A 564,541-nucleotide genomic window follows, 5' to 3' on the forward strand; every position below is an offset into this window, starting at 1 on the left:
TATACAATTGAGCACGATATAGTAGGTGGAATGCACCTGTCTCAAGCGCAGTGGAGAATGATTTCAACGTTGTGCAAGGTTCTGATGCCCTTTGAACTTGCCACACGTGAAGTCAGTTCAGACACTGCCAGCCTGAGTCAGGTCATTCCCCTCATCAGGCTTTTGCAGAAGAAGCTGGAGACATTGAAGGAGGAGCTAACACGGAGCGATTCCGCTAGGCATGTGGGACTTGTGGATAGAGCCCTTAATTCGCTTAACAAGGATTCACGGGTGGTCAATCTGTTGAAATCAGAGCACTACATTTTGGCCACCGTGCTCGATCCTAGATTTAAAGCCTACCTTGGATCTCTCTTTCCGGCAGACACAAGTCTGCTGGGGTTGAAAGACCTGCTGGTGACAAAATTGTCAAGTCAAGCGGAACGCGACCTGTCAACATCTCCTCCTTCACATTCTCCCGCAACTGGGGGTGCGAGGAAAAGGCTCAGAATTCCGAGCCCACCCGCTGGCGGTGATGCAGGGCAGTCTGGAGCGACTGCTGATGCTGACATCTGGTCCGGACTGAAGGACCTGACAACGATTACGGACATGTCGTCTACTGTCACTGCATATGATTCTCTCAACATTGATAGAATGGTGGAGGATTATATGAGTGACCGCATCCAAGTAGGCACGTCACACAGTCCGTACTTATACTGGCAGGAAAAAGATGCAATTTGGAGGCCCTTGCACAAACTGGCTTTATTCTACCTAAGTTGCCCTCCCACAAGTGTGTACTCCGAAAGAGTGTTTAGTGCCGCCGCTCACCTTGTCAGCAATCGGCGTACGAGGTTACATCCAGAAAATGTGGAGAAGATGATGTTCATTAAAATGAATTATAATCAATTCCTCCGCGGAGACATTGACCAGCAGCAATTGCCTCCACAAAGTACACAGGGAGCTGAGATGGTGGATTCCAGTGGGGACGAATTGATAATCTGTGAGGAGGGGGATGTACACGGTGATATATCGGAGGGTGATGATGAGGTGGACATCTTGCCTCTGTAGAGCCAGTTTGTGCAAGGAGAGATTAATTGCTTCTTTTTTGGGGGGGTCCAAACCAACCCATCATATCAGTCACAGTCGTGTGGCAGACCCTGTCACTGAAATGATGGGTTGGTTAAAGTGTGCATGTCCTGTTTTGTTTATACAACATAAGGGTGGGTGGGAGGGCCCAAGGACAATTCCATCTTGCACCTCTTTTTTCTTTTCTTTTTCTTTGCATCATGTGCTGATTGGGGAGGGTTTTTTGGAAGGGACATCCTGCGTGACACTGCAGTGCCACTCCTAAATGGGCCCGGTGTTTGTGTCGGCCACTAGGGTCGCTAATCTTACTCACACAGTCAGCTACCTCATTGCGCCTCTTTTTTTCTTTGCGTCATGTGCTGTTTGGGGAGGGTTTTTTGGAAGGGACATCCTGCGTGACACTGCAGTGCCACTCCTAGATGGGCCCGGTGTTTGTGTCGGCCACTAGGGTCGCTAATCTTACTCACACAGCTACCTCATTGCGCCTCTTTTTTTTCTTTGCGTCATGTGCTGTTTGGGGAGGGTTTTTTGGAAGGGACATCCTGCGTGACACTGCAGTGCCACTCCTAGATGGGCCCGGTGTTTGTGTCGGCCACTAGGGTCGCTAATCTTACTCACACAGCTACCTCATTGCGCCTCTTTTTTTCTTTGCGTCATGTGCTGTTTGGGGAGGGTTTTTTGGAAGGGCCATCCTGCGTGACACTGCAGTGCCACTCCTAGATTGGCCCGGTGTTTGTGTCGGCCACTAGGGTCGCTAATCTTACTCACACAGCTACCTCATTGCGCCTCTTTTTTTCTTTGCGTCGTGCTGTTTGGGGAGGGTTTTTTGGAAGGGACATCCTGCGTGACACTGCAGTGCCACTCCTAGATGGGCCCGGTGTTTGTGTCGGCCACTAGGGTCGCTTATCTTACTCACACAGCGACCTCGGTGCAAATTTTAGGACTAAAAATAATATTGTGAGGTGTGAGGTATTCAGAATAGACTGAAAATGAGTGTAAATTATGGTTTTTGAGGTTAATAATACTTTGGGATCAAAATGACCCCCAAATTCTATGATTTAAGCTGTTTTTTAGTGTTTTTTGAAAAAAACACCCGAATCCAAAACACACCCGAATCCGACAAAAAAAATTCGGTGAGGTTTTGCTAAAACGCGTTCGAACCCAAAACACGGCCGCGGAACCGAACCCAAAACCAAAACACAAAACCCGAAAAATTTCAGGCGCTCATCTCTAGTTAAAACCTGATCATAAATTCGTATCCCGTCCTTTATCCATTTCCGAAGAGGACATCAAGCCCTGGAAAGTTCCACCCATGGTGGCTGCTCCCATTGCAGGGTTAGTAGGGAATACGGTCATTCCCACAGCACAGTGTGTAATGCTGAAGGAGGATGGGGATAAACGGATTGAATAATTCCTACAAATCTTATTTTTTTCTGTGACCGGTATTTCCAAGAGGTCTATCCTGGCTAGCACCTGGGTAGTCACAGAAGCTCTGGCTTTTGTGGGTGATGCTTTATTAGACACGGTCCAATTACAGACTCTGATTTCTGCTTTTGCCGTTTCAGCCAGACGCTCATTATGGCTGAAATTGTGTAAGGCAGATATGGAGTCTAAACACACGTTAGAGGCTTTGCCATTTGAAGGTTGTTCCCTATTTGGCTCAGAAGTGATAAAAATAATTTCCCAGGTTACGTCCCTTCTTTCCTGGTGCCACACCTAAGGCTAAGCCCGGGTTTGGTTCCATTGTGGCCACAATAGTGGGAACTTTCAGGGCCTATTAAGGAATGCCTAGAGGTAGAAGTACCTATAGAGGGCGTGTTAGATCATGCCCTACCCATCCTGTGGCAAAGCAGGCAGGGCAATCTGCCTGACTATTTAGAGCCAGAAACCGGTCCTCGCGTGGGGACTCAGTTGCTCATGTCCAAAATCCAGATCACTGGGTAAAGGGTCTGGTCACAAGATGGTATATCCTGGACCTAAAGAGTAATGTTCCAGAAAAATTTCTGGTTACCCCTCCCAAGGGAGGTGAACAGGATAAAAGGGAGTTCAGACTTTTATCAGGTTCTGTGGTAATAGTTCCAGTACCAAAATCAGAAACGGGTGAGATTTTACTCCAGCCTGTTTCTGGTGGACAAACCAGAAGGGTCATTCTGATCCATTCTCAATCTGAAATGGCTGAATCCTATCTCTATTTAAAAAAAATTAAAGACAGTAATTGGTTTTATGGAAATGGACCAATTTCTGACATCACTAGACATAAAAGTGCCTACCTTCATATTCCCATATGAAGGGGTCATCAATGTCTTCTGAGGTTTGTGGTAGGGGATTGTCAATTTCAGCCTCTCTACTGCTACCAGAGTTTTCACAAAGGTTATGGCACATATGATCCTTCTATTAAGAAAACAGGGAGTGAATGTGTTAGCATACCTAAACAACCTTTTAATAAGGGAAGTCTATGGTAGCCCTTTTGCATCAACATTTACAGATCATTACAGAACTGATACAAACTTTTGGTGGTGTCATAAATTTGCCAAAAATCATATTTCTCTGACGTCCTAGTGGATGCTGGGAACTCCGAAAGGACCATGGGGAATAGCGGCTCCGCAGGAGACTGGGCACAAAAGTAAAAGCTTTAGGACTACCTGGTGTGCACTGGCTCCTCCCCCTATGACCCTCCTCCAAGCCTCAGTTAGATTTTTGTGCCCGAACGAGAAGGGTGCACACTAGGTGGCTCTCCTGAGCTGCTTAGTGAAAAAGTTTAAGTATAGGTTTTTTATTTTCAGTGAATCCTGCTGGCAACAGGTTCACTGCACCGAGGGACTAAGGGGAGAAGAAGCGAACTCACCTGCGTGCAGAGTGGATTGGGCTTCTTAGGCTACTGGACATTAGCTCCAGAGGGACGATCACAGGCCCAGCCATGGATGGGTCCCAGAGCCGCGCCGCCGGCCCCCTTACAGAGCCAGAAGACTGAAGAGGTCCGGAAAATCGGCGGCAGAAGACGTCCTGTCTTCAATAAGGTAGCGCACAGCACCGCAGCTGTGCGCCATTGCTCTCAGCACACTTCACACTCCGGTCACTGAGGGTGCAGGGCGCTGGGGGGGGGCGCCCTGAGACGCAATAAAAACACCTTAGATGGCAAAAAATACATCACATATAGCTCCTGGGCTATATGGATGCATTTAACCCCTGCCAATTTTTCCTTAAAAAAGCGGGAGAAAGGCCGCCGAGAAGGGGGCGGAGCCTATCTCCTCAGCACACTGGCGCCATTTTCCCTCACAGCTCCGTTGGAGGGAAGCTCCCTGACTCTCCCCTGCAGTCCTGCACTACAGAAACAGGGTAAAACAAGAGAGGGGGGGCACTAATTTGGCAGATAAATCTATGCAGCAGCTATATAAGGGAAAAACACTTATATAAGGTTATCCCTGTATATATATAGCGCTCTGGTGTGTGCTGGCAAACTCTCCCTCTGTCTCCCCAAAGGGCTAGTGGGGTCCTGTCCTCTATCAGAGCATTCCCTGTGTGTGTGCTGTGTGTCGGTACGTTGTGTCGACATGTATGAGGAGGAAAATGGTATGGAGGCGGAGCAATTGCCTGTAATAGTGATGTCACCCCTTAGGGAGTCGACACCTGACTGGATGGTCTTATGGAAGGAATTACGTGATAGTGTCAGCACTTTACAAAAGACTGTTGACGACATGAGACAGCCGGCAAATCAGTTATTACCTGTACAGGCGTCTCAAACACCGTCAGGGGCTCTAAAGCGCCCGTTACCTCAGATGGTCGACACAGACCCAGACACGGACACTGACTCCAGTGTCGACGGTGAGGAAACAAACGTATTTTCCAGTAGGGCCACACGTTACATGATCACGGCAATGAAGGAGGTTTTGAACATTTCTGATACTACAAGTACCACAAAAAAGGGTATTATGTGGGGTGTGAAAAAACTACCCGTAGTTTTTCCTGAATCAGATGAATTAAATGAGGTGTGTGATGAAGCGTGGGTTTCCCCCGATAAAAAACTGCTAATTTCTAAAAAATTATTGGCATTATACCCTTTCCCGCCAGAGGTTAGGGCGCGTTGGGAAACACCCCCTAGGGTAGATAAGGCGCTCACACGCTTATCAAAACAAGTGGCGTTACCGTCTCCTGATACGGCCTCCCTCAAGGAACCAGCTGATAGGAAGCTGGAAAATATCCTAAAAAGTATATACACACATACTGGTATTATACTGCGACCAGCAATCGCCTCAGCCTGGATGTGCAGTGCTGGGGTGGCTTGGTCGGATTCCCTGACTGAAAATATTGATACCCTGGACAGGGACAGTATATTATTGACTATAGAGCATTTAAAGGATGCATTTCTATATATGCGAGATGCACAGAGGGATATTTGCACTCTGGCATCAAGAGTAAGTGCGCTGTCCATTTCTGCCAGAAGAGGGTTATGGACGCGACAGTGGTCAGGTGATGCGGATTCCAAACGGCATATAGAAGTATTGCCGTATAAAGGGGAGGAGTTATTTGGGGTCGGTCTATCGGACCTGGTGGCCACGGCAACGGCTGGGAAATCCACCTTTTTACCCCAGGTCACCTCTCACCAGAAAAAGACACCGTCTTTTCAGGCTCAGTCCTTTCGTCCCCATAAGGGCAAGCGGGCAAAAGGCCACTCATATCTGCCCCGGGGCAGAGGAAGGGGAAAAAGACTGCAGCAGGCAGCCTCTTCCCAGGAACAGAAGCCCTCCCCCACTTCTGCCAAGTCCTCAGCATGACGCTGGGGCCTTACAAGCGGACTCAGGCACGGTGGGGGCCCATCTCAAGAATTTCAGCGCGCAGTGGGCTCACTCGCAAGTGGACCCCTGGATCCTGCAGGTAGTATCTCAGGGGTACAAATTGGAATTCGAGACGTCTCCCCCTCGCCGGTTCCTGAAGTCTGCTTTACCAACGTCTCCCTCCGACAGGGAGGCGGTATTGGAAGCCATTCACAAGCTGTATTCCCAGCAGGTGATAATCAAGGTACCCCTCCTACAACAGGGAAAGGGGTATTATTCCACGCTGTTTGTGGTACCGAAGCCGGACGGCTCGGTGAGACCTATTTTAAATCTGAAATCCTTGAACACTTACATACAAAGGTTCAAATTCAAGATGGAGTCACTCAGAGCAGTGATAGCGAACCTGGAAGAAGGGGACTATATGGTGTCTCTGGACATCAAGGATGCTTACCTCCATGTCCCAATTTGCCCTTCTCACCAAGGGTACCTCAGGTTTGTGGTACAGAACTGTCACTATCAGTTTCAGACGCTGCCGTTTGGATTGTCCACGGCACCCCGGGTCTTTACCAAGGTAATGGCCGAAATGATGATTCTTCTTCGAAGAAAAGGCGTCTTAATTATCCCTTACTTGGACGATCTCCTGATAAGGGCAAGGTCCAGGGAACAGTTAGAGGTCGGAGTAGCACTATCTCAAGTAGTACTACGACAGCACGGGTGGATTCTAAATATTCCAAAATCGCAGCTGATTCCGACGACACGTCTGCTGTTCCTAGGGATGATTCTGGACACAGTCCAGAAAAAGGTGTTTCTTCCGGAGGAGAAAGCCAGGGAGTTATCCGACCTAGTCAGGAACCTCCTAAAACCAGGCCAAGTGTCAGTGCATCAATGCACAAGGGTCCTGGGAAAAATGGTGGCTTCTTACGAAGCGATTCCATTCGGCAGATTCCACGCAAGAACTTTTCAGTGGGATCTGCTGGACAAATGGTCCGGATCGCATCTTCAAATGCATCAGCGGATAACCCTGTCTCCAAGGACAAGGGTGTCTCTCCTGTGGTGGTTGCAGAGTGCTCATCTTCTAGAGGGCCGCAGATTCGGCATTCAGGACTGGGTCCTGGTGACCACGGATGCCAGCCTGAGAGGCTGGGGAGCAGTCACACAGGGAAGAAATTTCCAGGGCTTGTGGTCAAGCATGGAAACGTCACTTCACATAAATATCCTGGAACTAAGGGCCATTTACAATGCCCTAAGTCAGGCAAGGCCTCTGCTTCAGGGTCAGCCGGTGTTGATCCAGTCGGACAACATCACGGCAGTCGCCCACGTAAACAGACAGGGCGGCACAAGAAGCAGGAGGGCAATGACGGAAGTTGCAAGGATTCTTCGCTGGGCGGAAAATCATGTGATAGCACTGTCAGCAGTGTTCATTCTGGGAGTGGACAACTGGGAAGCAGACTTCCTCAGCAGACACGATCTACACCCGGGGGAGTGGGGACTTCACCCAGAAGTCTTCCACATGATTGTGAATTGTTGGGAAAAACCAAAGGTGGACATGATGGCGTCCCGCCTCAACAAAAAACTGGACAGATATTGCGCCAGGTCAAGGGACCCTCAGGCAATAGCTGTGGACGCTCTGGTAACACCGTGGGTGTACCAGTCAGTGTATGTGTTCCCTCCTCTGCCTCTCATACCCAAGGTACTGAGAATCATAAGAAGGAGAGGAGTAAGGACTATACTCGTGGCTCCGGATTGGCCAAGAAGGACTTGGTACCCGGAACTTCAAGAGATGCTCACGGAGGACCCGTGGCCTCTACCTCTAAGAAAGGACCTGCTACAGCAGGGACCCTGTCTGTTCCAAGACTTACCGCGGCTGCGTTTGACGGCATGGCGGTTGAACGCCGGATCCTGAAGGAAAAAGGCATTCCGGATGAAGTCATCCCTACCCTGATCAAAGCCAGGAAGGATGTAACTGTGCAACATTATCACCGTATTTGGCGTAAATATGTTGCGTGGTGTGAGGCCAGGAAGGCCCCTACAGAGGAATTTCAACTGGGTCGTTTCCTGCATTTCTTGCAAACAGGACTGTCTATGGGCCTAAAATTAGGGTCCATTAAGGTTCAAATTTCGGCCCTGTCGATATTCTTCCAGAAAGAACTAGCTTCAGTTCCTGAAGTTCAGACGTTTGTCAAGGGGGTACTGCATATACAGCCTCCTTTTGTGCCTCCAGTGGCACCTTGGGATCTCAATGTAGTTTTGGGGTTCCTAAAATCACAGAATTGGCGGCTTTATCCTATAAAAGCCCTTACCTAATTTTTCATACGGACAGGGCAGAATTGAGGACTCGTCCTCAATTTCTCCCTAAGGTGGTTTCAGCGTTTCACTTAAACCAGCCTATTGTGGTACCTGCGGCTACTAGGGACTTGGAGGATTCCAAGTTGCTGGACGTAGTCAGGGCCCTGAAAATATATGTTTCCAGGACGGCTGGAGTCAGAAAATCTGACTCGCTGTTTATCCTGTATGCACCCAACAAGCTGGGTGCTCCTGCTTCTAAGCAGACTATTGCTCGTTGGATTTGTAGTACAATTCAGCTTGCACATTTTGTGGCAGGCCTGCCACAGCCAAAATCTGTAAAAGCCCATTCCACATGGAAAGTGGGCTCATCTTGGGCGGCTGCCCGAGGGGTCTCGGCTTTACAACTTTGCCGAGCAGCTACTTGGTCAGGGGCAAACACGTTTGCTAAATTCTACAAATTTGATACCCTGGCTGAGGAGGACCTGGAGTTCTATCATTCGGTGCTGCAGAGTCATCCGCACTCTCCCGCCCGTTTGGGAGCTTTGGTATAATCCCCATGGTCCTTTCGGAGTTCCCAGCATCCACTAGGACGTCAGAGAAAATAAGAATTTACTTACCGATAATTCTATTTCTCATAGTCCGTAGTGGATGCTGGGCGCCCATCCCAAGTGCGGATTGTCTGCAATACTTGTACATAGTTATTGTTACAAAAATCGGGTTATTATTGTTGTGAGCCATCTTTTCAGAGGCTCCTCTGTTATCATGCTGTTAACTGGGTTCAGATCACAAGTTGTACGGTGTGATTGGTGTGGCTGGTATGAGTCTTACCCGGGATTCAAAATCCTTCCTTATTGTGTACGCTCGTCCGGGCACAGTATCCTAACTGAGGCTTGGAGGAGGGTCATAGGGGGAGGAGCCAGTGCACACCAGGTAGTCCTAAAGCTTTTACTTTTGTGCCCAGTCTCCTGCGGAGCCGCTATTCCCCATGGTCCTTTCGGAGTCCCCAGCATCCACTACGGACTATGAGAAATAGAATTATCGGTAAGTAAATTCTTATTATTATTTTTTTTTATATCAAGGCAAGAGTCAAAAATTATTTCTTTTTCTTCTTCTTTTTACAAAGCTCATTAGGTCTGACCAAGGTAATTCCCCAAACATTGTCTGAACTGATGGTACCACCCAGCAAGGCTGTGTTCAAATCAGAGACAGGTTTCTTACCCTTGGGAGCTGAACTTTCTGGCAAAGTACTATTATTAGAATAAGAAGAAGTCAGAAAAGCACATCCTGCAGTCAAAACAACGGGCTGGGACTCTTGTGCCGAGTTTACAGTATTTGGTGGACTCTCAGCAGACAAGACGGGTGACTTAGAGGAACCTGAACCAATTTCTTTGGAACCATATCTTTTAATAATTGCATCACTGAATGCTGGGGGATCCTGAAGAATGGGATCTTCAGCTTTCATTAGGCTGGTCGCCCACTCAAAAGGCTCTCCTCTAATAGAATAAATCAGATAAAGCACAAGGTTCTCTGAAGTGATGCCCAGAAATGGTCTAGACAACATAATAATGTAATAGTGTTTGTAAAGCGCCAGAAAATGGGCTAAGTCCCCATCAAAGATTATGGATGTTGAGATATCAGAGTCAGGATCTGTTTCCTTCCCATCTGACTGACTGGAGTGCTTTGCTAGGACCTGGTCACTATTGACCTTACTCGAGGCTGAGACTCTCTGAACCCCACCCGGGGCAGTGACTTTCTGAACCCCACCCGGGGCAGTGACTTTCTGAACCCCACCCGGGGCAGTGGCCTCCGGGAACCCCGCTGGGGCAGTGGCCTCCGGGAACCCCGCTGGGGCAGTGGCCTCCGGGAACCCCGCTGGGGTAGTGGCCTCCGGGAACCCCGCTGGGGTAGTGGCCTCCGATTCTTTTACTGGGACCGAGCAGTCGGCCTCCCCCACTGGGACCTCCCTCTCTGAGTCGATAATTATCGAAACTTCTCCCGGTACTATGACTTCCGGAACTTTTGCTGAAGCTATAACCTTCAGCACCTCCACTAATGCTACACCTCTTAAGTTCTTTCCTGGGGAAGCGACCTCTAGACCCTTCTTAGAGGTTGCGTCTCTCGAGACCCCACTTGGGGATATTACTTCAAAGATCCCTTCTGGGGTTTTGCTTCTCGAGTTCCCTTCTAGAACTATGGTTTCAGATACCCTTTCTGGGGTTGCGCTCTTCAAGTCCCTACCTGGAGTAACAGCTTCTGAGACCCCTTCTGGTATGGAAACCTGAGCTAAAATATTTGATGTCCCTCTATAAGCTAGAGCATCGGGTACCGCACCAGCACTCTGGGCATCGGGTACCGCTCCAGCACTCTGGGCATCGGGTACCGCTCCAGGACTCTGGGCAACGGGCACCACTCCAGGAACCTGGGCAACGGGCACCACTCCAGAAACCTGGGCAACGGGCACCACTCCAGAAACCTGGGCAACGGGCACCACTCCAGAAACCTGGGCAACGGGCACCACTCCAGGAACCTGGGCATCGGGCACCACTCCAGGAACCTGGGCATCGGGCACCACTCCAGGAACCTGGGCATCGGGCACCACTCCAGGAACCTGGGCATCGGGCACCACTCCAGGGGCTTGCAACTCTGCTTCAACAGGAACCTCAAGAGAGGAGAGAAACATTCTCTTTTGATTCCTAAATCTATAATGGGGCTCCCTTGCCCAAGGACCCCAATTATAGGACAGAGAGCTTTTTGGTGTGGGTTGTGTGACAAGTACCTCTGCCACAGTAGAGACAGGAGTAGGTCTTGTATCCTGACTCAACTTGGCCAGAGGGCAAAACTCATCACCACACTTTGGCTTGCGCAACTCACAGGTCTGCAGATAGTGGCCTAAAACCCCACAATATAGGCATAAGTTTAAGTTTCTGCGACGCAGACGCTCCTCTTCTGAGAGCCTGGGCCGCAGAAAACTTTTAAACCTTTTCTCTTCAATTAAACCAGAGGATTCTCTTGTCACCATACTGTGAACAAGAGTCTCTTTAGAGATAGATGTACTCTCAACGACTTCTGGCAAGATGAGCAAGATTTTAGTCAGAAGGTTTTGCAGTTGCTTTAGGGATTGCTGCAAAACTTCTAGTCGCTCTGGTCTCAAAGCACTGAAAACAGAGTTCAGGGCTGCGAGAGATGCCTGCAGGGCTTGCATAGTAGACATAGGAGGATTTAAAACTAGACAAGACTAGACAAGGCAGGACTAGACAAGGCAGGACTAGACAAGGCAGGACTAAATTTTTGCTAAACAAAACAAGACTGTTTTTTTTTTTTTTAAACACCGGACTGGATTTTTTTTTTTTTTAAAACACCGGACTGGATTCTAAACACCGGACTGGATTCTAAACACCGGACTGGATTCTAAACACCGGACTGGATTCTAGACTAGACACTGGACTGGGCCAAAAAAGAAAAAAAGTTTTATTTCTTTTTTGTGGTATGGCTGGTGATAATGTTATGATTCCAGCACTCTGGTCTGAGGAGATCTTATTGCAAGGACCGGAGCACTGGAACGTAATGCTGGGAAAGGGGAATGGAAAGGGAATAGCTCCTGGCGCCCTATCTTCGTTGTCTCGCCCGTGCTGTCAGTACACTCTTGCGAGACTATGGTTGCTTGAGCCCATGGCAGCCGCGTTTGAAGGGCGGATTACGTCTGCCCAACTTCGATGCCCCCTCAGGTCTTAATGAGAGACAAAGAGTGTACCGAGACAGGGTGATAACAAGGGGCCCTCTTACTGAAACAACCAAAGCCAGGGGCTACTAACTAGCCTAAAACTAAATGTATGTGCAGCTTGCCGCCAAAGGAAAAGAACAACAAAGGAAATGCTGACCACACGCCCACACAATACTTTTGTGTACCGGCGGTGACAGCATAAGCAGAACCCTCTGCAAAACACCAGTGACAGAAATAATAATGGAATACAGCGGCCTAGGCCGACGGACGCTGCAGAGCCGCTACTCACGGAACCGGTACGAATACTGGCAAACGGACAGGAACTCCCAATGCTGCTGACACAGACTTAGAACTGGAGGACAGGCAGAATCCCAAACGAAAAGACCGGTGGACACCAAGAAGCCAGAAACTTGACCAGGCAAAGGCACTGGACCTCAGGACAGGAACGCCTCATGGCAGGACATGGGATCAGACATAGGAATCGACACAGGGACTGACTCAGGAATCGACACAGGAAGCTCAGGAACTAGCAGGAACCAAGCTCAGAACTCAAGCAGACCGGATACCCAGAAATATCACCAGCATCTGTGAATTGCAGTCAGCCAGCATATAACAGAGGCCTAATTAATAATCTCATGCAGCTGCCCTGTTGCATGACTCCAAACTGACAAGATGCAATTAGCAGCCAGGTGATGCTGAACACATGGGAACAAGCTGCAATTACACAGACTCACCAGCGGCAGCAGACAAGAGTATTCTAAAACAGAGCAACAGGAAATCCTGGCATGCAAGACAACTTTATAAACATAAAATAGGAATGAACCACTACCTGTGGTTCATAACAGTATCCCCTCCTTAAGGGTGAGCTCCGAGCACCCCATGACACCCACGGGGAACATGAACAGAAGTATAACATAAAATACATAACCAAAATGCAAAAATGGAAATGAGCCACAGCCGTGGCTCATAACACTGGGGTTCGTCCGTTGCCAGTGCGGTTGCTCGCGTTGCTGTGCGCCCGTGTGGGGACGCGGCGTGATCAGTGGCACAGGTAACGCAGATTCTGGGAACTGTGAGTGCGGGGACCAAATGGCCTAAGGCACTGCGGTGTGTCTGCTGTATAGGAGGTGGCCATGTTGGAGACCAAATAGGTAATACAGAGCACTTGTGAAAACACCTGTGGGCAGGTGTAAACCAATCCCGTGCTTGTGCTGCCTTTAAGTAGGCTGGGATTATGTTACTCTGGGCCAGTGCTTTGTTGTATCAACGCTGTGCTCTAGCTCTGAGCTCTCTCCGTGCATTCCTGTGTGATTCCCGTGGTCCAGATATCGCCTCCGTTCCCAGAGGTCCGTCTGCAGCCTTCACTGCTAAAGATCCACCGGCTCTCCGCTGTGTTGTCAGTTAATTGCACACCTACTGGAAACAGTTGGATTCCCAGAGTCTTGCATGAGGTTACCTTGTCTGCCTGCCTTCAACCATACAAAGTTTGGAGGATTCCACTACCCTCAGCTGTTCGTTTGTTCTACTCTGCATTTAACCCGTTCATCACCTTGTCAGCTGCTACAGTTTTCACAGTGATCTCCGGAACCCGCAAGTAACCCAATTCAGTACTTTTATTTTCTATGTTACCATAACAAGGATAATTCTTCACAGCCTCTCAGTTAACTCTCAAAACTTCATTGCAAATCCTTACAGTTATTTCTTCATGTCTGCATTACCCAGTTAAACACATTCTGCAGTTCAGCATCAAAGCTTGTTTATATTTGGACAATTCAACATTTATTCATCAGCTTGTTTTATATACAGTTCCATGAACATTTCTTTTATTTGTTTTTGAGATTTATCCTGCATATTATTTCTGCCATTCCTGCAATACTTCAGTATAATATGATGATTAACAACTTGTCATTTAACTCTTTACTGAATTGTTATTTTTAATAAATATATGAAACGGAACTTTCTTCGTCCTCCCTGCTTTCTTCATACCCCAGCACCTACACCTGTGGTTGGTCCCGGGTTAACGGATTCACAAAAACACCCGGACCTGACAATAAGCACTGGCCACATGGATCCGTCAAGTGACCAATTCGCAGGAGGCGGTGCTACGTCAGATATCCTTTCCCGTTTGGAAAACCAGGAGTCTATACAGACACAAATAGTGCAGTTTATGCAAACTATGGCAGACCGTTTAGAGACTCTTCATACGGCTATTAAAATGTCTCAAGTCCAGATTCCAACTCCGGTTGTCCCAGTTACCACTACATCTTCTCCTGTGACGCTGCCTACGTCCCGCTTGCAGTTACCCTCTCCGAGTAAATTTGACGGAACTCCAAAACTTTGCAGAGGATTCCTGAATCAATGTGAGATCCAGTTCGAACTGTTGTCCACCAGTTTCCCATCAGCTCGTTCTAAGGTTGCATATATTATTGCCCTCCTCTCGGGTCAGGCTCTGGAGTGGGCATCACCATTATGGGAAAGAGGTGATCCTATCCTCTCTAATTACAAGGAGTTCGTATCATCCTTCCGGAGAATCTTTGACGAACCAGGCAGGACCACCTCAGCATCTTTGGAGATTCTCCGTCTACGTCAAGGTTTACGTCCTGTCAGTCAATATATTATTCAGTTTCGCACGTTGTCTTCAGAGTTAAACTGGAATGAGGAGGCCCTGATCGCCGCGTTTTGGAATGGACTTTCAGAGAGAATCAAGGATGATTTAACTATCCGGGATGTGCCAACTAAACTGGATGAATTGATTTCTCTCTGTAACAAACTTGACCTACGCTACAGGGAGCGATGTTTAGAGAAATCCAGGGCAGAGTGATCCAGTCCACGTTATCATCCTAGGCCTCGACAAGATTCTTCATCACAGTCTCCGTTAACGACAGAAGAACCTATGCAGATTGGGCGCTCTCGCCTCACAGAGGAGGAACGACTTCGTCGTCGACAGGGTAACCTCTGCATGTACTGTGGGTCCTCCGAACATTTAGTTAAATTCTGCAAACTCCGACCGGGAAACTCTCGCTCCTAGCTTATTCAAGAGAGGTTAAGCTAGGAGTTACTTTAGAATCACGTTCTGGGAAAGAGCCGACCTTGTCTATTCAATTAGAAGTTCCAAGTTCTACAGTGAAAGTTTCAGCTCTCCTAGATTCCGGGGCAGCCGAGAACTTCATCTCCTCAGCCTTTGTCTTACGGTCTAAAGTTCAAACCATGCCTCTGGAAGCAGCAGTTGCTGTTACAGCAGTGGATGGAAGTCGAATTCCAGATGGTATAATTACTCATCGAACCGTATGTCTCAAGATGAAAGTTGGTGTGCTCCATTCCGAATACATCTCCTTCTACGTGATTCCCAAAGCCTCTCAAGATGTGATACTTGGTTTACCTTGGCTGCAGAAACATAATCCTCAACTTAATTGGCAAACCATGGAAGTCCTTTCGTGGGGTAAATCTTGTACAAAGGACTGTTTAGCCTCAATTGTACCTCTCCGGTCAACTAGCCTTGCCGACCTACCTCCGGTGTATCAATCCTTTGCGGATGTTTTCAGTAAACAAGCAGCAGACTCTCTACCTCCTCATCGCGAATGGGACTGCCCAATCGTCCTGGTTCCGGGCAAAACCCCTCCTAGGGGACGAATTTATCCGCTATCCATCCCAGAGACGCAAGCTATGTCTGATTATATACAGGAAAATCTAACCAAAGGATTTATCAGACCATCTTCTTCACCTGCAGGAGCCGGATTCTTTTTCGTTAAGAAGAAGGATGGTGGGTTACGACCATGCATAGATTACCGTGGACTCAATGAGATCACTGTGAAAAACAAGTACCCATTACCCTTAATTCCAGAATTATTTGATCGGGTAAAGGGAGCTACTGTGTTTACAAAATTGGATCTCCGAGGGGCCTACAATTTAATCCGCATCCGGGCAGGGGACGAGTGGAAGACTGCTTTTAATACCCGGGATGGGCATTACGAATACCTTGTAATGCCTTTTGGTCTTTGTAATGCACCTGCAGTTTTTCAAAGCTATGTGAATGAACTTTTTCGTGATCTTCTCTACAAGTGTCTAGTAGTGTACCTGGATGATATCCTAATATTCTCTAAGGATCTAAAGTCTCACCGTCACCAAGTTAAAGAGGTACTGACACGTCTGAGGAAAAATCAACTTTATTGTAAGTTAGAGAAGTGCACCTTTGAAGTATCTTCCATACCGTTCCTTGGTTACATCATTTCTGGATCAGAGCTATGTATGGATCCCGGTAAGGTACAAGCTATCCGAGATTGGACCACTCCTACGACTCTCAAGGGGATTCAGCGATTTCTTGGCTTTGCTAATTTCTATAGGAGATTCATTAAGAATTATTCTACGTTAGCTGCTCCCATTACAGCCCTTACTCGCAAGGGAGCAAATCCTACGAACTGGTCTTCTGAAGCAATCAAAGCCTTCTCTGATTTAAAGCAAGCCTTTGTGTCAGCCCCCATTCTTCGACAGCCTGATTTTAATCGCCCCTTTCTACTAGAGGTGGATGCATCTACAGAAGCAGTAGGAGCTGTGTTGTCACAAGTCTTTGAAGATAAAAAGGTCCATCCCTGCGGATATTTCTCCCGTAAGTTCCTCCCGGCCGAACGTAATTATGCAATTGGGGAGCAAGAATTACTTGCCATCAAGTTGGCATTTGAGGAGTGGAGATACCTTCTAGAGGGAGCACAACATCGCATTACAGTTTATACTGATCATAAGAATCTTCTATATCTGCAGTCAGCTCAGTGCTTGAATCCACGACAAGCTAGATGGGCGCTTTTCTTCACACGATTCAATTTCAAGCTCACCTATCGACCAGGGTCTCAGAACAAAAAGGCAGATGCCCTTTCTCTGTCCTTTGCTTCTTCTGAATTAAATGATGCTACCACGAATCAAGCCATTGTGAATCCTACGTCCTTTTTAATGACTCGAACCTCTCCAGTTCCTCCGCCTGGCAAGACCTTTGTCACCACAAATCTTCGTAAACGGCTGCTTACCTGGGCTCACTCCTCTTCCTTCATGGGTCATCCTGGGGTTCTAAAGACTCTCAAATTTATTCAACAGTCTTATTGGTGGCCACGTCTCAAAGCCGATGTCCAAGAGTTTATAGCAGCATGTCCTAAATGTGCCCAACATAAGAGTCCAAGAAGTTCTCCACCAGGTTTATTACATCCATTATCCATACCCAAACAACCATGGACTCATATCTCAATGGATTTCGTGACCGATCTACCTCCATCAAAAGGGCGAAATACCATTTGGGTGATAGTGGATCGGTTTTCGAAAATGGCACATTTCATTCCATTAACTGGGTTACCATCAGCCCCTTTACTAGCCAGATTGTTCATCTCTGAAATCTTCAAGTTGCATGGCCTTCCTCGAGAGATCATCTCTGATCGGGGAACACAGTTTGTGGCCAAGTTTTGGAGGTCGCTTTGTTCATCTTTAAATGTCAAGTTGAATTTTTCTTCTGCATATCATCCTCAGACAGATGGACAAACTGAGATAGTAAACCAAGACCTTGAAACATTTCTCCGGCTATATATATCGTCCTCACAGGATGACTGGGTTGATTATCTTCCATTGGCAGAATTTGCTCATAATAATCTCTTCCATTCGTCTTCAGAATCTACGCCCTTTTATATTAACTTCGGCTTTCATCCTCGTGTGCCAGAGTTCCATCCATTGCCAGCCCTAGAGGTTCCAGCAGCAGATCAAGAGCTTCAACGTCTATCTAGAATCTGGAGTTGTGTGCGTAAGTCGTTGGTCAAAACTTCCGCTCGTTATAAATCTTTTGCAGATAGAAAATGTAAAGCTGTACCGAATTACAAGGTGGGAGACCAAGTTTGGATTTCTACGCGCAATCTCAGGTTCAAAGTTCCTTATAAGAAATTTGCTCCCAAGTTTATTGGTCCATTTCCCATTGTAAAGGCACTTAACCCTGTGTCATACAAAGTCAAGTTGCCACCGTCTTTGAGAATTCCTAACGCCTTTCATACATCTTTATTGAAACCTTTGATTCTCAATAAATTCCGTACTACCCAGTCCAAATCTCCTAAAGTTCACTCTTTGCAGGATGAGGAATTTGAAGTTAAAGAGATTGTGGACTCACGTTCCCGATATGGACGTTTACAGTTTTTGGTCAACTGGAAGGGTTACGGTCCGGAGGAGAGATCCTGGTTTTTTTCTGAAGATGTTCATGCTCCAAGACTGGTACAGAAATACTTCTCCAAAAATCCTGATAAGGTTCAAAGGTGTTCGGAGACCACCCTTAGAAGAGGGGGTACTGTCACGAACCGGTCTCTCACCTCTGCGGGTTCTGGGGTTCGTCCGTTGCCAGTGCGGTTGCTCGCGGTGCTGTGCGCCCGTGTGGGGACGCGGCGTGATCAGTGGCACAGGTAATGCAGATTCTGGGAACTGTAAGTGCGGGGACCAAATGGCCTAAGGCACTGCGGTGTGTCTGCTGTATAGGAGGTGGCCATGTTGGAGACCAAATAGGTAATACAGAGCACTTGTGAAAACACCTGTGGGCAGGTGTAAGCCAATCCCGTGCTTGTGCTGCCTTTAAGTAGGCTGGGATTATGTTACTCTGGGCCAGTGCTTTGTTGTATCAACGCTGTGCTCTAGCTCTGAGCTCTCTCCGTGCATTCCTATGTGATTCTCGTGGTCCAGATATCGCCTCCGTTCCCAGAGGTCCGTCTGCAGCCTTCACTGCTAAAGATCCACCGGCTCTCCGCTGTGTTGTCAGTTAATTGCACACCTACTGGAAACAGTTGGATTCCCAGAGTCTTGCATGAGGTTACCTTGTCTGCCTGCCTTCAACCATACAAAGTTTGGAGGATTCCACTACCCTCAGCTGTTCGTTTGTTCTACTCTGCATTTAACCCGTTCATCACCTTGTCAGCTGCTACAGTTTTCACAGTGATCTCCGGAACCCGCAAGTAACCCAATTCAGTACTTTTATTTTCTATGTTACCATAACAAGGATAATTCTTCACAGCCTCTCAGTTAACTCTCAAAACTTCATTGCAAATCCTTACAGTTATTTCTTCATGTCTGCATTACCCAGTTAAACACATTCTGCAGTTCAGCATCAAAGTTTGTTTATATTTGGACAATTCAACATTTATTCATCAGCTTGTTTTATATACAGTTCCATGAACATTTCTTTTATTTGTTTTTGAGATTTATCCTGCATATTATTTCTGCCATTCCTGCAATACTTCAGTATAATATGATGATTAACAACTTGTCATTTAACTCTTTACTGAATTGTTATTTTTAATAAATAAATGAAACGGAACTTTCTTCATCCTCCCTGCTTTCTTCATACCCCAGCACCTACACCTGTGGTTGGTCCCGGGTTAACGGATTCACAAAACCACCCGGACCTGACACTTTCTCAGTAAGGAAAAATATGTGGTTATTAAACGTAAAATACAGTATATTGATACCAAAGGGGGAAAAAATGAAACAAATTAGAAAATGTTGTTTTTTGTTGTTTTTTTTTTGTAGGATTTCTAAATAACTACTTGATTCAGATGTGGTTTGAGTAGCTGTCGCTGCTAGTTACATAGAAGCAGCAGTGATAACATTAATATGGTAACGCCGCAGGATGTGTCATGCATCTTGCATGCATTACTGATCCGTTCTGCACCAGAGGACGCAGTATTTGATCATCTCCGACATCATTGGCTGGCTGCGTGACCTGTAGGGTATTCTGTCGGTGATGGAGTCAGACACAGCCGTTTTTTTTGCTGCAGTCTTATTTGCGTGTTTATGCTAATTCCAATACGAAGTTCCTCCCTAGTATACATCTGTGCATTCAAAAATGCAAGGACTGAGACGCACACTGTCTGCATGGGAAGCAGCTAGCTTCCCGACAGACGAGATCCCGAAGTTGGAGGCAATGCTGACGTTGAGATACCGATGCCGGCATCACATTGCTGACCGCTGGCATCCTGATCGTCCAGCCAGCGGGAGGTGCTGGCGGCGGTGTGGGAAGGGGGGGGGGGAGGTTAGGTTTAGGCAGAAGGGGGGTTAGGCACATAGAAGATGAGGTAGGGATAGGCATCAAGCGGGGAGGGTTAGGTTTAGGCAGTGGGGAAGGGAGGGTTAGAGTTAGGCACAATCGGGGAGGGTTAGGGGACTTACTGGGGGGCTGTCGGGATTCTGATGAACAGGATCCCACTGTCAGGATTCTAACCTCTGGCATCCCATCTATTGGCAAATCATTCTGATTCCGCCTGCGTTCAGAAATGCTGAAATATGGCTTGGTGTGTCCAGAGCTGGATTAAGGCTTTGGGGGGCCGGGGGCACTTAATACTGGGGGGCCCTAAAGATTAAAAATTTTAGATCGGGTCTTAGGAGGTCATTTAGATCTGATCACTGCCGTGTGTTTTCGCACAGCAGGTGATCAGATCCGAACTGTGCATGCGTATGTACCACAATGCGCAGTCGCGTCGGACAGCTACAACGGGCATAGGTGGTCAGCGACGGGATGTTGCGAAGGAACCATTTGCACGGGCGTTCGCAAGGTGATTGACAGGAAGAGGCCGTTTGTGGGTTACAACTGACCGTTTTCAGGGAGTGTCCGGAAAAACGCAGATGGGCTTAAGCGTTTTCAGGGACGGTGTCTGATGTCAGCTCCAGCCCCGATCAGCAGGAATCAATCGCACTGGAAGAGTAAGTCCCGGGTTGCGTAGAGACTGCACACACTGCTTTTCAGCAGCTCAGCTGCACATGTGATTGCACACTTGCACAGCCAAAATACAGCTCTGGGTGTGTCTTTTGACCCACCATCGAAACTTACACCAGCCCTATGAGTTAGATTTGGGTGGGTTATTTTTTTTCTGTGCAGGGTAAATACTGGCTGCTTTATTTTTACACTGCAATTTAGATTTCAGTTTAATCACCCCCCACCCAAATCTAACTCTCTCTGCACATGCTACATCTGCTCCACCTGCACTGCACATGGTTTTGCCCGTTAGAGAATTTTTTTGCTGCTGCGATCAGGTCTGCATTAGGCCCATAGTCAGAAGCACACAGATATACAAGTGTCACATTTCAAAATTAATCGGCACAGCCTCCTGGAGATGTATTTTTTAACAATAAAAGTCACCTGACGCTAGTAGAGTTCCACAGGAGCTTGTGGCTCACTCATGCTAGGCACCTCTCATATTGAGGCGAGATTTATGAGGATACATCTTTATGTACAACATCGGGGCGCATGCTCTATAGCACTAAGAGTTGTTAGTGCCAAGCGCCCGAAAGAGAATTTTAATTGTTGCTCTGTTTGGCAACGAACAGCTACTGGCACCTGCATTTCAGCTTGCACCCCCGGAGGTGGCAAGCTAAAATGAGCGGAAAGTGACCTGTTTGGGCACCCAAATGGCACTTTTCACGTTGTGCCCAGCACTTAGGCCGTGTTTAGTACTTTTTCTCAGCTAAACCCTGGCTGCCTGGGCGCATTCAGTTCACTGTTGATTTTGTACATGTATACACTGGAAATAACTTTCTTTAGCAATATTAAATTTACATTTCAAATTGTCTTTTTGGCCCATTCCGGATTCAGAGACGGAAAGATAGTGAGAAAGATATATAGTGAAGCTCCAGGTTTGCCCCAAAAGCGATTGAGGGGGAAGTTCCACAGATAAAGAAACATGTCAGCTCTCTAGAAAAAAAAACTTTTGGGACAAGATTCAATGTCTGAAATTATAATTTTAAATTGATGGTAAAGGGTAGTAAGGTAAGCTTGGTGGTATGTATGAACATAGAGGAAGACAAGATTTTAAGGAGAGTTTCTGTAGATAAGGAGGGGAAGACGAGGTTTTAATGAGAGTTTCTGTAGATAAGGAGGAGAAATAATGCAACCATTTCACTAAGCCCACCATGATTTTATCATAAACAATAATTTGCCTCAAAAATACATAATGTGATGAAATATCCTTATTGCCTGGAAGTAGAGAATCCAAAGAATTATGCCAGGCAATGATCTACAGCTGGAATCTTTGGTGCAATTGAATTAAAATACCATATCAATGTACTAACCTTTACTAGTATAGCAGTTCAGTTTGACAGACTGGCTTCCAATCAGGAAACAGATCACCCAGACATACTTCTTCAAATGCTTATTCCTACAGCTTCATCGTTCCCTACTAGTTCATCATGTTTCGTAACTTCCATGTGACTGTTAAAATCCCAGACCGCATTAGATTTTATTCTGAAACTGCTGCAAATAATTTAAGCAGTCTCTAACCATCAACTCACTCATAGCTCATTTGCTTAATTTATACATCTTTTATCTCTTTGAGATGAAACATTTATTTTAATATACACTCTTCAATACATTCTGTTATATCCATATGGGAGCCGCTACATTGTAACAGACTGGTAATCAGTCTAGGCACTTTAGTTAAAAGAATGATATATGTTAACGATTAATATGTGCGCTAATTGTCAAAACATAAACCAGTACCTGATGCTGATTATTCATGGCTTTAAAGTTTTCCAGCTCTCCTCCACTTTTGTATCAATTTGCCTGTGCTTTATGTAACTTCCATTATATTAAGGCTAAGGATTACCTCTGCTGAAATACTCTATTCATTAGAGTAACCACATCCGTGCTATTCATACGATTTATTAAGGTTTATGTTAACTATCCGTAACCATGTTTATTTTTTGTTTTTTACCGTTTTGCATGCTTTAACTCTTCTTTTGGTCTTCATAATCTTTTAATCTGAACATCAGCATTCGGAGATATGTATTCTGCATTTATGGTTTTGAATGTCTCAGTAGTTTGTATTCATATTTACCTTTTGACCTTAGCTGAGATCCATCATTCGAATCACAGTAAGAATTGGAAAACACACTACAATTGTTTATTTCAAAAAGATCACACCAGGGGTTATATTTACTAAAGCTGCGGAACTCTTGTGGCGCCATATAAATAAAGGATGATAATAATAATAATAATAATAATAATAATAATAATAAAGGTCGATTTTGAATAGATTTTAAATCAATCTTAATCGATGTTGGACTTCCAGGGTTAAAACACATATTTACTAGTAGATGATATTTTATAAACATTTTAAAATGTTAGTAAATGGGGGGGGGGGAGTGGCCTGACACTGGAGGAGAGCAGTCGCAGCTCTCTGCAGCTCCTGCTTCTAAACTACCTTTTCTCCCTACTGCCCAGCTCAAATCCATCTATCTGCCCCATTTTTCCCTCTCACCCCCCTGCTTCTGAACACCCGAAGCCGCGGAGTCGGGGAGCGACGTTGAGGCTCCCGCGGACTACGGCCTACTCTTGACTCTGAAGCCGGGGCCTCGATTTGGCCATCGGCCCGCCGGACTTCCAGCCGCGCCACGGTGAAGGAGTACGGAGCTGTCTCTCCCACCCTGGCGCCCCCGGACCCAGCTATCAGCTGCGGGCGACCTCACCTGACCCCCGACTGCTGCTTCTGCGGGGGGACTTGGCGGGTGGCGCCGCGATCTGCCTCCGGCAGCGGGACCCGGCGGCTCTCTCCCTCCTGCTGCTGCAGATGGCCCGGACGAAGCGGAGATTGAGGGAAAGGACACCAACACTCCATCGCCAGCTGCACCACTGGTAAGGTGTCCTCCCCTATACTGCTCCCTGATATTATCTCCCGCTGGCCTGCCACTCTGGGGTCTACTTGTGAAGGCACACCTTGCTGCACCCCCCTCGCCCCCTGCAGAGATCAAGCTGCAATCTGCGCCCCTGGCGCACCACGTAGATTGTTGGCCGCAGTGTCTCCCCACTTTCAGGCTGCCCTGGGGTTTGGTGACAGTGGGAGACGGGAGCCGCACTGCTGGTATTGAGCTATATTGGTGATGTGGTGAGGAACTCTCCCCCCTCCCCCTTCTTCACGACTGGGACACTGCCTGCCTGCCTCAGCTTGCTACCCTCCTCATTGCAAGCCATTCACCATCCACTCTGCCTCCTTCATGAGGCGAATTGTGATTATTTCATCTTGCCCTCCATATGGGCTGGCCCCCAACCTGGCTGTCTCCTGCATTGAACCTGTGGTGATGTGATGCCGTACCGGCCTGGCGCTTCGCATGTGAGACCTGATACACTCTCGACATATCTTACTCTCTGCGTACCTCCACAGCGGTTGCTATTCTACGACTGCATGGAAAAATTCCTAATTCCTACATCAATGACTTCTGTGGGGGCTTCACTATCATCTTCTGACGGAACTCCTGGTGGCAACTCCTCCGACTCCGACCGCTCAACCTCACGCTCTACATCTCAATGCACACGTAGATCCAGACCGCCCGTTAAGCAGCCGAAAATGAAACACAATTACCTAGTGGCTGTTCTGGGGCCCCTGCTGGACGAAAAACTAGCTGGCATTAAGGAAGCCATCGAATCTATGCTAACCCAACTCAATCAACACTCTACACGCTGGAAGATGACTTGTCCGCAGCCCAGAGAACCATACAAGCCAATCAATCTGAGATTGCCGACCTATAAGAGAAGATCGATGATCTTGAAAATCGCAGCAGGCATAACAATCTGAGGGTCATCGGCATCCCGGAATCAGTCAAGGGTCATGAACTTATGGATCTTCTCTCATCCGGCATCCCGGAACAACTAGCTATGGACCTTAAAGGAGTCCCACTTATAATTGAGAGAGCCCATAGGCTCGGACCGGAGCGGAGGAACCCCACTGGACGTCCCCGTCCCATCATAATGAGAATCTTGAACTATGCTGACAAGATGAAACTTCTTGACCATTATCATAAAACGGCCTCCTTGTCCTATAACGGAGACTGCCTCCTCATTTTTTAAGATTTCTCAGCACTCGTGGTTGCCAAATGCAGAGAGTTTGCTCCCATTTGTAAGCATCTCTTCGATACCAAAGTCAAGTTCTCCCTCCTCTACCCAGCCCGCCTCCGAGTCTTTGAGAATGGTAAACCGCTATTCTTTAACGACCCAGGAGAGGCGAAACTACATTTCTCCTTGCCCGACACTTGACTGTGACTATTACCTGCTGGCTTATTGCTCCTCACTATCCCGAACTTTTACTTTCGGTCTCGTATGTGGAGTGCCATGTTTGTGAGACATGAATACTCCTAGCTCATTCTTATCTTGTTTAAAGTTCTTGCTGTTCACGTTAATATTTTTATGTTTTCTGGTTTGTTTTGTCTGCCTGACCTGGGGACTCATCCCTCTCCTAGGTTGTCCCCCCCCCCCCCCGCTCGCTGGGACGGGACGAGGCCCTATCTTACCTTTCACACACTTATTATGTCATTTCTGACTATAGGTGTGGGCTAATATGGCTTCTGCAGCCTCCCCACACTCTCGGGATACTGGAGTCTCTAGCAACACTCCGCTACGCATAATCTCATGGAATGTGGAGGGACTTAATCATCCCGTTAAAAGAAAGAAAGTAGTCTCACATTTAAAACGTGTGGCCCCTCAAGTCGTATTTCTTCAGGAGACGCACTGGTTAGACGACCCTCGGAACTCCCTGCGAGCCCCTTGGATAGGGGAATGCATCTCGGCCCCATATCACACTAAGTCCTGGGTAGTAGCCATCATTTTCCATGCCAGTTTGCAGCACACAATTAGTAGAAAACATATCGATCCTGAAGGCAGGTTCGTCTTGCTTGATGCACTGATCGATAACACCATGTATACCTTTCTTAATGTATATGCTCCCAATGCCTCCCCTGATTCTTTTTTTGCAGCTCTCCTATCAACGCTCCTACAATGGGGTGGCCAAAACTTGGTTGTAGGTGGAGATTTTAATCTGGTGTTCGACCCATCCATGGACAGATCTCGGGTAAGTACCTCCACCTCTCTCTCCACCTCCTAACTGCTATCTTCTTTCTGTACACAACTCGACTTACTTGACCCTTGGCGCATCTTTCACCCGACTCAGAAATACTTTTTCTTTTACTCTCATCCCCACTCCTCCCACTCTCGCATTGACTATATCTTCACCTCCACATCCCTCTTTCCCAAGGTTACACACACGTCTATTGCAGACATTATCATTTCCGATCACGCACCCATATCGTTAGATCTTCAAATAACTTTGTCTCCTCGTGGCCCCCCATGTTGGTGCTTTCCTGCATCCCTCTGCCACTCCACTGACTTTCTCCTTCACCTCAGACAATCCTGGCTCAATTACACTTTGGACAATAGTGACCAGATGTTAGATTCCCCTGTATTTTGGGGTGCTGCCAAAGCAGTCCTTAGAGGGCATGTCATGTCCTATACTCACTCCAAGAGGAAAAAATTCTCTTTGCAGCTGCATACTCTGAGTGCGTCGCTAACCTCCTCATACCGGAGATACAAGCAACATGACACCCCAGCCCACAAAGAGGCTTATCTTTCCGCAAAACTCATATACAACACTTTCCTCACAGAACGAGCCCAACTCTCTTATGACTATCAAAGGAACAAGTTTCACAGATAGGGCAATAAGCCGGGCAGACTGTTAGCTAATTTGATTAAGGGACCTAAATCCCATACTTGGATTAACGCCATTGATATCTCCGGTAAATTGGTTTCAGACCCTGATTCTATTTGCACTGAATTTATGCACTGCTACCGTTCTTTATACACCAAAGGCCCTGATGACCCTGCTGCTAATTATACTTTTCTCAAATCCGCTGATCTCCCGATCCTCTCTCAGGAAGAAAGGGACCTACTGGAAAATCCAATTACCGCTGAGTAGGTTGTAGACACTATTAAAAGCTTACCTAATAATAAGAGCCCTGGCCCTGATGGCTTTAGCGCAGAATTTTACAAAATGATGCGTGAGGACTTGGCCCCTACTCTCACATCCCTTTATAATCATATTCTTTCTACCAAACAAACCCCGATTAGGTTCAATGAAGCTAAAATAATTGTCATAGCGAAGCCTGGCAAAGACCCCTCCCTTACTAGTTCCTACAGACCAATATCCCTCTTAAATCAGGACTTCAAAATTTTGACCAAACTAATGGCCACTCGCCTACAATCCTGTCTGTCTCGTATTATATCGCCAGCCCAGTTAGGCTTCCTTAGAAATAGACAATCGGTGAAGGGCATTAGGGCGGCTCCCACAATCTAGTTAATAATATTTTGATTAATCTCGACGCGGAAAAGGCCTTTGCAAGATCGCCTGGCCTCACCTTGATCGGGTCTTACGCCACCAACATTTCGGGGAAAGGATTTGTGGTCTTGTCAACTCCCTCTATATTAATCCTACGGCGCAAGTGATGGTCAACAATATCTCTTCCACTCCTTTTACTCTCGAAAGAGGAACCAGACAGGGATGCCCCCTTTCTCCCCTCCTTTTCAATTTAGCCTTGGAACCCTTTATACGCCACATTGTTAGTTTAACTAATTTCAGAGGCATTCTGATTGGCACTCAAGAATTGAAAATCATAGCGTTCGCGGATGATATCCTCCTTCTCACTTCGAATCCCAAACAGTCAATCCCGGCACTACAGGAAGCTATAACCTGCTTTTCTTCCTTTGCAGGCTTCTCGATTAATTATGATAAATTGGAAGCCCTAGCCATATTTCGACAAGCCACTGTAGGTTGGGACCCCTCCTTTCCGTTCCGATGGGCCCCCACCCAACTCACTTATCTGGGGATTCTATTACCCGCAGACCCCTCCCTCCTCTACTCCTATAATATCCAACCTATTCTCACTAAAATCCAAACTGAGCTTGGCCTCTGGCAAAATTTTCCTCTCAACCTCCTGGGACGATGCAACCATGTCAAAAAGGCAAGCTTTCCCAAATTGCTCTACGTACTCCAGATGGTCCCTATATTGCTCACAAAATCTGACTTATCCCTTCTTAACTCACATATATCTAAGTTTATATGGGCCAATAAACGGCCTTGGATAAGTTTTTTCAAGCTGTCCCAATCAGTTCAGAATGGGGGACCAAATTTGCCTGACATAGAGCAGTATAATAGGGCCTGCCTTCTCCATGTAGCCATGGATTGGCTCAGCACCACAAATGTCTTCACCGACTCACTGCTAGACTCCAAACTATGCACCCCTTTGTCCTTTAGTTACATTCTACATGCCAGTAGTACTACTTTGAAGATGCCTCACTTAGACAATACCCTCTTGACCCCTACTATTTTGGCATGGAAAAGGTCTAGGAAATCATTGGATTTACACTGCCTTCATTCTCCGTTTCTCCCTTTTCTGGTGAACTTAGACTTTCACGACGGACATGCTTCCTTCCTTTTTAATAGCTGGCACGCGGCGGGAATCACACATGTTCGCAATCTCCTTAACTCCTTACACGAACCACTCACTTTCACTGAGGCCATAGCCAAATATAACATTAGTCCCAGTCACGGATTCTATTATTTTCAGGCCTCTCATTATATACGCTCAGTCTTGGCACGACTTGATGGAAGGGATTTTCTCAATCCCCTTGACACGCTTATACACTCCGGTACATACTCCATTTCAACTATTTACGCCCGGATTCGCACGGACATTATCCCCTCTTCCGATCTTTTACAACTTGAAAAATGGTCATCTCAGATCCCTTCCATGTCCCCGGAGGCGGTGTTGGACTGCTTTAACATATCTTTGAAGCTTATTCCGGCGAGTGTCTACCAGGAAATGCCGTATAAGATCTTGCATAGGGCTTATATTTCTCCAAAACGAAGTCACTTGATGGGCCTCTCGGAGTCTGCAGCATGCGCCAAATGCTCCGCACCAGTAGCTGACATCATGCACTGCTTCTGGCATTGCCCTCACATACAAACGTTTTGGGGTGGGTTGCAGGCATACAGCTCCTCTACACTAGGTATTGATTTTCAATGTACCGCCTGTTGGGCTCTTTTTGGGTACCTCCTTGATCAGCCGGACATTCCCTCTCCTGACATAAAATTAGTGACTCTCTTATCAGCAATGGGGAGGAAAGCTATTCTCCAACAGTGGATACACGCTACTCCCCCTTCCCTACCTATGGCTACCTCCAGATTACTCTTTATTTTTACCATGGATTGGTTGGAGACCTCTCTTGATAAAGAGACTCTTACCCCTGCACTGTTCCATTGCTGGGGTAAATTTATACATACACTGCCTACATCCACCAAACTAGCCATCCAACAAAGCTTCCACTGCACCACATGGTACTGTCATCAACTTCTAGACCATAGACTCCCTATCTCTCTTCCATAACTCGGTGCTACTGATGTCCTCTCTATACTCTCTGCGCCATCTCTCCCTTTCTTCTTCTCCCCCCCATCTCACTCCATTCCTCTTCCAATTTCTCTTTGACCTCCAGTATTCGTATCCTTCTTTTCTCCTTGCTCTGATGTTCTCTCCATGGATGGGGAGATGGCCCCCTGGCCTTGGCGGACAATGTTTATGTTTTTGTTGTTTTTACTTTTTCTGTATGTCTTGGATTTATGTTAGGCGTCCTCCATGTTGTAGGACGCCTTGATATAACTACAGTATTAGTATTGTCTTAGACCTGTTACGATTTTGTAGAAGTATATCTCTACTTCTCTTTATATTGCTTCATCGTGCTATGTTCTGGTCACCCTTTTAATACATGTGTTATATGTTTGAAAATGGAAAATGTGAGGTACGTTTGGGATTATACAGTTGCCGTTATATATCTCTCCATTTACATGTTCTCAGTCATGTGTATTAGGACCTGTACCTATTATCTGTACTGCTCATTCTGGTTTGTACTTATGCCTCAATAAAATATATTTTGGGGGAAAAAAAATGTTAGTAAATCTTTGTTTTAACCCTGGAAACCCATAATCGATTAAGATCGATTTAAAATTGATCTGAAATCGATCATAATTGACCTTTAGTAAACATACCCCCAAATAGATGGGGGACTATTCAAGGGCTACTTTGAAGACTGGAGATTGAACTAGGACTTCATTCTTCTTGAATGCTATGTCTTACATTGTCAGTATATCTTAAAAAAAAATTATATTAGACGTTTCATATCAGAGACAAGGTGCAGTAAATTCCAATAATCTTTGCAAGTGTTAGCCTGAACAGAAAATGCATTGACATGCCTGAACAAATAAACGTTCTTGAAACAATAATTGTTTTTCTTTGGTATGTTTGTTCTTACGTACATGAATACACAGAGATAGCATTAAGAAATCTGTAATGACCTTAAAAATGACATGCTGACCGACCTGATAAAACATTATCCAGGTTATTCCTTACTACATCTTGAGGTCTACAGAGCGAGCAAATATGTTACTTACACTAAAGTTTTCCCATGTTTTAAGTATCACAGCTATTTAGGAAAAGCTTAATGGAGAAGATAATGCTATTATCTTTTCCATTAATACTCGACTCCAACATCATCGCATTGTAGACAGCAAGCCATTGCTCTCTAGCACCTAACATTTTCTGCTATGCAACAAGCAGAAATTATTTTACTTAAAAATACTTAAATAGCGCCATCTGAATACGGCATTATCTGAAGAAAATCCTTCTCTCTGATGAAAACGGCAGGAACAGATGGAAGTTTTACCATTAGTCCCTGCAGTCAGCTGCAACTCCACTCTCCTCCACACATTCGGCAGAGTGCCCACTGTTAATGATTAGTGTTCATTGTTGCTGTGTGCAGGGCTGTTTCTAGCCAATTTGGCTCCCAGTGCGAGATTTAAAAATGCGCCCCCCCATGACATAAAAAAAACTTGTGCGCGCACCCGGCAAGGGGGCGTGGACTCATTTAAATGGGCATGGCTTCGTCTGAAAAGACTACCTCACAATCCAGTTTTTGACCCTGCTCCAACAGATCACGACCACCACAGGAAAAAAAAAATTCTACCATATTAAGCCCTACACAGTAATGTCCCCTGCACCATATTATGCCACACACCGCAATGCCCTTGCTACATTAAATCCCCACACAACGGCAGGCAAGAGTCCCAATTTCACACATTACGGCAGGTGTCCCCATTTTACACATTGAGAGTGAGAGAATACTTACAGAGGCGATTACCGCTCTTCGGCCCGCCTCGCCAGTCCCTCCTCATGCCGGCCTTTTCCTCTTCCTAACTTGGATTCCCCTCTGTACTCCGCTCGGGGCGGGGGGGGGGGGCGGGCGAGTTTCATGGAGTGACGGGGTTGCGTCATTCCGTGAAACTCCGCCCCCCCGAGCGGGTTACTTGGGGAGAAATAGGAGGGGGAAGCAGGGAGCCACAGTTAGTGCCGCGGCGGGCGCCCAGTGCGGTTGCACTGCTCACCTGCCCCAAGAAACGGACCTGGCTGTGTGGATATAAAATATGTCTCTATATGAATATCTATTTGTCTATCTACAAAATGTAGCCATGCTCATCTAGCCTGCAGCTTGCTGTTTTCGCGGCAAGTGTGGCAGCAACTAGGAAGGACATGCGCGTGCGTCTAAGTACACACGCCCATAGGATTACATGAGCGGTGTACTAATGTTAGGATCTCCTGCTCTGTGCTGCCACGTCGCCATGGCAACCGGGAGGCAAGTGTTAGCGAAGTAACCTGAGCGCAGCTGATACTCCGGTCCGGGTTTTTACTGTGTAGTGGTTACAGGCTCTGTGCACGGCAGGGAATCCGGCGCTGGTTTTGTGCTCACAGTCTGTGAGGTCTGAGTGGGGCGTGGACAGCACCTGCTATATAAACCATCCTCTCAGGCTAGGCAAATGCTGCTGAATCTTTGTTTGTTAGTCAGTTCCAGAGAGTTAGCTAGTACTGTGTGACTTTGTATTTACTTGTTGCTTACTGCGAATAGGCCTTGGGATTCGGTACTTCATTCTGCCAATCCGGACCTAGCAGTAAGACTGGAGTCACTTGTTTGACCTGCTGGGGTTCTTTTGCTATTCTGTGAACCCAGCAGGTTTGCGGCTGTACTCTCAGACCTGCTTGCTTAATCCTCCCTCACTGTGCAGGGCGTCCAGGTGTCAGTTTAGTGGCAGTAAGCTGAACCTGTGCCCTGCAAGTGGGGGTTAGGATTGTGGATACTCTCCTTGTGTCTATATTTCTATCTCTGACCAAGGAGTTTATTCCCACACCCGTTGGTAACCCTTTGGGGTTTTTTCTGTTGCTCTTAGCAACATCATTTCAGGTGCTCCACATGTGAAATCACTACACATCGCTTCATTGTCCGCTCTATTCCATCTGAGCATTCCTGACACTAGGGAGACACCCAATTCCTGAGCCTTTGGGCTTCTCCGTTCACTTTGTGTTTATTAGTTATTCCATCACCTCCTGTGTATGTTATGTTATACTGTCTGTGAGTTCGTTTGCTTCGCTTCCCTCTCTGTTCATACACCGGTATACTCCTGTTAGCACTGGTGTGCGTAACATATTCAGCAGCCCTACTCCTGTTGAAATTTTGTGGGAATATGGAGCATACCCCTCAAAATACTTTGCAACAGGTGGTCGATCAGGTACAAGTCCTGACTCGACAATTTAATGAGCTCCCGCAGCAGCAGCGGCAAGTTCAGGGGTTAAGGAGCCGAAAGTAAATCTCCCGGATCGTTTTTCTGGAGATCGCTCGCAGTTCTTTTGTTTCAAGGAGAGCTGTAAGCTATATTTCAGGCTTAGGCCCCAGTCTTCTGGGTCAGAGATTCAGCGGGTGGGCATGGTGATTTCCTTGCTACAAGGAGACCCACAGGTCTGGGCATATGGGTTACAGCCTGACTGTCCATCGCTTAAAAGTGTTGATGTTTTTTTTACGGCACTGGGCATTTTGTATGATGACCCTGACAAGATGGCTTCAGCCGAGGCTCAGATTACGGTTCTTAAGCAAGGGCGACGGCCAGCTGAGGTTTATAGTACGGAGTTTCGGAGGTTGGCTCATGATACCCAGTGGAATGACCCAGCCCTGAGAAACCAGTACCGAAGGGGCCTTTCTGACCAGATAAAGGACCAACTGGTACAATATCCCTCGCCTGATAGCTTAGATCAGCTCATGCAGTTATCCATCCGGGTGGATAGACGGCTGAGAGAGCGTAGGCTTGAAAGGGAGACCGCAGTTTCCTTTTTTCCCAAGGGAACCTCAGACTCTGAGGAATATTCCGAGGAGCCTATGCAGATTGGGGCTACCCGCCTCTCCTTGCGTGGGAAGACGCGGAGGAGACAGCAGGGTTTGTGTTTGTACTGTGGGAATAAAGGTCATGTTGTAGTATCATGCCCAGAAAAACCGGAAAACTTCAGGGCCTGAGGGTGATGGGAAATATCCTGTCAGGCCAGAAGTCAGAATTTCCCAAAAAGACTTTTCTCATTCCGGTGACTTTGGAGATCCTCGGTCAAACTGTCAAGACTGAGGCCTTTGTTGACAGTGGGGCCGATGGGGTTTTCATGGACCGTCAATTCGCCCTGGAACACTCTGTTCCCTCAGTACCTTTGGCATCAGAGATTGAGATCTGTGGGTTAAACGGGGAACCATTGTCTCAGGGTAAAATTACCTCCTGCACCAGCCAAATTCCTTTGTTTATTGGAGCCACACACTCTGAAAAATTGTCTTTTTATGTGACTGTCTGTTCTTTTGCCCCATTGGTTTTGGGGTTACCCTGGTTAAGGGCCCATAACCCTCAATTTGACTGGGTCTCTGGGGAGATTCTTAGTTGGGGTAGTGATTGTTTCAGGAGTTGCTTGAGCCTTCCAGTCAGGCTCTCGCAGCTAAGTTTGCCAGGATTGCCAGGATGTTATGCAGATTTTGCGGATGTGTTCTCCAAAAAAGTTGCGGAGGTACTACCTCCCATCGCCCCTATGACTGTGCCATTGATTTGTTGCCGGATGCTAAGCTTCCCAAGAGCAGGTTGTACTCCCTGTCACGTCCTGAGACTCAGGCTATGGCAGAGTACATTCAGGAGAACTTGGCTAAGGGATTTATTAGACCCTCACAGTCCCCAGTTGGGTCGGGGTTCTTTTTCGTGGGTAAAAAGGACGGTTCGTTGCGACCCTGCATCGACTTCAGGGAATTGAACCGTATCACGATTAAAAACTCGTACCCACTGCCTCTCATTTCGGTTTTGTTTGACCAGCTTCGTACTGCCACCATTTTTTCTAAGATTGACCTACGCGGTGCTTACAATCTAATCCGAATACGAGAGGGGGATGAATGGAAGACTGCCTTTAATACCCACTCAGGGCATTATGAATATTTGGTGATGCCTTTTGGGCTCTCTAATGCCCCGGCAGTCTTCCAGGAATTCATGAACGATGTGCTCAGGGAATATTTGGATAGATTCTTAGTTGTTTATCTAGATGACATCCTAATCTTCTCTCATTCCCTGGAGGAACATCGGAAGCATGTACGCTTAGTCCTCCAGAAACTCAGAGACCACCAGCTTGGGGCGAAGCTGGAGAAGTGCGAGTTTGAAGTCCAGCAAATCGCATTTCTAGGGTATATTATCTCCTCAGAAGGTTTCCAAATGGAGGGTTCTAAGGTACAGGCAGTCCTGGATTGGGCGCAGCCCACTAGTTTGAAGGCGCTTCAGCGTTTTCTGGGCTTTGCAAATTTTTATAGACGGTTTATCGCTGGATTTTCGTCTATAGTGGACCCGTTGGTGGCACTCACTAAGAAAGGGGCGGATGTTGCTCACTGGTCTTGTGAGGCCAAAGCGGCCTTTGCCCGTCTCAAAAGGGCATTTGTCTCGGCCAAGGTGCTGCGACACCCAGATCCAGAGCGTCCTTTTGTGGTAGAAGTGGATGCCTCTGAGATAGGTATTGGGGCAGTGCTCTCTCAGATGGGGGTGTCTGATAATTGCCTTCATCCCTGTGCTTACTTTTCCCGTAAAGTTTCGTCTGCCGAGACGAATTATGATGTGGGTAACCGGGAATTGTTGGCTATAAAGGATGCACTCGGGGAGTGGAGACACTGGCTTGAGGGGGCTAAGTTTGTGGTCTCAATTCTCACCGACCATAAGAATCTGGCATATTTAGAGTCAGCGAAGCGGCTCAATGCCAGGCAGGCACGATGGGCTTTGTTTTTGCTCGCTTTAATTTTTTGATAACATATCGCCCTGGGTCAAAAAACATCAAGGCTGATGCGCTCTCGCTGAGTTTTGCTCCAGTTCAAGAGACCACCGAGGAGCCATTGCCCATTGTGTCCCCATCATGTATTAAAGTGGGCATTACCCAGGACCTCTTGTCATTAGTCCTTAGAGCACAGGAGCAGGCTCCTCCAGACCTTCCGGTAGGTCTCTTGTTTGTGCCTCCTAGGTTAAGACAGCGAGTGTTCCTGGAATTCCATGCCAAGAGGTCGGCAGGGCATCCGGGTATTGCTAGAACTCGGGAGTTGCTGTCTAGGGCGGTGTGGTGGCCCTCGGTGGCTAGGGATGTGGATCAGTGGGTTCGGGCATGTGACGTTTGTGCCCGAAATAAAACTCCTAGAGGGGTTCCTGTCGGCCCATTACATCCACTCTCTATTCCGTCTAAGCCATGGACCCACATTTCCATGGATTTTGTGGTGGACTTGCCCAAATCCTCGGGGATGACAGCCATTTGGGTTGTCGTTGACAGGTTTTCGAAGATGGCGCATTTCGTTCCACTGGTTGGGTTGCCATCGGCCAGACGCCTGTCTGAGTTATTTATGCAGCATGTTGTGCGCCTCCACGGGTTGCCACTTGATGTGGTCTCTGACCGTGGATCCCAGTTTGTGGCCAAATTCTGGAGGGCATTTTGTTCTGATCTCCAGATTTCTGTGAGCTTGTCGTCAGGCTACCCATCCACAGTCTAATGGGCAGACTGAGAGGGTGAACCAGTCCTTGGAGCAGTTCCTCAGGTGTTATGTCTCCAAGTGTCATACTGACTGGGTTGCTCATCTGTCCATGGCGGAGTTTGCCTATAACAACGCGGCTCACTCTGCTACAGGGATCTCTCCCTTCCTTTGTGTGTATGGGCATCATCCTAAGGCCAATTCTTTTGACCCCCTGGATTCCACGCCTGGTGGTTCCTCTGTTGTTTCGGTCCTTAGGGGTATTTGGAGGAAAGTGAAGAAAGCCCTTGTGTCTGTGTCATTAGTGACCAAAAGGGTTTTTGATAAGCGGAGAAGACCCTGCAGCTTCAAATTAGGAGACTTCGTCTGGTTGTCCACCAAGAATTTGAAGTTGAGACAGCCATCTCATAAGTTAGGCCCCCGGTTCATCGGCCCTTATAAGATCACCAGGGTTATCAATCCGGTGGCATTTCAGTTAGATCTGCCCCGTTCATTGGGTATCAATAAAACATTTCATTGTTCCCTTTTAAAACTGGCGGTTAGTAATCCTTCCAGTGGAAGACTTTCTCCTCTTCTGATACGGGGTCAGAGGGAGTTTGTGGTTGAAAGGGTTCTTGACTCCAAGATGGTTCGGGGTCGGCTGTCATTTATGGTGCACTGGAAGGGGTATGGCCCGGAGGAGCGGTCGTGGGTGCGCAGTTGTGATCTTCATGCCCCCAGACTGATACGCTCTTTCTTCTCGCAGTTCCCCGATAAACCCGGTGGTAGGGGTTCTTTGACCCCTCGTCAGAGGGGGGGGTACTGTTAGGATCTCCTGCTCTGTGCTGCCACGTCGCCATGGCAACCGGGAGGCAAGTGTTAGCGAAGTAACCTGAGCGCAGCTGATACTCCGGTCCGGGTTTTTACTGTGTAGTGGTTACAGGCTCTGTGCACGGCAGGGAATCCGGCGCTGGTTTTGTGCTCACAGTCTGTGAGGTCTGAGTGGGGCGTGGACAGCACCTGCTATATAAACCATCCTCTCAGGCTAGGCAAATGCTGCTGAATCTTTGTTTGTTAGTCAGTTCCAGAGAGTTAGCTAGTACTGTGTGACTTTGTATTTACTTGTTGCTTACTGCGAATAGGCCTTGGGATTCGGTACTTCATTCTGCCAATCCGGACCTAGCAGTAAGACTGGAGTCAGTTGTTTGACCTGCTGGGGTTCTTTTGCTATTCTGTGAACCCAGCAGGTTTGCGGCTGTACTCTCAGACCTGCTTGCTTAATCCTCCCTCACTGTGCAGGGCGTCCAGGTGTCAGTTTAGTGGCAGTAAGCTGAACCTGTGCCCTGCAAGTGGGGGTTAGGATTGTGGATACTCTCCTTGTGTCTATATTTCTATCTCTGACCAAGGAGTTTATTCCCACACCCGTTGGTAACCCTTTGGGGTTTTTTCTGTTGCTCTTAGCAACATCATTTCAGGTGCTCCACATGTGAAATCACTACACATCGCTTCATTGTCCGCTCTATTCCATATGAGCATTCCTGACACTAGGGAGACACCCAATTCCTGAGCCTTTGGGCTTCTCCGTTCACTTTGTGTTTATTAGTTATTCCATCACCTCCTGTGTATGTTATGTTATACTGTCTGTGAGTTCGTTTGCTTCGCTTCCCTCTCTGTTCATACACCGGTATACTCCTGTTAGCACTGGTGTGCGTAACAACTAAGGCACAGCTTGTCATACAAAGGCACACACATGCCTAGTTGTGTTTCTATCTAGCTATCTATCTACACGTACACACACACACACACATATATACACAGTACTGTACACGGGCAAAAAAGACTGCGGCACTCGGAGGCTTGATGCAAAAATTATGGTGTATTGAAAATATCACCTAAACTTCAATACACCATAATTTTTGCATCAAGCCTCCAAGTGCCGCAGTCTTTTTTGCCCGTTTACATTACACGTGTTCTGGAGGCACCGGAGCAACTGAGTCCAGCAGGAGGAGTGCCGGTCCGCATACTGTTCTTTTACACAGTACTGTACATATATACACAGTACTGAGCAAAAGTTTTAGTCAGGAGTGGAAAAAATGCTGCAAAGTAAGAATGCTTTAAAAAATGGACGTGTTAATAGTTTATTTTTCTCAATTGACAAAATGCAATGTGAATTAACAGAAGAGGAATCTAAATCAAATCAATATTTGGAGTGACCACACTTTGCCTTCAAAACATCATCCATTCTTCTAGGTACACTTGTACACAGTTTTTGAAGGAATTCGGCAGGGAGGTTGTTCCAAACATCTTGGATAACTAACCACAGATCTTCTGTGGATGTAGGCTTGCTCAAATTCTTCTGTCTTTTCATGTATTCCCAAATCGACTTGATGATGTTGAGATCAGGGCTCTGTGGGGGCCATATCATCACTTCCAGGACTCCTTGTTCTTTTTTTAAGCTGAAGATAGTTCTAAATGACATTGGGTATATGTTTGGGGTCACACAGATTTGCAGTATATTATTGTTAGCGCCGATAGCAAGTCTTTCTGTTTTGTATACATGTTTATATATACACATGTATGTATGTATGTATATGTACATGTGTGTACTGGCATCAGGATCTGCATGCCAAACCTGAATTTAGAGCATGCGCAAGACTGGAGTCATTATAATTATGTCGCCATGCCCAACTACCGCTAAATAATAGAGACATAATGCAGTGTTATTCATGGTGTCTGGTATATTAGTGAGGTTGGTGCACTAAAGATAAGATGTGTATTTTGACAAAAGGCTTGATCAGAGGGTATAACATGTACATACCCAGTCCATAATGTAGCTGTCATTTGCTGCTAGGTTATAATCTTTGGCATTTGGGATGTTACCATCTCGAAGATGTAAAGGTTGTTATATCTGTAATAACAATGTTCTTGGATATTTACTAGGCCAACTTTAACTTTTGAACATTTTGGTTTAGATTTTGAATATCTTGTTTGGTAATCATAATTGGCAGCATTTAAATATTGTTGTTGTGGAAAACTGATATTTTTTATTTAATGGCACCTACCCCAAAAAGATATGGGAAGATGTTCCTGAATCTGAAATCTGAGATTTTGATTTAATTAATTGCGGTATATTTTCAGCATAAAGTTGTGAAGGATGGTTTTGTATGTTAAACTAAAAATATTTTCAACTTTGCTAAAGGAGTGCAACTGCATATAGGCCCTCATTCCGAGTTGATCGCTCGCTGTCGATTTTCGCAGCGCAGCAATCAGGTAAAAAAATTGCAAAACTGCGCATGCGCATGGTAAGCAGCGCGCATGCACTAAGTACTTTCACACAAAACTTTGTAGTTTTACACAAGCTCGAGCGATGTTTTTTCATCGTTCGAGTGTTCGTAGTGTGATTGACAGAAAGTGGGTGTTTCTGGGCGGAAACTGAGCGCTTTTCGGGTGTGCTAAAAAAACGCAGGCGTGCCAGGTAAAAACGCAGGCGTGGCTGGAGAAACGGGGGAGTGGCTGGCCGAACGCAGGGCATGTTTGGGACGTAAAACCAGGAACTAAACAGACTGCATTCATCGCCAGCTAGGAGTAAGTCTTGAGCCACTCTGAAACTGCATGAAATTATTTCTAAGCAGAACTGCGATCCTTTCGTTTGCACTTCTGCTAAGCTAAGATACACTCCCTGAGGGCGGCGACTTAGCGTTTGCACTGCTGCTAAAAGCAGCTAGCGAGCGATCAACTCGGAATGAGGGCCATTGTATTCCTTTAGCGAAGAATTCCTTGCAAATCAGTGTAAATTCTCTTTTTTTTCATTACAACTTGGAGTGATAAAATTCATAATAGTAGGATTCCATCTTTTTAGTATCGTAAATTAGGGTGTTTCCAGTAGGGGTGGATATTCCAAATCATCTAGTTTGTCCTGGAAGGTGTTATTGCTTGTTTTGCTTGCTCAAAGAGTATTTTGGAAAAAAAAAAAATTTGCCTTCATTCTAGAAATTGAGTTATTTAAATCCTTGAGGTAGATTTACAATCTGTGGTTTGTTAGAACCGCCGATGAGCAATGGCTTTGACAGATTGATTTAAAGCAGCATCAAAAATAAATGATAAACAAGCCTGGTTTAGCATTTACTTCTGTTGCCACATAAAACCATAGTTTGGCACATCTAACCCCTTGAGGCCAGCTCTTTTTTTTTTTTTATCTATTAATGTCAGAGATTTCAGAACTTTCCTGCGCTCTCTAAACAACTTGAGTGCTATATTTCGTGACATCAGTTTTTGTATCTGTGTGGTTTTCTCTGGTGGTGGAATGGTAGAGATCTGGGCTGTTATTGGCAAGACTTTGTAGGCAAGTCCTCCACTGGGGGCTCGTTGTTTAGCTACAAATTTGTCCATATCTATGGTGGAAGTCTTGGAAGAATACTCACCAAGAGTTTACGTGGTGACTGCATATTACAAAGCGGAAAATCGGAAAAGAGCTTGACAGGTACTATAAAAATAAATCTGTATGAGGTATAGCCCTGTATAATATGAAATAGAAAAATTGGAGTGTTGCTACTCTCTGGTGGCTCATTGCAATAATGCAAGCAAATACAATATTTAACTCTTGCTTTGTCTGTGTATTATGAGTACAGTAGATTACAGTTTAAAACTTTGTCCAGTGAGCTTGCCTTGTTTCAAGCCATATACAAGAACAATAGTCCTTGATTATACTTATAGCTGAAGTTAGAGCCTTTTAGTAGAAATGTAGTCTTTAGTATATATTAGGAAGATGGGATGTTCTCTTTTTGCCATCTTCCAGGTGCTAGAGAGCTAGTAGCTTTGAGCTCAATCTATGTTTCCCTCTGTAGAGGGGGCTTAAACAAATAATAAGGTGGGTACACACTACCCAATGTTTAAATGCCGGCGGTGAACGATTATATCATTGAATGATGTAGCATTCAACGATATAGGGGGAGATTCAAATGTTTGAAAAGTCGGTTGGGTGTCTGTGTTGTCCTGTCTATTAGATAGGAAAAAACAGACACCCAACTGACTTTTCAAACATTTGAATCTCCTCCATAGTGTGTTCACACTGAACATTATCGTTCAACGATAACGCTCAGTGACGTCACCGTCGGCATTCCCGAACATGCAGCTCAGCCCGACATTGATGGGTTGAGCTGCATGTCAGCTCAACATTGGTGATCGCTGAACGGCGTGTGGGAGCGCACATCATTCTTCGGTCACCAATATTGCCCCCACACACACTGGACGATATAGGCCTAAAAATAAATGATAATGACATGTATGTCGTTATCGTTTATTTTTTAGGCTAAAATCATCTAGTGTGTACCCCTTTATTTTTTTTTATATATTCTTTATTTTAGTTTTTTCAAAGAAAGTTATTACATTACATAGGCATACATTAAAGATGAAATGGTGTACAAACAAAAGGAAGAAGTATAGTATACCAAAGTGACCAGTGCTTAAAGTGGTCCTGGAGTGGTGGTGGAACTCACCCCTCCCTTCCCACAGCGCCCATGTAATAAAGGTACTGTGCGCGCTGCAAAAAAAGGGCGTAGTCTCAAAAATAAAGGGGCGTGGTCACACAATAGTAATAATGCCTACAGTAGTAGCACCCCGTAATACACATAATGCCCACCGCAGTAGCGCTTCTCATACAATAGCCACAGTAGTAGTGCTCCTTATGCAATGTCCACTGTACTGGTAATGCCCACAGTGGTAGTGTCCCTTATATAGACCCTATAGTAGTGGTGCCCCTTATGCAATGCCCACAATAGTAGTACCCCTTATGTCCCCAGGAGTGATGCCCCTTATGAAGTGCCCCCTTTACAATGCCCTCATTAGTAGGGCCCCCGGTAGTAATGTCCTAAATGGTAATGCCCCTGTGTAGTATTGCCCCCAGTAGTAATGTTACCTGTAGTAATGCCCCCAGTCATTTAGCCCCCTGTAGTTTAGCCCTAGTAGTTATGCCCCCAGTGGTAATGCCCCTGCAGTTATGACCCCAGTAGTTTACACCCCCTTTAGTTTAGCTTCCCAGTGGTAAAGCCGCCAGTAGTTTAGCCCTCATGTAGTTTGACCCATGTAGTTTAGTCCCCAGTAGTAATGCCCCCAGTAGTTTAGCCCCTGTAGTTATGCCCCCAGTAGTTTAGCCCCCCTGTAGTTTGCCCCCAAGTAGTAATGCCCCTGTAGTTATGCCGAGAGTAGTAATGCCCTCCTGTAGTTTGCCCCCAGTAGTTAGCCCTTTTGTAGTTTGCCCCTAGAAGCTTGCCCTCTTGTAGTTTGCCCCCTTGTAGTTTGCCTCCTTGTAGTTGGCCCTGAGTAATAATGTCCCCCAGTAGTTTGCCCCCAGTAGATGACCCCCAGTAGTAATGCCCCCCCAGTAGTAATGCCCTCCAGTAGTTTGCCCCAAGTAGATGTCCCTTAGTAGTAATGCCCCCCAGTAGATGCGATGCTACAAAGGAAAAAAAACAGACAAAACACAGACCATACTCACCAAGCCCCGCTCCGTGTCCGGCCGCTGCTGTCCTCTGGGCGCCCGCTCCTTGGCACTATGGGAGAGATGTAATGACGCCTCGCCCATAGTGCACAGTGACAGAGCCGGAAGCCGGAGCTCAATACTGAGCTCCTGCCTCTGGCTGCCGCTGTAGAGAGGGAGATAACAGGCGCCCGCTGAGATTGTGTTACCAGCGGGCGCCCGTCATCTCCCTGCAGCGACGGGGACACATCGCCGGGTTAGGTAAATCTCCAAGTGGAACTGACGGAACGCAGTTCCGCCCCGTTCCGGCTCACTTTAACCCCTGAAAGTGACAATATCTATACAATCTGGCAGTTTGCATTCGATCGTACAAAGAAAAACATAGTTTGTTATAATGGTCCAGTAGATCTTCATTAAAGCTACTCACTTGTGTAGCCAGTATAAATTCAAATAGAACATACAATTAAAAAAATAAGAAAAACCAACAACCATATGAGTAAGAGAAAAAAAAAAAACTTATGACAAGGCGGGGGTAAGGGAAAAGCTAGGAAAAGAAGGGAGGTTAGGGAAGGAGGTGGACAGTCCAATAGTATAAATTAATAGGCACTTCCGTCGGGCAATTTCTTAATTGAGGAAGGTAACCAGTATTAGGTTCCGTTTAGTGGCATCAGATCCTTATAGGATGAGGTAGTCTTAAATTGTAGATAGGAAAACCATGTAGCAACATAGTCTGACTGCTGCTCCATAGCTGAATAATATATGTCTTCCATGGTCCTATAAAACTCTATTCTTTGAAACCATTCCCAAATTGTAGGTGGATCTTGGGATCACCAATGTACAGGTATCACAGCTCTCACTGCATTATTAAGATGTTTAATGATAAATTGTCGGAATAGTGGTATGGGAGAGCAGCCAGAAATCTAGTTCAGTTGGAGCTTGAAATCCCAGGATGTCAGTAGAGATTTTAATGATTTTATCCCAAAAGGTTGCGATTAATGGGCAGTCCCACCGAATGTGAACTAGGGTACCTTTTTCTCTACCACATCGCCAACATAAAGAGAAAAAGAGGGGAAAAACTTGTGCAGAAGGGAAGGACAGCGATACCACCTTGTGAGAAGTTTGCATTGAGTTTCTATCACTTCTAAGCTCGTAGAACAGCGTGCCATAACCTCACAATGTTTGTCCCAATTGATATAAAGGTCTGCATCCCACGCTTTATAAAAAGATATCATGTCAGAAAAATGACCGTGTATTAAGATCTTATAAATACCGGATATATCATGTTGGCGCTGAAGATTGGGAGCACATACCCTCGAAAAGTGTGATGTCCCTCGTTAGATCCACAATATTTCGATGAGCTGATATGAAGTGGCGAATCTGGAGATAAAACCAAAAGTCTGACGCCGGAATATCTAAAAATTCACAGAGATCCTGGAAAGATTTCATTTTCCCATCCGACACCAAATGGACTAATCTGGTCATGCCTGCCAGTCTCCACCTGGAAGCTACTACTCCCTTGGTTACCGGCAAAAACAGCGGATTATTAAGAAACTGAAGAAGCAGGATTTTTGTGGAGGAAATTCCCATTTGGTGCATAGTAGTGACCAGAGAGCCAAGGTAGGACCAACTGTCAGATGTGATGAGCGGCTTACGGTCTTAAACCAGGGTACGGCTTGTAGACATAGACCCGAGGACTACATCTCCAAGTTCACCCATTGTTTTGAGCTAGAATCCGGTCTTGGCCAGTCCAAGATCCTATGAAGGATCGTTGCCTGGTAATAAGCTGAGATCACAAGGGAACTGTTGGCCTCCCTGGGCTCTCCTATGAAATAATAGGATTTTGGTTACCTACCGGTAAATCCTTTTCTCGTAGTCCGTAGAGGATGCTGGGGTCCACATTAGTACCATGGGGTATAGACGGGTCCACCAGGAGCCATTGGCACTTTAAGAGTTTGAGAGTGTGAGCTGGCTCCTCCCTCTATGCCCCTCCTACCAGACTCAGTCTAGAAACTATGCCCGAGGAGACGGACATCTTCGAGAGAAGGATTTAACACAGATAGTGGCGAGATTCATACCAGCTCACACATACAAGGCACATCAAGCTAACTAGCTTGAAGCACTCAGCAACTGCTGAAACATTACTTACCAAGTAACAATGCAGTACATAACTAAACAAAGATGTACTGAACCAGATAACAATTGCAGGAAAACTAAGTGATGGGCGGGCGCCCAGCATCCTCTACGTACTACGAGAAAAGGATTTACCGGTAGGTAACCAAAATCCTATTTTCTCTTACGTCCTAGAAGATGCCACATTAGTACCATGGGGATGTACCAAAGCTCCCAGAATGGGAGGGAGAGCGCGGAGGCTCCTGCAGAACTGATTGACTGAACTTCAGATCATCAGAGGCCAAAGTATCGAACTTGTAGAACTTAGCAAACGTGTTCGACCCAGACCAAGTTGCAGCTCGGCAAAGTTGCAATGCCGAGACACCCCGGGCAACCGCCCAGGAAGACCCCACGAGCAGAGTGGGCCTTAACAGATTTTGGACACGGCAATCCTGCTGTAGAATAAGCATGCTGGAAAGTGAACCTAATCCAGCGAGAGATCGTCTGCCCAGAAGCAGGACACCCAATTTTCTTGGGATCATACAGGACAGAGAGTCCGAAATTCTGTGACGAGAAGTTCTCTTCACATATATCTTCAGAGCCCTCACAACATCCAAGGACTTTGATGCAACTGAGGAGTCAGTAGCCACTGGCACCACAATAGACTGGTTGATATGAAATGCCGACACAACCTTCGGAAGGAACTGCTGACGTGTCCTGAGCTCAGCTCTATCTTCGTGGAAGATCCAGGAACGGCTTTTACAGGATAAAGCACCCAATTCTTACTCACGTCTAGCAGAAGCCAAGGCCAACAACGTGACAGCCTTCCATGTAAGAAATTTGACCTCAGTCTCCTGTAGAGGTTCAAACCAATCTGACTGGAGGAACTGCAACACCACGTTAAGGTCCCAAGGCGCCGTAGGCTGTAAAAAGGGAGGTTGGATGTGCAGAACTCCCTTCAAAAAAGTCTGAACCTCAGGGAGGGCAGCCAATTGTTTCTGGAAGAAAATGGATAGGGCCGAAATCTGGACCTTCACAGATCCCAACCTCAGGCCCATATCCACACCTGCTTGCAGGAAGAGGAGAAAACATCTGAGTTGAAACTCCACCATAGGAAACTTCTTGGATTCACACCAAGAGACCTATTTCTTCCAAATACAATGGTAATGCTTAGACGTTACCCCTTTCCTAGCCTGTATCAGGGTAAGAATGACCTTCAGATTGCCCTTCCGAGCAATATCAGGCGCTCAACTTCCATGGCGTCAAACGTAGTCGCGGTAAGTCTTGATAGGCGAACGGCCCCTGCTGCAGCAGGTCCTCCCAAAGAGGAAGAGGCCTCGGCTCTTCCTGCAAGAGATTCAGAAGGTCCACGTACCAAGCCCGCCTGGAGCAATGAGGATTGCCTGAACTCTTGTTCTCCTTACGAGCTTTAGAACTCTTGGAATGAGTGGAAGTGGTGGAAACACGTTTACCGACTGGAACACCCACGGAGACACCAGGGCGTCCACTGCCACTGCTTGTGGGTCCCTCGACCTGGAACAATAGCATCAAAGCTTTTTGTTGAGACGATAGGCCATCATGTCTATTTGGGGTAACCCCCAAAGGTCTGTTATTTCCTTGAACAACTCCGGATGGAGACCCCACTCCCCTGGATGGAGATCGTGTCTGCTGAGGAAGTCTGCTTCCCAGTTATCCACTCCCGGAATGAAGATTGCTGACAGCGCCAACGCGTGTCTTTCTGCCCAGAGGATGATTCTTGTCACCTCTGACATTGCAGCTCTGCTCTTCGTTCTGCCTTGTTGGTTTATGTAGGCTACTGTCGTTACATTGTCCGACTGCACTTGAATGGCCCTTTTTTTTAGGAGATGGGCCACCTGAAGAAGACCGTTGTAGATGGCTCTTAGTTCCAGGATGTTGATGGGCAGGCCGGCTTCCAGTCTTGACCACATTCCTTGGAAAGTTACTCCTTGAGTGACTGCTCCCCAGCCCCGAAGGCTCGCATCCGTGGTTACAAGGACCCATTCCTGAATCCCAAACCTGCGGCCCTGCAGAAGGTGAGGCAATTGTAGCCACCAGAGGAGCGAAATCCTGGCTTTCGGCGACAGATGTATTTTCTGGTGCATGTGAAGATGAGATCCTGACCACTTGTTCAGGAGATCCAGTTGGAAGGCCTGAGCGTGGAACCTCCCGTACTGGAGAGCCTCGTAAGAGACCACCATCTTTCCCAACAGGCGAATGCATTGATGAACCGACACCCGGGCTGGCTTCAGGACATCCCAGACCGTTGTTTGTATCAACAACGCCTTCTCCTGCGGAAGAAACACCCTCTGCACTTCTGTGTCTAGGATCATTCCCAGAAAGGACAACCTCTGGGTTGGTTCCAAATGTGAGTTTGGAAGGTTCAGAATCCAACCGTGGATCTTGAGGAGGCGGGTTGTGAGAACAATGGACTGCAGCAGCTTCTCCTTGGACGATGCCTTTATCAGCAGATCGTCCAGATATGGAATGATGTTCACCCCTTGTTTGCGGAGAACCATCATCTCTGCCATCACCTTGGTAAACACCCTTGGTGCTGTGGAGAGGCCGAATGGCAGGGCCTGGAACTGGAAATGACAGTCCAGTAATGCGAAACGGAGATAAGCCTGATGCGGCAGCCAGATCGGAATGTGTAGGTACGCATCCTTGATATCCAGGGATACCAGGAATTCCCCCTCTTCCAGACCTGATATCACCGCCCTGAGAGACTCCATTTTGAACTTGAACTCCTTTAGAAAGGGGTTCAATGATTTTAGGTTCAGAATGGGCCTGACCGAACCATCCGGTTTCGGTACCACGAAAAGCTTTGAATAGTAACCTGTGGTTTACGAATGAGAAGGAACTGGTACAATGACCTGTTCCTCCACCAACTTTTGGACTGCTTCTTGTAGGACAGTGCTGTCTGCCAGCAGAGCTGATAAGCCTGATTTGAAAAAACGATGAGGAGGGAGACTTTGAAATTCCAGCCTGTATCCCGGGGATACAATATCTATCACCCAGGGAGGACGATACCCAGACGTGACTGAATTGTCCGAGTCTCGTTCCCACTGGCCCCACCTCCAGGCCGCGCGGTCCACCGTCATGCGGAGGACTTTGGCGTTCCTGAAGCAGGCTTTTGTTCCTGGGAACCTGTAGCGGCAGATTTCTTGGACTTAACTCGACCTCCCCTAAAGAAGGTATTGGACGGTCTGGCCTTTCTAGGCTTGTTAGGCCGAAAGGACTGTGTTGCTGAAGAACAGAAGGATTTCTTCGGAGCAGGTGGAGCTGAGGGAAGAAACGGAGACTAACCCGCTGTCGCTGTGGATATCCACGCGTCTAAAGCTTCCCCAAATTGAGCCTGACCTGTATAGGGTAGGGACTCCACACTCTTTCTGGATTCCGCGTCGGCCGACCATTGGCGCAGCCACAGTCCCCGACGAGCTGAAACAGACATGGAAGAGATTCCCGCAGCCATGGAACCCAGGTCTTTCATGGATTCTACCATAAAACCTGCTGAATCGTGAATGTTGCGTAAATATAATTCAACATCACCCTCACCATCATATCCAAATCCTCTAGTAAGGTAGCCGACCACTTTACTATAGCCTTTGCAATCCATGCACTAGCAATAGTGGGAAGTAATATGGCCCCTGAAGCAGTGTACATTAATTTAAGTGTGTTATAAATTTTTCGATCAGCCGGCTCCTTTAAGGTGGTAGATCCTGGAACAGGTAAAACCACCTTCTTTGAGAGTCTGGACACAGATGCGTCAACAATCGGCGGGTTTTCCCATTTTTGTGTATCCTCCTCAGGTAAAGGAAACGCCACCTGTACCCGTTTTAGGGATCTGGAATTTTTTCTCAGGGTTTTCCCATGCTTTCTCAAATATAGCATTCAATTCCTTTGATGCAGGGAAGGTTAGCGAGGCTTTTTTATTTTCATTGAAAAAAGCCTCCTCAACCTGCTCAGGTGTGGTATCATTAATATGTAACACATCCCTGATAGCCTCTATCATCAATTGCACACCCTTTGCAAGAGATGCAGACCACCGCAACACATCCCCATCACCATCTGTGGTGTCAGAATCGGTATCCGTGTCATCCTGCGTGGCATGCACAAGAGCACGTTTGTGGGGGTGTATAGCGGAGCGTCCCGAGGTACCAGAAACGGGCCATACTGCCATAGAGTTCTGTAATACCTGTGTTGCAGATTCATTACTTGCAAACCTGTCAGAAATCTGAGAAATCCAAGATTTGATAAAGGAAAACCACTCAGGCTCCCTTGCTGGTATCTGTGCTAAACCAGTGCTATCCTGATTATATGGAATGGGATCATCCTGGGAGGACAAATCCTCTGCAGCATATGACACAGTGTAACTGAACATAGCTAAAGGAGACCACCACACACACACACACACACACACACACACACACACACACACACACACACACACACACTTGTGATGGCAGACAGAGTTTCCCCACCAAGAATGGCAAGAGAGACACAGAGATTGGAGCCAACCCACACACAGAGCTTTTATACCAAAGGGAGACCCCTTTTTAGCGCTGACTGTGTACCTTAATAGGATACACAGTCGTACTGCAGCCCCCCCCCCCCCTCCCTCTACAACCTCCTGGTACCGTTTGTAGATAGCTGGAGTTGCTGTGGAGGGACCTGATTCTCCTTGTCAGCGCTGTGCAGGCAGGAAAATGGCGTTGAACGCTGCTGGGTCCGCTCTGAGGAGAAGCTCCGCCCTCTTAATGGCGCTGTCTTCTCGCTCTTCTTCAGATTATACTGGCCTGAAGATGTAGTGCTGGCTGAGATTCGGGGACCCCGACAGGCTTATGGACCAATGTAGGGTGTCGCGCTGGCTCAGGGCGCCCCTCACAGCGCCGTACCATGTACCGCTGAGCCATCCCCGGAGCGCAGTTAATACTGCGCACCTACCCTGTGCCACCATCTTCACACCGACCCCCCGCTTGCTAGGGGGGGGTCAGCGTCTCACTCGCCACCGATTCTTCAGCTCTGCAAGGGAGTGGCGGCATGCTGCTGGGGCAAGCGGTCCCCTGTGGCGTAGAACGATCAGGCCCCTCTGGAGCTCAGTGTCCAGTCAGCGGAGACAGTGGCTCAGACCCCGCAGGGTGGACACTGCTTCCCCCCTCAGTCCCTCGCTGCAGGGAGGCTGTTGCCAGCAGCCTCCCTGTAAAACAATAAACTCTAAAAAATAACTTTTACCAGGAAAACTTAGGAGAGCTCCCCTAGCTGTGACCAGCTCCTCCGGGCACATTTTTTAAACTGAGTCTGGTAGGAGGGGCATAGAGGGAGGAGCCAGCCCACACTCTCAAAGTCTTAAAGTGCCAATGGCTCCTGGTGGACCCGTCTATACCCCATGGTACTAATGTGGACCCCAGCATTTTCTAGGACGTAAGAGAAAAATTGCAATGCTTAAATCTAGGCTTCCTGCCTCCCCAAACAAAATGACTAATTGCCTTATGTGCTTCGGCCAAAAACTGGGGGGGAGTTTTAATGGAGTGGTCTGAAAATAAGATTTTACTTACCGATAAATCTATTTCTCGTAGTCCGTAGTGGATGCTGGGGACTCCGTCAGGACCATGGGGATTAGCGGCTCCGCAGGAGACAGGGCACAAAAATAAAGCTTTAGGATCAGGTGGTGTGCACTGGCTCCTCCCCCTATGACCCTCCTCCAAGCCTCAGTTAGGATACTGTGCCCGGACGAGCGTACACAATAAGGAAGGATTTTGAATCCCGGGTAAGACTCATACCAGCCACACCAATCACACCGTACAACTTGTGATCTGAACCCAGTTAACAGTATGACAACGTAGGAGCCTCTGAACAGACGGCTCACAACAATAACAACCCGATTTCTTTGTAACAATAACTATGTACAAGTATTGCAGACAATCCGCACTTGGGATGGGCGCCCAGCATCCACTACGGACTACGAGAAATAGATTTATCGGTAAGTAAAATCTTATTTTCTCTAACGTCCTAGTGGATGCTGGGGACTCCGTCAGGACCATGGGGATTATACCAAAGCTCCCAAACGGGCGGGAGAGTGCGGATGACTCTGCAGCACCGAATGAGAGAACTCCAGGTCCTCTTTAGCCAGGGTATCAAATTTGTAGAATTTTACAAACGTGTTCTCCCCCGACCACGTAGCTGCTCGGCAGAGTTGTAATGCCGAGACCCCTCGGGCAGCCGCCCAGGATGAGCCCACCTTCCTTGTGGAATGGGCCTTGACAGATTTAGGCTGTGGCAGGCCTGCCACAGAATGTGCAAGTTGAATTGTGCTACAAATCCAACGAGCAATCGTCTGCTTAGAAGCAGGAGCACCCAGCTTGTTGGGTGCATACAGTATAAACAGCGAGTCAGATTTTCTGACTCCAGCCGTCCTTGAAATATATATTTTCAATGCCCTGACAACGTCCAGCAACTTGGAATCCTCCAAATCGCTAGTAGCCGCAGGCACCACAATAGGCTGGTTCAGGTGAAACGCTGACACCACCTTAGGCAGAAAATGAGGACGCGTCCGCAGTTCTGCCCTGTCCGAATGGAAAATCAGATATGGCTTTTATACGATAAAACCGCCAATTCTGACACTCTCCTGGCTGAAGCCAGGGCCAGTAGCATGGTTACTTTCCATGTAAGATATTTCAAATCCGCCGATTTGAGTGGCTCAAACCAATGGGATTTGAGAAAATCCAAAACTACATTAAGGTCCCACGGAGCCACTGGGGGCACAACCGGGGGCTGTATATGTAGTACTCCTTTTACAAAAGTCTGGACTTCAGGAACTGAAGCCAATTCTTTCTGGAAGAAAATCGACAGGGCCGAAATTTGAACCTTAATGGACCCCAACTTGAGGCCCATAGACAATCCTGTTTGCAGGAAATGTAGGAATCGACCCAATTGAAATTCCTCCGTGGGGGCCTTCCTGGCCTCACACCACGCAACATATTTTCTCCAAATGCGGTGATAATGTTGTGCAGTCACCTCCTTCCTGGCTTTTACCAGTGTAGGAATGACCTCTTCCGGAATGCCTTTTTCCCTTAGAATTCGGCGTTCAACCGCCATGCCGTCAAACGCAGCCGCGGTAAGTCTTGGAATAGACACGGTCCCTGCTGAAGCAGGTCCCGTCTTAGAGGTAGAGGCCACGGATCTTCCGTGAGCATCTCCTGAAGTTCCGGGTACCAAGTTCTTCTTGGCCAATCCGGAGCCACGAGTATCGTTCTTACTCCCCTTTGCCGTATAATTCTCAGTACTTTTGGTATGAGAGGCAGAGGAGGAAACACATACACTGACTGGAACACCCACGGCGTTACCAGAGCGTCCACAGCTATTGCCTGAGGGTCTCTTGACCTGGCGCAATACCTGTCCAGTTTTTTGTTGAGGCGAGACGCCATCATGTCCACCTTTGGTTTTTCCCAACGGTTCACAATCATGTGGAAGACTTCTGGATGAAGTCCCCACTCTCCCGGGTGTAGATCGTGTCTGCTGAGGAAGTCTGCTTCCCAGTTGTCCACTCCCGGAATGAACACTGCTGACAGTGCTATCACATGATCTTCCGCCCAGCGAAGAATCCTTGCAGCTTCTGCCATTGCTCTCCTGCTTCTTGTGCCGCCCTGTCTGTTTACGTGGGCGACTGCCGTGATGTTGTCCGACTGGATCAACACCGGCTGACCCTGAAGCAGGGGTTTTGCCAGGCTTAGAGCATTGTAAATCGCTCTTAGCTCCAGTATATTTATGTGAAGAGACATCTCCAGGTTTGACCATACTCCCTGGAAGTTTCTTCCCTGTGTGACCGCTCCCCAGCCTCTCAGACTGGCATCCGTGGTCACCAGGACCCAGTCCTGTATGCCGAATCTGCGGCCCTCTAACAGATGAGCACTCTGCAACCACCACAGAAGAGACACCCTTGTCCGTGGCGACAAGGTTATCCGCTGATGCATCTGCAGATGCGATCCGGACCATTTGTCCAGCAGATCCCACTGAAAAGTTTGTGCGTGGAATCTGCCGAATGGAATCGCTTCGTAAGAAGCCACCATCTTTCCCAGGACTCTTGTGCATTGATGCACAGACACTTTCCCTGGTTTTAGGAGGTTCCTGACAAGTTCGGATAACTCCTTGGCTTTCTCCTCCGGAAGAAACACCTTTTTCTGAACCGTGTCCAGAATCATTCCCAGGAACAGCAGACGTGTCGTCGGGGTCAATTGAGATTTTGGAAAATTCAGAATCCACCCGTGCTGTTGCAGCACTATTTGGGTTAGTGCTACTACGTCCCCCAGCTGTTCCCTGGACCTTGCCCTTATCAGGAGATCGTCCAAGTAAGGGATAATTAATACGCCTTTTCTTCGTAGAAGAAACATCATTTCGGCCATTACCTTGGTAAAGACCCGAGGTGCCGTGGACAATCCAAACGGCAGCGTCTGAAACTGATAATGACAGTTTTGCACCACGAACCTGAGGTACCCTTGATGTGAAGGGCAAATTGGGACATGCAGGTAAGCATCCTTGATGTCCAGGGACACCATAAAGTCCCCTTCTTCCAGATTCGCTATCACTGCTCTGAGTGATTCCATCTTGAACTTGAATTTTTGTATGTACAGGTTCAAAGATTTCAGATTTAGAATAGGTCTTACAGAGCCGTCCGGCTTCGGTACCACAAATAGTGTGGAATAATACCCCTTTCCCTGTTGTAGGAGGGGTACCTTGACTATCACCTGCTGAGAATACAGCTTGTGAATGGCTTCCAATACCGTCGCCCTGTCTGAGGGAGACGTTGGCAGAGCAGACTTTAGGAACCGGCGAGGGGGAGACTTCTCGAATTCCAACCTGTAACCCTGAGATATTATCTGCAGGATCCAGGGGTCCACCTGTGAGTGAGCCCACTGTGCGCTGAAATTCTTGAGTCGACCCCCCACCGCCCCTGAGTCCGCTTGTAAAGCCCCAACGTCATGCTGAGGGCTTTGCAGAAGCCGGGGGGGGGCTTCTGCTCCTGGGAAGAAGCTGCTTGGTGCACTCTCTTACCCTTTCCTTTGCCTCGGGGCAAATATGACTGTCCTTTCGCCCGCTTGTTCCTACAGGAACGAAAGGACTGCGGCTGAAAAGACGGTGTCTTTTTCTGTTGGGAGGGGACCTGAGGTAAAAAGGTGGATTTCCCGGCTGTTGCCGTGGCCACCAAATCCGATAGACCGACCCCAAATAATTCCTCCCCCTTATACGGCAATACTTCCATATGCCGTTTGGAATCCGCATCACCTGACCATTGTCGCGTCCATAAACTTCTTCTGGCAGATATGGACATCGCACTTACTCTCGATGCCAGAGTGCAAATATCCCTCTGTGCATCTCGCATATATAGAAATGCATCCTTTAAATGCTCTATAGTCAGTAAAATACTGTCCCTATCCAGGGTATCAATATTTTCAGTCAGGGAATCCGACCAAACCACCCCAGCACTGCACATCCATGCAGAGGCGATGGCTGGTCGTAGTATAACACCAGTATGAGTGTATATACTTTTCAGGGTAGTTTCCAGCCTCCTATCTGCTGGATCCTTGAGGGCGGCCGTTTCAGGAGACGGTAACGCCACTTGTTTTGATAAGCGTGTGAGCGCCTTATCCACCCTAGGGGGTGTTTCCCAGCGCGCCCTAACCTCTGGCGGGAAAGGATATAATGCCAATAACTTCTTTGAAATTAGCAGTTTTCTATCGGGGTTAACCCACGCTTCATCACACACTTCATTCAATTCGTCTGATTCAGGAAAAACTACAGGTAGTTTTTTCAGACCCCACATAATACCCCTTTTTGTGGTACATGCAGTATCAGAGATATGTAAAGCCTCCTTCATTGCCGTGATCATATAACGTGTGGCCCTACTGGAAAATACGTTTGTTTCTTCACCGTCGACACTAGATTCGGTGTCCGTGTCTGGGTCTGTGTCGACCGACTGAGGTAAAGGGCGTTTTACAGCCCCTGACGGTGTCTGAGACGCCTGTACAGGTACTAACTGGTTTTCCGGCCGTCTCATGTCGTCAACTGATTTTTGTAATGTGCTGACATTATCACGTAATTCCATAAATAAAGCCATCCATTCCGGTGTCGACTCCCTAGGGGGTGACATCACCATTACCGGCAATTGCTCCGCCTCCACACCAACATCGTCCTCATACATGTCGACACACACGTACCGACACACAGCAGACACACAGGGAATGCTCTTATCGAAGACAGGACCCCACTAGCCCTTTGGGGAGACAGAGGGAGAGTTTGCCAGCACACACCCAAGCGCTATAAATATATAGGAACAACCCTATAGAAGTGTTGTCTCCCTTATAGCAGCTTAATATATATCAAAAAACGCCAAAAAAAGTGCCCCCCCCTCTCTTTTTTACCCTGTTTCTGTAATGCAGTGCAGGGGAGAGTCCTGGGAGGCTTCCTCGCAGCGGAGCTGAGCAGGAAAATGGCGCTGTGTGCTGAGGAGATAGGCCCCGCCCCCTATTTCGGCGGGCTCTTCTCCGGAGTTTGTGAGACCTGGCAGGGGTTAAATACATCCATATAGCCCCAAGGGCTATATGTGATGTATTTTTTAGCCAGAACAAGGTATTCTCATTGCTGCCCAGGGCGCCCCCTGCAGCGCCCTGCACCCTCCGTGACCGCTGGTGTGAAGTGCGTGACAACAATGGCGCACAGCTGCAGTGCTGTGCGCTACCTCATGAAGACTGAAAAGTCTTCTGCCGCCGGTTTCTGGACCTCTTCGCTTTTCGGCATCTGTAAGGGGGTCGGCGGCGCGGCTCCGGGACCGGACTCCATGGCTGGGCCTGTGTTCGATCCTTCTGGAGCTAATGGTGTCCAGTAGCCTAAGAAGCCAATCCATCCTGCACGCAGGTGAGTTCACTTCTTCTCCCCTAAGTCCCTCGTTGCAGTGAGCCTGTTGCCAGCAGGACTCACTGAAAATAAAAAACCTAAAAACTTTTTCTAAGCAGCTCTTTAGGAGAGCCACCTAGATTGCACCCTGCTCGGACGGGCACAAAAACCTAACTGAGGCTTGGAGGAGGGTCATAGGGGGAGGAGCCAGTGCACACCACCTGATCCTAAAGCTTTATTTTTGTGCCCTGTCTCCTGCGGAGCCGCTAATCCCCATGGTCCTGACGGAGTCCCCAGCATCCACTAGGACGTTAGAGAAATAAATATAACAACCTAGGTAATATGTTCATTTTAACAATACTCATTCAGCCTAGCCAGGAGAATTTCTGTGTAAGCCACTGTGTCATTCCTGACGTAACTTCCGTAACAAGGGAATATGGTTAATATTCACAGTCGTAGAAAGAGAAGATGGGATTAGAATGCCTAGGTATTTGATGTGAGCAGGATGCCAAGTAAAAGGAAACACAGTCTTTAAAGATGCGGCTAATTCATTAGAAAGTGAAATGTTTAGAGCCATTGATTTAGCATAGTTGATAATGTTGATAAAGTTAGATAATATCCCGAAACATGAGAATTCCCTCATCAGATTGGGCAATGATATCGCAGGGTTTGTTATAACTGGCAAGAGGTCATCTGCAAAGAAGGCTATGTTCAGTTTCGCGTACTTTGAGTCCAGTAATGTCATGGTTCTTTCTAATAGCTCTAGCTAGGGACTCCATGCAGATGACGAATATCAGTGGTGATAACGGGCAGCCCTTTCGGGTCCCATTTGATATGGTAACTGGGTCAGAGAGCAGTCCATTAATTCTAACCTGTGTCGAAGGGGCCCGATATAATGCAAGGATTTTTTGTAGGGAGGCGTTGCCAAGACCCAGACGTTACAGTACTGCTTCCATAAAGGTCCAATCTACCTAGTCAAAGTCTTTTCCAGTGTCTGTTGAGCATCATGGGAGCCTTCACAGATTGGGCATGAGCTATAAGGTCAGTCACCCTTATAGTATTGTCTCTAGCCTCTCTCCCCTGAACGAAGCCAACTTGGTCAGGATGAATTATCTGCGGGATTAAGGAATTCAGATGGTTAGCCATAAGTTTTGCATATAACTTTATATTGACATTTAACAGGGAGATCGGATGATAACTAGATGGGTTGTGAGACGGGTTTTTGCCATCTTTCGGTATGACTGTGATGTGTGCTCCCAGGGATTGGTTAGGAAAATAAGATTTTAAACCTACCGGTAAATCTTTTTCTCCTAGTCCGTAAAGGATGCTGGGGACTCCGTAAGGACCATGGGGTATAGACGGGCTCCACAGGAGACATGGGCACTCTAAGACTTTAGATGGGTGTGAACTGGCTCCTCCCTCTATGCCCCTCCTCCAGACCTCAGTTATAGAACTGTGCCCAGAGGAGACGGACAGTACGAGGAAAGGATTTTTGTTAACCTAAGGGCGAGATACATACCAGCCCACACCATACACACTGTACAACATGGTATATACTAAACCAGTTAACAGTATGAACATAACAGCATCAGCCAGAGACAGATCTCAACTGTAACATAACCCTTATGTAAGCAACAACGATATACAAGCCTTGCAGAATTTGTCCACACTGGGACGGGCGCCCAGCATCCTCTACGGACTAGGAGGAAAAGATTTACCGGTAGGTTTAAAATCTTATTTTCTCGTACGTCCTAGAGGATGCTGGCGACTCCGTAAGGACCATGGGGTCTATACCAAAGCTCCAGACCGGGCGGGAGAGTGCGGATGACTCTGCAGCACCGATTGAGCAAACATGAGGTCCTCATCAGCCAGGGTATCAAACTTGTAGAATTTTGCAAAAGTGTTTGAACCCAACCAAGTAGCTGCTCGGCAAAGCTGTAATGCCGAGACGCCTCGGGCAGCCGCCCAAGAAGAGCCCACCTTCCTAGTGGAATGGGCCTTTACCGAATTTGGTAACGGCAATCCAGCCGTAGAATGAGCATGCTGAATCGTGTTACAGATCCAGCGAGCAATAGTCTGCTTAGAAGCAGGAGCGCCAACCTTGTTGGCTGCATACAGGACAAACAGTGCCTCTGTTTTCCTAACCCGAGCCGTCCTGGCTACATAAATTTTTAAGGCCCTGACTACATCAAGGGACTTGGAATCCTCCACGTCACCCGTAGCCACAGGCACCACAATAGGTTGGTTCATATGAAACGACGAAACCACTTTAGGCAGAAATTGAGGACGAGTCCTCAACTCTGCTCGATCCACATGGAAAATGAGATAGGGGCTCTTATGAGACAAAGCCGCCAATTCGGACACCCGCCTTGCAGATGCCAAGGCCAACAACATGACCACTTTCCAAGTGAGAAATTTTAATTCAACTGTTTGAAGAGGTTCAAACCAGTGTGATTTAAGGAACTGTAACACCACGTTAAGGTGCCACTGGGGGCACAAAAGGAGGTTGGATGTGCAGCACTCCCTTTACAAAAGTCTGGACTACCGGGAGAGAAGCCAATTCCTTCTGAAAGAATATAGATAAGGCCGAAATCTGCACCTTAATGGAGCCTAACTTTAGGCCCATATCCACTCCTGTCTGTAGAAAATGGAGAAAACGACCCAGCTAAAAATCTTCCGTAGCAGCATTCTTGGCTTCACACCAAGATACATATTTCCTCCAGATACGGTGATAGTGCTTCGCCGTTACCTCCTTCCTAGCTTTTATTAGAGTAGGGATGACTTCCCCTGGAATACCTTTCCTAGCTAGGATTTGGTGTTCAACCGCCATGCCATCAAACGTAACCGCGGTAAGTCTTGGAACACACATGGCCCCTGCTGCAACAGGTCCTCCCTGGGAGGAAGAGGCCACGGATCTTCTGTGATCATTTCCTGAAGATCTGAATACCAGGCCCTTCGAGGCCAATCTGGGACAATGAGTATTGTCTGCACTCTTGTTCGTCTTATGATTCTCAATATTTTTGAGATAAGTGGAAGCGGAGGGGACACATAGACCTACTGAAACACCCACGGTGTCACCAGGGCGTCCACCGCCGCTGCCTGAGGGTCCCTCGACCTGGAACAATATGTCCGAAGCTTTCTGTTGAGGTGTGACGCCATCATGTCTATTTGAGGAAGTCCCCAACGACTTGTTACCTCTGCAAAGACCTCTTGATGAAGTCCCCACTCTCCTGGATGGAGATCATGCCTGCTGAGGAAGTCTGCCTCCCAGTTGTCTACTCCCGGAATGAAGACCGCTGACAGAGCGCTTACATGATTTTCCACCCAGCGAAGAATCCTGGTGGCTTCTGCCATTGCTGCTCTGCTCCTTGTCCCGCCCTGGCAGTTTACATGCGCCACGGCTGTGACGTTGTCTGACTGGATCAGAACGGGTAGGTTGCGAAGAAGATTCTCTGCCTGTTGCAGGCCGTTGTATATGGCCCTTAATTCCAGCACATTGATATGTAGACAAGCCTCCTGGCTTGACCATATTCCCTAAAAATTTTTTCCTTGTGTGACTGCTCCCCATCTTCGGAGGCTCGCGTCCGTGGTCACAAGAACCCAATCTTGAATGCCGAACCTGCGACCCTCTAGAAGGTGAGCACTCTGGAGCCACCACAGGAGAGAGACCCTGGCCCTGGGGGACAGGCTTATCCTCCGATGCATCTGTAGATTGGACCCTGACCACTTGTTCAGAAGGTCCCACTGAAAAGTTCTCGCATGGAACCTGCCGAACGGAATGGCCTCGTAGGCCGCAACCATCTTTCCAAATACTCGAGTGCATTGATGAACTGACACTCTTTTTGGTTTCAGCGGGTCCTTGACCATGTTCTGGAGTTCCTGGGCTTTTTCCATTGGGAGAAAAACCCTCTTTTTTTCCGTGTCTAGAATCATGCCCAAAAATGACAGCCGAGTTGTCGGAACCAACTGCAACTTTGGTAGATTTAGAATCCAGCCGTGTTGTTGTAGTACTCTCAGGGAGAGAGACACGCTTTTTAGTAACTGATCTCTTGATCTTGCCTTTATCAGGAGATCGTCCAAGTATGGGATAATTGTGACCCCCTGCTTGCGCAGGAGCACCATCATTTCTGCCATTGCCTTGGTGAAAATTCTCGGGGCCGTGGAAAGACCAAACGGCAACGTCTTAAAATGGTAATGACAATCCTGTACAGCGAATCTCAGGTACGCCTGATGAGGAGGATATATGGGGACATGAAGGTATGCATCCTTTATGTCTAGTGACACCATAAAATCCCTCCTTCCAGGCTGGAGATCACTGCCCGGAGAGATTACATCTTGAATTTGAACCTCTTCAAATATAGGTTTAGGGATTTTAGATTCAGAATTGGTCTGACCGAGCCATCCGGCTTCGGGACCACAAAAAGGGTTGAATAAAACCCTTTCCCCTGTTGCACTAGGGGAACCATGATAATCACTTGCTGTTGACACAGCTTTTGTATGGCAGCTGAAACTATTTCCCTCTCTGGGGGAGAAGCTGGCATGGCCGAGTTGAAAAATCGGTGTGGAGGCACATCCACCCAGCTTGTAGCCTTGGGATACAATTCCGACCACCCAAGGATCCAAATCCGACTGAACCCAGACTTGGCTGAAGAGTCGAAGACGTGCCCCCACCGGTGCGGACTCCCGCAGCAGAGCCCCAGCGTCATGCGGTGGATTTTGTAGAGGCCGGGGAGGATTTTTGTTCCTGGGAACTAGCCGTAGCTGGTGTTCTTTTCCCTCTACCTCTGGCGAGGAAGGAAGAGCCACGCCCCTTTTGAACTTATGAGACCGAAAGGACTGCATCTGGTATTGAGGTGTTTTCTTCTGCTGTGGGGGAACGTAAGGCAAAAAAGAAGACTTACCCGCGGTAGCTGTGGAAACCAGGTCCACGAGGCCCTCCCCAAATAAAACTTCACCTTTGTAAGGCAAAGCCTCCATATGTCTCTTTGAGTCAGCATCACCTGTCCATTGACGGGTCCACAGGGACCTTCTAGCAGAAACTGCCATGGCATTGGCTCTTGAACCCAAAAGCCCAATATCTCTCGCAGCCTCTCTCATATATAACGCTGCGTCCTTGATGTGACCTAAGGTCAACAAAATACTATCTTTATCTAGGGTGTCAATGTCAGATGACAAGTTATCTGCCCAAGCTGCAATTGCGCTACCCACCCATGCCGACGCTACTGCAGGTCTGAGCAGGGCTCCCGTAGTCGCATAAATTGATTTTAAGGTAGTTTCCTGCCTGCGATCCGCAGGATCCTTTAGGGCCGCCATGTCCGGGGACGGTAGTGCCACCTTTTTGGACAAGCGTGTCAAGGCCTTGTCCACCGTGGGCATTCCCACCATACCCTGTCCTTTGAGGGGAAAGGATACGCCATAATAATTCTCTTGGGAACCTGCAGTCTCTTGTCTGGAGTTTCCCAAGCCTTTTCAAATAAAGCATTCAGCTCATGAGATGGGGGAAACGTTACCTCAGGTTTCTTTTCCTTAAACATGCAGACCCTCGTGTCAGGGACAGAGGGGTCCTCTGTCATATGCAAAATATCTTTTATTGCAATAATCATATATTGAATACTCTTGGCCACTCTTGGGTGCAACCTTGCATCATCATAGTCGACACTGGAGTCGGAATCCATGTCGGTATCAGTGTCTGCTATCTGGGAAAAGGGACGTTTATGGGACCCTGAAGGGTCTTGTGACACAGTAACAGCCATGGATTGACTCCCTGCTTTGTCCTTGGACTCTGCTTTGTCCAATCTCTTATGTAATAAAGCCACATTAGCATTTAAAACATTCCACATGTCCAACCAATCAGGTGTCGGCTGTGCCGACGGAGACACCACCACCATCTGCTCTGCTTCCTCCCTAGACGAGCCTTCCGCTTCAGACATGTCGACACACACGTACTGACACCCCCACAGACACTGGGATATATGAATATGGGGACAGACCCACAATAAGGCCCTTTGGAGAGACAGAGAGAGAGTATGCCAGCACACACCCAGCGCCACTAGATACTGAAACAAAGTCCCAGCCTGTACAGTGCTTTATATATATAGAATTAGCACCAAATAAATGTGCCCCCCCTCTCGTTTTTGCCCCGTTACTTGTTCAGCAGGGGAGAGTCCGGGAGCAGCTTCTCTGCAGCATGCTGTGGAGAAAATGGCGCTGGTTAGTGCTGGAAGGTCAAGCTCCGCCCCCCTCGACGGCGGGCTTCGGTCCCGTTATTTTTATTATATTGGCAGGGGATTTATTATATACTGCCTCCGCAGTACCTATATACGTGTGCCAGTCTTATGTGAGGTAAAAATTGCTGCCCAGGGCGCCCGCCCTGCGCCCTGCACCCTTACTGTGCCTGTGTGTGTTGTGGGAGCAATGGCGCGCAGCGCGACCGCTGCACGGTACCTCATGAAGATCTGAAGTCTTCTGCCGCCTTTGAAGTCTTCTTGCTTCCTATACTTATCCGGCTTCAATCTTTCGGCTCTGTGAGGAGGACGGCGGCGCGGCTCTGGGACGAACAGCAAGGACGACACCTGTGTTCCGACCCTCTGGAGCTAATGGTGTCCAGTAGCCTAAGAATCAGAGCCCATCAGTCCAGGAAAGTGGGTCTGCTTCTCTCCCCTCAGTCCCACGAAGCAGGCAGCCTGTTGCCAACAGTGCTCCCTGAAAATAAAAAACCTAACAAAAGTCTTTTCAGGGAAACTCAGTAGAGCTCCCCTGTAGTGCATCCAGTCTCCTCTGGGCACAGGATCTAACTGAGGTCTGAAGGAGGGGCATAGAGGGAGGAGCCAGTTCACACCCATCTAAAGTCTTAGAGTGCCCATGTCTCCTGCGGAGCCCGTCTATACCCCATGGTCCTTACGGAGTCCCCAGCATCCTCTAGGACGTAAGAGAAAAGGAGATTCCAAAGAAACAGTGTTACATGCGTGGAGTAGCAAAGGAAGAAGCTTATCCTGAAACATTTTATAATACGTTATAGGGAAGCCATCGGGGCCTGGACTTTTACCTGAGGGAGAGGTCTTTAGAGCAAATAAGAGCTCACCCTCTGTAAAGGGCTCCTCCAAAGATAACTAAACATCTTTAGGGAGCGCAGGGAAATCAGTCTATTCCAGAAAGTCTTGGAAAAGATATACAGCGCTATATACTGGATAAAGACAATATAACTTCTTTATTTTACAAAATAAGATATTTTGGTTGCAACCATAAATATAATTTGAAATTTAAAAAAAATAAAAAAAAAAATATATATATATATATATATATATATATATATATATAAAACAGGGCAAACACAGCACAGCACTTCATTTGGTATATTACCACTTGTAGAGGCCACACACAGTCTCCTGTATAGAATCCTTTGGAAAATATTGCCACAGTCCAAGGGGTATAGATATCACTTGTGGAGATGTAAAGTCCATACGGAGTAGATGGAGAACCTGTGAAGCTTGATTGTGGACAGTTAGAGTCCTATTAAAAGCATGGTCTCAAACTCCTCTTGCGGACACCAACAAGTTCCCCGATCGGACTTTACTTTACATCTCCACAAGTGATATCTATACCCCTTGGACTGTGGCAATATTTTCCAAAGGATTCTATACAGGAGACTGTGTGTGGCCTCTACAAGTGGTAATATACCAAATGAAGTGCTGTGCTGTGTTTGCCCTGTTTTATATATATATATATATATATATATTTTTAAATTTCTAATTATATTTATGGTTGCAACCAAATATCTTATTTTGTAAAATAAAGAAGTTATATTGTCTTTATCCAGTATATAGCGCTGTATATCTTTTACAAGTATTTATTCTCAGGGACTAACTATCTCTGTCAACAGCTGCTGGGTTAAACATCACATTTTGAAGCGCCGGGCTCATTACCTTGGTAATTCCTTCCTTGCATATTCCAGAAAGTCTTTTACCTCAGCCTCATGCACTGACCGTTCACTGAAGGAACGCTGGGATGTTAAATTATATAAATTCATATAATAAGAATGGAATATTTTAGCTATCATTTTATCAGTTGCATGAGACATACCAGTAGAATACTTGATCTCTTTTATGTAAGTTAATGATCTATGAGCTCTCAATGCTCATGCAAGTAATTTCCCAGGTTTGTTACCCCATCTGTGGTACTTGTGGCGACAGCAACGAAACGCTCTAAGTGTACCCTCGTTTAGAAAGCTGTTAAGAGATTTACGTGTCTCTTGAAGCTCCGCTAGGGTATCAGAAGTCAGTGTAGACTTATGGGTCATCTGTAATCGTTGATTACAAAATTGATTTTATCCAGTAAAGCAATTTGGCACCCCATATTGCTTTTTAAGGCGGGAGCCTAATTGGATGCATTTGCCTCTGACTACGAATTTGTGTGCCTCCCATTACGTCACCAGAGAAACATCATCAGTCATGTTAAGAGAAATGTAATCATCTATTGTTTTCTCTATCTGAGCTCGGCAATCCATGTCACAAAAAAAATTGTTTGTTAAAGCGCCAATTCCATTGACGTGGGAGTGGATGGCTCAGAGATAAAACAAGAGTGATAGGGGCATGGTCAGAATCAACAATTTGTCCAATCGTGGCATCTACCAAAAGGTCAAGGTACTTGTGGCCAACACAGAAATAATCAATGCGAGTATAGGAATTGTGTGGGTGTGAGTAGAATGTATAATCCCTAGGGTAAAGTAAACGCCAGGTGTCAATAAGTTGGAAGTCATGTAGCAGCGACATGAATCGCTTAATTGCTTTCAAAGAGCCCCTGGGGGATGCATCTAACAGAGGCTCCAGAGCCCAACTAAAGTCGCCACCAACTACTAACACATCTTCTATGTTTTGTTCTATCAATTCTAAGGCTTCCCGCATGAATCATAGTTGACTCTGATTGGGAAGATAAAGATTGATAAACATATAGGTCTGATTCGCAATAGCAGCCTTTACTAGCAACCCTCGACCACCACTAATAGGTAATTCCAATATGTCAGTCAGTCTAAGATGCTTGGCAAAGAGTATAGCTACACCCTTGGATTTGGCTTCGAAAAATTGTTAAAATATCCCTGAGGAAAATGGCGGGAGTGGAGACTCAGAGAGACACCTTTTTTAAAATGCGATTCCTGAAAAAACACCACCTCTGCTCTATCAATATGTAACGTGTGCAATACTCTAGATCTCTTTTCAGGGATGTTGAGCCCTTTTACATTAAAAGACAACCATTTTAAACTACCCATGAGGGTAAGTGATGAAGAGTTTCTGATACATCAGTATCGCACTGCCATCAACATGAAATAAACAGAGCCTAATGGAGCCATTCAGTGCCTAGACAGTCTTTGAGGTCAAGTGATCAGTAAGACATGTCTGAACACTTAAACACTCGGCAGATGTCTATAATCTGTAAGGATTACCAAAACAGATACAGAAACAACAAAGACTACAATTCACGCGTCCTTGCAGGCTGCGTCAGATACTTCAGGACGTTGTCGTCTTCTATTAGTGGAAGAAGTGGCAGAGATGCCATTGGAAGCTTCACCTCGATTACGTCGTCTAGAGTTACGGACTGTGCGCCAAGGTTCCTTATGGGGTTGAGACGCAGTAGATGGTTCTAGAGCAGTGATCCCCAACCCGTAGCTCGTAGTAGTATTTTCGGTAGCTCACAGAGCACACGGGCTTGGGCAGTCACTGGCACTTCTCCTCCCTTCATTTTTAATATGGTGCTGGCCGTCAGCCAATCAGAGCTCGTGGACCGGCAGTGGCGGCACCTAATTGGCTGCCGGACCGCAAGTTTTGATTGGCTCACTTACCGGCACCATATTTTAAATGCCCGCCACCGTTGGAGACTCTGTCAGCCTCACCGCAGCCGCTCCCTGGACTTCACAGGAGAGGCGCGCGCTATGCTCTCTTCCCCTTCCGTCCTTCATACAGGAGGAGCCGCACAGGTGGCAGTAGAAGAAGCCAGCAAGGGTTAGCACTGTGTGGGGCACTGTATCGGACACTGCGGGGGGAGGGGGGATTTTATCTGGCGCTGAGGGGGGGCATTTTAAATGGCACTGCGGGGGGAATTGTATCTGGCACTGGTGGGGGGCATTATTTGTGTATCTGGCACTACTGGGAGGCATTATTTGTATATCTGGCACTGCTGAGGGGCAGTATTTGTGTATCTGGCACTGCTGAGGGGCATTATTTGTGTATCTGGCACTACGCGGGGGGGGGAATACTTGTAGTTGTGAGGCCACACCCACTTTTGTGAGGTCACACCCACTTTCACAGGAACGCATGCGCATTGGGGGGAGGGGGGAGCTCCTTCAGAGGTTTTATTTTCCGAAAGTAGCTCACACCCCAATTAAGGTTGGAGACCACTGTTCTAGAGGGTCTAACCAGTTCGGGAGATCCGGAGGGGGTATCCCCAAAGATGAGCAGAAGTCCTTTACACCCTCATATTCTTGTAAGACCAGCAAAGTCCCTGCATAATTAACTTGAATGCCCAGGGGGAAACTCCATCGAAATCTAATATCGTATTTTTTTTAGTTCTTCCGTAAAGGGGCGTAGTAGTCGTCTCTGTTGTAAAGTGGCCCACGAAAGGTTTTGGAAGATTTGGATCTTATGGCCTTCGAAATCAACTTCCGAAACATGTCTGGACTCCTTGAGAATCTCTTCCTTATCCTGAAAATAATGGAGTCTACAAATAACATCCCGAGGTCGTTCCGTTGGAGCTCCTCGGGGGTGTAGGGCGCGATGTGCCCTGTCAAATACAATCTGGTAGTCGGGATCTGTTCCTAAAAGTTTGTTGAATATTTTGGACAGGGCATTTTCAATACCCTGAGGGGGAACATCTTCAGGTAATCCTTGCACTCTTGGATTGTTTCTATGTCCTCTGTTGTCAATATCAAGTCTGCGTTTCATATCAGTAAGTGACCTAGATTGCCGGGAAAATAAGTCATGTAAATCAGAGAACTTAGAGTCTACTTCATCTCTGTGTTCTTCCAGTGCTACCATTCTATCTGCAATCTTATATTAGACTGTATAGAAGAAACGCGGGCTTGAATGGAATCTTGGATCCTTTTCTCCATGGATTGCAGATATTGTTGTAAATCCTGACGGGTTAGAAGAGACTGCAGCTTTAGGAGTATGGCATTCATGTCTGGTAACTCCACTATAGGACGGGATGGCTGAGTAGGAGCAGGTGAGTCCACAGCCGTGGCCGCATCCTTGATAGCAGAGGCCATATACAGTGATGAAGGGGCGGAATCAGATGCAGGAGTTCCAAATAATGTATGAAAAGCTGCAGCTTGAGAGGATTTAGCCTGAGATTTAGTCGATTTCTTGGAAGAACGGCGTCTCGTCATGAGGGATTATATTAAACGTAGAGATGGAAACTACCTCCAAAGACTTTTCTGTTCGAGCTGAACATCTATGGATAAGTGATACATCGCATATTCCCCTCAACGTGGTATAGTCAGACCATTATAGATCAAAGCATGATCTCCATATTTGTACAGGCTGCCACAGGTTGTAGCACTGAGTCAGAATATAGCAGGTTATGTCAGGAAGGTATTGGGCTGAAATACTGACACTAATGTCCGACCTGAGGTCGACAGTTGTAGAATAACAGGCACAGTGGTTAGGGAGAAGATGAGCAACTGAGACATATAGCATAAATTCTCTGTGTATGAAGATCAAGTAGTAGATTGCATGTGAGTCAGGTCTTCCTGTTACTTAAAAAATCCCACCCTGCAATCAGTATAAGGTCAGATAGGCAGTCTAGGAAAATGGTCTCCACCCTTCCACACCCGACTGGCGTCTTTCTGCAGGTTCAGTGCTGGGTCTCAGTGCGCCTAATGGAAGACACACCACAGAGAGGAGGTCGCCTGACACTCCAAATTCCCGCCACAGCTTAGGAAAAGTCACACTGTACCTCTGTGGCTCATCAGTGCCCACTTTAAGAGTCTTAAACACAGGACCCGGCTCTTGGGAGAGGAGCAGGCTGCAACCCACAGAGTCTGTAATCCCGCCTCCAGGCTCTAACACTACGGATCAGGCCAAGTGGCAGTGACCGATGTGGGCATGTAGAGGGGATCAGTCTTTCCACATAAAGTATAAGGTGCCCTTATCAGAGAGTCAAGCAAGCGTCTGTGTGGTAAAATATAATACAGCGGCTCCCCACTCCGGTGTAAGAACCCATCTTAACAGATGACCTGGATTCTCAGCAGGGGATCCAGGAGCCGGCTCGTCTGCGCTGATTAACGGTGATGGTGAAGGAAGACCTCGTGCAGCCGCAGCCCTGTAGGCTGCTTTATGAAGAAAAAAAAATACTCTCTCCACTTCACTTCACCTCAGTAGACGGCAGCTCAGTTCCTTATGACGCCACTAGATACATGGCTATGTAATCACCGTGTGCTTCCTGTGCTGAACAAACTGTACACTCAGAGTGGGGACCCTTCCAAATGTCCCCACTGTATGCTGCAGCCTCAATCCTAGGGATCCTCAGCGCTGGCCGGCCAGGCGCTGCAGCTCTGTCGCGTGCAGAGAGACCAAGGTGGGAGGCATCCAGCGGCCCTGCCGTCCGCCCGGTGATGAGAGGGAGACGCAGGACTCTCGGAGCGGCGCTATCACTGGATCCGGGGGGACGTGTCTGCGCTCCCCAGCGAGGAGGTTTGTCTCCGGGTGCCACAGGAGGAGGGTGGAGGAAGCCGGCTCACAGCCGGAAATCGAGGTCCCGGCGTTAGTGCCGATGGAGGCCACAACCCGCAGGGATACCAAAAAGCATCTCCCGGCTCCGCAGCACAGCTCCAAAGGCCCAGGTGACACCCCGAGGTCAGCAACAACAGCGGTAGGTTACCCCGGGTCACCGGTAATTGTAGTTTTAGGCGATGACAGGCAGGAGCTCTTGGACAGCACGTCTGCCCTTGCTGCTGGCCAAGCCACGCCCCCCTTCCCTTTATTTTTAGCAATGACTGTTCTCTTCTTTCTGAAAAATATTGGCCCTCATTCCGAGTTGATCGGTCGCAAGGCGAATTTAGCAGAGTTACACACGCTAAGCCGCCGCCTACTGGGAGTGAATCTTAGCTTCTTAAAATTGCGACCGATGTATTCGCAATATTGCGATTACTAACTACTTAGCAGTTTCAGAGTAGCTCCAGACTTACTCTGCCTGTGCGATCAGTTCAGTGCTTGTCGTTCCTGGTTGACGTCACAAACACACCCAGCGTTCGCCCAGGCACTCCCACCGTTTCCCCGGCCACTCCTGCGTTTTTTCCGGAAACGGTAGCGTTTTCAGCCACACGCCCCTGAAACGCCGTGTTTCCGCCCAGTAACACCCATTTCCTGTCAATCACATTACGATCGCCGGAGCGAAGAAAAAGCCGTGAGTAAAAATACTATCTTCATAGTAAAGTTACTTGGCGCAGTCGCAGTGCGAACATTGCGCATGCGTACTAAGCGGATTTTCACTGCGATGCGATGAAAAATACCGAGCGAACAACTCGGAATGAGGGCCATTATGTTGACATACATTTCCCCCTTCTGTTGACAAAGATATAGGGCCAAATGTAATAGAGTGAGAGTTTAAAAAAGTGAGAGATTTGGTAAGGTTTTGCCGTTTTTTTTAAAGTGTCAATCATTTCCACAGCAAGATCAGCCTGGTTTTGCAGTGTAAATGATTGCCACTTTGAAAAAAACTGAAAAACCTTACCAAATCTCTCACTTTCTGAAACTCTCACTCTGTTACATTTGGCCCATTGTGTGTAGAGTTTTAGGCATCTATTTACTAAGCCTTAGATGGTGATAAAGTACCAACCAATCAGCTCCTAACTGTCATTTTTCAAACAAAGCCTGTAACATGGCTGTTAGGAGCGTATTGGCTGGTACTTTACCTCCATCTACTTTATCTCTCTCCAAGGCTTAGTACATAGGGGGTCATTCCGAGTAGATCGTAGCTGTGCTAAATTTAGCACAGCTACGATCATGTTCCCAGACATGCGGGGGGACGCCTCACATGTATATCCGGGCCACCCCGCACAAGTACAAAAGCATCGCACAGCAGCGATGCTTTTGGACTTGTTGAGTAACTCCCAGCCAGTGCAGCTCCTGCGGCTGACTGGGAGTTGCTCGTCGCAGCGGCTGCCCCCCACAAAACGGTGGCCAAACGCCGCCATGCCGCCCCCTCCTGCCAAGCGCATATGTTAAGTATACAATAAGACACCAAATGGATATTACTGCAGGCACTATTCTGTACAAGAATGTTATTCAGGCGGTAATCAGGCACATTTTCATCAGTCAACATATATTTACTTTTCTCTGACGTCCTAGTGGATGCTGGGAACTCCGTAAGGACCATGGGGAACAGACGGGCTCCGCAGGAGACTGGACACTCCTAAAAGAAAGATTAGGTACTATATCTGGTGTGCACTGGCTCCTCCCTCCATGCCCCTCCTCCAGACCCCAGTTAGAATCTGTGCCCGGCCAGAGCTGGATGCACCTAGTGGGCTCTCCTGAGTTCACTAGAAAAGAAAGTATTTGTTAGGTTTTTTATTTTCAGTGAGATCTGCTGGCAAGAGACTCACTGCTACGAGGGACTGAGGGGAGAGAAGCACACCTACCTGCTTGCAGCTAGCTTGTGCTTCTAAGGCTACTGGACACCATTAGCTCCAGAGGGATCGAACACAGGGCCCGACCTCGATCGTCCGTTCCCGGAGCCGCGCCGCCGTCCCCCTTGCAGAGCCAGAAGACGGAAGATAAAGATGAAAAACGGCGGCTGAAGACTCCTGTCTTCATTAAGGTAGCGCACAGCACTGCAGCTGTGCGCCATTGCTCCCATAGCACACCACACACTCCGGTCACTGTTGGGTGCAGGGCGCTTGGGGGGGGCGCCCTGGGCAGCAATTAGTTTACCTTTTGGCACAAATAGCACATAATACAGTGTATAACACTGTATATGTGCAAAAACCCCCGCCATTGACATTATAAAAAGCGGGAGAAGCCCGCCGCTGAAGGGGCGGGGCTATCTTCCTCAGCACAGCCAGCGCCATTTTCTCTTCACAGCTCAGCTGGAAGGATGCTCCCCAGGCTCTCCCCTGCAGTATACAGTACAACAAGGGTAAAAAAGAGAGGGGGGGGCACATAAATGTAGGCGCAAATTGGTCTTAATAAGCAGCTATTGGGAAAAATCACTCAGTATAGTGAAAATCCCTGTGTTATATAGCGCTGTGGTGTGTGCTGGCATACTCTCTCTCTGTCTCCCCAAAGGACTTTGTGGGGTCCTGTCCTCAGTCAGAGCATTCCCTGTGTGTATGCGGTGTGTCGGTACGGCTGTGTCGACATGTTTGATGTGGAGGGCTACGTGGAGGCGGAGCCGATAAGTGTGATGTCGCCCCCTATAGGGCCGACACCGGAGTGGATGGATATGTGGAAGGTATTAACCGACAGTGTCAACTCTTTACATAAAAGGTTTGATGACGTAACAGCCTTGGGACAGCCGGCATCTCAGCCCGCGCCTGCCCAGGCGTCTCAGAGGCCATCAGGGGCTCAAAAACGCCCGCTAGCTCAGATGGCAGACAGAGATGTCTACACGGAGTCTGACTCCAGTGTAGACGAGGATGAGACAAATGTACAGTCCACAAGGGCCATCCGATGCATGATTACGGCAATGAAAAATGTGTTGCACATTTCTGACATTAACCCGGTTACCACTAAAAAGGGTATTCTGTTTGGGGAGAAAAAGCAGCCAGTGACTTTTCCCCCATCTGATGAATTAAATGAATTGTGTGAAGAAGTGTGGTGTTCCACTGATAAGAAACTAGTGATTTCTAAGAGGTTACTGATGGCGTACCCTTTCCCGCCAACGGATAGGTTACGCTGGGAGACATCCCCTAGGGTGGACAAGGCGCTCACACGATTATCTAAAAGGGTGGCACTGCCGTCTCAGGATACGGCCGCCCTAAAGGAACCTGCAGATAGAAAGCAGGAGGCTATCCTGAAGTCTGTATATACACACTCAGGTACTATACTGAGACCTGCTATTGCTTCAGCATGGATGTGTAGTGCTGCAGCAGCATGGTCTGATACGCTGTCAGACAACATTGATACCCTCGACAGGGATGCTATTTTGCTAACCATAGAGCATATAAAGGACGTAGTCTTGTATATGAGGGATGCACAGAGGGACATTTGCCGGCTGGCATCTAGAATTAATGCAATGTCCATTTCTGCCAGGAGAGTATTATGGACTCGGCAGTGGACAGGTGATGCTGATTCTAAAAGGCACATGGAGGTTTTGCCTTATAAGGGTGAGGAATTGTTTGGGGACGGTCTCTCGGACCTCGTATCCACAGCAACAGCTGGGAAGTCGACTTTTTTACCTCAGGTTTCCTCACAGTCTAAGAAAGCACCGTATTATCAAGTACAGTCCTTTCGGCCTCAGAAAGGCAAGCGGGTCAGAGGCGCATCCTTTCTGCCCAGAGGCAGGGGTAGAGGAAAAAAGCTGCACCAGACAGCCAGTTCCCAGGAACAAAAATCCTCCCCTGCTTCCACTAAGTCCACCGCATGACGCTGGGGCTCCACAAGTGGAGCCAGGTGCGGTGGGGGCGCGTCTCCGGAACTTCAGCGACCAGTGGGTTCGCTCACAGGTGGATCTCTGGGTTCTACAAGTGGTATCTCAGGGACACATGCTGGAGTTCGAGGCGACTCCCCCTCGCCGTTACCTCAAAGCAGCCTTGCCAGCGGCTCCCAGGGAAAGGGAGGTAGTGCTGGCGGCTATTCACAAGCTGTACCTTCAGCAGGTGATAATCAAGGTTCCCCTCCTTCAACAGGGACGGGGTTACTATTCCACAATGTTTGTGGTACCGAAACCAGACGGTTCGGTGAGACCCATTCTAAATTTAAAATCCTTGAACACTTATGTAAGGAAGTTCAAAATGGAATCGCTCAGGGCGGTTATTGCAAGCCTGGAAGAGGGGGATTTTATGGTGTCGCTGGACATCAAGGACGTTTATCTGCATGTCCCCATTTACCCACCTCCCCAGGAGTACCTCAGGTTTGTGGTACAGGACTGTCATTACCAATTCCAGACATTGCCGTTTGGTCTGTCCACGGCACCGAGGGTATTTACCAAGGTAATGGCCGAAATGATGATACTCCTTCGGAAGAAGGGAGTTATAATTATCCCGTACTTGGACGATCTCCTTATAAAGGCGAGGTCCAAGGAGCAGTTGTTAGTCAACATAGCACTATCTCGGGAAGTGCTGTAACAGCACAGCTGGATTCTGAATATCCCAAAGTCGCAGCTGATTCCTGCGACGCGTCTGCTGTTCTTGGGCATGATTCTGGACACAGAACAAAAGAAGGTGTTTCTCCCGGTGGAGAAGGCCCAGGAATTGTCAAAGTGGTCCGTATCGCATCTTCAGATACATCGGCTGATCACCCTGTCCCCGAGGGCCAGGGTGTCTCTGCTGTGGTGGCTGCAGAGTGCTCATCTTCTCGAGGGCCGCAGATTCGGCATACAGGACTGGGTCCTGGTGACCACGGATGCAAGCCTACGAGGTTGGGGGGCAGTCACTCAGGGAAGGAACTTCCAAGGACAGTGGTCAAGTCAGGAGACTTCCTTTCACATAAATATTCTGGAACTAAGGGCCATTTACAACGCCCTGAGTCAAGCAGAACCCCTGCTTCAAAACCAACCGGTGCTGATTCAGTCAGACAACATCACGGCGGTCGCCCATGTAAACCGACAGGGCGGCACAAGAAGCAGGATGGCGATGGCAGAAGCCACAAGGATTCTTCGATGGGCGGAGAATCACGTGCTAGCACTGTCAACAGTGTTTATTCCGGGAGTGGACAACTGGGAAGCAGACTTCCTTAGCAGGCACGACCTCCACCCGGGAGAGTGGGGACTTCATCCAGAAGTCTTCACAATGATTGTAAATCGTTGGGAACGGCCACAGGTAGACATGATGGCGTCCCGTCTCAACAAAAAGCTAAAAAAATATTGCGCCAGGTCAAGGGACCCTCAGGCGATAGCTGTGGACGCACTAGTGACACCGTGGGTGTACCAGTCGGTTTATGTGTTCCCTCCTCTTCCTCTCATACCCAAGGTACTGAGGATTGTAAGAAAGAGAGGAGTAAGAACTATACTCATCGTTCCGGATTGGCCAAGAAGAACTTGGTACCCAGAACTACAAGAAATGATCTCAGAGGACCCATGGCCTCTGCCTCTCAGACAGGACCTGTTACAGCAGGGGCCCTGTCTGTTCCAAGACTTACCGCGGCTGCGTTTGACGGCATGGCGGTTGAACGCCGGATCCTAACGGAAAAGGGCATTCCGGATGAAGTGATTCCTACGCTGATAAAGGCTAGGAAAGACGTGACAGCACAACATTATCACCGTATATGGCGAAAATATGTTGCTTGGTGTGAGGCCAGGAAGGCCCCTACAGAGGAATTCCAGCTGGGTCGATTCCTGCACTTCCTACAGTCAGGAGTGACTATGGGCCTAAAATTAGGATCCATAAAGGTCCAGATTTCGGCCCTATCTATTTTCTTTCAAAAAGAACTGGCTTCACTGCCTGAAGTTCAGACGTTTGTTAAGGGAGTGCTGCATATTCAGCCCCCTTTTGTGCCTCCAGTGGCACCTTGGGATCTTAACGTTGTGTTGGATTTCCTGAAATCCCACTGGTTCGAGCCACTTAAGACCGTGGAGCTAAAGTATCTCACGTGGAAAGTGGTCATGCTATTGGCCTTAGCTTCGGCTAGGCGTGTGTCAGAATTGGCGGCTTTGTCGTGTAAAAGCCCTTATCTGATCTTCCATATGGACAGGGCAGAATTGAGGACTCGTCCCCAATTTCTCCCTAAGTTTGTATCAGCGTTTCATTTGAACCAACCTATTGTGGTGCCTGCGGCTACTAGGGACTTGGAGGACTCCAAGTTACTAGATGTAGTCAGGGCTTTGAAAATCTATGTAGCCAGGACGGCTGGAGTCAGGAAAACTGACTCGCTGTTTATCCTGCATGCGCCCAACAAGCTGGGTGCTCCTGTTTCAAAGCAAACTATTGCGCGCTGGATCTGTAGAACGATTCAGCAAGCTCATTCTGCGTCAGGATTGCCGCATCCTAAATCAGTAAAAGCCCATTCCACAAGGAAGGTGGGCTCTTCTTGGGGGGCTGCCTGAGGGGTCTCGGCTTTACAGCTTTGCCGAGCTGCTACTTGGTCGGGTTCAAACACATTTGCTAAATTCTACAAGTTTGATACCCTGGCTGAGGAGGACCTTGAGTTCGCTCATTCGGTGCTGCAGAGTCGTCCGCACTCTCCCGCCCGTTTGGGAGCTTTGGTATAATCCCCATGGTCCTTACGGAGTTCCCAGCATCCACTAGGACGTCAGAGAAAATAAGAATTTACTCACCGGTAATTCTATTTCTCGTAGTCTGTAGTGGATGCTGGGCGCCCGTCCCAAGTGCGGACTCTCTGCAATACATGTATATAGTTATTGCTTAACTAAAGGGTTATTGTTATGAGCCATCTGTTACTGAGGCTCAGTTGTTTGTTCATACTGTTAACTGGGTATGGTTATCACGAGTTGTACAGTGTGATTGGTGTGGCTGGTATGAGTCTTACCCTGGATTCCAAATCCTTTCCTGGTAATGTCAGCTCTTCCGGGCACAGTTTCCCTGACTGGGGTCTGGAGGAGGGGGATGGAGGGAGGAGCCAGTGCACACCAGATATAGTACCTAATCTTTCTTTTAGGAGTGCCCAGTCTCCTGCGGAGCCCGTCTGTTCCCCATGGTCCTTACGGAGTTCCCAGCATCCACTACGGACTACGAGAAATAGAATTACCGGTGAGTAAATTCTTATTATATGCTATAGTAGTTAAAGCATACTTACCTACATTGTAAGTCTCCTCTCCGGGAGAAGCCCGGAAAGAAGACGCTGCAGGTGTCTTCGGGGGGCGGGGCCGGACTGTGACATCACTAAGCCCCACCCCCGCATCGGGAAATGCGGCGATTCGCGGGTCCGCGGGAAGGGGGCGGGGCTAAAATGACGCGATTTGCTTCATTTTAACCCCTTCTCCACCCGACGGACCCGCGAATGCGGGAGGTTACCTCTCCATCCTGCTCGCATCACTAGGGTGCGAGCAGGATGCGGGAGACCTGCCTACTCTTCCGGGGGTGCGGGGGGCTACCCCAAAAAACGGGAGCCTCCCGCAGCTTCCGGGAGAGTAGGGAAGTATGAGTTAAAGGTTTATTGCCAGCTTGTACCAGCAGCTGATTCACCATCTCATACTACTGCTGTTTCACTTGCAGAGCCCACTGAGTGTGATTCATGTAATCAGCATCGCAGGTCTCTCAATACAATCCTGTAGCTCTCAGACAGTTAAATTACTGACAATAAAAGAAGCTATTGATTTTTCTCCTACTCTACGTTTAATTTTTGGCAAGCCCATTTTACTGAAAAGACCTTTTTTATCAGGCGCTAATATCAAATGCTATAAAAAACCCTTTTGGATAAAATAACAATCAGCTGCAAAAAGTTAATGACCTGGGGTTAGCAGGTCAATCAAGTTGCACTGGGCCACCCAAGTGCAATTAACCACAAAACTCCAATTGTTAGAAACTTTTGCGCTATATTATAAATTTATATGATATGGCTGACAAAACTAACAGACTCCTATTGAATTAAAAATATTTAATAATATATGAATAATCACAAATCATAAAACAAGACCGGTCTTAGTAGTTTAAACATCTAAGATGACAAGTATATATACTTTCCAATAAAAGGAGGTGGACTTAAGCATATTCTGTGCACAGAGGTGTAAAAACTAGCTTTATAGCTAAATGACTTGATATACAAAGTCAAAAAAATATAGATCAAGTGTAGCTGCTGGTAGAACCCGTATAATAGATGTTTCCAATAAACAGTCACTTTGTATCAAAGTTCCTTTGAATGTAATAATCCAACATAGGTCAATAAAATGAAATGAGAGCCGTTTTCAACCGGAATCTTACGTGAGGTGTGAGCAGGTAGTATCAGCAGGAGTACATCCCGACGTCCACCACACTGGCTTCTAGCTGCGGGGAAAACGGCACCTGCACTGGCGCCTGCTACAACCTGTCCTGCTCGGTCTGAATGCTCCACAGGTCTCCACACCTACGTGCCGTTTGCGGGCACCGGTGAGCGGCTCCTCTCCACTCAAAAAATATAACCAGCAGATGAATGCTGCGGCCGGTATGTACTGCGGGTCTAACTCCAGCTGGGGTCCAACAGTTCAGCTTCTGACGCGTTTCGCTCCTCCCACAGGGGCTTCCTCAAAGACTTTGCGCAGTTCCGTCCCGATCGCTGCTCTGCAAACAACTGTAGCGAGCGATCAGGTCGGAATGACCCCCATAGTGCGGTGCACGGTCCCGCAGGTCGGATCTGATCTTCTATATTGGATGAACATGCAGCTCAATTTTGGCTAGATAGTATACTATCTAGTGCATATTGTACCGTGTGTATGTAAACGTACAATATTTATCCAATTTGTGTCATCACAATAGTGAGAAGCCATATCTATGCTATATCTTATGCTATATCCTATTGTGCTATATCTTATGCTACAGGTGAAACTCAGAAAATTAGAGTATCGTCAAAAGTTCATTTATTTCAGTAATTCAACTTAAAAGGTGAAACTAATATATTATATATTATAGACTCATTGCATGCAAAGTGAGATATTTCAAGCCTTTATTTGTTATAATTTTGATGATTGTGGCTTACAGTTTAAGATAACCCCAAATCCAAAATCTCAGAAAATTAGAATATTACATAAAATAAATAAAAAAAATAAGAATTTACTCACCGGTAATTCTATTTCTCGTAGTCCGTAGTGGATGCTGGGAACTCCGTAAGGACCATGGGGAATAGCGGGCTCCGAAGGAGGCTGGGCACTCTAGAAAGATTTATGACTACCTGGTGTGCACTGGCTCCTCCCACTATGACCCTCCTCCAAGCCTCAGTTAGGACACTGTGCCCGGACGAGCTGACATAATAAGGAAGGATTTTGAATCCCGGGTAAGACTCATACCAGCCACACCAATCACACCGTACAACTCGTGATACTATATCCAGTTTGACAGTATGAAAACAACTGAGCCTCTCAATAGATGGCTCAACAATAACCCTTTAGTTAGCAATAACTATTTACAAGTATTGCAGACAATCCGCACTTGGGATGGGCGCCCAGCATCCACTACGGACTACGAGAAATAGAATTACCGGTGAGTAAATTCTTATTTTCTCTGACGTCCTAGTGGATGCTGGGAACTCCGTAAGGACCATGGGGATTATACCAAAGCTCCCAAACGGGCGGGAGAGTGCGGATGACTCTGCAGCACCGAATGAGAGAACTCCAGGTCCTCCTCAGCCAGGGTATCAAATTTGTAGAATTTTGCAAACGTGTTTGCCCCTGACCAAGTAGCTGCTCGGCAAAGTTGTAAAGCCGAGACCCCTCGGGCAGCCGCCCAAGATGAGCCCAGCTTCCTTGTGGAATGGGCATTTACAGATTTTGGCTGTGGCAGGCCTGCCATAGAATGTGCAAGCTGAATTGTACTACAAATCCAGCGAGCAATAGTCTGCTTAGAAGCAGGAGCACCCAGCTTGTTGGGTGCATACAGGATAAACAGCGAGTCAGATTTTCTGACTCCAGCCGTCCTGGAAACATATATTTTCAGGGCCCTGACAACGTCTAGCAACTTGGAGTCCTCCAAATCCCTAGTAGCCGCAGGCACCACAATAGGCTGGTTCAGGTGAAACGCTGACACCACCTTAGGGAGAAACTGGGGACGAGTCCTCAATTCTGCCCTATCCATATGGAAAATCAGATAAGGGCTTTTACATGATAAAGCCGCCAATTCTGACACTCGCCTGGCTGAAGCCAAGGCCAATAACATGACCACTTTCCACGTGAGATATTTTAGATCCACGGTTTTTAGTGGCTCAAACCAATGTGATTTTAAGAAACTCAACACCACGTTGAAATCCCAAGGTGCCACAGGAGGCACAAACGGGGGCTGAATATGCAGCACTCCTTTCACAAATGTCTGAACTTCAGGTACTGAAGCCAGTTCTTTTTGAAAGAAAAATCGACAGAGCCGAGATCTGTACTTTAATGGAGCCTAGTTTTAGGCCCATATTCACTCCTGCTTGCAGGAAATGCAGAAATCGACCTAGTTGAAATTCCTCTGTTGGGGCCTTTGTGGCCTCGCACCATGCAACATATTTTCGCCATATGCGGTGATAATGATTTGCCGTAACATCTTTCCTGGCTTTAATAAGCGTAGGAATGACTTCTTCCGGAATACCCTTTTCCTTCAGGATCCGGCGTTCAACCGCCATGCCGTCAAACGCAGTCGCGGTAAGTCTTGGAACAGACAGGGCCCCTGCTGTAGCAGGTCCTGTCTGAGCGGCAGAGGCCACGGGTCCTCTGAGATCATCTCTTGAAGTTCCGGGTACCACGCTCGTCTTGGCCAATCCGGAACCACGAGAATTGTGTTTACTCCTCGCTTTCTTATTATTCTCAATACCTTTGGTATGAGAGGCAGAGTGTCACGATCCGGGTATCTGGACGCCATTTCTTACCTATCAGATGCCTCCTAAGGCTGGCTCAGCGCTCCAGGACCGGATCCCATCTGTTATCCTGATGTGCACATTCCCGCATCCTCTCCTGTCTCTCTGGACGCAGTCACAGTAACGCCTTATACATCTGGCATGGCGTCTCCCGCGGCCTCCGCCGCCGTCCCTGAGCTTCTGCATTCAGAGTGGCGATTACGTCAGCCGCGGCCTCCGCTGTGTCCGCGTGGTCGGATGTGCATCTGTCAGCCTGGCGTCTCCTGTCTCCAGTGGCCGGCGCCGCCATTACTGTTTTCCAGACCACATGGATTACAATCCAAACTTCCCTCCAAGTGTCTGCATGGGCGCAGCCATCTTGGATTCTGTCAGCTGATCATTCCTACCAATCCGTTGTCAGTATTATTAATTTGCATAATTGCCTAGCCAACGCCTTCCTTGCTGCAGGTATAAATAGGTTGTGCCTGAGCAAGGAAGGCGTCAGTGCTTTGGTTGTCAAACCTAGTTCCAGTTTGTCTCTCTTCTGTGAATGTCTTCCAGGTTCCAGCTCCTGTCTCCAGACTTCTGCTATAGAGACCCGCACCAGCATTCCATCTGCGGTGTAGCCTGACTCTCCGATCCATACTGGACTCACCTGTTTCCAGCTACAACATCACCTGCTTCCAGCTCAGCTTCCAGCAGTGTACAGCTTCTCTTAAAGGGCCGGTGTCCTTTCTGCAGTTTACCACTCTCCACCAGTATTATTATTTATCCGCTCTCAAATTCTACATTTCATCTACATTGCATCGCTCTCAAGCTTTATTTATTATTTAACTGGTTCCAGCCAGTATCCACTCCGTGCCAACACCTGTCTGGTTCTAACCAGTACCCACAGCAGCATTTTATCTACAGCAGTCCAGCTTTCCCTGGAACACCAGCTGGTACGACCCTGGGCTTTCCTCATTGCTACAGTTGAGCCTGGTAAGGACTTTCCAACTTGCAGATAATAAGAACTGTCTCATACCACCAGAGCTCTGTGGCCCCTGCCACCCTGTAGTACCCAGGAACTGTATTATTATTTCTCTGCTGATTTTTATGTTACCTTTTACTGCTACTGTGATGCATGGAGTTTGTCATAAATAAATATCATTGACTTTTACTAAAGTTGTCGTGGTCACGCCTTCGGGCGGTTTCTCTTCATGTTACTTACATGTCCAGGGGTCTGATACAACCTCCCAGGTTCCGATACATCTCAGCCCCTACAACTGAGGCTGCCTTCCGTCAGCTCAGGCCCTCAGTTGTGACAGTAAGCACTGACCAAATGAATCCAGCCGGAGACCAGGATCAAGCAGCCAGGCCGATGCATGAACTGGCAGCCCGACTTGAACATCAGGAGGCTGCACAGGGCCACATCATCCGCTGTCTCCAGGATCTCTCTACTCGGCTGGATGGGATTCAGACAACTCTCCGTGGATCAGGCGCATCTGGGGCGTCAACCACAGTGACTCCAACTATAACCCCACCCACCTTACCCGTTTCTGCTCCACGTCTTCATCTTCCAACGCCAGCAAAATTTGACGGATCTCCAAGATTCTGCAGGGGATTTCTCAACCAGTGTGAGATTCAGTTTGAGCTACAACCTGGCAATTTTCCCAGTGACCGAACAAAAATTGCCTACATCATCTCTCTTCTCAGTGGCTCAGCCCTTGACTGGGCATCACCGTTATGGGAGAGGTCCGACACCCTGCTATCTTCTTACACTGCATTCGTGTCAACATTCAGACGCATCTTCGACGAGCCAGGCCGGGTAACTTCAGCTTCGTCTGAGATTCTCCGTTTACGCCAGGGATCACATACTGTAGGACAATATCTTATACAGTTCCAGATCCTGGCATCTGAACTGGCATGGAACGACGAGGCCCTGTATGCTGCATTCTGGCATGGTTTATCCGAGCGTATTAAAGATGAGTTAGCTACCAGAGACTTACCCTCCAAGTTAGATGAGCTAATCTCACTTTGTACAAAAGTTGACTTACGTTTCAGAGAGAGAGCAATTGAGCGTGGAAGATCATCTGCTCCAAAATCTTCTGCTCCTCCTCCTCGCCAACTGTCACCAACTAAAGATGAACCCATGCAAATTGGCCGTTCCCGTTTAACTCCTGCTGAGCGCCGAAGACGTCTGTCTGAGTCTCTCTGTCTGTATTGTGCAGCTCCGTCTCACACTATTAATGCCTGTCCCAAACGTCCGGGAAAACTCCAAATCCTAGCTCGCCAAGGAGAGGGCCGGCTAGGAGTAATGATCTCCTCTCCATCTCCTCAAGATTGTAATCTCCCAGTCTCGCTTCAAGTTGCTCAACGTTATCAGAACGTCATTGCCCTCCTGGATTCCGGAGCAGCTGGGAACTTTATTACCGAAGCCTATGTTAAACGGTGGTCCCTACCCACCGAGAGACTTCCTTCCTCCTTTTCCTTAACTGCCGTGGATGGCAGTAAAATTTTTGATACAGTTATTGCTCTAAGGACTCTACCAGTTCGTCTGAGAGTGGGAGTTCTTCATTCCGAACTTATTTCACTTTTAGTGATTCCAAGAGCCACACATCCTGTGGTCCTGGGCCTTCCATGGCTCCGTCTTCACAATCCTACAATTGATTGGACGACTACGCAAATCCTGGCATGGGGTTCCTCCTGTGCTGAGACATGTTTGTTTAAAGTGTTGCCTGTCTGTTCTTCCTCCCCCAGGTCGTCTGATGTTCCACCTCCTCCATATCAAGATTTCACGGATGTGTTCAGTAAAGCTTCTGCTGATATCCTTCCTCCTCATAGAGAATGGGACTGCCCGATTGATCTCGTTCCAGGGAAGGTTCCACCTCGAGGCCGAACTTATCCGTTGTCTCTGCCCGAGACGCATTCTATGGAGGAATACATTAAAGAGAACCTAGCAAAGGGGTTCATTCGACCTTCTTCTTCTCCAGCCGGCGCAGGCTTCTTTTTTTGTAAAAAAGAAGGATGGTGGTCTGCGGCCGTGCATCGACTACAGAGGTTTGAACGACATTACCATCAAGAACCGCTATCCTTTACCCCTGATTACTGAGCTCTTTGACAGAGTTAGCGGTGCTACCATCTTTACAAAGCTGGACTTGAGAGGTGCATACAATCTCATCCGGATCTGTGAGGGTGACGAGTGGAAGACCGTATTTAACACCCGTGACGGACATTATGAGTACCTCGTCATGCCCTTCGGATTGAGCAATGCTCCAGCTGTCTTCCAGCATTTCGTCAATGAGATCTTCAGAGACATTCTATACCGTCATGTCGTGGTTTATCTAGATGATATCCTCATTTTTGCCAACAATTTAGAGGAACATAGTTTTTGGGTAAAGGAGGTTCTGTCCCGTCTCCGTGTCAATCATCTCTATTGCAAATTAGAGAAATGCGTCTTTGAAGTCAAGTCCATTCCGTTTCTAGGGTACATTGTGTCCGGTTCCGGACTAGAGATGGATCCTGAGAAACTACAAGCAATCCAGAATTGGCCGGTACCCTTAACCCTCAAAGGGGTCCAGAGGTTCTTAGGGTTCGCCAATTATTACCGAAAGTTTATACGAGACTTTTCCACCATTGTGGCGCCTATTACTGCTTTCACCAAGAAGGGTGCTAACCCGTCCAAGTGGTCTGAAGAAGCCATGCAAGCTTTTCATCTTTTAAAACAAAGGTTCATCTCTGCGCCTGTCCTGAAACAGCCTGACATCGACTCTCCTTTCATCTTAGAGGTGGATGCCTCCTCCGTTGGAGTAGGAGCGGTGATATCTCAGAGGGCTAAAGATGGCCATTTACATCCTTGCAGTTTCTTCTCACGGAAGTTCTCCCCAGCGGAGCGCAACTATGCCATTGGTGACCAGGAGTTGCTAGCCATCAAGCTCGCTCTAGAGGAGTGGAGATATCTGTTGGAGGGAGCTTCTCATTCAATCACCATCCTTACAGACCACAAGAACCTTCTATATCTGAAAGGCGCACAATGTCTCAACCCTCGTCAGGCCAGATGGGCACTTTTCTTTTCCAGGTTCGACTTTAAACTCCAGTTCTGTCCAGGCTCTCAGAATCGCAAGGCCGATGCCCTTTCCCGCTCATGGGAGCAAGAAAATGAGTCAGAGTCTTCAGACAAGCATCCTATTATAAATCCGTTGGCATTCTCCACGGTAGGGATGGACTCTACGCCCCCATCAGGGAAAAGTTTTGTGAAGCCGACACTAAGGAAGAAGCTCATGCATTGGGCCCATGCTTCCCGCTTTGCCGGACATACAGGTATCCAAAAAACCCTGGAGTTTATCTCTAGGTCCTATTGGTGGCCAACTCTGAAAAAGGACGTTTTGGAGTTTATTGCATCTTGCCCAAAGTGTGCTCAACATAAAGTATCCCGCCAGTCGCCTGCAGGGCAACTGGTTCCACTATCTGTTCCCCGTCGACCATGGACCCATTTGTCGATGGATTTTATTACAGATTTGCCCATGTGCAACAAGTTTAATACCATCTGGGTGGTAGTTGACCGGTTCACCAAGATGGCACACTTCATTCCTCTCACCGGTCTTCCGTCAGCTTCCAAGTTGGCTCAAGTATTCATACAAGAGATCTTTCGACTCCACGGTCTTCCAGAAGAAATAATCTCAGATCGAGGAGTTCAATTCACAGCCAAATTCTGGCGAAGTTTATGTCAAGTCCTCCAAGTCAAGCTAAAGTTTTCCACGGCTTACCATCCTCAGACCAATGGTCAAACTGAGAGGGTGAATCAGGACTTGGAGTCCTTCCTCCGCATCTATGTGTCCTCCTCTCAAGATGACTGGGTTCAATTACTTCCCTGGGCCGAGTTCTGTCATAACAACCAGTATCATTCTTCATCTTCTTCAACACCATTCTTCACCAACTTTGGATTCCACCCTAAAGTCCCTGAGTTCCAACCGCTTCCAGCAACTTCTGTTCCCGCAGTGGATATCACCTTGCATCAGTTTGCCAATATCTGGAAGAGCGTACGATCAGCTTTGCTCAAGGCATCGTTCAGGTACAAGAAGTTTGCGGATAAGAGCGTCGAGCAGTTCCTGCTCTCAAGGTGGGTGATCGGGTATGGTTATCCACGAAGAATTTGAGGTTAAGAGTTCCCAGTATGAAGTTTGCACCTCGCTACATCGGTCCTTTTAAAATTGATCAAGTCATCAATCCTGTTGCTTACAGACTCCAGTTGCCTCCCTTCTTAAAGATACCCAGGACATTCCATGTTTCCCTGTTGAAACCGTTAATCTTGAATCGGTTTCATTCCTCACTTCCTCCAACTCCGAAAGTCCAAACTCAACGAGGCGTTGAGTATGAAGTAGCCAAGATCCTGGACTCACGTCACCGTTACGGTCAACTTCAGTATCTTATTGACTGGAAGGGTTATGGCCCTGAGGAACGTTCATGGACCAATGCTTCTGATGTCCATGCTCCTGCCTTGGTCCGGAGATTCCATTCCAAGTTTCCTCAAAAGCCAAAGAAGTGTCCTGGGGCCACTCCTAAAGGGGGGGGTGCTGTCACGATCCGGGTATCTGGACGCCATTTCTTACCTATCAGATGCCTCCTAAGGCTGGCTCAGCGCTCCAGGACCGGATCCCATCTGTTATCGTGATGTGCACATTCCCGCATCCTCTCCTGTCTCTCTGGACGCAGTCACAGTAACGCCTTATACATCTGGCATGGCGTCTCCCGCGGCCTCCGCCGCCGTCCCTGAGCTTCTGCATTCAGAGTGGCGATTACGTCAGCCGCGGCCTCCGCTGTGTCCGCGTGGTCGGATGTGCATCTGTCAGCCTGGCGTCTCCTGTCTCCGGTGGCCGGCGCCGCCATTACTGTTTTCCAGACCACATGGATTACAATCCAAACTTCCCTCCAAGTGTCTGCATGGGCGCAGCCATCTTGGATTCTGTCAGCTGATCATTCCTACCAATCCGTTGTCAGTATTATTAATTTGCATAATTGCCTAGCCAACGCCTTCCTTGCTGCAGGTATAAATAGGTTGTGCCTGAGCAAGGAAGGCGTCAGTGCTTTGGTTGTCAAACCTAGTTCCAGTTTGTCTCTCTTCTGTGAATGTCTTCCAGGTTCCAGCTCCTGTCTCCAGACTTCTGCTATAGAGACCCGCACCAGCATTCCATCTGCGGTGTAGCCTGACTCTCCGATCCATACTGGACTCACCTGTTTCCAGCTACAACATCACCTGCTTCCAGCTCAGCTTCCAGCAGTGTACAGCTTCTCTTAAAGGGCCGGTGTCCTTTCTGCAGTTTACCACTCTCCACCGGTATTATTATTTCTCCGCTCTCAAATTCTACATTTCATCTACATTGCATCGCTCTCAAGCTTTATTTATTATTTAACTGGTTCCAGCCAGTATCCACTCCGTGCCAACACCTGTCTGGTTCTAACCAGTACCCACAGCAGCATTTTATCTACAGCAGTCCAGCTTTCCCTGGAACACCAGCTGGTACGACCCTGGGCTTTCCTCATTGCTACAGTTGAGCCTGGTAAGGACTTTCCAACTTGCAGATAATAAGAACTGTCTCATACCACCAGAGCTCTGTGGCCCCTGCCACCCTGTAGTACCCAGGAACTGTATTATTATTTCTCTGCTGATTTTTATGTTACCTTTTACTGCTACTGTGATGCATGGAGTTTGTCATAAATAAATATCATTGACTTTTACTCAAGTTGTCGTGGTCACGCCTTCGGGCGGTTTCTCTTCATGTTACTTACATGTCCAGGGGTCTGATACAACCTCCCAGGTTCCGGTACATCTCAGCCCCTACAACTGAGGCTGCCTTCCGTCAGCTCAGGCCCTCAGTTGTGACACAGAGGAGGGAACACATAAACCGACTGGTACACCCACGGTGTCACTAGAGCGTCCACAGCTATCGCCTGAGGGTCCCTTGACCTGGCGCAATATCTTTTTAACTTTTTGTTGAGGCGGGATGCCATCATGTCCACCTGTGGTTTTTCCCAACGGTTTACCAGCATCTGGAAGACTTCTGGATGAAGTCCCCACTCTCCCGGGTGGAGGTCGTGTCTGCTGAGGAAGTCTGCTTCCCAGTTGTCCACTCCCGGAATGAACACTGCTGACAGTGCTAGTACATGATTCTCCGCCCATCGGAGAATTCTTGTGGCTTCTGCCATTGCCATCCTGCTTCTTGTGCCTCCCTGTCGATTTACATGGGCGACTGCCGTGATGTTGTCTGACTGGATCAGCACCGGCTGGTGTAGGAGCAGGGATTTTGCTTGACTTAGGGCATTGTAAATGGCCCTTAGTTCCAGAATATTTATGTGAAGGGAAGTCTCCTGACTCGACCATAGTCCTTGGAAGTTTCTTCCCCGTGTGACTGCCCCCCAGCCTCGAAGGCTGGCATCCGTGGTCACCAGGACCCAGTCCTGTATGCCGAACCTGCGGCCCTCTAGAAGATGGGCACTCTGCAGCCACCACAGTAGAGACACCCTGGTTCTTGGAGACAGGGTTATTAAGCGATGCATCTGAAGATGCGATCCGGACCATTTGTCCAATAGGTCCCACTGAAAGATTCTGGCATGGAACCTGCCGAAGGGAATTGCTTCGTAAGAAGCTACCATCTTTCCCAGGACCCGCGTGCAGTGATGCACCGATACCTGTTTTGGTTTCAGGAGGTCTCTGACTAGAGATGACAACTCCCTGGCTTTCTCCTCCGGGAGAAACACTTTTTTCTGGACTGTATCCAGAATCATACCCAGGAACAGTAGCCTTGTCGTCGGAACCAGCTGTGACTTTGGGATATTCAGAATCCAGCCGTGCTGGTGCAGCACTTCCTGAGATAGTGCTACTCCCACCAACAACTGTTCCTTGGATCTCGCCTTTATTAGGAGATCTTCCAAGTACGGGATAATTAAAACTCCCTTTTTTCGAAGGAGTATCATCATTTCCGCCATAACCTTGGTAAATACCCTCGGTGCCATGGACAGTCCAAACGGCAGCGTCTGGAATTGGTAATGGCAATCCTGTACCACAAATCTGAGGTACTCCTGGTGAGGATGGTAAATGGGGACATGCAAGTAAGCATCCTTGATGTCCAGGGATACCATGTAATCCCCCTCGTCCAGGCTTGCAATAACCGCCCTGAGCGATTCCATCTTGAACTTGAATTTTTTTATGTATGTGTTCAAGGATTTCAAATTTAAAATGGGTCTCACCGAACCGTCCGGTTTCGGCACCACAAATAGTGTGGAATAGTAACCCCGGCCTTGTTGAAGTAGGGGTACCTTGATTATCACCTGCTGGGAATACAGCTTGTGAATTGCCGCTAGCACCGCCTCCCTGTCTGAGGTAGCAATCGGCAAGGCAGATTTTAGGAACCGGTGGGGTGGAGACGCCTCGAATTCCAGTTTGTACCCCTGAGATACTATTTGAAGGATCCAGGGATCCACCTTTGAGCGAGCCCACTGATCGCTGAAATTCTTGAGGCGGCCCCCCACCGTACCTGGCTCCGCCTGTGGAGCCCCACCGTCATGCGGCGGACTTGGAAGAAGAAGCGGGGGAGGACTTTTGCTCCTGGGAACCTGCTGTTTGTTGCAGCCTTTTTCCCCTACCTCTGCCTCTGGACAGAAAAGACCCGCCTTTTCCACGCTTGTTTTTCTGGGTCCGAAAGGACTGAACCTGATAAAACGGCGCCTTCTTAGGCTGTGAGGGGACATGGGGTAAAAATGCTGACTTCCCAGACGTTGCTGTGGAAACTAGGTCCGAGAGACCATCCCCAAATAATTCCTCACCCTTATAAGGCAAAACTTCCATGTGCCTTTTAGAATCTGCATCTCCTGTCCACTGGCGAGTCCATAAGCCTCTCCTAGCAGAAATGGACAATGCACTTACTTTAGATGCCAGCCGGCAGATTTCCCTCTGTGCATCTCTCATATATAAGACTGAGTCTTTGATATGGTCTATGGTTAGCAGGATCGTGTCTCTGTCTAGTGTGTCAATATTTTCTGACAGTTTATCTGACCACGCGGCGGCAGCACTGCACATCCATGCTGACGCAATAGCTGGCCTAAGTATAATGCCTGAGTGTGTATATACAGACTTCAGGATCGCCTCCTGCTTTCTATCAGCAGGTTCCTTGAGGGCGGCCGTATCCGGAGACGGTAGTGCCACCTTTTTAGACAAACGTGTGAGCGCTTTATCCACCCTAGGAGGTGTTTCCCAACGTGACCTATCCTCTGGCGGGAAAGGGAACGCCATTAGTACCTTCTTAGGAATTACCAATTTTTTATCAGGGAAAGCCCACGCTTCTTCACACACTTCATTTAATTCATCTGATGGGGGAAAAACTACGGGTAGTTTTTTCTCCCCAAACATAATACCCTTTTTAGTGGTACCTGTAGTTATATCAGAAATGTGTAACACCTCTTTCATTGCCTCAATCATGCAGTGAATGGCCTTAGTGGGCATCAGGTTAGACTCATCGTCGTCGACACTGGTGTCAGTATCAGTGTCGACATCTGGGTCTGCGGTCTGAGGTAGCGGGCGTTTCAGAGCCCCTGATGACCTTTGAGACGCCTGGACAGGCACGAGCTGAGAAGTCGGCTGTCCCAAATTTGGCATGTCTTCAAATTTCTTATGTAAGGAGTCTATACGTGCACTCATTTCTTTCCATAAGCTCATCCACTCAGGTGTCTGCCCCGCAGGGGGTGACATCCCTTCTAAAGGCATCTGCTCCGTCTCCACATCATTATCCTCATTAAACATGTCGACACAGCCGTACCGACACACCGCACACACACAGGGAATGCTCCAACAGAGGACAGGAGCCACAAAAGCCCTTTGGGGGGACAGAGTGAGAGTATGCCAGCACACACCAGAGCGCTATATAATGCAGGGACTAACTGAGTTATGTCCCCTATAGCTGCTTTTTCTATATAAATGTATACTGCGCCTAAATTTAGTGCCCCCCCTCTCTTTTTTACCCTTTTCTGTAGTGTAGACTGCAGGGGAGAGCCAGGGAGCTTCCTTCCAGCGGAGCTGTGAGGGAAAAATGGCGCCAGTGTGCTGAAGGAGATAGCTCCGCCCCTTTTCCGCAGACTATTCTCCCGCTTTTTCCTATATTCTGGCAGGGGTATTTTCCACATATATAGCCTCTGGGGCTATATATTGTGGTATTTTTGCCAGCCAAGGTGTTATTATTGCTTCTCAGGGCGCCACCCCCCAGCGCCCTGCACCCTCAGTGACCGGAGTGTGAAGTGTGTGTGAGGAGCAATGGCGCACAGCTGCAGTGCTGTGCGCTACCTTGGTGAAGACTGATGTCTTCTGCCGCCGATTTTCCGGACCTCTTCTTGCTTCTGGCTCTGTAAGGGGGACGGCGGCGCGGCACCGGGACCGAACACCAAGGCTGGGCCTGCGGTCGGTCCCTCTGGAGCTAATGGTGTCCAGTAGCCTAAGAAGCCCAAGCTGGCTGCAAGCAGGCAGGTTCGCTTCTTCTCCCCTTAGTCCCTCGCTGCAGTGAGCCTGTTGCCAGCAGGTCTCACTGAAAATAAAAAACCTAATTTCTATACTTTCTTTCTAAAGGCTCAGGAGAGCCCCTAGTGTGCATCCAACCTCGGCCGGGCACAAAATCTAACTGAGGCTTGGAGGAGGGTCATAGTGGGAGGAGCCAGTGCACACCAGGTAGTCATAAATCTTTCTAGAGTGCCCAGCCTCCTTCGGAGCCCGCTATTCCCCATGGTCCTTACGGAGTTCCCAGCATCCACTAGGAAGTCAGAGAAAGGATTTTAAATACAGAAATGTCGGCTCTCTGAAAAGTATAATCATGCATATGTACTCAGTACTTGGTTTGGGCCCCTTTTGCATGAATTAGTGCCTCGGTGCGGCGTGGCATGGATTCTATCAGCATGTGGCACTGCTGAGGTGTTATGGAAGACCAGGATGCTTCAATAGCGGCCTTCAGCTCTTCTGCGTTGTCCGGTCTCATGTCTCTCATCTTTCTCTTGGCAATGCCCCATAGATTCTCTAAGGGGTTCAGGTCAGGCGAGTTTGCTGGCCAATCCAGCACAGTAATCCCATGGTCATTGAACCAGATTTTGGTACTTTTGGCAGTGTGGGCAGGTGCCAAGTCTTGCTGGAAAATGAAGTCAGCATCTCCTTTGGATGGAGGGGGGCGGTGGTCCCCGGGGCGTCCTTTCCCCCCGCCGGCTCCTGGCTCCCGGCGTGCAGGCAACACTGCGGCGGGCGGCCCCTGGCACCATAGGCACCGCCATGTTAGTCCACATGGGGCGAGGGGGCAGATGACGTCAGCGCCGCCCCTGCGCAATGAGGAGAGGGCGGGAAGTTTAAATGGAGACGCCGGGCAAAGCCCCGGCGCCTGAGTATCGTCGCTGCAAAGCTACCCCCCAGGCTCACGTCTCTCAGCTGCAGCATTCCAGTGCTTCCAGCATTCAGCGTGTCTCTCAGCTACAGAGTCCCAGTTCTTCCAGCATACAGTGTGTCTCTCAGCTACAGAGTTCCAGTGCTTCTAGCATACAGCGTGTCTCTCAGCTAGAGTCCCAGTGCTTCCAGCATAGTGTGTCTCTCAGCTACAGAGTTCCAGTGCTTCTAGCATACAGCGTGTCTCTCAGCTACAGAGTCCCAGTGCTTCCAGCATACAGTGTGTCTCTCAGCTACAGAGTTCTAGTACTTCAAGCATACAGTGTGTCTCTCAGCTACAGAGTTCCAGTGCTTCTAGCGTGTCTCTCAGCTATAGAGTTCCAGTGATTCCAGCATACAGCGTGTCTCTCAGCTACAGAGTTCCAGTGCTTCTAGCATACAGCGTGTCTCTCAGCTACAGAGTCCCAGTGCTTCTAGCATACAGCGTGTCTCTCAGCTACAGAGTCCCAGTGCTTCCAGCATACAGTGTGTCTCTCAGCTACAGAGTTCCAGTGCTTCTAGCATACAGCGTGTCTCTCAGCTACAGAGTCCCAGTGCTTCCAGCATAGTGTGTCTCTCAGCTACAGAGTTCCAGTGCTTCTAGCATACAGCGTGTCTCTCAGCTACAGAGTCCCAGTGCTTCCAGCATACAGTGTGTCTCTCAGCTACAGAGTTCTAGTACTTCAAGCATACAGTGTGTCTCTCAGCTACAGAGTTCCAGTGCTTCTAGCGTGTCTCTCAGCTATAGAGTTCCAGTGATTCCAGCATACAGTGTGTCTCTCAGCTACAGAGTTCCAGTGCTTCTAGCATACAGCGTGTCTCTCAGCTACAGAGTCCCAGTGCTTCCAGCATAGTGAGTCTCTCAGCTACAGAGTTCCAGTGCTTCCAGCATACAGTGTGTCTCTCAGCTAGAGTTCCAGTTCTTCCAGCATACAGTGTGTCTCTCAGCTACAGAGTTCCAGTGCTTCCAGCGTGTCTCTCAGCTACAGAGTTCCAGTGCTTCCAGCATACAGCGTGTCTCTCAGCTACAGAGTTCCAGTGCTTCCAGCATACAGCGTCTCTCAGCTACAGAGTTCCAGTGCTTCCAGCATACAGCGTCTCTCAGCTACAGAGTTCCAGTGCTTCCAGCATACAGCGTGTCTCTCAGCTACAGAGTTCCAGTGCTTCCAGCATACAGCGTCTCTCAGCTACAGAGTTCCAGTGCTTCCAGCATACAGCGTCTCTCAGCTACAGAGTTCCAGTGCTTCCAGCATACAGTGTGTCTCTCAGCTACAGAGTTCCAGTGCTTCCAGCATACAGTGTGTCTCTCAGCTACAGAGTTCCAGTGCTTCCAGCATACAGTGTGTCTCTCAGCTACAGAGTTCCAGTGCTTCCAGCATACAGCGTGTCTCTCAGCTACAGAGTTCCAGTGCTTCCAGCATACAGCGTCTCTCAGCTACAGAGTCCCAGTGCTTCCAGCATACAGCGTGTCTCTCAGCTACAGAGTTCCAGTGCTTCCAGCATACAGCGTGTCTCTCAGCTACAGAGTTTGTGTTCTCCAGCATCATTTACAAGTTATCTCTCATTCAGTGTTCTTCCGCATCGTTTACAAGTCATCTCTCACTGTGTTCTTCAGCATCGTTCATAAGTCATCACTTATTCTGTGTTCCTCAGCATAATTTACAAGTCGTCCCTCATTCAGTGCTCTTCAGCATCGTTCACAAGTCATCTCTCATTCAGTGTTCTTCAGCATCGTTCACAAGTCATCTCTCATTTCTTCTGTGTTCTCCAGCACCGCTCTCAAATTATCGTTTCATTCCTCATTCAGTGCACCCAGCATCGTACACGAGCTTAAGTAATCTATTTATCCTGCATGAGGAAGACCTACATTCAGCCATCTCTATTTCGACCCAACTACGGTTCTACTTCCCGACCATCGGAAGAATCCCCGAGTTCTTAACTCTCTAAGCCCAGGTCCATGACAATAAAGCGTGTCTGCTGAAGGAAGCATGAAGTGCTCTAAAATTTCCTGGTAGATGGCTGCGTTGACTCTGGACTTAATAAAGCACAGTGGACCAATACCAGCAGATGACATGGCTCCCCAAATCAACACAGACTGTGGAAACTTCACACTGGACTTCAAGCATCTTGGATTGTGAGCCTCTCCATTCTTCCTCCATACTCTGGGACCTTGGTTTCCAAATGAGATGCAAAATTTGCTCTCATCAGAAAACTTTGGACCACTAGGCAACAGACCAGTTCTTGTTTTCTTGTCAGGAAAAGGCCATTCAAAAGTGTGGGGGAGCTTCACAAGGAGTGGACTGTGGCTGGAGTTAGTGCATCAAGAACCACCACACACAGACGGATCTTGGACATGGCCTTCAAATGTCATATTCCTCTTAACAAGCCGCTCCTGAACAACAAACAACGTCAGGAGCATCTTACCTGGGCTAAAGAAAAAAGAGAATCTATCTTTTGTATTGATTTTATGTAATATTCTAATTTTCTGACATTTTGAATTTGGAGTTTCTTAAACTGTAAGTCACAATCATCAAAATTATAACAAAGGCTTGAAATATCTCACTTTGTATGTAATATATTAGTTTCACCTTTTAAGTTGACTTACTGAAATACCCGTATATACTCGAGTATAAATCGACCCGAATATAAGCCGAGGCACCTAATTTTACCACAAAAACCTGGGAAAACTTATTGACTCGAGTATAAGCCTAGGGTGGGAAATGCAGCTCTAGCCGTACATAGCCCTCATACTACCAGATATGGCCCCACGGTGCCAGATATGCCCTCATAGTGCCAGATATGCCCTCACAGTGCCAGATATGCCCTCATACTGCCAGATATGCCCCCACAGTGCCAGATATGCCCTCACACTGCCAGATATGCCCCCACAGTGCCAGATATGCCCTCACACTGCCAGATATGCCCCCACAGTGCCAGTTATGCCCTCATACTGCCAGATATTCCCCCACAGTGCCAGATATTACCTCATAGTGCCAGATATGCCCCCACAGTGCAAGATATTCCCCCACAGTGCCAGATATGCCCTCATACTGCCAGATATTCCCCCACAGTGCCAGATATGCCCTCATAGTGCCAGATATGCCCCCACAGTGCAAGATATTCCCCCACGGTGCCAGATATGCCCTCATAGTGGCAGATATGCCCTCATAGTGCCAGATATGCCCCCACAGTGCCAGATATGCCCTCATACTGCCAGATATGCCCCCACAGTGCCAGATATGCCCTCACACTGCCAGATATGCCCCCACAGTGCCAGATATGCCCTCATACTGCCAGATATTCCCCCACAGTGCCAGATATGCCCCCACAGTGCAAGATATTCCCCCAGGGTGCCAGATATGCCCTCATATTGGCAGATATGCCCTCATAGTGCCAGATATGCCCTCACAGTGCCAGATATGCCCTCATACTGCCAGATATGCCCCCACAGTGCCAGATATGCCCTCATACTGCCAGATATTCCCCCACAGTGCCAGATATGCCCTCATCGTGCCAGATATGCCCCCACAGTGCCAGATATTCCCCCACGGTGCCAGATATGCCCTCATAGTGCCAGATATGCCCTCTAACTGCCAGATATGCCCCCTCAGTGCCACATATGCCCCCCCCCAAATGCCAAATATGCTCCCCCAGTGCCAGGTACAACTTACCCTCCCCGCTCCCCCACTGTTTTCTGAAGGAGGGTCACGGAGGGCACAGCACGCGCCTCTCCTGTGTCCCTCCTGCGTCTCCGGCGGGTCTGTTAAATGAAGTGCTGGTTCGTGAGCCAATCAGAGCTCACGAACGGGTACGTCATTTAATAGACCCGCCGGAGACGCAGGAGGGACACAGGAGAGGCGCGCGCTGTGCCCTCTGTGTTCCTCCTTCCCAGGCACTGACTCCAAGTATAAGCAGAGGGGGCTTTTTTAGCATAAAAAAAGTGCTGAAAAAGTCGGCTTATACTCGAGTATATACGGTAAATGAACTTTTGCACGATATTCTAATTTTCTGAGTTTCACCTGTACATCTTACCGTGTGTATGCATTATTTCATTTGTTCAGGAGCTCAGGGAAATAGTGTAGGATATCCTAACGTAGCCAAAGTCTTACCATGTGTACCCAGCTTTACATTTGATTTAGTTGAGATTGTTGGGGTCTATTTGAAAACAATCACAATATTTTCAGCCATTGTTGAGATTATTATTAATTTTATTAAAAATTCCTGCAGGGCAGCGGTTGTGTCAACACATCCAAAAAGACTGTCCTGTTCAATACATACCCTATCTCTGCACAGCAAAACTGCAACTGGCTGTGATCGCATGCAAGCAGCCGCCCAGCACAGGGCAAGGCCACCCAGCTTGCAAATACCCGGACTGCCCTACGATTACATTTGTGTGTGCATGCGCAGGACGAGTATGTGTATGCGTATGTATGCGCTGCACGAGCGCACTGGGCATTAATAGTTCAGTATGCGATCACGGTCACAGATGGGAGCTCTATGAGCATGGGACCATCCCCAGCCTCCATCTGATTTAAATATCATAACGGCTCACAGCATTTTTTTCTGAATGCAAGCTGCGCTATAGTAGGTGGTAACGATGCATTGGAAAATCTTTTATCATTGTCCACCAGTGGTAGCAAATGCAATGAGGATATGTTATTCTGGGGGATTACCTCTAGGCCTGAGTCTTTGATTCCTCCCAAGTTGTACATGTTAGCGGATGGACTAATCAGCCTAATTCAGGACCGTTGACAGACATGCAGTAGTGATTATTACAACACTTAGCAGTCTGTAGCCTTTGGTTTCACTAGTACTGTTCCATGTCTCCTCATGACTCTGAGGTTATCAGGGCAGATGCCACTGAACCTGGTCTGTCTGTCTGGACGTGACAAGCTCTTTAAAAAAAAAAATGGTTGGATAGCGCCCCCCAATCTCCCGACCCGTCATGGGAGATTGGCTGCGCATAATAAAATGAACCGCCCCCCTAGAGTGGGGGCCTGTTGAATTGTGTGGGGCAGCAGCAAGTTTCATAAAGTCAGAACTGCAAAGCTAAAAGCTCGACCCCTAGATGAATTCCAGGAATGGCCACATTGAGGTGCAATGCCTTTATTGTGCATTGCTATGGCGGCCAATTCAGAATCGGTTCAAACAGGAATTTTTCCCCAGATATATTGTGAAAATACGTTTGTGTCCAATTTTGACTAAGGTACTGCTCAGTGGCAGTGTGCATAACACGTTAGAGTAGAAAGGTAACGCAACATACACAGTACCTCAATCATTCCCTAGAGCTAGTTTTCCATTTACTTTATTTTACCCATTTTGTGACACTAACCGAAACATAACCGTATTCCTAAAATAAGTTAACATTTGTTATGTGGGTACTGCACTTACCCTTTGTTATTGTACCTTTTGTTTATGTGCCCTCAAAAAATTAAAATAAATAAAAAAAAGTGTTTAAAAAAAAAAATGTATAGGTATGTATTACTACAGTATGCAGTGTTTCTGCGGTGTTCCCGACCAGGCACAGATAGAAAGGGGGGCGACCGCCCCCCCCTAGCAAACTCCGGCCGACAGGCAGACAAACTGTCAGTGAAGTCCTGCTCCCTCCTCCCTTCCTGGCTCAGCTGGCTGTCAGCTATTGTCAGTGTGGAGCCGAGCGAGCCTAGCTCCCAACAGTGCTGATAAGAGGAGGTCCAGGAAGGGGCTGGGGGCGTGGCTTCAGTTACATGACAGGCCTGTGGGCTAATAGAAACAGTATAGTGTTGGGAGGGTGGAACCTGTTCTGTGTACTCTGTGTGCACAGGAAGAGGAAGCATAAAGGAACTGTGCGTTCCATTTCTTTCTGTCCTGTGTTCCACTTTACTTTGCTGCACAGTGTGAGAGCACACTGCATTCCTGCACCCAGAGACCAGCCAGAGGGACTATCCTGCCAGTCAGCCACAGGGGCCAGCGTGTTGAAGAGGGACTATCCTGCCAGTCAGCCACAGGGACCAGCCTGTTGCAGAGGGGCCATACAACCGGTAAGAGATTCTATTGCTAAATTCCCTAGGCAGGGCATTACAGGTTTAGTCTCCCATATGTACAATACAATAAAGGGTGTCTGTAATACAGTAGGTTTTAAAATATACCTTGTATTTCATAATATTAAAAATGACATATCATGTCCCATACTAAAACTATAGAGACGTGTGTAAAAGTGCAGAAAGTGTGTATAAAAATACTATACAAAAAACCTGTGTGTGCTAATTTGTCCTATTTGGTTAGTTTCTCATAAATAACACCGTACACATTCTGTGAGGTATCAACTTGGAATTATCTTCACCGTATAATTAACCACCTACAAGGTGGCCCCGCTGTAGTCTTACAAATGAGTATTAGTTACAACTGTCTTCAAGTTCCTGTATAGCATTGGTCCTATAATATGCATCAAATAGTTTATATATCACTGGGAGAGATCCAGCGCTACTGCATATGTAGGTTGTTCATAAATAGGCCACTTCGGATACAGCAGATGTCATATCTCACAGCATACTTCTTATTAGGCTCATTCAAATGTACCCAAAATGGATGGGATAAGCAAATATAGGGGGTCATTCCGACCTGATCGTAGCTGTGCTAAATTTAGCACAGCTACGATTATCCACACTGACATGCGGGGGGACGCCAAGCACAGGTTCTAGCCCGCCCCGCATGTCAGCCCCTGCCCCGTCGTAGAAGTACAAAAGCGCTTTTGTACTTCAGGAGTTGCTCCCGGCCAGCGCAGCTTTTGTGTACTACTCGTCGCTGCGGCTGCGTGTGACGTCACGCATCCGCTGTGGACCGACCCCCACACGGTCCAGCCATGCCTGCGTTGGACGGACTGCGCCTATAAACCGGCGGCCAAACGCCGCTGTGCTGTCCCCTCCCGGCCAGCGAACGCCTCTGTCTGTCAATCAGGCAGAGTCGATCGCTAGGCAACGGCAGCCGTCGCCTGTCAGCCATGCGCCGGCGCACTGTGGCGCCAGCGCATGTGCACTTCTGACCTGATCGCTACGCTGCGATGAACAGCAGCGTGCGATCAGGTCAGAATGACCCCCCATAGTGAAGTACTGTTTAATAATTTTAAAATTTCACATGACAAACATATAAACTCCACACAGATCACATGTATTTCCAGTCCCACCCCCCCATAGCAACACGACCCGCCAAATTGCTGGGTTGGGAAAGGCAGCCTCTAGGGTCCAATGCCGGATCCCATTTGAGAAGGACCCGTTTCCAATTCCTGGGTGGGATCCGGCATTGGAGATAATAGGTGGGTGTAGTATATTTTGCCGGCGGTCGGGTTACCGGCACCCAGCATACAGGCGCCGGGATCCCGACCGCAGGCATGCCGACAGCTGGGCGAGCGCAAATGAGCCCCTTGCGGGCATGGTGGTGCGCATCCAGGGGGGTCGCGGACCCCCAAGAGGGAGAATAGTTGTCGGTATGCCGGGTGTCGGGATTCCGGCGCAGGTATACTGAACAGCCGGCACACTGAATACCACCCATAAGGGGTAATAGTATGCCACTTGTTACCATTTGTATCAATAAATGTTGGTAGTATCCCAAAGATCTCTGATTGATACAATTATTCTAAGTAATTATAGTTATCACATTTATACCATTTATCATCTCAATATAAGGTGCTTATATAGAGTCCGTCAATCATCAAGGATTATAATACTGTATTTCATAACAATGTCAACATATCATAAACCTTGATTGACTGACTCTATTTCAGCACCTCATATTAAGATGAGAAATAGATGAGAATAATTACTCCAGACATTTGTTTTCATTTAATATATTATTTTGCTATACCCTAATATTAGGGGATTACAACTTTTTATACTGTAGGTATCACAACTGTACGTTATGTGTCATAAATTATGATGAACATAGCTTTGGATAGATGTAATATTGAGGAACTTTGATTTGATGTGTTGTGGAAGTGATTATTATACCAAACACCCACTAACAAATCCTTTGCCTGCTTGGCTGGCAATATATCCCTACCAGCTATTAGGGTGTCATTTATAATCAAGGGATCTCTCCCACTGATATATAAACTGTTTGATACACATTATAGGACCAATATTATACAGAGACTTGAAGACAGTGGTAACCACTACTTATTTGTGAGACTACAGCAGGGCCACCTTGTACAGTAGGTGGTTAATTGGGAAGCAGTCACTTTCCCGGCAAATGGGATCCCGGCAATCAGGATACAGACGCCGGAATCCCGACAGCCAGCAGACGGAATCCCAAACGGGGACCATAATTCCTACTCGGGGGGGGGGGCAGAATATAATAGTATGGCGAGCAAAGATCGCCACCAGGCCTGGAACGTGGTGAGGGCAGCGAGCGCTCAAGGGGACACGCTGCTGTCGCCACTGGGACTCTGGCGTCGGTCTCCTGATCGTCAGGATCCTATACTGAACCCGGTTAATATATAATTGTGAATACAATTCCAAGTTGATACCTCATAGAATGTGTACGTTGTTATTTATGAGAAACTAACCAAATAGACAACAAATAAACACAGTTTTTTTTGGTATAGTATTTTTATACACACTTTCTTTGTGTACTTTTACACGCATCTGTCTATAATTTTAATATTTCACTGACAAGGACGTGATATGTCATTTTTAATATTGTTAAATAAAAGGTATGTTTTAAAACTTATAAGTGCACCTATTACAGACAGCTTTTGTTCTTTTGTGTTGTACATTACCTAAACCAGTATCTAAGGTAGCACCCCATTTTGATACACCTATGTTGTTAACAATTATGAATATAGGGGTACATATATGGTTATACTGTAAGGACTTATTGAAGTCCACTCTATGCATAAGAATATTCTGCAATTATACCTGTGCGATAGGACTCTCTCACATTTCTGAGTCTCCTATATCCAAAATGCTTGGGACCAGTAGTATTTTGGATATCGGATTTTTATATATTTCGGAATACTTGCATACCATAATGACAGATCTTTGGGATGGGACACAAGTCTAAACACTGAATGCATTTGTTTCATATGAACCTTATACACACGGGGGGAAGGTGGGTATCCAAATAGCCCCAAAAATATTGCGCTGGCAAAAACAGCTGGGATTTAGTAATTTTTTTAAAATCTTTTCACTGATTTTTCTCTAACGTCCTAGTGGATGCTGGGGACTCCGTCAGGACCATGGGGATTAGCGGCTCCGCAGGAGACAGGGCACAAAAAGTAAGCTTTTAGGATCACATGGTGTGTACTGGCTCCTCCCCCTATGACCCTCCTCCAAGCCTCAGTTAGGTTTTTGTGCCCGTCCGAGCAGGGTGCAATCTAGGTGGCTCTCTTAAAGAGTTGCTTAGAAAAAGTTTTTAGGTTCTTTATTTTCAGTGAGTCCTGCTGGCAACAGGCTCACTGCTACGAGGGACTTAGGGGAGAGAAGTGAACTCACCTGCGTGCAGGATGGATTGGCTTCTTAGGCTACTGGACACCATTAGCTCCAGAGGGAGTCGGAACACAGGTCTCGCCCTGGGGTTCGTCCCGGAGCCGCGCCGCCGACCCCCCTTGCAGATGCTGAAGATTGAAGAGGTCCGGAACCAGGCGGCAGAAGACTTTCAGTCTTCATCAGGTAGCGCACAGCACTGCAGCTGTGCGCCATTGTTGTCAGCACACTTCACACAGCGGTCACGGAGGGTGCAGGGCGCGGGGGGGGGCGCCCTGGGCAGCAATGTATAATACCTGTATGGCGAAAAATACATCACATATAGCCCTTGAGGCTATATGGATGTATTTAACCCCTGCCAGATATCACAAACTCCGGAGAAGAAGCCCGCCGAAAAGGGGGCGGGGCCTATTCTCCTCAGCACACAGCGCCATTTTCCCTCACAGAAATGCTGGTGGGAAGGCTCCCATGCTCTCCCCTGCACTGCACTACAGAAACAGGGTTAAAACAGAGAGGGGGGGCACTGATTTGGCGATATGAATATATATTAAATGCTATAAGGGAGGAACACTTATATAAAGGTTGTCCCTGTATAATTATAGCGTTTTGGTGTGTGCTGGCAAACTCTCCCTCTGTCTCCCCAAAGGGCTAGTGGGTCCTGTCCTCTATCAGAGCATTCCCTATGTGTGTGCTGTATGTCGGTACGTGTGTGTCGACATGTATGAGGAAAATGTTGGTGAGGAGGCGGAGCAAATTGCCTGTAATGGTGATGTCACTCTCTAGGGAGTCGACACCGGAATGGATGGCTTATTTATGGAATTACGTGATAATGTCAACACGCTGCAAGCCGGTTGACGACATGAGACGGCCGGCGATCAAATTAGTACCTGTCCAGGCGTCTCAAACACCGTCAGGGGCTGTAAAACGCCCATTTACCTCAGTCGGTCGACACAGACCCAGACACGGACACTGATTTCAGTGTCGACGGTGAAGAAACAAACGTATTTTCCTTTAGGGCCACACGTTAAGGGCAATGAAGGAGGTGTTACATATTTCTGATACTACAAGTACCACAAAAAAGGGTATTATGTGGGATGTGAAAAAACTACCTGTAGTTTTTCCTGAATCAGATAAATTAAATGAAGTGTGTGATGATGCGTGGGTTTCCCCCGATAGAAAATTATTGGCGGTATACCCTTTCCCGCCAGAAGTTAGGGCGCGTTGGGAAACACCCCTTAGGGTGGATAAGGCGCTCACATGCTTATCAGAACAAGTGGCGGTACCATCTACAGATAGGGCCGTACTTAAGGAGCCAGCTGATAGGAGGCTGGAAAATATCCTAAAAAGTATACACACACATGCTGGTGTTATACTGCGACCAGCGATCGCCTCAGCCTGGATGTGCAGAGCTGAGGTGGCTTGGTCGGATTCCCTGACTAAAAATGTTGATACCCTTGACAGGGACAGTATTTTATTGACTATAGAGCATTTAAAGGATGCATTTCTATATATGCGAGATGCGCAGAGGGATATTTGCACTCTGGCATCAAGAGTAAATGCGATGTCCATATCTGCAAGAAGATGTTTATGGACACGACAGTGGTCAGGTGATGCAGATTCCAAACGGCACAAAGATGTATTGCCGTATAAAGGGGAGGAGTTATTTGGGGTCGGTCCATGGGACCTGGTGGCCACGGCAACTGCTGGAAAATCCACCGTTTTTTACCCTAAGTCACATCTCTGCAGAAAAAGACACCGTCTTTTCAGCCTCAGTCCTTTCGTCCCTATAAGAGTCATATCTGCCCAGGGATAGAGGAAAGGGAAGAAGACTGCAGCAGGCAGCCCATTCCCAGGAACAGAAGCCCTCCACCGCTTCTACCAAGTTCTCAGCATGACGCTAGGACCGTACAGGACCCCTGGATCCTACAAGTAGTATCCAAGGGGTACAGATTGGAATGTCGAGACGTTTCCCCCTCGCAGGTTCCTGTAGTCTGCTGTACCAATGTCTCCCTCCGACAGGGAGGCAGTATTGAAAACAATTCACAAGCTGTATTCCCAGCAGGTGATAATAAAATTACCCCTCCTACAACAGGGAAAGGGGTATTATTCCACACTATATTGTGGTACTGAAGCCAGAAGGCTAGGTGAGACCTATTCTAAATCTGAAATATTTGAACACTTACAAAGGTTCAAATCCAGATGGAGTCACTCAGAGCAGTGATAGCGAACCGGGAAGAAGGGGACTATATGGTGTCCCGGGACATCAGGGATGCTTACCTCCATGTCCCAAAATTTGCCTTTCTCACCAAGGGTATCTCAGGTTCGTGGTACAGAACTGTCACTATCAGTTTCAGACGATGCCGTTGGATTGTCCAAGGCACCCCGGGTCCTTACCAAGGTAATGACCGAAATGAGGATTCGTCTTCAAAGAAAATGGACGACCTCCTGATAAGAACAAGGTCCAGAGAACAGTTGGAGGTCGGAGTAGCACTATCTCAAGTAGTTCTACGACAACACGGGTGGATTCTAAATATTCCAAAACCGCAGTTGTTCCGACGACACGTCTGCTGGTCCTAGGGATGATTCTGGACACAGTCCAGAAAAAGGTGTTTCTCCCAGAGGAGAAAGCCAGGGAGTTATCCGAGCTAATCGGGATCCTCCTAAAACCAGGAAAAGTGTCAGTGCATCATTGCACAAGAGTCCTGGTAAAAATGGTGGCTTATTACGAAGCGATTCCATTCGGCAGATTTCACGCAAGAACTCTTCAGTGGGATCTGCTGGACAAATGGTCCGGATCGCATCTTCAGATGCATCAGCGGATAACCCTATATCCAAGGACAAGGGTGTCTCTCCTGTGGTGATTACTGAGTGCTCATCTTCTAGAGGGCCGTAGATTCGGCATTCAGGATTGGATGCTGGTGACCACGGAGGCCAGCCTGAGAGGCTGGGGAGCAGTCACACAGGGAAAAAATTTCCAGGGAGTGTGATCAAGTCTGGAGAATTCTCTCCACATAAATATACTGGAGCTAAGAGCAAATTTATAATGCTCTAAACTTAGCAAGACCTCTGCTTCAAGGTCCGCCGGTATTGATCCAGTGGGATAACATCACGGCAGTCGCCCACGTAAACAGAAAGGGCGGCACAAGAAGCAGGAGGGCAGTGGCAAAACTGCAAGGATTTTTCGCTAGGCGGAAAATCATGTGATAGCACTGTCAGCAGTGTTCATTCCGGGAGTGGACGACTGGGAAGCAGACTTCCTCAGCAGGCACGACCTCCACCCGGGAGAGTGGGAACTTCATAGGGAAGTTTTCCGCATGATTGTGAACCGTTGGGAAAGACCAAAGGTGGACATGATGGCGTCCCGCCCGAACAAAAAACGGGACAGGTATTGCGCCAGGTCACGAGACCTTCAGGCGATAGCTGTGGATGTCCTGGTAACACCGTGGGTGTAACAGTCGGTGTATGTGTTCCCTCCTCTGCTTCTCATAACCAAGGTATTGAGAATTATAAGACGTAGAGGAGTAAGAACTATACTCGTGGCTCCGGATTGGCCAAGAGGGACTTGGTACCCGGAACTTCAAGAGATGCTCACAGAGGACTAATGGCCTCAGGAGCTAAGAAGGGACTTGCTTCAGCAAGTACCATGTCTGTTCCAAGACTTACCGCGGCTGCGTTTGACGGCATGGCGGTTGAACGCCGGATTCTAAGGGAAAAGGCATTCCGGAAGAGGTCATACCTACCCTGGTCAAAGCCAGGAAGGAGGTGACCGCACAACGTTATCACCACATGTGGTGAAAATATGTTGCGTGGGTGAGGCCAGGAAGGCCCCACGAAGAAATTTCAACTAGGTCGATTTCTGCACTTCCTGAAAACCGGAGTGTCTATGAGCCTCAAATTGGGGTCCATTAAGGTTCAAGTTTCGGCCCTGTAGATTTTCTTCCAGAAAGAATTGGCTTCAGTTCCTGAAGTCCAGACATTTGTCAAGGAAGTATTGCATATACAGCCCCTTTTGTGCCTCCAGTGGCACCGTGGGATCTCAAAGTAGTGTTGGGATTCCTCAAATCATATTGGTTTGAACCGCTCAAATCTGTGGATTTGAAATATCTCACATGGAAAGTGACCATGCTGTTGGCCCTGGCCTCGGCCAGGCGATTGTCAGAATTGGCGGCTTTGTCTTACAAAAGCCCATATTTGATTTTCCATTCGGACGGGGCAGAACTGGGACTCGTCCCCAGTTTCTTCCTAAGGTGGTGTCAGCGTTTCACCTGAAACAACCTATTGTGGTGCCTGCGGCTACTAGGGACTTGGAGGACTCCAAGTTGCTAGACGTTGTCAGGGCCCTGAAAATATATATATATATATATATATATATATATATATAATTCCAGGACGGCTGGAGTCAGAAAGTCTGACTTGCTGTTTATATTGTATGCACCCAAAAAGCTGGGTGCTCCTGCTTCTAAGCAGACTATTGCTCGTTGGATTTGTAGTACAATTCAACTTGCACATTCTGTGGCAGGCCTGCCACAGCCAAAATCTGTAAATGCCCATTCCACAAGTAAGGTGGGCTCATCTTGGGCGGCTGCCCGAGGGGTCTCGGCTTTACAACTTTGCCGAGCAGCTACGTGGTCAGGCGGGAACACGTTTGTAAAATTCTACAAATTTGATACCCTGGCTGAGGAGGACCTGGAGTTCTCTCATTCGGTGCTGCAGAGTCATCCGCACTCTCCCGCCCGTTTGGGAGCTTTGGTATAATCCCCATGGTCCTGACGGAGTCCCCAGCATCCACTAGGACATTAGAGAAAATAAGATTTTACTTACCGATAAATCTATTTCTCATAGTCCGTAGTGGATGCTGGGCGCCCATCCCAAGTGCGGATTGTCTGCATTACTTGTACATAATTATTGTTACAAAAATCGGGTTATTATTGTTGTGGGCCATCTTTTCAGAGGCTCCTTCGTTGTTATCATACTGTTAACTGGGTTCAAATCACAGGTTGTACGGTGTGATTGGTGTGGCTGGTATGAGTCTTACCCGGGATTCAAGATCCTTCCTTATTGTGTACGCTCGTCCGGGCACAGTACCTAACTGAGGCTTGGAGGAGGGTCATAGGGGGAGGAGCCAGTACACACCATGTGATCCTAAAAGCTTACTTTTTGTGCCCTGTCTCCTGCGGAGCCGCTAATCCCCATGGTCCTGACGGAGTCCCCAGCATCCACTACGGACTATGAGAAATAGATTTATCGGTAAGTAAAATCTTATTTTTTTTTGCATCTATCCTATTGTAATGTGCAAAAACCTCCCGTTTTTTATGCAAAAATACATAGGGTCCATGTAAAGCCACAGACCTATGTATTTTTGCATCCGCGATCGCTGGAAAAAAGCCCACCTATCAGGGATTTGGCTTTGCCTTCCTGAGGCAGGTGAAACCAAACCCCTGATAAATGCTGGCATCAGGGCTCATTGGATAGCACCTGGTGATATAAATACTGGCAGAAAATTACTACAGGTAATTGGATACCCCCCTATAGACTGAAGGTGATTTTATACAATAGTTTTAAAGGGGGGTACTCTCGGAGAGATACATGCTTAAAATCTAAGCAATCTGACTAGATTGCTTAGATTTTAAGCATGGATCACTCGTGTGTATGCGCATCGCTATCGCTGGTGCTAGATTGGCCTGCCGTTCAGGCCAATCTAGCACGTTGCTCATTTCACCCGCTGGGTGAAATGAGCGCCCCCCCGTCTCCCACCGCACGCTCAGCACACATCGCGCTGTGCTGAGCGGCGGGAGAGATTTGTGCTGAGCGGTTCGCTCAGCACACATCTCTAACGTGTATAGCACCAGCCAATCAGCTCCAATATGTAAATTAATAGTTAACAGCTGATTGGCTGTTCCATTTATCACCTTGTACTTATCACTGGTTTATCACTTCCTTATGCCTTTTCCAGGTTAATACATCTGCCCCAATGGCTGTTAAGTAGTTTAGTGTCTGTTCACTACAGCAAGAGTCTAATGAATTGGTGTTCATACATATTGGTCCATTTCTCTGTCCAGACGTGTGTATTTTCGGACACGTTTGTTCGCCAAGACACGTGTGTATTTTCAGACATGTTTGTTCGCCAAGACACGTGTGTATTTTCAGACACGTTTGTTCGCCAAGACACGTGTGTATTTTCAGACACGTTTGTTCGCCAAGACACGTGTGTATTTTCAGACACGTTTGTTTACGAAGACACGTGTGTATTTTCAGACACGTTTGTTCACCAAGACACGTGTGTATTTTCAGACACGTTTGTTCGCCAAGACACGTCTGTATTTCCAGACACGTTTGTTCGCAAACACACGTCTGTATTTTCAGACAAGTCCGTCCACCTTCCCGTATGTCCATTGTAGTAATCCACTTGTCCATTTTTATTTTTTGTTGTGCCATAAGATTACAAGCCAGGAAATGAAGCGCAGACAGCAAACTATAGATTTATTCATAGCAAAGAAGAAAAGAGTGGAAGATGAAGACTACAGTAAGGTGGAAAAAAACGAATGAATTGAGAAAAGGTGAATATGCTGAAGATTGTGTGAATACGATGCAAGATTGTGGCAGTATGCTAAAAAATTATATTGGAAACTACATTGACTCCATTTTTACTCTCAATGACCATTTGAAATGTGAGCTACTGCAAAGACCATGGAAGCCTTCACTTGGATACAAGCTACCATTTTCAATGCATAATAAGAAAGGGAAGGAGGAAAAAAGGTTTCTAAAGCAATCTCATCTGGACAGTTTTCCGTGGTTGGTGTACTCCGATGCTAAAAAAGGAGTCTTCTGCAAATATTGTGCCCTATTTGTTACGGCAGCAATGGGGGGCTCCCACAATCACGTTCCTCTTTAGAAGCTTGTAAAAAAGCCCCTGAATGTTTTTGCAAAGCTGCTAGGCAAAGATGGATACCTATGCACTCATGAGAAGCAACAATACCACAGGGATTCTGTGCAAGCAGCAAAATGAAGGCCATTTATGCACCAGAGAAGAATATTATGAACAGGATTAGTTCACAGCGACTACAGCAGGTCCAAGAGAACAGACAAAGATTAAAGCCTATAGTTGAAACCATTAAATTCCCTGCGAGGGAATAGGGATGATGGAGAGCTGTTTAAAGAAGCAGACGTAGAGCCGCTGATAAATGAAGGAACTTTTAGAGAGTTGCTGCGGTTTAAAGTTAACAGTGGGGATACTGCTCTGGCAAATCACCTTGAGAACTTACGTGCAAATGCAACGTATATCAGTAAAACTACTCAAAACCAGCTGACTGTTGTGCGGAAGAAATTAGAAGTGTCATTGTGGAGCGTGTGAAGGAGGCAAAATATTACTGTGTGATATTTGACAAAACTACAGAGATTTCCCATAGTTTTCAGTTGAGTCTCTGCTTGAGTTAAGAACCAAAGATACGAAGATTTCATTGCATTTGAAAATGTTCATGAGGCTTGTTTCAAGGACTCCTCACCATCTGTTAAGCCTAAAGTGAGTGGCAAAGTTTTGGGGCAGCTAGTGATCAGGTAAATTGAAAAGTTAAATTTAGATTTACTGAACTGTGTTGGGATTGGTACCGATGGTTGTTCCCTGATGATCTCAGAGCAGTTAGGTGCTGTTGCAGAGATACGAAAGGAGGCTAAATATGCCACTAGATGCCCTTGCTTTAATCACACACTAAACTTGTCAATGTCCAAGACTTCAAAGGTTCAGGGTATACGCAACTGTATCGGCATCATCAAGGAAGTTGTGTGTTTCTTTAACGCTTCAGCTAAGTGGAACCATGTTCTTATGAATGTTGTGGATGCACAATTTAAAGGGTATGTGCGAAACGCGCTGGGTAGAAAGAAATGAATGCTTGATCCAGTTTCTTGCCCGATTAGAAAATATTGTTCAGGCACTTGAATACATATCTCAATGGACAGAACAAGCATCATCTGATAAAGCCCAGACCATGTTAAGTGCCATACAAAATGTTGAGTTTGTAGTGGCATTGCACTGCCAGCTCTCAATATTTACAATGTGTCTACCACTTAGTAGGCTGTTCCAGAAGAAAACTGTAGATTTGACTGGCACTGCTACCCTTGTCACTGATCTTCTGTCAGCTTTGAATAAACAGCGTAGAAATTGCAGTGAAGAATTTTCAAATATATTTTCAAAAGCATCTCAGGTTTTGTCAAACTTAGATGTTTCAATAGAACTACCACGAATAACCAAGAAAAATCAAATGCATAGAGCAAATATTCCATTTTCAACACCAGAAGATTACTATAGGAGGGCAATCTATATTCCTTTGCTGGATTCCGTAATAGGTGCTGTACAAACCAGGTTTTCTGCTGAAACGTTGTCATCTTGTGAGCTGACTTGCTTGCTGCCAAGAAACATCTTGCATTTGAACACTGAGTCACTGACATTAAAAGTAAGGGCATTTTGCAATACTTATGGAGATCTAATAAGTCCTAAACCTGGGCTGGAATGGACACTACTATCAGAGGTTCACCTCTGGAAAGAGAGGTGGGTACGGTCGGCTGACTGCATAACTCTCCCAGAGTCTGTGGAAGAAGCTCTGCAGGCCTGTGATGAAGATATTTTTTCATTAGTGAACTCCCTTCTGAAAATTCTTTTAACCTTGCCCATCAGCGTTGCATCAGCTGAAAGGAGCTTCTCTTCTTTACGATGTTTAAAAACGTGGTTGAGAAACCAAATGGGTCAGGAGAGGTTAACAAGTTTAGCTCTTCTACATACTCATCGGGAAATTGCAGTAGACCTGGATAGAGTGATTGATCGTTTTGCAAACACTGGAAATCGAAGAATGGATTTTGTTTTGTAAAAAGTTACTTGTGATTATTTATTACTTGTTGTTGTTGACTATTCTGTCTATTTCATTGTTGCTTTTATTGTTGTTATTTATAGCTATTAGTGTTTTGCCTAAAATAAAGCAAATAAACTTAAAATATATTTATTTGTGTGATGGAGGAATTGGGACTGGATAGGGGAGGACCCTCTTCCTACTTGTTACATTTAATCCTGTAATTCTGTTTCATAAATGATTGTAACATCATTGGCACCCTTAACTCATAGGATAATATAAATCTGACACTCCCTCTGTCCATGGCATTGGAATATATGTATGACCACCAAATACAAAGATAAATTTCACATAGAACAGAGAGTAATTTCCAGCTCACAGACCCACTCCGTCAATGTCGTCATTCACAAAAAGCCCTGCCCCATATATTCTCCAATCTAAAGTAGAAATTGTACCAGAAGTGGTTTTGTTATAGTCATTTGAACATTTGCAATTGTGCTTATAGGTTTACCTTTACTGTTTGTACTGGTTTGGTTTCATTGGCCCAAGTAAATTTTATGTTAGAAGGATATAGTCCAATGTATTGAGCTAGCAGGGAGATGATCAGAAAACACTAATTTGCTTATTTTCCAAGACCTCTTATTTATTTGTCACAAGGTCTCTTAGAGGATGGTGGGATATGACCCCGGCTCGGAGGGGTGCCGGCTCTCTGTTACTGAAGTAGCTACTGCTGGGTCTCTATCTGGACTGGTCACAAGAGCCTCTATTAGCCCTCTGGATGTCATTAAAATTCGATTTCAGGTATTTATTTTTTTGTAAACTTAGAGACTAATTCCAAATAATTGCTCTACTCTTACATTACTTAACTGCTCCTCTGTGACATCTAGGGAAGGTTTTTTTTTTCTTTTCTCTAACGTCCTAGTGGATGCTGGGGACTCCTTAAGGACCATGGGGAATAGACGGGCTCCGCAGGAGACTGGGCACTCTAAGAAAGAATTAGTCCTACTGGTGTGCACTGGCTCCTCCCTCTATGCCCCTCCTCCAGACCTCAGTTAGAATCTGTGCCCGGAAGGAGCTGGGTGCATTTTAGTGAGCTCTCCTGAGCTTGCTATTAAGAGAGTATTTTAGTTAGGTTTTTTTATTTTCAGAGAGCTTCTGCTGGCAACAGACTCTCTGCTACGTGGGACTGAGGGGAGAGAAGCAAACCTACTAACTGCGGCTAGGTTGCGCTTCTTAGGCTACTGGACACCATTAGCTCCAGAGGGTTCGAACACAGGATCTTAACCTTGGTCGTCCGTTCCCGGAGCCGCGCCGCCGTCCCCCTCGCAGAGCCAGAAGACTGAAGCCGGCGGATGAAGCAAGAAGACATCAAAATCGGCGGCAGAAGACTCCTGTCTTCACATGAGGTAGCGCACAGCACTGCAGCTGTGCGCCATTGCGCCACACTAACCCACACACTCCGGTCACTGTAGGGTGCAAGGCGCAGGGGGGGGCGCCCTGGGCAGCAATTTGAGTACCTCCTGGCAAAAGCAGCCTATATACAGCTGGGCACTGTATATATGCACGAGCCCCCGCCATTTTTTACACCAAATCGCGGGACAGAAGCCCGCCGCTGAGGGGGCGGGGCTTCTTCCTCAGCACTCACCAGCGCCATTTTCTCTCCACAGCTCCGCTGAGAGGAAGCTCCCCAGGCTCTCCCCTGCAGACTCATGGTAGAAAAAGGGTAAAAAGAGAGGGGGGGCACATAAATTTAGCGCAATAATCATATATACAGCAGCTACTGGGTAAACACTAAGTTACAGTGTGATTCCTGGGTCATATAGCGCTGGGGTGTGTGCTGGCATACTCTCTCTCTGTCTCTCCAAAAGGCCTTGTGGGGGTCCTGTCCTCATATAGAGCATCCCCTGTGTGTGTGGTGTATCGGTACGCTTGTGTCGATATGTTTGACGAGGAGGGCTATGTGGAGGCAGAGCAGGTGCAGATGAATGAGGTGTCCCCGCCGACGGCGCCGACACCTGATTGGATGGATATGTGGAAGGTGTTAAATGATAATGTAAACTCCTTGCATAAAAGGTTGGATAAAGCTGATGCCTTGGGACAGTCGGGGTCTCAGCCCATGCCTGATCCTACAGCGCAGAAGCCGTCAGGGTCTCAGAAGCGCCCACTATCCAAAATTGTTGACACAGATATCGACACGGATTCTGACTCCAGTGTCGATGGCGATGATGCAAAATTGCAGCCTAAAATGGCTAAAGCCATCCGCTACATGATTATAGCAATGAAGGATGTATTGCACATATCTGAGGTAAACCCTGTCCCTGACAAGAGGGTTTATATGTTTGGGGAGAAAAAGCAAGAGGTGACTTTTCCCCCTTCACATGAGTTAAATGAGTTATGTGAAAAAGCGTGGGATTCTCCTGATAGGAAAGTGCTAATTTCCAAAAGGTTACTTATGGCGTACCCTTTCCTGCCAACGGACAGGTTACGCTGGGAATCCTCCCCTAGGGTAGACAAAGCTTTGACACGCTTATCTAAGAAGGTGGCCCTGCTGTCACAGGATACGGCCTCCCTAAAGGATCCTGCGGATAGGAAGCAGGAAGGTATCCTGAAGTCTGTTTATACACATTCAGGTACTCTGCTGAGGCCGGCAATTGCATCGGCCTGGATGTGTAGTGCTGTAGCAGCATGGACAGATACTCTGTCTGAGGAACTGGATACCTTGGACAAGGATACTATTTTACTAACCCTGGGGCATATAAAAGACGCTGTCCTATATATGAGGGATGCCCAGAGGGACATTTGCCTACTGGGCTCTAGAGTAAATGCAATGTCAATTTCTGCCAGAAGGGTCCTGTGGACTCGGCAGTGGACAGGTGATGCCGACTCTAAAAAACACATGGAGGTTTTACCTTATAAGGGTGAGGAATTGTTTGGGGGACGGTCTCTCGGACCTAGTTTCCACAGCTACGGCTGGGAAGTCAAATTTTTTGCCATATATTCCCTCACAGCCTAAGAAAGCACCGTATTACCAAATGCAGTCCTTTCGTTCACAAAAAAGCAAGAAAGTCAGAGGTGCATCCTTTCTTGCCAGAGGCAGGGGTAGAGGAAAGAAGCTGCACCTTACAGCTAGTTCCCAGGAACAGAAGTCCTCCCCGGCTTCCACTAAATCCACCGCATGACGCTGGGGCTCCACAGGTGGAGCCGGGAGCGGTGGGGGCGCGTCTCCGAAATTTTAGCCACCAGTGGGTTCGCTCACAGGTGGATCCCTGGGCTATACAGATTGTGTCTCAGGGATACAAGCTGGAATTCGAAGTGATGCCCCCTCACCGTTACCTCAAATCGGCCCTGCCAGCTTCCCCCATGGAAAGGGAGATAGTGTTAGCGGCAATTCACAAGTTATATCTCCAGCAGGTGGTGGTAAAGGTTCCCCCCCTTCAACAGGGAAAGGGTTACTATTCCACAATGTGTTTGGTACCGAAACCGGACGGTTTGGTCAGACCCATATTGAATTTAAAGTCCCTGAACATTTATCTGAAAAGATTCAAGTTCAAAATGGAATCGCTCAGAGCGGTCATTGCAAGCCTGGAAGAGGGGGATTTTATGGTGTCTCTGGACATCAAGGATGCTTACTTGCATGTCCCCATTTATCCACCTCATCAGGAGTACCTCAGATTTGTGGTACAGGACTGTCATTACCAATTCCAGACGTTGCCGTTTGGTCTGTCCACGGCACCGAGAATATTTACCAAGGTAATGGCGGAAATGATGGTGCTCCTTCGAAAGCAAGGAGTTACAATTATCCCATACTTGGACGATCTCCTCATAAAGGCGAGGTCCAGAGAGCAGTTGCTGATCAGCGTAGCACACTCTCAGGAAGTGTTGCAACAGCACGGCTGGATTCTGAATATTTCAAAGTCGCAGCTGATTCCTACGACGCGTTTGCCCTTCCTGGGCATGATTCTGGACACAGACCAGAAGAAGGTGTTTCTTCCGGCGGAGAAGGCTCAGGAGCTCGTGACTCTGGTCAGAGACCTTCTAAAACCAAAACAGGTGTCGGTGCATCACTGCACGCGAGTCCTGGGAAAGATGGTGGCGTCATACGAAGCCATTCCCTTCGGCAGGTTCCATGCGAGGGTCTTTCAGTGGGATCTGTTGGACAAGTGGTCCGGATCGCATCTTCAGATGCATCGGCTGATCACCCTATCACCCAGGGCCAGGGTGTCTCTTCTGTGGTGGCTGCAGAGTGCTCACCTTCTCGAGGGCCGCAGGTTCGGCATACAGGACTGGGTCCTGGTGACCACGGATGCAAGCCTCCGAGGATGGGGGGCAGTCACTCAGGGAAGAAACTTCCAAGGGCTGTGGACAAGTCAGGAGGCTTGTCTGCACATCAATATCCTGGAACTAAGGGCCATATACAACGCCCTGAGTCAAGCGGAGCCTCTGCTTCGCAACCAACCGGTGCTGATTCAGTCAGACAACATCACCGCAGTGGCTCATGTAAACCGCCAGGGCGGTACAAGAAGCAGGGTGGCGATGGCAGAAACCGCCAGTATTCTTCGTTGGGCGGAGAATCACGTGCAAGCACTGTCAGCAGTGTTCATTCCGGGAGTGGACAACTGGGAAGCAGACTTCCTCAGCAGGCACGACCTCCACCCGGGAGAGTGGGGACTTCATCAAGAAGTCTTCACACAGATTACAAATCGATGGGAACTGCCACAGGTGGACATGATGGCGTCCCGCCTCAACAAAAAGCTAAAAAGGTATTGCGCCAGGTCAAGGGACCCTCAGGCGATAGCTGTGGACGCGCTAGTGACACCGTGGGTGTTCCAGTCGGTCTATGTGTTACCTCCTCTTCCTCTCATACCCAAGGTGCTGAGAATTGTAAGAAAAAGAGGAGTGAGAACAATACTCATTGTTCCGGATTGGCCAAGAAGGACTTGGTACCCGGAACTGCAAGAGATGCTCACAGAGGACCCATGGCCTCTGCCTCTCAGGCAGGACCTGTTGCAACAAGGGCCCTGTCTGTTCCAAGACTTACCGCGGCTGCGTTTGACGGCATGGCGGTTGAACGCCGGATCCTAGCGGAAAAAGGCATTTCGGATGAAGTTATTCCTACGCTGATAAAGGCTAGGAAGGATGTGACAGCAAAACATTATCACCGTATATGGCGAAAATATGTTGCTTGGTGTGAGGCCAAGAAGGCCCCTACAGAGGAATTCCAGCTAGGACTGTTCCTACACTTCCTACAGTCAGGAGTGACTATGGGCTTAAAATTAGGATCTATAAAGGTCCAGATTTCGACCCTATCCATTTTCTTTCAAAAGGAACTGGCTTCACTTCCTGAGGTTTAGACGTTTGTAAAGGGAGTGCTGCATATTCAGCCCCCTTTTGTGGCACCTTGGGATCTTAACGTGGTGTTGAGTTTCCTGAAATCTCACTGGTTTGAGCCACTTAAGACCGTGGAGCTAAAGTATCTCACGTGGAAAGTGGTCATGCTATTGGCCTTAGCTTCGGCTAGGCGTGTGTCAGAATTGGCGGCTTTGTCATGTAAAAGCCCCTATCTGGTTTTCCATATGGACAGGGCAGAATTACGGACTCGTCCGCAATTTCTGCCGAAGGTGGTGTCATCTTTTCATTTGAACCAACCTATTGTGGTGCCTGCGGCTACTCGTGACTTGGAGGATTCCAAGTTACTTGATGTAGTCAGGGCTTTGAAGATTTATGTAGCCAGAACGGCTGGAGTCAGGAAAACTGACTCGCTGTTTATCCTATATGCATCCAACAAGCTGGGTGCTCCTGCTTCAAAGCAAACTATTGCTCGCTGGATCTGTAACACGATTCAGCAAGCTCATTCTGCGGCTGGATTGCCACATCCGAAATCAGTAAAAGCCCATTCCTCAAGGAAAGTGGGCTCTTCTTGGGCGGCTGCCCGAGGGGTCTCGGCATTACAGCTTTGCCGAGCAGCTACTTGGTCGGGTACAAACACTTTTGCAAAATTCTTCAAGTTTGATACCCTGGCTGAGGAGGACCTTGTGTTTGCCCATTCGGTGCTGCAGAGTCATCCGCACTCTCCCGCCCGTTTGGGAGCTTTGGTATAATCCCCATGGTCCTTACGGAGTCCCCAGCATCCACTAGGACGTTAGAGAAAATAAGATTTTACTCACCGGTAAATCTATTTCTCGTAGTCCGTAGTGGATGCTGGGCGCCCGTCCCAAGTGCGGATTTTCTGCAATACGTGTATATAGTTATTGCTTACATAAAGGGTTATGTTATGTTGGCATCCGTTGGTTGATGCTCTGTTGTTGTTCATACTGTTAACTGGGTATGTTATCACGAGTTATACGGTGTGATTGGTGTGACTGGTATGAGTCTTACCCTGGATTCCAAAATCCTTTCCTTGTAATGTCAGCTCTTCCGGGCACAGTTTCCTTAACTGAGGTCTGGAGGAGGGGCATAGACAGAGGAGCCAGTGCACACCAGTAGTCCTAATTCTTTCTTAGAGTGCCCAGTCTCCTGCGGAGCCCGTCTATTCCCCATGGTCCTTACGGAGTCCCCAGCATCCACTACGGACTACGAGAAATAGATTTACCGGTGAGTAAAATCTTATTTTTTCATTTTACACTTTTCCATCTCCTTTATGACTTTTTTATTTTCTTGCAAGTAAATCTTATTTGTGGTTTAGGTTATCTTGAGCACACCTTCTTTACATGCGAAACTATGCAGCATAAAACCAAGTTCAGCGTAAGTTGCGCTATCCAGTTTTGATTGACCCCCTCTTTATGTCACTCTTACCCTCCTCTATCGTTTCACCTAGCTGCAGATTGAGGGTATGACAGTACATGGTCTTCAGGGGAAGTACAGAGGTATCCTGCAGGCAGCAAGACTGATCCTGGAAGAGGAAGGCTTGCATGGATTCTGGAAGGGACACATCCCAGCCCAGCTTCTGTCTGTTTCTTATGGGGCGGTACAGGTCAGAGCTGTAGGAGTTTGTTGTCTCTCATGATGGTACTGGTAAATGTTGTGGTGGGATTCAGCTAAAGCGCCTGTCTGTCATCTTGCAGTTTGTGAGCTTCGAGCTATTAACGGAAGTTTTTCACACTTCCACCGCTCTTGACATTCGTGCCCCTGCAGTGCACTTTTTGTGTGGCGGCCTGGCTGCCTGCTCAGCGACTCTAACCGTGCAGCCTCTGGATACGCTAAGGACACGTTTTGCCGCACAGGGCGAGCCTAAGGTATGGGTATGAATATTGGTGTGACTCATTATTTTTCTTTTTTTCTTGTAAAGCAATGAATCATTGCTTAAATGTTTACATGCAAGGGAAACTATAGTCTACAGTCTAAATCCCAGCAAAATCAGTGTTCTGTAGTAATGTTCATAGAGAATGCTGCAGTGCCTCGGATCATTACCACTCACTTATAGTTCTCATACAGTTTTTTAAATTCCCAGGCATTGACATATATATTTTATTAAGCAATGAAATAATTATAAGAGTAGCTCCTTAATAATTGTATAAAATATCTTAATTGTTTGTAATTAACAAAAACGGTTTGCTAAAAAGGCGAATCCCTATCAATTTGAGCTAATTATTAAAAGACTAAATGACTTAGGGGGAGATTTACTCAACAGTGATAAAAGTGGAAAAGTTGCCCATGACACCCAATCGTCTGCTCTGTATTCTTCTATAGTATGCAAATTATAAATGTTAAGTCAATGATGATTGGTTGCCATGGGCAACTTCTCCACTTTTATCACTGCTTAGTACATGTCCCCCATAATTAGCTAAACAATGCTGATTAAGACAAAATAGTGACAGTGATGCATGTGTTGGCTCTATAAAATGAAACCTGTAAATTGCTGTAAGTGTAAAGATAACATAAAAGACAATGGGGGTATTTATAAAAGCTCAAAGAGAGATAAAATACCAGCCAATCCGCTTCTGCTTTTACATTTTACAGGCTGGGTTTGAAAAATGACAGTTAGGAGCTGATTGATTGGTACTTTATCTCTCAGAATTGTATCTCTCTCCAAGCTTTGACAAATACCCCCCAATGTATTCATTCATATGTGAAGGCAATTTTGTTAAGGAAATTTTACAGTTTTATGACATTGTTGACACTGGGTAGCGCTGCGCCATTTCTATATATCTAATTTTATTTTACGTTTACCCATAAAGAATTGGCCTTACCAATAGGAATAATACATGCAAACATGAAAATACAATTGGTTCCTTTTGTCCCATAGAAAAAATAGAACAAGTCAGATAATAACTAATTGGTATTTTTCAATCCTGTTCATCATGGAATACCCAACATGACACAGGATTGAATATATTGTAGATGCAGATTTTACTGAATTAATAAACAGAGATATGACGTCAGAGGTTTTTAACATAACTCTATTTACCTACAGTATATCCTATATCAAAAAAATTACCTTTTAAGGTTGCACAAAGTGAAGGGGAGACAAAGATAAAAGTCCACTTGGCAATGAGTTAAGAAGATAGAGAGAACAAAATGTGTTATTATTAAATAGGCATTAGTGCTTTCAGAAATAGGTTTATATTATAATAAGTATTTTTATCATCAGTAGCAGCCCCCAGCAATTTGCTGTTCACAAGTCACCCACCACGTATCTTATGGTACACTCTCTAATCCCATGTGTATAAACCTTAAGATTGAAGCGTTGTAATTTCAATGTAAGGAGTAAAAACCATGTAAATATCAGTTCAGGCGAGACATTGTATACATCCCTTAATACACAGGGACAGCTCATGATCTTTCTACTAGTTGTGCTGCTAGTATGTGAGACAAATCCAACCATTTATTTATTTTCCAGGTGTATAAGACCTTGCACCATGCCATCAGCACTATGTACAGAACAGAAGGATTCTTCACGTTCTACCGTGGCCTCTGCCCCACCCTTCTTGCGGTATTCCCTTATGCCGGTCTTCAGTTCTCCTCCTACAGCTTGTTAAAGAGAATATGGAACTGGTCATCAGGCCAGGACAAAAGAGGTGCCTAAAACCCGAACTAACTTTTGTAAAACATTGTTTAGTTCTTTTTCCATAAAGCTTAATACTAGGTACTGGTCACAGCTGTCATAGCTGCAGGCAGACTTGTATTTATTTAGATTCAGCAGATTGTGAGACATGAGACCAGGGGCCAAATGTAATTGAGTGAGAGTTTCGGAAAGTGAGAGATTTGGTAAAGTTTTTCAGTTTTTTTTTAAAGTGGCAATTATTTACACTGCAAAACCAGGTCGATCTTGCTGTGTAAATGATTGCCACTTTAAAAAAAAAAACCCTGCAAAACCTTACCAAATCTCTCACTTTCTGAAACTCTCACTCTGTTACATTTGGCCCCAGATATCTGATGCCTCGGGCTGTCACCTTCATTACATTGCTGGCGGCAGGAAAACCATACAGGCATTCAGCTGAAGTGTAAAGTGAGTGAAAATAGGGAAATTATTATTGAAGATAAATACAAAGCCAAATGCCTTCAGGTTTTTTTTAAAGACTTTATTTTTTGGTAGCAGATTACAACCGTAAAGGATATAGGGGGATAGAGAGGCAAAGAAGGAGGGAAAGAGATAACAGGACAGAATTCAGAGAACTCCAAGTACAGGCAGGTTGTGATACAAATACCATGGTGTTCAGAACTTGTGAAAAGAGCGAATTGTGTAGGAGAATAGAGAGATACTGCTTACGTAGCTACAAACAAAACCTTGTTAATAATTGCTGTCAGAGCCAGCTGTGATTTGGCCACATTACAAATATTTTTAATACGTTTTTATTCTTCAGTCCTCTACGGCAGCCATACTATGTTGGTTAGTACGGATTATCTTAGGGTAGAGACAGGGGAAAGATAAGACCGCCCACGTCCCCTACACATGGTAACTACTCCATATTCCTCCTTGTTGTTTTCCTGTCTTTTCTAGGTAGAGATTGTGAGGTTTTTTTTTTAGTTATTTTTCCTCCTTGATATGTTTACCGTGCTATTCAGCCCAGCAACGTGCCTTCTAGGAGCCGCAAGCAGAGGTGGTGTGGGGTGGCTCCCTGGGGAGCGCTAGTCGCACACTCAGTGCAAATGTGGTATGAAGATGAGGCACAACAGCTGTTCTGTGTTGCACCATCCACTGGGAATGTCTCTGCTGTTGCCCTCTCACTTCCCTGTTTATTTCACCATACAAGGAACCCTGAGCCTTCTTTCCAACAGCCAGTCAGTGCCCTAGCAAGGCAAGTCCTTATTTGGGACACTGCATTTTATACTAAATGCAGGTAGTATCAAGTTTTGTAGAGAGATATAGGGGTTAATGCATGATCATCAGTTATATGCTTTAGTGATATCTGCGCATGTAGTGTACTGATTCTGTGTTTTGGAGCCGGTATGTGTCAACTGCCCGCTCCTATCTTTAGGATAGCACACCGATGTGCAGGTAAATGTAGGTCTGTCTATTATTACCCAGTTTTGTTCAATTACTGTTGCCCCAATTATAAATCGCAACGGCATATGCTGCGCTACATAAGAAACTGTTAATAATAATGTACGAATGGTAGGTGGCATGGACCGTTTCGACAGCTGCAGCTGTTGTCGCCGCATGCATAGCATGGTTCCGACAAGCAGGAATTGTGCATTCAAACAACAATTTTTTATTTTTGTAATTTTATATTTTAAATACCGCCACGGGTACCGCTGGGAGAAATTTGATCAATGAATGCAAGCGCCGGTCAGTGACAGCGGCCTCGCTGAAAGAGGGAGAGTGGAAAGTGCCAGAAAGGTGAATTAACACTCTCCCTCTCCGGCAAAATACATAATACAGGTTGAGTATCCCTTATCCAAAATTCAAAATCCCACATTTTTGGGTCCCCTACTGTGATAATGACCAATATATTATATATTATGTGTATATATAGATATATTATATAGATATATAATATAATATATCTACATATGTGTCTTTATCTCAGTAGGGGAACCAAAAATGTGTGTTTTGAACTGTATATGCCGCCGATACAGAACCCTGCTTCACCGCGCTAAATGGGCGAAGCAAGGTTCTTACAGATAAAGTGGAGAGGTTGGCCAAAGCCAACAAATGGCTTCTAATACCCCTTTTCCACTGCCTTGAAAACCACAGATTTTTGCACATGAACACGCATCAACCTGGGTTTTTGTTCAGTGCAAGAGAGTCCCCCCCCAAAAACCCGGGTCCAGTTACCCAGGAATCCAACCCGGGTAGCGAGCAGGATTGGACATGGATAGGACACGGATTAAGGGGCAGTGTAAATAGGGTAACCCAGGTCATCTGACCTGGGACCTGTTTTCAGCATGTGGGGAGCCTATACCTACCTATTTGCACTATCCCACGGGCAGTCGGAAGATTGGGTAACATGGGGCTGCTGTGTGCCCTTGCTATGCCGGGTGAAGGGAGTAGATGCCGCTCGCATGCGTGCAGCGTTCATTCAGTGCACAGAGACAGAGGCTGTGGGCAGCCCAGCAGCTGACGTGGGGTGATATATATGAGGGGGCTGGCCTCACAGCACGGAGGCCACGCCCTGGGTTTTCCGATCTGCCGGATTTCACAGCACGTGGAGTTGATGTAATCTCTAAGCACCAGCCTAAAGAGACTGCACCCGTGTGCAGTGTAAACGCTGCCGACCCAGGAATATCTCGGTCAGCGCTGCAGTGGGTAATGGGTGAAGTCCGGGTCTGACCAGGATTGGAACAGTGTTTCGAAATCCCGGGTCAGACCTGGCATTTGGTGTAAAAGCAGTATAACTGTCAATTCAAAGACTGTGCTAGATAAGTGACAGAAGCTGATGCTTTGAGCAACTTGTCCACATGAGCTCTCTGCAAGGCTTGATACGTCTCCACCTCAATACCTTGATTAGTTAGTATAGTCACTTATACAGATGTGTCCTCATACAGCTAGTATCATGAGATAAACAGAAAAAAATATGTACAGATGGCGCTTCAGTTCAAAGGTGCTGCAATCCCCCAGCCGGGAAGGTCATCAATTTCCCAAAAAGTTCAGTCCTAGTTCTATAGTTTTGCTGAGGTGCGCTCCCTGGGTCACTACGGGTAGTGTCTCTTTGTTCAGAAAGGGGAAATTCTCATCTACAGATGGCTTATTAGCAGTACTTCCTTGTTCCAATATTACACGATGTCCTCAAAAAGAGAATTTGTATATAGTGAAGTACCGTAGGGATCAAATGGGTTTGCAGAAATTTCAATCACATATAAGATGTAATATAAAGCAGAAAAACTTCAATCCACCTTAATGTGGCGGACCTACGTACCAGACTTAGTGGGGTGTCAGTAGTGCCCACCCAATCACGCTTGTAATATCCCTTCCTTTGTTCCTGCAGACTCCGATATCAGTTCGTTTCTAATACTCCTTCACCTCTGCCATCTGTCCTGGATCCTGTGTTTTTTGCTCACTGGGATAAACAGCTTGTCAGTACCATGAGCTTCCTGAGTGCAGAGTTAACGAGCTCCACATGTGGTGGTTAACCTGTGTGAATCTGAATTCAGCAATCTGAAGTTTAGGCCTAAACTTCAGATTGCTGAATTCAGATTCACACAGGTTAATCACCACATGTGGAGCTCGTTAACTCTGCACTCAGGAAGCTCATGGTACTGACAAGCTGTTTATCCCAGTGAGCAAAAAACACAGGATCCAGGACAGATGGGAGAGGTGAAGGAGTATTAGAAACGAACTGATATCGGAGTCTGCAGGAACAAAGGAAGGGATATTACAAGCGTGATTGGGTGCGCACTACTGACACCCCACTAAGTCTGGTACGTAGGTCCGCCACATTAAGGTGGATTGAAGTTTTTCTGCTTTATATTACATCTTATTTTGCACCTTACAACAAGCAGTACTTCACTATATATTGCTATTTCCTCCTATTTACGGACATATTATATCTGGACGGAGAGGTGAAGGAGTGTTAGAAAAGAACTGATATCGGAGTCTGCAGGAACAAAGGAAGGGATATTACAAGCGTGATTGGGTGGGCACTACTGACACCCCACTAAGTCTGGTACGTAGGTCCGCCACATTAAGGTGGATTGAAGTTTTTCTGCTTTATATTACGTCTTATATGTGATTGAAATTTCTGCAAACCCATTTGATCCCTACGGTACTTCACTATATACAAATTCTCTTTTTGAGGACATCGTGTAATATTGGAACAAGGAAGTACTGCTGATAAGCCATCTGTAGATGAGAATTTCCCCTTTCTGAACAAAGAGACACTACCCGTAGTGACCCAGGGAGCGCACCTCAGCAAAACTATAGAACTATGTATCATGAGATGCCTAGCATGAGCGAGCCACCAGATCCATGCAATTCTGCTAACGTTGGACACCCTTTTTTGCCAAAAATGCATCTTAGTCACAAAGCAATGTGACTAAAACGTACGAGGAGACTGTGCTGATTAATTTGATATGACACTTGTATTATTGTGTGTAACTGAGTCTGTAAACGGAGCAGAGCTGAACTTGTATTGGAAAAAAGCTGCGGCTGCTACATTGTAGCACTTTGTGTACAGATTCAGAGACTCAGATGTACACAGATATGTGTCATATCAAATTAACCACTGGCCTGGCATGGTTGCATAAGATGCGGCCACACCAGGCTGGGCTTTCCCTGACATGGTCGCATCTGATGCGACCAGTCAGAAAGCTCACTGTGCAGCAGTTGACGTGGGGTGATATGAGGGTATCTGGCCTAACAGGCCCGAGGCCACACGCTTCCTGCAATTGCTGCTCCTGGTTCCCTACCAGCCGTGCTGACTATAACTGCTCGGCAGTACCCCCCCACCCTGCGTCTGCAAACATTAGCAGCCGCTGGGGAAATGTAAAATAAAAAAACAGCCCCTTACCTTCCTGAAGGGCTCTGGGGCTGCTGAGAGGACCTCGTGCCTAAAATGAGAAGTCACAATGTTCTGATCATCGATGGTTGTGATGTTTTGATCATCGATGTTTGTACCAGTATTTAAAAAAGAAAAAGAAAATTTGTTTTGGACAATCTTTATTTAAATATTCTTAATCTAATTCAATCATTAAAAAACCCCAACCATTTCTGAGCGGCTTTTGTAAAAAATATTAGTCAGTTAAGTGGTTAATCAGCACAGTCTCCTTGTGCGTCCCAGTCGTATTGTGTTGCGACTAAAGGGCCGTACTGACGGGGAGATTTCCCCAGAGATGTGTGCTGAGCAGTCTAGCACAGACCGCTCAGCACACATCTCTCCCCCCCCGCTCAGCACAGCGTGGGGAGAAACCGCTCATTTCTAGCACTGGCGATAGCGACCGTGCATCGCAGGAGCGATGTTCAGCTAATTTCTAAGAAATCTAGTCAGATACTTGTCGCTGACTGGTTGGTACGTTATCTCTGTCAACTCTACAGTATCTCCCTCCAAGCTTTGATAAATCTCCCCAGTGTCTTTTGTGGCACCATGGGACATGAACCTGATATTAAATGCTTTGGTGGCTCCTCCATTTGAGCTTCTGCAAGAAGTTACCCTACGGTTCTTGACCATTAAAATGTTTTTGTTTTATTCCCCCCAAAGTAATCCATAGCTGTGTATAGATTATACCCCATCTGTGTTCTTCTTTTAAGATGTACAGTACATTGTACATCTTAATAACCTAATGTTCTCACGCTCACGCAGTGCCGTAACTAGACATTTTAGAGATGTGTGCAAGAAACGGCATTGGTGCCCCACCCCACCTTATGTAAAATAGGGGCAGTGCGCACCATAGGCGCGCGTCAAAAATATAGGGCGTGGCTTCATGGGGAAGGGGTGTGGCCACAAAATAATACCAATTCATATTACCGTGCACAGTAGTCTCCATTATTCAAATTACGCCACACAGTAGCGCCACTACACCATGTAGAGACCCCTTTTTACACATTACGGCGGACAGCGTCCCCTTTTTACACATTACGACAGACAGCGTCCCCTTTTTTACACATTACAACAGAATAGAGAGAGAGAGAGAATAGATGATACTTACCATCTCTCCGCTGGCTGAGGCAGTCAAGCTCCTCGGTGCTGGCAGCTCCGGAGGTAGGGGAGGAGGAGGGAGGGGGGGGACTCAGGAGCAGCAGCAGCGCACTGTAATTGGTGGCGGCTCGGCTGCAGCTGTCCCTCTCCTTCCGCATTGGCTGGCCGCCGCCGCTGTGAATGTTGGGATGAGGGAAGCGCATCCCAGCATTCACAGCAGAGGCGGTCAGCCTATGTGGAAGGAGAGGGACAGCTGCAGCAGCGCCGCCACCGATAACAGTGCACTGCTGCGGTTCCCGAGTCCCCCTCCCTGCTCCCGGAGCTACTGCTCCTCACCTCTCACACAAATGCGGCTTGTAATGAGTCAGTTTGACTCATTACAGTGCGGCCAGTTGCGCTCTCAGGGCGACTGCACTGTGTGCCAGGCACACCTGGCACACACGTATTTGCGGCCCTGCGCTCACGTATACTGTTGGGCCTAAATCAGAAGAGACACTTAAAGATAAGGAGGAACAACAGATCCCTATGTAGGAGAAGTGGGCGGTATATTGCATGAAGTTTATAGCATGGCCCCAGTGGCCACGTGGTCTCCAACACAAGGCAGAGGACTGGTGATATATTGCATGATGGGACCATATACCACCATTCATCTCTGTCCAGCGAGTTCTCCGCCTTGCTCTCCCAAGCCAGTTTAAAAGGTACAGCAGGGTTCTGCAATAACAATACAGTACAGAAGTGAAATAGCACACTGTCGTCCAGGAATACTGTATATAAGTACACAGTTTCTCAACAGGCATCTTGAGCATTAGGACGGATGACTTTATTTGTGGTTGAATAAATCCCCTCATCTGAATTTAGTAAAAATGAAGAGATTATTAAAAGGAGAAATGTATCATGAAAATTTCCCCATGATATGCAACTTTTACACATTTGTGAATATTATTAGCGGCTCTTTTACACTAGTCAACTTGTATTGTAATTGCAGTGGTCTAGGTAGGGTAGGACTGGAGGTTGCAGAGTGTTTATGAATTATTTATAAAAGAGAGTGTGGCCGGACAGCCCCTGGTGGCCACATAGACAATGGTGGCCGTGGCACTGAAGGGGTTATCCCCTAGTGCTTGGCGCCACTTTTAAACTGTGCACTGGCACTAGGCGCCATCTTTAAATGTATTGTAGGCGCTAGGCGCCGGGTATTTAAATATATAAAATGCTTTAAAATATGTTTTATGATGTGTTTTAATATGTGATGCTCTAGGCACAGTGGTAGGATTGCACATTTACAATGCATGCAAATGCAAGCACTTAGAAAGAATGTGTAAGTTATTTTGGGGCAGATGTATTAACCTCGATAAGGCATAAGGAAGTGATAAACCAGTGATAAATGCAAGGTGATACACGCACCAGCCAATCAGCTCCGATATGTAAATTAACAGTTAGGAGCTGATTGGCTAGTGCGTGTATCACCTTGCATTTATCACTGGTTTATCACTTCCTTATGCCATCTCCAGGTTAATACATCTGCCCCTTTGTTTCTAAAAGGCTTTGACAATTGTTCTTCAGCAACTTGTACATAGCAAGTCATATGTTAATTGTCCTAGCTAAAGCAGGGTGTCGATTAGCAGGCCTTTTGGTGGGCAAACATTTTCTTTCAGGTACAAACGAAGGTTTTGAAAGAAGACTGTGCTTTCAGCATCTCCTGTGATGTGATAAGTCAAAACTGGTTTTGCATGGAGACACAAGTGGCTCCTAAATCAGATTGTGTTTTATGAATGCAAACTAGTGGGTTTCGTTTAACAACAGTTTGATCTAACATGTCCTAGGCTGCATTATGTGTGATGCAGATTATGTTTAACTTATAAGAACATTGTCTATGTGTGAGAGGATGAATGCAATTGAAATTCAAGTTATATTTACATTTGTGAAAGAGACAGGAATATGATAATCAGATTGTGTTTGGGAATGCACACTGGTTTGGTTTATATATGCAAAGGAGCAGAACATTGCTTTATCTAATTCTTAACTTTTGAAATGTAACTTGTATTTATTTATATTTTGTGTGATAACCTGATTGGTTGAAGAAGACGGGGAGGGCTTACCCCACTTGTGGTACTGTGTGTAGAATTGAGATAAAGAGGAGCCCCGTGAGCCTCCAGAGTGTATTATACCAGTTTCATTCTGCTGTAACATCTTGCTGTATTGCTGAGCCTTTTTGAAGGCTGTATTTGGCAAATAAAGATCTTCTGCCTAAAGACGACTGCTTCATCTTGTGACCTGCAGGGCTAGGCGAAACCTAGCTCTGTACACCGGCTGTCCAGGGTGTAACCAGCGTCTCCAAGCTCCGCCTTTCGGCCTGCCACCGTGCTGTGCTTGGGCAAGCAACGTTTGGGGATTTGTCAACACCACACAGGGGTTGTAAGGCGGCGTGTCGACGCATACAGAGCAGAACCGTGGTTCCAAATGCCACGGCGGGTTAGGAGTCTGGTGGTGGCAGCGTAAACCCACCCACTGCGCAGTGGGTGGTCAGTAACAGGCGGTGACTGACGGTAAGCGGGAATCCCCATGTGGCCAGGTCCCATGTGACCTAAACATCCATTCTGTGTACTGGGGATGGGACGTGAAAGCGGTGAGGGCTTTCGTACGGGACCGTCCGGTCACACAGAGCAAGAATATTGGTTGGCTCTTTGATTAATCACTGGTAAGAGGAAACTAGTCCTGTATGCTGAGCAAGGAATCGCAAAGGAGGAGGGCTACAAATAGATACATGGGAAACTATAAATAACCAGAAATGCTATATAGATAGAATCTGTTATGATGGTGAATTAGTTAATGTTCTTTGGATAGTGACACTTGAATTGTTTCTTTCCTCTATGGTGGAGATCTGTTTCGGCACTTATGTACTATATCCGTGTATCTTCCTACTAACTATGTTATGTCCATACATCCAGTAGTGATATATTAATTCTACCAAATGTGTGAAATTTTCATTTTTATAAGTCCAGCATCAAGATAAAGGAGCACCTTCATTCTAGTAAATTTTAAGGTTTATGATATAGTAATTATTTAGATTAGTGCCACATGTTCTTTTTCTTTCTTGCTCAACATTTAACTTTCACCATATTTTTGATTAACTTTTTTTTTTCTTTTTCTTTTTTACAAGATAACATCAAGAACTTTGTCTGTGGCAGTGGGGCTGGAGTAATCAGTAAAACCATCACCTATCCACTTGACCTTTTCAAAAAAAGACTTCAAGTTGGGGGCTTTGAGCAGGCGAGAGCTGCCTTTGGACAGGTATCTAAAAACCTAATGTTCACGCTGTTAACATTACACATGTCCATAAGCTAAAAATGTTAATGAGCACATACGAAGAAAACCATCCAAAATGGCACATGCAATTTCTTTTTTTTTTTTTTTTTTTTATGTTCCTTTCTAGCCATAACCCTCTCTGTAATTTAAGATTCTCAAATACAGTTGACCTCTGAAATGACTGATAAAACAGTAGCTTGCACTCAGCATGTGAAATTCATAAATAGGTTAGAACTGAGTAGCGTGCAGGCGTGTGATACGAGTGACCGGCATTCGGGATGTTGGCAGTCATAAGACGGACAACGTCATCCCGATGGAGAGAATCCCGACAGGTATTTCGGTAAGTATACTTGCCAACCTAACCGTAACCCTCCCTCCCCGCAGCCTATACCTAACAGTTCCCGCCATACTTACGTTCGGGTAACCGGATGTCGGGATTCCACAACCGTTCTTCTGACCGTGTGTCGGGATGCCGGCAGTCAAAATCCTTATGCCGGAATCCCGACACACGGTCAGAAGAACGCCAGCATCCTGGACTTATCCCGCGTGCAGAGCAATGAAGCTAAATTAGTCAAGGATAAGTAAGATTTTGCTTATGACAAAGGCTGTATAGAATGTGGATGGCTACTGATGTTAACATTACAATAACTATATGTGCAAATTGGTAGGGTTGCCACCTGCCTAGGATTCCTCCGGACAGTCCTTAAGTCAGAAGCTGTCTGGGGGCATGCCAATCCCGGACGGGTGGTGTCCGGAAATCACACGGTGGGGCATGGTGTTGGTAATGTTGCTGTCAGTGCGCCACCTGGCATCTCTCTCTGCTACTCCAGCCCGTCCTGCTGCCCACCTACTGTGAGTATTCCATCTGCGGAAGAGCAAATTTAATTGAGGCCTAGCTCTCATACTGATATCAATAGAAAGAGTTCACCTTTTGCGTACTGTATTTGCTTGTACAGCTCCATTCTGCACATTGTGAAGCAATTAGAAACACGAGTGTGGTGAGGGGGACGGATATTTTATGTGAGAGTGCATTGTAAATTGAAAGCTTGGTAATGGAAAGCATAATTAATAGTTCTTCAGTGCTTGACAAAAGGTTCTCTTGAAAACTTATCCTCTTTGCTTCCATAACAGACTGCTGTTTAGTTTATAGGTGTAAATTAATATTGCTTTGTAAGAGAGATTTCAGCTATGTAAAAAAAACCATGAGGGGGCTCTGGGCGGCCTAATATACAGGGGGCTCTGAGCCATGTACTGGGGCATTGTGGGGGCTCTGAGCCATGTACTGGGGCATTGTGGGGGCTCTGAGCCATGTACTGGGGCATTGTAGGGGCTCTGAACCATGTACTGGAGCATTGTGGGGGCTCCGAGCCATGTACTGGGGCATTGTGGGTACTGACAACTTGAGTACTGATATTAACCAATATGACCAAACCTGCAACATCTCTCATTGTACCTCACTTCCCCATAGAGGTTAAAATTAGATATGTTGGATTACTGTAAGAATCTGCATTGTGTGCAGTACATGCCATTTAATTGAATTGCCCCCACATATTCCCAGTTATAGCCTATTAACAACAAGTTTCTATTCTAATAAACTGCTATAACTATTGCACATAAAATATGGTTATTCATCTATTGGACCTCTTGATTGAGACAGTTCCCCACTATTACTTCATGCATCGTAATTGTGTGTTGCAGCCATACAGTTTGTTTAAATCTGCTCCAACAGGTCAGGACATACCATGGTCTCGTGGACTGCGCATGCTGCATACAGAGAGAAGAAGGGTTTCGTGGGTTTTTTAAAGGACTTTCTCCGAGCCTGCTGAAAGCTGCTGTTTCAACTGGACTTACCTTCTTCTGTTATGAGATGTTCTGCAATATGTTGTTGAGCTTAAAAAAAGCCAATAAAACTGAATAGGAAAATGAATGAAGGGGGAATGAAAGACTGTTACAGTATCCAGGGCAGATGGTGATAAGAGGCTGTAGAAAGGCAGCAACAGCCTTATCAACCCTGTGTAAGCGGTGTCTACTTTTACTACTACTACACAGCCTATCTTTTCTATACCTCATCATACACTGTACTGGTTCAAGAAGAGACAAGTTACACATTTTTCAAATTAGGTTATTTAATAAAATTTATATTTTTTATATATGTACAACGCCAATCACTGCAGATTTGGATTTATTTATTTTTGTTTTCTTGTTACATTTTAGCTTTTTATTATCTGCTTCAGATTGGTGTAACATTAGTTAGCCACTTGCTGATTCTGTCTGTTGGGACATACTATGCACTTTTTAAAAAATTTTTTATTAACCCCTTCAGTGGTATGCCCGGAAATCTGCCGGGATAGCCAGTGATATCAGCGCTAGCTACCCTGGAAGATTTCCGGGCATGCTACTGACTAAGTCCTCAGGGACAGCTGTGTAGAGTGACATCGCCCGGGAATCAGCATAAGGTATTACGGAGTTAAGCGCCCCCCGGACACCTATTGGCCCGGGGAGCGTGCTTATCAGTGTAATGGCTTATGCTGATTCCCGGGTGCTGCTATGCGGCCGAGAATCAGCGCAGACGCGGGCGATCCCTGTCTGCTCGCGCCAACTGCTCACCACCCCACTTGCACTTGCTAACCCCTCTCCCCCCTTGCACTTAACCCCTGCATCCCAGGAATAAAATACACACCATGCTAGGTGTGTAATTTTTTTTTTTTTTTTACTAAAAACCCACTGTTTTAGTTTTTTTTTTTTTTTGTATCAGCACTGATGCTGGAGATGCCCGCAGGTGTTTCCCTGCGGGCAATCGCCACCCTGCACCCCTCCACCCCGTACTTCAGCCCCTGTACTCCCACAATGTAAAAAACTCACCATGGGAGGTGTGTCCTTTCTTGTAAAACCTGCCACTGAAGGTGTTAAATGTAAACCATATACCATTGCTAAAAACAAATGTAACCATTGGTAGACAAACCAAAATATAAAGTAATAGCTGTTTTTATAAGTATATTTCCTATGCCATTGCTGCAGAAATTATGAAATATAAAAAAAATTATATAAAAAAAATTATAAAAATTATATTAAATATAAAAAAAGCCAGCATCTGGCATTTTATAGAGATACAAGGACACATGGACTGGTGTGCAGTTTTATCACTTACTGATTTTCTGCTTTTAATCATCTTTCACATTGGATTGTGCAGTTTATTTTTTCAAGCAGATAACCAGTTTCATTATATGTTACTGAATGGAAAACCACACACGTGTCAATGTACAGTGCAGTTGTAACGTACTTTATCATTAACTAAGCACAATCAGCTTATGGTCATGAGCCCTAAAATGGCTTTGTAAGGTTACTTCATGAATTAATAAAGTACTTCTAGTCTGAATCTAAGACCCTGCACTTAGGGGGTAATTCCAAGTTGATTGCAGCAGGAATTCTGTTAGCAACTGGGCAAAACCATGTGCACTGCAGGGGAGGCAGATATAACATGTGCAGAGAGAGTTAGATTTGGGTGTGGTGTGTTCAATCTGCAATCTAATTTGCAGTGTAAAAATAAAGCAGACAGTATTTACCCTGCACAGAAATAAAATAACCCACCCAAATCTAACTCTCTCTGCGCATGTTATATCTGCCTCACCTGCAGTGCACATGGTTTTTCCCAACTGCTAAAAAATTTCCTGGTGCGATCAACTTGGAATTACCCTTTTAGTTCTAGGACTACAGGGAAAAGGTCCAAGCATCTAAGAACAAGATGTTCAGGCCAATCTAGAGAGCACACATTCCAAATAGGTGAAAAGACCGCAACAGCTGTTATCCTCAAGGTGACTTAATATTACTTTTGTACCATTATTAGGTTGTTCATCCAAATGCATAAGCAACTGGTTGTGTTTTTTCTTAATATTCTTTTTTAAGTACAGGTGTCATCCAACTGTCATGGTTGAGTAAATGAAAACGTGGTCTTTCATTTGGCTGAATAGTATCGGATTTTTTTCATATCAGGCGGTGCTGTCTTTAGCTGGTTATAAGTGTTTCTGGACACAGTTGTTGACATTTGCTGGCTTCAGATTGCCCTTAAGAGTTATTGTGATGTAACAACAAGGATTACCGCTAACGATCTCCTTGCATATGACATTCATTTATGAAGAGCAGATGCTCTAGCTTGAACTGTGACAGCAGGAGAATAATAATTTGGCTGTAACGTTAGACCTCTGCAACACTACAAATCTTGAATTTTTTTTTTTTGAATAATACTATAAAAGTACTTTCCTTTGGGGCTACGTGCAGCCAGTCATAAGAGGACAAATAACATAGCTGCTATTAAACACAGCCTTGTGTAATGTGTATTTGTAAACTTAGTACTGTATGTGCCAATTTTTTCTGAAGCGCTATTTTTAAAATGGGTCTCGTATTCATAGATAGAAGTTATCTATCTTGTGTCTGTTTAAAAATTTTATTAATTTTCAATAAACTTCTGAATTTTTACTTAATGTATGTGGCCTGTTTTTATCAAACTAGAAAATTGTTATTTTTCTCTTTAGATGTCTAGATTCTAGGGCAGGCTTTCCCAACCACGGTCCTCAAGGCACACCAACAGTGCAGGTTTTAGTGATATCCAGGCTGCAGCACAGATGGTTAAATCAAAATAACTGAGCTACTAATTAATTACCTGTGCTGAATCCTGGATATCACTAAAACATGCACTGTTAGTGTGCCTTGAGGACCGTGGTTGGGAAAGCCTGTTCTAGGGTGTAATCGCTTATTGCGTTTAGTGATACATTGATCACCAAATTTGAAGTGATACATTGATCACCAAATTTGCAGGGACCTTGTGAATTTGATGCTTTGAGCATATAAGTGTTTTAGCTCTTGCTCAATACATCATAACCATGTGAGAAGAGAATGCAGTCATACTGTCGGGAGGAAGGGGTGTATTAGGGCTAGGGGGAGAATGCCACTTAGATGTCTCCACTGGAAGTGCTCCTCATGTTGGCTGCTGGAACCCAGAAGGTGCCGCCAGGACCAGGTAAGGATACCAGAGACGGGTTGTTGACATTATGGGTGGAATTCAAATGATATATTACGCCCAATCTCCTCTCTAAAATGATGCCCGTTATCGTGCATATTGTGCCCATAGTAATCAGGTTTAGCCGTGTAAAGGGTTGGATGCCTCACTACTCCAGGGGCAGCAAGTTGAAAGAATGATACCATGCCCCCGAGGGCAGAAGCAGAATGGGTGTAGAAAAGGGTGAAAATAATTGAATCCCGCCCTATGCATGTCAACCTAGTATACCATACTCTGTGAGAAGTGCACACAACTGAAGGATTCAGCAAGATTGTGTTAAACTGAATACAGTTCCATTGAACGTGTCAAAGGTGAATAGGCATTTTTTTTATATGCTTTTGATGCACTTATTAATTTCTTCAAGATAAGTTCTGGAAACTTCTCTTATTGTACATGTCTTATTGTACATGCAACCTCTCTATAAGTCTTATTTTTATATTTAAAACCAAAAATGTTTAATTATATGTAATTCTCTAGACTGGTTTTCAGACTTGTTTGGAAGCTAAATTAAAAAAAATGGAAACACTTCCTTTTACCGCATTCAGACCGCAAATGCCGGATCCTACCCGGTAAGGCAAACGTGTACTTACCGGGTGGGATCCGGCATTTGCGCTCCGCTGCTGGCTTTCCCGGCAATATACTGGGTCGGTTGCCATAGCAGCGGAGGGAGCAGCAGGGGCGGGGGTGGAGGCGGCGCCGGGAGATGAGCTCATCTCCTGCATTCTCAGCAGCGGCCAGCCAATACGGAAGGAGAGGAGAGTGCTGCAGCGGCGCCGCTACCAATGACATAGCGCTGCTGCGGCTCAAGTCCCCCTCCCTCCTCCCCCTTCTCCACTGCGGCTGCCCGGGATCTCTGCCCACACGAGGAGCCTGAGAGATGGTAAGTATATAGCTCTCTCTCTCTTTCTGTCTCTCTCTCTTTCTCTCTCTCTCTCTCTCTCCCCCCTTCTGTATCTCTTTCTCTCTCGCTTTCTCTCTGTTGTCCTGCTATTGAAAGAAACCTTTACATGTTATAAACCTCACTCACTTTATGTAAGTGAGGTACGCTCATTGCTGTGGAAATATTATTGAATTTATTATCAGAAGTGTGCCATTTATATCTGAAATTTTTAAGAGATTTTGACTCAAAACTTCATTATTTTTTATTTTTTATATCATCCCGCATTTGCGATTCCATTCTTCTTGGAGAAAAAAATATCTTCATCTCGACGACCAGAAGATTCAGCAAACAAACTATTTAGGATAAGTATTTCCTCTTTTTTTTTTTTTTTTTCCTTCACTTCTCATCACATCAATTCATGTAGATCAATAACCATTGGCTGAATCATCAGCCACCAAGGTCTTTTTTTCATTCCAGCGCCAACTCTCTGCACCCACCCACTCCTTTTAGCTTTGTTCAGTCTCGGGTTTTTTTGGGATTAATCCAGGGGTGTTAGAAAGAGGCAGCAGGAGGTCCACATTTCAAGGAGCGCCCTATATGTTCTACCTAACTTTCTTCTGTTCACACTAAGTTGCTGCTAGTATAGATAAGCAAATACTTTATTTGGAATGGGTGGTGTGGTGGGCCCGACCTAGTGCTGCTGGTGATGGAGTAGTGTAGTGCCCGGCAGCTCGCACAATACTAGAGGGGGAGTGCGCACAAGCACCACTGGTGACGCGAGTCCCCAACTACTTACTGCGCACCATACAGGCTGCTGCGTCCCGGAAAAATAGACGAGAAGAGAGGGTCACTCACACACAGCAGGAGCTTGGACTGACGGGCGTGATGAGTGGCCTGCACCGGAAATGGCATTCACTGTTCATAGCTGATGTGTGGCGCTGGACTGGTGTTCATGTGAGCGGAGCTGCTGCTAAACATGCGCAGCATTTCCCTCGGCCAGCGCTGTACAGGAGAGAGCTCTGCTGATCTGAGCAGCTCTCTGGCTGCTGCAGTTCGGATTGCACTTGAAGATGTCCCGCTTATTGTGTAGAGATGGAGACAAGACTGTCTCCGTCTCTGAAAATAAATTTGGTCTCTCAGGGGCAGTTTCTGGGTGCTCAGAACCCCCCTTCCCTGCGTGCGCCACTGGCGGTGGTGGTCGTGTGTGTGTGTATATATGCCTGTAACAATAAAAAAATAAAAAATGAGCAAAATGTTTTGGGAAGACAAAGCTACAGTATCTGTTTAAAACAGTGGCGCCACTCCTTAATATTTGCCTGCTGGTTGTTTATAGTTCAGAAACATTGCAGTAGATTAATCTCAGTGTGTATGGCAGTGGTTCTCAAACTTTTTTGAATCACGGCACCCTAGTAGCAGAATTTTTTTTCATGGCACCCCTAAGTTAATTGTATAAAAAATGTCACCCTTTGGTTCAGTTGTGTGGTGAGGGACAGTGTTCACTTTTGTTTATCCACATATTTTATGACAGACAGCCACCAACCCTGGTTTTGCCTATTATACGACCATAAATAATTTGAATTGGTTCTGGACCAGCAATCCAAGCCGCGCCGCCCCGGGGTTCATACAAAATAAAATAGGTGTAAAACTCTTAAACAGACGTTTTTAGGAACATAATAAGATTCGCCACTAGATGTCACTACATTAGTCTCCCTGTCATTACAGGTGTACCCCGATAGGTGTCGCTATACCTGATAACAGCTGCGGCCTGCTCCAAGACCGACCGCGGCCTATCCTGGGAATATGTCCCTATAAAGAGACGGCCTGCTACATAAGCAATATGACGCACGGTTAAGAGGTGAGAAAGCATGACTGCGGGTGTTTGAACGTAAATGAGCGTCTATGAATACGGGTTGTTGTATCACCCGCGGGTGCTGTCACGGTGTCCCCATCCGGTAATTCATCACTGGATTAGGTTCCTATATGGCCTGCCCTGTGACCGTAACTCGTTGCGGAGGGCTCTGTATAACGCATGTATTATGGAAGAAGCGCTGTCTGTACCATTTGTATTGATTTGTAATAGCCCAAGTCGCCGCCCCCTCCTGGTTGGATTATAATAACCCCGGTCCCCTAGACCAGTGGCTGCTGTTCATTCATGCACGAATGGGATATATTCCCCACAGCGTTCTTTAACCATAAGAAGCCTTCGCTATTGTAAACCAGAATACAGGGATGTTTGCCAAGAACATATGACTGCCCCTATTGCCTTGCTCCTCTGCACAGTACCATACCTCCCAACATGACCCTCTCCAGGAGGGACACAATGCTCTGCTTCTGGACTTTTTTCTTAAGTTATGATTGCTGTCACCTGTGCTGAACAGGTTAATGGAAAAGAAAGGTGTTTCAGCCAGGTGCCTGCAATCATAAATTAAGAGGGAAGTCCAGGAGCAGAGCATTCTGTCCCTCCTGGAGGGGGTCATGTTGGGAGGTATGCAGTAGTCCATTGACTGTTACTTATGCATTACTAAACTCACATATGTGAGTGTCATGTGCAACCTGACCATTATATCCTGCTCTGTGGATCCCATGTCAGACCAGTTGCTCACCTGTTGTACCAGATCGCTCACTGAAACCTGCACTGCTGACCACTGTTTCTCTTTGCTGCTGCTGTCCCTTAGCATTCTATAATCGCATCACCTTAGTGAGTGCTGCTTGTGAAACATTAACAAGTTCAGCTGTCTTGGTAACTGAAGCTCCCGTAAAAGTGGGCTCAACTTCAACGTCCAGAGGTCTCCTTTTGTAGCCACGGTAGTTGTAAGTAAAAGCAACTAGGACAGTCCACCCTTCTTATATACGAGTGAGACCAGTGCCGTAACTACCTATGTGCCAGGTGTGCCTGGCACACAGCGCAGTTACACTGCGGTCGCACGGCGAGCGGCATGTAATGAGTCAAATGAGACCCGCGCCGTAACTACCTATGTGCCAGGTGTGCCTGGCACACAGCACAGTTACACTGAGGGCGCACGGCGAGCGGCATGTAATGAGTCAAATTGACTCATTACATGCCGCCTCTGCTGGGTGCCGTGCGCCACGCTGGAGGGAGAGCAGCGCCGGAGGCAGAGAAGGAGGAGGAGGGAGGGGGACTTGAGCCGCAGCAGCGCTATTTCATTGATAGCGGCGCCGCTGCAGCACTCCCCTCTCCTTCTGTACTGGCTGCCCGGCGCTGCTGTGAATGCTGGGATGCGGTTCCCTCATCCCAGCATTCTCAGCAGCGGCCAGCCAATACGGAAGGAGAGGAGAGTGCTGCAGCGGCGCCGCTACCAATGACATAGCGCTGCTGTGGCTCAAGTCCCCCTCCCTCCTCCTCCTTCTCCACTGCGGCTGCCCGGGATCTCTGCCCACACGAGGAGCCTGAGAGATGGTAAGTATATAGCTCTCTCTCTCTTTCTCCCCCCTTCTGTATCTCTTTCTCTCTCGCTTTCTCTCTGTTGTCTGTCTGCCGCAATGTGTAAAAAGGGGGACTGGCTGCCGCAATGTGTAAAAAGGGGGACTGGCTGCCTTAATGTGTAAAAAGAGGGACGCTGTCTGCCATAATGTGTACAAAAAGAGGACGCTGTCTGCCGTAATGTGTAATAAAGGGGATGCCGTCTGCCGTAATGTGTAATAAGGGGTACTCTGTCTGCCGTAATGTGTAATAAGGGGGACGTTGTCTGCTGTAATGTGTAAAAAGGGGGACTGGCTGCCGTAATGTGTAAAAAGGGGAACGCTGTCTGCCATAATGTGTACAAAAAGAGGATGCTGTCTGCCGTAATGTGTAAGGGGGACGCTGTCTGTCGTAATGTGTAATAAGGGGGACGCTGTCTGCCGTAATGTGTAATATGGGGGACGTTGTCTGCCGTAATGTTTAAAAAAGGGGATGCCGTCTGCCGTAATGTGTAATAAGGGGGACGTTGTCTGCCGTAATGTGTAAAAAGGGGGACGCTGTCTGCCGTAATGTGTAAATAGGGGGACGCTGTCTGCCGTAATGTGTAAAAAGGGGGACGCTGTCTGCCGTAATGTGTAAAAAGGGGGACGCTGTCTGCCGTAATGTGTAATAAGTGGGACGCTGTCTGCCGTAAAGTGTAATAAGGGGGACGATGTCTGCCGTAATGTGTAAAAAAGGGGATGCCGTCTGCCGTAATGTGTAATAAGGGGGACTATCTGCCGTAATGTGTAAAAAGGGGGACGCTGTCTGCCGTAATGTGTAATAAGGGGGACTGGCTGCCGTAATGTGTAAAAAGGGGGGCGCTGTCTGCCGTAATGTGTAAAAAGGGGGACGCTGTCTGCCGTTATGTGTAAAAAGGCACGCCTTCTGCCGTAATTTGTAAAAAAGGCTCTACCCGGTGTAGTGGCTCTACTGTGCAGCGTAATTTGAATAATGGAGACTAATATGCACCGTAGTATGAATTGGCATTATTTTGTGGCCACGCCCCTTCCCCATGAAGCCACGCCCCTATATATTTTTTGCGTGCCTGCGGCGTGCACTGCTCCTGTCTTGCGTAGGGGGGGCGCCAATGCCATTTCTTGCACACAGCGCCAAAATACCTAGTTACGGCACTGAGTGAGACTATTCTGAGATATTTGTTCCTTAAATAACATGAGCCATACCCGTGTGGAGCTGTTGCTTTTAATATGCAAAGAGGTCAATTCAATTAGATGTGAGGGGTAATGGTGTGCAAAGGCTGCCAATGGCACTGTAACTTACCTCCCTCGCGGCCTGATCACGCTCCGGTCCCGTGGATTTCTCCTTCGTCATAGAGGATGCTGGGGACTCCAAAAGGACCATGGGGTATAGACGGGATCCGCAGGAGACATGGGCACTTTAAGACTTTAAATGGGTGTGAACTGGCTCCTCCCTCTATGCCCCTCCTCCAGACCTCAGTTAGATTCTGTGCCCAGAGAGACTGGACACACACTAGGGGAGCTCTACAGAGTTTCTCTAGAAAAGACTTTCTGTTAGGTTTCTTGTTTTCAGGGAGCACTGCTGGCAACAGGCTCCCTGCTTCGTGGGACTGAGGGGAGAGAAGCAGACCTACTTCTGTGAGTTAAAGGCCCTGCTTCTTAGGCTACTGGACACCATTAGCTCCAGAGGGTCTGATCACTTCGCATAGCCTAGCTGCTCGTTCCTGGAGCCGCGCCGTCGTCCCCCTCACAGAGCCAGAAGAGAGAAGCCGGGTGAGTAACCGAAGCAAAGAAGACTTCAATGAAGGCGGCAGAAGACATCAGTCTTGGAGGTACCACGCAGCGCGCCATTGCTCCCGCTCACAAACGGCACTACACGGGTGCAGGGCGCAGGAGGGGGCGCCCTGGGCAGCAATAAAACCTCTTTTTGGGATCTGGCAAAGTGGTATACAGTGCCCAGGCACTGTATACAGACCCAGCCAGTTTAAAAGTAAGCGGGACTCAAGCGCGCCATTTAGGGGGCGGAGCTTCGTCCTTCCAGCTCTTGTCAGCGCCATCTTCTCTCTCTCTTCAGAGACGCTGGTCCTGGCCCTTCACTTCTGTCACAAGTAACGGTGCAAAAACAGGGGGGGGGGGCACAGCATATTTGGTGTTGAATATATATATATATATAAAAGCGCTGCAAGGTCTGGGGCATTGTATATTCCTTCAGACCGGGTGAGGCGCTGGGTGTGAGCTGGCAAACTCCCTCTCTGTCTTTCTGAAGGGCCTTACTGTGGGTCTGTTCCCTATAGCCCAGTGTGATAGTGTGTGTCGACATGTCTGAGGCTGAATGCTCTTCCCAGGAGGAGGCTGGTGTGGGGGCAGAACAGAATGTGGGAGTGACTCTGTCGGCGCCGCCGACTGCTGATTGGGTAGATATGTGGAGTGTCTTAAATGCAAGTGTGGCTTCGTTGCATAAGAGATTAGACAAATCTGAGTCTCAGAACCAAGCATGGAGACAATCCATGGAAGATGTTTTGTCACATACTCAGACCCCCTCAGGGTCACAAAAACGTTTGTTTACCCAGATAGCAGACACAGATACCGACACGGATTCGGACTCCAATGTCGACTATGGTGATGCCAGGTTGAATCCTAAACTGGCTAAGAGCATTCAGTACATGATTGTGGCAATAAAAGAAGTGTTACATATCACGGAAGACCCGGCTGTTCCTGAGACAAGGGTCTGTATGTTTAAAGGAAAGAAACCTCCGGTAACATTTCCTCCCTCTCATGAACTGAATACTCTTTTTGAAAAGGCTTGGGAAATTCCTGACAAAAAGTTGCTGATTCCCAAGAGAATTATTATGGCATATCCGTTTCCCTCTGAGGATAGGAAAAAGTGGGAGTCGACCCCCAATGTGGACAAGGCTCTAGCTCGGCTGTCCAAAAAGGTGGCGTTTCCGTCCCCTGACACGGCGGCCCTAAAAGATCGTGCGGATCGTAAGCAGGAAACTACCTTGAAATCTATTTATGTCACTACGGGTACACTGCTCAGACCTGCCGTGGCATCAGCATGGGTGAGTAGTGCAATTGAAAAGTGGGCAGATAACTTATTATCCGACTTGGACACCCTGGATAGGGATAGCGTTCTTTTGACGCTGGGTCATATCAGGGACGCTGCAGTCTATCTAAGGGAGGCTGCGAGAGATATTGGCCTCTTGGGATCAAGGGCCAATGCCATGGCAATCTCGGCTAGGAGATCACTATGGACTCATCAATGGAATGGTGATGCTGACTCTAAGAGGGCTGTGGAGGCACTGCCGTATAAGGGTGGTGTTTTGTTTGGTGAGGGGCTCGCGGACCTGGTATCTACAGCTACCGCGGGTAAGTCATCTTTTCTACCTTTTCTCTCTCCACAGCAAAAGAAAACGCCTCAGTATCAGATGCAGTCCTTTCGGTCTAGTAAATTAAAAAAAGGACGAGGGTCCTCCTTCCTTGCTGCTAGAGGTAAGGGAAGGGGAAAAAGATCACCGGCTGTGGCAAGCTCCCAGGAGCAGAAGTCCTCCCCGGCTTCTGCCAAGTCCACCGCATGACGCTGGGGCTCCGCTGCGGGAGTCCGCACCGGTGGGGGCACATCTTCAGCTCTTCAGTCGGGTCTGGGCTCACTCAGGCCTGGATCCTTGGGTGCTGGAAATTGTGGCCCAAGGATACAAACTGGAGTTTCAAGACGTGCCCCCCCACCGATTTTTCAAATCGGCCTTGCCAGCTTCTCTTCCGCAAAGAGAAGTGGTGTGCGCTGCAATACAAAAGCTGTGTCGACAGCAATTCATTGTCACGGTACCCCCGTCACATCGGGGAGAAGGGTTTATTCAAGCCTGTTCGTGGTCCCGAAGCCGGATGGCTCGGTCAGACCGATTCTGAACTTAAAATCCCTCAATCTATATTTGAAAAGATTCAAATTCAAAATGGAATCTCTCCGAGCAGTGATTTCCAGTCTGGAAGGGTGGGATTTTATGGTGTCAGTCGACATAAAGAATGCTTACCTACATGTCCCCATATATCCTCCTCATCAGGCTTACCTGAGGTTTGCTATTCAGGATTGTCATTACCAATTTCAGACGTTGCCGTTTGGTCTTTCCACGGCCCCGAGGATTTTCACCAACGTAATGGCGGAAATTATGGTGCTCCTGCGCAAGCAGGGTGTCACAATTATCCCGTACTTGGACGATCTCCTGATAAAGGCGAGGTCAAAGGAGTAGTTACTAAAAAACGTTGCGCTCTCCCTGACAGTTCTGCAGCAACATGGTTGGCTCCTAAATTTTGCCAAAGTCACAGTTGATTCCGACAACGCGGCTGTCGTTTTTGGGCATGATTCTGGACACGGAACTACAGAGAATTTTTCTCCAGATGGAAAAAGCTCTGGAAATACAGAACATGGTCAAGGGGATTCTGAAACCGGCAAGGGTGTTGATTCATCAATGCACTCGGGTGCTGGGGAAGATGGTGGCGGCCTACGAGGCCATCCCGTTTGGCAGGTTCCATGTCAGGGTTTTTCAGTGGTACCTGTTGGACAAGTGGTCCGGGTCTCGCCTACACATGCACCGGAAGATAAGCCTCTCTCCCAGGGCCAGGATTTCTCTCCTGTGGTGGCTCCAAAGTTCTCACCTTCTAGAGCAGGCATTCCCAACCACGGTCCTCAAGGCACACCAACAGTGCAGGTTTTAGTGATATCCAGGCTGCAGCACAGATGGTTAAATCAAAATAACTGAGCTACTAATTAAGTCACCTTGCTGAAACCTGGATATCACTAAAACCTGCACTGTTAGTGTGCCTTGAGGACCGTGGTTGGGAATGCAGGTTCGGGATCCAGGATTGGATCCTGGTGACCACGGATGCAAGTCTCCGAGGTTGGGGAGCAGTCACACAGGGACAAAATTTCCAGGGAAAATGGTCAAGCCAGGAGGCTTGTCTGCACATAAACATTCTGGAATTAAGGGCCATCTACAACGGCCTTCTACAAGCGGAACATCATCTTCTTCGCGGCCTGCCCGTCCTGATTCAGTCGGACAACATAACAGCAGTGGCGCACATAAACTGCCAGGGCGTAACAAGGAGCAGAGCGGCGATGGCGGAGGCCACAAAAGTTCTTCGCTGGGCGGAAAAACAGGCAAGCGCTCTGTCGGCGGTCTTCATTCCAGGCGTGGACAACTGGGAAGCAGACTTCCTCAGCAGACACGATCTCCATCCAGGAGAGTGGGGTCTTCATCAAGAGGTCTTGCAGAAGTGACAAGTCGTTGGGGAATTCCTCAAATAGACATGATGGCGTCTCGCCTCAACAAGAAACTTCAGACATACTGTTCCAGGTCGAGGGACCCTCAAGCAGTAGCAGTGGACGCCCTAGTGACACCGTGGGTGTATCAGTCGGTCTATGTATTCCCTCCACTTCCACTCATCTCAAAGGTGATACGGATCATAAGAAGAACAAGCGTTCAGGTGATACTCGTTGTTCCAGATTGGCCACGGAGGGCCTGGTATCCGGATTTTCAGGAATTACTCATAGAAGATCCCTGGCCTCTTCCTCTACGAGAGGATCTGTTACAGCAAGGGCCGTGAGTGTTCCAAGACTTACCGCGGTTGTGTTGACGGCGTGGCGGTTGAACGCAAAATCCTAGCGCGAAAGGGTATTCCAGGTGAGGTCATCCCCACTCTACTGAAAGCTAGGAAGGAGGTAACGGCGAAGCATTACCACCGTATTTGGAGAAAATATGTGTCTTGGTGTGAATCCAAGAAGGCTCCTACGGAAGAATTTCAGCTGGGTCGGTTTCTCCATTTTTTACAAGCAGGTGTGGATGCGGGCCTAAAGTTAGGCTCTATTAAAGTGCAGATTTCGGCCTTATCAATTTTCTTTCAAAGGGAATTGGCCTCGCTTCCAGAAGTACAGACTTTTGTGAAAGGCGTGCTGCACATCCAACCTCCATTTGTGGCACCATGGGACCTTAACGTGGTGTTACAGTTCCTTATGTCACATTGGTTTGAACCTTTACAAACGGTTGAGTTGAAATTTCTCACTTGGAAAGTGGTCATGCTGTTGGCCTTGGCGTCCGCAAAGCGGGTGTCGGAATTGGCGGCTTTGTCTCACAAAAGCCCCTATTTGATTTTCCACGAGGATTTTTACCCAAGGTGGTTTCTTCGTTTCACATGAACCAACCTATTGTGGTACCTGTGGCTTCTGAAGCCTTGGCTGATTCAAAGTCTTTCGATGTGATCAGAGCTTTGAAAATTTATGTTGCCAGAACGTCTCGAATTAGGAAAACGGAGGCTCTGTTTGTCCTGTACGCTTCCAACAAGATTGGGGCTCCTGCTTCTAAGCAGACTATTGCACGCTGGATCTGTAATGCGATTCAGCATGCTCATTTTATGGCTGGATTGCCGTTACCGAAATCAGTGAAGGCCCATTCTACCAGGAAGGTGGGCTCATCTTGGGCGGCTGCCCACGGAGTCTTTTGCAAAATTCTACAAGTTTGATACCCTGGCTGATGAGGACCTCATGTTTGCTCAATCGGTGCTGCAGAGTCATCCGCACTCTCCCGCCCGGTCTGGAGCTTTGGTATAAACCCCATGGTCCTTTTGGAGTCCCCAGCATCCTCTAGGACGAAGGAGAAAATAGGATTTTAATACCTACCGGTAAATCCTTTTCTCTTAGTCCGTAGAGGATGCTGGGCGCCCGTCCCAGTGCGGACTCTATCTGCAGTACTTGTTCATAGTTATTGCTTTTGTTACACAAAGGTTGTGTTTTTGGTTTCGATCAGCCTGTTGCTGATTTTTTGGTTCATGCTGTTAACTGGTTTTAGTTAAATGCCATGTTGTACGGTGTGTTGTGGTGTGAGCTGGTATGTATCTCACTGTTGGTTAACAAAAATCCTTTTCCTCAAAATGTCCGTCTCCCTGGGCACAGTTCCTATAACTGAGGTCTGGAGGAGGGGCATAGAGGGAGTAGCCAGTTCACATCCTCTACGGACTAAGAGAAAAGGATTTACCGGTAGGTATTAAAATCCTATTTCTCTAACGTCCTAGTGGATGCTGGGGACTCCGTAAGGACCATGGGGAATAGCGGCTCCGCAGGAGACTGGGCACAGCTAAGAAAGAATTAGGACTACCTGGTCTGCACTGGCTCCTCCCACTATGACCCTCCTCCAGACTTCAGTTAGAATCCTGTGCCCGGCCGAGCTGGATGCACACTAGGGGCTCTCCTGAGCTCCTAGAAAGAAAGTATATGTTAGGTTTTTTTATTTTACAGTGAGATCTGCTGGCAACAGACTCACTGCAGCGAGGGACTAAGGGGAGAAGAAGCGAACCTACCTAACTGGTGGTAGCTTGGGCTTCTTAGGCTACTGGACACCATTAGCTCCAGAGGGATCGACCGCATGGAACCGGCCATTGGTGTTCGGTCCCGGAGCCGCGCCGCCGGCCCCCTTACAGAGCCAGAAGCAAGAAGAAATCCGGAAAATCGTCGGCAGAAGACATCAGTCTTCACCAAGGTAGCGCACAGCACTGCAGCTGTGCGCCATTGCTCCTCATACACACTTCACACTCCGGTCACTGAGGGTGCAGGGCGCTGGGGGGGGGCGCCCTGAGAAGCAATAAATACACCTTGGCTGGCAAATATATCACAATATATAGCCCCAGAGGCTATATATGTGATAAATACCCCTGCCAGAATCCATAAAAAAGCGGGAGAAAAGTCCGCGAAAAAGGGGCGGAGCTATCTCCCTCAGCACACTGGCACCATTTTCTCTTCACAGTGCACCTGGAAGACAGCTCCCCAGGCTCTCCCCTGTAGTTTTCAGGCTCAAAGGGTTAAAAAGAGAGGGGGGGCACAAAATTTAGGTGCAATATTGTTATACAAGCAGCTATTGGGGGAAAAATCACTCAGTTATAGTGTTAATCCCTGCATTATATAGCGCTCTGGTGTGTGCTGGCATACATTCTCTCTGTCTCCCCAAAGGACTTTGTGGGGTCCTGTCCTCAGTCAGAGCATTCCCTGTGTGTGTGCTGTGTGTCGGTACGGCTGTGTCGACATGTGGGATGAGGAAGGTTACGTGGAGGTGGAGCAGAGGCCGATAAATGGGATGTCGTCCCCTGTGGGGCCGACACCGGAGTGGATGGATAGGTGGAAGGTATTAAACGACAATGTCAACTCCTTACAAGGCTGGATGACGTAAAACAGCTGTGGGACAGCCGGCTTCTCAGCCCGCGCCTGCCCAGGCGTCTCAAAGGCCATCAGGGGCTCAAAAAAGCGCCCGTTACCTCAGATGGCAGACACAGATGTCGACACGGAGTCTGACTCCAGTGTCGACGAGATTGAGACATATACACAATCCACTAGGAACATCCGTTACATGATCTCGGCAATAAAAAATGTGTTACGCATTTCTGACATGAACCCAAGTACCACATAAAAGGGGTTTTATTTTTGGGGAGAAAAAGCAGCCAGTGTTTTGTTCCCCCATCAGATGAATGAATGAAGTGTGTAAAGTAGCGTGGGTTCCCCCAATAAGAAACTGGTAATTTCTAAAAAGTTACTGATGGCGTACCCTTTCCCGCCAGAGGATAGGTCACGTTGGGAGATATCCCTTAGGGTGGATAAGGCGCTCACACGTTTGTCAAAAAAGGTGGCACTGCCGTATTAGGATATGGCCACCTTGAAGGAGCCTGCTGATAAAAAGCAGGAGACTATCCTGAAGTCTGTATATACACACTCAGGTTATATACTGAGACCTGCAATCGCCTCAGCATAAATAGTGCTGCTGCAGCGTGGTCCGATACCCTGTCAGATAATATTAATACTCTAGGACAGGGAAAATAGTTTGCTAACATAGAGCATATTAAAGACGTTGTCTTATATATAAAGGATGCACAGAGGGATATTTGCCGGCTGGCATCCAGAATTAATGCAATGTCCATTCTGCCAGGAGGGTATTAGAAACCCGGCAGTGGACAGGTGATGCTGCCTATAAAAGGGTAAGGAATTGTTGGGAATGGTCTCTGGGACCTCGTATCCACAGCAACAGCTGGGAAGAAATTTTTTTTTACCTCAGGTTTCCTCACAGTCTAAGAAAGCACCGTATTTTCAGGTACAGTCCTTTTCGGCTTCAGAAAAGCAAGCGGGTCAAAGGCGCTTCCTTTCTGCACAGAGACAAGGGAAGAAGGAAAAAGCTGCACCAGCAGCCAGTTCCCAGGATCAAAAATCTTCCCCCGCTTCCTCTGAGTCCACCGCTTGACGTTGGGGCTCCACAGGTGGAGACAGGTGCAGTAGGGGCGCATCTCGGGAACTTCAGGGACCAGTGGGTTTGCCCACAGGTGGATCCCTAGGTTCTGCAAATAGTATCACAGGGATACAGGCTGGAGTTCGAGGCGACTCCCTCTCGCCGTTACCTCACCTCAGCCTTGCCTGCTGCCCTCGGAGAAAGGTAGTACTGGCGGCAATTCACAAGCTGCACTTCCAGCAGGTGAAATCTAGGTACCCCTCCTTCAACAAGGCCGGGGTTACTTTTCCAAAATGTTGTGGTACCGAAACCAGACGGTTCGGTGAGACCCATTCTAAAATTGAAAGCCTTGAACACTTATATACGAAGGTTCAAGTTCGAAATGGAATCGCTCAGGGCGATTATTGCAAGCCTGGATGGTATCACTGGACATCACGGATGCTTACCTGCATGTCCCTATTTACCCTTTTTACCAGGAATACCTCAAAATTGTGGTACAGGATTGTCATTACCAATTCCAGACGTTGCCGTTGGTCTGTCCCCGACACCGAGGTATTTACCAAGGTAATGGCCGAAATAATTATCCCGTACTTGGACGATCTCCTTATAAAGGCGAGGTCCAGGGAGCAGTTGTTCGGCGGAGTAGCACTATCTCGGGAAGTGCTACAACAGCACGGCTGAATTCTGAATATTCCAAAGTCGCAGCTGGTTCCTACGACGCGTCTACTGTTCCTGAGTATGGTTCTGGACACAGAACAGGATAAAAAGGTTTTCTTCCGGAGGAGAAGTCCAAGGAGTTGTCGTCTCTAGACAGAGACCTCCTAATACGTATACAGGTGTCAGTGCATCAATGCACGCGAGTCCTTGGAAGGATGGTAGCTTCTTACGAAGAAATTCCATTCGCCAGGTCCCATTCAAGGATTTTCCAGTGGGATCTGTTGGACATGTGGTCCGGGTCGCATCTTCAGATGCATCGGCGGATAACCCTGTCTCCAAGGGCCAGGGTGTCGTTGTTGTGGTGGCTGCAGAGTGCTCATCTTCTAGGGGGCCGCAGATTCGGCATACAGGACTGGGTCCTGGTGACCACGGATGCCAGCCTTCGAGGCTGGGGGGCAGTCACACAGGGAAAAAACTTCCAAGGCTATGGAACGACCTCCACCCGGGAGAGTGGGGACTTCATCCAAAAGTCTTCCAAATGATTGTACACCGTTGGGAAAGGCCACAGGTGGACATGATGGCGTCCCGCCTCAACTAAAAGTTACAAAGATATTGCGCCAGGTCAAGGACCCTCAGGCGATAGCTGTGGACGCTCTGGTAACACCGTGGGTGTACCAGTCGGTGTATGTGTTCCCTTCTCTGCCTCTCTTACCCAGGGTAATGAGAATAATAAGAAGGAGAGGAGTAAGAACTATACTCATTGTTCCGGGTGGGCCAAGAAGAGCTTGGTAACCAGAACTCCAAGAAATGATCTCAGAGGACCTATGGCCTCTGCCGCTCAGACAGGACCTGCTGCAGCAGGGGGCCTGTCTGTTTCAAGACGTACCGCGGCTGCGTTGACGGCATGGCGTTTGAACGCCGGATCCTGAAAGAAAAGGGAATTCCGGAGGAAGTTATCTCTACGCTATTTAAAGCTAGGAAAGAAGTGAACGCTAACCATTATCACCGCATAGGGCGGAAATATGTTGCGTACTGTGAGGCCAGGAAGGCCCCAAAGGAGAAATTTCAGCTAGGTCGATTTCTGCACTTCCTACAGTCAGAGGTGCCTATGGGCCTACAATTGGGTTCCATTAAGGTCCAGATTTCGGCTCTATCGATTTTCTTCCAAAATGGAACTGGCTTCACTGCCTGAAGTTCAGACATTTGTCAAGGGAGTGCTGCATATTCAGCCTCCTTTTGTGCCTCCAGTCCTTTTGTGCCTCCAGTGGCACCGTGGGTTTCCTAAAGTCACATTGGTTTTAGCCACTCAAAACCGTGGATTTAAAATATCTCACGTGGAAAGTGGTCATGCTTTTGGCCTTGGCTTCGGCAAGGCGGGTGGCAGAATTGGTGTCTTTGTCATGCAAAAGCCCCTATTTGATTTTCCATATGGATAGGGCAGAATTGAGTACTAGTCCCCAGTTTCTTCCTAAGGTGGTATCAGCTTTTCACTTGAACCAACCTATCGTGGTGCCTGCGGCTACTAGGGACTTGGAGGACTCCAAGTTACTGGACGTAGTCAGGGCCTTGAAAATGTATGTTTCCAGGACGGCTGGAGTCAGGAAGACTGACTCGCTATTTATCCTGTATGCACCAAACAAGATGGGTGCTCCTGCTTCAAAGCAGACTATTGCTCGCTGGATTTGTAGCACAATTCAGCTTGCGCATTCTGTGGCTGGCCTGCCGCAGCCTAAATCTGTAAAAGCCCATTCCACGAGGAAAGTGGGCTCTTCTTGGGCGGCTGCCCGAGGGGTCTCAGCTTTACAACTTTGCCGAGCTGCTACTTGGTCAGGGGCAAACACGTTTGCAAAATTCTACAAATTTGATACCCTGGCTGAGGAGGACCTTGAGTTCTCTCATTCGGTGCTGCAGAGTCATCCGCACTCTCCCGCCCGTTTGGGAGCTTTGGTATAATCCCCATGGTCCTTACGGAGTCCCCAGCATCCACTAGGACGTTAGAGAAAATAAGATTTTACTCACCGGTAAATCTATTTCTCGTAGACCGTAGTGGATGCTGGGCGCCCGTCCCAAGTGCGGACTGTCTGCAATACTTGTATATAGTTATTGTTAACTAAAAGGGTTATTGTTGAGCCATCTGTTGAGAGGCTCTGTTATGTTCATACTGTTAACTGGGTATAATATCACGAGTTATACGGTGTGATTGGTGTGGCTGGTATGAGTCTTACCCGGGATTCAAAATCCTTTCCTTATTGTGTCAGCTCTTCCAGGCACAGTATCCTTACTGAAGTCTGGAGGAGGGTCATAGTGGGAGGAGCCAGTGCACACCAGGTAGTCCTAATTCTTTCTTAGCTGTGCCCAGTCTCCTGCGGAGCCGCTATTCCCCATGGTCCTTACGGAGTCCCCAGCATCCACTACGGACTACGAGAAATAGATTTACCGGTGAGTAAAATCTTATTTTTTTGTACGTAGCCCTTTGCTGCTGCGGACAACAATCAGTGAGTCTGGAGGTACTATAAGCAAGGCGGGTCTACTACGGTATGGGCATATAGCCGCCTTTGCTAGCAAGCTGCAAGTAAATCACATCTAACTGAATTGATCATTAATGACTCTTTTATGCAGATGTTTTTCTGTTTTTTTATTTGTCCACAAGCTGTAAATGTGTGTAAACCACTTTTCCCTCTTCTTTTTTTTTTTGTTTGTTTCTTTTAGGATTTTTTCTTTTTAATTTTTTTAATACTTTCGTCTTTGCCTTCAACTATGGGTGAAGAGTACAAAATCCAGGCATTTGATGCTGAAACTCAGAATCTACTCAAGACTGCTCTGAAAGGTCAGGACTTTTGTTGGTTTCAATGATCCAGTGACCTTGTGTTGCCATATGCCCCATGTCCTCAATAATACCAGTAATGTACCTGTTCCCTCTAGTAATGGATACCTATTTATTCTTAGAGCCAGCCAATGTGGATCTAGAAAAAGTGGCCAATGTGATCGTAGAGCAGTCATTGAGAGATGCTACATTTAGCAAAGAGTCTGGGAAAATGTGTTACACTATCATTCAGGTGAGAAGACTTGCAATCTTCTGGCAAAGTATTTTAAAAAAACCAAAACATTTCAGTATATACAGAGTAGTACATATTGGGCAGTTTGGTTGTTTTCAATAAAATTGGCCTCAAAGTATAGAATTATCTGGACAAAACAGCTATTGATTAGCTGCTAAGATATGTAATTTAAAGATCTGTAATTGTTAGGTGTGTGTGCTGTCATTTGTGGTGTACGCAGATTGAGTTCATTGCGATGCTGACAAGTATGTGGCAAAAATAAGCACACGGGCAGATTTATTAAGCCTGGTGAAGTGATAAATTGCACGGTGATAAAGTACCAGCCAGTCACCTGCTCACTATCATGTCACAGACTGGGTTTGAAAAATTACAGGAGCTCAACTTTATCTCCATGCACTTTATGACTTCAGGCCTAATAAACCTGCCCCACAGCCTAGTAAGCCTAGTTTCAAGTACCAGGGTATTTTCTTTGTGGGCTAGTCCAGGGCTCGACCGATCCCAGGGGCCAGGATGCCATGGCCCCTAGATTTTGCTGCCTGGCTACCAGATTATGCAGGGAGGAAGGAAGCAGATCCTTGTCAGCCGCAGCGAAGATTTGAGAGCGTGCCTGAATTGCGGCAGCCATTTCATGTGTAAGAGTGCATGTGATGAATGTCTGTCTCAGCCTGCTCTGACTGCAGTGCCTGTCCGTTGCTGCCTGTGCTGACTACGCCTGTACGTACCGTCTTCTTTCTTTAAACTCCGGCTGCATAGAATTCTCTGGTAAGAGCATCTATGCGTGGCTGGGGTTTCAGGCTTCAGAGGGGGTAGTGATGTGGCCACTGGGGGATTGTCTGCCCAGGGAGTGACTGCAGAGGGGTAGTTTGTCTGTGGGTACTCCCTAGGTTGTGTGGCCGTGGAGGTTGGTGGCCTGGGAGTTTAACGGCTTAGCAATGTGGCTGCAGTGGGTTGGCTTTCCTGGAGGGTACCCCCTTAGTTGTGTGGCCATGGGCAGGGCTGCCCATCTGGCACTTCTGGTATAAGCCAGAATGGCCAGTGAGCCAGTCCGGCTCTTCGTTTTGCTTTCCTTCCCCGCCAGAATTGTCTGTGTTTCAGAAATATGGGGGCGTGCCACGAGTCCATGCCCCCTGATTCACGGCACACCCCGTGAACAGTGTCCGCATGCTCCCTTTTTGAGCGCATGCCCACTTTTGCGTGCACACACACAAATGCCAGGGCCGAAAAGTGTCCCCAGTCCGTCCCTGGCCATGGAGGTGGGGCAGTGATCTGGCTCCTACACTTTCATCCTGGCTCCAAGATTTTAGAAAAATTTGTCAAGCCCTGGGCTAGTCTTTCATCAGATAACATTGTAGATATACCACAGTAACCACAGTAATGAAAGGCTATACTGTATGTAGACTGTTAATTGTTCGTTGTGTGGAAAGCCTATTTCTTTTTTGCTCACTCACACACTATTGTTTTGTTCCTTTTGCCTTTCAGGCAGAAAGCAAGCAGACAGGTCGGAGTGTCTTCCGCAGCGGACTCTTGAACAGACTGCAGAGCGAATATCGCAACCGGGAGGAGATGAGAGCCCGCTCTGTCCAGGAATGGGTGTGCTACGTCAGTTTCATCTGCAATGTTTTTGACTACCTAAGAGTAAGTAAAAAGTTTGATGGCTGCAAAAACTATTCTTCCCTAGGACCTTTTTTTTATTTTTTTCAGATCATGGTTTTCGAATTACATTATTGTGGAATTTACTTTTCTTACCCACCACAAAGTAACTTAAAATAAGATTTTACTTACCGATAAATCTATTTCTCGTAGTCCGTAGTGGATGCTGGGGACTCCGTCAGGACCATGGGGAATAGCGGCTCCGCAGGAGACAGGGCACAAAAGTAAAAGCTTTAGGATCAGGTGGTGTGCACTGGCTCCTCCCCCTATGACCCTCCTCCAAGCCTCAGTTAGGATACTGTGCCCGGACGAGCGTACACCATAAGGAAGGATTTTGAATCCCGGGTAAGACTCCTACCAGCCACACCAATCACACTGTACAACCTCTGATCTGAACCCAGTTAACAGCATGATAACAGCGGAGCCTCTGAAAAGATGGCTCACAACAATAATAACCCGATTTTTGTAACAATAACTATGTACAAGTATTGCAGACAATCCGCACTTGGGATGGGCGCCCAGCATCCACTACGGACTACGAGAAATAGATTTATCGGTAAGTAAAATCTTATTTTCTCTGACGTCCTAGTGGATGCTGGGGACTCCGTCAGGACCATGGGGATTATACCAAAGCTCCCAAACGGGCGGGAGAGTGCGGATGACTCTGCAGCACCGAATGAGAGAACTCCAGGTCCTCTTTAGCCAGGGTATCAAATTTGTAGAATTTTACAAACGTGTTCTCCCCCGACCACGTAGCTGCTCGGCAGAGTTGTAATGCCGAGACCCCTCGGGCAGCCGCCCAGGATGAGCCCACCTTCCTTGTGGAATGGGCCTTGACAGATTTAGGCTGTGGCAGGCCTGCCACAGAATGTGCAAGTTGAAATGTGCTACAAATCCAACGAGCAATCGTCTGCTTAGAAGCAAGAGCACCCAGTTTGTTGGATGCAAACAGGATAACAGCGAGTCAGTTTTCCTGACTCCAGCCGTCCTGGAAACCTATATTTTCAGGGCCCTGACAACATCTAGCAACTTGGAGTCCTCCAAGTCCCTAGTAGCCGCAGGTACCACAATAAGCTGGTTCAGGTGAAACGCTGACACCACCTTAGGAAGAAACTGGGGACGAGTCCGCAGTTCTGCCCTGTCCGAATGGACAATCAGATATGGCTTTTGTGAGACAAAGCCGCCAATTCTGACACTCGCCTGGCCGAGGCCAGGGCCAACAGCATGGTCACTTTCCATGTGAGATATTTCAAATCCACAGATTTGAGCGGTTTAAAATGTGATTTGAGGAATCCCAGAACTACGTTGAGATCCCACAGTGCCACTGGAGGCACAAAAAGGGGGTTGTATATGCAATACTCCCTTGACAAACTTCTGGACTTCAGGAACTGAAGCCAATTCTTTCTGGAAGAAAATTTACAGGGCCGAAATTTGAACCTTAATGGACCCCAATTTGAGGCCCATAGACACTCCTGTTTGCAGGAAATGCAGGAATCGACCGAGTTGAAATTTCTTCGTGGGGCCTTCCTGGCCTCACACCACGCAACATATTTTCGCCACATGTGGTGATAATGTTTTGCGATCACCTCCTTCCTGGCTTTGACCAGGGTAGGAATGACCTCTTCCGGAATGCCTTTTTCCCTTAGGATCTGGCGTTCCACCGCCATGCCGTCAAACGCAGCCGCGGTAAGTCTTGGAACAGACCTGGTACTTGCTGAAGCAAGTCCCTTCTTAGCGGCAGAGGCCATGAGTCCTCTGTGAGCATTTCTTGAAGTTCCGGGTGCCACGTCCTTCTTGGCCAATCCGGAGCCACGAGTATAGTTCTTACTCCTCTACGTCTTATAATTCTCAGTACCTTGGTTATGAGAAGCAGAGGAGGGAACACATACACCGACTGGTACACCCACAGTGTTACCAGAACGTCCACAGATATTGCTTGAGGGTCTCTTGACCTGGCGCAATACCTGTCCAGTTTTTTGTTCAGGCGGGACGCCATCATGTCCACCTTTGGTCTTTCCCAACGGTTCACAATCATGTGGAATACTTCCCGATGAAGTCCCCACTCTCCCGGGTGGAGGTCGTGCCTGCTGAGGAAGTCTGCTTCCCAGTTGTCCACTCCCGGAATGAACACTGCTGACAGTGCTATCACATGATTTTTCGCCCAGCGAAGAATCCTTGCAGTTTCTGCCATTGCCCTCCTGCTTCTTGTGCCGCCCTGTCTGTTTACGTGGGCGACTGCCGTGATGTTGTCCCACTGGATCAATAACGGCTGACCTTGAAGCAGAGGTCTTGCTAAGCTTAGAACATTGTAAATTGCCCTTAGCTCCAGTATATTTATGTGGAGAGAAGTCTCCAGACTTGATCACACTCCCTGGAAATTTTTTCCATGTGTGACTGCTCCCCAGCCTCTCAGGCTGGCATCCGTGGTCACCAGGACCCAGTCCTGAATGCCGAGTCTGCGGCCCTTTAGTAGATGAGCACTCTGCAGCCACCGCAGAAGAAACACCCTTGTCCTTGGAGACAGGGTTATCCGCTGATGCATCTGAAGATGCGATCCGGACCATTTTTCCAGCAGATCCCACTGAAAAGTTCTTGCGTGAAATCTACCGAATGGAATCGCTTCGTAAGAAGCCACCATTTTTCCCAGGACCCTTGTGCAATGATGCACTGACACTTTTCCTGGTTTTAGGAGGTTCCTGACTAGCTCGGATAACTCCCTGGCTTTCTTCTCCGGGAGAAACACCTTTTTCTGGACTGTGTCCAGAATCATCCCTAGGAACAGCAGACGTGTCGTCGGAAACAGCTGCGGTTTTGGAATATTTAGAATCCACCCGTGCTGTCGTAGAACTACTTGAGATAGTGCTACTCCGACCTCCAACTGTTCTCTGGACCTTGCCCCTATCAGGAGATCGTCCATTTTCTTTGAAGAAGAATCATCATTTCGGCCATTACCTTGGTAAGGACCCGGGGTGCCGTGGACAATCCAACCGGCAGCGTCTGAAACTGATAGTGACAGTTCTGTACCACGAACCTGAGGTACCCTTGGTGAGAAGGGCAAATTGGGACATGGAGGTAAGCATCCCTGATGTCCCGGGACACCATATAGTCCCCTTCTTCCTGGTTCGCTATCACTGCTCTGAGTGACTCCATCTTGATTTGAACCTTTGTATGTAAGTGTTCAACTATTTCAGATTTAGAATAGGTCTCACCGAGCCGTCTGGCTTCAGTACCACAATATAGTGTGGAATAATACCCCTTTCCTTGTTGTAGGAGGGGTACTTTGATTATCACCTGCTGGGAATACAGCTTGTGAATTGTTTCCACTACTGCCTCCCTGTCGGAGGGAGACGTTGGTAAAGCAGACTTCAGGAACCTGCGAGGGGGAGACGTCTCGAATTTCCAATCTGTACCCCTGGGATACTACTTGTAGGATCCAGGGGTCCACTTGCGAGTGAGCCCACTGCGTGCTGAAACTCTTGAGACGACCCCCCCCACCGCACCTGAGTCCGCTTGTACGGCCCCAGCGTCATGCTGAGGACTTGGCAGAAGCGGTGGAGGGCTTCTGTTTCTGGGAATGGGCTGCCTGCTGCAGTCTTCTTCCCTTTCCTCTATCCCATGGCAGATATGACTGGCCTTTTGCCCGCTTGCCCTTATGGGGACGAAAGGACTGAGGCTGAAAAGACGTTGTCTTTTTCTCCTTTATACGGCAATACTTCCATGTGCCGTTTGGAATCTGCATCACCTGACCACTGTCGTGTCCATAAACAACTTCTGGCAGATATGGACATCGCACTTACTCTTGATGCCAGAGTGCAAATATCCCTCTGTGCATCTCGCATATATAGAAATGCGTCCTTTTAAATGCTCTATAGTCAATAAAATACTGTCCCTGTCAAGGGTATCAATATTTTCAGTCAGGGAATCCGACCAAGCCACCCCAGCGCTGCACATCCAGGCTGAGGCGATCGCTGGTCGCAGTATAACACCAGTATGTGTGTATATACTTTTTAGGATATTTTCCAGCCTCCTATCAGCTGGCTCCTTGAGGGCGGCCCTATCTGGAGACGGTACCGCCACTTGTTTTGATAAGCGTGTGAGCGCCTTATCCACCCTAAGGGGTGTTTCCCAACGCGCCCTAACTTCTGGCGGGAAAGGGTATACCGCCAATAATTTTCTATCGGGGGAAACCCACGCATCATCACACACTTCATTTAATTTATCTGATTCAGGAAAAACTACAGGTAGTTTTTTCACACTCCACATAATACCCTTTTTTGTGGTACTTGTAGTATCAGAAATATGTAACACCTCCTTCATTGCCCTTAACAAGTAACGTGTGGCCCTAAAGGAAAATACGTTTGTTTCTTCACCGCCGACACTGGAGTCAGTGTCCGTGTCTGTGTCTGTGTCGACCGACTGAGGTAAAAGGACGTTTTAACGCCCCTGACGGTGTTTGAGACGCCTGGACAGGTACTAATTGGTTTGCCGGCCGTCTCATGTCGTCAACCGACCTTGCAGCGTGTTGACATTATCACGTAATTCCTTAAATAAGCCATCCATTCCGGTGTCGACTCCCTAGAGAGTGACATCACCATTACAGGCAATTGCTCCGCCTCCTCACCAACATCGTCCTCATACATGTCGACACACACGTACCGACACACAGCACACACACAGGGAATGCTCTGATAGAGGACAGGACCCCACTAGCCCTTTGGGGAGACAGAGGGAGAGTTTGCCAGCACACACCAAAAACGCTATAATTATACAGGGACAACCTTTATATAAGTGTTTTTCCCTTATAGCATTTTAATATATATAGTCATATCGCCAAATAAGTGCCCCCCCTCTCTGTTTTAACCCTGTTTCTGTAGTGCAGTGCAGGGGAGAGCCTGGGAGCCTTCCCACCAGCATTTCTGTGAGGGAAAATGGCGCTGTGTGCTGAGGAGAATAGGCCCCGCCCCCTTTTCGGCGGGCTTCTTCTCCCGTTTTTCTGAGACCTGGCAGGGGTTAAATACATCCATATAGCCCCCAGGGGCTATATGTGATGTATTTTTAGCCAGAATAAGGTACTATCATTGCTGCCCAGGGCGCCCCCCCCCCAGCGCCCTGCACCCTCAGTGACTGCTGCTATGAAGTGTGCTGACAACAATGGCGCACAGCTGCAGTGCTGTGCGCTACCTTATGAAGACTGAAAAGTCTTCTGCCGCCGGTTTCTGGACCTCTTCACTTTTCGGCATCTGCAAGGGGGTCGGCGGCGCGGCTCCGGGACGAACCCCAGGGTGAGACCTGTGTTCCGACTCCCTCTGGAGCTAATGGTGTCCAGTAGCCTAAGAAGCCAATCCATCCTGCACGCAGGTGAGTTCACTTCTCTCCCCTAAGTCCCTCGATGCAGTGAGCCTGTTGCCAGCAGGACTCACTGAAAATAAAAAACCTAACAAAACTTTTACTCTAAGCAGCTCTTTAGGAGAGCCACCTAGATTGCACCCTTCTCGGCCGGGCACAAAAATCTAACTGAGGCTTGGAGGAGGGTCATAGGGGGAGGAGCCAGTGCACACCACCTGATCCTAAAGCTTTTACTTTTGTGCCCTGTCTCCTGCGGAGCCGCTATTCCCCATGGTCCTGACGGAGTCCCCAGCATCCACTAGGACGTCAGAGAAAATAACATAAAAAGTGCGAAGTTTGTGGGTACAAAATCCTGACAGCGGCATCCGTCGGTCTGAATCCCCACTGACCACTGTATTTTAACCGTAGCCCCATGGTGATAATTACCTTCGAGATTCATTAGGATTCTGACTGTCTGCATCCCAACTGCTGGGATCCTGACCGCATCTCGTGTTTGTATGTAATAAATATATACTAGAAAATCTTTCTAAATAAAACAAACAAACCATACTTGATTACATAAGAATTCACACCTTTTGCTGTGTCATAATTATGGTCTTCTGAGGTCACGTAATTGCAGCAAAGTGTTTCAGTTGATTTAAAAATAAATACATCTACCTGTGAAAGGCCCCATGGATGGTTACTGAATTTCAATACAAAAGTTTAATTATAAAGAACAGTCAAAGCAAATCTGGTGGTTATTGATCGGGGTGTAGTATATTTTGTTGGCATTTTGAACGCCGACAATAGGATTTCCCATTCATTTTTAGTCTGAGCCTAACCCTAATTACAGCCTAACGCTAAAATTGTGTGTTGACATTGTCAATGTTAACATTCAGAACATGTGGACTTTCTAAATGTCGGCAAACTGACTACATACCATTGATCGCATATTAGCATCAATCAAGGGAAGGATTTAAGAAACTTTTAAAGACTTAACACAAGACAGTCCAGGATTAGGGAATCATAAAATTTATTTATTTATAGAATTCTTCAAATCTTATTAGGGAAGTCAAGGTGAGAGATGGGAGGAACTGTTAAAGGTACAGCAATCACTGGGCATTTCAGTAATCTGTGCTTTATGTGAGGGTGGAAGAAAACTTGTGTGTAAGAGGCCCACATATCAAGTGGAGGAAGAGCTTTATTAACTGATTAGACTAATAGTGAATGTTGCATGTACATCTATGGAACAGGCCTGACATTGCACTTCACAAAAATCAGCGAGTCTAGGGTAAGATTGGACCCTGGAGAGGGGGAGGGGGGGGGGGGTTCGGCTGCCGATGTTTCTATACCGTTGCAGTTGCAACTTGCCCCCCTTGCATGATGGGGCGAGTTAATAGAATCTACCCCTTTTGGTAATGCATTTTCAATCCAGACTGCTTTTTATTGTTCTGTTTTCTTCACTTCTAATTTTAGTGAGTAGTTTGTCTGTTTCCCTTCAGGTCAATAATATGCCAATGTTGGCCTTGGTTAATCCTGTGTATGACTGTCTCTTCCAGCTGGCACAGCCTGAGAGTCTGCAGAGAGAGGAGGAGGTACCATGTACATCATTTTAACTACTCTTTACAGTGCATTAGACTTTCTTCCACTTATCAATGTGTTGTGTGCCTCTGCTTCCTTTTAGTCTGGTGAAGCACGGACATTAGGCTTAGACTTTTCCATATTATACACTGATCAGCCATAACACTAAAACCACTTGCAGGTGAAGTGATTAACGATCATCTCGTTGCAATGGCACGGGGTGGGATATATTAGGCAGCAAGTAAACAGTCAGGTCTTGACGTTGATGTGCTGAAAAAATGGGCGAAAATTTTGATGGCTAGACGACTGTGTCAGAGCATGTCCAAAATGGCAGATTTTGTGTTATGTTTCTGGTATGCAGTGTTTAGTACCTAACAAAAGTGGTCCAAGGAAGAACAATGTTAGCTATGATAAAAAAAAAAAAAGGTGTCAAAACACATAGTGCATCGCTGCTTGCTGTGTAGCTGCAAAACGTTCAGAGTACCTGTGCTGACTCCTGTCCACTGCCAAAAGCGCCTACAATGGGCCCAGATGGGGCCTGGTCTGATCAATCACATTTTATTTTACATTATGTAGAGTACTGGGTACATGTGTGCTGTTTACTTGGGGAAGAGATGGCACTAGGCTGCACTATGGGAAGAAGGAAAGCCGGAGGAGGCAGTGCGATGCTCTGGGCGTTGTTTTGCTGGGACACCTTGGGTCCTGGTGGATATTACTTTGACATGTACTACCTACCTAAACAAAATACACCCCTTCAAGGCAACTGTATTTCCTGATGGCAGTGGCCTCTTTAAGTAGAAAAAAAGAGCCTTGACTCACTGTAAAACTTGTTCAGGAATGGTTTGAGGAACATGACAAAGAGTTCAAAGTGCTGACTTTCAAATTCCCCAGATCTCAGTGCGATTGAGCATCTGTGGGATGTGCTGGAAAAAACAGTCTGAGCCATGGAGGCCCTGCCTTGCAAATTAAAGGACTTAAAGGATCTGCTGCTAATGTCTTGGTGCTAGATACCTCAGGACACCTTCAGATGTTATGTGAAACCATACCTGGATGGGTTAGAGCTGTTATGGAGGCATGAGGGGCACCTACACAATTAGGCAGGTGGTTTTAATATTATGAACAGAAAAAAGAAAGACTGTGTTGGGGCACTCTTATAAACTTTAGTAGACAATAAAACGTACCTTTTAATCCTTTCATTAAAATATTGTGACTTACAAAAAATTTGTTATACCTTTAGTGTTCATACACGGTTATAAATTATTGACCTCATTAGTAATACAAAAGAAAATATAATCAATAATGATAGAACGCCTTGGTGAAAAATATTTAGGTTCAGTAATCCGGTTTCCTGGGTAAACCTGTCTGTCTATGATATAGTGAGACAGGTTTGTTGTTCCCAAGGGGGTGACTTCTTAATTGGTCCACTCCATTGCAATTAATGTATAATATAAGTAATATGATATGGAAAAAATTAATAAAAATGTTGCCTATATGGGTTATCAAACACCATCAGCTCTAAATTCAGGCTGAGGTGTCACCAGAAGGCATTTAATTCAGCAGATTTATGCCTTTTAATCCTGTGAAAAATCTATGACTGTTAATGCAGGGCTCCCCTCACTCAAAATACATTAGGGAGAGAGGTCACAGTATTTTCCAGCCCCTATAATAGGGGGGTCTATTTAATTGAGATCACAGTAGAACAATGAATATATTTACATCCCCACAGAAAAAAAGGATTGCGGTTTATCAGAAATTAGAAAAGAAACATTGGTGAGTATGTAGAAGAATAGTAGGTAGATATCTTCCTTCTGCTGTTCAGCTTATTTGTTTACTGCACCTGGTATTCATTGCTGGTCTCCCAGCCAATTACTAACCAGGCCTACCATAGATTGGCTTCCAAGATCAGATGAGATTGGGCATATCCTGTGGAGTATGGCAGTAATCTGCTGAATGAGAGAGTACTACTACCTTATGAAGGAAACGTGCTTCTGCTGTCCAAATGGATGAGAGAGCACGTGATAGAGTGAGAAAGGTGTTGGGTAAAGTACTATCACGTGCTCTCTCATCCATTTGGACAGCAGAAGCACGTTTCCTTCATAAGGTAGTAGTACTCTCTCATTCAGCAGATTACTGCCATACTCCACAGGATATGCCCAATCTCATCTGATCTTGGAAGCCAATCTATGGTAGGCCTGGTTAGTAATTGGTTGGGAGACCAGCAATGAATACCAGGTGCAGTAAACAAATAAGCTGAGCAGCAGAAGGAAGATATCTACCTACTATTCTTCTACATACTCACCAATGTTTCTTTTCTAATTTGTGATACACAGCAATCCTTTTTTTCTGTGGGGATGTAAATATATTCATTGTTCTACTGTGATCTCAATTAAATAGACCCCCCTATTATAGGGGCTGCAAAATACTGTGACCTCTCTCCCTAATGTATTTTGAGTGAGGGGAGCCCTGCATTAACAGTCATAGATTTTTAAGGATTAAAAGGCATAAATCTGCTGAATGAAATGCCTTCTGGTGACACCTCTGCCTGAACTTAGAGCTGATGGTGTTTGATAACCCATACAGGCAACATTTTTATTAATTTTTTCCATATCATATTACTTGTACATTAATTGCAATGAAGTGGACCAATTAAGAAGTCACCCCCTTGGGAACAACAAACCTGTCTCACTATATCATAGATAGACAGGTTTACCCAGGAAACAAGATTACTGAACCTAAATATTTTTCACCAAGGCGTTCTGTCATTATTGATTATATTTTCTTTTCTCTAACGTCCTAGAGGATGCTGGGGGCTCCGTAAGGACCATGGGGATAGACTGGCTCCGCAGGAGACATGGGCACTTTAAGTAAGAATTTAGTTCCTGGTGTGCACTGGCTCCTCCCTCTATGCCCCTCCTCCAGACCTCAGTTTGATACTGTGCCCAGAGGAGCTGGGTGCTTTTCAGTGAGCTCTCCTGAGTTTACTGATAGAAAGTATTTTGTTAGGTTTCTTATTTTCAGGGAGCTCTGCTGGCAACAGACTCCCTGCATCGAGGGACTGAGGGGAGAGAAGCAGCCCTACTCTCTGAAGCTAGGTCCTGCTTCTTAGGCTACTGGACACCATTAGCTCCAGAGGGTTTGGTACGCAGGATTTCACCCTCGCCGTCCGTCCCAGAGCCGCGCCGCCGTCCCCCTCGCAGAGCCGGAAGACAGAAGCCGGGTGAGTATGAGAAGAAAAGGAGACATCACAGGCGGCAGAAGACTTCATGATCTTCACTAGAGGTAACGCACAGCACTGCAGCTGTGCGCCATTGCTCCACACACCTCACATACTCCGGTCACTGTAAGGGTTCAGGGCGCCCTGGGCAGCATTTGGGACCTCATATTGACAAAAAGAACACATATATACAGCTGGGCACTGTTATATATGTATGAGCCCCCGCCAAAATTACTGTTTAAGCAGGACAGAAGCCCGCCGCCGAGGGGGCGGGGCTTCTCCCTCAGCACTCACCAGCGCCATTTTTTCTCCACAGCACTGCTGAGAGGAAGCTCCCCGGGCTCTCCCCTGCTGATGCATGGTAGAAGAGGGTTGAAAAGAGGGGGGGGGGCACATAATTAGGCGCAAAAACTATAACATACAGCAGCTACCTGGTTAACATTAAGTTACTGTGTTATTCCTGGGATATAATAGCGCTGGGGTGTGTGCTGGCATACTCTCTCTCTGTCTCTCCAAAGGGCCTGGTGGGGGAACTGCCTTCAGAAAGGACATTCCCTGTGTGTGTGGTGTGTCGGTACGCTTGTGTCAACATGTCTGATGAAGGTTATGTGGGAGAGGAGCGGGAGCAAATGAATGTGGTGTCTCCGCCGACGGCGCCGACACCTGATTGGATGGATATGTGGAAGGTTTTAAATGATAATGTTAATTCCTTGCATAAAAGATTTGACAAGGCTGATGCATTGGGGCAGTCAGGGTCTCAACCCATGCCTGACCCTATGTCGCAGGGACCGTCAGGGTCTCATAAGCGCCCACCATCCCAAATTGTTGACACAGATACCGACATGTATTCTGACTCCAGTGTCGATTACGATGATGCAAAGTTACAGCCAAAATTGGCTAAATCCCTTCGATATATGATTATAGCAATAAAGGATGTTTTGCACATCACAGAGGAAACCCCTGTCCCTGACACGAGGGTGTATATGTATAAGGGAAAGAAGCCTGAGGTAACTTTTCCCCCCTCACACGAACTGAATGAGTTATGTGAAAAAGCTTGGGAATCTCCAGATAAAAAACTGCAGATTTCCAAACGGATTCTTATGGCGTATCCTTTCCCGCCAACGGATAGGTTACGATGGGAATCCTCCCCTAGGGTGGACAAAGCTTTACCACGCTTATCCAAGAAGGTAGCCCTGCCGTCTCAGGATACGGCTACCCTCAAAGATGCTGCTGATCGCAAACAGGAGGTTACCCTGAAGTCCATTTATACACATTCGGGTACCTTACTAAGACTGGCAATTGCGTCGGCCTGGGTGTGTAGTGCTGTAGCAGCATGGACGGATACCTTATCTGAGGAATTGGATACCCTAGATAAGGATACTGTTAGGCGCCGGGGTCCGCTCGTCGGTGCGGCCCGGCGCCTAGCAACCAGGGACGCCGTACGCGGACAGCCGCCGGCTCCCTGGCAACGCTGGACGCCGGGCGCACTGAGCCGCACGGACCCTAGCAACGGGGACGCCACTGACGGACCTCGTTCCCCGTTGCTGGGTCCAGGGTTTAATGAACCTACACCTGTTTCCTGGCCGTGCAGCAAGGCAGCTGCACGGCATGTAGGTAATTAGCCCTGTCAGCACCCGATTGGAGGACTCCTGTTCATATGCACTCTCAGGGCTTCTCACAGACGCCGGTAATAGCTTCCTGCATGCTGTCTCTGTTTGCTGAGAGTCTGTTCCAGTCTTGCTGTATCCGGTCATTCCAGTATTCGGAAGTCCTGAACTCGGAAGTTGTCATCTTATTCCTGGAGTCCTGACTAATCACTGTATAACATCCAGTGGTGTTCGTGAGTCGCGGCCTTGCCGTGTGTTGCGGCTTGTCCGCTTTATTATTTATTATTTGTGTTTTGGAGCATTTCGCGGAGGGTTCCGCTTCCACAGGTCCACTCTGGTATCCAGCGGTGCTGGGTAGGAGTATTGGACACGTGGATTTTGGTTGTCCTTTTCCCTGGCGGGTTTCCGCACATACTTCAGGTTTTGTTAGTTAGCTTGTTGCCCCTGGCCTGTTGTCAGTCAGAGGTCCTCTTGTTATCATCCTGCCTCGGATTTCCCTTTGTCTCTCACTAAGACCGGGGGGCACCGGAGTTGGGCAGACATAATCCGCCCTTCAAACGTGGCTGCCAGGGGCTCAAGAAACCATAGTCTCGCAGGGGATTTCCGATAGCACGGGTGAGACAATAGAGTTAGGGCGCCAGGGGCAACTAGTCTTTCCTGCTCCCGTTACCTGCATTCCATTCCAGCGCTCTGGTCCTTGTCATAAAATCTCCTCTGGTCAGGAGTGCTGGAATCATAACATTATTACCGGCCACAGTCCAACGGGCAAACCGAGCGAGTTAACCAGTCATTGAAACAGTATTTGCGTTTGTACTCAGCCAAACTCCTGAATGATTGGTCCGAGTTTCTTCCATTGGCGGAGTTTGCTTACAATAATTCTTGTCATTCCTCCACCAACGTGTCTCCATTCTTTTCAGTTTTTGGTTTTCACCCCAGAGCTAATTCTTTTTTTCAACATTCCTCAGTTTCCTCGCTAACCTTAACCTCCCATCTCAGAGCCATTTGGAAAAAAGTGCACCTTGCTCTCAGAAAAGCGGCCTTTCGAGAGAAACATTTTTCTGACCGGCTCCGACGTCCTTGCAATTTTAAGGTGGGAGATAGGGTATGGTTGTCGACTCGTAACATTAGACTTCGACAATCTTCAGCTAGGTTGGGACCCAAATTTATTGGACCATTTCATATCATTAAAAAAGTTAACCCAGTTGCTTTCCGGTTACGTTTACCAAAATCTCTTCGGATTGGTAATACGTTTCATTGCTCCCTGTTGAAGCCATACATTTCTTCCAGTAAATTTCCTCGGAAGATCTCTCAGGGAAGATCTCCAGTGGATGTACAGGGACAACAGGAGTTCCTGGTGGAGAAGGTTCTCGATTCCAAGTTGTCCAGGGGCCGGCTTTATTTTCTGGTTCACTGGAGAGGTTATGGTCCAGAGGAAAGGTCCTGGGTCCTGGATAAGGATCTTCATGCCCCAAGGCTCAAGAGGGCATTTTTTCGGGAATTTCCTTGGAAGCCTGGCTTTAGGGGTTCTTTGACCTCTCCTCAAGGGGGGGGGGGGGGGTACTGTTAGGCCATCTAAATCTCCTTTAAGTGCAGGCTTCTTCTTTGTGGAGAAAAAGGATGGCTCGCTCAGACCTTGCATTGACTATAGAGCCCTAAATAAAATCTCAGTTAAAAATACTTATCCTCTGCCGCTGATTTCTGTCCTCTTTGATCAGCTGCGTTCGGCTGTGATTTTTTCCAAAATTGACCTAAGAGGAGCGTATAACCTCATCCGAATCAGGTCCGGAGATGAGTGGAAGACAGCCTTCAGTACTCAGTCGGGTCACTACGAGTACCTAGTGATGCCGTTCGGCTTGTCTAACGCTCCAGCAGTTTTCCAGGACCTCATTAACGATGTGCTCCGTGACTTCCTAGGGAAATTCGTGGTCGTTTACTTAGACGACATCCTGATTTATTCTGACTCTATTGAACAACATGTTACCCGGGTGCGTCAGGTTCTTCAAAAGTTACGTGAGAATCATCTATATGCCAAACTGGAAAAATGCGAGTTTCATGTCACGGAGGTATCTTTTTTAGGGTACATTATTTCTCCTCGGGGATTTTTCATGGAACCAAATAAGCTCCAGGCCATCCTTAGTTGGGCGCAACCCACCAATTTAAAAGCAATTCAGCGCTTTTTAGGGTTTGCGAATTATTACAGGAGGTTCATTCATTCTTTTTCCGACCTGGTTGCTCCCATTGTGGCCCTGACAAAGAAAGGAGCGGATCCTACCAACTGGTCGCGTGAAGCGGAGTTGTCCTTTCGGGCCTTGAAACAAGCTTTTGTCTCGGCTCCAGTCCTCAGACATCCCAATCCAGGATTGCCCTTCGTTGTGGAGGTTGATGCCTCGGAGGTTGGAGCAGGGGCTATACTATCTCAAAAGGATCCAGAGTCTCTGGAACTACATCCTTGTGCCTTTATGTCCAGGAAATTCTCCTCCGCTGAATCCAACTATGACGTTGGTAACCGGGAATTACTGGCAATAAAATGGGCTTTCGAGGAGTGGAGGCATTGGCTGGAGGGAGCAACACATACCATTTCAGTATTGACTGACCATAAGAATCTGCAATACATCGAATCAGCTAAGCGGCTGAATGCCCGGCAGGCTCGTTGGGCTTTGTTCTTTACTCGTTTCAAATTTATTATAACTTTCAGGCCAGGTTCCAAGAATACCAAGGCAGATGCTCTGTCACGCAGTTTTCTTCCGGTTCATGATAACAGTCCTGTTACTCCCATACTTCCATCTTCAGTCATTTGGGCAGGCCTCACACAAGATTTATTTACCCAGTTAAAACAGCTTCAACATCAAACTCCTGGAAATACTCCTGCTGGTCGTCTTTACGTCCCTGAGTTCTTGAGAGCTACTGTTTTGACTGAGTTCCATGATAACAAAGTTTCCGGGCATCCAGGGATCTCTAAGACATTGGAGTTAGTCTCCCGCTCAGTATGGTGGCCTGGTCTTTCTAAAGACGTTAAGGAGTTTGTTTCTTCATGTCAGGTTTGTGCACAGCATAAGGTTCCCCGTTCCTTGCCTATCGGGCAACTTATGCCCTTGAATGTCCCTCTCAGGCCATGGTCTCATATTTCCATGGATTTTGTGGTGGACCTTCCCCTTTCAGCTGGATGCAGAGTCATTTGGGTGGTAGTAGACCGTTTTAGCAAGATGGCTCATTTCATTGCCCTTCCCCGACTGCCATCTGCCCAAGGATTGGCAGTGTTGTTTCTCCGCCATGTTTTCAGACTTCATGGGTTGCCCACTGATATTGTTTCTGATCGGGGTCCACAATTCATTGCACAATTCTGGAAGTGTTTTTGTGCTTCATTAAAGATGAGATTGTCATTAACATCTGGTTACCACCCACAGTCCAACGGGCAAACCGAGCGAGTTAACCAATCATTGAAACAGTATTTGCGTTTGTACTCAGCCAAACTCCAGAATGATTGGTCCGAGTTTCTTCCATTGGCGGAGTTTGCTTACAATTAATTCTTGTCATTCCTCCACCAACGTGTCTCCATTCTTTTCAGTTTTTGGTTTTCACCCCAGAGCTAATTCTTTTTTTCAACATTCCTCAGTTTCCTCGCTAACCTTAACCTCCCATCTCAGAGCCATTTGGAAAAAAGTGCACCTTGCTCTCAGAAAAGCGGCCTTTCGAGAGAAAATTTTTTCTGACCGGCTCCGACGTCCTTGCAATTTTAAGGTGGGAGATAGGGTATGGTTGTCGACTCGTAACATTAGACTTCGACAATCTTCAGCTAGGTTGGGACCCAAATTTATTGGACCATTTCATATCATTAAAAAAGTTAACCCAGTTGCTTTCCAGTTACGTTTACCAAAATCTCTTCGGATTGGTAATACGTTTCATTGCTCCCTGTTGAAGCCATACATTTCTTCCAGTAAATTTCCTCGGAAGATCTCTCAGGGAAGATCTCCAGTGGATGTACAGGGACAACAGGAGTTCCTGGTGGAGAAGGTTCTCGATTCCAAGTTGTCCAGGGGCCGGCTTTATTTTCTGGTTCACTGGAGAGGTTATGGTCCAGAGGAAAGGTCCTGGGTCCTGGATAAGGATCTTCATGCCCCAAGGCTCAAGAGGGCATTTTTTCGGGAATTTCCTTGGAAGCCTGGCTTTAGGGGTTCCTTGACCCCTCCTCAAGGGGGGGGTACTGTTAGGCGCCGGGGTCCGCTCGTCGGTGCGGCCCGGCGCCTAGCAACCAGGGACGCCGTACGCGGACAGCCGCCGGCTCCCTGGCAACGCTGGACGCCGGGCGCACTGAGCCGCACGGACCCTAGCAACGGGGACGCCACTGACGGACCGCGTTCCCCGTTGCTGGGTCCAGGGTTTAATGAACCTACACCTGTTTCCTGGCCGTGCAGCAAGGCAGCTGCACGGCATGTAGGTAATTAGCCCTGTCAGCACCCGATTGGAGGACTCCTGTTCATATGCACTCTCAGGGCTTCTCACAGACGCCGGTAATAGCTTCCTGCATGCTGTCTCTGTTTGCTGAGAGTCTGTTCCAGTCTTGCTGTATCCGGTCATTCCAGTATTCGGAAGTCCTGAACTCGGAAGTTGTCATCTTATTCCTGGAGTCCTGACTAATCACCGTATAACATCCAGTGGTGTTCGTGAGTCGCGGCCTTGCCGTGTGTTGCGGCTTGTCCGCTTTATTATTTATTATTTGTGTTTTGGAGCATTTCGCGGAGGGTTCCGCTTCCACAGGTCCACTCTGGTATCCAGCGGTGCTGGGTAGGAGTATTGGACAAGTGGATTTTGGTTGTCCTTTTCCCTGGCGGGTTTCCGCACATACTTCAGGTTTTGTTAGTTAGCTTGTTGCCCCTGGCCTGTTGTCAGTCAGAGGTCCTCTTGTTATCATCCTGCCTCGGATTTCCCTTTGTCTCTCACTAAGACCGGGGGGCACCGGAGTTGGGCAGACATAATCCGCCCTTCAAACGTGGCTGCCAGGGGCTCAAGAAACCATAGTCTCGCAGGGGATTTCCGATAGCACGGGTGAGACAATAGAGTTAGGGCGCCAGGGGCAACTAGCCTTTCCTGCTCCCGTTACCTGCATTCCATTCCAGCGCTCTGGTCCTTGTCATAAAATCTCCTCTGGTCAGGAGTGCTGGAATCATAACAGATACTGTATTATTGACCCTGGGGCATATAAAAGACGCTGTCCTATATATGAGAGATGCTCAAAGAGACATTAGTCTACTGGGTTCTAGAATAAACACTATGTCGATTTCTGCCAGAAGGGTCCTGTGGACTCGGCAATGGACAGGTGATGCCGACTCAAAAAGGCATATGGAGGTTTTACCTTACAGGGGTGAGGAATTGTTCGGGGAAGGTCTCTCGGACCTGGTCTCCACAGCTACAGCTGGAAAGTCAAAATGTTTTGCCTTATGTTCCCTCACAGCCTAAGAGAGCACCACATTATCAAATGCAGTCCTTTCGTTCACAAAGAAACAAGAAAGTCCGAAGTGCGTCCTTTCTTGCCCGGGGCAGAGGAAAGAAGCTGCACAACGCAGCTAGTTCCCAGGAACAGAAGTCCTCACCGGCCTCTACAAAATCCACCGCATGACGCTGGGGCTCCAGTGGCGGAGCCGGGCCCTGTGGGGGCACGTCTTCGGAATTTCAGCCACATGTGGGTTCACTCCCAGGTGGATCCTTGGGCAATAGAAATTGTGTCTCAGGGTTACAAGCTGGAATTCGAAGAGGTGCCTCCTCGCCGGTATTTCAAATCGGCCCTACCATCTTCCCCCCAAGAGAGGGAAATAGTGTTAAACGCAATACAAAAATTGTATCTTCAGCAGGTGGTGGTCAAGGTTCCCCTCCTTCAACAGGGAAGGGGTTATTATTCGACCATGTTTGTAGTCCCGAAACCGGACGGTTCGGTCAGACCCATATTGAATTTAAAATCTCTGAACCTATACTTGAAAAGGTTCAAGTTCAAGATGGAATCGCTAAGAGCGGTCATCGCAAGCCTGGAAGGGGGGGATTTTATGGTGTCACTGGACATAAAGGATGCGTACCTTCATGTCCCCATTTATCCACCTCATCAGGCGTACCTAAGATTTGCGGTACAGGATTGTCATTACCAATTTCAGACGTTGCCGTTTGGTCTCTCAACGGCCCCGAGGATTTTCACCAAGGTAATGGCGGAAGCAAGGTGTCACAATTATCCCGTACTTGGACGAACTCCTCATAAAAGCGAGATCAAGAGAGCAGTTGCTGAACAGCGTATCTCTTTCACTGAAAGTGTTACAGCAACATGGCTGGATTCTCAATATTCCAAAGTCGCAGTTGGTTCCTACAACTCGTCTGCCCTTCTTGGGCATGATTCTGGACACGGACCAGAAGAGGGTTTATCTCCCGATAGAGAAGGCCCAGGAACTCATGACTCTGGTCAAGAACCTATTGAAACCAAAACAGGTGTCAGTGCATCATTGCACTCGAGTCCTGGGAAAGATGGTGGCGTCATACGAGGCCATTCCCTTCGGCAGGTTCCATGCGAGGACTTTCCAATGGGACCTACTGGACAAGTGGTCCGGGTCACATCTTCAGATGCATTGGTTGATCACCCTGTCCCCCAGGTCCAGGGTGTCACTACTGTGGTGGCTGCAGAGTGCTCACTTTCTCGAGGGCCGCAGATTCGGCATTCAGGACTGGATCCTGGTGACCACGGACGCAAGCCTCCGAGGTTGGGGAGCAGTCACACAGGGAAGAAATTTCCAGGGTCTTTGGTCAAGTCTAGAGACTTGTCTTCACATCAACATCCTGGAGCTAAGGGCCATATACAACGCCCTACGTCAAGCGGAGACCTTACTTCGCGACCGACCAGTTCTGATCCATTCAGACAACATCACCGCAGTGGCTCGTGTAAACCGCCAAGGCGGCACAAGGAGCAGAGTGGCAATGGCGGAGGCCACCAGAATTCTTCGCTGGGCGGAGAATCATGTAAGCACACTGTCAGCAGTGTTCATTCCGGGAGTGGACAACTGGGAAGCAGACTTCCTCAGCAGACACGACCTACACCCGGGAGAGTGGGGACTTCATCCAGAAGTCTTCGCACAGATTGTGTGTCGGTGGGAACTGCCACAGATAGACATGATGGCGTCCCGCCTCAACAAAAAGCTACAGAGGTATTGCGCCAGGTCAAGAGACCCTCAGGCAGTAGCGGTAGACGCCCTAGTGACACCGTGGGTGTTCCGGTCAATCTATGTATTTCCTCCTCTTCCTCTCATACCAAAGGTGTTGAGGATAGTAAGAAGAAAAGGAGTGAGAACAATCCTCATTGTTCCAGATTGGCCAAGACAGACCTGGTATCCAGATCTGCTCACAGAAGATCCGTGGCCTCTTTCTCTAAGACAGGACCTGTTGCAACAGGGACCCTGTCTGTTCCAAGACTTACCGCGGCTGCGTTTGACGGCATGGCGGTTGAACGCCGGATCCTAGCAGAAAAGGGCATTCCGGTTGAGGTTATTCCTACGCTGATAAAGGCTAGGAAGGAAGTAACAGCAAAACATTATCACCGTATATGGCGAAAATATGTTTCTTGGTGTGAGACCGAGAATGCTCCTATGGAAGAATTCCATCTGGGTCGTTTCCTTTACTTTCTACAAACTGGAGTGAATTTGGGCCTTAAATTAGGTTCCATTAAGGTCCAGATTTCGGCCCTATCCATTTTCTTTCAAAAAGAATTGGCTTCTCTCCCAGAAGTTCAGACTTTTGTAAAGGGAGTGCTGCATATTCAGCCTCCTTTTGTGCCTCCGGTGGCACCTTGGGATCTTAACGTGGTGTTAAGTTTCCTAAAGTCACACTGGTTTGAACCACTTAAAATGGTGGAGTAGAAATATCTCACGTGGAAGGTGGTCATGTTATTAGCCTTAGCTTCGGCTAGGCGAGTGTCTGAATTAGCGGCTTTGTCACATAAAAGCCCATATTTGGTTTGCCATATGGATAGAGCAGAATTGCGGACCCGTTCGCAATTTCTACCAAAAGTGGTTTAATCTTTTCATATGAACCAACCTATTGTGGTGCCTGTGGCTACACGTGACTTGGAGGATTCCGAGTTACTTGATGTGGTCAGGGCTTTGAAAATTTACGTAGCCAGAACGGCTAGAGTCAGGAAAACTGAAGCGCTGTTTGTCCTGTATGCATCCAACAAGATTGGTGCCCCTGCTTCAAAGCAAACTATGGCTCGCTGGATTTGTAACACGATTCAGCAAGCGCATTCTACGGCTGGTTTGCCGTTACCATAATCGGTCAAGGCCCATTCCACTAGGAAGGTGGGCTCTTCTTGGGCGGCTGCCCGGGGGGTCTCGGCACTACAGCTGTGTCGAGCTGCTACTTGGTCGGGTTCAAACACCTTTGCAAAATTCTACAAGTTTGATACCCTGGCTGAGGAGGACCTCATGTTTGCTCAATCGGTGCTGCAGAGTCATCCGCACTCTCCCGCCCGTTTGGGAGATTTGGTATAATCCCCATGGTCCTTATGGAGTCCCCAGCATCCTCTAGGACGTTAGAGAATATAAGATTTTACTTACCGGTAAATCTATTTCTCGTAGTCCGTAGAGGATGCTGGGCGCCCGTCCCAAGTGCGGACTTCTTCTGCAATACTTGTATATAGTTATTGCTTCAATAAGGGTTATGTTATAGTTGCATCGGTCTTGAACTGATGATATGTTGTTTTCATACTGTTAACTGGGTAGTTATCACAAGTTATACGGTGTGATTGGTGTGGCTGGTATGAATCTTGCCCTTGGATTTACAAAATCCTTTCCTCGTACTGTCCATCTCCTCTTGGCACAGTTTCTCTAACTGAGGTCTGGAGGAGGGGCATAGAGGGAGGAGCCAGTGCACACCAGGAACTAAATTCTTTCTTAAAGTGCCCATGTCTCCTGCGGAGCCCGTCTATCCCCATGGTCCTTACGGAGTCCCCAGTATCCTCTACGGACTACTAGAAATAGATTTACCGGTAAGTTAAATCTTATTTTGTGTTACTAACGAGATCAATAATTTTTCTCTTATGTCCTAGTGGATGCTGGGGACTCCGTAAGGACCATGGGGTATAGACGGGCTCCGCAGGAGACATGGGCACTATAAAGAACTATAGATGGTTGTGCACTGGCTACTCCCTCTATGCCCCTCCTCCAGACCTCAGTTAGATCCTGTGCCCAGAGGAGACTGGGTGCATTACAGGGGAGCTCTCCTGAGTTTCTCTGAAAAATAATTTTGTTAGGTTTTTTATTTTCAGGGAGCACTGCTGGCAACAGGCTCCCTGCATCGTGGGACTGAGGAGAGAGAAGCAGACCTACTTAAGTGATAGGCTCTGCTTCTTAGGCTACTGGACACCATTAGCTCCAGAGGGTCGGAACGCAGGTCTCACCCTCGCCGTTTGTCCCGGAGCCGTGCCGCCGTCCTCCTCACAGCCGGAAGATAGAAGCCGGGTGAGTATAAGAAGAAAGAAGACTTCAAAGGCGGCAGAAGACTTCAGATCTTCTCTGAGGTAATGCGCAGCGGTAACGCTGCGTGCCATTGCTCCCACACACAGCACACACTACAGGCACGGATGGGTGCAGGGCGCAGGGGGGGCGCCCTGGGCAGCAATAATAAACCTCTAGGACTGGCTAACAGACATATATAGGCTAAGGAGGCAATATATATTAAATCCCCCGCCAGTATTAAAAAATTGAGCGGGACCGAAGCGCGTCGCTGAGGGGGCGGAGCTTGATCCCACAGCACTAACCAGCGCCATTTTCTCCACAGCACACTGCAGAGAAGCTGGCTCCCCGGACTCTCCCCTGCTGAACACGGTGACACAGGGCAAAAAAAGGGGGGGGGGGGGGCACTTGTAAGGCGCAGTGAGTGTATAGATATATACATATAATTAAATAAAAGCGCTGTTTATCTGGGAATTTCCAGTCTCAGTTGGCGCTGGGTGTGTGCTGGCATACTCTCTCTCTGTCTCTCCAAAGGGCCTTATTGGGGAACTGTCTCCATATAAATATATCCCTGTGTATATGGGGGTGTAGGTACGCGTGTGTCGGCATGTCTGAAACGGAAGGCTCCTCTAAGGAGGAGGTGGAGCAGATGATTGTGGTGTCTCCGTCGGCAACGCCGACACCTGATTGGTTGGACATGTGGAATGTTTTAAATGCAAATGTGACCTTGTTACATAAGAGATTAGACAAAGCAGAGTCCAGGGATAATACAGGGAGTCAATCAATGGCTTTGACGGTGTCTCAGGGCCCTTCAGGGTCTCAAACGTCCCCTATCCCAAATAGCAGACACTGATACCGACACGGATTCTGACTCCAGTGTCGATTACGATGATACGAGGTTACACCCAAGGGTGGCCTAAAGCATTCATTATATGATTATTGCAATAAAAGATGTTTTGCATATCACAGATGACCCCTCTGTCCCTGACACAAGGGTACACATGTTTAAGGAAAAGAAACCTGAGGTAACCTTTCCCCCATCTCATGAGCTGAATGCGTTATTTGAAAAGGCTTGGGAATCTCCAGACAAGAAACTGCAGATTCCCAAAAGAATTCTTATGGCGTATCCTTTCCCTGCACAGGACATGGTACGGTGGGAATCCTCGCCCAGGGTGGACAAGGCTTTAACGCGCTTATCCAAGAAGGTGGCGCTACCGTCTCCAGACACGGCAGCCCTCAAGGATCCTGCTGATCGTAAACAGGAAACGACTTTAAAATCAATATATACACATACGGGTGCTTTACTCAGACCGGCAATAGCATAGGCTTGGGTTTGTAGCGCTGTAGCAGCTTGGACAGATACCTTGTCAGCTGATATTGATACCCTAGATAGGGATACCATTCTATTGACCTTAGGTCACATTAAAGACGCAGTCTTATATATGAGAGACGCTCAGAGAGACGTTGGGCTGCTAGGTTCGAGAGCCAACGCCATGGCGATTTCTGCTAGGCGAGCACTGTGGACCCGCCAATGGACGGGTGATGCCGACTCAAAAAGGCATATGGAAGTTTTGCCTTACAAGGGTGAGGTTTTATTTGGGGAAGGTCTCACGGACCTGGTTTCCACAGCTACCGCGGGTAAATCTACCTTTTTGCCTTATGTTCCCCCACAGCAAAAGAAAACGCCACAGTATCAAATGCAGTCCTTTCGGTCGCATAAGTCCAGAAGAGGTCAGGGCTCTTCCTTCCTCGCCAGAGGTAAGGGTAGAGGGAAAAGAATGCCTGCTACGGCTAGTTCCCAGGAGCAGAAGTCCTCCCCGGCCTCTACTAAATCCACCGCATGACGCTGGGGCTCCACTGAGGGAGTCCGCGCCGGTGGGGGGCACGTCTTCAACTTTTCAGCCACGTCTGGGTTCAGTCGGACGTGGATCCTTGGACGATGGAAATTGTATCCCAAGGCTACAAGCTGGAATTCGAAGACATGCCTCCTCGCCGATTCTTCAAATCGGCTGTACCAGCTTCTCCCCCAAAGAGGGAGAAAGTTTTAGCGGCAATTCAAAAGCTGTGTCAACAGCAAGTGATTATTATGGTTCCCCTGATTCAACAGGGAAAGGGGTACTATTCAACCCTGTATGTGGTCCCGAAACCGGATGGCTCGGTCAGACCCATTCTAAATTTAAAATCCCTAAACCTGTACTTAAAAAGGTTCAAGTTCAAGATGGTATCGCTCAGGGCGGTTATCTCCAGCCTGGAAGGGGGGGATTTTATGGTGTCACTAGACATAAAGGATGCATACCTTCACGTCCCCATATATCCTCCTCATCAGGCATACATGAGATTCGCTGTACAGGACTGTCATTACCAGTTTCAGACGTTGCCGTTTGGGCTTTCCACGGCCCCGAGGGTTTTCACCAAGATAATGGCGGAAATGATGGTGCTCCTGCGCAGGCAAGGAGTCACAATTATCCCGTACTTGGACGATCTCCTGATAAAAGCGAGATCAAGGAACAGTTGCAGAAAAGCGTGTCGCTCTCCCTGAGAGTGCTGGAACAGCATGGCTGGATTCTAAATCTACCAAAGTCACAGTTGGTTCCTACGAATCGGCTGTCGTTCTTAGGAATGATTCTGGACACAGAACAAAAGAGGGTTTTTCTCCCGATGGAAAAAGCCCAGGAACTCCAGAACATGGTCAGAGACCTGTTAAAACTGAAGAGAGTGTCAGTACATCAATGCACTCGAGTACTGGGGAAGATGGTGGCGACCTACGAGGCCATCCCCTTCGGCAGGTTTCATGCAAGGATTTTTCAGTGGGACCTTCTGGACAAGTGGTCCGGGTCCCATCTTCAAATACATCAAAAAATAACCCTGTCCCCCAGGCCCAGGGTGTGTCTCCTGTGGTGGCTGCAGAGTGCTCACCTTCTAGAGGGTCGCAGGTTCGGCATTCAAGACTGGGTTCTGGTGACACGGACGCAAGCCTCCGAGGATGGGGAGCAGTCACACAGGGAAGGAATTTTCAGGGACTATGGTCAAGCCAAGAGGCTTGTCTACACATCAACATACTGGAATTAAGGGCCATATACAACGGCCTTCGACAAGCGGAGAATCTTCTTCGCGACCTACCGGTTGTGATTCAGTCAGACAACGTCACAGCCGTGGCTCATGTAAACCGCCAAGGCGGGACAAGGAGCAGAGTGGCAATGGCGGAAGCCACCAGGATTCTGCGCTGGGCAGAAAATCACGTAAGCGCTCTGTCAGCGGTATTCATTCCGGGAGTGGACAACTGGGAAGCAGACTTCCTCAGCAGACACGATCTCCATCCAGGACAGTGGAGACTTCATCAAGAAGTTTTTGCAGAGATAACAAATCTTTGGGGACTTCCTCAAATAGACATGATGGCGTCACGGCTGAACAAGAAGCTTCTGAGGTATTGTGCCAGGTCAAGGGACCCTCAGGCAGTAGCGGTGGACGCCCTGGTGACACCATGGGTGTTTCAGTCGGTCTATGTGTTCCCTCCTCTTCCTCTCATCTCAAAAATATTGAGAATCATAAGACGAAAAAGAGTGCAGACAATACTTATTGTTCCAGATTGGCCTCGAAGGGCCTGGTATTCAGATCTTCAGGAGATGCTCACAGACGATCCATGGCCTCTTCCTCTCAGGGAGGACCTGTTGCAGCAGGGGCCCTGCGTGTTCCAAGACTTACCGCGGTTACGTTTGACGGCATGGCGGTTGAACACCAAATCCTAGCTGGGAAAGGTATTCCGGAGGAAGTCATCCCTTCTCTGATAAAGGCTAGGAAGGAGGTGACGGCGAAACATTATCACCATATTTGGAGGAAATATGTATCTTGGTGTGAAGCCAAGAATGCTCCTACGGAGGATTTCCACTTGGGCCGTTTTCTCCACTTTCTACAGACAGGAGTGGATATGGGTCTAAAGTTAGGCTCCATTAAGGTACAGATTTCGGCCCCATCTATATTCTTCCAGAAGGAATTGGCTTTTCTCCCAGAAGTCCAGACTTTTGTAAAGGGAGTGCTACACATCCAGCCTCCTTTTGTGCCCCCAGTGGCACCATGGGACCTTAACGTGGTGTTACAGTTCCTAAAATCTCACTGGTTTGAGCCTCTTCAAACAGTTGAATTAAAATTTCTCATTTGGAAGGTGGTCATGTTGTTGGCCTTGGCATCTGCAAGGCGGGTGTCCGAATTGGCGCCCTTGTCTCATAAGAGCCCCTATCTCATTTTCCATGTGGATGGAGCTGAGTTGAGGACTCGTCCTCAATTTTTGCCTAAGGTGGTGTCATCATTTCATATGAACCAACCTATTGTGGTGCCTGTGGCTAGGGTGGACTTGGAGGATTCCAAGTCCCTTGATGTAGTTAGGGCCTTGAAAATTTACGTAGCCAGGATGGCTCGGATAAGGAAAACAGAGGCACTGTTTGTCCTGTATGCAGCCAACAAGGTTGTCGCCCCTGCTTCTAAGCAGACTATTGCTCGCTGGATCTGTAACACGATCCAGCAGGCTCATTCTACGGCTGGATTGCCGTTACCAAATTCGGACACAAAAGAAATAGGAAAGATTGTCTCTTGGTTGGCGCACAAAAGGAGAAAAAGATGATTTAATCTAAAATATAACTTTTAATAGTAATCAATTAAAATTGATGTGAAATATATATGGAAAGATATTTTATTAATAAAAGATGTTACATCTATTAAAAATATTCACTGTGTGTCACTTGTTTTATTTCCATTTATGGTAATATTATTATTCTAAGAATCCGGACCACTCGTAGCAGTCTGAAGGTTTCCAATGTAAACATATGTCCAACAAATTGTTATGATTTATTAAGTAGTATGTCACTAAGCAGGGGACCTAAAGGAAGGCTTGTGTGGAATGGAGGGTTCCCTGTATCCCTATCTAACCTTAATTTAGGTATAGTACATTCAGGTCTCCTTTCCACCCTATTGATTTATTACAGAAAAGGTATCCCGTAATATAATGCACTTTTAATGCAGTGCCATTTATCTAATACCCCCGTCCTGTGATTTCTCATACAAAATTATTGCTTGCCTGTTCATATTACCAGGCTGAATTGTTGAGGAAAAAACACTGTAACAAGTTGGACCATACAATGTTACGATCCCCTTTTACATTGACACAGCACTGTAACTATTTACTTCTCTTCTATAGTAAGGAGATTTCTAGATATAGTGGGATAAATTAATATATAATATGCTTATATTCAGCATCACAAGCGTGTCATTGACAGTTTTATCCCACTATGTTATAAACAAGGGGCCGTTGAGAATAAGGAGTTACCACAATATTTTGTATCATGTGACTATAGTTTTACACGTATGTCGTGTTATTATCATGTGCCATGTATGTAGTACAGTATTGGTGGTATAATAAATTTCTCTTATGTATCTCAAAAGATATCACAACATGTAGAAGCGAAGGATCACTGAGACCTATATAATAAATGATGTCTCTATTTGTTCATTCGTACGGCTACTTCTATTGTATACAAAATTGAATCACGGCTAACGTGTCTCTACAGCAGTTATTTGATGCGAGTGTAGCCTATGTTGTACTGATTCACTATGAGTGTCAGTGCATGTTTTCATACAATCACTTCTATTGTGTTTGTGTTTGAATCACCATTATCTCATGCCGGAGGTGACTAATTAATGGTATGTAACTGTCAATTAATACATATACTGTCTCATTTGACATGCAATGTTGATATTATAATTAATCTCTCATATGTTTCTCACAGAATAGAGGCACAAGGCCACTGAGACATATGTGATGTATTATTTCTACATACGTTCATACAGCCGTATATAGTTTAATCACCATCAGCGTATCACTGCAACAGCTGTTTTAATTGTAAGTGTGATCTATACTGATTCCCCCGAATTCAATACTAAGAGAATCAGTACTTTTTCTATTGCAAGTGTTGTAGTTTAACCACCATCAGCGTATCACTGCAACAGCTGTTTTAATTGTAAGTGTGATCTATACTGATTCCCCCAAATTCAATACTAAGAGGATCAGTACTTTTTCTATTGCGAGTGTTGTAGTTTAACCACCATCAGCGTATCACTGCAACAGCTGTTTTAATTGTAAGTGTGATCTATACTGATTCCCCCGAATTCAATACAAAAAGTATCTATTCTATTGCGAGTGTTGTAGTTTAATCACCATCAGCGTATCACTGCAACAGCTGTTTTAATTGTAAGTGTGATCTATACTGATTCCCCCGAATTCAATACTAAGAGTATCAGTACTTTTTCTATTGCAAGTGTGTTTTAAATCGCCGTTATCACCTCCCTATAACGGCTGTTAATACGTATGTGGCGCCTATATGTTAGTTAACAGAGGCTCATTACTAACGGTGTCCATACACATTCATCCTGCTACACAACCATGTGGCTCTCTTAATTAGTCAGCACCTCACTATAGCGGCTGCTGATACGTATGTGACGCCTATCGTGTTGGTTCACAAAAGTTCATTGCTAGCGTTGTCCATACACATTTTCCTGCTACATACTCATGTGGCTCTCTTAATGGCTCCCTCAACTCCCTCCTTATCTAGCTAAAATAATAGTCCATCAATACGAGTGATCCTATTCCTATTTCATATTTCTCTAACGTCCTAGTGGATGCTGGGAACTCCGTAAGGACCATGGGGAATAGCGGCTCCGCAGGAGACTGGGCACAACTAAAAGAAAGCTTTTAGACTACCTGGTGTGCACTGGCTCCTCCCACTATGACCCTCCTCCAAGCCTCAGTTAGATTTCTGTGCCCGGCCGAGCTGGATGCACACTAGGGGCTCTCCTGAGCTCCTAGAAAGAAAGTTTATTTTAGGTTTTTTATTTTACAGTGAGACCTGCTGGCAACAGGCTCACTGCATCGAGGGACTAAGGGGAGAAGAAGCGAACCTACCTGCTTGCAGCTAGCTTGGGCTTCTTAGGCTACTGGACACCATTAGCTCCAGAGGGATCGACCGCATGGAACTGGCCTTGGTGTTCGTTCCCGGAGCCGCGCCGCCGTCCCCCTTACAGAGCCAGAAGCAAGAAGAGGTCCGGAAAATCGGCGGCAGAAGACATCAGTCTTCACCAAGGTAGCGCACAGCACTGCAGCTGTGCGCCATTGCTCCTCATACACACTTCACACTCCGGTCACTGAGGGTGCAGGGCGCTGGGGGGGGGCGCCCTGAGCAGCAATAAAAACACCTTGGCTGGCAAATATATCACAATATATAGCCCCAGAGGCTATATATGTGATAAATACCCCTGCCAGAATCCATAAAAAAAGCGGGAGAAAAGTCCGCGAAAAAGGGGCGGAGCTATCTCAGCACACTGGCGCCATTTTCTCTTCACAGTGCAGCTGGAAGACAGCTCCCCAGGCTCTCCCCTGTAGTTTGCAGGCTCAAAGGGTTAAAAAGAGAGGGGGGGGCACTAAATTTAGGCGCAATATTGTATATACAAGCAGCTATTGGGAAAAATTCACTCAATATAGTGTTAATCCCTAAATTATATAGCGCTCTGGTGTGTGCTGGCATACTCTCTCTCTGTCTCCCCAAAGGGCTGTGTGGGGTCCTGTCCTCAGTCAGAGCATTCCCTGTGTGTGTGCGGTGTGTCGATACGGCTGTGTCGACACGTTTGATGAGGAGGCTTATGTGATGGCAGAGCAGATGCCGATAAATGTGATGTCGCCCCCTGTGGGGCCGACACCAGAGTGGATGGATAGGTGGAAGGTATAAACCGACAGTGTCAACTCCTTACATAAAAGGCTGGATGACGTAACAGCTGTGGGACAGCCGGCTTCTCAGCCCGCGCCTGCCCAGGGGTCTCAAAGGCCATCAGGGGCTCAAAAACGCCCGCTCCCTCAGATGGCAGACACAGATGTCGACACGGAGTCTGACTCCAGTGTCGACGAGGTTGAGACATATACACAATCCACTAGGAACATCCGTTACATGATCCTGGCAATAAAAAATGTGTTACACATTTCTGACATTAACCCAAGTACCACTAAAAAAGGGTTTTATGTTTGGGGAGAAAAAGCAGGCAGTGTTTGGTTCCCCCATTAAATGTGTGAAAAAGCGTGGGTTCCCCCGACAAGAAACTGGTAATTTCTAAAAAGTTACTGATGGCGTACCCTTTCCCGCCAGAGGATAAGTTACGCTGGGAGATATCCCCTAGGGTGGATAAGGCGCTCACACGTTTGTAAAAAAAGGTGGCACTGCCGTGTTAGGATACGGCCACTTTGAAGGTACCTGCTGATAAAAAGCAGGAGGCTATCCTGAAGTCTGTATTTACACACTCAGGTACTAGACTGAGACCTGCAGATAGTGCTGCTGCAGCGTGGTCTGTAACCCTGTCAAACAGGGATACTATTTTGCGAACATAAGACGTCGTCTTATATGTGAGGGATGCACAGAGGGATATTTTGCCGGCTGGCATCCAAAATTAATGCAATGTCCATTCTGTCAGGAGGGTATTAGAGACCCGACACTGGACAGGTGATGCTGACTTTAAAAGGCACATAGAGCCTTATAAGGGTGAGGAATTGTTTGGGGATGGTCTCTGGGACCTCGTATCCACTGCAACAGCTGGGAAGAAAAATATTACCTCAGGTTTCCTCACAGCCTAAGAAAGCACTGTATTATCAGGTACAGTCCTTTCGGCTTCAGAAAAGCAAGCGGGTCAAAGGCGCTTCCTTTCTGCACAGAGACGAGGGAAGAGGGAAAAAGCTGCACCAGTCAGCCAGTTCCCAGAATCAAAATTCTTCCCCCGCTTCCTCTGAGTCCACCGCATGACGCGGGGGCCCACAGGCGTAGCCAGGTACGGTGGGGGGCCGCCTCAAAAATTTCAGCGATCAGTGGGCTCGCACACAGGTGGATCCCTGGATCCTTCAAGTAGTATCTCAGGGGTACAAGCTGGAATTCGAGGCGTCTCCCCCCCCCGCCGTTTCCTCAAATCTGCCTTGCCGACAACTCCCTCAGGCAGGGAGGTTGTGCTAGAGGCAATTCACAAGCTGTATTCCCAGCAGGTGATAGTCAAGGTGCCCCTACTTCAACAAGGACGGGGTTACTATTCCACACTGTTTGTGGTACCGAAACCGGACGGTTCGGTGAGACCCATTTTAAATTTGAAATCCTTGAACACATACATAAAAAAATTCAAGTTCAAGATGGAATCGCTCAGGGCGGTTATTGCAAGCCTGGAGGAGGGGGATTACATGGTATCCCTGGACATTAAGGATGCTTACCTACATGTCCCCATTTACCATCCTCACCAGGAGTACCTCAGATTTGTGGTACAGGATTGCCATTACCAATTCCAAACACTGCCGTTTGGACTGTCCACGGCACCGAGGGTCTTTACCAAGGTAATGGCAGAAATGATGATACTCCTTCAAAAAAAGGGAGTTTTTATTATCCCGTACTTGGACAATCTCCTTATAAAGGCGAGGTCCAAGGAGCAGTTGTTGGTCGGAGTAGCACTATCTCGGGAAGTGCTACAACAGCACGGATGGATTCTATACATTCCAAAGTCACAGCTGGTTCCTACCACACGCCTACTGTTCCTGGGGATGGTTCTGGACATAGAACAGAAAAAAGTGTTTCTCCCGCAGGAGAAAGCCAAGGAGCTGTCCTCTCTAGTCAGAGACCTCCTGAAACCAAAACAGGTATCGGTGCATCACTGCACATGAGTCCTGGGAAAAATGGTAGCTTCTTACGAAGCAAAATTCCATTCGGCAGGTTCCATGCAAGAACCTTTCAGTGGGACCTCTTGGACAAGTGGTCGGGATCGCATCTTCAGATGCATCGGCTGATAACCCTGTCTCCAAGGACCAGGGTATCTCTACTGTGGTGGCTGCAGAGTGCTCATCTTCAAGTGGGCCGCAGATTCGGCATACAGGACTGGGTCCTGGTAACCACGGATGCCAGCCTTCGAGGCTGGGGGGCAGTCACACAGGGAAGAAATTTCCAAGGACTTTGGTCAAGTCAGGAGTCGTCCCTACACATAAATATTCTGGAACTGAGGGCCATTTACAATGCCCTAAGTCTGGCAAGGCCTCTGCTTCAAAACCAGCCGGTACTGATCCAGTCAGACAACATCACGGCAGTCGCCCATGTAAACCGACAGGGCGGCACAAGAAGCAGGATGGCGATGGCAGAAGCCACAAGGATTCTCCGATGGGCGGAAAATCACGTCTTAGCACTGTCAGCAGTGTTCATTCTGGGAGTGGACAACTGGGAAGCAGACTTCCTCAGCAGACACGACCTACACCCGGGAGAGTGGGGACTTCATCCAGAAGTCTTCCAACTGTTGGTAAACCATTGGGAAAGGCCACAGGTGGACATGATGGCGTCCCGCCTAAACAAAACACTAGATATTGTGCCAGGTCAAGGGACCCTCAGGCAATAGCTGTGGACGCTCAAGTGACACCGTGGTTGTACCAGTCGGTTTACGTATTCCCTCCTCTGCCTCTCATACCAAAGGTACTGAGAATAATAAGAAAACGAGGAGTAAGAACGATACTCGTGGTTCCGGATGGGCCAAGAAGAGCTTGGTACCCAGAACTTCAAGAAATGATATCAGAGGACCCATGGCCTCTACCCCTCAGACAGGATCTGCTACAGCAGGGGCCCTGTCTGTTCCAAGACTTACCGCGGCTGCGTTTGACGGCATGGCGGTTGAATTCCAGATCCTAAAGGAAAAGGGCATTCCGGAGGAAGTCATTCCTACGCTGATAAAAGCCAGGAAAGAAGTAACCGCAAACCATTATCACCGTATTTGGCGAAAATATGTTGCGTGGTGTGAGGCCAGGAAGGCCCCAACAGAGGAATTTCAGCTGGGTCGTTTTCTGCACTTCCTACAGTCAGGAGTGACTATGGGCCTAAACTTGGGTTCCATTAAGGTCCAGATTTCGGCTCTGTCGATTTTCTTCCAGAAAGAACTGGCTTCACTGCCTGGAGTTCAGACATTTGTAAAGGGAGTGCTACATATTCAGCCCCCTTTTGTGCCTCCTGTGGCACCTTGGGATCTCAACGTGGTGTTGAGTTTCTTAAAATCACATTGGTTTGAGCCACTTAAAACTGTGGATTTGAAATATCTCACGTGGAAAGTGGTCATGTTATTGGCCTTGGCTTCGGCCAGGCGTGTGTCAGAATTGGCGGCCTTGTCATGTAAAAGCCCTTATCTGATTTTCCATATGGATAGGGCAGAATTGAGGACTCGTCCCCAGTTTCTCCCTAAGGTGGTATCAGCTTTTCACTTGAACCAACCTATTGTAGTGCCTGCGGCTACTAGGGACTTGGAAGATTCCAAGTTACTGGACGTAGTCAGGGCCTTAAAAATGTATATTTCCAGGACGGCTGGAGTCAGGAAAACTGACTCGCTTTTTATCCTGTAGGCACCCAACAAAATAGGTGCTCCTGCTTCTAAGCAGACTATTGCTCGCTGAATTTGTAGCACAATTCAGCTGGAGCATTCTGCGGCTGGATTGCCGCATCCTAAATCAATAAAAGCCCATTCCACGAGGAAAGTGGGCTCATTTTGGGCGGCTGCCCGAGGGGTCTCGGCTTTACAACTTTGCCGAGCTGCAACTTGGTCAGGGGCAAACACGTTTGCTAAATTCTACAAATTTGATACCCTGGCTGAGGAGGACCTTGAGTTCTCTCATTCGGTGCTGCAGAGTCATCCGCACTCTCCCGCCCGTTTGGGAGCTTTGATATAATCCCCATGGTCCTTACGGAGTTCCCAGCATCCACTAGGACGTTAGAGAAAATAAGATTTTACTCACCGGTAAATCTATTTCTCGTAGTCCGTAGTGGATGCTGGGCGCCCATCCCAAGTGCGGATTGTCTGCAATACTTGTACATAGTTATTGTTAACTAAAGGGTTATTGTTATGAGCCATCTGTTGAGAGGCTCAGTTATGTTTCATACTGTTAACTGGATATGGTATCACAAGTTATACGGTGTGATTGGTGTGGCTGGTATGAGTCTTACCCGGGATTCAAAATCCTTCCTTATTGTGTCAGCTCTTCCGGGCACAGTATCCTAACTGAGGCTTGGAGGAGGGTCATAGTGGGAGTAGCCAGTGCACACCAGGTAGTCTAAAAGCTTTCTTTTAGTTGTGCCCAGTCTCCTGCGGAGCCGCTATTCCCCATGGTCCTTACGGAGTTCCCAGCATCCACTACGGACTACGAGAAATAGATTTACCGGTAAATAAAATCTTATTATCCATTAGCTATTTTCCATTTAAACAAGTGATTTCAACATTTTGCAGTGAATATAGCAGACAAATTCATGCCGCTCTGAAACGCCACCCAACGTGCACGTTTCACATCAGCTTCCTCAGGGCAAACACGATTGTCCTAACGAGGATGGCTATAGAGGGAAGATCAACCAATCATTTCAAAGTGACGTGTCACATGATCACATGACACGTCATCTCTACCCGTACTCATACTTACACCGTGATTCAGGATACATAACTACTTACACTAAACATATGAGTACCTAATAAAGTGCTTATTGCTTCAGAAAAACCCGGATGGAAATAATAATAATCCCCTGCCATGAGTTAAAAAATATACTGCTTAGGTACTCAGCCGAACTTCTTGAGAGAATTGCTAGTAATAATGGAAACGTTTTATTGCTTGCTTTGAGAAATGTCAAACATTGTATACTGTGATATGTAAGTTCCCATAATTAATCTGATATACCAAAAAGAAAAAAGAGAAAAGGAATAGAAAAGGACACCTATGGATGTAATTTTCAATTGTTACATATTAAAGACTAATGCTCAGTCCGTATTAACGTCACCTGAATGTACTGGTATAATGTGAATGAAATGTGTATAATTAAATATAATAGATACTTGGCGGGGTTGGTACCTCATAAATATGCTTGTGTGATGTGTGTGAAGAATATTTATGATGAATAAAGTGACTCTTCTGTGATATATTAAAAATGTAATATAGACATAATAATATATGACAAAATATGTGGAGTGATGGGAAGGTGAAAAAAAAAAAATTAATGTGATAAGTGAAATGGTGAACCGTGAAAAATGAGAAAATAGATAAAGTGAAAGATAAAGAAGAATATGGGGTGTGCATCTTGCCCACACCATATAGGTGTGAAAAATGTGTGAATAATGTGAAATTGGATGGAAAAATATATTATGGATGGATTATATTATGTATAATTATGTATTGAGTAATGACCAAAAGATCCTTCAAATTGCGTGATCTTCTCCAACTAATTTGGACCTTTTTCGGTATTCACGCAATTTGAAGGATCTTTTGGTGAGAAGCCATCTACCATCGTTAAAGAAACCCCTACATCAAAAGAAAGGATCCTTTTGCTGCAGACAATGCAGAGCTTGCCAATATATGATCCCCAAAACAGATTATAGGGACAAGTATGGCAGAAAATGGGAGATCAATAGCTACATTGACTGTACCACAACAGGGGTGGTATACGAATTGATATGCCCCTGCAATTTAATCTACACCGGAAAAACAATCAGGCCTTTAAAGGTAAGATTGTTGGAGCATATTGGCAGTATTAGGAATGCCATACAGGACAAATTGAAATTTAAGACTCTAACTCCAGTAGCTAGTCATTTTCTACAATTTCATAATGGGATCCCAAAGGGCCTCCAGGCCTTTGGCATGAGGCACTTCGAATCAAACATTCGAGGGGGGGATATAGATGGAGATCTTCTCAGATTTGAGAGCAAAATGATATTTCTGATGGGCTGTCAATATCCAAAAGGACTAAACGAAAATAACAGTTACCTACCCTTCTTGTAAAAGTAGGAACCACGTTGAGCATATTGCCATATCACACCATCTGTATTATACTTACCCGTGGAGCTTACCTGTATGCATATTCAAGATTATCCGGAACCCTCCATACGAGAGCGGTATTTATTTATTCCTACTATCTATCTGTAGGTATATTTAATCCTGACCCCATGTGTGCATATAAGAAGTCACACTAGATAGTACTTTAGAGGTCAAATTATCATGAGATGGGATACATATACAATTTCTAAAGATGATAAAATGGTTCTCTATCTTGAAGCATTCACCCACTCACCCATAGATGTACCAGAAAGACAATTGGATACATCACAGAAATCTGAAGGATTTTGACAAGTTACGTATTTGAGGAGGAAGGATGAGAGGATTGCTTAAGGAAATAAAAAGTGTATCTTACATCTTTACTGTATATTATTAATCTGGTATAACACACTAACATTTATTCTTTTTATTTAAAAGACAATAAGGGAACTGCAAGCATTTATAATCCATTATATAATAGGAGCAGAGACCCTGTTCATAGTAACCCTAAGGATATCAAAATCATTACTCAATACATAATTATACACAATATAATCCATCCATAATATATTTTTCCATCCAATTTCACATTATTCACACGTTTTTCACACCTATATGGTGTGGGCAAGATGCACACCCCATATTCTTCTTTATCTTTCACTTTATCTATTTTCTCATTTTTCACGGTTCACCATTTCACTTATCACATTTAATATTTTTTTTTCATCTTCCCATCACTCCACATATTTTGTCATATATTATTATGTCTATATTACATTTTTAATATATCACAGAAGATTCACTTTATTCATCATAAATATTCTTCACACACATCACACAAGCACATTTATGAGGTACCAACCCCGCCAAGTATCTATTATATTTAATTATACATATTTCATTCACATTATACCAGTACATTCAGGTGACGTTAATACGGACTGAGCATTAGTCTTTAATATGTAACAATTGAAAATTACATCCATAGGTGTCCTTTTCTATTCCTTTTCTCTTTTTTCTTTTTGGTATATCAGATTAATTATGGGAACTTACATATCACAGTATACAATGTTTGACATTTCTCAAAGCAAGCAATAAATCGTTTCCATTATTATTAGCAATTCTCTCAAGAAGTTCGGCTGAGTACCTAAGCAGTATATTTTTTAACTCATGGCAGGGGATTATTATTATTTCCATCCGGGTTTTTCTGAAGCAATAAGCACTTTATTAGGTACTCATATGTTTAGTGTAAGTAGTTATGTATCCTGAATCACGGTGTCAGTATGAGTACGGGTAGAGATGACGTTGTCATGTGATCATGTGACACGTCACTTTGAAATGATTGGTTGATCTTCCCTCTATAGCCATCCTCGTTAGGACAATCGTGTTTGCCCTGAGGAAGCTGATGTGAAACGTGCACGTTGGGTGGCGTTTCAGAGCGGCATGAATTTGTCTGCTATATTCACTGCAAAATGTTGAAATCACTTGTTTAAATGGAAAATAGCTAATGGATATATGAAATAGGAATAGGATCACTCGTATTGATGGACTATTATTTTAGCTAGATAAGGAGGGAGTTGAGGGAGCCATTAAGAGAGCCACATGAGTATGTAGCAGGAAAATGTGTATGGACAACGCTAGCAATGAACTTTTGTGAACCAACACGATAGGCGTCACATACGTATCAGCAGCCGCTATAGTGAGGTGCTGACTAATTAAGAGAGCCATATGGTTGTATAGCAGGATGAATGTGTATGGACACCGTTAGTAATGAGTCTCTGTTAACTAACATATAGGCGCCACATACGTATTAACAGCCGTTATAGGGAGGTGATAACGGCGATTTAAAACACACTTGCAATAGAAAAAGTACTGATACTCTTAGTATTGAATTCGGGGGAATCAGTATAGATCACACTTACAATTAAAACAGCTGTTGCAGTGATACGCTGATGGTGATTAAACTACAACACTCGCAATAGAATAGATACTTTTTGTATTGAATTCGGGGGAATCAGTATAGATCACACTTACAATTAAAACAGCTGTTGCAGTGATACGCTGATGGTGGTTAAACTACAACACTTGCAATAGAAAAAGTACTGATTCTCTTAGTATTGAATTCGGGGGAATCAGTATAGATCACACTTACAATTAAAACAGCTGTTGCAGTGATACGCTGATGGTGGTTAAACTACAACACTTGCAATAGAAAAAGTACTGATTCTCTTAGTATTGAATTCGGGGGAATCAGTATAGATCACACTTACAATTAAAACAGCTGTTGCAGTGATACGCTGATGGTGATTAAACTATATACGGCTGTATGAACGTATGTAGAAATAATACATCGCATATGTCTCAGTGGCCTTGTGCCTCTATTCTGTGAGAAACATATGAGAGATTAATTATAATATCAACATTGCATGTCAAATGAGACAGTATATGTATTAATTGACAGTTACATACCATTAATTAGTCACCTCCGGCATGAGATAATGGTGATTCAAACACAAACACAATAGAAGCGATAGTATGAAAACATGCACTGACACTCATAGTGAATCAGTACAACATAGGCTACACTCGCATCAAATAACTGCTGTAGAGACACGTTAGCCGTGATTCAATTTTGTATACAATAGAAGTAGCCGTACGAATGAACAAATAGAGACATCATTTATTATATAGGTCTCAGTGATCCTTCGCTTCTACATGTTGTGATATCTTTTGAGATACATAAGAGAAATTTATTATACCACCAATACTGTACTACATACATGGCACATGATAATAACACGACATACGTGTAAAACTATAGTCACATGATACAAAATATTGTGGTAACTCCTTATTCTCAACGGCCCCTTGTTTATAACATAGTGGGATAAAACTGTCAATGACACGCTTGTGATGCTGAATATAAGCATATTATATATTAATTTATCCCACTATATCTAGAAATCTCCTTACTATAGAAGAGAAGTAAATAGTTACAGTGCTGTGTCAATGTAAAAGGGGATCGTAACATTGTATGGTCCAACTTGTTACAGTGTTTTTTCCTCAACAATTCAGCCTGGTAATATGAACAGGCAAGCAATAATTTTGTATGAGACATCACAGGACGGGGGTATTAGATAAATGGCACTGCATTAAAAGTGCATTATATTACGGGATACCTTTTCTGTAATAAATCAATAGGGTGGAAAGGAGACCTGAATGTACTATACCTAAATTAAGGTTAGATAGGGATACAGGGAACCCTCCATTCCACACAAGCCTTCCTTTAGGTCCCCTGCTTAGTGACATACTACTTAATAAATCATAACAATTTGTTGGACATATGTTTACATTGGAAACCTTCAGACTGCTACGAGTGGTCCGGATCCTTAGAATAATAATATTACCATAAATGGAAATAAAACAAGTGACACACAGTGAATATTTTTAATAGATGTAACATCTTTTATTAATAAAATATCTTTCCATATATATTTCACATCAATTTTAATTGATTACTATTAAAAGTTATATTTTAGATTAAATCATCTTTTTCTCCTTTTGTGCGCCAACCAAGAGACAATCTTTCCTATTTCTTTTGTGTCTTCAATCTTATTGTCTATGGCGGCACCCCCAACATATGATAGTGAATTAACACCACAATACATGTATTAATGGGGTTCATACTATATTAGAAAGAACACATGTTGACCTTTTGACTGGTGCAGAAGTTTTCCCTTTCCCTTTGCCCGTTTTTTGTCGTTACCAAATTCGGTAAAGGCCCATTCCACTAGGAAGGTGGGCTCTTCTTGGGCGGCTGCCCAAGGCGTCTCGGCTTTACAGCTTTGCCGAGCGGCTACTTGGTCGGGTTCAAACACTTTTGCAAAATTCTACAAGTTTGATAACCCTGGCTGATGAGGACCTCATGTTTGCTCAATCGGTGCTGCAGAGTCATCCGCACTCTCCCGCCCGGTTTGGAGCTTTGGTATAATCCCCATGGTCCTTACGGAGTCCCCAGCATCCTCTAGGACGTAAGAGAAAATAAGATTTTAAACCTACTGGTAAATCTTTTTCTCCTAGTCCGTAGAGCAGGCATTCCCAACCACGGTCCTCAAGGCACACCAACAGTGCAGGTTTTAGTGATATCCAGGCTGCAGCACAGGTGGTTAAATCAAAATAACTGAGCTACTAATTAAGTCAGCTGTGCTGAAGCCTGGATATCACTAAAACATGCACTGTTGGTGTGCCTTGAGGACCGTGGTTGGGAATGCCTGCCGTAGAGGATGCTGGGCGCCCGTCCCAGTGCGGACATATTTCTGCATGACTTGTATATAGTTGTTGCTTACATAAGGGTTATGTTACAGTTAGGATCAGTCGTTGGCTGATACTGTTTTGTTCATACTGTTAAGTGGCTGTGTATATTCCAGGTTATACAGTGTGGATGGTGTGGGCTGGTATGAATCTTGCCCTTAGATTAACAAAAATCCTTCTCTCGTACTGTCCGTCTCCTCTGGGCACAGTTTCTCTAACTGAGGTCTGGAGGAGGGGCATAGAGGGAGGAGCCAGTGCACACCCATCTAAAGTTCTTTATAGTGCCCATGTCTCCTGCGAAGCCCGTCTATACCCCATTGTCCTTACGGAGTCCCCAGCATCCTCTACGGACTAGGAGAAAAAGATTTACCGGTAGGTTTAAAATCTTTTCTCTAACGTCCTAAGTGGATGCTGGGGACTCCGTAAGGACCATGGGGAATAGCGGCTCCGCAGGAGACTGGGCACAAAAGTAAAAGCTTTAGGACTACCTGGTGTGCACTGGCTCCTCCCCCTATGACCCTCCTCCAAGCCTCAGTTAGATTTTTGTGCCCGAACGAGAAGGGTGCACACTAGGTGGCTCTCCTGAGCTGCTTAGTGAAAAGTTTAGTTTTAGGTTTTTTATTTTCAGTGAGACCTGCTGGCAACAGGCTCACTGCATCGAGGGACTAAGGGGAGAAGAAGCGAACTCACCTGCGTGCAGAGTGGATTGGGCTTCTTAGGCTACTGGACATTAGCTCCAGAGGGACGATCACAGGCCCAGCCATGGATGGGTCCCAGAGCCGCGCCGCCGGCCCCCTTACAGAGCCAAAAGACAGAAGAGGTCCGGAAAATCGTCGGCAGAAGACGTCCTGTCTTCAACAAGGTAGCGCACAGCACTGCAGCTGTGCGCCATTGCTCTCAGCACACTTCACACTCCGGTCACTGAGGGTGCAGGGCGCTGGGGGGGGGCGCCCTGAGACGCAATAAAACACCTTGGATGGCAAAAAATGCATCACATATAGCTCCTGGGCTATATGGATGAATTTAACCCCTGCCAAAATACATAGAAAAACGGGAGATAAGGCCGCCGATAAGGGGGCGGAGCCTATCTCCTCAGCACACTGGCGCCATTTTCCCTCACAGCTCCGTTGGAGGGAAGCTCCCTGGCTCTCCCCTGCAGTCACTACACTACAGAAAGGGTTAAAAAAGAGAGGGGGGGCACTAATTACGCGCAGTATTAAAGATACAGCAGCTATAAGGGGAAAAACACTTATATAAGGTTATCCCTGTATATATATATAGCGCTCTGGTGTGTGCTGGCAAACTCTCCCTCTGTCTCCCCAAAGGGCTAGTGGGGTCCTGTCCTCTATCAGAGCATTCCCTGTGTGTGTGCTGTATGTCGGTACGTTTGTGTCGACATGTATGAGGAGAAAAATGATGTGGAGACGGAGCAGATTGCCTGTAATAGTGATGTCACCCCCTAGGGGGTCGACACCTGAGTGGATGAACTGTTGGAAGGAATTACGTGACAGTGTCAGCTCTGTATAAAAGACAGTGGTTGACATGAGACAGCCGGCTACTCAGCTTGTGCCTGTCCAGACGTCTCATAGGCCGTCAGGGGCTCTAAAGCGGCCGTTACCTCAGATGGCAGATATAGACGCCGACACGGATACTGACTCCAGTGTCGACGGTGAAGAGACAAATGTGACTTCCAGTAGGGCCACACGTTACATGATTGAGGCAATGAAAAATGTTTTACACATTTCTGATAATACGAGTACCACCAAAAAGGGGTATTATGTTCGGTGAGGAAAAACTACCTGTAGTTTTCCTGAATCTGAGAAATTAAATGAGGTGTGTGATGATGCGTGGTTTTCCCCCGATAACAACTGATAATTTCTAAAATGTTATTGGCATTATATCCTTTCCCGCCAGAGGTTAGGGTGCGTTGGGAAACACCCCCTAGGGTGGATAAAGCGCTCACACGCTTGTAAGAACAAGGGCTCTACCCTCTCCTGAGATGGCCGCCCTTAAGGATCCTGCTGATAGAAAGCAGGAGGGCATCCTAAAAGGTATTTACACACATACTGGTGTTATACTGCGACCAGCAATCGCCTCAGCCGGGATGTGCAGTGCTGGGTTGGCGTGGTCGGATTCCCTGACTGAAAATATTGATACCCTAGATAGGGACAGTATATTATTGCCTATAGAGCATTTAAAAGATGCATTTCTATATATGCGTGATGCACAGCGGAATATTTGCCGACTGGCATCAAGTCTAAGTGCGTTGTCCATTTCTACCAGTAGAGGGTTATGGACACGACAGTGGTCAGGTGATGCGGATTCCAAACGGCATTTGGAAGTATTGCCTTATTAAGGGGAGGAGTTATTTGGGGTCGGTCTTTCAGACCTGGTGGCCACGGCAACAGCTGGGAAATCCACGTTTGTACCCAAGGTCGCCTCTCAACATGAGAAGACGCCGTATTATCAGGCGCAGTCTTTTCGTGGGCAAGCGGGCAAAAGGTTCCTCATTTCTGCCCCGTGACAGAGGGAGAGGAAAAAGGCTGCAGAAATCAGCCAGTTCCCAGGAACAGAAACCCTCTCCCGCCTCTGTCAAGCCCTCAGTATTACGCTGGGGCCTTACAAGCAGAATCAGGCACGGTGGGGGCCCGTCTCAATGAATTTCAGCGCGCAGTGGGCTCACTCGCAAGTAGACCCCTGGATCCTTCAGGTGATATCTCAGGGGTACAAATTGGAATTCGAGACGTCTCTCCCTCGCCGTTTCCTAAAGTCGGCTTTACCGATGTCTCCTTCTGACAGGGAGACAGTTTTGGAAGCCATTCACAAGCTGTATTCCCAGCAGGTGATAATCAAGGTACCCCTCCTGCAACAGGGAACGGGGTATTATTCCACACTGTTGTGGTACCGAAGCCGGATGGCTCGGTGAGACCGATTCTAAATCTAAAATCTTTGAACACTTACATACAGAGGTTCAAATTCAAGATTGAGTCACTCAGAGCAGTGATTGCGAACCTGGAAGAAGAGGACTACATGATGTCTCGGGACATCAAGGATGCTTACCTTCATGTCCAAATTTACCCTTCTCACCAAGGGTACCTCAGGTTTATGGTACAGAACTGTCACTATCAGTTTCAGACGCTGCCGTATGGATGGTCCACGGCACCCCGGGTCTTTACCAAGGTAATGGCCGAAATGATGATACTCCTTCGAAGGAAGGGAATTTTAGTTATCCCTTACTTGGACGATTCCCTGATAAGGGTAAGATCCAGGGAACAGTTGGAGGTCGGTGTAGCACTATCTCAGGTAGTGTTGCGGCAGCACGATTGAATTCTCAATATTCCAAAATCGCAGCTGATTCCGACGACTCGTCTTCTGTTCTTAGGGATGATCCTGGACACAGTTCAGAAAAAGGTGTTTCTCCCGGAGGAGAAAGTCAGGGAGTTATCCGAGCTAGTCGGGAACCTCCTATAACCGAGCCAAGTCTCAGTACATCAATGAGATGGTTCTGGGAAAAATGGTGGCTTCCTACGAAGCAATCCCATGCGGCAGATTCCACGCAAGAACTTTCCAGTGGGACCTGCTGGACAAATGGTCCGGGTCGCATCTTCAGATGCTTCAGCGGATAACCCTGTCACCAAGCACAAGGGTGTCTCTCCTGTGGTGGTTGCAGAGTGCTCATCTTCTAGAGGGCCGCACATTCAGGACTGGGTCCTGGTGACCACGGATGCCAGCCTGCGAGGCTGGGGAGCAGTCACACAGGGAAGGAATTTCCAGAGCTTATGGTCAAGCCTGGAGACATCACTTCACATAAATATCCTGAAGCTAAGGGCCATTTACAATGCTCTAAGCTCAGCAAGACCTCTGCTTCAAGGTCACCCGGAGTTGATCCATTCGGACAACATCACGGCAGTCACCCACGTAAACAGACAGGGTGACACAAGAAGCAGAAGGGCAATGGCAGAAGCTGCAAGTATTCTTCGCTGGGCGGAAAATCATGTGATAGCACTGTCAGCAGTATTCATTCCGGGAGTGGACGACCTCCACCCGGGAGAGTGGGGACTTCACCCAGAAGTCTTCCACATGTTTATAAAACTCGACAAGTATTGCGCCAGGTCAAGGGACCCTCAGGCAATAGCTGTGGACGCTCTGGTAACACAGTGGGTGTACCAGTCAGTGTATGTGTTCCCTCCTCTGCCTCTCATAACCAAGGTACTGAGAATTATAAGATGGAGAGGAGTAAGCACTATATTCGTGGCTCCGGATTGGCCAAGAAGGACTTGGTAACCGGAACTTCAAGAGATGCTCACGGAGGATCCGTGGCCTCTACCTCTAAGAAGGGACCTGCTCCAGCAAGGACCCTGTCTGTTCCAAGACTTACCGCGGCTGCGTTTAACGGCAGGGCGGTTGAACGCCGGATCCTGAAGGAAAAAGGCATTCCGGATGAAGTCATCCCTATCCTGATCAAAGCCAGGAAAGATATAACCGCAAAACATTATCACCGCATTTGGCGAAAATATGTTGCGTGGTGCGAGGCCAGTAAGGCCCCGACGGAGGAATTTTCAACTAGGTCGATTCCTACATTTCCTGCAAACAGGAGTGTCTATGGGCCTGAAATGGAGGTCCATTAAGGTTCAAATTTCGGCCCTGTCCATTTTCTTCCAAAAAGAACTAGCTTCAGTCCCTGAAGTTCAGACGTTTGTGAAAGGGGTACTGTATATACAGCCTCCTTTTGTGCCTCCAGTGGCACCTTGGGATCTAAATGTAGTTTTTGGGTTCCAAAAGTCACATTGGTTTGAACCACTTAAATATGTGGAGTTAAAATATCTCACATGGAAAGTGGTCATGCTGTTGGCCCTGGCCTGGGCCAGGTGCGTGTCAGAATTGGCGGCTTTATCCTGTAAAAGCCCTCATCTGATTTTCCATTCGGACAGGGCGGAATTGAGGACTTGTCCTCAGTTTCTCCCTAAGGTGGTTTTCAGCGTTTCACCTGAATCAACCTATTGTGGTGCCTGCGGCTACTAGGGACTTGGAGGACTCCAAGTTGCTGGATGTTGTCAGAGCCCTGGAAATATAGGTTTCCAGGACGGCTGGAGTCAGAAAATCTGACTCGTTGTTTATTCTGTATGCACCCAACAAGCTGGGTGCTCCTGCTTCTAAGCAGACTATTGCTCGTTGGATTTGTAGTACAATTCAGCTTGCACATTCTGTGGCAGGCCTGCCACAGCCAAAATCTGTAAAAGCCCATTCCACAAGGAAGGTGGGCTCATCTTGGGCGGCTGCCCGAGGGGTCTCGGCTTTACAACTTTGCCGAGCAGCTACTTGGTCAGGAGCAAATACGTTTGTAAAATTCTACAAATTTGATACCCTGGCTGAGGAGGACCTGGAGTTCTCTCATTTGGTGCTGCAGAGTCATCCGCACTCTCCCGCCCGTTTGGGAGCTTTGGTATAATCCCCATGGTCCTTACGGAGTCCCCAGCATCCACTTAGGACGTTAGAGAAAATAAGAATTTACTTACCGATAATTCTATTTCTCGTAGTCCGTAGTGGATGCTGGGCGCCCATCCCAAGTGCGGATTGTCTGCAATACTGGTACATAGTTATTGTTACCAAAAAATCGGGTTATTATTATTGTGAGCCATCTTTTCAGAGGCTCCTCTGTTATCATGCTGTTAACTGGGTTCAGATCACAGGTTGTACGGTATGATTGGTGTGGCTGGTATGAGTCTTACCCGGGATTCAAAATCCTTCCTTATTGTGTACGCTCGTCCGGGCACAGTATCCTAACTGAGGCTTGGAGGAGGGTCATAGGGGGAGGAGCCAGTGCACACCAGGTAGTCCTAAAGCTTTTACTTTTGTGCCCAGTCTCCTGCGGAGCCGCTATTCCCCATGGTCCTTACGGAGTCCCCAGCATCCACTACGGACTACGAGAAATAGAATTATCGGTAAGTAAATTCTTATTATTATAACCATGTATGTACACTAAAGGTATAACAAATTTTTTGTAAGTCACAATATTTTAATGAAAGGATTAAAAGTTACGTTTTATTGTCTAGTAACGTTTATAAGAGTGCCCCAACACAGGGTCTTTCTTTTTTCTGTTCATGTATTTTCACTGACTCTTGGAGCACCACCGACACTTGATTATCACACTAAGTGGAAATGATAATGTATGGTCGGTAACAGACTACTATCCATTAGAGGTTTTTGTTTGATACTATAACCTATTGCAGAACTACTCATCTCGGTTTTAATATTATGGCAGATGGATTTAAGTCCTTTATTTACTTCCAGACAATGTGGATCATTCACCAACATTGCATTTAGTTGCACATTTATACTTAAACATAGTAACTAAATTGAAATCTGCTTTTATCTGTGTACTGCAAGATGGCCAATGAAAGAAATATTCTCATTGGTTGCATCATAAATGCTTTGACAATAACTGACCTATTTTTCTTTGGCCTAGGTCTTTTCTAGGACACAACAGTAACACTCCTCTCTTATACATACAAATGTGTCCACATACACCATTTCTATTTTGCTCAATTTCGCACGCCATGCATAGCACGGCTAAGCTTTTTTCTCCTACGTCCTAGAGGATGCTGGGGACTCCAAAAGGACCATGGGGTATAGACGGGATCCGCAGGAGACATGGGCACTTTAAGACTTTAATGGGCGTGAACTGGCTCCTCCCTCTATGCCCCTCCTCCAGACCTCAGTTAGATTCTGTGCCCAGAGGAGACTGGTCACACACTAGGGGAGCTCTACTGAGTTTCTCTAAAAAATACTTTTATTTAGGTTTATTATTTTCAGGGAGCACTGCTGGCAACAGGCTCCCTGCTTTTTGGGACTGAGGGGAAAGAAGCAGACCTACTTCTGTGAGTTCAAAGGCTCTGCTTCTTAGGCTACTGGACACCATTAGCTCCAGAGGGTCTGATCACTTGGTATAGCCTAGCTGTTCGTTCCCGGAGCCGCGCCGCCGTCCTCCTCACAGAGCCTGAAGTAAGATGCCGCGTGAGTAGCAGAAGCAAGAAGACTTCAGAGGCGGCAGAAGACTTCAGTTTTTCCTTGAGGTACCGCGCAGCGCGCCATTGCTCCCACACACACAAGGCACTACATGGGTACAGGGCGCAGGGGGGGCGCCCTGGGCAGCAATAAAACCTCTAACTGAGACTGGCAAGTTGGTATACAGTGCATAGGCACTGTATACAGACCCCCGCCAGTATAAAGAAAAGCGGGACACAAGCGCGCCATTGAGGGGGCGGGGCTTCATCCTCCAGCTCTAACCAGCGCCATTTTATCTCCACAGCTTGCTGTAGAGACGCTGCTCCTGGCCCTTCACTGCTGTCACAAGTACCAGGGTGCAAAAAACAAGGGGGGGGGGGGCACAGCAATTTGGTGTTGGTTACTATTATATTAAAGCGCTTATAGGTCTGGAGCATTATTTAATTCTTTAAGACCGGTGAGGCGCTGGGTGTGAGCTGGCAAACTCCCTCTCTGTCTCTCTGAAGGGCCTTACTGTGGATCTGTCCCCTATAACCCAGTGTATTTGTGGGTGTCGGTACGCGTGTGTCGACATGTCTGAGGCTGAATGCTCTTCCCAGGAGGAGGCTGTGGTGGGGGCTGAACAGAATGAGGGAGTGACTCCGTCGGCACCGCCGACTGCTGATTGGGTAGAGATGTGGAGTGTTTTAAATACAAGTGTGGCTTTGTTGCACAAGAGGTTGGACAAATCTGAGGCTCAGAACCAAGCATGGAGACAATCCATGGGAGATGTTTTGTGACAATCTCAGACCCCCTCAGGGTCCCAGAAACGTAAATTTACCCAGATAGCAGACACAGATACCGACAGGGATTCCGACTCCAGTGTCGACTATAATAATGCCAAGTTACATCCTAAGGTGGCTAAGAGAATTCAGTACATGATTGTGGCAATAAAAGAAGTGATACATATCACAGAAGACCCTGCTGTTCCTGAGACAAGGGTCTGTATGTTTAAGGGAAAGAAACCTGAGGTAACGTTTCCTCCCTCTCATGAACTGAACGCTCTTTTTGAAAAAGCTTTGGAATCTCCTGACAAGAGACTACTGATTCCCAGGAGGATTTCTATGGCGTATCCATTTCCCTCGGGGGATAGGTTACGGTGGGAATCCTCCCCTACGGTGGACAAAGCCCTGGTGCGTTTGTCCAAGAAGGTGGCGCTGCCGTCCCCGGACACGGCAGCACTTAAAGATCCTGCCGATCGTAAGCAGGAAACTACCTGGAAATCTATTTGTCACTACGGGTACGCTGCTCAGGCCGGCCGTGGAATCGGCATGGGTGAGTAGCGCTATTGAAAAGTGGGCAGATCACTTGTCATCTGAAACAGACACCCTGGATTGGGAAAGCGTGCTTTTTTTTTTTTTTAAATACATTGTTTTTATTCAACAAAGTAATTAATGGTACAGACATTTCAGTGTACGCTGGGAAACATAGTTGACATTATACAATATACTTTGCATTGTTCCCCCACAGAATACATATTTACCGAAGTCCGTATACAAATCATGATACACATACTTAACATTTTACATTTTCTCCCCGAACCATTATGGTAACTACCCCAACTAGCAGGCCAAATATAGCCCACAACCCCTTAACCCAAAACAAACCCCCCAAAAAATCAAACACAAACCCGTCAACCTATAACTACCCGAGTGTGTGAGGTGAGATACAATAGCAAAATAAATAACATAAACTAAAGTAAAGGAGAGAGAGAGGTCCAGCTCGGCTCCTCTGGGCCCAGAGAACGCGTCGCAGTTACGGTCAGATCCCCCTAAATCCGAAGGGCAAGGGATGAGTATGCTGAATTGATCCAAGGAGACCATATTTTCTCGTATTTGGTGAGTGCATTATTTTTCATATATACATAGCGGTCTTTCAATAGAGTATTATTCACCAAAACTTTATATGCAGATATCGTGGGAGAATGCGGAGCCATCCAAGCCCGCGCAATACACACCTTAGCAAGGGCGCACATACTACGGGCATACATGCCCTCCCACCGAGACCCAGAGTCAGGACCACCCACCCCCAAAATACAAAATCTCGGAGTCAGCAAACCTCTCGATATCCCCGTGTGTTCCAGAATCGACCCGACCCCAGCCCAGAACGCCTGCAGTGACGGACATTCCCATGCAAGGTGCCAGAAGGTTCCTCCAGCAGACCCACACTTGGGACAAACATCAACACTACCGACCCCAAATCTGGCCAGTCTACTTGGCGTCATATATGATCTGTGCAAAATAAAGAGTTGTATCTGTTGGAACCGTAATGATTTGGTGACCTGGCTCGAGTTACCCAGCGCAACCTCCCAATCTTCCACATCTATGGGGCCCAAGTCACACTCCCAGCGCTCCCAAAGATTCGAGAGCGGGTCTGCGTGAATTGTTTTAAGAAGGTACGAGTAGGTGAAGGAGGTCACCTTGACTCGACCCAGTGAATGTACAAAGGTTTTTATGGGGAAGGGGAGGAGCGCCGGGGGAGAGTCTCCAAACTGTGCTTGCCTGAGCTGTAAAAATCTGTAAAAGTAAGAGTTCGGGAGTCCAAACTCCTCTTTTAATTGCTGAAACGATTTCAATGAACCATCACTATACAGCTGGGACATTGAAGTTATCGAATACGGAGCCCACACCTCCCCACCCTCCAGAGACCCCAATTCATGGAGTGCCAAAGGGGAGTGTCTGGGTCCACACCATCATACCCGAGCAGACTCTTCAAATCTAGCCAGATCTTCATGGCCTGAAAGACAGTAGGAGGCGAGAATCTAGAAGGACTCCCCCCCCCCCCCCCCACCAGGACCTGCGCCGGGGAGAGATCCGGGTAGTAACACCTAAGGAACGCCCAGTTTAAGCCAGCCTCGTCTCCACCCCTGAGCCAAATACCGATATGGGACAACTGAGCCGCGTAGTAAAACAGTTGGAAGTGAGGCAAGGCCAAGCCTCCATCAGCTTTTTGTCTGGTAAGGGTAGTTAATTTTATTCTAGGCCTTTTATTGGCCCAGATCAGGGACGCTATGATACTATTTAATTTCCTAAAGAAGGCTGGAAAGATGTACACAGGGGATTGCAAGAGAACGTACAATAGTTTGGGCAACACTACCATTTTAATGAGGCTAACTCTACCCGTCATTATCAGCGGGAGTTTACACCAAGCTCTCGACTTGCGTACAATCAGTTGTACAAGCTGGTCAAGATTCAAGGGTATAAAGTCCGAGGGGTCATTAGTAACTTGGATCCCAAGGTACTTAAACTGGCCTGTCCAGCATAGCGGCAGAGAGAGCCTTGGGACCTGGGGGGGGGAGAGCCCATAATGGGCATTATAAATTATTTGGACCAGTTTATGCGGAGACCAGAAAAACCACCAAATGTCTCTATGACCTGCAACACAGTAGGCATATCCACCACGTAATCATGGAGGAATAACAACAAGTCATCCGCATAAAGGGCTATTTTGTCAGTGCATGTACCCGTATCAACTCCCCCAATGTCCGGATGCGACCTAACCAAGCAAGCCAGGGGCTCGATGGCTATGGCAAACAAGGCAGGAGAAAGGGGGCATCCCTGTCTGGTGCCCCGTGTCAGAGGAAAGGAGGAGGAAATGTAGCCGTTGACCAAGACCCTGGCGCGTGGATTTTGATATAGCAATTTGATCCATTGTATAAAATTAGGGCCAAAGCCCATGCTTCTCATGACTCCCCACAGGTAAGGCCACTCGATGCTGTCAAATGCCTTAGCCGCATCCAATGAGACCACAACCGCGTCTGAGGGGAAGTCATGAGGGGCCTGCAAAATAGTGTACAGCCTGCGCAAGTTAATGGACGTGGATTTCCCGGGCATGAAGCCGGATTGATCCGGATGTATTATAGATTCAATCACTAAGTTGAGCCGGAGCGCCACAATTTTTGCCAGGATCTTGGCATCGGTAGAGATGAGAGAGATCGGCCTGTAGGACTCCAAAAGTTTGGGGTCCTTTCTGGGTTTTGGGAGCACTATAATGACGGCCTCTGGCATTGAGGGAGGAAGGTGATTAGTGGTAAATATATCAGTATACATTTCATGCAACTTAGGGCCAAAGAATTGTATGTACTGTTTATACAGCTCCGTGGGGATACCGTCACTACCCGGGGACTTGCCACTGGGAGACATCTCCACCGCCGCCGTCACCTCCTCCAGAGTCAAAGGCGCATCCAAAGCGTCCCTAGCCTCGGGGGAAAGTTTAGAAAGGGGAATTTTCGTCAGGTACAGGTCAAAGTCCTCCATGGAGCATCCAGCCGAGTATCATAAACCTCCCTAAAGTATAAGAGGAACATCTGTGCAATGTCAGGGGTGTTATCTACCGTGGAACCGTCCGGGCCAGACATCTGCGCTATCGTAGTCCCAGGTCGGTCATAATGCACCAAATGGGCCAGTAAACTACCTGGTCTGTCCGCCTGCATATATATATTAGTAGCCCTAAACAAGAGGGAGCGTGCATTTTTGTCCGAAAGGTGAGCCAGCCAGGCCTCCTGAGCCAACAGCCAGCGAGCCTTCAGCGCAGAGGTCCTCTCGGTCAGATAGCGGGTCTCCAGATCCCTGCATTCAGACTCAAGCTGTCTCTCCGTCGCCCTACATGCCACTTTGCAGGCAGCAATTTTGCCAATCAATGTACCACGTAAATAAGCTTTAAATGTATCCCAAACTACCGGGGCCGTGCCCACATTATCCGCAAAAAAACCCTCCCACATGGGCGCTAAATCCGGGCAGTCACCCAGCTGGGTCAACCAAGACGGATGCAACCTCCAATAAGACTGTCCCCTTTGGCACTCCCCATCCAGAGACAGCATCAGGGGCGAGTGATCAGACACCCCCCGTGCCTCGTAGTGGACATCTTTTATACTAGGTAAGAGCTCAGGTGAGACCAGGGCCAGGTCAATTCTGGAGAAGGAGCCGTGCGTACTGGAGAAGCAGGAGTATTGCCGAAGCGTAGGATACCGAGTCCTCCAAGCATCCACCCACTGCATACTATCTAGAAAATCCGCAAACTTAGATTTGGATGAATTCGGGTCGCCCCCCGCCCCTGAATCCCGAGGTGTCCTCCATCTGTCCAGAGAGACATCCAACACATTGTTAAAGTCCCCCAGACAGATGACAGGAGTGTGAGGGGAAGAAGCGATAAATGAGGCGGCCTTCTGCAGGATATCATATGAGAATGGGGGAGGGACATATACAGACAATAGGAAAAAATTACGAGAATACAATTCATATTCTAGAAATACGTATCTACCATACGGATCCATATTTACCGTGATCAGTTCAAACTGTACAGTCCTCTATATCATGACCGACCCCCCTCAGGAAGAGGAGGAGTGTGAGGTATGATACGCCCAGCCCACCCAGGGCCTGCGGAGCGACAACAGTCTATTACCCTCTAAATGAGTTTCGCTCAGGCAAATAATGTCCGGGCCATATTTCTTAATCATTTTAAATACTAGGGATCGCTTTATTTTCTTATTAATGCCCCGGACATTCCATGCAAAGATTTTTAAGGGAGACATGTCGGCCAATGTACCAACTGGGACCCATCACTCCCAGATACCAGAAGGCTAAGAGGAAGTACCGTCATCAATGCTATCCGGGCATCTACCCTCCCGTACTGTGCTCCACCCTCATATCCAGATCGTCCGCAGGCCCCGGTTCCCAAGCCAAACCCCATAAAATAGCACAGCATCACCTCACTGTCTGAAAAACAATTATATAGAAAACAAAAAAAAAGAACAAAAAAAACTGCTGAGAAACCTACAGCAACCCCACAACCACCCCCCACCCCGTATACCTTCCCGAACTGTGGCATACACATATCCCTTACTGAACTCTACTCCTGGAGATCCGAAAGTCTACGGCAATGCTATTCTAGGCGTACAGATCTAAAACAACCCCAACACAGAACCCCTATACGTATATAACTCTTCTCAGCAAAGTCCAGAACCATTAAACAAGAGGAAGCTCCCCGGACTTATACTTGCAGATTGTAGGCCCATGTAGGAGGAAGTCCTGGTGTCAGTCTGGAGCCAGTTGGCGGACACCTGGAGCATATCTGTCCAACCAGGCAGCCGCCTCCTTCGGAGAACTGAAGAACTTGGTTTCCCCATCCGCCACCACACGCAACCTGGAGGGGAACAGCATCGAGTAGGGGAGATTCAGGTCACGAAGACGTCGCTTAATGGGAAGAAACTGGGCCCGGTCTTTTTGAACGTCCGCTGCAAAGTCCGGAAATGCCGACACCCGGACTCCGTTCCGAAGCAGAGGGCCCTTCGTGCGCCCCAGGCGCAAGACAGAGTCCCGGTCTTTATAGTGCAAGAATTTTGCAATAAATGTTCGTGGAGGGGCGCCTGGGGGCAAGGGCCGGAAAGGTACTCGGTGAGCCCGCTCCACCGCAAACTGGGAAGTAAAGGATTCATCGCCATATGCTTCTTTCAGCCAGGACTCTAGGAAATCTTCGGGATGTGCCCCCTCCTCCTTTTCAGGTAGGCCCACGAACCTCACATTATTTCTGCGAAGTCGGCCCTCCATATCCAGGAGTTTGGTTTGCAGTGTCGAGACTTGTTGTGTCACTGCAGACACAGAACGCTGCAGTGGGCCGCTGAGGTCCTCCAGATTAGAGACCCGCGTCTCAGTTTCGCCCACCCTCTCCCGGACCCGCTGTACGTCCTGGCACAGCAATGACAAATAGCACTGCACCTTCTCCATTTTGTCCGACAGGCGTTGTTCGCTGGCCGCTATGGCCTCCAGGACCTGTTGAATGGAAGGAGCAGATGGCTGTACGTTCGCTCCGGAGTCGGCCCCGGCCGGGGGATCCATTCTGGTAGAAGGGGAGGGCTTAGGAGATGGCTGGGTAGCAGGCTGTCGAGCAAACCTTTCCAATTTAGCCGAGGCCGCGGTCTGGCCGCCTCTCACCATCGTATCAAGGCCCAGCAGTGCTCAAAGTCCTAATATTCAGTGTCAGGGAATACAGCAGTGTATGGTGAATGTAATATCAGCAGCACACCAGGGTCCAGGACATCCAGCAATAATAAAGAAGGGGGATGGGGGGACCAGTGGGATCCACTGGTATATATATATATATATATATATATATATATATAGTGTAGGATAGTCCAGAAGCAGAAAGCAGGGCAGCCGGGGGACCAGCTCAAATCATCCAGCCCAATATGATCTTCACACACACACAGCTCCATGCAGTGAGGAGGGACACTGGAAACTACAGTCAAGATGGCCGCCCAGCACAGACACTCTCCCCTCCTTTATCCAGCCCTCTCAATATCTGGCACCAGGGGAGATGGATTGGGCCAGTATAGTGCCCTGGGGGTGCAGGAGTGGGGTGCCGCTCACCTCAGATGCAGCGGAAGCCGTGGTCGCCGCGGGTGCGCATTCGCGTGTGGGCGCGCTCGCCCGGCGGAGCTCCGGAAATTGAGGCCGGGGACTTGCTGGCGGCCTAGGCCCGAGATCCGGGCGGCTGCTGGCGCGAGCCGGGAGCTCTCACAAGGGGCCTCCAGCGATGCCCGCCGCCTCCCCAATGCCGCTAGCCGGGAAAGGAGCCGAGGGGAAGCCTCAAAAAGAGCCCCAGGATATTGTCAGGATTAATATCCAGGGAGTTCCTCGATCCTGCTGCCTAGTCTCTTGCCGCCGTGGCCACGCCCCCGGGAAAGCGTGCTTTTGACGTTGGGTCACATCAGGGACGCTGCAGTCTATCTAAAGGACGCTGCGAGAGATATTGGCCTCTTGGCTTCAAGGGCCAATGCCATGGCAATCTCGGCTAGGAGGGCGTTGTGGCGCATCAATGGAATGGTGATGCTGATTCTAAAAAGGCTATGGAGGCTCTGCCCTTCAAAGGTGAAGTTTTGTTTGGTGAAGGCCTCGCGGACCTGGGCCCTCATTCCGAGTTGTTCGCTCGCAAGGCGATTATAGCAGAGTTACACACGCTAAGCCGCCGCCTACTGGGAGTGAATCTAAACATCTTAAATGTGCGACCGATGTATTCGCAATATTGCGATCAAAACCGAGTTAGCAGTTTCTGAGTAACTCCAGACTTACTCTGCCTGTGCGATCAATTCAGTGCTTTTCGGTCCCGGCTGACGTCATAAACACACCCAGCGTTCGCCCAAGCACTCCCACCGTTTCTCCAGACACGCCTGCGTTTTTTCCGGAAACGGTAGCGTTTCCAGCCACACGCCCCTAAAACGCCGTACATCCGCCCAGTAACACCCATTTCCTGTCAATCACAATGCGTTCTCCGGAGCGACTAAAAAGCCGTGAGTAAAATTACTTTCTTCTTAGTAAAGTTACTTGACGCATGCGCAGTGCGAACATTACGCATGCGCACTAAGAGAATTCTCACTGCGATGCGATGAAAAATACCGAGCGAACAACTCGGAATGAGGGCCCTGGTTTCTACAGCTACCGCAGGTAAGTCGTCCTTTTTGCCTTTTGTCCCTCCACAGCAAAAGAAAACCCCTCAATACCAGATACAGTCCTTTCGGTCTCATAAATTCAGGAAAGGACGAGGGTCCTCTTTCCTTGCTGCTAGAGGTAAGGGAAAAGGAAAAAGATCGCCTGCTGTGGCAAGCTCCCAGGAGCAGAAGTCCTCCCCGGCTTCTGCCAAATCCACCGCATGACGCTGGGGCTTCACTGTGGGAGTCCGCACCGGTGGGGGCGCGTCTTCAGCTCTTCAGTCAGGTCTGGGTGCACTCGGGCCTGGATCCTTGGGTGCTGGAAATTGTGACCCAAGGATACAAACTGGAGTTTCAAGACGTGCCTCCGAACCGATTTTTCAAATCGGCCTTGCCAGCTTCTCTTCCAGAAAGAGAGGTAGTGTGTGCGGCAATACAAAAGCTGTGTCGGCAGCAAGTCATTGTCGCGGTACCCCCGTTACAGCGGTGGTCCCGAAACCGGATGGCTCGGTCAGACCGATTTTGAACTTAAAATCCCTCAATCTGTATTTAAAAAGATTAAAATTCAAGATGGAATCTCTCCGAGCAGTGATCTCCAGTCTGGAGGGGGGGGGGGGGATTTTATGGTGTCAGTCGACATAAAGGATGCTTACCTACATGTCCCCATATATACTCCACATCAGGCGTACCTGAGGTTCGCTGTTCAGGATTGTCACTACCAATTTCAGACGTTGCTGTTTGGTCTTTCCACGGCCCCGAGGATTTTCACCAAGGTAATGGCAGAAATGATGGTACTCCTGCGCAAGCAAGGGGTCACAATTATCCCGTACTTGGACGATCTCCTGATAAAGGCGAGATCACAGTAGCAGTTGCTAAAAAAATGTTGCGCTCTCCCTGACAGTTCTGCAACAACATGGCTGGCTCCTAAATTTGCCAAAGTCGCAGTTGATTCCGACAACACGGCTGTCGTTTTTGGGCATGATTCTGGACACGGAACTACAGAGAATTTTTCTCCCGCTGGAAAAAGCTCTGGAACTCCAGAACATGGTCAAGAAGCTTCTGAAACCGGCAAGAGTGTCGATTCATCAATGCACTCGAGTGCTGGGGAAAATGGTGGTGGCCTACAAGGCCATTCCGTTTGGCAGGTTCCATGCAAGAACTTTTCAGTGGGACCTGTTGAACAAGTGGCACGGGTCCCATCTACAAATGCACCGGAAGTTAAGACTGTTCCCCAGGGCCAGGATTTCTCTCCTGTGGTGGCTCCAACTTTCTCACCTTCTAGAGGGTCGCAGGTTTGGGATCCAAGATTGGATCTTGGTGACCACGGATGCGAGTCTCCGAGGTTGAGGAGCAGTCACACAGGGGGTAAATTTCCAGGAAAAATGGTCAAGCCAAGAAGCTTATCTACACATAAACATTCTGGAATTAAGGGCCATCTACAATGGCCTTCTACAAGCGGAACATCTGCTGCGCGGCCTACCCGTCCTGATTCAGTTGGACAACATAACAGCGGTGGCGCACATAAACCGCCAAGGCGGAACAAGGAGCAGAGCAGCGATGGCGGAGGCCACAAAGATTCTTCGCTGGGCGAAAAAACATGCAAGCGCTCTGTCAGCGGTCTTCATTCCAGGCGTGGACAACTGGGAAGCAGACTTCCTCAGCAGACACGATCTCCATCCAGGAGAGTGGGGTCTTCATCAAGAGGTCTTTGCAGAAGTGACAGGTCGTTGGGGAATTCCTCAAATAGACATGATGGCGTCTCGCCTCAACAAGAAGCTTCAGACGTATTGTTCCAGGTCGAGGGACCCTCAGGCAGTAGCTGTGGACGCTCTAGTGACACCGTGGGTGTTTCAGTCGGTCTATGCGTTCCCTCCACTTCCTCTCATCCCAAAGGTGATAAGGATCATAAGAAGAACAAGGGTTCAGGCGATACTCATTGTTCCAGATTGGCCACGGAGGGCCTGCTATCCGGATCTTCAGGTATTACTCATAGGAGATCCCTGGCCTCTTCCTCTAAGAGAGGATCTATTACAGCAGGGGCCATGCATGTTCCAAGACTTACCGTGGTTGTGTTTGACGGCATGGCGGTTGAACGCCAGATCCTAGCACGAAAGGGTATTCCCGGAGAGGTCATCCCCACTATACTGAAAGCTAGGAAGGAGGTAACGGCGAAGCATTACCACCGTATTTGGAGAAAATATGTGTCTTGGTGCGAATCCAAGAAGGCGCCTATGGAAGAATTTCAGCTGGGTCGTTTTCTCCATTTTTTGCAAGCTGGTGTGGATGCGGGCCTTAAGTTAGGCTCCATTAAAGTGCAGATCTCGGCCTTATCTATTTTCTTTCAAAAGGAATTGGCCTCGCTTCCAGAAGTACAGACTTTCGTGAAGGGCGTGCTGCACATCCAGCCTCCATTTGTGCCCCCAGTGGCACCATGGGACCTTAACGTGGTGTTACAGTTCCTTATGTCGCATTGGTTTGAACCTTTACAAAAGGTTGAGTTGAAATTTCTCACTTGGAAAGTGGTCATGCTATTGGCCTTGGCGTCCGCAAGGCGGGTGTCAGAGTTGGCGGCTTTGTCTCACAAAAGCCCCTACTTGGTTTTCCATGTGGATAGAGCGGAGTTGAGGACTCGTCAACAATTTCTCCCAAAGGTGGTTTCTTCGTTTCACATGAACCAACCTATTGTGGTACCTGTGACTACTGAAGCCTTGGCTGAGTCAAAGTCTCTCGATGTGGTCAGGGCTTTGAAAATTTATGTAGCCAGAACGGCTAGTATTAGGAAAACAGAGGCGCTGTTTGTCCTGTATGCTTCCAACAAGGTTGGCTCCTGCTTCTAAGCAGACTATTGAGAGCTGGATCTGTAATACGATTCAGCATGTTCATTCTACGGCTGGATTGCCGTTACCGAAATCGGTGAAGGCCCATTCCACTAGGAGGGTGGGCTCGACTTGGGCGGCTGCCCGGGGTGTGTCTGCGTTACAACTTTGTTGAGCAGCTACTTGGTCGGGTTCAAATACTTTTGCAAAATCCTACAAGTTTGATACCCTAGCTCAGTGGTTCTGAAACTCGGTTCTCAGGACCCCACACAGTGCATGTTTTGCAGGTAACCCAGCATGTGCACAGGTGTATTAATTACTCACTGACACATTTTTAAAGGGTCCACAGGTGGAACTAATTATGTCACTTGTGATTCTGTGAGGAGACCTGCAAAACATGCACCGTGTGGGGTCCTGAGGACCGAGTTTGAGAACCTGTGCCCTAGCTGATGAGGACCTCATGTTTGCTCAATCGGTGCTGCATAGTCATCCGCACTCTCCCGCCTGGTCTGGAGCTTTGGTATAAACCCCATGGTCCTTTTGGAGTCCCCAGCATCCTCTAGGACGTAGGAGAAAATAAGGTTTTTTTCGACTGGTAAATCCTTTTCTCTTAGTCCGTAGAGGATGCTGGGCGCCCGTCCCAGTGCGGACTTTTTTCTGCAGTACTTGTTAATGGTTATTGCTTTTGTTACAAAGGTTGTGTTTCGGTTAAGGTCAGCCTGTTGCTGATCTGTTTGGTTTACGCTGTTACCTGGTTTTAGTTAAATGCTATGTTGTACGGTGTGTTGTTGGTTGAGCTGGTATGTATCTCACCCTTAGTTTAAGAAAATCCTTTTCCTCTAAATGTCTGTCTCCTCTGGGCACAGTTCCTATAACTGAGGTCTGGAGGAGGGGTATAGAGGGAGGAGCCAGTTCACGCCCATTAAAGTCTTAAAGTGCCCATGTCTCCTGCGGATCCCGTCTATACCCCATGGTCCTTTTGGAGTCCCCAGCATCCTCTACGGACTAAGAGAAAAGGATTTACCGGTAGGTATTAAAATCCTATTTTTTTTTCTACGAGTAGCGAGTAGATGAATTTTAAAATGTTTGTTTGCCATAACAGAATATGTTTAAAGTAACAGTCTATGGCATGCCAAGCCGTGCCATACATGGTAGGATATAGGAAAGGTGTATGTGGACACATCTGTACTCCTGTTCTAGAGCAAATTCTACATCGATATCCACGTACACACCAGACCAACCCCTGTGATGACTGAACCAGGGGGGTAATTCCAAGTTGATCGCAGCAGGAATTTTTTTAGCAGTTGGGCATAACCATGTGCACTGCAGGGGAGGCAGATTTAACATGTGCAGAGAGAGTTAGATTTGGGTGGGGTGTGTTCAAACTAAAATCTAAATTGCAGTGTAAAAATAAAGCAGCCAGTATTTACCCTGCACAGAAACAATATAACCCACCCAAATCTAACTCTCTCTGTAAATGTTATATCTGCCCCCCCCCCCCCCCCCCTGCAGTGCACATGGTTATGCCCTATTGCTAACAAACTTGCTGCTGCGATCAACTCAGAATTACCCCCCATGGTTGTAACTTTTCTGGGTTTTGTATTCCTGCATACACTCATGCATGGGATAAATGTTCCCTTTAAATTCATTATTATTATTATTATTATTATAGCTAAACTTTAATTCCTCATGAGTAACATTTAGTACAAAAATGTGAAACCTGTTTCTTTCTGTTCTTGAATGTAAGATATGGAATGGATACAGATGAGATGTCTGATGGGATTACTACAACCACCTGTCATTATTTTTTTTATTTTATTTTAGCACTAATGCCACCTCCTTGTCTTCTATGTATTTGACTAATGAAATTTAAAAAATAAATTCAAGTTAGATTTACATATTTTCTGCAAGCATATGGGCACTTTTCTCATGTTTGCTATATAGCTTTACAAAAACTCTCCATTGAGTCGTATTGTTGTGTACTACTGACAGCTAAGCCATGTACTAGTGCTAGCAGGGTCCGGATCTCTCTTTGAACATTACATTTCCATGACATAACCTCCAAAAGTAAGACAGTTGTTAAAGTACCTTTTTAAAATTACTCTGCAAATACTGTATATGGTATTGTTAAATTGTTTTGTATAAGATCATACCTCATGATGAGAACAGTTTTGCTGTTTACAGAGAACGTTATACTATAGATTTAACACTCCGAAACCTATCTGCAGGTGGACTGTCTGGTTCTGCAGTTACACCGTGTTGGGGAGCAGCTAGAGAAGATGAACACGCAGAAAATGGATGAACTTTTCTCGCTTCTACGAGATAGCTTCTTACTGCAGGGAGGACTGGGATCATTGGCCCAGCTACTACTGCTTGAGATGATTGAGTATCGAGCAGCAGGATGGAAAATGACGGATGCTGCACACAAGTATTACTACAGTGAGGTGTCGGAGTGATACCAGCTTATGGTGGCTAATTATCTTTTAATAAGAGGAAATTAACTTTATCGAGCCAAAGGAGTCAGGTTCACATTGCAATAATTCCATATAATGTTACATGTAATGAAAATCCCTGAACACGTGCAGAGTATTTTACTATAAGCAGAAGCTGGACTTTATTTATATTTTAAAGCATTTCTTCCTTGTGGCGGTGAGGTGTGTGAGACTGTGCAACTGCTCCTCAACCATTATGTACCAAAATAAATTAATTGACAGGAGAGCAGTAACACAAGGCTAACAATGAAATATGTGGCTTTTCTATTTTGAAGCTTATTGAAATATTATGCATGGCTTTATAGAAGACTGCCTAAAACAATTACCATTCTATTTTCTGGAATGTGCTTCTAAGTATTCCAGCAATATTCAGACTCACTACTTGATGGAAAGAGATTTGAGAACTGCACAAGTATTTAAGGTCTTACAATACAATAATAGCACAGACAGATCTACACCACCTGTACCAGCTACACTCCTTCGTAACCTTGACCTGACAGGCAATTACTTCCTTTCCCTAAGGTGTGTGTGTTTCTCCCTCCCTTCCCTTTGTGATGAAGTGCTATGTTGATGTGGGAAGAATTAAGGAATTTTATTTCCATGACTGACTGTGTGGTGGAATTGGTTTAGGAATCTGCGTTGTATTATTTTAAGTAGCCCTCTAATGATTGTTACCAATTATTAATCTGAAAGTTTCACTGGTGTTACAAAGCACACTTTGCCATTCAGACCGTTTTGTACACTTACTCTTTTCATAATGTTTTTCTTGTGGACATTGTACGATTTTCCGCATAACATTTTGTAGTTTCAACTGTACAAACGGATGCTTTTATGAATTTTAATACAGTTTTTAATGTAGTTTGTGTCTTCCTTTTCTTTAAGTAGGAGGTTATAACTTGTGCATTCTTAGTATTTTTGGGCTCATTGTTAGCTATACTACAAGGCTGAAATATATGCAGATACCCCTTCTAGCTAGTGTATGGGTATTTCAGTAACAACTTTTGTTAACAGGTGCATAAAAACAAGCAACTAATGCATTAGCATGGGCCATACGGGAAGCAGTCAGGATCCCTGCTGTCGCTATCCCGGCAGTCAGAATACTGACCCTATTCTGAATGCCGACACCGGGATCCGGAATGGGTTCCCATACCTTTCTGTCATCAGCTGGGAGGGGAAATGTAGATAAAAACATCTGAGGTGTTTTGAATTTTTTGACTGAGTTCACCCATGCCTCCCTGGCCAGGGAGTTTAATTACTTAGACACAGGAAACGTGGCCGAGGTTTTGGGTTTAACATTAACTTACAACTCTTCATCTGGTTCTGCCTCCTGATCAGGTATGTGAAGAACCTCTCTTACAGCATAAATGAGGGCCTCCACCCTGGGGGACAGAGAGCGGTCCTTATCCATATCATCATCATCAGATTGGTGGGAATCAGACTGGAGCACCTGTGGCAGTGAGCGTGTATGTGAAACCAACAGAGGGGGCTGAGAAGCCTTTCTGGTATCTGCTGCTTTAGCCACACAGTCAACAGACTGTTAACACCTGTCTCTCTTTCTTACCTGCAGCTAGTTCTGAATTCACATTGTGAATCATGCTCTTAAAAATATCTAGCTAGTCAGGTGCCTGTGAACTGTGTCCCTGTGGAGATGAGGAGCACTGTGCACATGAGGACCCCACAGAAGAAGGGGTAGAGTTACAAGTAGTACACATAACCATGTTAACAGACATATTGAACACACTGATAATGCAATGAAAAACCCACTGAAAACACCTCCACACAGACCCTAGAGAGCCCCTGGATTGACACCGAGAAATGGAGACCAGCACACAAAACACAGCAGCGCAGTGTGTAAAGTATGTGTATCACCTTATGTGCAACGGCGCTACCGCTCATGTGCTCCCCCCTACCTATGACCCCCTGGTACCAGTACAGAGTCTGTAACAGCGTGGGTCTGTGGAGGAGCAGCGTGCATGCAGCCTTGTGATCCGCAGCAGCAGGATATGGCGCCTTACCGCCTCTGGTCCTGCTGTCCGGGAAGCCCCTGTAATGGCACGAGGTTCCACTTAGTTTTTTTTATACTGGCTGAAGTAATCTACACAGTAAACACAATGCCTACTGACCGTGAGCACCCTGTGGAGCGTAAAGCCCTGCTGAACCAGTATAGTCCGCTGCGGGCACCGCAGCTCATAGCCCGCTAACCGTGACCTCGGTGTTAACACTCACCGCACCTGCGACTCTTCGGAATCCGTTAAAGGGTGGCGGCTAGCTGCTGGCGTGGGCACACACAGTGTGGTGTGTGAAAACAGCACCTCAGGAGCTCAGTGTCCTGTCAGCTGGGATTACGAACAATTAACCCTCAGGAGGTTGGTTCGGTCCCCCCTCTATGTGCAACGACACAGGTAGACTAGTTGCCAACCAGTACTATCTGAAAATAATATACTAAAATAAAAAAAATAAGAATTTACTCACCGGTAATTCTATTTCTCGTAGTCCGTAGTGGATGCTGGGGACTCCGTAAGGACCATGGGGAATAGCAGGCTCCGCAGGAGACTGGGCGCTCTAAAGAAAGATTTAGTACTATCTGGTGTGCACTGGCTCCTCCCTCTATGCCCCTCCTCCAGACCTCAGTTAAGGAAACTATGCCCGGAAGAGCTGACATTACAAGGAAAGGATTTTGGAACCCAGGGTAAGACTCATACCAGCCACACCAATCACACCGTATAACTTGTGATTACCCAGTTAACTTGTATAACTTGTATACTAATCACACCGTATAACTTGTGTTACCCAGTTAACAGTATGAACAAACAACAGAGCATCAACCAATGGATGCCAACATAACATAACCCTTTATTAAGCAATAACTATATACACGTATTGCAGAAAGTCCGCACTTGGGACGGGCGCCCAGCATCCACTATGGACTACGAGAAATAGAATTACCGGTGAGTAAATTCTTATTTTCTCTAACGTCCTAGTGGATGCTGGGGACTCCGTAAGGACCATGGGGATTATACCAAAGCTCCCAAACGGGCGGGAGAGTGCGGATGACTCTGCAGCACCGAATGGGCAAACACCAGGTCCTCCTCAGCCAGGGTATCAAACTTGTAGAACTTTGCAAATGTGTTTGAACCCGACCAAGTAGCAGCTCGGCAAAGCTGTAATGCCGAGACCCCTCGGGCAGCCGCCCAAGAAGAGCCCACCTTCCTTGTGGAATGGGCCTTTACTGATTTTGGATGCGGCAATCCAGCCGCAGAATGAGCCTGCTGAATCGTGTTACAGATCCAGCGAGCAATGGTTTGCTTTGAAGCAGGAGCACCCAGCTTGTTGGATGCATACAGGATAAACAGCGAGTCAGTCTTCCTGACTCCAGCCGTCCTGGCAACATAGATCTTCAAAGCCCTGACTACATCAAGCAACTTGGAATCCTCCAAGTCACGAGTAGCCGCAGGCACCACAATGGGTTGGTTCAGATGAAAAGATGACACCACCTTTGGCAGAAACTGCGGACGAGTTCGCAATTCTGCCCTGTCCATATGGAAAACCAGATAGGGGCTTTTACATGACAAAGCCGCCAATTCTGACACACGCCTAGCTGAGGCTAGGGCCAACAGCATGACCACTTTCCACGTGAGATACTTTAGCTCCACCGTCTTAAGTGGCTCAAACCAGTGGGATTTCAGGAAAGCCAATACCACGTTAAGATCCCAAGGTGCCACTGGTGGCACAAAAGGAGGCTGAATATGCAGCACTCCCTTAACAAACGTCTGAACCTCAGGCAGTGAAGCCAGTTCCTTTTGAAAGAAAATGGATAGGGACGAAATCTGGACCTTTATGGACCCTAATTTCAGGCCCAGTCACACCTGACTGTAGGAAGTGCAGGAATCGACCCAGTTGGAATTCCTCTGTAGGGGCCTTCCTGGCCTCACACCAAGCAACATATTTTCGCCATATACGGTGATAATGTTATGCTGTCACGTCCTTCCTAAACTTTATCAGCGTAGGAATAACTGCTTCCGGAATGCCCTTTTCTGCTAGGATCCGGTGTTCAACCGCCATGCCGTCAAACGCAGCCGCGGTAAGTCTTGGAACAGACAGGGCCCTTGTTGCAACAGGTCCTGTCTGAGAGGCAGAGGCCACGGGTCCTCTGTGAGCATTCTTGCAATTCCGGGTACCAAGTCCTTCTTGGCCAATCCGGAACAATGAGTATTGTTCTCGCTCCTCTTTTTCTTACAATTCTCAGCACCTTTGGTATGAGAGGAAGAGGAGGAAACACATAGACCGACTGGAACACCCACAGGGTTACTAGTGCGTTCACAGCTATCGCCTGAGGGTCCCTTGACCTGGCGCAATATCTTTTTAGCTTTTTGTTGAGACGGGACGCCATCATGTCCACCTGTGGCAGTTCCCATCGATTTGCAATCTGCGTGAAGACTTCTTGATGAAGTCCCCACTCTCCCGGGTGGAGGTCGTGTCTGCTGAGGAAGTCTGCTTCCCAGTTGTCCACTCCCGGAATGAACACTGCTGACAGTGCTAGTACGTGATTCTCCGCCCACCGAAGAATCCTGGTGGCTTCTGTCATTGCCACCCTGCTTCTTGTGCCGCCCTGGCGGTTTACATGGGCCACTGCCGTGATGTTGTCTGACTGAATCAGCACTGGTTGGTTTCGAAGCAGAGGCTCCGCTTGACTCAGGGCGTTGTATATGGCCCTTAGTTCCAGGATATTGATGTGCAGACAAGTCTCCTGACTTGACCACAACCCTTGGAAGTTTCTTCCTTGAGTGACTGCCCCCCACCCTCGGAGGCTTGCATCCGTGGTCACCAGGACCCAGTCCTGTATGCCGAATCTGCGGCCCTCGAAGAGGTGAGCACCTTGTAGCCACCACAGAAGAGACACCCTGGCCCTGGGGGACAGGGTGATCATCCGATGCATCTGAAGATGCGATCCGGACCACTTGTCCAGCAGATCCCACTGAAAGATCCTCGCATGGAACCTGCCGAAGGGAATGGCTTCGTATGACGCCACCATCTTTCCCAGGACTCGCGTGCAGCGATGCACCGACACCTGTTTTGGCTTTAGGAGGTCTCTGACCAGAGTCACGAGCTCCTGAGCCTTCTCCTCCGGGAGAACACCTTCTTCTGGTCTGTGTTCAGAATCATGCCCAGGAAGGGCAGACGCGTCGCAGGAATCAGCTGCGACTTTGGAATGTTCAGAATCCAGCCGTGCTGACGCAACACTTCCTGAGAGTGTGTTACGCTGATCAGCAACTGCTCCCTGGACCTCGCCTTTATGAGGAGATCGTCCAAGTATGGGATAATTGTAACCCCTTGCTTCCGAAGGAGCACCATCATTTCCACCATCACCTTGGTAAAAACTCTCGGTGCCGTGGACAGGCCAAACGGCAACGTCTGGAATTGGTAATGACAAACCACAAACCTGAGGTACTCCTGATGAGGCGGATAAATGGGGACATGCAAGTAAGCATGCTTGATGTCCAGAGACACCATAAAATCCCCTTCCTCCAGGCTTGCAATGACCGCTCTGAGCGATTCCATTTTGAACTTGAATTTCTTCAGATAAATGTTAAGGGATTTGAAATTTAAAATGGGTCTGACCGAACCGTCCGGTTTCGGTACCACAAACATAGTGGAATAGTAGCCCCTTCCCCGTTGAAGGGGGGGGGACCTCTACCACCACTTTCTGGAGAAAAAGCTTGTGAATTGCCTCCAACACTATCTCCCTTTCCATGGGGGAAGTTGGTAAGGCCGATTTTAGGTAACGGTGAGGGGGCATCACCTCGAATTCCAGCTTGTAACCCTGAGACACAATTTGTATAGCCCAAGGATCCACCTGTGAGCGAACCCACTGGTGGCTGAAATGTCGGAGACGCGCCCCCACAGCTCCTGGCTCCGCCTGTGGAGCCCCAGCGTCATACGGTGGATTTAGTGGAAGCCGGGGAAGACTTTTGTTCCTGGGAACTAGCTGCATGGTGCAGCTTTTTTCTTCTACCCCTGCCTCTACCTTCTTGCTCCTCTGAGAACGAAAGGACTGCATTTGGTAATACGGTGCTTTCTTAGGTTGTGGAGGGACATAAGGCAAGAAATTTGACTTCCCAGCCGTAGCTGTGGAAACTAGGTCCGAGAGACTGTCCCCAAACAATTCCTCACCCTTATAAGGTAAAACCTCCATGTGTTTTTTAGAGTCGGTATCCCCTGTCCATTGCCGAGTCCATAAGACCCTTCTGGCAGAAATGGACATTGTGTTAACTCTAGAGCCCAGCAGGCAAATGTCCCTCTGGGCATCCCGCATATATAAGACCGCGTCCTTGATATGTGCCAGGGTCAGTAGAACAGTGTCCCTGTCCAGGGTATCTAACTCCTCAGACAGAGAATCCGTCCATGCAGCTACCGCACTACACATCCAGGCTGAAGCAATTGCTGGCCTCAGCGGTGTGCCAGAATGTGTATAAACAGACTTCAGGATAGCTTCCTGCTTTCTATCCGCAGGACCCTTTAGGGCGGCCGTATCCGGAGACGGCAGGGCCACCTTCTTAGACAAGCGTGTCAACGCCTTGTCTACCCTAGGGGAGGATTCCCAGCGTAACCTGTCCGTTGGCGGGAAAGGATACGCCATAAGTAATCTCTTGGAAACTATCACCTTCCTGTCAGGGGAATCCCACGCTTTTTCACATAATTCATTTAATTCATGTGAAGGGGGAAAAGTCACTTCATGCTTTTTCTCCCCATACATATAAATCCTCTTATCAGGGACAGGATTTTCCTCAGAAATGTGTAATACATCCTTCATAGCTACAATCATGTAGCGGATGGCTTTAGTCATTTTAGGCTGCAACTTTGCCTCATCATCATCGACACTGGAGTCAGATTCCGTGTCGACATCTGTGTCAACTATCTGGGATAGTGTGCGCTTTTGAGACCCCGACGGCCTCTGCGCTGTAGGATCAGGCATGGGTTGAGACCCTGACTGTCCCCCGGTTACAGTTTTATCCAATCTGTTATGCAAGGAGTTTACATTGTCATTTAACACCTTCCACATATCCATCCAATCAGGTGTCGGCACCGTCGGCACCACACTCAGCTGCACTTGTTCTGCCTCCACGTATCCTTCCTCATCAAACATATCGACACAGGCGTACTGACACACAGCACACACACAGGGAATGCTCTGACTGAGGACAGGACCCCACAAAGGCTTTTGGGGAGACAGAGAGAGAGTATGCCAGCACACACCACAGCGCTATATAACCCAGGGATTACACTGTACCTTAGTGTTTACCCTGTAGCTGCTGTTAATATATATATTGCGCCTAAATTTATGTGCCCCCCCTCTCTTTTTTACCCTTTAATGCACCTGTATACTGCAGGGGAGAGCCTGGGGAGCATCCTTCCAGCGGAGCTGTGAAGAGAAAATGGCGCTGGTGTGCTGAGGAAGAAGGCCCCGCCCCCTCAGCGGCGGGCTTCTGTCCCGCTTTAATGTGTAAAAAATGGCGGGGGCTCGGGCATATATACAGTCCCAGACTGTATATATGTCTCTTTTTGCCAAAAAGGTACTTAATTGCTGTCCAGGGTGCCCCGCCCCCTGCACCCTACAGTGACCGGAGTGTGCGGTGTGCTGTGGGAGCAATGGCGCACAGCTGCAGTGCTGTGCGCTACCTTAAGTGAAGACAGGAGTCTTCAGCCGCCGATTTCGATGTCTTCATGCTTCTGCTGCTTCTGTTCTTCTGGCTCTGCGAGGGGGACGGCGGCGCGGCTCCGGGAACGTACGATCAAGATTAGGTACCTGTGTTCGATCCCTCTGGAGCTAATGGTGTCCAGTAGCCTAAGAAGCGCTACCTAGCTGCCGTGAGTAGGTTTGCTTCTCTCCCCTCAGTCCCTTGTAGCAGAGAGTCTGTTGCCAGCAGAAGCTCTCTGAAAACAAAAAACCTAACAAAATACTTTCTTTTCTAGCAAGCTCAGGAGAGCCCACTAGGAGCACCCAGCTCGGCCGGGCACAGATTCTAACAGAGGTCTGGAGGAGGGGCATAGAGGGAGGAGCCAGTGCACACCAGATAGTACTAAATCTTTCTTTAGAGTGCCCAGTCTCCTGCGGAGCCCGCTATTCCCCATGGTCCTTAAGGAGTCCACAGCATCCACTAGGACGTTAGAGAAATAAAGGAAACTCTCTGGAGCTCCAGAGAAATGCACCTGTCTCCTTGGGCAAATTTTTTCTAAACTGGGTCTGGTGGGAGGGGCATGGAGGGGAGGAGCCAGTGCACACATACACACACTAAAGGTTTTTAGAGTGCCAGGCTCCGGTGGACCTAATCTATACCCCATGGTACTAAAGTACAGTTCCCCAGTATCTACTAGGACATAAGAGAAAAAAACCCTGTGCCTGCACTCCAAGTCATAAAACTAAAACTGAGGGTTTGTCCCTGTGCCCAGAGGGTTGATGGAAGGATTAATTCTTTTTATAGCTTTGTGCCAAACTCCATACTCACACACTCTAACCCAGCAGTAAGTGTGCAGCGTCTCCCAGATGGATGATAAAGAAAACAGGAGAACTCTCACTTTCTGATTCTCACACCCTATTACATGCCCCCCATAGTGAGTATTTGCTGTCTGCAAATGAGAAAAGTATACGCGCTAGCTGTAATCCCATCATATTGATTCTACTGAAGAAGTACCTGACTGTGTAACATAATTGGATAAGCACTGTGGGATTGCAGGTAGAATGCATTATTTACATCTGATATGGTCTAAGAATAGCTACTGTACTTTCTAATTTGCATTGAGCAGCTCCATATAAATTACCCTGTGCTTGTTGTCTTCTTATGGGAATTTTGGTTTGTACTGCACTGTGGAGATGCAAGTATTCATTTACAAAGCCATTTCAAAACCCGGTGCTTCCAATTGTGTTTATGCCTGCTATTTTCTCTTACGTCCTAGAGGATGCTGGGGACTCCGTAAGGACCATGGGGTATAGACTGGCTCCGCAGGAGACATGGGCACTATAAAGAACTTTAGAATGGGTGTGCACTGGCTCCTCCCTCTATGCCCCTCCTCCAGACCTCAGTTAGATCCTGTGCCCAGAGGAGACTGGGTGCACTACAGGGGAGCTCTCCTGAGTTTCTCTAAAAAAAGAAGTTTGTTAGGTTTTTTTTATTTTCAGGGAGCACTGCTTGCAACAGGCTCCCTGCATCGTGGGACTGAGGAGAGAGAAGCAGACCTACTTAAATGATAGGCTCTGCTTCTTAGGCTACTGGACACCATTAGCTCCAGAGGGTCAGAACGCAGGTCTTACCCTCGCCGTTCGTCCCGGAGCCGCGCGGCCGTCCTCCTCACAGAGCCGGAAGATAGAAGCCGGGTGAGTATAAGAAGAAAGAACACTTCAAAGGCGGCTGAAGACTTAAGATCTTCTCTGAGGTAACGCTGCGCGCCATTGCTCCCACACACAGCGGGCACTAAAGGGTGCAGGGCGCAGAGGGGGCACCCTGGGCAGCAATTATAAACCTCTTGGTACTGGCTAATAATATATATATATAGAGGCTGCAGAGGCACTATATTATAGAATCCCCCACCCGTATGGAAAATTTGAGCGGGACCGAAGCCCGCCGCTGAGGGGGCGAGCTTGATCCTCCAGCACTAACCAGCGCCATTTTCTCCACAGCACACTGCAGAGAAGCTGGCTCCCCAGACTCTCTCCTGCTGAACACGGTCACAGAGGGCAAAAAAGAGGGGGGGGGACGGACACTTTTTATTGGCGCAGTGAGTGTATAATTATATATTTATATAAAAGCGCTGTTTTGTCTGGGAATTTGGTTTCCAGTGTCAGTTGGCGCTGGGTGTGTTCTGGCATACTCTCTCTCTGTCTCTCCAAAGGGCCTTTTTGGGGAACTGTCTCCATATTGATATATCCCTAAGTGTGTGGTGGTGTCGGTATGCGTGTGTCGCATTTGTCTGAAGCGTAAGGCTCATCTAAGGAGGAGCAGATGATTGTGGTGTCTCCGTCGGCAACGCCGACACATGATTGGATGGATATGCTGAATGTTTTAAATGCAAATGTGTCTTTATTACATCAGAGGTTGGACAAAGCAGAGTCCAGGGATAGAACAGGGAGTCAATCCATGGCTTTGGCTGTGTCACAGGGCCCTTCAGGGTCTCAGAAAAGACCCCTGCCCCAAGTAGTAGACACTGATACCGACACGGATGATGCAAAGTTACACCCAAGGGTGGCCAAAAGTATTCATTATATGATTATTGCAATAAAGGATGTTTTACATATCACTGATGACCCCTCTGTCCCTGACAAGAGGGTACACATGTTTAAGGAAAAGAAACCTGAGGTAACCTTTCCCCCATCTCATGAGCTAAACGCGTTATTTGAAAAGGCTTGGGAAACTCCAGACAAGAAACTGCAGATTCCCAAAAGAATTGTTATGGCGTATCCTTTCCCTGCGCAGGACAGGTTACGGTGGGAATCCTCACCCAGGGTGGACAAGGCGTTAACGCGCTTGTCCAAAAAGGTGGCGCTGCCGTCTCCAGACACGGCCGCCCTCAAGGATCCTGCTGATCGCAGACAGGAAACTACCTTAAAATCAATTTATACACATACGGGGGCCTTGCTCAGACCGGCAATAGCGTCGGCTTGGGTTTGTAGCGCTGTTGCAGCTTGGATGGATACCTTGTCAGCTGACATTGATACCCTGGATAGGGATACCATTTTATTGACCTTAGGTCACATTAAAGACGCAGTCTTATATATGAGAGACGCTCAGAGAGACGTTGGTCTGCTAGGTTCGAGAGCCAACGCCATGGCGAATTCTGCTAGGCGAGCCCTGTGGACCCGCCCATGGTCAGGTGATGCCGACTCAAAGAAGCATATGGAAGTTTTGCCTTACAAAGGTGAGGATTTATTTGGGGGAAGGTCTCTCGGACCTGGTTTCCACAGCTACCGCGGGCAAATCTACTTTTTTACCTTATGTTTCCCCACAGCAAAAGAAAACGCCGCAATATCAGATGCAGTCCTTTCGGTCGCATAAGTCCAGAAGAGGTCGGGGCTCTTCCTTCCTCGCCAGAGGTAAGGGAAGAGGGGAAAAAGCAGCCTGCTACGGCTAGTTCCCAGGAGCAGAAGTCCTCCCCGGCTTCTAAGAAATCCACCGCATGACGCTGGGGCTCCACTGAGGGAGTCTGCGCCGGTGGGGGCACGTCTTCGACTCTTCAGCCACGTCTGGGTTCGGTCAGAGATGGATCCTTGGGCAATGGAAATTGTGTCCCAAGGTTACAAACTGGCATTCGAAGACGTGCCTCCTCGCCGGTTTTTCAAATCGGCCTTACCAGCTTCTTCCCCAGAAAGGGAGATAGTTTTAGCTGCTATTCAAAAACTGTGTCAACAACAAGTGGTTATCAAGGTTCCCCTACTTCAACAGGTGCAGGAGTACTATTCAACCCTGTTTGTGGTCCCGAAACCGGATGGCTCTGTCAGACCCATTTTAAATTTAAAATCCCTAAACCTGTACTTGAAAAAGTTCAAATTCAAGATGGAATCGCTCCGGGCAGTTATCTCCAGCCTGGAAGGGGGGGATTTTATGGTGTCACTAGACATAAAGGACGCATACCTTCATGTCCCCATATATCCCCTTCATCAGGCGTACCTGAGATTCGATGTACCGGAATGTCATTACCAGTTTCAGACGTTGCCGTTTGGGCTTTCCACGGCCCCGAGGATTTTCACCAAGGTAATGGTGGAAATGATGGTGCTCCTGCGCCGGCAGGGAGTCACAATTATCCCGTACTTGGACGATCTCCTGATAAAAGCGAGATCGAGAGAACAGTTGCTGAAAAGCGTGTCGCTCTCCCTGAGAGTGCTGCAGCAACATGGCTGGATTCTCAATCTGCCGAAGTCACAGTTGGTTCCAACGACTCGGCTATCTTTCTTGGGCATGATTCTGGACACAGAACGAAAGAGGGTTTTTCTCCCGATGGAAAAAGCCCAGGAACTCCAGAACATGGTCAGAGACCTGTTGAAACCAAAAAGGGCGTCAGTTCATCAATGCACTTGAGTACTGGGGAAAATGGTGGCGTCCTACGAGGCCACCCCCTTCGGCAGGTTTCATGCGAGGACTTTTCAGTGGGATCTTCTGGACAAATGGTCCAGGTCCCATCTTCACATTCATCAGAAAATCAGCCTGTCCCCAAGGGCCAGGGTCTCTCTCCTGTGGTGGCTGCAGAGTGCTCACCTTCTAGAAGGTCGCAGGTTCGGCATTCAGGACTGGGTTCTGGTGACCACGGACGCAAGCCTCTGAGGATGGGGAGCAGTCACGCAAGGAAAAATTTTTCAGGGACTATGGTCAAGCCAGGAGGCTTGTCTACCCATCAACGTACTGGAATTGAGGGCCATATACAACGGCCTGCGTCAAGCGGAGAATCTTCTTCGCGGCCTACCGGTTCTGATTCAGTCAGACAACGTCACATCCGTGGCTCATGTAAACCGACAAGGCGGAACAAGGAGCAGAGTGGCAATGGCGGAAGCCACCAGGATTCTTCGCTGGGCGGAAAATCATGTAAGCGCTTTGACAGCGGTCTTCATTCCGGGAGTGGACAACTGGGAAGCAGACTTCCTCAGCAGATACGATCTCCACCCAGGAGAGTGGGGACTTCATCAGGAAGTTTTTGCAGAGATAACAAGTCGTTGGGGACTTCCTCAAATAGACATGATGGCGTCACGCCTCAACAAGAAGCTTCGGAGGTATTGTGCCAGGTCAAGGGACCCTCAGGCAGTAGCGGTGGACGCCCTTGTGACACCGTGGGTGTTTTGGTCGGTCTGTGTGTTGCCTCCTCTTCGACTCATATCAAAGATATTGAGAATCATAAGACGAAAAAGAGTGCGGACAATACTCATTGTTCCTGATTGGCCTCGAAGGGCCTGGTATTCAGATCTTCAGGAAATGCTCACAGAAGATCCGTGGCCTCTTCCTCTCAGAAAGGACCTGTTGCAACAGGGGCCCTGCTTGTTCCAAGACTTACCGCGGTTACGTTTGACGGCATGGCGGTTGAACACAGAATCCTAGCTGGAAAAGGCATTCAGGAAGAAGTCATCCCTACTCTGATAAGGGCTAGGAAGGAGGTGACGGCAAAGCATTATCACCGTATCTGGAGAAAGTATGTATCTTGGTGTGAGGCCAAGAATGCTCCTGCGGAAGATTTCCATCTGGGCCGTTTTCTCCACTTTCTGCAGACAGGAGTGGATATGGGCCTGAAATTAGGCTCCATTAAGGTACAGATTTCGGCCCTATCAATTTTCTTTCAGAAAGAATTGGCTTCTCTCCCGGAAGTCCAGACTTTTGTAAAGGGAGTGCTGCACATACAGACTCCTTTTGTGCCTCTAGAGGCACCATGGGACCTTAACGTGGTGTTACAGTTCTTAAAATCTCACTGGTTTGAACCTCTTCAAACGGTGGAATTAAAATTTCTCACTTGGAAGGTGGTCATGTTGTTGGCCTTGGCATCTGCAAGGCGGGTGTCCGAATTGGCGGCCTTGTCTCACAAGAGCCCCTATCTGATTTTCCATGTGGATAGAGCAGAACTGAGGACTCGTCCTCAATTTTTGCCTAAGGTGGTTTCATCGTTTCATATGAACCAACCTATTGTGGTGCCTGTGGCTACGGGGGACTTGGAGGATTCCAAGTCCCTTGACGTAGTCAGGGCATTGAAAATTTATGTAGCCCGGACGGCTCGGGTTAGGAAAACAGAGGCTCTGTTTGTCCTGTATGCAGCCAACAAGGTTGGCGCTCCTGCTTCTAAGCAGACTATTGCTCGCTGGATCTGTAACACGATTCAGCAGGCTCATTCTACGGCTGGATTGCAGTTACCAAATTCGGTTAAGGCCCATTTCACTAGGAAGGTGGGCTCTTCTTGGGCGGCTGCCCGAGGCGTCTCGGCATTACAGCTTTGCCGAGCAGCAACTTGGTCGGGTTCAAACACCTTTGCCAAATTCTACAAGTTTGATACTCTGGCTGATGAGGACCTCATGTTAGCTCAATCGGTGCTGCAGAGTCATCCGCACTCTCCCGCCCGGCCTGGAGCTTTGGTATAAACCCCATGGTCCTTACGGAGTCCCCAGCATCCTCTAGGACGTAAGAGAAAATAATATTTAAACCTACCAGTAAATCTTTTTCTCCTAATCCGTAGAGGATGCTGGGTGCCCGTCCCAGTGCGGACTATCTTCTGCAAGACTTCTATATAGTTTTTGCTTACATAAGGGTTATGTTACAGTTTTGATCAGTCTCGGGCTGATGCTGTTTTGTTTCATACTGTTAACTGGTTCGTATATTCCATGTTATATGGTGTGGGCTGGTATGAATCTTGCCCTTAGATTAACAAAAATCCTTTCCTCGTACTGTCCGTCTCCTCTGGGCACAGTTTCTCTAACTGAGGTCTGGAGGAGGGGCATAGAGGGAGGAGCCAGTGCACACCCATTCTAAAGTTCTTTATAGTGCCCATGTCTCCTGCAGAGCCCGTCTATACCCCATAGTCCTTACAGAGTCCCCAGCATCATCTACGGATTAGGAGAAAAAGATTTACCGGTAGGTTTAAAATCTTATTTTTACGAACCGTGTCTTGCTAGTATAAGTATTTCCCTTTTAAAGATCAGGCATAAACACAATCAGCTTAGTAAACACCTCAGAATGGCAGATAATGGGGATTCTCTTGGGAGTATATCTAGGCAGAGTCATTTCCAAATACTAATCTCACTAAAACAAGCACAAAAATAGGACCTCAATGGGTCTGAAAATGAAACCAATTATTTGCAATGTTGGGTGTCATTGCAGGGCGACAGAATGACCGAAGTAGTGGTAAAAGTGCTAGTTAGCAGCATGCAATACATTTAAAAATATACATTATGGTAACAACTTACCGTTGATAACTGTATTTCTCCTAAGTCCACAGGTTCCACAGGATAACACTGGGATATGATGAAGCGACAGCAGATTTGCACCAATTGGTCAAAGCTTTTCGGCCTCCCAGCATGCAACGGGCCCGCTCATATATCCCCACCTCCTGGCTCAGGCAAATCAGTTGTATTCCCAAAGCTCAAGGCAGGAGCATCAGATAGCCCTAATCAGGCGAGAAGAACACACATGCACACCCTTCTGTACAAGAAGGAAGAGATGAGTAAAAGAATCCTCAAATCAGGTGCGTCAGGGTGGGATCCCTGTGGAACCTGTGGACTTAGGAGAAATACAGTTATCAACTGTAAGTTCTTACCATAACGTATATTTCTCCGACAGGTCCCACAAATTATCCAGAGGATAACATTGGGATTTCCCAAAGCAATTTAGTGGTGGGGACGCTCCTGATTGGACAGGAGAATCCTTCGCTCAAATTCAGCGTTGTGATAGTCAAAGGTAGCCATGGCATAATATCTAATGACTGTGTTAATGGAAGACCATGTGGCTTCCTTACATATCTGTTCTGCTGCCCGTGATGGACCTACCTTACGAATACAGTGAGCAGAGACATTAGCCGGAACAGGGAGATCAGCTTGAGAATATGCTTCTGAAATAGTCATCCGAAGCCACCTTGCCAGAGTCTGCTTATCAGCAGACCATCCTCTCTTGTGAAATCCGTAGAGAATGAAGAGAGAATCTGTCTTTCTGATGGCACTGGTACGATCAACATAGATCCTTAAGGCACGGGACCACGTCCAGCGATGCATCTCCCGCATAAAGGCCCGGTATCTGGAGAGCCGGGACTACAATTTCTTCATTACGGTGGAATTTAAACACCACCTTAGGAAGATACCCAGATGTAGTTCTGAGAACTGCTTTATCTGAATTAAATGGGTAACGACATGACAATGCCCCTAAATCTGACACTCGTCTAGCCGACGCCATGGCCAGTAGAAAGAGAACTTTAGCTGTCGACCATTTCAGATCCACTTTATTAAGGGGTTAAAATGGGGCAACTTGAAGGGCCTTTAGAACTAAATTTCAGTCCCAAGGCACTGTAGGAGGAACAACAGGTTGAATGCGTAGGAAAAAAGTACGCACATCCTCTAAGTTGGCAATTTGCATTTGGAACCATACAGTCAATGTTGACACTTGCACTCTCAAGGAATCCACCTTCAAACCTTTATCCATTCCTGCCTGAAGGAATGCTAAGACCCTGGAAACTCTGAAAGACTTGGGGTCCATTTTCCGTTCACTGCACCAACGGTTTTTATTCGGTGATAAATGCGAGCTGAGGAAGGTTTCCTTGCTCTGAGCATTGTTTGAATTACCGGTTGTGAGAATCCGCTTGACTTCAGGATAGACGCCGTCAAAGACAGTCGATCCAGATGTCTGTGATAACAAGGACCCTGCATCAGTAGATCTGGACGTTGAGGTAGCAGGAGTGGAGCATCCATCGACATTCTCTGCAGATCTGTGTACCAATGTCTTCTGGGCCAAGCCGGAGCTATTAGTATCACAGCACCCTTTCCTTGCTTTCTCTCTCTCACTACCCTGGGTAATAGGGTGCTTGGAGGAAACACATAGGCCAGATGAAAGTCCCATCTCACCGACAGGGCATCCACAAAGATCGCTCTGGGATCCTTTGTTCTTGACCCATATGCGAGAACTTTGTTGTCCTGACAGAACGCCATGAGATCTATCTCTGGCAACCCCCACTTGTCTACTAGAGTCTGGAAGTCCTCTGGGTGAAGAGCCCATTTGCTTGCCTTAATGGCACGTCGACTGAGAAAATCCGCTTCCCAGTTTAGGACTCCTAGAAAGAACACTGCGGACAAGGCTGGATGATGAAGTTCTGCCCTCTTTAGTGTGTGACTTACCTTCATCGCTTTTCGGCTGCAAGTTCCTCCCTGATGGTTGAGGTACACTACTGCCGTTGCATTGTCCGATCTGAAATCGGTGGATCTGAACTGGCTTTCCCCGAAGAATGTCCTTTGCCTGAATCAGTGCTACGTGTATGGCCCAAAGATCCAATATATTTATTGGCAGGCAACCTTCTTCCCTGGAAACACAACCTTACCAACACTGCTCCCCAGCCCTGTAGACTGGCATCTGTTGCCAGAATTTCCTAATCTGATATCCAAAAGGGTCTCCCCTTGTCCAGCTGGGATGTCTGTAGCCACCAGGCTAATGACCTTCTTACTTCCATCGTAAAAACCATAGCCTGTGTTTTTATCGTCTGATGCAACGCATTCCATTTGGCAAGGATCAGATGCTGCAGAGGCCTCGAGTGGAACTGTACATACTACACCATGTCGAATGTTGACACCATCAATCCCATTCCATCACATGCATTGCTGCGTGAATGAATACCTTTTGACTGTGTAGCAACTCCTGAATCCTTGACTGAACCTTGGATATCTTGTTCAGAGGTAAACTTACTCTCTGAAGACCTGAATCCAGTACAGCACCCAAGTGAGTCATTCGCTGTGACAGAACCAGAGACGATTTTGCCCAATTTATGAGCCACCCGTGCCTTTGCAGACATGTTATTGTCTGTTGCAGATGACATAGGAGTAATTCCTGCGGATGTGCCAGGATTAAAAGATCGTCGGGGTATGGAAAAATTCTTATCCCCTGCTGGTGGAGATAAGCTGCCATTACCACCATAATTTTGGTAAATACTCTGGGGGCTGTGGCTAACCCAAAAGGTAGGGCCTGAAACTGAAAATGCTGTTGGAGGATAGCGAACCTGAGATAACACTGATGGGACAGTACTATAGGAACATGTAAGTAAGCATCCTGGATATCCAGGGATACCATATAATTCCCTGGCTCCATGGCCAAAATGATGGAACGTAAAGTCTGCATATGAAACAGAGGTACCCAAATGTATTTGTTCAGCACTTTGAGAATGGGCCAGAATGACCCATTTGGTTTCTGAACTAGAAACAGGTTTGAGTAAAAACCCTGTCCTCGTGCAGGAGGAACTGGAATGACTATTCCTGACTGAAGCAATTTCTGAACTGCCTCTTGCAAAGCCCCGGCCTTGGTCTCTACTGGAGACTGGCTGCTACAAAAAAAAAAAAACCTCCGAAGAGGGTGCTTCTTGAAGGCAAAAGCATAACCTAGAGATACCGCTTTCTGCACCCAGGCATCTGTTGTCGACTGCTGCCAGATCTGTGCAAACTGCAGAAGTCGGCCGACCACCCTGGGATCCCCCAAGTGGAGGCATGCACCATCAGGCTGATGGCTTATTATCTGTTTTACCAACCGGTCCTCTGATAGCCCAATGCTTTTTAGTATTACCAGACTTCTTGTATTGTGACTGCCTGCCATCACTTTTTCCTTTAACTTTTCCTTTAGACCAAAAGGGCCAAAAAGTTGGAACTTAGGTTTGAAATTGTATGTGGAAGGAAACTTGACCTTCTTGGAGTCTGCTTCTGACTCCAAAATATCTGTCAATTCTTTACCAAAAAGAATATCTCCAGAAAAAGGTAAAGATTCCAAAACCTTCTTAGATTCTGAATCAGCTTTCCACGTACGTAGCTAAACTGCTCTGCGAGCAGCTATTGCTGAAACTGATGCCCTGGAGGCAATAGTAGCCATATCCAATGCTGCTTTTTCCAAGAACATTGCAGCCTGTTTTATATGTGCTATATGGGATTTTTACTCTCTAGATGCTATTGAAAACCCCCCCTCCAATGCATCAGCCCAGACAGCCACTGCCTTTGCCATCCAAGCTGAAGCCATGGCTTATTACTGCCCCAGACAGGGAAAAAATGTTTTTTTAAAAAAACCATCCACTCTCCTATCCGTGACATCATTTAATGATGTTGAAGGCAAAGGTAATGTAGATTTTCACACTAATCTAATCACATGCATATCTACCTTAGGAGCCACCTCCATTTTTAAACAATCTCCAGCTGGAAGAGGATAATTAGAATTCCATTCCCTAGGAATTCTAAACTTCTTATTGGGTGTAGCCCAAGCCTCTTCCATGATTTCCGTCAGTTGATCTGACCCCGGAAACTCAGTCTTAACTGTTTTGGGACGTTTAAACACAGGTGCCTTGGTTTTTTAACACAGACTCTGCTGTATCCTCTACGGTTAGAATGGCTTTCATTGCTTTAACTCAGCTATATCCACTGAGCTGAGACCTTCCTCCTCCTCTTCGTGCCGAAGCAGAGTTTATTGAGCTTTCATCCGCCGATGAATCCTCATCTGAAACATGTAGCCTGTGAGGATGAAGATTTACTTGCCACTGGCTTATCTGCCTGTTTTTTGCGAGGCTGCTGCTGGAAATGATAAACCGCAGGTGGGAAGCTGCATGTAAGGGTTAATCGTGTAACCTATCCCTGTTACAGGAATCGGAATTATCCGTTGAACTATACTGGATGTCTTTGCAAACACAGCCCAAGGTGGATCAACCTGCACCTGAATCTGCCTTGTATTTTTCAAGAGACCGTGGTGAAAGCTAAAACAATTTGCACACAAACCATCCTGAACCAGATCCTGAGAGGTTAACCCAGCTTTGCAAGACAAACATGATATGAGTGTTGGTGTTGCTGTGAGTGTATCTTCCTAACCTTTGCCGCTCTTAGACGTGATAATCAACACTTCCACAGTGTACTACACAATTTGTGACTGTAATCACTTTAAACTTTTAAACGTGACATACAATCCAACCCTACCCATGCACCAGCATTGAGGATCGGAATAGAAATAAACTGACAGAATATATAGTAAAGTCAGCAATCACACTAGCAGTCAGTCACATGTTATACATTAGTATAATAAGCAATATGAGCACATCATCAACTACATTTCAAGTATATAGCAGAACATATTATTGAATCATGTTTAAACAGATCTACAGTATTCAGACGCATAGCGAAAGAAACCACAGTAATAGTATGCAGACTCATATGCAACAGGCACTTATCTAACTATTCGTACTCAAAAGGTAGAGAGAGAGAGAGACTTAGTGCTGTATTACCCATACTCAATAGAGTGGGATACAGGGAGACTCACCCCGCTTCCAGAAATGATCAATACGTTTGCGAACCTTAAGTGGATCCAGACGCTACTAGTGTACACTGCCGCTCCATGAACCTATAGTGAACACAGATGCTCCGTGAATACAGACGCACCAGTCACACAGCCGCCTATGCTGCGACTGAGTCCCCTTTGTATACAGCGTCTCAGACGGAAGCGGGAAAACAGTTCATGGCGGGAGACTCAGAGGAAACTGGTCATGAACCAGGGGGAGGGGCGACCAGGATAGCGTCCGACTCCCCACTGCTGACATCAAACCTAGGGATCGCTGCCTCATACTATTCCTGGAGCCTATGATCCCTCATGCCTAGCGCTGGTGCACCCGAGGTGGCAGCCATGTCTGCAACTGTTTAGTAGTCTCCTCCCAAAACAGTGCGGCTGTGTCCGTATTCCCCTTCTAAGCTGAACCCATGCCTTACCTTCTCCCCGTGCTCCGGCCACAGCCTGGTAACAACTGCTGGACCTGCTAGTATATCCGACACAGACGCCCGCCGAAACAGCACTGTACTCGTGGTTAAGCGTTGTCGCAACCCGGCGGAGAGCTGTTGGAGCGACTCTTTCTAAGGAACATATAAGACGCTTTTTAGAAAGATCACTCAAGAAAAAAATAGTAAGACTATAAAAATAAAATAAAAGCTTAGGGCTGCTAAAAACCAGCAGCCCTCTGACCATGGTCTGGCTCCTGCTGCACCAAACAAAAAACTGGTTTGCCTAAGCCAGGAGGCAGGGATATATGGGTGGGCCCGTTGCATGCTGGGAGGCCAATAAGATTTGACCGATTGGTGCAAATCCGCTGTCGCTTCATCATATCCCAATGTTATCCTGTGGACCCTGCCGGAGAAATGCATACTAAGCACCAGAGGGTGTAAGGCCTCAAAGTTGTGGAATACAGGAAGCAGAGTGGCTTTAGCTATAGTAGCACAGCCACATCCACTATATAAATTTGGGTTCAGAGACACGTCATTAAAAATGCAAACAAACAATTCAAATACTTAGTTTGTATTCTTAACATTTTAAAATAGGACAAATTTACAATGTGTCAGTTTGAATTATAGATTTGTTTTAAACAACATGCAGAAGAGTTTGATGCTGACCAGAAGAGTAGCAAAAATGTATATACAGGTATCTTGTGGCGGGTCGTATATGATCAGTCAGTGTAAGAAGAGCTGAGAGTGCTGCATCAATCACACAGCTACCACCAGCGGAAGTGAGCAAAGGCTCGATTTGATTCTGCCATTTTATGTAGATCATGCTTCCTTTTAATAACATTTCCCTCTCCATAAAAAGATTGCAACAGTACAGCTGCAAGCTTCTCATACATGAAGGTTCGGCGATCTTTGTTTTCTCGGCTCTCTGTGAGTATCCACTTCATGGCCATAAACTGACGCTTGGTCTCCATCAGTGGTGTGGGCACCTGCAACAGAAACAAGATATTTAGTTATTTAATCAAGTAAAAAGTGAGAAGACCCAAGATGCAGTTACGGCAGTAAATACCTGATAGGACTTTCCTCCTCTTGTGATAGTGGTAAGACCAATGACAGGTTTGCAGCTATTCACGGCTTGATGAAAAATGGTGTAGGGGTTGCACTCAATATTGTCTCTCTCCCCCGGACTGGACATGTAATATTTCTCCAACTGTGTTCTCTTTATTTTTTCTAAAGTCTAAAAGGAGAAGAACATTAGCTTTATGATAAATAATAACTGGCCTTCTTGTTGCTGCAGAGATGTAACCAGTGGCTTAATGACTGTGGGTGCAACTGCTGTGGGGCCAGGGCTGCCTCCTGTGCCTGCCGCTCCCCCTGCATCCAGTCACGCACAGATTGGGCAACCGGGATTCAGCCTGAGCCTCCTTGTCACCCTTGTACCTCATTATCCCTTTCCACTCCTCTACCCCGTTGGATATACAGCAACAGCATTCCACCCCTGTGTCTCTTCCTTTCTCGGTCCTCTAGTTATTTTGGAACTACAAGTCCCAGCTGCTCTGGTCTGGCTCTTGTAGTATGCTGGGAGTGTTAGTTCCACATTTGATTTAAATTCATTTTTGTTTGTTTTGTTTAATGGAGTTGGCTGTTTACTGCAAGATGAATGACAGTTGTCAAACTCCAAGGCATGTGGGTGTAATATGTATCTAATAGAGAGCACACCGAGGGGACGGGAGTCTGTTTTACGTAGTCCTACTGTTACTGCAGGATCAGGAAAACAAACTACAAATCCCATGAGGCCATTGAGCCCTTTACGAAGATGCCCAGTGGAGCAAGCCAGCAGATGGGCTGTCCACATATTGTTTCTGCTGGATGCAGGCTGTGCAATGATGCAGTCCGAATATACCACCAAGTGATCCTGCTCCATTTAGCACCGCTATCTATCACCTGTCTGCCTGGCAAATATTGGGGTATTTATTCCCTGGCTTGATAATATTGGAGTGTGGGGTTCAGTAACAGAGGGTCTGGGATATACCCTCCCTACCCCTTGCACTGTCCCGCAGTACTACATGATCCTAACCACCTCCTTGCCCCCAGTATTGCCCTAAATGTCATCTACCCTTACAACCTCTTTGCTCCAAATGTTGCATGCCCTTGCCCCCCTCCATCCCAACTGCTACCTTCTCCCAATACAGGCCAAGCTACCACCTGACACCCAAACCCCACGCACTGTCCCAAATGCTGTCTGCCCTTACCCCCCTCTCTGCCTCCAGCACTGCACCTGCTTGCTATGTGAGCTCAAGGCAATGCATTTAAAAGCATTAGCAGTACTTAAAATAGGAGTGTGACTTGCCATGGTGTATGTCTGAGGAAGCCGCTGACTACAATATAAAGGCAGAGAAATGCATTACAGGAGCCCTATTGGGAGGGCTCCTGTATGTGTAGATACGTGGGGTGGTATGATTATATGTGAGGAGGCATATGAGGAGCTTAAAAGCATAAAAATTGTGATGGGACCTAAAAACGGTGAACACTTTTTTGAAGTGAGGAGTCCTTGGACCACACATTTTTCCGCTCTGCACAATCCCTGGGAGGTACTGTTAGATATTGGAATCTGGCTATGTCAGATTCACATTGCTGTGCATTCTGCGTTATACTTGCAGTACCACGTTTCACCACTGTTCTGTTGTTCAGTGCTATTGTGCAGTTTGCTGCAAAAGCGTGTTGCTTTAAGGTGTTCATGAGAAGCCTTTGGATGCCTAGTGGTGATTTACATTGAAAATAGCGTGTAACATACTTCTTATTCAGTTCAATCACTAGGCTGAGTCTGTGGAGTGAAAAACAACTTCCCATTTCACACAATTTCCACATTGGGTTTATCTTTTACTCTCATTACTATGCACTAATAAAACACCCAAAAGCAGTGGGCATAGGTTCTGATGGATGACCATAGTGATTTATGGTATTTATTATATACATGTTCTATTTATATAAACATATTAAAAAGGGGCCACATACTAAGACGAAGGGAGGCATGTAGAACCAACATGTTAAAGTTTTGTGAAGGTGGAATAATATAGTAATAGGTTATCACTGCAAAGGGAATATTCTATTTAAATAAAAAATGTACGCGTTTACATTGCCGTTATTACTAGCAAGTATCGAGAAAGGGAAACTGAGAATACTACAATAAATACAACGTATGCTACATAAGTGCAGAGGTGCAAAAAAGAGGTTAATGCTCATTAACGAACAGAGGGGCAGATGTATTAACCTGGAGAAGGCATAAGGAAGTGATAAACCAGTGATATGTGCAAGGTGATAAAGGCACCAGCCAATCAGCTCCAATATGTAAATTAATAGCTAGGATCTGATTGGCTGGTGCCTTTATCACCTTGCACATATCACTGGTTTATCACTTCCTTATGCCTTCTCCAGGTTAATACATCTGCCCCAATGTTCATAGTGGAAAACTTTTCCTAACATGAGAAGTAATTCTTACGCTTTATTTATTGCCATAAATAGGGTATACAATACAGAAAAAGGTAAACGACAATAAAAACATAAATATAATTACAACTCTCAACACAGCTACAGAGTTAGGCTGGTGTACAAGAGAAGTAAGTCATGAGAATAGGAGAGAGGAGGACCATGCTCATACACAGTCTATAGGGGGAAGGGGGAAGACAGATGACATAAGGAGTGAGCCAGTGTAAGGGGAGCTGAGGGCAGTAAGGTAAGGAAAACTATGAGGTGATATGGTTAAGAGGTGGATGGATATGCTTTTATAAACAGGTGTGTTTTTAGCACCCGTTTGACGTTATGCAGGCTGGAGGAACAAGGGAGTTCACTCCAATGATGGGGGGCAGCACGGGAGAAATCTTGGAATGTGGAGTGAGATATGCTTACCTTAGTGGAGGAGAGGTGAATGTCAATGCAAAATGGTTAACACAGAACAAATGGACTACACATAATACTATACTACAGTATCAGTCACAATAACAGAGCATGTCCAAAGAATAAGACTAACCTTATTCATGATAGATCGAGACAGAATCTTGTCACCACCTTTCATCATCATGTTGGTGAATTTGCTTATATGTAAAAAAACAATAAAAATAATAAAAAAATAAAATAAAAAGACACACTAAGAAGTTGTAATGTGCAAAAGAACTGAAGAAAACAATTTATTTCCTTCTTCTACTGCAATAGAAGAGACAAATTACCATTCTTTGGCCCAAGTGATTTCCGGTAGTATTAGCTGGACAAATATAGTTATACACTCTCATAAACATTACCTTGCATGTACAAACAAATTCACATTTAACAAACTTAACAAGTTAAATTAACCAGATCGGGTGTTAGTAGGTGTAATTGTTGAATTATCCTTGGATAACTATCTGCATAATGGCCAGCAGAGGCACCAAGAGAAGCAACTACAGAACCATAGGGGAATAGGTTAATTACGGTCTTCTGAATGTTGTAAACCAATAGGTTGGTACAATTCTGCTGCCTTTTTTTTTTTTATAAATCTAACTTATTTAACGGTTTTCATTGGTTAGATACACTCTCTAATAGAATATATCTAATAGTTCCTGGATGTGGAGACTCTCTCTTCAGTGAGAGAAAGGCGTTGTATGCAGTTCTATGCATATAACGGCCTCTTACGTCTGTTAATAACGCTTCAAACGTAGGGAGATTTGAGCAGATGTGTGCAAAGGTTACTCACCGACGAGACATCAAAATGATGTTATGCTATTAATAGCATTCTACAATACTCGGTGGGTAAAATGCTATATGGATAGTGGCTAAACCATTACCCAGTCCACCATGCTGAAGGGATGTAGTTAAGAGACCGGCGGTGGGAATCCCGGCATTCAGCATACAGACGTCGAGATTCCAACCACCAGAATGCCGTCAGGGGGCCAAGGACTATTCCTAGTCATAGAATAGCCATGACACCCATGTAGTGGGAATAGAACCTGTGCCAAGCGCAGCGAACCCCCAAGTCTGCAAGGGGCTTTGTTGCGCTCGCCTCCTGTCGGCATTCTGGTGGTCGGGATCCCGGCGGTCAGCACACTGCTGGTCTCGCATACGCAACGCATTCCGACGTTTCATGTAACCATGTCTGAGAAAGTAGGCTGTATGCAAATGAACTACACCATTGCTTAATGAACAATTAAAAATAGAACTGTGGAGACCAATCTCACTAATAAATAGGATGAATACATTGATGTTATATAAAATATGTAATGATGCAAGGTACAGCAACACATAAAGGAAACATGAAAGAGTGTTGGTCTTTACAAACAAAACAGTGGAGAACTTACAAAGGAAAAATAATAATCAGTAAAATATAGGGGCAATATAAAGATTAAATGAAAATCCTCAAATGACACACATAAAAAACATCGGTTAAAATCAAACAAAACAACTTTTACAATAAAAATAAAAAAAGGGACTTGTGCTAAAAAATTTTTTTGATCTCACCCAATATGGGAAGTGCGGTGGGCTTAGCTTAATAAGCAGATGTTGGTCCCGGGCTGATGAGCCTGGCACCGCACATGGTTGTATTTAGCACGTGGTCACTGGCAAGAGATCGATCCTCACAGCTTGTCATCCAATCAGCTGATTGGTTGACAAGCTGTGAGGATCGATCTCTTGCCAGTGACCACGTGCAGAATACAACCATGTGCGGTGGTGCCAGTGACTGCTACCAGCTCTTTGCCAGGATGGGCTCTTACTGGAGCTAGTCTTCTGACAAGAGACCAATGGTAAATTTGCATGAAAATATTTATTTTGATGTTGTGAATCTGTGCGAAAAACATCATATCCATTTTAAAAAAAGGCAGGATTGTGCTAAATGTGGTCCTTAGAATTGTATATTTTCTCTTTAAATTAAGCAAGCCTAAAGAAGTTAGACAAAAATAGGAATTTAATACCTACCGGTAATTCCTTCTCTCGTAGTCCGTAGTGGATTCTGGGGATCTGTACTTTAGTACCATGGGGGTATAGATCGGGTCCACTGGAGCTGGCACTTTAAAAACTTTAGTGTGTGTATGTGTGTGCTTGCTCCCCCCTCTAAACCCCTCCTACCAGACTCAGTCTAAGAAACTGTGCCCGACGGACATACCACAAGAGAAGAAAATAGGTACAACTCCGGTGAGGCACTAAGACAACACACAACCATAACTGAAAAGGAGGGTGCTAACCAAAACAGAGGATATCAACACCAACCGAACCAAGATAGCAAAGCTATCCCAACAACAAAACAGGACAGCAACGACGGGCCAACCAAACACTTCACTCAGGTAAGCAGGAATCGAAGCACTGAGGCGGGGGCGTCCAGTATCCACTACGGACTACGAGAAAAGGAATTACCGATAGGTATTAAATTCCTATTTTCTCTTACGTCCTAGTGGATACTGAGGTCTTGTACTTTAGTTCCATGGGGAAGTCCCAAAGCTCCCAAAACGGGTGGAAGAGTGCCGAGACCCCTGTAACACCGCCTGACCGACTTAACAAAAGTGTGCGAACCAGACCAAGTAGCGGCTCGGCACAACTGTAAAGCCGAGACTCTCCCGGACAGCCGCCCGGGAAGAGCCCACAGATCTCGAGTGGGCCTGAACAGATGTCGGCAAAGGCAGAGCCGCCGAAGTATAAGCTTGCTGAACAACCTGAGCCAATGAGCAATTGATTGCTTAGAAGCCGGACGACCAATCTTGGTGGCATCATAAAGGACAAACAGCGAGTAAGATTTCAGATGACGAGCAGTCCGTTTGACATAAATCTTCAGAGCCCTCACCACGTCCAAGGACTCTGGACCCACAGAGGCATCAGACAACACCTGAACCACAATGGGTTGATTCACGTGAAAAGCGGACACCACTTTTGGCAAAAACTGAGTTCGGGTCCTGAGTTCCGCCCTGTCTCCATGAAAAGTCAAATAAGGGCTCTTACAGGATAAGGCCCCCAATTCAGAGACACGTCTGGCAGACGCCAATGCTAATAACATCAGTCTTCCAGGTGAGAAATTTTAACTCCACCCTATGTAAGGGTTCAAACCAGTCCGATTGAAGAAAGGACAGAACCACATTAAGATCCCACGGAGCTGTGGGAGGTACGAAGGGTGGTTGCATATGAAGAACTCCTTTTAGGAAAGTTTGTACTTCCGGCAACATGGCAAGTTGTTTGTGGAAGTATATAGATCGCACCAAAATCTGGACTTTGATGAAGCCTAACCGTAGGCCCATATCCACTCCCACTTGCAGGAAAAGTAGAAAGCGACCCATCCTAAATTCCACGGGAGAAACCTTTCTACTTTCAAACCAGGAAACATACTTTTTCCAGATACGATGATAATGTTTTGACGTGACCATCTTCCTGGCCTGGACCATGGTGGAAATAACCCAGGAGGAAAGACATGTTCTAGCTAGAATCTCCCTCTCAACTTCCAAGCCATCAAACGTAGCCGCTGTAAGTCTGGATAGACGAACGGACCTTGTTGAACAAGATCCTTTTGAAGCGGCAGAGGCCAGGGATCCTCCAGAGCCATGGTTAGGAGGTCCAAGTACCACGCTCATCGAGGTCAATCCTGGGCAATAAGAATTGCTTGAACGCTTTCCCTTCTTACTCTTTTTAGAACCCTTGGGATTAGCGGTAGAGGAGGGAACAGGTACACAAACTGGTACGTCCATGGTGTCGTCAGCGCCACTGCTACAGCCTGCGGATCCCTCGTTCTGGAACAGTAACGGCATAGCTTCTTGTTGAGAAGAAAAGCCATCAGATCTATCTGCGGACAGTCCCACCGGTGAATTAACTGTTAAAACACCTGGATGTAAGCCCCTGTGCTTCCCAGTTGTCCACTCCTGGAATGAATATAGCCGAGATGGCCCTTGTGTTGGCCTCCGCCCAGAGGAGTATACTTGAGACTTCTCACATTGCCGCTGTACTTTTTGTTCCCCCTTGTCGGTTTATGTACGCCACCGCTGTGGCGTTGTCCAATTGAACCTGGATCGCCTGATCCTTCAGGAGATGGGAAGCTTGCAGAAGAGCACTGTAAATTGCCCCGAGTTCCAGGATGTTCATCGGCAGAGCAGATTCCTGAACTGACCATATCTCCTGGAGCTGGGACCCTTTGGTCACAGCCCCCCAACCCCGGAGGCTGGCATCCGTTGTCAGTAGAATCCACAAGTGGATATTGAAAATCCTGCCTTCTACCAGGTGAGAAACTTGTAGCCACCATAACAGAAATCTGGGCTTTTGGAGATAAGGTCACTTCCTGATGCATGTGAAGATGAGACCCCAACCATTTGTCCAGCAGATCCAGATGAAATGGCCAGGCATGAAATCTACCATATTGGATTGCCTCGTAAGCAGCCATCCTGCCCAGCAAGCGTATGCAAAGATGAATTGGATACCTTGCGAGGACGGAGCACGGAGCAGACCAAAGCCTGGATAGCCAGGGCCTTGTCCATCGGAAGAAAGACCTTTTGAGACACCGTACCCAATATTATTCGGAGGAACTGAAGACGTTGGGTCGGTTCCAGGTGAGATTTTTTTAAATTTAGGATCCACCCATGATCCTTAAGAAGGCGAGTCATCAGATCGATGCTGTGCAATAGACGCTCCCTGGACATTATCAGGAGATCATCCAAGTAGGGGACTATGTTGACTCCCATCATGCAGCATCATTTCTGTCATGATTTTGGTGAAGACCCTCGGAGCTGTAGACAGGCCAAAGGACAAAGACCTGAAACTGGAAGTGGTCGTCCAAGATGGCAAACCTGAGGTAAGCCTGATGAGGGGGCCACATGGGAATGTTTAGGCAAGCATCCTTGACATCTAGGGATACCAGGAATTCCCCCTCCTCCAGACCGGACACCACTGCCCGCAGGGATTCCATCTTGAATTTGAACACCCGTAGATACGAGTTTAGAGACTTCAGGTTCAAGATGGGTCGCATCGAACAGTCTGGTTCTGGAACGACAAAAAGACTGGAGTAAAAACCCCTGTTGCGTAACGGAGGAGGTACTGGAACCACCACCCCTGTCCGCAAAAGTTTCTGAATAGCCTCTTGCAAGATAACTTTTGCTGCGGGTAAAACTGGCAAGCCAGATTTGAAAAATCTGTGAGGAGGAAGTGCTTGAAATTCCAGCCGTTATCCCTGGGAAACGAGGTCCCTCACCCAAGGATCACCGAAGAACTTTGCCCACACATGTGGGCGAAGTATTAAAGGCGAGCACCCACCTGAAAGTTGCCTTGCTGCTGGGGTCAACAGTCACGCTGAAGGCTTAGCGGCAAGGGACCTGGTGGTCTGGTCCAGGGTGGCAGCAGCTACAGGTTTACGGGACTTACCACGAGATCCTCCGGGAGTAGTGGAGACCCCCTGGCCCCTGCCTCTGAACCTTGCCACACGAAAGAACTGCAAGGAGGGTGTAAGATCATCTAGCAGGTGGCGCAGCCGATGGCAGATAGGTAGACTTACCCGCCGTTGCCTGGGAGATCCATTTATTTAATTTGTCGCCAAACAAGGCATCACCTGTAAAGGGAAGATTTTCTACACCCTTTTTGGAATCAGCGTACGCTGACCATTGACGCAACCACAGAGCTCTGCATGCAGAAACAGCCATGGCAGTAGCACGGCCATTTATCTTACACAATTCTTTTATAGCTTCGCAGCAGAGTAATGACTTCATCCCGGGGCAGAGAGTCTAAACCATCAATAACAGTATCAGAACTGTCACACGCCATAGGCGGCGTTCACCGCGCTTACCCCTGCGTGCCTGCTGGTCTGTGTTGCGGCCTCCGCCTTCGGTGGTCCACGGGCTCCGGCGTCTGGCTGGCGCGGCTCCCGGCGGTTCCCCGGGGCAGGGGCGCCGCCATGACACCCGGCATCACGTGGGCGGGGAGCAGGTGACGTCATCAGACTGTTCCGCCAATCCAGCGGAGGCGCGAGATTCAAAGTCAGACGCCGGGCAGAGCCTCGGCGCCTGAGTATAGTCTTTTCCCCTGACGTGGATGCCAGTGCTCTTGTTCCCGACGTATCTCTGCAGTCGTACCCCAGTGTCTCCGGCACTTCCAGATGCCAGTTGCTGCACAGTTCAGCGTATACTGCGGCTGGTGTGTTTCTCTGCAATCCAGTCACCAGTGCTTCTTGGAGTCAGCATGTGCTACGGACTAAACGCCGCTCTCAAGTTCTACAAATCATCAGTGTCTTTAAACCACCGCTCTCAAGTTCTACAAATCATCAGTATCTTTAGTCACCGCTCTCAAGTCATACAAATCATCAGTGTCTTTAACCACCGCTCACAAGTGTTTCAAATCGTCAGAGTCTTTAACCACCGTTCACCAGTTCTCCAAATTACCAGTATCTTTAAAAACATCACTTACAAGTTCTTCAGTCATTATCTTGTACCAACACTCACAAGTACTTCTTTTCCTGGAATCATTAGCATTGCTTACAAGTTCTCCTATAGGCCTGGACATTCCCCCATACGTTCCTTCTTTGCTATGTGACATTGTGTTGCTCTCTTCCTGCAATAAAGTTCTTTAATATTTTCACCAAGCTTTACTGTCAGAGTCCTGTATGAGGAAGACCTATATTAAGCCATCCCTGTTCCGACCCAACTGTGGTTCCTCTCCCCTACCATCGGGAGAACCCCCGAGTTCACAACAACCCCAACCTAGGTCAGTGACAGTATACTCAGGCCTCATGGACCCGGGGGATCGGAGCCCAGAGGCAAGTACCATCCAGGACTTGATTTTTCGAGTACAAAGTCAGGAAGCAGCACAGGGCCAGGTGATGCACTATCTCCAGGAATTGTCTGGCCGGCTGGATCAAATTCAGACTTCTCTGGCTTCAGTAGTACCGGCCCCAGCTCCAGTACCTGCTCCAGTGGTCGTTTCTAGTAATGTTCCATCCTCCTTTGGAACCAGGTCACGCCTTCAGCTCCCTACTCCTTCTCGCTATAATGGGAATCCTAAGAATTGCCGTGGTTTTCTCAATCAGTGCGAGGTACATTTTGAACTTCTTTCACATAACTTCCCTACTGATCGGTCCAAGGTGGCATACATTATTTCTTTGCTCGAGGGTTCAGCGTTGGATTGGGTGTCTCCGTTATGGGAGCGATCTGATCCATTGGTTTCTAGTTACACCAATTTCATTGCGTCATTCCGGAGGATCTTTGATGAGCCAGGCAGGACGACCGCTGCCTCTGCAGACTTGCTTCGTGTCCGACAAGGCTCTCGTTCAGTGGGACAGTATGTGATTAATTTTCAGACCATAGCCTCAGAACTGCGTTGGAATAATGATGCCCTTCGGGCTGCCTTTTGGAACGGGCTCTCCGATCGTCTAAAGGACGAGTTGGTCACTAGAGATTTGCCGGATTCTTTAGAACAGTTGATCTCGCTCTGTGTAAAGGTGTATCTTCGCATGCAGGAACGAGGTGGCGAACGTAGTCGGTCAGATCGATTAAGGGTCCGATCTTTTCCATCTAAGCAAACGGTTATTCCAAGTCCTGATGAACCCATGCAGATTAATCAATCTCGGCTGTCCCCAGAAGAACGTCAGCGTCATCGCGAGGGTAGACTCTGCCTCTACTGTGGAGTCGCGGATCATTTTCTCAAGTTTTGCAAGTCTCGTCCGGGAAACGAGCAGTCCTAGCTTGTTCCGGAGGAGTCGAGCTAGGGGTTTCTTCTAAACCTTCTCCGTCAGTGGACTGTGTCAGTGTCTCTGTTCTCCGAGTCAATAGCCAAACCCGTTAAGGCTCTGCTGGACTCAGGGGCTGCAGGAAATTTTCTCTCCCTTTCCTGTGCTCAGAATCTGGGTTTTCAGCTACGGTCGGTCGAACGACCTATTACGTTGACTGCCATCAATGGTACCCAAATTTCTAACGGTCTGATTTCAAGTTGTACAGTACCAATCAAACTGCAAGTGGGAGCTCTGCATCAAGAACATCTGGAGTTCCTAGTGATTCGGGAGATGCCCCACGATCTGGTTCTTGGCCTTCCTTGGCTTAAACTTCACAACCCTCACGTCGACTGGAGTTCGACACAAATAACATCTTGGAGTCCTTTTTGTCATTCAAATTGTCTCACCCCTGTCTATCCGCTCCGTGTATCTTCCAAGTCAGATGAAGGGCTCATTCCGGAGGCCTATCGGGAGTTTTCCGACGTGTTCTCGGAGCAAGCGGCCGATCTGCTACCACCGCATAGACCCTGGGACTGTCCCATTGTGCTCATTCCGGGGAAAATGCCACCTCGGGGTCGCACTTATCCCTTATCATTACCCGAGACCCAAGCTATGTCGGACTATATCAAGTCTAATCTGCAGAAAGGATTCATCCGCCCCTCTACCTCCCCGGCGGGGGCGGGTTTCTTTTTTGTGAAGAAGAAGGACGGAGGGCTAAGACCATGTATTGACTATCGTGGTCTAAATGTCACCATTAAGAATAAGTATCCTTTGCCGCTCATTACGGAGCTCTTTGATAGAGTTTGCGGAGCCTGAGTTTTCACCAAGCTTGATTTAAGGGGAGCTTATAATTTGATACGTATCAGACAGGGAGACGAATGGAAGACGGCCTTCAATACCAGGGACGGGCATTACGAGTACCTGGTAATGCCGTTTGGCCTCAGCAACGCCCCTGCCGTCTTCCAGGGATTCATTAACAAAGTCTTTCGGGATATGCTATACCTAAGTGTCGTGGTATATTTGGATGACATTCTGATATTTTCTAAAAATCTCACAGAGCACAGAATACAGGTCAAAGAGGTACTTCTTCGATTACGAGAGAATCATCTTTATGGCAAGATTTCCAAATGTACCTTTGAGGTTTCTTCTATTCCATTTCTTGGTTACATCATTTCGGGCACGGAGCTTCGTATGGATCCAGAGAAACTCACTGCCATCCGGGACTGGACTCGGCCTCTTTCTTTGAAAGCGGTACAACGATTTCTGGGCTTTGCAAATTACTACCGGAAATTCATAAAGGGATTCTCTACCATCGTGGCACCTATTACTGCCCTAACCAAGAAGGGTTCTGACCCAAGTCATTGGTTCTCCGAAGCTATAGCAGCTTTCGCTCAGTTAAAGGCAGCCTTTATGTCCGCTCCAGTACTTTAGCAACCAGATTTTTCAAAACCATTCTTTTTGGAGGTTGATGCTTCCACGGTAGGCATAGGTGCCGTGCTTTCGCAGTACGCTCCAGATGGGAAGTTACATCCATGGGGTAAATTTACTAAGATTCGTATTTTCCGGTTTGAGGTCAAAGTTCAATCACGAATGACATCGCAAGTGTAAATTTGCAACTTTTTGAATTTATTACGGCTAATTTACTAAGCGGTCGTATTCTGCATTTTCCGTTTTTCCGATGTCGATGTCATTCGTTTTTTTTGGCAGTGTTTTACGTGAGTGACTTGTAAAACACTGCCGACTTTAATACAATGAATCTCGGCCGGATCTGAGAGATCCGTGCTGGGCTTCATTGTGCACTTTTTTTTAAATAAAAAAATCAATGTTAAATTAAAAAAAAAAAAAAAATGCGTGGGGTCCCCCCTCCTAAGTAAAACCAGCCTCGGGCTCTTTGAGCCGGCCCTGGTTGCAAAAATATGGGGGAAAAAATGATAGAGGTTCCCCCATATTTCAACAACCAGCACCGGGCTCTGCGCCTGGTCCTGGTTCCAAAAATACGGGGGACAAAAAGCGTAGGGGTCCCCCGTATTTCTGAAACCAGCACCGGGCTCCACTAGCCAGATACTGTGTAAAAAAATGAATATTGTTTTTAGTAGCAGTACTAAAAGTCCCAGCAAGCCTCCCCCGCAAGCTGGTACTTGGAGAACCACAAGTACCAGCATGCGGAGGAAAACCGGGCCCGCTGGTACCTGTAGTACTACTACTAAAAAAATACCCCAATAAAAACATAAGACGCACACCTTGAAAGTATAACTTTAATACATACATACATACACACCTCCATATACACATACTTACCTTATGTTCACACGAGGGTCGGTCCTCTTCTCCATGTAGAATCCATGGTGTACCTGTGGAAAAAATTATACTTACATACTCCAGTGTAGAAGCATCTTCTTCTTGTAATCCATTTGTAATCCAGGTACTTGTCAAAATAAAAAAACGGACACCCGACCTCGCACTGAAAGGGGTCCCATGTTTTCACAGTGTGCTCAGCACAAAATTCCTTGTTTGCCTCCTGCGGGGTTGTTGCATCCACTGTCCATTCCTCAGAGGCCTTGGACCCATATCTCTATGGACTTTGTCACTGAATTGCCCCTCTCCAAGGGTCACAATACTGTCTGGGTAATTATTGACCGTTTCTCTAAGATGGCACATTTTGTACCTTTGACCGGGTTACCATCAGCTCCCAAGTTGGCTTTGTTATTTATCCGAGAACATTTCCGCCTGCACGGCTTACCTCAGGAAATCGTCTCTGACTGGGGGGTACAATTCACTGCAAGATTCTGGAGCGCTCTCTGTACGGCCTTACAAATAAAACTCAATTTTCATCCGCTTACCATCCACAGACCAACGGGCAAACTGAACGCGTCAATCAAGATTTAGAGACTTTTCTCCGTGTTTATCTCTCTCTCTCGCAAGATGATTGGGTGGAACTGTTGCCATGGGCCGAGTTTGCCCATAATCTTCTGTACCACTCTTCGACTGGGGAGTCCCCATTTTTTCATTAATTATGGGTTCCATCCTCAAGTTCCTGAATTACCCATTTGTCCTCCGGAGGATGTTCCTGCTGCAGCCTCTACTCTTCGGCACTTCAGTCAAATTTGGAGTCGAGTTCATGCTAATCTCAAGAGAGTCTCCGGCCGCTATAAGTTCTTTGCGGATAGGAAGCGACGAGCAGCTCCCCAATACAAGGTTGGTGACAGGGTATGGCTCTCCACCCGCAACCTCCGGTTAAGGGTGCCCACTATGAAGTTCGCCCCAAAGTTTATTGGTCCTTACCCCGTGTTACAAGTCCTGAATCCTGTTGTCTGCAAATTGGGATTGCCTTCCCACCTCCGGATACCAAACTCCTTTCATGTTTCTCTCCTTCGCCCCCTTATTTTAAACCGGTTCCATTTAAAGTCCCCGAGGCCAACCTCTGCAGAGTCTGAAGCTGGAACGGACTTTGAAATCAAAGCTATTCTTGACTCTCGTTATCTTCACAAGAATCTACAGTATTTAGTGGCGTGGAAAGGAGCTGGGTCAAGGCTACTGAAGTTATGGCTCCCCGACTGGTGCGGATTTTCCATTCCAGACATCCAACAAAACCTGGAAAGTATCCGGGGGCCACTCCTGGAGGAGGGGGTACTGTCAAATGCCATGGGCGGCGTTCACCGCGCTTACCCCTGCGTGCCTGCTGGTCTGTGTTGCGGCCTTCGGTGGTCCACGGGCTCCGGCGTCTGGCTAGCGCGGCTCCCGGCGGTTCCCCGGGGCAGGGGCGCTGCCATGACACCCGGCATCACGTGGGCGGGGAGCAGGTGACGTCATCAGACTGTTCCACCAATCCAGCGGAGGTGCGAGATTCAAAGTCAGACGCCGGGCAGAGCCTCGGTGCCTGAGTATCGCCTTTTCCCCTGACGTGGATGCCAGTGCTCGTTCCCGACGTATCTCTCTGCAGTCGTACCCCAGTGTCTCCGGCACTTCCAGGTGCCAGTTGCTGCACAGTTCAGCGTATACTGCGGCTGGTGTGTTTCTCTGCAATCCAGTCACCAGTGCTTCTTGGAGTCAGCGTGTGCTACGGACTAAACGCCGATCTCAAGTTCTACAAATCATCAGTGTCTTTAATCACCGCTCTCAAGTCATACAAATCATCAGTGTCTTTAACCACCGCTCCCAAGTTTTGCAAGTTGCCAGTGTCTTTAACCACCGCTCTCAAGTTCTACAAATCATCAGTGTCTTTAACCACCGTTCAAGTTCTACAAATCATCAGTGTCTTTAACCACCGCTCTCAAGTTTTATAAATCATCAGTATCTTTAGTCACCGCTCTCAAGTCATACAAATCATCAGTGTCTTTAACCACCGTTCACCAGTTCTCCAAATCACCAGTATCTTTAAAAACATCACTTACAAGTTCTTCAGTCATTATTATCTTGTACCAACACTCACAAGTACTTCTTTTCCTGGAATCGTTAGCATTGCTTACAAGTTCTCCTATAGGCCTGGACATTCCCCCATATGTTCCTTCTCTGCTATGTGACATTGTGTTGCTCTCTTCCTGCAATAAAGTTCTTTAATATTTTCACCAAGCTTTACTGTCAGAGTCCTGTATGAGGAAGACCTATATTAAGCCATCCCTGTTCCGACCCAACTGTGGTTCCTCTCCCCTACCATCAAGAGAACCCCCGAGTTCACAACACCCCCAACCTAGGTCAGTGACAAGACCATTTGACTACCGCCCTGGAAATCCACCTACAAACAATTGTGGGGCACTGTGCTTTGACTGCTGCCGTGTATATTGCTTTGAAAGTGGTCTCAATTTTACGGTCATCCGGCTCTTTTAGGGATATAGCCCCTGGCACTGGCAGTACCAATTTCTTAGACAGTCTGGATACAGACGGATCGACTGACAGGGTTTTTTTTCCCATACCTTCCTGTCATCAGCTGGGAGAGGAAAAGTAGCTAAAAACCCTCTGTGGAATATATACGTTATGTAAGAACTTACCATTGATAACGGTATTTCTCCTAAGTCCACAGGAAAACAATGGGATATGATGGAGCGACAGCGGATTGGCACCAAACGATCAAAAGCTTTCTGGCCTCCCAGGATGCAACGGGCCTGTCCATATATCCCACCCACTGGCTCAGGCAAATCAGTTGTATTCCAAAGCTCAAGGCAGGAACATCATGTAGAGTCCTAATCAGGCAAAAAGAACACACATGCACACCCTTCCATACAAGAAGGAAGCGGTCAGTGAGTAGAAGGATCCTCAAATCAAGTGCGTCAGGGTGGGATCCCTGTGGAACCTGTAGACTTAGGAGAAATACCGTTATCAACGGTAAGTTCTTACCATAACGTATATTTCTCCGGCAAGGTCCACAGGTTATCCACAGGATAACAATGGGATTTCCCAAAGCAATTTAGTGGTGGGGACGTTCCTGATTGAACAGGAGAACCTTACGCCCAAATTAAGCGTCATGAGAGGCAAAAGTAACCAAAGCATAATGTCTAATGAAAGTGTTAATGGAAGACCATGTGGCTGCCTTACATATCTGTTCTGCTGAAGCACCATGTTGTGCTGCCCATGAAGGACCTACCTTATGAGTAGAGTGAGCAGAGACATTAGCCAGAACAGGGAGATCAGCTTGAGAATATGATTCTGAAATAGTCAAAGCCATCTTGCCAGCATCTGTTTAGTAGCAGGCCATCCTCTCTTGTGAAATCCGTAGAGAACGAAGATAGAATCTGTCTTTCTGATAGCACAGGTACGATCCCTAATGCCCGGACTATGTCCAGCGACGCATCTCCCGCAGACAGTCCTGATACCTGAAAAGCCGGGACTACAATTTCTTCATTAAGGTGGAATTTAGACACCACCTTCGGAAGATACCCAGACCTAGTTCTGAGAACTGCTTTATCTGGATAAAAAAAAATCAAATGGGGAACGACATGACAGCGCTCCCAAATCTGATACTCTTCTAGCTGATGTCATAGTCAGTAGAAAGAGTACTTTTGCTGTCAACCATTTAAGAACAACCTTATTAAGTCTTTCAAATGGGGCAACTTGAAGGGCTTTCAGGAGTAAACATAAGTCCCACGGTACTGTAGGTGGAACAAAGGGAGGTTGAATGCGCAGCATTCCCTAGAAAAAAGTATGCACATCCTGTAAATTTAACTAAGAAAAACCAACAAGAGAGAGTTGGAAAGTAGACTCTTGTGTGGGAGCACTCTAATTCAGAGGAATAGGTGTATATTAATCAATTCTGATAAAACATAACTTTATTTGTTCATTAATAAAAGGTGATTATAGGAGTGAATTGTACGTGAATAATATAGCTACGCGAAAATATAACACTTATGTTAAAAATAATTCATGTGGTTTTCAATACCACAATAAGAACCGGAAATCCAAATCTTGGGACTAGTGGATTTGCTATAATCACAGTAATGCCTTTGTGTAATATATGACCATCATTTGTTCTACAGCAATCCTATTCAGGATTATTTTGACGTAGAGAGTAAAATCATAAGTCATACAGAACCGAATGCCAATTGGTATTATTGGGGATCACTCTAGATCGGGCGGAAGAATTTTTTGCAGTACCAGGGTGTTCCAAGGTGGTCTCCCTGTAAACTTGCAAATTTCTTTTGGAAGTATACAGTCAATGCAGATATCTGCACTCTCAAGGAAGCCACCTTCAAACTTTTATCCATTCCTGCCAGAAGGAATGCTAGGACCCCAGAAACTCTAAAAGATTTCAGTTTCATACCTCCTTCACTGCACCAATGAATATAGGCCTGCCATAGTCGGTGATAAATACGAGCTGAGGAGGGTTTCTTTGCTCGGAGCATTGTTTGAATTACCTGTTTAGAGAATCCTCTTGACTTTAGGATAGAGGTTTCAAGAGCCACGCCGTCAAAAACAATCAATCCAGGTGTCTGTGATAACAGGGACCCTGCATCAGTAGATCTGGACGTTGAGGGAGCAGAAGTGGAGCAACCATTGACATTCTCTGCAGATCTGTGTGCCAATGCCTTCTGGGCCAAGCCGGAGCTATTAGAATCATGGAACCCTGTGCTTGCTTTATTTTCCTCACCACCCTGGGTAACAGGGTGATCGGAGGAAACCGATAAGCCAGACGAAAGTCCCATCTCACCGACAAGGCGTCCACCAAGATCGCTATGGGATCCTTTGTTCTTGATCCATATGCTGGCACTTTGTTGTTCAGACGAGATGCCATGAGATCTCTCTCTCGCAAACCCCATTTGTCTACTAGATTCTGAAAGACCTCCGGGTGTAGAGACCATTCGCTTGCTTGAATGGTGTGTCAACTGAGAAAGTCCGTTTCCCAGTTTAGGACTCCCGGAACGAACACTGCGGACAAGGCTGGATGATGGAGTTCCGCCCACTTTAGTGACTTGCCTCCTTCATTGCTTTTTGGCTGCGTGTTTCTCCCTGATGGATGAGGTACGCTAATGCCGTTGCATTGTCCGAGCGGATCTGGACTGGTTTTTCTTTAAGAATGTCCTTTGCCTGAATCAGTGCCATGTATATGGCCCGAAGTTCTAACAGGTTTATTGGCAGGCAACTTTCTTCTTTGGTCCATTGTCCCTGGAACCATCATTTTCCGGACACTGCTCCCCAGCCCTGAAGACTGGCATCTGTTGTCAGGATCTTCCAATCTGATATCCAAAAGGGTCTCCCCTTGTCTAGATGGGATGTTTATAGCCACCAGGCTAATGACTTTCTTACTTTTACTGAAAGTACCATAGTCTGTTTCTTTATTGTCTGATGTACTCCATTCCATTTGGCAAGAATCAGACGCTGCAGAAGCATTGAGTGGAATTGTATATACTTCACTATGTCGAATGTTGACACCATCAAACCCATCACTCACATTGCTGCGTGAATGGATACCGGTTTGACTGTGTAACAAGTCCTGAATCTTTGACTGTACCTTGGATATCTTGTTCCGAGGTAAAAATACTCTCTGCAGACCTGAATTCAGTACAGCCCCCAAGTGAGTCATCCGTTGTGACGGAACCAGAGATGATTTTGCCCAATTTATGAGCCACCCGTGCCTTTGCAGACATGTTATTGTCTGTTGGAGATGGCACAAGAGCAATTCCTGTGACTGTGCCAGGATTAAAAGTTCGTTGAGGTATGCTTATATCCCCTGCTTGCGGAGATAAGACGCCATAACCACCATAATCTTGGTAAATACTCTGGGGGCTGTGGCTAACCCAAACGGTAGGGCCTGGAACTGAAAAATAAGATTTTACTCACCGGTAAATCTATTTCTCGTAGTCCGTAGTGGATGCTGGGAACTCCGTAAGGACCAAGGGGGATAGACGGGCTCCGCAGGAGACTGGGCACTCTAAAAGAAAGATTAGGTACTATCTGGTGTGCACTGGCTCCTCCCTCTATTCCCCTCCTCCAGACCTCAGTTAGGATACTGTGCCCGGAAGAGCTGACACAATAAGGAAGGATTTTGAATCCCGGGTAAGACTCATACCAGCCACACCAATCACACCGTATCACTCGTGATACTATACCCAGTTAACAGTATGAAATATAACTGAACCTCTCAACAGATGGCTCAACAATAACCCTTTAGTTAGGCAATAACTATATACAAGTATTGCAGACAATCCGCACTTGGGATGGGCGCCCAGCATCCACTACGGACTACGAGAAATAGATTTACCGGTGAGTAAAATCTTATTTTCTCTGACGTCCTAGTGGATGCTGGGAACTCCGTAAGGACCATGGGGATTATACCAAAGCTCCCAAACGGGCGGGAGAGTGCGGATGACTCTGCAGCACCGAATGAGAGAACGCAAGGTCCTCCTCAGCCAGGGTATCAAATTTGTAGAATTTTGCAAACGTGTTTGCCCCTGACCAAGTTGCAGTTCGGCAAAGTTGTAAAGCCGAGACCCCTCGGGCAGCCGTCCAAGATGAGCCCACCTTCCTTGTGGAATGGGCTTTTACTGATTTAGGATGTGACAATCCAACCGCAGAATGCGCCAGCTGAATTGTGCTACAAATCCAGCGAGCAATAGTCTGCTTAGAAGCAGGGGCACCTATTTTGTTGGGTGCATACAGGATAAAAAACTAGTCAGTTTTCCTGACTCCAGCCGTCCTGGAAATATAAATTTTTAAAGCCCTGACTACGTCCAGAAACTTGGAATCTTCCAAGTCCCTAGTAGCCGCAGGCACTACAATAGGTTGGTTCAAGTGAAAAGCTGATACCACCTTAGGGAGAAACTGGGGACGAGTCCTCAATTCTGCCCTATCCATATGGAAAATCAGATAAGGGCTTTTACATGACAAAGCCGCCAATTCTGACACACGCCTGGACGAAGCCAAGGCCAATAACATGACCACTTTCCACGTGAGATATTTCAGATCCACAGATTTAAGTGGCTCAAACCAATGTGATTTCAGGAAACTCAACACCACGTTGAGATCCCACGGTGCCACAGGAGGCACAAAAGGGGGCTGAATATGTAGCACTCCCTTTACAAAAGTCTGAACTTCAGGCAGTGAAGCCAGTTCTTTCTGGGAAGAAAATCGACAGAGCCGAAATCTGGACCTTAATGGAACCCAATTTTAGGCCCATAGTCACTCCCGACTGTAGGAAGTGCAGAAAACGACCCAGCTGAAATTCCTCTGTTGGGGCCTTCCTGGCCTCACACCACGCAACATATTTTCGCCAAATACGGTGATAATGGTTTGCGGTTACTTCTTTCCTGGCTTTTATCAGCGTAGGAATGACTTCCTCCGGAATGCCCTTTTGCTTTAGGATCCGGAATTCAACCGCCATGCCGTCCAACGCAGCCGCGGTAAGTCTTGGAACAGACAGGGCCCCTGCTGTAGCAGATCCTGTCTGAGCGGTAGAGGCCATGGGTCCTCTGATATTATTTCTGTAAGTTCTGGGTACCAAGCTCTTCTTGGCCCATCCGGAACCACGAGTATCGTTCTTACTCCTCGTTTTCTTATTATTCTCAGTACCTTTGGTATGAGAGGCAGAGGAGGGAATACATAAACCGATTGGTACACCCACGGTGTCACTAGAGCGTCCACAGCTATTGCCTGAGGGTCCCTTGACCTGGCGCAATATCTAGATTTTTGTTTAGGCGGGACGCCATCATGTCCACCTGTGGCCTTTCCCAACGGTTTACCAACAGTTGGAAAACTTCTGGATGAAGTCCCCACTCTCCCGGGTGTCGGTCGTGTCTGCTGAGGAAGTCTGCTTCCCAGTTGTCCACTCCCGGAATGAACACTGCTGACAGTGCTAAGACGTGATTTTCCGCCCATCGGAGAATCCTTGTGGCTTCTGCCATCGCCATCCTGCTTCTTGTGCCGCCCTGTCGGTTTACATGGGCGACTGCCGTGATGTTGTCTGATTGGATCAGTACCGGCTGGTTTTGAAGCAGAGGCCTTGCCAGACTTAGGGCATTGTAAATGGCCCTCAGTTCCAGAATATTTATGTGTAGGGACGACTCCTGACTCGACCAAAGTCCTTGGAAATTTCTTCCCTGTGTGACTGCCCCCCAGCCTCGAAGGCTGGCATCCGTGGTTACCAGGACCCAGTCCTGTATGCCGAATCTGCGGCCCTCTTGAAGATGAGCACTCTGCAGCCACCACAGTAGAGATACCCTGGTCCTTGGAGACAGGGTTATCAGCCGATGCATCTGAAGATGCGATCCCGACCACTTGTCCAAGAGGTCCCACTAAAAGGTTCTTGCATGGAACCTGCCGAATGGAATTTTGCTTCGTAAGAAGCTACCATTTTTCCCAGGACTCGTGTGCAGTGATGCACCGATACCTGTTTTGGTTTCAGGAGGTCTCTGACTAGAGATGACAGCTCCTTGGCTTTCTCCTGCGGGAGAAACACTTTTTTCTGTTCTGTGTCCAGAACCATCCCCAGGAACAGTAGGCGTGTGGTAGGAACCAGCTGTGACTTTGGAATGTATAGAATCCATCCGTGCTGTTGTAGCACTTCGAGATAGTGCTACTCCGACCAACAACTGCTCCTTGGACCTCGCCTTTATAAGGAGATCGTCCAAGTACGGGATAATTAAAACTCCCTTTTTTCGAAGGAGTATCATCATTTCTGCCATTACCTCGGTAAAGACCCTCGGTGCCGTGGACAGTCCAAACGGCAGTGTTTGGAATTGGTAATGGCAATCCTGTACCACAAATCTGAGGTACTCCTGGTGAGGATGGTAAATGGGGACATGTAGGTAAGCATCCTTGATGTCCAGGGATACCATGTAATCCCCCTCCTCCAGGATTGCAATAACCGCCCTGAGCGATTCCATCTTGAACTTGGATTTTTTTATGTATGTGTTCAAGGATTTCAAATTTAAAACGGGTCTCACCGAACCGTCCGGTTTCGGTACCACAAACAGTGTGGAATAGTAACCCTGTCCTTGTTAAAGTAGGGGCACCTTGACTATCACCTGCTGGAAATACAGCTTGTGAATTGCCTCTAGCACAGCCTCCCTGCCTGAGGGAGTTGTCGGCAAGGCAGATTTGAGGAAACGGCGGGGGGGGGGAGACGCCTCGAATTCCAGCTTGTACCCCTGAGATACTACTTGAAGGATCCAGGGATCCACCTGTGAGCGAGCCCACTGATCGCTGACATTTTTGAGGCGGCCCCCCACCGTACCTGGCTACGCCTGTGGAGCCCCCGCGTCATGCGGTGGACTCAGAGGAAGCGGGGGAAGAATTTTGATTCTGGGAACTGGCTGACTGGTGCAGCTTTTTCCCTCTTCCCTCGTCTCTGTGCAGAAAGGAAGCGCCTTTGACCCGCTTGCTTTTCTGAAGCCGAAAGGACTGTACCTGATAATACAGTTCTTTTCTTAGGCTGTGAGGAAACCTGAGGTAAAAAATTTTCTTCCCAGCTGTTGCTGTGGATACGAGTTCCCAGAGACCATCCCCAAACAATTCCTCACCCTTATAAGGCTCTATGTGCCTTTTAAAGTCAGCATCACCTGTCCAGTGTCGGGTCTCTAATACCCTCCTGACAGAATGGACATTGCATTAATTCTGGATGCCAGCCGGCAAAATATCCCTCTGTGCATCCCTCATATATAAGACGACGTCTTATGTTCGCAAAATAGTATCCCTGTTTGACAGGGTTACAGACCACGCTGCAGCAGCACTATCTGCAGGTCTCAGTCTAGTACCTGAGTGTGTAAATACAGACTTCAGGCTAGCCTCCTGCTATTTATCAGCAGGTACCTTCAAAGTGGCCGTATCCTAAGACGGCAGTGCCACCTTTTTTGACAAACGTGTGAGCGCCTTATCCACCCTAGGGGATATCTCCCAGCGTAACTTATCCTCTGGCGGGAAAGGGTACGCCATCAGTAACTTTTTAGAAATTACCAGTTTCTTATCGGGGAAACCCACGCTTTTTCACACTACATTCACTCATTTGATGGGGGAACAAAACACTGCCTGCTTTTTCTCCCCACACATAAAACCCTTTTTTTAGTGGTACTTGGGTTAATGTCAGAAATGTGTAACACATTTTTTATTGCCGGGATCATGTAACGGATGTTCCTAGTGGATTGTGTATATGTCTCAACCTCGTCGACACTGGAGTCAGACTCCGTGTCGACATCTGTGTCTGCCATCTGAGGGAGCGGGCGTTTTTGAGCCCCTGATGGCCTTTGAGACGCCTGGGCAGGTGCGGGCTGAGAAGCCGGCTGTCCCATAGCTGTTACGTCATCCAGCCTTTTATGTAAGGAGTTGACACGGTCGGTTAATACCTTCCACCTATCCATCCACTCTGGTGTCGGCCCACAGGGGGCGACATCCCATTTATCGGCATCTGCTCCGCCTCCACATAAGCCTCCTCATCAAACATGTCGACACAGCCGTACCGACATACCGCACACACAGGGAATGCTCTGACTGAGGACAGGACCCCACACAGCCCTTTGGGGAGACAGAGAGAGAGTATGCCAGCACACACCAGAGCGCTATATAATGTAGGGATAAACACTATCACTGAGTGAATTTCCCCCAATAGCTGCTTGTATAAACAATATTGCGCCTAAATTTAGTGCACCCCCTCTCTTTTTAACCCTTTGAGCCTGAAAACTACAGGGGAGAGCAAGGGGAGCTGTCTTCCAGCTACACTGTGAAGAGAAAATGGCGCCAGTGTGCCGAGGGAGACAGCTCCGCCCCTTTTTCACAGACTTTTCTCCCGCTTTTTTATGGATTCTGGCAGGGGTAATTATCACATATATAGCCTCTGGGGCTATATATTGTGATTATTTTGCCAGCCAAGGTGTTTTCATTGCTGCTCAGGGCGCCCCCCCCCAGCGCCCTGCACCCTCAGTGACCGGAGTGTGAAGTGTGTATGAGGAGCAATGGTGCACAGCTGCAGTGCTGTGCGCTACCTTGGTGAAGACTGAAGTCTTCTGCCGCCGATTTTCCGGACCATCTTCATGCTTCTGGCTCTGTAAGGGGGACGGCGGCGCGGCTCCGGGAACAAACACCAAGGACGGGTCCTGCGGTCGATCCCTCTGGAGCTAATGGTGTCCAGTAGCCTAAGAAGCCCAAGCTAGCTGCAAGCAGGTAGGTTCGCTTCTTCTCCCCTTAGTCCCTCGTTGCAGTGAGCCTGTTGCCAGCAGGTCTCACTGTAAAATAAAAAACCTAACATATACTTTCTTTCTAGGAGCTCAGGAGAGCCCCTAGTGTGCATCCAGCTCGGCCAGGCACAGAAATCTAACTGAGGTCTGGAGGAGGGGCATAGAGGGAGGAGCCAGTGCACACCAGATAGTACCTAATCTTTCTTTTAGAGTGCCCAGTCTCCTGCCGAGCCCGTCTATCCCCCTTGGTCCTTACGGAGTTCCCAGCATCCACTAGGACGTCAGAGAAATGCTGCTGTAGGATGGCAAACCTGAGATAACACTGATGGGACAGTGCTATAGGAACATGTAGGTAAGCATCCTGAATATCCAGGAATACCATATAATCCCCTGGCTCCATGGCTCAAACTATGGAGTATAACGTCTCCATGTGGAACCTTGGTACCCAAATATATTTGCTTAGCATTTTGAGATTGAGAATGGGCCGAAATGACCCATTTGGCTTCTGAACCAAAAATAGGTTGGAGTATAAACCCTGTCCTCGTTGTGCAGGAGGAACTGGAATGACTATTCCTGACTGAAGCAATTTCTGAACTGCTTCTTGCAAAGCCCTGGCCTTTGTCTCTACCCGAGACGGGCTGGTGCAGAAGAACCTTCGAGGAGGATGCTTCCTGAAGGGAAACACACAACCTAGAGATACTGCTTCTTTCACCCAGGCATCTGTTGTAGATTTCTTCCGTTTGCACAGATCTGGCAGCAGTCGGCCCACTACCCTGGGGTCCCCCAGGAGGAGGCCCGCACCATCAGGCTGATGGCTTATCTTCTGGTTTGGAAGCTGCCCTCTGGTAGCCCAATGCTTTTTTGACTTACCAAACTTATTGTATTGGGGTTGCTTACGATCACTTTTTTCCCTTTGGTTTTCCTTGAGACCGAAAGGGCCGGAAAACCGGACCCTAGGTTTGGTGTTATACGTGGAAGGAAACTTGACCTTCTTGAAGTCTGCTTCTGACTCCAGAATATCTGTCAATTCTTTACCAAACAGAATATTTCCAGAAAAAGGCAAAGATTCCAAAACCTCCTTAGATTCTGAATCAGCTTTCCACGTACGTAACCAAACTGATCTGCGAGCAGCTATTGTTAAGGCTGATGCACTAGAAGCAATAGTACCCATATCTAATGCGCTTCTTCCAAGAATACTGCAGCCTGTTTAATATGGGCTATATAGGATTTTTGCTCTCTAGAAGCTGATAAAAAATCACCTTCCAATGCATCAGCCCAGGCAGCCACTGCCTTTGCTATCCAAGCTGAAGCCATGGCCAGTCTTATGACTGCTCCAGACAGGGAAAATAACGTTTTTAGAAAACCATCCACTCTCCTATCCGTGACATAATTTAAAGATGTTGACGGCAAACGCAATATAGATTTTCGCAGTAATCGATTCACATGCGTCTCTACTTTAGAAGCCACCTCCCTTTTTGAACAGTCCCCGGCTGGAAAAGGATAATTGGAATCTCATTTTTTGGGAATTCTGTATTTTTTGTTGGGTGTTACCCAAGCCTCTTCCATGATTTCCGTCAGCTTGTCTGACCCTGGAAACTCAGTCTTAACTGTTTTGGGACGTTTAAACACAGGTGCCTTGGTTTTTAAACACAGGCTCTGCTGAATCTTCTAAGGATAGAATGGCCTCCATTGCTCTAATTAATTCAGCTATATCTACTGAGCTGAGACCTTCCTCCTCCGCTTCGTATGTCGAAGTAGAGTAAACTGAGCTTTCATCTTCCGATGAATCGTCATGTGTAGCCTGCGAAGGTGAAGATTTACTTACCATCAATTTATCAGCTTGTTTCATTTGAGAAGCTGCTGGGGGAATTGATAAACCGTAAGTAGGAAGCTGCATGTATGGGTACCCTATTCCTGGTACAGAAGCTGTAGGAAATATCCGTTCAGCTATACTGGACAAAGTCTGTGCAAACATAGCCCAAGGTGGAACCATCTGTACCTGATGTTGTACAGGGACCTGCCTTGTGTTCTGCTGAAAAACAAAACCATTTGCACATAAACCATCCTGAACCAGATCCTGAGAGGATAATACAGTTTTGCGAGACAAACATGATATGAGTGTTGCTGTAAGTGTACAGTTGTGCTCATAAGTTTACATACCCTAGTAGAATTTGTGATTTTCTGACCATTTGTCAGAGATTATGAATGATAACTCACAAACTTTTCTTTCACTCATGGTTAGTTGTTGGGTAAAGGCATTTATTGTCAAACAACTGTGTTTAATCTTTTTAAATCATAATGACAACAGAAACTACCCAAATGACCCCGATAAAAAATAAAGGAAACTATCTGGAGCTCCAGAGAAATACACCCGGCTCCTTGGGCACATTTTTCAAAACAGTCTGGTAGGACGGGCATAGATGGGAGGAGCCAGCACACACATACACTAAAGGTTTTAAAGTGCCAGGCTCCAGTGGACCCGATCTATACCCACATGGTACTAAAGTACAGATCCCCAGTATCTACTATGATGTAATAGAAAATGTATTTTCCTTACAATCAGAGAATGGCTTTATACTGATATCAGTTCCTACCCTAGTGGAGCATACAATCTCTTTTCCCCTATCCCAGGCACATAAATGCACATACTGTTGGCCATTCTGACAAAAAACAAAAACAAAAAAACAATAAAGGTGTATATACACGGTGAGATTTATCCTTATGATTTTGACTATATAGCCAAAATTGCAAGGAAAATTAGATTTTACTCACCGGTAAATCTATTTCTCGTAGTCCGTAGTGGATGCTGGGGACTCCGTAAGGACCATGGGGAATAGACGGCTCCGCAGGAGACTGGGCACATCTAAAGAAAGATTTAGGACTATCTGGTGTGCACTGGCTCCTCCCCCTATGACCCTCCTCCAAGCCTCAGTTAGGAACTGTGCCCGGAAGAGCTGACACAATAAGGAAGGATTTTGAATCCCGGGTAAGACTCATACCAGCCACACCAATCACACCATATAACACGTGATAGGAACCCCGGTTAACAGTATGATAACAATTGGAGCCTCTGAAGAGATGGCTCACAACAAAACCCGATTTTTGTAACAATAACTATGTACAAGTATTGCAGACAATCCGCACTTGGGACGGGCGCCCAGCATCCACTACGGACTACGAGAAATAGATTTACCGGTGAGTAAAATCTTATTTTCTCTGACGTCCTAGTGGATGCTGGGGACTCCGTAAGGACCATGGGGATTATACCAAAGCTCCCAAACGGGCGGGAGAGTGCGGATGCAGCACCGAATGAGAGAATTCCAGGTCCTCCTCAGCCAGGGTATCAAATTTGTAGAATTTTGCAAACGTGTTTGCCCCCGACCAAGTAGCTGCTCGGCAAAGTTGTAAAGCCGAGACCCCTCGGGCAGCCGCCCAAGATGAGCCCACCTTCCGTGTGGAATGGGCTTTTACAGATTTAGGCTGCGGTAAGCCTACCGCAGAATGCGCCAACTGAATAGTGCTACAAATCCAGCACGCAATAGACTGCTTAGAAGCAGGAGCACCCAGCTTGGTGGGTGCATACAGGATAAACAGCGAGTCAGTCTTTCTGACTCCAGCCGTCCTGGAAATATAAATTTTTAGGGCCCTGACTACGTCCAGCAACTTGGAATCCTCCAAGTCCCTAGTAGCCGCAGGCACCACAATAGGTTGGTCCAAGTGAAAAGCTGAGACCACCTTTGGGAGAAACTGAGGACGAGTCCTCAATTCTGCCCTATCCATATGGAAAATCAGATAAGGGCTTTTACAAGACAAAGCCGCCAATTCTGAAACCCGCCTGGCCGACGCCAAGGCCAACAGCATGACCACTTTCCACGCGAGATATTTTAAATCCACAGTCTTAAGTGGTTCGAACCAATGTGATTTCAGGAATGCCAAAACCACATTGAGATCCCAAGGTGCCACTGGGGGCACAAAAGGAGGCTGAATATGCAGAACTCCTTTGACAAAAGTCTGAACTTCGGGCAGTGAAGCCAGTTCTTTTTGGAAGAAAATCGACAGAGCCGAAATCTGGACCTTTATGGACCCCAATTTGAGGCCCAACGTCACCCCTGCTTGCAGGAATCGACCCAGTTGAAATTCCTCCGTCGGGGCCTTCATGGCCTCACACCAAGCAACATATTTTCGCCAAATGCGGTGATAATGTTTTGCGGTGACATCCTTCCTGGCTTTGATCAGGGTAGGGATGACTTCCTCCGGAATACCCTTTTCCTTCAGGATCCGGTGTTCAACCGCCATGCCGTCAAACGCAGCCGCGGTAAGTCTTGGAACAGACAGGGTCCCTGCTGCAGCAGGTCTTGTCTGAGCGGCAGAGGCCAAGGGTCCTCTGTAAGCATCTCTTGAAGTTCCGGGTACCAAGCTCTTCTTGGCCAATCCGGAGCCACGAGTATGGTTTTCACTCCTCGCCTTCTTATTATTCTCAGTACCTTGGGTATGAGAGGAAGAGGAGGAAACACATAAACCGACTGGTACACCCATGGTGTCACTAGAGCGTCCACCGCTATCGCCTGAGGGTCTCTTGACCGGGCGCAATATCTTTTCAACTTCTTGTTGAGGCGGGACGCCATCATGTCTACCTGTGGTTTTTCCCACCGGTTGACCAGCATTTGGAAGACTTCTGGATGAAGTCCCCATTCTCCCGGGTGGAGGTCGTGTCTGCTGAGGAAGTCTGCTTCCCAGTTGTCCACTCCCGGAATGAACACTGCCGTCAGTGCTAACACATGATTCTCTGCCCATCTGAGAATCCTTGTGGCTTCTGCCATCGCCATCCTGCTTCTTGTGCCGCCCTGTCTGTTTACATGGACGACCGCCGTGATGTTGTCTGACTGGATCAGTACCGGCTGGTTTTGAAGCAGGGGTCTTGCCTGGCTTAGGGCATTGTAAATGGCCCTTAACTCCAGGATATTTATGTGAAGAGAAATCTCCTGATTTGACCACAGTCCCTGGAAATTTCTTCCCTTTGTGACTGCCCCCCAGCCCCGAAGGCTGGCATCCGTGGTCACCAGGACCCAGTCCTGTATTCCGAATCTGCGGCCCTCTAGTAGATGAGCCCTCTGCAGCCACCACAGCAGCGACACCCTGGTTCTGGCCGATAGGGTTATCCGCTGTTGCATCTGGAGATGGGACCCGGACCATTTGTCCAACAGGTCCCACTGGAACGTCCTTGCGTGGAACCTTCCGAATGGAATTGCTTCGTACGAAGCTACCATTTTTCCCAGGACTCGTGTGCATTGATGTACCGACACTTTTCCTGGTTTTAGGATGTCTCTGACCAGAGATGACAATTCCTCGGCTTTTTCCATTGGAAGAAACACTCTTTTCTGGTCTGTGTCCAGAATCATTCCCAGGAACAGAAGACGTGTCGTCGGGACCAGCTGTGACTTTGGAATGTTTAGAATCCAGCCGTGCTGTTGTAGCACTTCCTGAGAAAGTGCCACCCCCCCCTATCAACTGTTCTTTGGACCTCGCCTTTATCAGGAGATCGTCCAAGTACGGGATAATTAAAACTCCCTTCTTGCGAAGGAGTATCATCATTTCGGCTATTACCTTGGTAAAGACCCTCGGTGCCGTGGATAACCCAAACGGCAGCGTCTGGAACTGATAGTGACAGTCCTGTACCACAAATCTGAGGTACTCCTGGTGCGGAGGGTAAATGGGGACATGCAGGTACGCATCCTTGATGTCCAGGGATACCATGTAATCCCCCTCCTCCAGGCTCGCAATAACCGCCCTGAGCGATTCCATCTTGAACTTGAACCTTTTGATATAAGTGTTCAAGGCTTTTAAATTTAAGATGGGTCTCACCGAACCGTCCGGTTTCGGTACCACAAACATTGTGGAGTAGTAAACCCTTTCCTTTTTGAAGGAGGGGTACCTTGACGATCACTTTCTGTGAATACAGTTTTTGAATAACCACCAACACTGCCTCCCTGGCAGAGGGAGTTGCCGGCAAGGCAGATTTTAGGAAACGGCGGGGGGGGGGGGGGGGGGGAGACGTCTCGAATTCCAGCCTGTACCCCTGAGATACTACTTGAAGGACCCAGGGATCCACTTGTGAGAGAGCCCACTGTGTGCTGAAAAACCTGAGACGCGCCCCCACCGTTCCCGATTCCGCCTGAGCAGCCCCAGCGTCATGCTGTGGACTTACCGGACGCAGGGGAGGACTTCTGCTCCTGGGAACTAGCTGTGCGCTGCAGCTTTTTCCCCCTTCCTCTGCCCCTCGGCAGAAAGGATGAGCCTCTAGCCCGCTTATTTTTCTGGGGCCGAAAGGACTGTACCTGATAATACGGTGCTTTCTTTTGCTGGGGGGTAGCCCGGGGCAAAAAAGTAAATTTCCCAGCAGTAGCTGTGGAAACGAGGTCTGAAAGACCTTCCCCAAAAAGTTCCACCCCTTTATAGGGTAAAACTTCCATGTGCCGCTTGGAGACGGCATCACCTGACCATTGCCTAGTCCATAACCCCCGTCTGGCGGCAATGGACATAGCGCTTATTTTTGATGCCAGCCGGCAAATATCCCTCTGTGCATCACGCATGTATAAGACAGCGTCTTTAAAATGGTCAATCGTTAGCAAAATATTGTCCCTATCCATGGTATCAATGTTTTCCGACAGTGAGTCGGACCACGCAGCAGCAGCACTGCACATCCAAGCTGATGCAATAGCGGGTCTCAATATAATGCCCGTGTGTGTGTATATAGCTTTTAGGGTACTTTCCTGCTTTCTATCAGCAGGTTCTTTTAGGGCGGCCGTATCCGGAGACGGTAGTGCCACCTTCTTTGATAAGCGTGTCAGCGCTTTATCTACCCTAGGGGGAGTTTCCCAGCGTGACCTATCCTCTGGCGGGAAAGGGTACGCAGCCATTAACCGTTTAGAAATGATCAATTTCTTATCTGGGGAAGTCCACGCTTCCTCACACACCTCATTTAATTCGTCAGATGCAGGAAAAACTACTGGTAGTTTTCTCACCAAACATAATACCCTTTTTTGTGGTACCTGGGGTATCATCAGAAATGTGTAATACATTTTTCATAGCCTCAATCATATAACGGGTGGATCTATTGGAGGGTACACTCGTCTCATCGTCGACACTGGAGTCGGTATCCGTGTCGACATCTGTATCTGTCATCTGAGGTAGCGGGCGTTTTATAGCCCCTGATGACATTTGAGACGCTTGGACAGGCACAAGCTGAGTAGCCGGCTGTCCTATGTCGTCAAACCTTTTATGTAAGGAGCTGACACTGTCACGTAATTCCTTCCATAAGTCCATCCACACTGGTGTCGACCCCACAGGGGGTGATATCACATTCACAGGCATTTGCTCCGCCTCCACATCATTATCCTCATAATACATGTCGACACAGCAGTACCGACACACAGCAGACACACAGGGAATGCTCTTACAGAGGACAGGACCCCACAAAGCCCTTTGGGGAGACAGAGGGAGAGTATGCCAGCACACACCAGGGCGCTATATAACACAGGGATATCACTATACAGAGTGTTTTCCCCTATAGCTGCCTATAGAGAGAGAGATATATATATATATATATATATATATATATATATATATATAGAGAGAGAGATTATATATATATATATATATATATATATAGATATATATATAGATATATATATATAGATATATATATATATATATATATATATATATATATAGATATAGATATATATATATATGTATAGAGAGAGAGAGAGAGAGAGAGAGAGAGAGAGAGAGATATATATATATATATATATATATATATATATATATATATAGAGAGAGAGAGATATAGATATAGATATATATATATATATATATATATATATATATATATATATATATATATATATATATATATATATATATATATATATATATATATATATAGACCAATGTATACATCCGGCACTCTATATAACAATGAGAATGCCTGGGTGCCCTCCTTAGAATCACAGACGCCGGGGACGCCTGTCTCAGCACGGCTTTAAAAGGTGAGTTTTTCTCTTGTTGAGTTTGGTTCTCGCTGTTTTGCACATCACATTCTACATGGGTTAACTTACCTGAGGAAAAGGCTTGCTGCCTTGAAACGTCGTAAGACCTCCATGTTTTTACCACTGTTTGCACTTTTTTGCTCTGCCATGTTTTGCACATAAACATTATTTTTCAAGTCCTTGGAGTGCCGCCTTTCGTCCTTTTCCAGATACACCTGAGCCACAGGTGGGGAAGGTATGGAATATATATATATATATATATATATATATATATATATATATATATATATATACATACATACATACATACACATATACTGCGCCTAAATTGTGCCCCCCCTCTCTTTTTTACCCTTTCTGTAGTGCAGGACTGCAGGGGAGAGCCAGGGAGCTTCCTTCCAGCGAAGCTGTGAGGGAATAATGGCGCCAGTGTGCTGAGGGAGTTGGCTCCGCCCCTTTTTCGGCGGGCTTTCTCCCGCTATTTTATCGTTTCTGGCAGGGGTTAATATACACCTATATAGTAGTGATGAGCGGATTCGGTTTTACTCGGTTCTCAAAACCGAATCTTATTGGCTATCGAAAACACGTGACATCAGTGAGCCAATAAGATTCGGTTTTGAGAACCGAGTAAAACCGAATCCGCTCATCACTACTATATAGCCTCTGGGGCTATATATGGTGTTAGTTTTGCCAGCCAAGGTGTTATTATTGCTGCTCAGGGCGCCCCCCCCCAGCGCCCTGCACCCATCAGTGACCGCAGTGTGTGGTGTGCATGAGGAGCAATGGCGCACAGCTGCAGTGCTGTGCGCTACCTTGGAGAAGACAGAAGTCTTCAGCCGCCGATTTTCCGGACCACCTTCTTGTTTCTGGCTCTGTAAGGGGGACGGTGGCGCGGCTCCGGGAACGGACGACGAGGTCGGGTCCTGTGTACGATCCCTCTGGAGCTAATGGTGTCCAGTAGCCTAAGAAGCCCAAGATACCACCACTTAGGTAGGTTCGCTTCTTCTCCCCTTAGTCCCTCGTTGCAGTGAGCCTGTTGCCAGCAGGTCTCACCGAAAATAAAAAACCTAAACTATACTTTCTTCTAGGAGCTCAGGAGAGCCCCTAGTGTGCATCCAGCTCAGCCGGGCACAGAAATCTAACTGAGGCTTGGAGGAGGGTCATAGGGGGAGGAGCCAGTGCACACCAGATAGTCCTAAATCTTTCTTTAGATGTGCCCAGTCTCCTGCGGAGCCGTCTATTCCCCATGGTCCTTACGGAGTCCCCAGCATCCACTAGGACGTCAGTGAAAGTTAGTTTAAATCGTACTGTGTTAGGCAGCTTGCGATATCAATGCGCACTCCCGCGGGGGTCGGTATCGCAAGGAAAGATAAATTTTGCAGGCAAGTCAATCTTGACTATATAGTGCACTATCTAGTACAAAGTATAATCAAAATTGGCACTTAGTCAAAATCGAAGGTACAGATAGTCAAAATCATGGTTCTGGGCTCTGGGGGAGGTCAGGGGAAATCGCAAAGTCAAAATCTCACCGTGTGTATGAACCTTAAGCCTACCAGTAGGTTTTTCTTTGGAGGGAAACACAAAACTCAGATTCCACATAGGAAGTCAGTCCCCAGAGCTATATATAACAGACCAGGCACAATTCAGCTTTCGGTAAATACCTGATAGTTTGGTCAGTGAAGACAGAGCTGGTTAGATTGGCTGGACAAGCCTTAATTGGTTTGGTGAGTTTAAGTTCCCATTCTTCCTGTTGTTCTTTACTGAGTTCATCTAAAGGACGTCTGTACTTCTCTTTATCTGTGACTGGCTCCAGGTATGATGGGTTATACCTGCTCCACCGCACTGGGATCAAACTGCATAAAAGCATAATGTCACTCAACTGATTTCATATGTCCCAAAAGTCAGGTGGGGGCAGTATAAATGCTTTGCAATAATGAAAATGTTGAACTCCTTATATTGATTTGAAATCAAGATGAACAATTTAAAAATTAAACAATTTGTAAATACTGTTGCCGTTATTGCCCACATATATATTTGTGTCCAGCAATGCTTGCTGAGACATTGGACATATCGGCACTCTTCATCTATCCTCCCTGCAGTGTTCCCGCCACAGAAACCGCACCATGCCTCTTAAAAACAGTGGGATCTCTGACATTGTGCCTGTAACAGTAACATAAGCGTAACTGGCCGTCAGACACCCGAAGCAGGATAGTGCTGGGTGGCATGTAAAAAAAGTTGGGTGGAGCTATGATCACCCAGAAAGCAACACATGTTGAATAGATGTGACATTCACTGATGTGCATTGATACCATTGGTGCTCAAACACCGCAAGTTGTAGTTTTTTTGTGGCAAGCAATCTACTTACAGTATATAATACTCATAATATCTAGATGTCACTGCAATACTCAATCCTTATTATAACCTCTCCTGTTTATTCACACCCAAATGTATGTTAGATTAATAGGCCCTACACACTGGGCGATATTACTGAAAGATATGAACGAGATATTATTATTACATTTTATTTATAGGGCACCACAAGTGTTTCGCAGCGCAGTACAAAGGACAGTACAGGGAGACAAAACTTAGCATAACAGTAAATAAATAACAAAAATGGAGTGCAGGTAACAAAGAGCAACACAGTTCTCAAAACATAATACAGCTTAGATGTAAGTAGCGAAGGAGTAATCATTGTACTACTTGGGGCTGGCGGCCATAGATAGAGATGAGCCTTTACCAGCAGGAGAGAAAGCAGGTAAAGATGGTCGCTGAGTGAAATGCGTCAAGAAGAGGGCCCTGCTCTGAAGAGCTAACAATCTAGTGGGGAGGGGCAACAGACAGATGACATGAGGTGCAAGCAAGCAGGTAGAAGCCTGATGGTGGTATGCGAGCAAAGCAGAGATGTCCAAGGTATGGGGCAGGGGGAGCAGCCTAAGGACTAGGTTATGCATTGGAGGGGTACGCTTTGATAAATAGGTGGGTTTTCAATGCCCGTTTGAAGCTTTGCAAGGTCGGGGAGAGTCTAATGGAGCGGGGGAGCGCATTCCACTGAAGGGGTGCAGCACGGGCAAAATCCTGAACTCGTGCATGGGAAGCAGTGACCAAGGCAGAGGAGAGGCGACTGTCATCAGCCGACCGTAGTGGGCAGGAGGGAGTATGAAGGGAGAGGAGGTTGGAGATGTAGGGAGCAGTGGAATTAGAGATGGCCTTGTATGTGAGGGTGAGGAGTTTGAAGAGGATTCTGTAGGGGAATGGGAGCCAGTGTAGATTTTGTTGAAGGGGAGTGGCAGAAGTGGAGCGGCGGGAGAGGAAGATGAGCCTAGCTGCAGAGTTGAGGACAGATTGGAGGGGAGCAAGTGAGGCCAGTGAGGAGCACATTGCAGTAGTCAAGTCGTGAGATGACCAGTGAGTGGATGATAAGTTTAGTTGCACTCTGGGAGAGAAATGGCCTGATGCGAGCAATGTTGCGTAGCTGGAACCGACAAGATTGCGCCAGAGTTTGGATGTAGGGTGCAAAGGAGAGGGAGGAGTCAAGAGTGACGCCCAGGCAGCGGAGTTGGGGAACGGGGGAGATGATAGTGTTGTCAACAGTGATAGAGATATTTGTAGGGGGTGTTGCTCTGGCTGGGGGAAAGATAATAAGTTCAGTTTTATCCATGTTGAGCTTCAGAGAGCGCTCAGACATCCAGGAGGAGATGGCAGAGAGGCAGCTGGAGACCTGAGAGAGGACAGAGGGGGACAGATCAGGAGAGGAGAGGTAGAGATAACGTTCATATCTTTCAGTGTGGAGGCAGCAATGATGAATGATGTGCGGCCCCGCGCTCGTTCACCGTTGGCGCCCCGTCGCTTGTGCATGCAGGCCAATATGGATGAATTTGTCCATTTTTGCATGCACTGCTGCTATGGAGCTGGGTGATGGGGGAAGTGAAGAAACTTCACTCCCCCCGTCACCTCCCCCCTACCTCCGGGTCGCCCGTCTGCCGTATCGGCAGTCGGGCAGCTCGGCGGCGGGTCGCGCAGTGTAGGGCCCTTTACACAGGCTGAAATTTATATATCCAACATATCTGACATTGGTATTTTAGTTGCATTTAGTAACAATTGTCAAATGTTGTGATATATGGAAATGGGACAGATGTAACATTAACCTAAGTTGTTTTTTTGGGTTGTATATAGGAATGTAAATGTTGTCTATCTGGGTAATGACATTTCACTGACAAAGAGTGAGTTTGTACATACACAGCAGGCAATAAACTGTTCCTCCCCAACTCTTTAACCCAGGGCGGGATGTAATGCCGTCCGATTTGCCAGCCGAATTCTGAATTTTTTTTAAAGGGGCAGTCATTCACAAGGCAAAACCATGCCTTGTAAATAATTGCCCCCCTTAAGAAAAAAATGGCCAAGTTTGCCAGCAACCTGCACCAACTCAGATGCCATTACATCCCGACCAATGTCTGATAAGAAAGTCAAGTACATCTAAAGACAGGAGTATCACCGGTGTGCGGATTAGCAGATGTACATATAAGATGTCCATATGCTTGGTACACACTATACAATTATCTGTCAGATAATCTGCCAGATCTAGCTAGTTGGAATGAAAATTTGGTAATGGACGCGAGCAAATGACAATCGACCATTTGCTCCCAAACACTGGAAAATGGACAAAAACTGTTGGTCATCCAAGTTGGTTAAATTTGTGTTTAATAAATTTGTATGAACGTCAGGTTATGTTCGTTTTCCAGTGTTCGGGGCAGCACTGATGGTATAATGGTTAGCATTACTGCTTCACAGCACTGAGCATGGGTTCAATTCCCACCATGGCTCTATCTGTGCGGAGTTTGTATATTCTCCCCATACTTACGTGAGTTTCCTCCGAGTACTCCGGTTTTCTCCCACAATCCAAAAATATACAGGTAGGTCATTTGGATTCCAACACAAATTAACCCTAGTATGAATGTGCGCTCGTGTACATGTGGTAAGGGGGGTTCTCACAGAGCGATCTCTGCTTAAAATCTAAGCAATCTGACTAGATTGCTTAGATTTTAAGAAAGATCGCTCCGTGTGTATGCTCCACAGCGATAGCGATGCGAAGCCCCGGGCATCGCTATCGCTGGTGCTAGATTGGCCTGCCATGCAGGCCAATCTAGCAGGTCGCTCATTTCACCCGCTGGGTGAAATGAGCAGCCCCCCGTCTCCCCCCGCACGCATCGCGCTGTGCTGAGCGGCGGGAGAGATGTGTGCTGAGCGGTTCGCTCGGCACACATCTCTCCCGCATCGGCCCGTGAGTACTGGGCTTTAGGGAATGTAGATTGTAAACTCCACTGGGGCAGGGGACCAATGTGAATGGGCAAATAGTCTCTGTAAAAGCGCTGCGGAATATGTGCGCGCTACATAAATAACTGGTAATAAATAAATAGTATGTACCTGGCTTCAAAGGAGATTAGAACAATGAACTGCAACAGTCAAACATAATTGAAGCCTTTGTGTACTGTTAATAAACTTCTTTACAACTTTATTAAGTAAATAATCTGGGAAAACTTCACATCAATTAGGGTAGCATATGACTGGGGTAGATGTGGTATAATTAATAAATACATCTTTCTGGTGGAAAATGCAGCAAAGTAACCGATCTACATCAACTGCAGTTTCATCCTCAGAGACCTCTGTGCTGTGAGTTACTCAGCCTCTGGCATTGGAACCATTCTGTATTACCAGGTTACAATATCAGACATAAGCGTCAATCCAACTAAACGCAAGTTTGCAAAAGCAACTTTGTTTCAAGAAACGCACATATGTGTACCTGAGAAATGCAAGATCCAACTAGAAATGGCAATTTATGATAGTTGCAGCGAGGTTGCGCGACTTTTCTACAATATGCTACATGGGAAAAGTGCATGAATAAGTGGGGAAACCATCCTGGACCCCCAAAAAGTAACAATAACTAAGATAGCAGGATTAAGGTGACCATATGAAAAGTACTGGAGATTTCTAAAAATATGAAATTGATAATTTTTGCACTTAGTAGTTGAAAAAAATTTATAGCAAGTGTTTTCAACTTAAAGTCTCTCCAGCATTTGCGGCAAAGAAAAATGTATAGTAATTTTTATGCAAGTTAAAAGACCTCTTCTCTCATCTGCAAATTATAAAACCCATTTCCTATCAATATAACACTTCCAGGCACCTGCCCAACATCACGTAACCCATTATTGAGATTTTTAGACTTTACCTGAAAACTGACCTGTCTTTAATTAGTCCACGATTATGCAATAGGACGGGATGCACCAGAAGCTCTACACTGTCCCGACATTTTGACCTAATAAACATTTCCCCTACCATCTCCACTACTCAGGGGCAGGGGGTGCACACACAAAAACACGCATTTCATCTAGAAAAGCAACTCGAGCTTGTAAATGTAATTCGCAGTGTGCGACAGCCGGGAGAACGGATCGCAGGACCCACCTGCACCTAATTGGATTGACCCCTATAATAGGAGCAACCTGCATGTGTTTCCTCCTTCAGCAGCCCCTGGTCATTCTGTCACCTCACGTCCCCCTCTCCGTACTTTTATCCCTGCCTCTCATCCACTGCAGCAGCCTGCCTGATAGCTGTGACTCTTTAAAAAAAAAAAAAACCCCACACACACACCTTAGCAACCCAGCCCTTATCTGCCGAGAAAACAGCTTGCATATGGGCGCCGCCATCTTGGGGGGACCAGCTCGCCTCTCACGAGATTCCGGTACTAGTATGCGTAGACGTTATACAATCTCGCGAGAGCCTGAGTGTAAGCTCTCTGGGACTCGTCGCCTGGGGGCGGGGCCTCCGCGGGCAACATGGCGGAGAGTGACGGGGAGACCCTGGAGTCATGGCTGAGTGAGTGACAGCAACACCCGCCGGGTCACCCATCATCACTTACATTTCCCTTCCTGTATGCGGACTGCACCGGCGCCCCTCCCCGATGTCACAGCCCGGTCGTGGGCACCAGGCATCCCCTGTAATGCAGGGATGATGCAGAACATTGGCTGCACCGCTCATCTCCTGTCTGGTCCTCTTTCATCACATCCTGTAGCGTATTATTGGAGACATTTACCAAAGTTTGGAGACAGATAAAGGCGATGGAGATAAAGTACCAGCCAACCAGCTCCTAACTGCCATGTCGCAGGTTATGTTTGACAAATGACAGTTAGGAGCTGACTGATTGCTACTTTATCTCCATCCACTTTATCTCTCTCCAAGTTTTGCTAGATCTCCCCCCTATGAGAGAAGCCCCTGTAGCCTGACTCCGACTTCATGGTTCCCTGACACACCCTGACTAGATCACCAGTGTCATACACCCCATATTTGACAGCCTGCTTTTCCTAGACCTTGTGGAACTGCAAGTCCCCCAATTGCTGAAGAACCACAGTATGTTGTAGGGTGTAGGCCTTGGGTGGCAGAGCAGGGTGAGCAGTGGAAATTACTCAGGCATTGATATGGGGACAATTGCATTACGCTATTCCAGCAGTTCCCTGAAAAGTAATTGCCCCCCCTTCATGTGTAGTTGCAGTGTTGTGATCCAACATTATTTCTAGTTAGTCTGTGAGTTTTTTGATCAACTATTCATATTGATAATCCAAATATCTTGTGTAAAACCCATATTGAATCCATCGGATACTTTCAGCCTACAGCGGGTAGTTGATCTAGTTCATTGTTGCCCTTCCCCTTTAGAATATAAGCTCTCGCGAGCAGGGTCCTCTTCCTTCATGTGCTTTTACGTCTCTTACTTAACCTATCTCCTTTTCAATACTCCCTTTGATGGCACCAAATCCTTCGGTTTTCTGCCACCCTGATACTTACTTCAGTGCTGTTTACTGACGCAGCTATGTTTATATACCCTGTACTTGTCCTATATTGTATTGAACTGTAAGTCACTGTCTTCATGTTTTGCTTGTTTACTCTGTAATGGGGCTCTGCGGATCCCATGTGGCGCCATATAAATAAATAATAATAATAATAATAATTATTATCCATTATTGACTTCCATTAATTGTAGTAGTGCCTCTCAATATTTACCTCTAATGGCTGTAAAGGCTTATATTTTATTTCTGTCTCAACCCACCTCCCTTCCAGTGCCAATTCCAAACTAAATTCTATGAGTGCCTTCATCATAATGCAATGACTGTTTTACAGGGAAGAGCATTAATTTGGCCCAGATGAGAGTCTATGTGGGGGGTTTGCAAAGCTTTGCATCTTTTGACAAATGGAGTTTGGTGGATCAAGATACCCAGGCATATGCAAAGATTCAGTTTTTGTGAGATGCAATCATCAAATCAGATATTAGGGGCAGAGAGGGTGCATTTATTACACCCTTATCCAGGTGCATTTATTATGGGAAAACGTGTCTAATGTCTACATAATCATCATTATTTATAGGACACAGCAGTAGTGCTGGACATTGGACAATCATTGTATAAAAATGACATACATGAATACAATAAGCATAAAGTAAAGCATGAAAGCAGAAAAGCATAATAAGAAATACATGAATACACTTACACAGTATAGCGACGTGAGGTACAAATGTAGAATGAATTGTGTACAACCAATGACAGATATGGGCACAAAGTCAGATGAGCAAACCAACAGCATAGCAATCATACAAGATTTAGCAAAAGACATGCTACGAGACATACAAGGTTACATTCATACACAAATGTGACATTTAAAAAAGACTGTCCTGATGTCGTCTTAGGCACATCACATGAAAAAATGGGTGTGGTATGGAAGGTCGACAGTGTCTAGGTCAACAGTAACTAGGTCAACATGGTCTAGGTCAAAAGGTCGACATGAGTTTTTTATGTTTTTTTGGTGTCGTTTTCTCCATACAGTGACCGGGACCCCCAATTAGTGCACAGTGTCCCCTCGCATGACTCGCTTAGCTTGCCATGCTTCGGGCAAGGTGACTCACTCAGTTACCGCTGCGCTCGGTACAGGTTACTATTCCCATTCATAGTCCGCATGGATCGTTAAGTATGAAAAGTTCAAAAACAGAAAAAAATTGTGAAAAACTCATGTCAACCTTTTGACTTGTTGACCTAGAACATGTCCACCTAGAGATCCTGTCGACATAGAGACCCTGTTGACCTAGTTGCTGTCGACCTAGAGACCGGATCACTGAAAAAATTACTGAAGGATATTAGATTAGTCACTCAGGGAAAGTCTAATATAATTAGATTAGACCCTGGAAGGATACACTCCTGAAATGTCAGTAGGTTGTATCTTGAATTGGTGCAATATTTTTACTATTTGCACCATGCACATTTCCCATAGGACCTGAAATGATAAAAAGGTTGCACAGAACATTTTTCTGTCAGCAGTTCCAAAATTTGGAACAAGTATTTTGTTTAGCATGAAGCAGGAATTAGGTACCTATGGGCAATTAGAAATATACTGTTTATAGCTTCAGCAATTTCAAATAACATTCCTGCTTGTATTTACTGCTTTCAGAGTTATTTATCACTGGTTGTACATAGTCCTCAATCTTGATTTAAAATATTTCACTTCTCAATAAATACCTACACATTTTGCAACTTGTGTACTAGGGAAAGTACCTTCCCCGCACTAGTGCGTGAACATTGAATGATAAACATCAAATTAGCCTTTCTTGCACATGCTTGAGTTTATAGACACCAGTTTATTTGCTGTTAGCACCCCTGAATGCCATTTCCCAGTTTCACCTATGCCATTTAATGAGATTCATCAGATTGACATTAATGTATCACCCATTTCAGGGACGACCTGTATAAAAATGATCATGTGACCTGTCATGTATACATGCTTGAAAAATAGCTGAAGTGACAGTTATATGTTTTGGTTATTTTGTTTGTTTTTTGTTTTTTCTTTATCAGATTCTTTTTCACAATTATATGCATATATTCCATGTAGTGACTTTTTTGTTTTAATTTCTTTTCAGATAAAGCCACAAACCCTTGTAACCGTCAAGAAGACTGGGAGTACATTATCAGTTTCTGTGACCAAATCAACAAAGAGCTTGAGGGGTATGCAGAGTAATAGGCTAATACATGCAACTTTCTTTCCTCCTTATTTGCCCAGAATGTTCTTGTGATTGCAACCCACATAGATTTTGACTCAAACATGAGTCAACTAACATGCACGCTACACCAGTAGTTTGCAGTTAATAATTGTTTGCGTAATCTGGATGGGTTTGCGTGTTGCAGGACATATGATTATTTTATAGTTGCCACTGTTCTGATGTTGAAAACAGTGGCCATACCTATTGTGGTTATATCTGTTGATCCCATAAGGACTCATACAGTAGCTCCGATATCTAAAATGAGAATAATGGGCCCTACACACTGGGCAATAACAGTGATCGATATGAACGTTCTTGTTCTAAATGAATGAGAACTCATTCATATGGTTCAGTGTGGAAGCACCAACGATGAACGATGCGCGGCCCTGCACTCGTTCATCGTTGGTGCCGAGTCGCTTATGCATGCAGGCCAATATGGACAATCTCGTCCATATTAGCATGCACTGCTATGGAGCTGGGTGACTGGGAGAGTGAAGAAACTTCACTCCCCCCGGCGCTGGGTCGCCTGTCTGCCATATTGGCCGTCGGGCAGCTCGGCGGTGGGTCACCTAATGTGTAGGGCCCTTAAGATGAGGTGTACATTGGTAATTTAGGTTTGCATTGAAATAGTGGCTAATTACATTTACTTTTTTTTTTTTTATAACAGAGGGTCAAGATAGAAACCTAGAATATGACGGCAGATAACCAGTTGGCCCATCTAGTTTGCCCATGTACACACACACATTCACGCTAGGGTTCATTTGTGTTGGGAGCCAGTTAACCTACCAGTATATTTTTGCATTGTGGGAGGAAACTGGAGTACCTGGAGGAAACTAACGCAAATACGGGGAGAATATATAAACTCCACACAGTTAGGGTCATGGTGGGAATCGAATCCGCAACCTCAGTGCTGTGAGGCAGTAATTCTAACCATTACATCATAAGATGTTGTGCATTAAATGTGACTGGGTAACCTCTCTGTAAAAATCTTACATATTGGTACTTTTTAGTCATATTTAAACTAATACATGTAGTAAAACTAAAAGCACATAAATATAATTCATAAGAAAATACAGAAGTATTAATCCTCTCTGTGTGTACAGATAAAGCACCACGACACAGTTATTATTCCTCTGCCAATTAGCATATATTTTGTTTATATAATTATGACTGCATATATCAAGTACAGCGCAATCACTCGCACCTGTTCAATGAAAGGCATTGATCAGTATGTTCTCATCTCAGTCCACAGATCGCTGTCAGACTACTGGCTCATAAAATCCAGTCCCCTCAAGAATGGGAAGCTCTACAGGCACTCACAGTGAGTACATTTCCCTATCTGATTCCAGTCTGTAGTGTGTATTGTAGCTAATCATCTGTGCTAATGGATACTGTACTTGATGAAGAGTTTTGTGGTTCTCGGTCTCTTGCGTAAATGTTGATGTCTGATTTGACTGCATTCCTTCTGAAAAACATTATTTCTCTAACGTCCTAGTGGATGCTGGGAACTCCGAAAGGACCATGGGGAATAGCGGCTCCGCAGGAGTCTGGGCACAACTAAAAGAAAGCTTTTAGACTACCTGGTGTGCACTGGCTCCTCCCACTATGACCCTCCTCCAAGCCTCAGTTAGATTTTTGTGCCCGGCCGAGCTGGATGCACACTAGGGGCTCTCCTGAGCTCTTGGAAGAAAGTATATTTTAGGTTTTTTATTTTACAGTGAGACCTGCTGGCAACAGGCTCACTGCAACGAGGGACTAAGGGGAGAAGAAGCGAACCTACTTGCTTGCAGCTAGCTTGGGCTTCTTAGGCTACTGGACACCATTAGCTCCAGAGGGACCGACCGCATGGAACTGGCCTTGGTGTTCGGTCCCGGAGCCGCGCCGCCGTACCCCTTACAGAGCCAGAAGCAAGAAGAAGTCCGGAAAATCGGCGGCATGAAGACTTCTGTCTTCTCCAAGGTAGCGCACAGCACTGCAGCTGTGCGCCATTGCTTCTCATACACACTTCACACTCCGGTCACTGAGGGTGCAGGGCGCTGGGGGGGGGGGGGGGGGGGGGCGCCCTGAGCAGCAATAAAAATCCTTGGCTGGCAAAACAATCACAATATATAGCCCCAGAGGCTATATATGTGATAATTACCCCTGCCAGAATCCTTAAAAAAGCGGGAGAATAGTCCGCGAAAAAGGGGCGGAGCTATCCCCCTCAGCACACTGGCGCCATTTTTCCCTCACAGTTCCGCTGGAAGGAAGCTCCCTGGCTCTCCCCTGCAGTCTACACTACAGAAAAAGGGTAAAAAAGAGAGGGGGGGCACTAAATTTAGGCGCAGTAAATATTACAGCAGCTATAGGGGACATAATTCAGTTAGTCCCTGCAGTATATAGCGCTCTGGTGTGTGCTGGCATACTCTCTCTCTGTCTCCCCAAAGGGCTTCTGTGGGGTCCTGTCCTCTGTTTAGAGCATTCCCGGTGTGTGTGCGGTGTGTCGGTACGGCTGTGTCGACATGTTTGAGGAGGAAAATTATGTGGAGGCGGAGCAGATGCCTGTAGAAGTGATGTCACCCCCTGCGGGGCAGACACCTGAGTGGATGGTTTTATGGAAGGAATTACGTGCAAGTGTCGACTCCTTACACAAAAAATTTGACGACATGCCAAATGCGGGACAGCCGGCTTCTCAGCTTGTGCCTGCCCAGGTGTCTCAAAGGCCATCAGGGGCTCTAAAACGCCCGCTACCTCAGATGGCAGACCCAGATGTCGACACGGATACTGATACCAGTGTCGACGACGATGAGTCTAATCTAATGTCCACTAAGGCCATTCGCTGCATGATTGAGGCAATGAAAGAGGTGTTACACATTTCAGATTTAAACCCAGGTACCACAAAAAAAAAGGGTATTATGTTTGGGGAGAAAAAACTACCCGTAGTTTTTCCCCCATCTGAAGAATTAAATGAAGTGTGTGAAGAAGCGTGGGCTTTCCCTGATAAAAGATTGATAATCTCAAAAAAATTACTAATGGCGTTCCCTTTCCCGCCAGAGGATAGGGCACGTTGGGAAACACCTCCTAGGGTGGATAAAGCGCTCACACGTTTGTCTAAAAAGGTGGCACTTCTGTCTCCGGATACGGCCGCCCTGAAGGAGACTGCGGATAGAAAACAGGAGGCAATCCTGAAGTCTATATGTACACACACAGGCATTATACTTAGACCAGCTATTGCGTCAGCATGGATGTGCAGTGCTGCCGCTGCGTGGTCAGATTCCCTGTCAGAAAATATTGACACCCTAGACAGGGACACTATTCTGCTAACCATAGAGCATATAAAAGACTCAGTCTTATACATGAGAGATGCACAGAGGGAGATCTGCCGGCTGGCATCTAAAATAAGTGCATTGTCCATTTCTGCTAGGAGAGGCTTATGGACCCGGCAGTGGACAGGGGATGCAGATTCCAAAAGGCACATGGAAGTTTTGCCTTATAAGGGTGAGGAGTTATTCGGGGATGGTCTCTCGGACCTCGTTTCCACAGCGACAGCTGGGAAGTCAGCATTTTTACCCCATGTTCCCTCACAGCCTAAAAAAGCGCAGTTTTATCAGGTACAGTCCTTTCGGACCCAGAAAAACAGGCGAGGAAAAGGCGGGTCTTTTCTGTCCAGAGGCAGAGGTAGGGGAAAAAGGCTGCAACAAACAGCTAGTTCCCAGGAGCAAAAGTCCTCCCCCGCTTCTTCCAAGTCCGCCGCATGACGGTGGGGCTCCACAGGTGGAACCAGGTACGGTGGGGGGCCGCCTCAAAAATTTCAGCGATCAGTGGGCTCGCTCACAGGTGGATCCCTGGATCTTTCAAGTAGTATCTCAGGGGTACAAGCTGGAATTCGAGGCGTCTCCCCCCCGCCGTTTCCTCAAATCAGCCTTGCCAGCAACTCCCTCGGACAGGGAGGCTGTGCTAGAGGCAATTCACAAGCTGTATTCCCAGCGCGTGATAGTCAAGGTGCCCCTACTTCAACAAGGACGGGGTTACTATTCCACACTGTTTGTGGTACCGAAACCGGACGGTTCGGTGAGACCCATTTTAAATTTTAAATCCTTGAACACATACATAAAAAAATTCAAGTTCAAGATGGAATCGCTCAGGGCGGTTATTGCAAGTCTAGACGAGGGCGATTACATGGTATCCCTGGACATCAAGGATGCTTACCTGCATGTCCCCATTTACCATCCTCACCAGGAGTACCTCAGATTTGCGGTACAGAATTGCCATTACCAATTCCAGACGCTGCCGTTTGGTCTGTCCACGGCACCGAGGGTGTTTACCAAGGTAATGGCGGAAATGAGGATACTCCTTCGAAAAAAGGGAGTTTTAATTATCCCATACTTGGACGATCTCCTAATAAAGGCGAGATCCAAGGAGCAGTTGTTGGTAGGAGTAGCACTATCTCAGGAGGTGCTACACCAGCACGGTTGGATTCTAAATATTCCAAAGTCACAGCTGGTTCCGACGACACGTCTACTGTTCCTGGGAATGATTCTGGACACAGTCCAGAAAAAAGTGTTTCTCCCAGAGGAAAAAGCCATGGAGCTGTCGTCTCTAGTCAGAAACCTCCTGAAACCAAAACAGGTGTCGGTGCATCACTGGACGCGAGTCCTGGGAAAGATGGTGGCTTCTTACGAAGCAATTCCTTTCGGCAGGTTCCATGCCAGAATCTTTCAGTGGGACCTGTTGGACCAATGGTCCGGATCGCATCTTCAGATGCATCGGCTAATAACCCTGTCTCCAAGAACCAGGGTGTCTCTACTGTGGTGGCTGCAGAGTGTTCATCTTCTAGAGGGCCGCAGATTCGGCATACAGGACTGGGTCCTGGTGACCACGGATGCCAGCCTTCGAGGCTGGGGGGCAGTCACACAGGGAAGAAACTTCCAAGGACTATGGTCGAGTCAGGAGACTTCCCTACACATAAATATTCTAGAACTGAGGGCCATTTACAATGCCCTAAGTCAGGCAAAATCCCTTCTTCAAAACCAGCCGGTACTGATCCAATCAGACAACATCACGGCAGTCGCCCATGTAAACCGACAGGGCGGCACAAGAAGCAGGACGGCGATGGCAGAAGCCACAAGGATTCTCCGATGGGCGGAAAATCACGTGTTAGCACTGTCAGCAGTGTTCATTCCGGGAGTGGACAACTGGGAAGCAGACTTCCTCAGCAGACACGATCTCCACCCGGGAGAGTGGGGACTTCATCCAGAAGTCTTCACACTGATTGTAAATCGTTGGGAACGGCCACAGGTGGACATGATGGCGTCCCGCCTAAACAAAAAACTAGAGAGATATTGCGCCAGGTCAAGGGACCCTCAGGCGATAGCGGTGGACGCTCTAGTGACACCGTGGGTGTACCAGTCGGTTTATGTGTTCCCTCCTCTGCCTCTCATACCAAAGGTACTGAGAATAATAAGAAAACGAGGAGTAAGGACTATACTCGTGGTTCCGGATTGGCCAAGAAGAGCGTGGTACCCGGAACTTTAAGAGATGATCTCAGAGGACCCATGGCCTCTGCCGCTCAGACAGGACCTGCTGCAGCAGGGGCCCTGTCTGTTCCAAGACTTACCGCGGCTGCGTTTGACGGCATGGCGGTTGAACACCGGATCCTAAAGGAGAAAGGCATTCCGGAGGATGTCATTCCTACGCTGATTAAAGCCAGGAAAGATGTAACTGTAAAACATTATCACCGCATATGGCGGAAATATGTTGCTTGGTGTGAGGCCAATAAGGCCCCAACAGAGGAATTTCAGCTGGGTCGATTTCTGCACATCCTACAGGCAGGAGTGTCTATGGGCCTAAAATTAGGCTCCATTAAGGTGCAGATATCGGCTCTGTCGATTTTCTTCCAAAAAGAACTAGCTTCACTACCTGAAGTTCAGACATTTGTAAAAGGAGTGCTGCATATTCAGCCCCCTTTTGTGCCTCCAGTGGCACCCTGGGATCTCAACGTGGTGTTGAATTTCCTAAAATCACATTGGTTTGAACCACTGAAGACCGTTTATCTTAAATATCTCACGTGGAAAGTGGTCATGTTATTGGCCTTGGCTTCGGCCAGGCGTGTTTCAGAATTGGCGGCTTTGTCATGCAAAAGCCCTTATCTGATTTTCCATATGGATAGGGCAGAATTGAGGACTCGTCCCCAGTTTCTCCCTAAGGTGGTATCAGCTTTTCACTTGAACCAACCTATTGTAGTGCCTGCGGCTACTAGTAACGTGGAGGATTCCAAGTTGCTGGACGTAGTCAGGGCCTTGAAAATTTATGTTTCCAGGACGGCTGGAGTCAGGAAAACTGACTCGCTATGTATCCTGTATGCACCCAACAAACTGGGTGCTCCTGCTTCTAAACAGACTATTGCTCGCTGGATTTGTAGCACAATTCAGCTGGCGCATTCTGCGGTTGGACTGCCGCGTCCTAAATCAGTTAAAGCCCATTCTACAAGGAAGGTGGGCTCATCTTGGGCGGCTGCCCGAGGGGTCTCGGCTTTACAACTTTGCCGAGCTGCTACTTGGTCAGGGGCAAACACGTTTGCAAAATTCTACAAATTTGATACCCTGGCTGAGGAGGACCTTGAGTTCTCTCATTCGGTGCTGCAGAGTCATCCGCACTCTCCCGCCCGTTTGGGAGCTTTGGTATAATCCCCATGGTCCTTTCGGAGTTCCCAGCATCCACTAGGACGTTAGAGAAAATAAGATTTTACTCACCGGTAAATCTATTTCTCGTAGTCCGTAGTGGATGCTGGGCGCCCGTCCCTAGTGCGGATTGTCTGCAATAATTGTACATAATTATTGTTTAATAACGGGTTATTGTTATGAGCCATCTGTTGAGAGGCTCAGTTTTGTTTCATACTGTTAACTGGATATGGTATCACGTGTTGTACGGTGTGATTGGTGTGGCTGGTATGAGTCTTACCCGGGATTCAAAATCCTTCCTTATTGTGTCAGCTCTTCCGGGCACAGTATCCTAACTGAGGCTTGGAGGAGGGTCATAGTGGGAGGAGCCAGTGCACACCAGGTAGTCTAAAAGCTTTCTTTTAGTTGTGCCAAGACTCCTGCGGAGCCGCTATTCCCCATGGTCCTTTCGGAGTTCCCAGCATCCACTACGGACTACGAGAAATAGATTTACCGGTGAGTAAAATCTTATTTTCAATTATTTCAATGTTATAGTCTATCTTGGTGACTTGGTGACACACCAACAGAGCAATAATGACTGGACCTGACTTTTATGTTTTACAATTATGTCAGTTTTTCTGGATTATCATACAAGATATGGCCATACCTGGACAACATGCTGGTTATAGCAGAGTTAGAATGTACTGTAAATGTCACAACAGTATAGACAATAACCTTATTGCAGAAACATGGTTGGACAGTGAGTGGGACAACAGTCAAATTGTACTCTCACTGAAATAAAATTTCTGGGGATACAAATAAATACCCTGCAGAGCATACTGTCAGAGGAGAGGTGTCTCAAAAAACCCATGGCACATCAAATCCACATCCATCAGTTGGCACCAGTAAGGAGAGTGCTTCAGCTGTTGGAAATTTTTACCTTTGCCTTAGGGGTACTTCACTGGCCAATATTGTATATTTTTTGTTTTGCTATGCACTTCCAGTGGTGGCCGGGGATGGTCGCATGTTCAGAAAGCTTCCGTCCCTGGCCCCACAATTCACAACCACCCTGCATCAATCCGTCCACCCACCGTTGCAGAGGTGCCGCTGAAGTGTGGCCTCAACCACCACTCCGAGCTCTACTGCGCACATCCGCCACCTCTGCCGTGATCGCACCAGAGCTGCCCGCTGATCGGATCTACGCAGCTTTTGTCTGTATCCGCTGCCAGGGCCATCCGTTTGTGGACTCAGTGCCGCCGCCGGGAGCTGTCCGCTACCAGCAGCAGTGCAAGCCCCTGCTGGAGACCTGGCTCTGCTTCACTGCCGCCCCAAGATGTGGTCTTGAACAGACACCCGGCGGCCAGGCAGATATTTTCAGGTGGGATGTGAGCCGAGGAGGGAGAGCCCAGCCGCGGCCGCCATCTTGACATGGTTCAATTCCCTGTGTTGTAGGTTGGAGGCCACCATGCACAGACGACTTCCACATGTCTCTGGTGCTAGACCACCTCAGGACTTGGCTGGAGGAAGGGACCCGACCAGCTTCCAAGCCAGAAGATAAGCCATCAGCCTGATGGTGTGGGCCTCCACCTGGGGGATCCCAGGGCGGGAGGACGACTTCTTCATTTTGCACACATCTGGCAGCAGTCCACCACAGATGCCTGGGTGCAAGAAGTGGTATCTCATGGTTATGCGCACCCTCCACAAAGGTTCTTTTGTATCAGCCCGTCTTCAGTGGAAACGAAGGCCAGGGCCTTGCAAGAGGCAGTTCAGAAGTTGCTTCAATCAGGAGTGATAATTCCACTTCCTCCTGCGCAACGAGGACAAGGTTTTTATTCCAACCTGTTTCCAGATCAGAAGCCAAATGAGTCGTTCCGTCCCATACTCAATCTCAAAGTGGTGAACAAGTACACTTGGGTGCCTCGTTTTCATATGGAGACTTTACGCTCCATTATTTTGCCCATGGAGCCAGAGGATTTTATGGTATTTCTGGATATCCAGGATGCTTACCTACATGTTCCTATAGCACAGTCCCATCAGTGATATCTCAGGTTTCTATCCTCCTGCAACACTTTCAGTTTCAGGCTCTACCATTTGGACTGGCCACAGCTCCAAGAGTGTTCACCAAAATTATGGTGGTAATGGCGACTTTTTCCATACCTCGACGACTTATTAATCCTGTCACAATCTCAGGAATTTCTTCAGTGTCATCTGCAACAGACAATAGCTTGTATGCAGAGACACGGTTGGCTCATAAATTGGGCAAAGTCGTCCCTGGTTCCGTCACAACGGATGACGCACTTGGGGGCTGTACTGGATTCGGGTCTTCAGAGAGTAATTTTACCTCTCAACAAAATATCCACAATACAGTCGAGGATTCAGGAGCTGCTACACAGTCAAGGGTATCCATTCACGCAGCGGTGCATGTGATGGGATCTATGGTGTCGACATTCGACATAGTGGAGTATGCTCAATTCCACTCGAGTCCTCTACAACATCTGATCCTTTCCAAGTGGAATCAGACAAAAAAAACTCAGACTATGGTCCTTCCTCTGGAAGTAAGGATGTCATTAGCCTGGTGGCTACAGACATCCCATCTGGACAAAGGGAAACACTTTTGGATCTCAGACTGGGAGGTTCTGACAACGGATGCCAGTCTTCAGGGCTGGGGAGCAGTGTCAGAAAGAAGTTGCTTCCATGGGCAATGGACCACGGAAGAAAGTTGCGTGCAAATAAATATATTGGAACTTTGGGCCATATATATGGCACTCATTCAGACAAAGGACATTCTTCAGGAGAAACCAGTTCAAATTTACTCGGACAATGCAACGGCAGTAGCGTACCTCAATCATCAGGGAGGAACTCGCAGCCAAAAAGCAATGAAGTAGGTAAGCCGCACGTTAAGGTGGGCAGAACTTCATCATCAAGCCTTGTCCGCAGTGTTCGTTCCGGGAGTCCTAAACTGGGAAACGGATTTTCTCAGTCGACACGCCATTCATGCAAACGAATGGGCTTTACACCCCGAGGTCTTCCAGACTCTGGTAGACAAGTGGGACTTACCAGAGATAGATCTCATGGCTTCCCGTCAGAACAACAAAGCTCCCGCATACAGGTCAAGGACAAAGGATCCCAAAGCGACCTTTGTGGATGCCTTGTTAGTAAGATGGGACTTTCGACTGGCCTATGTGTTTCGCATCGCCCTGTTGCCCAGGGTGATGCGAAAGGTAAAACAGGGAAAGGGCGCCGTGATACAAATAGCTCCGGCTTGCCCCAGAAGACATTGGTACACAGATCTGCAGAGGCTGTCTGTGGATACTCCGTTCCTACTCCCTCAACGTCCAGATCTACTATCTCACGGTCCTTGCTATTACAAGCACCTGGATTGGCTGTCTTTGACGGCGTGGCTCTTGAGACTTCGATCCTGAACGCAAGAGGATTCTCACAACAGGTGATTCAAACAATGCTTAGTGCAAGGAAACCATCCTCAGCTCGCATTTATTACCGAATATGGCAGGCCTATATTCAATGGTCTAGTGACAGAAAATTTGACCCCTGTCTTTCTGAGTTTCCAGGGTCCTAGCATTTCTTCAGGCAGGAATGGACAAAGGTCTACAGGTGGCTTCCAGTGAGAGTTCAGATGTCAGCATTGACTATATGGTTTCAAAAGAAAATTGCTAACCTACAGAATGTTTGCACTTTTTCCAATTAATGCTTCACATCCAACCTCCTTTTGTTCCTCCTACAGCTCCTTGGGATCTAAGTTTAGCCTTAAAGGCGCTTCAGGTTGCCCCATTTGAACCACTGAAGCAAGTGGATCTTAAATGGTTGACAGCTAAAGTTCTCTTTCTACTGGCTATTGCTTCAGCTAGAAGAGTTTTAGACTTAGGGGCATTGTTATGTCGCCCTCCTTTTCCGAAATTTCATCCAGATAGAGCGGTTCTCAGAACCAAATCTGGTTATTTTCCTAAGGTGGTGTCTAAATTCCACCATAACGAAGAAATTTTAGTCCCGGCCTTCCAAAGGCTGGACCTTTCTGCGGGAGATGCATCATTGGACGTAGTCCGTGCTTTAAGGATCTACGTGGATCATACCAGTGTCACCAGAAAGACAGACACTCTCTTTGTTCTCTACGGATTTCACAAGAGAGGATGGCCTGCTGACAAGCAGACACTGGCAAGGTGGCTTCGGATGACGATTTCAGAAACATATTCTCAAGCTGATCTCCCTATTCTGGCTAATGTCTCTGCTCACTCTACTCGTAAGGTAGGTCCGTCATGGGCAGCAAAACGTGGTGCTTCAGCTGAACAGATATGTAAGGCAGCCATATGGTCTTTCATTAACACATTCATTAGCATTATGCCTTTGATACCTTTGCCTCTCAGGACACTGCGTTCGGGTGAAGGATTCTCCTGTCCAATCAGGAGCATCCCATCCACTAAAATTGCTTTGGGACATCCCAATGTTTATCCTGTGGATAATCTGTGGACCCTGCTGGAGAAATACGTAGTTATGGTAGACTTACTGTGATAACTCTATTTCTCCTAAATCCACAGTATCCACAGGGATCCCACCCTGACGCACCTGATTTGAGGATCCTTACATCTACTAACCTCTTCCTTCTTGTACGGAAGTGTGTTTGTGTGTTCTTCTCGCCTGATTAGGGCTCTCAATGATGCTCGTTCCTTGAGCTTTGGAAAACAACTGAATTGCCTGAGCCAGGAGGCGAGGATATTGGGAACTGGCCCATTGCATTCTGGGAGGCCGAAAGCTTTTGATCGTTGGTGCCAATCCGCTGACGCTACCTCATATCCCAATGTTTAACCTGTGGATACTGTGGACCATAACGAAGTATCTTATTCAAACATGGAATCACGAGAAAGTACAATTCAGTATCTGAACAATTTATATTACAAATGTTAGTATGTTTTTTCTTCTTCAGGGTCAATAGGGCTCCACAGGGGAGACAGTGTGGGTGTAGGTGGTTTGATAGGATCGGGCACCAAACAGTTAAAACTTTTACAGCTTCCAGGATGCTCCGGTCCTGCTCCCTATACCCCGCCCATAGCCCAGGCTATTATTTTCTCTTTGGTGTCGGCAGAAGCCAGATGCACTGTTAACAGTGGGGCTGCTATAAAGCAGCCCCAAGCTTTCTTTTTATGATTTTCTTTTTAAAAAAAATGTAATTTCAATAGAGCTAGCAGCGCTAGGCAGTCCTAAGGATGCCAGCGCTGCTGCTCCATCAACCCCCCAGTAAGCGGTCTGGTGATTCCGAGCGGGGCACCTGAGAGCACTGCTTCCTGGGAGACCCCGGACTGTAGCCTGAGCACGGGATAACAGGTTCCCGCTTGCGGAAACCTGCGTCTGTGTGCAGTCCTACCTTTGGAGACAGACTGGAGGTGCTGATGTGCGCCCCGGTTCGTCCGGGACCCCACTAGACCACCAGGGCTAAATATATTGGTGCAGGGAAAATTAATGAGGCCAGGGAACCTGTGGTTGATGTCAGCTCTCTCCCAGTGGCCCCTCCCTCAGCTCAGGGCGCCATTCCACTGCAGTCTTCCCGTCTCTGAGCTGCTCCTCCCTCACCCTCCTCCCCTTCAGAGACCTACAGCAGCCATTTTCTCCAAGCAGCTACAGGTTTCCGGAAATGCTGGGTCCAGTCTCCATGTATACCTCCTAAGAGCCAGGTTATACAGCGCTATATCTTACCAGCCACTATAGTCTGTGTAGTTGATTTAGTGCCCATTGCGGTTATATAAATTGTATTTTGCATTGTCTGCGACTTATGCTAACTCTGCGGTCTGATTTTTCTGCTGTCAGCTTATACCTTTCCCTTTCTTTCCTATAACCCTAAGATACTGTACAGGTGTATATGGGTTCATTATACTTCACATCTGCAGTTTTTGTGAATGCTTTCACAGTACTATTGTTGTTGCACACTGCCTAGTGCCATATTGTGTGTGATAAGGGGTAATGATAAGGGGTATACTTTTTTCCTCTCTTCTATTCCCCTACTTTTCCCTGTCTGATTCTATTGTTTGTATTATATTACTATATTTCATATCTTTGAAGCAAATGTATCATTTTAACCCTTTTAGTGATTTATAATAATTCATCACTAATTGTGTACCTTTTATTAACAAACCCGCAGAGGTTGCATCTAGACATATATATCTTTAAATCATTAGGAATATTCTGTTCATGGAAGAATGCACACCAGTCATATAGAATGTAAAACGTAAGAATGTATTTCAACAAACAATTGCTACTCATAGAATTCACTTTTATCATTAAACAGTATTGGTCAAATACAATGCAAGTCACCATATAATAGTTTCACAGATTCAAACTATATAAGAAAAGAAACAGGATGAAAGAAGTGTGAAAATGTATGTATGTGTGTTTTTATATATATATGTATATATATATATATATATATATTTATTACTGGGGAGATATCACTCAAAGCACTCGGCTAAATCCTAGATTTATTGATATATATTGGAAAGATATATATCTTAGAGGAATATCTTAGGGGATTGGTTTTGGTTTATGTGTGTGTTTGTGTGTGTGTGTGTGTGTGTGTGTGTGTGGGGGGGGGGGGGAGGGGCAGCATGTGACTGCATGATCCACAGACCGCATAGGACAGAATCTAGACTCCCTTTTTGGAAAACTCCCATGATTCCAGAATGTATAAGCGTCAATATAATGCATATGTGCTGATTTCACAATTCCAAGCCATCTAATCACCTTTCACAATTCCAAGCCTTCTAATTACCTTTCACAATTCCAAGCCAACTAATCACATTTCACGATTCCAAGCCAACTAATCACATTTCACGATTCCAAGCCAACAAAGTATCTCAATAACCAGAGCATATTGTATACTGTCCATATTATATGAACCATCACAAGACCAGATCACCAGGTAACCACAAGTATCAGCATGCCATTGCTACAAGCACATGACTACAGTAACAAAAGGAAGTATGTGTTGACTTCTATATTTCAGTAAGATGCACTATATAAAACCACTACAATCTGTTATAAATCACCATACCAGGAATGCTATGCTACAGATTGTCTACTGTTCCAATTACCATTACAGATTTCACAGAGTATTATCACCAACACATAACAATCACATAATTGCACAAGTACCATTAACCTTAAGCCATTTGTATTTCCAAATTAACTATTCTATGCCAATCGTTTCACAACTACTGTACCACAAACACATATTTAACTATTCTATGTCATTTATCTATGAGATATATAGAGTATGATACTTAGCCTTCCAGGGGAATAACTCCCAAGCTTCCCAGGAGTATCAAGGTCCATGCTTCTGAGAGAGTCTTTGTAGCTGTGTGCAGCCAGTGTGGGAGTCAGGAGAAAGAGAGAGCTCTGATTTCAAGTGAGTACAGTATATCATACCTGCAACCTGTGGGTGTGTCTTTCACAGCATGTGAGCTAGCTGTATCAGTGAGCTGAGCTGGCCATGTGCTGGGATTGTCTTGTTCAAATGCTAACTAGCCAAGACTACAGTGTGGGGATGTGTATTAGGCTCAGGTTACAGAAGCCAATATTATCAATTCATTCTTTGTATAATAGTAAAATATAATATATGTATCTAAAATGGATATAAGGGAATTACTCTGTAACAGTGTGTTATACTATTCCTAAAGCTATGTCTAGCAAAGGCAAGGGTCACAAAGATGCGGAGGCTCCTATGCTGGTCTCATGCAAGTCCTTTTCAGCGTGATTATCCCCTCAGAACATTGTGCAGGATGGTTTGTGTGCGTCTTGGCTATATCCCACCTAACCAGCCAGCCCCTCCACCTCCTGTTCAGGATCCTCCCTGGGCTTCCTTTTGACAGGTGTTGGCACAGATTGCAGACCGCTTAGCAGCGCCCCCGGTTGATCCCCCTATGGGATTCCCACAGCAGGTACATTCTGCAATACCAATCACGGCTATGCCCCCTCCCTGGGTGGATGTGCTCTCTACCTCAGCACAGAGTCTAGCTACTACCTCTGCTGCTCTTCAACAGATGCTACAGGGTGAAAGACCCTTACCCACTAGGTGTGCTATGACATACTCACAGTGTACGCAGCTTTACATTCAGAAATCTCATCTGGGGAGACAGATAAGGCAGGTGTTTCTCTCACTGAGTCTCCCTCTGGGGAGGAGGAGCATCATTTTACATTTCATATACCTGCACTAGTGCGGGCCGTCAGATCCATTCTTCAAGTAGAAGAAGAGGAGCCTGCTTCTAAAGCCCTGCTTTATAAGTGTGTCAGAAGGTACTTAATGCTGAATTTCCTCAGTCAGATCAGCTTACTGAACTCATGCGTGAAGTATGGAATGACCCTGGTAAAAGTTCCAGTTACCTAAGTGTCTGGCTTCTTTTTACCCTATTCTAGCTGCTGATTGTGCTTAGTGGGAGGTTCCACCTGCTGTGGATTCCCAAGTGGCACGCTTGGTTAAAAGTGCTACTTTACCTAACCCTACAGCATCTTCCCTAAAGGAGAGTATGGATAGGAAGCTTGAAGCCTGTCTCAAATCTGTTTATTCCCTTACAGGAGCTATTACTAGACCTGCTATGGCGGTGCCTAAGGCCGTTGAGAGCTGGGCAGAAGCTCTGGAGAAAAGCCTTTCCTCTGATGTTACCCGGGAACAGCTGTCCCACATCACTCATATCAGAGATGCAGCCGCCTACTTAGGTGAAGCGGTTCTGGATACGGGTCTCCCGGCTTCCAAGGCGTCTGCTACCTCGGTGGTGGCCCGCCGCATCCTCTGTCTACACTCATGGAAAGCTGAAACAGACTCTTAAGAGGGCTCTGGAAAACCAGCCTTACACTGGGGGAAGTCTGTTTGATGCAGAATTGGACAAAATTGTGGTTACTCTGGCAGGCTCCAAAACTGTTTTCCTGCCCTCCATACCTGCCCCGAGGTCCCGGACATCTTCCTTTCAGTCCTTTCACCCCCAAGGCAAGCCTAAAGGACAGTCCTTCCCCCGGCAGTCGGCTTCCACAAAGACCTTTCAAGTCCAGGGCCAAGCAGGCATGGGCTACCAGACGTCCCACTCCCAAGTCTGAAGATAAGTCCTCAGCCTGACAGGATGAGCCTCCTCCTGGGGGATTCCCGAGTGGGAGGCAGGCTTCTTCAGTTCGCACAGTTGTGGTGTCAGACCACCACAGGCGCCTGGGTGCAAGAAGTGGTCTCTCACAGGTACGCTCTCTCATTCTGGAGACTCCCCCCTCAGCAGTTCTTTTGCACAGGCCCTCCATCAGACCCGAGCAAAGTCTTGGCCCTCCAGAAGGCCATTCAGTCCCTTCTACATTTGGTAGTAATCGCGGTTCCTTTATCACAGCGAGAGACAGGTTTTTTTTCTCTACCCTGTTTTTGGTTCAGAAACCCAATGGGTCTTATCGGCCTATCCTCAATCTCAAATCCCTAAATAAATTTATCAGAGTGCCCAGGTTTCGTTTGGAAACCCTCCACTCTATTGATCTATCTATCTATGATATTCTATTATATTATATATTATATTATATTATATTATTCTATGATACTCTATTGATCTATCTATCTATCTATGGAGCCTGGGGACTTTATGGTGTCTCTTGATATTCAGGACACTTACCTGCATGTACTTATAGCACCCTCTCAGCGGTTCCTACGGTTTGCTATCCTCCAGCAATATTTCCAATTTCGGGCACTGCCCTTTAGTCTATCTACTGATTTCAGGCTCTTTGCCAATATAATGGCTGTTATGATGGCATAGCTGCGTCATTAGGAGGTCAGAATACTCCCATACCTGGACGACCTGCTGATCTTCGCACATTCTCCGGAGGTCCTTCACCTCCATCTTCAGATGACCATTGCCTTCCTGCAAACACATGGCTGGCTAATCAACTCAAAAAAGTAATCCGTTACATCTGGGTGCTCTCCTGGATTCTCAGGTACAGAGAATTTTCCTGCCAGCAGACAAGATTTGCGAAACTCCAGAAATGAGTGCAAGTTACTTCACAGTTGCTGAGTGTCAATCTACGCAGCCATGCAGGTCTTGGGGTCCATGGTCTCCACCTTCGACATTGTGGAGTAAGTACACCCATTTCCACTCCAGACCCCTGCAACATCTGATCCTGTCCAGATCGAATGGACAACCGCATATGATCAGGTCCCAGATGATGGTCCTCTCTCCGGAGGTTCGACTGTCCTTAGCCTGCTGGCTCCAGCCGTCTCACTTGGACATGGGTCGACACTTCTGGATCCCGGATTGGGTACTCCTTACCATGGATGCCAGTCTCCGCAGTGACCGGCCAACACTCCTTCCAGGGCCGTTGGACTCCCACCGAAAGTTGCTTACCAATTAACGTCCTCAAGCTACGAGCTGTCTACAGAGCATTCACTTTAGCTTAGACCATTCTCCATGGGAAACCGGTCCAGGTCCAGTCCAACAACTGGAGGAGGCGCTCGCAGTCTGTTGGCAATGCAGGAAGTAGCTCATATTCTCCAATGGGCCGAACGCTATCTCCTGGGCATCTCGGCGGTGTTCATACCAGGGATCCTCAACTAGGAAGCGAACTTCCTTAACTGTCACGACATGCACATCGGCGAGTTGGCTCTACACCCAGAGGTCTTCCAGCTCCTGGTGGACAAATGGGGCCTGCTAGATGTGGACCGCTTGGCCTCACGACACAACCACAAGGTTCCCGTGTACAGGTCCAGGACAAGATATCCCGAAGCAGCCTTCATGGATGCCAGGTCCAGGACAAGATATCCCGAAGCAGCCTTCATGGACTCCGAGCAGTGAAGTGGACCTTCCAACTGACGTACCTCTTCCCTTCAGTCTCACTCCTTCCTGGGGTCCTTTGCAAAGTCAAGCAAGAAGGAGGCACCGTCCTGTTGGTAGCTCCAGCCTGACCCAGATGCCATTGGTTCTCTGATCTCTAGATGCTCCCTTTCCTCTACGACCAGACCTGTTGTCTCAGGTTCCCTGTCTATGCGTGGCTCTTGAGTCATTCCTCTTAAGGTGCAAACGTTTCTCTCACTCTGTGGTCCAGATCATGCTCAAGAGTGCAGAAGCCGACCTCAGCCCATATCTTTTACTGTGTGTAGCATACATACTTCCAGTGGTACGCTGCAAGATGCTTTGACCCTCTGTTTTTTATAGTTTCCTGAATCCTTGCCTTTCTTCAAGCTGGATTGGATCTCAGACTCCACCTGGCATCTCTGAAAGTGCACGTCTCTGCTCTGTCAGTCTGGTTCCAGCGTAAAATTGCTACACTGCCGGATGTTTGCACCTTTCTTTAAGGTGTCCTACTTATTCAACCTCCCTTTGTCCCTCCAGTGGCTCCATTGGATTTGTCAGTGGTTCTCCAGGCGCTTCAGGAACCTCCGTTTGCACTCTTGGCATAAGTGGACTTCAAGTGGCTAACAGCTAAGACTCTTTCTTTTTCATCCACTAGGGGTCACTGGAGTACTCTTGGGATATGGACGGCCTCCGCAGGAACAGGGCACTGAATATTCAAATTTAGTAACACTCCTCCCCTCCATATTCCCAGAGTACCTCAGTGTTTTTTCTGTGCTCGTCGGAGCAACAGGGCTGGTGTGGCGCTGCCACACTTAGTGAATTTTTTTTATTTTTTATTTTCATATAGTACTGGCCACGTGCATTGCACTTCGGCCATATATATACATTTTACACACCTTAAGTAACTATTTACTGAGTCGTGCAGGTGTTTGTCTGGGTATATTGTATTGTCTGTCTGCATAGGGCAGCAGAGGAAAAAGAAGTATGTTTTGTCGGTTTCCTTTCCGGAAGCCGGTTTCATCCCCGGACACTCCATGGTCTATGTTAGCAAATGTAATAGCTGGGTTGAAATCAGAATTGGCCGTCGCTCAACACGAGCAGGAAGCGGCAAGATGGGAGTCTCGGGTAAGACCACCAGAATTACCGGAGGGCTCTCAGCCTTTGCAGAGGTCCAAGTCCACTTTGGATACAAGGGATAAATTTAATATAATTTACCAGTTTCTGCTAGTTGCAGTCTGAAGATTCTATGCTAGTCCTCACTGCGCAAAATAAGGGTGAGGAGCGCAAATTAGACTAGCAGTCAGATACTGCAGGTTGTGACAGCACAAGTATTGATAACGGCCAGTGTGTTAGTCTCTGCAGTTTACAGAGACTAAGGAGCCTCTGATATCTGATAAAGTCGTATTTACTAAACGACAGAGATCTCCATTAGGTTTCCTGTGTCAAAATCTCTTAATAAGATGTTGGTAGAAACATGGAAGAACCGGATAACAGGTTCTTTACCTCGCCGATTTAAGTCTCGTTACCTGTTTCCACAGTCACGTGACATCTACAGGTGAGAATCCGCCATTGGTGGATTCGTCTGTTTTAACACTTCTAAAGACCCTTCAGATCGTAAAATAGAAGGGCATTTGGGTAACTAAGGCGCTAATTATGGATAACAGAACTCGAGATGGCGATCACCTTATACTTCTCACTAATCTGAGAAGCTGCTAGGTATCTATGTACAGCTTCTCCTACCGGCTGTCAGCTCACTTCTCGCCTTTCATCGTCGCTACTTACAGCACGAGCACTCTGGCTGCATTCTTCATAAGCGGAGTCAGGGGGTCAAAAGAATCCTATGGCGAAGAGTTGTTTGGTCCTAAATTGGACAAAAGGATTTCTGAGGCCATGGGGGTAAAGTCTGTTTTCCAACCATTGCCTCCAACGGTACCTAGACGGAAATACTCTGGCCCGGCGTTCAAATCCTTTAGACCTCAGCCTTTTCAAGGCCGTGGTAGAGGAACAGACAAGCCTGGTAGACGAGGCAAGGACGTGGTCTCCAAAAAACCAACACCAGTCGTCAGGACGCTAGGGTCACCGACAAGCCACTGGCATGAAGGGCTCCCAGCCCATCTCGGATTTCCAATTGTGGGAGCACGTCTTCAGACGTTCTGTTTGGCAGAGTTCCAGACATCCACAGCTCGGTGGATCCGCAATTATTCGTCATCTGGTACATTTGACTGTCTCCTGCCACTGCGGGTTTTCAAGACAGGACTGCCTCAGTCGGACGACAAGAGGCGGTTCGGCAGTTTGCCATTCAGTCTCTATTGGATTCAGCAGTTTGATTCCGGTCCCTGTACACCAACGAAGTCACGGTGATTAGTCCAGGCTGTTTGGGGGGATCAAAAGTCGGATGGTTCCGTCAGGCTAATATTGAACTTACAGAGTCTCAATCAGTACGTCACTTCCTGCAGATTAAAGAAGGATTCTCTGCGGTCAGTGATTGCAAGTTTACAGCCACAGGAATTCATGATTGTGCTGGATCTCAAGGTTGCGTCCTTACACATTCCGATTTGCCACCTCATCAGAGGTGCTTGTGTTTTGCAAGACGGCAGAATCATTACCAGTTTCAGGCTCTACCGGTGGGCCTCTCGTCAGCGTCTTGGGGTATTCACCAAAGTGATGTCTGTGATGATAGTTCATCTCAGATCCCTGAATGAGATAATAGTTCTGTACTTGGACAAATCTGCTCATCAAAGCTGTGTCTCAACAGATGTTCCTTTAACATGCGTTGCTAACGTACATCTAATTTCGTCTCATCGACTTCAATTCCTAGTTATGATTCTCGGTACGGTATATCAAAGATCTTACCTACCAGAACAGATAGTACAGATTATTTGTCATCTGGTACAATACTGCTCAAGCCACGCACAGTCTCGGTATATTTGTGCATTCGCCTCTGAGGCACGATGGTGGCGGCTTTCGAAGCGATTCAGTTCGGTAGATTTCACTCACGTCCTTTTCCGCTGGCTGTTCTCGTACAGTGGTCAGGTTCGCATCTGCAGATTCACCACAGGGTGAGGTTGTCGCCACGGGCAAGGGCATCTCTACTCTGGTGGCTCAAAGTACATCTAACTGCAGGGAAACGGTTTGTCGCCTGGAATTGGATAATTCTCACGACGGACGCGAGTCTCAGAGGTTGGGGAGCTGTAGTTCAAAATTGTCAGCTCCAGGGTCTCTGGGCGGATCGCGAAAGATTGCTGTCTCTAAATGTCCTGGAACTCCGGGCAATTTACAATGCGCTACGACAAGCAGTACACATGCTTCGGTCTCAGACTGTCCAGGTGCAGTCTGACAACGCAACGGCAGTCGCGTTCATCAACAGGCAAGGAGGAGCGAGAAGCCGCATGGCAATGCGGGAAGTAGCTCAAATCCTCAATTACGCCGAACATCACCAAGTGATATTGTCGGCAGTGTTCATTCCGGGATTATCTCAGCCGTCGGAATGTTCATCCAGGAGAATGGGCATTAAAGCGGAAGTGTTTCACATGTTGATCCAGTGATGAGGTTACCCTCAAGAGGACCTGATGGCATCCCGCCATAATTACCAACCGCCCAGTATGTGTCCAGAACGAGAGATCCAAAGGCAATGGCGATGGATGCTCTCGCAATCGCGTGGCCGTACAGCCTCGTGTATCTGTTTCCACCGTTCCGCTGGTAAAGTACTACAGTGGTGCAATTGGTCAGCACGTGGTGCTTATTATACAGTATCTGTTGAGAGCTGCAAGCATTGTGAGTTCAGGCCTCACCTGCAGCAGCTTTGCTTATTAGGCTCCCTCTGTTGCTAAGACGGATCAAAAGAGAGTCTGCCACAGTCATACTAGTGGCGCCTCTTGGGCCTCGGAGAGCTTGGTTCTTGGATCTCCGCGGACTACTTGCAGTCAATCCTTGGCCGCTCCACTACGGCCGGACCTGTTACAACAGGGTCCGTTCCTTTACCCCGAGTTAGCGCGGCTGCGTTTGACGGGGTGGCTGTTGAGATCGCCCTCTTAAGCAGAGAGGGCATTCCAGGTTTGGTTATACCAACCATGTTACGAGCTAGGAAGCCAGTTACGGCAGCTCATTATTACAGACTTTGGCGTGCCTTTATAGGTTGGTGTGAAGCTCGGAAGTTTCCGACATCTTTTTTCAGGTTATCCCGTCTTTTTTGTTATTTCTACAGACGGGGTTAGATGGAGGACTGCGTTTATCTACACTAAGGGTGCAGGTATCTGCTTCGTCAATTTACTTTTTAAAGACGATTAGCTATATTGCCGTCTGTACACACCTTCTGCAAGGTGTCTTCAGAGTACAGCCTCCATTCATTCATTCCACCTACAGCGCCAATGGGACTTGAATCTGGTTTTAGATTTCTTACAGTCTTCCTATTTTGAACCCTTACAACAAGTGGACATTAGGTTTCTCCTTGGAAAACAATTTTTCTTCTAGCCTTAGCTTCGGTAAGGCGTGTTTCAGATTTGGGTGCCTTGTCATGCAAGCCACCGTATTTGGTGTTTCATGATGACAGAGCGGAACTTCGGACGAATTCCGCTTTTCTTACCAAAGGTAGTGTCATTTTTTTTTTCCACATCAATCAACCACTAATAGTTCCTGTGTAACAGGAGATTCTGGAACTTTGGTTGTGGTACGCGCACTATGCGTTTATGTATCCCGAACGTCTACAGTTCGTAAGACGGATACGTTGTTTGTTCTCTAGGATGCTGCCAAGATGGGTTGGCCAGCTTCTACGCAGACTTTCTCCAGATGGCTTAAACGGACCATATGTCAGGCTTACCTTCATGATAGGTTACAGCCGCCTACACATTCCACACGTTCTGTGGGAACTTCGTGGGCAGCTGGTCATGGGGCTTCTACGAGGCAGCTTTGCCGTGCGGCTACATAGTCATAAGTGCACACGTTTGTGCGCTTTTACAAGTTTGATACGTTTGCGGCATCAGCATCTAGCTTTGGCCGCCTAGTGTTACAGGTGCCAAACAGCTCTCCCGCCCACGAGGGAAGCTTTGGTACGTCCCAAGAGTACTCCAGTGACCCCTAGTGGATGAAAAAGAAAATAGGATTTTGGTACTTACCAGGTAAATCCTTTTCTTTGATTCCATAGGGGGCACTGGACGCCCACCCAGAGCAGTTTTACCTGGTTGTGGTAAGTTCAGTGGATCTTATAATAACACATTCTCACCGACTGGTTCAAATTTTCTAGTTCTATCGGTTATGGTGTCAACTGTTTCGTTGTCAGTACGTTATGTGTCAACTTTATGGTTGTCCGTTATGTTATAAGTAATTCTCCATTGTCAACCTCTCTATCGCTCCTGTTCGGCTCAGTAAAAAACACTGAGGTACTCTGGGAATATGGAGGGGAGGAGTGTTACTAAATTTGAATATTCAGTGCCCTGTTCCTGCGGAGGCCGTCCATATCCCAAGAGTAATCCAGTGCCCCCTATGGATTCAAAGAAAAGGATTTACCTGGTAAGTAACAAAATCCTATTTTTTCTTTTGGCTACAGTAACGACCCGCAGAGTGTCAGATTTGAGGGCGTTCTCCTGTCGCTCTCCCTTTCTGATCTTTCATTGGGACAGGGCTGTTCTTCGAACTCGACCTGGATACCTTCCTGAGGTGGTGTCCCGTTTCCACCTTAACAAAGAATTTGTGGTACTGGCCTTCCAATCCCCGGACCTCTCGGAAGAGGAGGCCTGCTTGGACATGCCCTTCGGATTTACATGGATCGTACCAGTTCCATCCGGAAATCGGGTTCCCTATTTGTCCTCATATGGATTCCACAAGAGGGGCTAGCCAGCTGAAATACAGTCTCTGTGGGTCTTTTGTGGGCAGCCTGCCGTGGCGCGTCTGCTGAACAACTCTGCAAGGCGGCCACGTGGTCTTCTGTCCACACCATTCTCAGGTTCTATGCCTTTGATACCTTTGCCTCTCAGGATGCTTTATTTGGAAGCCAGATTCTCCTCTCATCTCAGGAGCGTCCCCTTCCTTGAACAACTGCTTTGGGACATCCCCATTGTCTCCCTGTGGAGCCCTATGGAGCCTGAAGAAGGAAAGGAGAGTTATGGTACACTTACCTTTGTTAACTCTTTCTTTGAAGCCCATAGGGCCCACGGGGTGCCTACCCTGACGTACCTGGCTTCTATGGGTTTATCCTCTTGGTCACCGGTACCCTACGCTGTTGTGTGAGAGTGTGATTCTTCTGTGTACCAGTCTTCCTTCTCTCCTACCCTACTCCCACCTTGGGCTAGTTAACAAAACTAAATAGCCTGGGCTGTGGATAGGGTATAGGGGTGAAGGACAGGAGTATCCTGGGAGCTGTAAAAGCTTTAACTTTTTGGTACCCAGTCCTATCCAACCACGTACACATTGTCTCCTGAGTGGACCCTATGGACTTCGAAGAAAGAGAGTTAACAAAGGTAAGTCTATCATTACTCCTCCTTTCTCTGACGTCCTAGTGGATGCTGGGACTTCCGTAAGGACCATGGGGAATAGCGGCTCCGCAGGAGACTGGGCACAAAAAGTAAAAGCTTTAGACTAGCTGGTGTGCACTGGCTCCTCCCCCTATGACCCTCCTCCAAGCCTCAGTTAGATTTTTGTGCCCGAACGAGAAGGGTGCATGCTAGGTGGCTCTCCTGAGCTGCTTAGAAGTAAAAGTTTAAAAAGGTTTTTTATTTTCAGTGAGTCCTGCTGGCAACAGGCTCACTGCATCGTGGGACTAAGGGGAGAAGAAGCGAACTCACCTGCGTGCAGAGTGGATTGGGCTTCTTGGCTACTGGACATTAGCTCCAGAGGGACGATCACAGGTTCAGTCTGGATGGGTCCCGGAGCCGCGCCGCCGGCCCCCTTACAGAGCCAGAAGAGCGAAGAGGTCCGGAGAAATCGGCGGCAGAAGACGTTCCTGTCTTCAGATAAGGTAGCGCACAGCACTGCAGCTGTGCGCCATTGCTCTCAGCACACTTCACACTCCGGTCACTGAGGGTGCAGGGCGCTGGGGGGGAGCGCCCTGAGACGCAATAAAACATGTTTAAACCTTATATGGCTAAAGAAATACATCACATATAGCTCCTGGGCTATATGGATGCATTTCACCCCTGCCAGTTTTCCTAAAAAAAGCGGGAGAAAAGGCCGCCGTGAAGGGGGCGGAGCCTATCTCCTCAGCACACAAGCGCCATTTTCCCTCACAGTTCCGCTGGAAGGAAGGCTCCCAGACTCTCCCCTGCAGTCCTGCTACAGAATCAGGGTAAAACAAGAGAGGGGGGGCACTATTGGCAGCTAATATAAAACAGCAGCTATAAAGGGAGTAACACTTACATAAGGTTATCCCTGTATATATATAGCGCTCTGGTGTGTGCTGGCAAACTCTCCCTCTGTCTCCCCAAAGGGCTCGTGGGGTCCTGTCCTCTTTCAGAGCATTCCCTGTGTGTGTGCTGGGTGTCGGTACGATTGTGTCGACATGTATGAGGAGGAAAATGATGTGGAAGCAGAGCAATTGCCTGTGTTCGTGATGTCACCCCCTAGGGAGTCGACACCTGACTGGATGGTCGTATTTAAAGAATTACGTGACAGTGTCAGCACTTTGCAAAAAACTGTTGACGACATGAGACAGCCGGCAAATCAATTAGTGCCTGTTCAAGCGTCTCAGACACCGTCGGGGGCGCTAAAACGCCCGTTACCTCAGATGGTCGACACAGACCCAGACACGGATACTGAATCCAGTGTCGACGGTGAGGAGACAAACGTAATGTCCAGTAGGGCCACACGTTACATGATCACGGCAATGAAGGAGGCATTGAATATTTCTGACACTACAAGTACCACAAAAAAGGGTATTATGTGGGGTGTGAAAAAACTACCAGTAGTTTTTCCTGAATCAGATGAATTAAATGAGGAGTGTGATAAAGCGTGGTTTTCCCCCGATAAAAAACTGCTGATTTCTAATAAATTATTGGCACTATACCCTTTCCCGCCAGAGGTTAGGGCGCGTTGGGAAACACCCCCTAGGGTAGATAAGGCGCTCACACGCTTATCAAAACAAGTGGCGTTACTGTCTCCCGATACGGCCGCCCTTAAGGAACCAGCTGATAGAAGGCTGGAAAATATCCTAAAAGGTATATACACACATACTGGTGTTATACTGCGACCAGCAATCGCCTCAGCCTGGATGTGCAGTGCTGGAGTGGCTTGGTCGGATTCCCTGACTGAAAATATTGATACCCTGGATAGGGACAGTATATTATTAACTATAGAGCATTTAAAGGATGCATTACTATATCTGCGAGATGCACAGAGGGATATTTGCACCCTGGCATCTAGAGTGAGTACGATGTCCATTTCTGCCAGAAGAGCGTTATGGACGCGACAGTGGTCAGGTGATGCGGATTCCAAACGACATATGGAAGTATTGCCGTATAAAGGGGAGGAGTTATTTGGGGTCGGTCTATCGGACCTGGTGGCCACAGCAACGGCTGGAAAATCCACCTTTTTACCCCAGGTCACCTCTCAGCAGAAAAAGACACCGTCTTTTCAAACTCAGTCCTTTCGTTCCCATAAGGGCAAGCGGGCAAAAGGCCACTCATTTCTGCCCCGGGACAGAGGAAGGGGAAAAAGACTGCACCAGGCAGCCTCTTCCCAGGAGCAGAAGCCCTCCCCCGCTTCTGCCAAGTCTTCAGCATGACGCTGGGGCCTTACAAGCGGACTCAGGCACGGTGGGGGGCCGTCTCAAGAATTTCAGCGCGCAGTGGGCTCACTCGCAAGTGGACCCCTGGATCCTGCAGGTAGTATCACAGGGGTACAAATTGGAATTCGAGACGTCTCCCCCTCGCCGGTTCCTGAAGTCTGCTCTACCAACGTCTCCCTCCGACAGGGAGGCGGTAGTGGAAGCTATTCACAAGCTGTATTCCCAGCAGGTGATAATCAAGGTACCCCTCCTACAACAGGGAAAGGGGTATTATTCCACGCGGTTTGTGGTACCGAAGCCGGACGGCTCGGTGAGACCAATTTTAAATCTAAAATCCTTGAACACTTACATAAAAAGGTTCAAATTCAAGATGGAGTCACTCAGAGCAGTGATAGCGAACCTGGAAGAAGGGGACTATATGGTGTCTCTGGCATCAAAGATGCTTATCTCCATGTCCCAATCTACCCTTCTCACCAAGGGTACCTCAGGTTTGTGGTACAAAACTGTCATTATCAGTTTCAGACGCTGCCGTTTGGATTGTCCACGGCACCACGGGTCTTTACCAAGGTAATGGCCGAAATGATGATTCTTCTTCGAAGAAAAGGCGTCTTAATTATCCCTTACTTGGACGATCTCCTGATAAGGGCAAGGTCCAGGGAACAGTTAGAGGTCGGAGTAGCACTATCTCAGGTAGTGCTACGTCAGCACGGTTGGATCCTAAATATCCCAAAATCACAGCTGATTCCAACAACACGTCTACTGTTCCTGGGGATGATTCTGGACACAGTCCAGAAAAAGGTGTTTCTCCCGGAGGAGAAGGCCAGGGAGTTATCCGAGCTAGTCAGGAAACTCCTAAAACCAGGCCAAGTGTCAGTGCATCAATGCACGAGAGTCCTGGGAAAAATGGTGGCTTCTTACGAAGCGATTCCATTCGGAAGATTCCATGCAAGAACTTTTCAGTGGGATCTGCTGGACAAATGGTCCGGATCGCATCTTCAGATGCATCAGCGGATAACCCTATCTCCAAGGACAAGGGTGTCTCTCCTGTGGTGGTTACAGAGTGCTCATCTTCTAGAGGGCCGCAGATTCGGCATTCAGGATTGGATGCTGGTGACCACCGATGCCAGCCTGAGAGGCTGGGGAGCAGTCACACAGGGAAGAAATTTCCAGGGCTTGTGGTCAAGCATGGAAACGTCTCTTCACATAAATATCCTGGAACTAAGGGCCATTTACAATGCCCTAAGCCAAGCAAGGCCTCTGCTTCAGGGTCAGTCGGTATTGATCCAATCGGACAACATCACGGCAGTCGCCCACGTCAACAGACAGGGCGGCACAAGAAGCAGGAGGGCAATGGCAGAAGCTGCAAGGATTCTTCGCTGGGCGGAAAATCATGTGGTGGCACTGTCAGCAGTGTTCATTCCGGGAGTGGACAACTGGGAAGCAGATTTCCTCAGCAGATATTGCGCCAGGTCAAGGGACCCTCAGGCAATAGCGGTGGACGCTCTGGTAACACCGTGGGTGTACCAGTCGGTGTATGTGTTCCCTCCTCTGCCTCTCATTCCAAAAGTACTGAGAATCATAAGAAGGAGAGGAGTGAAGACTATACTCGTGGCTCCGGATTGGCCAAGAAAAACTTGGTACCCGGAACTGCAAGAGATGCTCACGGAGGACCCGTGGCCTCTACCTCTAAGAAAGGACCTGCTCCAGCAGGGACCTTGTCTGTTCCAAGACTTACTGCGGCTGCGTTTGACGGCATGGCGGTTGAACGCCGGATCCTGATGGAAAAAGGCATTCCAGATGAAGTCATCCCTACCCTGATAAAAGCCAGGAAGGATGTAACTGCGAAACATTATCACCGCATTTGGCGAAAATATGTTTCCTGGTGTGAGGCTAAGAAGGCCCCCACAGAGGAATTTCAACTGGGTCGTTATCTGCATTTCCTGCAAGCAGGACTGTCTATGGGCCTAAAATTAGGATCCATTAAGGTTCAAATTTCGGCCCTGTCGATCTTCTTCCAGAAAGAACTGGCTTCATTGCCTGAAGTTCAGACGTTTGTCAAGGGGGTACTGCATATACAACCTCCTTTTGTGCCACCAGTGGCACCTTGGGATCTCAATGTAGTTTTAGGGTTCCTAAAATCACATTGGTTTGAGCCACTCACCACTGTGGAATTAAAATATCTCACATGGAAGTTGGTCATGCTGTTAGCTCTGGCGTCAGCCAGGCGTGTCTCAGAAATGGCGGCTTTGTCATATAAAAGCCCTTACCTAATTTTTCATTCAGACAGGGCAGAATTGAGGACTCGTCCTCAATTTCTCCCTAAGGTGGTTTCAGCGTTTCACATGAATCAACCTATTGTGGTGCCTGCGGCTACTAGGGACTTGGAGGACTCCAAGTTGTTGGACGTAGTCAGGGCCCTGAAAATATATGTTTCCAGGACGGCTGGAGTCAGGAAATCTGACTCGCTGTTTATCCTGTATGCACCCAACAAGCTGGGTGCTCCTGCTTCTAAGCAGACGATTGCTCGTTGGATTTGTAGTACAATTCAGCTTGCACATTCTGTGGCAGGACTGCCACAGCCAAAATCTGTTAAAGCCCATTCCACAAGGAAAGTGGGCTCATCTTGGGCGGCTGCCCGAGGGGTCTCGGCTTTACAACTTTGCCGAGCAGCTACTTGGTCAGGGGCAAACACGTTTGCAAAATTTTACAAATTCGATACCCTGGCTGAGGAGGACCTGGAGTTCTCTCATTCGGTGCTGCAGAGTCATCCGCACTCTCCCGCCCGTTTGGGAGCTTTGGTATAATCCCCATGGTCCTTACGGAAGTCCCAGCATCCACTAGGACGTCAGAGAAAATAAGAATTTACTTACCGATAATTCTATTTCTCATAGTCCGTAGTGGATGCTGGGCGCCCATCCCAAGTGCGGATTGTCTGCAATACTTGTATATAGTTATTGTTACAAAAAATCGGGTTGTTTATTGTTGTGAGCCATCTTTTCAGAGGCTCCTACGTTTATCATACTGTTAACTGGGTTCAGATCACAGGTTGTACGGTGTGATTGGTGTGGCTGGTATGAGTCTTACCCGGGATTCAAAATCCTTCCTTATTATGTACGCTCGTCCGGGCACAGTATCCTAACTGAGGCTTGGCGGAGGGTCATAGGGGGAGGAGCCAGTGCACACCAGCTAGTCTAAAGCTTTTACTTTTTGTGCCCAGTCTCCTGCGGAGCCGCTATTCCCCATGGTCCTTACGGAAGTCCCAGCATCCACTACGGACTATGAGAAATAGAATTATCGGTAAGTAAATTCTTATTTTTCTCAGTCAGCTATTTATTGAATCTTTTTAACAATCCAAACAGAAATTGAAAAAGGATTAGGGGGAGGTGGGGTTACATAAAGAAAAAACAGGGAAGAGGCCAATGGGAGAATGGGAAGGGGAGTGGCACAAACATAGTTTTGTGCAGCAGTACCGTAAGATAAAAGATAACTTCTATATATGGCAAGGGCACTAGGTTAACATAAAAAAATAAATAAATCATTTTTATAAAATTTCAGACACATGCCTTTGTAGCTTGAGAAGAACATGTAAAGAATAATGCTATAGGTGTGGGTAGAATATGTCTTTACCAGAGACTGGGATACACTTTTATGAAAAACAACTATGCCCCTAAACTTGTAGTGGGCAACAGATGGATCATGGAGCCATCTTCTGACAGCCCCAGCGGTATGTTCCCTTTCCTAAGTCTGTGCTGATAATGCAGACTGAACATGAGCAGCTGACTTCCGCAGCATGTGAACTGCATGCATACTGGATTATAGGAGCATTGTGCATCTACTGTTCTGTGCACTGTAATGTTGCTGTACTGAGAGTGTCCTCTGTTGTCCTGTAGGTTCTGGAGGCCTGCATGAAGAACTGTGGGAGAAGGTTTCACAGTGAGGTTGGCAAATTCCGCTTCTTGAATGAGCTGATTAAGGTTGTGTCTCCTAAGGTAAGTGTATGAGTACCAACATTCCCTCTTGCAACCAGTCCGTAGTGCTGATTTGTATCTGCTTTATTTTTACACCGCAATTAAGATTTCACACCCTCCACCCAAATCTAACTCTCATGGTAACATGGTTTTGCCAAATTGCTGACTATTTTGGTTTGCTATCAACCCTGAATAACCCCCACAGTTCCTTTTCACAGGAAATATAGTCTGCTTGCTGTACAAACCCATAATTACCTAGATTTTTGTAATTTACCTAGATTTGTTTTTGACATTTAGATCATATTTAATTTATCTATTAATTAATCCATTTAATTATGTGAACATGTTCACTGTGTCATAAAAGCTTGAAGAAATTCTGAAACATTAGGGCATTTTTTTTTTGTGAGGCCATGCTAATTTTTATATAACCAATACTATTTTCTTTTAGAGACAAGGGTTTTATCTGTGTTCAACTCAAAGCATTCGCAGGACATAAAAGCATCTAGCAGTTTAGATCCGCTGTACCTCTCAAACCTCATGCATTTAAAAGTCTGACTTAGAATGCACCAGAAAGTTTTGTAAAAAGGCAAGTGGGTGAAGGGGATCAGAGGATAGCCATGGGGGGAAGGGGGGGGGGGGGGTTAGCCATGATAGGGGGCCAGTGAGGGTAGCCATGATAGGGGGCCAGTGAGGGTAGCCAAGAGAGGGGGCAAGTGAGGATAGCAATAAGATGAGGTAATTGAGGGTGGCCATGAGAGGGGGGCAGTGGGGGTAGCCATGACAGGAACCAGTGAGGATAGCCATAGATGGGGGCAAGTAGGGGTAGCCATGAGAGGTAGCCAGTGAGTGTAGCCATGAGAAAGGGCCAGTGAGTAGAGCCATGAGAGGGGGCCAGTGAACGTGGCATGAGAGGGGGCCAGTGAGGATGCAGGGTGGCCATGAGAGGGGGCCAGTGAGTGTAGCCATGAGAGGGGGCCAGTGAGGGTAGTGATAATAAGTATAGCCATAAGAGGGGCACAGTGAAGATAGCAATAAGATGTGGGAATTGAGGGTGGCCATGATAGGGGGCCTGTGAGGGTGGCCATGAGAGGGGAGCAGTGGGGGTAGCAATGACAGGAGCCAGTGAGGATAGCCATAGATGGGGGCAAGTAGGGTTAGCCATGAGAGGTAGCCGGTGAGTGTAGCCATGAGAATGGGCCAGTGAGTAGAGCCATGAGAGGGGGCCAGTGAACGTGGCCATGAGTGGGGGCCAGTGAGGATGCAGGGTGGCCATGAGAGGGGGCCAGTGAGGGTAGCCATGAGAAGTGGCCAGTGAGTGTAGCCATGAGAGGGGGCCAGTGATGGTAGTGATAATAAGTATAGCCATAAGAGGGGCACAGTGAAGATAGCAATAAGATGTGGGAATTGAGGTAGCCATGAGAGGGGGCCAGTGAAGGTAGCCATGAGAGGTGGCCAGTGAGTATATCCATGAGAGGGGGCCAGTGAGTGTAGACATGTTAGGGTAGCCATGAGATGGGCTCAGTGAGGATAGCCATAACAGGGGACGTGGGGAAGGTGGGGTGAGGGGCAGTAAGGATAGCAATAAAAATGAGGCCATTGAGGGTAGCCATGTGAGGGGGCCAGCGACTGTAGCCATGGCAGGGGGGGCCAGTGAGGATAGCCATAGGAGGGGGCAAATGAGAATAGCAGTAAAAATGAGGCAATTGATGGTAGCCATGAGAGGGGGCCTGTGTGGGTAGCCATGAGAGGGGGCCAATGACTGTAGCCATGGCATAACACAATGGAGCCTTTCCACAAATAGCATGTTTTTAATACACTTTTCTCTGACGTCCTACTGGATGCTGGGGACTCCGTCAGGACCATGGGGATATAGCGGCTCCGCAGGAGACAGGGCACAATAATAAAAGCTTTAGGATCAGGTGGTGTGCACTGGCTCCTCCCCCTATGACCCTCCTCCGAGCCTCAGTTAGATTTTTGTGCCCGACGAGAAGGGTGCAATCTAGGTGGCTCTCCTGAGCTGCTTAGAATAAAAGTTTAAGTTAGGTTTTTTATTTTCAGTGAGTCCTGCTGGCAACAGGCTCACTGCTACGAGGGACTTAGGGGAGAGAAGAAAACTCACCTGCGTGCAGGATGGATTTGCTTCTTAGGCTACTGGACACCATTAGCTCCAGAGTGAGTCGGAACACAGGTCTCACCCTGGGGTTCGTCCCGGAGCCGTGCCGCCGACCCCCCTTGCAGATGCCGAAGTTGAAGAGGTCCAGAGGTCCAGAAACAGGCGGCAGAAGACTTTCAGTCTTCATAAGGTAGCGCACAGCACTGCAGCTGTGCGCCATTGTTGTCAGCACACTTCACCAACAGTCACCAACTGTCACTGAGGGTGCAGGGCGCTGGGGGGGGCGCCCTGGGCAGCAATGTATAATACCTTTTTATGGCTAAAATACATCACATATAGCCCTTGAGGCTATATGGATGTATTTAACCCCTGCCAGATCTCACAAACTCCGGGAGAAGAGCCCGCCGAAAAGGGGGCGGGGCCTATTCTCCTCAGCACACGGCGCCATTTTCCTGCTCAGCTCTGCTGTGAGGAAGGCTCCCAGGCTCTCCCCTGCACTGCACTACAGAAACAGGGTTAAAACAGAGAGGGGGGGGCACTTATTTGGCGATATGATTACATATATAAAAATGCTATAAGGGAAAACACTTGTATAAGGGGTTGTCCCTGTATAATTATAGCGTTTTTGGTGTGTGCTGGCAAACTCTCCCTCTGTCTCCCCAAAGGGCTAGTGGGGTCCTGTCCTCTGTCAGAGCATTCCCTGTGTGTGTGCTGTGTGTCGGTACGTGTGTGTCGACATGTAGGAGGACGATGTTGGTGAGGAGGCGGAGCAAATTGCCTGTATTGGTGATGTCACTCTCTAGGGAGTCGACACTGGAATGGATGGCTTATTTAGGAATTACGTGATAATGTCAACACGCTGCAAGGTCGGTTGACGACATGAGACGGCCGGCAAACAAATTAGTACCTGTCCAGGCATCTCAGACACCGTCAGGGGCTTGTAAAAACGCCCATTTACCTCAGTCGGTCGACACAGACACAGACACGGACACTGACTCCAGTGTCGACGGTGAAGAAACAAACGTATTTTCCTTTAGGGCCACACGTTTCATGTTAAGGGCAATGAAGGAGGTGTTACATATTTCTGATACTACAAGTACCACAAATAAGGGTATTATGTAGGGTGTGAATAAACTACTAGTAGTTTTTCCTGAATCAGATAAATTAAATGAAGTGTGTGATGATACGTGGGTTTCCTCCGATAGAAAATTATTGGCGGTATACCCTTTCCCGCCAGAAGTTAGGGCGAGTTGGGAAACACACCTTAGGGTGAATAAGGCGCTCACACGCTTATAAAAACAAGTGGCGTTACCGTCTCCAGATACGGCAGCCCTCAAGGAGCCAGCTGATAGGAAGCTGAAAAATATCCTAAAAGTATATACACATATACTGGTGTTATACTACGACCAGCAATCGCCTCAGCCTGGATGTGCAGCGCTGAGGGGGCTTGGTCGGATTTCCTGACTGAAAATATTGATACCCTTGACAGGGACAAGATTTTATTGACTATAGAGCATTTTAAGGATGCATTTCTATATATGCGAGATGCGCAGAGGGATATTTGCATTCTGGCATCAAGAGTAAATGTGATGTCCATATCTGCCAGACGACAGTGGTCAGGTGATGCAGATTCCAGACGGCACATGGAAGTATTGCCGTATAAAGGGGCGGTCCATCGGACCTGGTGGCCATGGCAACAGCTGAAAAATCCACCTTTTGTTACCCCAAGTCACATCTCAGCAGAAAAGGACACAGTCTTTTCAGTCTCAGTCCTTTCGTCCCCATAAGGGCAGGCGGGCAAAAGGGCCAGTCATATCTGCCCAGGGGTAGAGGAAAGGGAAGAAGACTGCAGCAGGCAGCCCATTCCCAGGAACAGAAGCCCTCCACAGCTTCTGCCAAGTCCGCAGCATGACGCTGGGGCCGTACAAGCGGACTCAGGTGCGGTAGGGGGTCATCTCAAGAGTTTCAGCACGCAGTGGGCTCACTCACAAGTGGACTCCTGGATCCTACACGTAGTATCCCAGGTGTACATTGGAAATTCGAGACGTCTCCCCCTCACAAGTTCCTGAAGTCTGCTTTACCAACGTCTCCCTCCGACAGGGAGGCAGTATTGGGAACAATTCACAGGCTGTATTCCCAGCAGGTGATAATCAAAGTACCCCTTCTACAACAAGGGAAGGGGTATTATTCCACACTATATTGTGGTACTGAAGCCAGACGGCTAGGTGAGATCTGAAATATTTGAACACTTACATACAAGCGTTCAAATCAAGATGGAGTCACTCAGAGCAGTGATAGCGAACCAGGAAGAAGGGGACGATATGGTGTCACTGGATATCAGGGACGCTTACCTACATGTCCAAATTTGCCCTTCTCACCAAGGGTACCTCAGGTTCGTGGTACAGAACTGTCACTATCAGTTCAGACGCTGCCGTTTGGATTGTCCACGGCACCCCGGGTCTTTACCAAGGTAATGGCCGAAATGATGATTCTTCTTAAAAGAAATATGGACGCTTTCCTGATAAGGGCAAGGTCCAGAGAACAGTTGGAGGTCGGAGTAGCACTATCTTAAGTAGTTCTACGACAGCACGAGTGGATTCTAAATATTCCAAAATCGCAGTTTTCTCTATCGTCCTAAGTGGATGCTGGGGTTCCTGAAAGGACCATGGGGAATAGCGGCTCCGCAGGAGACAGGGCACAAAAGTAAAGCTTTTACAGGTCAGGTGGTGTGTACTGGCTCCTCCCCCTATGACCCTCCTCCAGACTCCAGTTAGATTTTTGTGCCCGGCCGAGAAGGGTGCAATTCTAGGTGGCTCTCATAAAGAGCTGCTTAGAGAGTTTAGCTTAGGTTTTTTATTTTACAGTGATTCCTGCTGGCAACAGGATCACTGCAACGAGGGACAGAGGGGAGAAGAAGTGAACTCACCTGCGTGCAGGATGGATTGGCTTCTTGGCTACTGGACATGAAGCTCCAGAGGGACGATCACAGGTACAGCCTGGATGGTCACCGGAGCCACGCCGCCGGCCCCCTCACAGATGCTGAAGCAAGAAGAGGTCCAGAATCGGCGGCTGAAGACTCCTGCAGTCTTCTTAAGGTAGCGCACAGCACTGCAGCTGTGCGCCATTTTCCTCTCAGCACACTTCACACGGCAGTCACTGAGGGTGCAGGGCGCTGGGGGGGGGGCGCCCTGGGAGGCAAATGAAAACCTTTAAAAAGGCTAAAAATACCTCACATATAGCCCCAGAGGCTATATGGAGATATTTACCCCTGCCTAAATGTACTAAATAGCGGGAGACGAGCCCGCCGAAAAAGGGGCGGGGCCTATCTCCTCAGCACACGGCGCCATTTTCTGTCACAGCTCCGCTGGTCAGGAAGGCTCCCAGGTCTCTCCCCTGCACTGCACTACAGAAACAGGGTATAACAGAGAGGGGGGGCAAAATAAATGGCAATATATTAATATAAAAGCAGCTATAAGGGAGCACTTAATCATAAGGCTATCCCTGTCATATATAGCGCTTTTTGGTGTGTGCTGGCAGACTCTCCCTCTGTCTCCCCAAAGGGCTAGTGGGTCCTGTCTTCGTATAGAGCATTCCCTGTGTGTCTGCTGTGTGTCGGTACGTGTGTGTCGACATGTATGAGGACGTTATTGGTGTGGAGGCGGAGCAATTGCCAAATATGAGGATGTCACCTCCTAGGGGGTCGACACCAGAATGGATGCCTTTATTTGTGGAATTACGGGATAGCGTCAACTCGCTTAAGCAGTCGTTTGCCGACATGAGGCGGCCGGACACTCAATTAGTGCCTGTCCAGGCGCCTCAAACACCGTCAGGGGCTGTAAAACGCCCCTTGCCTCAGTCGGTCGACACAGACCCAGACACAGGCACTGATTCCGGTGGTGAAGGTGACGAATCAACCGTATTTTCCAGTAGGGCCACACGTTATATGATTTTGGCAATAAAGGAGATGTTACATTTAGCTGATACTACAGGTACCACTAAACAGGGTATTATGTGGGGTGTGAAAAAACTACCAGTAGTTTTTACCGAATCAGAAGAATTAAATGACGTGTGTGATGAAGCGTGGGGTGCCCCGATAAAAAACTGCTAATTTCAAAGAAGTTATTGGCTTTATACCCTTTCCCGCCAGAGGTTAGGGAGCGCTGGGAAACACCTCCTAGGGTGGACAAAGCGCTAACACGCTTATCAAAACAAGTGGCGTTACCCTCTCCTGAGACGGCCGCACTTAAAGATCCATCAGATAGGAGGATGGAAAATATCCAAAAAGGTATATACACACATGCAGGTGTTATACTACGACCAGCTATTGCGACTGCCTGGATGTGCAGTGCTGGGGTAGTTTGGTCAGAGTCCCTGATCGAAAATATTGATACCCTGGACAGGGACAATATTTTACTGTCGTTAGAACAAATAAAGGATGCATTTCTTTATATGCGTGATGCACAGAGAGATATCTGCACACTGGCATCACGGGTAAGTGCTATGTCCATTTCGGCCAGAAGAGCTTTATGGACACGACAGTGGACAGGCGATGCGTAGAGGAGTTATTTGGGGTCGGTCTATCGGATTTGGTGGCCACGGCTACGGCCGGGAAATCCACCTTTCTACCTCAAGTCACTCCCCAACAGAAAAAGGCACCGACCTTTCAACCGCAGCCCTTTCGTTCCTTTAAAAATAAGAGAGCAAAGGGCTATTCATATCTGCCACGAGGCAGAGGACGAGGGAAGAGACAGCAACAGGCAGCTCCTTCCCAGGAACCGAAGCCCTCCCCGGCTTCTACAAAAGCCTCAGCATGACGCTGGGGCTTCGCAAGCGGACTCGGGGGCGGTAGGCGGTCGTCTCAAGAATTACAGCGCGCAGTGGGCTCACTCGCAGGTAAATCCCTGGATCCTGCAGATAATATCTCAGGGGTACAGGTTGAAATTAGAGACAGAGCCACCTCGCCGTTTCCTGAAGTCTGCTTTACCAACGTCCCCCTCAGAAAGGGAGACGGTTTTGGAAGCCATTCACAAGCTGTATTCTCAGCAGGTGATAGTCAAGGTACCTCTTCTACAACAAGGGAAGGGGTATTATTCCACTCTTTTTGTGGTACCGAAGCCGGATGGCTCGGTAAGGCCTATTCTAAATCTGAAGTCCTTGAACCTGTACATAAAGAAGTTCAAGTTCAAGATGGAGTCACTCAGAGCAGTGATAACGAACCTGGAAGAAGGGGACTTTATGGTATCCTTGGACATCAAGGATGCGTATCTCCACGTTCCAATTACCCCTCACACCAGGGGTACCTCAGGTTCGTTGTACAAAACTGTCACTATCAGTTTCAGACGCTGCCGTTTGGTTTGTCCACGGCACCTCGGGTCTTTACAAAGGTAATGGCCGAGATAATATTTCTTCTTCGAAGAAAAGGCGTATTAATTATCCCATACTTGGACGATCTCCTAATAAGGGCAAGGTCCAGAGAACAGCTAGAGATGGGTTTAGCACTATCTCAAGAGGTGCTAAAGCAGCACGGATGGATTCTGAATATTCCAAAATCCCAATTAATGCCGACAACTCGTCTGCTGTTCCTGGGGATGATTCTGGACACAGTTCAGAAAAAGGTTTTTCTTCCCGAAGAAAAAGCCAAGGAGTTATCTGACCTGGTCAGGAACCTCCTAAAACCAGGAAAGGTGTCTGTACATCAATGCACAAGAGTCCTGGGAAAAAATGGTAGCTTCTTACGAAGCAATCCCTTTCGGCAGATTCCATGCAAAGGGATCTGTTGGACAAATGGTCAGGGTCGCATCTTCAGATGCACCTGCGGATAACCCTGTCGCCGAGGACAAGGGTATCCCTTCTGTGGTGGTTGCAGGAGGCTCATCTATTGGAGGGCCGCAGATTCGGCATGCAGGATTGGATCCTGGTGACCACGGATGCCAGCCTGAGAGGCTGGGGAGCAGTCACACAGGGAAGAAATTTCCAGGGAGTGTGGTCGAGCCTGAAAAAGTCTCTTCACATAAGCATTCTGGAACTAAGAGCAATCTACAATGCTCTAAGCCAGGCGGAACCTCTGCTTCAAGGAAGACCGGTGTTGATCCAGTCGGACAACATCACGGCAGTCGCCCATGTAAACAGACAGGGCGGCACAAGAAGCAGGAGGGCAATGGCAGAAGCTGCCAGGATCCTTCGCTGGGCGGAGAATCACGTGATAGCACTGTCAGCAGTATTCATCCCGGGCGTGGACAACTGGGAAGCAGACTTCCTCAGCAGACACGACCTTCACCCGGGAGAGTGGGGACTTCATCCAGAAGTTTTCCACATGCTATTAAACCGTTGGGTAAAACCAATGGTGGACATGATGGCGTCTCGCCTCAACAAAACACTGGACAGGTATTGCGCCAGGTCAAGAGATCCGCAGGCAATAGCTGTGGACGCGCTGGTAACACCTTGGGTGTACCAGTCGGTATATGTGTTTCCTCCTCTGCCTCTCATACCAAAGGTATTGAGGATTATACGGCAAAGAGGCGTAAGACTAGTGGCTCCGGATTGGCCAAGAAGGACTTGGTACCCGGAACTTCAAGAGATGGTCACGGACGATCCGTGGCCTCTACTTCTGAGAAGGGACCTGCTTCAGCAGGGTCCTTGTCTTTTTCAAGACTTACCGCGGCTGCGTTTGACGGCATGGCGTTTGAATGCCAGATCCTAAAAGGAAAAGGCATTCCAGAAGAAGTCATTCCTACCTTGATAAAGGCAAGGAAGGAAGTCACCGCGAAGCATTATCGCCGTATTTGGCGAAAATATGTTGCGTGGTGCGAACAGCGGAGTGCTCCGATGGAGGAATTTCAACTGGGTCGTTTTCCTACATTTCCTGCAATCAGGATTGTCTATGGGTCTCAAATTGGGATCTATTAAGGTTCAAATTTCGGCCCTATCAATATTCTTCCAAAAAGAATTGGCCTCAGTCCCTGAGGTCCAGATTTTTATCAAAGGAGTACTGCATATACAGCCTCCTGTGGTGCCTAAGGTGGCACCGTGGGATCTAAATGTAGTTTTAGATTTCCTCAAATCCAATTGGTTTGAACCACTAAAGAATGTGGATTTGAAATATCTCACATGGAAAGTGACTATGTTACTGGCCCTGGCTTCGGCCGGGAGAGTATCTGAACTGGCGGCTTTGTTTTATAAAAGCCCTTATTTAATTTTCCATTCGACATAGGGCAGAGCTGCGGACGCGTCCGCATTTTCTCCCTAAGGTGGTATCAGCGTTTCACCTGAACCAGCCTATTGTAGTGCCTGCGGCTACAGACGACTTGAAGGACTCCAAGTTGTTGGACGTTGTCAGAGCCTTAAAAATATACATTTAAAGGACGGCTGGAGTCAGAAAATCTGACTCGCTGTTTATACTGTATGCACCCAACAAGTTGGGTGCACCTGCTTCTAAGCAGTCGATTGCTCGTTGGATTTGTAACAAAATTCAACTTGTACATTCTGTGGCAGGCCTGCCACAGCCTAAATCTGTTAAGGCCCATTCCGCAAGGAAGGTGGGCTCATCTTGGGCGGCTGCCCGAGGGGTCTCGGCATTACAACTCTGCCGAGCAGCTACGTGGTCAGGGGAGAACACGTTTGTAAATTTTTACAAATTTGATACCCTGGCAAAGGAGGACCTGGAGTTCTCTCATTCGGTGCTGCAGAGTCATCCGCACTCTCCCGCCCGTTTGGGAGCTTTGGTATAATCCCCATGGTCCTTTCAGGAACCCCAGCATCCACTTAGGACGATAGAGAAAATAAGAATTTACTTACCGATAATTCTATTTCTCGGAGTCCGTAGTGGATGCTGGGCGCCCATCCCAAGTGCGGATTATCTGCAATACTTGTACATAGTTATTGTTAACTAATTCGGGTTATTGTTTAGGAAGCCATCTTTCAGAGGCTCCTCTGTTATCATACTGTTAACTGGGTTTAGATCACAAGTTGTACGGTGTGATTGGTGTGGCTGGTATGAGTCTTACCCGGGATTCAAAATCCTCCCTTATTGTGTACGCTCGTCTGGGCACAGTACCTAACTGGAGTCTGGAGGAGGGTCATAGGGGGAGGAGCCAGTACACACCACCTGACCTGTAAAAGCTTTACTTTTGTGCCCTGTCTCCTGCGGAGCCGCTATTCCCCATGGTCCTTTCAGGAACCCCAGCATCCACTACGGACTCCGAGAAATAGAATTATCGGTAAGTAAATTCTTATTTTTTCCGACGACACGTCTACTGTTCCTAGGGATGATTCTGGACACAGTCCAGAAAAGGATGTTTTCTCCCGGAGAAGAAAGCCAGGGAGTTATCCGAGCTAGTCAGGAACCTCCTAAAACCAGGAAAAGTATCAGTGCATCATTGCACAAGGATCCTGTGAAAAATGGTGGTTTCTTACAAAGCGATCCCATTCGGTAGATTTCACGCAAGAACCTTTACGTGGGATCTGCTGGAAAAATGGTCCGGATCGCATCTTCAGATGCATCAGCGGATAACCCTGTCTCCAAGGACAAGGGTGTTTCTTCTGCGGTGGCTGCAGAGTGCTCATCTATGAAAGGGCCGCAGATTCGGCATTCAGGACTGGGTCCTGGTGACCACGGATGCCAGCCTGAGTGGCTGGGGAGCAGTCACACAAGGAAAAAATTTCCAGAGAGTGTGATCGAGTCTGGAGACTTCTCTCCACATAAATATACTGGAGCTAAGGGCAATTTACAATGCTCTAAGCTTAGCAAGACCTCTGCTTCAAGGTCAGCCGGTATTGATCCAGTGGGACAACATCACGGCAGTCGCCCACGTAAACAGACAGGGCGGCACAAGAAGCAGGAGGGAAATGGCAGAAACTGCAAGGATTCTTCGCTGGGCGAAAAATCATGTGATAACACTCTCAGCAGTGTTCATTCCGGGAGTGGAAAACTGGGAAGCAGACTTCCTCAGCAGGCATGACCTCCACCCGGGAGAGTGGGGACTTCATCGGGAAGTCTTCCACATGATTGTAAACCGTTGTGAAAAACCAAAGGTGGACATGATGGCGTCCCGCCTGAACAAAAAACTAGATATTGCGCCAGGTCAAGGGACCCTCAGGCAATAGCGGTGGACGCTCTGGTAACACTGTGGATGTACCAGTCAGAGTATGTGTTCCCTCCTATGCCTCTCATACAAAAAGTACTGAGAATCATAAGAGGGAGATGAGTAAGAATGATACTCGTGGTTCCGGATTGGCCAAGAAGGACTTGGTACCCGAAACTTCAAGAGATGTTCACGGAAGACCCGTGGCCTCTACCTTTAAGAAAGGACCTGCTCCAGCAGGGGCCTTGTCTGTTCCAAGACTTACCGCGGCCGCGTTTGACGGCATGGCGGTTGAACGCCGGATCCTGAAAGGGCATTCCAGATGAAGTCATCCCTACCCTGGTCGAAGACAGGAAGGATGTAACCGCAAAACATTTTCACCGCATTTGGCGAAGATATGTTGCGTGGTGTGGGGCCAAGAAGGCCCCTACAGAGGAATTCCAACTGGGTCGTTTCCTACATTTCCTGAAAACAGGACTGTCTATGGGCCTAAAATTAGGGTCCATTAAGGTTCAAATTTCGGCCCTGTCGAATTTCTTCCAGAAAGAACTGGCTTTAGTGCCTGACGTTCAGATGTTTGTAAAAGGGGTACTGCATATACAGCCTCCTTTTGTGCCCCAGTGGCACCTTGGGATCTCAATGTTGTTTTGAGTTTCCTAAAGTCACATTGGTTTGAACCACTCACCACTGTGGACTTAAAATATCTCACATGGAAGGTGACGATGCTATTAGCCCTGGCTTCAGCCAGGCGTGTGTCAGAATTGGCGGCTTTATCATATATAAAGCCCTTACTTAATTTTTCATTCTGACAGGGCAGAATTGAGGACTCGTCCTCAATTTCTCCTTAAGGTGTTTTCTGTTTTTCACATGAACCAACCTATTGTGGTACCTGCGGGTACTAGGGACTTGGAGGACTCCAAGTTACTTGACGTTGTCAGGGCCCTGAAAAATATGTTTCCAGGAAGGCTGGAGTCAGAAAATCTGACTCGCTGTTTAGCCTGTATGCACCCAACAAGATGGGTGCTCCTGCTTCTAAGCAGACGATTGCTCGCTGGATTTGTAATACAATTCAGTTTACACATTCTGTGGCAGGCCTGCCACAGCCAAAATCGGTAAAAGCCCATTCCAAAAGGAAGGGGGCTCATCTTGGGCGACTGCCCGAGGGGTCTCGGCTTTACAACTTTGCCGAGCAGTTACTTGGTCAGGGGAAAACACGTTTGCTAAATTCTACAAATTTGATACCCTGGCTGAGGAGGACATGGAGTTCTCTCATTCGGTGCTGCAGGGTCATCCGCACTCTCCCGCCCGTTTGGGAGCTTTGGTATAATCCCCATGGTCCTGACGGAGTCCCCAGCATCCACTAGGACGTCAGAGAAAATAAGATTTTACTTACCGATAAATCTATTTCTCGTAGTCCGTAGTGGATGCTGGGCGCCCATCCCAAGTGCGGATTGTCTGCAATACTTGTACATAGTTATTGTTACAAAAATCGGGTTATTCTTGTTGTGAGCCATCTTTTCAGAGGCTCCTTCGTTGTTATCATACTGTTAACTGGGTTCAGATCACAGGTTGTACGGTGTGATTGGTGTGGCTGGTATGAGTCTTACCCGGGATTCAATATCCTTCCTTATTATGCACGCTCGTCCGGGCACAGTATCCTAACTGAGGCTTGGAGGAGGGTCATAGGGGGAGGAGCCAGTGCACACCACCTGATCCTAAAGCTTTTATTATTGTGCCCTGTCTCCTGCGGAGCCGCTATATCCCCATGGTCCTGACGGAGTCCCCAGCATCCACTACGGACTACGAGAAATAGATTTATCGGTAAGTAAAATCTTATTATTTTATTCTTTCAAACACTCTTTAACTTTTAAAACATTTAATTTTCGCTTTTTATAAATACTTCTTTTATTAGAAGCTTAATAAAAGTTACATTTTAGCTTAATAAGTTAAATTTTAGTCATTGTGAATTATTCTGTGCACCGCAGATTGGACATTTCTTTTCTTCTCTTGAACCTTTGGCCATGAGAAGGGGTCAGTGAGGATAGCCATGAGAGGGGGCAAGTGAGGGTAACCATAGCAGGGGGCCAGTGAGGGTAGCCAAGGGAGGGGGCAATGGAGGGTAGCCAAAGGAAGGGGCAAGTAAGGGTAGCCATGATAGGGGGCTAGTAAGGGTAGCTATGAGAAGGGGTCAGTGAGGATAGCCATGGGGGGGGGGGGGGGGGGGGGGAAGAATGTCCAGTGAGCATTGTCCAGCATTGGGGGGTGGATCCAGTGAGGGTAGCCATGAGGGGGTGGGGGGTGGTGCATGGAGTGTAGGCATTAGACGGGGGCCAGTGAGTGTAGCCGTGAGAGGTGGCCGGTGAGGATAGCCATGAGAGGGGGCCAGTGAGGGTAACCATGCAAGGGGGCCAGAGAGGGGGCAGTGAGGGTAGCCAAAGGAGAGGGCAAGTGAGGGTAGCCATAAGAGGTAGCCAGTGAGTGTAGCCATGAGAAGGGTCCAGTGAGTGTAGCCATAAAAAGGGTCAAGTGAGGGTAGCCATGAGAGGGTAGCTATGAGAAGGGGTCAGTGAGGATAGCCATGAGGTGGGCCAGTGAGGATAGTCGTGAGGGGGAGGATGGTGAGGGTAGCCGGGGGGGGGGGGGGGGTCCAGTGAGGGTAGCATTGAGGGGTGGATCCAGTGAGGGTAGCCATGAGAAGGGGCCAGTGAGTGTAGCCGTGAGAAGGGGCCAGTGAGTGTAGCCGTGAGAAGGGGCCAGTGAGTGTAGCCGTGGGAAGGGGCCAGTGAGTGTAGCCGTGAGAAGGAGCCAGTGAGTGTAGCCTTAAGAAGGGGCCAGTGAGTATAGCCATAAGAGGTGGCCAGTGAGGGTAGCCATGAGAGGGGGCAGTGAGGATAGCAATAAGATGAGGGTATTGAGGGTAGCCATGAGAGGGGGCCAGTGAGGGTAGCCGTGAGAGGGGGCCAGTGAGGGTAGCCGTGAGAGGGGGCCAGTGAGGCTAGCCGTGAGAGGTGGCCAGTGAGGGTAGCCGTGAGAGGTGGCCAGTGAGTGTAGCCGTGAGAGGTGGCCAGTGAGGGTAGCCGTGAGAGGTGGCCAGTGAGGGTAGCCGTGAGAGGTGGCCAGTGAGGGTAGCTGTGAGAGGGGGCCAGTGAGGGTAGCTGTGAGAGGGGGCCAGTGAGGCTAGCCGTGAGAGGTGGCCAGTGAGGGTAGCCGTGAGAGGTGGCCAGTGAGTGTAGCCGTGAGAGGTGGCCAGTGAGGGTAGCCGTGAGAGGTGGCCAGTGAGGGTAGCCGTGAGAGGGGGCCAGTGAGGGTAGCTGTGAGAGGGGGCCAGTGAGGGTAGCTGTGAGAGGGGGCCAGTGAGGGTAGCCGTGAGATGGGGCCAGTGAGGGTAGCTGTGAGAGGGGGCCAGTGAGGGTAGCCATGAGAGGTGGCCAGTGAGGCTATCCATGAGAAGGGGCCAGTGAGGGTAGCAATAAGATGAGGCAGCGAGGGTAGCTATGAGAGGTGGCATTAAGGTTAGCAATGAGAGGGGTAGTAAGGATAGCAATAAGATGAGGCAGCGAGGGTAGTCATGAAAAGGAGACAGTGAGGATAGCCATGTCTGTAACCAGTTATAGTGCTCCCATGCTGGCACCCTCATCTCCTTATTACATGGTTTCTTTCCTGCAAACGTAAAGCACGTTCAGTCATTTTGGAGAAAAGTGCTATATAAATATTAATGCTATTATATAATAATAATAATAATGATTATTATTATTATTAACTTGTTATTTTGTTATCCACAGTACTTGGGAGAGAGGGTGTCAGAGAAAGTAAAGAACAAAGTGGTGGGTCTGTTGTACAGTTGGACGTTGGCTCTTCCTGAGGAGAATAAAATAAAGGATGCCTACCACATGCTGAAGAGACAAGGTCAGTCTTCCTTTACTCTGCATAATAGTGTCTCATAGTTCCTCCCAGACTGTTATGCACAAGTGAATTCTGGCTGTTCACCCATCTATCTGTAACAACGTGTGTACACACAGCGACTGATGTATTTGTGGTATTTATTAGGCAAATGTGTGCATGTTTGAATATATTGTGACTATGAGAAATCACTTGAGTTCCTTGCTCTGTCCTAAAAGCCCTTGGCTAAACGATCTCATAACTCATTGGTAACAAAAATATCTTTACCCTAGAAATGGGAAAATGCTACAATAAAAAAAAATGTAAAAGAAAAAATACAATGAATAAAGTAAAACGAAGATCAAATACTAAAGTGAAACAAAGATAAAATTACTGCTCCAGCAAGTTTTGTCACCAGAAAAATATTACATCACTTTGCTGTTGGCTCAGGGTTTCCCATTCATTTATATACTGTAGGCAGTGCATCTTAATGAGCTTTCTGTGCCCAGTGAAAATGCAATGCCTAACAGAACCTAGGCCCTCATTCCGAGTTGATTGCTCGCTAGCTACTTTTCTCTTACGTCCTAGAGGATGCTGGGGACTCCGTAAGGACCATGGGGATAGACGGGCTCCGCAGGAGACATGGGCACTAAAAAGAACTTTAGATATGGATGTGCACTGGCTCCTCCCTCTATGCCCCTCCTCCAGACCCCAGTTTGATACTGTGCCCAGAGGAGACTGGGTGCATTACAGGGAGCTCTCCTGAGTTTCTCTGAAAAAATAATTTTGTTAGGTTTTTTATTTTCAGGGAGCCCTGCTAGCAACAGGCTCCCTGCATCGTGGGACTGAGGAGAGAGAAGCAGACCTACTTAAATGCTAGGCTCTGCTTCTTAGGCTACTGGACATTAGCTCCAGAGGGAGTCGGAACGCAGGTCTCCCCTCGCAGTTCGTCCCGGAGCCGCGCCGCCGTCCTCCTCACAGAGCCGGAAGATAGAAGCCGGGTGAGTATGAGAAGATAGAAGACTTCAGAGGCGGCAGAAGACTTCAGATCTTCTCTGAGGTAACGCGCAGCGCCATTGCTCCCACAGACAACACACATGTCAGGCACTGATGGGTGCAGGGTGCAGGGGGGGCGCCCTGGGCAGCAATTTTTAACCTCTAGGACTGGCCAAAGTATATATATATAGGCTCTGCGGGCTGTATATAGGAAACCCCCGCCAGTTTTTAAAGAAATCGAGCGGGACCGAAGCCCGCCGCTGAGGGGGCGGAGCTTGATCCCTCAGCACTCACCAGCGCCATTTTCTCCACAGCACACCGCTGAGAAGCTGGCTCTCCGGACTCTCCCCTGCTGAACACGGTGACAGAGGGTTTTAAAGAAGGGGGGGCACATAATTTGGCGCAGTGAATATAATAATAAAAGCGCTATATTTATCTGGGAATTTTCTCTAACGTCCTAGTGGATGCTGGGGACTCCGTAAGGACCATGGGGAATAGACGGGCTCCGCAGTAGACATGGGCACTTTAAGAAAGAATTTAGATTCTGGTGTGCTCTGGCTCCTCCCTCTATGTCCCTCCTCCAGACCTCAGTTTGAATCTGGGCCCGGACGAGCTGGGTGCTGTTCAGTGAGGTCTCCTGAGCTTGCTGTAAGAAAGTTTTTGTTAGGTTTTTTATTTTCAGGGAGCTCTGCTGGCAACAGACTCCCTGCATCGTGGGACAGAGGGGAGAGAAGCAGCCCTACTCTCTGCAGATAGGTCCTGCTTCTTAGGCTACTGGACACCATTAGCTCCATAGGGATCGTACACAGGATCTCACCCTCGTCGTCCGATCCCGGAGCAGCGCCGCCGTCCCCCTCACAGAGCCGGAAGACAGAAGCCGGGTGAGCATAAGAAGCAAGAAGACTTCGAAATCGGCGGCAGAAGACTCCAGTCTTCACTGAGGTAGCGCACAGCACTGCAGCTGTGCGCCATTGCTCCCACATACACCCACATACCCCGGTCACTGTAAGGGTGCAGGGCGCAGGGGGGGGCACCCTGGGCAGCAATTAGGACCTCTTGGCAAAAGTTGGACATATATACAGTTGGGCACTGTATATATGTATGAGCCCCCGCCATAATATTGTACATAAACGCGGGACAGAAGCCCGCCGCTGAGGGGGCGGGGCTTCTTCCTCAGCTCTCACCAGCGCCATTTTTTCTCCACAGCTCCGCTGAGAGGGAGCTCCCCAGGCTCTCCCCTGCAGAAACACGGTAGAAGAGGGTAAAAAAGAGAGGGGGGGGGGCACATAATTAGGCGCAAAAATCATTATTACAGCGGCTACTGGGTTAACACTAAGTTACTGTGTGATTCCTGGGTTATATAGCGCTGGGGTGTGTGCTGGCATACTCTCTCTCTGTCTCTCCAAAGGGCCTTGTGGGGGAACTGTCTTCAAAAAGAGCATCCCCTGTGTGTGTGGTGTGTCGGTACGCTTGTGTCGACATGTTTGACGAGGAAGGCTATGTGGAAACAGAGCGGGAGCAAATGAATGTGGTGTCTCCGCCGACGGCGCCGACACCTGATTGGATGGATATGTGGAAGGTTTTAAATGATAATGTTAATTGCTTGCATAAAAGGTTAGATAAAGCTGAAGCCGTAGGACAGTCAGAGTCTCAACCCGTGCCTGATCCTATGTCGCAGAGGCCGTCAGGGTCTCAGAAGCGCCCACTATCCCAAATTGTTGACACTGATACCGACGTGGATTCTGACTCCAGTGTCGATTACGATGATGCAAAGTTACAGCCTAAATTGGCTAAATCCATCCGTTATATGATTATAGCAATTAAGGATGTGTTGCACATTACAGAGGAAACCCCAGTCCCTGACAAGAGGGTTCATATGTATGGGGAAAAAAGGCAGGTGGTGACCTTTCCCCCTTCACACGAGCTAAATGAGTTATGTGAAAAGGCTTGGGAATCTCCAGATAAAAAACTGCAGATTTCCAAACGGATGCTTATGGCGTATCCTTTCCCGCCAACGGACAGGCTACGCTGGGAATCCTCCCCTAGGGTGGACAAAGCTTTGACACGCTTATCCAAGAGGGTAGCCCTGCCGTCACAGGATACAGCCACCCTCAAAGATGCTGCGGATAGAAAACAAGAGGGTACCCTGAAGTCCATGTATACACATTCAGGTACCTTACTAAGGCCGGCAATTGCGTCGGCCTGTGTGTGTAGTGCTGTAGCAGCATGGACGGATACCTTATCTGAGGAACTTGATACCTTAGACAAGGATACTATATTAATGACCCTGGGGCATATAAAAGACGCTGTCCTATATATGAGAGATGCTCAAAGAGACAATAGTCTACTGGGCTCTAGGATAAATGCTATGTCGATTTCTGCCAGAAGGGTCCTGTGGACTCGGCAATGGACAGGTGATGCCGACTCAAAAAGGCACATGGAGGTTTTACCTTACAAGGGTGAGGAATTGTTTGGGGAGGGTCTCTCGGACCTGGTCTCCACAGCTACTGCTGGAAAGTCAAATTTTTGCCATATGTTTCCTCACAACCTAAGAAAGCACCGAATTACCAAATGCAGTCCTTTCGATCACAAAAAGGCAAGAAAGTCCGAGGTGCGTCCTTTCTCACCAGAGGCAGGGGCAGAGGAAGGAAGCTGCACAACACAGCTAGTTCCCAGGAACAGAAGTCCTCCCCGGCTTCCACTAAATCCACCGCATGACGCTGGGGCTCCACAGGCGGAGCTAGGCCTGGTGGGGGCGCGTCTCCGTAATTTCAGTCACAAGTGGGTACACTCCCAGTTGGATCCCTGGGCAATAGAAATTGTGTCTCAGGGATACCAGCTGGAATTCGAAGAGATGCCCCCTCACCGTTACCTCAGATCGGTTCCCCTCCTTCAACAAGGAAAGGGTTATTATTCGACCATGTTTGTGGTACCGAAACCGGACGGTTCGGTAAGACCCATATTGAATTTAAAATCCCTGAACATATACCTGAAAAGGTTCAAGTTCAAGATGGAATCGCTCAGAGCGGTCATCGCAAGCCTGGAAGGGGGGGATTTTATGGTGTCTCTGGACATAAAGGATGCATATCTTCATGTCCCCATTTATCCACCTCATCAGGCGTACCTCAGATTTGTGGTACAGGATTGTCATTACCAATTCCAGACGTTGCCGTTTGGTCTCTCCACGGCACCGAGAATATTTACCAAGGTAATGGCGGAAATGATGGTACTCCTGCGGAAGCAAGGGGTCACGATTATCCCATACTTGGACGATCTCCTCATAAAAGCGAGGTCAAGGGAGCAGTTGCTGATCAGCGTAGCACGCTCTCTGGAAGTGTTACAACAACACGGCTGGATTCTAAATATTCCAAAGTCGCAGTTGATTCCTACGACTCGTCTGCCTTTCCTGGGCATGATTCTGGACACAGACCAGAAGAGGGTTTATCTCCTGATAGAGAAGGCTCAGGAGCTCATGACACTGGTCAGAGACCTATTAAAACCAAAACAGGTGTTGGTGCATCACTGCACGCGAGTCCTGGGAAAGATGGTGGCATCATACGAGGCCATTCCCTTCGGCAGGTTCCATGCGAGGACCTTTCAATGGGATCTGTTGGACAAGTGGTCCGGATCACATCTTCAGATGCATCGGTTAATCACCCTATCCCCCAGGGCCAGGGTGTCTCTCCTGTGGTGGCTGCAGAGTGCTCACCTTCTCGAAGGTCGCAGATTCGGCATTCAGGACTGGGTCCTGGTGACCACGGATGCAAGCCTCCGAGGGTGGGGGGCAGTCACACAGGGAAGAAATTTCCAAGGGCTGTGGTCAAGTCAGGAGACTTGCCTTCACATCAACATCCTGGAACTAAGGGCCATATACAACGCCCTACGTCAAGCGGAGTCCCTGCTTCGCGACCAACCGGTTCTGATTCAGTCAGACAACATCACCGCAGTGGCTCATGTAAACCGCCAAGGCGGCACAAGGAGCAGGGTGGCGATGGTAGAAGCCACCAGAATTCTTCGCTGGGCGGAGAATCACGTAAGCGCACTGTCAGCAGTGTTCATTCCGGGAGTGGACAACTGGGAAGCAGACTTCCTCAGCAGGCACGACCTCCACCCGGGAGAGTGGGAACTTCATCAAGAAGTCTTCACGCAGATTGCAAGTCGGTGGGAACTGCCACAGGTGGACATGATGGCATCCCGCCTCAACAAAAAGCTACAGAGATATTGCGCCAGGTCAAGAGACCCTCAGGCGATAGCTGTGGACGCACTGGTGACACCGTGGGTATTCCAGTCGGTCTATGTATTTCCTCCTCTTCCTCTCATACCCAAGGTGCTGAGAATCATAAGAAAAAGAGGAATGAGAACAATACTCATTGTTCCGGATTGGCCAAGAAGGACTTGGTATCCAGATCTGCAAGAGATGCTCACAGAGGACCCGTGACCTCTGCCTCTAAGACAGGACTTGTTGCAACAGGGGCCCTGTCTGTTCCAAGACTTACCGCGGCTGCGTATGACGGCATGGCGGTTGAACGCCGGATCCTAGCAGAAAAAGGCATTCCGGATGAAGTTATTCCTACGCTGATAAAGGCTAGGAAGGAGGTGACGGCTCAACATTATAACCGTATATGGCGAAAATATGTGGCTTGGTGTGAGGCCAGGAATGCCCCTATGGAGGAATTCCAGCTGGGCCGTTTCCTTCACTTCCTACAGTCGGGAGTGACTTTGGGCCTTAAATTGGGTTCCATTAAGGTTCAGATTTCGGCCTTATCCATTTTCTTTCAAAAAGAACTAGCTTTTCTGCCTGAAGTTCAGACGTTGTAAAGGGAGTGCTGCATATTCAGCCCCCTTTTGTGCCTCCAGTGGCACCTTGGGATCTTAACGTGGTGTTGAGTTTCCTGAAATCACACTGGTTTGAACCACTCAAAACGGTGGAATTGAAATATCTCACGTGGAAGGTGGTCATGCTATTAGCCTTGGCTTCGGCTAGGCGTGTGTCAGAATTGGCGGCTTTGTCACATAAAAGCCCTTATCTGGTTTTCCATGCGGATAGAGCAGAATTGCGGACCCGCCCACAATTTCTGACAAAAGTGGTTTCATCTTTTCATATAAACCAACCTATTGTGGTGCCTGTGGCTACTAGTGACTTGGAGGATTCCGAGTCACTGGATGTGGTCAGGGCTTTGAAGGTTTATGTAGCCAGAACGGCTAAGGTCAGGAAAACAGAATCTTTGTTTATCCTGTATGCTTCCAACAAGCTTGGGGCGCCTGCTTCAAAGCAAACTATTGCTCGCTGGATCTGTAACACGATTCAGCAGGCTCATTCTGCGGCTGGGTTGCCGCTGCCTAAATCAGTTAAGGCCCATTCCACTAGGAAGGTGGGCTCTTCTTGGGCGGCTGCCCGAGGGGTCTCGGCATTACAGCTTTGCCGAGCGGCTACTTGGTCAGGTTCAAACACCTTTGCAAAGTTCTACAAGTTTGATACCCTGGCTGAGGAGGACCTTGTGTTTGCTCATTCGGTGCTGCAGAGTCATCCGCACTCTCCCGCCCGTTTGGGAGCTTTGGTATAATCCCCATGGTCCTTACTGAGTCCCCAGCATCCACTAGGACGTTAGAGAAAATAAGATTTTACTTACCAGTAAATCTATTTCTCGTAGTCCGTAGTGGATGCTGGGCGCCCGTCCCAAGTGCGGACTTCTTCTGCAATGCTTGTATATAGTTATTGCTTAAATAAGGGTTATGTTATAGTTGCATCAGGGTTGATCTGATGCTCTGTTGTTGTTCATACTGTTAACTGGGTAAAGTTATCACAAGTTATACGGTGTGATTGGTGTGGCTGGTATGAGTTATACCCTGGATTCCCAAAATCCTTTCCTTGTACTGTCAGCTCTTCCGGGCACAGTTTCTCTAACTGAGGTCTGGAGGAGGGACATAGAGGGAGGAGCCAGAGCACACCAGAATCTAAATTCTTTCTTAAAGTGCCCATGTCTCCTGCGGAGCCCGTCTATTCCCCATGGTCCTTACGGAGTCCCCAGCATCCACTACGGACTACGAGAAATAGATTTACCGGTAAGTAAAATCTTATTTTTTCCAGGGTCATTGGCGCCTGGTGTGTGCTGGCATACTCTCTCTCTGTCTCTCCAAAGGGCCTTGTTGGGGAACTGTCTCCAGATTAGAGATTTCCCTGAGTGTGTGGGGTGTCGGTACGCATGTGTCGGCATGTCTGAAGCAGAAGGCTCTTCTAGGGAGGAGGTTGAGCAAATGAGTGTGGTGTCTCCGTCGGCAACGCCGACACCTGACTGGTTGGATATGTGGAATGTTTTAAATGCAAATGTGAATTTATTACACAAAAGGTTGGACAAAGCAGAGTCCAGGGAATGTACAGGGAGTCAAGCCCTGCCTTTCACTATGTCGCAGGGGCCTTCTGGGTCTCAAAAGCGCCCACTATCCCAAGTTGCAGACACTGATACCGACACGGATTCTGACTACGATGATGCGAAGTTGCAGCCAAAAGTGGCTAAAAGTATTCATTATATGATAATTTGAATAAAAGATGTGTTGCATATCACAGATGACCCCTCGGCCCCGGATACGAGGGTGCGCATGTGTAAGGAAAAGAAACCTGAGGTTACTTTTCTCCCTTCACATGAGTTAAATGAGTTGTTTGAAAGGGCTTGGGAAACTCCAGACAAGAAACTGCAGATTCCCAAAAGGATTCTTATGGCGTATCCTTTCCCGGCTAAGGATAGGATACAGTGGGAATCCTCCTCAAGGGTGGACAAAGCGTTGACACGCTTATCCAAAAAGGTAGCGCTGCCATCTCAAGATACCGCAATCCTCAAGGATCCTGCTGATCGCAGGCAGGAGACTACCTTGAAGTCAATTTACACACATACTGGTACATTACTCAGACCGGCGGTAGAGTCGGCTTGGGTTTGTAGCGCTGTAGCAGCATGGACAGATACCTTATCAGCTGATATTAATACGCTGGATAAGGAAACCATTTTGTTGACCTTGGGTCATATTAAGGATGCGGTCCTATATATGAGGGATGCTCAGAGGGACGTGGGCCTACTGGGTTCCAGAACCAACGCTATGGCGATTTCTGCTAGGCGAGCCCTATGGACCCGACAATGGACGGGTGATGCCGACTCGAAGAGGCATATGGAGGTTTGGCCTTACAAGCGTGAGGAATTGTTTGGGGAAGGTCTCACGGACCTGGGCCCTCATTCCGAGTTGTTCGCTCGTTAGTGGTTTTTGCAACGGAGCGATTTGTCGCAAACTGCGCATGCGCAATGTTCGCAGTGCGTCTGCGCCAAGTAAATTTGCCAAAAAGTTAGGTATTTTACTGACGGCTTAACGAAGAAATTTCTTCGTTCTGGTGAGCGGAGTATGATTGACAGGAAGTGGGTGTTTCTGGGCGGAAACTGGCCGTTTTATGGGTGTGTACGAAAAAACGCTGACGTTTCTGGGAAAAACGCGGGAGTGGCTGGAGAAACGGGGGAGTGTCTGGGCGAACGCTGGGTGTGTTTGTGACGTCAAACCAGGAACGAAACTGACTGAACTGATCGCAGTGGCAGAGTAAGTCCCGAGCTACTCAGAAACTGCAAAGAAATTTCTATTCGCAATTATGCGAATCTTTCGTTCGCAATTCTGCAAAGCTAAGATTCACTCCCAGTAGGCGGCGGCTTAGCGTGTGCAAAGCTGCTAAAAGCAGCTAGCGAGCGAACAACTCGGTATGAGGGCCCTGGTTTCCACAGCTACTGCAGGTAAATCAACTTTTTTGCCTTACGTTTCCTCACAGCCTAAGAAAGCGCCACATTATCAGATGCAGTCCTTTCGGTCGCATAAATCCAAGAGAGTACGGGATCTTCCTTTCTTGCCAGAGGTAAGGGCAAGGGGAAAAAGCTGCCAACTACAGCTAGTTCCCAGGAGCAGAAGTCCTCCCCAGCTTCTACAAAATCCACCGCATGACGCTGGGGCTCCGCTGAGGGAGTCCGCCCCAGTGGGGGCACGTCTTCGACATTTCAGCCATGTCTGGGTTCAATCACAGGTGGATCCCTGGGCAATAGACATTGTTTCCCAGGGTTACAGGCTGGAATTCGAAGAGGTGCCTCCTCGCCGGTTTTTCAAATCGGCCCTACCGGCTTCTTCCCCAGAGAGGGAGGTAGTTTTAAATGCGATTCAAAAATTGTGTCTTCAACAAGTGGTGATCAAAGTTCCCCTGCTTCAGCAGGGGATGGGGTATTAATCAACCCTGTTTGTGGTCCCAAAACCGGACGGTTCGGTCAGACCCATTCTGAATTTAAAATCCTTTAACCTATACTTAAAAAGGTTCAAGTTCAAGATGGAATCGCTCAGAGCGGTCATCGCCAGCCTGGAGGGGGGTGATTATATGGTATATTATATATCCTCCTCATCTGGCGTTCCTGAGATTTGCGGTACAGGATTGTCATTACCAATTTCAGACGTTGCCGTTTGGGCTTTCCACGCCCCCGAGGGTTTTCACCAAGGTAATGGCGGAAATGATGGTGCTCCTGCGCAGGCAGGGAGTCACAATTATCCCGTACTTGGACGATCTCCTAATAAAAGCGAGATCAAGAGAGCAGTTGCTGAACACCGTATCACTCTCCCTGAGGGTGTTGCAGCAGCACGGCTGGATTCTAAATCTACCAAAGTCACAGTTGGTTCCAACGAACCGATTGCCTTTCTTAGGCATGATTCTGGATACAGACCAGAAAAGGGTTTCTCTTACGTCCTAGAGGATGCTGGGGTCTCCGTAAGGACCATGGGGATAGACGGGCTCCGCAGGAGACATGGGCACTTTAAGTAAGACTTTAGATCTGGGTGTGCACTGGCTCCTCCCTCTATGCCCCTCCTCCAGACCTCAGTTTGATACTGTGCCCAGAGGAGATGGGTGCACTACAGGGAGCTCTCCTGAGCTTCCTGACAGAAAGTATATTTGTTAGGTTTTTTATTTTCAGGGAGCCTGCTGGCAACAGGCTCCCTGCATCGAGGGACTGAGGGGAGAGAAGCAGACCTACTTCTGTGAGTTTCAAGGCTCTGCTTCTTAGGCTACTGGACACCATTAGCTCCAGAGGGAGTCAGAACACAGGTCTTACCCTGGAGTTCGTCCCGGAGCCGCGCCGCCGTCCTCCTCACAGAGCCGGAAGATAGAAGCCGGGTGAGTATGAGAAGAAAAGAAGACTTCAGAGGCGGCAGAAGACTTCATGATCTTCACTGAGGTAACGCACAGCGGTGAAGCTGTGCGCCATTGCTCCCATTTACCTCACACACTGCAGTCACTGTAAGGATGCAGGGCGCAGGGGGGGCGCCCTGGGCACCATATAAACCTCTTTTCTGGCAAAAATAATATATATACAGCTGGCCACTGTATATATATATATATATAAGAGCCCCCGCCAGTTTTTCAGTATATTTGAGCGGGACAGAAGCCCGCCACCGAGGGGGCGGGGCTTCTCCCTTAGCACTCACCAGCGCCATTTTCTCCACAGCACAGCGCTGAGAGGAAGCTCCCCGGACCCTCCCCTGCTTAATCCACGGTGAAAGAGGGTTTTGAAGAAGAGGGGGGGGGGGCACATAATTGGCACATTTATAAATTACAACAGCGCTACTGGGTAAACATATAATTATATAGTGTTTTTTCCTCGGTCATATAGCGCTGGGGGGGTGTGCTGGCATACTCTCTCTCTGTCTCTCCAAAGGGCCTTGTGGGGGAACTGTCTTCAGATAAGAGGATTCCCTGAGTGTGTGGTGTGTCGGTGCGCGTGTGTCGACATGTCTGAGGTAGAAGGCTTTCAGGAGGAGGAAGAGGTAAAAATGAATGAGGTGTCTCCGTCGACACCTGACTGGATGGATATGTGGAATGTTTTAAGTGCTAATGTTAATTTATTGCACAAAAGATTATACAAAGCTGAAGCTAGGGTACAGTCAGGAACTCAACCCATGCCTGCCCCTATGTCGCAGGGACCTTCGGGGTCTCAAAAGTGCCCACTATCCCAAATTGTTGACACAGATACCGACACGGATTCTGACTCCAGTGTCGACTACGATGATGCAAAGTTGCAGCCAAAATTGGCTAAATGTATTCGATATATGATTATTGCAATAAAAGATGTTTTGCATATCACAGAGGAAACCCCCTGTCCCTGACACGAGGGTACACATGTATAAGTGAAAGAAACCTGAGGTAACCTTTCCCCCCTCACATGAGTTGAACGAATTATGTGAAAAAGCTGGGGAATCTCCAGACAAGAAACTGCAGATTCCCAATAGGATTATTCTGGCGTATCCTTTCCCGCCAACGGACAGGATACGGTGGGAATCCTCCCCTAGGGTGGATAAAGCATTGACACGCTTATCCAAAAAGATAGCGCTACCATCCCAAGATACGGCTACCCTCAAGGATCCTGCTGACCGCAAGCAGGAGGTTACCTTGAAGTCCATTTACACACATTCTGGTACCTTACTCAGACCGGCGATTGCGTCGGCCTGGGTTTGTAGCGCGGTAGCAGCATGGACAGATACCTTATCAGCGGAAATTGAGACCCTAGATAAGGATACCATTTTATTGACCCTAGGGCATATAAAAGATGCTGTCCTATATATGAGAGATGCTCAAAGAGACATTAGTCTACTGGGTTCTAGAATCAACGCTATGTCGGTTTCTGCTAGACGAGTCCTATGGACCCTGCAATGGACAGGTGATGCCGACTCAAAGAGGCATACGGAGGTATTACCTTACAAGGGTGAGGAATTGTTTGGAGAAGGTCTCTTGGACCTGGTTTCCACAGCTACAGCTGGTAAATCAAATTTTTTGCCTTATATTCCCTCACAGCCTAAGAAAGCGCCACATTATCAAATGCAGTCCTTTCGATCACAAAGAAACAAGAAAGTACGAGGTGCGTCCTTTCTTGCCAGAGGTAGGGGCAGAGGTAAAAAGCTGCACAACACAGCTAGTTCCCAGGACCAGAAGTCCTCCCCGGCCTCTACAAAATCCACCGCATGACGCTGGGGCTCCACTGAGGGAGCCCGCCCCAGTGGGGGCACGTCTTCGACTTTTCAGCCACATCTGGGTTCACTCACAGGTGGATCCCTGGGCAATAGAAATTGTCTCCCAGGGTTACAAGCTGGAATTCGAAGAGGTGCCCCCTCGCCGGTTTTTCAAATCGGCCCTACCAACTTCTCCCCCAGAAAGGGAGATAATGTTAAATGCAATTCACAAATTGTATCTTCAACAGGTGGTGGTCAAGGTTCCCCTGCTTCAACAAGGAAGGGGATATTACTCGACCCTGTTTGTAGTCCCGAAACCGGACGGTTCGGTCAGACCCATATTAAATTTAAAATCCCTGAACCTATACTTGAAAAGGTTCAAGTTCAAGATGGAATCGCTAAGAGCGGTCATCGCCAGACTGGAAGGGGGGGATTTTATGGTATCTCTGGACATAAAGGATGCATACCTTCATGTTCCCATTTATCCACCTCATCAGGCGTACCTAAGATTTGTGGTACAGGATTGTCATTACCAATTTCAGACGTTGCCGTTTGGCCTCTCCACGGCCCCGAGAATTTTCACCAAGGTAATGGCGGAAATGATGGTGCTCCTGCGAAAGCAAGGTGTCACAATTATCCCGTACTTGGACGATCTCCTCATAAAAGCGAGATCAAGAGAGCAGTTGCTGAACAGCTTATCACTTTCACTGAAGGTGTTACAGCAACACGGCTGGATTCTCAATATCCCCAAGTCGCAGTTGGTTCCTACGACTCGTCTGACTTTCTTGGGCATGATTCTGGATACGGACCAGAAAAGGGTTTATCTTCCGATAGAAAAGGCCCAGGAACTCATGACTCTGGTCAGGAACCTATTGAAACCAAAACAGGGGTTAGTGCATCACTGCACTCGAGTCCTGGGAAAGATGGTGGCATCATACGAGGCCATTCCCTTCGGCAAGTTCAATGCGAGGATTTTCCAATGGGACCTACTGGACAAGTGGTCCGGGTCACATCTACAGATTCATCAGTTGATCACCCTATCCCCTAGGGCCAGGGTATCTCTCCTGTGGTGGCTGCAGAGTACTCACCTTCTAGAGGGCCGCAGGTGCGGCATTCAGGACTGGATCCTGGTGACCACGGATGCGAATCTCCGAGGTTGGGGAGCAGTCACACAGGGAAGAAATTTCCAAGGTCTTTGGTCAAGTCAGGAGACTTGTCTTCACATCAACGTCCTGGAACTAAGGGCCATATACAACGCCCTACGGCAAGCGGAGACCTTACTTCGCGACCAACCAGTTCTGATCCAGTCACACAACGTCACCGCAGTAGCTCATGTAAACCGCCAAGGCGGCACAAGGAGCAGAGCGGCAATGGCGGAAGCCACCAGAATTCTTCGCTGGGTGGAGAATCATGTAAGCACACTGTCAGCAGTGTTCATTCCGGGAGTGGACAACTGGGAAGCAGACTTCCTCAGCAGACACGACCTGCATCCAGGAGAGTGGGGACTTCATCAGGAAGTCTTCGCACATATTGCAAGTCGGTGGGGACTGCCCCAGATAGACATGATGGCGTCCCGCCTCAACAAAAAGCTACAGAGGTATTTCGCCAGGTCAAGAGACCCTCTGGCAGTAGCTGTAGACGCCCTAGTGACACCGTGGGTGTTCCGGTCGGTCTATGTATTTCCTCCTCTTCCTCTCATACCCAAGGTGTTGAGAATAGTAAGAAAAAGAGGAGTGAGAACAATCCTCATTGTTCCAGATTGGCCACGAAGGACCTGGTATCCGGATCTGCAGGAAATGCTCACAGAAGATCCGTGGCCTCTTCCTCTAAGATAGGACCTGTTGCAACAGGGGCCTTGTCTGCCCCAAGACTTACCGCGGCTGCGTTTGACGGCATGGCGGTTGAACGCCGGATCCTTGCGGAAAATGGTATTCCGGATGAGGTCATTCCTACGCTGATAAAGGCTAGGAAGGACGTGACAGCTAAGCATTATCACCGTATATGGCGAAAATATGTGTCTTGGTGTGAGGCCAGGAATGCTCCTACGGAAGAATTCCATCTGGGCCGCTTACTTTACTTCCTACAAACTGGAGTGAATATGGGCCTAAAATTAGACTCCATTAAGGTTCAGATTTCGGCCTTATCCATTTTCTTTCAAAAAGAATTGTCTTCTCTTCCAGAAGTACAGACGTTTGTGAAGGGAGTGCTGCATATTCAGCCTCCTTTTATACCTCCGGTGGCACCTTGGGACCTTAACGTGGTGTTGAGTTTCCTTAAGTCTCACTGGTTTGAACCACTTAAAACGGTGGAGTTGAAATATCTCACTTGGAAAGTGGTCATGTTGTTAGCCTTGGCTTCGGCTAGGCGAGTGTCGGAATTGGCGGCTTTGTCTCATAAAAGCCCCTATCTAGTTTTCCATATGGATAGAGCGGAATTGCGGACCCGTCCTCAATTCTTGCCTAAGGTGGTGTCATCTTTTCATATGAACCAACCTATTGTGGTGCCTGTGGCTACGCGAGACTTGGAGGATTCCGAGTCCCTTGATGTAGTCAGGGCTTTGAAAATTTACGTGGCCAGAACGGCTAGAGTCAGAAAAACAGAAGCACTGTTTGTCCTATATGCGGTCAACAAGGTTGGCGCCCCTGCTTTAAAGCAGACTATTGCTCGCTGGATCTGTAACACGATTCAGCAGGCGCATTCGACGGCTGGATTGCCGTTACCAAAATCGGTTAAGGCCCATTCCACTAGGAAGGTGGGCTCATCTTGGGCGGCTGCCCGAGGGGTCTCGGCACTGCATCTATGCTGAGCTGCTACTTGGTCGAGTTCAAACACCTTTGCAAATTTCTATAAGTTTGATACCCTGGCTGAGGAGGACCTCCTGTTTGCTCAATCGGTGCTGCAGAGTTATCCGCACTCTCCCGCCCGTTTGGGAGCTTTGGTATAATCCCCATGGTCCTTACGGAGTCCCCAGCATCCTCTAGGACGTAAGAGAAAATAAGATTTTAAACCTACCAGTAAATCTTTTTCTCGTAGTCCGTAGAGGATGCTGGGCGCCCGTCCCAAGTGCGGACTACTTCTGCAAGACTTGTATATAGTTATTGCTTACATAAGGGTTATGTTATAGTTTTCATCGGTCTTCGACTGATGCTATGTTGTTGTCATACTGTTAACTGGGTAGTATATCACAAGTTATACGGTGTGATTAGTGTGGCTGGTATGAATCTTGCCCTTGGATTAACAAAATCCTTTCCTTGTACTGTCCGTCTCCTCTGGGCACAGTTTCTCTAACTGAGGTCTGGAGGAGGGGCATAGAGGGAGGAGCCAGTGCACACCCAGATCTAAAGTCTTTCTTAAAGTGCCCATGTCTCCTACGGAGCCCGTCTATCCCCATGGTCCTTACGGAGTCCCCAGCATCCTCTACGGACTACGAGAAATAGATTTACCTGTAGGTTTAAAATCTTATTTTTTCTCCCGATGGAAAAGGCCCAGGAACTCCAGAACTTGGTCAGGGACCTGTTGAAGCCGAAAAGGGTGTCGGTGCATCAATGCACTCGAGTTCTGGGAAAGATGGTGGCGTCTTATGAGGCCATTCCATTCGGCAGGTTCCATGCGAGGACCTCTCAGTGGGACCTTCTGGACAAGTGGTCCGGGTCACATCTACATATACATCAGATGATCAGCCTGTCCCCAAGGGCCAGGGTATCTCTCCTGTGGTGGCTGCAGAGTGCTCACCTTCTAGAGCAGGCCTGGCCAACCTGTGGCTCTCCAGCTGTTGTAAAACTACAAGTCCCATCATGCTTTGCCACAGTTTTGCTATTAAGGAATGCTAAAATTGTGGCAGGGCATGCTGGGATGTGTAGTTTCACAACATCTGGAGAGCCACAAGTTGGCCAGGCCTGTTCTAGAGGGTCGCAGGTTCGGCATTCGGGACTGGGTTCTGGTAACCACGGACGCGAGCCTCCGAGGATGGGGAGCAGTCACACTGGGAAGAAACTTCCAAGGTCTGTGGTCAAGCCAGGAGGCTTGTCTACACATCAACGTACTGGAATTAAGAGCCATATACAACGGCCTTCGTCAAGTGGAGAATTTGCTTCGTGACCTACCGGTTCTGATTCAGTCAGACAACATCACCACAGTGGCTCATGTAAACCGCCAAGGCGGAACAAAGAGCGGAGTGGCAATGACAGAAGCCACCAGGATTCTTCGCTGGGCGGAAAATCATGTAAGCGCTCTGAAAGCAGTCTTCATTCCGGGAGTGGACAACTGGGAAGCAGACTTCCTCACCAGACACGATCTACATCCCGGAGAGTGGGGACTTCATCTCGAAGTCTTTGCAGAGATTACAAGTCAGTGGGGGCTGCCTCAAATAGACATGATGGCGTCACGCCTCAACAAGAAACTTCCGAGGTATTGCGCCAGATCAAGGGACCCTCATGCGATAGCAGTGGACGCCCTGGTCACACCGTGGGTGTTCCAGTCGGTCTATATGTTCCCTCCTCTTCCTCTCATCTCAAAGATATTGAGAATCATAAGACGAAGAGGAGTACAGACAATTCTCATTGTTCCAGAATGGCCTCGAAGGGCCTGGTATCCGGATCTGCAGGAAATGCTCACAGAAGATCCGTGGCCTCTTCCTCTCAGAGAGGACCTGTTGCAACAGGGGCCCTGTCTATTCCAAGACTTACCGCGGCTGCGTTTGACGGCTTGGCGGTTGAACGCCGGATCCTAGCTGAAAAGGGCATTCCGGATGAGGTCAGGAAGGAGGTGATGGCGAAACATTATCACCGTATTTGGAGGAAGTATGTGTCTTGGTGTGAGTCCAAGAATGCTCCTCCAGAAGAATTCCATCTGGGCCCTTTTCTTCATTTCCTCCAGACTGGAGTGAATTTGGGCCTAAAATTAGGCTCCATTAAAGTACAGATTTCGTCCCTATCCATTTTCTTTCAGAAGGAATTGGCTTCTCTCCCAGAAGTCCAGACTTTTGTGAAGGGAGTGCTGCATATCCAGCCTCCTTTTGTGCCTCCAGTGGCACCATGGGACCTTAACGTGGTGTTAAGGTTCCTTAAGTCTCACTGGTTTGAGCCGCTTCAAACGGTGGAATTAAAGTATCTCACTTGGAAGGTGGTCATGTTGTTGGCCTTGGCATCTGCTAGGAGAGTATCTGAGTTGGCGGCTTTGTCTCACAAAAGCCCCTATCTGATCTTCCATGTGGATAGAGCTGAGTTGCGGACTCGTCCTCAATTTTTGCCTAAGGTGGTTTCCTCTTTTCACATGAACCAACCTATTGTGGTGCCTGTGGCTACGCGGGACTTGGAGGATTCCGAGTACCTTGATGTGGTCAGGGCATTGAAAATTTATGTAGCCAGAACGGCTCAGGTTAGGAAAACAGAGGCACTGTTTGTCCTGTATGCAGCCAACAAGGTTGGCACTCCTGCTTCTAAGCAGACTATTGCTCGCTGGATCTGTAACACTATTCAGCAGGCTCATTCTACGGCAGGATTGCCGTTGCCAAATTCGGTAAAGGCCCATTCCACTAGGAAGGTGGGCTCTTCTTGGGCGGCTGCCCGAGGTGTCTCGGCATTACAGCTTTGCCAAGCGACGACTTGGTCGGGTTCAAACACCTTTGCAAAGTTTTACAAGTTTGATACCCTGGCTGATGAGAACCTCATGTTTGCTCAATCGGTGCTGCAGAGTCATCCGCACTCTCCCGCCCGGTTTGGAGCTTTGGTGTAAGGACCATGGGGTTTATACCAAAGCTCCAAACCGGGCGGGAGAGTGCGGATGACTCTGCAGCACCGATTTCGCAAACATGAGGTCCTCATCAGCCAGGGTATCAAACTTGTAAAACTTTGCAAAGGTGTTTGATCCCGACCAAGTCGTCGCTCGGCAAAGCTGTAATGCCGAGACACCTCGGGCAGCCGCCCAAGAAGAGCCCACCTTCCTAGCTATGCCGAGCGATGACTTGGTCGGGTTCAAACACCTTTGCAAAGTTTTACAAGTTTGATACCCTGGCTGATGAGGACCTCATGTTTGCGAAATCGGTGCTGCAGAGTCATCCGCACTCTCCCGCCCGGTTTGGAGCTTTGTTATAAACCCCATGGTCCTTACGGAGTCCCCAGCATCCTCTAAGACGTAAGAGAAAATAAGATTTTAAACCTACCGGTAAATCTTTTTCTCCTAGTCCGTAGAGGATGCTGGGCGCCCGTCCCAGTGCGGACAGATTTCTGCAAGACTTGTATATAGTTATTGCTTACATAAGGGTTATGTTACAGTTTGGATCAGTCTTGTGCTGATGCTGTTTTGTTTCATACTGTTAACTGGTTCGTATATTCCATGTTATACAGTGTGGATGGTGTGGGCTAGTATGAATCTTGCCCTTAGATTAACAAAATCCTTTCCTCGTACTGTCCGTCTCCTCTGGGCACAGTTTTCTAACTGGGGTCTGGAGGAGGGGCATAGAGGGAGGAGCCAGTGCACACCCATATCTAAAGTTCTTTTTAGTGTCCATGTCTCCTGCAGAGCCCGTCTATCCCCATGGTCCTTACGGAGTCCTCAGCATTCTCTACGGACTAGGAGAAAAAGATTTACCGGTAGGTTTAAAATCTTATTTTAGCAGCCGTGCAAACGCATAGTCGCCGCCCACGTGTGCGAACGTGTGTGCAGCCAAGCGGGACGAAAAAGTTTTTTGCAGTTTCTGAGTAACTCTGGACTTACTCAGCCCTTGCGATCACTTCAGTCTTTTTTGGTCCCGGGAATTGACGTCAGACACCCGCCCTGCAAACGCTTGGACACGCCTGCGTTTTTCAAAACACTCCCTGAAAACGGTCAGTTGCCACCCACAAACGTGCTCTTCCTGTCAATCTCCTTGCGATTGGCTGTGCGAATGGATTCTTCGCTAAATTCATCGCCCAGCACCTATCCGCTTTGTACCCGTACGACGCGCCTGCACATTGCGGTGCATACGCATGCGCAGTAGTAACCTGTTCGCTGCGCTTAGGGAGGCCAATCCCGGGATCGGGATCGGCGGGATCCCGGGATTTGGGCCCAAAAATGCAGAGATTTGAATCCCGGGATTGGAGCATCCAATCCTGGGATTCGAGCATCCAATCCCGGGATTTACGGGATTACACTGCGCATGTGCGGGAGGGTGGGTGTGTAAGTAATACTACTTAGTATTAGGCGGGCGGCAGCCATAGACAAACGCTGAACGCGGCGGCACTTCAAATGTAGCACCGGCCGTCAGCCAATCAGAGCTGGCGGACCGGCAGCCAATCAGGGAAGCTGCCGCAGCAGCGGCAGCCAATCAGGAGTGATTTAATTTGAAATGCCGCTGCATTCAGTGTGTCCATGGCTGCTGCCCACCTAATAGTAAGTGGTATTACTTACACCCACCCTCCCTCCGTGCAGTGCTAACAGCCTCCCTCCCGTGCCGCTGCCAACCCTCCCCGTTAACTACACCCTCCCGCACCGCTACCTACACCCTCCCGCACCGCTACCTACACCCTCCCTCCCTAGCGCGCCGCTACCTACACCCTCCCGCACCTCTATCTACCCTCCAGCGCTGCTCCCTATACCCTTTTTCACTGATCCCTACTGCAATCCCGGGATTGAGCGTTTTTCAATCCCGAATCCCGGGATTGAAAAAACAGCCCGGGATTGGCCTCCCTAGCTGCGCTGCAAAAAATGGCAGCGAGCGATGAACTCGGAATGACCCCCCCTATTCCTATACCAAATTATTGGAATGTTACGACTCGATCAGCAGGGATTTACCTGAATTAAAAATAAACTGATAGATAATAGATTGGAAATATTTAAATATAATGACTAAAAATCCACTTTCATTTGAAATCTAAAGATACTACAATTATAACAAACATACATGGGTTTTAGTCTTCTCACAATGCCTAGAAATGTAAATAAAAAATAGAAAATACTTACTAATGCTTGATATTAGATGTAAGATTCCAAGAGCGATATGAAGGAATAACAGGGTTTTAGGCTATAGGTTGCATGATTTGTGATGAGTTTATGATAAATTAAATAACCTCTCTAAAGTGAGCCATCTCAGGGAGGGCAGAAATCTTCAGTGAATCTGAAAGGCAAACAAAAATGTTGCTAAAAATCATCTGACAGCGCCCACTGATCACCCATGTTATTGTTGGAGATGGGTAATGCATTTAGATCTAGCAGTTAGTTCACAAATTATGGCACAGGTGCACTGTTAGCAGTATGTTTCTGGCGGCTTCACTTACTGTTGTGTCCTTCTTCATCATTGCTACAGTCACGTTAAACAGAAATGTGTATCGCTAATTCCATCACAAGCAGATTTTACTGATTTAAAATGATATGCGTCATGACTATTCTGTTTGCAACTGCAGCTGTATCTGCAAACTAAATGCTGGGTTACAGTGTTTTTCTCTAGCATCCGTAAGGGATATTGGGGAATCTAGTACGATAGGGTATAGACAGGGTCCAAAGGAGCCAGTGCACTTTAAATGTCTTCAACTGGGTGTGCTGGCTCCTCCTATTATGCCCCCTCCCACAGGTAGTTTAGAAAAAAGTGCCCTCAGGAGAGGATGCACATCTCTGAGCTCCAGAGAGTTTTCTTCAATTTCTTTTTCTCTAACGTCCTAGTGGATGCTGGGGACTCCGTAAGGACCATGGGAATAGACGGGCTCCGCAGGAGACATGGGCACTTTAAGAAAGAATTTAGATTCTGGTGTGCTCTGGCTCCTCCCTCTATGTCCCTCCTCCAGACCCCAGTTTGAATCTGTGCCCGGACGAGCTGTGTGCTGTTCAGTCAGCTCTCCTGATCTTGCTGTAAGAAAGTATTTTGTTAGGTTTTTTATTTTCAGGGAGCTCTGCTGGCAACAGACTCCCTGCATCGTGGGACAGAGGGGAGAGAAGCAGCCCTACTCTCTGCAGATAGGTCCTGCTTCTTAGGCTACTGGACACCATTAGCTCCAGAGGGATCGTACACAGGATCTCACCCTCGTCGTCCGATCCCAGAGCCGCGCCGCCGTCCCCCTCGCAGAGCCGGAAGACAGAAGCCGGGTGAGCATGAGAAGCAAGAAGACTTCGAAATCGGCGGCAGAAGACTCCGGTCTTCACTGAGGTAGCGCACAGCACTGCAGCTGTGCGCCATTGCTCCCACACACACCTCACATACTCCGGTCACTGTAAGGGTGCAGGGCGCAGGGGGGGGGGCGCCCTGGGCAGCAATTGGGACCTCTTTGGCAAAAGTTTAGCATATATACAGTTGGGCACTGTATATATATATGTATGAGCCCCCGCCAAGAAAATGTATATTAAAGCGGGACAGAAGCCCACCGTCGAGGGGGCGGGGCTTCTTCCTCAGCACTCACCAGCGCCATGTTTTTTCTCCACAGCACCGCTGAGAGGAAGCTCCCCAGCCTCTCCCCTGCAGATACACGGTAGAAGAGGGTAAAAAGAGAGGGGGGGGGAACATAATTAGGCGCAAAAAGCAATGTAAACAGCAGCTACTGGGTTAACATTAAGTTACTGTGTTATTCCTGGGTTAATAGCGCTGGGGTGTGTGCTGGCATTCCCTGAGTGTGTGGTGTGTCGGTACGTGTGTGTCGACATGTCTGAGGTAAAAGGCTCCCCTAAGGAGAAGATGGAGCAAATGTGTGTGTGAGGGGTGTCTCCGTCGACAACGCCGACACCTGTTTGGATATGTGTAATTAAGTGCTAAGGTGAAATTATTGCACAAAAGATTAGAGAACAGACAGGGAATCTACCCATGTCTGTCCCTATGTCGCAGAGACCTTCAGAGTCTCTCAATGATCACTATCCAAAATAATAGACACTGATATCGACACGGAGTCTGACTCCAGTGTCGACTACGATAATGCAAAGTTACAGCCAAAATGGCAGGAAAGTATTCAATATATGATTATTGTAATAAAAGATGATTTGCATATCACTGATGACTCATCTGTCCCTGACACAAGGGTACACATGTTTAAGGGGAAGAAAGCTGAGGTAAATTTCCCTCCTCTCATGATGAAAAAGAGCGGGAATCTCCAGACAAGAGACTGCAGTTTCCCACAAAGAATTCTCAGGGAGTATCCTTTCCCTACTAGGGCCAGGATACGATGGGAAACTTCCCCTAGGGTGTCACGTTTGCCCAAAAGGTAGCCCTGACTTAACAGCTATCCTCAGGGATCCTGCAGATAGCGTGCACATTCTGGTACACTACTCAGACCGGCGATTGTGTCGGCATGGGTTTATAGCGCTGTAGCAGCGTGGTCGGGTACCTTATCAGCAGAGATTGAGACCCTAGTATGTATGTATATATATATATATATATATATAGATATATATATTAAAGATGCTGTCTTAAGATATATATATATATATATATATATATATATATATAAAACATGCCCAAAGAGACATTAGTCTACTGGGTTCTAGAGTCAACGCTATGTCGATTTCTGCTTGACATGTCCTGTAGAATATGCAATGGACAGGTGATACCGACTTAAGAGGCATATGGAAGGCTGAGGATTGTGTGGAGAAGGGATCTCGGACCTGGTCTCCACAGCTATAGCTGGTAATTCTGATCTTTTGCCTTATATTCCTGCACAGCCTAGGAAAGCACGACATTATCAAATGCAGCCTTTCGATCACAAAGAAACAAGAAAGTCCGAGGTGCGTCCTTTCTTGCCAGAGGCAGGGGCAGAGGAAAGAAGCTGCACAACACAGCTAGTTTCCAGGAACAGAAGTCCTCCCCGGCCTCTACAAAATCCACCGCATGTCGCTGGGGCTCCACAGGCGGAGCTAGGCCCGGTGGGGGCACGTCTTCGTAATTTCAGCCACAAGTGGGTTCACTCCCTGTTGGATCCCTGGGCAATTGATATTGTGTCTCAGGGATACAAGCTGGATTTTGAGAAGATGCCCCCTCACCGACGGCCTTGCCGGCTTCCCCCCACGAGAGGGAAATAGTGTTAACTGCAATTCTCAAATTGTATCTTCAACAGGTGGTGGTCAAGGTTCCCCTCTTTCAACAAGGAGGGGTTTATTATTCGACCAGGTTGTAGTCCCGAAACCGGACGGTTCGGTCAGACCCATATTGAATTTAAAATCCCTGAACATATACCTGAAAAGGTTCAAGTTCAAGATGGAATCGCTAAGAGCGGTCATCGCAAGCCTAAAAGGGGGAGATTTAATGGTGTCTCTGGACATAAAGGATGCATACCTTCATGTCCCCATTTTTCCACCTCATCAGGCGTACCTCAGATTTGCGGTACAGGATTGTCATTACCAATTTCAGACGTTGCCGTTTGGTCTCCCCACGGCCCCGAGAATCGTCACCAAGGTAATGGCGGAAATGATGGTACTCCTGCGGAAGCAAGGTGTCACAATTATCCAGTACTTGGACGATCTCCTCATAAAAGCGAGATTAAGAAAGCAGTTGCTGAACAGCGTATCACTTTCTCTGGAAGTGTAACGGCAACACGGCTGGATTCTAAATATTCCAAAGTCGCAGTTGGTTCCTACGGCTCATCTGCCTTTCCTAGGCATGATTCTAGACACAGACCAGAAAAGGGTTTATCTCCCGATAGAGAGAGCTCAGGAGCTCATGACACTGGTCAGGGACCTATTAAAACCAAAACAGGTGTCAGTGCATCACTGCACTCGTGTCCTGGGAAGGATGGTGGCATCATAAGAGGCCATTCCCTTCGGCAGGTTCCATGCGAGGACCTTTTCAATGGGACTTACTGGACAAGTGGTCCGGATCACATCTTCAGATGCATCGGTTAATCACCCTATACCCCAGGGCCAGGGTGTCTCTCCTGTGGTGGCTGCAGAGTGCTCACCTTCTCGAGGGCCGCAGATTCGGCTTTCAGGACTGGGTCCTGGTGACCACGGATGCAAGCCTCCGAGGGTGGGGAGCAGTCGCACAGGGAAGGAATTTCCAAGGTCTGTGGTCAAGTCAGGAGACTTGCCTTCACATCACCATCCTGGAATTAAGGGCCGTATAACGCCCTACGTCAAGCGGAGACCCTACTTCGCGACCAACTGGTTCTGATTCAGTCAGAAGCCACCAGAATTCTTTGCTGGGCGGAGAGTCACGTAAGCGCACTGTCAGCAGTGTTCATCCCGGGAGTGGACAGCTGGGAAGCAGACTTCCTCAGCAGGCACGACCTCCACCCGGGAGAGTGGGGACTTTATCAAGAAGTCTTCACACAGATTGCAAGTCGGTGGGAACTGCCACAGGTGGACGTGATGGCATCCCGCCTCAACAAAAAGCTACAGAGGTATTGCGCCAGGTCATGAGACCCTCAGGCGATAGCTGTAGACGCACTGGTGTCACCGTGGGTGTTCCAGTCGGTCTATGTATTTCCTCCTCTTCCTCTCATACCCAAGGTGCTGAGAATCATAAGAAAAAGAGGAGTGAGAACAATACTCATTGTTCCGGATTGGCCAAGAAGGACTTGGTATCCAGATCTGCAAGAAATGCTCACAGAGGACCCGTGGCCTCCGCCTCTAAGACAGGACTTGTTGCAACAGGGGCCCTGTCTGTTCCAAGACTTACCGCGGCTGCGTTTGACGGCATGGCGGTTGAACGCCGGATCCTAGCAGAAAAAGGCATTCCGGATGAGGTCATTCCTACGCTGATAAAGGCTAGGAAGGACGTGACAACTCAACATTATCACCGTATATGGCGAAAATATGTTGCTTGGTGTGAGGCCAGGAATGCCCCTTCGGAGGAATTCCAGATGGGCCGTTTCCTTCACGTCCTACAGTCAGGAGTGAATTTGGGCCTAAAATTGGGGTCCATTAAGGTCCAGCTTTCGGCCCTATCCATTTTCTTTCAAAAGGAGTTGACTTCTCTACCTGAAGTTCAGAAGCTGTAAAGGGAGTGCTGCATATTCAGCCCCCTTTTGTGCCTCCAGTGGCACCTTGGGATCTTAACGTGGTGTTGAGTTTCCTGAAATCCCACTGGTTTGAACCACTCAAAACGATGGAATTGAAATGTCTCACGTGGAAGGTGGTCATGCTGCTAGCCTTGGCTTCGGCTAGGCGTGTGTCAGAATTAGCGGCTTTTGTCACATAAAAGCCCCTATCTGGTTTTCCATGCGAATAGAGCAGAATTGCGGACCCGCCCACAGTTTCTGCCGAAAGTGGTTTCATCCTTTCATATAAACCAACCTATTGTGGTGCCTGTGGCTACTACTGACTTGGAGGATTCCGAGTTACTTGATGTGGTCAGGACTTTGAAGGTTTATGTAGCCAGAACGGCTAGGGTCAGGAAAACAGAATCTTTGTTTATCCTGTATGCTTCCAACAAGCTTGGGGCGCCTGCTTCAAAGCAAACTATTGCTCGCTGGATCTGTAATACGATTCAGCAGGCTCATTCTGCGGCTGGATTGCCGCTGCCAAAATCAGTTAAGGCCCATTCCACTAGGAAGATGGGCTCTTCTTGGGCGGCTGCCCGAGGGGTCTCGGCATTACAGCTGTGCCGAGCGGCTACTTGGTAAGGTTCAAACACTTTTGCAAAGTTCTATAAGTTTGATACCCTGGCTGAGGAGGACCTTGTGTTTGCTCAATCGGTGCTGCAGAGTCATCCGCACTCTCCCGCCCGTTTGGGAGCTTTGGTATAATCCCCATGGTCCTTACGGAGTCCCCAGCATCCACTAGGACGTTAGAGAAAATAAGATTTTACTTACCGGTAAATCTATTTCTCGTAGTCCGTAGTGGATGCTGGGCGCCCGTCCCAAGTGCGGACTTCTTCTGCAATACGTGTATATAGTTATTGCTGCAATAAGGGTTATGTTATAGTTGCATCAGGGTTGTATTGATGCTCTGTTGTTGTTCATACTGTTGACTGGGTAAGTTTATCACAAGTTATACGGTGTGATTGGTGTGGCTGGTATGTATCTTGCCCTGGATTACCAAAATCCTTTCCTTGTACTGTCAGCTCTTCCGGGCACAGTTTCTCTAACTGGGGTCTGGAGGAGGGACATAGAGGGAGGAGCCAGAGCACACCAGAATCTAAATTCTTTCTTAAAGTGCCCATGTCTCCTGCGGAGCCCGTCTATTCCCATGGTCCTTACGGAGTCCCCAGCATCCACTACGGACTACGAGAAATAGATTTACCGGTAAGTAAAATCTTATTTTTTTCTGTTTGTTATTTTCGGTATGCTGTTTGGGCAACAGCATACCTGCACCGTGGGAGTTAGGGGGGGGGGAGCGGTCACCGGCCTTACGAGGTGCAGAGCCGCTTCCCCGCTGCAGGACCACTGTCATGAGGGGTTGTTGTTCAGCGGGGCACTGCACCTTGGCGGTCACAGCCACAGCACGCAGCACACCCATAACGCTGCCTGATGGTGACATCGGTGGTGAGTACACACCGGGGGCCCCACTAGGGCGGTCCTCCGGGTCACTGTGCGGCTGACGACGGGCGCGTCTTATGGGACCCTCCTGGGGGGGGAGGGGGTCCCGCTAAGATCCCCCGTGTAGACTGGCACAAAAATGCGTTGACTAGCACTTGTGATGTTTTTAAGCTATATGGAGACTTTGCCAGTATAATATATCAGTGTAACTCCAGCGCCATTGCAGGGTGCGGAGCTACATCAGAGCGGGACCTGAGGCGTTTTGGCGCCTTTCTCTGCTTACTGCAGCCATTCTCAGCACACATAGCGCTTCCTGATTCCTCAGCCACGTTGGATATCTGGTACAGGGTGTAGCAAAGGCGGAGAGCCGCTTGTGTACTCTATCTGGGTCCTCTTTAGGACAGGAATTGTTAGTGTTAACTAATATAGTGAGCTGACAGCCTCACTGGGGCTGTACAGCTCAGGGTGTGCTGGTGTACTTCTCTCTGTGTCTCCTCTCACATACAGTATGGCAGGCTTGCAATATAACTGTCTGTGTGTATGTGTATGTTTTTTTGCTTACTGTGAAACATGGATAAACACAAGCTGTGCAATGTATGCCACACCAGATTCTCTCCATTATCTACTGATTCTGTTTCATATGAACAATGCAGCCAATCTTCACAAATTAGTGAAGAGGCTGGGGGAGAGGGTCCAGAGCCCCACTGGCCTGGGGTCTCTAAAAACTATGATGTCAGATATGTCATCCCAGCTCACTGCTACTGTACAGAAGACTCAGCTACTACAACAAGCTGTTGAAGATTTAGCTGCTAGGGCAGATGTTACCCAGCCCCCCCTCTCTCATTCAGGTCCACAGAAGCATGGGTTACCTGCTTTACTCTCTGATACAGATAAGGATATACAGGAGGATGGTGATGACTTGGATCCCGTTAGTGGAGAACCCGATTCTGCTCTGGGTACTGAACCCCTTATTCTGGCCATTTGGGATGTGTTAAAGCTCCCTCTGCGTCACAGCAGTCGTTTTTCTTTATACAAAACAAGCCTAATGTCACTTTCCCTGATTCTACAGAGTTAGATGAACTATTTAAGCTGGTCTGGAAAAATTCAGACAAAATTTTTTGCACACTTTCCCATTTTCTCCTGAAGGTGGAAAATTTTGGGAGGAACCCCAGGGGTTGATGTATCTGGGGATAGAAAAATAGAGGCTACACTCAAATCTATTTACATGGCAGCAGGTGTATCACAAAGGCTGGTCATTGCGGGTTGCTGGATGACCCATGCCATTCATTCCTGGGCTACTCAAATTCAGGGGGGCCTCTCGGGGGATATGCCCTTGGTTACTATGGTGACTCTCCTAAAACACATTCAGGACACTACCCGTGTTCTCTGTGATTCACTCAAGTAGATGGGGAACATTAATGCTAGGACCTCTGCCATGGCAGTGTCGGCGCGCAGGGCCTTGTGGTTGTGTCAGTTGATTGCAGACGAAGAATCCAAACCTAGTGTGGTATCCCTCCCCTTTTCTGGGGAATGGCTCTTTGGGGTTGAATTGGATACCTGGATTTCCAAAGTTACAGCTGGGAAATCCACGTTTCTCCCCTCTGTGGCCCCGCCGGCGAGATGCTCCTAACCGGGGCCATCTGTCCAGTCCTTTTGGTCTCACAGATTTCGATCTAAGGCCAGAGGTGCCTCCAATGCAACTAGAGGCACCAGAGGTAAGTCCAGAAAACCTGTAAGCATCAGCTCTCATGAACAGACCACCAGTTTTGCTTCCGCTAAGGCCTCAGCATGACTGTGCCCACCCACCCCGAGGGTATCTCGAGGTGAGAGTTCCACTACGTCACTTCAGCCGCGTCTTGGAGACCTCCTGCCAGGATACCTGGGTCAGAAATCTGTTTTCTCAAGGCTACAAGCTGGAGTTCAACAGTACTCCTCCACAACGATTTTTCAAATCAAGCTTACCAGCTTTGGAGAATATGCAAGTTACGATTCAACAGGCCATCCAAAAGTTGGTCCAGTTCCACGTCATTGTTCAGGTGCCAATTCCACAACGCAGCACCGGGTTTTATTCCAACCTATTTGTGGTGCCGAAGTTGGACGGTTCGGTAAGACCCATTTTAAATCTGAAATCCTTGAATCCTTATTTGAAGGTGTTCAAGTTCAAAATGGAATCTCTGCGAGCAGTGATTGCAGGCCTGGAAGAACAGGAACTCATGGTCTCCTTGGATATCAAGGATGCCTACCTCCATATTCCCATTTGGCCACCTCACCAGGCGTACCTGCCGTTTGCAAATAAGGAGAGAAAGGAAGACTCTTTTGTGGGCGCACTCTTTTGTATGTATGTATAGCCGTCTCAAAGAAACGAGAAAGTTTAAAAGATATAGTTTTTATTTGTAACAACAATAAAATAGTAGTAGGATACTTTGTCAATCGAAAGAAAGAAAAAATGGGGGGAAGGGTAGGGGAACATAGAACAGATGTTAGCAGTAAAAATACTGAATGATGGTTCTAGGCTGCCTGGGTTTAGAAATGCCGATTATTATCAAATATAGGCTTGAGAATGCTATATATTCAAATATAAGCATGAGAAGCACGCTATATGTCCTACATCGGTATGCATGTCAATTGCTGCCTAGTTGAGGTAGATAATGTATCTCTTGTGAGAGAGACTTAAGAAAGGAATAGATGACAATAAAGAAGGCTGAATGAGCAAGATGAATCTGCTGTCAGTGTTAGACGCTGAGCATATCCGTCCAAATGCTTCTACTGAACTGAGTATTCCTCAAGAGTCACCCACTTGAGTACTAACCCAGCCCAACACTGCTTAGCTTCCAAGATCGGAAGGATTCGGGCGTTGCCAGTGTGGTATGAATGTAGAAGGAATATTCAATATCTAATGCTCTGGAATCACTGATGAGAGTTCACGAATGGGGAAGGGAAAGGTAGATGTAGATTGAAGAGGAAAAATAGGGGATCTGCTGCCAATGTTAGACAGGGATAAATACCCCTGAATCAGTGGTGAGAGTCCTGAAAAATAGGGAAAGTCAGGGAAAATAGAAAAGTAGGGCACGGTACAATGAAATATTCCAAAACAGTGACTGTAATTGGATATACCTTTACATTATGGATGCATAAGGTATTTATAATGGTAATAATCCTAGATGTCAAAGGAGGCTAATTGTACATGAAACAAAGATGTAATTTTAGATCATTAGACACATCCTGGTAAATTGATATCGTGTGTCTCCCAATAGGATATCCTATATCGAGAGATGTAACAAGGTAGCTGATTAATGGCAACAAAATAAAGTGGGTTGCTGTTCTTGTTACAATAATGTCAAAACAGAAAACATGATTAAAATATCTGGAACAGACAATGCTACTATAATCAGTCTCTCCTAATGGATATTGGGAAACAGGGAGAGGGGGGAAGAGAAGAAAAGAAAAGAGATTCAGCGATATAAGAATGAATATGTCAGATTTTATAACTGACCAGGGCTCTGATACTCTGTTCGCTACACAATGTTATATATCATAAAATAATCAACCGTTTATATATCAAAAGCCTAAAATTAACAAGTCTATTTTAGAATCAAAAAGGACTGTTGTGATAAACTTAATGTAAATCAATATTATGAGGCAATATATATAATGGACATAGAAGTTAATGCCAGTGAGAAATATAATATAATTGCACGGATATTACCCGGGATGAAGAAAATATTCAATCACTGGTAGCAGGCAGAGTAAAGTGTAAACTGTGGAGTCCAGCGCGTGCTGAAATTGTGCACCACGATGTGTCCACAGGGCCGGGCAGTCTCCCGTGATGTGTCCACGGAGTAACGCAGTCTATCGGATACGTGTAGGAGATAAAGTCTCTGTATTTGGGATGGAGCGCTAGGTAGCAGGTATCACGTCTCGGCGGTGTGCGGCGGTCCGTGGATCTGGCGGCTGGATGAACGGAGCTGTGCAGAATTCAGACAATCGGGAATCGGCTATACCCCAGGCAGTGGAGTACAGAAGACGCGTTTCGCCCGTTCTCCGGGCTTGGTCACTTCCTGAGGAAGTGACCAGGTAAGACCATGACCATTGACCATGTTGTCCCTTACCTGGACGATCTTCTGATAATAGCAAGATCCAGGGAGCTTTTGTTGCTCCATATCGACCGCACTATCCAACTTCTGTCACACCATGGGTGGATTCTCAACTTACAAAAGTCCCACCTGGAGCCAACTCAGCGGCTCCTGTTCCTGGGGATGTTGCTGGATACTGGGGCCCAGAAGGTGTTCCTACCGGACGACAAGGCGAGAACACTTTAGGAGATGGTCCACATGGTGCTCCGACTTGCTCGGGTATCTATCCATCTTTGCATAAGATTGTTGGGGAAGATGGTTGCCTCATATGAGGCGATCCAATATGGGAGGTTCCATGCCAGAACATTTCAATTGGATCTCCTGAGCAAGTGGTCCGGATCACATCTACAGATGCACCGGATGATACGGCTGTCACCTCAGGCCAGGATTTCCCTCCTGTGGTGGCTGCAGTCCTCCAGTCTCCTGGTAGGCCGGAGTTTCAGGATTCAGGATTGGATCCTCCTCACGACAGATGCTAGTCTGAGAGGATGGGGAGCTGTCACCCAAGGGCCTCAGTTCCAGGGCAATTCCTGCCGATGGTTATCTCTGCGTCTCACTTGAATCAGCCATCACTTGAATTCCGTCCAGTTCTGGCGCTTCTGCTCCTCCGGAGGCATTGGATGCTGCACAATCCTTGAAGATCTATGGTAAGAGAACGGCTCGTATCAGAAAGACAGATTCTTTGTTCGTGCTCTATGATGCACAGAAAAAGGGTTGTCCTGCTTCAAAGCAGACCATTGCTCGTTGGCTTAGGTTTACTATTCAACAAGCCTATGTGTCGGCAGCCTTGCCTTTCCCTAAGTCTCTGAAGGCCCACTCTACAAGATCAGTGGGTTCTTCCTGGGCGGCTGACCGTGGATTCTCGGCCTTGTACCTATGCCGAGCTGCTACCTGGTCAGGGAAGAACACTTTTGTGAAGTTCCACAAGTTTGATACCCTGGCCAAAGAGGATACCCAGTTTGGGCAGGCGGTGCTGCAGCAGTCTCTGCACATTCCCACCCGTTTTGGAAGCTTTGGGACGTCCCCATCGTACTAGATTCCCCAATATCCCTTATGGTTGCTAGAGAAAATAGGATTTTAATTACTTACCAGTAAATCCTTTTCTCGTAAGGGATATTGGGCGCCCGCCTCAGTGCGTTGACTTTTCTGCAGGTCCTTGTTATGTGGTTACCTTTTCAGCTGTTACTGTTGTTGTTACCAGCCATTGCTGGTTGTTATATGTTAGTGGTGTGCTGGTATGTAAATCTCACCACTCTTGTCATATTTCCTTCTCTTATATATGTCCTTTCTCCTTCGGGCAAGTTTTTACCTATAACTGCCTGTGGAAGGGGGCATAGAGGGGAGGAGCCAGCACACCCAGTTGAAGAAATTTAAAGTGCACTGGCTCCTTTGGACCCCGTCTATACCCCATCGTACTAGATTCCCCAATATCCCTTATGGACTACGAGTATGTGTAATTATTCTGTAACAGAATTGTAACATAACCCCATAAGCACCCTTCATTTGCTAAATTGAGCAAGGCCGTTTCTTAGTACTTAGCACTAGAGTGAGTAAAAGGGGCGGGGTTTAAACATACAGATGCGTCCTCTCTCATCTAGTTTCTGGGCGCAGAGCAGCACACAGGGCGCATGAGAGTTGCCAGTTTCCATATGACTCGGCCAGCGCTGAGCTGCTTTTTCCCCTGAAAATGTGTAATCTTCGAGAATAAGACATACAAGCAGACTATGCTGATTAAAATATGTGGCATGACTACATTCTGTATGCAAATGAAGCTTTATCTACATAAGAAAACAGAATTTTAATTACCTACCAGTAAATCCTTTTTTTACTTAGCACACTCAAATACTACATGCTCTTCTCTCTATTATCTCTTATGTTCATTTCTGTTCCACAACTCCCCCAGGTATTGTTCTCTCTGACCCTGTGATACCGGTGGATTGCACATTGATCCCTTCACCTCCAGTTCGACCCAAAAATCCAATTTTTGATGATGAAGAGAGGTCTAAGGTAGGAGAATTAATATTTGTTAGATATCTTCTACCTTGCTTATTGGTGTCTTCTTTTTACATACTGTGCATTTTTACCACATTTCCCAGTTGTTAGCCAAATTGTTGAAAAGTAAGAACCCAGATGACCTCCAAGAAGCGAACAAGTTGATTAAGTCCATGGTTAAGGAGGTGAGTTTGCACTTATATTTACTGGACCCTCAATCAGATTAATGAATAGTTTTTACATTGCAAAATGTATGAATACATTTAAATTAGAAATTGTCAACAAAGTGAATAATGTTAATAGAGCCATGTAACTTTTCTCTGACGTCCTAGTGGATGCTGGGTACTCCGTAAGGACCATGGGGTATAGACGGGCTCCGCAGGAGACTGGGCACTCTTAAAAGAAAGATTAGGTACTATATCTGGTGTGCACTGGCTCCTCCCTCTATGCCCCTCCTCCAGACCTCAGTTAGTATCTGTGCCCGGCCAGAGCTGGATGCACCCTAGGGGCTCTCCTGAGCTTCCTAGAAAAGAAAGTATTTGTTAGGTTTTTTATTTTCAGTGAGATCTGCTGGCAACAGACTCACTGCTACGTGGGACTGAGGGGAGAGAAGCGAACCTACCTGCTTGCAGCTAGCTTGGGCTTCTAAGGCTACTGGACACCATTAGCTCCAGAGGGATCGAACACAGGCCCAGTCCTCGGTCGTCCGGTCCCGGAGCCGCGCCGCCGTCCCCCTTGCAGAGCCAGAAGAACGAAGAGAAGTTGAAAATCGGCGGCTGAAGACTCCGGTCTTCATTAAGGTAGCGCACAGCACTGCAGCTGTGCGCCATTGCTCCCTTAGCGCACCACACACTCCGGTCACTGATGGGTGCAGGGCGCTGGGGAGGGGGGCGCCCTGGGCAGCAATTAGATTACCTTACTTGGCGAAAAGCACATAATACAGTCTGATAAACTGTATATGTGCATTAACCCCCGCCATTAAAGTACATAAAAGGACAGAAGCCCGCCGCTGAGGGGGCCGGGCCTTCTTCCTCAGCACTCCGGCGCCATTTTCTCTACACAGCTCGGCTGGAAGGAAGCTCCCCAGGCTCTCCCCTGCAGTATCCTGGTACACAAAGGGTAAAAAAGAGAGGGGGGCACATAAATTTAGGCGCAAAAACTGTGTATATAAGCTGCTATAAGGGAAGAAAATCACTCAGTATAGTGTACATCCCTGTATTATATAGCGCTGTGGTGTGTGCTGGCATACTCTCTCTCTGTCTCTCCAAAGGGCCTGGTGGGGGAACTGTCTTCAAATAGAGCATCCCCTGTGTGTGTGGTGTGTCGGTACGCGTGTGTCGACATGTCTGAGGTAAAAGGCTCCTCTAAGGAGATGATAGAGCGGATATGTGTGTGGGAGGGTGTCTCCGTCGACAACGCCGACACCTGTTTGGATATGTGTAAGTGCTGAGGTAAAATTATTGCACAAAAGGTTAGGGAACAGAAAGGAAATCTACCCTGGTCTGTCCCTATGTCACAGAGTCCTTCAGAGTCTCTCTATGTTCACTATCCAAAATAACAAAGTATCGACACGGAGTTTAACTCCACTGTCGACTACGATAATGCAAAGTTACAGCCAAGAGGGCTAAAAGATATTCAATATATGATTATTGGAATAAAAGATGATTTGCATATCACTGATGACTCATCTGTCCCTGACACGAGAGTACACATGTTAAGGGGAAGAATGCTGAGGTAAATTTCCCTCCTCTCATGAGGAAAAAGAGCGGGAATCTCCAGACAAGAGACGGCAGCTTCCCACAAGAGAATTCTCAGGCTGTATCCTTTCCCCACTAGGGCCAGGATGTGTTGAGAATCTTCCCCTTGGGTGTCCTGTTTGCACTAGCTATTCTCAGGGATCCTGCAGATAGTGTGCACATTCTAGTATACTACCCAGACCGGCGATTGGGTCGGCATGGGTTTATAGCGCTGTGGCAGCGTGGACAGGTACCTTATCAGCAGAGATTGAGACCCTAGTATGCATATAAATATTTTAAGATGCTGTCTTAAGTGATAGATATATAATTATAAAGCATGCCCAAAGGGACATGAGTATACTGGGTCCTAGAGACAAAAGCTATGTCGATTTCTGCTTGAGTCCTGTAGAATATACATTGGACAGATGATGCCGACTTAAGAGGCATATGGAAGGCTGAGGATTGTGTGGAGAAAGGTTCTCGGGCCTGGTCTCCACAGCTATAGCTGGTAATTCTGATATTTTGCCTTATATTCCTGCACAGCCTAGGAAAGCACGACATTATTAAATGCAGCTTTTCGAATAAAGAAACAAGAAAGTCTGAGGTGCGTCCTTTCTTGTCAGAGCCGGGGGCAGAGGAAAGAAGCTGTACAACACAGCTAGTCCCCAGGAAAAGAAGTCCTCCCCGGCCTCTACAAAAATCCACCGCATGTCGCTGGGGCTCCACAGGCGGAGCTAGGCCCGGTGGGGACACGCCTTCATAAGTTCAGCCACAAGTGGGTTCACTCCCTGTTAGATCCCTGGGCAATAGAAATTGTATCGCAGGGATACAGGCTGGACTGTGAGAAGATGCCCCCTCACCGAGGACCCGGCGGGCTTCCCCCCAAGAGAGGGAGCCAGTGTTAACTGCAATTCGTAAATTGTATCTTCAACAGGTGGTGGTCAAGGGTCCCCTCCTTCAACAAGAGGGTGTTATTATTCGACCATGTTATAATCCCGAAACCAGACGGTTCGGTTAGACCCATATTGTATTAAAATCCCTGAACATATACCTGAAAAGGTTCAGGTTCAAGATGGAATCGCTAAGAGCGGTCATTGCAAGCCTGAAATGAATCGGGACATAAGGGATGCATACCTTCGTGTCCCCATTTATCCACCTCATCAGGCGTACCTCAGAATTGCGGTACGGGATTGTCATTACCAATTTCACCAAGGTAATGGCGGATATGATAGTGCTCCTGCGGAAGCAAGGTGTCACTATTATCACATACTTGGATGATCTCCTCATAAAAGCGAGATCAAGAGAGCAGTTGCTGGACAGCGTATCACCTTCTCTGGAAGTGAAACGCAACACGACTGGATTCTATATATTCCGAAGTCGCAGTTGGTTCCTACAGCTCATCTGCCTCGCCTAGGCATGATCCTAGACACAGTCCAGAAGAGGGTTTATCTCCCGATAGAGAGAGCTCAGGAGCTCATGACACTGGTCAGGAATCCATTGCAAACCAAAACAGGTGTCAGTGCATCACTGCACTCGAGTCCTGGGAAGGATGATGGCATCATACGAGGCCATCCCCTTCGGCTGGTTCCATGCAAGGACAATGGAACTTACTGGACAAGTGGTCCGGATCACATCTTCAGATGCATCGGTTAATCACCCTATCCCCCAGGGCCAGGGTGTCTCTCCTGTGGTGGCTGCGGAGTGCTCACCTTCTCGAGGGCCGCAGATTCTGCATTCAGGACTGGGTCCTGGTGACCACGGATGCAAGCCTCCGAGGGTGGGGGGCAGTTACACAGGGAAGAAAATTCCAAGGTTTGTGGTCAAGCCAACAGATTTGCCTTCACATCAATATCCTGGAACTAAGGGCCATATACAACGCCCTAAGTCAAGCGGAGTTCCTGCTTCGCGAACAACCGGTTCTGATCCAGTCAGACCGCAGGGGCTCATGTAAACCGCCAGGGCGGCACAAGGAGCAGGGTGGCGAGGGTAGAAGCCACCAGAATTCTTCGCTGGGCGGAGAATCAAGTAAGCGCACTGTCAGCAGTGTTCATTCCGGGAGTGGACACGACCTCCACCCGGGAAAGTGGTGACTTCATCAGGAAGTCTTCACGCAGTTTTGCAAATTGATGGAAACTGCCTCAGGTGGACTACATGGCGTCCCACCTCAATAAAAAGATAAAAAAGGTTTTACGCTGGGTCAAGGGACTCTCAGGCGATAGCTGTGGTCGCACTAGTAACACCGTGGGTGTTCCAGTCGGTCTATATATTCCCTCCTCTTCCTCTCAGACCCAAGGGCTGAGAATTGTAATAAACGGAGGAGTGTGAACAATATTCTTTGCTCCGGATTGGCCAAGAAGGACTCGGTACCCGGAACTGCAAGAAATGCTCTCAGAGGACCCATGGCCTCTGCCTCTCAGTCAGGACATGTTGCAACAGGGACCCTGTCTGATCCAAGACTTACCGCGGCTGCGTTGGACGGCATGGCGGTTGAATGCCGGATCCTAGCGGAAAAGGGCATTCTGGATGCAGTTATTCCTACGCTGATAAAGGCTAGGAAAGACGTGACAGCAAGACTTTTTCACTGTATATGGCGAAAATAGTTTGCTTGGTGTGTGGCCGGGAAGGCCCTACAGAGGAATTCCAGGGGGGTCGATTCCTGCACTTCCTACAGTCAGGAGTGACTATGGGCCTAAAATTAGGATCCATAAAGGCCAAGATTTCGGCCCTATCCCTTTTTCTCTCAAAAAGAACTGGCTTCACTGCCTGAAGTTCGGACGTTGTTACAGGGGTGCTGCATATTCAGCCCCTTTTGTGCCTCCAGTGGCACCTTGGGATCTTAACGTGTGTTGGATTCCTAAAATCCCACTGGTTTGAGCCACTTAAGACCGTGGAGCTAAAGTATCTCACGTGGAAAGTGGTCATGCTTTTGGCCTTAGCTTGGACTAGGCGTGTGTCAGAATTGGCGGCTTTGTCATGTAAAAGCCCATATCTGATCTTCCATATGGAAAGGGCAGAATGGAGGACTCGTCCCCAATTTCTCCCTAAGGTGGTATCATCGTTTCATTTGAACCAACCTATTGTGGTGCCTGCGGCTACTAGGGACTTGGAGGATTCCAAGTTGCTGGACGTAGTCCGGGCCCTGAAACTTTATGTTTCCAGGACGGCTAGAGTCAGAAAAACTGACTCGCTATTTATCCTGCATGCACCCAACAAGCTGGGTGCTCCTGCTTCAAAGCAGACTATTGCTCGCTGGATCTGTAGTACGATTCAGCTTGCACATTCTGCAGCTGGACTGCCGCATCCTAAATTAGTAAAAGCCCATTCCACGAGGAAGGTGGGCTCTTCTTGGGCGGCTGCCCGAGGGGTCTCGGCTTTACAACTTTGCCGAGCTGCTACTTGGTCAGGTTCAAACACTTTTGCAAAATTCTACAAGTTTGATACCCTGGCTGAGGAGGACCTTGAGTTTGCTCATTCGGTGCTGCAGAGTCATCCGCACTCTCCCGCCCGTTTGGGAGCTTTGGTATAATCCCCATGGTCCTTACGGAGTCCCCAGCATCCACTAGGACGTCAGAGAAAATAAGAATTTACTCACCGGTAATTCTATTTCTCGTAGTCCGTAGTGGATGCTGGGAGCCCGTCCCAAGTGCGGACTCTCTGCAATACATGTATATAGTTATTGCTTAACTAAAGGGTTATTGTATGAGCCATCTGTTGAGAGAGGCTCAGTTATTGTTCATACTGTTAACTGGGTATAGTTATCACGAGTTGTACGGTGTGATTGGTGTGGCTGGTATGAGTCTTACCCTGGATTCCAAATCCTTTCCTAGTAATGTCAGCTCTTCCGGGCACAGTTTCCCTAACTGAGGTCTGGAGGAGGGGCATAGAGGGAGGAGCCAGTGCACACCAGATATAGTACCTAATCTTTCTTTTAAGAGTGCCCAGTCTCCTGCGGAGCCCGTCTATACCCCATGGTCCTTACGGAGTACCCAGCATCCACTACGGACTACGAGAAATAGAATTACCGGTGAGTAAATTCTTATTATTTAGCTGCTTTTATGTATTCCTAAGCATTGAACGCATGGTTTCAGCAAAGTAAATGTATAACAACACGTAAATGAGTTTGCTGTTTGATAATATTTGTTCTAATTGTAATGCTACTCTTCTGCCAGCCAGGCCTTAGAAGCACTTGTAAAACAATTGTCCTTTTTCCGTGTAATATAAAACCTTACATCATGTGTCTATAAATTTCCATATGAAAATGTACTTCCTATTGCAAATCCTTGCATACCTGCAATCCTCAGGATGAGGTGAGAATACAGAAGGTGAGCAAGCGTGTCCACACTCTGGAGGAAGTAAATAATAATGTGAAGCTGTTGCAAGAAATGTTGATACATTATAACAAAGAAGAATCATCAGAAGGGGACAAGGAGCTTATGAAGGTGAGTGATTGGCAGTATGTGGCAATTTAGAGGCTTGAATACAATTAATGGTGTTTAAATGGGTGCTTCCATGCAGAGCTGGGTTAAGACCCCCACAGGGCCTTAGGCAATATGCTGCTTCGGAGCTTATATATATATATATATATATATATATATATATGTACAGTATGTATATCCCTCACTCAGATCCCCCTTCCTCTCGTAGCTCTCCCCTTCTCACACTCACTCAGATCTCTCCAAACAGGTCTCCCCCTTCAAATAGGTCTTCCCCCCCCCGCCACACACACCGCTTGACCTCTCCCCATTAACTCAGATCTCTCCAAACAGCTTCCTCCCCTCTCCCCATTCAGATCCCCCTCACATAGCTCACCCCTTTTCCCAGAGACCCCAACACACACGCAGCTCAGCCTCTTCCCATTCACTCAAATCCCCCCCAAATAGCTCTCTCCCCCTCACTCTGGTCTCCCCTTTTCACACAGACCCCCCCCCCCCCCCACACACACACACACCTTCTTCTTTCTACTCACTCAGATACCTCCAAACAGCTTCCCCACCTTACACAGCTCTCCCCCATCACATAACTCTCCCCTTGTCACACAGACACCCCCCCCAACACACTCAGAACCCCCCAAATAGCTCCACCCCCACTCACTCAGGTCTTCCCTTTTCACACAGACCCCCCCCCCCCCCAAATAAACACACACAGCTCAGCTTCTACCCATTCACTCAGATCCCTTCAAATAGCTTTCACCCCTTACACAGATCTCCCCCTCACATAGCTCTGCTCTTCTCACATAGACCCCCTCACACAGCTCAGCCTCTCCCCACTCACTGAGATCCCTCCAAACAGCTTCCCCCCCTTAACATAGCTCTCCCCTTTTCACACAGATCCCCCCCAAACACACACACAGCACAGCTAGACCCCCTAACTCTGATCCCCGCCAAAATAGCTCTCTTTCACCCTCAAACACACACACAGCACCCTACCCTTACACAGATCCCCTCCTCCACACGACTCTACCCAGTCAAGACCCCCCCCCGTGCCCACACAGAGCTCTTTCACCCCTCTTCACACAGCTCCCCTCCCCTCAAGACAAACATATACTGTGCTCAACCCTCAAAAAATTCTAATCCATATGCTCTATAATGTTATGATCAAGCTGTGATAGAGGAAAAAGAGAAAATCAAAAGTAGATCTCAAATAGTGATTTGCCCACAGTACCCAGGTTCCCAAGTGGTCTCCTATCCAAGTGCTTACCAGACCCGTCCTGCTTAGCTTCCGAAAATATATCGGGCGTATTCATGAAAGTATGGCCGTGGGCAGCTATTTATGGAGGATGGAAAGAAGAAATAGAACCCACTTCTGCTTTCTGTACTGGGCCTAGGTCTCAATTTTCTCTGACGTCCTAGTGGATGCTGGGGACTCCGTAAGGACCATGGGGAATAGCGGCTCCGCAGGAGACTGGGCACAGCTAAGAAAGATTTAGGACTACCTGGTGTGCACTGGCTCCTCCCACTATGACCCTCCTCCAGACCTCAGTTAGAATCCTGTGCCCGGCTGAGCTGGATGCACACTAGGGGCTCTCCTGAGCTCCTAGAGAGAAAGTATATTTTAGGTTTTTTATTTTACAGTGAGATCTGCTGGCAACAGACTCACTGCAGCGAGGGACTAAGCGGAGAAGAAGCGAACCTACCTAACTGGTGGTAGCTTGGGCTTCTTAGGCTACTGGACACCATTAGCTCCAGAGGGATCGACCGCATGGAACCGGCCATTGATGTTCGGTCCCAGAGTTTCGCCGCCGGCCCCCTTACAGAGCCAGAAGCAAGAAGAGTCCGGAAAATCGGCGGCAGAAGACATCAGTCTTTACCAAGGTAGCGCACAGCACTGCAGCTGTGCGCCATTGCTCCTCATACACACTTCACACTCCGGTCACTGAGGGTGCAGGGCGCTGGGGGGGGGCGCCCTGAGCAGCAATAAAAACACCTTGGCTGGCAAATATATCACAATATATAGCCCCAGAGGCTATATATGTGATAAATACCCCTGCCAGAATCCATAAAAAAGCGGGAGAAAAGTCCGCGAAAAAGGGGCGGAGCTATCTCCCTCAGCACACTGGCGCCATTTTCTCTTCACAGTGCAGCTGGAAGACAGCTCCCCAGGCTCTCCCCTGTAGTTTTCAGGCTCAAAGGGTTAAAAAGAGAGGGGGGCACTAAATTTAGGCGCAATATTGTTTATACAAGCAGCTATTGGGGGAAAAATCACTCAGTTATAGTGTTATTCCCTACATTATATAGCGCTCTGGTGTGTGCTGGCATACTCTCTCTCTGTCTCCCCAAAGGACTTTGTGGGGTCCTGTCCTCAGTCAGAGCATTCCCTGTGTGTGCTGTGTGTCGGTACGGCTGTGTCGACATGTGGGATGAGGAAGGTTACGTGGAGGTGGAGCAGAGGCCGATAAATGGGATGTCGTCCCCTGTGGGGCCGACACCAGAGTGGATGGATAGGTGGAAGGTATTAACCGACAATGTCAACTCCTTACAAGGCTGGATGACGTAAAACAGCTGTGGGACAGCCAGCTTCTCAGCCCGCGCCTGCCCAGGCGTCTCAAAGGCCATCAGGGGCTCAAAAAAGCGCCCATTACCTCAGATGGCAGACACAGATGTCGACACGGAGTCTGACTCCAGTGTCGACGAGGTTGAGACATATACACAATCCACTAGGAACATCCGTTACATGATCTCGGCAATGAAAAATGTGTTACGCATTTCTGACATGAACCCAAGTACCACATAAAAGGGGTTTTATTTTTGGGGAGAAAAAGCAGCCAGTGTTTTGTTCCCCCATCAGATGAATGAATGAAGTGTGTAAAGTAGCGTGGGTTCCCCCGATAAGAAACTGGTAATTTCTAAAAAGTTACTGATGGCGTACCTTTTCCCGCCAGAGGATAGGTCACGTTGGGAGATATCCCTTAGGGTGGATAAGGCGCTCACACGTTTGTCAAAAAGGGTGGCACTGCCGTCTTAGGATACGGCCACCTTGAAGGAGCCTGCTGATAAAAAGCAGGAGGCTATCCTGAAGTCTGTATATACACACTCAGGTTATATACTGAGACCTGCAATTGCCTCAGCATAAATAGTGCTGCTGCAGCGTGGTCTGATACCCTGTCAGATAATATTAATACTCTAAGACAGGGATAATAGTTTGCTAACATAGAGCATATTAAAGACGTCGTCTTATATTTAAAGGATGCACAGAGGGATATTTGCCGGCTGGCATCCAGAATTAATGCAATGTCCATTCTGCCAGGAGGGTATTAGAAACCGTCAGTGGACAGGTGATGCTGCCTATAAAAGGCACATGGAGATTCTGCCTTACAAGGGTGAGGAATTGTTTGGGGATGGTCTCTGGGACCTCGTATCCACAGCAACAGCTGGAGAGAAATTTTTTTTACCTCAGGTTTCCTCACAGCCTAAGAAAGCACCGTATTTTCAGGTACAGTCCTTTCGGCTTCAGAAAAGCAAGCGGGTCAAAGGCGCTTCCTTTCTGCACAGAGACAAGGGAAGAAGGAAAAAGCTGCACCAGCAGCCAGTTCCCAGGATCAAAAATCTTCCCCCGCTTCCTCTGAGTCCACCGCTTGACGTTGGGGCTCCACAGGTGGAGACAGGTGCGGTAGGGGCGCGTCTCGGGAACTTCAGGGACCAGTGGGTTTGCCCACAGGTGGATCCCTAGGTTCTGCAAATAGTATCATAGGGATACAGGCTGGAGTTCGAGGCGACTCCCCCTCGCCGTTACCTCACCTCAGCCTTGCCTGCTGCCCTCGGAAAAAAGGTAGTACTGGCGGCAATTCACAAGCTGCACTTCCAGCAGGTGAAATCAAGGTACCCCTCCTTCAACAAGGCCGGGGTTACTATTCCAAAATGTTGTGGTACCGAAACCAGACGGTTCGGTGAGACCCATTCTAAAATTGAAAGCCTTGAACACTTATATACGAAGGTTCAAGTTCGAAATGGAATCGCTAAGGGCGATTATTGCAAGCCTGGAGAATTTCAGGGTATCACTGGACATCAAGGATGCTTACCTGCATGTCCCTATTTACCCTCTTCACCAGGAGTACCTCAAAATTGTGGTACAGGATTGTCATTACCAATTCCAGACGTTGCCGTTGGTCTGTCCCCGGCACCGAGGTATTTACCAAGGTAATGGCCGAAAAAATTATACCGTACTTGGACGATCTCCTTATAAAGGCGAGGTCCAGGGAGCAGTTGTTCGGCGGAGTAGCACTATCTCGGGAAGTGCTACAACAGCACGGCTGGATTCTGAATATTCCAAAGTCGCAGCTGGTTCCTACGACGCGTCTACTGTTCCTGAGTATGGTTCTGGACACAGAACAGGATAAAAAGGGTTTCTCCCGGAGGAGAAGTCCAAGGAGTTGTCGTCTCTAGACAGAGACCTCCTAATACGTATACAGGTGTCGGTGCATCAATGCACGCGAGCCCTGGGAAGGATGGTAGCTTCTTACGAAGAAATTCCATTCGCCAGGTCCCATACAAGGATTTTCCAGTTTGATCTGTTGGACATGTGGTCCCGGTCGCATCTTCAGATGCATCGGCGGATAACCCTGTCTCCAAGGGCCAGGGTGTCGCTGTTGTGGTGGCTGCAGAGTGCTCATCTTCTAGGGGGCCGCAGATTCGGCATACAGGACTGGGTCCTGGTGACCACGGATGCCAGCCTTCGAGGCTGGGGGGCAGTCACACAGGGAAGAAACTTCCAAGGCTATGGAAAAGTCAGGAGACTTCCCTACACATAAATATTCTGGAACTAAGGGCCATTTACAATGCCCTAAGTCAGGCTAGACCCCTGCTTCAACACCGGCCGGTGCTGATCCAGTCAGACAACATCACGGCGGTCGCTCATGTAAACGACAGGGCGGCACAAGAAGCAGGATGGCGATGGCAGAAGCCACAAGGATTCTCCGATGGGCGGAAAATCATGTGTTAGCACTGTCAGCAGTGTTCATTCCCGGAGTGGACAACTGAGAAGCAGACTTTCTCAGAAGACACGACCTCCACCCGGGAGAGTGGGGACTTCATCCAGAAGTCTTCCAAATGCTTGTACACCGTTGGGAAAGGCCACAGGTGGACATGATGGCGTCCCGCCTCAACTAAAAGTTACAAAGATATTGCGCCAGGTCAAGGACCCTCAGGCGATAGCTGTGGACGCTCTGGTAACACCGTGGGTGTACCAGTCGGTGTATGTGTTCCCTTCTCTGCCTCTCTTACCCAGGGTAATGAGAATAATAAGGAGGAGAGGAGTAAGAACTATACTCATTGTTCCGGGTGGGCCAAGAAGAGCTTGGTAACCAGAACTCCAAGAAATGATCTCAGAGGACCCATGGCCTCTGCCGCTCAGACAGGACCTGCTGCAGCAGGGGGCCTGTCTGTTCCAAGACGTACCGCGGCTGCGTTGGACGGCAGGGCGGTTGAACGCCGGATCCTGAAGGAAAAGGGAATTCCGGAGGAAGTTATCCCTACGCTATTTAAAGCTAGGAAAGAAGTGAACGCTAACCATTATCACCGCATATGGCGGAAATATGTTGCGTACTGTGAGGCCAGGAAGGCCCCAAAGGAGAAATTTCAGCTAGGTCGATTTCTGCACTTCCTACAGTCAGAGGTGACTATGGGCCTACAATTGGGTTCCATTAAGGTCCAGATTTCGGCTCTATCGATTTTTTTCCAAAATGGAACTGGCTTCACTGTCTGAAGTTCAGACTTTTGTTAAGGGAGTGCTGCATAGTCAACCCCCGTTTGTGCCTCCAGTGGCACCGTGGGATCTCAACGTGGTGTTGGATTTCCTGAAGTCGCATTGGGTTGAGCCACTTAAATCCGTGGAGCTATAATACCTCACGTGGAAAGTGGTCATTCTGTGGGCCTTGGCGTCGGCCAGGCGTGTATCAGAATTGACAAAAGCCCTTGTCTGTATTTTACATGGGAAAGGCGAAATTGAGGACTCGTTCCCAATTCCTTCCTAAGGTGGTATCAGTTTTTCATGTGAACCAACCTATTGTGGTGCCTGCGGCTACTTGGGACTTGGAGTTACCAAGTTACTGGACGTAGTCAGGGCCCTGAAAAGTATATGTTTCCAGGACAGCTGGAGTCAGGAAGACTGACTCGCTATTTATCCTGTATGCACCCAACAAGCTGGGTGCTCCTGCTTCTAAGCAGACGATTGCTCGCTGGATCTGTAGCACGATTCAACTTGCACATTCTGCGGCTGGACTGCCGCACCCTAAATCTGTAAAAGCCCATTCCACGAGGAAAGTGGGCTCTTCTTGGGCGGCTGCCCGAGGGGTCTCGGCTTTACAACTTTGCCGAGCTGCTACTTGGTCAGGGGCAAACACGTTTGCAAAAATTCTACAAATTTGATACCCTGGCTGAGGAGGACCTTGAGTTCTCTCATTCGGTGCTGCAGAGTCATCCGCACTCTCCCGCCCGTTTGGGAGCTTTGGTATAATCCCCATGGTCCTTACGGAGTCCCCAGCATCCACTAGGACGTCAGAGAAAATAAGATTTTACTCACCGGTAAATCTATTTCTCGTAGTCCGTAGTGGATGCTGGGCGCCCGTCCCAAGTGCGGACCGTCTGCAATACTTGTATATAGTTATCGTTAACTAAAAGGGTTATTGTTGAGCCATCTGTTGAGAGGCTCTGTTATGTTCATACTGTTAACTGGGTATCCTATCACGAGTTGTACGGTGTGATTGGTGTGGCTGGTATGAGTCTTACCCGGGATTCAAAATCCTTCCTTGTTGTGTCAGCTCTTCCGGGCACAGTATCCTAACTGAGGTCTGGAGGAGGGTCATAGTGGGAGGGGCCAGTGCACACCAGGTAGTCCTAAATCTTTCTTAGCTGTGCCCAGTCTCCTGCGGAGCCGCTATTCCCCATGGTCCTTACGGAGTCCCCAGCATCCACTACGGACTACGAGAAATAGATTTACCGGTGAGTAAAATCTTATTTTTTAAATATCAATCCCATGGCTATTCCAGATGAGAGAGTGTTGGAAAGACAAGGTTTATTAGGATAAGTAATAGTTCTGGTTGCTATTCTTGCCACCAGATTTGAAGAAGTAAATGCACCTCTGCTGTCTATTGTGACGGCAAAATGATTACTGAAAGGAGCTCACTGCTCAAATCAGTGCTGTCATCAGCTAGATGAGAGAGTGATAGAGTACCTCTGCTGTCTGTTGTGTAGCCAATGAAAATCTACTGAAGAGGGCTCAATGCTCAAGTCAGTACTGCCGACAACCAGATGAGAGAGTACTTGAATCAGATTTATCACAGGTAATTGGAGGGCTCTATAACAATGTGAGCATTTGATCAAATTTATACCAAAATGGGGTTACATACAGCAATCTCACTAATTATTCTCTGGCCTGAGTTCAATTTTCATGGTCAGATGAAGTTGAAGGGGAGAACATCATATACCTATAGATGTGCAATCTATGCACAAATAATTGAAAAGACTGTCTATCAACCATTGGGAGAAGTCATCAGTAATCAGCCTTCAAGAGGTATAGGATTGTGCTATGGTAGCGCTCTTGGTTAGCAGCACCAGTGTTTGTCAGCTAAAATAGGATCACGTGGTGGACATTAGCAATGATGTTGTGGGAGACTAGAGCTGGTAAGGTACACAAATATTAGTCTTGGGTGGTTATGTCGGTAAGGAGGTTTCACAAGGGGATAATGGTATTGCAAGACACAGACAAATATAAATACAGCCCTTTGGAGGAAAAAAGTTAAATCCAATATTTATTTTTTCATTCTGGTGAGCATTGGATACATAAGTGTCTTATGTGGATGTGAGGGTGTGGTTTAACCTTCAAGTAAATCAACTAGGTAACTAGGCAAATCCTCTGAATTTCCTTTAGGAGCTGTTTGAGAGATGCGAAGCCAAGAGACTCACCTTGTTCAAAATGGCCAGTGAGACCGAGGATAACGATAGCAGCCTGGGTAGGAGATATTTTTTGTCTGTGTATCTTTGGACTTCCTCTTGATTGATGGAGTGTGTTCCTTATTACATATTGAGTTTTGGATGATGATGATGTTGTTCTTGTTTGGGTTTACTTATCTGTTTAGCATTGTAATATATTTGACATATTAGATTTAATTTCCTAAAAGTTTACATTGATGGCTATTTATCCTGTCACTTATACAGGGGACATCCTTCAAGCTAGTGACAATTTATCTCGTGCCATCAATATGTACAAGAAAGTTGTAGAAGGTCAAGACATCAACGGGGAAATGGACCTTCCAGAGACCAAAGACAGTAGAGGTCACTGCTACACAGTCATTATAATTCCTTTCCATTTCTATATGTATTTATATATACGCCATGTCAGAAACCCAGTTATTGTTGCAACTAGCGTCTCCTCACTTGGGAATATTTTTAAAATCTTTAATACATATAGCATAATTAAGCATGGTTTATGGCAATATAGAGAAGAAAATGCTCACTGCTACCTTTTCCCATTTGTAATAGGTCTGCAACGTTACAACATCTGTTTTCGTAACATTTTTCACGTTACTTTTACAGAATTTAATTTTGCCACCAAAATTAGATAAATTGCCTCTATAGTTTCCTCATAAAATTCTATTTAGCAAGTAAATGTTTAATTTACAAATCAATCCATGTATTCAGCGAAGGTTCTTCATTTTCATTGGTAATACCAAATACATACAAGTTAGACTTGTAGGGGTTATATTTACCTTACACATTTGTATATTTAGGGAAGTATATTTAGGGAAATATACTAAAGCATACACGTTGATTAGTACGATGGTACTAAAATACGTGTTATTTAATGGCCATTTCCACCCAAAGTCAAAACATAAGGTTACTTACGAGGGTCTGGCTTCCACGTAGACACCATTGGTCCATTGCTATGTATCTGACTGTCATCATGCTGCCTGAATGAAGAAAGGGGAGAAGGAGGGCGAATTCAGCAGATGGGGAGAATTCTCCTGACTCTGGCCTTTTTACATGGAGACAGCATGTTGATCAGTGACAAAACAGGGCTAGTGGGAGCAAGGTCTTTTTTATCTTTGGACACTGCCAAGCATGCCAAGGGCGTAGAGAGCAGAAGGCAGTTTTTCATTTAGAACAGAGTCTTCTAGACCCATTGGTTGGCAGTGTCCCCCAAAGTGAGTGACAGAAACAAATTAAATGGTATGTACCATAAATCCTCTTCTACGCTACGGAAACCAATTTTTAGCTTCTGGTGTTTATTGATAGATTCCTTTTTCATGACATCTACAGTGATGTTAGAAAGTTTATGAACCCCTTTAGTATTTCTGCATAAGTCTGACCTTAATGTTGTCCAGATTTTCAGCTAAGTCATAAAAGTAGATAAAGAAAGCCCAATAAATCAAATAACACAGAACAATATACTTTTTTATTAATTTATTGATCAAAATAGTTTAACATTCAATTTCTTTGCTGAGAAATATATTTGAGCCTCTAGAATTTTTTGTTCTGTTAAAGGGATAATTAGAGCTGCAGTTAATTACGGGGATAACTATCAGGTCTTTATAAAACATAAACTGGAGTCTTTATCATTCAAGTCTGGTATTCAGCTTATAGGTTAGTGAATGCATACCATTCCTCAATCAAGGGAGATTTCTAACGTTAACTTTCCATACTGTATACTGGATCTTAAGATGTGGACGTTTTACCTACAGTGTTTTCCACGTGGTTCCACCTTAGAACTGTAGCCTGATTTACATGTTTCTGTTGGCTATTACATCCACGTATGTGGCAAGCTCTCTTCCTACTTTCTTCTTCGTGATATAAGCCTGTATTCCATATATTTTATGTTTTTTGTTTCTTACTCTAGACGATAGCAAGGATTTGTATGCATAAAGCAGGAGTTTCTGCATCCATCCTGCTGTTCTGCGAAGAATGACAAAGGGCCTTACTGCATTTACTTGAATTTACTGAGAACAATTTACGTGTGTCATATATATATATATATATATATATATATATATATATATATATATATGTGTGTGTGTGTGTGTGTGTGTGTGTGTGTGTGTGTATATATATATATGTATGTGTATATATATTTATGTATACATATACATATATATATATATATATATATATGTGTGTAAACAGAATTGAAATTTTTGTTATGGATTTTAGTTCAGTGTGTGTGGGTCATAGGCAGGGTCAGAAGTTCTCTACGGAATCCAATCAGGTTTTTATGTTTGTAGTATAGTTTATACTTTTTCATGGTTACCACTTTACAAGAGCAGTTGGTTTATTATGGGCAGTCAGTAAACCAGTGTTTCTCAGCAGCCATGCAAGCCACACTGTCTTTTCTCCATACATTTCTTTTTTTAGAAATAATTTGATGTGATTATTAGGCGAAAGATTTTTCAGGTGGCTGTTCCCTTCCTGGGTTTTGGAGTCTTCCATTATCTTGCTGTCTGCACAAAGTGTAGTAGAGGGATGCCTCAAACAGGAGGGAATACATGATTCCCAGAAAACAGCTGTCATTCAGAATTTGAAATCACAGGAAAAAAAGTCAGAATTCCATTATTCAAACCCAATGGTGGTTGTAAAACAGTGTTAAGATGTATACACACTTTTAACCTCCTGATCGATATTGTTTACAATATCGCCCAGTGTGTATGCTACGAGCGATGCCTGATATGTGCTCCTGGGGGTCGTTGTTGGCTGTACATGCAGTACAATCTGACAGTATCGCCAGAAGCTGCATGTTCGGCCAGTCTGCGGCATGACATCACTGTGCGATATCGCTTGCCGGCGGCCAGGAAGGGGAGGGGAAACACTATGCGATATCGGTCATGGAATGTATCGCCTAGTGCAGAGGTTCCCAAACGCGGTCCTCAAGCACCCCAACAGTCCAGGTTTTAGGTATATCCATGCTCAGCACAGATGGTTAAATCAAATTGACAAAAGTGCTAATTAAGTCACTTGTGGCCAAGCATAGATACATTTAAAACCAGGACCGTTGAGGTGCCTTGAGGACTGCGTTTGGGAACCTCTGGCCTAGTGTGTACCCACAGACCTTCATGTGTGTATTTTACCTCTGTAATGATCATATCAGAGCCTTTTGTCAATCTAATTGCTGATTCTCCTTATCCAGAAGGAACAAAGTCCAGTACCCAGCTACCTACTCTGATTGATTTAGCAGGATTTGAGCCTTCCATTCCTCCAGTGGATCCAGAGCCACTCCCTTCATTAGCACAGCAAACGCCAGCACTTATTCCTATCCTTCCTCCTCCTCCACTTATTCCAGCACATTCCCACACTCGCACATCTCATTCAGATCACACCGTCACTCAAATGAACAGTGCATCCAACTCACTGAGTTTGCTGGATGAGGAGCTGCTGCATCTAGGTAACTCATCTTTGCCATTCTTCTTTGTCTCAATTCACTGTTGAAAAAAGTTAATCGCAGTTTCACTGATACCTTTTCATTGGTTTCATTATTGGTTTTTGTCAAAGCTACAAAGTGCCAGGCTGCCACAGGCACAACATAGTATGCCCCATATAGCTGTAAAGAGGGAACCTTTGGCACTCCAGGTGTTGTTGAACTACACATCCCTGCATGCTCTGCTACAGTTTTAGCATGGCCAAATAGCAAAACTGTAGCAGGGCATGCTGGGATGTGTAGTTCAACAACAGCTGGAGTGCCAAAGATTCCCTATCACTGCCATATAGCATAGCATTCTATTCTAAATCCATTATTTTGCTATATAGGATAACATAATTAAGGAGGCATAGTTCACCCCTATTATAACATCGAATCATTTATATAACTCAGACAATATTAAGACAATACTTGAAATTAATTTTGTCGAGCAAGTATTATTCATATTCATTAGCAAATATTCTAAACTTGAGCTCATAGACATAAGGGGATATAGTTCAAGCTGTAGACGGGGTATGGTTTCAGATGGCTTTTATTACTTTATGTGTGTGCATTCTAGCACCCTGCACCTTTCACAACCCGTGCAGTTCCTCTTTCCTGCCTAAGGTGTCACTGCGCTCTGGTGTTGAGATACAGACCAGAGTTTGCTAGAAACACCAGAGCAGAGAAAGACTCCCCAGTCCGGAAAGAGGAACAGCACTGGGCTGTAACAGGTACAGTGTGCTACAATGTACACCAACTGTATGTCTAGTTGGTTTGGCTTTTATAAACCATTTCAAGCACGTTATTTCTTGCTCAGGTGTATCCAGCTAAATTAGGAGACTCTTTTATCAAGAATAAAATACAGACAGATGATGTTTCTGGTCTTCTGCTATTAAGCAGGTCTACAGTATTCAGTTCTATTTTAATGTTTTTCAGGTCTAGATGATCCACCAACAAATGTAGGACCAGAATTGACTTTAAACTCCAAGGGTGATTTATTCCAGGTACTAAATCTTTGTCATGTCACATAAATATAATTTATAGATGTATAGACTATCCTCGTCCCTTTCTCTATACTTAGGTTTGACTCTTTTTTTTTTTTTTTTTATGCAGGTGGACAGTCAAGAGCTTGATTTTTTCACAGGATCTTCACTAGATCCTCTAACCTCAAAAGCCACACCATTGTTGTCACAGCCAGTGATAACCATGGGTACCTCAACTATTGCTTCCTACTCCTCCCCTGCCAGCTATACTGGTTTGTTCAATGCTTCTTCTACAGTATCTTCAGCAGTGTCAGCACCTACAGGAGGAATTGCACTTCATGAGCTTGAGGTTCTAGGACAGCAGCTCCTGGAGGAAGCAAAGGGGTAAGTTTGGCAGGACAAGGTTTAGCTTACCTGCCAGCTGTGAAGCCAGGTGGAGAGACCTATTTATATTACTGTTTCTCCTTTTTAGTGCCTCAGCCAAACCTGCATCTTCTGCTGCTGCTCTAAGCACCATTCCAACCTTTCCACCAGTGAAGCCTCCAAATGCTATTGGAGCTATGGTTTCTGCATCGTCATATGGTTCCTTGCCTGTGGCTCCTGGTAGTCCCCTCTTCTTGCCACCTCAGCAGGAAAGCCCTCAGAAAGGATCACTTATTTCCCTAGCAAATGTGACGGTACCCTTGGAATCTATTAACCCAAGTGAGTTGGATAAATATAAATCTTACTTCTTTGCAACAGTGTTTTGCAAATCAAAGGCTTACCACCATCTTGGAATATAGACTCAAAAAATATATATGTATTTTTTAAAAACAACTCCTATCCATTATATAAATGTCTACTAGATGCACTCTGAAATAATAGGACTTTCCTGTGTGCACTATACTATCCATTTTCAGGGGGACAAGTGTAGTCAGTGTTCTGTGTACAGCCACTTACCACCAAACCCTACTGTACATTATTGGGTTTGAAACTGAGTAACATGTAGAGCCTGATACAGATGTGGTTGGAGGTGCACCCATTGGCGCAAAGTACTGATTTTCTGTACTTTGCGCATGCGCAGGACCCATTCTGTGCGTGCGCGAATGGGTCCTGCAACATTGTGATTGACTGCTGCAGTCTGGGAGGGGGCAGCGACGGTTTCCATTTGTGAAAATCATCTATTTTTGCTCAGTATTCACTGCAGAAAGCAAGGGGAAGGGGCCACAGTTAAGTTGTAAGAACATTCATAAAAATTCGGTAATTTAGTAGGGCCAGATGGTATACAACCAAGGATACCAAAATAGCTTAAAGGGGTGTTGGTCAGAGCCGTAACTAGACGTTTTGGTGCCCTGTGCCGGAAAGAGAATTGGGGGGCCGCACTTTAGTAAGGCTTTTGACATAGTCCCACATCGCAGACTGCTAAATAATCTTGAAAGCGTGGGTTTGGATTGTAAAATGGTTGAATGGATAAGAACTTCATTACAGGATAGAGTTGTGGTAAGTAGAATGCAGTGAATGGAGGGAAAGGTTACAAGTGGTATACCCCAGGGATTTGTACTTGGACCAGTGCTTTTTAATATCTTTGTTAGAGACATTGCAAATTGTATCAAAGGGAAGTATGACTTTCTGCAGATGACACAAAAGTATGCAATAGAGTAGACACACCAGGAGGGGTGAAACACATGATTGATGATCTAGGTAGACTAGAGGAATGCTCAAGAACGTAGCAACTACAGTTTAATGCCAAAAATGCAAAATCATGCACTTGGGTCTCAAAAACCGAAAGGCTAAATATACTATCAAGGGTACTATAATATAAACTACAGAGGACGAAAGGGATCTCGGTGTCACTATTTCAGGTGACTTAAAGGTAAGCAATGTAACAAAGCAGTGAGGAAGGCAAGTCAGATTCTTGGTTGCATAGGGAGAGGAATCAGTAGCAGGAAGAAATAATTAATAATAATGCCACTGTATAGGTCATTGGTACAACTTCATCTATAATACTGTTTTCAGGTATGGAGTCCATTTTTTCAGAAGGATATAAATACAACAGAGTGTGTACAAAGCAGGGCAACTAAAATGGAGCATGGCCTACATCACAAAACTTGCCAGGAGAGGCTGAAAGATCTTAATATGTATATTTTGGAGCAAAGTAAAGAATGGGGGAACATTATAGAAACTTTCAAATATAACAAGGTACAGGAGGAAGACATTCTCCAAAAGGAAAATAAGTATTAGAACATGAGGACAAATCCATGTAAGAAGGCACTCTGGAGTCATCAATATTGGCAAAGTAGCAAAACGTGTATTAAAAAGTCAGGTCGAGTACTTTCGGGGCCAGCTGTTAGGGTCTCCTGCTCTGTGCTGCCACGTCGTCATGGCAACCGGGAGACAAGTGCTAGCGGAGTAACCTGAGCGTAGCTGATACTCCGGTTCGGGTCTTTTGCTGTGCAGTAGTTACAGGCTCTGTGCACGGCAGGGGATCCAGTGCTGGTTTTTGTGCTCACAGTCTGTGAGGTCTGAGTGGGGCGTGGACAGCACCTGCTATATAAACCCTCTTCTCAGGTTAGGCAGATGCTGCTGAATCTTTGTTGGTTAGTCAGTTCCTGAAAGCTAGCTAGTACTGTGTAAACTTTGTTTCTCTGACGTCCTAGTGGATGCTGGTGACTCCGAAAGGACCATGGGGAATAGCGGCTCCGCAGGAGACTGGGCACAAAAGTAAAAGCTTTAGGACTACCTGGTGTGCACTGGCTCCTCCCCCTATGACCCTCCTCCAAGCCCCAGTTAGATTTTTGTGCCCGAACGAGAAGGGTGCATACTAAGGGGCTCTCCTGAGCTGCTTAGAGTAAAAGTTTAAAGTAGGTTTTTTATTTTCAGTGAGACCTGCTGGCAACAGGCTCACTGCACCGAGGGACTAAGGGGAGAAGAAGCGAACTCACCTGCGTGCAGAGTGGATTGGGCTTCTTAGGCTACTGGACATTAGCTCCAGAGGGACGATCACAGGCCCAGCCATGGATGGGTCCCAGAGCCGCGCCGCCGGCCCCCTTACAGAGCCAGAAGACTGAAGAGGTCCGGAAAATCGGCGGCAGAAGACGTCCTGTCTTCAATAAGGCAGCGCACAGCACCGCAGCTGTGCGCCATTGCTCTCAGCACACTTCACACTCCGGTCACTGAGGGTGCAGGGCGCTGGGGGGGGGCGCCCTGAGACGCAATAAAAACACCTTATATGGCAAAAAATACATCACATATAGCTCCTGGGCTATATGGATGCATTTAACCCCTGCCAATTTTTCCATAATAAAGCGGGAGAAAGGCCGCCGAGAAGGGGGCGGAGCCTATCTCCTCAGCACACTGGCGCCATTTTTTCCTCACAGCTCCGTTGGAGGGAAGCTCCCTGACTCTCCCCTGCAGTCCTGCACTACAGAAACAGGGTAAAACAAGAGAGGGGGGGCACTAATTTGGCAGATAAATATATACAGCAGCTATATCAGGGAGAAACACTTATATAAGGTTATCCCTGTATATATATAGCGCTCTGGTGTGTGCTGGCAAACTCTCCCTCTGTCTCCCCAAAGGGCTAGTGGGGTCCTGTCCTCTATCAGAGCATTCCCTGTGTGTGTGCTGTGTGTCGGTACGTTGTGTCGACATGTATGAGGAGGAAAATGGTATGGAGGCGGAGCAATTGCCTGTATTAGTGATGTCACCCCCTAGGGAGTCGACACCTGACTGGATGGTCTTATGGAAGGAATTACGTGATAGTGTCAGCACTTTACAAAAGACTGTTGACGACATGAGACAGCCGGCAAATCAGTTAATACCTGTACAGGCGTCTCAAACACCGTCAGGGGCTCTAAAGCGCCCGTTACCTCAGATGGTCGACACAGACACTGACTCCAGTGTCGACGGTGAGGAAACAAACGTATTTTCCAGTAGGGCCACACGTTACATGATCACGGCAATGAAGGAGGTTTTGAACATTTCTGATACTACAAGTACCACAAAAAAGGGTATTATGTGGGGTGTGAAAAAACTACCCGTAGTTTTTCCTGAATCAGATGAATTAAATGAGGTGTGTGATGAAGCGTGGGTTTCCCCCGATAAAAAACTGCTAATTTCTAAAAAATTATTGGCATTATACCCTTTCCCGCCAGAGGTTAGGGCGCGTTGGGAAACACCCCCTAGGGTAGATAAGGCGCTCACACGCTTATCAAAACAAGTGGCGTTACCGTCTCCTGATACGGCCGCCCTCAAGGAACCAGCTGATAGGAAGCTGGAAAATATCCTAAAAAGTATATACACACATACTGGTATTATACTGCGACCAGCAATCGCCTCAGCCTGGATGTGCAGTGCTGGGGTGGCTTGGTCGGATTCCCTGACTGAAAATATTGATACCCTGGACAGGGACAATATATTATTGACTATAGAGCATTTAAAGGATGCATTTCTATATATGCGAGATGCACAGAGGGATATTTGCACTCTGGCATCAAGAGTAAGTGCGCTGTCCATTTCTGCCAGAAGAGGGTTATGGACGCGACAGTGGTCAGGTGATGCGGATTCCAAACGGCATATGGAAGTATTGCCGTATAAAGGGGAGGAGTTATTTGGGGTCGGTCTATCGGACCTGGTGGCCACGGCAACGGCTGGGAAATCCACCTTTTTACCCCAGGTCACCTCTCAGCAGAAAAAGACACCGTCTTTTCAGGCTCAGTCCTTTCGTCCCCATAAGGGCAAGCGGGCAAAAGGCCACTCATATCTGCCCCGGGGCAGAGGAAGGGGAAAAAGACTGCAGCAGACAGCCTCTTCCCACGAACAGAAGCCCTCCCCCGCTTCTGCCAAGTCCTCAGCATGACGCTGGGGCCTTACAAGCGGACTCAGGCACGGTGGGGGCCCGTCTCAAGAATTTCAGCGCGCAGTGGGCTCACTCGCAAGTGGACCCCTGGATCCTGCAGGTAGTATCTCAGGGGTACAAATTGGAATTCGAGACGTCTCCCCCTCGCCGGTTCCTGAAGTCTGCTTTACCAACGTCTCCCCCCGACAGGGAGGCAGTATTGGAAGCCATTCACAAGCTGTATTCCCAGCAGGTGATAATCAAGGTACCCCTCCTACAACAGGGAAAGGGGTATTATTCCACGCTGTTTGTGGTACCGAAGCCGGACGGCTCGGTGAGACCTATTTTAAATCTGAAATCCTTGAACACTTACATACAAAGGTTCAAATTCAAGATGGAATCACTCAGAGCAGTGATAGCGAACCTGGAAGAAGGGGACTATATGGTGTCTCTGGACATCAAGGATGCTTACCTCCATGTCCCAATTTGCCCTTCTCACCAAGGGTACCTCAGGTTTGTGGTACAGAACTGTCACTATCAGTTTCAGACGCTGCCGTTTGGATTGTCCACGGCACCCCGGGTCTTTACCAAGGTAATGGCCGAAATGATGATTCTTCTTCGAAGAAAAGGCGTCTTAATTATCCCTTACTTGGATGATCTCCTGATAAGGGCAAGGTCCAGAGAACAGTTAGAGGTCGGAGTAGCACTATCTCAAGTAGTACTACGACAGCACGGATGGATTCTAAATATTCCAAAATCGCAGCTGATTCCGACGACACGTCTGCTGTTCCTAGGGATGATTCTGGACACAGTACAGAAAAAGGTGTTTCTCCCGGAGGAGAAAGCCAGGGAGTTATCCGACCTAGTCAGTAACCTCCTAAAACCAGGCCAAGTGTCAGTGCATCAATGCACAAGGGTCCTGGGAAAAATGGTGGCTTCTTACGAAGCGATTCCATTCGGCAGATTCCACGCAAGAACTTTTCAGTGGGATCTGCTGGACAAATGGTCTGGATCGCATCTTCAAATGCATCAGCGGATAACCCTGTCTCCAAGGACAAGGGTGTCTCTCCTGTGGTGGTTACAGAGTGCTCATCTTCTAGAGGGCCGCAGATTCGGCATTCAGGACTGGGTCCTGGTGACCACGGATGCCAGCCTGAGAGGCTGGGGAGCAGTCACACAGGGAAAAAATTTCCAGGGCTTGTGGTCAAGCATGGAAACGTCACTTCACATAAATATCCTGGAACTAAGGGCCATTTACAATGCCCTAAGTCAGGCAAGGCCTCTGCTTCAGGGTCAGCCGGTGTTGATCCAGTCGGACAACATCGCGACAGTCGCCTACGTAAACAGAGAGGGCGGCACAAGAAGCAGGAGGGCAATGACGGAAGTTGCAAGGATTCTTCGCTGGGCGGAAAATCATGTGATAGCACTGTCAGCAGTGTTCATTCCGGGAGTGGACAACTGGGAAGCAGACTTCCTCAGCAGACACGACCTCCACCCGGGGGAGTGGGGACTTCACCCAGAAGTCTTCCACATGATTGTGAACCGTTGGGAAAAACCAAAGGTGGACATGATGGCGTCCCGCCTCAACAAAAAACTGGACAGATATTGCGCCAGGTCAAGGGACCCTCAGGCAATAGCTGTGGACGCTCTGGTAACACCGTGGGTGTACCAGTCAGTGTATGTGTTCCCTCCTCTGCGTCTCATACCCAAGGTACTGAGAATCATAAGAAGGAGAGGAGTAAGGACTATACTCGTGGCTCCGGATTGGCCAAGAAGGACTTGGTACCCGGAACTTCAAGAGATGCTCACGGAAGACCCGTGGCCTCTACCTCTAAGAAAGGACCTGCTCCAGCAGGGACCATGTCTGTTCCAAGACTTACCGCGGCTGCGTTTGACGGCATGGCGGTTGAACGCCGGATCCTGAAGGAAAAAGGCATTCCGGATGAAGTCATCCCTACCCTGATCAAAGCCAGGAAGGATGTAACTGTGCAACATTATCACCGTATTTGGCGTAAATATGTTGCGTGCTGTGAGGCCAGGAAGGCCCCTACAGAGGAATTTCAACTGGGTCGTTTCCTGCATTTCCTGCAAACAGGACTGTCTGTGGGCCTAAAATTAGGGTCCATTAAGGTTCAAATTTTGGCCCTGTCAATATTCTTCCAAAAAGAACTAGCTTCAGTTCCTGAAGTTCAGACGTTTGTCAAGGGAGTACTGCATATAGAGCCTCCTTTTGTGCCTCCAGTGGCACCTTGGGATCTCAATGTAGTTTTGGGGTTCCTAAAATCACATTGGTTTGAACCACTCACCACTGTGGACTTAAAATATCTCACATGGAAAGTGGTAATGCTGTTAGCCCTGGCTTCAGCCAGGCGTGTTTCAGAATTGGCGGCTTTATCCTATAAAAGCCCTTACCTAATTTTTCATACGGACAGGGCAGAATTGAGGACTCGTCCTCAATTTCTCCCTAAGGTGGTTTCAGCATTTCACTTAAACCAGCCTATTGTGGTGCCTGCGGCTACTAGGGACTTGGAGGATTCCAAGTTGCTGGACGTAGTCAGGGCCCTGAAAATATGTTTCCAGGACGGCTGGAGTCAGAAAATCTGACTCGCTGTTTATCCTGTATGCACCCAACAAGCTGGGTGCTCCTGCTTCTAAGCAGACTATTGCTCGTTGGATTTGTAGTACAATTCAGCTTGCACATTCTGTGGCAGGCCTGCCACAGCCAAAATCTGTAAAAGCCCATTCCACAAGGAAAGTGGGCTCATCTTGGGCGGCTGCCCGAGGGGTCTCGGCTTTACAACTTTGCCGAGCAGCTACTTGGTCAGGGGCAAACACGTTTGCTAAATTCTACAAATTTGATACCCTGGCTGAGGAGGACCTGGAGTTCTCTCATTCGGTGCTGCAGAGTCATCCGCACTCTCCCGCCCGTTTGGGAGCTTTGGTATAATCCCCATGGTCCTTTCGGAGTCCCCAGCATCCACTAGGACGTTAGAGAAAATAAGAATTTACTTACCGATAATTCTATTTCTCATAGTCCGTAGTGGATGCTGGGCGCCCATCCCAAGTGCGGATTGTCTGCAATACTTGTACATAATTATTGTTACAAAAATCGGGTTATTATTGTTGTGAGCCATCTTTTCAGAGGCTCCTCTGTTATCATGCTGTTAACTGGGTTCAGATCACAAGTTGTACGGTGTGATTGGTGTGGCTGGTATGAGTCTTACCCGGGATTCAAAATCCTTCCTTATTGTGTACGCTCGTCCGGGCACAGTATCCTAACTGAGGCTTGGAGGAGGGTCATAGGGGGAGGAGCCAGTGCACACCAGGTAGTCCTAAAGCTTTTACTTTTGTGCCCAGTCTCCTGCGGAGCCGCTATTCCCCATGGTCCTTTCGGAGTCCCCAGCATCCACTACGGACTATGAGAAATAGAATTATCGGTAAGTAAATTCTTATTATTTGTTTGTTGCTTACTGCAAATAGGCCTTGGGATTTGGTATTACACTCTGCCAATCCAGACCTAGCAGTAAGACTGGAGTCAGTCGTTTAACCTGCTGGGGTTCTTTTGCTACTCTGTGAACCTAGCAAGTTTGCGGCTGTATTCTCAGACTTGCCTGCCAAAATCCTTTCTCACTGTGCAAGGTGTTCAGGTGTCAGTTTAGTGGCAGTAAGCTGAACCAGTGCACTGCAAGTGAGGACTAGGATTGTGGAGACTCTCCTTGTGTCTATTATTCCATCTCTGACCAAGGAGTTTACTGCCACACCCGTTGGTAACCCTTTAGGGTTTTGCTGTTGCCCTTAGCAACAGCATTTCGGGCTCTCTACGTATTAAATCACTACATCTCGCTTCTTTCCATCTGAGCATTCCTAATACTAGGGAGACACCCAGTTTCTTAGCCTTTGGGCTTCTCTGTTCACTTTGTGTTTATTTTGTTACCCTATCACCTTCTGTGTATGTAATGTCATATTCCCCAGTCTGTCTGTAAGTTCATTTGTTTTGCATCCCTCACCGTTCAGACACCAGCACATTCCTGCTGGCACTGGTGTGCATAACATATTCAGCAGCCTAATACTCCTGTTGAAATTTTGTGGGAATATGGAGCATACCCCTCAAAATACTTTGCAACAGGTGGTCGATCAGGTGCAGGTCCTGACTCGACAATTTAATGATTTGTCCATTAAAATGCACACCTCGCAGGCCGCTGGCGGAGCTCCCGCAGCAGCAGTACCTTCAGGGGTTAAGGAGCCGAAAGTAAATCTCCCGGATCGTTTTTCTGGAGATCGCTCGCAGTTCTTTTGTTTCAAGGAGAGCTGCAAGCTATATTTCCAGCTTAGGCCTCAGTCTTCTGGGTCGGAGATTCAGCGGGTGGGCATAGTGATTTCCTTGCTACAAGGAGACCCACAGGTCTGGGCATATGGGTTGCAGCCTGACTGTCCGTCACTTAAAAGTGTTGATGCTTTTTTTACGGCACTGGGCATGTTGTATGATGACCCTGACAAGACGGCCTCAGCCGAGGCTCAGATTTCGATCCTTAAGCAAGGGCGAAGGCCAGTTGAGGTTTATTGTACGGAGTTTCGGAGGTTGGCCCATGATACCCAGTGGAATGACCCAGCCCTGAGACACCAGTACCGAAGAGGTCTTTCTAACCAGTTAAAAGACCAACTGGTACAATATCCCTTGCCTGATAGCTTGGATCAGCTCATGCAGTTATCCATTCAGGTGGATAGACGGCTGAGAGAGCGCAGGCTTGAAAGGGAGACCGAGGTTTCCTTCTTTCCCAAGGGAACCTCAGACTCTGAGGAATTTTCCGAGGAGCCTATGCAGATTGGGGCTACCCGCCTCTCCTCGCGTGAGAAGACGCGGAGGAGACAGCAGGGGTTATGTTTGTACTGTGGGAATAAAGGTCATGTGGTAGTATCATGCCCAGAAAAGCCGGAAAACTTCAGGGCCTGAGGGTGATGGGAAATATCCTGCCAGGTCAGAAGTCGGAATTTCCCAAGAAGACTTTTATCATTCCGGGTACCTTGAAGATCCTCGGTCAAACTGTCAAGACTGAGGCCTTTGTGGACAGTGGGGCCGACGGGTTTTTATGGACCGCCAATTCGCCCTGAAACACTCTGTTCCCTTAGTACCCTTGGCATCGGAAATTGTGATTTGTGGGTTAAACGGGGAACTATTATCCCAGGGTAAAATTACCTCTTGCACTAGCCAGATTTCTTTGTTTATTGGAGCCACACACTCTGAAAAATTGTCCTTTTATGTGACTGTCTGTACTTTTGCCCCATTGGTGTTGGGGTTACCCTGGTTACGGGCCCACAATCCTCAATTTGACTGGGTCTCTGGGGAGATTCTCAGTTGGGGTACTGATTGTTTCAGGAGTTGCTTGAGCCTTCCAGTCAGGCTTTCGCAGCTAAGTTTGCCAGGATTGCCAGGATGTTATGCAGATTTTGCGGACGTGTTCTCCAAAAGAGTTGCAGAGGTACTACCTCCCCATCGCCCCTATGACTGTGCCATTGATTTGTTGCCGAATGCTAAGCTTCCCAAGAGCAGGTTGTACTCCCTGTCACGTCCTGAGACTCAGGCTATGGCAGAGTACATTCAGGAGAACTTGGCTAAGGGATTTATCAGACCTTCACAGTCTCCAGTTGGGTCGGGGTTCTTCTTCGTGGGTAAAAAGGACGGTTCGTTGCGATCCTGCATCGACTTCAGGGAATTGAACCGTATCACGATTAAAAACTCATACCCACTGCCTCTCATTTCGGTCTTGTTTGACCAGCTTCGTACTGCCACCATTTTTTCTAAGATTGACCTACGCGGTGCGTACAATCTAATCCGAATAAGAGAGGGGGATGAATGGAAGACTGCCTTTAATACCCACTCAGGGCATTATGAATATTTGGTGATGCCTTTTGGGCTCTGTAATGCCCCGGCAGTCTTCCAGGACTTCATGAACGATGTGCTCAGGGAATATTTGGATAGATTCTTAGTTGTATACTTAGATGACATCCTAATCTTCTCCCATTCCCTGGAGGAACATCGGAAGCATGTACGCTTAGTCCTCCAGAAACTCAGAGACCACCGGCTTGGGGCGAAGCTGGAGAAGTGCGAATTTGAAGTTCAGCAAATCGCATTTCTAGGATATATTATCTCCCCAGAAGGTTTCCAAATGGAGGGTTCCAAGGTACAGGCAGTCCTGGATTGGGTGCAGCCCACTAGTTTGAAGGCGCTTCAGCGTTTTCTGGGTTTTGCGAATTTTTATAGACGATTTATCGCTGGATTTTCGTCTATAGTGGCGCCCTTGGTGGCACTCACTAAGAAAGGGGCGGATGTTGCTCACTGGTCTTGTGAGGCCAAAGCGGCTTTTGCCCGTCTCAAAAGGGCATTTGTCTCGGCCAAGGTGCTGCGACACCCAGATCCAGAGCGTCCTTTTGTGGTGGAGGTGGATGCCTCTGAGATGGGTATTGGGGCAGTGCTCTCTCAGATGGGGGTGTCTGATAATCACCTTCATCCCTGTGCTTACTTTTCCCGTAAATTTTCGCCTGCCGAGATGAATTATGACGTGGGTAACCGGGAATTGTTGGCTATTAAGGATGCACTCGAGGAGTGGAGACACTGGCTTGAGGGGGCTAAGTTTGTGGTCTCAATTCTCACCGACCATAAGAATTTGGCATATTTAGAGTCAGCGAAGCGCCTCAATGCCAGGCAGGCACGATGGGCTTTGTTTTTTGCTCGCTTTAATTTTTTGATAACATATCGCCCTGGGTCAAAAAACATCAAGGCTGATGCGCTCTCGCAGAGTTTTGCTCTAATCCAGGAGACCACAGAGGAGCCATTGCCCATTGTGTCCCCATCATGTATTAAAGTGGGCATTACCCAGGACCTCTTGTCATTAGTCCTTAGAGCACAGGAGCAGGCTCCTCCAGACCTTCCGGTAGGTCTTTTGTTTGTGCCTCCTAGGTTAAGACAGCGAGTGTTCCTGGAATTCCATGCCAAGAAGTCGGCAGGTCACCCGGGTATTGCCAGAACTCGGGAGTTGCTATCTAGGGCGGTGTGGTGGCCCTCGGTGGCTAGGGATGTGGATCAGTGGGTTCGGGCATGTGACATCTGTGCCCGAAATAAGACTCCTAGAGGGGTTCCTGTTGGCCCATTACATCCACTCTCTATTCCATCTAAGCCATGGACCCACATTTCAATGGATTTTGTGGTGGACTTGCCCAATTCCTCGGGGATGACAGCCATCTGGGTTGTCGTTGACAGGTTTTCGAAGATGGCGCACTTCGTTCCATTGGTTGGGCTGCCATCGGCCAGACGCCTGTCTGAATTATTTATGCTGCATGTTGTGCGCCTCCACGGGTTGCCACCTGATGTGGTCTCTGACCGCGGATCCCAGTTTGTGGCCAAATTCTGGAGGGCATTTTGTTCCGATCTCCAGATTTCTGTCAGCTTGTCGTCAGGCTACCATCCGCAGTCTAATGGGCAGATTGAAAGGGTGAACCAGTCCTTGGAGCAGTTCCTCAGGTGTTATGTCTCCAAGTGTCAGACTGACTGGGTGGCTCATCTGTCCATGGCGGAGTTTGCCTATAACAACGCGGCTCACTCTGCTACAGGGATCTCTCCCTTCCTTTGTGTGTATGGGCATCATCCTAAGGCCAATTCTTTTGACCCCCTGGACTCCACGCCTGGTGGTTCCTCTGTGGTTTCGGTCCTTAGAGGTATTTGGAGGAAAGTGAAGAAAGCCCTTGTGTCTGTGTCATTAGTGACCAAAAGGGTTTTTGATAAGCGGAAAAGACCCTGCAGCTTCAAATTAGGAGACTTCGTCTGGTTGTCTACCAAGAATTTGAAGTTGAGACAGCCATCTCATAAGTTAGGCCCCCGGTTCATCAGTCCTTATAAGATCACTAGGGTTATCAATCCGGTGGCATTTCAGTTAGATCTACCCCGTTCTTTGGGTATCAATAAAACATTTCATTGTTCCCTTTTAAAACGGGCGATTAGTAATCCTTCTTCCAGTGGAAGACCTTCCCCTCTTCTGATACGTGGCCAGAGGGAGTTTGTTGTTGAAAGGATTCTTGACTCCAAGATGGTTCGGGGTCGGCTGTCATTTTTGGTGCACTGGAAGGGGTATGGCCCGGAGGAGCGGTCGTGGGTGCGCAGTTGTGATCTTCATGCCCCCAGACTGTTACGCTCTTTCTTCTCGCAGTTCCCCGATAAACCCGGTGGTAGGGGTTCTTTGACCCCTCGTCAGAGGGGGGGTACTGTTAGGGTCTCCTGCTCTGTGCTGCCACGTCGTCATGGCAACCGGGAAACAAGTGCTAGCGGAGTAACCTGAGCGTAGCTGATACTCCGGTTCGGGTCTTTTGCTGTGCAGTGGTTACAGGCTCTGTGCACGGCAGGGGATCCGGTGCTGGTTTTTGTGCTCACAGTCTGTGAGGTCTGAGTGGGGCGTGGACAGCACCTGCTATATAAACCCTCTTCTCAGGTTAGGCAGATGCTGCTGAATCTTTGTTGGTTAGTCAGTTCCTGAAAGCTAGCTAGTACTGTGTAAACTTTGTATTTGTTTGTTGCTTACTGCAAATAGGCCTTGGGATTTGGTATTACACTCTGCCAATCCAGACCTAGCAGTAAGACTGGAGTCAGTCGTTTAACCTGCTGGGGTTCTTTTGCTACTCTGTGAACCTAGCAAGTTTGCGGCTGTATTCTCAGACTTGCCTGCCAAAATCCTTTCTCACTGTGCAAGGTGTTCAGGTGTCAGTTTAGTGGCAGTAAGCTGAACCAGTGCACTGCAAGTGAGGACTAGGATTGTGGAGACTCTCCTTGTGTCTATTATTCCATCTCTGACCAAGGAGTTTACTGCCACACCCGTTGGTAACCCTTTAGGGTTTTGCTGTTGCCCTAAGCAACAGCATTTCGGGTTCTCTACGTATTAAATCACTACATCTCGCTTCTTTCCATCTGAGCATTCCTAATACTAGGGAGACACCCAGTTTCTTAGCCTTTGGGCTTCTCTGTTCACTTTGTGTTTATTTTGTTACCCTATCACCTTCTGTGTATGTAATGTCATATTCCACAGTCTGTCTGTGAGTTCATTTGTTTTGCATCCCTCACCGTTCAGACACCAGTACATTCCTGCTGGCACTGGTGTGCATAACACCAGCACCCCGTCCTCAGGACCACACGAATACAACACAAATATAGAACATAGACAAAACTTACCCCCTTATACCCCACCGCATGCAGTACTCTCCTCCCCATGCCGCCGTTCGACTCCCCGTGGCCGCCGGCCGGAGACGCACCCGATGACGCACTTCCGGGACCGCCCCGCCGTAACCATGGAAACGCGTGTGTGCGCTCCAAAAGAACATGAGGACATGCACTGAGACTTGAGGAAACATTACTCCTACAGAAGGCGTAGTGGATTGGTGGAATAGCTTCCCATCAGAGGTGGTAGGGGCTAAGACAGTAGAGCAATTCAAACATGTTTGGGATAGACATAAGGTTATCCTTACAAATGAGTAAGGATCAAATATAGGCGATGTTGCCAAAAAGTAAACAAGGAGGAGACTAGATGGGCCAAGTGGTTCTTATCTGCTGTCAAATTTGATGTTTCTGTGCTTTTATCCTGGTCTGGTTACAGTGATTGTGGAGCAGAAAGCGAGGCAACCAGCACCAGGCTATGTCAGACTGGTTGGGTCACACAATATCAAGGTTACATGGGTTCCCCTGTAATAATGTGTGCTCCAGCCTAGCATGGTGAGCACGGGGTTGCTCCCCAGGGGAACTGCAATATTAAAAAACATTAGGGCCAACTTCATGGGAGAACCAGTACCATACTGAAAAGGATAAGGACTCATTTATTTATTTAGTGACCGTTATTAATATAGCACACACATATTCCGTAGCGCTTTACAGAGAATATTTAGACATTTACACCAGTCCTTGCCTCGGTGGAGCTCACAATTTATATACTCTACCACATGTACTTATATACACATTATAGATAAAAAAATTTTTGTCAGCAGCTCCATGCCATGAGACAGTAATGCTAATCACTATGCCTTTCTGTCCACGTGGCTTTATGCCCTTAATTGTTTATCTACTTTTAAGTTTCATGTTTTATTTCTTTCTGTATTGGCACTTCTGTGCATAGACTGAGATTCATTTGTAGTTGGAGTGTGACAAGCGATCACTGCTGTAATTTGTCCACCCACATCTGTCTTTGGCCACAGCCACTTAAGATGAAAAAGGAAATATACTGTATGTAAGCACAGCTGTGCAACTTGATCAGCTCCCAGCAATCCCATGGTGAGGTCAGAGGCTCACGTGGCAGTACAACATTATTGTGTTGCACTTTTTTCCAAGCATAACGGTAAGCAGATTCTGCATGCACTTCAATAGGTTGTAGTCAGAATCTGCCTGCTGAAGTAAAGGCAGCAGCAATTGGGACAGTTCCGCAGATAATTGATTTCCCCTGTAAATACCACATAGGTAAATGATATGGTATTGGGTGGACATTACATTAAACCCCATGTAACAAGTCTATTACAATGAGCAGATCATTGACAAAACTATATTTTTAGTGATCATTTAAAAGGACTTTATGGGTTTTACAAATGTACAGTTTTTAGTAATTATTGTGCACAAGATCATTCAGTCATCAGGGTTGAACATTAGCTATAGCATACTATATATCACTACAGGGGTTTAGCAAAGTGATACATAATTGGACTAGAAAATGCTATTTACAGGAATCAGACATTATAGATTGTAATTGTTAATAAAATAGTTCTTATACAGGCAGCATTGCTGAAAGGTTGGGGTTTATAGTTATTCTGTACACAGGATAATCTGGTAAATAACAGAGTAGTCCGCTATCTACCGCAGAGGTCTTGTAACATGTATGATAATGGCTCCCCAGGTTCTCTCCTTCCTGTGACTGCTTATGATAAGAATGGCTTTCGCATCTTGTTGCACTTTGCCAAGGACTGCCCACCTGACCGTCCAGATGTCCTGGTGGTAGTGATCTCTATGCTCAACACCGCTCCACTGCCACTCCGAAATATCCTTTTTCAGGCTGCAGTGCCCAAGGTGAGCATGCTAGGACTTAAACAATGTTTTTTTATTTATATTCCTATTCTTACGCTTTTGTGTATTACATAAAGCAAACTAAACACTAAATCACTCTCATTCACCTTCTTAAAGTACAAAGAATACACCTCTGCTTATCTTCTAGTTATCACTTGGATCATTCTTTATATGACAAGTAATGTTGTAATTCCATATAATTTATACAACCTATACTGTATACTATAACCACAGGAGCCTCAAATATCTGTACAAAGTCTGTTCTAGAGATTGAGGATTCAAAATTAATAGTTGTGGAAAAAAAGTGAACATTAATGAACCATTTGACAACCTATATAGAGCCACCATTGATCCTGTTTGTATGGTACAATTATTTATCATAGATGCAAACTTAAAACCGTAAGTTCAAAATCTTACCACTAGAAGCCACATCCACCATATTACATATCAATTTGGTTGCATAAATGGAAGTGCAAGGTTGAAATTTGAAATTATGGCCCAGATTTATCAAGCCTTGGAGAGTGATAAATTGCACGGGGATAAAGCATCAACCAATCAGCTCCTGTCATTTTCCATACATCATGTAACATGGCAGGAGCTGATTGGCTGGTACTTTATCACTGTGCAATTTATCACTCTCCAAGACTTGATAAATCTGGGCCTATATTTGGGGGATACTGCATACCATGTGATATAAGGGCTGGGAATAAGAGTTTGGCACTTTATATACTTTGCAATATGTTTAAATCCTACCCCTGTATAGCTCAACCCCATGGATCTTCAGGGTATTTTTTCTAGGTTGCCTCCAGGGTTTTTGTGTTTTGCATTGTGCGTTGCAGTTGTTTTTTCCCATCAATTTACTCTCTATTGATCAGACAGATAAAGGGAGCAGTGCTAAGGTATGGCTTTCAGGTGAGCTGCCATCCGTGTATGCTGCTTCATGTATACTCAAGTATGCCCATCTGCTTTGGCATAGCAGGTGGGTATACCTGTAGTGGCCAGATAGAGCCAGCACAAATGAGTGGCCCTGTCTTTTCACTGAATTGTGCTGGATCTATCAGCACTTATCTCCATGAGGTGAGCCCCCCTCCCCCCCCCCTTCCTTCCTACTACATCCTATGCTCAATTCCCTGCTCTTAGAAAGCCTGCTAGCTGTTTCTCTAGACTCTGTTCACTCCAGAGGATCAGATTCTGAGCATTCTTTGGGGAGGTTCATTTTGTGGAGGTTTTCTAATTTTTGGGACTCCTTGTGATGTGATGGGGTATCCACTAGACAAAGGCATAATGTGGTCCATGGAACTACACATCCAGGATGGCATGAAGTGCGCTGTGCCTGACAGTATGTGGTTTGAGGAAAAAAGTTACTTCCTCTCAGAATAAATATGAGCGTGGATCTGACATGCACTTAGGGTCCAGGTTTGACACCAATTGCATGTACCCTCAGTGTTCAGTGACAATCTCTGTAGGGTAGATGACCCTATCTATGGTGCTCATGTCTTGAGAACCACTATTTTGATTCTTAATGCAGTTGCTAGGGGATGGCATTGACTATGTGGTTACATGCATATTTACTCTGCCTCCCCCAGAGCCATCTTGTTCAAGAATACTGCCCTCAGGAAAGCATGAGTCTTTACATCTGGGAGGCATATATATATGTATATATATATATATATATATATATATATATATATATATATATATATAAAATATTTTATATATATATATATATATATATATATATATTTCTCTGACGTCCTAGTGGATGCTGGGGACTCCGTCAGGACCATGGGGATATAGCGGCTCCGCAGGAGACAGGGCACAATAATAAAAGCTTTAGGATCAGGTGGTGTGCACTGGCTCCTCCCCCTATGACCCTCCTCCAAGCCTCAGTTAGATTTTTGTGCCCGACGAGAAGGGTGCAATCTAGGTGGCTCTCCTGAGCTGCTTAGAATAAAAGTTTAAGTTAGGTTTTTTATTTTCAGTGAGTCCTGCTGGCAACAGGCTCACTGCTACGAGGGACTTAGGGGAGAGAAGAAAACTCACCTGCGTGCAGGATGGATTTGCTTCTTAGGCTACTGGACACCATTAGCTCCAGAGGGAGTCGGAACACAGGTCTCACCCTGGGGTTCATCCCGGAGCCGTGCCGCCGACACCCCTTGCAGATGCCGAAGTTGAAGAGGTCCAGAGGTCCAGAAACAGGCGGCAGAAGACTTTCAGTCTTCATAAGGTAGCGCACAGCACTGCAGCTGTGCGCCATTGTTGTCAGCACACTTCACCAACAGTCACCAACTGTCACTGAGGGTGCAGGGCGCTGGGGGGGGCGCCCTGGGCAGCAATGTATAATACCTTTTCTCTATCGTCCTAGTGGATGCTGGGGTTCCTGAAAGGACCATGGGGAATAGCGGCTCCGCAGGAGACAGGGCACAAAAAGTAAAGCTTTATGATCAGGTGGTGTGTACTGGCTCCTCCCCCTATGACCCTCCTCCAAGCCTCAGTTAGGTTTTTGTGCCCGTCCGAGAAGGGTGCAATCTAGGTGGCTCTCCTAAAGAGCTGCTTAGAAAAGTTTAGCTTAGGTTTTTTATTTTACAGTGAGTCCTGCTGGCAACAGGATCACTGCAACGAGGGACTTAGGGGAGAAGAAGTGAACTCACCTGCGTACAGGATGGATTGGCTTCTTTGGCTACTGGACATTAGCTCCAGAGGGACGATCACAGGTACAGCCTGGATGGTCACCGGAGCCTCGCCGCCGGCCCCCTTGCAGATGCTGAAAAGAGAAGAAGGTCCAGAATCGGCGGCAGAAGACTCCTCAGTCTTCTTAAGGTAGCGCACAGCACTGCAGCTGTGCGCCATTGCTCTCAGCACACTTCACACGGCAGTCACTGAGGGTGCAGGGCGCTGGGGGGGGGCGCCCTGGGAAGCAATGTAAACCTATTTTTTGGCATAAAATACCTCACATATAGCCTCCGGGGGCTATATGGAGATATTTAACCCCTGCCAGAATCCGTTAAAGAGCGGGAGACGAGCCCGCCGAAAAAGGGGCGGGGCCTATCTCCTCAGCACACAGCGCCATTTTCCTCACACAGCTCCGCTGGTCAGGAAGGCTCCCAGGCTCTCCCCTGCACTGCACTACAGAAACAGGGTAAAACAAGAGAGGGGGGGCAAAATTGTGGCAAAATTATATATATTAAAGCAGCTATATAGGGAGCACTTATTATAAGGCTATCCCTGTCATATATAGCGCTTTTGGTGTGTGCTGGCAAACTCTCCCTCTCTCCCCAAAGGGCTAGTGGGGTCCTGTCTTCTTTAAGAGCATTCCCTGTGTGTCTGCTGTGTGTCGGTACGTGTGTGTCGACATGTATGAGGACGATATTGGTGTGGAGGCGGAGCAATTGCCAAATATGGGGATGTCACCCCCTAGGGAGTCGACACCAGAATGGATGGCTTTATTTATGGAATTACGGGATAGTGTCAACACGCTAAAGCAGTCGTTTGACGACATGAGACGGCCGGACAATCAATCAGCACCTGTCCAGGCGCCTCAAACACCGTCAGGGGCTGTAAAACGCCCGTTACCTCAGTCGGTCGACACGGACCCAGACACAGGCACTGATTCCAATGGCGACGGTGACGAATCAACCGTATTTTCCAGTAGGGCCACACGTTATATGATTTTGGCAATGAAGGAGGCGTTACATATTGCTGATACTACAGGTACCACAAAACAGGGTATTATGTGGGGTGTGAAAAAACTACCTATAGTTTTTCCTGAATCAGATGAATTAAATGAGGTGTGTGATGAAGCGTGGGTTGCCCCCGATAAAAAACTGCTAATTTCAAAGAAGTTATTGGCTTTATACCCTTTCCCGCCAGAGGTTAGGGCGCGCTGGGAAACACCTCCTAGGGTGGACAAGGCGCTCACACGCTTATCAAAACAAGTGGCGTTACCCTCTCCTGAGACGGCCGCACTTAAAGATCCAGCAGATAGGAGGATGGAAAATATCCAAAAAAGTATATACACACATACAGGTGTTATACTACGACCAGCTATAGCGACAGCCTGGATGTGCAGTGCTGGGGTAGCTTGGTCAGAGTCCCTGATTGAAAATATTGATACCCTGGATAGGGACAATGTTTTACTGTCTTTAGAGCAAATAAAGGATGCGTTTCTTTATATGCGTGATGCACAGAGGGATATTTGCACACTGGCATCACGGGTAAGTGCTATGTCCATTTCGGCCAGAAGAAGTTTATGGACGCGACAGTGGTCAGGTGATGCGGACTCAAAACGGCATATGGAAGTTTTGCCGTATAAAGGGGAGGAGTTATTTGGTGTTGGTCTATCGGATTTGGTGGCCACGGCTACAGCCGGGAAATCCACCTTTTTACCTCAAGTCACTCCCCAACAGAAAAAGACACCGACTTTTCAGCCGCAGCCCTTTCGTTCCTTTAAAAACAAGAGAGCAAAGGGATATTCATATCTGCCACGAGGCAGAGGAAAGTGGAAGAGACTGCAACAGGCAGCTCCTTCCCAGGAACAGAAGCCCTCCCCCGCTTCTACAAAAGCCTCAGCATGACGCTGGGGCTTCTCAAGCGGACTCGGGGGCGGTGGGGGGTCGTCTCAAGAATTTCAGCGCGCAGTGGGCTCACTCGCAGGTGGATCCCTGGATCCTGCAGATAATATCTCAGGGTTACAGGTTGGAACTAGAGACGTCTCCACCTCGCCGTTTCCTGAAGTCTGCTTTACCAACGTCCCCCTCCGACAGGGTGACGGTCTTGGAAGCCATTCACAAGCTGTACTCTCAGCAGGTGATAGTCAAGGTACCCCTTTTACAACAAGGAAAGGGGTATTATTCCACTCTATTGTGGTACCGAAGCCGGATGGCTCGGTAAGACCTATTCTAAATCTGAAATCCTTGAACCTGTACATAAAAAAGTTCAAGTTCAAGATGGAGTCACTCAGAGCGGTGATAGCGAACCTGGAAGAAGGGGACTTTATGGTATCCTTGGACATCAAGGATGCGTATCTCCACGTTCCAATTTACCCCTCACACCAGGGGTACCTCAGGTTCGTCGTACAGAACTGTCACTATCAGTTTCAGACGCTGCCGTTTGGATTGTCCACGGCACCTCGGGTCTTTACCAAGGTAATGGCCGAGATGATGATTCTTCTTCGAAGAAAAGGCGTATTAATTATCCCATACTTGGACGATCTCCTAATAAGGGCAAGGTCCAGAGAACAGCTAGAGATGGGACTAGCACTGTCTCAAGAAGTGCTAAAGCAGCACGGGTGGATTCTGAATATTCCAAAATCCCAGTTAATTCCGACAACACGTCTGCTGTTCTTAGGGATGATTCTGGACACGGTTCAGAAAAAGGTTTTTCTCCCGGAGGAAAAAGCCAAGGAGTTATCCGAACTTGTCAGGAACCTCCTAAAACCAGGAAAGGTGTCTGTACATCAATGCACAAGAGTCCTGGGAAAAATGGTGGCTTCTTACGAAGCAATTCCATTCGGCAGATTCCACGCAAGAGTTTTCCAGAGGGATCTGCTGGACAAATGGTCAGGGTCGCATCTTCAGATGCACCAGCGGATAACCCTGTCTCCAAGGACAAGGGTATCTCTTCTGTGGTGGTTGCAGAGTGCTCATCTATTGGAGGGCCGCAGATTCGGCATACAGGATTGGATCCTGGTGACCACGGACGCCAGCCTGAGAGGCTGGGGAGCAGTCACACAAGGAAGAAACTTCCAGGGAGTGTGGACGAGCCTGGAAACGTCTCTTCACATAAACATTCTGGAACTAAGAGCAATCTACAATGCTCTAAGCCAGGCAGAACCTCTGCTTCAAGGAAAACCGGTGTTGATCCAGTCGGACAACATCACGGCAGTCGCCCATGTGAACAGACAGGGCGGCACAAGAAGCAGGAGTGCAATGGCAGAAGCTGCAAGGATTCTTCGCTGGGCAGAGAATCATGTGATAGCACTGTCAGTAGTGTTCATCCCGGGAGAGACCAATGGTGGACATGATGGCGTCTCGCCTCAACAAAAAACTGGACAGGTATTGCGCCAGGTCAAGAGATCCGCAGGCAATAGCTGTGGACGCGCTGGTAACGCCTTGGGTGTACCAGTCGGTGTATGTGTTTCCTCCTCTGCCTCTCATACCAAAAGTATTGAGAATTATACGGCAAAGAGGCGTAAGAACGATACTAGTGGCTCCGGATTGGCCAAGAAGGACTTGGTACCCGGAACTTCAAGAGATGATCACGGAGGATCCGTGGCCTCTACCTCTGAGAAGGGACCTGCTTCAGCAGGGTCCCTGTCTGTTTCAAGACTTACCGCGGCTGCGTTTGACGGCATGGCGGTTGAACGCCGGATCCTAAAGGGAAAAGGCATTCCGGAAGAAGTCATTCCTACCTTGATTAAAGCAAGGAAGGAAGTAACCGCGCAACATTATCACCGCATTTGGCGAAAATATGTTGCGTGGTGCGAGGATCGGAGTGCTCCGACGGAGGAATTTCAACTGGGTCGATTCCTACATTTCCTGCAATCAGGATTGTCTATGGGTCTCAAATTGGGATCTATTAAGGTTCAAATTTCGTCCCTGTCGATTTTCTTCCAGAAAGAATTGGCTTCAGTTCCTGAAGTCCAGACCTTTGTTAAGGGAGTACTGCATATACAGCCCCCTGTGGTGCCTCCAGTGGCACCGTGGGATCTCAATGTTGTTTTGGACTTTCTCAAATCTCATTGGTTTGAACCACTAAAAAATGTGGATTTGAAATATCTCACATGGAAAGTGACCATGCTACTAGCCCTGGCTTCGGCCAGGAGAGTGTCAGAACTGGCAGCTTTATCTTACAAAAGCCCATATCTGATTTTCCATTCGGACAGGGCAGAACTGCGGACTCGTCCGCATTTTCTCCCTAAGGTGGTGTCAGCATTTCATCTGAACCAGCCTATTGTAGTGCCTGCGGCTACAAGCGACTTGGAGGACTCCAAGTTGTTGGACGTTGTCAGAGCTTTAAAAATATACATTTCAAGGACAGCTGGAGTCAGGAAATCTGACTCACTGTTTATACTATATGCTCCCAACAAGTTGGGCGCTCCTGCGTCTAAGCAGACTATTGCGCGCTGGATTTGTAGTACGATTCAGCTTGCACATTCTGTGGCAGGCCTGCCACAGCCAAAATCGGTAAATGCCCACTCCACAAGGAAGGTGGGTTCTTCTTGGGCGGCTGCCCGAGGGGTCTCGGCATTACAACTCTGCCGAGCGGCTACGTGGTCGGGGGAGAACACGTTTGTAAAATTCTACAAATTTGATACCCTGGCTAAGGAGGACCTGGAGTTCTCTCATTCGGTGCTGCAGAGTCATCCGCACTCTCCCGCCCGTTTGGGAGCTTTGGTATAATCCCCATGGTCCTTTCAGGAACCCCAGCATCCACTAGGACGATAGAGAAAATAAGAATTTACTTACTGATAATTCTATTTCTGGGAGTCCGTAGTGGATGCTGGGCGCCCATCCCAAGTGCGGATTATCTGCAATAATTGTACATAGTTATTGTTACCTAAATCGGGTTATTGTTGTAGGGAGCCATCTTTCAGAGGCTCCTCTGTTATCATACTGTTAACTGGGTTTAGATCACAGGTTGTACGGTGTGATTGGTGTGGCTGGTATGAGTCTTACCCGGGATTCATAAATCCTTCCTTATTGTGTACGCTCGTCCGGGCACAGTATCCTAACTGAGGCTTGGAGGAGGGTCATAGGGGGAGGAGCCAGTACACACCACCTGATCATAAAGCTTTACTTTTTGTGCCCTGTCTCCTGCGGAGCCGCTATTCCCCATGGTCCTTTCAGGAACCCCAGCATCCACTACGGACTCCGAGAAATAGAATTATCGGTAAGTAAATTCTTATTTTTATGGCTAAAATACATCACATATAGCCCTTGAGGCTATATGGATGTATTTAACCCCTGCCAGATCTCACAAACTCCGGAAGAAGAGCCCGCCGAAAAGGGGGCGGGGCCTATTCTCCTCAGCACACGGCGCCATTTTCCTGCTCAGCTCTGCTGTGAGGAAGGCTCCCAGGCTCTCCCCTGCACTGCACTACAGAAACAGGGTTAAAACAGAGAGGGGGGGCACTTATTTGGCGATATGATTACATATATAAAAATGCTATAAGGGAAAACACTTGTATAAGGGGTTGTCCCTGTATAATTATAGCGTTTTTGGTGTGTGCTGGCAAACTCTCCCTCTGTCTCCCCAAAGGGCTAGTGGGGTCCTGTCCTCTGTCAGAGCATTCCCTGTGTGTGTGCTGTGTGTCGGTACGTGTGTGTCGACATGTAGGAGGACGATGTTGGTGAGGAGGCGGAGACTGGAATGGATGGCTTATTTAGGAATTACGTGATAATGTCAACACGCTGCAAGGTCGGTTGACGACATGAGACGGCCGGCAAACAAATTAGTACCTGTCCAGGCGTCTCAGACACCGTCAGGGGCTTGTAAAAACGCCCATTTACCTCAGTCGGTCGACACAGACACAGACACGGACACTGACTCCAGTGTCGACGGTGAAGAAACAAACGTATTTTCCTTTAGGGCCACACGTTTCATGTTAAGGGCAATGAAGGAGGTGTTACATATTTCTGATACTACAAGTACCACAAATAAGGGTATTATGTAGGGTGTGAATAAACTACTTGTAGTTTTTCCTGAATCAGATAAATTAAATGAAGTGTGTGATGATACGTGGGTTTCCTCCGATAGAAAATTATTGGCGGTATACCCTTTCCCGCCAGAAGTTAGGGCGAGTTGGGAAACACACCTTAGGGTGAATAAGGCGCTCACACGCTTATAAAAACAAGTGGCGTTACCGTCTCCAGATACGGCAGCCCTCAAGGAGCCAGCTGATAGGAAGCTGAAAAATATCCTAAAAGTATATACACATATACTGGTGTTATACTACGACCAGCAATCGCCTCAGCCTGGATGTGCAGCGCTGAGGGGGCTTGGTCGGATTTCCTGACTGAAAATATTGATACCCTTGACAGGGACAAGATTTTATTGACTATAGAGCATTTTAAGGATGCATTTCTATATATGCGAGATGCGCAGAGGGATATTTGCATTCTGGCATCAAGAGTAAATGTGATGTCCATATCTGCCAGACGACAGTGGTCAGGTGATGCAGATTCCAGACGGCACATGGAAGTATTGCCGTATAAAGGGGCGGTCCATCGGACCTGGTGGCCATGGCAACAGCTGAAAAATCCACCTTTTGTTACCCCAAGTCACATCTCAGCAGAAAAGGACACAGTCTTTTCAGTCTCAGTCCTTTCGTCCCCATAAGGGCAGGCGGGCAAAAGGGCCAGTCATATCTGCCCAGGGGTAGAGGAAAGGGAAGAAGACTGCAGCAGGCAGCCCATTCCCAGGAACAGAAGCCCTCCACAGCTTCTGCCAAGTCCGCAGCATGACGCTGGGGCCGTACAAGCGGACTCAGGTGCGGTAGGGGGTCATCTCAAGAGTTTCAGCACGCAGTGGGCTCACTCACAAGTGGACTCCTGGATCCTACACGTAGTATCCCAGGTGTACATTGGAAATTCGAGACGTCTCCCCCTCACAAGTTCCTGAAGTCTGCTTTACCAACGTCTCCCTCCGACAGGGAGGCAGTATTGGGAACAATTCACAGGCTGTATTCCCAGCAGGTGATAATCAAAGTACCCCTTCTACAACAAGGGAAGGGGTATTATTCCACACTATATTGTGGTACTGAAGCCAGACGGCTAGGTGAGATCTGAAATATTTGAACACTTACATACAAGCGTTCAAATCAAGATGGAGTCACTCAGAGCAGTGATAGCGAACCAGGAAGAAGGGGACGATATGGTGTCACTGGATATCAGGGACGCTTACCTACATGTCCAAATTTGCCCTTCTCACCAAGGGTACCTCAGGTTCGTGGTACAGAACTGTCACTATCAGTTCAGACGCTGCCGTTTGGATTGTCCACGGCACCCCAGGTCTTTACCAAGGTAATGGCCGAAATGATGATTCTTCTTAAAAGAAATATGGACGCTTTCCTGATAAGGGCAAGGTCCAGAGAACAGTTGGAGGTCGGAGTAGCACTATCTTAAGTAGTTCTACGACAGCACGAGTGGATTCTAAATATTCCAAAATCGCAGTTTTTTCCGACGACACGTCTACAGTTCCTAGGGATGATTCTGGACACAGTCCAGAAAAGGATGTTTTCTCCCGGAGAAGAAAGCCAGGGAGTTATCCGAGCTAGTCAGGAACCTCCTAAAACCAGGAAAAGTATCAGTGCATCATTGCACAAGGATCCTGTGAAAAATGGTGGTTTCTTACAAAGCGATCCCATTCGGTAGATTTCACGCAAGAACCTTTACGTGGGATCTGCTGGAAAAATGGTCCGGATCGCATCTTCAGATGCATCAGCGGATAACCCTGTCTCCAAGGACAAGGGTGTTTCTTCTGCGGTGGCTGCAGAGTGCTCATCTATGAAAGGGCCGCAGATTCGGCATTCAGGACTGGGTCCTGGTGACCACGGATGCCAGCCTGAGTGGCTGGGGAGCAGTCACACAAGGAAAAAATTTCCAGAGAGTGTGATCGAGTCTGGAGACTTCTCTCCACATAAATATACTGGAGCTAAGGGCAATTTACAATGCTCTAAGCTTAGCAAGACCTCTGCTTCAAGGTCAGCCGGTATTGATCCAGTGGGACAACATCACGGCAGTCGCCCACGTAAACAGACAGGGCGGCACAAGAAGCAGGAGGGAAATGGCAGAAACTGCAAGGATTCTTCGCTGGGCGAAAAATCATGTGATAACACTCTCAGCAGTGTTCATTCCGGGAGTGGAAAACTGGGAAGCAGACTTCCTCAGCAGGCATGACCTCCACCCGGGAGAGTGGGGACTTCATCGGGAAGTCTTCCACATGATTGTAAACCGTTGTGAAAAACCAAAGGTGGACATGATGGCGTCCCGCCTGAACAAAAAACTAGATATTGCGCCAGGTCAAGGGACCCTCAGGCAATAGCGGTGGACGCTCTGGTAACACTGTGGATGTACCAGTCAGAGTATGTGTTCCCTCCTATGCCTCTCATACAAAAAGTACTGAGAATCATAAGAGGGAGATGAGTAAGAATGATACTCGTGGTTCCGGACTGGCCAAGAAGGACTTGGTACCCGAAACTTCAAGAGATGTTCACGGAAGACCCGTGGCCTCTACCTTTAAGAAAGGACCTGCTCCAGCAGGGGCCTTGTCTGTTCCAAGACTTACCGCGGCCGCGTTTGACGGCATGGCGGTTGAACGCCGGATCCTGAAAGGGCATTCCAGATGAAGTCATCCCTACCCTGGTCGAAGACAGGAAGGATGTAACCGCAAAACATTTTCACCGCATTTGGCGAAGATATGTTGCGTGGTGTGGGGCCAAGAAGGCCCCTACAGAGGAATTCCAACTGGGTCGTTTCCTACATTTCCTGAAAACAAGACTGTCTATGGGCCTAAAATTAGGGTCCATTAAGGTTCAAATTTCGGCCCTGTCGAATTTCTTCCAGAAAGAACTGGCTTTAGTGCCTGACGTTCAGATGTTTGTAAAAGGGGTACTGCATATACAGCCTCCTTTTGTGCCCCAGTGGCACCTTGGGATCTCAATGTTGTTTTGAGTTTCCTAAAGTCACATTGGTTTGAACCACTCACCACTGTGGACTTAAAATATCTCACATGGAAGGTGACGATGCTATTAGCCCTGGCTTCAGCCAGGCGTGTGTCAGAATTGGCGGCTTTATCATATATAAAGCCCTTACTTAATTTTTCATTCTGACAGGGCAGAATTGAGGACTCGTCCTCAATTTCTCCTTAAGGTGTTTTCTGTTTTTCACATGAACCAACCTATTGTGGTACCTGCGGGTACTAGGGACTTGGAGGACTCCAAGTTACTTGACGTTGTCAGGGCCCTGAAAAATATGTTTCCAGGAAGGCTGGAGTCAGAAAATCTGACTCGCTGTTTAGCCTGTATGCACCCAACAAGATGGGTGCTCCTGCTTCTAAGCAGACGATTGCTCGCTGGATTTGTAATACAATTCAGTTTACACATTCTGTGGCAGGCCTGCCACAGCCAAAATCGGTAAAAGCCCATTCCAAAAGGAAGGGGGCTCATCTTGGGCGACTGCCCGAGGGGTCTCGGCTTTACAACTTTGCCGAGCAGTTACTTGGTCAGGGGAAAACACGTTTGCTAAATTCTACAAATTTGATACCCTGGCTGAGGAGGACATGGAGTTCTCTCATTCGGTGCTGCAGGGTCATCCGCACTCTCCCGCCCGTTTGGGAGCTTTGGTATAATCCCCATGGTCCTGACGGAGTCCCCAGCATCCACTAGGACGTCAGAGAAAATAAGATTTTACTTACCGATAAATCTATTTCTCGTAGTCCGTAGTGGATGCTGGGCGCCCATCCCAAGTGCGGATTGTCTGCAGTACTTGTACATAGTTATTGTTACAAAAATCGGGTTATTCTTGTTGTGAGCCATCTTTTCAGAGGCTCCTTCGTTGTTATCATACTGTTAACTGGGTTCAGATCACAGGTTGTACGGTGTGATTGGTGTGGCTGGTATGAGTCTTACCCGGGATTCAATATCCTTCCTTATTATGCACGCTCGTCCGGGCACAGTATCCTAACTGAGGCTTGGAGGAGGGTCATAGGGGGAGGAGCCAGTGCACACCACCTGATCCTAAAGCTTTTATTATTGTGCCCTGTCTCCTGCGGAGCCGCTATATCCCCATGGTCCTGACGGAGTCCCCAGCATCCACTACGGACTACGAGAAATAGATTTATCGGTAAGTAAAATCTTATTTTTTTTTTTATATTGAATGAGGGACATTAAACAACAGAGCATGAGCACAAACAACCAGTGTGTCAGGGTAAACATACAGACACAAGTACATATAGCATATATGTATATTATCTAAAGAGCAAATTTTAAAAGAAATGCAAAAGGAGAAAGAATCGACTTTTAGACATAGTGGGGTAGATTTACTAAAGCTTCTAAAAAAGACAAGTGGTGGTGACCAGTCACATTCTAACTATAATTTCTCTATTGTATTCTAGAAAATGGTAGACAGAATCTGAACGGTTGCTATGGGCAATGCCACCACTCGTCTGTTTTAGAAGCTTTAGTAAATCTACAGCAGGAATCAGAAATAGCGAGGCAGTAGAAATGCCCATGGAGCACAAAATAAACGAATCATCAGGAGCAGGAGGAGCAAGAATCAAGAGCTACTCTGGAGGATTGCCAGTGAGCCCAGACCCTGTCAAAGCAGAGGTTACATTGTCCCTCAAAGTAAGGCCACCCAAGAAGAAAAAGAAGGGGCATATGGAGCCATCCAGTTCTGTGCAATACAGACTCTTAACTAATACAAAGAGACTATTCTCTTGCGTCCTAGAGCAGGGGTGGGGAACCTTTTTGCTACCGAGGGCCATTTGGATATTTATAAAATCCTTCGGGGGCCATACAAAAATTCTCAACTTAAAAATTACCCTGTCCCCCAGCAGGTCTACCCCTTAGACGTACTGTGTGCGCGCACCCCAAAAAATGAGTGTGGCCAATTAAATTGGGACGTGATACACATATGCCCCCCCAATAGTGCAGTGCCAGATCCACAATTGCCCCCACAGTGCCAGGTATACAAATGCCCCCACAGTGTCAGGTATACAAATACCCCCACAGTGTCAGGTATACAAATGACCCCACAGTGTCACGTATACAAATACCCCCACAGTGTCAGGTATACAAATGACCCCACAGTGCGGGGTCTGAGCCACTATCTCCGCTGACAGGACGCTGAGCTCCTGAGGGGATCGAACGTTCGCCGCCACAGGGGATCGCTCACCCCAGCAGCATGCCGCCACCCCCTTACAGAGCCAGAAGATCAGTGGCGAGTTAGTCACTGGCCCCCCTGGCAAGCGGGGAGCTGGCGTGAAGATGGCTGCAACAGGGTAGGGAGCACAGTATTATCTGCACTCCGGGGCTCAGCGGTACATGGTGCGGCGCTGTGAGGGGCGCCCTGAGCCAGCGCCTACACCCTACACTGTCCAGCAAGCCTCTCCGTGTCCCAGGATCGCTGCCAGCACAATTCCTCAGGCCAGTATAATCTTCAGAAGAGCGGGAAGACAGCGCCATGAAAGGGGCGGAGCTTCTCAGAGGGGACCCAGCAGCATTCAGCGCCATTTTCCTGCCTGCAGAAGCGCTGACAGGGAGAGCTGTCCGTCCAGATACGCTGGTAGTCTTATTAGTTCTACCTTAAAAAGCGCTGTGTGTGGGTTGGCTCCAATCTCTGTGTCTATCTGTGGCATGCTTGGGGGGGAAACTGTAGACATTTCCCTGTGTGTTTGCGTATGTGTGTAGGTGTTTACTATCTCACATAGCCATGTCTAGGGACTCTGTGTCATATGCTGCAGAAGATGTTTCCTCTCAGGAGGGATCCATTCCATGTACACAGGATTGTAATGCTTTGTCTCAGATCCCCATTGTTGAAGCTAATACCGAGACTGAAACTCAGGTGTTGAAGTCGTCTATGGCAGTTTGGTCAGGCTCTGTCCCTATTCCTGCAACATCTCCTAGCATGTTCCCACAGAAACGTACACTTGCCCAAATCATGCAAGATGACATGGATACTGATTCTGATACTGCAGACGGTGATGAGGGTGTGCTCAGGGGGGCGGCATCCCTTGCTAAGGGGGTGCAGCTCATGATTGAGGCCATTAGAGATGTGTTAAATATTAATGACACCACACCTGAGCAGGTTGAGGAGTCTTACTTCACTGACAATAAGAAAGCCTCGCTAACCTTCCCTGCGTCTAAAGAATTAAACGCTATATTTTAAAAATCCTGGGAAAGCCCGGAGAAAAAGTTCCAGATCCCAAAAAGGGTTCTGGTTGCTTTTCCCTTCCCTGAGGAAGATAGGAAAAAATAAGAATTTACTTACCGATAATTCTATTTCTCGGAGTCCGTAGTGGATGCTGGGGTTCCTGAAAGGACCATGGGGAATAGCGGCTCCGCAGGAGACAGGGCACAAAAGTAAAGCTTTCCGATCAGGTGGTGTGCACTGGCTCCTCCCCCTATGACCCTCCTCCAAGCCAGTTAGGTACTGTGCCCGGACGAGCGTACACAATAAGGGAGGAATTTTGAATCCCGGGTAAGACTCATACCAGCCACACCAATCACACCGTACAACTTGTGATCAAAACCAGTTAACAGTATGATAACAGAGGAGCCTCTGAAAGATGGCTTCTTAACAATAACCCGAATTAGTTAACAATAACTATGTACAATTATTGCAGATAATCCGCACTTGGGATGGGCGCCCAGCATCCACTACGGACTCCGAGAAATAGAATTATCGGTAAGTAAATTCTTATTTTCTCTATCGTCCTAGTGGATGCTGGGGTTCCTGAAAGGACCATGGGGATTATACCAAAGCTCCCAAACGGGCGGGAGAGTGCGGATGACTCTGCAGCACCGAATGAGAGAACTCCAGGTCCTCCTTAGCCAGAGTATCAAATTTGTAAAATTTTACAAACGTGTTCTCCCCTGACCACGTAGCTGCTCGGCAAAGTTGTAATGCCGAGACCCCTCGGGCAGCCGCCCAAGATGAGCCCACCTTCCTTGTGGAGTGGGCCTTTACAGATTTAGGCTGTGGCAGGCCTGCCACAGAATGTGCAAGTTGGATTGTGCTACAGATCCAACGAGCAATCGTCTGCTTAGACGCAGGAGCACCCATCTTGTTGGGTGCATACAATATAAACAACGAGTCAGATTTTCTGACTCCAGCTGTCCTTGCAATATATATTTTTAATGCTCTGACAACGTCCAGTAACTTGGAGTCCTCCAAGTCACTTGTAGCCGCAGGCACTACAATAGGCTGGTTCAGATGAAATGCTGACACCACCTTAGGGAGAAAATGCGGACGAGTCCGCAGTTCTGCCCTGTCCGAATGGAAAATCAGATATGGGCTTTTGTAAGATAAAGCTGCCAGTTCTGACACTCTCCTGGCCGAAGCCAGGGCTAGTAACATGGTCACTTTCCATGTGAGATATTTTAAATCCACCTTTTTTAGTGGTTCAAACCAATGAGATTTTAGAAATTCCAAAACCACATTGAGATCCCACGGTGCCACTGGAGGCACCACAGGAGGCTGTATATGCAGCACTCCCTTAACAAAAGTCTGGACTTCAGGAAGTGAAGCCAATTCTTTTTGAAAGAAAATCGACAGGGCCGAAATTTGAACCTTAATAGATCCCAATTTGAGACCCATAGACAATCCTGATTGCAGGAAATGTAGGAATCGACCCAGTTGAAATTCCTCCGTCGGAGCACTCCGATCCTCGCACCACGCAACATATCTTCGCCAAATGCGGTGATAGTGTTGCACGGTTACTTCCTTCCTTGCTTTAATCAAAGTAGGAATGACTTCTTCCGGCATGCCTTTTTCCTTTAGGATCCGGCGTTCAACCGCCATGCCGTCAAACGCAGCCGCGGTAAGTCTTGAAACAGACAGGGACCCTGCTGAAGCAAGTCCCTCCTTAGAGGTAGAGGCCACGGATCTTCCGTGATCATCTCTTGAAGTTCCGGGTACCAAGTCCTTCTTGGCCAATCCGGAACCACTAGTATCGTTCTTATGCCTCTTTGCCGTATAATTCTCAATACTTTTGGTATGAGAGGCAGAGGAGGAAACACATACACCGACTGGTACACCCAAGGCGTTACCAGCGCGTCCACAGCTATTGCCTGCGGATCTCTTGACCTGGCGCAATACCTGTCCAGTTTTTTGTTGAGGCGAGACGCCATCATGTCCACCATTGGTCTTTCCCAACGGGTTACCAGCATGTGGAAGACTTCCGGATGAAGTCCCCACTCTCCCGGGTGAAGGTCGTGTCTGCTGAGGAAGTCTGCTTCCCAGTTGTCCACTCCCGGGATGAACACTGCTGACAGTGCTATCACATGATTCTCTGCCCAGCGAAGAATCCTTGCAGCTTCTGCCATTGCACTCCTGCTTCTTGTGCCGCCCTGTCTGTTCACATGGGCGACTGCCGTGATGTTGTCCGACTGGATCAACACCGGTTTTCCTTGAAGCAGAGGTTCTGCCTGGCTTAGAGCATTGTAGATTGCTCTTAGTTCCAGAATGTTTATGTGAAGAGACGTTTCCAGGCTCGTCCACACTCCCTGGAAGTTTCTTCCTTGTGTGACTGCTCCCCAGCCTCTCAGGCTGGCGTCCGTGGTCACCAGGATCCAATCCTGTATGCCGAATCTGCGGCCCTCCAATAGATGAGCACTCTGCAACCACCACAGAAGAGATACCCTTGTCCTTGGAGACAGGGTTATCCGCTGGTGCATCTGAAGATGCGACCCTGACCATTTGTTTAACAGATCCCTCTGGAAAATTCGTGCATGGAATCTGCCGAATGGAATTGCTTCGTAAGAAGCCACCATTTTTCCCAGGACTCTTGTGCATTGATGTACAGACACCTTTCCTGGTTTTAGGAGGTTCCTGACAAGCTCGGACAACTCCTTGGCTTTTTCCTCCGGGAGAAAAACCTTTTTCTGAACCGTGTCCAGAATCATCCCTAGGAACAGCAGACGAGTTGTCGGCATTAACTGGGATTTTGGAATATTCAGAATCCAGCCGTGCTGTTTTAGCACTTCTTGAGACAGTGCTAATCCCCTCTCTAGCTGTTCTCTGGACCTTGCCCTTATTAGGAGATCGTCCAAGTATGGGATAATTAATACGCCTTTTCTTCGAAGAAGAATCATCATCTCGGCCATTACCTTTGTAAAGACCCGAGGTGCCGTGGACAATCCGAACGGCAGCGTCTGAAACTGATAGTGACAGTTTTGTACAACGAACCTGAGGTACCCCTGGTGTGAGGGGTAAATTGGAACGTGGAGGTACGCATCCTTGATGTCCAAGGACACCATAAAGTCCCCTTCTTCCAGGTTCGCTATCACTGCTCTGAGTGACTCCATTTTGAACTTGAACTTCTTTATGTACAGGTTCAAGGACTTCAGATTTAGAATAGGTCTTACCGAGCCGTCCGGCTTCGGTACCACAAATAGAGTGGAATAATACCCCTTTCCCTGTTGTAGAAGAGGTACCTTGACTATCACCTGCTGAGAGTACAGCTTGTGAATGGCTTCCAAAACCGTCTCCCTTTCGGAGGGGGACGTTGGTAAAGCAGACTTCAGGAAACGGCGAGGCGGATCTGTCTCTAGTTCCAACCTGTACCCCTGAGATATTATCTGCAGGATCCAGGGATCTACCTGCGAGTGAGCCCACTGCGCGCTGAAATGCTTGAGACGACCGCCCACCGCCCCCGAGTCCGCTTGAGAAGCCCCAGCGTCATGCTGAGGCTTTTGTAGAAGCGGGGGAGGGCTTCTGTTCCTGGGAAGGAGCTGCCTGTTGGTGTCTCTTCCCCCTTCCTCTGCCTCGTGGCAGATATGAATATCCCTTTGCTCTCTTGTTTTTAAAGGAACGAAAGGACTGCGGTTGAAAAGTCGGTGTCTTTTTCTGTTGGGGAGTAGCTTGAGGTAAAAAGGTGGATTTCCCGGCTGTAGCCGTGGCCACCAAATCTGATAGACCGACTCCAAATAACTCCTCCCCTTTATACGGCAAAACTTCCATATGCCGTTTTGAGTCCGCATCGCCTGACCACTGTCGCGTCCATAAACTTCTTCTGGCCGAAATGGACATAGCACTTACCCGTGATGCCAGTGTGCAGATATCCCTCTGTGCATCACGCATATAAAGAAATGCATCCTTTATTTGCTCTAAAGACAGTAAAACATTGTCCCTATCCAGGGTATCAATATTTTCAATCAGGGACTCTGACCAAACTACTCCAGCACTGCACATCCAGGCTGACGCTATAGCTGGTCGTAGTATAACACCTGTATGTGTGTATATACTTTTTTGGATATTTTCCATCCTCCTATCTGTTGGATCTTTAAGTGCGGCCGTCTCAGGAGAGGGTAACGCCACTTGTTTAGATAAGCGTGTGAGCGCCTTATCCACCCTAGGAGGTGTTTCCCAGCGCGCCCTAACCTCTGACGGGAAAGGGTATAAAGCTAATAACTTCTTTGAAATTAGCATCTTTTTATCGGGGGCAACCCACGCTTCATCACATACATCATTTAGTTCTTCTGATTCAGGAAAAACTATAGGTAGTTTTTTCACACCCCACATAATACCCTGTTTAGTGGTACCAGTAGTATCAGCTAAATGTAACGCCTCCTTCATTGCCAAAATCATATAACGTGTGGCCCTACTGGAAAATACGGTTGATTCGTCACCGTCGCCACTGGAATCAGTGCCTGTGTCTGGGTCTGTGTCGACCGACTGAGGCAAAGGGCGTTTTACAGCCCCTGACGGTGTTTGAGGCGCCTGGACAGGCACTAACTGATTGTCCGGCCGTCTCATGTCGACAAACGACTGCTTTAGCGTGTTGACACTATCCCGTAATTCCATAAATAAAGGCATCCATTCTGGTGTCGACCCCCTAGGAGGTGACATCCCCATATTTGGCAATTGCTCCGCCTCCACACCAATATCGTCCTCATACATGTCGACACACACGTACCGACACACAGCAGACACACAGGGAATGCTCTTAACGAAGACAGGACCCCACTAGCCCTTTGGGGAGACAGAGGGAGAGTTTGCCAGCACACACCAAAAGCGCTATATATGACAGGGATAGCCTTATAATAAGTGCTCCCTGTATAGCTGCTTTTATAATATAATTTTTGCCACTATTTTGCCCCCCCTCTCTTGTTTTACCCTGTTTCTGTAGTGCAGTGCAGGGGAGAGACCTGGGAGCCGTCCTGACCAGCGGAGCTGTGTAAGGAAAATGGCGCTGTGTGCTGAGGAGATAGGCCCCGCCCCTTTTCCGGCGGGCTCGTCTCCCGCTCTTTAGTGTATTCTGGCAGGGGTTAAATATCTCCATATAGCCCCGGAGGCTATATGTGAGGTATTTTTTAGCCAAATAGGTTTTCATTTGCCTCCCAGGGCGCTCCCCTCCCAGCGCCCTGCACCCTCAGTGACTGCCGTGTGAAGTGTGCTGAGAGGAAAATGGCGCACAGCTGCAGTGCTGTGCGCTACCTTTAGAAGACTGAGGAGTCTTCTGCCGCCGATTCTGGACCTCTTCATGTTTCAGCATCTGCAAGGGGGCCGGCGGCGAGGCTCCGGTGACCATCCAGGCTGTACCTGTGATCGTCCCTCTGGAGCTGATGTCCAGTAGCCAAGAAGCCAATCCATCCTGCACGCAGGTGAGTTCACTTCTTCTCCCCTAAGTCCCTCGTTGCAGTGATCCTGTTGCCAGCAGGACTCACTGTAAAATAAAAAACCTAAGCTAAACTTTCTCTAAGCAGCTCTTTAGGAGAGCCACCTAGATTGCACCCTTCTCGGCCGGGCACAAAAATCTAACTGGCTTGGAGGAGGGTCATAGGGGGAGGAGCCAGTGCACACCACCTGATCGGAAAGCTTTACTTTTGTGCCCTGTCTCCTGCGGAGCCGCTATTCCCCATGGTCCTTTCAGGAACCCCAGCATCCACTAGGACGATAGAGAAAATGGGTTAACCCACCCATTGTGGACGCATCTGTCTCCAGACTGTCTAAAAAGGTGGTTTTCTGCTGCAGGGTACACTGGGCTCCACAAGGATAGACATTGGGGTGTAGAGTAGGATCTTTATCCGAGGCACCAACAGGCTCAAAGCTTTGACTGTTCCCAGAATGCACAGCGCCGCCTCCTCTATAACCCCGCCTCCATGCACAGGAGCTCAGTTTTTGTAGTTGGTGCTGCAGTGAGCAGGCACATAACAGAGGGGCTGCTCCAGGCAGCCCTAAGAAGAGCTTTTTTTGAAGAAAAATGTGAAGACTTTAAGGGCAGCAGCGGTGGTAAATGTCAGAAGACATTCACTGCTGCAGCTCCAGCTCTCCCCAGCGACGCTGTACACTCCCGAGCCCTGGTTGCCGGGTAACTACAGCAGGAGGCTCCGGTTTTCTTCACGTCAGGCACACACGACGGGGGCTCTCCGGGATCGCGTGGCCGCGCTTCGGGAGGTGGTGAGTGGGTCCAGCTTGCGGGACCCGGTCTTTATCGCGATCCGGCGCGGTCAGTGGGAGGCGGGCCGCGCGATCACCAGGGCATGGGTGCAGGTCAGGTTTTCTCTCTAAACCATTTTCTGTAGCCCACAGTACCCGGTGGTTTTGCCAGCAGGGGGATAAGGCTTAGACCTGAAGCCCCTCCCCCAGCCCCTGGGCGCCATTTCCCGCAAATGTCCCCGCCCTGGAGCTGCATATCTGTCTCTCCCTCACTCCCTGTCAGTGTTTGGGCGCCATTATCTCTCAGCTTCACTGTTCCTGGGACTGCTTGGGCAAATCCTCCTGTGTAAAGCCGCCTGGTTGTCAGTGCTGTGACTTTACATGACACTTAAGTATTCTACCTGCCTTTTTAGACAGTGCTAGTTAAGAAAGAGTGCATTTAGTCAGGGTTTTCTCTAACGTCCTTGAGGATGCTGGGACTCCGTAAGGACCATGGGGGATAGACGGGCTCCGCAGGAGATAGGGCACTTTAAGAAAGCTTTGGACTCTGGGTGTGCACTGGCTCCTCCCTCTATGCCCCTCCTCCAGACCTCAGTTTTACACTGTGCCCAGAGCAAGATCGGTGCACTGCAGAGAGCTCTCCAGAGTTCTCTGCCTAGAAGCATTTTTGTTTGGATTTTTTTTTTCTACCTTTTACTACTTTTTCACAGGGAGCACTGCTGGCAACAGGCTCCCTGCATCGAGGGACTGAGGAGAGAGGAGCAGACCTTCTTGTCAAAGATAGGCTCTGCTTCCTCGGCTACTGGACACCATTAGCTCCAGAGGGGGTGAACGCAGGTTCTTACTGGGCGTCCACCCCCGGAGCCGCGCCGCCGTTCTCCTCACAGAGCTAGAAGTACAGAAGACAGAAGTCGTCAGGCGGCAGAAGCCTTCAGCTTCACTGAGGTAACGCACAGCACTGCAGCTGTGCGTCATTGCTCCCATACACCTCACATACTCCGGTCACTGTAAGGGTGCAGGGCGCAGGGGGGGGGCGCCCTGGGCAGCAATATAAACCTCTGCATGGCAAAAAGACTATATACATGTACAGGTGGGCTCTGTACATGTATATAATAGAGCCCCCGCCATATTTTACTAAGTTTGAGCGGGACAGAAGCCCGCCGCCGAGGGGGCGGGGCTTCTCCCTCAGCACTCACCAGCGCCATTTTCTCTCCACAGCACTGCTGAGAGGAAGCTCCCCGGACTCTCCCCTGCTTACACACGGTGAAAGGGTGCTTAAAAGAGAGGGGGGGGGGCACATAATTGGCGGTTTACATATTATACAGCGCTGCTGGGGAAAAACATTTTGTGTTGGTCTCCAGGGTTATTGCGCTGGGGTGTGTGCTGGCATACTCTCTCTCTCTGTCTCTCCAAAGGGCCTTGACGGGGATACTGTCTTCAGGAAAGGGGTTCCCTGTGTGTGTGAAGTGTGTCGGTACGCGTGTCGACATGTTTGACGAGGAAGGCTCGCTTAATGTGGAGGGGGAGTGCTTGAATGTCAGGTCGCCGTCGGCAACGCCGACACCGGAATGGGTGGATATGCTGAATGTCTTGAATGCAAATGTCAATCTATTGCATAAAAGATTAGACAAGGCAGAAGCTAGGGATCAGTCAGGTAGCCAGTCCATGCCTGTCCCTGGGGCGCCAGGTCCTTCGGGGTCTCAGAAGCGCACCATATCCCAGATCGATGACACAGATACCGACACAGATACTGACTCTAGTGTCGACTATGAAGATGCAAAATTACAGCCGAAGGTGGCTTTGGGTATTCGGTACATGATTATTGCCATTAAAGAGGTTTTGCATATTACTGAGGAACCCCCTGTCCCTTACACGAAGGTACACATGTATAAAGGGAAAAAGCCTGAAGTCACTTTTCCATCCTCATTTGAATTAAGTGACTTGTGCGAAAAGGCTTGGGAATCTCCGGATAGGAGACCACAAGTTCCCAAAAGGATTCTCATGGCGTATACTTTTCCACAAACTGATAGGATACGCTGGGAATCTTTGCCAAAAGTTGACAAGGCGCTGACACCTTTGTCCAAAAAGGTGGCACTGCCTTCTCAGGATACGGCTTCTCTCAAGGAACCTGCTGATCGAGGCAGGAAATTACCTTAACGCACATTTACAATCATTCCGGTACTATTGCTCGACCGGCTATGGCGTCGGCCTGGGTTTGTAGTGCGGTTGTGGCATGGGCAGATTCCTTATCTACGGAAATTGACACCTTAGATAGGGGACGCCATTCAAATGACCATAGAGCATATCAGAGATGCTGCCTTGTATATGAGGGATGCTCAGAGAGACATTTGTTTATTAAGCTCCAGAATACATGCTATGTCTATTTCTGCTAGGCGGCTCTTGTAGACCCGACAATGGACGGGAGATGCCGATTCAAAGCGGCATATGGAGTCCTTGCCTTACAAAGGGGTGGAGTTGTTTGGAGACGGCCTCTCGGATCCTGTCTCTACGGCTACGGCTGGTAAGTCAAATTTCTTACCTTATGTCCCCCCGCAGCATACAAAAAAGGCACCTCATTATCAAATGCAGTCCTTTCGTTCCAATAAAAACAAGAAGGTACGTGGATCATCCTTTGTTGCCAGAGCGAAAGGCAGGGGAAAAAAGCTGCACACAGCTAGTTCCCAAGAGCAGAAGTCCTCCCCTGTGTCTGCAAAGTCCACCGCATGACGCTGGGGCTTTCCGGGGGGAGGCAGAACTGGTGGGGGCTCGTCTTCGGTTTTTCAGCTACGTCTGGGTTCACTCGCAGGTGGATCCCTGGGCATTAGAGATTGTTTCTCAGGGATACAGGCTGGAATTCGAAGACTTGCCTCCTCGACGATTTTTCAAATTGGCTCTGCCGACTTCCCCGTCAGAGAGGGAGCTAGTGTTGGCAGCAATCCAAAAATTGTATATTCAACAGGTGATTGTCACAGTTCCTCATCTCCAGCAAAGAGAGGGATATTACTCAACCCTGTTTGTGGTCCCGAAACCGGACGGTTCGGTCAGACCCATTTTAAACCTGAAATCTCTGAACCTGTACTTGAAGAGGTTCAAGTTCAAAATGGAATCACTCAGGGCGGTCATCGCCAGCCTGGAGGGGGGGGATTGGATGGTGTCCCTGGACATAAAGGATGCTTACCTTCATGTTCCGATATTCCCCCCGCATCAGGCGTTCCTGAGATTTGCAGTGCAGGACTGTCACTACCAATTTCAAACATTGCCGTTTGGGCTTTCCACGGCCCCGAGAATTTTCACCAAGGTAATGGCGGAAATGATGGTGCTCCTGCGCAGGCAGGGGGTCACAATTATCCCATACTTGGACGATCTCCTCATAAAGGCGAGATCTCGGGAGAGGTTGCTGGTCAGCGTGTCTCTGTCCATGAAGACGTTGCAGATACACGGCTGGATTCTCAATAGACCGAAGTCCCAGCTAGTCCCTACAACGCGTCTGACCTTTTTGGGGCTGATTCTAGACACAGACCAGAAAAAGGTTTTTCTTCCGATCGAAAAGGTTCAGGAACTCATAGCCATAGTCAGGAACCTATTAAAACCAAAAAAGGTTTCAGTGCATCATTGCACGCGGGTCCTGGGGAAGATGGTGGCTTCCTACGAGGCCATCCCTTTCGGCAGGTTCCATGCGAGGACTTTTCAATGGGACCTCTTGGACAAGTGGTCCGGGTCCCATTTACAAATGCATCAAAGGATCACCCTGTCTCCCAGGACCTGGGTATCTCTCTTGTGGTGGCTGAACAGTGCTCACCTACTATAAGGTCGCAGGTTCGGCATTCAGGACTGGGTCCTGGTGACCACGGACGCAAGCCTCCGAGGCTGGGGAGCAGTGACACTGGGAAGAAATTTCCAAGGTCTCTGGTCAAGCCTAGAGTCTTGTCTCCACATCAACGTCCTGGAGTTGAGGGCCATATACAACGCCCTGCGTCAAGCGGAGGAATTGCTTCGGAGAAAACCGGTTCTGATTTAGTCAGACAATGTCACGGCAGTGGCTCATATAAACCGCCAAGGCGGAACAAGGAGCAGAATGGCCATGGCAGAAGCGACCAGGATTCTACGCTGGGCGGAAGGCCATGTAAGCGCGCTGTCAGCGGTGTTCATCCCGGGGGTGGACAACTGGGAGGCGGACTTCCTCAGCAGGCACGACCTGCATCCGGGAGAGTGGGGACTTCATCAAGAAGTCTTCGCACAGATCACGGATCGTTGGGGACTGCCTCAAATCGACATGATGGCATCCCGTCTCAACAAAAAGCTAAAGCGGTATTGCGCCAGGTCAAGGGACCCTCAGGCCGTAGCGGTAGACGCTCTGGTGACACCTTGGGTGTTCAGATCGGTCTATGTGTTTCCTCCTCTTCCTCTCATACCCAAGGTGTTGAGAATAATACGAAGAAGCAGGGTCAGAGCAATACTCATTGTTCCGGATTGGCCACGGAGGACTTGGTATCCGGAGCTGCAAGAGTTGCTCGCAGGGGATCCGTGGACTCTTCCTCTAAGGCAGGACCTGCTGCGGCAGGGGCCCTGTCTGTTCCAAGACTTACCGCTGCTGCGTTTGACGGCATGGCGGTTGAACGCCGGATCCTAGCGGAAAAAGGGATTCCGGAGGAAGTCATTCCTACCCTGATTAAGGCTAGGAAAGACGTGACGTTAAAACATTATCACCGTATATGGCGGAAATATGTTTCTTGGTGTGAGGCCAGAGCTGCTCCTACGGAGGAGTTCCATTTGGGCGTCTACTTCACTTCCTTCAAACAGGAGTGACTTTGGGCCTAAAATTAGGGTCCAAAACTGCCTGTCTGCCAAGTACCGCTCCTTCTGTGTCGAAGGCTAAAGGTACTTCCTTTCGCCCCTTTCGTCCTTCAGGTAAAGCAAAAGGTCAGGAGTACAACAAGCAGGCCCGCACTTCCAAACCTGGTAAGCCAAAGCCAAAAAGAGCCTGGGCGGCCCGTCAGCCAGCTTCCAAGGCCGATAAGCCTGCCGCATGACGGGGCGGGCCTCCCCCTGGGGGATCCCAGGGTGGGGGGCCGGCTTCTAGGGTATACCCAGGAATGGTTGAAGACCACTTCAGATGCCTGGGTACGGGAAGTCGTCACTCGAGGTTACGCCATAGCCTTCAAAAACCGACCCCCTCATCGATTTTGCCAGACAGACGTCCCGTTGGCCAGACATAGGCAAACACTCTGCATTCGGTAGTACAGACCCTCCTGGATACAGGAGTCGTAGTACAGGTGCCTCTTGCGCAGAGGGGCCAGGGGTACTATTCTCCGCTGTTTCTAGTCCCGAAACCGAATGGGTCCTCCCGGCCCATTCTCAACCTCAAGGCATTGAACAGGTTTGTGAAGGTTTTCAAGTTCCGTATGGAAACCCTTCGCTCTATAATTCTGGCTTTGGAACCTGGGGACTACATGGTCACCCTGGACATACAGGATGCTTACCTGCCTATTCCTATAGCAGCGTCACATCAGCAATACCTGAGGTTTGCTATTGGCAACCTCCATTACCAGTTTCGGGCGTTACCTTTTGGTTTAACAACGGCTCCGCGAGTCTTCACCAAAATTATGGCGGTGATGACGGTGGTACTCCGCCGTCAAGGGGTCAGGATACTGCGGTATCTGGACGACTTGTTAATCCTGGCAAATTTCCCAGAACTTCTCCTACGTCATCTAGATATGACGGTCCGGTTTCTACAAGCCCACGGGTGGTTCATCAACTGGAAGAAATCCTCCCTGATCCCTGCTCAGAGCATGTGCATCTGGGAGCGCTATTGAACACTCACAACCAGAGGTTGTTCTTGTGTCAGGAGAAAGTCCTGAAGCTTCAGGACAGGATTTGTTGCTTCCTTTCTCGTCCGCAAGTGTCGATACATTCGGCGATGCAGGTGCTGGGCCTCATGGTATCAGCATTCAACATGGTGGAGTATGCTCAATTCCATTCTCGCCCCCTCCAGAGGCTGATTCTAGCCAAGTGGGACGGCCTGCCTCACCGGATCAGGTCTCAAATGATCTCATTGACTCCGGAGGTCCGTCTGTCGGTGGCTCCAGGACCAACAATTGTGCAGGGGCCGTTCCTTCTGGATATCCAACTGGGTCCTGTTGACGACAGATGCCAGTCTAAGAGGTTGGGGCGCGGTGCTGGAGCAACACTCCCTTCAGGGTCGGTGGACCAAGGAGGAGTCCCTCCTCTCAATCACCATTCTGGAATTGCGGGCGGTCTTCAATGCATTGAACCTAGCCCAGCATTTAATTCAGAACTGTCCTGTTCAAGTGCAGTCAATTAACGCCACCACAGTGGCTTACATAAATCATCAAGGCGGCACTCGAAGCCGCCTGGCAATGAAGGAAGTCTCACGGATTCTACATTGGGCGGAACGCCATCTACCGGCCATATCGGCAATCTTCATTCCGGGAGTCCTGAATTGGGAAGCGGACTTTCTCGGTCATCAGGACGTACATGCTGGCGAGTGGGGCCTCCATCCAGAAGTGTTTCAACTTCTAGTGGAAAAGTGGGGTCTTCCAGAGGTAGATCTGATGGCGTCTCGACACAATCACAAGGTTCCGGTCTTCGGAGCAAGGACAAGGGATCCTCAAGCAGCATTCGTGGATGCGCTGGCGGTGCCGTGGAGGTTTCGGCTGCTGTACGTGTTCCCTCCGGTGTCACTCCTGCCCAGGGTAATTCGGAAGTTCAAGCAAGAAAAAGGAATTCTGCTTCTCATAGCTCCAGCGTGGCCCAGACGGCACTTGTTCTCAGACCTGCAAGGCCTATCGTCAGAGCGTCCAATTCTACTTCCACAACGCCCAGACCTCCTCGTTCAGGGCCCCTGTGTCTACCAGGACCTAGCCCGGCTCTCTTTGACGGCAGGGGTCTTGAAGCTTCCGTCTTAAGGGCTAAAGGGTTTTCTGAGGAGGTCATTCAAACTATGTTGCGGACCCGGAAACCGGCTTCGGCTCGGATTTACTATAGGGTCTGGCATTCTTACTTTGTTTGGTGCGCATCTAACGATTATGACGCTTCCAAGTTTAGTATAGCCAAGTTGTTGGCTTTTCTTCAGCAGGGCCTGGACTTAGGCCTACGTCTGGCCTCCCTCAAGGTTCATATTTCTGCCTTGTCGGTGTGGTTTCAGAGAAAAATTGCGACCTTACCTGATGTGCATACCTTTACTCAGGGTGTGTTGCGTATTCAACCTCCCTATGTCCCGCCTGTGGCTCCTTGGGACTTGTCGGTGGTTTTGGAGGCGTTACAAGAGACCCCGTTTGAACCTCTTGGTTCAGCTGATCTTAAGTGGCTTTCCCTTAAGGTGGTGTTTCTGCTGGCTATTGCTTCAGCTAGAAGAGTGTCGGATTTGGGTGCCTTGTCCTGTAGTTCCCCATATATGATATTTCACCGTGACCGGGCGGTTCTTAGGACTCGTCCCGGATATTTACCTAAGGTGTTTTCCTCGTTCCACCTTAACCAGGAGATTGTGGTTCCAGCACTTGTTTCTCCTGATCTGTCTTTGGATGTGTTAGGGCTCTCCGTATCTATGTGAAGAGAACTGCTTCCATTAGGAAATCTGATTCTCTCTTTGTACTGTTTTGATTTCACAAACGGGGCTGGCCTGCTCACAAGCAGACTTTGGCCAGCCCCGTTTGTTGGACCTTTTTGGGCGGCCCGCCGTGGTGCGGCTATGTGGTCTTCAGTGAACACGTTCATAAGGTTATATGCCTTCGATACTGCCGCTTCCCAGGATGCTTCCTTTGGATGCTGGGTTCTTGTGCCCACTACAGTGCGTCCTCTCCCATAAGAAACTGCTTTAGGACATCCCCAGTGTCTATCCTTGTGGAGCCCAGTGTACCCCGCAGCAGAAAACAAGATTTATGGTAAGAACATTGGGCGGAACGCCATCTACCGGCCATATCGGCAATCTTCATTCCGGGAGTCCTGAATTGGGAAGCGGACTTTCTCGGTAGTCAGGACGTACATGCCGGCGAGTGGGGCCTCCATCCAGAAGTGTTTCAACTTCTAGTGGAAAAGTGGGGTCTTCCAGAGGTAGATCTGATGGCGTCTCGACACAATCACAAGGTTCCGGTCTTCGGAGCAAGGACAAGGGATCCTCAAGCAGCATTCGTGGATGCGCTGGCGGTGCCGTGGAGGTTTCGGCTGCTGTACGTGTTCCCTCCGGTGTCACTCCTGCCCAGGGTAATTCGGAAGTTCAAGCAAGAAAAAGGAATTCTGCTTCTCATAGCTCCAGCGTGGCCCAGACGGCACTTGTTCTCAGACCTGCAAGGCCTATCGTCAGAGCGTCCAATTCTACTTCCACAATGCCCAGACCTCCTCGTTCAGGGCCCCTGTGTCTACCAGGACCTAGCCCGGCTCTCTTTGACGGCGTGGCTCTTGAAGCTTTCGTCTTAAGGGCTAAAGGGTTTTCTGAGGAGGTCATTCAAACTATGTTGCGGGCCCGGAAACCAGCTTCGGCTCGGATTTACTATAGGGTCTGGCATTCTTACTTTGTTTGGTGCGCATCTAACGATTATGACGCTTCCAAGTTTAGTATAGCCAAGTTGTTGGCTTTTCTTCAGCAGGGCCTGGACTTAGGCCTATGTCTGGCCTCCCTCAAGGTTCATATTTCTGCCTTGTCGGTGTGGTTTCAGAGAAAAATTGCGACCTTACCTGATGTGCATACCTTTACTCAGGGTGTGTTGCGTATTCAACCTCCCTATGTCCTGCCTGTGGCTCCTTGGGACTTGTCGGTGGTTTTGGAGGCGTTACAAGAGACCCCGTTTGAACCTCTTGGTTCAGCTGATCTTAAGTGGCTTTCCCTTAAGGTGGTGTTTCTGCTGGCTATTGCTTCAGCTAGAAGAGTGTCGGATTTGGGTGCCTTGTCCTGTAGTTCCCCATATATGATATTTCACCGTGACCGGGCGGTTCTTAGGACTCGTCCCGGATATTTACCTAAGGTGGTTTCCTCGTTCCACCTTAACCAGGAGATTGTGGTTCCAGCACTTGTTTCTCCTGATCTGTCTTTGGATGTGTTAGGGCTCTCCGTATCTATGTGAAGAGAACTGCTTCCATTAGGAAATCTGATTCTCTCTTTGTACTGTTTTGATTTCACAAACGGGGCTGGCCTGCTCACTAGCAGACTTTGGCCAGCCCGTTTTTTGTTTTTTTTTAAATTCTTTATTTTTCATTTTGTAATATAGAACATTTTTCCAAATATGTCAACACACATATCAAAAATAGAGCGTATACAACAGTCTCATATCTTGTCAGCTGTAAATATACAAAACATCAATAAATGATTGCGAAAAGAGAAATTAACAGATTCATATACGTTATCCTAAACCGTGCAACGTTCATAAAAAGTTACAGAATCTGGAATAAAGGGCAACTTCTGAGCAATATTGCATAGTAACACAGTATTCAGACAAAGTGTGAGGTCGCAAAAACCATTGAAAACAAACAAAAAGAGGGGGGGAGACAAGGGGAAGAAGGGAGGAAGGAGAAGAAAAATGGGGGGGGGGGGGGGGCAACAAGCCACGGACGTAAAGACATTTAGAGGGCAGTGTGAGGGCCCCATGAATTTCCATATTCAGTGTGTATTCAGGGTGCATAGTCAGCATAGGTCTTAGTGGTCTTAAAGTCAATCCAAAGAAACCAGGTTGCCACATAGTCCGAATATTTGTCTAAGGCGGCAGAATAAACATCTTCCATATACATATAGAAGTCAATGCGCTGGAACCACTCCCATATTGTCGGTGGGTTAGTGGATTTCCAATGTACCGGGAGTATAGCTCTTGCCGCATATTTAAATGCTTAAGAAGGGACTTCTTGTAGCGAGAAGGGGGTATATCTGAATGTGATAGTAGCCAGAAGTCCGGACCCAGTGGGACCGGGCTTCCCAAAATCTTTGTTGACAGGTCCATAATTGTGTTCCAAAATGGGATAATTAACGGACAGTCCCACCATATGTGGATCAATGTGCCAGTATCCTTACTACATCTCCAACATAGGGGAGAGACTGCGGGGTAAATTTTATGTAAGAGAGACGGGCAGCTATACCATCTTGTCAGTAATTTGTATTGTGTTTCCACAATGTCCAAACTAGTGGAACACTGTGCCATAACCCTGCAATGTGTGTCCCATTGGATCTTGATTCCCCGATGTTTCAGATCTTTATCCCAGGCGTCACAGAAAGAGGGGACCGTAAGAAAAGAACTCTGTCGAAGAATCCTATAGATGCCTGACACCACATGTGAGGGGGCTATCTCCTGACTGCACATGGATTCAAAGGGAGTGAGAGCCTTATAAAGGTCTGTCGCCTCTCGCTGTGATGTAACAAAGTGGTGTACCTGAAGGTAGAACCAATAGTCTTTAGCGGGTATATCGCCCGTTTTCTGTATTTCAGCGAACGTTTTGAGTTTGCCATGTGCAATCAAGTGAATCACCCTAGTCACACCCGCCCCCCCCCCATCTAGAAGCAATCTTATTGGACCTGCCCGGGGGGAATAATGGATTGTCGAATATAGGCATAAGGGACGTTTGTTTAGACGTGAGTCCCATTTTATAACGAAGTGTCCTCCATAGAGCCAATGTGGGCCCCACAGTAAGATGTGGTGAGCGACCAAACCTAGGGGACCAGGGCACTGCCTGTAGGTTAAGATTAGTGGAAGAAGATTCCAGGTCGACCCACTGTTTCCTATGGGAAGCAGGGCGAGACCAGTCTATAATTCTATGTAGTAGTGCGGCATGGTAATATGTGGAAATCATAGGTAATTGTTGCCCGCCTTGTGATTTCAGCCTAGATAAATGGCTATGCTTGAACCTAGGCTTCCGGCCGTCCCAAATGAAATGGCTTATCGCCTTGTGTGCTTCGGCTAAGAATTGTGGGGGAAGTTTCAGAGGGATGGTTTGGAAAAGGTATAGCAACCTGGGGAGAATGTTCATCTTTACTATATTTATACGGCCTAGCCATGAGAATCTCTGCGTGAGCCAGTGCTTCATCTCCTGTCGCAATTTGCGCAATAAAGGAGTGTGGTTAATACTAGCTATAGTAGTGAGTGTCGATGGGATTTGAATTCCTAAATATGTAATATGGGATTTTTGCCATGTGAATTGGAATGATTGCGATAAGGAGGATACCGCAGCAGGTGGGAGCGTGACATTCATTGCCATGGATTTTGAATAATTAATTTTAAAATTCGACATGTCTCCGAATCGTATGAATTCTTTCATAAGGTTGGGTAGGGAAATCAAAGGATTTGTTATGACCGCCAATAGGTCGTCTGCAAAGAGGGCCAGACGATGCTCAATTTTGCCCACTCGCAGGCCCGTGATGCTAGGGTTGGATCTAATTGCCCGAGCCAGAGCCTCCATGCATAGGACAAAAATTAAGGGTGACAGCGGGCAACCCTGACGTGTGCCATTGGAGATTGATATGGGTTCAGAAAGAACGCCATTCACCCTTACCCGGGCCGACGGGGCTCTATATAATGAAAGGATTCTCTGCAAAAAAACATCTCCTAGACCCAAGCGTCGGAGCACTGCCTCCATAAAATCCCAATCCACCCGATCAAAGGCCTTTTCTGCGTCTGTGGAAAGAAGCATGAGGGGAGTATCAGTTATCTGCGCATGCGCTATCAGATCAATGACTCTAATAGTATTGTCCCTTGCCTCTCTGCCCATAACAAAGCCGACCTGATCAGGGTGTAGTATATCTGGCAGTAATGGTTTAAGGCGATTAGCCATAAGTTTTGCGAACAATTTAATATCTACATTTAATAACGATATCGGTCTATAGTTGGAAGGGAGCGTCGGGTCTTTAGAGTCTTTTGGGATGACAGTAATATGGGCGCTTAAGGACTGGCCTGATAGAGGAGTCGTTAATGAAATGGCATTGCAGGCCTGAAGAAGAAGGGGGCTGAGTTTCTCCTGAAAGGCCTTGTAATACGTGACTGGAAAACCATCCGGCCCTGGGCTTTTACCGTTAGGAGATGACTTTAGGGCAGCCAGCAGTTCTTCCCCAGTAAAAGGGTCGTCTAGGGCCTGAGCAATGTCTGTTGGGAGAGTCGGGAAAGTGATTTCATCTAAAAAAAATTGTATGTTGCGTATGTGATCTGTGCGTGCAGTTGATGTCCGCGTGGAGGTCAGATTGTATAAGGCTGAGTAATAATTGTGGAAAATCTCCGCTATCTCTGTATCAGAGGCCCGAGATATCCCGTCAGCGCCTGTGAGTTTAGATATGTACGTTAAAGATCTCTGAGCTCTAAGAGCACGTGACAGGAGTTTACCAGGTTTGTTTCCCCATCTATGATATTTATGTCTGCATTTACGGAACGCCCTGCGGGTACCGTCACTAAGTAAAGTATTAAGAGCTTGTCTCGCTGTTTGGAGTTCGGCATAAGTATCCGACGCCAGCGTAGACTTGTGGGTCAGTTCCAGTTTTTTTATTTTTTCTAGTAAGGCATTTCTACATTCAACCTTCTGTTTTTTCAGACGTGAGCCTAATTGTATGCACTGGCCTCTAATCACACATTTATGTGCCTCCCATAGTACAACCGGGGATACATCGCCAGTTGTGTTCAAAGAGATGTAATCATCTATTGCTGTCTCAATTTGGGCTCTACAAACAGGGTCCCGGAGGAGTTGTTCATTGAATCGCCAGCGCCAGTGTTTGGGGGGAGGATGGCGGAGAGAAAGTGTGAGCGTAATTGGGGCATGATCCGATATTGTTATTTGGCCGATGGTCGCATCAATCAATAGATCTAGATGAGCATGGCTCACGCAGAGGTAGTCTATTCGGGAGTATGTATTATGTGGGGGTGAGTAAAAAGTATAATCTTTATCTGAAGGATGCAAAAGACGCCAGGCATCAACTAGTTGAAAATCATGTAGAACAGCTCTACATCGTCTGGATTCTTTAAGCGTGTTCCGTGGAGACCCAGAGGAGGAATCTAAGCGAGGTTCAAGGACCCAATTAAGATCACCTCCCACTACCAAAGTGCCCATCAGGTTCTGCTCGATTAGTTCTAGTGAATCTTTAAGAAACCGAGTTTGGCCTCGGTTAGGAAGGTAGAGATTTACAAAGGTAAATGTCTGATGTGCTATAGTAGCTCTAACCAAAATCCCCCTCTCATCACCTATCAACATTTCGGAGACATCCAGCAATCTGAGATGTTTGGCAAAAAGGATAGCAACACCCCTAGCCTTCGTCCCCAGAATAATCGTTAAAATAACCATTGGGGAAGTGACGGGAGCGAAGACCAGGGGAGGCCTCTCGTTTGAAATGCGTCTCCTGTAAGAAAATAACCTCTGCCCCATCAGTATGTAAGGTATGTAGCAGGCCTGACCTCTTTTCAGGGATATTTAAACCCTTCACATTGTAGGAAACAATTTTTAGGCTAGCCATACATAAAAAGTATAGGGATCAATTGGCTTAACGATATATCAGGACTACGACTCTGACTCTGACACAGTGCTGGATCATAAGTAACCTGAAATTGGTTGTGGCATAAAGGAGGGGGGGTAGTCGGGTAAACACATGAGGAAAGAAAGGAAGACATGGGTACATGAACATAGAAAAAGAAAGGGAGAAACCAAAAAAGAGACATAGACTTAGACAACAACATGTAGTGGTAATCTCTGCATTGATAGCCATGGGTATAAATTAAGCATCCCATGGTCTAAGAAATATACAGCAGAGAAGGGGGTCCAAAGGGTAACAGCGGGTCCAACAATATTAGATAGTTAAGTAAAGAGGTATTTGAAAGGGATACATCATGGTCAGGAAGGAGATGGGAGAAGGGAAATCAATCAACCGCCTCCCTCCATCTCGCCACCTAATCCTTCACGGCCCACAGGAAGCCTCTCAAGTTAATTACATTAATAACTTGTAATAGTGCGGGAGTGGTAGGCATTCTCAGGGTAATTGAAGCTCAAATTTGAAACAACCTATAAAAAAAAAGATCAATGTGAGCCTTCAATAAGGTAGCATAAAAAGGATATCACAGTTTAGGGTGGCAGACGCATTCATGAGGTTTCAGATGTTTCATTGGATCTGCCCGCCCGGTTTCCACTCTTTTCCAAGGCTCCCTGCGGGGTAATGCCGTAGTGGGAAGCTGCAAAGGGTCTGTCCAATTTGGCAGTGAGATTAACGGTAGGCCCAGTGCCGTGCAGAATGCTGGGACGCCATCATAGTCTTCCAGGACATATCGGTTCCCATTGCGGGTAACTTGGACGCTTAGAGGAAAGCCCCAGCGGAATCTGATATCCTTCTTCCGAAGAGCTTCCGTGAGGGGGTGGAGGAGACGCCTCTGTTGTAAAGTCATCCAGGAAAGGTCCTGGAAAATCTGGATGTGGTGGCCATTGAAAGCTATGTTCGAGGCTTGTCTGGACTTCTGTAGGATAGTCTCTTTCACCTGGAAGTAATGTAGCCGGCAGATGACGTCTCTAGGCCGCTCCGTAGGTGCTCCCCTCGGTCGTAGTGCCCGATGTGCTCTGTCAAACACTATTTGAGAGCTGGGGTCGGCACCAAGAAGGTCGTTAAATATTGTAGTCAATGCCGCAACCAGGCCCTGGGGTAGCACATCTTCGGGTAGACCTTTGACCCTCAAGTTATTCCGCCTCCCTCTGTTATCTATATCATCCAGTCTACGCCTCATTTCAGTGGTGGTATGTGAGTATCGGGATACAAGATCGTGGAGATCTGCGAGCTTAGAGTCCGTTTCATCTCTGTGATCTTCCAGGTCAACTACTCTGTTTGCTACTTGCGTGAGATCAGATTGGATATTGGAGAGACTCGCTTGTAGGGAGTCATGGATTCTTTTTTCCATATTGGATAAATCTTGTTGGATGTCTTGGCGAGTCGGAAGAGAGCGTAGTTGTATGAGGACTGCCGCCATATCTGCAGAGTCTTTACTGGCAGATCCAGCTTGGCGATGTTTTGGAGAGGGCGGGACCCCGGTATCTTCCATGATGATTGGCGGCAAGTGATCAATGAGAGCGTTGGAGGTGGTAGGGTCAGGGACGGGGGTGCCAAATAGAGTATGGAAGGCTGCGGCTTGTGTGGCTGCGGATTTAACTTTTGATGCTTTACCAGAGCGGCGCCGTCTTGTCATTTGTCCAAGTGAAGAGAACAGAGTCCAGAACAGAGCCCAGAGGAAGAGAGCATTAGGACATATCCCAGTTAGAAGCTCAACCCGCTATCCCCTCTGCGTGGTTTGGTCTTAATGTAGCATAATATACGTCAGGCGAATGCCTGGAAATACCGAAGTCGGCAGTGCGGCAGCATATAAAACCCTGTTGGCCATATTCCGCTTTTGGGGCTCACATATCCCTGGTGGGGAAGCCGCGCCGACACCGGCGGCCGTTAGGAAGCAGTCGGAGGACGAGGGTCACAGGATCCACGACTCGGCCGAACCCCGTGTGCCCCGGTTAAGGGTCACGGGTGTCTGTGTGGCCGTCTCCCGGTCCCGAGAGTGTGGGGGCCAGTGGGGAGGTTTCAGGTCAGGAATTTAAGAAGGTGTTCCAGACCATAAAGGATTCACCGATGCGTGGCCTCAGGCCCCCTACCGTCCCCGGAGCACCTGTAAGGTCGCCTCCATAAATTACCTCCGTCCGGAGGCTTCAAGTGTTCTGCCCTCACAGGCTGCGACTGCACTGAGGGGTCCAGGTGGTGAGGGGAACAGAGAGGTATAGAGAGGGAAGCACAGGTGTATGTGCCAAAACTTATGTGCAGCTCCCCCTCCCGTCCGGGAGTACAACCAGAATTTAGTCCCCGGCTCTTGCAAGGCGAGAGGGCCGCAACCCGCAGAGCAGGCCTAAACCTCCTCCCGATTCCGCGGCTCCCCCCCACCAATGCCCGAGCGCGGGGACAGGAAGACTGGGGTACGTGTGTTGGGGGGCAGAGAGCCCCAGAGAGAATAAAGAAGGGGCACTCGCAGGGGCGCAGGCCGGGTTTCACAAGGGGCCAGGAGAGGCACTTCCTACCTCTCGGCCACCGGTCCCCGCCCCGGCTCGTCGGAGCTCCGTCACGGGTGTCCCCACCGCTGAATGCTGTGGCGCTGTTAAGGAGAGCGGCAGATCAGGTGTCCTGCGCCGCCGTCAGCCGCCTCGTGTCCTCCGGGTCCCTGCAAGATGGCGCGCGTCTCCGCTGCAGAGCCCGCTATCCGGGACTCCAGGGACCGGCAACGCTGCGTCTTCAGGGGTAAGCAGAGCTAGTCGGGTGTCTGGTCAGCCGCACCAAGGGTCTCAGGATCGTCGGGAGGGCGTTCATGTACCAACGCGACTCCAGAGGTACTGGTCCGGATCCTCAGTTACTCCAGGCCCCGGCTTCGGTCTGGGGGGAGGGCCGCAACCCGCAGGAGCGCTCAGAAGCACTCCCCGATTCCGCGGTGTCCCCCCAGGGCAGCTCAGATGGTCCCAGAGCGACAGGAGGGTGAAGTATGTGAAGGTGGGTGAGCCCAAATAATGTAAAACGGGCTTTAAGCAGGGCAATATGTAGGAGCTCCTAGGCTGCACGTCTTTCTCCCTCAGCAGCCAAACCACGCCCGGCCAGCCCGTTTGTTGGACCTTTTTGGGCGGCCCGCCGTGGTGCGGCTATGTGGTCTTCAGTGAACACGTTCATAAGGTTCTATGCCTTCGATACTGCCGCTTCCCAGGATGCTTCCTTTGGATGCTGGGTTCTTGTGCCCACTACAGTGCGTCCTCTCCCATAAGAAACTGCTTTAGGACATCCCCAGTGTCTATCCTTGTGGAGCCCAGTGTACCCCGCAGCAGAAAACAAGATTTATGGTAAGAACTTACGTTTGTTAAATCTCTTTCTGCGAGGTACACTGGGCTCCACAAGGCGCCCACCCTGACGCACTTAGCTTCTTTGGGTTGGTAGGGCATTAGCCGCTAACACTTCTCCTGTCGTGAGAGTGTGGTGTATGTGGCTACTAACCGTTGTCGTCTCTTTTCCTGCTACTGCATTGGGCTGGTTAACTAAAAACTGAGCTCCTGTGCAGGGAGGCGGGGTTATAGAGGAGGCGGCGCTGTGCATTCTGGGAAGAGTCAAAGTTTTGAGCCTGTTGGTGCCTCGGATCAAGATCCTACTCTACTCCCCAATGTCTATCCTTGTGGAGCCCAGTGTACCTCGCAGAAAGAGATTTAACAAAGGTAAGTTCTTACCATAAATCTCGTTTTACCTGTCCCTGGATCTACCGCGTTAAAAGAACCGGCTGATCATAAAATTGACACTACGCTCGAATCCATTTACACTGCTGCAGGAGTGGCGTTAAGACCCACTATTGCCTGTGCATGGATTTCTAAAGCCATAGTAAAGTAGTCAGGCACATTACTAGATGATTTGGATACAATGCATAGTGACATTGAATTGTTTTTACGTAACATACAGGATTCTGCGGAGTTCGTGATGGAATCCATGAAGGACCTAGGGACGCTGACTGTACGGATATCTTCCATGTCGGTCTCAGTCCGCAGGGGACTCTGGCTTCGCCAATGGTCTGCAGATGCGGAATCAAAGAGAAGTGTGGAGAACCTACCCTACACAGATCAGGCTCTGTTTGGGGAAGCGTTGGATTGGTGGATTTCCACGGCAACCGCGGGTAAGTCACATTTCCTTCCCTCTGCTACACCTTCTACGAAGAATTCATTTTCTTCAGCTGTTCCGCAGTCCTTTTGGACCGCTAAGGTAAAAATGTCCAAGCCTCCTACCACTTTATTTAGAGGTGGTTGGGCAAAATCCAAAAAGCCTGCACCCGCAGTCTCCCAGGACCAGAGACCTGCTTCTGGTTCCTCAAAATCCTCAGCATGACGGTGGACCTCAAAGCCTGGAGGACGGGCTGGTGGATGCGAGACTCAGATGTTTCAGACACGTCTGGTGTTGTCTGGCCTGGATCCCTGGGTACAGGATATTGTATCCCAGGAGTACAGACAGGAGTTTCAAGAACTCCCGCCTCACCGATTCTTCAAATCAGGCTTGCCAGCTTTGATGACAGACAGAGCTATTCTACAGGAAGCCATCCTAAAATTGGAAAAGTCACAGGTCACTATCCCAGTTCCACCTCATATGCGAAGCAAGGGTTGTTATTCAAACCTTTTAGTGTTACCAAAACCGGATGGTTCGGTCAGACCAATTTTGAATTTGAAATCGTTGAACCCTTACCTGAGGGTGTTCAAATTCAAAATGGAGTCTCTCAGAGCAGTGATTTCAGGTCTGGAGGAGGGAGAATTTCTGGTATCCCTGGATATCAAGGATGCGTACCTTCACATTCCGATTTGGCTGACGCACCAGGCTTATCTCAGATTTGCACTGTTGGATGATGGCGGAGATGATGGTTCTCCTCCGCAGACAAGGGGTGAACATAATCCCATATCTGGACGATCTGCTGATAAAGGCATCGTCCAGGGAGAAGTTGTTGCAGTCCATTGTTCTCACGACTCATCTCAGGGAACACGGTTGGATCCTGAACCTTCCAAAATCACATTTGGAGCCGACCAGGAGGTTGTCTTTTCTGGGAATGATCCTTGACAGAAGTGCAGAGGTTGTTTCTCCTGGAGAAGAAAGCTTTGGTGATACAAACAATGGTCCGGGATGTCCTGAAGCCAGCCCAGGTTTCGGTTCATCAGTGCATTCGCCTTCTGGGAAAGATGGTGGCCTCTTTAGAGGCTCTACAGTACGGAAGGTTTCATGTTCGGCCCTTCCAGCTGTATCTCCTGGCCAAGTGGTTGGAATCTCATCTACACCTGCGCCAGAGAATACGTCTGTCGCCTAAAGCCAGGATTTCACTCCTCTGGTGGCTGCAACTACCTCACCTTCTGGATGGCCGCAGGTTCCGGATTCAGGACTGGATCCTTCTAACCATGGATGCGAGTCTCCGGGGCTGGGGCGCAGTCACTCAGGGGATAACCTTCCAAGGAAGGTGGTCAAGCCTGGAATCCAGCCTTCCATAAGCATTCTGGAACTAAGAGCAGGCTACAACAGTCTTCTCCAAGCGGCCCATCTTCTGCGAGATCGAGCCATTCAGGTGCAGTTGGACAATGTAACGACGGTGGCTTACATAATCCGACAGGGCAGAACGAAGAGCAGAGCTGCAATGTCAGAGGTAACAAGAATCATCCTCTGAGCAGAAAAACACACGTTGGCGATGTCAGCAATCTTCATTCTGGGAGTAGACAACTGGGAAGCGGACTTCCTTAGCAGACACGATCTCCATCCAGGAGAGTGGGGACTCCATCCGGAGGTGTTCACTGAGGTAGCAGATCTTTGGGGTGTACCTCAAATAGACATGATGGCCTCTCGTCTCAAGAAGCTTCGGCGGTATTGTTCCAGGTCGAGGGACCCGCAAGCCGTGGCGTTAGACGCCCTAGTGACTCCGTGGGTGTTCCAGTCGGTGTATGTGTTTCCTCCACTTCCACTCATTCCAAGAGTTCTAAAACTCATAAGGAGAACAAGAGTTCAGGCAATCCTCATTGCTCCAGACTGGCCAAGAAGGGCTTGGTACGTGATTCTTCTGGATCTACTGCCAGAAGAGCCTAGGCCTCTTCCTCTTAGGGAGGACCTGCTGCAGCAGGGGCTGTTCGCTTATCAAGACTTACCACGGCTACGTTTGACGGCATGGAGGTTAAACTCCAGATATTAGCTCGGAAGGGCATTCCGAACAAGTTTATTCCTACCCTGATACAGGCTAGGAATGGAGTAACGTCTAAACATTACCATCGTATTTGGAAAAAATATGTATCTTGGTGTGAGTCCAAAAAGTTTCCTACGGTGGAGTTTCAACTGGGACGGTTTCTCCTCTTCCTGCACACAGGTGTGGATAGGGGTCTGAGGTTGGAATCCATAAAGGTTGACATCCCTCCCTGAGGTTCAGACTTTTCTGAAAGGGGTTCTGCACATCTAGCCTCTCTTTGTGCCGCCTACGGCGCCCTGGGATCTTAACGTGTGGTGTTACAGTTCCTCCAATTGGATTAGTTCGAGCCTCTACCGGAGGTTGAGGTCAAATTTATCACGTGGAAGGCTGTCACTATGTTGGCCTTAGCTTCTGCTAGACGTGTGTCAGAGCTGGGGGCTTTGTCTTGTAAGAGCCCCTACTTGATCTTCCATGAAGATAGAGCTAAGCTCCCAACACATCAACAGTTCCTTCTGAAGGTTGTGTCGGCATTTCATATCAACCAACCTATTGTGGTGCCAGTTGCTACTGACTCCTCAATTTCATCAAAGTCCTTGGCTGTTGTAATATATAATATAAGTGAAGAGGACTGCTCGTCACAGAAAATCAGACTCTCTGTTTGTCCTGTATGATCCCAAGAAACTTTGGTGTCCTGCTTCTAAGCAGACGATGGATCAGGTTCACTATTCAGCATGCGTATTCTACGGCAGGATTGCCGTGTCCTAAGTCTGTTAAGGCCCACTGTACTAGTAAGGAGGGTTCTTCCTGGGCGGCTGCCCGGGGTGTCTCGGCTTTACAGCTTTGCCAAGCGGCTACTTTGTCTGGGTCGAACACGTTTGCAAGGTTCTACAAGATTGATACTTTGGCCACTGAGGACCTGAAGTTTATTCAATCAGTTCTGCAGGAGTCTCTGTGCTTTCTCTCCCGTTCTGGGAGCTTTGGTACATCCCCATGATACTAATGTGGACCCCAGCATCCTCTAGGACGTAAGAGAAAATAGGATTTTAATTACCTACCAGTAAATCCTTTTCTTGTAGTCCGTAGAGGATGCTGGGCGTGATCCTGCAGTGGTTACTTAGTTCAGTACTACTTAGTTCTTGGTTATGTACTGTTTTATTACTTGGTAAGTAATATTGTTCAGCCGTTGCTGATGTTTCAAGCTAGTTAGCTTGGTTTGCCTTGTGTGTGAGCTGGTGTGAATCTCGCCACTATCTGTGTAAAATCCTTCTCTCGAAGTTGTCCGCCTCCTCGGGCACAGTTTCTAGACTGAGTCTGGTAGGAGGGGCATAGAGGTAGTAGCCAGCCCACACTCTCAAACTCTTAAAGTGCCAGTGGCTCCTAGTGGTCCTGTCTATACCCATGGTACTAATGTGGATGCCAGCATCCTTTATGGACTACGAGAAAAGGATTTACCGGTAGGTAATTCAAATCCTATTTTAACCTACCATTCAGAAAATCAGTTCAACCAAGACCAAAGAGACAAATATGAGATCAGACAGAGGTATCCTATTCCCAATCCTACCCACATAGTCCCCAACTCCGGACCAGAACCATAATGTGTGCCAGAAATCAGCTCGAGGAGCTCCACATTTACAGGAATCAGAAGTCAACCGGCCAAATTGTGATGGAGTGAACTCTAAACCAGCTAGCTCTAGTAGGACTCTGTGTGCATCCCCCTACACCTGGGGGAAAATTCAATCACGAATGTACAAACTGAGGAGCTAAATGATAAAGCTGCTTACCAGGCAGGATCAGGCATCCCGCCTCCCTAGACATACATAGCAATTTAGACGCAATAAACGCCCAGTTATGCCTCCATATAAAGACAATTCCGAGTTGATCGCTAGCTTCCGTTGTTCACAGCGCAGCGATCTGGCAAAAAATTGCCATTTCTGCGCATGCGTATGGGCCGCAGTGCGCACGCGCGACGTACTTTCACAAAAAACTATACAGTTTCACACAAGGTCTAGCGATGCTTTTCAGTCGCACTGCTGATCGTTGAGTGATTGACAGGAAGTGGGTGTTTCTGGGTGATAACTGACCGTTTTGCATGAGTGTGCTAAAAAACGCAGGCGTGTCAGGTAAAAACGCAGGTGTGCCTGGGGAAACGGGGGAGTGGCTGGCCGAACGCAGGGAGTGTTTGTGACGTTAAAACAGAAACTAAACAGACTGAAGTGATCGCAAGGAAGGAGTAGGTCTGCAGCTACTCTGAAACTGCTTGAAAAAAATGTATCCCCGTTCTGCGATCCTTTCGTTCGCACTTCTGCTAAGCTAAGATACACTCCCAGAGGGCGGCAGCTTAGCGTTTGCACTGCTGCTAAAAGCAAATTTTGAACTGCGCTTGTGCAGCGGCCATATTTAGATGGATTTTTGACGCAAGTGCAGCGGCTGTAAGGCTAGTCGTGGGACTCCAGAGAGGTATAAACAACATGGGTGCAGTGTGTGCGTCCCTGGAACCAGGGGCCTGTGTGCAGCGCACACATTGCACCCATGATAGGAACGCCAATGGTTGTCGACCTCCAGACCGGATACCATTTAAAGCTACATAAGCAGCCAGGGAATTAGTAATCTGTATACCTGGATACATGGACAGCATACACCAGCGTAGGGGGAAAATATAGACCAGCATAGAAACAGTAGAGAGTATGGGGCAAATTACAGATTTGTACTAGTTCATCGTAATACCCGAAAATGACTCAAAAATGTCCTTCAAGTGACACAAACAAGGCATCTACCATTACAGATTTGTCCTAGTTGATTGTAATACCTGAAAAAGACTCAAAATGCCCTTCAAGTGACACAAACAAGGCATCTACCTTGGGGCGGAGCCGGAAGTTAGTGGGCCCCATAGCAACATTTTGAAGGAGCCCCTGTCCCAATGCTTCTAAAGAGATGCCTCCCTGCAGCAGTTGCTAATTTTATGCCCCATAGTAGTGCCCTAGTTAATTTTCTGAGCCATAGGAGTGCCTTAGTTAATGTTATACTCCTAAGTGCACTCATTTATTTTATGAACCATTGTAGTACCCTAGCTCACATGATATCACATTGTAGGGCTGCCAGTACACATTATGCCACACAGTATCCACAGTATTCACATTATGACATACAGTGTCCCCAGTTCATATCATGCCACACTATAGTGTCTCCACTTCATATTATGCCACATTACAGTGCCCCAGTTAATAATATGCCATACTATATTGCCTCCACTTCATATTATGCCACATTACAATGCCCAGGTTCATGTATGTAAACATTATTGTGCCCCCTAATTAATTTTACACCACATGACAATGGGCAGGTCCAGGTGCATAACTAGATGTATTGTAGGCCACAAAGCAAAACTTTGCAAGGGCTGCTATGCATCTCCGAATGGTGAAAAATGTATATAACACAGGTGGGCCCCTCTCAGCTATCGGCCCCATAGCAGCTGCACTCCCTGCATCAATGGTTGCTACGCCCTTGCATCTACCATCTCTCAGGAGCTATATGCATAGAATTGTAGAGGTGCTGGAGGTTAATAGCAGCCTGTCTCTCAAGCATGAAACCAGTTTGGTCTGGATTAATAATTGTAGATAATAAAGTAATGGGGCAATAAGAGTCCAGATAAGCCAAGTCTTTACCAGGTTTAGGAATTATAACTACAGGTTGAGTATACCTTATCCAAAATGCTTGGGACCAGAGGTATTTTGGATATCGGATTTTTCCGTATTTTGGAATAATTGCATACCACAATGAGATATCATGGTGATGGGACCTAAATCTAAGCACAGAATGCATTTATGTTTTATATACACCTTATACACACAGCCTGAAGATAATTTTAGCCAATATTTTTTATAACTTTGTGCTTTAAACAAAGTGTGTCTACATTCACACAATTCATTTATGTTTCATATACACCTTATACACACAGCCTGAAGGTCATTTAATACAATATTTTTAATAACTGTGTGTATTAAACAAAGTTTGTGTACATTGAGCCATCAGAAAACAAAAGTTTCACTTTCTCACTCTCACTCAAAAAAGTCCGTATTTCGGAATATTCCGTATTTCGGATATTTGGATATGGGTTACTCAACCTGTATTAAGGCCTCAGCAGAACCCACCTCTAGGAGGACCACAGAATTCTCTAATAACTTGGGGACCAAAAACTCATACGTACCTTATACAATTCAGTAGGAAACCAATCAACCCCTAGCGCCTTCTTCAGGAATATATAGTAGAATATAGGATATTGTTACTAGAATCTGACAAGGGTTGGAAAAATCATATGCTCAAGATAGGAGGTCAGTTCGGAGGGGTTTATTGGGCTCTAGACCTATATACATATATCACGAGGTCATGATACACTGCAGCAATGGATTGGATATCCTTATGTACAGTCCAAGTCACATTCAGCAGTCTGAGGTAGGAGCAACATCTACCCAGTCTGCCTGTAAATTATAATCATGAGCCGAGAAAAGAAGACGGCGCTTGGATTTATCAAGCAAACAAATCGGACCATTCCTTATGAACAATTAGCCATTCAACCCTATCTCCCGTAAGCCCATTGACAGTATATACGTCCTCAATGGCCTGACATCTATGCTGTATGTTCTCCTCTTTCTTTCTATGGAAAACCTTAAGCTGTGCAGCACAGAAGATCAGGGTATCACACATGAATAGCTTAAAAGTATCCCGCACTAGGAGAGCAGAGGAGCCAACCAAATTAGTATTAAAAAAATCCTTCCCAAGTTACTGCAAGTGACTGCATCAGCCAGAAATGTATAAATCTCCAAAATGAAGCACCCCCAGGGTAATGTAGGTTCATTGTCAACAGAAGAGGGCGGTCCCAGACTCCTCGAGACAAATACTCCACCTTAGCAGCCGCAGGACGTAGAGTTTGGAACACTAAAACCATATTGATACGGGAAAATGTATTATGACACAAAGTTTTTTTAAGAGATTTTTGGATTTTGGTTCCAGCCAAATGGGTCTATATTAAACAGACCATACTTGGGCCTTAACCTGTCTTAGGTCTAAAGAAATGTAATTCAATTGTTCAGTCTCAGACGTTCCAAGATAGAACCTTAAATATATAAGGGTGGGTATAGAGAGACTGACAGAAAAGCAGATGTCACTATTGTCTCCTAGCAGTGCTACCATAGTAGGTACTCTGTGTTCCTGGATGCATAATACAAAAATGCTTGTGCATCAATTAGAAAAATAATAAAAACATATAACACAACAAAAACATGCAAGAAATAAAATCTAACACTCCCCCACCCAATAGGGATGCCTAAACGCTAACAACTAAACAACCCCTTAACCTAAGCCATCCTTTCTCTATCTTATTGGAATGATCACTGGATCAGGGCGGGATTCCAGCCTTGCTTCTAACTCTAGCATGAGAGTGCATTCTTTTTACAGTCTTATGAGCAACTAATATTTCATAAGTTTTGTTTTCCAGACCATCATTTTACACAAAAGTACAGTAATAATAATAATAATAATTTTATTTATATAGCGCTCTTTCTCCAACAGGACTCAAGGCGCTTATATACGTGTAGAACTGTTTTCAGGTCTGGTGTCGCAGTACAAACTTGTTCCCATTTTGATAGGGCCTCAATGTGGAAACTCCTTGCCTGTAAATACATTTTCCTGGTTCAAGGAAAGAATTGCTGGTTGCTTCTTCAGTTGATGCATTTTTCAAGTTTTACTGAAGGGATTGATCCATGATTTATGGGTTTGGGCTGGGTATTTCCTCATTAAGAATAGTTTCAAAGCTGAGGGTTCTGTCTTGTTGATCTCCGTACCTCTTTCGATGACGTTATGGTGGTTCTTTGTACTACATGTTCTTTTGAAATTGCATCCTGACCTAACGGCAGTGATCGAGGGATTTCTTATCTTTCTTTTTAATGTACAGAAGTTGTGATTCTGCATCTGTGTCTAGCGGCCTCCTGTGCTTTGGTAATCTTCTGCACTGTGGATAATTATAATGTCCACTTGTATCCAAGCATACTATTGCCAGATTGATTGTCTTGATTGGCATGTATCTGAGCATATTATTGCCAGATTGATTGTCTTGTGACCGACTTACATTAGGAGTCGGGAGCCCTGTTTGTGTTAGCTTAAAGGCACATTCTACCAGATCAGATGTGCTTGGGTGTAATTATATATGAGAAATGGTATTGGGCAGCTACCTGATACCCATTTGTTTGTTTTTTTGAACGTTGTATTTGCAATCAGTGATACAAGTTTTCCACAGAAGTAGCTGTACCCTGAATCTTTGGTGTACAGTAAGGCCGGGTATACACTACAATGATCTCAGCCCGTTGTATCGTTTCCGGACGAGTTCTTCATAACATTGTTCTGATGTGTACCACTTATACAATATGTCGGCCTGCATATCATCTGGGCACACATCGTTTTAGTGTGTATTCGGCCTTACTTGCAGAGGAAGCTTTCATAGACCACCATAGTACAGATGTGTCCTCATACAGCTTTACTGCAGTCACACTAAACAGCCCCTCTTGGCACGTCAGGTTGCGTGAGTATCTTTTAGCATCTGGTTTTTTTTTTTGTGGGGGGGGGGAATTTGCGTAGTTTTTGGCGAAAATGCATCACAACGCATAGTGATTAGTATGCAAGAGGGGACTGTGCTGATTAATTTGATATATGACACTTGTATATCTGTGTACGACTGAGTCTGTGGATGGGGAGATTAAATTTTTCATTGTGCTCGATCTCACTTTTGTTTTTTATCACGTCCAGACAGGCTGGGTTTAGCCACATAAAACTGCTAAACCCAAGCAATGCGAAAAGTGACGTTTGGCCAGCCAAACAGGTAACTTTTCGCACATTTCAGCTCACCAGAATGGGGGGCTGCGATCTGAAATGCATCTCCCCGTATCTCATCGCGCCTGAACGGAGCAACCATTGTATTGCTCCGTTGGGCTCCATCTAGTGGTGGCCGCAGGTAAAACAATTGAATTCCCCTCTCTGAATATGAGAGGCTAATTCAGGATGTATCGCAGTGTGCGATCCAACTGGAATTTTTGCTGAAAAGATGCGGGCGCATGTGACAGCACCAGCATATTCTGCGGGGGGTCAGCAGAAAATGCGATCGCCTCTGCCTGTCAATCAGGCAGGGGGGGGGGGGGGTGGCGGGCCACGCTCCGTTTCCAGGGAGGAGACGGAGCGTTGCGGGGGCGGGCCAACCCAAATGGTGGGTGGTGCGTGGCGAATTGGGGCGTGGTTGCGGCGGCTGCGTGACATCACACGCAGCTGCCGCAACAGGTAAGATGGCGCCGGGATTCCTGTGGCCGCAGCTAAGCTGTGCCAGCAGGAGTCATCTTTAATTTCTGCTGACAAGCAGAAATTGCAAAGCGATCACAATTTCTGCTTGTTGAAGGTACGGAGGCACTGGTCAGTATGCTGGGCGGCCTTGCCCAGTGAGGGGTAGCCCTTAATTATTCTGTTGCATATGTGCTGACCTTTATATATTTCTCCTGTATGTTAGTGAGTTGTGCTTTATCACAACATTTTGATTATATTGCATTACAGGAATTGTGTCATCACAGGATATATTGCAGGCCTTAAATTATTCTGTTGCATATGTGCTGACCTTTATATATAATTCTCCTGTATGCCAGTGAGTTGTGCTTTGTTACAACATTTTGATTATATTTCATTTAAGGAATTATGTCATCACAGGTTACATTGCAAGCGGAAACGCTGTGATTATTACCAGTGCTTAAAGTGGTCCTAGAGAGGTGGTGGAACTCCCCCCCCCCCCCCCTTCCCCACGGTGCCCAAGCAAAAAAAAAAGGGGCGTGGTCTCCAAAAGAATGGGGCGTGGTCACACAATAGTAATAATGCCCACAGTAGTAGCACCCCGTAATACACATAATACCCACCACACTTATACAATGCCTACAGCAGTAGTGCTCATTATGCACTGTCCACTGTACTCGTAGTGCCCACAGTGGTAGTGCCCCTTATATAGACCCCATAGTAGTAGTGCCCCTTATGCAATGCCCGCAATAGTAGTACCCTTTATGTCCCCAGGAGTGATGCCCCTTATGAAGTGCCCCCTTTACAATGCCCTTATTAGTAGGGCCCCAAGTGGTAATGCCCTTAATGGTAACGCCCCTGTGTAGTATTGCCCCCAGTAGTAATGTTGCCTGTAGTAATGCCCCCAGTCGTTTAGAACCCTAGTAGTTATGCCCCCAGTGGTAATGCCCCTGTAGTTATGACCCCAGTAGTTTACTCCCCCTCTTTAGTTTGGCCTACCAGTGGTAATGCCCCCAGTAGTTTGCCTGCTTGTAGTTTAGCCGTCAGTAGTAATGCCCCCCTGTAGTTTGCCCCCTTGGTTTAGCCCCTGTAGTTATGCCTCCAGTAGTTTAGCCCCTGTAGTTATGCCCCCCTTGTAGTTTAGCCCCCAGTAGTAATGCCGCCAGTAGTTTGGCCCCTGTAGTTATGCCCCGAGTGGTTTAGCCCCCCCTGTAGTTTAGCCCCCAAGTAGTAATGCCCCTGTAGTTACGCCGCCAGTAGTAATGCCCTCCTGTAGTTTGCCCCCAGTAGTTAGCCTCCTTGTAGTTTTCCCCCCAGTAGCTTGCCCCCTTGTAGCTTGCCCCCTTGTAGCTTGCCCCCTTGTAGCTTACCCCCAGTAGTTTGCCCCCTTGTAGTTGGCCCCCAGTAATAATGTCCCTCAGTAGTTTGCCCCCAGTAATAATGTCCCCCAGTAGCTGCCCCCAGTAGTAATGCCCCCCAGGAGTTTGCCCCCAATAGATACCCCCCAGTACTAATGCCCCCAGTAATAATGACCCCCAGTAGTTTGCCCCCTACAGATGACCCCCCAGTAATAATGCCCCCCCAGTAATAATGCCCCCCAGTAGTTTGCCCCCAGTAGTAATGCCCCTTGTTGATGCCCCCCCAGTAGTAATGTCCCCCCGTAGTTTTCCCCCAGTAGATGCCTCCTCAGTAGTAGTGCCCCCCCCCCCCCCCAGTAGATGCGCCGCTGCACTAAGGAAGAAAAAAATACACCATACTCACCGAGCCCCGCTCCTGCTTTCCAGTCCGCCGCAGTCCTTCTCTCTTGGCGTCCGCTCCTCAGCTCTATGAGAGAGATGTCATGACTGACGTCTCTCCCATAGCGCACGCCACACAGTGACAGCGCCGGAAGCTGGAACTCAGTACTGAGCTCCTGCCTCCGGCTTTCGGTGTAGACGAGAGACCGGCGCCCACTGGTAACACAATCTCAGTGGGCGCCCGTCATCTCCCTGTGCGGCGCCGGGGGACACATCAGGTTGGGTGAGCCAGAGGAGGCGGAACTGCGTTCCGTCTCCAAGTGGAACTGACGGGACGCAGTTCCGGCTCACTTTAACCCCTGATTATTACAAATAGTGCAATAAGTGCATGCTGTAGAAGCGCTCTGCAGGGAGCGGCCGATAACAGGTTTAATTGAGATCAAAATTCAGTATTTAAAGGATCTCACTAATTTGATAATGTAAACCTGTACAAAACTTTTCTCTATTTTCTCTCTGCTGATAGAAATTATTTAACGGTCCTTCCTATACAGCCCTCCCTATATGTAAAGAAGGAATATAATTATATTTACTGGTGTGATATGATTATGGGATAGTACTAGTATTGTTATACATACTGTAAAATCTTTACATGCTGACAACCAATCATCCTATTTTACGCCTATTAACAAACTTCTTTTTTTTTTAAATACAGTAATAAAAGTTAAGTTTTAATTAACTAATTAAAGAACACTAAAAGAGTGTGCCACACATTAAGCCTTCTTTGGCTAAAGCCCACTAATGGTTTTGCCTAAATCCCTAACTTATGATTGCATTTTGCTTAATGGCGCACCTCCAAACAAACTTAATGAATTCTTTGTATTAAGACTTATGTAATATTCTTTCTTATCGGTTGGTTTATACATAGAAATCGATACCATCACTCTTTTTGGAACTGTGCACAGGATATACAGGATGCATATTTACATGTCCCAATTCGCCCATGCCATCAACGGTATCTCCAGTTTGCAATCAAAGACAGTCATTACCAATCTCAGGCCTTGCCATTTCGTCTTTCCACGGCTCCGAGGGTCTTTACGGAAATGATGGCGGTGATTGCAGCTCACTTGCGACGCACCGGAATACGTATTCTACCCTACTTAGATGATATCCTGCTTCTAGAACAGTCACAGGAGACACTTTTACTTCACATTCAGTCGGCAGTGGAGATTCTATAATCTCACGGCTGGAAAATAAATTGGAAAAAATCATATCTGATGCCCTTGCAAACAATCCTGCATTTAGGGGCGCTTTTAGATTCCAGGACACAGAGAGTGTTTTTGCCTCAGAACAAGATCATGGTCATCCAATCCAGAATTTGAACACTTCTAAACCTGCGCACTGTTTCAGTCCATGCTTGCATGAGAGTTCTGGACTGGGATCGATGGTGGCAGCGTTCGACATGGTGGAGTACGCCCAGTTCCACTCTCGTCCTCTTCAGTTGGAAGTTCTTCTCAAGTGGTATGGTGCTCCTCACCACATTCATTCACAAACAATAGTCCTCACTCCGGAGGTTTGGCTGTCCTTAACATGGTGGCTCTCTCGGACCAATCTGGACAAAGGCCGGCCATTCTGGATTCAGGACTGGACAGTAATCACCACGGATGCAAGCCTTCGGGGATGGCGTGCGGTCTCGGAAACCCACCCGTTTCAGGGCCGTTGGACTCTTCGGGAAAGCACACTCAGGGCCGGCTCCAGGCCTACTAGCACCCTGAGCGAGAAAATTCAAAAGCGCCCCCCCACCCCAAAAAATAAATAAACCCTATGTGCGCGCTCCTGGAAAAGTGGGCGTGGCCTCCTGAAAAGTGGGCGTGGTCTCGTAATGTCATATTATCAAACTATAAATAAATATATTTTCACACCCCCTCTACGCACACAATTAGCAGCCTTACACATAACAGCCACAGTAGTGTTCCTTATACACAATGTCTCCAGTATAGTGTCAGATACACATAATGTGCAGTGCCAGATAGACATGATATACCCCCAGCAGTGCCAGGTACACATGACATGCCCCGCAGCAGTGCCAGCTATACATGACATGCCCCGCAGCAGTGCCAGCTATACATGACATGCTCCGCAGCAGTGCCAGCTACACATGACATGCCCCCCAGCAGTGCCAGCTACACATGATATGCCCCCCAGCAGAGCCAGCTACACATGATATGCCCCCCAGCAGAGCCAGCTACACATGATATGCCCCCCAGCAGAGCCAGCTACACATGACATGCCCCGCAGCAGTGCCAGCTATACATGACATGCTCCGCAGCAGTGCCAGCTACACATGACATGCCCCCCAGCAGTGCCAGCTACACACAATATGCCCCCCAGCAGTGCCAGCTACACATGATAGTGTTTATTTTTTAGGGCAGGGTGCTGATCACAGGGAGGGCACATTTTGAAGTTAGGAGGGCAAAATGATGTACATACTGTAATGCTTGGTGCTCCCCTACCTACATGCTAAAGAATGGACAGTGCGCGCCGAAGGGCGCGCTGCAAAAATTTAGGGGCATTGCTTCCTGGGGAAGGTGCGTGGCCACATAATTGTGGCAATTTGCATTACACCACACAGTAGTGCAGCTAATACACATTGCACCAGGTAGAACCTCCTAGACACTTTGCGCCAGGCAGAGCACGTTAGACACATTGCGCCAGGCAGAGCACGTTAGACACATTGCGCCAGGCAGAGCACGTTAGACACATTGCGCCAGGCAGAGCACGTTAGACACTTTGCGCCAGGCAGAGCACGTTAGACACTTTGCGCCAGGCAGAGCACGTTAGACACTTTGCGCCAGGCAGAGCACGTTAGACACTTTGCGCCAGGCAGAGCACGTTAGACACTTTGTGCCAGGCAGAGCACTGAGACACTTTGCGCCAGGCAGAGCACTGAGACACTTTGCGCCAGGCAGAGCACTGAGACACTTTGCGCCAGGTAGAGCACTGAGACACTTTGCGCCAGGTTGAGCATAGAGACACATTGCGCCAGGTAGAGCACTGAGACACATTGAGCCAGGCAGAGCACTGAGACACATTGCCTAGCCACAGACGCCTAGCGGGCCGGGAACACTACATGATATGCTCCCCAGCAGTGCCAGCTACACATGACATGCCCCCCAGCAGTGCCAGCTATACGTGACATGCCCCCCAGCAGTGCCAGCAACACGTGACATACCCCCCAGCAGTGCCATATACACATGACATGCCCCCCAGCAGTGCCAGATACATTAATGGCCACACAGTGCCAGATATGTCCCCACCGTTCCAGATACATAAATGCCCCTACAGTGCCAGATACATAAATATCCCCACAGTGCAGATATGACCCCACAGGTCCAGATATGACCCCACAGTGCCCTGCCCGCCCCAATACATAAATGCCCCCAGTGCCCGATCCATAAATGCCCAATACCTGCGGTGCTGGGAGCCGGGAGGGGGAGTGCTGTTGAGGGCGTGGGCGGACTCTTCAAAACTCTTGTGTGCGCGCTGCCGGCGTCTGACGTCAGATGCCGGTGCCGCACAGCGCGCCGCATAGAGCGCACACAAGAGTTTAGGACGGGGCCGGGACGCTGCAGGCTGGCTCCAAGCACGAATATGGCGGCGCCAGTGTGCGGTGCCCATTAAGGGTGGCACCCCGCGTGGCCGCTCTATACGAACATGCCTGGAGCCGGCCCTGCATTAATACACTATAATACACCACATAGCTACACATTTATACACCCCCACCCTCCCACAATAATACATATTAATACACCACCTAGATAACATTTATATGCCCACCCCCTTCCCACACTGATAACATTTATACACCTCCATAACATTAATAAGCCACTACCCCACCCCCAGATTGCTTTTATATACCCTAACACCACTCACCAGCTCTGACTGTGCAGCTGCAGCACAGGGTAGGGCCAGGCAATGGGACTCGGTCAGGAAGGACCAATGGAAGGCAGCGGGGTCTCACTGTCTCAGAGGGGAAGGAGAGGCCTCCTCACAGCATGTCATTGCTGGCTGAGACCGGGGGAAGGACCAGGAAGCACACAGTTCCAGTGAGGCTGCCGCTGGCTGGCCTCATTTGTGGCAGCGGGCGACAGCTGCGTGATTAGTCCCAGTGAAGCCAACTTTGACAGGGCAGGGGAGGGATATTTCAGGCAGCGCAGCGCACACGTTCTTATTGTGGCTCTGGCGCTGCCTCTGGCCGCCTGTCATCAGCACCTGTCACAATTGTGGTGGCCACACAGCGCCCCCTATGGGCTGGCGCCCCGCGCGGCCGCTCCAGTGGAACATGCCTGGAGCCGGCCCTGAGCACACTCCCCATCAACGTTCTAGAATTTAGGGTGATTCTCAACACGTTGCATTTAGCTCAGCCTCTGCTCCAAGGCCGCCCAGTAAAGGTCCAGTCGGACAACGCGACGGCGGTAGCATACATCAATCGCCAGGTTGGTACCTGCAGTTGAGGAGCTATGAAGGAGGTCACCAAGATTTTTCTCTAGGCAGAATAGCACCTTCCAGAACTATCATTGGTATTCATCCCAGGAGTACTCAACTGGGAAGCGGACTTCCTAAGTCGACAAGACATGCACTCAGGGGAGTGGATGCTCCATCCAGTGGTGTTCAACCAGTTGGTGTCCAGGTGGGGGATGCCGGACATAGATCTCATGGCATCCCGTCACAACTGGTAGATAAACCGTTTCGGCTCTAGAACAAGAGATCCAAAAGCGTTCCTCGTGGATGCCCTGACCGCCCATTGATCATTTCCTCTGGTGTATGTCTTTCCACCGATTTCCATGATTCTCAGGGTAATTCGAAAAATTCAAGCACAAAGGGGGTACAATGATCCTAGTGGTTCCCGATTGGCTATGTCAGCCATGGTATCCGGTATCCGGATCTTCTCTGACTCTCCGTAGACACCCCGTGCCATCTACCAATACATCCAAGTAAAGAAAAACAGAAAAAAAGTGTGTGTGTGCGTATTGTATAATTTAAAGCAGCTGGAAAAAATCAGGGGTTTGTGAAGCCCCTGTTGTGTACACTAGGTACATATAACCATAAACCAAAAGATAACCAGCGCTGTTATTTATATTATCTATTATCAGTTAATAATAAAGATAATGCTCCTGAGGAAGCTGGGGTACAACAACCCAGGGAAACGCGTTGAGCCAAGAAGGATCCTGTTACTTTAATTGCGGACTCCATACCAGCACTTGAAGGACACCAATGGACATTCCATTCTCTCCAGCAGCAAACTCCCATTAATTTCTGCACAGACTGTGGACACCCCTAGGGTACTTCCCATTGGGACACTGCTACATGCTCATTTATTGGGGACTGCATCACATTGGGCAACGCCAGCCACCTTTGTGCCTATAGGAGGAATCTGGAGAAAGGTCCAAAGTCCGTATGGTGAATATATCCTGGAGTTAGATATGCAATGGAAAGTTATCTTTATTATTAACTGATACCTGCATACCAATTTTATTCTCACAACACATTATTAATTAAAAGTTATATATTTTTATGTATAACGTCTAGCATCAACTTTTTATAGATAATATATATAACAACGCTGGTTATCTTTTGGTTTACCAATACGTCCAAACCTTCTGTCGCAGGGTCCTTGCGTACATCCAGACCCCAACTGCCTCGCTTTGACGGCATGGCTATTGAGACATCAGTCCCGAAGAGGAAAGGTTTTTCCGGGACGGTCATCAAAACTATGCTCAGAGCCAGGATCTATCACCGCGTCTGGAAGACGTACTTTTCCTGGTGCAGGAGTCGTCAATTCAATGAGGACTTTTCGACTACCCAGACTATTGGCCTTTCTTCAATCAGGATTTGACCTTGGTCTTCATTTGTCGTCCTTCAAGGTTCAGGTGTCGGCTCTGTCAGTGCTGTTTTAAAAACAGCTCAATACTATTCCAGAGGTGAAGACATTCCTCCTGAGTGTACTTCTTGTCCAGCCGCCTTTTATTTAATTATTAACAGTTTCTTATACAGCGCAGTTGCCCCAGTAGTTCCTTGGGATCTTTCCTTAGTGCTCATAGTATTACAGAAGGCTTCCTTTGAACCTATGGACACGGCAGACCTCCGATGGGTCACATGGAGAACCTTGTTCCTTTTAGCCTTTGCTTCTGCTCGCCGAGTGTCTGATCTTAGTGCCTTATCCTGGCGTTCATTTTTTCTGGTGTTTCACTCGGGCAGGGTTTTGTCTGAAAGTTGTTTCCCTGTTCCACCTGAATCAAGAAATAGTGGTCCCGGCTTTCACAGAGGCTTCCTTGGATGTTAATCAGGCTCTGTGGATTTACGTGGACAAAACCAAAGATTTCCAACGCTCGGATTCCCTGTTTGTCTTACTGGACTCTCGCAAACGGGGTTGGCCAGCGTCCAAACAAACCTTAGCTAGATGGCTTCGGTTGACTGTACATCATGCCTATACGGCGGCAAACATTCCTATCCCCTTGGGGGTCAAAGCTCATTCGACGCGTGCCGTGGAGGCATTCCGGGCAGCCTCTCGTGGGGCCTTGGCTGAGCAGCTTTGTAAGGCGGCCACATTCTATGTGTTTGACACCATTTGTGTCAGCTGACGCAGCCTTCGGGAAAAGGGTCCTTAGCGCAGTCCAGGAGCGTCCTCGCCCTTGAGGGGACAGCTTTAGGACGTCCCAGCATAGTGTCTCCTGTGCCCCCTAGTGGACGAAAAAGAAAATAGGCTTTATGGTCTTACCTGATTAAATCCTTTTCTTTAAATCCATAGGGGGCACAGTATGCTCTACCTGACGCACCTGTCCTGCAGGACTGGGTTCCTGTGTAGGTAGTGTGTGGCCAATCATCTTCACTGAAGTTTTCTGTGTGCAGTGTTCTTCCTTCCTCTTTATGCCGCTCCTGCTTTGGGCTTGCTGTTAAAACTGGCTGGCCCAGGTGCGGAGTATAGGGGACGGGGGAGGCAAGGCCTGCTGGGTACTTAAAAGTAACCCTTTTGATGCCTGTCTAGTTCCCAGCCAGCCTATACCCAACGTAGTGTCTCCTGTGCCCCCTATGGACTCAAAGAAAATAGTTTAAACAGGTAAAACCATAAATCCTATTTTTCAGCAAAAAGAAGACACCAGATATTAGCAGAGTTGCACAGGACCTGGTAACTCAGTCACTCCTGCATCTTGCGCTACATGGTGTACTGAGGCTAGATGTATGAGGACACATCTGTATGTAGTGTCTTCTAGAAAAAATAATAATTATTATTTCATTGGGAGATTGTGCGATTGTGAATTATCATTATTAAGAGGTTTTAGCATTGAAGCTGTTTTTCTCCCTCTCGATCCTGTCCTGTGGTGCTTGGTTAGAAATAATTGACGTTCCATGCAGCAGATGAGTTACAAATATTGCAGGTTATATATAGTGTCAAATCCTGGTTTTAGCAATCTGTACCCCATGGTATGCAGTGTCCCCCAGTGAAAACACAGAAATGGAGGTAATATACAGTAAAAAAAATAAATAAATAAAATAAAAAAAACTTTTTTAGATACTTTAGAAATATTGTATCATGTCACCTACCTGATTATAGCCCCTTTAGGGGTTTAGTTACTACTAAAAATCAAAGTGCCGAGCACTCCATGGGGAGTCCCAGTCTTGCCTGCAACTTTATGCTAATGCTAGTAAAAGCCCTTCCCCTGGTGCACAGCCTGACTGTGCAAGGACTGAGACGCCACCATCGTACTCACCGTGCCACATGCTGTGTCTGAGTATGGCCTCCAATGTCAGGGATTCGCAGGCAGTTCTGCGTCACGCCCACGGCATAACACACCCATAAAACACTGCCTCTCTGTGTCTGAATAGTCACCGCCTAGGAACGCCCAATATACCTCCAATACATTTCTGAGACTGTTTTTCTCAATCCTATTGCGATCATACACACCATGGGACGCATGCACTTTGCGACTTCATAGCTTAGATGTGTGCACAAAACATTGACCATTTGCATGAATATCGTCATTGCGTGCGACTCAGGCCTCATGTTTTTTAAATAATAATTTCCCTGTCTTTTTGAAATTAGACAATGAAAGTGAAGTTGCAGCCGGCTTCTGGGACAGATATGTCAGCGTTTAATCCTATCCACCCTCCTGCATCAATCACACAAGTGATGCTGCTGGCAAATCCTCTAAAGGTAAGATGGCGAGAGAAAAGGTATTTGTATGTGTTATGAGATTATTCATGCATGTCACATCTAGTGATGTACGGACAGGTTTAATCACTGCTCTCGGCATATATCATTCTTCTAGATTTCTTTCTTTAAGATCTGAGTGACTTCTGCAGCTATATATCCATCTTTCTTTTTTATTTCTTATTTAGAACTGGTTCAAAAACAATTTCTGAGTTAGATTAGCAAATGGGCAGCACTGTGCTACAGCATTGTTTGTAAATTACTTATAGGTTCTAAGTATTCGTTATTAAAAGATTGGCATCTCATTTAATAGGCTATTTTTATTTCTCTATCATCCTATTTGGGGCACACTGGTAAGGGGCTCTGTTGTAAACACTCATAGACTCATTGTAAAACTCAGAACTTAATGGCAGTTTCTTTACGCCACTTTAAACCAGTCAACTAATACAAGGTCTGTTTTAATATATGTGCTCATAGGAGTAGGCACCATTCTTCTCCTCCTGGAGCAACAGTTGAGTTTTACTGTTTGCAGCACTGCAGAGGAGCAGGCATCAGCGCTTTCCATCCTATTCTGCTCCTGCCACTTAGAGGGAGTTTTTATTGACTGGATCCCAGGACATTGTGTCCCAGCTGTTGGTAGCTTGGGACAGAACTCCAGGAGCTGCAGCTGTCACTATCTGTATCCTGAGTCTCTCCCTATGTGTGGTTGAGACGCAGCTTGCGGTAGTCACGTGTTCCAAATGCCAGGCCTAATTTCTACATGGACATTCAAAACCAGATGTTTGTAAATGCACACCATTGTGGAACAGACAAGGGAAAGGTTACAACATCTGTACATGTACAGGTTCCTCCTTCCCTTGTCCTAGGGACTCCAGCAGTGGTTCCTCCTTCTCTAGACTTTTTTGTGTCTCGGCAGGCCCAGAACTTTGTGCAGCAGTCTCAGAGTCTCAACCTGCACAAAATTTACTGGTTTGACAGACCCTCATTTTTCAGGAACCACTGGAACCAAAGGTTAAGGGTGCACACAGTCCTTTTCACAGCTAATGGATCTTCTGGATAAAATCTGGAGACAGGGCCGCCATCAAGGGGGTACTGTAGGGACAACTGTCCCGGTCCCTGGCCACTCTGACAGAGAGGGGAGGGCCCGGGCCGCTCATACCGTCCGCTACTGCCGCTATTACCACCAGCGCTGCTAAAATGATGAAGGGCCCTCCATTCTCTCGTTGGCGCTGAGCTGCGGGCATCTCCCTCAGCCCACCTCCGCTTATGCAGCAGAGTAACAAGCAAGCTGCCGGCTGCTGGATTAGCAATTTCAGCATCAGAGAAGGTTTAATTTCTCTGACGTCCTAAGTGGATGCTGGGGACTCCGTAAGGACCATGGGGAATAGCGGCTCCGCAGGAGACAGGGCACAAAAGTAAAAGCTTTAGGATCAGGTGGTGTGCACTGGCTCCTCCCCCTATGACCCTCCTCCAAGCCTCAGTTAGGTTTTTGTGCCCGGCCGAGAAGGGTGCAATCTAGGTGGCTCTCCTAAAGAGCTGCTTAGAGTAAAAGTTTTGTTAGGTTTTTTATTTTCAGTGAGTCCTGCTGGCAACAGGCTCACTGCAACGAGGGACTTAGGGGAGAAGAAGTGAACTCACCTGCGTGCAGGATGGATTGGCTTCTTAGGCTACTGGACACTAGCTCCAGAGGGACGATCACAGGTACAGCCTGGATGGGTCACCGGAGCCGCGCCGCCGAACCCCTTGCAGATGCTGAAGAGAGAAGAGGTCCAGAAATCGGCGGCTGAAGACTTCCCAGTCTTCTTAAGGTAGCGCACAGCACGGCAGCTGTGCGCCATTGCTCTCAGCACACTTCACACCAACGGTCACTGAGGGTGCAGGGCGCTGGGGGGGGCGCCCTGGGCAGCAATGAAAGTACCTATGCTGGCTAAAAATACATCACATATAGACCCTGGGGCTATATGGATGTATTTAACCCCTGCCAGGTTGTCAGAAAAACGGGAGAAGAAGCCCGCCGAAAAGGGGGCGGGGCCTATTCTCCTCAGCACACAGCGCCATTTTCCTACACAGCTCCGCTGCTAGGAAGGCTCCCATGCTCTCCCCTGCACTGCACTACACTACAGAAACAGGGTTAAAACAGAGAGGGGGGGCACTTATTTGGCGATATTATTATATATTAAGATGCTATAAGGGAAAACACTTATATAAGGTTGTCCCTGTATAATTATAGCGTTTTGGTGTGTGCTGGCAAACTCTCCCTCTGTCTCCCCAAAGGGCTAGTGGGGTCCTGTCCTCTATCAGAGCATTCCCTGTGTGTGTGCTGTGTGTCGGTACGTGTGTGTCGACATGTATGAGGACGATGTTGGTGAGGAGGCGGAGCAGTTGCCTGTAATGGTGATGTCACTCTCTAGGGAGTCGACACCGGAATGGATGGCTTATTTAGGGAATTACGTGATAATGTCAACACGCTGCAAGGTCGGTTGACGACATGAGACGGCCGGCAAACCAATTAGTACCTGTCCAGGCGTCTCAAACACCGTCAGGGGCTTTAAAACGCCCATTTACCTCAGTCGGTCGACACAGACACGGACACTGACTCCAGTGTCGACGGTGAAGAAACAAACGTATTTTCCATTAGGGCCACACGTTACATGTTAAGGGCAATGAAGGAGGTGTTACATATTTCTGATACTACAAGTACCACAAAAAAGGGTATTATGTGGGGTGTGAAAAAACTACCTGTAGTTTTTCCTGAATCAGATAAATTAAATAAAGTGTGTGATGATGCGTGGGTTTCCCCCGATAGAAAATTATTGGCGTTATACCCTTTCCCGCCAGAAGTTAGGGCGCGTTGGGAAACACCCCTTAGGGTGGATAAGGCGCTCACACGCTTATCAAAACAAGTGGCGTTACCGTCTCCAGATACGGCCGCCCTCAAGGAGCCAGCTGATAGGAGGCTGGAAAATATCCTAAAAAGTATATACACACATACTGGTGTTATACTGCGACCAGCGATCGCCTCAGCCTGGATGTGCAGCGCTGGGGTGGCTTGGTCGGATTCCCTGACTGAAAATATTGATACCCTGGACAGGGACAGTATTTTATTGACTATAGAGCATTTAAAGGATGCATTTCTATATATGCGAGATGCACAGAGGGATATTTGCACTCTGGCATCAAGAGTAAGTGCGATGTCCATATCTGCCAGAAGATGTTTATGGACACGACAGTGGTCAGGTGATGCAGATTCCAAACGGCACATGGAAGTATTGCCGTATAAAGGGGAGGAGTTATTTGGGGTCGGTCCATCGGACCTGGTGGCCTCGGCAACAGCTGGAAAATCCACCTTTTTTACCCCAAATCACATCTCAGCAGAAAAAGACACCGTCTTTTCAGCCTCAGTCCTTTCGTCCCCATAAGGGCAAGCGGGCAAAAGGCCAGTCATATCTGCCCAGGGGTAGAGGAAAGGGAAGAAGACTGCAGCAGGCAGCCCCTTCCCAGGAACAGAAGCCCTCCACCGCTTCTGCCAAGTCCTCAGCATGACGCTGGGGCCGTACAAGCGGACTCAGGTGCGGTGGGGGGTCGTCTCAAGAGTTTCAGCGCGCAGTGGGCTCACTCGCAAGTGGACCCCTGGATCCTACAAGTAGTATCCCAGGGGTACAGATTGGAAATTCGAGACGTCTCCCCCTCGCAGGTTCCTGAAGTCTGCTTTACCAACGTCTCCCTCCGACAGGGAGGCAGTATTGGAAACAATTCACAAGCTGTATTCCCAGCAGGTGATAATCAAAGTACCCCTCCTACAACAAGGAAAGGGGTATTATTCCACACTATTTGTGGTACTGAAGCCAGACGGCTCGGTGAGACCTATTCTAAATCTGAAATCTTTGAACACTTACATACAAAGGTTCAAATCAAGATGGAGTCACTCAGAGCAGTGATAGCGAACCAGGAAGAAGGGGACTATATGGTGTCCCTGGACATCAAGGATGCTTACCTCCATGTCCCAATTTGCCCTTCTCACCAAGGGTACCTCAGGTTCGTGGTACAGAACTGTCACTATCAGTTTCAGACGCTGCCGTTTGGATTGTCCACGGCACCCCGGGTCTTTACCAAGGTAATGGCCGAAATGATGATTCTTCTTCAAAGAAAAGGCGTCTTAATTATCCCTTACTTGGACGATCTCCTGATAAGGGCAAGGTCCAGAGAACAGTTGGAGGTCGGAGTAGCACTATCTCAAGTAGTTCTACGACAGCACGGGTGGATTCTAAATATTCCAAAATCGCAGCTGATTCCGACGACACGTCTGCAGTTCCTATGGATGATTCTGGACACAGTCCAGAAAAAGGTGTTTCTCCCGGAGGAGAAAGCCAGGGAGTTATCCGAGCTAGTCAGAAACCTCCTAAAACCAGGCCAAGTGTCAGTGCATCAATGCACAAGAGTCCTGGGAAAAATGGTGGCTTCTTACGAAGCGATTCCATTCGGCAGATTTCACGCAAGAATTTTTCAGTGGGATCTGCTGGACGAATGGTCCGGATCGCATCTTCAGATGCATCAGCGGATAATCCTGTCTCCAAGGACAAGGGTGTCTCTTCTGTGGTGGCTGCAGAGTTCTCATCTACTAGAGGGCAGCACATTCGGCATTCAGGACTGGGTTCTGGTGACCACGGATGCCAGCCTGAGAGGCTGGGGAGCAGTCACACAGGGAAGAAATTTCCAAGGAGTGTGGTCAAGTCTGGAGACTTCTCTCCACATAAATATACTGGAGCTAAGGGCAATTTACAATGCTCTGAGCCTAGGAAGACCTCTGCTTCAAAGTCAACCGGTGCTGATCCAGTCGGACAACATCACGGCAGTCGCCCACGTAAACAGACAGGGCGGCACAAGAAGCAGGAGGGCAATGGCAGCAAGGATTCTTCGCTGGGCGAAAAATCATGTGATAACACTGTCAGCGGTGTTCATTCCGGGAGTGGACAACTGGGAAGCAGACTTCCTCAGCAGGAACGACCTCCACCCGGGAGAGTGGGGACTTCATCTGGAAGTCTTCCACATGATTGTGAACCGTTGGGAAAGACCAAAGGTGGACATGATGGCGTCCCGTATGAACAAAAAACTGGACAGGTATTGCGCCAGGTCAAGAGACCCTCAGGCAATAGCTGGGACGCTCTGGTAACACCGTGGGTGTACCAGTCGGTGTATGTGTTCCCTCCTCTGCCTCTCATACCCAAGGTACTGAGAATTATAAGACGGAGAGGAGTAAGAACTATACTCGTGGCTCCGGATTGGCCAAGAAGGACTTGGTACCCGGAACTTCAAGAGATACTAAGAAGGGACTTGCTTCAGCAAGGATCATGTCTGTTCCAAGACTTACCGCGGCTGCGTTTGACGGCATGGCGGTTGAACGCCGGATCCTAAGGGAAAAAGGCATTCCGGAAGAGGTCATCCCTACCCTGGTCAGAGCCAGAAAGGAGGTGACCGCACAACATTATCACCGCATTTGGCGAAAATATGTTGCATGGTGTGAGGCCAGGAAGGCCCCCACGGAGGAATTTCAACTCGGTCGATTCCTGCATTTCCTACAAACAGGAGTGTCTATGGGCCTCAAATTGGGGTCCATTAAGGTTCAAATTTCGGCCCTGTCGATTTTCTTCCAGAAAGAATTGGCTTCAGTTCCTGAAGTCCAGAAGTTTGTCAAGGGAGTACTGCATATACAACCCCCTTTTGTGCCTCCAGTGGCACTGTGGGATCTCAACGTAGTTCTGGGATTCCTCAAATCACATTGGTTTAAACCGCTCAAATCTGTGGATTTGAAATATCTCACATGGAAAGTGACCATGCTGTTGGCTCTGGCCTCGGCCAGGCGAGTGTCAGAATTGGCGGCTTTGTCTCACAAAAGCCCATATCTGATTGTCCATTCGGACAGGGCAGAGCTGCGGACTCGTCCCCAGTTTCTCCCTAAGGTGGTGTCAGCGTTTCACCTGAACCAGCTTATTGTGGTACCTGCGGATACTAGGGACTTGGAGGACTCCAAGTTGCTAGATGTTGTCAGGGCCCTGAAAATATAGATTTCCAGGACGGCTGGAGTCAGAAAAACTGACTTGCTGTTATCCTGTATGCACCCAACAAACTGGGTGCTCTTGCTTCTAAGCAGACGATTGCTAGTTGGATGTGTAGTACAATTCAGCTTGCACATTCTGTGGCAGGCCTGCCACAGCCAAAATATGTAAATGCCCATTCCACAAGGAAGGTGGGCTCATCTTGGGCGGCTGCCCGAGGGGTCTCGGCTTTACAACTTTGCCGAGCTGCTACTTGGTCAGGGGCAAACACGTTTGAAAAATTCTACAAATTTGATACCCTGGCTGAGGAGGACCTGGAGTTCTCTCATTCGGTGCTGCAGAGTCATCCGCACTCTCCCGCCCGTTTGGGAGCTTTGGTATAATCCCCATGGTCCTTACGGAGTCCCCAGCATCCACTTAGGACGTCAGAGAAAATAAGAATTTACTTACCGATAATTCTATTTCTCGTAGTCCGTAGTGGATGCTGGGCGCCCATCCCAAGTGCGGATTGTCTGCAATACTTGTACATAGTTATTGTTACAAAAATCGGGTTATTATTGTTGTGAGCCATCTTTTCAGAGGCTCCGCTGTTATCATGCTGTTAACTGGGTTCAGATCACAGGTTGTACAGTGTGATTGGTGTGGCTGGTATGAGTCTTACCCGGGATTCAAAATCCTTCCTTATTGTGTACGCTCGTCCGGGCACAGTATCCTAACTGAGGCTTGGAGGAGGGTCATAGGGGGAGGAGCCAGTGCACACCACCTGATCCTAAAGCTTTTACTTTTGTGCCCTGTCTCCTGCGGAGCCGCTATTCCCCATGGTCCTTACGGAGTCCCCAGCATCCACTACGGACTACGAGAAATAGAATTATCGGTAAGTAAATTCTTATTTTCACTGCTTCTTCTCAGAAGATTATTTGGGAAAATAGAAAACCCATCTACAGTGGTTGTCCCTATTACCTCTCTTGCTAAATCTAACACTGTTACTATTACAAATGTTCTACATGGATAGGAAATGTGAATGGATTGTTAAGTTAGTTTTTGTTTCTTATGGAACATCGCTCAGAACCATTTTAGGGGCTGCTTGGATCAGTTAAATAGAGTAGTAGCGGAATGAGCATATGGATGAGGGTTTGCAATCTGAATCACCCAAATGACCATTCTTGATCTTGGTGGACCACATAAAGGAAGTGTTGCAGCATTTTGGAGAAACTGTCATAGACATTACTCTCAATTGTGCATGATATCTCAGTTGTTGCCAGACACGGTCTAGCTTTAGTCCTTTGAAATAGATATGGAATCCAGATGCACACTGGAAGTTTTGCCTTTGCTGGACAGAAATTGCTCTCAGGCCACAGGAGGAAAGAACTGTGTTTGGGAAAAATAAGAGCAACGCCTTTGAGGGGATACTTCTTTTACCTGTATGGCGGTCATCAGCCCTACCAGAGGGGTAAGCTGTGATAAAGCTAAATATTTATCTTATATAAAACCCTTTATGAGGTCTAAGAACACTGTACGCTATTCACGTATGGAGTACCGTAAGGGTACGCTCGTTGCGTAGCAATTGCTTAGCCGTGGTCGAGACGCTCAAGCGTCACGTTCGCTCACGGCCAAGATATCACAGGCAAGCACGCTATTGGCTGTCGTCTAACGTAATGATTCGCTATAGCGTAGCGGACGCTCGGGACCACGAGGAGATCACCAGCGGCGCTGGCGCTCACAATGTTAAACCTTTATATCTAAACCATAAACAGTATATTGTGCAGTAAAACCTTAGTGTAGTGATAGAGTGTAAATGCAACACAGTATAACCTTATTAACTCAAATGCTGTTCGAGCGTCACCGACGCTCTGAGAATACTTAACACTATAAGAAATACACAGATACCGTGCTTAGGGTCTAACGCCTTATATATATATTATGAATGTTATACTTGCAAAAGAATTAATACAATACAAGTCATACACTACAATATAACATAGACTACCTAACCAGATAACTACACAGGAAACACAATACAATACAATTACGTTTTAAGGGAAAATAAGAGAGCAAGAGGAGAAGAGAGAGAGAGAGAAATGGCTCACAATAACAGTAAGAACAATATGATTGCGGAGAAACACTTACGCACAAGGGGAAACGATCGCATGCGCCTCTGGACATCCAGCTCCCGATTTTCAGCAATTATAACCGTTGAAGAGTGAGCTGGATGTGATCGGCTTGTCTATTTATGCCCCACACACAATACAATTCAATGGTCCCTACAATCTCATTGTTCATTGGACACAGGAATTCGGCTTCGCATTATAACAAAAGGTCATAGGTTGATTCATACAGGTGGGCTGTGACGATTTCCAACAGCTCAGGTGGGTGGGATACTGGGTTTCCCGCCGCATGGCTAAGTAAGAGCAAATAATAGTAAATGGACATAAACTTCTTATGTCCATAACTATTCGCACGAGCGATTAATCCGCTCCAAACCAACACCGGAATATTGCTCTTTAAATGTTCTTCCGATGGATACTAAACACCACTGTATGACTCCTGTTAGACCCTTCGTACAATACAAAGAGGGATCCCTCTGTCCAGGAACATGCTATATTAACTAAACTTTCAGAATCTATCAAAGGGACCATGATCTACAAAATACATTATATAGTTAAAATATGTAACGATTGAGTCGCACGCTACGATCACATAAACTCTACCGTAAATACGCATACCGTGCGCCTGCGGGTGCCCGCGACTGTGAGTATGCGCACGCACGGGAGAGCGTACGCATGCGCAGCGCGGACGTGTATGAGGTGCAAATATGGCAGTGTGTATAGAGATATTTTTCTGACTTTGACAGTCCACCCTTTGGCAGTCAACAATAACTGCCACCTTCTAAAACATTTCAAAAAGAGAAAAATATATGTCAGGGGTTAATACATTTCCATGGTTGGGTAAGGGAGGAGAGTGGAGAAGGTGTGAAGAGGGTATGACCTAGTGAGATAGTAGAAGCATGTGTGTATGAATCCATGTTTGGGGGTCATGTATCATCGTGCCGTACATGTTTTAAATCAAGCTTCGAGGTATTGCGAAGTATACATTTGAATTCCTTCTTATCCCGTGGTACGGGTCTGTGGATGGGCTGTCAAACTTTACCGAGCTCTTTTCGGCTTTTGGTTGTAACAAAATGGGGGAGCACATTTTAGTTGATGATACATGAATGGGGGAATATGTGATTGCTGATATCTGTGCCTGTATTCCCTATACTATGTGTGTAATTACCTGAAGGTTGTAGAGATGAAGAAAAGACATAATTACGGTAAATGCAGTGGTATTCTATGTCAGGTAAATGAACATTTGTCGGTTGAAGTCTTGTTCGGTGTCTGTTGAATGCAGTCTTCTTTGTGCTTTTGCCCATAAGGTGCGAGCAAAAGCTTTGTCAATGTCCATAGATTTACAAAAGTGTTGGGCTAGCGTAATTTTAAAATTTCTAGGGAAACTGGAGATCTATGGCAAAGTTCATCAAATATCTGTGTATAAGGTTGTCAAAACTTCTTCTTTAATCCATCAGTTGTCTGTATACAGGATCATCAAATTCCTCGTCCAAGTGGGTCTTTTTACCTTGGAGAAAACGGAAAAACAGGTGAAAGAAACGGACCGTATAATCGCATTTTCATCACATCATTGTTTCTACAGTTGGGTCATAAATCAAATCTATTGGAATTACAATTTCCTCACTCCTTAGACTCATTACCTCAGGTAGTACTTTTCCAATATAACACAATCCTTCAGAGTTTGGGGCAAGCCACTTTATACGCCTTCCTCCCGCATATGAAATATGCATCATCGGGGAGAACATATGGGACGGAGTAGGACATTACCATATTACACATCTTCCATGTGAACTCTCCTAACCCTAATTCTCCCATCTGTTTAGTACACCTATCAGTTTGTACGATCTGTGCACTGTATCCTAGTGATACCTCTCCAACTCTCGTGATCCTATTTCCTAGGCTATACCTATATCGGAAAGATTTTTCCTTACCGGCTATGTGGCGTATAAGCTCTGTATCTGTTGGCATTCTATCTGCTCTATATGAAAAGGTCATGGTTTGGTTACTCCATGACACTTCCCAATTTCCCGGCTTTCGGGGATTGGAAATGTTGAAACATAATAGGGACCTATCCACATGGTATTGGTGGAGCTTCAAACTAGGAGGGCTGGAGATATTAAACCTCCTGTCCACCGGCCTCCCACCCTTTAGCTCAAGTACCTCCCCTATCGTTAAAGGAAATGGTACTAGCCCTGATTTGCTATGACCTTGAGGTACTTGAGAGCATACCCAACAATCTGTTTTATTTAACACACTACCCACTAAGGAGTGATAGTCACTCAATGGATGCCGGTCCATGTGGATATTAAAACTGGATTGGCATTTCTTAATGCACCCATCCTCAACTACATGGTCACAGAGCCTACAGATACAGTTTTCTTCAGCTAACAATCCTTAAAAGAAAAATGTTTACAAATAACATGGCTAGATCGTTTCTGGTACTCGCCTTTTGCTTGGTGGTTGTATTGCTATTGGAAATTTACACCTCCGTCTCAGTCATCGGAACCTTTCTGGATCCTTTCTCGACCTTACTGGTACTCTCGCCGGAACAGACTGCTCTGGTCAACATCATGGTCAACAGGAAAATCCATATCACAGTCTCTTGGGGCAAGTCCATCTTACAGGAGGAGAAAAGAAGAAATTTGTAATGGGGGTACAGAAAAACAGTTTGAGGGGGAGAGAAACTTGTTACGATAATTAAGTTCTCTAGTCTTGTTGTTCTTCTTGTTCTGCTGTCATCTCAAAGGTGCTGTCTCTCAGTCTTCCAAACGAACATTCCGGTGATGCAATATTCCTTCCAAATCAGCGATCTTTCTGTAAGGAGCAAAAATCTTGCATTACCATTTGTCTAACTGAGGTGTGACATACCATCTTTAAACCATGAAAACATGAGTGAGACGAGAGAGGAAACAAAAAAAAAAAAAAAAAAAGAGAGAGAGAACAATTCATATGTATATATTTCTCTGACGTCCTAAGTGGATGCTGGGGACTCCGTCAGGACCAGGGGGATTAGCGGCTCCGCAGGAGACAGGGCACAAAAGTAAAAGCTTTAGGATCAGGTGGTGTGCACTGGCTCCTCCCCCTATGACCCTCCTCCAAGCCTCAGTTAGATTTTTGTGCCCGGCCGAGAAGGGTGCAATCTAGGTGGCTCTCCTAAAGAGCTGCTTAGAGTAAAAGTTTGTTAGGTTTTTTATTTTCAGTGAGTCCTGCTGGCAACAGGCTCACTGCTACGAGGGACTTAGGGGAGAGAAGTGAACTCACCTGCGTGCAGGATGGATTGGCTTCTTAGGCTACTGGACACCATTAGCTCCAGAGGGAGTCGGAACACAGGTCTCACCCTGGGGTTCGTCCCGGAGCCGCGCCGCCGACCCCCCTTGCAGATGCCGAAAAGTGAAGGTCCAGAAACGGCGGCAGAAGACTCTTCAGTCTTCATAAGGTAGCGCACAGCACTGCAGCTGTGCGCCATTGTTGTCAGCACACTTCATAGCAGCGGTCACTGAGGGTGCAGGGCGCTGGGGGGGGGGGCGCCCTGGGCAGCAATGATAGTACCTTATTCTGGCTAAAAATACATCACATATAGCCCCTGGGGGCTATATGGATGTATTTAACCCCTGCCAGGTCTCAGAAAAACGGGAGAAGAAGCCCGCCGAAAAGGGGGCGGGGCCTATTCTCCTCAGCACACAGCGCCATTTTCCCTCACAGAAATGCTGGTGGGAAGGCTCCCAGGCTATCCCCTGCACTGCACTACAGAAACAGGGTTAAAACAGAGAGGGGGGGCACTTATTTGGCGATATGTATATATATATTAAAATGCTATAAGGGAAAAACACTTATATAAAGGTTGTCCCTGTATAATTATAGCGTTTTTGGTGTGTGCTGGCAAACTCTCCCTCTGTCTCCCCAAAGGGCTAGTGGGGTCCTGTCCTCTATCAGAGCATTCCCTGTGTGTGTGCTGTGTGTCGGTACGTGTGTGTCGACATGTATGAGGACGATGTTGGTGAGGAGGCGGAGCAATTGCCTGAAATGGTGATGTCACTCTCTAGGGAGTCGACACCGGAATGGATGGCTTATTTAAGGAATTACGTGATAATGTCAACACGCTGCAAGGTCGGTTGACGACATGAGACGGCCGGCAAACAAATTAGTACCTGTCCAGGCGTCTCAAACACCGTCAGGGGCTGTAAAACGCTCATTTACCTCAGTCGGTCGACACAGACACGGACACTGACTCCAGTGTCGACGGTGAAAAAACAAACGTATTTTCCTTTAGGGCCACACGTTACATGTTAAGGGCAATGAAGGAGGTGTTACATATTTCTGATACTACAAGTACCACAAGAAGGGTATTATGTGGGGTGTGAAAAAACTACCTGTAGTTTTTCCTGAATCAGATAAATTAAATGAAGTGTGTGATGATGCGTGGGTTTTCCCCGATAGAAAATTATTGGCGGTATACCCTTTCCCGCCAGAAGTTAGGGCGCGTTGGGAAACACCCTTTAGGGTGGATAAGGCGCTCACACGCTTATCAAAACAAGTGGCGGTACCGTCTCCAGATAGGGCCGCCCTCAAGGAGCCAGCTGAGAGGCTGGAAAATATCCTAAAAAGGTATATACACACATACTGGTGTTATACTGCGACCAGCGATCGCCTCAGCCTGGATGTGCAGCGCTGGGGTGGCTTGGTCGGATTCCCTGACTGAAAATATTGATACCCTTGACAGGGACAGTATTTTATTGACTATAGAGCATTTAAAGGATGCATTTCTATATATGCGAGATGCACAGAGGGATATTTGCACTCTGGCATCAAGAGTAAGTGCGATGTCCATATCTGCCAGAAGATGTTTATGGACACGACAGTGGTCAGGTGATGCAGATTCCAAACGGCACATGGAAGTATTGCCGTATAAAGGGGAGGAGTTATTTGGGGTCGGTCCATCGGACCTGGTGGCCTCGGCAACAGCTGGAAAATCCACCTTTTTTACCCCAAATCACATCTCAGCAGAAAAAGACACCGTCTTTTCAGCCTCAGTCCTTTCGTCCCCATAAGGGCAAGCGGGCAAAAGGCCAGTCATATCTGCCCAGGGATAGAGGAAAGGGAAGAAGACTGCAGCAGGCAGCCCATTCCCAGGAACAGAAGCCCTCCACAGCTTCTGCCAAGTCCTCAGCATGACGCTGGGGCCGTACAAGCGGACTCAAGTGCGGTGGGGGGTCGTCTCAAGAGTTTCAGCGCGTAGTGGGCTCACTCGCAAGTGGACCCCTGGATCCTACAAGTAGTATCCCAGGGGTACAGACTGGAAATTCGAGACGTCTCCCCCTCGCAGGCTCCTGATGTCTGCTTTACCAACGTCTTCCTCCGACAGGGAGGCAGTATTGGAAACAATTCACAAGCTGTATTCCCAGCAGGTGATAATCAAAGTACCCCTCCTACAACAAGGAAAGGGCTATTATTCCACACTATATTGTGGTACTGAAGCCAGACGGCTCGGTGAGACCTATTCTAAATGGGAAATCTTTGAACACTTACATACAAAGGTTCAAATCAAGATGGAGTCACTCAGAGCAGTGATAGCGAACCAGGAAGAAGGGGACTATATGGTGTCCCTGGACATCAAGGATGCTTACCTCCATGTCCCAAATTGCCCTTCTCACCAAGGGTACCTCAGGTTCGTGGTACGGAACTGTCACTATCAGTTTCAGACGCTGCCGTTTGGATTGTCCACGGCACCCCGGGTCTTTACCAAAGTAATGGCCGAAATGATGATTCTTCTTCAAAGAAAAGGCGTCTTAATTATCCCTTACTTGAACGATCTCCTGATAAGGGCAAGGTCCAGAGAACAGTTGGAAGTCGGAGTAGCACTATCTCAAGTAGTTCTACGACAGCACGGGTGGATTCTAAATATCCAAAATCGCAGCCGTTTCCGACGACACGTCTGCTGTTCCTAGGGATGGTTCTGGACACAGTCCAGAAAAAGGTGTTTCTCCCGGAGGAGAAAGCCAGGGAGTTATCCGAGCTAGTCAGGAACCTCCTAAAACCAGGAAAAGTGTCAGTGCATCATTGCACAAGAGTCCTGGGAAAAATGGTGGCTTATTACGAAGCGATTCCATTCGGCAGATTCCACGCAAGAACTTTTCAGTGGGATCTGCTGGACAAATGGTCCGGATCGCATTTTCAGATGCATCAGCGGATAACCCTATCTCCAAGGACAAGGGTGTCTCTCCTGTGGTGGTTACAGAGTGCTCATCTTCTAGAGGGCCGCAGATTCGGCATTCAGGATTGGATGCTGGTGACCACGGAGGCCAGCCTGAGAGGCTGGGGAGCAGTCACACAGGGAAAAAATTTCCAGGGAGTGTGATCAAGTCTGGAGATTTTTCTCCACATAAATATACTGGAGCTAAGGGCAATTTACAATGCTCTAAGCTTAGCAAGACCTCTGCTTCAAGGTCAGCCGGTATTGATCCAGTGGGACAACATCACGGCAGTCGCCCACGTAAACAGACAGGGCGGCACAAGAAGCAGGAGGGCAATGGCAGAAACTGCAAGGATTTTTCGCTGGGCGGAAAATCATGTGATAGCACTGTCAGCAGTGTTCATTCCGGGAGTGGACAACTGGGAAGCAGACTTCCCCAGCAGGCACCAAAGGTGGACATGATGGCGTCCCGCCTGAACAAAAAACTGGACAAGTATTGCGCCAGGTCAAAAGACCCTCAGGCAATAGCTGTGGACGTTCTGGTAACACCGTGGGTGTACCAGTCGGTGTATGTCTTCCCTCCTCTGCTTCTCATACCCAAGGTATTGAGAATTATAAGACGTAGAGGAGTAAGAACTATACTCGTGGCTCCGGATTGGCCAAGAAGGACTTGGTACCCGGAACTTCAAGAGATGCTCACAGAGGACTCATGGCCTCTGCCGCTAAGAAGGGACTTGCTTCAGCAAGTACCATGTCTGTTCCAAGACTTACCGCGGCTGCGTTTGACGGCATGGCGGTTGAACGCCGGATCCTAAGGGAAATAGGCATTCCGGAAGAGGTCATTCCTACCCTGGTCAAAGCCAGGAAGGAGGTGACCGCACAACATTATCACCACATGTGGCGAAAATATGTTGCGTGGTGTGAGGCCAGGAAGGCCCCATGAAGAAATTTCAACTCGGTCGTTTCCTGCATTTCCTGCAAACAGGAGTGTCTATGGGCCTCAAATTGGGGTCCATTAGGGTTCAAATTTCGGCCCTGTCGATTTTCTTCCAGAAAGAATTGGCTTCAGTTCCTGAAGTCCAGAAGTTTGTCAAGGGAGTACTGCATATACAACCCCCTTTTGTGCCTCCAGTGGCACTGTGGGATCTCAACGTAGTTCTGGGATTCCTAAAATCACATTGGTTTAAACCGCTCAAATCTGTGGATTTGAAATATCTCACAGGGAAAGTGACCATGCTGTTGGCCCTGGCCTCGGCCAGGCGAGTGTCAGAATTGGCGGCGTTTGTCTCAAAAAAGCCCATATCTGATTGTCCATTCGGACAGGGCAGAGCTGCGGACTCATCCCCAGTTTCTCCCTAAGGTGGTGTCAGTGTTTCACCCGAACCAGCTTATTGTGGTACCTGCGGCTACTAGGGACTTGGAGGACTCCAAGTTGCTAGATGTTGTCAGGGCCCTGAAAATATAGTTTCCAGGACGGCTGGAGTCAGGAAAACTGACTTGCTGTTATCCTGTATGCACCCAACAAACTGGGTGCTCTTGCTTCTAAGCAGACGATTGATAGTTGGATGTGTAGTACAATTCAGCTTGCACATTCTGTGGCAGGCCTGCCACAGCCAAAATATGTAAATGCCCATTCCACAAGGAAGGTGGGCTCATCTTGGGCGGCTGCCCGAGGGGTCTCGGCTTTACAACTTTGCCGAGCTGATACTTGGTCAGGGGCACACCCTGACTGAGGAGGACCTGGAGTTCTCTCATTCGGTGCTGCAGAGTCATCCGCACTCTCCCGCCCGTTTGGGAGCTTTGGTATAATCCCCATGGTCCTGACGGAGTCCCCAGCATCCACTTAGGACGTCAGAGAAAATAAGAATTTACTTACCGATAATTCTATTTTTCGTAGTCCGTAGTGGATGCTGGGCGCCCATCCCAAGTGCGGATTGTCTGCAATACTTGTACATAGTTATTGTTACAAAAATCGGGTTATTATTGTTGTGAGCCATCTTTTCAGAGGCTCCGCTGTTATCATGCTGTTAACTGGGTTCAGATCACAGGTTGTACAGTGTGATTGGTGTGGCTGGTATGAGTCTTACCTGGGATTCAAAATCCTTCCTTATTGTGTACGCTCGTCCGGGCACAGTATCCTAACTGAGGCTTGGAGGAGGGTCATAGGGGGAGGAGCCAGTGCACACCACCTGATCCTAAAGCTTTTACTTTTGTGCCCTGTCTCCTGCGGAGCCGCTAATCCCCCTGGTCCTGACGGAGTCCCCAGCATCCACTACGGACTACGAGAAATAGAATCATCGGTAAGTAAATTCTTATTATAACATAACACATCAATAAACAACAGAAAAAAAAGAAACATTTTTTTTTCCAAACATAAACATTTTCTAAAACATTGTCAGATCATCAGGCTGTCATATCTACATGTCCAATGGTTTCCTTGCGCAGTCCCTCCCCCCAGCACTTCCATATTCCATTGTCTGTATCTGGCCAGAATACATTGGTGCGGATAGGTCATGCTGGGGTTTGGTAGACTTCTGCAAAGACCAAGTATATATGCAATGTTTGAATCCTACCAATAATCGTCAGAGGTGGGGAGAGAGAAAAAGAAAAAAAACATTTTTCACAAATACATTTACAGCGTTTCACCTGATCATTCCTGTGTCTTCAGTGAATGACCTCCCAATTTATTAACTGTTACCTCAGGCTTACCATCCGTCCTAGTGATCACCTTTCTTGACTACATATTATGGGTGTGGCCCAAAATTTTTCCTATAAGATCCCTGATTATAATTTTGTGTGTCATAACCCTGCTCATATCTTTGTCTAGGGGGGTTTATGTGAATTTTGTCTACTTCCTGATCTGCAATCTCTTGCAAAATGACCTTCCTTTTGGCAGTTATAACACCTTGTCACCTTTGGCTTAACCACAGGGATCTGAGGCTTCTTTGTTTCCCTTTGCTTGATGCTGGTTTGCTCATGCCCAACAGCAGAGTCCCTTAATGCAGTTACTGATTTATCTCTCCAGTATGGATTGGTGATCTGTATCTTTGCTCTCAACACTTCCTTTAAACCATCCATTAGCACAGATACTGCTACTTCTCTGTGCGGTGCACTTGTTTTGATGTCTGTGATCCCAGTGTTCCTAGCCATTACTTGCAGTGCTCGATTGAAATAATTGGAAATACTTTCCCCTTCGTTTTGTCTTATGGAGAAGATTTTGTTCCACTCGACAATGGCTGGGAAATATACTTCTAACTGTTGGTTGATCTGCTTAATACATTCCTGATTGTGTTCCTCCGTACAAGGTGCCTCCGTGTCTAATTTACAATCAGCAATGAACTTTTCAGGGTCAACACTGGAGGGCAAACATGTCCTCAGCACTGCTCGCCACTCTTTGTTGGTGAGTTCTGTGGAGTTTCCTAGTTCTTTAACAAACCTTTGACATGCTACTAGATTTTTCCTAGGATCAGGAAATTCAGACATAATTGATCTCAATTCGGTCCGGGACCAGAGACAGCGCATTGCACTGTCCTTGACGGGAATGATTCCCTGATCGTCAGTCTTCCCATTGGGGACTGCGATCACCCTGACCGGATCAAACTCAACTACATCATTTTGTGTTGATCTTACAATATGGGGTACATCTGTTTGTGCGTGATAGAAAACATTGTACGTACCTGTGGACACGACCTCACCTGACCCTCCGTTAGGGGGTTTGATTATTGCCTTTACCGATTTGGTCGCGTCCACCTGGATGTCTTGTAGGATGGCTTCTGGAAGAGGTGCCGACATTGTTCTGGGCTCACTTTCTTGTTTGTATTCCTGAGGGAAGTTTGACATGGGGTGCAACTTGCATAGGTTAATAGTTGTACATTTAACAGTATTACAATTATCATTGTTACATTTATTACACTTATTCTTATCATCTATACTACAGTTGCTAAGAGCGTTTTTATTGTTCAACCTTGTGCTTTTCTCCGCAACCATAATCCTCTCCATTGCCATGTCTCTCCTCTCAAGATAAGAGTCAGATAAGTCAATTAAATCTCTTTGCAATTCACTTTCCTGTTGCCATAACTGCAAATAATCATAATGTTTGATTCGTCTCTTTGCTGGTTCAATGAGACCTATCCTTCTCCTTAAATTCATTAACACTTCTGGGCTGAAGCTACCTATTCTTGGGAATTTCTCCCCGTCATGCATTGTCATTCTTTCCCATTCATCACATAAAATTTCTGTGTGCCTTCCGTATTTTTCACACATTACGTACCTTGCCGACCCGACTGGTCGGTTTATAGAATCAACCCGAACCGAGGTTGATCGCCCCCTTCCTGAACAACTGGCCCCCATAATTTGCAGGTGTTACGGACCCTTACAAAAAACAAAGATATTCACGATAGGTTGGCGGTGAAGTTTACCGAGCACCTCACTCACTCGCCCACGCCGACCAATACGACCTGATCACACTGATATAGTGCTGGCGTACTCGACCCAGGGCCCCTATTAACCTTTGTTTACTGGAACATGTGAGTGTGATCCGCAGAGCATTAACCCTTTCCAGTAAAGGTGTGGTTGTCAGATAGTTCCTGAGTGACCAGCGAACTTCCCTTTTTGAAAAAATAAAAAATTACACAAATCACGTTAGAATGTACAAATAGCGTTTATGACCTTCGTACACAAATAGTACCGGTCAGGTTTACTAATGCACACAATTACGTGCGGTACAATCGTTCAGCACATAAGCAACTAATCTTATGTACGGAGCGACCAGCGGAATCGAAAATTGCGGCTGCGAATTCCTTCAGCAAGAGCTTGTATGGCCTATATGGGTGTTGCACCAACCCTTTTTTTGGTGTTGTGCCTGTGGACTCTATAGCGGACTTCCTTGTCTGCTGTACGTAGACCTCCTGGTCTGTTATGACCTCCTGGTCTGCTACAGTATGACCTCCTGGTCTGCTATACTCTAATGCTCAAATTTTATGTTTAACCAAGGATGCCTCCCTAGCCACCGTGCATGTCACTTACACGTATGTACCTCACGAGAACTCAATGATTTCTTTTGGTTCAATCCTCAAAATTGTAAAAACAAACACTCACTCACCACATATACACTTTTGTTTCTATTTCTATTTCTGCGCAGAAATTTCTCTTTAGACCAGATGTGTTACAAATTAGGAGAAGGATCTGTTAATTTAAATTTCGAATTTAAAATAGATTTGCGCTACTTATCGCCTGTTGCGTTACTTAAAAATCAACACTATCGTGTGACTTGAGTTACGTGGGCGTACCCAGACGCTCCGTTGCGTAATTTACGCTGCGTGCGTCGGCCTTTGCGTACGCGAGTCTCTCCCTTTGTTAGAGACACGTGTACACCAGTCTTTGTCCACCGTAACACAACTAACACGTTTTATCAATGTAGATGATCCTCGATCATCTACCGCACACCACACCAATCTCTCCTTTTACCTTTAGGTAGAGCTGTGTGTATTTCTATACCTTAACTGTATTACCTTTACTCTTTAACTATGAAATAGCGGCAAATCTCTCTTAGTACGTTTATCAATTATACAATGGCAAACAGGAGAGTGATATATGAAAATACACGAATGAAAAGAAATGCAGATATGCGTGCGTGTGTACGCAAGACAGAAATAAACAGTTTTAAAAAAGACACTATCGTTTTGTTCTTACCTCCGGTCCCGGATTCCTTCAGCACCCTTTACTAAGTGAAGCAGACGCTTATCCAAACAGCACTACGAGGAATATGACCTCCCGCCCTTTGCTGCTGGATAATGTCTGCTGAAATTACCTAGTGCAGATATGTGAAGGACGGGCGAGCCGCCAATTGATAAAGATAAATATTTATCTTATATAAAACCCTTTATGAGGTCTAAGAACACTGTACGCTATTCACGTATGGAGTACCGTAAGGGTACGCTCGTTGCGTAGCAATTGCTTAGCCGTGGTCGAGACGCTCAAGCGTCACGTTCGCTCACGGCCAAGATATCACAGGCAAGCACGCTATTGGCTGTCGTCTAACGTAATGATTCGCTATAGCGTAGCGGACGCTCGGGACCACGAGGAGATCACCAGCGGCGCTGACGCTCACAATGTTAAACCTTTATATCTAAACCATAAACAGTATATTGTGCAGTAAAACCTTAGTGTAGTGATAGAGTGTAAATGCAACACAGTATAACCTTATTAACTCAAATGCTGTTCGAGCGTCACCGACGCTCTGAGAATACTTAACACTATAAGAAATACACAGATACCGTGCTTAGGGTCTAACGCCTTATATATATATTATGAATGTTATACTTGCAAAAGAATTAATACAATACAAGTCATACACTACAATATAACATAGACTACCTAACCAGATAACTACACAGGAAACACAATACAATACAATTACGTTTTAAGGGAAAATAAGAGAGCAAGAGGAGAAGAGAGAGAGAGAGAAATGGCTCACAATAACAGTAAGAACAATATGATTGCGGAGAAACACTTACGCACAAGGGGAAACGATCGCATGCGCCTCTGGACATCCAGCTCCCGATTTTCAGCAATGATAACCGTTGAAGAGTGAGCTGGATGTGATCGGCTTGTCTATTTATGCCCCACACACAATACAATTCAATGGTCCCTATAATCTCATTGTTCATTGGACACAGGAATTCGGCTTCGCATTATAACAAAAGGTCATAGGTTGATTCATACAGGTGGGCTGTGACTATTTCCAACAGCTCAGGTGGGTGGGATACTGGGTTTCCCGCCGCATGGCTAAGTAAGAGCAAATAATAGTAAATGGACATAAACTTCTTATGTCCATAACTATTCGCACGAGCGATTAATCCGCTCCAAACCAACACCGGAATATTGCTCTTTAAATGTTATTCCGATGGGTACTAAACACCACTGTATGACTCCTGTTAGACCCTTCGTACAATACAAAGAGGGATCCCTCTGTCCAGGAACATGCTATATTAACTAAACTTTCAGAATCTATCAAAGGGACCATGATCTACAAAATACATTATATAGTTAAAATATGTAACGATTGAGTCGCACGCTACGATCACATAAACTCTACCGTAAATACGCATACCGTGCGCCTGCGGGTGCCCGCGACTGAGTATGCGCACGCACGGGAGAGCGTACGCATGCGCAGCGCGGACGTGTATGAGGTGCAAATATGGCAGTGTGTATAGAGATATTTTTCTGACTTTGACAGCTGACTGGGAACAGCAGATATCAATGTCTCTTTATAGAAATATGTAATGTCCAAGAAAACTTACAGTCTCCACACCCCTTCATAAAGAGAAAACCAGGGCTGCCCAGAGAGTACACATGTTTGGGGTTTCTCTCAGCCCAAATACAGCTGTGCCACCTTCCTGACCGTCATCTAAAGCACAGAGCATATACTGCACTGAGGCCCTACCAACACAGTGACACCCCACAGTCACAGACGGAGATTATTATTACCAGTGATTTCTATAGCGTACACATATTCCATAGCGCTTTACAGAGAATATTTGGAAATTCACATCATATTCCCTACCACATGTATACACATTCACGCTAGGGTTAATTTTTTGGTTGGGAGTCAGTTAACCTACCGGAATATATTTGGATTGCGGGAGGAAACTGGAGTACCTGGAGGCATCCCACGACAGCACAGGGAGAATATACAAACTCCACACAGGTATGGCCATGTTGGGAATGAAACCCATGACCTCATTGCTGTGAGGCAGTAATGCTAACCATCACACCGTCCATGCTGCCTCAGGTCACTAGTACCTGTATTGGGGGTTACGTCGTGTGTGGCCTGCAGACCGTGACAGTAATGATCACGGTAATCAGAGCTTGTTGATGTCTATGGTAAGGCTAGAGCTACTTCAGTAATAAACCATGTAATCTGCCTCACTGAGACTTGTCACTGCTGAATATACTAAAGAGGCGGAACTACTGTCTATGCTTCATTTGACTAATTAGAAAGTACCTTTTTCAAACCGTGCAACGATGGGCCTGTGATAAGAAAGTTGGCATGTCTTGTAACATTTGTTGTACGTTGTGGTTTTTTTCTGTCAGCCACTAGGGGACACTGGCACTAAGTCAAGACACTGGGGCATTGATGGTGGCTTACAGGGAGCTGGCACTTTAAATAATCTAAAAGTGAAACGGCTCCTCCCCCTCTATCTCCCATCATCCCTCAGTTTTGAATTTGTGCCGAGGGAGGCAGTCACAACTGACTGAGCTCCAGCTCAGTTTATATATTACTTTATTTTATTTGTTTTACTGTTTTTTTTATTCAAGGGACTTTGTTTCCATATGCCTCAGGAGACACTTCGCCACTTAATAAGAGAAGTGGTGTCCGGGTTCATCATCAGCAGCGTCACACTGCACTGGAGAACAGCGCTTAAGCGAGAAGCACTGTTCTTTCCAAAAGAAGCTGCATCCTCCTGAGGGCAGCGGCCAGCAGACCCTTTGCCACTTAATAAGAGAAGTGGTGCCCGGGTTCATCAGCAGCATCACCACGCTGCACTGGAGAACAGCGCTTAAGAGAGCAGCACTGTTCTTTCCAAAAGAAGCTGCGTCCTCCTGAGGCTCTGGATGGGTGAATGTGATCACCCCTGTAGGATGCAGCGGCCACCCCCCTCCCTCCTCCACCTTGCAGTTTACTTGCTAGCAGGCTACACTGGGACGTGACAGGTTAACCGCGGCAGCTGGTCTCCTTGGCAACCGCACTGCCGCACTCAGCATGCAGCGCGATCTTGGACTAGAGCAGTGCTGGAGGTGACAGCGGGGGTCTCGGTCAGTGATTCAGGAAGCAGCCTGCAACGCGAAACAGATCCCGCACTGAGTGCGTCCAGCGTGGCGCTCAGTGCAGAGAGGGAGAGTGGTTATCAGCGCACAACGCTATAACTGAGAAGTGAATGTTTGTTTAAGGCACAAAGCGCCTTACACTTGGACTGCTTTAAACGTTTAGCCATCCACTCAAACTGGCTGAAAACCTAGTGAGATGGGTGCCAGTGGAGGGGGGATGCGGGGTTGGCAGGTTTCTGTGCCTGTCATTCATCTAGCAAGCTCCCCAGCTAAGCAGTGATAATGGCAACAATGTTTTCTTCTCTGCACAGAGACAGGTGCACAATAGTAAGACTACCAGAGACCCAGACCCTGCACACATATTACAGGCTGGTGGCTGAGGGAGTTTAGTATAAGGGAGTAGAATATATGTACCTCCCTCTATCCTTCTGATATTCCTAGCTTTTTCTCTTGGTTTGCTATTGAGAGTGCTGGTATTATTATTATTATTATTATTATTATTATTATTATTGTGTGTGTGTGTGTGTGTGTGTGTGTGTGTGTGTGTGTGTGTGTGTGTGTGCGTGTGTGCGTGTGTGTGTGTGTGTGTGTGTGTGTGTGTGTGTGTGTGTGTGTGTCCTCTGTCCGTTACAATGGCAGGCAGGGGACCAGCAAATAAAGCATCACAAAAACTGTTTGTGTGTGCGAAGTGTAATAATAAAGACACAGATGATTCCTCCCTGTGTGAAGCATGTGCTTTGGAGGTCACATCAATCAGCCCATCACAGGATGCTAATTTTACCCCCTGGGCGGTGGCTCTCACAGGAACCATCTCAGTTACATACCGAATTGGCTGCCTTGCGGAAGACTTGGCATACAGGGAGATTCCTCATAATGAGATACCTATTTCTTCGGAACCACCTTGGGTGGCAGGGCTAGCAAAGTCGGTGGAGATTCTATCAAAACACTTAAGCTGGGTACACACTTGCAGATAAATCTGCTGTTCAATCGATCTGCAGCTATATCTGCAGATGGTGGTTGTTCATTCACACAGAAAGATGCACCAATATATCTTAAAGATATATCTGCTGTTCAATCGATCTGCAGCTATATATGCAGATGGTGGTTGTTCATACACACAGAAAGATGCACTAATATAGTTGCAGATATATTGGTAATCTGCTGTGTTGCACAGCAGATGCAATATATCTGAAAGACGTCTTTCACAGACATATTGCTTGTACACACCTGCAGATCAGCAAAAGATATATTGGACAACCAACTGATTGGCCAATATATCTGCCAGTGTGTACCCAGCATTAGATACGTCCAATAGACAGCCACAGACAGTTTCTAAAGCTAAGAAACGTCCAGCTCTGCTGACTCTTCAATCAGATGAATCAGGAGAGGAACTCCTCTCGCGGGATGGCTGTGAAATGGGTAAAATTACTGACGCTGATGACGAAGTTTCTCAAGAATCTATTCAGGAAGTTAAACCTCTTATCTTGGCGATAGGGCAAGTTTTAAACATTTCTGAGGCTTTGCCGCCAGATTCGCCAGACACTGCCTTATTTGACAGAAGACAAAGATCATCAGTCACTTATCCCTTTTCAAAGAAACTGGACTATCAGCTGACTGAGGCTTGGAGGAATCCGGATAAGTGATTTTCGATGCCAAAACGATTCCTGAGTAATTATCCTTTTCCATCGTTTATGACAGATAAATGGGAAAAGTCTCCTGAAGTGGATTCTTCTTTCTCCAGGTTATCAAACAAGACTGTGTTATCTGTCCCTGGCGCAACTTCTTTAAAAGACCCTGCGGATCGTAGACTAGATATCTTATTGAAATCCATTTATTCGGCTGCAGGTGTTTCCCTTAGACCAGCCTTGGTGAGCTCTTGGGTGAACAAAGCAGTGGAACATTGGGCTGCTAAATTGATAAAGGACTTACAAGATGGAGTTCCGGTGGAAGAAGTCATTATTCTAGCCGAACAAATTAATGTAGGAGAAGCTGCTAGAGATATCAGTCAGGTTAATCAAGAATCTTAGCATCCATTATTGCAGCCAGAAAGAGCCCTTTGACTAAGATCGTGACGAGGGGACACGGAGTCTTAGAGAGCGGCGGATGCTCTGCCGTTTTTGGGTGATTCTTTTTGGGAAAGAACTAGATACTTTAATCTCACAGGCTACGGGTGGTACATTTATTTCTCTAACGTCCTAGAGGATGCTGGGACTCCGTAAGGACCATGGGGAATAGACGGGCTCCGCAGGAGGCATGGGCACTTTAAGAAAGACTTTGGACTCTGGGTGTGCACTGGCTCCTCCCTCTATGCCCCTCCTCCAGACCCCAGTTTTAGACTGTGCCCAGAGGAGAATGGGTGCACTGCAGGGAGCTCTCCTGAGTTTCCTGCTTAGAAAGCATTTTTGTTAGGATTTTTTCTCTTTTTCAGGGAGCACTGCTGGCAACAGGCTCCCTGCATCGAGGGACTGAGGAGAGAGGAGCAGACCTACTTAAATGATGGGCTCTGCTTCCTCGGCTACTGGACACCATTAGCTCCAGAGGGAGTGAACACAGGTTCGTCCTGGGCGTTCACCCCAGAGCCGCGCCGCCGTTCTCCTCACAGAGCCAGAAGAAACGAAGACAGAAGACGTCTAAGGCGGCAGAAGCCTTCGGTGCTTCACTGAGGTAACGCACAGCACCGCAGCTGTGCGTCATTGCTCCCATACACCTCACACACTCCGGTCACTGTAAGGGTGCAAGGCGCAGGGGGGGCGCCCTGGGCAGCAATAAAACACCTCTCCTATGGCAAAAGTCTATATACATGTACAGGTGGGCACTGTACATGTATATAAAAGAGCCCCCGCCATTTTTTAGTAAGTTTGAGCGGGACAGAAGCCCGCCGCCGAGGGGGCGGGGCTTCTCCCTCAGCACTCACCAGCGCCATTTTCTCTCCACAGCACCGCTGAGAGGAAGCTCCCCGGACTCTCCCCTGCTTGACACACGGTGAAAGGGGGTTTTAAAGTAGAGGGGGGGCACATTATTGGCGTTTATACATTAAGCAGCGCTACTGGGTAAACAATCTGTTTTTCTCCAGGGTTATATAGCGCTGGGGTGTGTGATGGCATACTCTCTCTCTGTCTCTCCAAGGGGCCTCAGGGGGAACCTGTCTTCAGAAAAGAGATTCCCTGTGTGTGTGAAGTGTGTCGGTACGTGTATGTCGACATGTTTGACGAGGAAGGCTCACCTAAGGAGGAGGGGGAGTGCATGATTGTCAGGTCGCCGTCGGCAACGCCGACACCGGACTGGGTGGATATGTGGAATGTCTTGAATGCAAATGTAAATTTACTGCATAAACGATTGGACAAGGCTGAAGCTAGGGATCAGTCAGGTAGTCAGACCATGCCTGTCCCTGTGGCACCAGGACCTTCGGGGTGTCAAAAACGCACCATATCCCAGATCACTGACACAGATACCGACACAGATACTGACTCTAGTGTCGACTATGAGGATGCAAAATTACAGTCAAAGCTGGCAAAAGGTAATCGTTACATGATTATTGCCATTAAAGAGGTTTTGCATATCACTGAGGAACCCCCTGTCCCTGACACGAGGGTACACATGTATAAAGGGAAAAAGCCTGAGGTCACTTTTCCGTCCTCATTTGAACTAAGCGACTTGTGCGAAAAGGCTTGGGAATCTCCAGATAGGAGACTACAAAGTTCCCAAAAGGATTCTTATGGCGCATCCCTTTCCACAAAAGGACAGGATACGATGGGAATCTTCGCCTAAGGTAGACAAGGTGCTGACACGCTTATCCAAGAAGGTGGCACTGCCTTCTCAGGATACAGCTTCCCTCAAGGATCCTGCTGATCGTAAGCAGGAGGTTACCATGAAGCACATTTACACACATTCCGGTACTATCGTTAGACCGGCTATGGCATCGGCCTGGGTGTGTAGTGCTGTCGCAGCATGGACAGATTCCTTATCTACGGAAATTGACACCCTAGATAAGGATACCACTCTAATGACCCTAGAGCATATCAAAGATGCTGCTTTATATATGAGGGATGCTCAAAGAGACATTTGTTTACTAAGCTCCAGAATAAATGCTATGTCTATTTCTGCTAGGCGACTCCTGTGGACCCGACAGTGGACGGGGGATGCCGACTCAAAGCAGCATATGGAGTCGTTGCCTTACAAGGGGGAGGAGTTGTTTGGAGAAGGCCTCTCGGACCTTGTCTCTACTGCTACGGCCAGTAAATCGAATTTCTTACCTTATGTCCCCCAGCAGCATACTAAAAAGGCACCTCATAATCAAATGCAGTCCTTTCGTTCCAATAAAAGCAAGAAGGTACGGGGATCGTCCTTCCTTGCCAGAGGAAAAGGCAAGGGAAAAAAGCTGCATGCAGCTAGTTCCCAGGAGCAGAAGTCCTCCCCTACGTCTGCAAAGTCCACCGCATGACGCTGGGGCTTCCCGGGGGGAGTCAGCTCAAGTGGGGGCACGTCTTCGATTTTTCAGCCAGGTCTGGGTTCACTCACAGGTGGATCCCTGGGCTATAGAGATTGTTTCTCAGGGATACAGGCTGGAATTCGAAGACGTGCCTCCTCGCCGGTTTTTCAAATCGGCTCTGCCAGCTTCCCCGTCAGAGAGGGAGTTAGTGTTGACTGCAATTCAAAAATTGTATCTTCAACAGGTGATAGTCAAAGTTCCTCTTCTCCAGCAAGGAAAGGGGTATTACTCAACCCTGTTTGTGGTCCCGAAACCGGACGGTTCGGTCAGGCCCATTTTGAATCTAAAATCCCTGAACTTGTACTTGAAAAAGTTCAAGTTCAAGATGGAATCGCTCAGAGCGGTCATTGCCAGCCTGGAGGGGGGGGATTGGATGGTGTCCCTGGACATAAAGGATGCATACCTTCATGTTCCGATTTTCCCTCCTCACCAGGCGTTCCTGAGATTTGCAGTATAGGACTGTCATTACCAATTTCAGACGTTGCCGTTTGGGCTTTCCACAGCCCCGAGAATTTTCACCAAGGTAATGGCGGAAATGATGGTGCTCCTGCGCAAGCAGGGTGTCACAATTATCCTATACTTGGACGATCTCCTCATAAAGGCGAGATCTCGGGAGAAGTTGCTGGACAGCGTGTCGCTGTCGGTGAGGATGTTGCAGGGGCACGGCTGGATTCTTAATATACCGAAGTCCCAGCTAGTCCCTACAACGCGCCTGACCTTTCTGGGTCTGATTCTAGACACAGACCAGAAAAAGGTTTTTCTTCCGATGGAAAAGGCTCAGGAGCTTATAGCCCTGGTCAGGAACCTATTAAAGCTAAAAAAAGGTTTCAGTGCATCACTGCACGCGTGTCCTGGGGAAGATGGTGGCAGCGTACGAGGCCATCCCCTTCGGAAGGTTCCATGCGAGGACCTTTCAATGGGATCTACTGGACAAATGATCCGGGTCCCATTTACAAATGCATCAGAGGATCACCCTGTCTCCCAGAGCCAGGGTATCTCTCCTGTGGTGGCTGCACAGTGCTCACCTCCTAGAAGGCCGCAGGTTCGGAATTCAGGACTGGATCCTGGTGACCACGGACGCAAGCCTCCGAGGTTGGGGAGCAGTCACACTGGGAAGAAATTTCCAAGGTCTCTGGTCAAATCTAGAGACTTGTCTACATATCAACGTCCTGGAGTTGAGGGCCATATACAACGCCCTACGCCAGGCGGAGGCATTGCTTTGGGACAAACCGGTTCTGATTCAGTCAGACAATGTCACAGCAGTGGCTCATGTAAACCGCCAAGGGGGCACAAGGAGCAGAGCGGCCATGGCAGAAGCGACCAGGATTCTTCGCTGGGCGGAAGGCCATGTAAGCTCCCTATCAGCTGTATTCATCACGGGGGTGGACAACTGGGAAGCGGACTTCCTCAGCAGGCACGACCTGCATCCGGGGGAGTGGGGACTTCATCAAGAAGTCTTCGCACAGATCGTGGGTCGGTGGGGACTGACTCAGATAGACATGATGGCGTCCCGTCTCAAGAAAAAGCTAAAGCGGTATTGCGCCAGGTCAAGAGACCCTCAGGCGGTAGCGGTGGACGCTCTAGTGACACCTTGGGTGTTCAGATCGGTCTATGTTCCCTCCTCTACCTCTCATACCCAAGGTGTTGAGAATAATAAGACTAAGAAGAGTAAGAACAATCCTCATTGTTCCAGATTGGCGACGAAGGACTTGGTATCCGGATCTGCAAGAGTTGCTCACAGAAGATCTGAGGCCTCTTCCTCTAAGACAGGACCTGCTGCAGCAGGGGCCCTGTCTGTTCCAAGACTTACCGCGGCTGCGTTTGACGGCATGGCGGTTGAACGCCGGATCCTAGCGAAAAAAGGTATTCTGGAGGAGGTCATTCCTACCCTGATCAAGGCTAGGAAGGACGTGACATCGAAACATTATCACCATATATGGCGAAAATATGTTTCTTGGTGTGAGGCCAGGACTGCTCCTACAGAGGAGTTCCATTTGTGTCGTCTGCTTCACTTCCTGCAAACAGGAGTGACTTTGGGCCTAAAATTAGGGTCCATAAAGGTCCAAATTTCGGCCTTATCCATTTTCTTTCAAAAGGAATTGGCTTCTCTTCCTGAAGTACAGACATTCGTGAAGGGGGTGCTGCATGTTCAGCCTCCTTTTGTACCTCCGGTGGCGCCGTGGGATCTTAATGTGGTATTAAGTTTCCTCAAGTCACCTTGGTTTGAACCACTCACAAAAGTGGTCATGTTGTTGGCCTTGGCTTCTGCGAGGCGTGTTTCAGAATTAGCGGCTTTGTCACATAAAAGCCCCTATCTGATTTTCCACGTGGATAGGGCAGAATTGAGGACTCGTCCTCAATTTCTGCCTAAAGTGGTCTCTTCTTTTCATAAACAAAGTTGGCGCGCCTGCTTCAAAGCAGACTATTGCTCGCTGGATCTGTTACACGATTCAGCAGGCGCATTCTACGGCAGGATTGCCATTGCCTAAATCGGTTAAGGCCCATTCCACTAGGAAGGTGGGCTCGTCTTGGGCGGCTGCCCGAGGGGTCTCGGCATTACAGTTGTGCCGAGCAGCTACTTGGTCGGGGTCAAACACCTTTGCAAAGTTCTATAAATTGGATACCCTGGCTGAGGAGGACCTCCTGTTTGCTCAATCGGTGCTGCAGAGTCATCCGCACTCTCCCGCCCGTTTGGGAGCTTTGGTATAATCCCCATGGTCCTTACGGAATCCCAGCATTCTCTAGGACGTTAGAGAAAATAAGATTTTACACTTACCGGTAAATCTATTATTCGTAGTCCGTAGAGGATGCTGGGCGCCCGTCCCAAGTGCGGACTTCTTCTGCAAGACTTGTATATAGTTATTGCTTACATAAGGGTTATGTTATAGTTTCATCGGTTTAGACCGAGATTATGTTGTTTGTTCATACTGTTAACTGGGTAGGTATCACAAGTTATACGGTGTGATTGGTGTGGCTGGTATGAATCTTGTCCTGGGATTCCCAAAAATCCTTTCCTCGTACTGTCCCTCTCCTCTGGGCACAGTTTCTCTAACTGGGGTCTGGAGGAGGGGCATAGAGGGAGGAGCCAGTGCACACCCAGAGTCCAAAGTCTTTCTTAAAGTGCCCATGCCTCCTGCGGAGCCCGTCTATTCCCCATGGTCCTCACGGAGTCCCAGCATCCTCTACGGACTACGAGAAATAGATTTACCGGTAAGTGTAAAATCTTATTTTTCCTGACGACTCTGGCCCCACTGCGTAAATGCTCTCATACTGTAACATCCTTTTGCTCCTTTCATCGACACCTTTCAGAGGTAGATGTCGAGGCAAGCAATCAGCCGTTGCTCGTCGTCAGGACCCAAAACCTGCAGAAAAGACCGTGGCATGACGGTCTTCCTTCCCAATGGGGCCCAAATATGGCGAGCGTGCAGTTTCGAAATTTTCAAGATGCCTGGTAAAAAATAAATTAAAAAAATCTCAGAATGCATGGATTCGCAATATCATTTCCCAAGGGTACAGGCTAGATTTTGAAGTTTTACCGCCGAAAAATATTTTACGAATCTTCCAACCCTTATGGACAAATGGTTGGCCCTTCAGGGTGCAATACAGACCTTAGTGGAATCTGCAGTATTCATGCCGGTGGCACACCTTCACCGCAAAAAGGGTTACTAGTCCAATCTTTTTGTAGTACTAAAACTGGATGGTACAGGAAGGCCAATTTTGAATCTGAAATCACTGAATCAGTTTCTAGATTATCGATTCAAGATGGAGTCTGTCAACTCGATAATTGCGAGATTGGAACCCAGGGAATTTATGATATCTCTAGATATCAAAGATGCATATCTTCATTCTCAGATATGGGAACCTCACCAAGCTTTCCTCAGGTACGATAGGAACGTTTACTCTCAGTTCAGAGCTTTGCCATTCGGACTATCCGCAGCGCCCAGAGTGTTTACCAAGGTCATGTCGGTGATGATTGCTCACCTCAGAATACTGGGAGTTAAAATTATCCCGTAACTAGACGACCTTCTCCTCAAAGCGCCATCCGATCATCTTCTACAGGAACATGCTCTCTTGACATACAATGTGTTGGTGGAGCACGGTTGGATAATCAATTTTCAGAAAACCAATCTTCTGCCGTCGCAACATATCCAGTTCTCGGGATGATTCTGGTCACCAACGTACAGAGTCTTTTTACCACAGGACGAAGCTCTGAGTATACAACGTGAGTATACGACGACGGGTCAGGCAGTACTCAATCCACGACTGGATCAGTCAGTTGGTCCGGGTCACATCTCCACCTTCAGCAGTTGGTTCGTTTAACTTCCAACACAGGGTGTCACTACTTTGGTGGCTCCAACTACACAACCTCATGGCGGGCAGATTGGGGCGCGGTGGTGTTGAATTCTCACTTTCACAGCCGCTGGTCTCCGCAAGAATCTCTATTGCCGATAAATGTGTTGGAACTAAGGGCGATCTACAGTGCTTTACTGCAGGCCGCCCACATTCTTCACTACAAGGCGGTATAAGGTTCAGTCAGACAATGCAATGGCTGTAGCGTACATCAACAAACAAGGTGGAACTCGCAGTCGCATTGCGATGCGGGAAATGACGCACATTCTTCAGTGGGCAGAATGCCACGCAGTGATTCTCTCTGCAGTATTCATTCCGGGGGTGGACAATTGGGAAGCTGACTATCTGAGTCATCAGGAGATCCATCCAGGAGAATGGTCTATTCACCCAGAAATGTTCGAAGTTCTGACAGAACGTTCGGGTTGATGATGGATCTCATGGCATCCCGACTCAATCTTCGGCTTACTCGTTATATGTCCAGGACATGAGATCCTAAAGCAGAAGTGGTGGGCGCTCTGGCCTTGTATTGGCCGTACGACCTTCTGTAGTGTACGTTTTTCCTCCGTTGTCTCAGATACTCCAGAGAATCAAACGGGAATGAATCAAGGTAATTCTGGTAGCACCAGATTGGGCTCGGAGGGTTTGGTTTTCGGACCTGCACTGTCGTCTGGTGGATGAGTCGTGGCCTCTTCCTCTGCGTCCGGATCTGCTACAGACTCCCCACGACTACGTTTAACGGAATGGCTATTGAGGCAGACATCTTAAAACGTAAAAGGATTCCAGAGGCCATGATTCCTACGATGATGAGAGCGCGTAAACCAGTTACAGCATCTCATTATCATCGCATTTGGTGGTCTTATGCCTCTTAGTGTGAGCGGAAGGGTTTATCATCAGACTCCTATCTTTTATCATGTCTTTTGCCGTTTCTTCAGGCTGGTTTAGACTCTGGACTTCGCCTGGGGTCCCTGAAAGTTCAGGTACCTGCATTATCTATTTTCTTCCAAGAACTTCTAGCGATCCTGCCATGTAAAAACGTTCTTACAAAGGGTTCTGCGTGTACAGCCTCCGTTTGTACCACCCACAGTTCCTTGGGATTTAAATCTGGTACTCGACTTCCTCCAGTCCAACCAATTTGAGCCTTTGGAAGACGCAGACCTTAAATATCTTGCTTGGAAAGCTGTTTTTCTGCTAGTCATAGCTTCAGCCCAGGGGGGTATATGAATTGAATGGTTTTGTATTGTAAGCCTACTTACTTAAATTTCCATCCTGATAGGGCAGAGTTGCGGTCTCATGCCTCATTCCTTCCAAAGGTTGTGTCCGCTTTTTTCATATCAATCAACCTATTGTAGTTCCGTCCTTGCAGGACGATTCTGGAACACCTTCTACTCTAGATGTAATGCGGGCTTTGAAGATCTATGTGGTTCGGACAGCGGCTTTACGGAATTCTGATGCTTTATTCGTGCTTTATGATGTCCCTCGTCGCCGGTGGTCTGCTACTAAGCAGACCTTGGGCGGCTGGATTCGGTTGACAACTCGTCAGGCCTATCTTAACAAATCTACACATTCTGTGGGGGCGTTGTGGGCCGCTGGTCGGGGGGCTACCATGTCTCAACGCTGCAGGGCAGCCATTTGGTCTAGTATTCATACGTTTGATAAGTTCTACAAGTTTGACACTTTTGCGGCTACATCTTCACTGTTTGGCCGCCTGGTTTTGCAAGTTCCTAAGTGCTCTCCCACCCAGGGAGTAAACTTTGGGATCTCCCCAGCGTCGCCAGTGTCCCCTAGTGGCTGATAGAAAAAGGATGATTTTGGTACTTACCGACAAATCCCTTTTTCGGAAGCCAAAGGGGACACTGGCAGCCCGCCCAGTGCTGTTCTCTTGCCTTCACTGTAGTTTAGTTGTGTTTAATTGCTATATGCTCTTTTCCCTCATTTAGTTCTGTTATCTTGTTCCCGTTTCCTCTCGGCTCATTCTTAACTGAGGGATGATGGGGTATACAGGTGAAGGAGCCTGTTTCACTTTTAGATTATTTAAAGTGCCAGCTTCCTGTTAGCCACCATTAATACCCCAGCGTCTTGACTTAGTACCAGTGTCCCTTATGGCTCCCGAAAAAGGGATTTATCGGTAAGTACCAAAAGCCTCCTTTTAAATTAAAATCTACAGTAAGCTTATATATAAAGCTTATTATATAAAGCTCCCTATATTTTTCTCCCTGCACCTGTTGTACAGTTCCCCTTATGGGCATTCGCTATATCCGTCTTAGAGCCATATCAACCATTATGCATCCTAGCCTACATACAGCCTGGGGTCCAGTGAACACTGGGTGTAGAACCAAATTAATGGGGAAAGCACTGGGTCCGGTGACCCAAACCCCTTCTCTCTTGAGAGGCCACTCTGATCCAAGACCAACTAATCAATCAGGCTGAAGTCTAGGGCACCGGACCTTCAGCGGCACTTCCAAGCTGTCTACCCTGTTGTGCTACTGAAGCTGAACTATTTATTAGTTACACCATCATGCGTCTGGCTCCCTGCAGCTCTCAGGCTGTGTACATTTTCTACTGATGCCGCGAGGCCGCAATGCTGTTTCAGTGTGTAAGGGAGCGGGGATTAAATAACTCACCTTATCTATAGAACACTTAGGGGTGGACAGAGGGTTGGAGTTTGGTGTAGCATATCACAAGGAGGGATTCTTACAAGTTGGGGGGGACTGAAAGTTAACCTAATTATTAATCATTTAATTACCACATTATCAATGACTATCAAACTACAATTCTGTTGTGATACATAGCATTTTTCTTTAGCTTATTTCCCAAGGATGTGGGGGTCTATAATTCTTGTGGATGACCCTGCCTTCTAGGCTCCATTCAGTTTCTGTCATCTGGAGTGATTTCCCAAAAGAAAAGGATGGGTGTGGGTCATTGCTCCAACCTATTTCTCGTACAAAGACAGGACATTACATTTGGACCAGACTGCCGGTTTCAAGATAAGGAGTCTACATTTAGTCATCAGTGCCATAGAGCGAGACAAATCTGTCACCACCATGGATATAAAAGATGCCTATCAGGGGCATATGCCTTTGTTGCAGATGATTGTGGACGCACTGGAGTGGTGCTCTGCTTGTTTGTAGCAGAAATCTCCTGCCATGGTGGTTCTGCTCTGGCTTTTTTACGGCAGGTGACTGCACTGAATGCTTACATTCCAAGCTCTTTATAAAATCATCTGCAGACCTGCTTCTCACTCAAATAGTGGAGGCCCTTTTGTACCGATTGGTGGACACTGCCTCCTTTATGGTGGGCAAGCATAGGCAGCTTTTCAGAGCTTCTCTCGATTCCACAGTCTTCGTATGGACCAGCCACTCTGAAGGAGTTGGGCTCTATGAATCACTTCCTCTGGGTGGCTGCCGATCTTCGGTGTGATTAGCTGATCCCTTGTGAACCTTACTGTTGCAGGATGCATTCAGCTAATATGGATAAATGGGAAAAGCTAATCCTAGGGTCACACAAATATACATATGAATAGAAAGCCATCCAAATTTGTATGAGTAACTTTTGATAATATGAAGGTTATCCAGTCAAACCTTTTTTCCTTTTTGTAGATCATTTAGAAATAAATGTGTAAAAGGATAACCAAAAACAGCAATATAGTGTAGTATGTCAGATTGAAGAAAACTATTTCCTAGTGTTCATGCAGTAATACGGGGATGTGTATGAAGACTGTACAACCAATTAATACCAAATGTGAAGGTAAAACCGTCATCATGTCTACTCCCGGATGGTCTTACACTTACTAAAAGGACCAGACCTGCCTAATAGGATCCAAATCACAAGTAGAAATTGAGATTCTGGATACAGCTACAAGCACAGCTCCCCTGCTGTCAACGCATTTCAGCCTACTGGTCTTTGCCAAGTACATACTCAGCAAACGCATCTTCTCACGGGTGGTCTTCAGTATGCCGAATGTCAGGATCCCGGTGCACAGTATACCGGCGCCGGAATCCCGACACCCGGCATACCGACAGGTATTCTCCCTCGTGGGGGTCCACGACCCCCCCTGGAGGGAGAATAAAATAGCGCGCCATCGTGCCCGCAGCGTGGCGAGCGCTGTGTGCCTGCAAGGGGCTCATTTGCGCTCGCCACGCTGTTGGTATGCCGGCGGTTGGGCTCCCGGCGCCTGGAGGGAGAATAAAATAGCGCGCCACCATGCCCGCAGCGTGGCGAGCGCAGCGAGCCTGCAAGGGGCTCATTTGCGCTCTCCACGCTGTTGGTATGCCGGCGGTTGGGCTCCCGGCACCGGTATGCTGGTCGCCGGGAGCCCAGCCGCCGGCATACCATACCCCACCCCTTCTCACCACATGGAAACCAGTCATCAGATCTCTAACCCTGAGGTTGCTGTCTCTTGTAGTGCTGGTCTAGTGATACACAGTCACGGTAGAGGACTTATTCCCTACATCTCCACAGCCATCACATCCTCTCTCACTTTGGACTGTTCTTGCTTTGCATCACCGTACAGTCTCCGCCAGCATTTGTACTATAATCATTGTATCTTCTGTATTAGAACATGGTGCTTTTTATAGTATTTAAGGATCACATAACTATGCTACCCATCTGTGGCTTTCTACCTACAATACAGATCCCTGCTCTACGTTTTTCTTGCTGATTGCTGCCTGTGAAATGCTGAACCTGCCTGCCATCTAATCGGAGACTGGGGGCTTTATTTATGAAGCAGTGGTTTGTAAAACCCGGCACTTCTGATTGAGTTTATGCCTGATTTTGAAAACGGCAGTGGTTTTACTAGCAAAACCTAGCTGTGTAGAAGCATTGTCCTTTTTAAATATCAGGCATAAGCACATTCAGAAGCTCCAGGTTTTACACCCCATTGCTTCGTAAATAAACCCAAGCTCCTTTCCCTAGCCCTGGTGCTTCTGTAAAATCGCACAGAATCCGTTGCCACCCACTGACCCACAGTGCTCTCACTGTTACATTAAAAATGAGATCATCCACCTAGCCTCATGACTCTGTAAAGATACACACAGGGGGTGACGGCCCACTACTTGTGTTCTTAAAGCAAGCAGCTCGTTATTCTGCAGCTCCCTAATGGAGAAAGACGCAGAGAAATTGCATGCGCATTCTCCTAAATCTGACTTTCATTTCTGAATCATTCAGGATACTCCACTGCAGTTGCTCTAGGCTACACTGCTACATTGACCAAGCCCTTTAGATAGGAGGCCTCCATTCACAGACTGTGAAAATTCCTATAGCATCAGTTTGCGCCCATTTGAGTGAACCTTATGTAATGTAATGACTTATTGTATACGTTACCTATAAACTTTCTAAAAAGCAGAGTTGTGTGAAACGCCCTCCTATGAGTTTAGTCCCTCCTAATGTGCAGACCCCTTCATATTCTGTTGGACAACACTTTGGACCCTCCAAGCAGTGGTCATCAGAGGTTGTGGAAAGGTGGGAATGTCGTCCTGACAACCTTTTATTTGAACCACAAGGTAGCTTGGTCTTGCACAAGAACCAGTTATACAAAGGCATTAATAGTGGAATGCCATGACGTCCCATGGAGGTATCGACTAGTGTATCTTTTCTCTCGGATCCCTGTGTTAGGGTGTAACAGTACTTATTGTGGCACTGGACTGACCAAGTTGACAACCCCTTTAAGCACTGTTTGTATATCTTACGTGCTTTATTAGCATGAAAACTGAGCTTTGATTGGATGAGGGTTGTAGCGGTGAGAAGGAGGACTGCAAACAAATTTGAGTAATACAATGAGTGCTCCTGTAACAGCACTTTCTGGATGCCAAAGATTGCAGTGTGCCTGAAATGGATTCAGAGAACCAGATTTAATGGTAATACAGGTTGAGTATCCCTTATCCAAAATGCTTGGGACCAGAAGTATTTTGGATATCGGATTTTTCCGTATTTTGGAATAATTGCATACCATAATGAGATATCATGTGATGGGAACTAAGTCTAAGCATAGAATACGTTTATGTTCATATACACCTTATATACATAGCCTGAAGGTCATTTTTGCCAATATTTTTAATAACTTTGTGCATTAAACAAAGTGTGTGTACATTCACACAATTCATTTATGTTTCACATACACATGATACAGACAGCCTGAAGGTCATTTAATACAATATTTTTAATAACTGTGTATTAAACAAAGTTTGTGTACATTGAGCCATCAGAAAACAAAGGTTTCACTAGCTCAATCTCACTCAAAAAAATCCATATTTTGGAATATTTGGATATGGGATACTCAACCTGTACTCTTATTCATCATCTTTACAAGGATGCAATTTTTAAGACTCTCCATCAGAATTTTAATTCCCTTTTCAACCTAGATTACCTTAAATTGGCAGTAATGGGCTATATGAACGCTCAGGCACTGACTCCGAGATGGAAGCAAATAATTTAAAAAAAAAGCGAGTAACTTTGTATCTGGAACAAACCATGTTGCACGGCAGAGGGTGCAAATACATTTATTGTTTTTGCATGTTGGTAAATACTGGCTGCTCTTGCATGTAGCCCAGAAATACTGGACAGCTTTAGGTTTATATGCGCTTGCCGCAGGCCGGGTCCCGGAGGCAGAGATGTTGGGCTGGGTACACATCGTCTAGTGTGTACACAGCCTTACAGCTTTATATCAAATTGAAGAGGATGTTCCAATTGAAAGCCTAGAGCCAGGTTAGGTACTGCAGTGTAAGGAACCGAGCAAATGCATTTTACTAGATGAATTATTGGAAGACCATAATGATTCTGATGGTGCTTAGACCTGTAGAGTATTTTAGAAGTTGTTTGGCATTAAGGGAATTGTCCACTCATGTGACTGGGCTGCTTGTGACAGGTGCACTGTCACAATATGGGGTCAGGGCAAAGGAAGCAAATTGATGTTGAAAAATTGTGGCAAATGCGACTCTGCATAAACCGGTTTAGATTTCCATTTTCTTCTTCTTTTGTCCTGCAGGAGAAAGTGCGGCTCAGGTATAAATTGTCCTTTGCACTTGGAGAAGAATTCAGCACAGAGGTGGGAGAAATAGACCAGTTCCCAGAACCCGAACATTGGGGAAAACTATGACCCTGGTTTCCATTGCCCAATTCAGACTGTGACATTGCTTTCAGATTCAGGTTGTTTTCTTGTTCTGTACACTGGCAGTGATGAACTGGACTCAGAGGGAGTAGTAGAGACCCTCGCAGCACTTTATTCTCCTGAGTGGACTCATTCATCTTCCATCAGGGCTCTTGGTGTCCAGAGCTTTTACTGCATTCGCACTACTGCTGTGTAGTGATAAGCCTTTCTTCTGTCTAAGCCCTCACCACTAGAGACCCAATTTGTAGGTGCAGGGCAGAAGCTTTCATATGTGGCAACTTTTTCTGTACACAGTATTATTGCTAATTTATTTGTTCTTGTAGAGACCTGTCTGCACCCTAACATCATGTGAACCGTTATAAATAAAAGTCAAGTACGGTTAGTTTATTTTTCTTCTATGCTAAACTTTTATTAGAAAAAAGTGGCAGCTGCTGAAAGAAGAGGAGTGGGCCTACTAAACAAGTCTGTATGTGCAACTATTATTTAATAGTGATCTAGGTCCTAATTTGTGGCAGTAAGACTTTAGTCACTAGAGGCCAAAGATTAAAATATTATGGGTGGGAATTCAATTAGCCACAGTAAATAACCACAGCTAATTAATCTCTGGGGGGGGGGTCATTCAATTGATGCCAATAACCGGCATTATCAGCGTTTTCGTTTCACCTGCCCGAATGCAGGAGAAACAAAATCCACGATAAGTGCCATTTTTTTCATGATCGCAAAAACACCTGGATCCGGTATAAGTTCCCTGATCCCTGTGTTTTCGAATGAAAACAGGTAATTTTACCTAAAAAAAACAAAACACGTACACACAAAAAACAGGCATTGTTTGAGTTGCCCACTAAAACAATTGGGTAAAAATATCGGGAAACCATTTTTTTTGCTGTAAATTTTACTTTGGCTTATTGAATTCCCCCAAGTCTGTTACATTAATATGTTCCAGTAGCATTTACCTCAACATTAGAGAATATAGGGGCATTTTTTCTTCAGTATAGTGTAGATCACAGGTTCTCAAACTCGGTCCTCAGGACCCCACACAGTGCATGTTTTGCAGTTAACCCAGCAGGTGCACAGGTGTATTAATTACTCAGTAACACATTTTAAATGGTTCACAGGTGGAGCTCATTATTTCAATTGTGATTCTGAGAGGAGACCTGCAAAACATGCACTGTGTGGGGTCCTGAGGACCGAGTTTGAGAACCTGTGGTGTAGATTCAGGTGTGTTTGTCTATATGGGCTTTGATTTAGATCAGGGGTTCTTAACTCCAGTCTTCAGGTGCTACCAACAGGTCATGTTTTCTGTATTTCTTTATCCATGCACAGGTGAGTTAATCTATGTTGCTAGATCAGTAATTAACCCACCTGCATTCACAGACAGAAATCCCCAAAGCATGACATGTTGAGAAACCCTGAGGGTTGGAGTTGAGAACCACTGATTGATACCCTTTCAGTTGTGTCCTTTCACACATACTGAAACCCCAGGTGAACGCGCATAAATCCGGGATTTAGCTGCATGTCTGAAAGGGGTATAATAGTAAAATGTTTAATTGGTGATTTATTTATTTCAAATGAACTTTATTTTATTTACTTGCACACTATTAATTTTAAGCAACGTTTAGATCATGGAATATCATACTAGAAGTACAAAGAAAACTCCAAACACAATAAGAAAACATTAGATTTGCACAGTGTTCGAGAAAAGAATGCAAGGGTATCCTATCAATATTACTGTTGAGGAAATGTATTTACTTGCTGTGCCTGTGATTCTGTCACTGTGACTATATCCACGTTGCTACACATGGTATGCAACAGTGCGTTTTGGAATTTCTGTTGTTACTTGCACAAGGTTTATGTATATGTGGCACCTCTTGCTCTTTCTTAACAACTCTAAGTTATATGTTTGAACATACTCGTAGGCTTACCATAAAATATCCCTTTAACCAGGTGAAATGCAGGCTTGTATTTAGCCAGCCACAGAACCTGTGTAATCATAAGTGTCCTGGATTAAAAGGGAGAATACGGCAAGCCTATCTCTAAGAAAGCAGCTTTATTAGAATACTTTTATTTACACTAATTTTGACTTCTAGTAATTTCACTGAGCACTTGGATCATTCCCACACACAGGGACACTGGTAACATAAAAGCATCTTTAGGATATTATTGCTTTTAATTTATTCAAGAATTCTACCCCCATCATCCACAGTGCCCATAGGGCATGATGGTTATTTTCTATTTTTTCTCTAACGTCCTAGAGGATGCTGGGGTCCATTTAGTACCATGTGGTATACAGGGGTCCGCAGGAGCCTTCGGCACTTTAAGACTTTTTTACAGTGTGAACTGGCTCCTCACTCTATGGCCCTCCAGACCTCAGTTTAGAAAATGTGCCCGGTGAGACTGGACGCACGCTAGTGGAGCTCTACAGAGTTCTACTGGAAAAGACTTTATTAGGTTTTTTATTTTACAGTGAAGCTGCTGGCAACAGCTTCCCTGCTTCGTGGAACTTAGGGGAGGAAGTAAGAACCAACTTCTCATTAAGTTTCATGGCTCTGCTTCCGCTGACAGGACACCATTAGCTCCTGAAGGGTACTGAACGTAGCCCAAGCCTGGCTAGCGCTCACTCCCACAGCACTGCTGCCACCCCCTAACACAGCCAGAAGTCAGAAGAGTGGTGAGTATATCACCAGAGACCTACAACAGAGCGGCCCTCCGGTCATCGTTGGCGGCAAAAAGGTACAGCGCAGCGGCGGGACGCTGCGCGAGCATGCATCTCAAAACACACAGCCCTTCACAACAAAGGGTGCGGGTGGTGGGGGGGGGGGGGGGCGGCGGCGCCCTGAGCTGCGTGAAAAATCCTTCTCTCACTGGCAAAACGGTAAATACATGTATAGCCTCTGATTTACAAACCCCAGCCAGTATAAAAATCATTGTTGCTAAGGCAGAAGAGCGTGGCTTCTCCTCAGACACTCAGTGCCATTTTCTCCTGCACACAGAGAGAAGCTGACGGACGCTGTTTCCTCCTCATAACAACGCTGAAACAAGTACCAGGGTGCTATAGAGGGGGGGGGGGAGTGTTTATTACATTGGGTGGGCGTGCCTAATATTGAAATAAAGCGCTGAAGGTTTTGTATAATAAATATACATATACAATTCTCTACATATAGGGTGCAGTGTGTGAGCTGGCAAATCTCTCTGCGTTTCTCTGACAGATTTTAGTGTGGGTCTGTCACCGATAGCTCCCCTGTGTAATTGTAGTGTGAAAGTGCACGTTTGTGACATATCAGATAATGGAGAGAGCTCTTTCCCTGAGGAAGTCATTTTAGATACGCAGGAGTGTAATGTGGTGGCCCTTCCCTCACAGAAGGAGCCAGAGTGGGTGAGAAAATTACAAAGTAATATGTTAAAGCTTTCTAGAAAATTCTCTGAGTCTGAACAACAGACAAAATACTGGAGAAAGTCAGTGGATGATGTACTATTTGCTGATACCTCCACGTCATCCACACGGGACCCCTCAAGTTCCCAAAAGAGGTCACTTGCGCAGATTATGCAAGGTGACACAGACACAGATTCCGACACTGGGGATTTGAGAGGGGTGGACCCCAAGTTAGCAAAAAGCATTCAATGTATGATAATTGCTATTAGGGAGGTGTTAGAGATTACAGAAACAACACCTGAACATGTGGAAAAGGCTTATTTTAATTTAAATAAGAAACCAGTGATAACTTTTCCTCCTTCAAAGGAATTGAATACATTCTATGAAAAATCCTGGTCTAACCCAGAAAAGAAATTTCATATTCCTAGAAGAATATGTTTAGTGTACCCCTTTCCTGAAGAAGACAGGAAAAGATGGGAGTCACCCCCCATGCTAGACACCTCAGTTTCTAGGTTGTCTAAGAAAATCATTTTACCTGCCCCAGGGTCGGCTTCATTAAAGGAGCCTGCTGACCGTAAGTTAGAGACAACCTTAAAATCCCTTTATATGGCTCCAGGAACATTACTCAGGCCCACCATTGCTTGTGCATGGGTAGGTAACTCTATTGGAAAATGGTCAGACAACTTGCTAGCAAATATAGACACAGTTGATAAGGATGATATGGTCTTAACTCTCGGTCACATAAAGGATTCTGCAGGATACTTGGTGGAAGCTATGAAGGATATTGGGTTATTAGGATCAAAATCCTCAGCTATGGCGATTTCAGCTCGCAGAGCCGTGTGGATTCGCCAATGGAATGCAGATGCAGAATCAAAAAGGAATATTGAAGCGCTCCCCTACAAGGGTGAGGCGCTATTTGGGGACCAGCTGGATGCCATGATTTCAACGACTACCTCAGGTAAATCAGCATTTCTTCCTTATGCAGTGGCATCTGCAAAGAAAGCATACCATTCGCATCCGATGCAGTCCTTTCGGCCCAACAAACACAAAAAAGCCAAAGGTACCCCCTTCTTTGCAGGAAGAGGGCGGGGAAGAGGTAGGAAACCTACAACAGCATCAGGATCGCAGGAGCAGAAGTCAGCCGCTGCTTCTGCTAAAACCACAGCATGAGGCTGGGGCTCCCCTGCGGGAGTCCGCTCAGGTGGGGGCGCATCTAAAACTCTTCAGTCAGATATGGGTACAATCAGATCTGGATCCTTGTATACTACAAATAGTATCCCAAGGTTACAAGTTAGAGTTTCAAGATCTCCCCCCATGCCGATTTTTCAAATCAGCCTTACCAGTTTCTGTTCGAGACAGAAGAAATATAACGGAAGCAATACAGAAATTATGTCAGGACGAGGTAATTACCTTAGTCCCTTGGCTACAACAGGAAAAAGGATTTTATTCAAGCCTGTTTGTGGTACCGAAGCCGTACGGCTCGGTCAGACCGATTTTAAATCTAAAATCGTTGAATCTTTACCTAAAAAGATTAAAATTCAAGATTGAGTCCCTGAGAGCAGTTATCTCCAGCTTGGAGGAGAAGGAATTTATGGTGTCGGTGGACATCAAGGATGCTTACTTGCATGTTCCCATTTACCCTCCACATCAAGCATACCTGCGGTTTGCGTTTCTGGACTGCCACTACTAGTTCCAGACATTGCCATTCGGGCTCTCCACAGCACCGAGAGTATTCACCAAGGTGATGGCAGAGATGATGGTTCTCCTTCGCAAGAAAGGAGTCAACATAATTCCTTACCTGGACGATCTCCTGATAAAAGCGAGATCCAGGGAGAAGTTAGTGCAGAGCATTGCACTATCCCTGACGGTGCTTCAACAGCACGGTTGGATCATAAACTTTCTAAAATCACAGTTGGAACCGACAATGAGATTATCATTTCTGGGAATGATACTGGACACCGAGGTACAGAAAGTATTTCTACCGGTGGAAAAGGCTCTGGAAATCCACAAGATGGTCAAACAAATTTTTGAAACCAGCATGTGTGTCGATTCATCAGTGCATCCGCCTGCTGGGGAAGATGGTAGCAGCCTACGAGGCTCTACAGTATGGCCGATTCCATGCCAGGATGTTCCAGTGGGATCTACTGGACAAGTGGTTTGGATTGCATCTACACATGCACCAGAGGGTACTCCTGTCGACAAAAGCTAGAATCTCGCTCCTGTGGTGGCTACGCAGTTCTCGCCTCCTAGAGGGACGCAGGTTCGGGATTCAAGCCTGGATCCTAGTGACCATGGATGCAAGTCTCTGAGGTTGGGGAGCAGTCATGCAAGGGGAAAGCTTCCAAAGAAGATGGTCAAATCAAGAAACACTTCTTCACATAAACATACTGGAGTTGAGAGCTGTTTACAACAGCCTTCTACAAGCGGCGCATCTTTTTCAAGATTGTCCCATACAGATCCAGTCAGACAATATAACAGCAGTGGCTTACATAAACTGTCAGGGCGGAACGAAAAGCAGAGCGGCAATGGCAGAGGTGACAAAAATACTCCTCTGGGCAGAAAGACATGCAAGAGCTCTGTCAGCAATCTTCATTCCGGGAGTGGACAACTGGGAAGCGGACTTCCTCAGCAGACACGATCTCCATCCAGGAGAATGGGGCCTCCACCAAGAAGTCTTTGCAGAGGTAGCAAGTCGTTGGGGCGTTCCTCAAGTAGACATGATGGCATCTCGTCTCAACAAGAAGCTTCAGAAATATTGTTCCAGGTCGAGAGACCCACAAGCTATAGCAGTGGATACACTGGTGACCCAGGGAGTTCCAGTCGGTGTATGTGTTCCCTCCACTTCCACTAATACCAAAAATTCTTAAGATCATAAGAAGAGAAAAGGTTTGGGCGATCCTCATTGTCCCAGACTGGCCAAGGAGGGCTTGGTATCCAGATCTTCAGGAGTTACTAATAGAAGATCCTTGGCCCCTTCCTCTTCGCAAGGACCTGCTTTAGCAGGGGCCGTTTGTCTATCAAGACTTACCGCGGCTACGTTTGAAGGCATGGCTGTTGAGCGCCAGATCCTAGCCTGAAAGGGTATTCCCAACAAAGTCATTCCCACACTTATTCAGGCCAGGAAAAGAGTAACGTCTAGACATTACCATCGTATTTGGAGAAAATATGTATCTTGGTGTGAATCCAAGAATTCTCCAACGGTGGAGTTTCAGTTAGGACGTCTTCTCCTATTTCTACAGGCTGGTGAGTATGCAGGCTTAAGATTGGGATCTATCAAGGTCCAAATTTCAGCCTTGTCCATTTTCTTTCAGAAACAGTTGGCTTCCCTTCCTGAGGTTCAGACGTTCGTGAAGGGGGTTCTGCGCATCCAACCACCATTTGTGCCTCCTACGGCACCATGGGATCTTAACGTGGTGTTGCAGTTCCTTCAATCAGATTGGTTTGAACCTCTGCAAGAGGTGGAGTTAAAGTTTATCACTTGGAAAGTGGTCATGCTGTTGGCCTTGGCATCCGCAAGGCGGGTGTCTGAGTTAGGGGCCTTGTCTCACAAGAGCCCTTATTTGATCTTTCATGAAGATAGGGCTGAACTAAGAACGCGTCAGCAATTTCTTCCAAAGGTTGTCTTTCCTTTCCATATGAACCAACCTATTGTGGTGCCAGTGGCTACATCCACACCAGCTGTTTCAAAGTCCTTGGATGTGGTCAAAGCTTTGAAGACTTATGTCACGAGAACAGCTCGTATAAGGAAAACAGAAGCATTGTTTATCCTGTATGGTATGATCCCAACAAGACTGGGTGTCCTGCTTCTAAGCAGACGATTACATGCTGGATCAGATGTACGATTCAACATGCTCATTCCACGGTAGGATTGCCGATACCGAGTTCGGTAAAGGCCCACTCTACGAGGAAAGTGGGTTCTTCCTGGGCGGCTGCCCGGGGTGTCTCGGCTTTACAGATTTGCCGAGCAGCTACTTGGTCAGGGGCAAACACGTTTGCTAAGTTTTACAAGTTTGACACCTTGGGGTAAATTTACTAAGCTCCCGATTTTGACCGAGATGCCATTTTTTCATCAAAGTGTCATCTCGGTAATTTACTAAGCAATAATCACGGCAGTGATGAGGGCATTCGTAATATTTTGAAGTCCTAGGAAAAAAATCACGAATGAATACACCATCGGTCAAAACGCGGCTGTTTAAGTATGAATCTCGGTCATTTACTAAGAAGTGCAAAGCAAAAAAAAACAAACACTGCCGTGAAAAATTACAACTCGTAAAAAAGTGCTAAAAAAAAACAGACCTTTTTTTTTTATTCGTGATTGGATAGGCATGCACGGATCCATGAGATCCGTGCTTGTATATCAGTGGGAAGGGGTGGGAAAGTGCTTATTTTTTCAAAAAAAATTGCGTGGGGTCCCCCCTCCTAAGCATAACCAGCCTCGGGCTCTTTGAGCCGATCCTGGTTGCAGAAATATGGTGAAAAAATTGACAGGGGTTCCCCCATATTTAAGCAACCAGCATCGGGCTCTGCGCCTGGTCCTGGTTCCAAAAATACGGGGGACAAAAAGAGTAGGGGTCCCCCGTATTTTTAAAACCAGCACCGGGCTCCACTAGCTGGACAGAATGCCACAGCCGGGGGTCACTTTTATATAGTGCCCTGCGGCCGTGGCATCAAAAATCCAACTAGTCACACCTGGCCGGGGTACCCTGGGGGAGTGGGGACCCCTTCAATCAAGGGGTCCCCCCCCCAGCCACCCAAGGGCCAGGGGTGAAGCCCGAGGCTGTCCCCCCCCATCCAATGGGCTGCGGATGGGGGGGCTGATAGCCTTTGTTGTAAAAGAAAATATATTGTTTTTAGTAGCAGTACTACAAGTCCCAGCAAGCCTCCCCCGCATGCTGGTACTTGGAGAACCACAAGTACCAGCATGCGGCGGAAAAACGGGCCCGCTGGTACCTGTAGTACTACGACTAAAAAAATACCCAAAAAAACACAAGACACACACACCGTGAAAGTATAATTTTATTACATACATACACACATACATACATACTTACCTTATGTTCCCACGCAGGTCGGTCCTCTTCTCCAGTAGAATCCAAGGGGTACCTGTTGAAGAAATTATACTCACGAGATCCAGGGGTCCAGGGTCCTCGGGGAATCCAGGTGTAATCCACGTACTTGAAAATAATAACAAAACGGACACCCGAGCCACGCACTAAAAGGGGACCCATGTTTGCACATGGATCCCCTTTTCCCGACTGCCAGAAACCCACTCTGACTGATGTCTAAGTGGGTTTCTTCAGCCAATCAGGGAGTGCCACGTTGTAGCACTCTCCTGATCGGCTGTGTGCTCCTGTACTGAGTGACAGGCGGCACACGGCAGTGTTACAATGTAGCGCCTATGCGCTCCATTGTAACCAATGCTGGGAACTTTCTGCTCAGCGGTGACGTCACTTTAGGTCAACGGCAGGGCAGAAAGTTCCCAGCATTGGTTACAATGGAGCGCATAGGCGCTACATTGTAACACTGCCGTGTGCCGCCTGTCACTCAGTACAGGAGCACACAGCCGATCAGGAGAGTGCTACAACGTGGCACTCCCTGATTGGCTGAAGAAACCCACTTAGACATCAGTCAGAGTGGGTTTCTGGCAGTCGGGAAAAGGGGATCCATGTGCAAACATGGGTCCCCTTTCAGTGCGTGGCTCGGGTGTCCGTTTTGTTATTTTTTTCAAGTACGTGGATTACACCTGGATTCCCCGAGGACCCTGGACCCCTGGATCTCGTGAGTATAATTTCTTCAACAGGTACCCCTTGGATTCTACTGGAGAAGAGGACCGACCTGCGTGGGAACATAAGGTAAGTATGTATGTATGTGTGTATGTATGTAATAAAATTATACTTTCACGGTGTGTGTGTGTCTTGTGTTTTTTTGGGTATTTTTTTAGTCGTAGTACTACAGGTACCAGCGGGCCCGTTTTTCCGCCGCATGCTGGTACTTGTGGTTCTCCAAGTACCAGCATGCGGGGGAGGCTTGCTGGGACTTGTAGTACTGCTACTAAAAACAATATCTTTTCTTTTACAACAAAGGCTATCAGCCCCCCCATCCGCAGCCCATTGGATGGGGGGGGACAGCCTCGGGCTTCACCCCTGGCCCTTGGGTGGCTGGGGGGGGGACCCCTTGATTGAAGGGGTCCCCACTCCCCCAGGGTACCCCGGCCAGGGGTGACTAGTTGGATTTTTGATGCCACGGCCGCAGGGCACTATATAAAAGTGACCCCCGGCTGTGGCATTATCTGTCCAGCTAGTGGAGCCCGGTGCTGGTTTTAAAAATACGGGGGACCCCTACTCTTTTTGTCCCCCGTATTTTTGGAACCAGGACCAGGCGCAGAGCCCGATGCTGGTTGCTTAAATATGGGGGAACCCCTGTCATTTTTTTTCCCATATTTCGGCAACCAGGATCGGCTCAAAGAGCCCGAGGCTGGTTATGCTTAGGAGGGGGGACCCCACGCAATTTTTTTTTAAATATTTGACAGTGTTTAATATAAAAAAAACAAAAAAAATGAACCCCAGCACGGATCACACAGATCCGGCCGAGATTCATTGTAAAAAAGTCGGCAGTGTTTTGCTAATCACTGCCGTAAAAATAGAAAAAAAACCACAAATGACATCGACATCGGAACAAAAGAAAAACCCGAATACGACAGCTTAGTAAATTAGTCGTAATCAATTCAAAAAGTTGCAGTTTTACACTTTCGATGTCATTCGTGATTGAACTTTGACCTGAAACGGGAAAATACGAATCTTAGTAAATTTACCCCCTTGGCTGCTGACGACCTTAAATTTGGTCAGTCAGTTCTGCAGGAACATCCACACTCTCCCGCCCGTACTGGGAGCTTTGGTACATCCCCATGGTACTAAATGGACCCCAGCATCTTCTAGGACGTTAGAGAAAATAGGATTTTAATATACCTACCGGTAAATCCTTTTCTCGTAGTCCGTAGAGGATGCTGGGCGCCCGCCCAGTGCTCCTTTTTCCTGCATTATATTTTTTCTTCTTACACAAGTTATCAGCAGTTGCTGTAAAGTTAGTCATGCTCGTTGGCATGTTTTGAGTTGTATGCCATGTTGTGCGGCATAGATGAACGGTGTGAGCTGGTGTGAATCTCGCCACTAGCTTAAAGTAAATCCTTCTCTCGAAGTTTGTTCGTCTCCTCGGGCACAGTTCCTATACTGAGGTCTGGAGGAGGGGCATAGAGGGAGGAGCCAGTTCACACTGTAAAAAATTCTTAAAGTGACGAAGGCTCCTGCGGACCCATCTATACCCCTTGGTACTAAATGGACCCCAGCATCATCTATGGACTACGAGAAAAGGATTTACCGGTAGGTATATTAAAATCCTATTTTATCTTAATTGAAATTACCACTGTAGCAATCACTTGGAGTAGACAGCTTCACCAAGCTTTATGCACAGTCTGCGAGGCTGATAGCTGGCTTTCACAGATGTCCACAGGATCTGGCATTGATGTAACAGCACAAGCTCGGGATCCCTGATGGAGTGAAGTTCAAGAGGCTGAACCTGCAGCTACTGACTCTATACATTTGGCTGTGCTTGGGTGGGAGTTGTCTGTTATGTACCATACCAGTATGGGTACAGTGCCTTGCTAAGTCAATGCACAGTCTGATTAGTTTCTCATCAATAGAGGATTCTAGAGAAAACAAGATTTATGTTCTTGCCCTTTTTTTTGAGATACATAGGGGAAACAGGGTTGACGCTGGGTATGGGTTGGACAGCACGAACCGGGCACCAAACAGTTAATTTTTTTCCCTCCAGGCAGCCCAGGCTCCTCCGCCCTATACCCCAGCCCCACCTCATGGCAGGCCAGTTACGTTAGCAAGCTCAAGGCAGGAGTGAGAAGAAGGAAGACCAGGAAACACAGATCCAAATATACAGAGTGATGGACAGTGAAGTCAGATAAAAGGCAAGCTAGGTGCGTCAGGGTGGGAGCCCTGTGTCCCCTATGGATTTCGAAAAAAGATATTTACCAAGATAAGAACATAAATCTTACTTTCTTCTACCTTGCATAGGGGACACAGGGCAATTGGTTTGGGAGCTGCACTGAGAACCCTCCGCTTAAAGGCCGAGTCCTGTCAAGTTTGTTTAAATTACAAGGGAAAGCAATACATACGCACACTGTGGTTTGAGCCACTACGGCCGCTAATCATATACGTATAACAGCTAAGCTGTGTATATATATTGCGTATACACGCCGACACGTTATGCGCACAATATAGCGATGTGTGTGGCTGTATACACTTTACCCCAGACAGGAATGGAATGCGACACCAGTAGTTAGATGAAATGTTGTGGTCCAACGCATCAACAGTATTTACTTGAGAATATACAGATAAAAGGTACAACAATATACAGAGAAGAGCTACAACCAATAATACATACGTTTACGTGAGCGCTCCTGGATCCAGGACTCAGTCAGTCTTGGCAAGATGACCTCAGAGTATAGGGACTCTCTCCTGGATCAGGAGACCTCTCTTTTATACAGTTTGTCCAAATACAGTATAATGGGGAATGTAAGCTCTTCTTTCATAGGTCAGGGGGCAAGTCATTTACAGTACATGAGGGGTCATAGATTGGTTTCAATAAATGGGCAATGCTTGGTCCAGGGTGTACTTGCAGATGTTTGCCTCTGGGTTCCGGTCTAATATCATAAGTACAGTACAATAGCAGTTTGTGAATATTACAATTCTGCGTATATATCTATACGCAGAAACATGCGATATACTGGAAATAGCCACCGGAATGTAGATAATAAAATACTGCACATCTGAGTACCAAACACTAAACCCTAATACTGCCCCATCCCCTCACACCATGTAGAGCTGACTAGCTCAGTTGCTTTACCTTTAAAGTGTATGCACGTTGCTGAAAACATATATGGAGACTATCTGTAAATTACGCACTATATGAATAAGATATTATATATGTCTTTGTGGCTTTTCTGTGCGAATGCGTATGCTACCATATATAGTCTTGCCATGCGTTAATATGCAAGGCACGTTAACCTGTGTACGTAACTTGCGTGTATGCGTAAGCACGGCGGTAACGCACACGAACAGAGGCCATTCTGTTTGGAGTTTGTATGTTGTGTGTATGTAATATTTTTGACTCTGACAGTCTTCAGATGCAAACGTGTCAAAAGTGTAAAACTGAAGAAATGTGTAGGTGAATGACCACATAGCCATCTTACAGAGTTGCTCTGCAGTGGCACTACAGCGGGCCGCTCAAGAAGTACTAACTGACCTGGTGGAATGTGGTTGCATCGCGGCCGGGGGAGGAAGATAAGCCGCAGAATATGCGGGGCAAATTGTCAAACGGATCCATCTGGCCAGTGTTTGCTTGGATACTGGCCAGCCCTGCTTATGAAAACCACAGAGCACAAAAGGGCATCGAACTTACGGAACCTCTTAGCACTGTCCACATAGATTCGGAGGGCTCGAACCACATCCAAAGAAGCCTCCGCTGGAGTGGAATCATGATTCTCAAACACTGGCACCACGATCTCCTGGTTAACGTGGAAACGAGAAACCAACTTTGGTAGGTAGAAGAACAGCCTAATCTGAATCCCAAACCAAAAACAACAAACGTCCACCAGGAAAGCCCACTGATCCCTGGTGCGTGACAAGTACCTTAGTAGCTTGTGGTCAGACACCATCAAGTCTTTGTGTGGCGTGCCCCAGCTTTGAACCAGCAACTAAAAGGTGCCTGGATGCAGAGCCCACTCTCCTGAATGAACGGTCTGGCGGTATAGGAAGTCCATCTGAATATGCAACTCACCTTCATGGTGCTGCAACTGTGAGTGCCGCTCTGGTGACTTAGGTAGATAACTGCTGTCGCATTGTCAGGTTGCACCTGGACCGGACAGTGCTGAAGCCACAGCTGTGCCAGGCAAAGCTCTCAGAACACCGCTCTGAGCTCCAGGATTGGAAGATAGCTCTCCTGAGCCATCTATAGACCCTGGAAGGATTGTTGGCGTGCGACTGCTCCCCACCCCTGCAAGCTGGGGTCAGTGGTGAGGAGAACCCACTCCAGAATCCAAACGCGACGGCCCTTGTTCAGGTGTGTCAAAGTCAAAAATATTACATAGAGAGAACATACAAACCACACACTAAGTCGCTATACTTGCAAATATGCGCAGCGAGCACAGCAATATATGGAAACACACGCATTTGCTCGGACATGGCACGGAGATGGATTCGGCGCTTGTTTCATACAGTACATGGTTATAATAATGTCAAGCACCAGACATCATGGAGATTTAGAATTGGCTGATGAATTGATGTCATGAATATGTATTATCTGAACAGAACCAGATGCGCCCATCATGTTTGGTATTGAAGCAAGCAGAATGATGTGTGGGTTAGTTTGATGCTGGTTGTGAAGTTGTGGGACATTGCAGCGGATAGATATGATTATATGTATAAAAGCTAAGATCACTTTGTTGAGAACAATGGATGATCAAGCCAACCTTTTACTAAGATTTTCAGGGCTGAACCTGATTAACATATACAAAGGAGAGAGAGAGACCCCTCCCCTAGGAACAGACACACAGGAGGATAGTTCCTGTCTGGGGGGGTTGGGGGTCAGTTTTTGCAGGTGGCCTCAGAGAACAGATGTAATGAAGCTACACTCAGAACAAAGCTCCCAGAAGCATGGCTGGATCATCACCAGGCCCCAAAGGCTAAGTATTGAATTCACATGGCTAGATAAGGAAATATAGACAGATTGCTTTCTGGTTTAAATAGGATATTGTAACTTGGTTGTGTGATTGTTGGGTGTTTGTGTGATAGATCTGGGAATCTGTGATGGTAGCTGGGACATTAGACAACCTGTAGCATAGCATTTGTGGTATTTGTTTGCCTATGGTGATTTAAAATAGATTGTACTGGTTAGTTATAATATATATCTTGTTAATCATAAATACCACCATGCAGTTGCGTTTGGGCATGTGCTTGTGGCAGTGGCGGGCTGATATGTGTGGTTACATTGTGATCTGGTCTTGTGATGAATATGCTCTGGTTATTGAGATACTGAAGTTGTTTGGAATGTGAAAGTGAATAAGATGGTTCTAGGAAGTTGTTTGGAATGTGAAAGTGAATAAGATGGTTCTAGGAAGTTGGATTGAAATTGTGAAAGGTGATTTAGATGGTTTGGAATTGTAAAATCAGAACATATGCATTGTTCTGAGGCTTGGACATTTTGGAATAAAATGGAGTCTTGTGTCTTCTGCTATGTGATTGTGGTGTAGCAGAGAGTGCCATGTGTTTGGACCTGCAAATCTAAAATGGCTGCTGCCGGGTATTTTCCCCTCCCCCTTTCAACCATGTGGTGCAGTCTTTGGAATCATGGGAGCTTTAATAAAATGGAGTCTAGCTTCTGTCCCATGCGGTATTGTAGGGTTGTGTATATAGGGACTGCCAGTATGGGTAAGGTCAAGTATTTTCTCCACAAAGATTCTCAGCATTGAATAACTGCGCAGCGATTGTTCCTCACATGTGTAAGCTTCGCTGCAACCATATTGATCTTCTTGTTATTGTGAGCCAATCTCTCTCTCTCTCTCTCTCTCTTCTCCTCTTTCTCTCTTATTTTCTCTTAAATAGTAATTGTATTATATTTCCTGTGTAGTTATCTGGTTAGGTAGTCTATGTTATATTGTAGTGTATGATTTGTATTTGTATTAATTCTTTTGCAAGTATATCATTCATAATATATATATTAGGCGTTGGACCCTGAGCACGGTATCTGTGTATTTCTTATAGTGTTAAGTATTCTCAGAGCGTCGGTGACGCTAGAACAGCTTTAAAGGTAATAAGGTTATACTGTGTTGCATTTACACTCTACCACTACACAGAGGTTTACAGTATAAGTACATTCCTTAAGGTATAGTTAAGGGAGTACCCTTGCGGTACTTTTTGCGCCAATTGCGTACTGTGTTCTTTAACCTTTAACGTGTTTTTAATAAGATAAATATTTAGCTTTGTTAGATGGGGGCTCTGGTCCGGGATATCACGATCTTAATGATGCACTGTACATTACAAACGCGGCTGTAATTGACCGGCTAATGATGGACATCTCGCAAAATGCTGAAAGAAAAAAAAAAAAAAAAAAACATCCACGTTAATGTATTGTGGTATCAGTAAGACGCTGATAGGAAATTTTAATGGACAAGCCGTTTCTCATAATATTTAAGATGCTAAAATGTATTTTTATTGTCGCAAAACCAGGTTCAAATGGATCATATCGTGTTTGATTAAGATTAGATTGTTTATCTGTTTAAGTAGGTTTAAAAGTACATTTAAAAGTTACTTTGGGGGGGCGTGGCCTGACGGGCAGACTGGAAGGACGTGCCTGGGGAAAGCTCCTGATTCCAGAACCAAAAACGCCCTATAACGACCCCTAACGGGCCCATATACGGATCCAATCCACTCCAGCTGCCTTAACTAATCCCCCCTGCACCTGATAAGCCGAGTCCCGGAGCCGGAGGAGGCCTCCTGCCTCCTTGCGGGTTGGGGCCTAGGTGCTGAGCACAAGCCGGGGGCTGGATTTTGGAGCAGACCCCGCTCGGGGCGACGGGACCCGGCGGGAAATACTATAACCTGCTGACCACACTGCGGCCTCACCAGCGGACACTACAAGTGCAGTGCCCCGCTGTCGTCTGCCGGAGAGTGGGATCGGAAGCGGGCGGCGGCCTGCACGGAGCTCTGAGGGGGCTGTGACGTCTGCCGCGATCCGCCGGAGGCCGGAGGCAGGCCCCCCCACTGGGCGACGGACGTCGGCAGCGGCGATTCCCCGCTACACCGGGACCACCTGTACTGCATATTCCCACACCCTGCAGGGTCCATCACGCAGGCCTGCGGAAGACAGTGCGGAGGCTGGCGGCCATCTTGTTACAGAAGCTCGGGATACGGGTGCGGCCCTCGGCGGCCAAAGGTGAGACTGGGGGACCCTGTGTGTCGGCTGGACCGCGGATAGGAGCCCCCCTATGTTGACCCTTGTAGGATACTTCAACCATACACCCCCGACCTGCAGAAATAGAACGGGAGGCCCGCTGTGCCCGGAGCCCGTCGCCTGGCAGTACTTCACTGTCCCCCACCACAGGCTCAGCTAGAACAGCCCAATCCACCCAGGCCTACAGTAAAAAAGACCAGAAGGGTCCCTCTGGCCCTGACTCTTCACCAGCCCAGGGTATTCTACCACAAAATCTATCCCTCATTTATTATGCTCTACTGCACCTATGATTTCTGGGCCTGGAGCTCCACCTACTGGAAGCCCTTATGCCTGATTCCAGCTGCAGGCTGAACACTCTATCGCCCATAATGTGATTCATCGGGATATGCCCTGAGTTTCGGAGTCGCTTATGTCACAACATTGAAGCTGCTCCCTCCCCACCACCGGAACCGCCTTAAACACACCGCTGCAACGATTCGCTCTAATCAACATATACACACGCATGCTCAACATGACTAAAGGCAACAAAAAGCAACAGGGGGCAACGGCGACCCCGAGCCTGAAAAAATATGCCTACTCAAGTACCAAAACATCAGGACAAGAGGCTGCGTCACAACCTGACGTATCAGACTCGGAGGACTCCGACCATTCTCCTCTGACCCGTAAGGATCTCCACATGCTTTTCCGCGAAATTAAGGAGACAAGGAAATCTGTACAGGCGGTACAGGCGGAGGTTCATACCGCTATTACCTCTCTTAAAGCCGACATCACAGACCTGGGGGACAGGACGGACCACTTGGAGTCCAAAATGGATGAAGTGGCCGCTTTTCAGCAGGGATTAGAGGATGACGTCCATACCCTGAGACAAGAAATGCGCCTAATCCTGGAGCACCAAGAGGACCAGGATAATCGGGCGCGCCGGAATAATCTTCGCATCAGGGGGATCCCCGAGGAAATGGATATGGCTTCCCTCCCCGGCTTTCTCAGGAAACTGTTTATTCATCTCTCGCCCTCAACCCCGGTAGACCAGTTTCTGTTGGATAGGGCCCACAGGGCTCTCCGCCCCCGATCTCAAGACCAAGCCCAACCCAGAGATGTTATACTCCGATGCCACTATTATTCGGCTAAAGAGGACTTGCTCCGGGAGACTAGGAAGCTTCCCAAGCTGGACTTTCTAGGACATTCCCTTCAAATATTTCAGGACATTGCTCCTAGTACACTACTCAAAAGAAAGGAACTCCGTCCCATCACTATGGCTTTTACGCGATAAGGGCATTCGATATAGATGGGGATTCCCCTTCCGCATACTTGTATGGCATCATAACCGCCTTCACTCGGCTAGGGACCTAGCCGAGGCTAAAGATCTCCTCCGCAACCTAGGCGTCACTCCGTCTCCAGCCATGCCCGAGTCTCCAATGCGGTTAAATGAAGCTCCTTCTGTAGAAACGGCCGACACTCCGAGACGATCCCTGAATCGCGACTGGACACGGGTCCCCTCAACGCGGAAATCCGCCTCTGTTGGCCACGACTCCTGAGGACAGTCCAGCTTAAATGTTATTCTACTCTGCTATCCTATATCGCCTATGTGTGTGTTTACTTTTTTCAGATATCCCCTCCCCCTGTTCCTGCCCCAACATTGTCCCGCCTCCCCGCACCAAATGTTTTGCTGCTCAGATACAGCGACCCACAGTGGCCGCTGTTATTTTGCTAGATAATTTAGGAGGAGGTGGAATGGGGGAGCAGCTGTATTCGCATATACCCCCCTTAAGGTAGATTCCCAGACTCGGGGCACTGTAATGAGTGCCCGCTACCCATGTTACGTCTGGCTCGGCCAGGCCGCGTCCCCACAAATGGGTCCTATACCCTAGACCGGTCGATGTCACATGGTGACCCCCCTTGGTTTCCCCTTGACCGGCACGTATGGCCAGATGCCGTTTTTTCTGGCCTCCAACTTTCCTCTTTTCCCTGTCTTTCCCACGTTCTGTCCTTCCTGTTTCTATCTCCAACTCGGTATATGTGTTTTTTCTTTTCCTTTGTCCGCCAATGTATAAATACCGACCATATACTGCATGCATTCATATTGTTTTTGTCCTGGATTTTCGTAGGGTTGCGGTGTCCGGAGGGAGGTGGTGAAGCGTTTCGAGACCTGGTCGAACATGGCTCTTAAAGTCTATTCGCACAACGTCAAAGGTTTGAACAGTCCTAACAAACGCACCAAACTTTTCCTCTCCCTTAAGCAGGCCAAAGGTGACTTAGTTTTCCTACAGGAAACTCACTTTAAGAAATCCCTACACCCTGACCTAAAATCCAAAGCTTACCCCCTTACGTTTCATGCATGCGATGCCACACATAAGAAGAGGGGGGTCTCCATCCTGATAGCGGCTCACCTTACGTTTGAATTGCTGGACAGTCATGCAGATAAAGCGGGTAGATGGCTTATTCTAGTGGGGAAGCTGAACGATACCCTATGTACCCTAATAAATATATACGCCCCAAATCAAAACCAAGCTACATTCTTCTGGAGACTAGGTGCACAACTAACTAGATTCGGTAGAGGAGAGGTCATCATGGCAGGAGATTTTAATGAGGTACTAGATGCCTCCCTAGATAGGTCATCCCCTCCCAGTCCCCGGTCCCCCCGCTACTCCAGACCGACTGTGGCGTCACTTGCTCTGCTAGACCTTCTGAAAACCCACTTACTATTCGATTCCTTTAGGGTATCTGAACCACTGACCAGAGACTACACCTTCTATTCCTCTGTACACAAGACCTACTCTAGAATTGACATGATCCTACTCAGCCGGGATATCTCCTCTAAACTGAAATCTGCCAGTATTCTCCCTATGATATGGTCTGACCACTGCCCTATCACTGCCGAACTCCAATCTATTACCCCACGCCCTCCCCCCGTGTCCTGGCGTCTGAACGACTCCATCTTACACAACCAGGAAGTCGCCACTCAAATCAAAGTCTGCCTAGCCGATTACTTCCTTCTTAACGATCTCCCAGAGATTTCCCCAACTATTTTGTGGGAAGCACACAAAGCGGTTCTCCGAGGCCACCTGATAAGCCAGGCGGCTAGGTTCAAAAAATCCCGTGAGCTCAGCTTCCTTTCCCTCTCTACGAAACTCCAGGCCCTTGAGCGTCAGCATAAACTCTCTCCCACTTCGTCTAACTTAGCGCCCCTACTAGAGGCTAGGAACGCACTATCACTTTCTCTGTCAGAACGCACGGCGAAGACTCTCCAGAGGCTTAACCAGACCTTCTACGAGAAAGGCGATAAAGCCGACAGAATCTTGGCATCCCGCCTCAGAGCACAAAGATCCCGTAATAATATACTAGCGATAAATACTGAATCTGGGGAACCTACATATGACCCAGAGGGTATAAACAAGATATTCCGTGATTATTACACCAAGCTATATAATTTAAACCCCAAGACCCCGAGCCCCGACCCTCCTGATGCGTTAATCTCAGAATTCCTACGCCGAGCCGATCTCCCCCAACTGTCTGTCACAGACTCTGTAGACCTGAATAGAGACATCACGGAGGAGGAAATATCGGCCGTCCTGAGAAACCTTAAATCTTCTAAGGCCCCTGGCCCTGATGGCTTCTCGGCCTCATACTACAAAAAATTTGCACCCTTGTTGGTCCCCCATCTTCGAGTATTGTTTAACGCAGTCCTACATGGCGCCCCATTTCCAAGTACTATGCTGGAGGCCAGAGTAATAGTCATACATAAAGAGGGCAGAGACCCACGAAATTGTGCTAATTATCGCCCCATATCCTTATTGAATCTTGATATTAAAATCTATGCAAAGATCTTGGCCACCCGCCTTAACGATGTGCTTTCTGAACTGATACACTACGACCAGGTGGGATTTATCCCAGGACGCCAGGCCAGAGACAACACTAGGAAAGCAATTGACATTATCCACCTGTTGAATAATAGGCAAACCCCATCTATTATTCTATCACTCGATGCAGAGAAGGCGTTCGACCGTATCTCATGGCCGTTCTTACTGCAGACTCTCCAGGCGTTCGGGATATCGGCGGAATTTTTGACGGGGGTCTCTGCACTCTATTCCTCCCCAATAGCAAAAGTCCTCACCAACGGGATATTGTCCCCTTCCTTCCCATTGGCTAATGGAACTAGACAGGGATGCCCTCTCTCCCCCCTGGTGTTTGCCATGGTCATTGAACCATTGGCAGCCATGATAAGGAAGTCCAGTAATGTTCGAGGAGTGCAGATGGGCTCAAAGGAGTCTAAGATCTCGCTCTTCGCTGATGATGTCTTATTATCCCTAACCCAGCCGCAGTCATCCCTCCCCGCCCTATACGAGATCATAGAGGAATATGGTTCCCTCTCAGGATATAAAATAAACTATTCTAAATCCGAAGCCATGTTGCTCCACGTCCCTGGAGACCTCAGGCGCTCCCTGCAGTCCTCCTATGACTTACGATGGCAGACCAATAAGATTAAGTACCTAGGTGTCTATATCACCTCCCATTATAACTCCCTATATACTGAAAATTTTCCGCGAATACTGAGCAAGATTAAATCAGATTTGACAAGGTGGAGGACACACATCATATCCTGGCTGGGTAGGATAATTGCCCTCGAAATGACAATCATGCCACAACTTCTATATCTATTCCAAACCCTACCTGTGAGGGTGCCGGAGAAGGTCCTCAGGGATGCCCAGGCCTCATTTGTGAGGTTTGTATGGAACGACAAACCCCCACGGATTGCCTTTAATACACTTCGGCTCCCTCGCTCTGCGGGTGGCCGAGGACTCCCCGATATCAAATTCTATTATCTGGCCAGCCATCTCAGCCAAATGGTGGCCTCATATGCGCCCCGTGGCAGTATTGCCTGGGTTGATCTTACCGCACTTTCTATGGGAATCCGTTCGATGGCTTCGCTGTGGGGCCTGGGCAAACCACATCTGCTGGCTCACAAGGACATCCCTCCCTCCCTTAAGTTTCACCTGTCTACCTGGCACAAGGCTATTACGAAATACAGCTTATCTTCCCCACGCTCCCCCCTTACACCCATCTGGGACAACCCGGATTTCCCTGCCGGGGTCCCTCCTCGTAAGTTTACGGCTTGGTTTAATGCCCGGATCCTTGTGGTCCACGACTTATCCCTACAAGGCCAATGGCTGTCATTAGACGGTATCAAATCTAAATTCCCCTCACTCTCTCCTCCCTTCTTTGAATATTTCCAACTTCGTCACTTCCTCCTATCCCTGCCACAGACTGATGCCCAGCGGGACCTCACACCCTATGAGTCTTTATGTCTTGCAAAGCCCGTAAGCGGAGGGCTAATATCGCAAATATATACCCTGTTGGTTGGGATTTCCTCTGGGCTGCAGACCCGCCACGAGCGGGAGTGGGAGAGGGACTTGGGTCCCCCCCCCGACGAATCCTGTTGGGAAGAGGTACGAGAGGGCATCGCTAAGAGCTCGATCTCTACCCGACTCAAGGAGACATCCTATAAATTGTATTACCGGTGGTACTATACACCAGACAAACTATCCCGGATGTTCCCCTCTGCCACCCCGGTATGTTGGCGGGGATGCGGCCTACGGGGCACTCTCCTCCATATCTGGTGGACATGCCCACGTATCGCTACCTACTGGAAAAAAGTACTGGACATATTGAACTCGATAACTGGGCTTAAACTTACACTAGACCCATGGATGTTCTTGTTGGCCCGTCCGATCCCGGACCTTGACCCCCTATTGAATAAATTAATTTCCCATATATTGGTAGCGGCTAAGTCTTTGATTGCTAAAAACTGGAAATCCCCCGCCCCGCCCACGATCCCCGCCCTGAACAACCATATCTGGTTCGTAGCCAATATGGAAAAAATCACCTATTACCTGCATGACTGTCCCCACAAATTTGAATTAGTTTGGGGCCCCTGGATAGCCGCGCGGTCTTCCTTAAACAGGACTCAAGCCTGTCCTCTGACCCCACCCCATTAACCTCCGAATGGGACCCACTCGGGCCCTCCCTCTGGACACCGCCAAGCAAGCAAGCAGTCTCGAATCCGCTGTGACTGTGCACTGATACATGCCCTGCAGGTACGCTTATCCTATATGATTTGTAGTGTATGTGTGGTTTATGGATACCCCAGCTGTTGTGCCCCCATCGGAGCATAGAACAGCTCTGAAGCCCCCTTTCTCCCCTTTTTATTTCTTTTTTGTTCCCCTTCCCCCCCTCCCCTTTTCCTCTACCCGCTGTTGTTCCCAGTTACCCCACCTATACGCTCCCCTCTCGAGGAGAAATGTTACTATATGTTTAACTATATACAAAAATTGGAAAACTGACGCCTTGAAGACTGTTGAATGCTCTTTATTATGACATTGTTTTTTGTACCATGTGATGTTGATTTTGCAGTCTCTCTTGGTGTAAATAAAGAAAATCGTTAAAAAAAAAAAAGTTACTTTGGGAGCTAGCATGGTGATTTTCTTTATGGCAGGAGAGGCCGCATGGTCTGTCCACCATTTTGTGTGACCCTCATGGAGGTGGAAGGGGGAGGAGCAGCGGCCATTTTGGGAAGGTCAAATTTTTTTATTTTTTTTTGAACGGCTGATTTTCAGTTGACTCAGGAAATAATCAGCCATCCATTGTCAAAAAGAAATCATCATTTAATGAGTTTTTTAATGCATTTATTTAATCTATATCATAGTCAATCATAAGTAATAGTGATTGGTACTTATATGTAAAATCTATATGCGTGTGCTTACATCAATGTATGTTATTAGATTAAATTTAGAATTGCATTTTCATCTGTGTACTTTCACATATCTCACCTTCCTGTTTGCCATTTGAATTGATAAACGTGCTAAGAGAGATTTGTCGCTATTTAAATAGTTAAAGTGTAAAAGTAATACATTAAGGGGTAAATTGTAAGACACACGCACAGCTTTACCTGAGATACAAGGAAAGACCTGTGTGGTGCTTGGTAAATGATTACAGTTAAAGATCATCTACATTGATAAACGTGCTAATTGTATTTTTGTGGCCAGCGTACACGTGTCTCTAACAAAAGACTGAGACTCGCGAACGCAACACAAAGGCCGACGCACGCAGCGTATATTACGCAACGGAGCGTACGGGTACGCCCACGTAACTCAAATCACAAGTGTTAATTTTTTTCAACGCGATAAATAGCGCAACGTGGTAAATAACGCAAGGCGATAAATCGCGCAAATCTATTCTAACATTCGAAATTTAAATTAACAGATCCTTCTCCTAATTGGTAACACATCTGGTCTAAAGAGAAATTTCTGCATAGAAATAGAAACAAAAGTGTATATGTGGTGAGTGAGTGTTTGTTTTTACAATTTTTGAGGTTGAACCACAAGAAAAGTCGAGTTCTCGTGAGGTACATACGTGTAAGTGACGTACATGGTGGCTAGGGAGGCATCCCTGGTTAAAACATACAATTTGAGCATTAGAGTGTAGCAGACCAGGAGGTCATACTGTAACAGACCAGGAGGTCATAGCAGACCAGCAGGTTCAGGTACAGCAGACAAGGAAGTCCGCTATACAGTCCACAGGCACAACACCTAAAAGGGTTGGTGCAACACCCATATAGGCCATACAAGCTCTGGCTGAAGGAATTCGCAGCCGTAACTTTCGATTCCGTTGGTCGCTCAGTACATAAGATTAGTTGCTTATGTGCTGAACGATTGTACCGCACGTAATTGTGTGCATTAGTAAACCTGACCGGTACTATTTGTGTACGAAGGTCATAAACGCTATTTGTACATTCTAACGTGATTTGTGTAATTTTTTTTTTATTTTAAGGGAAGTTCGCTGGTCACTCAGGAACTATCCAACAACCGATACTTGCTGGGGAACGCGCCCCAGTAAATAAAGGTTCACAGGGGCCCTAGGTTGGGTACAACAGCTCTGGATACAGTGATTGTGTTACTGGCCAACGTGGGCGAGAAGTGAGTGGAGTACTCGGTAAACTTCACCGCCAGCCTGCCCCGGGCATCTTGGTTTTTGTAAGGGTTCGCTGAAGAAAAGCAACACCTGCAAGTTATGGGGGCCATTTGTTCAGGTAGGGGGCGATCAACCTCGGTTCGGGTTGATTTAGTAAACCGACCAATCGGGTCGGCCAGGTATGTAATGTGTGAAAAATACGGTTCACACATAGAGGTTTTATGTGATGAATGGGAAAGAATGACTGTACTGGACGGGGAGAAATTCCCAAGAATAGGTAGCTTTAGCCCAGAAGTGTTACTAAATCTAAGGAGAAGGATAGGTCTTATTGAACCAGCAAAGAGACGGATCAAACATTATGATTGTTTAAAGTTACTGCAACAGGAAAGTGAAATGCAAAAAGAGCTAACTGACATACCTGACTCTCATCTTGGGAGGAGAGATGTGGCAATGGAGAGGATTATGGTTGCGGAGAAAGGCACAATGTTGAACAATAAAAACGCACTTAGCAACTGTAGTATAGATGATAAGAATAAGTATAATAAACATAACAATGATAATTGTAATGCTGTTAAATGTACAACTATTAACCCGTGCAAGTTGCACCCCATGTCAAACTTCCCTCAGGAATACGAGCAAGAAAGTGAACTCAACACGATGTCGGCACCACTTCCAGCAGCCATCCTACAAGACATCCAGGTGGACGCGACCAAATTGGTAAAGGCAATAATCAAACCCCCTAACGGAGGGTCAGGTGAGGTCGTGTCCACAGGTACGTACAATGTTTTATATCACGCACAAACAAATGTACCCCATATTGTAAGACCAAAACAAGGTGATGTAATTGAGTTTAGTCCTGTCAGGGTGATCACAGTCCCCAATGGGAAGACTGACGATCAGGGAACCATTCCCGTCCAGGACAGTGCAATGCGCTGTCCCTGGTCCCGGACCGAATTGAGATCAATTATGTCCGAATTTCCCGATCCACGGAAAAATCTAGTCGCATGTCAAAGGTTCATTAAAGAACTAGGAAACTCAACAGAACCCACCAACAACGATTGGCGGACAGTGCTGAGGGCATGTTTGCCCTCCGGTGTTGACTCTGCGACATTTATTACTGATTGTCAATTAGACACAGAAGTACCTCAAACGGAGGAACACAATCAGGAATGTATTAAGCAGATAAACCAACAGTTGGAAGTATATTTCCCTGCCGTTGTCAAGTGGAATGAAATCTTCTCCATAAGACAAAACGAAAGGGAAAGTATCTCCAGTTATTTCAATCGAGCACTGCAAGTAATGGCTAGGAACACTGGGATCACAGACATCAAAACATGCGCACAGCATAGAGAAATAGCGGTTAAGGTATTAATGAATGGTTTAAAGGAGGTATTGAGTACAAGGGTACAGACCACCAACCCAAACTGGAGAAATATCTCGGTGGCCGCATTAAGAGAGGCCGCTATTGATATTGATCAAAATATCACCAGATACAGAGAGTCACAAAGTGATAAATTAATGGCCGCAAGTATACAGGCCCTAACCACAAGACCACTCCAGCATAAGCCCCAAACCCCTGCGAGAAATTTAAATGTGGAAGTCTGTTACAATTGTCATAAAAAAGGACACTTTGCGAGAGATTGTAGATCAAGAGGAATACAAAAGTCATATCAATCCCCTAGACAACAACATAACCATGATATCCAAGGAAGCAGGGAAGCACAGGGAAAGCGGTTGATGGTGATGAGCATCCGAGCGTTTGAGGAGGCATCAAATCTACCAAAACCTCAGGTCACTGACACTTGGAAGAAGCCCCGGGTTTGTTTTCTTTGTAAAAGAGAAGGGCATTATGCCAGCAGCTGTAATAACCCACATAAAGTCAGACCCCCTAGACCCAGAAATGAGCAAAATTAAAACACACACAATTATAAACAGGGACCATATAGGAAGAATTTTGAGCCACACCCATAATGTGCAATCAGGAAAGGTGATCATTAGGACTGATGGTAAGCCTGAGGTAATAGTTAATGAATTGGGAGGTCATTCCCTGAAGACACAGGAATGACCGGGTGAAACGTTGTAAATGTATCTGTGAAATGTTTCTTTTTCTCTCTCCCCATCTCTGACGAATATTGGTAGGATTCAAACATTGCATATATACTTGGTCTTTGCAGAAGTCTACCAAACCCCAGCATGACCAATCCGCATCAATGTATTCTGGCCAGATACAGACAATGGAATATGGAAGTGCTGGGGGGGAGGGACTGCGCAAGGAAACCATTAGACATGTAGATATGACAGCCTGATGATCTGACACAATGTTTTAAAATGTTTGAAAAATGTTTTTTTTCTCTTTTCCTATTGATGGCTATTGTTGATTTAAGTAATATACACATGCATATAAATTGTTCTCTCTCTTTGTTTTTTTTTTTGCTGTTGTTGTTTTCTCTCTCTTCTCACTCATGCTTTCATGTTTTAAAGATGGTATGTCACCCATCAGTTAGACAAATGGTAATGCAAGATTTTTGCTCCTTACAGAAAGATCGCAGGTTTGGAGGGAATATTGCATCACCAGAATGTTCGTTTGGAAGACTGAGAGACAGCACCTTTGAGAAGACAGCAGAACAAGAAGAACAACAAGACGAGAGAACTAATTATCGTAACAAGTTTTCTCCCCCTCAAACTGATTTTCTGTACCCCATTACAAATTTCTTCTTTTCTCCTCCTGTAAGATGGACTTGCCCCGAGAGACTGTGATATGGATTTTCCTGTTGACCATGACGTTGACCCGAGCAGTCTGTTTCGGTGAGAGTACCAGTGAGGTCGAGAAAGGATCCAGAAAGGTTCCAATGACTAAGACGGAGGTGTAAATTTCCAATAGCAACACAAGCACCGAGCAAAGGCGAGTACCGGAAACGATCTAACAGCCATGTTATTTGTAAACATTGTTAGCTGAAAAGAAAACTGTATCTGTAGGCTCTGTAACAATGTAGTTGAGGATGGGTGCATTAAGAAATGCCAATCCAGTTTTAATATCCACATGGACCGGCATCCATTGAGTGACTATCACTCCTTAGTGGGTAGTGTGTTAAATAAGACAGATTGTTGGGTATGCTCTCAAGTACCTCAAGGTCATAGCAAATCAGGGCTAGTACCATTTCCTTTAACGTTAGGGGAGGTACTTGAGTTAAGTGGTGGGAGACCGGTGGACAGGAGGTTTAATATCTCCAGCCCTCCTAGTTTGAAGCTCCACCAATACCATGTGGATAGGTCCCTATTATGTTTTAACATCTCCAATCCCCGAAAGCCGGGAAATTGGGAAGTGTCATGGAGTAATCAAACCATGACCTTTTCGCATAGAGCAGATAGAATGCCTACAGATACAGAGCTTATACGCCACATAGCCAGTAGAGGAAAATCTTTCCGGTATAGGTATACCTTAGGAAATAGGATTACGAGAGTTGGAGAGGTATCACCAGGATACTGTGCACATATCGTACAACCTGATACGTGTACTAAGCAGATGGAAGAATTAGGGTTAGGAGATTTCACATGGAAGGTGTGTAATATGGTTATGTCCTACTCCGTCCCATATGTTCTCCCCGATGATGCATATTTCATATGCGGGAGAAAGGCGTATAAGTGGCTTGCCCCAAACTCTGAAGGATTGTGTTATATTGGAAAAGTACTGCCTGAAGTAATGACTGTATCACATGACAAAATGAAAGACATACACCGTGTTGTCCAAACTCCTTATACTCACACCCATTACGAGCGTAGTTAAACGGCACCTGATAGAAAGAACAGAGCATCCGGCCTCTGACATGATCCATGAATCCACCGGGATTCAGTTTCTAATCGCGTTAGACATCACTCGCACCACCAGAGGAGTGTTGAATTATAAATACATATCTGCGCTCGCCAATTTGTTAGATAATATCACTGAAATGTATGATGACACGTTTAGGTATACTGGAAGAGAACTTCAGGCTTATAAAACAGAACTGGTACAGCATAGAATGGTTCTTAATTACCTCACAGCAGTGACAGGCGGATATTGTGTCACACTGGCAACACAATACGGCGTGAAATGTTGCACCTATATTACGAATAGCACCGAGGACCCGGTCGAGGTCATAGACCAAAAGATGGACGATATTCTCCAACTGAAGTGGGAATTTCGCAGGAGACACAATCTCACTCTTGCTGCTGTAGGTAATGAGCTGACTGGTTGGGTGTCATGGTTGAACCCGCGAAATTGGTTCTCTGGTTTAGGAGACTGGGCTCAAGGAGTCATAATGGATGTTGGGAAGTTTCTCCTATGTATCTTAGGTGTTATCATAACGATTGGCTTGATATTTAGATGCGGGCAGGCTTTAAAGAGGTGCAATCGTCGTACTAGGGTAATGAGTTTGAGGAGTGAGGAAACTGTAATTCCAATGGACTTGATTTATGACCCAAATGTAGAAACAATGATGTGATGAAAATGCGATTTCTACGGTCCGTTTCTTTCACCTGTTTTTCCGTTTCCTCCAAGGTAAAAAGACCCACTTGGACGAGGAATTTGATGAGCCGATATACAGACAACAGATGGATTAAAGAAGAAGTTTTGACAACCTTATACACAGATTTTTGATGAACAATGCCATAGATCCCCAGTTTCCCTAGAAATTTTAAAATTACGCCAGCCCAACACTTTTGTAAATCTATGGACATTGACATAAGCTTTTACTCGCACCTTATGGGCAAAAGCACAAAGAAGACTGCAACCAACAGACACCGAACAAGACTTCAACCGACAAATGTACATTAACCTGACATAGAATACCACTGCATTTACCATAAGTGTTCTTTATCTTCATTTCTACAACCCTCAGGTAGTGACACACATAGTCGATAGGGAATACAGGCACAGATATCAGCAATCACATATTCCCCCATTCATGTATCATCAACTAAAATGTGCTCCCCCATTTTGTTGCAACCAAAAGCCGAAACGAGCTCGGTAAAGTTTGACAGCCCATCCACAGACCCTTAGTACGGGATAAGAAGGAATTCAAATGTATACTTCGCAATACCTCGAAGCTTGATTTAAAACACGTACGGCACGATGATACATGACCCCCCAAACATGGATTCATACATACATACTTCTGCTATCTCACTAGGTCATACCTTTTTCCCACCTTCTTCTCTCCTCCCTTACCCAATCATAGAAATGTATTTACATATGACATATATTTTTCTCTTTTTGAAATGTTTTAGGAAGTGGCAGTTATTGGTGACTGCCAAAGGGTGGACTGTCAAAGTCAAAAATATTACATAGAGAGAACATACAAACCACACACACATTTAAGTCGCTATACTTGCAAATATGCGCAGCGAGCACAGCAATATATGGAAACACACGCATTTGCTCGGACATGGCACGGAGATGGATTCGGCGCTTGTTTCATACAGTACATGGTTATAATAATGTCAAGCACCAGACATCATGGAGATTTAGAATTGGCTGATGAATTGATGTCATGAATATGTATTATCTGAACAGAACCAGATGCGCCCATCATGTTTGGTATTGAAGCAAGCAGAATGATGTGTGGGTTAGTTTGATGCTGGTTGTGAAGTTGTGGGACATTGCAGCGGATAGATATGATTATATGTATAAAAGCTAAGATCACTTTGTTGAGAACAATGGATGATCAAGCCAACCTTTTACTAAGATTTTCAGGGCTGAACCTGATTAACATATACAAAGGAGAGAGAGAGACCCCCTCCCCTAGGAACAGACACACAGGAGGATAGTTCCTGTCTGGGGGGGTTGGGGGTCAGTTTTTGCAGGTGGCCTCAGAGAACAGATGTAATGAAGCTACACTCAGAACAAAGCTCCCAGAAGCATGGCTGGATCATCACCAGGCACCAAAGGCTAAGTATTGAATTCACATGGCTAGATAAGGAAATATAGACAGATTGCTTTCTGGTTTAAATAGGATATTGTAACTTGGTTGTGTGATTGTTGGGTGTTTGTGTGATAGATCTGGGAATCTGTGATGGTAGCTGGGACATTAGACAACCTGTAGCATAGCATTTGTGGTATTTGTTTGCCTATGGTGATTTAAAATAGATTGTACTGGTTAGTTATAATATATATCTTGTTAATCATAAATACCACCATGCAGTTGCGTTTGGGCATGTGCTTGTGGCAGTGGCGGGCTGAGATGTGTGGTTACATTGTGATCTGGTCTTGTGATGAATATGCTCTGGTTATTGAGATACTGAAGTTGTTTGGAATGTGAAAGTGAATAAGATGGTTCTAGGAAGTTGTTTGGAATGTGAAAGTGAATAAGATGGTTCTAGGAAGTTGGATTGAAATTGTGAAAGGTGATTTAGATGGTTTGGAATTGTAAAATCAGAACATATGCATTGTTCTGAGGCTTGGACATTTTGGAATAAAATGGAGTCTTGTGTCTTCTGCTATGTGATTGTGGTGTAGCAGAGAGTGCCATGTGTTTGGACCTGCAAATCTAAAATGGCTGCTGCCGGGTATTTTCCCCTCCCCCTTTCAACCATGTGGTGCAGTCTTTGGAATCATGGGAGCTTTAATAAAATGGAGTCTAGCTTCTGTCCCATGCGGTATTGTAGGGTTGTGTATATAGGGACTGCCAGTATGGGTAAGGTCAAGTATTTTCTCCACAAAGATTCTCAGCATTGAATAACTGCGCAGCGATTGTTCCTCACATGTGTAAGCTTCGCTGCAACCATATTGATCTTCTTGTTATTGTGAGCCAATCTCTCTCTCTCTCTTCTCCTCTTTGTCTCTTATTTTCTCTTAAATAGTAATTGTATTATATTTCCTGTGTAGTTATCTGGTTAGGTAGTCTATGTTATATTGTAGTGTATGATTTGTATTTGTATTAATTCTTTTGCAAGTATATCATTCATAATATATATATTAGGCGTTGGACCCTGAGCACGGTATCTGTGTATTTCTTATAGTGTTAAGTATTCTCAGAGCGTCGGTGACGCTAGAACAGCTTTAAAGGTAATAAGGTTATACTGTGTTGCATTTACACTCTACCACTACACAGAGGTTTACAGTATAAGTACATTCCTTAAGGTATAGTTAAGGGAGTACCCTTGCGGTACTTTTTGCGCCAATTGCGTACTGTGTTCTTTAACCTTTAACGTGTTTTTAATAAGATAAATATTTAGCTTTGTTAGGTGTGACGTCTGAAGCCATCACAACAGGGAGAGCTGTACCTCCCAAGAGGACGATCGTCTTAGTGCAGATTTGAAGATAGGACTTTGGAAGTGGAGACCATCGACCCCAGGATCTGCATGCAGGAGTAGATGGACACCTTTCTGTGATGCAGGAATACTCTTATCTTGTCCTGGAGGTTCCAAAGCTTGTCCACTAGTAGCAAGACACGTTGCACCCTTGAGTCCAGTAAGGTTCCCAAGTGGAACATCTCCAGAGTCGGCGTTTCGACGACTCTGACCAATTAATTATCCAGCTGTGAGAATGGGGAATATTCACCACTAGATGGAGGTGAGTGCTGATGAGGTCTAGGGATTGAGCTAGGATTAGCAGATCGTCCAGGTACGGCGGAATCCTGACACCTCTGCGCCTCAGGTTTGCTGTCATAATTGCCATAATCTTTCCGGACTGCAAAGCGAAGGAACCGCTGGTGATCGGGTCAAATGGGGGACATGCAAATAGTCATCCTGGATATTCAGGGCAGCTATGAAATCTCCTGCTCCAGCGACAAAATGATGGAGTGTAGAGATTCCATGCGGAAATCTCTGGATCTGAAGATACCTGTTCAAGGACTTGAGGTTGAGGATTGGATGAAATGCCCCGTTGGGTTTCTGAACCAAGAATAAGTTGGTATAGAAACCCCTGCCTCTGTGAGCCTTTGGGGCTTGAACAATTATCTTGGAGGATGTGAGGGAAGGCTGTGGAAAAAAAAAATAGGATTTTAATTACCTACCGGTAAATCCTTTTCTCGTAGTCCATAGGGGATACTGGGAATCCATTTAGTACCATGGGTATAGACGGGCCCACTTGGAGCAATGGACACTATAGAAGTTTGATAACGTGTGCTGGCTCCTCCCTCTATGCCCCTCCTACCAGACTCAGTCTAGGAAACTGTGCCCGAGGAGACTGACATACTTTGAGAGAAAGATGTAGAAAAACAAAGTGGTGAGATTTTTGAACCAGCACAACCAGAACAAGAGGAAAGCCATGCTAACCAAACTTGAAACCAGGAACAGCAACAGCTGAACTAAACAACAGTGAAACGAACAACCGTGCAGGAAGAGCAAAGCACCGGGCGGGCACCCAGTATCCCCTATGTACTACGAGAAAAGGATTTACTGGTAGGTAATTAAAATCCTATTTTCTCTTACGTCCTAGGGGATACTGGGAATCCATTTAGTACCATGGAAAAGTACCAAAGCTCCCACACCGGGTGGGAGAGTGCTGAGGTTCCTGCAGAACTGATCGACCAAACTGAAAGTCCTCAGAGGCCAAGGTATCAAACTTCTAAAACTTGGCAAACGTGTTTGAACTTGGCCAAGTAGCAGCTCGGCAGAGCTGTAATGCCGAGACACCCCGGGCAGCCGGCCAAGAGGAACCCACCGACCTAGTAGAGTGGGCCTGTACAGATTTTGGAATCGGCAAACCTGCCGTGAAACAGCGTGCAATAGACTGCTTTGAAGCAGGACACCCAATCTTGTTGGCATCATATAGAACAAACAGTGAGTCCGATTTCCTGTGACAAGCAGTTCGCTTTGCATATACCTTCAAAGTCCTTACAACATCCAAGGACTTCGAAGTAGAAGAGGTGTCAGTAACAACCGGAACCACAATTGGTTGGTTGATGTGAAACGCCGACACCACCTTAGGAAGGAATTGCTGACGAGTCCTGAGTTCAGCTCTGTCCTTATGGAAAATCAGGTAGGGCTCTTGTGAGACAATGCCCCCAGCTCCGATACGCGCCTTGCCGAAGCCAAGGCCAACAGCATGACGGTCTTCCACGTAAGATACTTTACGTCTACCTCCTGCAAACCAGTCCGATTGGAGGAATTTTAGAACCAAATTGAGATCCCAAGGTGCCATGGGAGGCACAAAGGGAGGTTAGATATGAAGGACACCCTTCAAGAACGTCTGGACCTCAGGGAGAGAAGCCAATTGTTTCTGAAAGAAAATAGACAAGGCCAAAATCTGAACTTTTATGGAGCCTAGACATAGGCCCATGTCCACTGCCGACTGCAGAAAGTGCATGAAGCGTTCCAGATTAAATTCCACCGTAGAATATTGTCTGTTCTCACACCAAGAGACCTATTTCTACCAGATACGATGGTAATGTTTGATCGTTACCCCCTTTCTGGCTTGGATCATAGTCAGAATGACCTTTTCAGGAATCCCTCCTGGCTAAAATCAGCCGTTCAACCTCCATGCCGTCAAACGTAGCCGTGGTAAGTCTTGATAGGTGAACCGGGCCCTGCTGCAGAAGATCCTTGCGAAGAGGCAGTGGCCACGGATCTTCGATTAGCATCTCGAGAAGATCCGCATACCAGGCCCTTCGCGGCCAGTCCGGAGCAATGAGAATTTCTTGAACCCTTTCCTTTTTTATTCTTTTGAGAATTCTTGGGATCAGAGTAATGGGAGGAAACAAGTACACCAGCCGGTAGACCCATGGAGTCGTCAGGACGTCGACTGCTACGGATTGTGGGTCCCTCGACCTGGAACAATATCATTTGAGCTTCTTGTTGAGCTGAGAGGCCATCATGTCGATTTGTGGATAACCCCACCGATGTGTCAGCCACTTGAACACCTCTGGGCGGAGGCCCCATTTCCCCGAGTGCAGGTTGTGTCTGCTGAGGAAATCTGCTTGCCAGTTGTCTACTCCCGGAATGAAGATCGCCGGCAATGCCACGGCGTGTTTTTCTGCCCGGAGGAGAATTCTTGACACCTCTGACATTGCGGCTCTGCTTTTCGTTCCACCCTGTCGATTTATGGAAGTCACCGCTGTTACTGTTAGGTTCCTGGTGCTCAGAACAAGGGAGATGTTGCGTAGTGAGTCCTGAGCACCAGAACGTGACGCTGAAACGAGGTGTGGTGTGGAAATAGCCCCTAGCACCCTACCTCCGTTGTTTCACCCGTGTGGTCCGTTCCCGCCTGAGTGACTATGGTTTCTTGGGCCCACGGCAGCCGCGTTTGAAGGGCGGATTAGGTCTGCCCAACTCCGATGCCCCCAGGTCTTAGATTGAGACAAGGCGTGAACCGAGACAGGATAATAACAAGGGGACCTCTAGCTAAAACAAACAGAAGGCTAGGGGCTACTAACAACCCTAAACCTAAATATATGTGCGGCACGCCGCCAAAGGAAAAGAACAACAAAGGAAATGCTGTCCACTCGCCGACACAATACCGTTGTGTACCGGCGGTGACAGCACAAGCAGAACCCTCTGCAAAACACCAGAAACAAATTATAACCAAAGAATACTGCGGCCTGAGCAGACGGACGCGGCAAAGCCGCTACTCACGGAACCGGTACAAATACTGGCAAACGGACAGGAACCCCCAATGTAGCCGACACAGACTCTCAGAACTGGAGGACAGGCAGAATCCCAAACGACAGACCGGTGGACACCAAGAAGCCAGATATTCGACCAGGCACAGACAAAGCCACAGGACTCCTGGACAGGAACGCTTCACGGCAGGACACAGGATCGGACACTGGAATCGACACTCAAAGCAGCTAGGCAGATACTGCTAGACAGGAGCTCAGGAACTGGCAGAGACTAGCTCAGAACTCTGGAACTCAGGAAATCTGGAAATATCACCAGCCTCTGTGAATTGCACTGAGCCAGCATATAACAGAGAGTCTTAATTAATTATGTCGTGCAGCTGCCCTGCTGCACAACTGAGAGGTGCAATCAACAGACAGGTGAGGCTGAACACATGGGAACAAGCTGCAATCACAGACTCACCACTGGCAGCAAACAAGAATCTTCTTAAACCAGAGCAACGGGAAATCCTGGCCTGCAAGACTACTTATAAACATAAAATAGGAATGAACCACTACCTGTGGTTCATAACAGTACCCTCTCCTTAAGGGTGAGCTCCGAACACCCCATGACACCCACAGGGAACATAAACAGAAGTATAACATAAAATACATAACCAAAAATGCAAAACAGGAATGAGCCACAGCCGTGGCTCATAACATTACCCCCCCCCCTTGAGGAGGGGTCAAAGGACCCCAAAATTCAGACTTTCCAAAACAAGGGATACAAAAAAAACCTGACACACTGGTCTAACAGAAACAAGCTGTGACAACAGCTTGTAACGGTGCCCCCCCCCCCCCCCCCCCCTTGACGGTGGCCACTGGACACAAGACAAGGAAAAAAAAATATTTTTTTTTCTTTTTTATAATCATTTCTTTTTCTTCTTATTTTTACAAAGTTCTTGAGGTCTGACCAAGGAAATTCCCCAAACATTGTCTGAACTGATGGTACCACCCAGCAAGGCTGGGTTCAAATCAGAGATTGGTTTCTTAACCTTGGGAGCTGAACTTTCAGGCAAAGTACTACTATTAGAAGAGAGAAAAGCACATCCTGCAGTCAAAACAACGGGCTGAGACTCTTGTGCCGAATTTACAGAATACGGTGAACTCTCAGCAGATAAGACGGGTGACCTAGAGGAACCTGAACCAATTTCTTTGGAACCATATCTCTTAATAACTGCATCACTGAATGCCGGGGGATCCTGAAGAATGGGATCTTCAGCTTTCATTGGCTGGTTGCCCACTCAAAAGGCTCTCCTCTAAAGGAATATATCAGATAGAGCACAAGGTTCTCTGAAGTGATGCCCAGAAATGGTCTAAACAACAAAATGGTGTAATAGTGTTTGTAAAGCGCCAGAAATTGGACTAAGTCCCCATCAAAGATTATAGATGTTGAGATATCAACAGAGTCAGGATCTGCTTCAATTCCCATCTGACTGACTAGAGTGCTTTGCTAGGACCTGGTCACTATTGACCTTACTCAAGGCTAAGACTTTCTGAACCCCACCTGGGGCAGTGACTTTCTGAACCCCACCTGGGGCAGTGACCCTCGGAACCCCACCTGGGGCAGTGGCCCTCGGAACCCCACCCGGGGTAGTGACTTTCTGAACCCCACCCGGGGCAGTGACTTTCTGAACCCCACCCGGGGCAGTGACTTTCTGAACCCCACCCGGGGCAGTGGCCTCCGGGAACCCCGCTGGGGCAGTGGCCTCCGGGAACCCCGCTGGGGCAGTGGCCTCCGGGAACCCCGCTGGGGCAGTGGCCTCCGGGAACCCCGCTGGGGCAGTGGCCTCCGGGAACCCCGCTGGGGCAGTGGCCTCCGGGAACCCTTCTGGGGCCAGCACCTCAGATTCTTTTACTGGGACCGGGCCGTCGGCCTCCCTCTCTGGGACCGAGCCGTCGGCCTCCCTCTCTGGGACCGAGCCGTCGGCCTCCCTCTCTGGGACCGAGCCGTCGGCCTCCCTCTCTGGGGCCGAGCCGTCGGCCTCCCTCTCTGAGTCGATAATTATCGAAACTTCTCCCGGGACTAAGACTTCCGGGACCTTCGCTGAAGCTATAACCTTCAGAACCTCCACTAACGCTATGCCTCTTGAGTCCTTTCCTGGGGAAGCGTCTCTCGAGACCCCACTTGGGGATATTACTTCAAAGATCCCTTCTGGGGTTTTGCTTCTCGAGTTCCCTTCTAGAACTATGGTTTTAGACACCTTCTCTGGAGTTGCGCTTTTCAAGTCTCTACCTGGGGTAACAGCTTCTGAGACCCCTTCTGGTATTGACACCTGAGCAATAATATTCGATGTCCCTCTATAACCTAGAGCATCGGGTACCGCTCCAGGACTCTGGGCATCGGGTACCGCTCCAGGACTCTGGGCATCGGGCACCCCTCCAGGACTCTGGGCATCGGGCACCCCTCCAGGACCCTGGGCATCGGGCACCCCTCCAGGACCCTGGGCATCGGGCACCCCTCCAGGACCCTGGGCATCGGGCACCCCTCCAGGACCCTGGGCATCGGGCACCCCTCCAGGACCCTGGGCATCGGGCACCCCTCCAGGACCCTGGGCATCGGGCACCACTCCAGGGGTTTGCAACTCTGCTTCCACAGGAAAATCAAGAAAGGAGAGAAACATTCTCCTTTGGTTCCTGAATCTATAATGGGGCTCCCTAGCCCAAGGACCCCAATTATAGGACAGAGTGCTTTTTAGTGTGGGTTGTGTGACAAGTACCTCTGCCACAGTAGAGACAGGAGTAGGTCTTGTATCCTGACTCACCTTGGCCAGAGGGCAGGACTTGTCGCCACACTTTGGCTTGCGCAACTCACAGGTCTGCAGATAGTGGCCTAAACCCCCACAATATAGGCATAAATCTAAGTTTCTGCGACGCAGACGCTCCTCTTCTGAGAGCCTGGGCCGCAGAAAACTTTCAAATTTTCTCTCTCTAATTAAACCTGAGGATTCACTTGTCACCATACTGTGAACAAGAGTCTCTTTAGAGAATGAACTCTCAAGAACTTCTGGCAAAATAAGCAAAATTAGAAGGTTTTGCAGTTGCTTTAAGGATTGCTGCAAAACTTCCAGCCGCTCAGGTTTCGAAGCACTGAAAGCAGAGTTCAGGGCTGAGAGAGACGCCTGCAGGGCTTGCATAGTTGGCATAGGAGGATTTTAAACTAGACAAGACTAGACAAGACAAGACTGGACTGGATTTTTAAACTAGACAAGACAAGACTGGATTTTTAAACACCGGACTGGATTCTGCACACTGAATTCTAGACAGGACTGGATTCTAGACAAGACACTGGACTGGGCCAAAAAAGAAAACGTTTTATTTCTTTTTTGTTGTATGGCTGGTGATAATGTTAGGTTCCTGGTGCTCAGAACAAGGGAGATGTTGCGTAGTGAGTCCTGAGCACCAGAACGTGACGCTGAAACGAGGTGTGGTGTGGTGTGGAAATAGCCCCTAGCACCCTACCTCCGTTGTTTCACCCGTGTGGTCCGTTCACGCCTGAGTGACTATGGTTTCTTGGGCCCACGGCAGCCGCGTTTGAAGGGCGGATTAGGTCTGCCCAACTCCGATGCCCCCAGGTCTTAGATTGAGACAAGGCGTGAACCAAGACAGGATAATAACAAGGGGACCTCTAGCTAAAACAAACAGAAGGCTAGGGGCTACTAACAACCCTAAACCTAAATATATGTGCGGCACGCCGCCAAAGGAAAAGAACAACAAAGGAAATGCTGTCCACTCGCCGACACAATACCGTTGTGTACCGGCGGTGACAGCACAAGCAGAACCCTCTGCAAAACACCAGAAACAAATTATAACCAAAGAATACTGCGGCCTGAGCAGACGGACGCGGCAAAGCCGCTACTCACGGAACCGGTACAAATACTGGCAAACGGACAGGAACCCCCAATGTAGCCGGCACAGACTCTCAGAACTGGAGGACAGGCAGAATCCCAAACGACAGACCGGTGGACACCAAGAAGCCAGATATTCGACCAGGCACAGACAAAGCCACAGGACTCCTGGACAGGAACGCTTCACGGCAGGACACAGGATCGGACACTGGAATCGACACTCAAAGCAGCTAGGCAGATACTGCTAGACAGGAGCTCAGGAACTGGCAGAGACTAGCTCAGAACTCTGGAACTCAGGAAATCTGGAAATATCACCAGCCTCTGTGAATTGCACTGAGCCAGCATATAACAGAGAGTCTTAATTAATTATGTCGTGCAGCTGCCCTGCTGCACAACTGAGAGGTGCAATCAACAGACAGGTGAGGCTGAACACATGGGAACAAGCTGCAATCACAGACTCACCACTGGCAGCAAACAAGAATCTTCTTAAACCAGAGCAACGGGAAATCCTGGCCTGCAAGACTACTTATAAACATAAAATAGGAATGAACCACTACCTGTGGTTCATAACAGTACCCTCTCCTTAAGGGTGAGCTCCGAACACCCCATGACACCCACAGGGAACATAAACAGAAGTATAACATAAAATACATAACCAAAAATGCAAAACAGGAATGAGCCACAGCCGTGGCTCATAACATTACCCCCCCCCTTGAGGAGGGGTCAAAGGACCCCAAAATTCAGACTTTCCAAAACAAGGGATACAAAAAAAACCTGACACACTGGTCTAACAGAAACAAGCTGTGACAACAGCTTGTAACGGTGCCCCCCCCCCCCCCTTGACGGTGGCCACTGGACACAAGACAAAGGAAAAAAATTTTTTTTTTTTCTTTTTTATAATCATTTCTTTTTCTTCTTATTTTTACAAAGTTCTTGAGGTCTGACCAAGGAAATTCCCCAAACATTGTCTGAACTGATGGTACCACCCAGCAAGGCTGGGTTCAAATCAGAGATTGGTTTCTTAACCTTGGGAGCTGAACTTTCAGGCAAAGTACTACTATTAGAAGAGAGAAAAGCACATCCTGCAGTCAAAACAACGGGCTGAGACTCTTGTGCCGAATTTACAGAATACGGTGAACTCTCAGCAGATAAGACGGGTGACCTAGAGGAACCTGAACCAATTTCTTTGGAACCATATCTCTTAATAACTGCATCACTGAATGCCGGGGGATCCTGAAGAATGGGATCTTCAGCTTTCATTGGCTGGTTGCCCACTCAAAAGGCTCTCCTCTAAAGGAATATATCAGATAGAGCACAAGGTTCTCTGAAGTGATGCCCAGAAATGGTCTAAACAACAAAATGGTGTAATAGTGTTTGTAAAGCGCCAGAAATTGGACTAAGTCCCCATCAAAGATTATAGATGTTGAGATATCAACAGAGTCAGGATCTGCTTCAATTCCCATCTGACTGACTAGAGTGCTCTGCTAGGACCTGGTCACTATTGACCTTACTCAAGGCTAAGATTTTCTGAACCCCACCTGGGGCAGTGACTTTCTGAACCCCACCTGGGGCAGTGGCCCTCGGAACCCCACCTGGGGCAGTGGCCCTCGGAACCCCACCTGGGGTAATGACTTTCTGAACCCCACCCGGGGTAGTGACTTTCTGAACCCCACCCGGGGCAGTGACTTTCTGAACCCCACCCGGGGCAGTGACTTTCTGAACCCCACCCGGGGCAGTGACTTTCTGAACCCCACCCGGGGCAGTGGCCTCCGGGAACCCCGCTGGGGCAGTGGCCTCCGGGAACCCCGCTGGGGCAGTGGCCTCCGGGAACCCCGCTGGGGCAGTGGCCTCCGGGAACCCCGCTGGGGCAGTGGCCTCCGGGAACCCTTCTGGGGCCAGCACCTCAGATTCTTTTACTGGGACCGGGCCGTCGGCCTCCCTCTCTGGGACCGAGCCGTCGGCCTCCCTCTCTGGGACCGAGCCGTCGGCCTCCCTCTCTGGGGCCGAGCCGTCGGCCTCCCTCTCTGAGTCGATAATTATCGAAACTTCTCCCGGGACTAAGACTTCCGGGACCTTCGCTGAAGCTATAACCTTCAGAACCTCCACTAACGCTATGCCTCTTGAGTCCTTTCCTGGGGAAGCGTCTCTCGAGACCCCACTTGGGGATATTACTTCAAAGATCCCTTCTGGGGTTTTGCTTCTCGAGTTCCCTTCTAGAACTATGGTTTTAGACACCTTCTCTGGAGTTGCGCTTTTCAAGTCTCTACCTGGGGTAACAGCTTCTGAGACCCCTTCTGGTATTGACACCTGAGCAATAATATTCGATGTCCCTCTATAACCTAGAGCATCGGGTACCGCTCCAGGACTCTGGGCATCGGGTACCGCTCCAGGACTCTGGGCATCGGGCACCCCTCCAGGACTCTGGGCATCGGGCACCCCTCCAGGACCCTGGGCATCGGGCACCCCTCCAGGACCCTGGGCATCGGGCACCCCTCCAGGACCCTGGGCATCGGGCACCCCTCCAGGACCCTGGGCATCGGGCACCACTCCAGGACCCTGGGCATCGGGCACCACTCCAGGGGTTTGCAACTCTGCTTCCACAGGAAAATCAAGAAAGGAGAGAAACATTCTCCTTTGGTTCCTGAATCTATAATGGGGCTCCCTAGCCCAAGGACCCCAATTATAGGACAGAGTGCTTTTTAGTGTGGGTTGTGTGACAAGTACCTCTGCCACAGTAGAGACAGGAGTAGGTCTTGTATCCTGACTCACCTTGGCCAGAGGGCAGGACTTGTCGCCACACTTTGGCTTGCGCAACTCACAGGTCTGCAGATAGTGGCCTAAACCCCCACAATATAGGCATAAATCTAAGTTTCTGCGACGCAGACGCTCCTCTTCTGAGAGCCTGGGCCGCAGAAAACTTTCAAATTTTCTCTCTCTAATTAAACCTGAGGATTCACTTGTCACCATACTGTGAACAAGAGTCTCTTTAGAGAATGAACTCTCAAGAACTTCTGGCAAAATAAGCAAAATTAGAAGGTTTTGCAGTTGCTTTAAGGATTGCTGCAAAACTTCCAGCCGCTCAGGTTTCGAAGCACTGAAAGCAGAGTTCAGGGCTGAGAGAGACGCCTGCAGGGCTTGCATAGTTGGCATAGGAGGATTTTAAACTAGACAAGACTAGACTAGACAAGACAAGACTGGACTGGATTTTTAAACTAGACAAGACAAGACTGGATTTTTAAACACCGGACTGGATTCTGCACACTGAATTCTAGACAGGACTGGATTCTAGACAAGACACTGGACTGGGCCAAAAAAGAAAACGTTTTATTTCTTTTTTGTTGTATGGCTGGTGATAATGTTAGGTTCCTGGTGCTCAGAACAAGGGAGATGTTGCGTAGTGAGTCCTGAGCACCAGAACGTGACGCTGAAACGAGGTGTGGTGTGGTGTGGAAATAGCCCCTAGCACCCTACCTCCGTTGTTTCACCCGTGTGGTCCGTTCACGCCTGAGTGACTATGGTTTCTTGGGCCCACGGCAGCCGCGTTTGAAGGGCGGATTAGGTCTGCCCAACTCCGATGCCCCCAGGTCTTAGATTGAGACAAGGCGTGAACCGAGACAGGATAATAACAAGGGGACCTCTAGCTAAAACAAACAGAAGGCTAGGGGCTACTAACAACCCTAAACCTAAATATATGTGCGGCACGCCGCCAAAGGAAAAGAACAACAAAGGAAATGCTGTCCACTCGCCGACACAATACCGTTGTGTACCGGCGGTGACAGCACAAGCAGAACCCTCTGCAAAACACCAGAAACAAATTATAACCAAAGAATACTGCGGCCTGAGCCGACGAACGCGGCAAAGCCGCTACTCACGGAACCGGTACAAATACTGGCAAACGGACAGGAACCCCCAATGTAGCCGACACAGACTCTCAAAACTGGAGGACAGGCAGAATCCCAAACAACAGACCGGTGGACACCAAGAAGCCAGATATTCGACCAGGCACAGACAAAGCCACAGGACTCCTGGACAGGAACGCTTCACGGCAGGACACAGGATCAGACACTGGACTCGACACTCAAAGCAGCTAGGCAGATACTGCTAGACAGGAGCTCAGGAACTGGCAGAGACTAGCTCAGAACTCAAGAACTCTGGAACTCAGGAAATCTGGAAATATCACCAGCCTCTGTGAATTGCACTGAGCCAGCATATAACAGAGAGTCTTAATTAATTATGTTGTGCAGCTGCCCTGCTGCACAACTGAGAGATGCAATCAACAGACAGGTGAGGCTGAACACATGGGAACAAGCTGCAATCACAGACTCACCACTGGCAGCAAACAAGAATCTTCTTAAACCAGAGCAACGGGAAATCCTGGCCTGCAAGACTACTTATAAACATAAAATAGGAATGAACCACTACCTGTGGTTCATAACAGTTACATTGTCCAACTGAACTTGAATAGCCTGATCTTGAAGAGAGGAGGCCTGCAGAAGGGCATTGTAAATAGCCCTGAGTTCCAGGATGTTTATTGGGAGGACGACTTTGACCTGACCACCTTCCTTGAAACTGCACCCCAACCTCTGAGGCTTGCATCTGTGGTTAACAGAATCCAATTGTGAATCCCGAACCTTCAATCCTTCACTAGGTGAGAAGTTTTTAGCCACCACAGGAGGGAGATCCTGGCTTTTGGCGACAGACGAATCCGCTGATGCATGTGAAGATGCGATCCGGACCATTTGTCCAACAGATCCAGCTGGAAGGGCCTTGCATGAAACCTTCCGTACTGAATTACCCCGTAAGAAGCCACCATTTTCCCCAGAAGGCGGGTGCATAGATGTACTGATATTCGGGTCGGCTTCAAGAAAGCCTGAATTATCGACTGGATTACCATTGCCTTTTCCAAGGGAAGGAACACTTACTGAGACTGTGTCCAGTATCATTCCCAGGAAATTAAGCTTCTGCATTGGTTCTAGGTGAGATTTTGGCAGGTTCAGAATCCACCCATGATCCAGGAGTAATCTGGTCATCAGACCACTGTTCTCCAACAGCTGCTCCCTGGACGCAGCCTTTATCAGAAGATCGTCAGGTAAGGAATTACGTTCACTCCCTGCTTGCCGAGTAGCATCATCATCTTTGCCATATTTTTGGTGAACACCCCCTGTGCCGTGGAGAGACCAAATGGCAGGGCATGAAACTGGCAGTGACAGTCCTGCAGTGCAAACCGTAGATAAGCCTGATGAGGCAGCCAGATCGGAATGTGAAGGTACGCATCCTTGATATCCAGAGACGCTAGGAATTCCCCCTTTTCCAGACCTGAGATCACCGCTCTCAGAGAATCCATCTTGAACTTGAACACTCGTAAGTACGGGTTCAATGACTTGAGATTCAGAATTGGTCTTACCGAACTGTCCGGTTTTGGAGCTACAAACAAGCTGGAATAGTATCCCTTGTTTTGTAGATGAGGTGGAACTGGAACAATGACCTGGATCTGTAAGTTTTTGAATAGCTTCTTGAAAGGTTACTCTTGCTTTTTGTGAAACTGGTAAGCCTGATTTGAAGAATCTGTGAGGTGGGAGATCCTGGAACTCCAGCCTGTAGCCTTCGGATATAAGGTCTATGACACAGGGATCATGGCAAGATCTTGTCCAGGTGTGATTGAAGAATCTTAGCTGGGCTCCCACCTGCCTGTCTCTCAGGCATCGCGGCCCACTGTCATGCGGAAGGCTTTGAAGAGACAGAGCCGGAGCTCTGTTCCTGAGAACCAGCAGCCGCTGGTTTGCGTGGTTTACCTCTAGCACCAATGGTGGCGGTAGAAAAACCTCCGGCCTTGCCCCAAAACTTTGCAGTCCGAAAGGACTATAAATTGGGCCGTGAGTAGGCCTTCCTTGCTGGCATAGCTGCAGAAGGTAGATAGGTGGCTTTGCCCACAGTAGCTCGTGAAATCCACTTATCGAGTTCTTCGCCAAATAAGGCCTCACCTGTGAAAGGCTGGCCTTCCACGCCTTTTTTGGAGTCCGCGTCAGCAGTCCACTGCGTGCCGACACTGCCATAGCTGTGGTGCGTGCATTTAGCAAACCTGTCTCCTTAATGGCTTCAACCATAAAGTTTGCAGAGTCTTGTATGTGTTGCAGGAGTAAAACAATTTTCTCTTGAGGTAAGGTGTCTAACCCCTCAATTAAATTACCAGACCATTTAGCAATGGCTCATTTAATCCACCCACATGCTATAGTGGGTCTCTGGGCCACCCGTGAGGCTGTATACAAAGATTTAAGGATAGTCTCAATCTTACGATAAGCTGCATCCTTTAGGAAGGCTGCACCAGGAACAGGTAATACTATTTTACATGATCGCCTGGAGACTGACGTATCCACTATCGGTGGATTTTCCCACTTTTTCCTATCCTCCGGAGGAAATGGAAAAGATAAGAATAACCGCCTAGGAATTTGAAATTTCTTAACTGGATTAACCCACGGTTCTTCAAACAGGGTATTTACTTCCTTTAACACAGGAAAAGTGACTGAGGATTTTTTCTTCACAATAAGAAAAAGTTCTCAAACACCTCTGTCACCTTATCAGGAATATTTAGGACAGGCATGTCCAAACTGCGGCCCTCCAGCTGTTGTGAAACTACAAATCCCAGCATGCCCTGACAGTTTTGCTGTCAGAGAATGCTAAAGCTGTGTCAGGGCATGCTGGGATGTGTACTTTCTCAACAGCTGGAGGGCCGCAGTTTGGACATGCCTGATTTAGGACTTCCCTGATAGTCTATGGGGGTCATTCCGAGTTAATCGCACGTAGCAACTTTTTGCTGCTCGTGCGATCAACCTGACGCCGCCTATGGGGGAGTGTATTTTAGCATAGCAGGGCTGCGAACGCTTGTGCAGCCCTGCTATGCTAAAAAAGTTTCATGTAAAACAAGACCAGCCCTAGACCTATTTACCATTTGCGACGGATCCAGCGATGCAGGTCCCGGATTTGACGTCAGACATCTGCCCTCAAAACGCCTGGACACACCTGCGTTCACTGGACCACTCCCGGAAAACGGTCAGTTGACGCCCCGACACACCTTCCTCCTGTCAATCTTCTTGCGGTCCTCGTTCCCGGCGTCGTTGCCCGGCGATAGCAGTCGCCAGGCAACGACGCCGCGCATGCGCAGTTCCGACCCAATTGCCCCGCTGCGAAGAAGTGTAGCATACGATCGGGTCGGAATGACCCCCTATGAGAGCCTCAACACCTCCACTACCTCTATGTCCACCTCACCTTCCTCTGACCCTTCATTTTCAGTCAGAATGTAGGATATGGGCAAAAGTAAGTTTTTGCGAACAAAGGACTGAGACGCTGGTCAGAGTACGGAGTCGTTTTGCATAAACTCAGCCATAGACTGTCTTAAATATTGCGTCTCCTTCTCATTACGAGATAATTTCGTAAAGATGGTGAAAATCATCCCCCAAATGGAGTCCAGCCATGCTGGCTCCGTCCCACTAGCCTGAGAAGGGATACTACACCGAGTACACACTAGTGTACCCTCTGGAGAAGAGTAACACTGTGCCTTGCATGATAAACACTCTTTGCCTGACATACTGCAGCAGTAACAGCATACACACACAGGAAAAGGTTAAAAGCACAATTAACCCACAAAGCACCCTTACCGAGAGACACAGAGAGAAAATAGAAGCAGCACACGGCGCCCTTATAGGTAAAGCCAAGCTTAGCCGGGTCGCCGACTAAGTACCTAGATTAGTACACAAGTATAAAGCTCCCCCCCTGCTATGACCCCCTGGTATCGCTGAGGTAATCTGGAGTCTCTCCAGAGGAGCTGCGCGTCCTTGCAGTCAGCGTCTTGTGTTACTGCAGTGAGGTAAAATGGCGCTTGTGAGCTGCTGGATCCGCTCATAGTGAAGCCCCACCCCTGCAATGGCACGCGGTCTTCCCGCTCTTTTTTTATACTGGCTGTATGTGTCTAAGTGCATAAAATGGAGTAAGTCCCCTTTTAAGCTGCAATGCCAGTCTGGGTACCGTGTACACCTACTGTGTACTAAGTCTGGAGACTCAGTCCGCCCTGTAAAAGTTTGGCTCCTACGCATGTGGTCCCCCAAGCGAAGGCCCGTCCCATCAGGCTGTGGACTTCTCAGCTGGTTTATGGTCCGGGCATCTGGTACACCAAGACTGCTTGCCACGTTGCTTGGAAGTCTTGGAGGTAGAACCCTGAAATCTTGAAAAAGATTGGCCCTTGACCTTACCCTGTGGACGAAAGGATCGAAAATTGGATGCTCTCGGGAGCAGCTGCGGAAGGGATAAAAGCTATCTTTGACGCTGCCACAGTGGCTATAATTTTGTCCAATTCAGGGCCAAAAAGAATGGCTCCTATGTAATGTAAAGCCTCCAGAGCCTTCTTGGAATCTGAATCAGCTCTCCAAGATCGAAGCCAGAGCGCTCGACTAGCCGAAATGAAGGTAGCCGATGCCTTGGGTGCCAGAATATCCACAATCCAGGGCAGCTTCCCCTAAATATGAGCCGGCCAACTGGATATAAGCCATAATAGGCATTAACTCATTCCTGTGGGTCCGCTTGGACAAGCCCTTCAATCACAAAGGCCCTTAGCAATCCTAGCAAATGCCAAAGCCAGACAGCCGATGGCGCCCGTGTGGGAATAAATAACCTTAAGAAAGTTCTCTAACTTCATATCCCTTGGTTCTTTGAGGGAAGCAGTATTAGGGATATGCAGGAGCCACATAAGCATCCACCAGAGGAGGAGATTCCCACCTGGCACGGTGCACTGCCAGGAGCAGATAGAAGGTAGCCAGGTGCTTGGATTCCTTAAAGAGTTGATAAGGTGTAACCCATGCTTCATCTAAAAACTCTAGCACCAGTGCGGACTTGGGGAACTGCACCAAGGCCTTCGTTCACTGCTGAAAACTGGAGCCTTGGATTTGGGAGCTAGTTCAGTTGTCAGGACCTCTCTCACCACTCTGACCAGGGCCTCCACATCCAGTCGGGATGAAGTCTCGTCCTGGACTGGAGATGTTCCTACCTCTGAAGAAACAGAAACACTGTCCTCCTGGTCAGTGGATGCACCTGACTCGGAAGCGTAAGCAGACTGCGGGGTAGAGTTACCTCTACCAGACGCTCCTTGTTTGGAACCCCTGGATGTGTCCAGCATCTGCTGGAAGGATGCGGACACATGCACCAAACCATGTACTGACTGCGAGAGGGTACTCCCCCATGACGATTCCAAATCGAGTGGCTGCAGATCAGACTGTATAGGTGCGGCAGGCTGAGTTCTTAGACGTTGGTTGATGGGCGAATATTTTTTGGACCTCAAATTTACTCTATAATAGAGAGCAGATATATGTCCTGAATAGCAGTTCTTGATATTGTAGAGTGTGCATTGGCACTATATTTTCTCTCCCTCTGGGTTCCTGAGGAAGACTGCACAGGTGCTGTGGCCAACAAACGATCCACTAGCTGCGACATTACCTGTGATAAAGAGGCCGCCCAAGCTGGCTCCTAGTTGGATGCCGCCACCGGCACATCCCGCTGTGTGTCCACGTAGCATCGGAAGCAGAGGCCATCCTGTACGTCACCCTGTGGAGAAAGACTAGCAGCACAGGACTTACATGTGCGCAGCATAGGAGCTCCCGCCTCTAGGTGATTTGCCTCTGGAATACATGTTAAATTCAAGGAAAATCACACACACACAAAGGTGTAACTATTGGGACAGTGCAATGTGACAGCCACACTAATACTATACTATAATAAAAAAAAGTGGGGCAAGGGAGAGGAAAGCCACACAGTAATAGCTCAAATAAATCATCCGGCCAGCAAGATGGAGAGAAATACTGTGAAAAGGTAAAGAAAAGTGAAAGTGGCAATCACCGCCACACAAGCACACAGTCACATGCAATGCAGACAATGTGGGCTAGATATTCTCAACTAACCAAGCACCAATCGGCTGGAAGAGGCGCCGCTGGCAGCTTGGAGGTACTGCAGTGCAGAGCAATGACAAGCAGCTCAGCCGGTCGGGCCGCTTGTCATTGCTCGCTGGTGGGAGGCAGTGGGCCGAGCAGGATCGGTTTGCGGGCCGCATCCGACCCGTGGGCCGTATTTTGCCCACCCCTACTCTAATTTCTTATTGTGAGCATTTGCATTTGGTAATGTTAGGGTGTTAGAGTAGCCTTTGTTATTTTCCATATACTGTACTTTTAGTCTTTTATATATATATATATATATATATATATCTAATATATAGAAAACTAATATAGAGGGGCACTCACCAGAAATTTGCACTTAAAAAGCATTGAGTTTTAATGCATACTTATCAAAATAATGTCTCAAACAGATAAATACCCCCAGGAGACCTGCTAGGCATTGATCACTTGATACTGGTGCATATGAACAGATGTAACTTGCTGTATATGCTGTGCTTGTTGTAATTTCCTGATGATGGTCCTGAGGGATCGAAACGTCGAAGAAAATTGAATTATCTGTTTGAGACATTATTTTGATAAGTATGCATTAAAACTCAATGCTTTTTAAGTGCAAATTTCTGGTGAGTGCCCCTCTATATTAGTTTTCTATATGTTGGAGTCTGGATTTTCATGCTGGACCTCTCGGGAGTCACCCCAGTCGCTGATTTATTGTGTCGGTGAGAGTGCGACCATATCTGGAATTATATCTTATATATATATCTATATCTAATATATATAACTATATCTATATATATCTAATATATATATATATATATATATATATCTAATATATCTATCTATATATATATATATATATATCTAATATATCTATATATATCTATAATATATATATATCTATATATATATATATATATATCTATAATATATATATATCTATATATATATATCTATAATATCTATATATCTATATCTATAATATATATCTATATCTATCTATCTATAATATATATCTATATCTATCTATCTATATATATCTATATATAGAAATACAATTCAGTCGGCACTCAAGTTCAGCAGACAGCATGCCCCGGTGCCATAACCCAAACAGCATACACAGATCCAAATAGCGGAAAAAAGGCACTCCAGAGGCTTAATGATAATAGGAAATTGTATTGACAAGAAGCGACGTTTCGGGGCAGTGCCCCTTCCTCAAGGCATACCAATACACAGTGAAAAGCAGAAACTTACCCCCTAAAGTACCCCTCAGGGCCGAGTGCGCCGTCCTCCACGTCTCCCGCCGCGTCTTCGTCTCTGCTCACCGCCGCCTAGTACTTCCGGGTCCCTGCTTGACCTGATTACCATGGCAACCCAGGCAGCATGCGTTCCACCACAGAAGATGATGCGTGCGGTTCACCGCTCGTAGCGCTGGTCAGGGGGGGCGGAGAGGACTCGCAACTCTATATTGGCCCTAACAGAAAACATAAAAAACATACATAAAAAACAAGTGTAAAAATACAAGTGTGAAACACAGTGACCATATTAAAACATCTAAAGTGCATGATTAACAGTGCAATAAAGCGCACAGAATAAAACAAAGGCAAAAGGTCATAGAGCAATATCATGAGTATAACAATGACAAGAATATAGAGCTAACAAGAATTGACCTCGGCTACACTGCACTACATTACACTATTCCAGTTGATCTTGTCATTCAATCCCAAGGGGGACATAGTATTAAGGCGGAAGATCCACCAGGCTTCTGCCAGAAGAAGTGCTTTATGACGATCACCACCCCTGAGTGATACTGGGATGTGATCAATCATAAAGTATCGGAGCATGGACAAAGTGTGACCCTTTTCTCTAAAGTGACGAGCCACCGGTTGTTCCAGATTTCTACCAGATAGATGAATGGCAGACCGGTGTAGGGCCATACGATCCCTGAATGGTCTAGAGGTCTGACCTACATAGTACAGCCCACAGGGGCAACAAATAATGTATACCACAAACTCTGACCTACAAGTTAGGATATGTCTAATCTCATACAATTTGTCAGAGTGTGGATGTTTGAAATTATGACAGGGTTGCATATATTTGCAAGTCGTGCAGCTGTGGCAACTGTAACAACCAGGGGGTTTATAGTACACATTGGGGATCACATTTTGCCCCATGCCAGAAATGTCAGCTTTCACAAGCCTATCGCGAAGATTACAACCTCGTTTAAAGGCCGCTAGAGGTCTAGTATCCTTAAACGCTGGCAATTCACTGTCTGATTTAATAATGGGCCACAAAGCTAGTGATGCCTGTTTAATAATGGGGCTAGCTGTCGTAAACTGACTTACCCACGGGATACAATTATCACGGGCTCGTACTTTCGGTTGTAGAAGACATGCACGAGATGTTTGTAATACTTGCTCTTTCTGTACATATAGATTTTTAGGGTCATAACCCCGGGCTATAAATTTCAGGATCAATTCATCTAATCTACCAGGCAGTGCAGTTGGATCACTTACTATCCTAGCGATTCTCATCATTTGGGATAGTGGTAATCCTTTCTTGAGAGCCAGAGGGTGATGGCTATCTGCTCTAAGGAAAGTGTTGCGGTCAACATCCTTATAGTAGATATCGGTGCTGATAATACCTTCCCTAATCATGACTTTCACATCCAAAAAGTGCATTACCGTAGCACTACAGGTATAGGTATATTTGATGGGAGAGTCAAGTTGATTGACCTTAAGCATTAATTCATCAAAACTATCTCGACTCCCGGTCCACAGAATGAAAATATCATCTATGTACCGGGAGTAAAGTAAAAGGTGCTGACTCACTTCTGGGCAGTTCAGGAACAGATGTTCTTCTTGGGCAAACAAACACATTTGCATATGAGGGGACCACGGCCGACCCCATGGCACATCCCCTCAGCTGCAAAAAGAATTGACTGTCATACAGAAAGTAGTTTCTGTAGAGAGTCAATTCCAAGAGACGGATAAACAAATCATGATTAAATATATCAGGCTCTAGATAATCACATAAAAACCTCCGCATAGCCGCCACACCATCCACATGTTTAATGGAGGTGTATAGGCTACACACAATCAAACAGCACATAATAGTGCCCTCAGGTACCACCTGTAAATCAAGTAAAAGATGAATAAAGCTGGTAGTATCCTTCAGAAAAGATTTCTTTAACGGGAGTAAGGGCTGCAGAAGAAAATCAAGCATCTGGGCTATAGTTTGTAATAATGAGTTCCGGGCGGATATAATGGGCCGACCTGGCGGAGTTACACTGTCCTTATGTAGTTTCGGTAGCGTGTATAGCACCGGGGTTACCGGGTGCTCATTGAGCAGTATCTTCTGTAAAGTAGGGGTGAGCAAACCATCCTGTACAGCTATATCCAATATATCACGAACTTCACTTTGATATTGCTTAGTCGGGTCACATTGTAGTTTTTTATAGATACCAGGTTCCCGTAACTGTCGTTCTCTCACACTACGGTAATCTACAATGTTCTGTACAACAATGGCCCCGCCCTTATCGGCCGGCCTGATGATGATATCATCATAGCCAGCTAAATTCTTCAGCGCAATGGTCTCGGTGTATGATAAATTTTTCCGAATGCGACCAGGTGCTGCGACAAATCTGGAAACGGAGTCATCAAGCAGTCTATTGAAGGTTTTTAGCAAAGGGTTAGTAGACGTCAGATCAAAACTGGATTTAGAATGAGTTCGCAAAAAGCCCTCAAGTTGAGATTGTCCAACCTGAGTAGGACGTGCCTGAAAGAATTCTTTAAGGCTAATTTACCAGCTAATTTATGGTGATCTCGTTGCCACTCAAAGCCATCGTGCATATTAGTGGGTACGAATGATAGCCCTTTCTGTAAAACCCTTAATTCGTCCTCCGACAAACTCCTGTGCGACAGATTAAATACTAGCGTATCTTCCTTTTGTCTACACTTCTGACGCCTCTGGTTTTGGCCCCCCCGGCGGGTGGAAGATCGCTTGCACGCTGAGGGCCCTGACCTAAAGGGGCACTAGTACTGGGGGCACAGTCATCGGAGTCCGAAATCAGAAAGTCGCTGTCACTTTGGCTATTGGTGGTGGCTTGATAGGGTTGTTTCTTTTGCCAGGGTCTCCTTTTTTGAAAGCGTGGTTTACTCCGGGATTCATTATCATTACCCGACAACCACCGGTAGACCTTATTCTCCTCATAATCATTGTCTACCGTGGATCGCTTATTTCTTTTAAATTTCAGGAGATCCCTCCTATATTGGTCACAGTTCTGTTCCAATTTACCCACCCAGCTGCTGTTAGCAGGATCACTCAGTAGTTTCTTGGATTCTTTTTCCAGGGCTTTGATTTTAATTCTGGTACTGTCCAGCTCCCGACGTGATTCCTCGATCACCAGGACCATGAGGTCTAGAGCACATCGGTTTAAGATGCCAATCCATTTTCTAATGAAATCAGGATTATTCCTCCCTATGGTGGGGGTGTTTCTGCACCTGAAACCCCGGGGAATTTTTCTATCTTTATAGTACTCTGTGAGAGAAGAGGCGTGTAGCAAAAAGTCAATTTCTATACGCTTCAGTTTAAAAAGTTGAAAGTAAACATCCTCCATGGTGTGTTTTGTATCATGACCAGGCACTTTCTCTTTAAGTAAAATCCCCTCTATTTGTTCTGGGGTAAAAGAGAAGGTCTCACCAGGGAGGTGTAATGAAATTATGACACCCTGCCGCATCCTGCGACGCTGATGCACTTGATGCTCCATCCATGGTCACTGATTGACATACACAAATCACCCAGTGATTTAAAAGCAGTGGCAAACGCTGCCAATTCTATCTGAGGAGTAAATAGTGGTAGTCCCAATGATAAATAGGTCAATAAACAGTCAGTTAGGTGCCATGCTACACGGAATACATCGATGTGAAATTCCCATACGTAGAAATACAATTCAGCCGGCACTCAAGTTCAGCAGACAGCATGCCCCAGTGCCATAACCCAAACAGCATACACAGATCCAAATAGCGGAAAAAAGGCACTCCAGAGGCTTAATGATAATAGGAAATTGTATTGACAAGAAGCGACGTTTCGGGGCAGTGCCCCTTCCTCAAGGCATACCAATACACAGTGAAAAGCAGAAACTTACCCCCTAAAGTACCCCTCAGGGCCGAGTGCGCCGTCCTCCACGTCTCCCGCCGCATCTCCGTCTCTGCTCACCGCCGCCTAGTACTTCCGGGTCCCTGCTTGACCTGATTACCATGGCAACCCAGGCAGCATGCGTTCCACCACAGAAGATGATGCGTGCGGTTCACGGCTCGTAGCGCTGGTCAGGGGGGGGCGGAGAGGACTCACAACTCTATATTGGCCCTAACAGAAAACATAAAAAACATACATAAAAAACAAGTGTAAAAATACAAGTGTGAAACACAGTGACCATATTAAAACATCTAAAGTGCATGATTAACAGTGCAATAAAGCGCACAGAATAAAACAAAGGCAAAAGGTCATAGAGCAATATCAGAAGTATAACAATGGCAAGAATATAGAGCTAACGAGAATTGACCTTGGCTACACTGCACTACATTATACTATTCCAGTTGATCTTGTCATTCAATCCCAAGGGGGACATAGTATTAAGGCGGAAGATCCACCGGGCTTCTGCCAGAAGAAGTGCTTTATGACGATCACCACCCCTGAGTGATACTGGGATGTGATCAATCATAAAGTATCGGAGCATGGACAAAGTGTGACCCTTTTCTCTAAAGTGACGAGCCACCGGTTGTTCCAGATTTCTACCAGCAGTGTAGCCGAGGTCAATTCTCGTTAGCTCTATATTCTTGTCATTGTTATACTCCTGATATTGCTCTATGACCTTTTGCCTTTGTTTTATTATGTGCGCTTTATTGCGCTGTTAATCATGCACTTTAGATGTTTTAATATGGTCACTGTGTTTCACACTTGTATTTTTACACTTGTTTTTTATGTATGTTTTTTATGTTTTCTGTTAGGGCCAATATAGAGTTGCGAGTCCTCTCTGCCCCCCCTGACCAGCGCTACGAGCCATGAACCACACGCATCATCTTCTGTGGTGGAACGCATGCTGCCTGGGTTGCCATGGTAATCAGGTCAAGCAGGACCCGGAAGTACTAGGCGGCGGTGAGCAGAGACGGAGATGCGGCGGGAGACGTGGAGGACGGCGCACTCGGCCCTGAGGGGTACTTTAGGGGGTAAGTTTCTGCTTTTCACTGTGTATTGGTATGCCTTGAGGAAGGGGCACTGCCCCGAAACGTCGCTTCTTGTCAATACAATTTCCTATTATCATTAAGCCTCTGGAGTGCCTTTTTTCCGCTATTTGGAGCTGTATATATATATATATATATATATATATATATATATATATATATATATATATATATATATATATATAATCAGGTTTTGAGGTCTCCCAAGGGACTTTCCTCCAAAGCCTCCCAAATGGAGAGCGCTACTCCTGTGCTGCTTGCTAACACAGCTTGCAAGGTTACCTCCATCAATTTTCATGACCACACGTCAGAAGTCAAGAGTCATCTCTGCTCTCACTGTCTGAGGAATCCTAATCTGTTGCCTCCTTGGATGAGGATGTACCCTCGCAACCTGCAGAGGAAGATACGCTCTCCTCAGGAAACATACCTGACACAGGCCAGGGTGGATGCTTTGATGAGGGCTGTCCATTTAAAGTTGTAGGTTTGCGGATGCTGATACACAACCTGACGCCGAGGCCCCCCTTCGTCAAAAGGCAGAAGAAGAAGAATTGTTCAGTGTTTCCCCCCTCATATTATTTAAGGGAGACCTTTAAGGAACCCTTGTCACATCCAAATAACAAATTTTTGGTGTCCCGACGTATCTTCCTTCTAGCCGATGCTGGAAGGGGAACAGCATAAAAGGAAAAAAATTAAAAATGTAAGACACCACCTCCCGCGCTGGGTTAGTCAAGTTGACCAACCTTCCTATTCCTGATGTTGCATCTTTGAGGGATCCAGCTGAAAAGATGTTGGGGCTCAGCCTTTGCTTCAGCTTGGATTTCTTTGACCATAAGAAGCTGGGCAGATGCCCTATCTCAGGGTCACCAGTCCAAGTCTCAATGCTCTGACTTACTCCTTTAGATATCAGGGACGCTGGCGCTTATCTGGGCGAGGCAGCATTAGATGCCAGCACCTTTGCATCCAAGATTTTGGCTTCCTCAGTGGCAGTTAGACAAGCATTATGGCTTCACTCTCGGCAAGCAGAGTCTCTTCCCTTTACCGGAAAGGTTTTCTTTGGGCCACAGCTGGACATACTTGTAGCTGCAATTGCAGCTTCCAAGATTGCTTTCCTGCCTTCTGCTATACCAAAGTCCAAGCAACTTTCCTTTTGCTCCTTTCAGCCACAGGGTCAGGCTAGAGGACAGCCCTCCTCCTGTGTACAAGGATCCTAGTCCAGACCTAGTCCACAGGTCATCAGTCCTGGGTTGGTCACTGTCAGACCCCAACACAGGGTAATAAACCTACGGTATAATGCTCAGGGTCCCCACCTGCGCTCTTCCGCGTTGGGAGGTCAGCATCTTCGATTTGCCAACGTCTGTCTAGAATTCACATCCATTATCCCGGTCCCCTCTCCAAAAGATACTGGTTTCTATTCCATTCTGTTTCTGGCACATCCTCAACCTGAAGAAGTTTAACCTTTTCCTACGAATTCCTTGGTTCAGGATGGCGTTTCTCCATTCTATTATTCAAGCACTAGAACAGGGAGACTTCATGGCCTCCTTGGATATTCAGGGTGCCTACCTCCACCATCAGTGCTCCCTGTCCTTTGCCAAAGAAAAGGACCTCTCTCAATTCCAGGCCCAGCCTTTCAGACTCTCAACTGCACAGAGAGTCTTCCCAAATTCATGGCAGCCTGCAGGGAGTCCGGTTTGTCCCATACCTGGACAATCTTCTCTGCCTGGCTCAACCTCAGGTTGTCTTACAACAGCATCTACAGGTCATTCTCGATCTGTTTCAGTCACATGGTTGGCTGATCGAGTGGTACAAGTCCAGTCTGACCCCATGCCAGTCCATGCTTTATCTAGGCGCAATCCTGGACTCCAGAGAACAACAGGATTTTCTCCCCATGAACAGGGTGTGGGATATCAAGCATGGCTCCAGACTTTCCTCACACATAACAGCGTCTCAATCCATCTTTGCATGTGGGTCCTGGGCCAAATGGTCTCCTGTTTCGATACGGTGGAGTATGCCCAGTTCCACTCCGGACCGCTGCAGCGTGAATGGTCCCACCGGTGGAACCGATAACATCTCCATCTCAAGTCCAGCCTGATTTCCTTTCAACAGAAATCCGTCTCTCACTCCTGTGGTGGATCCAATCCTCCTATTTGAACAAGAGCCGCCCATTGTTCTTTCAGGACTGGGTAGTTCTCACCATGGATGCCAGCTTCTATGGATTGGGGATAATCACGGGGAGCCCCTCTTTTCAGGGACAAAGGTCAGCACGGGAGGTTGACCCCCTCTGTCAATGTCCTGGAATGCCAAGCAATTTGTAGGACGCTCTGCTAAGTGGTTCCAGCCCTTCACGGTAACCTGGAGAGGATACAAATCGGATGAGACAGTGGCTGTCGCATACATCAACAATCAGTGCAGCAGTTCCACCATGCAAGTAATCTGTGCCATTCTCCAGTGGGTGAAACGTTCCTGCTAGCTTTGTCAGTAGTCTACATTCCCGGAGTTCAGAATTGAGTAGCTGATTTCCTTGGCCTACAAGCTGTCCATTCTGGCGAGTGGTTGCTCCACCCAGAAGTGTTCCACTTTCTTTTGGCTCGCAGGGGTTGGCCGCACATAGATCTGATGGCCTCCCGTCAAAATCACAAGCTTCCACTGTACGGATCAAGAACCAGAATCTGAACGGGTTTCTGGTGGATGCTCTGGTAGCTCCCTGGCCCTTTCTGAAGGTTTTTACTGAGAGTTCTGAGTCTTCTGATGAAGGAACCAGTCACAAACTTCCCGAATGCCCAGGATTGGCAGAAATGGGCCTGTTACATGGACTGCCATGGTCTAACCATACAGCCTCCATTACGCCTACCTCTTTGTTCAGATCTAGTGTCCCAGGACCATGTCTTCACCCAACCTTCCCCATCTAGCTTGACAGGTGGCTGTTGAGAGGTTGGTCTTACGAGTCCATGTCTTATCTACCTCAGTCATCCACTGCTATCAGCTAGGACACCTTCTGCTTGCATATATCATAGAGCAGCGGTGGCCAACCTGTGGCTCTTGAGCCGCATGTGGCTCTTTCTTTATTCAAATGTGGCTCCCAACAGTCTAAATCATGTGACCAAAACAGATACAGAAACCGCTGCACTCCAGCCAGACACGCAGCAGCACTACAGGGACTGAAAACTGAAGGAGACAGATACTAGAGGTAAGACACCCACAAGCAAACAGAGGACACATTAGGGACTGCTGCAATGGCATAAGTTGATGGGGGGGCTGTAGTGATACATGAGGGTGGGCTAGAGTGACACATGGCAGAGCTGGCTGGAGAGACACAGGAGGGTCTTGGCAGGAGTGATGCGGGAGGGTGCTGGAAGTAGTGACACATGGGAGAGCTGGCTGGAGTGACATAGGAGGGTGGTAGCAGGAGTGACACATGGAAGAGCTGACTAGAGTGACAGGAGGGTGTTGGCAAGAGTGACACATGGGAGAGCTGGCTGGAGTGACATAGGAGGGTGGTAGCAGGAGTGACACATGGGAGAGCTGGCTGGAGTGACACGGGGCAGCTGGCTGGAGTGACATAGGGTGCTAGCAGGAGTGACACATGGGAGAGCTGGCTGGAGTGACATAGGAGGGTGGTAGCAGGAGTGACACATGGGAGAGCTGGCTGGAGTGACACGGGGCAGCTGGCTGGAGTGACATAGGGTGCTAGCAGGAGTGACACATGGGAGAGCTGGCTGGAGTGACACAGCAGGGTCTTGGCAGTAGTGACACATGGGAGAGCTGGCTGGAGTGACATAGGAGGGTGGTAGCAGGAGTGACACATGGGAGAGCTGGCTGGAGTGACACGGGGCAGCTGGCTGGAGTGACATAGGGTGCTAGCAGGAGTGACACATGGGAGAGCTGGCTGGAGTGACACAGCAGGGTCTTGGCAGTAGTGACACATGGGAGAGCTGGCTGGAGTGACACAGCAGGGTGCTAGCAGGAGTGACACATGGAAGAGCTAGCTGGAGTGACACATGGGAGAGCTGGCTGGAGTGACAGGAGGGTGTTGGCTGGAGTGACACATGGGAGACCTGGCTGGAGGGATACAGCAGGGTCTTGGCAGTAGTGACACATGGGAGAGCTGGCTGGAGTGACACGGGGAGCTGGCTGGAGTTACATAGGAGGGTGCTAGCAGGAGTTTCACATGGAAGAGCTGGCTGGAGTGACAGATGGGGGAGCTGGCTGGAGTGACACAGCAGGCTCTTGGCAAGAGTGACACATGGGAGAGCTGGCTCGAGTGACAGGAGGGTGTTGGCTGGAGTGACACAGCAGGCTCTTGGCAAGAGTGACACATGGGAGAGCTGGCTCGAGTGACAGGAGGGTGTTGGCTGGAGTGACACATGGAGGAGCTGACTGGAGTGAAACAGCAGGGTCTTGGCAGTAGTGACACATGGGAGACCTGGCTGGAGTGACACAGCAGGGACTTTGCAGTAGTGACACATGGGAGACCTGGCTGGAGTGACACGGGGGAGCTGGCTGGAGTGACATAGGAGGGTGGTAGCAGGAGTGACACATGGCAGAGCTGGCTGGAGAGACTCAGGAGAGGGTCCTGGCAGGAATGACGCGGGACGGTGCTGGAAGAAGTGACACATGGGAGAGCTGGCTAGAGTGACATAGGAGGGTGCTAGCAGGAGTGACACATGGAGGAGCTGAAGTTTATTATGTGAAAGTGGCTTTTTCAATGGATTTGGCTTTAAAAAAGTTATTTTATGTTCTGGCTTTTTCAATGTATTTTATACCAGGGGTGTGGTCTAGCAGGCACAAGGCCACATTCCATTTTTGGATGCGCGCCATCGGCTCGATGTCGGCTCTTTAACGTACCTAACAAGGTTTTTTGGCTTTGTCACTAACTGGTTGGCCACCCCTGTCATAGAGTGTGGCGGCAGTGCTTTCAGTGGTACAGTGATATGCCGCCCGTAGTTTCACTCCATTGATATATTTGGTGTCTACGGTTTAGGCCTCTCTTACAGGTGCAGGTGTCTGCCCTGTGAAAGCTTTTCCGGAGAAAGGTGGCTGTTTCTTCATCAGTTCATACCTTCCTACAGGAGTTGATGCAATTGCAGCCTCCCTTTGACCCTCCTGTACATGCATGGGACTTATCCTCCTGGAAGCTTCTGCATGCTCTATTTGAGCCCCTGGACTCTGGTATATGAGCCAGTGCAGATCAACAGACGGTCTTCATATCGGCCACTGCCTAGGCGCATCAGGTACCAGACTTCTCTCCCACTGGTTCCCGCTCCTTGTGTTCCGCTATGACCGACAAGTTCTGCGCCCTAGGATGGATTACCTCCCTAAAGTGATTTTCAAGTTCCACATTACTCTTGAGGTTGTGGTTCTGCCCTTGTCTCCCTCTGCAATATCTGACCAGGGTGCATCCTTTGTCACCTTGGTGTTATGATTCCAGCACTCCTGACCAGAGGAGATTTTATGACAAGGACCAGAGCGCTGGAATGGAATGCAGGTAACGGGAGCAGGAAAGACTAGTTGCCCCTGGCGCCCTAACTCTATTGTCTCACCCGTGCTATCGGAAATCCCCTGCGAGACTATGGTTTCTTGAGCCCCTGGCAGCCACGTTTGAAGGGCGGATTATGTCTGCCCAACTCCGGTGCCCCCCGGTCTTAGTGAGAGACAAAGGGAAATCCGAGGCAGGATGATAACAAGAGGACCTCTGACTGACAACAGGCCAGGGGCAACAAGCTAACTAACAAAACCTGAAGTATGTGCGGAAACCCGCCAGGGAAAAGGACAACCAAAATCCACTTGTCCAATACTCCTACCCAGCACCGCTGGATACCAGAGTGGACCTGTGGAAGCGGAACCCTCCGCGAAATGCTCCAAAACACAAATAATAAATAATAAAGCGGACAAGCCGCAACACACGGCAAGGCCGCGACTCACGAACACCACTGGATGTTATACGGTGATTAGTCAGGACTCCAGGAATAAGATGACAACTTCCGAGTTCAGGACTTCCGAATACTGGAATGACCGGATACAGCAAGACTGGAACAGACTCTCAGCAAACAGAGACAGCATGCAGGAAGCTATTACCGGCGTCTGTGAGAAGCCCTGAGAGTGCATATGAACAGGAGTCCTCCAATCGGGTGCTGACAGGGCTAATTACCTACATGCCGTGCAGCTGCCTTGCTGCACGGCCAGGAAACAGGTGTAGGTTCATTAAACCCTGGACCCAGCAACGGGGAACGCGGTCCGTCAGTGGCGTCCCCGTTGCTAGGGTCCGTGCGGCTCAGTGCGCCCGGCGTCCAGCGTTGCCAGGGAGCCGGCGGCTGTCCGCGTACGGCGTCCCTGGTTGCTAGGCGCCGGGCCGCACCGACGAGCGGACCCCGGCGCCTAACAGTACCCCCCCCTTGAGGAGGGGTCAAGGAACCCCTAAAGCCAGGCTTCCAAGGAAATTCCCGAAAAAATGCCCTCTTGAGCCTTGGGGCATGAAGATCCTTATCCAGGACCCAGGACCTTTCCTCTGGACCATAACCTCTCCAGTGAACCAGAAAATAAAGCCGGCCCCTGGACAACTTGGAATCGAGAACCTTCTCCACCAGGAACTCCTGTTGTCCCTGTACATCCACTGGAGATCTTCCCTGAGAGATCTTCCGAGGAAATTTACTGGAAGAAATGTATGGCTTCAACAGGGAGCAATGAAACGTATTACCAATCCGAAGAGATTTTGGTAAACGTAACCGGAAAGCAACTGGGTTAACTTTTTTAATGATATGAAATGGTCCGATAAATTTGGGTCCCAACCTAGCTGAAGATTGTCGAAGTCTAATGTTACGAGTCGACAACCATACCCTATCTCCCACCTTAAAATTGCAAGGACGTCGGAGCCGGTCAGAAAATTTTTTCTCTCGAAAGGCCGCTTTTCTGAGAGCAAGGTGCACTTTTTTCCAAATGGCTCTGAGATGGGAGGTTAAGGTTAGCGAGGAAACTGAGGAATGTTGAAAAAAAGAAATAGCTCTGGGGTAAAAACCAAAAACTGAAAAGAATGGAGACACGTTGGTGGAGGAATGACAAGAATTATTGTAAGCAAACTCCGCCAATGGAAGAAACTCGGACCAATCATTCTGGAGTTTGGCTGAGTACAAACGCAAATACTGTTTCAATGATTGGTTAACTCGCTCGGTTTGCCCATTGGACTGTGGGTGGTAACCAGATGTTAATGACAATCTCATCTTTAATGAAGCACAAAAACACTTCCAGAATTGTGCAATGAATTGTGGACCCCGATCAGAAACAATATCAGTGGGCAACCCATGAAGTCTGAAAACATGGCGGAGAAACAACACTGCCAATCCTTGGGCAGATGGCAGTCGGGGAAGGGCAATGAAATGAGCCATCTTGCTAAAACGGTCTACTACCACCCAAATGACTCTGCATCCAGCTGAAAGAGGAAGGTCCACCACAAAATCCATGGAAATATGAGACCATGGCCTGAGAGGGACATTCAAGGGCATAAGTTGCCCGATAGGCAAGGAACGGGGAACCTTATGCTGTGCACAAACCTGACATGAAGAAACAAACTCCTTAACGTCTTTAGAAAGACCAGGCCACCTTACTGAGCGGGAGACTAACTCCAATGTCTTAGAGATCCCTGGATGCCCGGAAACTTTGTTATCATGGAACTCAGTCAAAACAGTAGCTCTCAAGAACTCAGGGACGTAAAGACGACCAGCAGGAGTATTTCCAGGAGTTTGATGTTGAAGCTGTTTTAACTGGGTAAATAAATCTTGTGTGAGGCCTGCCCAAATGACTGAAGATGGAAGTATGGGAGTAACAGGACTGTTATCATGAACCGGAAGAAAACTGCGTGACAGAGCATCTGCCTTGGTATTCTTGGAACCTGGCCTGAAAGTTATAATAAATTTGAAACGAGTAAAGAACAAAGCCCAACGAGCCTGCCGGGCATTCAGCCGCTTAGCTGATTCGATGTATTGCAGATTCTTATGGTCAGTCAATACTGAAATGGTATGTGTTGCTCCCTCCAGCCAATGCCTCCACTCCTCGAAAGCCCATTTTATTGCCAGTAATTCCCGGTTACCAACGTCATAGTTGGATTCAGCGGAGGAGAATTTCCTGGACATAAAGGCACAAGGATGTAGTTCCAGAGACTCTGGATCCTTTTGAGATAGTATAGCCCCTACTCCAACCTCCGAGGCATCAACCTCCACAACGAAGGGCAATCCTGGATTGGGATGTCTGAGGACTGGAGCCGAGACAAAAGCTTGTTTCAAGGCCCGAAAGGACAACTCCGCTTCACGCGACCAGTTGGTAGGATCCGCTCCTTTCTTTGTCAGGGCCACAATGGGAGCAACCAGGTCGGAAAAAGAATGAATGAACCTCCTGTAATAATTCGCAAACCCTAAAAAGTGCTGAATTGCTTTTAAATTGGTGGGTTGCGCCCAACTAAGGATGGCCTGGAGCTTCTTTGGTTCCATGAAAAATCCCAGAGGAGAAATAATGTACCCTAAAAAAGATACCTCCGTGACATGAAACTCGCATTTTTCCAGTTTGGCATATAGATGATTCTCACGTAACTTTTGAAGAACCTGACGCACCCGGGTAACATGTTGTTCAATAGAGTCAGAATAAATCAGGATGTCGTCTAAGTAAACGACCACGAATTTCCCTAGGAAGTCACGGAGCACATCGTTAATGAGGTCCTGGAAAACTGCTGGAGCGTTAGACAAGCCGAACGGCATCACTAGGTACTCGTAGTGACCCGACTGAGTACTGAAGGCTGTCTTCCACTCATCTCCGGACCTGATTCGGATGAGGTTATACGCTCCTCTTAGGTCAATTTTGGAAAAAATCACAGCCGAACGCAGCTGATCAAAGAGGACAGAAATCAGCGGCAGAGGATAAGTATTTTTAACTGAGATTTTATTTAGGGCTCTATAGTCAATGCAAGGTCTGAGCGAGCCATCCTTTTTCTCCACAAAGAAGAAGCCTGCACTTAAAGGAGATTTAGATGGCCTAATAAATCCTTTCCCTAGGCTCTCTTTAACATAGTCATTCATGGCCGCAGTTTCTGGCCCGGATAAAGCATATAACCTTCCCTTTGGCAATGCGGCACCAGGAATTAGCTCAATGGCGCAATCATAAGGCCGATGGGGAGGCAGAATGTCTGCATTGCCCTTGGAGAACACATCAGCAAACTCCTGGTACTCCACGGGAATGAGTTCAGGAATGGCAGCAGCTATTCTGACTGGAAACGAAATACATTCCTTATCACAGAAGGCACCCCATTGAGAAATCTCCCCTGACCGCCAATCAATCCCACAGATTGTGAAAGGCCAGCCAAGGGTGACCCAGAACCACTGGAACTGCTGGGCAATGGGTAAGGAAGAACTCGATTTTTTCAGAATGAAGAGCTCCTACCGTAAGTAGTACAGGGGGTGTACAGAGGGAAATAACCCCATTGGACAGTGGACTCCCATCTAAGCCATGCATGGTGACACACCTACCCAAAGATAACTGAGGAATGCCTAAGGCCTTAGCCCAAGTTAAATCCATAAAGTTTCCTGCGGCTCCACTGTCGACAAAAGCCGACACCGAGGAACTGAGGCTGCCAAAGGAAACCTTAGCTGGGACTAAAAGGGAGTTATTCGAGGAGATAAGCTGCAGACCTAGGTGAACCCCCTCACAATTCACCTGGTCAAGGCGTTTCCCGACTTATTCGGACAATTACGAGCAAAATGTCACTTACCCCCACAGTACAAACAAAGACCAGAGTTTTGCCTTCTGGCTCTCTCTTCAGGAGACAACCGGGAGAGACCCATCTGCATGGGCTCCTCTATGTCCTCAGGGATGGAATATACACATGGAGATGACCTGACCGATGCTCCTTTTTCAGCCTTCCGCTCTCTGAGACGACGATCAATCTTAATAGAAAGCTCCATGAGTTTATCGAGAGTCTCAGGAGCGGGATACTGGAGGAGACTGTCTTTAATAGATTCTGATAAGCCGAGGCGAAACTGACTGCGCAGGGCTGGGTCATTCCAGCCACAGTCGTTCGACCACCGGCGAAACTCCGTACAATAAACCTCTGCAGGATTCCTACCCTGTCTGAGGGCGCGCAATTGACCTTCAGCGGATGCCTCTCTATCAGGGTCATCATATAATAGTCCTAAAGACCCAAAAAAAGCGTCTACTGACAATAACACCGGATCATCTGCTTTTAAACCAAATGCCCAAGTCTGGGGATCCCCCTGGAGCAAAGAAATAATAATCCCGACCCGCTGAGATTCAGTACCCGAGGAGATCGGTCTTAAACGAAAATAAAGTTTACAGGATTCTTTAAAATTAAAAAACTCTTTTCTATCACCAGAAAAACGGTCAGGCAAATGCATTTTTGGTTCAGGAACTACCCTCGGGGAAGTTCGTAAAAGATCTTCCTGCGACTTCACCTGAAGGGAAAGATCCTGAACCATCTGAGTAAGTTCTTGAATCTGACTGACTAAAAGCTGACCAGGATTTGGTCCTAACCCTGTTGGATTCATGAGGCCGACAATTTCTTACAAAAACTGAATAAGAAAAAATTAAACTCCGTTTAATTTTAAGTTTTGGTATGGCCGGTAATAATGTTATGATTCCAGCACTCCTGACCAGAGGAGATTTTATGACAAGGACCAGAGCGCTGGAATGGAATGCAGGTAACGGGAGCAGGAAAGACTAGTTGCCCCTGGCGCCCTAACTCTATTGTCTCACCCGTGCTATCAGAAATCCCCTGCGTGACTATGGTTTCTTGAGCCCCTGGCAGCCACGTTTGAAGGGCGGATTATGTCTGCCCAACTCCGGTGCCCCCCGGTCTTAGTGAGAGACAAAGGGAAATCCGAGGCAGGATGATAACAAGAGGACCTCTGACTGACAACAGGCCAGGGGCAACAAGCTAACTAACAAAACCTGAAGTATGTGCGGAAACCCGCCAGGGAAAAGGACAACCAAAATCCACTTGTCCAATACTCCTACCCAGCACCGCTGGATACCAGAGTGGACCTGTGGAAGCGGAACCCTCCGCGAAATGCTCCAAAACACAAATAATAAATAATAAAGCGGACAAGCCGCAACACACGGCAAGGCCGCGACTCACGAACACCACTGGATGTTATACGGTGATTAGTCAGGACTCCAGGAATAAGATGACAACTTCCGAGTTCAGGACTTCCGAATACTGGAATGACCGGATACAGCAAGACTGGAACAGACTCTCAGCAAACAGAGACAGCATGCAGGAAGCTATTACCGGCGTCTGTGAGAAGCCCTGAGAGTGCATATGAACAGGAGTCCTCCAATCGGGTGCTGACAGGGCTAATTACCTACATGCCGTGCAGCTGCCTTGCTGCACGGCCAGGAAACAGGTGTAGGTTCATTAAACCCTGGACCCAGCAACGGGGAACGCGGTCCGTCAGTGGCGTCCCCGTTGCTAGGGTCCGTGCGGCTCAGTGCGCCCGGCGTCCAGCGTTGCCAGAGAGCCGGCGGCTGTCCGCGTACGGCGTCCCTGGTTGCTAGGCGCCGGGCCGCACCGACGAGCGGACCCCGGCGCCTAACACTTGGATGTCGTGCGTGCCCTTCGGACTTATGTATGCAGGTCACAGTCCTTCCACAAATCGTACTCCTTTTTGTCCTTTCTGATATCCATAAGCGAGGCTAGCCAGCCTCTACACAGACTTTGGCACGTTGGATGCACATTTCAATTCGCCAGGCTTGTCTGCTGGTGAACCACTTGCAGTGTCTGTAAAGGCTCTCTCCATGCGGTCTGTTGTCCCTTCTTGGGCGGTCCGCCATGGGATTTTCTGTTGCGTGGCTTTGCTGGGCAGCTATGTGGTCTTCAGCCCATGCTATCCTCACAAATTTCTCAATTGATGCCTTTGCCTCGGCCGCTGCGGCCTTTGGGTACACAGTGCAGCTCAGGAGCGTTCCCGACTGTAAAGGGACAGCTCTGGGACATCCCACAGTCCCAGTGTCCACCTAGGTTGAATGAAAAAAGGGGAGTTTTGTCTTATCTGTAAAACCCTTTTTTCTGAAGCCGTGGTGGACACGGGAGCCCACCCTCACACTTCCTTTTATGAGGGTACCTTATGCTAACACTCAGTGCCACGGTTCTCTTGACCGGGGCAGTTTCTGTTTATGCTGGTTTATTTTCTACTTCTTCTCTCCTGTATCTGTTCTTTAGGGTTGTTGATTTAAAAACTGGTCCTCCCATGAGCAGGTGGGGTATAGGGGAGGAGGAGCCTCTGCTGCACTCTGCAAGAGTTTAACTCCTTGGTGCCTACAGTGCTCCTGATCACCATACCCCATTGTCCAACACGGCTTCAGAAAAAAAGGATTTTACAGGCAAGACAAAAATGCCCTTATTTCAGTAACTTGACAAACTTTTAGTAGGGTGAGGAAAACTGTTCCTTAAAATATCAAAGTACTTTCAACTAGATCACTGAGCAGTCAATGCAACATAGGGGATAATTCTGAGTTGGTCGCAGCAGGAACTTTTTTAGCAGTTGGGCAAAACCATGTGCACTGCAGGGGAGGCAGATATAACATGTGCAGAGAGAGTTAGATTTGGGTGGGGTGTGTTCAATCTGCAATCTAAATTGCAGTGTAAAAATAAAGCAGCCAGTATTTACCCTGCACAGAAACAAAATAACCCACCCAAATCTAACTCTCTCTGCATATGTTATATCGGCCTCCCCTGCAGCGCACATGGGGGGTCATTCCGAGTTGTTCGCTCGGTATTTTTTTCTCGCAACGGAGCGATTAGTCGCTAATGCGCATGCGCAATGCCCGCAGTGCGACTGCGCCAAGTAAATTTGCTATGCACTTAGTTATTTTACTCACGGCATTACGAGGTTTTTACTTCGTTCTGGTGATCGTAATGTGATTGACAGGAAGTGGGTGTTTCTGGGCGGAAACTGGCCGTTTTGTGTGTGTGCGCGAAAAAACGCTACAGTTTCTGGGAAAAACGCGGGAGTGGCTGGAGAAACGGAGGAGTGTCTGGGCGAACGCTGGGTGTGTTTGTGACGTCAAACCAGGAACGAAACTGACTGAACTGATCGCAGATGCCGAGTAAGTCTGGAGCTACTCAGAAACTGCTAAGAAGTGTCTTTTCGCAATATTGCGAATCTTTCGTTCGCAATTTTGATAAGCTAAGATTCACTCCCAGTAGGCGGCGGCTTAGCGTGTGCAAAGCTTCTAAAAGCAGCTAGCGAGCGAACAACTCGGAATGACCCCCATGGTTTTGCCCAACTACTAACAAAATTCCTGCTGCGATCAACTCAGAATTACCCCCATGGTGCTTCAGATAAGCAGCTGTCAGGCAACTAATTTTATCCTCTGTCATACTTTTAATGGTTTAATGCCAGAAAAGTCTTGCTGTGCACTGCAAACCCGCCAGAAGGGGCAGATTTGAGACATCCCTATTATACCAGTGTCCCCCAGAAGGATGAAGAGAAAATTTAATTTAAATATCCTTTTCTTTAAATTGATTGGGAAACACTGCTGCCCTCACTGATAATGTGTTTGCTGCTTTAGTTTTTTTTTGTCAACCAGTCCTGTGCGACTTGATTAGTAAAAAAGAGGATTTTGGTACTTAACGATAAATCCAACTCTCTGAGGAGGTCATTCCGAGTTGGTCGCTCGCTAGCTACTATTTTCAGCGCTGCGATCAGATAGTCGCCGCCTGTAGGGGAGTGTATTTTCGCTTTGTAAGTGTGCAAAAACCTGTGCAGTCGAGCTCTGCAAATACATTTTGTACAGTTTCTGAGTAGGTCTGAACTTACTCAGCCCTTGCGATCACTCCAGCCTGTCTGGTCCCGGAATTGACGTCAGACACCCGCCCTGCAAACACTTGGACACGCCTGCGTTTTTCCAAATACTCCCACAAAACGCTCAGTTGACACCCATAAACGCCTTCTGCCTGTCAATCTCCTTGCGATCTTCTGTGCAAATGGATTCTTCGTTAAATCCATCGCTCAGCAACGATCCGCTTTGTACCCGTACGAAGCGCCTGCGCATTGTGGTGCATAAACATGTGCAGTAGTGACCTGATCGCTGTTGTGTGAAAAACAGCAGCGTGCGAACAGGTCGGAATGACCCCCTGAATCCACTCGGGGACACTGGAACAGTTCATACGGGGTGTGAAGTATGCAGACTGGAGGAGGCACAATCTAACCTATAAAAAATTATGCACAGCCAGCTCCTCCCCCCTCACGCTCCCCGTCCCTCTGTTTGAAAAATTTGACGGAGAGAAAAGGGAACATGAAAACAAAGCCCTATGGAGAGGAACCAACCGTAACAACATGTCAAACAGCAACCAAGAACTATTTTCAAACTATTTGAACGAAATTTAACAAGAACACTGAAGGTTGACAGTACCGAGGCCGGCATCCAGTGTACCAAAGTGGATTCAGAGAAATGGATTTATCGGTAACTACCAAAATCCTCTTTTCTCTTTCATCCACTAGGGGACACTGGAACAGTTCAAACAGTTGGGGATGTCCCAAAGATGCTCTCTTGGGCGGGAGTGCTGTCTGCAGACTGCAGAACCAAGTGTCCAAACCTTGTAACCCTGGAAGCAAATGTATTAAACCTGTAGAAACAAGTGAGCGTGTGTGCCAATGATCACGTTGCCGCTCTGCAAAGCTGAGTAGTTGAGGCTCCTCTAGCCACCGCCCACGAAGCACCTACTGATCTGGTGGTATGAGCTCCTATCCGAAATAGAACTCTTACCATTTGAGATATAAGCTTGTCTGATGGCAAATCGTATCCATTTGGCTAAGGTCTGCTTTGAAGCCGGCCAACCTTTCCTGGGTCTATCATACTGATGAGACAGAGAGTCAGACTTTCTAATAGAGGACGCAGCCTGTACATAAATCCTCAAGGCTCTGACCACATCCAAGGACATATCCCCTTCCGCAGATCCTTGGAAGGAGGTAACAACAATGGGCTGGTTAATGTGGAAACCGGAAACCACCTTAGGTAGAAACTCGGCTTTTGTACGGAGCTCCGCCCTGTCCTCATGAAAAATAAGGAAAAGACTCTTACACGACAGAGCACCCAACTCTGAGACGCTTCTTGCTGATGCTAAGGCTAGTAACGGTAACTTTCCAGGATATATATTTAAGATCCACTGTCTCTAAAGGCTCGAACACTGTGGATTTCAGAAATTCGAGGCCTAAATTTAGATCACACGGCGCCGTGGTAGGACAAAAAGGTGGTTGGATACTCAACACACCCTGCAAAAATGTCTGGACTTCCTGCAAGGACGCCAGATGTTGTTGAAATAGAATAGAGATGGCCGAGACTTGTACCTTCAAGGATCCCAACCTCAAACCTCCGTCTAGTCCAGATTGGAGAAATTGTAAAAGCCTATAGCGGCAGACTTCCTTGGAACTTCACCCTTTAGCGTGACACCAGTCCATGTACTTGTTCCATATTCTATAATAAATGTGTCGCCATGACTGGTTTCCGTGCCGCTAGCATGGTGGGTATAGCCGATCTCAGAATACAATTGCTTCTTAGAATCCTGGTCTCAACAGCCACGCCGTCAAACGTAGACGGTTAAGGTCTGGGTGAAGGAATGGGCCTTGTGACAGTAGATCTTCCCTCTGAGGCAGCCTCCAAGGCTCTTACGCCAGTAGTCCCATCAGGTCCGAGTACCAACTCCTGCGAGGCCAATCCGATGCTATTAGAATCACCCACACTCTTTTCTTTTTCACTTTCTTAACACTCTCGGTATGAGGAGAAACGGCGGAAAGATGTATACCAGATCGTATGACCATGGAATCACCAGCGCGTCCACTGCTTCTGCTGCTGGATTCCACATTCTGGCCACATACCTTGGTAACTGGTGGATGTTTCGAGAGGCCATTAGGTCTATCTGTGGTAGACCCCACCGTCGTGCTACTGCTTCGAAAATCTGTGGGTGTAGACACCACTCCCCTGGATGCATATCTTGGCGACAAAGTTGGCTTCCCAATTTTCCACTCCTGGTATGAAGACTGCTGACAAAATTATGCCGCGCTTTTCTGTCCAAGACAGGAATTTTGTGGGGTCCTTTAGAGCCATGCGGCTTTCTGTTCCTCCCTGACTGTTTACGTAGGTCGTTGCCATCACATTGTCTGATTGTACTCTCACATGTTGTGCCCTCACTAGGTCTTCTGCCAGAAGAAGAGCATTGTAAATGGCTCTTAGTTCCAGAATATTTATCGGAAGACTGCTGTCCTGTGGTGACCATCTTCCCTGAAATTGATTTTTCTCCAGTACTGCTCCCCATCCTCTGAGACCGGCATCTGTTGTCAGAATCTTCCAATCTTCTTTCCTGCCGCAAGATTCCTGTGGGCCGACCACCAAATTAACGAGGTCCTGGCCTGGGTCGACAAGAGAATCCTTCAGTGGAAGCCAATGCATGCTTGCCCCCTGAGCAATAAGATTCATCTGGAAAGGTCTAGGAGTGAAGCCTGCCGTATTGGATCGCTTCGTAAGATGCCACCATCTTTCCCAGAAGCTTTACACAAAGATGCAGTGAGACAGTCTGGTTCTTCAGAACCTGACATATCATTTCCCTGATATCTCGAATCTTGTTTTGTGGGAGAAACACCTTCAGTTGTATCGTATCTAAAATGAGACCCAGGAATTGAATCCTCTGTGTTGGTTGAAGGTTGGATTTCTTGAAATTCACGATCCAGCAGTGTCGAATCAGAAATTGATGTGTGGTCTGAGCATCCCGGATCAACCCTTCCTGAGAGGGAGCCTTGATCAGAAGGTTGTCCAGATATGGTATTATCGTTACCCCTAACGATCTCACTTTCACAACCATTATAGCCATGGTTTTTGCGAAGACTCTCAGGGCTGATGATAAGCCGAACGGCAGGGCTCTGAACTGGTAGTGATTCTTGTCCACTGCAAAACGTAAATAAGCTTGATGTGGGGTCCAAATTGGAACACGAAGGTACGCATTCTTTATGTCCATGGACACCATATACTCCTCTTGTTCCAGTCCTGCAATAACTCACTGAATTCAGCAAGCAAAAAACGAGAAAGCGCTGAATTGACTCCATCTTGAACCTGTAAACATTCAGGAACTGATTTAAAAACGTTTGAAAATTGAGGATTGGCCTGACAGAGACATCCGGTTTTGGCACCACAAAAAGATTTAAATAAAACCCCATTCCTCTTTGAGAAGTCGGGACCGGTATAATTACTTCTGTCTGAAGTAACTTTTGAATTGCTAATGCCCTTCCTTTCTGAGGACACTGAGGAAGGCCTGTTGTAAAGAACTGACTGTGAGGGCGTTGTAAAAACAGGAATTTAATACCTACCAGTAATTCCTTTTCTCCTAGTCTGTAGTGGATACTGGAGTTCTGTACTTTAGTATCATGGGGTATAGATCGGGTCCACTGGAGCCTGGCACTTTAAAACCTTTAGAGTGTGTGTGAGTGCCGGCTCCTCCCCTCTGTGCCCCTGCTACCAGATTCAGTCTAGGAAAACTGTGCCCGAGGAGACGGACATACCACGAAAGACAAAACAAATACAACAGTGGTGAGGCAACAAGCCAATACACAACAAGAACCGAAAGGAGGGTGCTAACCAGAACAGAGGATAGCAACGCCAACCTAACCAGGATAGCAAACTATCCCAACAACATAAAGGGACCGCAACGGCGGACCAACCAAATACTTACTCAGGTAAGCAGGAATCAAAGCACTGAGGCGGGCGCCCAGTATCCACTACGGACTTGGAGAAAAGGAATTACCTGTAGGTATTATATTCCTATTTTCTCTTACGTCCTAGTGGATACTGGGGTTCTGTACTTTAGTACCATGGGGAAGTCCCAAAGCTCCCAAACGGGTGGGAGAGTGCAGAAACCCCTGTAAAACCGCCTGACCAAACTGAAGGTCATCCTTGGCCAAGGTGTCGAACCGATAGAACTTAACAAAAGTGTTCAAACCAGACCAAATAGCAGCTCGGCACAACTGTAAGACTGAGACGCCCCGGGCAGCCGCCCAGGAAGAGCCCACAGACCTTGTCTAGTGGGCCAGAATAGACGTTGGCAAAAGCAGAGCCGCCGAAGTATAGACCTGTTGGTCAACCTGAGCCAATGAGCAATGGATTGCTTGAAGCCGGCCGACCAATCTTGGTGGCATCATAAAAAAACAAACAGCGAATCAGATTTCCAATGACGAGCCGTCCTTTTGACATAAATCTTCAGAGCCCTCACCACATCCAAGGACTCTGGCTCAATGGAAGCGTCAGACAACACCTGAACCACAATAGGTTGATTGACATGAAAAGCTGAAACAACTTTTGGCAAAAACTGAGGACGCGTCCTGAGTTCCGCCTTGTCCTCATGAAAAATCAAATAAGAGCTCTTACAGGATAAGGCCCCCAATTCAGAGACACGTCTGGCAGACGCCAATGCTAACAACATCACCGTCTTCCAGGTGAGAAATTTCAACTCCACCCTATGTAAGAGCTCAAACCAGTCCGATTGAAGAAAAGACAGAACCACATTGAGATCCCACAGAGCTGTGGGAGGCACGAAGGGCGGTTGCATATGAAGAACACCTTTTAGGAAAGTTTGTACTTCCGGCAACAAGGCAAGTTGTTTCTGGAAAAAAATAGAGAGCGCCGAAATCTGGACTTTGATGGAGCCTAAACGTAGGCCCATATCCACTCCCGCTTGCAGGAAAAGTAGAAAATGACTAATTCTAAATTCCATGGGAGACACCTTTCTACATTCACACCAGGAAACATACCTTTTCCAGATACGATGATGTTTTGACGTAACCACCTTCCTGGCCTGGCCCATAGTGGAAATAACCCGGGAGAGAAGACCTTTTCTTGCTAGAATTTCCCTCTCAACTTCCAAGCCATCAAACGTAGCCGCTGCAAGTCTGGATAGACGAACGGACCTTGTTGAAGAAGATCCTTTCGGAGCGGTAGGGGCCGGGTATCCTCCAGATCCAAGGGTCAAAGTACCGCGCCCGTCAAGGCCAATTAGAATTGCTTGAATACTTTCCCTTAGTCTTTTTAGAACCATTGGGAGTAGCGGTAGAGGAGGGAACAGGTACACAAACTGGTACGTCCAAGGTGTCGTCAGTGCGTCCACTGCTACAGCCTGCGGATCCCTCGTTCTGGAACAGTAACGGCCCAGCTTCTTGTTGAGACAAGAAGCCATCAGGTCTATCTGTGGACAGCCCCACCGGGGAATTAACTATTGAAACACCTGGGGATGTATGCCCCTTTCTCCCGGATGGAGGTCATGTCTGCTGAGGAAGTCCGCTTCCCAGTTGTCTACTCCTGGAATGAACATGGCTGAGATGGCCACTGGCGTTGGCCTCCACCCAGAGGAGGATTTTTGACACTTCTCGCATCGCCGCTCTGCTTCTTGTTTCCCCCTGTCAGTTTATGTACGCCACCGCCGTGGCCTTGTCCGATTGAACCTGAATCGCCCGATCCTTCAGGAGATGGGAAGCCTGCAGAAGGGCATTGTAAATAGCCGTGAGTTCCAGGATGTTTATCGGCAGAGCAGATTCCTGACGTGACTATATCCCCTGGAACTGGGTCCCTTGGCTCACAGCTCCCCAACCCCGGAGGGTGGCATCCGTTGTCAGTAGAATCCACGAGTGGATATTGAAATTCCTCCCTTCCACCAGGTGAGGAACTTGTAGCCACCATAATAGAGAAATCCGGGCCTTCGGAGATAAGGTCACTTCCTGATGCATGTGCGACGCTGACCATTTGTCCAGCAGATCCAGCTGAAATGGCCGGGCATGAAATCTGCCATATTGGATTGCCTCGTAAGCCGCAACCATCCTGCCCAGCAAGCGTATGCAAAGATGGATGGATACCTTGCGAGGACGGAGCACTGAGCGGACCATAGCCTGGATAGCCAAGTCCTTGTCCATTGGAAGAAATACCATCTGAGACACTGGGGAAGGTGTATTAACCTGGAGAAGGCTTAAGGAAGTGATAAACCAGTGATAAATGCAAAGTGATAAACACACCAGCCAATCAGCTCCCATATGTAAATTAACAGTTAGGAGCTGATTGGCTGGTGCATTATAACCTTGCACTTAACACTGCTTTATCACTGGTTTATCACTTCCTTATGCCTTCTACAGGTTAATACATCTACCCCAGATACTGGTATCCAGTATCATTCCCAGGAACTGAAGACGCTGAATCGGTTCCAGGTGATTTCTGGAAATTTAGGATCCACCTGTGATCCGTAAGCAGGCGAGTCGTCAGATCGATGCTGTGCAATAGACGCTTTCTAGACATAGCCTTTATCAGGAGATCGTCCAAGTAGGGGGACTATGTTGACCCCCTTCCCCTAATGCGCAGTTGCAGCATTATCTCCGCCGTGAATTTGGTGAAGACCCTCGGTGCTGTAGATAGGCCAAATGGACGTCCAAGATGGCGAACCTGAGGTAAGCCTGATGAGGGGGCCACATGGGAATGTATAGGTAAGAATCCTTGACATCTGGGGATACCAGGAATTCCCCCTACTCCAGACCGGACACCACTTCCCGCAGAAATTCCATCTTGAATTTGAACACCCGCAGATACGGGTTGAGAGACTTCAAGTTTAAGATGGGTCACTCCGAACCGTCCCGTTTTGTAACGACAAAAAGACTGGAGTAAAAACCCCTGTTGCGTAACAGAGGAAGTATTGGTACCACCACCCCTGTCCGCAAAAGTTTTTGAATAGCCACTTGCAAGGTAACTTTTGCTGCGGGTAAAGCTGGCTAGCCCAATTTGAAATTCCAGCCAGTATCCCTGGGAAATGAGGTCCCTCACCCAAGGATCCCGGCAGGACTTCGCGCCCACACGTGGGCAAAGTGTCGAAGGAGAGTACCCACCAGAAAGTCGCCTTGACGCTGGGGCCAACCGTCACGCGGAAGGCTTAGTGGCAGGGGATCCGGTGGACTTGTCCAGGGAGGCAGCAGCTGCAGGTTTATGGGACTTACCACGAGATCCTCTTAGAGTTATGGAGACTCCCCGGCCCCTGCCTCTGAATCTTGCCACAGGAAAGGACTTCAAGGAGGGTCCTGTGTAAGAACGTCTAGCAGGTGGCGCAGTCGACGGCAGATAGGTAAACTTACCCGCCATTGACTGGGAGATTCATTTATTTAATTCGTCCCCAAACAAGGGGTCACCTGTAAAGGGAAGATTTTCCACACCTTTTTGGAATCAGCGTCCACTGACCATTGAAGTAACCACAGAGCTCTGCATGCCGAAACAGCCATAGCAGTAGTGCGGCCATTAATCTTACACAATTCATTAACAGCATCTCATAAAATTAGCAGCATCCTGAATGTGTTGCAGCAGAGTAATGACCTCATCCTGAGGCAGGTTGTCTAATCCATTAATAATATGATCGGACCACATGACCATTGCCCTAGAAATCCACCCACAAACTATTGTGGGGCGCTGTGCAACGCCCGCTGCCGTATAAATTGCCTTGAGAGTGGTTTAAATTTTACGGTCAGCCGGTTATTTTATGGATATAGCCCCTGGCACCAGCAGTACCAATTTCTTAGACAGTCTGGACACAGACGTATCGACTGATGGGGTTTTTTTTGGTGATAAGTAGCATTGTTCACACATGAGTGACACCGCTGATGAAGGGGTAGAGTTACAAGCAGCACACATAACCATGTCCACAGACATATTTACACAACTGAAAATACAGTGCAGCACACGGAAAACACCTCCACACAGAGCCCCTGGAGTGACACTGAGGAAACGGAGACCAGCCCACAAACACAGCAGCCCAATGTGTGACTGTAACCTGTATAAGTGCGGCGGCACTGCCGCTGGAGAGCTCCCTCCTGCTTTGACCCCCTGGTACCAAGACAGAAGTCTGTAACAGTGTGCGTACCCGGAGGAGCAGTGTTCATGCAGCCATGATGATTCGCAGCAGCAGGAAATGGCGCCTTCCCGCCTCTGGTCTCGCCCCTTGCAATGGTGCGCAGTCCCTGTAGCTTGTTTTTTATACTGGCTATGTTAAAACATAGTAAAACCATAACAGTACACAAAAAGCCTTGTCTGACAGTGAGCACTGCTGAGGAGAGCCAGTTTTGTCCACGGCAGGCACTGCAGCTCGTGGCCCGTGACCGCCGCGCGGCATACCGCCAAAACTGCACCCGGGACCCGCTAACCGGGACCCCGATGTAACACTCACCTCACCTTGATCTTCAGCATCTGTTAGAGGGTGGCGGCTAGCTGCCAGCGTGGGCACACATACTAACGATGTGTGATTGGCACCTCAGGAGCTCAGTGTCCTGTCAGCTGGGATTACGAACCATTAACCCTCAGGAGGTTGGTTCGGTCCCCCCTCTAAGTCCCACGAAGCAGGTAGCCTGGTTGCCAACTAACTAAAATAAAAAATAAAGGAAACTCTCTGGAGCTCCAGAGAAATGCACCCGGCTCCTTGGGCACACTTTTCTAAACGGAGTCTGGTAGGAGGGGCATAGAGGGAAGGAGCCAACACACACTAAAGGTTTTAAAGTGCAAGGCTACAGTGGACCCGATCTATACCCCATGGTACCAACGTACAGAACCCCAGTATCCACTAAGACGTAAGAAAAAATCTATTTGGTATCCCTGGGAGATAATCTTGTTGACCCAGATGTCTGGTGAGGTTTTGGCCCAGGTGTCCCGAAACCTTTCCAACCATGCGCCCACCAAAGGAGACCCAAGGTGAGCTGGGAGACCTTCATGCCACGGTCTTGTCGGCAGGTTTAGGATCCTGCTTTCTGGTTGTGGCTTGGGAGCAGCCTCTACCTCTGCTTCCACGAGCCTGACCACCATAACCTCTTCCTCTGGCTCGAAAGAATTGAGACCTAAAAGAGTTAAACACTGGTCACAAATAATTTTTTCTGACCGGTGGGGTGGTCCTAGGATACGTGATTGGTAGAAAAGTAGACTTTCCTGTTGTTGCCTGAGAAACCCACTTGTCTTAACTCTGGACCAAATAACATCTCTCCTACAAAGGGGATCGCCTCAACTGCCTTCTTGGAATAAGAATCCACTTGCCATTCTCTGAGCCACAGAATTCTCCTAGCCAATATGGCCGAAGCAGAGATACGCAACGCTATTCTGCTAGCATCCTTTGCAGCCTGGCAAATGTATGTCGCCGACTCGCAAATATGCTCTGCAAGTCTAACTACGTCCTCCTGGCTGTAATCTTCCTCTACAGCCTGAACAATACGACCAGCCCATGCTACAACAGCCTTGGTAACCCAAGCACTAACAATTGTAGGTCTGTGTGATGCAGCAGCTGCTACAAAAATGGATTTCAGTGCTGTGTCTACCTTACAATCGTACGCATCCTTTAAAGTAGTCACATTTGGTATTTGCAAGATTGTTTTTTTTTTACAGTCTAGCCAGTGAGGCATCCACAATCGGCGGAACCTCCCACTTAGACATGACAGCCTTTGGTAGTGGGTAACTGGCATCGAACTTCTTTGGAATTTAGAAGCGTTTATCAGGCTGCTTCCATGCTTCTACCATTTGAACCTGGAGAGTCTGAGGAATTGAAAAAAACACTAATGGTTTTTGCGATTCAAATAAATCAAAACCACAGGTTCCTTAACTTTTTCCTCATTGAAGTGAAGGACCTGTTTTACCGCATCAATAAGAGAATTTAATCCCTTAACCTCAGATTCCTCTTCCTGCGGACTGACCTCTAATATCGCCTCTACTGACTCACCTTCCTCTTCATCAATTATAAGACCCTCCTCCGACTCTTCCTGTAGGATAGGGAGTGGTCTCTTCACCGCCTTACGCACAGTCTTTTCTGCTTGTGCGGGCGGAGTCATTCTAATTAAGAATTCCTCCATAGTTTTGGAAAACCCTGCTGCCCATTCTAAATGCTGATTGCAGGATTCCGTCATCTCTCTGGAAATATCAGCTAAGGCACTTTCCCATGATGCCGACTGACCACTACTCCCAGGTTGAGCGTCCATTCCTAAACATGAGTCGCACACCCCAGTACTGCCAATATAAGTGCTCTTCTTACCACATTTTGAGCATACATAGCCAGTCTTGGTGCTGTCAGCAGTGCTTTCTCCCTATTAGAGTAGGAAGAGAAAGACTGTAGGGATATAGGGAGCAAGTGAAACTGGATACACACATCTGGAACTATTCTAAAAAATATATTTAAAAAAATAATTATAAAACCAGCCTGACATCTGCAATCCTCACAGCACCAACTGTTAAAACAGCTTGGGTTGACTGGATTGTACTTCTGTAGCTCCTCCTCCGCAGGACTTTTCAGGAGAGTCCTATGGAAGACAAAACACATTGGGGGTCATTCAGAGATGATCGTAGCTGTGCTAAATTTAGCACAGCTACGATCATTCACACTGACATGCGGGGGGACGCCCAGCACAGGGCTATCCCGCCCCGCTTGTCAGTGCCGCCACCCCCCCCCTCCCCGCAGAAGTGCAAAGGCATCGCATAGCACAATGCCTTTGCACTTCAAGAGTAGCTCCCGACCAGCGCAGCTTTAGCGCTCCCCGGCCCTAAGCGGCTGCATGTGATGTCATGCAGCCGCTGCGGCCCGCCCCCCGTTCGGTCCGGCCACGCATGCGTTGGCCAGACCGCGCCCACAAAACGGCGGCCAAATGCCGCCGTTCCGCCCAGCGACCGCCTCTGCCTGTCAATCAGGCAGAGGCGATCGTAGCGGCTCCGAGGGCCTTCTGGCATGCGCCGGCGCATGCGCAGTTCTGACCCGCTCGCACCGCTGCGATAAACTGCAGCGTGCGATCGGGTCAGAATGACCCCCATAGTTCTTTATTCAATGAGATTCAGCAGCAGCAGCAAAGCTTTTCCCTAGCAACACCAGCAGAATGTAAATTAGCCTCAGGCTGACCTGAATTTATTACATATGTTGCAATATGCTTATCTGTGACTGGCCAGCGGAGGAATCCCCTCAGAGAGAGTCTAGCTACAGCTGCGCACCTAAACTAAAATTCAATATGGCCGCAACTGAAATTTTTTGTAAACATCATCTACCTTCTGCGCGCCATGTCCGCCGTTGTCCCGGTTACCAGTGTGTGGCTCTGCACCTACGCGCCAGTCCACTTAATATGAATTAGATCTGCCAAGTCCCCGCTCCGTACAGCTAGTTTGGCGGCTTTCAGAGTCAGTGTGCTGCGCTCTCGCTCCCCCTACCCCCTGCACCCTTACACACAGTGCGCAGCTCTGAAGTACGGAGTATATTTAAGTAACTTAAGTAAAAAACGTGCGCTCCCCCCTGCAGTCTAACTAAACGCTGCCCTGGAGGAGTATTTACTCTCCTCAATAACTGATGCTGCGCTGTCAGGTAGCGTCCATGCCCCGGCGCCTAAGTGCCGAGTATCCTACTCACTGGTTGTGCTGCTGCTGTCTCTTGAGAGAGATGCCGACTCCTTCAGTCAGGGTCTTTGTCTCTACAATTCCTGAAAGCCTTTGCCTTCCTTTAAAACAGGTTGGTTCGGCCCCAGAGCGGTCTTTGATAAAAATTATTCTTAGTGGAGCAAGAGCTCCTTTCTTCTGTGCTATACCTAAAGCACAATTTTTCAAACTGAGGGACGAGGGGCGTGAAGGGGGAAGAGCCGGCTGTGCATATTTTTTT

At 47.5% G+C, this 564,541-nt stretch overlaps 3 protein-coding genes and 3 pseudogenes across 14 annotated transcripts; 3 read left to right on the top strand and 3 right to left on the bottom strand.

Annotated features, from left to right (window-relative positions):
* The first annotated feature begins 95,797 nt into the window (after positions 1–95,797).
* Positions 95,798–211,648, top strand: MIF4GD (MIF4G domain containing). 5 transcript variants are annotated; one of them, XM_063960637.1, is made up of 11 exons: positions 95,809–96,052; positions 108,985–109,128; positions 115,142–115,297; positions 115,389–115,559; positions 117,164–117,341; positions 126,496–126,626; positions 148,630–148,747; positions 148,867–148,976; positions 150,456–150,611; positions 157,511–157,546; positions 210,527–211,648. In XM_063960637.1, exons 2-11 carry the CDS (start codon positions 108,997–108,999, stop codon positions 210,752–210,754), a joined length of 1,416 nt encoding a protein of 471 aa, XP_063816707.1. In that variant the 5' UTR covers positions 95,809–96,052; positions 108,985–108,996; the 3' UTR covers positions 210,755–211,648. The 5 variants fall into 5 exon arrangements, with proteins under 5 accessions (XP_063816708.1, XP_063816707.1, XP_063816706.1 ...); XM_063960636.1 differs by having other exon boundaries at positions 95,811–96,052; positions 108,962–109,128; positions 157,454–157,546; XM_063960635.1 differs by having other exon boundaries at positions 95,812–96,052; positions 157,454–157,546.
* LOC134898020 (5S ribosomal RNA) lies at positions 159,358–159,476 on the bottom strand (annotated as a pseudogene).
* On the top strand, positions 159,658–159,776 carry LOC134897999 (5S ribosomal RNA; annotated as a pseudogene).
* A 20,132-nt stretch (positions 211,649–231,780) lies between the features above and the next one.
* Positions 231,781–271,600, bottom strand: MRPS7 (mitochondrial ribosomal protein S7). 5 transcript variants are annotated; one of them, XM_063960644.1, is made up of 5 exons: positions 271,467–271,600; positions 266,218–266,409; positions 235,255–235,318; positions 232,297–232,464; positions 231,781–232,216 (listed from the first exon to the last, which is right to left on the bottom strand). In XM_063960644.1, the coding sequence occupies exons 1-5, from the start codon at positions 271,583–271,585 to the stop codon at positions 231,995–231,997; spliced, it is 765 nt and encodes a 254-aa protein (XP_063816714.1). In that variant the 5' UTR covers positions 271,586–271,600; the 3' UTR covers positions 231,781–231,994. The 5 variants fall into 5 exon arrangements, with proteins under 5 accessions (XP_063816714.1, XP_063816717.1, XP_063816718.1 ...); XM_063960647.1 differs by lacking the exon at positions 271,467–271,600 and adding an exon at positions 271,199–271,309; XM_063960648.1 differs by lacking the exon at positions 271,467–271,600 and adding an exon at positions 271,013–271,174.
* GGA3 (golgi associated, gamma adaptin ear containing, ARF binding protein 3) lies at positions 271,315–484,326 on the top strand. Of its 4 annotated transcripts, none has more exons than XR_010243860.1 (17): positions 271,315–271,423; positions 274,503–274,587; positions 275,868–275,943; positions 304,675–304,773; positions 319,728–319,851; positions 352,230–352,333; positions 352,423–352,503; positions 358,356–358,493; positions 366,415–366,496; positions 366,702–366,818; positions 369,661–369,915; positions 370,867–370,934; positions 371,044–371,297; positions 371,386–371,615; positions 386,643–386,812; positions 399,923–400,154; positions 444,714–444,796. XR_010243860.1 is itself a non-coding variant. In XM_063960640.1 (17 exons), exons 1-17 carry the CDS (start codon positions 271,384–271,386, stop codon positions 483,925–483,927), a joined length of 2,145 nt encoding a protein of 714 aa, XP_063816710.1. In that variant the 5' UTR covers positions 271,315–271,383; the 3' UTR covers positions 483,928–484,326. The 4 variants fall into 4 exon arrangements, 3 of the variants coding, with proteins under 3 accessions (XP_063816710.1, XP_063816711.1, XP_063816712.1); XM_063960640.1 differs by lacking the exon at positions 399,923–400,154 and adding an exon at positions 483,817–484,326 and having other exon boundaries at positions 444,714–444,824; XM_063960641.1 differs by lacking the exons at positions 399,923–400,154; positions 444,714–444,796 and adding an exon at positions 483,817–484,326.
* On the bottom strand, positions 348,954–349,072 carry LOC134898471 (5S ribosomal RNA; annotated as a pseudogene).
* Positions 484,327–564,541: the final 80,215 nt, after the last annotated feature.

This window comes from Pseudophryne corroboree, chromosome 3 (genome assembly GCF_028390025.1).
Source record: "Pseudophryne corroboree isolate aPseCor3 chromosome 3, aPseCor3.hap2, whole genome shotgun sequence".
Lineage (NCBI taxonomy): Eukaryota > Metazoa > Chordata > Amphibia > Anura > Myobatrachidae > Pseudophryne > Pseudophryne corroboree.

What these genes read in the sequence shown, in the direction of transcription:
- MRPS7 (XM_063960644.1), bottom strand. Translation starts at nt 271,585, where the DNA reads ATGAGCGGTGCAGCCAATGTTCTGCATCATCCCTGCATTACAGGGGAT. An exon ending in TTCACTGACCAAACTATCAG is followed by an intron (nt 235,319 to 266,217) that starts GTATTTACCGAA and finishes TTTACATATAAG; the next exon opens with CAAATTCACCAACATGATGA. An exon ending in CTCGATCTATCATGAATAAG is followed by an intron (nt 232,465 to 235,254) that starts GTTAGTCTTATT and finishes TTCTCCTTTTAG; the next exon opens with ACTTTAGAAAAAATAAAGAG.
- GGA3 (XM_063960640.1), top strand. Translation starts at nt 271,384, where the DNA reads ATGGCGGAGAGTGACGGGGAGACCCTGGAGTCATGGCTGA. An exon ending in TGAGGAGCTGCTGCATCTAG is followed by an intron (nt 369,916 to 370,866) that starts GTAACTCATCTT and finishes AATGTTTTTCAG; the next exon opens with GTCTAGATGATCCACCAACA. An exon ending in TTCAGGCTGCAGTGCCCAAG is followed by an intron (nt 386,813 to 444,713) that starts GTGAGCATGCTA and finishes TTTTGAAATTAG; the next exon opens with ACAATGAAAGTGAAGTTGCA.
- MIF4GD (XM_063960636.1), top strand. Translation starts at nt 108,997, where the DNA reads ATGGTGGGATATGACCCCGGCTCGGAGGGGTGCCGGCTCTCTGTTACT. An exon ending in ATGTTTTTGACTACCTAAGA is followed by an intron (nt 150,612 to 157,453) that starts GTAAGTAAAAAG and finishes GTTTCCCTTCAG; the next exon opens with GTCAATAATATGCCAATGTT. An exon ending in GTCTGCAGAGAGAGGAGGAG is followed by an intron (nt 157,547 to 210,526) that starts GTACCATGTACA and finishes ACCTATCTGCAG; the next exon opens with GTGGACTGTCTGGTTCTGCA.